This window comes from Vanellus vanellus, assembly GCF_965231255.1.
Source record: "Vanellus vanellus genome assembly, chromosome: 2".
Lineage (NCBI taxonomy): Eukaryota > Metazoa > Chordata > Aves > Charadriiformes > Charadriidae > Vanellus > Vanellus vanellus.
In genome coordinates this window covers 161266982-161843697 of record NC_138906.1, presented here as the reverse complement: position 1 = coordinate 161843697, position 576716 = coordinate 161266982, and the positions used below count along the sequence as shown (strand labels likewise).

The 576716-nt window shown below is 41.8% G+C and overlaps 7 protein-coding genes across 18 annotated transcripts; 4 read left to right on the top strand and 3 right to left on the bottom strand.

Moving 5' to 3' along the window:
* Positions 1-56074: 56074 nt before the first annotated feature.
* On the top strand, positions 56075-117549 carry NDRG1 (N-myc downstream regulated 1). 4 transcript variants are annotated; one of them, XM_082499640.1, is made up of 16 exons: positions 56075-56155; positions 90237-90315; positions 93232-93267; positions 100363-100468; positions 102169-102289; positions 104277-104339; positions 106041-106101; positions 106563-106649; positions 108211-108267; positions 109223-109326; positions 109713-109769; positions 110727-110778; positions 111531-111578; positions 113159-113194; positions 114519-114570; positions 115694-117549. In XM_082499640.1, exons 1-16 carry the CDS (start codon positions 56127-56129, stop codon positions 115957-115959), a joined length of 1254 nt encoding a protein of 417 aa, XP_082355766.1. In that variant the 5' UTR covers positions 56075-56126; the 3' UTR covers positions 115960-117549. The 4 variants fall into 4 exon arrangements, with proteins under 4 accessions (XP_082355766.1, XP_082355769.1, XP_082355767.1 ...); XM_082499643.1 differs by lacking the exon at positions 56075-56155 and adding an exon at positions 62149-62153 and having other exon boundaries at positions 90232-90315; XM_082499641.1 differs by lacking the exon at positions 56075-56155 and adding an exon at positions 76404-76473.
* Positions 117550-127614: 10065 nt separating this feature from the next.
* CCN4 (cellular communication network factor 4) lies at positions 127615-164683 on the bottom strand (the record flags this gene model as incomplete). The annotated part of the gene is made up of 5 exons (XM_082498990.1): positions 164546-164683; positions 134473-134752; positions 130384-130641; positions 128415-128608; positions 127615-127914 (listed from the first exon to the last, which is right to left on the bottom strand). Exons 1-5 carry the CDS (start codon positions 164591-164593, stop codon positions 127615-127617), a joined length of 1080 nt encoding a protein of 359 aa, XP_082355116.1. The 5' UTR covers positions 164594-164683.
* A 53416-nt stretch (positions 164684-218099) lies between these two features.
* Positions 218100-385536, bottom strand: TG (thyroglobulin; the record flags this gene model as incomplete). The annotated part of the gene is made up of 48 exons (XM_082479172.1): positions 218100-218281; positions 224320-224510; positions 225279-225419; positions 239435-239542; positions 244333-244514; positions 251746-251913; positions 252615-252779; positions 286086-286285; positions 291318-291477; positions 297445-297538; positions 301178-301400; positions 303340-303504; positions 304606-304740; positions 317914-317979; positions 320137-320280; positions 321340-321419; positions 321978-322089; positions 322894-323070; positions 324225-324362; positions 328862-328942; positions 329658-329723; positions 330272-330439; positions 332212-332409; positions 333617-333725; positions 334838-334953; positions 336708-336830; positions 340310-340480; positions 342582-342731; positions 348109-348333; positions 352533-352689; positions 353204-353358; positions 355632-355841; positions 359836-360036; positions 361529-361640; positions 362926-363038; positions 363500-363577; positions 364132-364269; positions 364601-364843; positions 367211-367798; positions 369543-370607; positions 373792-373977; positions 375757-375900; positions 377062-377168; positions 381660-381819; positions 382115-382318; positions 382754-382851; positions 383745-383853; positions 385470-385536. The coding sequence occupies 48 exons, from the start codon at positions 385534-385536 to the stop codon at positions 218166-218168; spliced, it is 8307 nt and encodes a 2768-aa protein (XP_082335298.1). The 3' UTR covers positions 218100-218165.
* Positions 260520-282869, top strand: SLA (Src like adaptor). 2 transcript variants are annotated; one of them, XM_082479173.1, is made up of 8 exons: positions 260520-260561; positions 265785-265878; positions 271610-271709; positions 274988-275074; positions 276418-276521; positions 277716-277847; positions 279883-280015; positions 280982-282869. In XM_082479173.1, exons 2-8 carry the CDS (start codon positions 265818-265820, stop codon positions 281199-281201), a joined length of 837 nt encoding a protein of 278 aa, XP_082335299.1. In that variant the 5' UTR covers positions 260520-260561; positions 265785-265817; the 3' UTR covers positions 281202-282869. The 2 variants fall into 2 exon arrangements, with proteins under 2 accessions (XP_082335299.1, XP_082335300.1); XM_082479174.1 differs by lacking the exon at positions 260520-260561 and having other exon boundaries at positions 264825-265878.
* A 9547-nt stretch (positions 385537-395083) lies between the features above and the next one.
* PHF20L1 (PHD finger protein 20 like 1) lies at positions 395084-453988 on the bottom strand. 8 transcript variants are annotated; one of them, XM_082479967.1, is made up of 22 exons: positions 453851-453988; positions 452545-452651; positions 443839-444010; positions 443601-443685; positions 442723-442811; positions 436303-436510; positions 435526-435654; positions 429302-429384; positions 425473-425725; positions 423276-423461; positions 422863-423069; positions 415058-415276; positions 414805-414861; positions 413369-413473; positions 407699-407863; positions 407140-407321; positions 405130-405229; positions 403858-403944; positions 402746-402941; positions 401965-402334; positions 398370-398535; positions 395084-397250 (listed from the first exon to the last, which is right to left on the bottom strand). In XM_082479967.1, exons 2-22 carry the CDS (start codon positions 452625-452627, stop codon positions 397108-397110), a joined length of 3285 nt encoding a protein of 1094 aa, XP_082336093.1. In that variant the 5' UTR covers positions 452628-452651; positions 453851-453988; the 3' UTR covers positions 395084-397107. The 8 variants fall into 8 exon arrangements, with proteins under 8 accessions (XP_082336093.1, XP_082336094.1, XP_082336100.1 ...); XM_082479968.1 differs by having other exon boundaries at positions 435526-435651; XM_082479974.1 differs by lacking the exon at positions 403858-403944 and adding an exon at positions 440189-440251 and having other exon boundaries at positions 453851-453987.
* Positions 453101-477816, top strand: TMEM71 (transmembrane protein 71; the record flags this gene model as incomplete). The annotated part of the gene is made up of 9 exons (XM_082499257.1): positions 453101-453183; positions 453471-453890; positions 473068-473280; positions 474077-474246; positions 474741-474920; positions 475455-475530; positions 476047-476108; positions 476289-476361; positions 477802-477816. 9 exons carry the CDS (start codon positions 453101-453103, stop codon positions 477806-477808), a joined length of 1284 nt encoding a protein of 427 aa, XP_082355383.1. The 3' UTR covers positions 477809-477816.
* Positions 477817-488196: 10380 nt separating this feature from the next.
* DNAAF11 (dynein axonemal assembly factor 11) lies at positions 488197-523605 on the top strand (the record flags this gene model as incomplete). The annotated part of the gene is made up of 12 exons (XM_082499256.1): positions 488197-488308; positions 489934-490101; positions 493074-493151; positions 495731-495903; positions 496900-497099; positions 498236-498424; positions 500436-500513; positions 503062-503127; positions 504625-504694; positions 505538-505633; positions 512244-512329; positions 523381-523605. 12 exons carry the CDS (start codon positions 488197-488199, stop codon positions 523565-523567), a joined length of 1503 nt encoding a protein of 500 aa, XP_082355382.1. The 3' UTR covers positions 523568-523605.
* Positions 523606-576716: the final 53111 nt, after the last annotated feature.

The window sequence follows — 576716 nt, the reverse complement described above, 5'->3', positions numbered from 1 at the left end:
TTTTTTCCACATGATCAGAGACTCCACTATTACACAACATGCCAATAGTCATGACTACCAGCTGCCTCCCTGTCCACCCAGACACTAAATCAGTAAGAATCTGGCTGGCAGATAGAGCTCAGAGGGTTGTGGTTAGTGGTGCAGTCTGTTTGGAAGTCAGTAACGAGTGGTGTCCCTCAGGGGTCAGTACTGGGTCCAGTCCTGTTCAATATATTCATCAATGACCTGGATGAAGGGATAAAGTGTACCATCAGCAAGTTTGCTGATGACACAAAACTGGGAGGAGTGGCTGACACGCCAGAAGGCTGTGCTGCCTTACAGCGTGACCTGGACAGGCTGGAGAGTTGGGCAGAAAGAAACCTTATGAAATTCAACAAAGGCAAGTGTAGGGTACTGCACCTGGGGAGGAATAACCCCATGCATCTGTACAGGTTGGGTGGGGGCTGATGTCCTGGAGAGCAGCTCTGTGGAAAGGGACCTGGGAGTCCTGGTGGACAACAGGATGACCATGAGCCAGCAATGTGCCCTGGTGGCCAAGAAGGCCAATGGCATCCTGGGGTGCACTGAGTGTGGCCAGCAGGTCGAGGGAGGTCCTCCTCTACTTTGTCATGGTCAGGCCACATCTGGAGTATTGTGTCCAGTTCTGGGCTCCCCAGTTCAAGAAAGACAGGGAACTGCTGGAGAGGGTCCAGCAAAGGGGCTACAAAGATGATTAGGGGATTAGAACATCTTTCATATGAGGAAAGGCTGAGGGACTTGGGTCTTTTTAGTCTAGAGAAAAGAAGACTGAGGGGGGATCTTATTAATGTTTACAAATACTTTAAGAGAGGGTGCCAGAGGGATGGGAGGAGTCTTTTTTCAGTGGTGCCCATTGATAGGACAAGAGGTAATGGGCACAAACTTGAACATAGGAAGTTCCATCTTAACATGAGGAGGACCTTCTTTACTTTGAGGGCGGCCGAGCACTGGCACAGGCTGCCCAGAGAGGCTGTGGAGTCTCCCACTCTGGAGATATTCAAAACCCGCCTGGACACCATCCTGTGCAACTGCTGTAGGTGACCCTGCTCTGGAAGGGGGGTTGGACTAGATGACCTCCAGAGGTCCCTTCCAACCCTGACCATTCTGTAAAAGCAACCTGGCCTATCCCACTAATGCTGCATCCTGCAGCACCATGATGTTCCTGCAAGGATGCCCCAACCAAGCCTCCAAATCAAGTGTTACATCACAGAGGTCCTTACAATGGTTTCTCTCCATATGAATTTCTGTGTTTCCCTCCTTGATTTTCACAGGTTGGACCCAAATAGCTGCTCCAGGGGAGCTGCACAGTGCTCCCCCAGCCCCGGCACAAACCCACAGTCTGGGGCTGGGTATTTGAATGGACTGGCCATACTTGAGCCATACTTTGAAACACGTCTAGTTTGCAGCCACATCATGTGCTCAGCCTGTGGACATGTCTAGGTAGGTTTCATATGGTAGAAAATAATGGAAAGAGTGATTTTCATTCCTATTTCTCCTTTGAATGTTGGAGGATTTTGTATAACACATCCTTACACTCAGATATCAGAAAGTAGGTATGTGTGAGCAAGCTCCTCAAGATGCTGATGAGGCATGGAGCTTCTGCCTCATCAGAAGCCTCCACTTCTGGTGGAGTCACAGGCAGAGTCATGGGAGCAACTGATGACCGACAGTTCATTGCTGGGCACATCAGAGAGTTGGCTGTGGGGAGAAGTTCTGCAAACTGACAGGCTCTGTCATTTGAGGGTTTGAATTGAATAGGTAGGTATAAGGAAATAGAAATAAACAAAAGTAAAGGTCAGGGCTAAATAAAAGGCTAAATAAAAATAAAGTCAATAGAGCTTCTAGAAAACCTTTGGAAACAAAGTAGTGTTTTAACTATTTGTTTGGTCTGACAAAGTAGGTGGGCCAGGAATGAATTAGGCTGGTGATGCTTTGGGGCAATGCATGTTGTTGTGAGTTGACCCCATGAGAAAACCATGGGTTGAGATACTGTCAACTGAGCAACAGCCACCTTGGAAGACAACCCCCCATCTCCTTCTTCTTCCATCCCAGTTTATTGCCAAGGTTGACATTACATGGGATGGAATAACCTTCTGAGCAACTCGGGTCAGCTGTCCCGGCTGTGTCCCTTCCCAGCCTTTTGCTCACCCCAGCTGACTTGCTGGGGGGAGCAGAGTGAGGAACAGAGAAGGCGTTGACACTGTGCAAACACTGTTCAGCAACAGCCAAAAAGCCAGTGTGTTATCAACAGTGTTTTAGCCACCAATCCAAAACACAGCATCATATGGGCTGCTATGAAGAAAGTTAACTCCATTCCAGCCAGACTAAAATAAACTAGAGACTTAAAGACGTCTGTGGATTCAAGGGGTGCTAAGACCTTTACTGAAGTCTGAGAGCAGGTAATACCAACAATATCTGAGACAAAACTTCAGGTAAAATTTACATCGAACTACCTTAGTTACTAGTTATTCCCAATTACTCACCCACCCCACAGATAACCCATAGGAATCAGGTGAGATTACTACTCACCACTAGCAGAAATGGCATGATCCAAATGGAAAAATCTAGGAGCTGCTTCAGGAGGAGTGCAGCCAGGGACACTGGTGGCAGTTCCATTCTTGTTACTGTAGGAGCTGGAATAATATTTTAAACCAACAGCCTGGGGCAACGAGAAATCACCGTTTTATGTGGCTGCACACGTGGTGTTTGCTTCCCTCCCGGGATCACCACAACACTTCCTTCCCTGAAGGTGTGTGCCATCCCACCAGTGATAGTCCTCTCTGTGATGGCTTCTTGGGGGGTCAAGGGAACTTCGCTGCTTGTCACTGCTTGCAAGTCTGTCCCACAGCTACATGACTTTACAGCTTAGCAGAGATCGAGCAGACGCAAGTAAATGAAGCTGGAACGATGTTTTTATTTCCTATAATAAGCAAAGGAATGGGAAACATCAGCATGCACGCAGATTAATGGGTCTCTGAGCAGTGAGATGTGATTAACTCATTTCAGTCAGCGCTGGGGATCTCAGCACCTCATTAGTTTTTTCATTAATGGTTACAACTAATATCTCTGTTTAGCCAGTAATGAGTTCTCCTTCTTAATGGAGACAGAGTTTTCCACTGGATGATGGTGAAAGGGAGAGAGATGGAACGAGCCCTCTAATTACTGTTCTAACGGGGCACCTCTCCATGGCTGTCACTGACCCGACTGTCCTCCCTGCCACTTTGTAACTGGCCCTGCCACCTTGGCACAGGCACATGTGTGATGTGCTAAACACACTCAGCAAGCCAGAGGGACAAGACCCAGTTCTGGCTCCTGAAAACAAAACCAGCCCAAGCTGGATGACAGTAGGTGGGACAGCCTTGGAGGTACCGTCCACATCCCTGGGCTAAAGGGTATGAGGGGCAACAAGTGACCAAAGATGGACAGGGAAGGGAGAAGAAACAATGGACAGAGATACGAAGCAACAGCCGCTTTCACATAAAGCACTCAGTGAAGTGATTTGTTTTCTAATAGATTTTAATAATTTCCCCACTAGAGCGTGCTGTTTTCCCGTTTCCATGAGTTATCCAGCGGCTTCTGGAGCACACAGCTCTTACACCAACGTGTGTCACATCACGGGCTCAGAGCACGCTCTCTCCTGACACTACTACTACATCTTCATAGCTATAAGGCTTGGGATTTATTTGCTAAATCTATGTAGTTTGGCCTCTGGATGAGAACTAAATGCAGGAGACCACTGGGCATGAAAAGGAGGAGGGAGCACAAGATGGGAAAAGTCCTGCAAGGCTTCACACCCTGAGGGTTTGAACATCAGCACATCAGTGCTGTTATCCAAGCAGTTTTCCTTCCCTGCTTTGAAAGGGGATGACACTCTCAGCTGTGTGTGTGTTGTGTTTTGTACTGACCCTTCAGAAATGCTCATAATTGAAAAAAAAAAAAAGAAAAGAAAAAAAGAAGAAAATTGTTCTTCCTTTGAAACTTAATTCCATGAGCCAGGACAAATATTTGGGACTCCTGGCTATGTGGTAATGCTCAAATCTTTTTAGTTGAGGAAGTGAAAGGCTTTAGTTATAGTAGATCAAAATGTCCTTTGTGGACCATAAAGGCAACTCAGTTGTTTCTAGCAGGACTTGTACATTACGCTACCAATACAATCAACTTGTGTAGTTTTGGATTTGTTTGTTCTCAGCTGTAGAACCCAGATGTTAAATGAGAGGCAGATATATTGTAAAAAGCAATCAATGCTGCAAATTAATTAGCTGGGTTCAATGAAAGCAGAAGCCCTCTCTGGCTGCTGACTGCCAGCAGTGCATATACTCCTGTCTCAGCTGTGCCCCACAGTCGATGCAGAGATGAACACCCTGTGGGAAAGAGTGGGGACCACTTGGCAGAGCATCGGGCAGGGACCCAAGGGTCCTGGCTTGTGCCTTAGGCTCCAGGATGGCTCAGCCACACCAAGTCCCATTGCCTGTCCGCTGTGGGAGAAGGTGCACGCATCCCAGGCACTCCTAGGGACAGCTCTGGCTGAGGGATGCTGGCATTGCCCATCATCCCCCCACACGGATGCAGAGTTGCCTCCCACCCACCTCGTGGGAGGAGATGCTTGTGCCAAGACCAAGAGGCCGACAAAAGACTGACCCAGTGCAGCACACTCAGCCCACGTGGGAAAGTTGTACCTCCCATGGCAATGCCGGGCCCTCCCCATGGCCTGTGGCAGTAAGCTCCACTGTTTAAAATTGTGCTATTTGGGCAGCTACTGCCTTCAGTTTTAAATTTCCTATCCAAATACTTCATTAGGCCACCAGGTTTTCAATAATGTGATATCAGTATAGTGAAGTTCCCCTTCACCTCTTCTGCTGAATATTACCACAGTCCACTCATTTCAAGCTGAAGAGTTTTTATTTGTTATTTTTAGTCTTCACCTATTCCTGAGATGGGTGTGAGGTTCTCCACCAAGTGCAGTAACTCCCAATTCATTGGCCAGATCCTCACAACTGCCCACAGGTGATGCAGGATTACAGCTCAGGGCAAAATTCACCAGCCTGGCTTGCAGATGCTCTAGCCACTATTGTTTTGCTCAGCTTTCGGTTGTTTTCAGTCCATGAGTAACAAAATCCCGGACCAGGTACAGAAAAGTTTGTAATGGAAGCAGCAATTTTAATGGAACTTTTCCTTTCTGAGTGTATACCTCATTAAGAATAATCCCACCATGAGTCACCTGCATTTAGGACCACGCTCACCTGCATTTGCAAGAGTAAGGCTGAGCTGTTTGCCCAAAGTTTCCTTCATGACAATGGAAAGCACAGTAAGGCTCAACTCACCAATTTTAGACACCTTTCCATGAATAACCTGCTCTTCATTGCTGTGGCTACATCAGCACTGCTGATACTTCACCTCCTAGAGGTGGCCTCACCTCTAGGTGAGGAGGACTAGCTCTCTCCAGCTGACTGACCACATTTGAGCTGCTTAGCACTCTGCGTCTCTGGGACCTAAAAAAAGAAGAATTATTACTAAAACTTATACATATTCTAAGTAAAATATGTGAAATAGCATGAGTGCATTGCAGCAGCACCATCAGAGTGGGATTCCTATGACACAAAGCTGAATGTTTCTGTTGTGTCCCCACAGGTGGCATGAAGGGAATGCTGGAGAGTGCAAAGGGTGAGCTGGCAGCTGGAATTTAAGAGTAGGCATGTTTTGGGAGATATTTATATATGTAGATATATAAACATAAAAATAGAATATAATAAAATAGGTCAAGTCCCATTCTTGTGACCGAGGGCACAGATGTACCATGGAGTACACCTGTACAGCTAAATCTCCGTGTCTTAAAATACTGGATGGCTTCATTTATACTGCCTTTTGGGAGCAGTCCTTGGCTCACGCTGTGCCCCAGGCTGAGCCTGAGCATTCTTTGGGAAGGGATGAGAAGCCCCTAAAACAGTGCCAGGAAACAGACTACGGACTAAACAGTATGGATGATCTCAGGACGCAGCTTGGTCCTAGTTAGTCCCTACACTGTATGTATACCCTGTGCCTTCTTTACTACAATAAGGGCAAGCAATGTATAAAGACACTGAGATGTATTGTCTGGCTTTGATGTCCTTGCCCTTGTGTCAGAGAGGTGAAGATGGCCGAGACAAGCTGATTTCAGTGGTGCCAAATGGCAGTAAAAGCAATAATGTCCAGGCATTGCAGCTCAGGAGGGTCAGACTGGACATTAGGAAAAATGTCTTTCTCACTAGGGGTGTGAGAAGATAATAGGTCAGCCAAGAGAAGAAATGGGACGTCTGTCCTTGGAAAACATCAAGACTTGGCTAGACAAAGCCATGGCTGATCTGATCCAGCACTGGGACTTCCCACTTGGATCAGAAACCTTCAGAGAGCCCTTTCAGCCAAAGCTTCTAGGAATCTCTGGTGAACTGCAGATCTGCAGCATTTTTTTGTTGTTGATTTCCAAGGCTGGGGTTATGTCTGGGCAGCATGCCTTTCCGGGAGTGGAATGGCTCCGGTGAACCAGCTGAAATTGCAGAGTTTTGAAAAGAAGACCAAAAGATTTCTTTAAACCCATCGGCAAAGATTCCCTGGCACCCAGCTCTTTTGGGAGAGGCTGTATTTTGCAGGAGGGACAGAAACGTTACTGTGCTTACAACAGCGAGGGTTTGCCTCACGGCTGGTACTAAACAGCTTTAGCTCTTTGTTTTTTGGGTATTTACTTCCTTTGGTAACAGTGGCCTTCAGACTCTCCTCTCCTGTGCAATCACACAGCACACCTAAACCAACCCCCTAAACAAATCAAACTCATCAGCTCTGCAAACCTGCTTAGCACGGAGCTCAAGGCAGCATGTTGTTACTTGGCTATGTTCTTAGTGGATGTAAATCAGCTCCACTTCCCAGAGGTCAAAGCTACATCAATTTACACCAGTCAGCAGGATTTGCCATTATACCCCAGAAGGAAAAAAAAAAAAAAGAAAAAACAATATGTCATTTTTGTCATCCCCTGAACACTCTCTATGTGAATTTATATTTCTGGATGTTATGTTTTGGATTTATGGAAATGCCACTGGTGTTTATAGATATGCCATACCCTGACATCCTTTCCCTTCAACTCTTCGAGTTTCTCTTTTGTCACACATCTATATAGTGCAGAGCACAGGAGGCTCTGGGCCTCGATCAGAGTTTTGATCTGCTCAGTAGCCACGAAAAAAACTGCCCAGCAAAACCTGTCTGCCAGGCAAACTTTTTGCTAACCTCCAGAGGTGCCTAAAAATCATATCATTTAATGGCATGGAGCAGGGTCACAAATTGTCACTAAAATGATAGGGACACAGTGAGTCCTCGTTGCTGTAGCACAAGTGTCCAGAAGCTTAAGTAATGTAGTGTCTGTCTGCAGTATCAGGAGATGTACAAACTCAGAACAAAAAATTGTTCCTATCCCACGATATACAGGCTAGGTAAGCATTTAGTATGTCCACTGCGTTACCAAGAATAATGAAGAAATGGCATTTATGACAAGATAATTTTCAAAATTATCTTACACATAATGTATATGTATATATAGAGTGAGACATACAGACACATACATGTATTTACACGTCAAATGTCCACCTATCCTTTGGCTTGATCTTCTTTTTTATGTAAAAAAAATGCTGTCCCAATCTTTTTTTCCCCCTTCCAAATTTTTAGGAGTTGTGGAAGAATTTTGAAAGTTGGAGAAAAATAAAAAGCACCTGCTTTCACAACATAGCAAAAAGCACTGGAGCAAAGTGAAAATTTTCCTTGGAAAAATTAATGGTTTATAACATCCCATTCCCTTTTAAAAGGTTCCTCATCTGTGGAGGGAGAGTACAGCAAGGCTGCTTTAAGCACGCGGCTAACAGATTTCACGCTACAATAATTTATTCTTGCTCTGTAGGTCAGTCATTAACCATTATCCAGGCCACATTTCTAAAACTTACCTCGACCGGACTGTGTCATGCTCACAGTTATAAATTCATAGACCTGACATGAGATGTGCAGACTTGCCTTTCAGGAAGCCCCCACCCCACAACGCTAACCCTGCTATTGAAAATTCGTATCAACGGCTCCACTGACATCACTCTAAAGCTGCTTATGTGAAGTTGGTCTGATCCCATGTTGGCCTGAATTCAGTTTAGGACATGACACAGAGACTACTGAAGTCACTGGGACATCTTTCCATTTTCTTTTGGGGGTTTGGATTAGGACTGCAGGTGATGCCCATGACAGCGAACAGAAGTCATGGACCTCTCCCTGACACTGGTGCTACAAGACAGCACAGCTCACATCAACCCAGCCGGCTGTGTTTAGCCCACGTACCACGTGTTGCCTCTTGGTAATGGCCCCCAAAATGAGGCCAGCAAACATGCAAGCAACTAAGCAGAAGAGACAACCTGTGGGACAGGGTTTCAGTCTGTGCTTTTTTTTTTTTTTTTTTTTATTAGTATGGGCCCAAATTGAGGCAGCTCAGACCCAAATCCCACCTACAAACAGCTGAGCGGCGAGAAAGGCCACTCTGCCAGGGGCAGGTAGAGCCTCCCCCATGTCCTTTGCCATCACCAGCACCGTTCCTCCCCACTGCAGAGCAGGTGTTGGCCATCCACTGTTAGCTTTGACTCCGAGACCAAGTTTTGTATTTCTCCTATATTAGCAAGAGAGATGAAAATCAAAGCCCGTGCATGTTTACTTTTCCACTGCGTGGTTGGACTGGAACAATGGAAAGCGATTTATGCTGGAAAATAGTTGTAGAAAGAAAAAGATACCACGGACACAGTCCCTACTAAAATGGGAATGGCAAGGGAAGGGAGTTCACAGTACACAGATTAGTCAAGTAGCTTTTCTGGGTCAAAAGGTTAGTTGAGGTGTGGGTCTTGATGCAGTATTAAAGAACAGAAATGTCATTTCTTGGCTTCATTCACCCTTTCCTAGAGAAAGGACTACTTCTCTCAGAAAACTGTCTGTTCATTTCATAGCACACTTAGCTATGGTAAGCAATCCCTGAGCTGGCCTGGAGAAGACAGAGATGGAGGTCAAGTCCTCCATCCTACTCATGACTCCATCCCCAATTAAGTCCATGGCCAATGTCAGCGTGACGTCAGGAGGAGGTGACAGACCCACCATCCCCTCCCCGTATCTTCTCCTCCCCATCATCTCGAGTGTGGTCAGCTCAGCCTGGCAGACCCGCAGGGCTGCTGGCAAGCTCAGAGGGGAGCAGGCAGGAACCCCAGCAGGAGGTCCCTGCTGAGTCAACCCTTGCCAGTGCCTGATTTTGTGTTGTTACTGACCTTGGCTAAATAGGAGGTAGTGAAAGCTGGAAAGCTCCCTGGTCTGTTCTTCATCCCTTGCTCCATGCAGTAGCCTCAGGAAAGTCTCTTGCTCATCAGTTTGTTATTGATCCATGCCACTTACAGCAGCTGTAATTGCAGAGATGGGAGTTGCAATTAGAACAGTGGGAACAACATAACCTGTTACCCTGAGTGGTGGTTACCAGGAGAGGCACATCTCCCATGCAGGAGTGGGAAGAGGTGGTCCAGCGACCACACGATGAGAAGAAGGATATCTGGCCTCTGATTTCCACTTTGTGAACCATGCCTGGACAGAGGCTGCCCCACTTTCCTCACCCCACACCTCGTCACATGGGTGTCCCACCTCATTTCTAGTGGCCTGCGCAGAACGGAGAGAACCCTTGAACTCCTGAGGACTGACCAAAATCCTGGAAGGCAGGACTGAGCAGCCCGGACAGCCACACAGCATTTGGACAAGAAGACCCTGCTAACACAAGAAGACCATGTCACACAGCACACCTCACTAACCCTGAGCTGGGTAGTCCATGTGTCCTGCTGCACTGTGATGGTTAAGAAAGCTCAGCATCCCAAGACCCTCGCTTCTAAGGGATGAAAAAGCAGGTTTTATGTCAGAACAGTTTTACTGAACAAGAACTGTCTAGGATCTTCACTTTCAAGAGCTAAAGAAGCAGGGTCTAACTCAAAAGTCTTACTAAACAAAACAAAAAAAAAAAATTGTTTTTCTGGTAGAGCCCGGGTCACACTGATGTTTAGTTTTTCCCCTTCGCTTCCAAGCAGAGATAGAGTCGGTGCAAGCGAGCAGGACTGCAGTGCTGCAACTATGGGCAGGGAAGGAGAGGTGAAAAGAGAGGGAGCGAGCCCTGCCCCCTTCAGCAGCCAAGAGATGCCAGACTGGATCTCCCATTTCATGTAACTTCACCCGAATAGCAAGGACGAGGCTGTGCAGCTGCATAACCACGTCATTTGACACACGGGCAAACAGGAGCAGCCACCGCTCATGAGGACCCCAAATCTCCTTTTTTTATTCCTCCAGTAAATCCATGTCAGTGCTAGCACTGCTCTGGAGTGGGTCCCACATAGCTATAGGAGCCACCAATAACTAAACTGGAGTATGGTCACAAACACAATTAACAGATTAAGTTGTCCTGCTTCCGGCACAGAAACCTCTACAGCTCTTTATGGTCGTCTCCCAGAAGGGTAAACAAGGACATATGACATATGTACAGCTTCATTTATCCTGTCCCTGACCTGCATTTTGGTCCTGATTCTAGTCTCTTCTCTGCTTACAGCTAATGAAATCCCAACGTGTGCTCGTTCTGAATTCCTCCCCCGACACACGCACACTTGCTCCCATTTCTGATTTCTGAGATGTCCTGAAAATAATTCTGTTAGCAGGAAAATAAACAGGACATTACTCTTGATGGCTTTCAATTGTATTTTCTCTTTCCCTGATATCAGCCCCTGGCAGAGGGAGGGGAAAGAGGAACTTGGGGCCATCAGAGAAGCTTTTCTGGCACAGACAAGGAACCCGCATGCTGCCAAACTCTTCGCTATTGTTCTGTGTGCACCCTGCTGTTTGTTTGAGACCTGGAAAATAGACCCTTACTGTGAAATTTTTAAAGAAAAAAAATCAAAGCTGAGCATAGCAAAGGCAGGTCAAGCAGCAGAATGAGCCGGTCCCAACAAACGGGCATTTTTGCCTTCTGTGACAGCTGATGGTGATAAACAAAAGTGGGTATTTTTTCATGGTTGTTGTTGGTTTTGGCTTAGTAATGAAGGGTATTATTACAGACTAAGAAGTAAGACAGAACACAAACCAGACTTGCATCCTTTCAAGCTCCATTCACAGGATAGACTTCATCCCTGGAGACAGAGCTGGGTTCTCCTTGACTCAGATCACTGTGATCTATCATCCACTACCAGTCTGCTGGGCCCCAGGCTCCCACCAGCACTGGCCATCCTAGTCATCCAGCGAGCCTGTGTCCATCCATACTGCTGGTGCTGAGTGCTTCTGCTCATTTCTTCAAATTTACCTCCTCTGAGTGAAGCAAAGACAGGATCAGTTCCTTGCCAGAGCAACTTTGCTTGAGCACAAGCTATATTAGTTAACAACACAGTTATTAAACTTTGGAAGGACTTCCTCTGCGCCACAGGGCAGAGCTGTTCCTTTTCAGGGACACACACCTTCAAGGGTTTCCTCACATCCAGACAAGATCTCAGGATGTTCTGGTTGGCCATCATAAAGGAGAACCAGCTTCTGAGGTGGCTCAGCTGAACCTCTAATTGCAATTATTGCCACCTTAGTTCTCAGTCTTTCCTGCAGATGGCAACCAGCATGTTCTCAGTTAAACCAAGTGACAGGCTGCAATAACAAGTGACAACATCAAGAATGACAGCAAGGGAGAGATATTGCTTGAGGCAACACTCCAGACTAGATGGAGCTGGTTGGATGCAGGAGGGAAAGCAATATGCTCCAGATGGAAGAAGCTGAAGAAGACATCTGAAATCACTCTTTTCTTACTCACAGATGAGCATCAGCCTGTTTATCATCCTGCCAAGCATGCTGCTTTGCTTTCACTAACTGTGATTGCTCCTGAAATATCTAAGTGTCCCCTTTCACTTCCAGCCCAGATTTTACCCTGAGATGGTAAGTCTGGCCATAGAGTGGCAGACCAAAGGCTCAGCTGGCATCCCATCTGCAACAAATGGAGCAGATGCTTGAGGATGTGCACACAGAGCAAGTCAATTATTCCTTCTTTTTTTTTTTTTTTTCTCAACTTCTAGCAGTTGACACACCAAACAAGAGGTTACATTTTAATCCATCCTGTCCTACATGGATTTGTCTTGCTTTTTTGATTCACCTATACTCCAACGTTGCAGGCATTGAAACAGGTCTGAATTCTTCCCATCAATAGAGGGCAGTGCTGTCCTCACTGTCACAGCCCAGGGATAGGTATTGCCAGGAGAGATAAAGTGTAATACGTGTTATTAAAGGTTAAGGCCATTTTGGCATAGCTCTGTGTTTTGGTCTCCTAGTAAACCAACTTAAGAACTGCTGGGGTTACAAAAGCCAGGAGTTAATCAGTAACTCTGATGTTTATCATCTGCATGTTTAACTATTTATTTCTCCCTTGCAAGACCTGCCTGTTTTGTGGTTTGGGTTTGGTTTTTTTGTTGTTGTTGGTTTTTTTTAAACTTTCATTTAATGAGTAACTATTGGGAAGGGGATTAAAAACACCTGTTCTCTCAACATATTGGGACTTTTTGGCGGTGGCCATTTTGACTGTAAGCAGCTGTATCCCTCATTCATTGATACATTGAAAGGAAAATTCAAGTGTTTCTAGAGAAAAATAAAATAAAATAAAAATCAGTCCCTTCAGTACAGACCAGTCCCTCCCACAGCCTAGTCTGGCATGTTCCCAGCTTCAGCGCCGTTCTGCAGGTATGCGTCTCCATGTGCACCCTGGTATGACGTTACCCCTTGTATGCTCCCTCAGCATCTCCTGTTGTCCTTTCCTTCCCACTTGTTCACATAGAACCACAGAAAAATTTAGAGCAGAGAAGTTTTTGTGGTTCATATATCTCCCCTCTGCTCTATGCCAGTGCTTCCATTTACTGGGAGGAGGAAGAAGGTGAACAAATTTTGTTGCAGAGTGAATTTTGGATTAGGCACTTTCTCTTGGGGAGGACTCAGGGCTGTTGTTCCCAGTTTTGCCACTGCTAAGTGTGTGAGTGTGGGCAAGTCAACAACTCCCCCTGTTCACATGTAACCTGAAGTAATGTGGTCTGTGAGCACTGCAATGGTAAATCAGCTGAGCGTGAAGTTTTGGACATCTATAAAAGTGTGTTATTAAGGCGATAGAGAGCATTAGTATCTTTTTATGCAATTCTTCCTGTACAGGGATGCGCTGATCTCTCTGTGCCCCTTCCCACCCTATGGCTCTGATTCCTTCTCATGTTTTATTTCTCCCCAAGTCCTCACTTTGGTTTGTTTGTTTTTCTCTGTGTTTGTTCAAAATACAGTTCTTAAAAAGCTGCTAAAAAAGTGTCAAAGCCTTGTGTATATTCTTAATCCACTCTTCTCACTACTGATAACCACATGTTTTACCAGGTTTAACTCCTCTTTGCCCAGAAGTGCTACAGCTGCTCTCTTTAACTCACTTCCATCTTCCCAGTTCAGGCTGTCTTTGCCCCAGAGCCTCCACTCACCCGCATCACCTCCAGCAGAGAAGTAGGCTGTGACCACGGGCCTGAGCACACTCAAAATAAAAGCCGGGCCATAAAAGTAAATGAGGGCAGCAATGCTTCTGTAGTCTTTACTCCTGGTGATGTTGGCTGAGCCTGAAAGCACACAGCTGGATGCCAAGAGCCCAGGCAGAGTTTAAAGGAGTGGTACTGGGAAAGGAAGGATGGATTGATGGACACATTCTTCCTGTAAACTGAAAAAGTCTGACCACAGACAGCCAGAAACAACAAATCTGGAACTCCGCAGGGCAAATTTTGTGGTTGATTTCGAGAGAAGAAACTCTCTTGACCTGGCAATGATGTTATTAGCTTCCTAGCATTGATTCTGAAATTCCCCTCTCTCTTTCCACTAATTAAAGCCACCTATTGCAAAAACAGCTATTTATTAAGCTTACCGAAAAGCCCCAGCTCCCTAGTGAGACAAGAGGGAACAATATTTTTACGTTACCAATTTTCTATTAACTCAGTTGTATGCAGTGAGGTGAAGGAGGCAAAAGAAAGGAGTAAGCAAGAAGGAGAGATCTCACCAAAAAACGGCTCAGTAGTTTTCCGTTTGCCATTTGCTCGAGGTAGAGCGGTAATTTGGTCACAGAAAACAGAACAATAAAGAATAAGCAGTGGTCCATGCTCTGCAGCATGAACAGAAATCAGCCTCCGCAGAACATGCCAAGAAAACCTGTGACCACAATGAAAGGCTGATGGTGTTGCATAGACTGGTGTTCCTTAGCGTGTCTCCTGTTGAGCACCTAAATGCCATACAAAGTCGTTGGTCAGGCTGAAGAGCTTCGGTTTTAGAAAATACAAGCTTCACATGAAAGCCAATGTCTTCCCTGGATGTAAAGTTTTCTTCAGCATTTTCCACAAGGCGTCCGGCGATAAAGGGAACCAGCCTTCTGCAGGTGCAAAGTGCTCAAATATAAAATACTGTATTCTCTGCTGAGGCATTGTCCAGGTGTAAAATGCTGTATGGGCTTTCCAGAGTGTTAAACCTTAAAAATTTTGCTACCTCTGTCTTCACATATTTACTTACAAATTTGAATTTATTGTCATAAGAGACAACAGTGAGTACATGCACATCTATCTGAATATCTTTCGTGTGCCATTGACAGCACCACAAAATTTCTTATATAGCTCAACTGTGTTTTCTAATTATATACCCACGCAGCAGCAATTATATACCCACTGAACTGCAGCATCCGAGCTTGAATTGGCAATTACCTTATTGTTTGCATGTGCTCCAAAACATGCCGAAAGGCAGATCTCTTGCCTTACCATGGTGGTGCAAGTGCCTGCCACTTTGAGCTGGCCACTGGAAAATGAGGTGTGGCAAATGCGAGACAGGACCTAAGGCCAACAAGCACTCCCAGGAGTAGGGTGGGACCTGTTTGGGTCGCTCACCTCATTCCTGTGACAGCAGAAGTTGTTTGGTAGCAGAAGCTGAGGCTCTTAGGAAGTCACTGGTGCCTGCCTACACCCCAACACAGACAGCTTGCAGCCCGCATCCCAAGTGGCTACTGCTGCCGATGTGTTTACTGTGGAGGCTCCCCAGTCTGTCCTCCTCGTCCAGACTAGTGATCACTGCAAGGAAATCTACAGAGCATCTGAAGAGAGGTTGATGGTGCACAAGCTACCTTCACAGCGCTGCAACTCGCTCCTCGGGAGCTTGGATGGAGAAGGGGAGGCTGCACTTCTCTGTAGGGGTGGTGGACAACCAATCACTCAATTCTCCTTTCCCATAGTAAAACCTGCAGGAGGAAATGACAGGACTAGCAGTGAGAGGAGAACCTGGCCTAAGGGCACAGAGAAACTCCAGGTGCCCAGACCCCAAGTGTCATCAGACCCCTTCCTGATGGCTGGGAAAGGCCAGTGGTTAAGCCACCAACATGTTGTCCCATTCAGTGGTGGTTAACAAGCTAATAATGACTTTGTACATTTCTATCTACATTCAGCTAGCGCTTGTGCAACCGATTAATCTTTTCTCCTCAGTTGCTGATATGTCATTATTTCTGGTGGGTACCTTCAGTCAAGTGATGATAAGAGAGATAAGTGCATACAGACTGTATGCTGTCAGTGGAGGCAGGAAAATGGCTGGATGGCTGCAACAGCCAAGAGTCAAGACAGTATATTCCCTGTGTCTTGGTTTCCCACTAATTTCCCACTAAGTTTTTCCAAATAGATGTCCTTAAACTGTAACCTGTTCCGAAATCCTCTGATAAAGAGTGTTTATGGCAGAACCGGGTATTACAGGCACATATTACCTGCAAATGAGGAAAGCTAATTTGCTGTGTTTGGGAAGTTTTTCTTCACAGCTTGCCTTGCCTGAAGACAGGTACTCTTTTTACCTGCATTTCAAGAAAAGGCATTCTCTTCCAGGAACATATCAATATGTTCACATGGAAACAAATCACACTTGGACCTGTAGTCAACGGACATGAGCAGAAGGACCTTTTATGGCCACAGACCTTAATTCTCAAAAACAATCAAGAAGGGAAGAGGGAGGCTGAAAGAGAACAGTTCATCAATGACATGCTCAGAGCTCACGCAGGTCGAAACACGCCGGGCAGCATTGTTCTTCTTTTAGCACTGAACTCAGAAACATCACATGAAAGGTGTGTGTCCCAGAAAAGAGTATTACCCACTCCTCTGAGACATGATGGACGTGCTTGCAGGAACGTTTTAGACGGGTGTGCTTGTAGGGACATGATTTTAGAGAATTGGTTGCTGATTCACCACTGGGATTTTTGTCTGGGTTAAAATTTTACTTTACTTTCCCAACACTACACAACTCAGCCTGGAGCTCACCAAACCTAGCAAGGTTTATAATCTGCTAACCTTCAACTTTGCCTGCACTTTTCTCCTTGCTTCCTTTCCTGTGCTACTAATCATTGCTTTATTTCTGGAAAGCTGAAACCAGACATGAGGAAAACTGATCAATGAAGCAACAAGTTTCCAGTTCCTGACAATGTCAGATGCAGAACTTCCAAGTCTGCATTTACACCTACAGGGACTCGGAGTCTGAGAGCAGGAGTCTGGAGATGACTGCTCCTGATAAACACCTAGGTCCAGTTTTCATCCTTTTCCCCAGCTCAGACACTCACCAGGCATCCCCAAACCTCAGTTTGATTTAAGCCAAAGTGGATCCTCAGCAGAAACTCGGCGTTAGCCTTGCCTTGGACTCAGGCACACCAGATCTTCATATCTGTACATACACCACCTCTTGTGCCTGGTGATGAGTCCTCAGATTGCCCTGTACATCCAGTTTAGCTTTTATCACCATTGACACTCTGGGAGGTACACAGGAAAATATGCAACACACACACACATGCACATGCACCACCACACAGGGCTTTCACACTAGGATTCTGCATTCATCGTTTCTCCTCATGTATATGTATGATGAAAACCACAAAGCAAGACCCAAAGGAAATAAAAAATTAGGGGCTTCAGGTCATGTTCTCCGTGACAGTTCTCTGAATTCCTAGGTGCCTTTCACCTTCTCTAATATTAGTTCTTTGTCTCAATAAAACAATGTCCATCTCTACCCCCTCCTGCTAAATGGTTGCTATGAATCTCTGTAGCTTCCTTCTGTCTTCTGTTTTAAAATTCCCTGTACTCCCCTGAACTCGTATGGGAGATGTTTCACCTTCCAAACTGCATTCCAGCACACAAGGAAAGGAAAAGACGTGATCACGTCACACTGCCTCGTGTGTGGGTAGAATGAAGTCATCACATTTGATGACTCACCTTGCTCCTCTAGCCAAGGTGAGACACACTCTTTTGTCATCAAGGGTGGTCACGGAGAAAAATCTTGATTTACACATCAGCTTCCTCATACCAGAACCATGCCTGTAATCTATGTGGTGCACACACACTGATACTCAAAACAGCACAGACTGCAGCAACTCAGAGCTAAGAGATTAAGAGAGTTAGGATTATTCAAGATATAAACTCTCTTAAGTCACTTCTGAAAATCCCTTCCTTGAAGTCTGCAGGCCTGGGGTCAGGGGAGAAAAATATCTGCCTAAGCACATGACAAAGGGGAACAGAGGTGAAGATCATCTTAAGGAAATGAGTGTGGACCAGGACATAGGCCTCTTAGCCACATAGGGATTTTACAGGTGCCAGCAGCGAACAGAGAGTATCACTGTTCACACATAGACACAGTTGTACCATCTCCTCTTTTGTTGCTATTTACAATACCAAAATAAAATGAAAGAAAAGCTTGACTTTAATGGTCTGAACACTCTTGCTATTAGAAGGTAAGCTTGGACCTGCCCAGGATTTGAATGGGAAAACCCTGCTGTGGGTTCACACCAAAGAATTACAGTTGATCCCTTGGTAAATTAAAAAAAAAAAAAAAAAAAAAAAAAACCAAACCCAAGCAACAAACAGTCGAGCAAAATGAATAAGCTGAAATGTTCTGTTTGGCACCATCTTCACAGAAGAGCAAGAACATAATGGCGAGGGAAGACATGGAAACCCCCAACCAGACAGTGCTTCCTGATGGGTCATAACTAGGAGGAGGGTCTTGCTTTAGCAGCAGGGAGACTGAGTATGGCAGAAAAGAGGAGTAAGGGATTTCTGAAGAGCCTGAGGAATTAGTAACAAACTGTAGATATGATTTTAGATTGAGTGGGGCTCTCTGAGTTTGGGGTGGATTAGCTGTGATTCCCCATACCAAGAAAATAACTTCTTGGCTTCTCCAAGTCTCAAATATGCTCCATTCCCAAACAGAGCATAACAAAATTATTGATGTTCTGGACATGGAGCAAGAGGATGTGTTTGTTCTCACATCTCCAGCTCTATATCTTGTATGCTGGAAGGAAAACAGATGTTCTCCAGATGAAACTCATGTTATTACCACTCTTGCTGTTGGCCTGCACTAAGAATCTTTCTTACTGAAAAGCAGAGATCCTGTGAGAGTTGGGATGGGAAGTCTTGGCCTTGTGACCAGACTAGTTGAGTGACTGAATGTTACTGTAATTCAGAAATGACAATATAAAACCTAACAGTTGTCGGTGGAAGCCCAGGTTTCCCCTTTGCTATACAAGTGCCCAAAGACATAACTTACAGCACCAACTCCATCGAAGAAGAGCTGAACTCAGTAAAGCCCAGGACAACAAATTGTATTAGTTCAGCTATTGGCATAAAACTTTTGTTTTAACAACTGATGTCTGAGGAGCTTATCAGTTGCCAAGTGTTTTCTTTCCTTTTGTTTCTTCACTAAAGCACTGCAGGGCCCAGCTCAGACTGGCTCCCCAACCAGACAAACCCCACCAAAGGCTGTAAATCAGCAGTTGCTCTGGAAGCTCTGGAAGCAGAAAAGGCACTGTTACACAGCAGTCTGATTTCTTTTAAATATGCAAGTAGTTTCAGTCTGAATTATGCCTGAAAAAGGTTTGTTGGAGAGGAAAAGCACTTAACCAGGTTTTGGAGAGCATTATTCTGCGTCAGCATTGCCAACCTTGCTTCTGGGTGCCAGATTTTCCCAAGACAGCTGCAGACTTAATACCACCTACCTCCTCACAAAGTACTTTACATAGTCCTTCTACCCCGTCCTCCAAAAAGTCCTTTCAAGAGGACAGAGCTAGGAAGATCTTTCACAGGATATCTAGCTGAGGTGTCTTTAATATATTCCGTATTTCACTGACATGCATATGAGAAATATACTCTTCATCTACGGCAGAATTCAGGAAATATTAGGATGCAAAGACCTACACATGTAGACTGGGATCCTTTAAAGGACCTATGAATATGGAGGAACAGATGCTTCAGGGAATTACCATATGAATCCACGGCATGCACAATACAATACAAAAAACGCTATTTATGATGATTATGTCATTTTTGTGGAAACAAAACCTGCAGCAAATGGGCTAAATAGTACTATTCAAATCCTTCTGAAATGCAAAGCTTCTCCAGTGTTAGTTGTTAGGAGCCTGACCTTTTTGCAATGTAAATACTCTCTGGGAGGATAAAAGATATAAAACATGGCCCTAAGTCTCTCAGTTTGCATTGAGAGTCCCAGTTAGGATTAATTACTGTTCCTGTAAATTGAATTTCAGTGACAGAGAAATGTTTAACCTTCAGTGTAAGGAAGGCTGCAGGTTACCTGCACTAGATGTTATCTAGCAAATAAATCTAGCCTACAGCAGGTGTTCTCACAAGTTTTCTGGCAGTCATGCTGTTTTCATCCCTCCTAAGAGCTCCACCCAAAGAAACTGAAAAGCTGTGTAAGGAGAAGAAGAAATCCTTCTTCCCCACCCTCCGTTGCAGGTTTGCCTTCCATCCAGGGTCTTGGGAGTCCCCTGAACCCCCGTCCAGCTCCGCACCATGCACTGTGGGTGCTGAGTACGGCCAAGCAGGTCCTACCACCCCTTCTAAGCATGGAGCATCTGACCAAGCCCAGCTGTGACAGAACACATCACTTCTGTGGACACTGCGTAGTGCACTAAAAATGATGCTGTGATATGAAATCCTGTCCTTTTGCCCTCCCTAACAAAACTCCAAGAGACTTCAAGAGCTTTTGGTTTTCTGCAGCGAGGCAAGAATGCAGTACCTTATCCATTTTTTTGTGAAATATATATCAAGAAGGTAAATTCCTAGAAGACATTTCAAAACCTCCTTTCAGGTGTACAATTTTCCATCAGACCTCACAGGATTTATTTGCTGCGAGCAATCCTTTGCAATTCAGTGCAATGTTTTCTTCAGGCTCCAGCACTTTGGCCTCCCACCTAGGGACTCTGTCTCAGGATTTTTCCCATTAAAAGCAGGTTGGGCCTCACCAGCTGAAGGCTGGGCTATTCCCTGCAGGATCCCAAGTGCATTCCTGAAATACTTTCTTTGGGTGGATCAAACTGGGGGTCTGTCCTGCTTGAATATGTAAAGGATTCCATTGTTATCTGGTATGGTATCTGTAGGCTACCGGCCTATGGTCTCCTCCCATACCTTAGATGGGATTTCCTACTCTTTGAGAGTAGTCAGGAAGATGCTGTTGGTGCCGTATTACCGAGGGTAATTCCTCCCTCCAGTGACTGCTCCCCACGAATCCCATTGAGGTGGGCTGTGTCCACTGGCATACACTCCTAATCCAGCCCACCACAAGCAATCTACTAAGGATGTGGCATTAAATATTGTGAAATAATAATAAAGTAATATTAAGACTTTCTTTCTTTGCAGCCTATAGGAGAAATACCCTTTTTTGGGGGAGGGGGGTAGAGAAGGGAGTGTGTGTGTGCGTGCGTGTCTGTACGCACGCTGCAGGAAGTGTGCATATATCCACACCTGCAACAGGCCCCAGGTACTGTGTGGTTGTGATTACAGCCTGCTGGTAATCTTCTGAGAAATCTACATCTTTCATGGGAAAATGCAGATGCAAATAAATTCAAAATGTATCCTAGGAAAGGGTGATTAAAGAATTTGTCATTTCAGACAGAAGTGGCAAGAAAAAAAAAAAAAACATTAAACATCACCTCAAATGAAAAGTTTTGTTTGCTTTTCCAATGAAAAAAATCAGGATTCCCAGTTCCAAATGGCATTTTCTTTCATAAGTCAGAGGTGTTTGGTGGAACAGGGGTTGCTTTGTGCAACACCTGGGCAGGAAGCAGCCCCCAAAGATCAAGAGACCCAGCTCTCAGGAGATCCAGGGACATTTTCCCCACTGAATTTTGGCAAATGTCTCAGCACTGAGACTTCAGCAGAGACTTTCCAGCCTGGGGGAACTCTGAGTAGAAACTGTGTCAGAAGGGAGAGGAAAAGAAGTATTTTGCAGCCCGTTAGTGTAGAACAAGTGGGAGTGAACAGGCAGTTGGTGTGGAGCTGGAGGAGGAGCAGAGTCAAGACTACCACTGGTGTCACAGCAAGGTGCTGTCTCAACCTGCCCTGCCCTGTGCACATCTCTGGACAGGAGTGTGAAGATGGGGTGACGGATGTTGGGAAAGGGCAGGCAAGACAGGGAAGGGTGAACAGAGAAGACCAGCCTTGCAGCTGTGTTCAGAGGGTGCTGGAACAACAAAACTAGACTTTGAGGTCAAAAGGGGCTTCTAGTCTGCAAATCTTTCTTCAGGTTACTTGCATGCCTACAGGTTGGTATGGTTTATCCAGCTGCAGCAGGTGGAAATATTACCTCTTCATATAGACTATCTCACTCATATTCAAAGAGATACATGGATATCACAACACTTCTGAAATGTTGCTTTATTTCTTTCTCTCTCTTTTTTCTCTCTTTCTCTCTCTCTTTCTCTCTTTCTCTCTCTCTTTCTTTCTCTTTCTTTCTCTTTCTTTCTTTCTCTCGCTTTCTTTTTCTTTCTAAACTCTAAAATACACCTAAAAATCAAATGGCAGAGGCACACTTTAAAACATAAAGCATCCTCCTGGTCCTGTGCTTTTGTGAGAAACCAGGCCAAAAGGGTAATCCTCTGGGACCCAGGGATGACCCATCTGTCTGTCCATCAGTGCAAGTGATAATTCCTCTTCTGAAGGAATGCAAAACCTGAACCATAGCTGTCGTCCCCCTGCCCCGCGGCTTTGCTCTCCTAGCCTTAGGGGTGGTTTTAAGAGACAATCAAACAATCTGTCTAGCAAGTAAAACTTGTGACTTGCTTTCTCCCACTCACGCTTACCAGAGCCAACAAAGGGTATAATAATGTTCATTGTTTTGGTTAAAAATAACATGGGGGAAGTAATACTTCCCCTTAATTGAGTCAGCCTGAAGCAGCTTTTTTAAAGAATGGTGAATCGTGTTACAGGACGTTTCAGCTTCTGAGAAATGCAGTGCAAAGTCTCAATAAATGTGTGTCCGCTCCCAACAGGCCTCTCAACAAAGGTCAGTGGGCAGACAGAGCAGCTGTCTAAGGTTTCAAAACACTAGTGTCCTTCAGGAAAGGTTATCTTTGGTCAGACCCTGACAGTTTGGACAGGATGATGGAGCCCCTGGAGGCAGCACTGTCCCAGTAAATGGTGCAGTGGAGCAGTTTGGTTGGGTAAGCGGTGCTGGCTTTCGACTACAGGCTGATATTTATTTGCATTGTGGCAGCGACATTGACCGATGTGAACCTGGCTTCTGCTCAGATTGGAGTCCATCTGACCTTGTTTCCTCCCTCGTCCCTTCCCAGCTTGGGTCCTGGGGTGACAGGTCCAAGTTGCAGCACCATCAGCTCAATTGTGACATTTTAAATCCATCCTAGAATTTTATTTTTCTGCTATCTTGTTCATCCCTTCCAGTGTTGCAGTTGTACAACCAAGTGTGTTTCAGCACTGAACAATGTGCTCCTTGCATGCAGCTCTATGCAGTAAGCAGGGTGGTTACTATTATGGCCACTATTAAAACATAAAGGAGAGATAAAAACATATGTTTCAAAGCGACAAAGGAACAGGATGGCAAATGCACACAAACGGCTGAGTAGTTACCACATATTTCTAGATAGGTCTTCTTATCTGAAGTCAAAATTCCATGTTTACATTTTGAACTCTTGCAAATGCCTGCTGAGCAGAAAGTAAAGTACAGTAAAGCAGTACTTTACTTCAGGATGGTGTTGACCAAGCTTTGTCATATCCCCAGGCAAATCACACTTGCCCGAGAGTTCCCTTAGCACAGTAATCTATTACAAACGATAATGAGAATTTAGTCAATAACTGATTTTCAGGGGGTTTTCAGCAGACATCATGAATCGCCACTGATCTTTGCTCAAGCACATGACTGTTCTGAATAAACACATGCAAGAAAGCGAGTCCAAGTGGTCTAGTAAACAGTGTCTCCTGAACAGTAGCAGGAACAGCAGTTTGCCTCCTGGTTGATATCAAGATGGCAGCTCTAATTTTGAAGATGTGCAAGGTGAAATCAGCAGACGTTGGTCCCAAAAGGAGAAGACTGAAGTCTGTAGTTAACATTGCCTCCTTCACAGGGTCATTCATGATCGCAGACAACTCCTATTTCTTTTGCACAGGTCCTTCAAGATATGGCTACAACCCAGCATCCTGAGAAAGAGAAGCTTTCCTCCCTTAGGTGCATATGGGGTACATTTGGCTCCATCAATTCTGTTGATTTTCACCATCGATGCAGGCCTGGTTGCTTGTTTCCCTTGTGTGGCATCTTTTTCGAAGACCCGGCACCTTCCCCATGGCGCTATTCCAAGCTGCACTCACCATAAATAGGTAATGTTCATTCTTGTCTCCATTTTCCTCATGATGCAGTGGAAGAAGCACCAGGCTGGGGTCAAGGAGGCGTAGGGAGCTGCTGGAAGCTGTAACCACATGTGAAAACCCCAGTGGCTGCAGCTGCTTGTGAAGATGGACCGTGGATTTGCAACAATGAGTGGAGCAGCCAGAAGAGAGTGGAGAGATACTGTAGAGCTCTCCCTGCAGTTTGCACCCTGGAGCCCTCAGCAGTGTGGGAGTTTCTAGGCTCTGCCCCTATAAAAATAAGGAACACCAAGTAAAAAAGTGTTTAGTCTTACAAATGCTCAAAATAATGGGAAATTCAGATATAAGTGACCTTTTCTGCCCAAGACAAATATATAGTTCCACAATGCTGAAATTTCTTCATTTCTTTACCTTGCATTAAAAAATCAGGCAAAGTGTTATGTAAAGCACTTGTTGCATAAACTCAGTGACTCACCGTCTTGGTGAACATGACATTCCCAAATACTAGCCTCCAACACCAGGAAGCCTGGTAAGCTGAATAAGATAATTTGCAGCAGTACCTTGCTACTCCATTTAAAATATCTCTTGCATAACTGACTCTTTTGGTGGGATCTTTACTTTGCAAAAGCAAGCAGATGTATACATGTATTCTGTTGAGAGGTTGTAGCCTGTTGCTACTGGCTTCACCTGAGAGGTTTGGCCAAATGGCAGATGCGCTCCATCACAATGGTGATGGAAAAAGGTATTCCTCAGAGCTGATCCTACCTATCAAAGTAAGAGGAGTCAGAAAAGAAGGGGTGCAGACCTGTGTTTGCATTTCCAGCCCAGCACTCTGCCCAAAAGCATCTGTCTCCTGCATTTTCTTCAAGCTGCTGTGTTTGGAGCTGTAGATCCACTTCTCTTTCATCTTTTCCAGACTTTTCTTTTTTTCTCATACAGCAGAGACTGGAGAACCCATAAGCACCTTTGCCCTGTGCTGCACACACGCCAGCCATGCAGATGCAGGTCCCCATTTCAGTTATCTAAGGCCATGGGACAGCATGGTCCTCATGGGACTGCCTTGTCCTGATTTGCAGACTCTTATGGAAGAGGATCAGCTCAGGTTGCTGGGAGAAAATTGCCGATGCATGAGCAAGGCTCGTTGCTATTTTTCAAACCTTTATACTTCCGCTAATACTTTCGGCCTTGAAAGGTCTCTGGGAATGGCACTGATATGGCCCTCAAGGGCTGGGGAAGGAACTCCCCACCCGCTCTCCTGTAGGAGTACAACTGCTTCTTACCTCTATCTTGAATGAGCCGGGCCCAGCCCATAACACTACAATTTATCTGACACTTTGGGCCAAATCTTGCTCAATTCAAACACTCAGCATAACTCCTCATGTGAGTGGGAGTCCCCCACCGGCACCAAGGTCATTACTGAAGCTATTTAAGCACTTTCCACTCCCTTCCCTCCTCCTTCTCCTCCTCCTGCTCACCTCTCCACTCTCCAAACCAAACAATTTCCCTTTCCCATGCTATATTAAGATCATATGCAGAAAATCCAATGCATTATCCTCAGGATTAAGTAGCATTAGCAGAGCATATTAACACGCTGCTGCTGTGTTTGTATCAGGGACACGTTTATTCTCTGCAGGCACTAAATGTTCTCAGTGATTCCCCGAGCGGGGAAGGTGGGTAGCATACCAAAGCCATGCATCTAGAGGCTGTGGAACAGTTTAGCTACAGATATATTAAGGAATTTGCCTCAGGAATGTAAACAGATCCAGAAGGTTTTGTGAGCCAAGGCAATTAATTTTAACAGAGTTCTCTTGCATGCACATGCATGTGTGCACACACATACCTGCTCACACCCTTCCGCCTGTAACCCTACATAAATATACAACAAAAGCAATATTTCTAAGGCACTAATAATAGTAAATTCTCTGGCCATGGAGATGAAAACTTCATACTTATTTGGGGTGGAGTGAGAGGTCATTTACTGGTCAAACAAAGAGGTAACCATTCATGATATAATATTAAAGGATGACCTGGGCTTAGCTGCAGTGCATGGAAACTGTACATAAAATGTATCTCTGAGGAGGTTAATACAGTTAAATTAATTTGCCAGAACAAAGAACACCTTAACCTCAGGAAAGAAAAATCAAATCTAATCTTGCCAGGCATTTATTGGAGCCTTGGGTAATCTTAATTTTCCAGTGCAAATTGTTTATTTCCTGTGTTTTTGTGCAGCTCTCAGGAACTCAAAATTAAATATTTTTACATGTCCTGGTCAGTGAATTCTAGCCTTAATCTCTGCCATACGCTCCTTTTAGGATTTGACTGCTTCAAGGATATACTCAAAACACTGCACCCAAATTTTTTCTATGACACTTTGGCAAAAAAGGATCAAGACGTATAAACTAGGACTTCAGTAACTGTAGATGTGCATTAATCCTTGAGTACCACCCAGTTAATCAGTCTACGGATCAGCTTCTGCACATGTGCTTAGCTGCCATGCTGAAGCAATCAGGTACCTATTCCCCCATATTCACTCAGTCTTGAAACTATGTTGGGCAACAGATCAGTCCCCTGAGGGTCCTGCTCCTTTTTTTTGTGCCAGGCTAGGCTTCATCATCCTGGAAAAATCAGGCCACTCTCAAAATCAAAGCACGGCCACTCCTTTTAAAAAGTGACTATTGATTCTTTTAATGTCCACCTTTTACATAACACTCAACAGTTAACGCATTTTCCCAAGAAATGGGGGCTCACAAGTCCCAACTGAGGTTTGACCTCGGATGGTTCAAACCAGCAAATGCCAAGACAAAATGGGATAATACATCGAGCCAGAGCCTTAGTGTCAAAGGACAGAGTGCCAGGAGCATCTCTAACTCCAGGGTAGTCAGAGCACTCACAACAGAAAGGATTATTCAGTGTTCTGGTCAACATGTGGAGACCACCCCCACCAAGAAGGGTAGTCCCAATTGTATTTGGTGGGACACTTGCTGCATTATATGTGCTCTGAAAGTGCCCTAACGGACTGGGTCTTGCAGACAAGCCTCTGCTGAGCTCCTGGATCCTGGTGGATTTAGGAAGGACATCAACACTGACTGACTCAGCCTAGACATCTCTTGATAGGTACCTCGGCCACAGGCGGAGAAGACCCAGTAGTGTAGACAGCCAGAAGGGGAAGGCTGGAGGATATGGCCTCAGCTATAACACCTGATCCAAAGCAGATGTGCCACCCCAGCTGGTGCTTTCTAGGGTGCCTTCAGTCACCAAGAAATCATGCCTGAAATTTCAGATGAGCTTAAGTACCCCAAAAGTATAAAGTCTTTTTGGTTCATTTTGGAGCCTGCTCTGTTTCTAGCCCACAGGTCCTTTATTTGATAGGGTAGGATTGGATAAGATTGGATTGGATAGTATCAACAGAAAACTCTCAGTTTATTTTTATATAAACTGGACTGAAACCTAAGCAGCAAGTGCAGGGAGGGATGCCACTCATTTATGAAATTTCACCCTGGGAATGAACTTCCCAGTTTCAAAGTCTAGCTCAAATCCAAATTTTCTTCAGTCTAACTGTCTGAGGTATGAGGGGTTTTCAAGTATGTTTATATTAAGGAATTCAAATTTCAGGATATTTCCTCTGATGTGGAGATTTCTCTACTGAAATAAGGAGTCAAAATAATTCCATTACATATAGATCCAAGATTTCAGTTTATGTCCATCTTAAATTTAAATTTGGTCATTTGGATTCTTACTATGCTTTAACTTTATTATTTTTCACTAGTGGACTAGAGAGTCCCATGTTTAATATACTTTAAATGAAACAAATTAGTTATTAAAACAAAATGTACTTAAAAGACTAAAACTATTGTCAAAAACCAATTGGGTTATGATAACAATTGTTTGGAGACTGTTCCTAAAACATTATAAATCACAAATTACCAAACTGCCATTTTTTCTTGTTCAAATTTGTTCTTCTTAAAGGATTAAGTTTAAAAAGTTCTTGTTTATTTACAACCTAAGATAAGATAGGGGAATGTCTTACCCTGGTTTTGTCCAGGTAGAAACTTACTATTTTTTCTTCTTTTTTTTTAAAACTTGATTGACTTTATAAGTTGTGTTGGGTGTATTTTTTACAGGGGTGACATCTAACAAAACCCTCATCTCAAGTATCCTTGCAAATACCATAGAGAGAGTGGGAGGGGAAGGGAATTCTGCACTCCCTGCAAAAAGGAGGGACAGAAAAATGCTACAGAAGGACTCTCAGCAGCCTAATTCTAGCCACTTATCTCAATGTGACTGTGGCAGGAGATTTCCTTAACAGGCACCTCCAAGGAGACACTGCACCAAATTCTTAGTAGCCCTTCACACGTAGGTTCCATGTGACACCTGGCCCTGCAGCAGCCAGGAGCTCAGGTGGGTGTGTGAGGTGGGCACTTGGAAGCACACGTAGGTGTGAGCTGATGCACCTCAAGGGCAATTAGATGGAGACTTTTATCTCATGGCCAATACGCAGAAGCTCATCTACTTTTTTACCAAATGGTGGGCACTATTGCGCTTAGAAAAACAACTGAAATAGGCTTGGGTTTTTTGAGAGTAAAGTTAAGTTTCCATGCAAAGACACAAAAAATCCACGCGCCTCCCTGCTGCACAAAGACAAAACAGTCCAACTTCCTGCAGCCTCATTCAGACAGAGTCTGTGTTTTCTTGGCAGTAGCAATACAGGCGCAAACAAGTATTAGTATAATCACTGGAGCTTTTCTTTATTTTTTAATTTTTACGAAAGAGATGCTTGGTTTCTTTATGACGTACTCGGAGCCTGTGGCTAATTGGATCCTGATTTTTAATTTGCACTGAGGTCATGCTGCACAGTCCCAGCCACAGCCCAGGATATGGGTCTCCCAGTTTGGTGAAAATGCTGATGGATGGCACCCTTGGGCTGGTGCAGGCTGGTTCTTCACCCTGGACATGCAGAGCAGGACCTGGTGGGCTCCACTCTGCTCTCAGCACGTGGGATGCTTAGACATTTTAAGACAGAGCAGACAAAGTCTTTCCACATAGCTCTTATTAGCTACCTGCTAGATCTCATCACATCTGCTTTCATAAAAGGGGTTCAGGTTGTCTCTCCCTGTAGTTTGCAGGACTCTTGAGGGTGGGATTACCTAATTTTGCCTACCTAAATATGTGATATCTAATGCAAACTAATCCTGTACTCTCCTTCTGTAATCAGTGGAGAAAGTAAACACATGGAAGAACAATTCAACCCCTCTTTAGACACTCCTTTAAGGATAGGATGGATTATCTTGCATAGGTGCTTCTGCATTGCCTGCAAACGACTGACCTGCCTCTATGAGGAGATGAATTCCACTTTTAAATTACACAGATGAGGTCCAAAAAAAGACCATGCCCAGCTACTTTTTGCTTCTCCCAACTCTGCACTGCAGCTCAGCTGTCTCAGCAGTATATGGGAAAAACATCTGACCCTGTGTCATTTGTCAACATTACAACTCCCCCACTGCCTCTGCCCTGGGAAGGGCTAAGCCTTTACGTGAAATTTTGCTGAGCGTATATTTATAGCTGTTATTCATTAAATAGATTCACCTGACCAGAGGGCTGCCACAAACCGTCCATTCTTGGTATTGTTTTGTAAAGGGAGGGTTTATAATTAGCAAAGCTGTTTATTTCATCTACAGTAAAAGCCTGCCTTCAGGATTGTGCAACCACAGTTCGGGGTGGGTACCGATATTTTTTAAAGCTTAGACGTCCTTTCAATATATTGATTATAAACACAAGAGAAAACCACAGTCCAAGTGCCAAGAGACACTCAAAATCTTCTTTCTGTGTCTGAAGACACCTAGAACTTCTGGCACTTCATGTTTTCCATGTTGTATCTGCTGTCCCATTTAAACCCCGGCTCAGAAGGGGCTCAGTGTAATTTCAAACCTAAACCCCATCAAGACTCGCAATGTGGGCCACTCTTTGCTTTTCTCAGCTGTGAGCTTTGACCATGCAGGAGACAACCATACATCAGCAGGTTGCGTTGGGACTTGCCCGACCAGGGTCCCTGGCCTCTCCACGGCTGATCCTGCTACTTTGCCCCGTGACATTTTTGGAATATTACAGCTTCCTAGGGTTTGGCTCTGCCCTTTCCCTGATGTCCATTTCACTTGCTACTCTGTTTTGCTTTTCCCTCCCCCTCATTTCTTTGCTCAGTTTACTTTCCTTAAAAAAAAAAACACAAATCATCACCTTGAAATGCCTCTCTCTCTCCCCTCCCACCTTTGTCTTGCTTAGACTCAATGCCAGCCTAAGAAGCTGGTCAAACATTGCTGAAATCGCTCACATCCAAACTGCCATTGGTCTTTAACCAGAAGCCCACCAATTTGTGTGGTCTAGTCTTGTGGTCCTGTTTTCTTCAGAAGAGTTCACCCCTGCCTAGAGAGTATTTTAATTAGTACTCTACAGGATATTCCCTTGTACAACTGCTCTAATTACATTTAATCAGTAAACAAGTACATGCAATAATTAATTAACATTAAAACAAAAAGAGCTTGACATTGTGATTCATTGGTTTGGTAGTCTTTGGTCTGCTATTCAGCTCTTTTATCTTCTATAATCTACAGAGCAAATCCTTTTGGGAAGCTGGTTCATAGAATCATAGAATCATAGAATGGTTTAGGTTGGAAAGGACCTTGAAGATCATCGAGTTCCAACCCCCCTGCCATAGGCAGGGACACCTCCCACTAGACCAGGTTGCCCAAGACCACCTCCAGCCTGGCCTTGAACACCTCCAGGAATGGGGCCTCAACAACCTCTCTGGGCAACCTCTTCCAGTGCCTTACCACCCTCAAAGTGAAAAACGTCTTCCTAATGTTCAATCTGAACCTGCCCTCTTCTGGCTTAAAGCCATTCCCCCTCGTCATATCACTACATGCCCGAGTAAAAAGTCCTTCCCCAAGGGAGTAAAAGTCCTTCCTTCATGGTGTCAAGACTCTCAGGTTTTGTTCCAGTGTTACCAGTACTTAATTTAACACCAAAGATCTCCATTTACCAGCACCCCAAGTCTGTTGTGAAAGTCTTCAGCGGTCGCTGAAGCCAAATGAGCTCAACTAGGGTAGAAGGTGACATTGTGCAATGTGGCCAAGCTGCCAAGCAGCTGGAGGAGAGGTGAGGTTTGCTAGAGTGACAATGTCATCAGTTCACCAAGGAGAAAATCAGGGACATCACAGGCTGTGCAAGCACCCATGGTCCCCAAGAAGCAATGTTTCGCATTGCCAACGCACAGCAAACCACAGCAGACACCCCCAAATATGGGCCAGATCACCACAGCTCAGCCCAGATATGGGCCATTTCTTTGGTTGCCATCCGAAAGTGCTGCTCCCGTATTTAAAATGAACCTGTCACTTGACAGGAGGCAAAGCAACAGACCTTGATGTCTCATGCCTGTTTGAGAAGCCTCTACATCCTATGCAAGACACCATTTTTGCATAAAAAGCTAATTTCTTTCCATTAACAAACTAATTGATGCATGGAAAAGCATGAGGTAAAAGCTGAAGCTTTTCAAAGGCAAGTCCAAAATTTTTTTAGGCTGTTTTGAGAAACAATCTAGCAGAGGACAGTTTTGTACTTTTGTCGTGGTTTTGGCCAAATCGGCTAAAAAAAAAAGTGTTTAAGGCACCTGAATTTCACTTTCTTCTTGAAACCTGATATGCTACAACACTTCTTCCCCATCAGCACTCAGCATGTAGCAGGAAGGTAGAATAGAATAATGGACTTTTGACACTTTGCAAAGAAAAATATGAAGTGCAATAGGCTTTCTCCTTCTTTCATTAAAAAGAAAATTTAAATCACATTTTGCCAGCAAAAATAATTGCAAACCTGTAGGGAGGACTATGATAAAAATAAGCATCTCAGATTCCTCATGGCCTGGCTAAAACAATACTCTTTCCTTAATCTTCATTATAAACAGTACGAGAAGCAAAATCCAAAAGAAACAGTATTACATATTGACACTTCAGGTAACAAACAGATATAAGTGAGCACTTCCAAGTCATGAGTTTGCTGCACAGGAGTTGGTCTTCTGGTCAATGCTGGACATTGTCTGTCCTGATGCGGTCCTTCTTCCAGCTACATTCTGATGGTTAAGGTAAGTTCAACCATTTAGATCTTTTAAAATATATAAAAGCAGAAAGCTCATAATACTTCATGTCCTGTTGCATGCATCATTTAGGGGCTGTTGAAATTTTGAAATTTTTGTTTCTGATATTGCCAGGAGTCAGCTATTTCTTCTTCTTTGTTTTTAAGGGAGGCACAGACATCTGATCCTCCAAACACAAGCAAACAACAGGCAAATCCCTTGCTCGGGGATCCCTCACCTGCCCCCTAGCCCAGCAGTCTCCGTGCAGGAGGAAGTCTACATTGCAGACACACTGAGCATCACCCAGCCAGGCCACAGCCAGCAGCATCCCGGATCCATGTGGCACAGCACAACACCATCGGAAACCGTCAGCACAAATTTACATGGCATTTCAATATGTTATCTGAGAGCTACGCCCAGCCTCCCAAACCCTGGCTTTTGGCAAGTGAAGGGTTGAAGTGAAGGGCCAGCCCGTTTAAGCTGAGGCCAGCCCAGATGTGGCTCGCATCCAAGCACATCAGGAAACATCCTCGCGCTCCCCAGCGCTTCCAGGTTAGGGCAGATATAAAATACAAAGGTTTGCTGATGTGGGTGTATTGATCTAGAGTGGGAAAGAATCATAATGTGAACTAAAAGAGCAATACCACCCACAAAACTCTCCATGGAGAGGCAAGATATACAAGCAATAGGAGCTCATTTATATATATTTTTATAGCTGACCCAAACTGGGAGGAGTTTTGATCAATTGTTTTTGTCAACATGAGCAGTGTCATCACTGGCTAAATGAACCGAGCCATGTGTGTGAGCTAGTCCTGCTTTTCTCTTGGAATTACCAAATATCTCGGAAGCATGAGCCTTAAAGTTGCAGCTGTGTGTCTTTGCAGTCACAGATGATGTGCCTTTTTAGGTTGAAAGTGGATAGTATTTGGTGCCTGACTAACTGTGCTGTAAGCAAATATTATGGATTTGTTTTTACTGCCCTGGTACAGTGATTGAAACAATATCGATCAGACACTCCATCTCCCATTGACACTAGTATTTTTCCCTGTGGTGTCTGAAAACTGAGGTCAACACTTGTATTCTTTGTATTATTATTAGTTCTGCATAGAGAATGTATTCTGTACTAATTTACACCCCTCTTTGATGCACTGAAGGTTGTAGGAAGATGGGTAATTGTCCACGGACTGTACAGATTCAGCCTGCCAGCAGCAGCCAGCCCTGTCCATGTAAACCAGCACTGGTTTACCGATCGATGGGATCCACCGTCTTCATTGCATCCATCACGTAAACCCAACCTGTTTGCTTGACTAGCCTGAACAGTGCTGGTAATAAACAGCAGTCTCTGTGTCACATTGCTCTTTATGCTTTTCTTCGCTCAAATGAGTTTTGTTAGCTTGGACCTTGCTCTCCTGCTTTCAGCAGCACTGCCGTAATCATCTGTGAAAGAGCTTAAGTGGACCGCCGGTTTCAATCTTCAGAGATATCCTCAGGCTGATCATAAATGGGCTATTGGCGGACAGATACAACATAATCCTGACAAGCAGACCTGGCCCCCAAAATTTATCTGTATTTTCTATTATATTTGTTTTAATAATGTCATGAAAATTATTCTTTGAGATTCCAGAATTGAAAATGAAGCATTTTGCTATTTAAGAAGACAAAAGCACTGAAAATTTTTAATCAAAGACATGTGGAGAGGGAGGGGAAAAAAAGGGAGGTTTTATGGAACCTTTTCATTGGAAAAAATGCAGTTATCTTTATTAATAATAATACCTCTACAAACATGTGATCCCTTTTCAGGAACCAGCACTGAAGGGAGAATGGAATAAAAGAGCAGGAGCACGACTGGACCTCCCCTTCTTCAGGGGTAAGATTTCCATGTGATGACAGGTTTGCAATGCCCCAACAGGTCTTGCCATCGCTTGGAACACCGGCTGCCCTCTCCCCAGCACATGGGCAGCCAAAGCATCGCCACTATTAATGACAATTTGGCAAGAGGAGCCTGGTAGACAAGAGAGGCTGAATTGTCCTGTTTACTCACAACCTATTCCGCAGCATCCTGCCAGCCCTGGCTGAGCTGGCCATCCATGCCATCAGGAGGGGAGCTGTGTTTGCAGCAGCCACAGGTCTGCTTCCGCACACATCTTTGGGCAGAGCATCTCTGGACACCTTTCAGCATTGGTGGATGCTGTCTAGGGTGCTCTGCTTGGTGTACCTTTCTGACACCCTCTCCATCTGTCTCCTGAGCCATCAGCCCTCACACCCTTCCCCTTTTTCTGGAGTTGTCCCCTGTAATGAGCACTTTTTCTTTGCCTCAGTTTCCACGCAGGATGGTTTGATGGAAGGTACTGAAGGACCTGCTGCAGCATGTGGGATGCAGAGCCATGTGGCAAGGCACGTATGTGAAGGGTTGGCTGATGCAATGGGATTGGCTGGAAGGGGTAGGTCTCACCTGCAACACATTGCCCTGGTCTCACCCCAGCTTGAAGAGATGACACCCTGCATGTGACTGTCTGCCTGATTAGTCAGGTTATGACTCCCTGGGGCAGCTGACAACATGATTACAGGATCCATTAGCTTGGCACATGGGATAAAAGGATGGGAACAGGGTACAGTGCTGCAATGCATGGTGGAGTATGTGACCCTGTAAGTGAGAAGCCCATAATCTTGGCCCAGGGTGTGAGATTTGATCTTTTTGATGGAGGATGGGAAAGACTTGAGGACCACCAACATGCAAGTGCTTTTATAGTATAGACCATCTGCTGACAAAACTCCATGTGCACGGTCCTATTTTTACAATGTGTGTTTTTGCACAGACACAGACATTTACTAACAGACCACAGCTGCCTTTTAGATTGACAGTTACTGGTCTGTGGCTCTGGAGGAGTCTTTGGAAAGATCTGTGCATTTCAAAATGAAGCAGCCTCAGAGCTGTTTCTCCTCTGTGGAGAGGAATTGTGGTGAAAATGTGCATTATTAGGGAGGTCTGTAGGCGTGTTGCCTGTAAATGGAAGTATTTTTTCCACACTTAGCAGGATCTGCTTTTCTGCTGTGTGCATGCATTTGTATAAGCGTGTGAAATGTGATCACAATATATGTTCAAGATAAGAAACCAAGCCACTGATGTCCAAATGATTAGCTTTGACTGGTTAATAAGTACCTACATGACAAACAGCAAAGTCTGATGGAAAGGACTGTTATATATGAAAAAAATCGAAGCAAACGGTAAGTACAGGGTGAGAGCGATAAGATGCCAAAATGAACTGTCACTTCAGGTTCCCAAGTAAAATTAGGCAGCTTGTGTTCTGGGTGATCAGACCCAGAAGAGCAGTCATTTCCATCAAACTGCGTGGACACAGTGATGGGTCAAGCGGAGACCACTTCTGTTTTTTCACACTGACCTGTAATTTTGGCTCTAAAACCTTCTTTCCAATTATCAAGAATGCTGATAAATTCAGGGCATTGGGCTTCAATTTTCCATGTTGTTTCCGTGCCTTAAATGAGTCTGAACTTTCAGGTTTGAATCTTAAGACTTTTTTGAGTTGTTTTTTTTTTTTTTGTGGTTTTCAGTTAGCTTTGAGTTTCTTGTAGAAGTCTTCAGCCTAAATTATTCTCAAAGGCCTCAAACAGGGAAGGAAGGAAAGGAACAGAAAGAGAACAGAGAGGGATAGGCCCACCACACACAGAAAGGGAAGACACTATCAAAAAAAAAAAACAAAATAAGAAAGATGACTGCAGTGGAGTTAAAGACTTGTTGCAAGAGGACGCTGAGAAGAAACATGGAGTGTGGTGAGACAGAAAGAGGAGTTCGTCCACCCTCCTGCTCTACCAGAGTGAAGGGGAAGATGAGGCTCATGAAGAATAGAAATGACCTGTCCTATTTCTTTTAAACAAATCAATATCCAGTTGCAACATTCTCCTACAGCAAAGATTGCACTAGCATTAGGAAATAAAGCTAACCTACTTAATTTGAGAGGCAAAAGACTGTGTGTCAAGGGCCTACAGCGAAAAGGAGAATGTGGGAATAAGAAAACCTCTGTCGTCTGCTCCAGCATGGATGTGTAAGATGATCTTAAGAAAGCCATCTGCGAAAAAACCCATAACCAAAAAATTTCGGTATCTGACACAAGGGCTGTGAGGCCTTATGGTTGCCAGGTTTTAGTTACTACCATGTTAAACTCTCTAGGAAAACTTAAACAATCATTTTCTCACATTTGTTCTATACATTTTTATTTTTTTTTTTCTGAGAGTGCTCTGAAAGCTGCCTTATGCTATGGCCCTCACACCGCAGCAGCTGTAGGATGCCAATTTATATCAGAGAACTGCTTTTGTAGGGGCTGTGATCTCCTGGTATCTCTGGAGATCTGAAAAGCTGAGCTGGACTCACTGAGATCCTCACATGGTACCATTATTACAGAGCACTCAGTCCTGACTCAGAAAACCTTGCCAACATGTGCAAACTGCTGCTTATTCCGCAGGCATGAAACCTGCTGAAACACAGAGGTCTACAACAATGCTGGAGCTTCTTTTGTTGGACCTGTGGGGTTTCTGACAGTGATAAACCCCCTTTTCCCTGGTTATAAAGTGATTTAGCAAGTAGCCCTACTACCCAGGCCAGAAGGACACACAGAGGCAGTTTGACCTATTTGGGTTTTCTACAGGTGTCCTTCAGCCTTCCGGGCTGCCCAGCAAACCCTGTCCCACCAGACACCACTCTAGCTTGGCCAGGTCACACGTGCTTCAGCCTGGGACATGCAAGGTGCTTCATCTTGGGGCAATGCTAGACTGCTCGTGGGGACACGCTGGGACAGACACCTGCATCCAGACCTGCCATTAAGACACCAGTGGCGTAAAGGAACTTCCCAGATGGCCTCTTCACAGGAGTTTGCCCCTCCTTCCTCGGAAGACTGCTTTAGTTAAAGCCTTTCTGAGATGGCTGCCTGTCCCTTCCCTCCCCCTTCAGGGCAGGGCCAGACCCTTCCTTCGAAAGGCATCGCTGGTGATGAGATTTCCAGCTGAAAGTGGGATTCGGTCCCTTTGTTAGGAACAGAAATGAAACATGCTTCACTGCACCTCATGAATTCTTTCAACATAAGCGTCTTCGGTTACATGTTTCTGTAGCTGGACATATGTGTCTGTCACCACGGTAAGGGAGAAAAGAATTTCCACCGATGTGAATGTGTGGTGCTCGTTTTTGTCTTGATCTCATTGTTAAACAAATGAGCTGCCTTTAAAAGTACTTTGACATTTTTTTGTGCCTCCAAAAGGGGCTATTTTGTGCCTCCAAAAGGGGCTGTCTCAGTTTACACTTTAAGTAGTAACTTTCTTTTTGTGGGCTCTGTTAATTAAGGGGAATAATCATAATTTCAGTTAGTAAAATTGCTTTGTGTGTATGTGGGTGTGTGAAAATAATACAGTATCTTATTTCAAACCTCATGGGGTTTCAGCAATTATGACTTTAACAGAAAATCTCAAAACTCAACAGCCTTATAATGTCTAACTCCTGGGAACCAGAGTAAGGGGAAATTAAACGTACCTCTTTGAGTTTAATGGTGTAAAAATATGTGTGTAGATAACTGCCATTATGTGTATAATTCCCTCCTGCTGAAATACAGATCCCAAAAGGCACACCTTGCCCAGACAAGGTAAAGCCAGATCCCACAGCTGCTTCTTGCTTGTATCAGCCTGCATGGGAATATCGCACGTGGGGAGGAGAGTGGGCTGTGCCGGGGCTGTGCCCGGGCAGATGTTTCCAGGTGCAAAGCAGCACGTCCCAGGGGAGGAAAGCCTCACCCGCTTCTGAATATGCCTTTCTTCTTCTTGGCTGTTCCCTAATCATTCCGCCCTTCTTCAGCTCCCGGTCCCTTTTTAAATTTTTTTCTTGATCGAGGATATGCAAATGCTGCTCTGAGTCACGGCTGCTGCAATAGGAGTTTCATCTCTTTGGTAACAGCAGCGCTGCGCGAGTGTGCATTTCTGCTTTACGTGATTGTCTGCACGTCCTTTGGCAGACAGCAAATATGTCTCCCAAACCGCGGCTCACATGTCTAATCACTTCCACTCCAAACTCTTGAGGCAGAGTTAGGGACAATATAATAACCAGTTTCTTGCAGGCAACTGGGCAATAGTCCAACCCCAAAGTACAGTGAATCTGCTGGCTGACATCTAACTCATCTGAAGTTCAGGTCCACAAATAATCTTCTACAGTCTCTTGGCAGAGTTAAGTTTCAGAGAGACCCTATCTTCTTGGACACTTCTGCACTTGGCTTTGCAGGGGGATCCTGCCCCCAAATTTGGAGGGAGTAGTACTGGCAGAGTACTAGTAGAGTAGTACTAGGAAAGGGGTTCTGTGCACTTTTGGAGGTGGAGGTCTTGTAATTGCAAACCAGACCACCATCATTTGAAATTCACAGTCTGTTTGCAACAGATAACCCTGCGTTCAGGTTGGCAGTGATTTCAAATTATTCCAGTCCCGAGCTGTTGTTTGTGGGTGCTCGCACATAGCCCAGTATAACGGGATCTGGTCCTGCTTAAGGCCGGTTGTAGTGCACGTGGTAAACAGGATGGGGAAACGGCAGCAAAGAGACCTTTTTGGAGGTCTCAAAAGAGAGCCACTAATGTCAAACAGCAGCATGTAGACAACATGGACATTGTGACAGACTGGTATCGCAGTCCTGGCCTTATCCAGTTGGAGGATCACCAGACAGACAGGGAAGAGGACTAAAATGAACAGAAAGAGAATCTTTTCTTCCTCCCCCGTTCCCCATTTTCTGGTTTCACAGAGTCCAGCAAAGAGCATAAGCAGACATTTGTCCAAATTGGCACATTGCTTTCAGAAGGAGTTTATTTGAGCAGGTAATGCAGGGGTGAGCCCAGCGATGCACTTTCACATTTCAGGTCTCTCCAATATTTTAAATTTCCCGTTCACTGCCAGCCAGCAGTACACCCGAAGCAGGGCGGGTGGGTCAGGTATGACAGCGTATGTGCTGTCACATGATTTATGACTTTTAGAGCCACCCATTGCTGAGTGTTTCTAAGCAGAGGGTGTGGGGCAGGACAGACTCTTCAGGCAGTACAGCAGTTTTTCTTTACAGTGCACATGATGAAGCTTCCTCATATTATTCACTGTGTCAAGTATTACTCCACTGCACATTATAGTGTGCTCCAGCCTGCACATCTCAACTAGCCTTGAAAAAGAAACTCATTGATCCCATGTGATAAGAGTCCTCAAAGCAATGTCTTTGCATATAAATAACAATTTTGGCCATTTTATAATATTTTTATTCAAAAGCGTCTTAGTATTAAAGGTGTTTCTGTTTTTCTGCTTGCTTATCTATTTTCATTTAGAAATTTTTGCTTGTTTAGGAGCAGATCTTGTGACTTTTGCCCAAATAAGGAGACACAGTCATGCCATAATTTGGCTCTCTCAGTAGGGAGAGGATGGAGGAGGAAAGATTGGGAGAGGAGAATATTTTTCATTTCACTTAGGCCACATACTGCAATGGTTTGCAATACCCGTTTACAGGCAGAACTGGCCAGTTTGCTGGCACATGAGTCATTAGATGCAGACTCTATCCACAGCTGTTAACCAGCGCTTTACCCTGGCAGAGGCAAGAAGAGACAGGAATTGGAAAATCCTGCTGGCATAAACCTGAGGAACAAGCGAAAGTATGATAAAACTCCTTGGGAGTTGTCTCTAATTCACCAAGTAACCCAACACAAACCACACGGGCTTGGGCTGGAGCAACAGTAGGTCGGAAGGGCTACTTGCTCCAACTTCTTCTCTTAAATGGGGGCAAAGAGACCAACGTGTAACTAGTGGGTTTGGTGTTGGTACCCAGGCAGGTGCAGGCTGGCAGTGTAGGACAGAGAGGTGTTAGATGAGGAAGCACAGACAGATGCAGTCGCTGTGTGATGAGGTTGGCACTGGTCACTGATCAAGAAGATCCAAAAACACAGGCAGAGAAGCTCAGGACTAATTTACTACTCATCTATTGGCAAAAAAAAAAGGATGAAATAAGTCCAAAGATTCAGCAAAAAATACTTGCAAACTAGTTATAAAGCCTGTTGCTGCTTCTCTGCACTGGGTAGGGGATGGATATCTGTGGAAGTAATTTTCTTTAGGGAATTGATGGACATCGGTCAAGGAGGCTTCTTTTATAAGATTTTTTTTTAAAGCACTCCTTAATGATTGAAGTTGGAATATCTTTTGAGATGGGGCAGAGAGCGAGAGTGATCTTGGTCTGGATTACAGTTTTTGCTGGAAGAACAAATACTGGTCCATGGCAGCACGTACAGCTGTGGGGTCTGTGCATGCACCTCACTCGAGCACCCCGCCTCGGGCAGCTCTGGTTTGCTGTTCTGGCACAGATGTCTGTTGTTGAACAGATGTTGTCTTGTAAGCTCCCCTAAGCAGCTCCATTTTCCAATCAGAATTGTAACTGGAATTATGTACAGCAGATAATTGCAGTGTTTATAAAAGGGGAGTCTAAAAAACTGGTCTTGCAGCTCAGCGAATTGAGGTCACCCAACAAGCTGCTGCCCTCCCCTCTTGCTTTTTTTTTTTTAAAAAAAAGCCAGATGACTTTATTAGAATCAGCCACTGAATAGATACCGTTGGCATTGCAATCCAGGAAAGACAGCTAGGATACTCTTTTGTCACTAACTTATTTTTTGACCAGAGAACAAACCAATGCTTGCTGTATCATCAAACAGGTAACGGTCTCTTGTGTAATTATAGCAAATTATTATAATAGTTATTATAATAATTTATAGATATTTGTTCCTTAAGCCAGCTCCTTCGTCATGTTTTTCACTGTCTGCTCTGTGACTGTCTTGTTGAGATCATAAGCATTTTGGGCAGGGACTGTCTGTGTCATACGCAGTGCTGGTCACCTTAATCACGCCTAACGAGCGAGGTTCTGCTTTTGGTAATTATATCGTAACACTGAAATCAGCTGTTAGTAACAGGAGAAAAAATTGTAGTAACCGCATCCATAGATAATAACTGTAAGGAATCACAGTATTACTTTAATTGTAAGGAATCACAGCATTATTTTCCCTGCCCTTGCTTTCAGGGCGTGTGCAAACATGTAAATACATCAGGACTGGATTGTCTATGCAGTTGTCTAATGAGACACTGGCAATTAGTTTAGGCCTCAGCTTGTTAGACATGATGGCCCTGCTAGTCAGCAGGTGTAAATCAATACAAAATAGCTGTTGAAAATCTGACCCATAGACTAAAGACAGCTGTATCTGAAGCCAAGAAATAATCTTTTGATATAGCACTGCCTGAATAAGGAAAATGTGGTTTGGATTAAATTTTCGGCCTGCAGTGGTAATATAATTATAACTTCAGAAAAAGACAACATTAACCTTGTTAAATAAACTCTCTGTGGCAGAGAAAACAGGACTTTTAAATAAAACAAATCTGTAAGCCAAACAAAAATCTCTTCAAAGGCAATCCAGAGTACATTTCTTCAAACAATTTAAAAGATTCTTCATATTTCCCCTTTTCTTCTATGTTCTAATCATGATAGGGAGATGATCGTCTAATACCAATATCAGAGCATGGCAGATAGATGAGATATTACACCGTAGACATGCTTGCGGTTTGGCTAAGGTCCACTGTTTCTGTAAGACCTTCAACCCTATGCCTTTTGGTATATAGACTTGGTTGCAAAATGTCTTTAGCTGCGAAAGTGTGTACATAAAATTCAACGTTAAGATCTAAATGGGGCACCACAAACCCTTGGATAATGGTCCATGAAACTAAAACGTGCAAGCGGAGACTTCGCTTCAGTCTCTGCTCTTCAAAGAACCTGCAGTGGCAGAAATGTCCACCTAAAGTTCGCTGCAATAACCAGATCCACATCAACACAGGGTGCCAGCAGTGCTTCATGTTCAAGAAATAGATTTTGTTGTTGCAAATATACAGTGCAAATCGTACACGGATATATTTATGTGGATTTATTTACATGCATATATAATACACGCACACGCACTCATAGAATAGGTATATATATAATTGTAAGGAACAGATATGTATACTTGGAAAAATGATGCCTTCATCATCTTGGTAAATTTTCAGTTTCTCTTAACTATAACTTTTTGACACTTTTGACCTTCTAAAAAGTCAGACCAATGAGGTTAAAACAGTTGATTTTTGTTGCCCACTTTGCACAGGCTGGTAAAGGTTGATGCTGGTAAAAGGGTAAGTGGTATTCCAAAATACTGAGGAGCCAGCGGGATGGTGGATGAGTTGTGAAAGCAGGGCACTCCCAGCAGAAGCAGGCGGGCTAGCAGGTGAGCAGGGGTCTGTCAAGACAGGTCTCTGCACCTTTTTATGTGTCTGTGGTGTTTGGGTTGATGTTATACAGCTCTGCGTATCCCACTGCGAGATAGATGTAAGGGATGAACATCCTTAAAATGTTTGTGAAATCCTCTCAGATCTACAGGTGACATGAGGAATCTTTCTCCTGAGATCAGAGGGAGATGGGACTGGGATTTCAACCATGCCTGTTGCTGTTGCTATGGGCAGCGAGCAGTTAAAGCGGTCAAACAGAGACAAAAATGTGGAGTAACAAAATCACAAAAACTGGTGATAAGAGAAGGCTGTGTTTGTGATGTACAGTAATTTCAGAAGCACCGGGGTATTTCAGTTTTAGGGTGATCCCAGCAGTTTCAGAGCTGCAGCTGGCAACATTTCCCCTTGGTCAGCACGGTGATTTTATCCCAGCTCAACAGGGGAGCCAAAGCAAAAACCAGTCCTGCCATGTCCCTGCCCTGGAGCCAGCGCTGGGGCAGACCCGCTGCCCTTGGCAGGGCTGGTTTCCTTCCCCTGTGGAAAGCAAAATGACTTTGGGGAAGGGAGAAGGGAGGTCAGTCCTCCTGCTTGAAAAAAAACGAGAAACCTTTCTTCCTTATGCAGATGGTCAGCCAAGCTATCTTCTGGAGAAGTTGGCCAGCTCCCATTTCCTGAATTGGTAGGGCTGATGAGGTGGCCATCATTGAAACCCCACTCTGTGCTGCACTGTGTTTCCCTTCTCAGGAGGATGCTTTAGTGTGGTGTGGTGCTGTGTGAAAACCCCTTGGGGCGCATACGGCTCTGCAAGTCTGCTCTGTAAAGCAAGGGGGCTCAACCGCAGGCAACAAGCAAGAAATCAAAAGAGGAACCAGTCCTGGGCTGGCCATCCATGGTCAGTGAGAAAGTCCTGGCCTCAGCCGACAGCCTTGAAATATGTCAAAGCTTCCTTTTGCTGGCCCAAAAAGGCCTGGGAATTATAGCCCCATGGCTGGAGGATTTGTTGCCTTCCACAACAAGTCATCCTGGACACAATGAAAGCAGCCTCCTCGCCAGAGCAGTCAAGGCAATTGAGAAGGGCGAAGGAAGCTCTTAAACATTTGCTCTCTGGATTTTGATTGCCAGATCTCTCGGGAGAGGCTGGACTCCTCACAAAAATGCTTGTTGGGAAGAAACTCCCTAGGAAGGGATTGTTTTGTTTTGTTTTGTTTTGAACTTGAAGGCCTCCAGTTGACTTGGGACACTGCCACCAGCCACCTAAGGAAAGCTTGAAGCCTTCCTACACAGGGTGGGGTAAAGTCCTACTGTGGGTGTACAAAAGGCCTTCAGAGGCATGACTTTCCCTGGGAAATAATCTTCTCGCCACACTATATTTTGTGGTTGAACATAAACTTGGTGGTTTGATGCTTTTAATGACAAAATTCTACTGAGGTTTCTCTTTCCCCTCCCACCCCAATTCCCTCCCCCCCGTGGCTTTTACTCTAGGTTGTGGCTTTTACTCTAGGTTAACATGAGGTTTTCCTTGGCAATCACTTTCTATGGGTCCTATGTGTCTGCTATCCCTTTTTTGTGTGTGCTTGTGTGTGTCTAGTGACTCCTTTTTTTTTTTTTTTTAAAAAAAAAAAAAAGCCTAAACAATCTAAAAAGGAAACAGATAACTGCTCAGGGATAGAAGACCTCACAGGCTTGAGCATCTCCCTTTCTCTCACACTCACTGTTGTTCCCCGAGTCTTGCGTTTTAGGCAGTACATCCTCAAGGGGAGGGGAAAGACTGTTTTTCTCCTATTCTTTGTTTCTCCCGGTGCCAGCCTCAATGTCCCATCCCATGAGTATGCCCTCCCCACTGGAGATGCTGGAGTCCTCTTGGACTATAGGAGCAGCGATGGCCGCCAGTCCCTCTGCACGTACTCTGACGCTGGGACGTTGGGCAAAATGTGAGCTCATATGCGTGCAGCTTGGTGCTGAGGGCTCGTGGATGTGGTTGTCACAGCGGGAGGCTCGGTAGTGCCGGTGTAGGAGCAGCGTGCTGTGAAGGCTTCAGTGCTTGCTGCCTGCTGCAAACACCCTCAACACCATGGTCCACAGCGGCAGCTCTGCAGGGACAGCTGCTGCATGTAAAGTTTGAAGGTAATTTCATGGAAATTCTGGGCTCCTAAGTATCAGAGTTATTTAGTGGCTGTTTCGTGGATACCTCCTTGGGTTTGACACACAATTTCTGTCTGAATTCTTTTTTGGGGACTGAAGCATTATTCTGGAATGTTGTTGCTAGACTGTTCTTGCCTGTTTCCTCAGGTATAAATGGAGGTTACAATATTTTCCAGTCTCACAAGTTTATTGTTATGATGTACATGTTTAAAGCACTCAGCTTTAAATCTACGTTTATCACGTTTGTGATAAATAACCAGAACCCTGGTTATTTTGGTGTTTCACTAAAAGACACCTCTGATCAAAACCCTACAGCCTGAGCAGCAGCTGTAGGAGTTTCCAGATGCATTTTGTTTGAAGTGCAGTAAAACGGAACAGGTACAGTGCTCAGACTGCTAAACCTCTGCTCTAAGTACCAGTTTCACAGAATTATAGAATGGTTTAGGTTGGAAGGGACCTTAAAGATCACCTAGTTCCAACCCCCCTGCCATGGACAGGGACACCTCCCACTAGACCAGGTTGCTCAAAGCCCCATCCAACCTGGCCTTGAACACTTCCAGGGATGGGGTATGCACAGCTTCTCTGGGCAACCTGAGCCAGTGTCTCACCACCCTGTTTAAAGACATCTTCAATAAAGATCAAAGCTGTGAAAATATGAGAAATTGCAATATGCCATGATGAATTTTTCTCCTCTCTATGGGAGGAATACAGTTGATTTGATTTATTAAGCCAGAGGTACAAAAAACCACAGTGTTTTCTACTATTTGCAACTCCCACTACTCCCAACTCCACAGCATGAATTGCCCTTAAATTTGACTAGTGCTACAAAATGCAAACACAGAAACAAGCAGGGAAGTATAAGCAGAGCTTGCCCTTTTTTTGTGTAATGAGGTAGCAATGGAAAACCATCTGTAAGATGCACCACAGCAATTCATCTTCAGCGTAGAGCTGGGAGCTTGACCTCTGCAGGTCATGGTGTACAAACTGTGCCCATGTCCTATTTAATTGATGTTCTGCTTACCACTCTGTTAAGCACCAGATTTGGAAAGTCTCCAGCTGGTGTGGAGGAACGAACAGAATTTGTTCGCCCCATTCATTCCCCCACTGCTGTGCAGAAGGCGGCAGGATTTGGCTCTCTGATGGGATTTTAATCATTACTCTTCAAAATGCGTACAGAGCATTTATGGTTTTCTTTCTGCCTGTCACATGTTAAGTGACATTAGGACTGAACTGTGAATGGGGGGAGGTGGTAAGGAACTGCTTTGCTTGCAGCCCTGGAGTCACATACTAACTTGTTTCTCATTCAGGAATGCTACCCCATTGCAAACATGCTGGTCACAATGCAATTTTTAAATAACATGTCAATGAAAGGATTTGGTTTACTCCATGTTAAGCACATCCTCCTTTTCAATTATAAATGTGGTCTTTCCCCACCCCCTCACCCCTGGTGTACCCAAGAGATACTATCTTTATATTCTTTAACTACAGAAAAAAACTGAATAGCGAGCCAGAATAGTTCTGGTTATCAGTGTTCTAGTTTTAGATAACAAATACTGTGCTTGTAACCAGCACATGTAAAGAAATGTATTGACCAGTGCTGATTCACGTACTGAATCAGGCTGCCTATGGACAGCCTGTGAATGGAAGGAAAAGCTAAGTTTGTTTAATATATTAGTGTGCAGATGATACCTCTATTTACAGATAGACAAGCTGAAACTCATAAAGACTAAATTGCTAGCCAAGAAAAGACAGAAAAAGGCAATGGCAGGTCTGGGGAAAGACTTTGGATCTGCTGTCTCCAAATCATCAGCTCTACCAAACAACAGTACCTCCCTTTAATTAATTATTCATTGTTAAGTGTTTGGAAACAGCTGAGCAACAGGCATGTTACGCTAAAAGATGTCTCATTGGCATCTTTTTGGCGGTGCAGGATGTGAGTTAATATTCCTCCACTTTGGCATTGAAAGCGCCTGTATATGGTAAAGAGCAGCTGTGCCGGGTCTTCATGAGTGATTAAAGGTGAACAATCGATTTATTATTTTTGCTACAGATCTTGTTGGCAACCGTGCAAGCCGTGAATTGCCTAGTTGTCTTTGTCTCAGTAACTGTAGTGTTTTCAGCATGATAAATAACATACCTCTCTTCTGCCTTAGCTCTGTTTTGCTAAACCATCACCGCTCTTTTCAGTCTTGTCTCTCACAGGGGGAAGTTTCAGACTCTCTTTTTATTCGTAAAAATGAGAGGGGGAAAAAAAGGCTTTGATTGTTTTCCATCTATATAGAACTTCACATCACTAAAAATAAAACCCTGGACTGTGTCATTTAACATCTTGCTTCTGCTGGTAAAGGCTCTACCTCCTGCCTCTTCGTATTTGACTTTAGCATTGTGAGTTTTGACCTTCCCAGGCCAGCTCCTATGTGTTATGGTCTCAGCTGTGTGTGTCCATCTGAGCCTGCCTGTTTCTCTGAGTGCCTTCAATGGGGACAGTCTGCAGTCACCCAGTGTGTAAATGCAGAAGCACTTCCCCAGCAGGAATTAGGTGCTACCTTCACTAGGGTCTTTAAACTCATCCAAGCAAAGAGGGAAAGGCTTAATAAGGCTTCAGGCAGCCTGGATGCTGCTAACTTTGTTGAGGCACAGGCTCTGCTGACAGTCCTGTGGGATGGTCAGATGCTCATGAGGCTTCCACATGGAATGAGGCTTCTTGTACTCACGGTCAGCCTGAAGCAGATCTCTAGGCACAAATATTCCATGTCTTACAAGCTCCTGCCGTCATATCTAGTTTATTTGTGTCTATACCTTACACACAAACACTGAATAAACTGCATCTGCCCACAAGACCTGATTGTTTGTCCCTTTGCTTACATAGCAGTCTTGCTGCTTCAGCAAGACTAAGTATTTTGAGCATTTATTTGGCCCAAGCATTATTTGTGTGTCACATCTCCATCCATTCTGAAATCGCTGCCCATGAGTCCACTTTTACTCTCAGCCCTTCCGAAGTCCACATATCAACCTCCCTCTGCCAGCACAGAAAACATGTCCCTGTGTTGCCCGCCGGTGTCAGCTGCCCAGACTCCAGCGGTGCGCTCCCAGGTACACAGAGAAATGACACGCATCCTCAAATAATGCTGATGGACAAAGTCCAAAGGTTTCCTTCTTTTTCACCATCCTCCTGTCCCCGCACTCGAAGCTCTTGCTCGAGTTAAGTTCATTGACCTTGTCAAAGTCTTTCCTGCATTTCCACCCTTGCTCAGCTCATGCTTACCTTCTTTTTCTCCTTGTCCCACCCTTTGCCTCCCAACACCAGAGTTCCCACTGTTCTAGTGCCTTTCTGGGAAGCTCCATTTGTAGGACACTGATCAGTACTATGTCATGTAGGCTCTGATTTTAGGTTACCAACACTGTCTTCCTTCTTCTTCGCCTAGCTGAGCTTCTTCACCTAGGTTTCATCCTTGGAAACAGCAAACAACATTTCATGCTATAAAACAGCTGGTGGCAAAGGGGATGAATGTCCTCTCGCTGGAGTAAATCAGGAGTAACTCTAAATCTGGTGTGTTGCCATCCAAGTGGAAAAAAACAGGCCTGTGCACAAAATAATGCCGAGCGTGAAAGTTCAGTGTGCTGTGCCACTGTGAAAACCATGACCTGTGCACCTCATGTGATAGCAGTGCTAAATGAGCTTTGAAAAGAGAACATTTTTCTAGTGGCCTCTTAAAGAATGTGGGTGGCAAAACAGCGACAGTAATCAGCAGTTAATTGCAGTCACACATCAGTTTTCATTGGCGTTTACCAACTTTCCGTATAAAAGACATTGTTACACTTGAAAGCTGAGGTCAAGTTAGCTAATCATTCATAGTGTGTTTACTTTCTCTCAGGATTGTCTAGGAGGAATTGTACCTTGTGTTTTAAAGCTATTTCAAGCAAAGAGCCTAGAGTGAAATTGTTTAATTGATTTAAAGATTTTTATAGCTGACCTGCCAATGAAAGTGGTTCAGATAGCTAGCTGTGCTGTCTGGTGAGTTAGACTCGACTCCGCATTACAGTGATTGATGTGTGGAGTATCTCTGAGGAATTGATATGCCTTTTTGCAAAACGTTGATTTCAGTGAAATGGTGTTACGACGTATTTAAAACCATCCACTATGTCTGTTGCTAAAAATCATGGGACTGTGAGTCAGTCGTCTTGGATGACTTACGGTTCTGTCACTGATTCACCGAAAATGAATGTCTATACTTCACGCAGCATGAACCAAATGAAAGCTCAGACGCAAAAAGCAATCTAACCAAAGGGCCAGAGGGCTTGTCACTGGCTAATTAGGGTAAATTATACAGCTATAGTTTTATAAGGCTGTAGTGTTTCCAGTTACCGTGCATACTTGTTCAGCATGGACTAACAGTTCCTTTATAATCCTGTACCCAAGGTTATCTAATTGTACAATGGGTAAATAATATATTTTCCCAACTGAATAATGAACAGGCATAGTAAAGGGCTTTAAAAGGAATGTTTTAGTAATTGTGTTACAGTGAGTTTGTTTTCTTCAAGTTATGGAATATGACTTTCATAGATATATGGGGTAAATTAGGCTTTCAGTCACAATGTCTGTTTATATCCTGGTCTCTAAATTGAAGACACACGGATTCAACAAATGGACCACTCAGTGGATAAAGAACTGGCTGGACAGTCACACTCAAAGAGTTGTGGTCAACAGCTTGATGTCCAAGTGGAAAGCAGTGATGAGTGGCATTCCTCAGGGGTTGGTACTGGGGCCTGTACTGTTCAACATCTTTGTCGGCGACATGGACAGTGGGGTCAAGCGCACCCTCAGCAAGTTTGCTGATGATACCAAGCTCTTTGGCGAGGTAGACACGCTGGAGGGGAGGGATGCCATCCAGAGGGATCTGGACAGGCTGCAGAGGTGGGCCCCAGCCAACCTCATGCAGTTCAATAAGGCCAAGTGCAATGTCTTACATCTGGGTCGGAGCAATCCCAAGCACAAATACAGGCTCGGCGGGGAATGGCTGGAGAGCAGCCCTGAGGAGAAGGACCTGGGGGTGCTGATTGACAAGAAGCTCAACATGAGCTAGCAGTGTGTGATCGCAGCCCAGAAGGCCAACCGTATCCTGGGCTGCATCAAAAGAAGTGTGGCCAGCAGGTCAAAGGAGGTGATTCTTCCCCTCTACTCCACTCTCATGAGACCCCACCTGGAGTACTGCATCCAGCTCTGGAGTCCCCAACATAAGAAGGACATGGACCTGCTGGAGCGTGTCCAGAGGAGAGCCACGAGGATGAACCGAGGGCTGGAGCACCTCTCCTATGAGGAGAGGCTGAGCGAGTTGGGGCTGTTCAGCCTGGAGAAGAGAAGGCTCCGGGGAGATCTTATTGAGGCCTTCCAGTACCTAAATGGGGCCTACAGGAGAGCTGGGGAAGGAGTTTTTACTCGGACATGTAGTGATAGGATGAGGGGGAATGGCTTTAAGCCAGAAGAGGGCAGGTTCAGATTGAACATTAGGAAGACGTTTTTCACTTTGAGGGTGGAAGAGGTTGCCCAGAGAGGTTGTTGAGGCCTCATCCCTGGAGGTGTTGAAGGCCAGGCTGGACGTGGCCTTGGGCAACCTGGTCTAGCGGGAAGTGTCACTGCCTATGGCAGGGGGGTTGGAACTCGATGATCTTCAAGGTCCTTTCCAACCTAAACCATTCTATGATTCTATGATACTATGACAGGCCAAATATAGAATGGACTAAAAACCAAACAGAACTAGAATTTGTGTTTAACTATATGAACTAGTACAAGAGTCTGTAGTGAAAACAATTGGTGATTCAGTTTTGTCAGTAAATTATACTTTTTCCAGCCTCATTAACAACCCGGACTAGCAAATACCACCTTCTGCAGACAAAGGTAACCTTATCCCAAATTTATCACCCAGTCATTAACAGTCATTGAAGGCTGGAGAACTCCTGCCCCTGGGACAATTCCAGGACCCCAGCACCAAACCTGGCTGCTGCCCCTGTGGAGGAGAGAGCTTTAGCTCAGACCATCATCACAGCCGGTCTTCCCTTCTTCAGGGTCTGTTCTGACTCCTGCCTGCCACCCATCTCCCAAACATCTGGTCCTGCCTCTCAGCACACCACCGCTCCATGTGAGAGGGGCTGTGCCCCAGTGAAGCCACCCAGGGCAGACAGGGGAGCCATGGGTGGCGGCAGCAGCAGTGGCAGGGGGGCAGGTCTGCAAAGTGGTTTGCAGTGAACCAGTGCCAGGGAGCTCTGGCATCTGCCCTCGCAGCTCCTCTGTGTCTGGGGCACTTGCTGCTGGCTCTCTGCAGTGAAGTCATGATTATTTTATTTTTTCAGCTGCACTGGCATATGGCTCAGCTTCATACATCCAGCAAAATTAAATCCTTAGGCTCTGCCTTACTTTAACCTCCACATAACTTGCCTTTGGAGAACTGGTTGGTTAGTCCCCTCCATACCTCATCACGCAACACCGTGGTTACAAGCATTCACAGATGGAGAATAGGGACAGAACTTACATCACGTTTTCTAGAACTGACTCTTGACAAGACCCAAATAAGGAGAACCTTTCTCATCCCTTGAGGATTTCTTGCCACACATTGTATCTTTGCTTGCTTCCATGGTGATAACTACGCATGACTATGCTGTTGTCTTTTACGTACCTCCTGTATGGACCACCATGATTGGTGGAGCATGTCCTCCCATGCCACAAAGGAGCATGGAGGTCTCTGCTGGAGGTTCTCTATACTGAAAATCCCCAGTGCAAAGGGAACTGCCTTTGAGTTTGGTTGGGATCTAGGGCAGGTTGGAAGGACTGTCTTCAAGACAAGGTGCCAGGGAACTAAATGGGCACAGCTGAAAATTCACGTGCTTTCATACTCGATATTGTGATAAAAGCTTTCCTTATATGTTCATGTTCGACCTTCACTGATTGCTGCTGCCACTCTCTGTTTTTTCCCAAGGCAGCGTGTGTGTTGCTGTTGATACCACTGTAGTGCTGACAGGGCACTGGTTATTTACAGCCTCTGTGCTCGCCTGCTATTTCGCAAGCGTCAGTCACTGAACAAGCTCTGTGGTCAGGCTCATTCAGGAAGCAAAACATTGCTACTACGCACATCTGTTTGTGTATGTGCTTGGTACAGTCTTGAGTCAACTCTGACTCTCTGATCTTCTTTTCCCTACACCTTATTTTTAATGCATTTTTCTCCTCTTGTCCTGCCTTTTCCCTCCCAAATCTCTGTTCCTTCATTTCCAGAGAAAAGCAATAACTTACCTCTTGAATTAAAAAGATATGTTTCTAATTCCAGTATATTCACCTTGTTCATTGCCAAAAGTCATGAAAATCATGGAGATGTTGGAGGTTCAGAGGGAAAACCAGAACACAATACTGATGTCACAGTAATCCTTTATCACAGACAGGGGAAGGAAACCTACAGTGCTCCCAGCTCTGGAGATTGGCAGAGAAAATGGCATGAACGTTCAACTCTGCTCTCAGATAATTCCTCAGGAATGCTCTGAAAAGCAAATTATAGAGGGCAGTGCCATGGGGTGGTCCCTTGTGTTCACACTGAACTGGAAAATGGACTCCAAATTGCAATGGGAGAGGAGCTGGGGGCTCTTTATGCCTTGTGGTTCCCCTTCTTGAATCATTTTGGCCACAAGGATACAAAAGGCTTTGTTTTGCTCAAAAAAGGAAGGAGAAATCTTTGAAAAAGGCAAGTTTAGGCCAACTGTGCTAGTTTTAGTAGCTGGTACAGTGCACAATGCAGGGCTTTGTGCAGACTCCAAGGAGAAGAACATATGTGTGTATTTAAATGGGAAAGGAAAAGAAATGCTCTGTCAACTTACCAGGAGCTGAGATGTTTAGGGATCAGTTTCCTTAGTGAGTGTAATGGCATGAGAGCAGTTAGGAGACGATTAAGACCAACACACAAAGCAAAGCTCTCTGGAAGAGAGGTTTGCCCTGGACATATGATCTGTAGAGTGGATTACAACCGAAACGGATCTCTTTGTGAAGTGTGTTTGGATAACTAAAGCATAAGCACGAAAGGATCTTTTAGGTTTTGATTCTCCAGGAAACACTCCCTAGTAGGCAGAGCAAAGGTTGATAGTGACCCAAACAGATGTCCATCTAGTTAGACATCCTTCTGGGATGTGGTTGTATCAGTAGTTACCCCTTACATCTGCTTGTCACTGCCAATCTATTGGATGAGCCACTTCTGAGACTGTTGTTTATTTTCCTCATGGAAAACCAGATGGATTACTTTGTTCAGCTTGTACATCTGAGCTGATTTGCAGCAGCAGCTGACTGAAAAGTGCTCCCATAAATTGCCCTGCCTGCAGGGTGGTTGGCAGTCCCTGACAGCCAGGATAGCAGGGGAAGGAAGGTCTAGCAAAAGCTCCAAGAGGTGTAAAACCACCATCCAAAGCCTAGAAACCCTATATTCCCTCACTTCTCTCAACTGCCATATCTCCCTAGAACCTAGTGCACCAAGCTGCGAACTGTGGGCCCTGACAACTGCCACAGAGTGGGGAGACAGATTCCTGGGATCTAGAAACTAGGCAGGTAGAGGGACACCCCAAGTTCAGTTTGGGCAGCAGTGAAAAGAAGGATGGGATACATAGGCAGAAACTGTCTTCTACAGTTGCACAGCTCTGCTGCGCAATTCTTGCTTGCATTGGCAACGCCGATATATTGTGAATAATGGGAGGGATCTTTTATATGGGAACACCTTTTGTATTGCATATGTCCTACCTATCTGGAAAGTATCTTAAAATAAGTAACAGACACTTGTGAATGGGCCCCTGCTCCAGTACTCCTCTTGAAGCTGGGTCATGGTACAGACAAGAGCAGAAGATATCTGGGTCCACAAGGAGAGCCCATACAAAGCAGTCATCGGGCTCCCAGAAGGCCCTTCATCCCCAGCAGGCAGTGGTAACTCCACTTCTCTTCTGCTTCAGGCATATAAATCCAGAGTAGGACAGCAGTGCAGCAAACTTGTGCACCGCATGTGTCCTGTTGGGTAGGCAGTCCTTGTTCTGCATATTTAGATCATATTTATGCACTGTTTAGGGAATCTTATCTCTGGATTTCATTGTGAGGGCTGTGGATATACTGCCTAAGGCCTGGCATTCCTGAGGTCTGGCCAATGTCTGGCCACAGGTCCTCTGAGAGAAGTTTGTTTTGTTGTAGGGTCACCTCTCACTGCATGATGAAATGTGCTTTTGCTGTCTTGTGTTCAACGCTCGAGTTTTTAGACACTGGTCCTACCATGGAGCATCATGTTTTTGATGAGGAAAACACTGGGATTCAACTAAAAGTAGAGCATATCTCAGCAGGTGATTACAGTCAGTTACTTTCCACAATATTTCTGCTGTGCATACAGCAGTCTTTGACCCTGTGCAGCTGAAATATTAAACAGAATAACGAGCCACTCCTGGCCTTTCCTTACATGTCTGCACCCCTGCCCACCACCTCTCCCAGCAGTCAACCACTGTCGGGAACAACTGGTTCCTTTGCAGAGAGCCCAGCAGAAGGGAGGCCGACCTCTTCCCAGTGTGGCTGAATGAAGGAACCTGCTCCTTATACTTTTTGTAGCAGCAGGCTGCGTGCATATCAAAAAGAGATAAATTAAGCTGGCAGAAACCGTCTTTCACAATTTCATAACTCTCCTGAGCAATTTGGTTTGATTGCAACTGTCACCACAACAGTCACACCGCTGGATTGCTACAGGAGCTGAACAAGACCAACATCTTCCATTTGCTGCCCGCCTCAGGAACAGGCTTGGCTCCCTTGCGTTGCATGGGACAGTGACAGTCCCGGGGGAAGGAAAGCACTGAGACCACCAATCCACCTGATTGCCAATGGTGTCCTTCACCTCGTCTTTACACCAACAAATGCTGAGGCCTCTGGGCCACAGTGCTGTTGCACTACTTACCTAGTCAGTAGGTACCCCACCAGCTAAGGTATCCATGGGAAAGGGTATTTTTAAACCCTCTCTCAGCTGCTCTTCCTTCCCAGGTTAACATGTTGCCCATTAATCTGTCTTGAAACAAAGCTGAGAAAAACACGAACATGTGTTCTGCATGTGTGTCTAGTGAATAAGCAAAAAAATCCCCAAACCTAATGCGTCCTGTCTTCTCCCCTGTGCTTTTGGAAATCTGCTGCTGATTTCCATTAATTTTCTCAAAACATTTGGAAATCAGAAGGTCAGTCCTCTGAGATTTGTGGTCACCTGGTTTGAGTAACCTGAGGAGCTAACGCCAGATCTGTAGACCTTGTTAACTTGGCACATAAGGAAGGCTTTTATGAGGTTAAGTCCCAAATTTGTGCTTGGATGCTTTCCATAATTTTTAATTGATACTTGAATAGAAATTTTAAGCTGCTTTTACAGGGCCGTGCACCTCAAAGTTGTGTACACACAAAGCCCACACTACCTGGCTGCCCTTTGTTGACTTTTAGACAACCTTTTTCCTTGCATCCGTCTTAGACAGCCTTCTGTGGCTAATACTACATGGACAAGCTAGTTCATATGATTTGTCCTTCTGCCCTTAAAATCTACAGTGAGCATCAAACAACCAGCTGTGTCACCCCGTGGGGCTGTAATTACACCACTAAGCACTTGTTCGCTCTAGGAAGTGATCCTTGGCTCCTATCACAAGGTCCACTAAGGTGGTGATTTTATAATATGAAGGTGAGGGCACATCCTCAGGGGAAAGCACAAGATCCTGTGGGTTCAAAGACAACAGGGATGATGATAAATGCAATGCAAGGCATCTGGTTTGGTCTCACCCTCTCAGGCAGTGGGGAAGGCTACCTGTGGGAGGTGTCACCCAAACCATGTCAGGGTTTTGTCTTGGGCACAGCTGGTTGGATTGCTCCCCAAAAAATCCCAGGAGAGAAGTGACTTTGCATTGTGGGCAGTGAGGGGTTCGTTGCTTCAGTTTCTTCTCTGGATGGTTTTTATTTAACAAGGTAGGCAAACCCCCAGAGCACAGGTGGGAGATCTCGCTGTGCAGAGCCTGTTCTACAGTCCCTGCTCTCAGGGACAGAGATGATACAGTCCTTGGTTTTTGAAAGAGGCTCTCCTGCTTGAACTAATCACCCCTCATGTATTTTAGCTGTGGAAAGCAGGCACCAGGCATGGGGCTTTTAGGTTACAAAAACGCCCACCCTGCGTGTTGAAGATGCCCTTCACCAAAAGCTTTTCCTTTCTTCCCTCTTCAGCAGCTGGTTGACAGAAGGCCTTAGAGATTAGCTGCATTTCTGTGAGCTATTTATACTGAAATATTTTGTGTTGAAAGATGTAAGCCCTTTGTTTCCTGTGTATGTACACAGTGATCCCTGAGGGCAAGCAAATCCTGCTTTGTTTTGGATCAGATACATTGTGAATTACTGTTGTAAAACAGCCCTGACTGCACTTATATGAGTCAGTCTCACCTTCACGCTTCCACATGTCACCAGGCACTCTTGAATGTCTGTATGGCTTTCCAATTCCAGATCACTCTAGTTAAAACAAGTCTAATCGCCACTTGGGACAATGCTTCCAAAACATTTTCTCCAAAACAGTATTTCTTGATAATTTTTCCAGGCAGAGAAAGCATTTAGCTCCCTGGTTGAGCAAAATAAGAACACCCTCCAGTAATATGGTTGGCCAATTTGGTTGGCTGATATGTTGGATTAGGCAATCCTCATATGTAATGTAACCCTCACACCCTAAAATAAAAGGCTTGGGGCTTGGGGCCATACAGTATTCTCTGCTTCTCTGAATGGAGAAAGACTATGCTTCCACACATTCCACGTGAGAGGATCTAAAAAGGAAACATGGAGATGAGAATGATACAAAAACCCAGGTAGGCAAATATCTGGATAGATTTCACCTTAGATATTCCTTCTCTTCCTCCCTGCCTGTGGCAGAGTAGCTTGTCTGCTGGAGTGTATGATCAGGCTTCTGTGGGAAGAGAAGGCTCAGAGATGCAACCTCACAGGGAAGTCATGGCATGAGTGCCCAGGTGGGGATTTTTCTGTATGTCTCTGCATTGTGGAGAGCACCTGCAAAGATTGGGGATCTGAACAACCAGCTAGCTCCACACCAAGACAGCTTGATGGGACTGGAGAGCCTCTGACCAAAACTCCCATGGGTTCTCCAGCCCCCTAAGCAAGGACTCTGCCATAGGGAAAAATCCAGAAGTTTGAAGTGTGAATATTGGGCTTGGAAGAGAAGTCAGCTGGCAATGCAACAGGGTCTTTCTTGTCTCCAAGACAGTACACCTTTCATCCTCCCCTCAGCTCTGTGGTGAACCTGACGGGATCAGAAGCAATGGGCACAGAATTCAACCAAACATCAGGAAACATGTTTTTACTGTGTGGGTGACAGCACTGGCACAGGTTGCCCAGGGAGGTGGTGGAGTCTCCAACCTTGCAGATATCAAAAAAACACCTATACATGGTCCTGGGAAAATGGCTGTAGGTGGCCTTGCTTAAGCAGGGGGGTTGGACCAGATGACCTCCACAGGTCCTTTCCAGCTTCCACCATTATCTGTGATTCTGTGATTCTGTGAATCCACTGGAAAGGTCCCTTCCCCTGAAGCCTCCCACACACTGTGTTGTAGCAGAAGAGTTCAGCGTTAGCAGCAGTCCTCTGTTACAGTCCCTAACAGGGAGACAGTTTTATGTGATCCAGTATGAGTCACTGGAGTTGCAGGTCAATGGCCAAATTCTTCTTTTTGTTACACCCATTTAGTCCTGTGGGCTTCAGCGAGTGGGAGGGTAATGGAACAGGTCCAGATACATTTTATTAAGCAAAAATGCATTTTGGTCCAAGCTATTTCAAAAGTAGTCAATAAACAAAGCACACTTGAATACAAAGTCCTGAAAAGGTCACCCAAATCTTATCCTTTTGGGAAGAGAATTAATTTAAACAAGACTTGATTAAGGAATAGTACCATCCTAAAGGGGATTTTGCTTTTTCTTGGACAGTATAGGTGGCCATCAGTTGCTGAATCCTTCCTTGGTTGCACAATTTAGCGATGCAAACACAAAATGCTGTTATGTACCAGGCACCATTTACACTGCTAATTCCCCTGAAATGAGGTTTTATGCTAAGTGCTTCCACACTTCACTGGCACTCTGTTTGAAGAATTTAAATGTGAAGACCTTTCTCTTCACCTTAGCTTTGATTTGAGTATTTTATTTTCCGTTACTTGCAATTTGTCAGTACCACACTTATTAGGCGTGCTGCAACCTTAAAAGGCTTCTTCAGATCAACTCAAAACACCCTGAACATTTTTCCACTTTTTTATGATATCCTTTGGAGAAACTATGATGATTATTTTCCAGATTGAGATAGCAATACGTACCAAATGCCCCCATTCCCCCCAAATAAAAAAACCCAACCAAATGAAAAACCTGTCTATAAATGAATTATCATTATATGTTCTTTATGAAACTTTTCTAAGGCCAACACGTATGAAGAAGGATAGCAGACGAATCTGGGCTGCAATGTAGTTTTATTCTGCTCTGTAAAGCAACAGTGCTGTAGGAAGAAATGTCACTAGTGTTACAAATGTTGCTGCAAATTAACAAAAGTTAATTCTAACCAATAGTTTGTTATAATTGAGTCTTTCTACATGGGAATATTCTAGGGTATTGCTGATTATTTTTTTTTATTATTTTTAACCAAACATATTTATGGAGAATAAAACAAAAGATATTTGTGATTAGCAATTTTTATTTTACTAAGTGGAATATTCACACTTATTAGATTTCTGATTTCAATTACCAAAGGGAAATCCTCCACTTTTAAAGATAATAAAAAACCCCAGATGTATTTATACAGAACTTAGACAACAATTCCACATTTTTTCTCTGTTTTTTTTTTTCTCTGGCTTCTTCCTACCTCATATGCTGCACAGCCTTCTCAGTCTACCAGCCCTGATTGCTGGGATTGTGCCTGGCATTAAACATTTAACAGAGACCTTTTGTTGCTAACTGCATGGTTATGACAAACGGCAGATTGTTAAAGCACAAGCTGTGTTATCAGAAGTCAATCAATCAAGAGTGTGCCAAAAATTCTGGCTCCTTGTACAGAATTGAAATGTGGAATAGGCATCATCTAGACTGGAGGAAGAGACAACTCATAAACACCATCCAAACAAAAACCTAAGGAAGAAAGAGGAAAGTTGCACAGGGGTGTGCAACTAGAACCAGCAAACATGCCACTAGGTATGTTCTTGTTTACCTTCTATTGCTAGAAAAGATCCTTAAAAGAGAGAACCTTTAAAAGTTGACCGCAGTGAGGTGAGCTCTGAGGACTTACGGAGGGTGAGTGTCCTATCTGTCTTTAAGGAGGTGGAAATGCATAAGAGGAACAAATCCAAGGAATTCAGCTGAACTCGGAAAGCTACTGGAACAAATTATGAAATGGACTGTGAGCACTTGGAAGATAATACAGTGCTAAAGAATGGCCAGCAGAGTTTTGTCAAGAGTAAAGCATGTTAAAGGAATTTAGTTTCTTCTCTGACATGGTAACTCGTTGTACAGGGTTCAAAAGGCAAGGTTTTGGTAGTGGGGGGGGCTGCAGGAAAGGCTTCTGTGAGAAGCTGCTGGAAACTCCTCCCATATCTGATACAGCCAGTGACAGACGGCTCTAAGATGGACCCGCCACCAGTTAAAGCTGAGGCAGTCGGTGAAGGTGGTAGTGCCTCTGGGATAACATATTTAAGAAGGGGAAAAAACTGCTGCACAACAGAAGCTGGCAGAGACAAGTGAGAATATGTGAGAGAGACAACCCTGCAGACACCAAGGTCAATGAAGAAGGAGGGGACGAGGTGCTCCAGGCGTTGGAGCAGAGATCCCCCTGCAGCCTGTGGTGAAGACCATGGTGAGGCAGTCTGTCCCCCTGCAGCCCATGGAGTTTAACAGTGGAGCAGATATCCAGCTGCAGCCCATGGAGGACATCACACCAGAGCAGGTGGACATGCCCTGAAAGAAGTTGCAGCCCATGAAGAGCTCATGTTGCAGCAGATTTGCTGACAGGACCTGTGGCCTATGGGGCCACAATTTGCTAGAGCTGCTGAGGCAGTTCATGAAGGACTGTGGCCCATGGCTGGGACCACATGCTGGAGCAGGGGAAGAGCGTGGTGAGGAAGGAGCAGCACAGACAATGCATGATGAACTGACCACAGCTCTCATTCCCCTGAGCTTCTTGGGGGGGAAAGAGGTAGAGAATTCAGGAGTGAAGTTGAGCCTGGGAAGAAAGGGCAATGCAGGGAAGGTCTTTTTAGTTTTGCCTTTATTTCTCACTGTCTTGCTCTGTTACTAATTGGCAATAAATTAAATTAATCTTCCCCAAGTTGATTCTGTTATGGCCATGACAGTAATTGGTATGAGATCTCCCTGTTCTTATCTCAACCCACGAGCTTTTCATCTCATTTTCTCCCCCTGTCTTGCTGAGAAGGGGGAGGAGGAAAAGAGCAGCTTGGTGGGCACCTGGTGGCCAGCCAAGGTCAATTCACCACACTCATCCAGCTGATGACAGGGAAGTGAATGACATAATTCGTTGCATTTGTAATAAAACTTTGGGTTAGACTTCACTATAACATTCTCATAAGGAAAGCAAGGATATATGTTCTAGACAAAACTACTATAAAGTAACAGCAAAATTCAGTGGTGTGACTCAAAGTGGGGCACAACAATTGCTACCCAACACGTGGCACATCAGATAGCCCCTTTCAGCTAGCAATTTATAGCACTGTAAAACAGAATTCCAACTTACATGAGCGACTGGCACCAATGTGTGCAGGCAGGTTCAACACCCAAAATGATCTCATTAAACAGAGCAAATGGCCTAAATTAATTAATTTCTTAAAAACGTAGAAAGCAGAAATCATGGACCAAATAGGAAAAGAAGAGAAGCTCACAAGGCAGCAGTAGCACAGAACAGGATCTACAAACTGACTATGAAAAAGTATGATACTCGGACAACTATGCAAATGTCGCCCTGGGACATATTAGCAGGACTACCATAAGTCAAACCTAGGAGGTAAACTTTACCATTCATTTAGACCCCTTTGAGTACAGAGAGATTCTTCAGCACCTCTGACTTCCAGATTTCAGTGCCAGCTTTGGATACTGAATGATAAAAGAGATGTAAAGAAAACAACTGCTCAAGTGAAGAACTATGAACCTTGCAAGCGCTTTAGGAATCACGATTTATGAGGAAATGTTTTAAAAATAAAATTTGTTTTGCTTTTCAAAGTACTAAAAGGGGGAGACAACCAGCAGAAATGCCACAGAAACACACAGAGAAGGAAAGCTCCAAAACTGGCAGCCTTCCTGTACATGGAAATGTTATAAGAGTGTTACACATAAGAAGGAAAATTTGTTCTCCAAGTGCCCTCACAAGAAAGAATTAACAGGAAGAAAAAATAGAAAATTATTCCTTAAAGTAATATATCTTGGAAGACATTACCTAGAGAACCCCCAAACACTATTGCTGGAGGATTTTAAGACCGATTAAAAAAAAATTGATAATGGATGGTTACATTTATTTGATCCTTTTTCCAAACAGGGAAGCAGATGCCCATTTCAAGTTGCCTTCAACTCTAATTTTCTATAATTTGATATGAAAATACAGGTTCTGTTCTTTCCACTAGAAGCTGCTTGGCAGCCTTCTCACTTTAAGGGGGGAAAAAAAAAAAAGGAATATTTGGAAAATGCTGAGAATTTCTTTCCAACTCTGGCTTCCTGTCAATAGAGCAAAGCCTTGATTCTCACTCAAAGCCTTGAGGCTAGTGGCCTGTTTTCTCAAATGTATACAGTAAGTCAGTAATTCCAGTAGTATTTTCGCCTAGTATCTTTTTTCAATCTCTTTTTATTCAGCAGTGCAGTGCTTTAGGTACATCTTTTTTGAAGTCTTGTGCTGTTTAAATGATTACAAATACAAGAAACTGCCTGAGCTTCTCTAATCTTCTTACCATAGGAAGCTGCTCAAACCCTTTCTCCTCGTCTCTTGCAGGGTCACATCCCCTGTTTTCCAGGGTGACTGTGCTGTTTATGTTGTTTTTCTTCTCCAAATATTTACACCATTGGTGGATTGAGCACAAAGCAATAAACGGAAAAAGACGTGTTCAGCTTCCAGAGTTACTCGGTTTGTGTTTGCTCTGTACAGAGATATGTGCCCATCTTGAGCCCAAAGCCCTTGTCATCTTGGCTACCTGCTTCCTCAGCAGAGTTTCCTAGACTTAAAACCATCTTAAATGCTGCCAAACTTTCTCAAAAAGAAAAAAAAAAAAGAAAACCCAACAAACAAACCAGCAGCTATCTCTTGCACTGATCCTTTAAGTGAGAAACAGTCTGAACAAGAAGTTGATTTTTCTGTCAGCTGCCAGATCCCCTCCCTCTTTTTTTTTTGCTTCCTGCTACTGCATCCCTCTCTCTTATGATTAGGAAAACAGGGATATGTCCCCATCCAAAATAAAACCAGATGGAACAAAGTACCTGATACAATGTTCAGTTTTTCCTCCTAAATGTAAGCACCTCAGATCTTTGGTCAATCAGTCAGGCTAGGACAGATATGTCGTTCCTTTTCCTCTTCTATAAGCAAACCTTATTCCTATATTAAGGAACTGACGTGAGTTTAAGTATTTAAATAGAAACACATATCAATGACAACAATGAATCATTATTGTTATTTAACTGCAGGAAGGACTTTAGGTGTCACAGTATGAGCGAGTGTTTATCAGAAAAAGTGTTTTAAAATAGTGGCTAATCCTAACATTAAATATTTACCAGATCTGCAGAGTCTGTATCACACCTCTGTGCCCCGGCTCAGTGTTTCTGCAGTACCGGGGAACATACTAACTGAGGCCCCTTAAGATTATTCCAGGGAGGTTTGATACTTTGCCAGGAAAACTCTTGCGTACATAGCTGCTGGATGTTGGCAATGGGCATACAGATGATGTGGCTCTAAAAATGTCTGGTTCAGTATATTGCAGCTGCTGGGGAAAAAAAAAAAAGAAAAAAAAAGGGAAGTTCCCCTTTTGGTGAGGAAAGTTCTGTTTTGACAAACCTCTAAGAAGAGGCACTGGCAGCTGCTGAACGCAGGACACTTTTGGTACCAGCAGTTATCATGAGCTACGCTGTTTGGTTTTTTTTTTCCCCCTTGGGCTTTTAGTGTGCCGCTGGCTCTGCGTGATCACCCAGGCAGGGAGTATAAGTTACTCTGCAACACTGACAGCGGCTGGTCCCCAACAACCAGCCACTCCTTTGAAGCCACTTGGGTATAGGTGAGGATCCATTTCCTGCAGCACCTTCCCTAGAGCAGCAACTCTAATAAGCCGCTTCTGCAAATCTGTGCGAAGGAGGGTCCAAGCCAAGGATGTGGATTCTCTCATCCAGAAAGAGCCCTGAAGGATGTAACCTTACAGTGAGGTTGCTCTCCAACAGCTGAGGTTACAAATCTCCTCTTTTGGGGGGAGAATCCACCAGATTCCGCCACCCTCTGATCCATTAGCACACAAATTTGTCGTTACATGAGGTCTCACCTGAGCTCATGACAAGGTAGCAGATCTGAACGGGGAGTCTTTGGGACCCTTCCTGGAAAACCGTTCATACCCACAGGCGGAAGGGATGAAGTCTGGCTTTCACGTCTGCATCTGGAGCTTTCTGCTTGACCAAGACTGGGGTGAAGCTGAAAACACTGACATGATGAAAGATCAATAAATAATGGGTCTCAGCCAGCTCAAGTCTGCTTTTGGCCTTTGTCTTGGGTTTGTAATAGTGACAAACAGAAAGGGCCTAGAATAACTCCTTTCACCACTGAAAATAAACTGCTGTAAAGCAGCTCCACAGCTGCCCAGCGGGGACAAGATCTGTCCCTCCTCTCAGCCTGCATCAAATGCCGCAGATAGCACACAAGATTAAATTTGGCTCCTGTGGACTTTTGTGTCTTGGAACTAACAACAGTGGTAACCCAATGGGAAGAATCAGATATGCCAATGGTTTTGTAGACAAAGAATCTAGTTAAAGGTTTTTGACTTTGTCCATGCTATGTGATACTACTTTTCTAAAGCATTGTCCCCAATTTACCATAATTCCCTGTTTTAAATACTACTGCAGACAGAGCTTTATGCTTTTCACGATGTCTTAACTACTTATGGTCAAGGCTTCCTTTCTGAATTAAGATTGTTTTTTCAGGATTTATTTGAGTTTCTAACAAAATGGCTTTGAAGTTGACCATAAAAACTGCAACAGATTTTTGTCCTCTTTTAAATTCTGATATTGTTTAAAGAGCTGCTTCTGAGATGAAAATAACCTGTGATGTGTGGGACAAACAAAGCAATAAATGCATTCCAGCAGAGAAAGCATGCTAAACAGGAAATCTTACATTCAGTAACAAATGTTCTTCGTGTCATCACTTATCACTTTGCTCAGGGTCTTTCTAAGCTGAAGGGACACAAAGTGTTGTACAGGCAGTCTTTTCAGATACAGGGCCTCAGAGCTCAAAATGTTTTGTTTCAGTATGTTCTTAGTATTCTCCCAGGGTGAAGTCGGTATTAATCATCCTGCTCAAATCTCTGATCTCGTGGCTCAGATGCGCTCATCACCAAAGGTGAGGCAACCCAGTGAAAGCTTCATGACACAGGGCGCTGTTTGCTAGTGATTAGATCCTTCCTTTCTGCAAGGCTGCCCGGTACCACAGACCATGCGAAGGGGGATTACTACATTCAGGCCTTTCTACAAAGTGTGTCTACGTGCACTGAAAACCAAATCCCACAATACTAATATTTGTGCTAGCTCCAACACTTGTAATGACTAATAACCTTGAAGCATTCAAGACTTAAACTCTGGCCTTGGTCCCCTATCTAGAAGATGATAGGGAATCATAGAATCATAGAATGGTTTAGGTTGGAAGGGACCTTAATGATCATCTAGTTCCAACCCCCCAGCCATGGGCAGGGACATCTCCCACTAGACCAGGTTGCTCAAAGCCCCATCCAGCCTGGCCTTGAACACCTCCAGGGATGGGGCCTCCACAACTTCCCTGGGCAACCTGGGCCAGTGCCTCACTGCCCTCACAGTGAAAAATTTCTTCCTAATATTTATTCTAAATCTCCCCTCTTCCAGTTTGAAGCCATCGTCCTATCACTACATGCCCTTGTAAAAAGTCCCCCTCCAGCTTTCTTGTAGGCCCCCTTTAGGTATGGGAAGGCTGCTATAAGGTCTCCCCGGAGCCTTCTCTTCTCCAGGGTGAACAGCCCCAACTGTCTCAGCCTGTTTGTCCTCACCATTTCAATAATGAGCATTTTTGCCACAAACTGTCTCTCAAGATTCATTTTTAGTAAACCGTAGCAAAGCAGGGTTCCTAACCTTAGCTCTACTCAGCAATGTAGTACCAATGCTAATGAATAATAATTACCCACGTTTGTAAAGCTTTGCTACACACTATTAAACACCTGTGGCCTTGCATCCATAGATGCTGTATCTCAGTGCTGGGTGATGAAAAGCTGAATTAAATCCTCAGTTATGCTGGCAGACGCAGAGTTCAATGAGGTAACAGGGCTAAACACAACCTTGCTGCCCAGCCTTTCTGAAAAGCTGCTTTTTCAATTTGATACCGTTGGTGATCAGCCCACTGGACTGAGGATACGGGAAGCAGCAGCAGCAGCAGTGCATGCACATTTTTTTCACTACAAACTGTGGGAGCTCATGCCCACAGAGCTGTGATCACTGCTGGGCATTACCAGCTATGTAGGACGCTACGCAATAAAGAGAAAGGTGATATGACTGAGCACCGTATCTTCTACCAAGGTTATCTTAGGATAGAAACTAGAAGGACTAGGTAATAAACACAACTAGGCATTTAAGATGCATTTTTTCCAGTGCTACTGTTAACAGTGGTTTCCGTTGTTCCTTCTTACTCTGCTTGGCCTGTACTTTTCATAACAGTAGCAAACCTTAGGACTTTTTGCTATCTCTGTCCATTGGATGCCCCCAAAACAGCCCTGAGAGTCTTCAATGGTTGTGACGTCCTTGTCCTTCTCAGTATATTCATGTGAATTCCTTTCTGCTCCGACTAGTGCTCCCCAGTCTGGTGCCTCTGAATCAAATTCTATTCATCAGTGAGCCCTTTTCACTGTTTTGTTTTGGTTTTTTTTTCACTATTTTTTCACTTTTTCACTTTTCACTCTTTCCAGTGACACCCGGAGCTGGAAACAGGCTATGCAGCCACACCCTGCCAATAACCTTCATCAATGTTTTCTGATCTAAAGCCCACCCTTGGCTGCAGCTCTGCCAATGTTGATCACCTATTTGTTCAAAACAAAATACAACATTTGCGGGTTTTAAGTGAGGTTGACCTGCTCGTGTTAGACCTCAGGTGTTTGCTCTGTTAAAGACTTGTTCTAAGCATTAACACATGGGTCAGCAATGCTCATCGTTCTTCCAAAACTCCCTTTGATTTTTTAATTCTGAAGATTATTGACAGAAATTTTTTTGGGGACGGTCTAGTTTGTTCAGCCTAGCAATGACACTAAATGTTGCATGTACTAGTCTCCTGTAGACAAAATCCTGGAATTTTCCACATCCAGAGCTAAACCTAGATCATTCCTTTCTCTTACTACCAAAACTCTGTTCCTGCAAGCTATATCTTTGATCTTTTTCAGAAAAGCACTGAGTCCACCTGCCCTTTGGGCATGGGATAACTCCATTTACTGCTAATTGAAATATTATAGTAACTCAGACCTTCTGCCTCTTTAATTTCTGCCTTGGGTTTTTAAAACTCTAAGCCTGCATCCCATATCCAGGGGACATGCTGCGCTAGCACTTCAGACCAGCAACCGGTTATTTTGGCTAGTTAGATGAAGGCTCCAGAGTTCACTTTTTTAAGCAGTCTTCTTGGCAACCTTCATTGTTCGCTCTGTTCTGTGGTGGTATTCCCAACATTTCTGTGATCTACCCTATGCCTTCCCGTGTTGGCTTTCCTTTGGGCCTGCTGCTTCCACTGAGCAGAACTTATTTTTGTTTCCGTAGCTTTATGTTAATGTCTTAAACTTCCATCTAATCTCAACCTCCCAAGCCACAACTTGTAGCTGTTGCCGCATTACATTCTCCGCCACTACTGAAAAGGGTTTGGCTTCATCATCCTTGCAGTTTCCTTTCAAATAGTTGTAGGCTGTTATTAGACCACCCCTGAGTCTCCTCTTGCCAAGATTAAACAAGCCCAACTACCTTACCTTCTCCCTGAAGGGCATGTGCCCTAACTCCCTAACGATCTTTGCAGCTCTTTGCTGAGCTTTTTACGATTTTTGACATCCTGGTAGGTCCAAAATTGGTCTCACCAGAGATGAGTAAAGGACATAATAACTTCCCTGGATCTGCTGGGCACGCTTTTCCTGATGCAACTCAATGTGCAATTTGCACTACCTGTAATGAGAGCAGACTATTGCTTCTTACTCATTCTGGCATCAACCACAAGCCCCAGATTCCCTTTCATCCAGCCTCAGCTGTTCAGTTCCCAACCTGTGCTGATGCATGGGGTTATTCCACCCCAGGCACAGAACTCTGCGCTTCTCCCTGCTGAATTTCAGGAAGTTCTTGTTGGCACAATTCTCGTGTTTCTCAAAGTCCTTCTGGATTAAAGCTTTGTCATGTGGTATATCGATCACTTCACTCCTTCACTCACTATCATCTTGAATTTGCTGCAGGGTGCACTCCAATGGTCCAATGATCCAAATCATTGATGAAGACATTGAATAGTGGACCGCTGTGGCACTCCACTTGTTACTGGCCTTCAGCTGGATATTAAGCCATTGATTATTATACACCTTAACCCTGGCAGTACAGCCATTTTTCAAGCCACGCTCATACATCCCATACTTTCTCAACTTGAAAATAAGAATGCCGTGGGTGATGGTGTCAAAAATATCACCAGGCAATGTGTATTATATTCACCACTCTCTCTTCATTCACATAGCCAGTCTTTTCATCAGCAGCCCTTTTCTAGTTTTTGGGAAACTCCACTAATTGACATAATGTTTTGCAGATGATAAACATCAACCTGGCAATCATTCACGTCTGCCAGTTTCACTAGCTGGGGGATTCCTAGACCAAAGAGCCTCTCTCTTTTTTGCCTTAGGCTGAGGAAAGCTTTCTCGGAGGTGTGATTTGGATTGAAATTGCTCTCTCTCTACTCTGTTCTGTGGTATCTTGAGAACTGCTTCGCTTTCCTTTTGCTTTTTCTTTCTGATAAAAATACAATAGTTATGTTTTCTTTATAGGAGTGTCTGTATATTTCTTTAGAAAACTTTTAGAGTTGCTCTAGTTAACTGAAAGCTGTTTAACACATCAAAAATTTCAGCTGCTTTAAGAAATAAGGCTACTATCTTCCTTTTGGCACTCATTTTTAGGCAGATAGGGGGTGAAACGCTGCTGAAATTTCCCAGTGTTTTCCACCTACCCAGAGGCTGCCAGCAGAAGTGGTGTTTTACCTGCCGCAATTCTTCACTAGTGAGAAATTTTTGTGGAGCACTCGGCTCCAGATGTTTGCAAGGGCTGTCTTCCGTTCAGTATCTAACTCCAGTTGGATGCATGTGATGATAAAACCTGCAGCGGAGCCTGCTCAGTTCCTCTGGATGCGTCTAGGGTAAAAGGGAACAGGGAATGAGCTTGACACCCAGACCCACGACTGCCCACGCATTTAATTGCTATTTGGCTCCCTGGCTCTCATCTCACCTCTTCCCAGAAGCTGTCACCAGGCAGTATGGAGAAGACCACGTTCCAGCCTATGCAGTCCCCTAAGGCTGTCCCATCAGGCTTTACATCCTTCTGAATGCTGATATGGCCCTGTGAATACCCTGGGGTATGCAACACATCCCTTCAGCTTCATGCCGTAAAAACATCACTCTCGTGTGTTGCAACACCACCCTTAGATTATTTCAGCACCGCTGAACTCAAAAACACATTAAAAAAAAATAAAATGATCATGTCTTAGGACCACGGGGACACCACTTCTAGCACAGAAGAGAGCTGGGGCCAAGTGCCATACAATGTGTGTGGGGTCAGTGTGCCACAGAGGGCTCGTCCTAAGACATGAAGTCTGAGCTGGGCCACACCACTCGGTGTCGGGGCCAGAGACTTTGGGCTTTTCATATATAGCAGTATGGACGCAGCATCTGTTTGAGAGGCAGCTCATACAGCCCAAAACTTAACACCAAAGCGGGATTTTTTTTGTGACTCATTTGATTTGCTAATCTGAAACAGATTTGCCATGTCTTGTTTAATAGGGAACAGGCTTTAAAGCTATTAAACGAATGAATTGCTGATTTAATGCTGGCTGTTTGATTCTGAGCAACCGTTTTGAAATGGCTGGCAAAAGAGAACGTCCACTTTTGCTGCAAGAGCTGCAATCAGCTTACCTATTGCTCTCCTCTCCTGTCCCTACTCCCTCCATTACTTTGGCTTAGGGCAACACACGCCGGTTCTTGTCAAAGGATACTTAAAGCGACCCCTTAACCAGACTGCATTCAGAAATGGCTGTTTGTGTCCTACCTCCCCTGTGGCACCCTCCTCTTTAAAACTTCTGTAAAAAGTGAGCCAACCTTCATCTTCTCTGCCTGAACACAAGACAGAGGAGAAACCTGAGTTATTTGTTTCATAGGCATTAGTATTTCATGACCAGGAGACCAAGTCCATGAACACGTTGCCAATGTAAAGTATGTGGTCCCAGACCTGTTAGTGTGGTCAGCTCCGAGTACATGGCACCAAACAGCAAAATCACTTTGTGCTTCTTTTTGACTGTGGGTTCAAAGCTGTAAGAGCAGCATTTATAACCAAAAACTTTAGAAAACAGCTATAGCCATCTAACTGATTGCAAGTGATACGTGTCATTTAGGGTCTTGCAGAACCAGACTTTCTTTTAGTTAATTGCTTGGCTGTGTTATTGCTATGTAAATATGTGCTCAGGACAAAAGGACATATACTTTTAAGTGCATTTTCAAGCAGAGGGCACATGACATTACTACATTAGGAAGATTAGACAACGATCAGGACTTCTACCAGCTCTTCCTTATCAGACCCAAGTGAGGACAGAGTTCTGACTCGTACTTGCTTAGTTGCTCCTCAAACCGATAGGCACTCACCAGCCTGTTTTTCTTGAATTCAAGATATCCCTGTCTCGGTTCAAAAGTTCAGCTGAGATGTGAGTTGGATGCTCCTTCAGAGAGGCTGTGAAAAAGGGAATGGGAAGGACTCTGATATAAACACATGTACTTGTGCCTATGTATTTGTGTGTATAGCAACACCACGGCCAGACTGAGGGGGAAGAAGAGGTGGGGGGAAGGGACGTACTTTCCAGATTTCTAGCTAGTAGAGGAAACGCTTTAAAAATATAATAACTAAAGATGGGGATTAAAGGGAGAGAGTGGAGGACTGGTACTTCTGTTTTGGCGCAATTTTGCTCAGCCAAATAATGATCATAGAGAATCAAAAAGATGTCAAATTGCATTTGGCGCCTTCTCCCCTGGTCAGTACAGGAGTTGCAGGTGTGTTGGCTGATGTGACTTGCACCAGTGTTTGGAATCAGGAGATTTTCTGGTGGGTTCCAAATCCTGTCATCTCTTGCTTTGAATGGCCTAATTTATCAGACCACGCACTCATACCCAGCACCTCCCTGGTCACACCTTTCTGCTAAACAACAAGTTACTGCAAACTCTGTTTTACGTAAATGACTTAGAGTCTTCAAATTGGTAGTGCAGCCCCCAAATGAGTTCTGTTTGACCGTCCCTAATGCTGTGCCTCGAGGGTGGATGTGAGCAGGGTTTTCCTCATAATGCTCAGGCGTATAGAATCCCCATTTTCTAGTATGTGAAAGCAGCTTTTATGAAAATACGTTTACAGCTTAAAAGTACTTCTTTAAACTTGTCATTGAATTGGCAGCAGAGGACAGCAGTTGCAATTGATCATCAGATTCTCCCCACTTAGTGAATGGGGATGGAGAGTCCTGGCGCCCCAAGGCATTGGACAGGCAGACTGAGGGAGGATTACAGATGCAAGAAGTTGCATATGACCACCTGTGGGCATCAGTTGGGCTTTGTTAAATTCTCTACTCATCCAGTGCTTCAGAAATTGAATTAATGACCTGTGTAACTTGTCTTCTTGTAGGTCATTTTGGAAAGAAAAGTTCAAGAAGGAGAAATGTCAATAGGTAGTTTTTAATGCCAAAGGCGGTACTTTCTAACTGGTTTCCTTTAGCCAGAGCAAACCCTTTCTGATAAATGAAAAGTTTCTTGTTGGGAATGGGATGGAGAAGGCCACCTACCTCTGACAGAGTTGAGGAAAATGCCCCCTAATTTACAACCTTTCAGCGCTTCATCTCTCCTGCTTCTGACTGCTGTGTAGGGTTACGGCACTGCTTTTAGTTCACAGTTAAAACAGGTCTCTCTACTTCCTTGCCTGCTAATAGTTGACCATGAAAAGAATAAACATGAATAAAATCTCATGTTATCTCTGTAAAGCTAAATTTGCGTTTATCTGTATATTTAGTGTTGATCCCTAAAGAAACAAGCTCTGTGCAACTGTACATGCAGGTGTGTACATGTGTGTTCAATGGGTGGACAGGTCTGAGGAGTACAATATTCCTCCAGCAGGACTAAATAAATTTGTGCGAAGTGCTATCGGGTACCCACAAAACCAATTCTTTGATCTCCCAGGAGCCCCAAATAGCTTTCTGTTTAGACCATCGGGCAAACAAGAGGGCGGATAAGTAGCCAGTCACCATGCATGTCCTGCTGGGGCCACCAACAAGTACAGGGATCTTCACGGGCCATGGTGCACGGTGCTGTACTGCTTTGTCTGTCCAGTGGCGAGCAGGTGACAAAGAGAAACACAAAGAACCCATCTGAGCAGACAACCTGAGACTACATCAGGACAGATAATTAGCAGCAGTGCATTATACTTTGACTGAGGTGAATGTGCAAGCTGAATGCACCTGAATCTCTTTGGTTCAAAACACAGGTACCACTGAGACCTTTAAAACCCCTGTTGGGCTGCCACCAAATCAGGCAGCACTTTTCTTTACCACTTGATGTGTGTGTGAAACCACTGTCATAGTGGGAAAAGGAGTTGTTCTAGATCCTAACTGAAACCCCAGTTGGGATTTCCTCCCTCTTGTTTCATCTTGTGCAAGTTTCAGAGTCCCTGATGGTCTAATCTTTGCACAAAAGATAGCTTCAAAAATAGCAGCTCTCTTCGTGAGTTCTTGGTGTGAGAAACAGGTTTTAATATTGCAATTTGAGCCTTTTCTTTTTGGAGGAGGAGTGGAAATATCTGGCAAGTCCCAACTCCTCTTCCAACCGTAGCGGGGATACGATCTCCCCACCTTCGCAATGACATCTGTGAGCTGCAGAACCAAATTCTTCCTTTTTCCTGTCTGGCTTGATGAATTTTCATTATTTTTACAAAATGCATTAGCTCCAACAGGAGAAATTGCCGGCAACATATTGTGCAATGGGTACACAACCACCCCGTAGACTGTGGTCAAGACTTTTTCCTGGTAAGCAGAAGAGCTGTGCTCAAACACAACTAAGTATAGTGTCGGAGACCAAGTCCCTCAGATGCCTGCATTATCTGTGGGTTGTGGACTGTGAGGCAGTACTAGAGATTGCACTCACTGACCATAGATATTCATCTTGGTTGGACTCGATGATCCCAAGGGTCTCTTCCAACCTAGACAATTCTATGATTCTATGATTCTATGATCTCTCAGAGCAAACTCACAGTAGAAAACCTTATGTGGAAATAAACATAAAATCTATTTTAGACCTTGTCCCTCTTGGCTTTTTCTCTTGGCTAGCTTTAATATTTACCATTCGTCATGTTGACTTCTGAGAAACCCAATTCTTAAGCACTTAGTTGTCCGCATGCATTGGACTGAAAGTGTGAGTGCCGAACACGGGGCCGGGCAGCCCTGTCACTCAGCAGCTGAGCCCTGCTGTGAATTTAGCTCACAAATTCCACCCCAATTAACAGAACTTCCTGCAAAAACGTTCCCTTTGGTAAAACTCTACACCAAAAACCTCCTGAAGGGGACATTCCTGTTCAAAGCAAAACAAAACCCCCATCCCCGCCATTCATTGAATGAACGTACAGATCAACCCTGGTCTTCTAAAATACATTAAAAAAATCTACTTCCTTTGCAAATGGCAGGAAGTTCATATTGCAAAACCAACTAAATGACTCACCCCACATCTATGCTTTTGCTGAACCAGACAAACCTGCCAAAAGCAGTTTCCAAACTGGAAATAAGTACTTATGTGGGGTTATGAATAACATCAGGCAAATCTCTGACAAGGGCATGTGAATCTGCAATCTGTGGTGTTATTTATTTATATTTTTTATTGAGGTCAGTGCCCTTGGTTCAAAGCTGCATTGGATAATTTTTGGAAGGACAACCGATCTGTATGGCTACATGTCAGCATCATCAAGGGAACCAAAGGCAACAACAAAAGGCTGTAGTAGAATAAAATTCCCGGTGGATGGGGTGTGATATTTGATGGGTCACACGGGGAATTCTTTTGACATGAACCAGCAAACATCAAGTATATTTTTCATAAAACATGTAGCTTAATCCAAAATTATCCCTGCTGTATTGTTAGCAAGAACAAGGGAACACCCAGTTACTTTTACAGTGACTAATAATATTACCACTGCTTAAATGTAAACAGTGTGCAGAGATCTTCCTAAAGAAATGCACAATATTATTTGCAGAAAAATAATGCTGTGATCTTACTTTATTCAAGTCTTTTTCCTTCTTTGCTGCTGCAGTACAATCACTGAAATTTCTGGAGTCAATGCTGGCATGGCAAGAAAAATAATGTCAAAGGAAAGAAGAATAGTCTCATAATTAAAATCTGTTTCCATAGCATTGAAATAGATGGAATTGCTACCCTTCAGTGGACTTTGGATCAGGTCTCTATTCTGGTGGTTCTTCATTTGCACCACCCTCTTTCCCCTGGAGCCTTGTAAGCATTGATTAGTTAATGGCTTTAAAGTGCTATTTAAATGCTGAAATATTGCTCCTGCCAGGTATTGGAACACATAGGCAGGTTTCTGCTTAGCACATACAATTAGTCTTTCTCTAGCATGGAAGTATGCCATTTCCCTTCTTTGTGCAAACCTGTCTTTGTGTGTGCGTATACCTACGATAACCCAGTTTAGTAAAACAAAATAAAACAGTAAATCAAGGACTTGTTTACTTTAGTCTTAAATGTCTCGGAGACCTATGCTGGGATCTCGAGTGAAAGCCACAGACGGCACTGGAGAGGGTCGGTGCTTTCGGATTCGTTTGACCAGCCCATTCGCTGGTACAGGAGTGGACACGTCGGGCCGGGCAGCCACCCCCTAGAGAGACGCTCTTCTGAAAAGGACACGTGCGTGCCAGCTGCATAAAGCTGGTTTATTAAATAAAATAATATTTATAGTAGGAGTACTCATTAGGTTTTCAGTGGGCCCACGTGGGTGGCAGCTTGTCTTGTCTCCCTAGCACAGAGGTGCCTAAAGCACACACGTCTGTACACGTACAGATACTGGTCCATGAGCTGCTCAGCTGCTATGGGAACGCGGTGCGAGCAGTCGTGCAGCCCAGCACGGGGTGAAAACTCACTGAGGCTGTGGCTGTTGCATTGTCAGCGGTGCCGCTCTGGCAAATTAAGCCTTGAAACTCCTGTTTTCCCTACCTGCCTTCTCAGTAGACTTTTTCAAGCAGTAGGGAATGATGTTCCCCAAGCTTTCAGCTATGCTCCTTTCTGGCACATGGCAGGATTTGGCTTTCTGAGGACAAACTTTAGCAATTACATCTTCACATAGTAAAATACTTCCTAACTTGGATTTTTGGAATGACTTCATTTTCTTTTGCAATCCACCAATCACCCTGAAAAAACCCTGTAAATCACCATGTTATTCTCAGTCATAACTAGCAAAATAGCTGGGAAGAGTGCTTGAGCTAGTGATGCACGGATACCCAGGCTTTCCTGCTCATGTGGGTTAGCAGCTGCTGACTCCTGGGGGCTTCTACCTGCCCGTCTCCAACATTTTTGAGGGTACAAGACCACATCTGATCTAAATAACAAACAAACTGCAAAGATCAAAGGAAAAGAAAACACTTCATTCCCGTTCTCCAGTTCATCCCAGCCTCAGTACTTGTTTTTACTGCAAAAGTCTGCATTTAGTGCACAGGGAACAGTTCATTCCATTTGAATCTCTGGAGCTTTCAGCCCCTTCCCCAAAAAGCAGCCAAGCACAGCAGACTGAAAAACTGCTTGAGGATGGGCCAAACCACACAGTTCAGACACTGACCCAGATCTGTTTTCTGAAGGACTGAATGTTTCTGAGCTAGGATTTTGTTTCATGGTCAGATGAAGGAAGGATTAATCCCTTGGAAAATTAGTCAAGCCCATCTTCTTGTTCTAGCATTTGCACTTGTTCCATAATTTTAAGAGCCACTGAGCTAGACAGATCTTCCATAACAAACACAGCAAGACAGTGATTTGACGACATAAGTTTGAACATATGACTTCAAAATAGGCTCAGTTGCAAATTTAATTATTTGGGATGGTTTCATTGGTTCCCTGCCCTCACAGTTTAAAATGTATATGAAAAAGGTTAGACCTTTTACGACGTAAAAACCAAAGAAAGCACAGAGACAGCAGTGCTGTCTTAGAATGACAAATGCTTCTCTTTTGTTGTTTTAGAAATGCTTTTCATTCTTGCAGACATTAACTAATCAAAGGTAAGAAAACATGATAAGAAATTTCCTTTATTCTACACTTAATAATATTTCAGAGTTATTGCTGCACAACACGGTCTCCCACCACTTTGTGGTGAAAAAGGAACCAGACTTCCAGGGTTCTTTTTCTGAAGGCAGCACTTTCTGACTCAGGTGCAGAAGCTGGGCTAGGAGGAGAGAAGCTAATATGCATTTGAACAGCAGTAAGCTTTTATGGACTGGACTTAATAAGCTTATTGTATAGCTGAGAAAACAGAGGCAGAGAGTTGAACAGTTTCAGAGTTTCAGGAATTTCTGATTTCCTCTTCAGGCCACCGCATAAGGGAGAATGATAACACGCTGTGGATTTCATCAGTTTGGGTCACAGTAACCTGCCATAAAAGCGAGGTTGTTAAGTGAAATCACACACACGGGGTAAGTGTGCTTTACAGAAAAGGCACAGCAAAAGCAGCTCAGGCTGTCACAGTTTAACCCACCCCTTAGCGGGTGGCTACACGCAGAACTGTGTATGTAGAGATATTCTTTACTCAGCAGGCTAGGGCCTCTTTTTGGAATAAACGATTAGCTGCGCTTCTTGCCAAAGAGCTGTTCACTGGGAAATTCACACAGCACTTGCAGCACCCGCTGCACTCTCTGAACTTCATCAGAAAAGTGTGAACGCATTATTTTCTTTCTACTCCAGTCAGAGTTCCTTCCTAGTGGTCACGTTAATGTATGAGCATAAGATTTTGCAATTCAGTATCTGGTAAACAGACTTATTTTTATGTAGTGGTACATAAGTCCGCACGATTTTGACCATCTGTGCCAGGACCCTGCTGTTGCAGTCCTCTACTCAGCCCTTCCCAAGACTGCTACACTTTCGGTCCTTGGGCAAACCCCTGGCACGCACTCGCTTCTCCTCACCAAATTGTATGAAACCTCTTCTTCCCGGCACAGTAACGCTTCGGGAAGCAGGGCGCCGGGTCTCAGCCGTGCACTACTCCCAAAGCTTGCCCGGGAAGGGGATGCAGAGCCTCCCCCCGGCTGGGCTACGCGCCCGGAGGAAGGGGGGGACCCGGGCTCGCGGGTGTGCGCCGGGGTTCCCCGCTGATACTTAAGGACCCTGTGCAGACCGGGCATCCGGGATGTACCCGCCGCAAACATCTGCGGCCGGCGCGGGTGAGGGGGGGGGGGGAACCCTGGGGCGCGGGGACGGGCGGGCGGAGCCCCGGAGCGGGTGGCGGCCCGCCCCGTGCTCCCGTCGGGGAGGCGGTGGCGGCGGCGGCGGCGGGCAGCGCCGCCCGGCGGGCGGGGCGCGGGCTATAAATCCGCCCCGCGACGGCGGGCGGGCGGCGGTCGGAGCGCGGCAGAGGCAACGGCGGCGGCGTAGGGAGAGCAGTACCGGTGCAGGTAAGAGAGGGTCCCTCCATCCACCTACCTACCTACCTACCTACCTACCTACCTACCTACCTACCTACCTACCGACCCACCCATCCATCCATCCATCCATCCATCTATCTACCTACCTACCTATCCATCTACCTACATATCCATCCACCCGTCCATGCACCCACCCAACCTTGTGGGCCTTGCAGCCCTTTTGAGGGTGCATCCTTACATCACCTCCTTGCTTTTTCTTTCTTCTTCTTTTTTTTTTTTTTTATTAATCACTAAATCCCTTTACCCCCCCTCCTTCCCAGTGGGGTTTGCTGGCTGCCGCTGGAGGAGCGGGTGACTCTTAGTGGGGTGGTGGCTGTGCTCTGATGGGAGGGAGCAGCAGATGGGACACCCCGAGCTGTACCTTGGCCCTTCTTGGTTTGGAGGCAGCTGCTGGCAGCAGTGGACTGGGCTGGGCTGGAAAACAGCTGCAAAATGAAGGCACATACTTTTCCTACGGAAGTTGACTACTGGTGCTTGTTGCGTGTGCCTCTCTGCTCTCACAGCTCTGCGTTGGATTTGGGGCAGAGGACAGACTTGACAGGTGTCCAGCCTTCACCAGTCAGTTGTTTCAGTGGAGTTATTGTCTTCATCTGTGATGATAGGCACAGTTTGTTGCCCGTGCTTCCAGGCGCTGCTCAGGTTCAGAGCACTTCATGGTGTTTGCAGTGGAGGCACAGCCACGTACTGGGTCTGATGAAATAAGTGATTTCACTTCTGCTAGGGAGGATGTTTTGGTTAACGCTTTCCATTGTGTTATGTTTTTCCTATGAAACATTTTCAAACTGTCGTTGCTCACTGTCTTACCACTTTTGTAAAGACCACACTGCCCGATTTTGCACCCCATCCCCAGAATAGGATTCCCTTTATGCTTCAGATAGAAATATTTACTAACTGTCTTATATAGACATTTTTCTCCTCAGTTGTCTGTTTAAATAGGAACTGTATTTTGAACCTAGAAAATGCAGTTGTAGTGGAATGGAAGAGGTCAAAGACAACCTGAAGCTTTCTGTCCAGATTCTCTGCAATGTGTTGCACCGTTTTGACTTCCTCTGGCTTTTTGTCAGCTTTTTTTTGTGTGTGTGTGTGTGTGTGTCCACGTGTGTCAAAGATATACAGCTGCTGAAAAACTCACTGTTGAGGGCGAGCAATGGAAATAGCCTGTAAACAGGAGCTGTCAAATGCTTCAGGTAAACATGTGAGAAGTCTGCCTTGCTGCTTTTAGTCTTGGTTATTTCAGGCATAACATCAAAACTTCATCCAGTGGCATTAAGCTGGGAATGTTTTTTTTTGTTTGGTTGTTTGTTTTTAAATTTTGTGCTCTTTTAACCAGAGTGTAACGTAGTTTGACATAGAATGACTGTGTTTTTATCCCAAGTACTTGCATAAACAGCAGGCAGCTAATGCTGTACGATGGCCTGTGCACAGCAAGAATTTAATGACTGCGGATGAAATGGTAAAACTCAGGAGTAGGTGCAGCAAAAATAAAGTGTTCCTTAAAGGTTTGTAGAGTTCCCAGAGTACTAATAAGCTGCGTGCCCTTGAAGAAGAATAATGCATGAATGTGTTCAGGAGGAACTTGTGTGTGTTTTGACAAGGAAAATACAGATGCAGTGGAAACAGGTTTAATGTAGTAATGAGAGAGTCCTTAGGGTGTGTATGGTTTGTGCACCTAATATTTTTTGGTGTAAACTGAACAGATGCCATGGCATAACGGTTTGGGGAACTGGAGACCGCAACTTCTGAATCTGCTCTTCAATTCAGCAGATAGTTGAATGGGCTGGATTTCAACTTTGAAAACTTTGAACCAAAATTTCTACGATCAGTGAACTGAGAGGTGAACTCATCCCCTTGAGAATGGGCAATCTGCAGAAGTAGCTGGCCTTGAACCAGGCTGGGGGAGAGGGGTCTAGAAGATCTTGACAAGCTGGGGTTTTCATTTGTTTCCCCGAGGAAAAAGGATTTGTGTACTGATTCCTTACATTCATTGGCCACTTCACCCAAGGTGACAGCAGGATAGAGATGTCAAAGTGTCAGGTGTCCACAGAATTTGGCAATAGCCAAAGAAGTGTCACCCACTGCTGAGGGAGGGCTGCCATATGTGCCTGCCTGTGTTTGGGAACCAGCGTCTGCACCACCAAAAAACAGACTCTCTAAGTTTTTCTGTTTCTCCCCTGCACAATGGCTTTTTTTGTTCTTGCCAAAATAAAAGGGAATGCTAAAACTGTGACAGATCATCTGGGTAGATTGTATGAATGCTCAGTGGCATTTTCTTTAGTCCAGCGGGAGATACTCTGCTCTTTGAATATTCCTTTTTGCGGTACAACAGTTACATGGGGAGATCACAGTGCATCTTTGGGAAACACATCGGCATGGGAACCTGCTCCTTAAAAATAGTTATAAGGCAGTTGAGAAATTTGCCCTTGTAGTTCAGGTGGGATTAGCAGTGAACTGTTGTGAGAAAAATTCTTTCATTCAGATTTTTAAACCTAAGTGATTAATTTGTTTGACTGAAGTGCAGCATGCATCTTCTCATGACCAGCTTGAGGGATTTTGGCAAACTTCTAACTTCCCATAGAAAATGCTGTTTTTTCATTTAACCTCATCAGAGCCTGAGAATCTGTTGCACAAAACATGGAGCATATATGTAATAAGACATTTCCTGCTTTTATTGTCTCAAAATAGACAAAGAGTGAAAGAAAAGATACAGGGGGGGGGTGAAACTGGCTTGAAGCGCTTCAGAATGAAGACAACTAGAAATGGTGAAACTGTCAAAAATAATACAAATTCTAATTGTGGTGGATCAGCAATGCCTACATCATGCGTCCAGCCCCTTTGCTGTCAGGGGAGAGCACAGCCTGGGAAAGCGATGGTCTGAATCAGTTCAGTCCCAGCAGTGCGCAGCAAGAGGGACTTTCTCTAGTTGCTCTGGTTTGACCGCCTGAAAGGAAAAAATCTTCCGAAACCCAGGAGGTGCAACTGCTTAATATTAATAGGGATGAAATGCTGGTCCTTTAGACAAAGTATGACTTCCAGCTGGCAGTTTGTTTACATCCAACTTCCGCGTTGTGTCACGGCACCTGGAAATCTCAGGCAGAAGTACAGAAAAGCCCACTTTGTCCTGTCGTTGTTGCGCTAAATAAATGGTGGTGTATGCAGACTGCCCTTTAGCTACATCTTTTAGGTGTAAATTTGTAAGCTGACCTAACGTGAGCTGGTGCTGCCCCTGCAGCCTTCTCGGTGAAGAGCTTTCCGGGACTGTGGCGTGGGGAGCGGATCTCCAGCTGTCGGCGGGTCAGGGAAGCAATAGTTACCCCTCTGCCATCTGTCAAAAGCTCTGTCCCAAAAGTTGCAATTGAATTACTTTCCAGTCCTGGAAAGTCACAGGAGATAGTCTGAAGTTGTTTAAAAGGCTGAGAGTAAGGCAATCCCATTTGCAGGTTTGGTGGTGTGTGTTGCTACGGATGACTAAAATCTGGGTTAGGCCCCTTGGAAATCAATGGCCGTGAATATAATGGCTATTGAACTTGGTGTTTCTCGCCAGGGGTGGTGGGGGGTTCCTATCTGTGTCACTTCCAGAGCTCTGGGTGACTTCAGCGGGCACAGTCAGTGGGAGGTAATCCCTACTGTTAATTCCCTTTGGCCGCGGAGTTGGAGCGGCAGTAAGGAACCATTCAGAGCTTCGCCTGAATATGCGATCTTGTATCGTTAAAGTGTTATTATGACATAATTAAACTCAGTACTGAGCGTCCATGAGAATCAGTGCCATTATTCACCATTTAATCCAGCACAGCACGTGATCGGAGAGTAAAGCCTGCAATTATCCAAGTTTCAAACTCGAATGTGGACGCTGAGGGAGATGAGTTTAGTTTTACTTTTAGCTAAGGGCTGCGGCAGGATCAGGCCTGTTTTGTTTCCCAGCTGGCATGAGAGTGTTGTCTTTGGATAATGCCCAGCGGTTTGTTGTCAAATGGGATGTTCTCCATGCAGAGGTGCTCCGCTTGCTGATGCACAGCTGGACTGCCCGTGCTGATGAAATTTTCCACAGCTGTATCTGTTTGTACAAAGCAGGATGTATGTCAATTCTACTGCTCTTATTTTGTGTGGCTGATCACGTTTCCTATGTTTCTTTTGGGTTTTGCACTACTTCCTTTCAGTTAATTGTCACAATTTTAATATATCTTTTTCATCTGTCAGTGAGTTTTTTTTCTCTTTATAGCTGGAAGTTGGTCAATGCAGATCTTCCTTTTCAAGCCCTGTTTTTAAAACTGGATATTCACTACTTTTCCAAGCTTTTAACTGGCTGCTTCCTGTCTGAACTAAGTATAGCTTCAAAAGTACAGCTCTTTCAGCTTATTTTCTACCATGGATGTGTAAGGTCAGTCTGCTAGTACTGTATGGGTGATGCAAAAGTTGATGCAAAAAGCAAACCTTAGGACCTAGTGCTGCATGAAAACGTAACAGACTGTAAACCAAATCTTTCCATGTGCTTTCAACCATCCCTTGGTTTTTGTGCGTGTGTTCTTTTTTCTGTCCTTGCCATTTCACCACTCTTCCAACTTGACTTCCTTAAGAAATTCTGATTTTTTAGGAAGCAAAAAGTAAGTGACAAGGTTCTTAACCTGTAATGCCCCTAACGAAGACGCTGTAGGTGGAGGCACTGGCACTCAGAGCAAAAGAGTGGCGATATATTTTATTTACGTGTGTGTGTTTATTGGTGGGCATAAGGTGAAATGGAAAAGTAATCATCAAAGTAGAACCCAGCTTTTGAAGGAAACCTTATTTGTGAGCAGACGTCCAGATGGGAAATGCACCACTAGAGGAAGGAAGGATTGCTCTTGCTGTGGGTTTTTGGGTTGCTTCCTTCAGGAAGCTCGTGTGTACCTTGTCAAACTAATGATGTCATTTTCCTGCTGCTATAGTTCCAGAGTGCTCTAAACACACTTTCTACGTATTGTATGTAGCATATCCCTGCTACAATTTTAAGATGTATATGTGTCCTTGAACAAAGTTGCGACATAGTGGGTTCTGTGACTGTTCTATGAAGTAGATGCACTGCAGAGTTTTATGACGACCCTTTATATTGTTGCAAATTCAAAATACTCTTCCTGTCCCTAGATGATTCAATTTAACAGCGTCACATATTTTTTCCCATGTGAAACATACTGAATTTTATGAAGTTGTGTATAAAATCCCAATCTTATATAAAAACTTGGGCATGCATCACTCCAACACTTTTTGTAAATGAAACCTGGAAAGTGATAGCTTTAAGTTCTCTCTGCGTGATATAACAGATGGATGGGTAAAGTTTTGAAAAAAGTCAGCTGATGAAGAATTGCTTTTTGCCCACTTTGGAGGATTTTGAAAGGCCTTATTTTGAGAAGCAAAGAGTATTCTGGAACTGAATAGTGCTGACTTGGACACTCCCTCACCAGTCCCATCTGTTGTGATATAGGCAGGAGTGTGCTCAGGCCTTGGGAAGATCTTATTGTATCTCTAGGTGCTGAAGCTTGCAGGCAAGAGATGACTGTTACCCAAATCTAGTCCTGAGTAGCTCAGCATGTGCAAATTTGGGTAATTTTATAATGGGTCTTTCTTGGGAAGACTGAAAGAATTGTCCGTCACACAATGGCCGTTTGTGCAAAGTTTGAGTCCAGATTAAGATCTAGAATGCTAAAGTTCATCCTAGAAAAGGGGACTGGGAGCTCACAGTAGCAAAATAATATCCATAAATTATACTTTCCTCCTCAAAAAACAAACAAAAACCCTCTGACACTTGTCATGGAAAACTTCAGCCCAGACATTTTGGCAAGGGTTATAAAGAGAACTTGTAACAGCAATGAGCAAGCAATTTTAATAGCTGGTAGAACAAGTTGTGTATGTACTCAGAAACTGTAATCCATATAGTATGTCCTGATGAATAAATGGAAATTAAGATACATCGTCAACCTTAGCTGGGATATTTTGTAACTTAAGTACTGCTCTTTGTGACATCAACTTAAAAATGGAAAATATAAAAAAAGAAACAACTGTGTACTTGCAAGGGTGCAACCTAGAGAGCCAGATAACATTCCTCATCTCGGAGTATAGTACAAGCCTGTCCCTTCGGGAATAATCTCAGTATGGCTTTCCCTCTAACTTGCAGAGAGCCACCCACTTTTTGAAGCAGTTGCAGCTGGGCAGAAGCTATGACCTATTAAAGCATGGCAGATTGGGAATAGGAGGGGGTGGGGAGCGTGGCCTGACACTGGTGAGCTGCAGGAACAATAGCTTGTTTCTTGTCTGTTTAGACTGCAATCTTTGTGGCAGAAGCCGTCTCTTCCATGTTATGAAATACTTAACGCATCTTTGCAGTATTCATTATTTAATCTGTCCCCAAAGCCCAGCCTGGCAGCTAGGTGCAAGCCAGGTGTCAGGATCTGTACCAATGCATCGCCTTTAATCTTTGCTTAAGACCTTTATGTTTGCGGTCACTCGAAGGAGGCGTGGGACCGATGCAGAGAAGGATGTTGGGAGGATGCTGGGAGGGTGCTGGGGCAGCGGAAGGGGACAGGCTGGCTCGGTGGGGTAAGGGGAGGAAGCCTGGGAAGGCAGCTGATTGCTCCTCACTCTTACCACACTGCGGTGCTGCCACCCACAGCCTGGAGTCATTTAAAGCTGAAGGACAATATTGGCAGCAGTACAAATGGGCATCATGTGTTTCCAAGTAAACTTAGGCTGCCACTTGGATGGAGCATTTCTGACAAAAGCCCTGGGTTCCCCTACCCTCATGCCCTGCAAGGACTGTTTGCAGCCAGGTCGGCAGTGAGCGGTGGCTGCTTGAGGAGGGACGTTGGGATGACGGCACTATTAGTGACCTGGCAGTCACTAATATTTTTAATCTCTTTAAAGAAACTTTGCATTATTGGAGATAACCACTTTTCACGCAGGTATGACCAGAAGCAGTTTCAGGTGCCAGATGCTAAAGAAACCTGAATTTTGGAGAACCTCATTAGGGTTTGTAATCCGAATCCTTGTGGAGTTGTGATATTACTGTGTAGGTAGCGTTAGGGTTTGCTACAACAGGAAACAAGCCCAAAGGCACTGCAAGATGCCCATTTCCCTGCCAGCTAGGAGTAGAATAGCTGCTCATTATATTGCCGGGGGAGACAACGGGGATGTCCAGCATAGGGGAGATGGGGACAACAGGCGTGTCCTTTGGCTAGTACACCAACCCTTCCCACAGCCAGTTTCTACTCCCGTGAAGCATGGGAGGACCCTGAGCTTTCCAAGGAACATTCCTCATTGCATCCCACAGCGAGAGGATTGTGCAAGCCGCGTTGCAACAGTGTTCTTGCTCAACATCTGCGGAGTAGACAGAAGGGTTGCTCCCAGCTCACTTTGTTTTGATGCTACTATCAATGTGCAGCTGCCTTCTGCGTGTGAAGAATAACCAGCCCCTGGTCTGAGGAACTGGCAGTTTAAAGGCTGTGTCTGAACCTGGAGCGATTGCAGCTGAACAGCTCTGCACCCGTACAGGCACCGGCACCAGTTGCACAAGCGAAAAACAGCCAGAAAAAAGGGACTGGAGACGAGCCCGGAGGTCTTGCCTTTCTAACTGCACGGGTATGCCGGAGCTGCAGCTGTGGGAGATGCTGCGGACCCTCTCCTGGGCATTCTTCGGGGGAGCCCAGCGGGATCAGCCACTGGCTCTGTCCTCGCAGCCCTCTCTGTGTGGCTTCTCCCGGCTCTTACTTGGCACAGGGCTCAAGTTCTTGGCTGAAACGTTTCGGTTTCCTAATCAGATTGATTAGCATGTAGCATAAGTCTAAACTTAAAAATTACTAAAACTTTAAGCCCTTCTTGTTTTTTGGCTTTGAAAATCACTGTTACATTATGCTCCTAAAAACCCCTTATTTTTTTTCCTGGACACCAGCCTGAGCTCTTATTTTCAACTAGAGCCTTCGCTAAAGCGTGCTGGTGGAGTAGCTGACAAAGGGGTTGAAAAGGAAATAAAAGCAAATTGGTTAGAAATAAACAAAAATAATTAAATGGAGTATTGGCAGTGTGGTGTTCTTGAGAGGTCTGGGTGATGGCAATTCACGGGACGTCTGTGGACTGGAGGCCACCAAGCAGTGTAGTTGTTTCAGTTCCCTGGTATAATGTAATGCTTTGATTCTTGACCTTTTCTTATTTGAAACTTCAAGTTATTCAAGGGTTACACTTCCAGGCTTTCTTTGTGTCAAGTTACTGACTTTTAGTTGCAAATTGAGATAGTCACGTATAACCAGAATCTAAGGAAACCCAGAGAGTCCCAATCAGTTGTGTGTCTTCAGCTTTTGACACTTGCTGCTCAAACTGTTTAGTTAGACGCTACTTATCTCTCAAAAGTAATCTGTGGTGTTTTGTTTTGGGTTTTTTTTTTTGTTGTTGTTTTTTTTTTTTTTTTTAAGGGGAGGAACCTCTTTTAAAACCTCTTTCTTGATTTATCATTTGGAACCAAGTCAGAAAAAATCAGTGACTCGGTACACAAAGGACCTCGTGACACCAGTGCCTGTAACAAAGAGTAGCTTAAACAGGGCATGGTGTGGGCAGATGCTTATGCATGAACTGGTTTGGATGCTTGCAAGATGAATAGTTTTTAAATGAATCACAAACAGGAAGATTAGATTGTCAAGTTTATTATAAAACATCTGAAATGTAAACTGCACTTAATGAGACCGCGCATTGTGGACCATAACCATACATGGGTGCTATTAACTGCTGTCCACTTGTTTCTGTTTAGGGGAGACAATTTTTCGCAAGCTGCTCTCCAGTTTACAGTAACCATCATTTTTTATTTTAGGGCCAGTTAGACTAGTTTACATTATTTACTGTTAATGACTGGAAGAGGTCTTACTAACCGCATGTCAGGCTCAAGTGCTGTTTGAGCGTCACAGTAACTTTCCTTGCTTCACCATCAGAGGCCTGAGCTGCTTGGTTGTTTTTCTGACCTGGAACTAACGGGGATCTTTGCTTCTGCAGAGCTCTGACGACATCTTGGCTCTCTCCATCCTTGCCTCATCCGTGCTTTAATAGTGCTTTGAGCTGCTGCTCAAAGCCTCAAATTGCCACCTACCAAATTGCCTTCCTACCTGCTCTGATGCCTGACCTCTGAAGACACTTGTGGCTTTCGAGGGATAAAGCGCAGAGCGATGTGGCTGGCTTGGAAACACCTCCCACGTGTGACCCTGGCGCCTGTCTTGTATGGTCCCACTCCAGAGAGCAACACCAGTGCTTGGGAGTTGTGGCCATCAATGCCCATGGTCTTCTCCCTCCTCTCTTTGCCATTAGACACCCACGAGTATTTAATCCCACGTGTAAAGTGATTGCCGTCCCTCCTCCTTGCTTAGCCTGCAAAGATGGAAATGCCATCAGGTTGCTCTGGTGAGGTTACTCTTCTGCATATCCAATAGGAGAATGATCTCTGCTGCCAGCAATTAAAAAAAGCTGTTTTGAGGAAATTGCCTTCTTTATGAAACGCTCAGGCAGGAGTCTTTTCCTGTTCTTTGTTTTCCATGATAGCATGTAAATAAAAACCAGTTGGGTAGGAGGGCAGAGGTAAAACCTGTAGCCGTTCCCCCAGCCCTGCTTGGATGTGAGACCATCACACATTACGATGCACCCCGTGGCACAGACTGGGACAGCCGCATGTCTGTCTTCAGCAGAGTGAAGTTTGAAATGACAGACCTTTGAACTTCTTTCGCTGCTGTGCTTGGAATGAATTTGGTCACGTATATTAGGATTACCTAACGTTTGGTACTTGTGATTGCAACATCACTGGTGTTTGAGGATGGATGGCCTTATGTGTGGCTTCTTAGCTGTTTTGCACACTGTTGTGCAAAGCCAGGCTGCCCATCCGTCCTGTGTCCCCAGGAATGACTGTCCCTCCAGCGATGATGCTCTGAACCTTTAAGAGCAAAATAATCAGGCTCAGAAAAATGATTCCTGAACTACTACTGGCCTTGGTTTATGACACTCGCTCTGGTGGTTTTGGAGCAGTGCGTTTGTGCTGCTGGAATGGGTATAGAAAAGCATCTTTGAAGGAAATTAGTGAACACACTATTGCACAGATAACTTCACCCTTCCCCACTCCCCTCCTTGCTTCCTAGAGGCTGGTTTGGTCCCTTTCCTCCTAGTTGGCAATGGTAGGTATGTGATCATTTTTAAAACACTTCGCCAGCTGCAAAGGTGCCTTAAACCTTTATTTTTTTTCTTAGTCAGAAGTATGATTGTTTTAAAACTTAATCCTCTGAGCAGCAGTTGTAACCGATACCTGGGTGCACAGCAGTGGGTGTCCACTGGGTGGAGGTGGCTTGTCCTGGAGAGAACTCGGGACCTCTTAGCAGGCTGAATTGGCCCAGTGGAGTGAAAAAAAGTTGTTTTTCTCCAAGTTGGCAACTTTACACTACTGCTTGCAGATATAAATGATCTTTGTCTTTTGAAGACTTCTGTGAGGCAAGTGCTTTGAAATGTGTATAAAGGAATGTTTGTATGGTTATCTATTTAGGAGAGTTATGCAGTTAACATTAGCTTCGAGCTACCCTGTCACATAACGGGGGGGAGCACAAAGCACCGATTTAGAGATTGTAAAGTTTCTGCTGAACATGGGAGGTACAAAACCACTTCCCCAGCATCTTTCTCTTTGGAAAATACCATGTTTTTTTGCAGTGCTGTCAGATAGCGGGGCTTTGTTTGCCAGCTGTCGTGAACAAATAGCACGTTGTTGTGCCACCTTCTCACAAGGTTGTTTCTTGGTAGGAGTGTTTCAGGTATTCCTGATGCATTGAAGGAAACCCCAGAGCTTGGAAATGCCTGATCTGAAAACATTATGTGGCTGCAAGATCTGGTATCTTTCCAAAAACGAGAACTTGGTACACGTTGGGCTTTTGTTCAGCAGACTTTATGGCAGTCGTGTAATCTGCTGGTCAGCACTTCCTAGTGCTGGTTCTTTCGGAAACATAGAGCAACAACTTTGAACTATTATGAAAACAGGATTGTTTTTTAAGGCTATAAAAGGCATCCATCTTGTTCTTTTTGGCACAGGCTTTTTGGTCATTTGCAGTCGATGCTCTGAGTCCCTGAAAATCTGAAACTGCCCCGTGTAAACAACTTTCTTCCACAAACACTAGCTGTGGCTTTGTTCCTCGAGCCACTTCTTACTGGAAAACTGCAGGGGACCTGGCTTCTTACTTTCCTCCCCTATAGGCAAAACAGGGAAAAATCTCTTGCATTTTTAGTCCCTATTGCAGAATTAGGTGCAACATTAAGGTGCTATTTCTGTCTTAACAGAATTTGCTGAATTGGAAAAAAAAAAAAAAAAAAAAGACGTTTGAGTTAGGTGCAATTGCATGTAAATATTTTTGGCACCCAAATATTGCAGCAGCATTTATTTTCCCTCTCTGCCATGCACAATTGCTGACTCTGTAGGATGTCAGATTACATAGATGGCAGTAATTACAAAAACATGTAACACTATTTCTAAACTGTCACTTGCAGTTGCTTGAAATTTTGGCTAACTTGGATTTTTTTTGTGTGTTCATTATGATTAAAGTCTGTAACAGGCAAAACTTACTGGAAAACCTGGAGAAAAAGGCTGAATCAGAGTGACTGCCAGGGAATTAACTCTGTCTTGACTCTTCTGACTATTTAAGTATCTCCAGTGCCTCGCTGTAAATTTGGATTACAAGTTACTGGCAATGGGGTCAGTTTGTTCCTGTCCCCATCCCTCAAGTGGTGGGGTTAAATATTCATGAAGCATTTCTCCAAGCTTAAAATCCCCAGCCTAATTCTTTACCAAAAAATCCATCCAGTTGCATAGCTAGCAAGAAGAGTTCCTAAAATCTGAAGCTGTTTGCACGTGCATGGACACCAGTGATTTTTTTAAGCATTAACTTTCTTAATCAGTGTGTGCCACTTCATAGCTTCCTGCAACATCCAGACATCTTGCAAGCTTTCCCACTAGAGCATCTTTGCCCAGAATAAAGCGCATTGAGTTAACCTATGGGACCGATTAAAAATGATGCTGCCGGCTCCTGAATGCTCCTGTGGGCTTCACAGCCCTTCTTGAGCACCAGGTCATCTATGTAGACAGGGTTGATCGGCTTAAATCAGATTTAAGTCAGGAGGTGGGAAATCATGGTTTAAAGAAACAATTTAAATTTTGTTCCATAGTTTTATGCTTATCTTCAGGAGAATTATTAACAATTAAATGTTTGCAGTTACGCTTAGTCAATAATTCCTAAACATGTAAATAATTGATTTGTTTTATGGTTGTGTAGTTAATAAATTCCCAATTTTGTCCAAAGATGCCCAAAACCCACATGACGTGCATTCCTCCGGCAGACCAGAGGATACGTAACAAGCATACTTTGACTTTTGTATTTTTCATCTTGCGGTTAAAACAGTGTCAGTATCTCTTTTGAGAACTATTTCTGGTCGTTCATTAGAGCTTCGCAGGGAGCAGCCCTCTGCCTCTGGCACCTTATCTTTGTCAAGAGAATGAAAACATGCCGTTGTTCTTCTTTTTCACTCCCAGTTTGGCTGATACGGTGGCTGAACTGAGATGCCCATTGGTCCGAATGCAGAAGGCGCGCTGCGCCAGCAGCACAGCCTGCGGCTCCCTCCGCCCCGGCAGACACCTCTCCTGGGGTTCTAACGGGTGCTTTGGCACTTCGGCGTAAATTTTCTTCAGCGTTTAAGTTAAATGCAAGCCTTGGTAAAGATTTTTTGTAACCCCAGTTTTTTTTTTTTAAAAAAAAAACAGTTTAATTTTAAGATTAAACAGGTATCTGGCCAGTGGGGAAATGGGGCGGGAACCTGGGGTCTGCGTGCTCGGGGCGGCGTGACGGTGCTGGGGCTGGGGGTGCTGCTTAGCCAAAAGATTTCTGTGGGCAAGATACACTGGGCATCTTCCATCTGGCTCTACATAAATTGAGGGTGAAAAACAATTTCCTTGGCTTTGCAGTCCTTCAGGTTTGGCTGCATCCGTGTTCCCAGTTAAGCCTCCCACAGATGAGGGCTGGGTGTCGCGATGCCGGTCCTTTCCGAGAGCAGGAGACAGCAGTCTTGTTCCTTACTCTGACCATTTTGAAAACAGCGTTATTGTATACACATTGCTGGTGTCCGTTTAAAGAAGCGCTGGTTTTACTTGGTAGTTTTTATTTGTTCAGATCAAGGAAGGTGTTTCTGTCCCAAGAATGGAGCACACAAGGCTGAGAGTGAAGTGGTGCTATTGAGTGTCCAGTTCAGTTTTCTTACAGTAAAGATCTGGGGGATGGAGAGGGAGCCTTCATCAAAAAAAAAAAAAAATTAAAAAGAAGAAAAATAAATAAATTTCAGAGACAAGTATTCAAGCTAATTTCAGGAGAAGGTGGCTGTGCAGATTTGGTTACGCCGCCTTTTACCAGTGTCCATGGCTCTTTCTCCTGGTCCCTGCCCCCTTTCCTTCAGCGTTCTCCATTTTGAAGCTGCCAAACTTTTGTTTGATCTTGCAGCCTTAACATTTCTTTAATCTCGTATTGTGCAGGACTGTGTGTATAAATAAACCCGGGAGGCATTTTACAAGAGATTCACAACCTTCTTGCAAAGGTCTTTTAAACTATAACCTGAGGCAGTGGGTCACTGGTGGGGGTGTTGGGTGGAGCAGGATCTTTATTTGTTCCTGTATTTAATCTTCGATGCAAGCTGAGAACAAATCTTTCTTCTAATTTTTGCAGATATCAGCTACTGACCATGTCAACAGAGTTCCAGGATGCTCACCTTGCAGAGGTGAAACCTCTGGTGGAGAAGGAGGAGGTAATTATTTTAGAGCTTTTTAGTTCTTATGTGTTTTATTTCAGGGCTGCTGTTGGATTGGCCCATGTGTTCTTAGATTAATTCTAACATACAATATAGAAGAAACAACTAAGAGGAACTGGAGGTGCAATAAGAGAGTGGATTTTTTAATTATGCCAAACTGAACCCTAATTATTTGCTCTTTCACAGTCTTTGGTTTTACTTTTCTCTAGTGCTAATCTGGTGGTGGCATTTTTTGTTTTCTGAATAATGACAGCTCTCTGTGTCTTCGGCTGTTTTGGATGGTGTCGATTGAGCAATCTCATATAGATCCATCTATACCTATGGACTTATCAGTGTGGAGTTATAAACTTTCTTCTGTTAGCTGCCTTTTAAGAAGGCACAGAGAGAGGCTTTACTTTTCCTCCAGGCATGTCTGAGTCCGGAGGTGCGACTCTGCCCCATCTCATCCTCTCTGGTAGCATTGAGCTGTGAGTTGAAGCCAAACTGCTCCCGGGTCTGCAGCCGACTGAGTGTTCACAAGCCGCAGCCATTCCTCTGGGGTTGCAGCATTTTTTTTTTTTATGCTTAACCCTGTTGTACTTCTTTCCATTTGTTCTTGCACCATTTTTCTCCAAAAATCTGCCCACAGTGTCTGACTTCGGTGGCTGTTTGACTCTGTTCGATGATAGCAACACTCTGTGCTTTAGTATGTTCATGGCAAATAATTCACTCCAATATGTGAAGGAACCTCTCAGCTTTTTTCTTGAACCAAAACTAAGATTTTTTCTTTTGTTCCCAAAGATTGTAATTCTTGACAATGATGTATATAAACGTGTTGGGTTTTTTCTGTTGTTTTTACGCTAGAACTATCCATTGCTCTATCTGCTGCTTTCTTTTTTATTCCCTCTTTTGCGTAAACACTTCAGAAAATGATTTCCACTTGTGACTGCAGTGAAATGGCTAGAGAAACTTTAAACACAGCTCCTCTGCCAAGGACATTGCATGAAAGCAGAGCTTGTTTGGATACCAGTGAATGCAGCACTCAAACTTTTCAGAAACTAAGATGCCTTTTTAATGCCAATATTGTTCAGTTCTCTTGCAAAGTGAAGCAAATACTAAGCAGAAGTCCTATGGGTACTGAAATACCTTTGCTTCAAAGTTCAGAAATATCTTAAAACATTGATTAACTTTCTGGGTTTCTGTAGCACGCAGATCAAAATTGGTATCTTGACAATTATATGTCTATATATCTATGTCAATTATATATATAATTAAACCTATATGCTTTTATTCATGATGTTAACTTAAGCTTTGTCTGTGTGGAGGAACTAGCAGAGAGTTTGATTTCCTCTGTGGCCATTCTTAACATAGAGTGAAAGAAGTTACTGAATATATTTTGAGAAAGTGGAAAAGATTGCCCTGAAGGACACTCAGCACATACTAAGGTTACCAGTCGGATCCTGGCTTGTTGTGCCTGGCTTTCTTCTGCAGCTGAGTCTTCATTCCTGAACAGTGATGGAGCCTTATTTCGTATGCTCTTTAGCCAGATGCCATATCTACAGACTCCTTTCAGCTCTAGACCCCACTAGACCCCACTGGAACATTAGTGTGTGAAACTAGCTATGTTTAAAAGGTCATGAGACCAACAGTATAATAAAAAAGCGCAGGTTGTCTACAGCTAAGGCTGTGTAAAATTACTTCCACGGTTCTTTAGATGCCTGTTTGTATATACAAGATGTCACCTAATTACCTAAAGATCATGGCTCTAGAGTCCTATCGTAGTTATGGGTATGCTTTGAGGTCTGCCATCTGAGGTGATATTGCCTAAGACAGCAGCTGTATTGCTTCTGATGTCTTCTATCCTTAATTTAGCTGTGCTTCTGGGACTGTGTGACCTCCCTGCAAGGATCCTAAGCTCTGCTTTTTATCTCCATACTTTGGCTTCTCTGTCCTCTGCAGCGTAACAAGTGTTGGTTTGGCTGATCTACCCTTTGTTTTCAGCCTCCCAGTGGAAATATGAGCTTGACTTCTTCCTTGTCTTTTAATAGAAGGAGGTGACTTTAAGACACTTCTTCCTTTGAAGTTATAAGCCTCTCAGGCTATTGGAGATGGGGAGGATGTCACCTAACTCCGCTGGTGGAGATCCGCAGCAGGTGTAGGACCTTGTCAGTAATAGTCATGTTTGGTCACAGGTTGGAATTTGGAATAGAATAGAATAGACTATTTCAGTTGGAAAGGACCCGCAATGATCATCTAGTCCAACTGCCTGACCACTTCAGGGCTGACCAAAAGTTAAAGCATGTTGTTAAGGGCATTGTCCAAATGCCTCTTAAGCACTGACAGGCTTGGGGCATCAACCACCTCTCTAGGAAGCCTGTTCCAGGGTTTGACCCCCCTCTCGGTAAAAAAATGCTTCCTAATGTCCAGTCGCTGTGTCCAGCCAACCTCCTAAACATAACGAGGCCTGATTTGGGCTAGGGTAAAACTCTTCCCACCTTCCACATCGTGTAGCCGAATCCCAGTAACGTCAGCGTAACTGAGTTGCAGGTGCTCAGTGCGTGCTGGAACAACAGCTTTCCATCCTAGGTAGGACTGAGGTGGGCTGTTGGCTGTCCCATGGCTAAAATAAGCAACGGAGAAAAGTCCAGTGTTGTACTGCTGAGTGATTTAGCAATAACTGAAGATGCACCAGTTTTTGTGTTTTATTTTGCTGGTCTATAATCTAGCATTTTACTGCTCTCTTGTTGTCAGTGAAGATTAGTGGGTGAAAACACTTGGGTGAATTTTGGTGTTCAGCAAGAGAGCTTTCACTGGATGAAGGGACAGGACAGAGGTCTCGGCTGCACAACCGGTGGGTTAGAGCCGACATTTCCCAGCACAGATTTCTGTATCCGCAAAAGCTACCTGCTTTAATGCTTTAAAATCTCTTCACAGGCCATCACTCGCCTCCTTCCAGACTTCGATGTTCAGGTAAATAAAGCTATTCTTTTCCTTTTTTTTTTTTTTTTTTTTTCTTTTAGTAAAAGGGGAAACTGAATCGATGTTTGAGAAAACAGCAAAATGTGATCAGAAGTGACTGACTGCTCGCCAGAAGTACTGTTGCTGTGGGAAAGGGCTTTGAATGGGGCCCTGGCGTAGCGATGGGAAGGGGACTGCAGGAGGTCTTTTCAGACCGAAGCTGAGAAAGTTTCATCCCAAAGAGGTGGCTGGGTTGCAAGCAGCTCTGTTCTCGCTGAGAGAATGAGATTCTTCAGCTGTGGTAGTGAAAACAAAATATTCCCCTCCCACATGGAGACACACTTTCCCCAATTAATTTGCTTTCATTAGCGGCGTGCGTGCATTTCCTCGGAGGAAATGTCCCCCTCAGTGTATCCCGTTATGCTGTTGAAAGTTTCCAAAAGATTCCTGAAGCCCGCGGAGTTGGGGTGGAAGGCACTAAGCAAACAATTTTGCCTGTGGCAAGAGCAGCGGTAGTTTCTGTATGTTTATTTGCAGCCAGAACGTACGAGTTCATAAAGCGCACCACTAGGTCAAATGGTGAATTCCCATCGCTGAGGACAAGGAGTATGTGTTGGGAGAAGAGGCTCGCCGGGTGTCTTATTTTTATCAAGGGGTGTAGGAAGGGAAGTAGGTAGTGCAGGAATAAGGAAAGCTATTAAATGGTTGTAGCCTCTTGAATGTGCAGGTGGAGGTGCCTGGAAGAAATAACTTTATACTCTCTAGCATGCTGCACTTTATTTGCACCTGTCTATATATATATTTTTTTTTTCAATGCTGTGCAAATTGGTTAAAAATCCAGCACAAACTCAGCAGTCTTTTTGCTAGAAATGCAGGGAGACAGTTACCTCAATCATCTTTACCGTCTTTCAATGGCTTTTACTTCTGTAGTAAAACTGTAGTTTACATTAGTTCGGCACCTTCCCACTCATCCTTTCTAACGATGAAATCTACTGCCTGGAGTCTTGATAAACGTAAGTTAAAGTTGTCACCGTGCGGCTTTCTGCAGAACTGTGCACAGCACGGGAGAAGCTTTCTGTTTTGGTCCAGATTGATCACTTGTTCTAAATACATCTGAATCCCAGATTAAGTCTGCTAACAGGAATACTGCAGTATTTTGATTAAGAATCCAGAAGTGACCCATATTTCATTTCTATTCTTGGAATAAATTTGCTTGGTTTGTAAACCATGTGTATATATAGATTTTTTAACTTGCAAGATCAAATTCTCTAAGCCTTTTCGGGTTTTTTTCCCATGTTTTGGATTAACTGTCGCTAATCCAGACCAGTGGTTCTTGTCATATAGCCCTGTTCTGCCAGCTCTTGCCTTTTTAATGAACTTTCTTTCTTTGAGTTTAATCTTTGGTTGTTCTAGTTCAGGAAGGAAAAATGTGGAAGAACAGTCTCAATCTGTTAAGAACTGCCGCTGCAAAGGCGGCTCAGCTTTGGTCCTTAAAACCACAAATATCCTACCTATGTGTCTTTAAATTCGGCTGTGGTTGATTTATGAAATGCATGGTTTGGAGCTGTTAAGAGAGCCTTGATTACTTAGTTCATTAGAGAAGTTCATGTGTGGCCGTGGAGGACCCAGGTCACTCGGGACTGACACTGAAGCTCCATGCGTGCACTTAATGAGCAACCTGTCCCTTGAGCCATACTTGGGAGGAGGATGGACCTGGCCAGGGAAGGAGGTGAGCAGCGCTTGGCAGGATGGAGCTCCTTTTTAGTGCCTATGTATGGGTGTGGGGGTCCACCATATCACTTGCAACTTGCTCCGTACTTTTGAGGAGAAGTTACGCAGTGTTCAGTTAACAACTATGTTTTTGCCACTTGTGAAAAAGTAGTGGCTGCCTGTAAGGTGTTTTGGTTCCAAGAATAAATTCTATCTAGTTATTCAGATTTGGAAAGAGATCGACTCTTATTTCACATACTGTTTTAGACAGACTTGAGTTAAACACACTTTTCCATTTTTTTTAAGTAAGCCACTGTACAGTCCAGTAGTGCCCTTCTGAAAGCGCACATGGCAGGATGTCCGTGTGGTTATTCTCTGGAGGAATGCTTTCACGGAGTAACCAGGGGAAGGCCAAGACAAGAGGTGGAAGAACTGATGGCTCTGAGCTACCTCTAGTCAGCGCTTATATGCCTGTGGCACCTACCTGAAAATTTCAGTGAAGGTCCCCTGCCTCCCAAGAAGGGTGCCGTTCCTGACCGAACCTGTTCTAGCCCAGTTAATGATAAACCAGTGCAGGGCAGCGTGCCCTGTGCTGCTTTATGTTGGCTTAATGCCAAACAGATTTTAATTGTATTTCCAGTTTGATGTATTTGCCTATTCTCTATCTCGGTAGCATGGGAGGCGATGGAGACCTGGCTCCTCGGCGCTGTGTGTAGTTCTCATAGCTTTGTGTTTCAGAAGTGCGCAGTCCATCCGGAGACTGCTTTCTCAATAACTAAGCAAAACTTTCCGAGCTGGGCGGCAGCTGGAGGTGGCAGAGATGAGTTTGTCCCTTAAAATTCGTGGCTCCTGGCCATCTATGTACACCAGCACGGAAGGACCATTTCTGCTTTCCCTCCTCTTCCTCCTGCCTGCAAGGGGAGAAGGAAGGAGCCTCCTTGCAACAGGAGACAGATCGGCTGGTCCTCATGGCGCCGGTGGGGTGGGTTTCCCACTGGCATCGGTGGATGCGTTTTGGGGCTTTGCAGTGTGTTCCATGGATTTCCTCATCCTTTTAGCTCTGTGAAGGAAAGAGATGGCGGTGGTTCTGGTTTTGTGCTTTGGCAGAGCAGAGTGAACCAGCGATAATCAGACTAGGAAGAATCCCTGGGCAGAACTATCGCAATAATCTGCTTCAGTTCCTGCACCAAAGTGTCTGTTCCTGGCTTCCACCTTAGCAGAATCACCTGCATTTACATCTAAAAACTCATTAATGTACCCAACTCACAGCCTGAATTGAGGAACCTCTTTCTTAACACTGCTAATGTAAAATAGAAGTCTTAACAAAAAAAAAAAAAAAATACCTGGGATGGTGGGTACTGGGGTTTTAGGAGAACATAAGATGAATTGAAATAGCTATTTTAGAGTAGAAAAACCTAGGGGAAAAATGCTAAATGACTTCAGGGCAAAGGGGATTTTAAACCCACCATTGCAATACCGCATTAAAAGCTCAGATATTTTTGATCTTCAGGATATTGAAAAAAAGAAATGAAAAATAGCATATGCAGGTATTAGTATATTACATTTCTTAAGTAATAGGAACATAAAATATACTGTCTCCTAGGAACTTAGAAGCAATTTAGATCCTCTTTGAGAGCTCTGAAGCTATTCCCTCAGTTCTGAGGCAAGAGAGGGAGGTATATTTAACTTACATAATATTATAATTTAAAATCAGAGCACGAGATGGTAATTGAGGATTGAGTATATTTGAATGCTTTAAAATAATCTTGATGGAATTCAGCATTTTACTTAAAATATAAGACACAGTGTTTTTAGCAAAATGTGCAGTGTGTGCGGTTTTCCATGTTAGATATCTAAATCATTTTAGTTGCATATTCCATACAAGAGAAAACAATCGCCTGTTTGTAAACACGTTCCTCAGTCCATGTCTTCCTTAGCTAGGGTAGAGAGGAGAAGGAATAAAAGAGTAATCCTGTGTTATCAACTTAGAAATTGCTTCCCCCTCCTAAACTTGTGACAAAATGTCCAAAAAAAAGTCACTTGACCCCCAAAAACTCTGCTTTAGAATGGATCAGCTCCTTCAAACTAATATAGGCTCTCTTAAATTGCGTGTATCAAAAGTATTTTCGTGTGTGTTTTTAGGGCACTAAGATAAGACTGCACCTCTGTTAAAGTGAGAGATGTGAACAGATGGTCTGTTTGTCTTTATCCTTCTATCGGATTAGTGTACCTTGGATTTTTTTCCAAGATAGTGTTTTAATACAAATCAGTTGGTGAAGAGCCTCTTACTATAATGTTGACGTTGATTGGGATGTGCTGCCATCTGTTTTCAGTGCTCTGCAGTTTGAAAACATCCATCCCTACATCACGTAGACAAATCTCTTCACCTTTAATAGGATCAATAGGGATGTGAAGTTGTAGGTTTGATGTCACCGAAGAAACTGGTTTGAATTGATTGGTTTTTAGGAGAATCTTTTGGGTATTTGGCGTTAAGAATTCACACTAAAGGAAAATAGCACATCCCTCTTGAATTAGGGGAGTCTTACTGTGAAGATAATGAGGAATTAAACCAATTGTTAAACTGACTGTGATTTATGCCAGTAATTAGGAGTACGGTTGCGTGTCGTCTCTGAGCTATTTTTAGTTGACACTGAGTTTGAACTAGACTCAGACTTGTAGTTTGAGAAGAATTAGCTGTGGAGGTCAGTGGGGTGTGCAGGTTCAAGGGTCTGACTTTATCTACCAAGGACAGGTTTTTTTTCTTTCATGCACAAAGAAGGAAGATCACAGATCTCAAAAGGTGGTCCTTCCTAAGAAAACACATTCTAAGTTTTCAGTGCTGTTATGGGAAGGATCTAGCAACAAAAATCTAAAGATACGAAATGCCTATTAGTCTCTAACGGAGGAGGAAATAGTTTCTATATTCCACACTCAGCAGGACGTGCGTTACACAAAACTGCTTACTTTCGTTACTGGTGTTAAGGTTGCCAAACTATCGACTTTTAGGCTTTGTATTGAAAATTATCTAAGTACAGAAGGAAGGTAGAATGTAGAATATATTAATTGCTATTATTGCTATATTAAAATATAGCAAATAATATAGAAAATATTAATTGCTATCTATTGCTACTGCCAACCTCTTCTAGAGTATAGTATAATGAATATACCTACAATACCCTAATTTCTGCCCAAAATGACATGCACAGTAACATTAATATGACTGATGTAGGAACACTAGACTAAATGTTGCTTATCTACTTGGAAAATACTAAATTTCAAGCATTTAAAATTCTCATTTTTGTTGTTGCGGAGAATCATTCTCCTTCACACTAATTTTTCAACATTTTTTGTGTTCTCACTGGAAACTTTAGTCCTGACTTTTAGGAAAGAACTTTCTTATTTAATTTAGAATAAGTTTGGGATGTTCTGGCATTTGAGATAACAAAACCTGAAATGAAGCTAAACTTATCTAAAACCTGACGGAAACAGCAACAGGAAAGACTGTACTAATTCCCAGGTTTGAAATTTGGCACTTTGTACATTGTGCGGCAGAGACTTAGGTCATCTTTGATGTCTGAGCTCTATTGAGTAAGTAGTTCTCCTGGTCAAACCTGACTCAAATCCTATTTAAGAATGACGTCCTCGTGAATTAGTCTGTTTTGGTTTTTCTAGCTGGGCATTACGGGAGTCATAAGCCTATGCAGGATAGCAGCTTGTCTATATAACCCAGTTTCCTACTTGGACAAAGTAGAAACCCGCTACTGTCTTCTGTCTGACTTGCTGGATTTATCACCCTGTTTTGCCTAAAGATGGTGCTGGATATGGAAGATACAGCTTACCTGCTAAATAATGCAGTGAGTATGCAGAGGAATGAATCTCTAAGGAGACATAAAGGCTGCACGTTAGTGTTTCGATGGAGTATAGTTTAGATAGCAGTGATGCTCAGCTTGCCCAGACTGCGAGTCTTCGGGGGGATCTTGATTCATTGCTATGTTTGTAACTTAAAACTGATGTAAATGTGTAATTGCAAAGAAAATAGGTGAAATGTGGAATGGTGTTGCCTAGCATCCTTATTTTCCCCAAAACGCGCGGTGTATTTCATGTGTCAAATTACCAAGCTGTGATTTAGATCAAATTAGTAACTCAGATCTCTGAAGAGCTTCTGGGTTTTGCTTTGTAAAGGTTTTCGCAGAGGCTGTATGCACCCGATTTCTACAGCGTAATTTGTAATAGATTTGAATTTCGCTTGGACTTTGCCTCTGGGCATTACTGCATGGAGCAAGTCAAGCAAGCCCGGCAGCCGCAGACAGGACACTGTGCTGAATGACTTGGATATCTCTGTCCTGTACAGTAAATAAAATATTCTGATGAAATGCTAAGACTGGCTACATACTGCCTTGACTGTTGTGTGAGTGTAATGGTACTGTAAATAAGTGTCATAAATAACTGTTGTTTTGTGATTCCCTTTATAAATGTGGGCAAAATAAGAAACTGTTTATACCCATCTGAAGTTCAAGTGCAAAAGGAACGAAAAACTGTTCCGTATGTTGTGGATGTTAATATGACCCAAGTCACATCTAACTTATATAGACATCCAGTAAATAAAAGATGGTGCTCAGGGGGTCTTTGATTTGATAATAAACATGTCCTTAGCTTTAAGATCATTAAATAGTACAAACTCCTGTTATGTCAAATAATAGCAGTATGCTGCTTAACGTTGTTTCTCATAATCACCGCAACATGCTGCTCTATAGCAAACTTTAGACATTTGGGTTTATGCTCAGCTCTATACATAGCAAGCCATAAATCTAATACATGTGGCTGTCGTGTTTATTGGGGAAGGCTACTGTGATCACAAGGCCCCACAGCGTGATGACTCTTTACGGCGAATACAGGCTACTTAATACTGCATTCTTTGGGGAATAGTAGTTATTTGCTGAGTTAAAGTCCTTAAGTCCTTTTCCTCGAAAACAGAAGTATTTTATCTTGGCAACTTGCACTTTTGCAAATGTCGACAGTCATAGCTGTTAACTGTCGTTATTTTAGGTGTCGTTGTACCAAACTGCTTTCTTTTTTTTTTCTTTTTTTTTTTTTTCCCTTTGCTGCCTTTTAATGAGGTTAAAAACTATTTAGCCATTCCCTCAGCATCTGGTTGGAGCTCACAGCTTAAGCGCTTCTGTAGTTGCCTGTGGACGGGAGTGGGTGATAGCCGAATGTCAAACGTCAGTGGGGAGCCCCCACTGCGGGGAAGAGCGGGCTGCAGAGACCCCTGGGGCTGCGGGCAGACCCTGGGCTGGGGCAGAACCCATGCTGGTGGTCAGACAGAGGTCTGCTGTGGCGGATCTTCAGTGGAGCATTTGGACAAGCCCCTAACAGATTCCTGCTGTTCTCTGCCAGGAGCAAGATGTGGAGACTGTGCACGGCTCGGTCCATGTCACCATGTGTGGGACTCCCCGAGGGAACCGGCCAGCTATCCTCACCTACCATGACATCGGCCTGAACCGTAAGTGGACTTTTTATTTAATAGCACAGGTACGGCCTGGTTCCTTAACACTACTGCCGTAACCAAAGGTGTGGAAGCGGCGATGGTTAGGAAACCTTTGCCAGGTCCTTGCTTGTTTGTGTGCATTGTGACCTGTTAGATGGTACCTAATTCCTCTCTTACAGCAAGCTTAATTCTCAGGTTTTTTATCCTGGCAAAGTACATAATTGGAATATTTCACTTAAAGGAGCAAAAGATCTCAGGTAGCTCACAGGGGTCGTGTATAAAAGCTGTAAAAACATCCGTAGGGGATAGCTGAGGGTATATGGCCAGCAGGATCGAAAAAAACATTTATGGTGCTTTGTCTTAGGTTCTCGTCTGATCACCAGTCTTATGCTGCCGCGGCTTTATATGAATTACGTGTCAAATCACAATGATGAAATGAGTGCTGGCATTGTGTCCTTAGCCAGTATTAAGAAAATAACTTTGATGAGCGCCTTTTATTTTATCTGTCATATCCAAAAATATATTGGATATTAATCCAGATCTGCTCTGTTTTATTCTTTCCGCCAGTACTGTTTGCTTCACACAATTTACTGTTTATCAGTTATCAATATTTACTTTTAAAAACACCTGCAGATCTTTAAAGTCTGGCTATTGCTGGGGGTGGATATTACTCACAAGAAAAATAAAATCTGTTTTCTTGCCTGTTTTTTGTGGAACTGCCTTACTTTCCTTCGGATTTTTGGTGGATCAGGGCAGAGGTTAATCTGGATCCCATCTTTGAGCAAGACTTTTTTTCTTTCTAGAGTTACAAAGTCTATTTTTATGGTGAATAAACTTTCTCTCCCTTTGAAAGGGGAGGAAACTTTTCCCAAACCTGCATATTCTCCTCAAGCTGATTTTAGCTAAAAATGTTTTATATTCTGTCGTGATTTTGCTTGTATGTTGTAGCGTGAGGACGTTCAGAAACACACACAGAATATTGAACCGTTTTCTAGGCATCTCAAAGATGGTGCTACAGAATTCTTGCTTTCCACTCTAGGAGGAAAATTTGCTAACCCTCTCCCTGCAGTAATATTCCTTAAAAATCAGAAATCAAATCACCTCAAAGTTGGAAGCCTACAGCATTGAGTGTCCCAGAAGGATGCTTTTGTCTTGAGCTGCCTGCAGCAGCCGGTCGTGTAATGTTTATCATGTAATATTTGGGCAAAAGCACAAGTCACGATCTCAGCCTTGGATACTTCTTTCCTCCATCTGTTCTGACACAATTCAAAGACAAATGACTGGACAAGTAAATGGATAATTTCATCTAAGCCAAAGCCTGCCATGAATCCCCCTGAATTCATTTTATTAGTATTTTAATTTTCTGTAAGGAATAATTTTTTTGAGATTTTGGTAAGTCGAGCAAATACTTCTGGCAGGTGCCAAAAATAACATGGGTAAACCTCACCTGGCCATGAGGAAGGAGCTGTTTAGGATTTTTGCTTAAAGGAATTAAAGCAAGTTGGCACAGGTCACATGTTGCTTTGTAGCAGGGCTTTGCTGGTCTTTCCTTAGAAATAAAGGACTCCCACTTCTGCCAGGCTATAACACAGCTCACCTGGTTGAACCGATTTTCATTAACCCGCAGGACAGGTTAATAAATTAATTTATCGTAGCTGCAAACTTACTATTTCCCCTCATCATAATTATTCCATGTTTTCTCTTCCCGCCTCAAGATAAAACTTGCTTCAATCCTCTCTTCAACTTCGAGGATATGCAGGAAATCACCCAGCACTTTGCAGTCTGCCATGTGGATGCACCTGGTCAGCAGGATGGAGCACCGTCTTTCCAAACTGGGTGAGTTGTCAGGGAAACAGCCCGTGCTTTCAGAGTTATCCTCTTTCTGGAAAAAGAGTCTTGATCTGCAGTTTAGTTAAAAAGCGCTTGCAGAAAACACAGCGATTGGCTTTTGAACTTAAATCCTGACACTCCGTTTCTAAGGTACTGGAGCTCTGTGAGCTCTGTTGTGTTGTGCCAGTTCACAGTAGACTTTGGGGCTGTAATTTTGTGTTTTATCTCTGACAACTAGACTGCTTGTAAAGCGGTTCCTTGACAGATGTCTACATCTGTCAATTTAAATATTGGATTACCTTGTTTTGCAATGACATCCTGAATACAAACACAAAACTAAATTGTTGCTATAAACAGGATGGGCACTAGCCACTCTATAATGTCCTTCCTAAATCCACGTTTTTTGTGAAATCACAGCATGGTGGATGTTAATAAATAGACATAATAACCTATCTGGAAAATCCAAGTAGTAGGACAGTTACGAAGTGGTGTACCCCCACAGAATATCATAGATAGCTGCATGTGTCTGACTGCGTATCATGTATGATGCTGAAACTCCTGGAAACCTTGTGTGCCATGAGCACCATCTTTGCCGAAATGCTTGTCCCATTTAGTTCAAAAGAGACAGGTTTGCCTTAAGATGCCCTTTGGATAGGGATCAGCTTGGTCGAGGAGGGGAGCAGCCTCCACGCCAAGGGGAGGGTACAAGGCAAGGAACAGTTGTTCCGTAAGAACTGGGTATTAAGGAGCTTATATGTACCCTTATTGCATGAGCCACTCTATTTCCCTTCTTAATTTTTAAGCTGGTCTGATGCTGAGGAGGTCAGGATGGGCCAGGTTCTCAGCTAGCGCTAACAGCAATGGCCCAGTTGTCTACAGGAGTAGCCTACAAAGCTATTTTAGTCACCCCGCTTTGTATTTGTTTGAATCATGAGCTTTTAAGTGTCTTAACCCTCATGTCCTGAACAAGCGTTAACACTTCTGAGTTGTCAGCTGCATAGGGCAGCCAGCGTGATCTATGCTAGTAAAGCCCACTGCTTAATAACATCATGATGACAGCACAAGAAGCTGTATTATCTCTCCCAGCCCTCCAGCTGGGAGACTAACATGCTCAAGTTAAAAGTTGTAGCTGTTGCGGTGACACTAGCTCAATTTGACGAGGCTTAGTTTCCCAACAAGAAAATCTAAGAAAATAACTTAAAGTAGTTTTGCACTGTTTGGGTTTTTTTGTTTGGTTGGTTTTATTTTGGAGAATCATTAGGTGTAGTCCTGATGAGAAGCAGAGATTTGGATACATCCTAGGCAGATGTTCTCTAGATACTTTGGGTGGATTTTTTTTTCCATGTGCTCCTCAGTTGAGTTTTTGCCCAGAATTTCTTTCCCTCAAAATTTTGTTTTTGCTCTGCAGAAGACCAGGAGCATTAACTGACAGCTGCTTTTATTGAACTTCATCAGCAGCTTTGTAGCCCTTCCTATGCCTTCATTTTCTCCATCAATATTTATAGAAAGCTATCCTCATTTATCCTATGGTAGTCTGTGTGTCCCTGGAAACATGCATGCAAATCATTTGCTGGAGATCTAGATCTCATTGCTGGAGCCTGTGATTCTGTGAAATGGGGAAACTTTTTTGTGGTGGACCAGAAGTACAAATGCGGTGACTGTGGTTGGAAACTCACCTCTCAAGTTCCAATTTGTTCATAAGTTTTAAGGGTTAACTTTTCTTAGAAGGGTTTCATTGTGGTCTGTTTTGCTCTCAGCCAAACCAGACATCTATCATCCTGTAACTCACATAAAGTACCGTATGGATTATGCTCATATTTCTGCTAAATTACTTACTTGTGCTTGCTCCTGATTTAAATTCAGCTCATACCGTCGATGATCTTATAATGAGTACATTTGGTACGAAATCTACAGTGGCCGCTGTGTCTCTAAATACACCAGCCTGCTCTACTGAAAGCGGTGCAGTAACTCCACAAACGCGTATTTGTTGTAGGTACGTGTATCCCTCCATGGATCAGCTGGCCGAAATGCTTCCCGGGATCCTGAAACAGTTTGGGTGAGTGTAGAATTATTTACTTATTTTCTTCATTCTTGTCTCTACGTGGCACACCAAAAGAGTGGGGCAGAGCATGTACTTGCCTGTGCCGCCCTTGAAGCTTCGGTCTGGCTGTCTGGCATTTTGTTTGTTAGAATTACAGTTGCGGTTGGCTTTTAATTCCTCTGTTCTAGATGGATCGCTTTTGCCTTTGCTTCTGAAAGAGCTTAGTTTTTCGTCTTTTTTGAAATGTCTGTTTATTTTTAAACAGGAAGCAACTTTGAGTGAAATCCCATGTGCCTAATTTAGGGGCTTCCTCCAGTATTTTCTCCACGTCGCCCTCACAGGGGCAGGGCACAGACAATCTCTTCTTCCCACTGTAACAACCCACATTTTCCTGTGTGGTTAGCAGAAAAAAAAAAAAAAACAAACACACCCGTGGTCCCATCTGAAGACAGTCACTGTTTTGTTTCTGCAGTTTGAGTGTCTTAGGGGGACAGTCCAACCTCCTTAAGCCTCTTCTGCCACCAAGTGCAGATGCCAGGTTGCCAATGTTGAAGGACCTGGTGGCAGTGTTTCTCTGTTGTCTACCTGCAACAGGTTTAGGTGCGTGTCCTCCCCTAAAGCTTAGCTTCAGCAGGAGCTGTGGCTGAGAACAGTACCTTCTCTGCTGAGTTGGTGCTCCTGGTACACAATGAAGAGCGTGGGTAGGCACCTCCAAGGGGTTTTCAGACCCAGCAGAGAAAACCTGGCATTCAGGGTTAGGCAGCCGTGGAGAACAGACAGGACGGACTGCTGATGGGGGTTTTAGTCTCAGACCGGCACCCCAGCTTAGGTATTGTTCAGTTGTTGTAACCGGCTATTACAGGAGCTTGGACCAGTTCACCTCACTACCTTCTTAGGTGTGTTTTTTGAAATGCCTAACGTAAGGCACAGAGTGGCCGATTCTGCTCTTGCACTGAAAAAAAAAAACGCTAACATAATGTCAGTGCCTTGAGAATCAGTTAAATTGGAATGTACTTGCAAAGCCTGGATGTAATATCGTTAATGAGAATGAAAACTATCCTCAGGTGTTTTCCTAAAAGCATTGTATAACCTGTTTTTTCTGAGTGGTTTTGTCTAGTCTTCCCTTCCATGTATTTCTAAGACCTTGAAGGCGATGCTTTAACACCGATTTCGGTTAATGCAAATATTTGGGTTGTCTCTGCCCTGTTTGGTTATGAAGTTTAAACTGAATCACCCCAGTGGCTGGATAGCACGAGAGATTTCCCTGCCAGCCCCCGGTCAGAAAGGAATTGGCATCCCAGTTCGATAGATGTACTGGGGAGGGCAGGGGGAACCTGGGAAGGAGGGAGCTTTGTATTTAGGCTGCAGGTTTCAGGACTGTATCTTATAAGTTTTTCTGGCAGAGACTAAGCATTTCCTTCCAGGATCAGAACAATGCTATGGTTGCTCGCTGTATTTACTTAAAGATAAGTGAGAACTGCTGCTGCCCTGCAATGCATGAGGACCAGTGTCCTGCAAATCTGCCGAAAACAAACCAGCTGCTTTGTCAAGCTCCTTACTGAGGCCGGTAGCATTGTTGAGGGTCCATGGTTTGCCCAAGCTGCAACCCACCCTTCTATACATACACAGTGGCATGTGAAAGAGGAAGGCTGCTGATGTGGGTTTATTTATTTTCGGTGCTTACTCATTTGTCTCTTCCGTTTTATTGCTGGGCAGGCTGAAGACCGTTATAGGAATGGGAACTGGAGCCGGTGCCTACATCTTAACCAGATTTGCTGTAAGTTCTGTGGAGCTTCCCTAAGGCCTCGGACTTGATATCTCTGACGCCTTGTCGTTCCCGTAGTGGGCGCAGAGAATTCCTGCTCTGCCGTGCCCATTTAAGTAAGCAGTTAGGCTTTTAAGTGAAATACCAGAATCTGCGGGGTAGCTCATCCAGAAGACCTAGATTTTCCATTTTAAGGCCTGGGCTCTACCCGGTTAATTTGCAGAAGGTTTTTTTAATGGGAGTTCTCTATTTAAACTGAGGGTGGAGAAGAAGTTAAATCTTAATGTTCTCCAGCTGCTCAGTTGAATTGCTGTAATGATTTTTTTTTTTTTTCCATACATACACTTCTTTTCTGCAAGATAAAACTAGACCTACCGCCTTCCTCCCCAGGAGATAATTTGCTAATTTCAATTCTACGCTGACTGTCAAGTTGCGAGGGGTATGTGATGAATCTTAAATCTTTTCTTTTGCAGTTAAACCATGCAGAGATGGTGGAGGGATTAGTTCTCATTAATGTAAACCCTTGTGCTGAAGGTTGGATGGACTGGGCAGCAACTAAGGTAAACATTTTTAAGTTGGAAAAAGAAATCATACTGTGAGCCTGCTGAGCGTGAGGAGCTGGGCAAGCTGGTGTGTTAAGGCATGGCTGCAGACACTGAATATCCCGGGCTAATTCCTCTGGGGTTTATTCTTCCATTTGCAAACACACCTCCTGCTGGGCTACTGATAAAAATAAGTACTTGGAAGGAACAGATACGTATGGTATAATGGAGCTACTGGGTATGGACAATTCTTAAGAGCTGGTTGCTGCTGGGGAAAACCTGGTTTAACCTGGACACAGGGTAGTTTTGAAAACAACTTTCTTTCAAGTAAACTTCAAGTGTAATGTGACATTCAGTTCTTTCTTGTCCATGGCTTTGTTTACCAGCACAGTCCAAAATGTGAACTAGAGCACAGAAAAAATGTTCAGAACAACATCTTCCAGGTTTCAATCATCTAGCTGAGTCCTGATGCCAAAAAGGCTCAGAAAAGGGCATTAGCTACAGTAACTGTGGACAGATTGTCCATACAACCAGACTTTTAAGTGAAAATGTTCACGTACGAGGAAGCTCCCATTAACTGTATTCTTTTGTAGCCATAAAAAGATTGCAATGTGGGAAGACAGGCGCTGAGAACTAGCTTCAAAAATTTTCCTGGAACCAGTATATATAAATAAGTATGAATGTTACATTACATGTCACTCAGATTTAACCTGTTAAAACATTTGTCAGAGTAAACTGATGGAAGGCACTTTGTATTATTCAGGGTCATGTTTAAGTGAATGGCAGTTGTTATAAACACTCTGAGAAGTACAAAAAGTCGTGCATCATCTTTTAACCACACATAGAGTCAACCCATTGTAAGTGTCTAGGGTGATATTAAATGTAATGACAACCTTATAATACTAGGAGAAACTTTCCAGAGCTGCGATGTAACATTCTTTCAAGGCTTAGTTACTCTTTTTTTTTCAATAATTTTGCATACCGGTTGATTTTGGTAAGTTTGATCTGGAAGTATATTTAGTAACTTATCTACATTGAGATGTACTGGTTGACCCATTTTGATTATCTCACCCAATGTCTCGCTGTAATTAAGTTCTTCCATATCTGTGCCTCTGCCTTCCACCTCTCTTAAGTATTGCTGACCTTAGGAGTAGAGTGGGCGCCCTGTATCCTTCTGTCCTTCCAAAGCAGGAGCACGTGCTCTGGGTCATGAGATTTAGGTACCAGCTGCAAAGTATTGTTAGTGTGGGTTGTTAGGGAGGAGACTGGGCAGTGAGGTTAAATGACACCCGTCTGGCTGGTTTCCTTGGTGTTCTTGCAGGGAGTGATTCCATATATACCTCTGCCACCTGTAGTGTGTTCCCTATGTATCTGTATTAGTAAAGACATCCTATGAGAATGACTCAAACAACACTTAATGGTGTTATAGTTGGACTGCGGGGGGGAAATATCAGTCTAGGATCCTGTACGTACAAGGACAGCGGAGAAACATCCATTGGTCTACTTACTGGTAATTAGAAGGTTGCAATTGTTCAAGGGTTGTTTTAATATCAGATACTTATGTATTCTTGCTGTTCAGATTTCAGGTTGGACAAATGCTTTGCCAGACATGGTCATTTCGCATCTTTTTGGAAAGGTAAGGATGTTTAAAAGATTCCTCTGATGTGTTCAGTCATCTGTATTTATGTCCTGGGGCTGGGAGGAGGAGAGAAGCCTTCACTTAAACAACAAAGTACAAAGTTAAACTGTGAGATAGGATTCCTAACTGTGTTCCCAGTATTTTGGAGGTGGTGTGCTGCCATGGGGCTTGCTGTGTCCCGACGACTCAAGTGCATCTCAGTCATGACAACTCTAGTAGGGGCAGCTCCCTGTTTAGACAGCAAACACTTAAATGAGTATAAGTGGTATGGTATGTGCTCATGTTCTGAGCAGAATTACCCCACAGATTTTTTTTTTTTTTATACCATAATGTTGTTGTAACTCTGGGAAAGCTGGTTATTAGTACTAATGGTGCTCTTCAGTGCAAGCCTGTATGGTGCGATGCTGTTTTCTGAGGCTACTTTGCTGTGCTTGAAGCTGTTAGTGAATGCAATGGAAAACTCCATTCCAGCAGAACAAGGAACTAATCTATAAAGACTTTAGAACCAAACTGTTTGAAAATGTTAGTGATTGAAGTCCTTGAAGCTTAGTTATTTACTGTTGTGAAATTGAGTTCCCCATTACATATGTTTGTAAGCTTTCAACATCTGCTTTACCCTGGAAGCATTTATCGAGCTTCTCACCCTGAGTCTGTTTTTGTTTTACAACCTCACACTTGTCTGACTGTAACCATCTGCACAACAACTACATGTTTTGAAACCATAAGATCTTGACGTTGCAACATAGTGAAGTTTTAAAGTGAAAAATGTAGTACTGTGATCAGAAGCCACATGTTAATTCTGGGTGACACCACTGGGTGCTAGAAGGTTGTCCCTTCCCTAAAGGTGCACTCCTGTTGTGTAGATATGAGTCCGATACACGACTGCTGTGCCATGTCTTCAGATCCTTTCAGACAATAGCCCCTATTCTGAATGATTCTGTCTCCACTGTAGGAAGAAATTCACAGCAACCATGACCTGATCCATACTTACCGTCAGCATATTATTAATGATATGAATCAAACCAACCTTCATCTCTTTGTCAACTCTTACAACAGGTAAATACATTTACCTGATTTCTAACTGGAAACTGTTTTAAGAGGCTGTCCAGCTCTTAGAGCCAGTATTACTTGTGTGGTGGAGTTACTTGTGTTCTCCCAGCATAAAGTTCTGCTTGACAGTGGCTTTAGGGATCTGAGGTGGTTTTCTTACGGGAGAAGGACCTTGTACATTTGTGGGGAGAAAGATGGTACACTGGGACTGAACTAAGACATTGATACTTCAGTCTAAGAGTGGTTCTCCATCAGTTTTGGAGGCTACAACATGTATCAGATTAAATTAACGTATGTGAGTGTCTGTGCTATCTCTAAGCTAGAAGTATATGGAAGTATCTGTAAAATTTCAGTGTATCAAGAGCGTTTGTCCTCTCCATTTTTTTTTTCAGTCGTCGAGACCTAGAGATTGAGCGCCCCGTTCCTGGAATAAATGTTGTCACCCTTCAGTGAGTGTTTTATTTCCTACCAGTTCACCTGTACGTGACGGGAACTAAGAGGTGTGATCAGTGAGGGGGCACATTGCATATGCATTGCAAAGCTGTAGCTGAATGTGCTTATGTGCTAGAAAAGGATCTTGTAACTCCGTGTAGGAGGTAAGAGGTTACTGCAAGTCAGGGACCACCATTAGGAAGACTTCTTTTCTTCAAATTTGAGAGCCATGTTAGCTGAAATGGAAAGCTAAGTAGTTCCTGTCACTGTGTATCTGCAAACTTGGGCTTAGCGAGTAATTACTTGAAAAGTAGATGTACTACCTTCACCTGGAAATATGTCCTAGTTAATGGAAACTGTAGCTCTGAATGCACTTAAGCTGTGCCTGTGCAACCAAAAGAACATAAACAAAAGCAATTAGAAAAAAAAAACAACAAAAAACTAAAAAAAAAACAAACACAAACCTTCAGGAAGACAGAGCAGGTATGAGAATGACTATCTGCCAGATCTGCTATAGCTTTTCACTTATGCTGCAATGTGTGCAACGAAAGAGTTGTCCAGTCTTCTGCTCAGCTGCTGATGTTTACACACAGGAGACTCTGAGACTCCGTTCTTCGGCCAGTCTGGTTGAAATTGGATGACAGGTCCAAAAGTTAGGGCTCAGGGGGCAGGAAGGGTGGTGAGACTTTGATGCTGATGCCCACATTCAGTTCCTTATAAAACAAGGGATAAGAGCACTGGGAAGGGCTGATTGCTACAAGAAAGGGAAAAGGATGGGTTCTCAGGCAAGGTATCAGAGGACGTCAGTAGATCTGCATCTAATACAGTGAATCTGAGGTATATTTAAGGTGTCTGGAATACAAAACAAGTCATTTTAACACACTTAACCGTATCATCCTTCCAGCGACACAAAATGCAGCTTAGGGCAAGTCTGGATCACAGAGATAATACCACTTTTGTGTGCTTCCCTGCAGATGCCCTGTCCTCCTGGTGGTTGGCGACAGTTCCCCGGCGGTGGATGCTGTGGTGTGTATACCGAGCCGTCCTTGCCGCCGTGCCGATGGGCAGGCGAGCCAAGAAGCTGCGCGAGGCCGGCAGGGCTCAGGCCCACCCAGCGACCTCGCTGGCTATCGATCCAGCCCAGATGGCTCTCCTCTTCCAGGCCGCGGGAGAGCTGCCATTAGTTCCTCGCTGTTTGTCCCCTCTGTCCTGTGCACCATTATTTAATAGCTGCTGCCTTAGGAACAATCACCACAGCAGTTCCAGTGAACCGCAGATATTTTCCTTTAGAAAGGAATCTGCTGCTGGTATTTGAGCTTGTTCTGTGGTGTTGGAGCTCTGCCCCGGGTCACTATGGAAGCGAAGAGCTTCTTTTGACCATTATAACACGCCCCAGATGACTGGGTGACTTCAAAATGTGCGTTAACGGGCATGCCCGGTCTGCTGGCCGCCGGCCATATGGCTGCTCACCACTTGGGACGCTACCAGATGACCCCACATCGCAAGATAAACAACACTTGTTGCCACTGGAGTCCCAGAAACAGATAAAAAAAAATCTCAAATTCCCGTGTACATGGAAAAGAATACAGTCAGAAACATGAACTGACCTATTTGGGTTCAAAGATATATTTCTGTATATGTAGTCTTTATACAGAAGCCTAAGATACCCAATTTAGTTTGGATTTAGACAGAAAACAAGATATTTAATCTGTTTTTGTCCAGCAGTTCATAATTAAAATCTTGTGTATAATGCTTTATGCTGCTGTTCTTTAACACAGGTTGAATGCAACTCAAAGCTGGACCCAACAAGGACCACGCTTCTGAAGGTAATAATAAAAGCTACTTTTTTTTTTTTTAAGTACACATTCCCCTCATTTAAAATCAGATAGATTAACTAAAAAAGCAGAACCAGAGCGATGTGCTGCAGTACAGATAACATGGTGAGAATCCAGTTCTGATACGGAACGGCAGTTCCTTCAGGGTACGAGTGTTTTAGGGGGATAAATGAGACGAGGGGCTTCTTGTCAAAGGTTAAAACCAGGGAATTTCTCAGCTCCTCCATTTTTAAAAAGCTAGGGGTGAAACTTGAAACGCTCAGTATTTCACATACCCATAATGAATTTGACTAGAGCTGGCAAAGCTGATCTCGAGTCGATTTCAAAAGGTTTGGAAAAAGCCGTCAGCAGAGTGGAAGTGCAAACCAACTCGTTCTGTTCCTGTGCTCGCCTGTCCCTCAACACTAGTGTCAGATGAACAGACTGCTCATCTATCAGCCACGGTTTTGTCATCCTGCCTTTTATGTGGGCGCAGTCCAGGACATCTTACTGTTGGAAACGACTCTCTTGTTTTCCCAAAACTTGATAAAATGCAACAGCAAAGCATCGTGCAAAGGCTTTGACTGGTACTCGGCATTCAGAGTATAGGTGCAATCTTCTGCTCGTTACTGATGAAGGGAAGTGCAATGAGCGTAACAGCATGCAAATGGTGAAACACGTTTGGTCATGTTTCTGCTGGGAACTTTTACTGTATCTCGCTTTTTTTGAACTGATCAGTGAAAATGATAATATACAATTATTTTTTTAAATGCTTTTTCCTCTTAATGTTGAGGACTTATGCTGCTGACCCACCGTGTGGAGATGGCAGACTCAACCTCAGAAAAAATCTGACACTATCTCACAACCTGTATCAGTGGGGCAGCCTTTGCTTAGTCCAGGGATACAGCTGATGCCAGATCCTGCTGCTGGCCTGTTTTGCTGCTGCTAACTAATCCTAGATAGGATTTGGGGTTTCCTGTAATTCACAACTCGACTGTTTTCAGCTTGTGGTGTTCCTTGGAACAGGACTGTTTTTGTTGGGTTAGCTTTGAGGGGTGGAGTGGCAGGAAAATTGAAGTGCTCCAAAAATACTGCGTGCACTCAAGATAGCTTTTCTAATTTGGCTTTCCCTGCTTCCCTTGGCGAGTCTGGCCCATGCTTGCCATCCGCAATCTCAGCAAATCGTTTTTCCCTCTCACCGCTGAGGTTTAGGTGTTTGTTCTCTCTCCCCTGTTTGTCATTCAGGTCAGTACCGAGTCACGTTACTGGAGTTCAGAGCTGAACTTGTAACCAGGAGTAATAGGCTAGTTTCTAAGAAACTGGTAATCGCTGCCTAGCAAAAAACACTTATTTGTAGCTCCAGCCGATGCTTTGCCTGAGGGTCAAGACACTTTGGGGTTTTCTGGGGTGCAGTCGTAGCTTTTATAAATGTTTAACTGCTTGCTTTGATGGGTTCATCTACACGTACGTTACTCACACAACAAAGGAAATGTTTTTCTGCCAGATAGCTAAAAAGGTCATTTTAATATATCCTGAGCATAAATGAGTTCCTCTGGCATGACGCTAACTGGCTGTTCTCCTCCCCGTTTCAGATGGCTGACTGCGGTGGGCTCCCTCAAGTTTCCCAGGTAGGATTTGGCTGACAGAAATCCTACTAATCCTGTTCTGCAGCGTGTCAGACTGCAGCAAATGGGTGTTTTCCTGTAGGGTACTTGCTGTTCCCAAATGTCAGCCAAAAGGATGGTTATGATTTCATGAATAATGATGTCAGTCAGTCATCTGAGTTTTCTTTTTTCTTTAAAGACCAATGAAGTGCAAAATTAAGATTGGGTGGGGATATTATTTCCACTAATTAAGTCTTAACCGAGTAAAGATCTGAGGTGGGAATGCGGAGGTATTATTTTGTGCCTGTCGACTAAGCTAACGTGGATTACGGCTTGAGCACCAGTGTTTTAAAAACATATTTATTTGGACTATTTATAGTATAGATTAGGAAAGTGGGAGGCAGGAAATAACAACGCTATGTTCTTGCATACACTGACTCGGCTTGACTGAGAATGAACTAGAGTTTCTGAAATATATTTAGGCATAAATTCCAAGGCTGCTAATAAAAGCAGGCTGGGAAAGTTAAAATTTACCTATGCTGTAGTGTTGCTTCACTAAAAGACCTGACCTGTAAATCAGCTGTAGAATGTGACGTTTTCTAAACATATTTCTAAGTAGTAGAATGCGGTGTTCACGAACTTAAAGAAAAAAAACTGAATTTGTAATTACCTGCAGCTGAGAAGTCCCTGTATGAGCAGTGTGTGCGCTCTACCAGTGGGAGGGGGAAAAGGCTTTTGTAAAGCCACACAGGAGTATGTGCACTGCTTCTGCCATACGGATCCATTCTTTGCACTCATTCAGATAGAATTATACAAAAAATATAGGCAATATTGGTATGCACAATAATTGAGATTGTGAGGCTTATTTGGCCACTGTGTCATCAGCAGAGATATCAGCAGTTGTGCTCGTGTATTCCCGCTGAGCTTTTTTGCCCTATAAACATAAAGCTGTGACTAGCTCAACTTGTTCTCTGCCAGTTAGGAATTGCTCAATTACTGTCCCTGTATGAACTGCCTTGTATATTTTGCGAGATCAGCTGTTTCACTTTGTCTCACCTGCCGCAGGAACTGCACAAGCAAAGTTTGGGTCAGGCTCAGATCACCTGTAGTCCGGAAAGCTCGTTCTCAAATGTTTATGGCCATTATGTAAAATAATGGGGCAGGGGAGCAGACTGGGGAGGGGAATGGTGGAATTCTCTCATGTAAATGAAATTTTCAGACATTCAGGAGAACCCGGAGAATATTTAAGATGTCCCGGTTGAACTAAGGGCATCCGTGGCATCTATAACATTGTAATGAGACTGACTTGCTGAGCACTGCACACGCTAATACTCTCTCTCTCTTGCAGCCTGCCAAACTTGCAGAAGCTTTCAAATACTTTGTTCAGGGAATGGGATACAGTAAGTATCGGTTTTATGGAATGGTTCACCTGGCTACCAAAGTTTGTTGGGCATCAAAGCACCCAGAGTCTTATGACCCCAAATGTGTGATCTTTTCCCTGTTGGATATTTATTTGCAGGGGGAAAAGAACAGTAACCTTGGGCGAAGGGTTTTCAGAACAAATTATGTTACAAAATAGTAGAGAGCTTTGCAGGTGGCTTATACCCACGAATACCTGCTTTACTTTACCTTGATATTTTTAAGGTGGATATTTGTAATAGTGTCCCCTCGTTGCATCTCAGGAGATGATTCATGTGCTGCACACATTTAAAACCTTGTTAGTTCAGCGACTTCTTTAACTTGTAGCTATTTGTCCTTCTTGTATGTGCACCTGACAACTGCTGTTGTGTAGATGCATTGCTAGCCTGGGCCACCAGCAAAGGTTAAAGATCTGAAAGTAATGGGAGGTCTGATGAGTCTCTTTAGTTTTCCTCTGGCTTGTTGCAGCCACAGCAACATGCCATAAAGCTCTGTCTTGAATCCCTCAGCCTTGGCCACCAATTTTGCCTTAGTAATTTGGGCTCCTTAACTGTAAGCCTGGAGCAGTGCTGCTTCTTCGAAAGGCTGAGAGAGCTGGGACTCTTTAGCCTGGAGAAGAGAAGGCTGAGGGGAGACCTTATTAATGCTTACAAGTATCTAAAGGGTGGGTTGAAGGAGGATGGAGCCAGGCTCTTTTCAATGGTTCCCAGTGACAGGACGAGGGGTAATGGGCACAAGTTAGAACATAGGAAGTTCCGTTCAAATACACGGAAACACTTCTTTACGGTGAGGGTGACAGAGCACTGGCACAGGCTGCCCAGGGAGGTTGTGGAGTCCCCTTCCCTGGAGATTTTCAAGACCCGCCTGGATGCAGTCCTGAGTAATGTGCTCTGGGCAATCCTGCTTTAGCAGGGGAGTTGGACTAGTGATCTCTAGAAGTCCCTTCCAACTCTGAAACTCCATGATTCCATGATTCTTCTACATGTGAAGCTACCATGAAAAGTATATATTCAACCCTGAAGGCTTCTCCAAGGGTGGTGAGGGCTGGAGAGGAAGGCAAGGGCTTCCACAAAGCAAGGCATTAATGAAAAACTCTTCTTCCAGTCCCCTCTGCTAGCATGACCAGGCTGATGAGGTCCCGCACTGCTTCTGGGTCCAGCGTAACCTCTTTGGAAGGACAGAGGAGCCGGTCTCACACTGGGGAAGGCACGAGGAGCCGGTCTCACACTGGGGAGGGAACGAGGAGCCGATCCCACACCGGGGACGGTGCTAGGAACCGCTCCCACACAGACACACGCATCGAGCTGACGCCGAATTCGGCAAGCAACGCTGAACAATCAAGCCCCAAGTCCATGGAAGTGTCCTGTTAGATGGCTGTGGGAGGTTTAAACTGGTCACAGTGTGAAAAAGTAATGGATGCCCCCTGTGTATCACAAAAACATAACTGGTATTAATCTCAAGCTATTCTGTAGGATGAACTCTGTTCACCAGGGTCTGACAGGGACCAAAGAAAAGAAGCATCTCATTTGCTCTGTCGTTATTCTTGTAACTCAGACAGTTGCTGCTATTGTGCCCTCCTTCAATGGATGCCAAATTCTAAAGGATACTTGCCAAAAGCTGATGTGGTTGTAAACACTTCAGAATCAAACCAGGCTTGCTTAATATCCTCCTTTAAAATCAAAGCTGTTACATGCCCCGTTATCTCTTATTCTCTTGAAGTAAACTGGCACAATTTGAGACGAGTTTCAAAGAGGGGGAGAAAAAAATCACTATTAAGGATGGCTTTTGAAGAAGGAAACGAAACAAATGTGTTATGGCCTCATGTTGAAGCTGGAGTCGAATACATTGTATATAGCTTGACTTCAAATGATAGAGAAGTTAATGTATCGTGCATTTATAGGCCTTCTAATTCATTAGTATTCAAGCCCGTTTTCCTATGTACAATAATATACTACTAAAATAGGCGATTTTAATGTGACTTTGAAATGAACTAAGTCTTTAAGCTTTTTTATTTCACTTTTTTGAGATTTAATTCCAGTCTTCCTTTCCTTCCCCCCCTCCTAGACCCTAAAACCCGCTTAGCCAAACGAGGACAGGATTTAAATTTAATAAGCAAGGTAGCGTTTCCTCTTTGGGATCTTGGGCCAAAGGGTTTACCATACCGCAAAAGCTGGTGTAGTTGTGACAAGTAGGGTAGCTGTACATGCCAGCAAAGCAGAAACAGCTTGATATTTTCCTTCAGACAGCGTCTTATCTTTGCAGCTCAAGTTTTTGTGTCCAGCACAATTATGATAAATTCGGAATTCTGTAAGCGAAGCCAGATCCAGCTGTTCTTTGTCAGGAGAGATGAATAACTGTGGGATGGCATGTAATTAGATACTGTACATTCAACTGCCACTAATTACTAGATTTGAAACTCTGATGAGATCTCACTGGTGCTGAGAAGTGTATTCCACAAAGTATTGGAGCGGCAACACTGTATCTGTGAAGTACAGTGTTAATGAATGCATAAATCTAATGATCTGCTGGTTCTGCATCTTTACGTAGCCTCCTGATACCTCGGGTTACTACTCGTTGATGCTAGTGGCTTGATACCTTTCCGCCAGTCAGATTTTCAGTTGGGTGTTCTTAAGTTTGTCCTCCCATAGGTAGTGGGACAGGATTTCCCGAGCTCCAGTGCGTACCTGCTGCATTGCAGTCCTCACACAAACAAGAAAACTCAAATGCCGAGCAGTTAAATAGCAAATGTTAATACTTCGGGATTGCTTGTTCAGAAGAACACCGTCTAGGTTACTTTATATTGACTAACTTCAGCTCTTGTGTAGAATATCCGTAACAGTTTGTGGGAAGAAAAGACAATTTCCAGAAAGAATAAAGCTATTGTGTAAAGTCTATCGAGAAAAGTTTCTTAATGAAGTATTTGTATTTATTTCAAAACAAATAAATTTGTAACTTTGCAATGTCTGGTGTCTTAATGTTTTACCGGGAGTACAATAGTCTTTCTCAGTGGGAGTATATTCTTGCCACCCCTTTGTATCAATGAAATCTTTTTTCGTTTGCACATACCTCTGCCCTTCTCTACTTTTGTGCTCAGAGCTCTTTTTTTTTTTTTTTCTTCTCCCCCCTCTCCCACTCAGCCTACTATTTATACTAAGAAAACACAGCACACCAGTGTTAGGTGTGACTGGCTATTCAAAGTACTAAAAGGATAATTTTGCACTAACAAATGCATAACAAAATTGAGGGCTCAGTATGGAGTACTATTTATCTGCTGTTTGGAGTTTTCTCCAGAGATATAGTACTGTGTAGTGCATAGATGTGTGGTCTGCAAACTGACTTCCTCAGTGGAGTTGGTGCCATGCTCGTTGCATCCTTCCTGTTCCCATTCTGGTCTGTAAATCCACTGATGTGTGACATGTCCCCCACAGATCTGTGGAGGAATTTGGGCCTCTTGACTGAAATGGCAGATGTCACTCCAAATTTCTAAAAGCTGTTATTTTTGGACCTCTTGCAATCTAACTTGAGAAAAATAGGGAAAAGCTTAAACCTTCACAAACAAGTTTTAAAAGGACACCCCAAATGCAAGAGGGATAGGAATCTAAAGGTTCAGGAAAGAATTAAAACATTGTTTTATTACTGTCCTTAAAGCAGAAGTGCAGTTGTCCTTTTTCACCTTAAGCTCTTTATCTCAATGGTTTTCTCTTAAAAGGTTGGGGCTTTTTGTAACTTGAGCGGTATCTGCCCTTCATGGGGAAGCATCCCTCGGTGGGTTTGGAGGCTCCCTTCGTGTGTTATGGGGGGGCTGGGAGCACTGATGCTGTTCAGCCTGAGGAGTGGGTAGGAAATAACAGAGCACCGTCACCAAAATGGCTCTGCCGTGCTTTCTGCGTTGGGACCTTCGTGAGTATGTGGTGCTCTTACCTAGTGACTGACCTAACATGCCGGGGTTTTCAGGGGCAGGTTGGTTTGTGGCTTTGGCTGGAACTATTTTGGGCTGCTCCTTTCTCCTGTATCTCAAAAAAAATCCTGTGCTAGGAAGAGGCAAAAGCAAATATTTGGCATGGCTGAGCCAAGGCTCTGCTAGATGTGATGATTCAGCAGCTGTGATTGGACTGATACCAGCAAAGGGCTTGATTTGGTTAACCACTCTCTGTGCCAGCACCAGTAAAACGGGGAGGAACCTGTGCCAACTCATCTTACAAAAGAAGGGCAAAGTTAGGTTCTTCGCTGAGCTTTTCTGGGAATGGCTAATCATTCCTTCTACAAGGACACCATGGTGTGCCTGTCAAGCCCGGGCAGTTTATTTTTGTTTAACGGGGAGGAATGCATCCAAGCCTCCTTGCAGCACAAAGGCATCTGTGAGCACTTCTGAGCAGCAAGGGGTTGCTAGGACCACTACAAATGTCAGCTTTGCAACAAAAAGTATTCATTTGGCAAGGAACAGTGTGTACCTGTACAGAAAAGCTGGAGGACAGTACAGCAGAGTGGTGTCTTACCTCTTACAAGGAGTTACGACTCCTCTTTCCCTGCAGCATTGGTGTCCTGGCATCTTGTGCTATAACTGAAATCTGCAAGTGGCTTGCAGATTTGTTAGAAATTTATATAAAACCCCTTCCTAGAGCTTGCAAATGCCGAGTCCTTCATTATTCTTGGAGATAGAGTTAGCCTGGGTACTGTGGTGTCATTAAACCAGAAAAGATGATCTGGGGTTTCACCTTTTTCTCAAAGGATGAACGGCCACCACGGGGCAAGGAGGTCCTGTGCCACAGAGGAGATTCAGATTGGATAACAGGAGGTTTCCAGAAAAGAAACAGTTCACCCCTCGCAGTGCTTTCTGGGTTATAAAGGGTGGAAGAGGAGAGAATGGGCTCTCAGGGGCCAAGAGACTTCTTGATTGCATTAATGTATCTCAATACAAAATCTTTGCTGTAGTGGTGCTCTTCAAAACCACTAGCAGAAAGGATGTCATTGCTGAAATCTGAGTCCTTTCCACATCAGCCTGGGCCTCGACATCTACTGTACAAAAATCTGGCTGAACTTCAAGATGGCTTTCCCCCTCTGTCCTTGCAGAGGAGGAGTGGGAGAGGCCCTGCCAATACCATGTCGTCACAGCAGGACTTCTGTGCTGAAGGCTGCTGCTTTCCTCTTTAAAAGTCTCTAGAGACTAAACAGCTGGAAACTTTAGCCTAGATGTGTTTTGGGGGTTTATGATTAATGTCATGTGTTGCAAGCGATGGACTGAGCTGGAGAGAAAACAGTCTATAGCAAAGCTGCTTATTTTTTTCTCTCCAGTGCTGGAATCCTCTTCCTGTCTGCTTTTGCATCTTGGGCAGAGTATCTGTTGCAATCCTCAATGTGCCCGTAACGCTGTCTGTTGTTTCTACCAACACAACACATTGAGCAGTGTCTCGCCAGTGCTGCTTGCAACTTGGTCCTCCCCCACCCCACATGCTGTCTGCTTATTTTGCACTATTTTGCACTGTTTCATGTTCACTGCAACTGAAAGTCTCTCCCGGTCTGTATATATGAACAGCTGTTTTGATGTGTGGATTTAGTGTTTCCGCTAAGCCAAATATAGGCTTTATGTTGATAGCTGATCACTGCTACGCCTAACGTTTAAATAACTGACAGAAAGGATGTCAGGGTATTTTAAGAGATCAAACCTTCCCCCTCGGCCCTTTGTAACAGACAGACACAGCCTCTCACTGTTTCTATCTATTGCTTCATTAAGGGCTCCATTCATTTTATAAACAACACAGCTGCTGACCAGTGTTGGGGGAAAAAAAAAAAAAAAAAGGCTTCTGATTGCAACCGCCGAACAGTTCAATGTCTGTTCCCTGCAACTCAGCGTGGGGATCGTTTGCTCACCCAGCACCTCCTGGGGGCTGCAGAAGAGTTGTTATTTGGCTGTAATTAAAGAGGCAGCCCCCACCTTGTATGTTTTTGGCACTGGTGGCTGTGGGATGTACATTAGATACTGGATGCAGACATCACCAGGCATCTCCAGAAGAGCCCAGGGGCTGGGAAAGGGGATAGCAGGCACCTCTTCCTTCCCAAGCAGCACCACCACAGTGAGCTGTGACCCGCAGCAGAGCTGGAAAAAATATCCCTGGGTGACCCGTCACTGTCTGCAATTGCTTATGGCTGAAGTGGATTATGGTATTCAGGTCAGGGTCAGTGCGCGAAGGGGACTGGGGGAGGGAAGGGCTGTTTGCATGGCGGTCACTCTCGGGGAGGGCTAGGGCAGCTCCAAGTGAGGCCTTCATGAGCAACGGCACTCAGAAGAGAGCAAGAGCCGCCACCAGCCTGTATTTTGCAGCCCTTGGCTCTGCGTGTGTGAATGTATGTGTGCCCAGGTCCCCACGAGGCTCAGCACCCTACACACAGTAAGACGGGCAGCAAAGCTGTGGCGGCCAATGCTGTGGTTTGGCCCCAAGTGGCGGAACCAGCATTGGCACGGGGCATAGCCAACCTGCTTGTAGGGCTTGGTGAGTCTGCCCTGAGTAAAGATGCCACCCAGGGCCTCACACACTGGTGGGATGCACGCAGTCAGACCCTTTTGCCTTACCTCAGGCTCACACTTGCATCTCCCCAGCTGGGAAATTGTAATTTGTTGACTGATTGCAATGCATTTTAATTTATTTTTAATGACAACCGGTGACCAAACCAAAGAAAATCATAGTTTTTTACCACCAGATGCCAGTGTTGAACTTTGATCCTGTGGTGAGTCCTTCCATGCCGCTCATGCAGGGCAGGAGATCTCACAGGGGCAGAGCCTAGCACAGTTGCCACAGGGTCGGCACTTCATTTGGAAAGTGCGAAGTACTCAGGAGAAGGTGGGTTTCCCAGACTAGTCCAAACGTGGTGGCTAAGAAAGGAGCCAGAGCCCTTCATACAAGATTGTGTGCTTGGCAGCTGCCACATGTGCAAGTAGAAGACGCAAAGGCCAGATGGGACTTCTAGTGCCTGTAGAGGCAGCACAGAAATGTGCTACCGTTGCTGAAAGCTGTGGCCAGAGGCACGGTTGGCTGGAATGTGCTTAAAAATGCAGAGGACTTCCCTTCCCAGCCAAAAAAAAAAAAAAGGCCACTGAAGGAGAAGGCTGGGAGGAGGGTGCTCTCTTGCCTAATGTCCTGGTAGCCATAAGCAAGCCCAACCCAGACCCATCACTGTGCAGGACAGAAGGCCACTCAGAGTGTTTAAATTCCTACTGAGGCAAGTAACCTACTTCAGTTGGGAAGGCAAACTTGATTTGTGGGAAAACTACAAGTATTTTTTTTTCTAGAATTAAATGGTAGAATCCTTTCTAGGGTTAGCTCTGAGGATCTGTAAATGCAGGGATATGGAATAATGATTCTTTAATTTAAATGTTTTTCCCCAAGTCTTTAATAACCTTGTTTGAACAATTTCTGTCTATATGGCTGCTGCAAACAGGTAACTCCTGCAACCTCGAGAGAGACCTGATAAAGACACGTTTATGCAGGTTGAGTAACACTCCACTTTGCTCAAAGACCCTAGACAGGCTATCCCATGTCCAGTAAAAGTGCTGGGGGGAAAAATCAAACCCTAGAGCCAGAAACAAACCAGAAAACAAGGACGTGTGAGTTGAGGAACACCTGGATTTCCAAAGCTGTCATAATATTCACACTTAAGGAAATGCTCCCAGAGCATCCTTTTTTACCACAATGTTGGCTCTTTATTTTTATTTTTATGTGTCCTTCAGTTCAGGGCTTTGTCACACATTTGAAACACTTACTTGGACATTGGCCAAGCGAGGAGATTGGAAAAGGAAAGACATGTCAGCGGCAAACATATTCCACCTTCTTTTGCTTGCCTAAGCTTCTAAATGAGGTGTCAGTCAGAGATTCATTAATCATTTACCACTTATGAGGTTATTTAATATCTTTAAACCATAGCAGCAGCACGCCACCTGTACAACCTCAACATGATGCTGTGCGAACAAGTAATACCTGTTACATAGCTGGTGTAACTCAGACTGATGCTGCCAAACCAATCTGTTTTTCTCATTATTTTTTCGTATATTTCAGCATATGAAGCTTACAGAAATAATTCTGTAGGACTGTTTAGACAGGAAAGTCACAGTTTGAAGAGGTATGTGTATGGATATGTGCCTGTGGTTAATGAGAGCTCTCTGTCTCCATCAATTTAATAAACTGCTTGCCTTAAAACTCCTTCAAAAAACTGGGAGAAAAAAATCTCAGGGTTTAATTTACAACGTGACACAGTGTGCCTGAATAGTGTGGTCTTCCTGGAGTATTACATATACACAGCACAATCCTCGTGAGCACATCAAAAATAAAGTAACTCTACTACACCTTGTTTCCACTTGCACGCACGCTGAATATAAAAGGCATCCTTGTAAGTCACATTCTTGCTTCTTTTCAGCCCGCAGTGAGTGGTTGTCCTGCTTTCTGGGGCTCCCAAACAAGGCAGCTTGAGCCACTGCACTGACTCTGGTAAAGGCCCTACAGAAAGCTGATAGCTAGGGTCACCGGAGCTAGCTGGAGTCTTGCCCTTCATATCAGCATGAGCTGACCCTCAAAATCCCATCCTCCATCCTTGTCCCAGCCTAAAAGACCAACAGGATGATTGGCGTGAGCAGGATGTGTGTCCAACTGTCTCGGCTTAGCGTGGATTGCAAAATTATCACTTGCATCCTTTCTCAAGCCTTTCCCTGCACCGCTGCATCAGGGGGTGTCTAGCACCGGCTCAGAGCCTGGTATCTGCTCAATGCTGTTATTGTTGGTTTCTTGAATGATGGTACCACTTTCAGGTGCCAGCAGAGACCTGGGCCCATTGTACGAGGCACTGTACAAACGTACAGTGAGCATCAGTTCCTGCTGGAGGAGTTTTCACTCTCAACAGATGCGATGGACAATAGGGCTTTGTTATTCTGGCTCTGAATAACTGAGGAAAAGCAAAGCAAAGGGCTGGATCCACGAAAGCCTTCGACGATCTAGCTCCCTAATCTATTTAAACAGTAACCGTAAAGTACTTTTGTAAAAATATATGATTTGCCCAAGCACACAGGGAACCAGGGAGCCAAATCTGCAGGCTAGTCTATTGCCTTAGCCCGATGGCTAGTCTTCTTGTAAACACCTGTTAAAATAAGGGATCTCTAGTGAACCACAAACTGCAAGTCAAGTCCACTGGCTACAAGTGTTGCTCTTCCCCTTCCAGTGTCATTGGACAGACGAGTAGTTGCACAAGCAGTAGAGCTAATAAGACTTGGTGTGCTACAGGTTTGTGTCCAAAGTCCCCAGGAACTCCTTTACAGCAGTGTAACCACCACAATTCCTCATCTGTGATGCCTTCAGCTCTCTCTCCTCCATGGCTGCTTGTTTCTAAACGGTGCATCTGTTCAAAATCCCTTAATGCTGCTGTTGTGGTTTGGCCATGCTGCAGACCTGTTGGCTGCTGGGCAGATGTGCATGGGCTTGGTAGGAGCCATGTGGTGGGCCTCTCCCGTGTCCTGCTATTTTACTTCACTTTTTTATTTCAGGAATTGCAATGTTTCTGAGAGCTTTACTCTTCTGCCTGCTTTGTTTGACATTTCCCACGAAGGCACTGACTGACAGACAAACAAGTGGACGGCATGGCTGCGTACGTCTGGTTCCCTTAGGAAACCAGGCTAGAAGCAGAAACATCTTGGGTGATTTGGGCGAGATCTGTGGTTTTCAGGCACTCACTTCACTAAAAACTGCCACGCACTGGAGTTGCTGGTCATGCATTAGCTTACAATAGTTTCCTTTATCTCGTAGCGAAAACAGGGTGTTTCAGTCACGGCAGCCTTTGGTTACAGTGGTTACAGCATTAGCTAATTCCAAAGCAAAGCAAGCCTTTTAAGTGCCACAGTTTTGGGGTACATCTTCTGATCCTGTTTTCTTGTGTCCTTATGTGTACATGTAAGACGGTGAAAAACTGATTATACACGTAAATGCACATTATATATGCACTCTATTTTACGCACTGCAGACTGCACCATAGGAATATGTATATGTAAATAGACACATATGTATTCATGGACATAGTATCATAGAATCATAGAATCATAGAATTGTCTAGGTTGGAAGAGACCCTTGGGATCATCAAGTCCAACCATCTACCCTACTCTACAAAGTTCTCCCCTACACCATATCCCCCAACACCACATCTAAACGTCTCTTAAACACATCCAGGGTTGGTGACTCAACCACCTCCCTGGACGGTCTACTCCAATGCTCGACCACTCTTTCTGTGAAAAATTCTTTCCTAATGTTCAGTCTAAGCCTACCCTGTTGGAGCTTGAAGCCATTCCCTCTTACTCTGTCATTAATTACCTGTGAGAAGAGACCAGCACCAACCTCTCTACAGTGTCCTTTCAAATAGTTGTAGAGAGTGATGAGGTCTCCCCTCAGCCTCCTCCTCCTCAAACTAAACAGTCCCAGCTCCTTCAACCGCTCTTCATATGATGTGTCTGCTAGGCCCTTCACCAGTTTTGTTGCCCTCCTCTGCACTCACTCCAGCACCTCGATATCTCTCTTGTATTGAGGTGCCCAAAACTGGACACAATACTCAAGGTGTGGCCTCACCAGTGCTGAGTACATGTTCATATATGATTTTATATATAATGATATATACAACATTATATAAATGCATGCATATAATTTATATGGGCGTATGCATACATTTACATAGATATGTGTATATGTTTGTATATAGGCATACACAATATGTATATACGCATATACAATATGTATATACACATACACATACATACGATATTTAAAGATGGGCCAGAGCTAGAACACAGAATTCCGAGTCATACTTAAGGGATCTTACTGAGGAAGAGTTGCTAGGATGGCTTCCCTACCAAGCACATCAATACAAACCATTTTCCCTTTCGGAAAACATTGTCAACTTCTTAGCCAAGGCCTCTTTTTTCATATATTCCCATGGGCGTTTTTTTTTTTTTTTTTTTGCCAAGTGATGGCATTTAAAAAGTAAGCACAAGTGCTGAGCTCTCATTTGGGTGGAGGTGCATAGGTCAGATGTGACCTCTCCTGTCACGTCATCCAGGCCGAAGGCAGTCGTGAGGTTGAATCTTGCAAAGGGCCGCTGCCCTCGGGTTCCTTATCACCAGAGGAACAAAAGGGAGAGTGCAGTGCGTCACACCTGCACTGGAACATGCAGACAGGGATCGCCCTGCTTATCTGCCACTGGAGATTTCAGGGAAGCTTCAAAAAAGAAATAATAAAAGCTTTGAATTAAGGACTGACCTAGATCTATGCAATATTTATAGGCCAAATACTTGTATATAAACAAAGATGCTATTTAAGTTAACAGCTTTTGAAGATACGCAGCATTTCTCCTAAATGTTTTTACATAGGGATGACATTATTTTCAGCCTGCTCACAGGAAGCTTTCATTTATCATAGCCAGAAAGATCTATGTCTCCTGGGAACTAATATAGCTTTCTCTGGGTTATCAAGATGAAGACAGACAACTTGCCAACTGGAACTAAAGCAAAATAAGTGACTGGTTTAAAACAGTTGCATCATCTGAAGTTCAGCCTGATCCAGTCTCCAGTCCTTGTGTCACTCAGCAGTTCTGCTGTGCCACCAGTGATTTTTCAAGCAGCTACTACATTTCACCATGCAGCAACACATTTCTACTGCTCAGCTCTCCCAAGTGAAGCAACAGTGAATGTGCCATGGTGCATGGGGATCAACAGCTCACTGGAGAAAAGCTGGCTCCAGTATGCTTCAGTGATAAGAAATTTATCGGCTGGAAAGGTAATGACAGATTTTTTTTCTTCTCTTAGCTGAAATTTACGTGTGAAGCTGCTTCTGCAGAAAATGTTTACATTGATGTTTACTCTAAGCTGCAACCCAGTTGCAACTGATGCACCAGAAGCAATGCCAAGGGCATTCTCTTTCGCACCCACTCATCCACAGAGCTGATAGGAAGCCTGACATCTGCTTTCTCATTTAGCACATCTCCTTTCCTCCACCCCGGCCATGTAAAAGAAAGGTATGTGTCACTGGCAAGGTGGCAGAGAGAAGCTTGACCTGCATGCTGGTAACACCATGGCAAGGAGAAAGTGGTGGTCCCCAAGCACAGACCACACCATTTCTATGTGAAGAAATGCTCTCATGAAGCCTTGTCCTTCATCTCTCACCCTTCAGGTCTGCAGAGCTCACCTAGAAGCAATACATAATCCATGAGCAAGAAGATGTATCTTGAAAATATGAGCTCTGGGATGGTCATTTTGGATTCAGAGCATTCAGGTTGCTGAAGATGAGAGCTGGTAGAGAAACTGTGAAAATATCTCTGGTGCAAGATATTCCAAAGGATCAGGGTGAGTCCAAGGAGAGCAGGAAACAGAGGATCTTTGGCCCCAGCTAACGCAGTGAAACAGGGACTCCTTGAACAGAGATTTCAGGAGAAATCCTAGGTTCTTCCCATGAACTACACTACGGGTGGGATCTGACTGCAAATGACAGAGGGAGAATTTCTAGGACTGATCTCAGTGTGACAGAGACCAGAGTCTAGTCTCCAGGGTCACTGGCATCTAAGACTGAAGTCTGATGTTGAAAGTAAAACATATATGCCAATGCTCATTTTCCAGATTAGACCACATTATTGAAGAAATGACAGTAACGATGTCTGAAGCTCATGTCTAAGCTACTAACAACCACGCTTTTGCTGTCATATAAGTGCTAGTGTACTATGCTTTCTTTTGGGCAATTAGACTGCTGAGCTAATAAATGACAGCGCCAACAGGACTGTCATTTATGTCTGGAATCTGCGCATAGAGGTATTTCTTGCTGCCGTTAATGGACAGAGGTCTGAGTTGAAAACCCTGCTTGTTCAAGGCCCCTCCAAAAACAATGTGGAAAAACAAGGACATCCTAACTCAGGAAAAAGACAAATTGTACATTGGCAGTGGATGAAAGATTCTCCTTTTATTTTAAAACCTCTGTAAAATCAGAGCAACAGGTCAATTCCAGCATTCAGCCAATTTAATTAGCGATTTCAGAGTAATCATGGTAATGAGCCAAGTCGGCAAAGATGTCATTTGGGTTCTTGCAGTTCAGGTTGCAAAAACAAGCATTGATCCACATGATTTTCCAGGAAAACTCAGTTCCATCTGGGCACTGAAACCTCACTTCAATAGTCTTGGACTTGTAGGGTGTGCAGCACCTGTTGTCTGTGCAGACACCACAATATTTGGGTCTATATGGACTTTTGCTCACACATCCTGAGATGGTGTAGTTCATTGGTTCATTGGCCCTGTAGACAGCCAAGCACTTCTTCCCAGGCTAAATCAGAGAAGAACAAAAAAAGAGACAGGTTAACATTCATTGCTGACACAGGTAGGACATGCAAACCACCTTCTCAATATTTAAAGGGTTTTGAAGCATTTTACAGCCCTGATCTAGAGGGTGTGACAGATTTACACATTTAGACATATGAACCCAGAAGCTGCCAGTAGGATACTTGCAAAATACAGTTAATAGCCATGGTCAGCAGTGCACCATTGCTTTTCCACTAGCTGAGTCACTAGTCTGTCCAAACCAACAGCGAGCACAGTAGACTTGGCTTGCCTTTCCTTGCAAGGACTTTTTGGCTGGAATTAAAGCTCTCAGGGGAAGGTTTTCATACCAGCATGTGGAAGAACAGGGAGGACACATTTTTGACCTCTCTGCAGCACAGTAAGTCCACATGGAAGTGCAGCCCTCTGAGGCCTGAATGCTGCCAAACAAAGGCTGACCCCGTGTCCAGACAAAGCTCAAGAGGTGCATGGAGAAACGGTCCCCACCTTAATGTGTTTGGTTATATCCACCTCGCAGGGCCGCATGTTGCACAGGCGGCTTTCCTTCAGGAGCCGGCACTGGTCGTTGTCATTGGAAATCCTGGTGGAGATGCCCAGCCCGCAGGTCTTGGAGCAGGGACTCCAGGGTGAGGTGTGAACAATGCAGTTCTTCTGCCAGGCTTCATCCTCTCCCTCGTACGCTGCAGAGACCAGATTAACCCCACATTATTCAGTTGGGGCAGCTTTCCGTATTGAACACCCTCTCCCCAGCTCATTACGCGTTCAGGCCACTAACCCAAATAATTAAATCACAGCAAAGTGGCTCAGCATTCCTGTGAACCTCCTCATCCCACCCCCTTTGCTGCTGACCTACTTGTGTCAGACCCTCCAGTGCTGTGAGTGCTCGGGGCCAGGGCTCATTTCTTTATTTCCCTCTGCCGCATCGCACAAGGAGGTCCTTGTCTGGGACCCCCAGGTGCTGCCACAATACAAATACTTAATTACAGAAGCCCCACACCAGCCGCTGCAGAAAAGGGATGAGATCTGATCTCACCATGAGGGTTTGTTTCTGAGCCCATTCAATTGATTCCCTGTAGCAGAAAGTGGTTGACAGTCTTTGCTGGGTGGCCGAGGGGCTTGGGAAGCAGCCACAGCCTTTCACTGGGAGGAAGAGCAGCTTGAATAGCTCTCAGGGAGCTCGGCAGCAGCTTGAAGAAAGAGTGGGCTCTGCTTTGAAAGGAGCCGACAACCCCAGTTCAGGTTCCTTCACAGACTCGGCCAAAGTCCCCACTGGTCTACAACTGACAGTAGAGCCCACAAGCAAAACTGCTGCATTAAGCTTGCTCACTATTATATTTATTGTTATATTAATCATGTTATTAAATATAATAAATGCTAGTCTCACTTCTGTAAAACCTCTACTTATAAGAGAAAAAGGCAAGGAAAGGTGTGCTATGCCCGTTTTGGGACACAGGCCATGAAGACATAAGGCCAATTTCAGTAGTAGATGTTTTGAATTTGGACCTACCTCACAGTTCACAGCTACCAGGGACAGAAGTGAGGGCTAAACTCTGGTATTTTTAACCCACAATATGTAGACCGAAGCTTTGTTTTGTGCAACAAAAATACAGACAGATCAAGGACTGGGAAAAAAAACCTTACCATCAAGGAACCAAAATCCTGGTTTACAACAAGCATCCTATGTTTTATTGAGCTCTGCTTTTGTGAGGTAGTCTGTAAAATTGGGTTAATGTGGCTAATGTCACTACATTGTATCACAGGGGTTTATGAGGACAAATTTAAGACATCTGGCAAGGTGAGCCTGTATTAAACATTTGGGACCATGTTTGAGGCAAATGGTACCACCTCTGTGCAGAGGACTATATGATCCCCACTATGAATGTGAGCATGAGGAAAGAAGACGCCTTATGTGATACACAAAACAGGTACTTCAATAATGTGATCAGTCCCGAATTGCTAAAAAGCTATACTAACACAAAGACAATTTAGCTCAACTGGCAGTGAAACTTCCACCACAATAACTGTTTTCAAGGTGTTACATAAGTTTGGGGCTACTAAGATATGGGGGCTTTAAACCCATATGACTAAAGCAATGCAACCCAGGCAAAAATTAAAACTGAGCCCATTCTGTCTTCTAAAGGGCCCAGAATGAAAAAAAGTGAAGTAAAAAGGACTTGTGACATCTTCAAAGTGCTCGCAGATGTGTTCTTCAAAGCGGGCTCTGTCACACAAGCGTGGTTGATGAATCTCATACTGCTACTACGGAGTTCAAGCACACCACTGCTGCTTGTGTGTTGTGTCCTTCACTACATGCTGCGCAGCAGTCTCTGTGCCTCGCTCACACAAAGACTAGACACCTGCCAGGTCTGGCAGCACAAGCTGATACTTGGGTTGTAGAGACTTTGACTACAGTTGCCTGATGATAAAGAAGAGGTCCACCTCACTCCCACCATACCTGCAGAGGAGATGTGGCGTGGAGATGTCTTCCTGATTTTCTTGGAGTCATCGCAAATCCACTGCTCGCAGCACTTCCCTGCCATCTTAATCAGCTTTGGGTTTGGGCACCAGACGAGGGGAGGGCGTGAGTTTGTGCACATGGGAATACAGCCCACGGCCCCGTTAATGCACGTGCAGTTGTATTTGCAGTTGGGCTGAAATGTGTCCCCATTGTTATACCTGACTCCATTGAGGACACATCCTACACCGACGATCTCTGAAAGGAAAGAAAAAGAAAGACACACAGAGCACTGTTAAGATACTGCTGGCAACAAGCGGCGCTGATGTGGTTCTGTACCAAGCTGCTCCCTGGGCTAACGGAGCCAACGTGGAGACACCGCAGTGCTGCGGGGAGATGTGTTCAGCGTGATGCTGAGCCAAATGGGGTCACACCAACTAGGAAACTGTTTTCATTCTGAATCACATAAAAAAAAAAAAAAAAAGAAAAGAATATTTTAATGCTTTATGAAAAAAAGAAGTTAGAAAATAAAACAAGTTTTATCCACAAATCACGGAATCACGGAGTTTCAGAGTTGGAAGGAACCTCTAGAGATCATCTAGTCCAACATGCTTACTTAAAAAATCATTTCACGGCGTGCTGGTGAAAGCTATTTGAAGTAGCAGCAATCCAAGCAGTTAAAACACATATTGAGTGAATTTTGAGGTTTGCAGGAACACGAGAGGACTACATGGAGCTGCAAGTATGGCACAGCTCTGCATGACATCTGTACCCTCCTGAAGCAGAAGAGGGACAATAGCCAAGCTAGCAAAAGAGCACCTAAAATGGCACTGGATTCCTATATTTAGGCAACTAGATCCCACCCAGTTTATCACAGAGCATTTTTCTTGGAAAATGAAGGAACACATTATAAAGCTATGAAAATTAGTATTTGATGTATATTTTTAAATAAAATCACAAAAAACCTCAAGCTTTTTGATTGCCCGTGAACAGGAATCACATTGATTCAGGAAATAAGACACAAGTTGCATAAAGCAGCAACTTTGTTTTTTCAAAGTTATGGACAGTTATTTAGAATCAGTGGCAGAAAACCTCTAATGGAAAATTCAGGCTTCAGTTTCTTGTTTGGTCACACGGAGGCAGTGCGCACGTACCGATCAGCTTAAGTTTTAAGTCTGGTGGGAAATGGAGCTGCAATGTGGCTGCTTCAGGGCCAACACAAATTGAAATGCTGGATTAAAATATTGCAAAGGCTTCCTATTTTTAGAATGGGCTGAATGAAAACAGCAAACGCAAATCCCTTCTTCTGCACAAAAAAACCACGAGACTTGTTGGAATTTGAAGCACAGATCCAGATCTCCAGTTCATGCTCAGCTCCAATTTTGATAATGCTTCATCTTTTGTATTGAAGAGACATTACTCAGTGCTAGAACTGGAGCTGAGAAATCAGTTAAACTTTTAGGTGTGCATGGGGATTATACAAGTTCAAGAAAATGCTGTATTTCCTGGTGTTTTGCTACCAGCGTATCCCTCCTGGACTGTGCTAACTCAGCCTCCTGCAGGTCTCATACATCAAGGGGTTCATCATGAGGACGTGCCCTACCACAGACAAAGGGGCTGTTGAATGCCTCCATGCAGAATCATGCTGAATCTGCATCTAAGTCAGGCAATTTGGGAGCAGTTTGCAGTTCCTGGCCCCACCGTGCACAGCGCCTGCCTCTCCCCTGGGTGTATGCTCTGCTGTCTCTGCAGAGGAAAGCCAACAACAAAAGGAAAGCTGTAGTGACTCCCAGCAGGCTCCTATCTGACTTCCAGGTGTCCTGGGACACACCTCAGCTTGCCAGTCTAGATACAGCTTGAATTTCCCACAGTTTCACCCCGTTCCCTTTACCAACACCTTTTCCTAGCTCTTTCAGGATCTTTATTTTCCACAAATTACATTGTTTCCGTAATCCTGCATGCACTGAATTCTCTAGACCTAGCTTTTGGCATCCAGCTGCCAAGCAAATTCTGCACAGCCATTAGCCACAGAATCACAAAATCGCAGAACAGTCAGGGTTAGAAGGGCCCTCAGGAGACCATATAGTCCAACCCCCAGCACCCAGCACAGGAGTCCTGCTCTCGTGGTCAGGGCACTAGCTGGTGTCCTCAGAGTGGAGTGGTGCAGCCTATATATGACCCAGTGCACGAGAAAGAACTTGTCAGCAGATCCTGTTGTGTGCCTCTACCTGGTTGGTGAAAGCAAGGGGAGGACCACAGCTTTCCATGTCAGCCAGAGGCCAACCACTAAAGTCCCTCAGCTGTGCCTGCCATAATGCCTCTCACCATATAACCATAAATGTCACATAAAAAAGTACATATTCTCATCGCAATAAGTATGCAAAGCTGCATTGGAGTGGGAATCCTTCCAGACCTGACTGAGGAAGCTGGGATGGGATCCATCCTCCTGCTTCACAGTCCTGTTGCCACAGGCATACCGAATGCCTGTGATGTATGTGAGGTCTATAAAAACAAACAAAAAAATCCAACTGAGAAAGCAAGCATTTAAATAAACAAACATGAAGAAACGTGAAGGTCTTTAAAGAGGTCTAGGAAGGCTGAGGTAGCTTTGAGACAACATTCAGCTTGTTTTCCTCTCCCAATGCAGGGCCAGCTGTAACGATGTCGTTCTTGACAGATGTTTGTCTAACCTGTTCTGACAGACCTCCCATGTATGCTCCACATGCGTTCCAGACAATACATCTGAATGATTTCATATCCTTATTTCTTAACCCTGGATCTTTTCAAATCTTGAAAATCACTGTTTAAGCTTACGTCTTCTTGCACACACCTTCTTTTGTTGTTATTTTTCTCATCTCCTACAAAAATCTGGTTAGACTGCACTTTCTGCGTGCTTGGGTTTTTTCTTGTGGCTGATCTAATGCAAAGCCAAGTTAATTTCTCACTACATTTCCCATCCTTCTTCTGAGGAACAGCAACCCTAATATCATTTCTGTGAGAAACTGCCAGCTACCCTGAACCTCCTTACTCTTCAGACTTGCCCCTTGTGAAACTTCTGATGATATTCTAAGTTTATTGAAGCCCACTGTTTGCAACCTTTTCTCTTTCCTGTAGATCAGTTATTCTATCTATTCATGTCACAATCAGGTCTCCTCCAGATTTCCTTCCACCTTTACATTTTCTGGTAGTCCCTCATTCATGGTTATATTCCAGCCTAGAAGACCCTCCCTCTAAATGGCTTTTTCTTTTTTATGAATCTAAAGCCATAACCAAAATTTTCTAGTAACTTGCTAAACAGTCAGCATCCTTTCTGATCAACTATCTGTGTGGTTGTATTCATGATCCTTTCTCTTTTAATCATTCTTGGAGTAATGATATAATCATTTATGAGTGGACCAGATTCCCCCCGTGTTCTGGATCTCAGAACACGTGAACACATCCTTGACACATAAAACACTACCTCATTCCTTTTTTCATCTTCTTCTTAAATAAAAACATTCCAGTCACATGAATTATCCCACCAAGAGTTTGTTATGACAGGCAGGAAGAAATCCTTCGGCTTCATGGCAGCTAACGTGACTGAAACCATTGTAAGATTAAGGCTCAGACCTCAATTTGTCACCAAGAAACTTTGCTAGGAGACGATTCATCCCTGACCCTCTTGACAGGATATCACGTGCTATCCTTCCTTGGTATCCGCTATTGGAAATAAGCCAAAAGCATCTCCTTAATGTCATGGTTTTCATGTAGATGCCTATATTGCTTGTCTTTAAAGCCAGCTGCATATCCTTCCTTCATCCTCAACCCACTACAGCACCTCCTCCTGCTAGGGGAAATACAGAATCATCTACTTGCTAATCTGGAGACATTCAAATGCTGTTTGCTCTTTGTTCTTGGCTGCAGCCAAGAATTCAGATGTCATTTCTCATCCATCCAGCTGTCCTGAGGATGAAGACAGCAATAAGGAAATGGAAGAGGATGAATGGCAGAGCTGATGAGTTTACAGTCAGAGATACATCTCAGCCGTTACTCAGACCAAGGGGAGCTGCCAATGTGTATCTAAGTCAAAAATATATGTACAACACTTACGTGCACATACTCCTATTTCGTACCTAGGTCTGTCTCCACTGTAGTCACAGTACAAGCCCCTGTGGAAATCACAGGTGTCGGCCTCAGTGCAACTTTCTCCACGCTGCTTGGCACAGGTCTTGCAGCAGTCGCAGCCGTCTGTGACCAGGCTGACGCCTACTGGGCACCGAGGTGGAGACTTCGGACACTCGCAGGGCCACTTACAGTACTGAGTCCGCGTGTAGGCCTCTGTCATGGCAGGGACGGTGGGGGTCATAGTAGTGGAGGTCTGAGCGATGGCCTGCAAACAAAGAAACACAGCTTGGAGAGCGTTCCAGAGAAAAGGGGGCTGTGAACCCTGTGGTGATCCCCTCAGTTCTAAAGAGAGAGCAAGGAAACCAAAGAATAAATGTCAAAGAGCCATGGAAAGGGAGCAGTCACTGCTCTCTTGTAAACCCCTTCAGATACCAGTGAGGGCAAATGGCCTGCAGCTTGGACTATCACCCAAACCTCATAGCCTCATCCTGCTTGTATTCAGCCTTTTCCAGACCTCTCCTCTCTAAAAAGAGGTCTCCCCCCATGAAGGAACACAGGCACACAAGCCAAGACCCCTCTGATACATGAGAAGTTGTGACATGTTTCCAGTTTGTGTCACACTGTGGTACTTGGCTCTGGCAGAGGATTTTGCCACCCCACAGCTGTTTTGCATGTTCACTGAGAAATGGCTGTAGGGCCTTTTGGATACTCAGAGGTTTCCTCAAGCAGCAGCAGCTGCCCTTCAGGTCACCAAGCAAGATAAAGGTCATTGTGTTGCAGTGTGAAAGCACATGTGGCCCTGTTTGGCCTCATCTTCCTCAGGCTTATCCGTATTTGTGTGTCTTGCAACCAAAACACAGGATCCCATAAATCCACGAGGGGACCACTAGCAGGTCTGTGAGCCCACCACCCTTATAGGCACCCAGTCATGAACCTGTGTGTTGTGAGGATGATCCGAAACCCATCACGGACCTTCTTAGGATGTCTTGGCCATTTCATCTCTTCTTGCAATACCACTAATACCACAACAACTGCCACTTTATAATATCCCAGTCCTTTGACTTGAATAGACATGGGGTTAGAGACAGGGAAAGATAACCTCTGAAACCAAAATCTGCCTAACCATCTGTGAATGTCTTGATGCACAAGTTCATCCTCCGCCTGAAAAAACTTTTGCTTGTCTCCACCCCTATAACACAACACCCACGCAGTTCAGCTGTCTGACAGAGTCCCAGTCCTAAGCAATGAAACTACACTATGGCTATAACTTTTTGTAAAAAAATTAAAATAATAATTAAAAATTTTCAAAATAAAGATGTCATGCCTTTCCTCTAAACACTCTGACAAACACCCTTATCCTTCACAGTGTCCAGACTACCATATTCAGCAGAAAAGCTCTCTGTGCATCCTAAAGTAGTCATGAGACTCTTAGATCTATCTGTCTGTGATGGCCTTTTCCAGGTCTCACACTGGAGTTCCCATGATGTTGCCTCAGCCCACACAGTCAAACAACTGGTATATTTCCACCTACGCCTTTTGTCACGTGCTTTTGTCTTACATGGAGTCACTGTGGGACCTATAAGTCGGATGAGTGTAAGTGAAGCCTCACAATGTTAGTGTTTCTCCCATTAGCCATGCACAAATATTTGCCAGCATGGTAAGCAAGGAAGGAAAACTTTTATGGGGAGGATACTGCCAAGTTTCCATTTCCTGGTCTCCATTTCCTTGGCAAATAAAATAAAAAAAAAAAAAAAAACAAAACAACAAACCAAGTTGCAAGTTAATTCAAAATCTGATAATCAGATTAAAAAAACAAACAAACAAACAAAAAAAAGCTGATCAAGGTAAATCAAGGTAGAAAAGGGATTTCATGTAATGCAGTGATGTTACTCCATTAGACACATTCAGGTCAGTATTACTGAGCTAATGGAGTGCCGGGGTACCTTAGCTCATAGCAAAACCCACAGAGGGTAGAGGTTCATTGCTTTCTGCACTCTCCAGTCCCTGCAGAGCAAACTGGATGACATTAAACAGTACCAGTCATGCTCGGAGTGCAGGGATGGTGCAAATCAGCCCAGTGACAAAGCAAAGATGTGCCTTTTCTACCAGGATCACTGCACAGAAAACCTGAGCTGTACGTGGCGGGCCAAGCAGAGCACAGTAGCTCAGGCACAGAAACAAATGGGGTTATTTACAGGCTATCAACAGCAGCCTGTATTTGCCCTGCTTGGGCACACATGGTCCAGAAGCCCTTTCTGGTGACAACACGCAAGGGCTGCAAAGAAAAAGTGTGGAACCCTAAAAAGTTCAGACAAGGAAAGTCAAGGTTTAGAAATTATTAAGGCCATCCCATCCATTCCTGGCTACCTTGTGCTGTACTACATGTTTCACAGTGCTTTGTCCTCTTTACAGTCTCAAAAAAAAAAAAAAAAAAAAAGGCTTTCCACCACCTCTCCACAAAGAATATGCCCCAACCCAAGGCTTTGTGGGGAAAAGCATCCCCAAGAATTGCAAACTCACAGCCTATAAGCTATCCATCAGGATACCTCTCCAAAACCCTGGTACTATCTTCTGCATCTTCCTTGCTGGCAGTCTCCAATTTTATTAAAGTACATTTCTAAACCTGCTACTGCTGTACCTGAAGGTGTATTTGAGTATCTTAGCAATTAGTCACCCTGTATTTAGAACACTAAATTGTTAACACACTGCTAATCACTGCCAAATAGGCAATGTGTTTGCTCTGGGCATAATTCCCAATTCCATTAAGGCCCCCTTTACAAACTGTTGGCCTTAAAGTTGGCTTAAAATCACATTTAAACTCATGTTTAAACTAAAACATACCAATATAATTTGCTCCCACTTTAAGGCTCCTTGATGCTGCCAAAGTTGTTAAAAGAGGAACACTCAGATCAATGAAAAGCCCTGGCCTGTTAAATAGTAGTATTTTTCATTCCACTCACAATAATTTGAGTAGGTGAAATAATCTGTCGCTTGAGAAGAGAGGCCTCTTCAAGTGCAATAAACCTATTTACTTTGTTGCTGATCATTTAAAAAAGTGCTTAATAATCAAATCCAGATATACAGACAAAAGTCACACAGCTATTTAAAGAGCCCATTGCCATGGCCCAACCCTGTAAGTAAATCCCTTCACAGTCCCTTGTTTCTATTGTCAACATGAGCAAGCAAACAGCTTCTACCTTGTGTAGGTATGAAAGTGTATGTGAATCAACACACGTAGCAAAGAGGAACCACTAAGCCCTGCTAGTCCTGTTTTTAGTTAATATGTGAAGGACTGACTCTGAATTCTTGTAAAGGACTGAGTAGCTGGGAGCCATTCGGTGGCTTGTGATAGAGAAGAATTTAAATTATTTAACAGCCCTTCCTCTAGGTCTAAAGCCTGAGCTGACCAAGACAGCTTTTCCAGTGTCATTACAGTGATTGTAGCTGTTCTAGTTCTTGGACATGTTGGATGAAATGTCCAGTGATATGGCCAAGTAAACCATAGGAAGGACACTTAGTATGGGCTACATGAGCATCTTCAAATAATCAGTGCAGACAGCGAACAAATTATTATGACTCTTGTATTTTACAAATAGGGAAGGCATGGAGAGACGGAAGCAGCATCATGTCCTAGGCTCCATTGACCAAAACCCAACCTTTGGAATCATAGAATCATAGAATAGTTTGGTTTGGAAGGAACCTTGAAAGGTCATCTGGTCCAACCCACCTAAAATGAGCCCGGACATCAACTAGATCAGGTTTCTCAGAGCCCCGTCCAACCTGACCGTGAATGTTTCCAGGAATGGGGCATCTACCACCTCTCTGGGCAACCTGGGCCAGTGTTTCACCACCCTCATCATAAAAAATTTCTTCCTTCAAGTGGAAGCTGTTGTCCACTGGACACTAGAACAACTGCACAATCTGTATAGCTTCCAGGCCCTCCTCCTCTCCCCTCCTAAGTCCCTCAGAGCTTTGCTATTGAAGAAACAATTCTGTAGATTGATAAAATTCTTGGCTTTTCCTTCTCCATGGTCAGCTGTCATCACTGGAATATCTAAATCCCTTTGGAAAAGTCATTTGGCCCTACTACTTCAATGTCCCAGAACATTTTGGGGTATGGACACTTTCTTATGAATAGCTATGATGGTTAAGACATCATGAATAATACTTTATATATACCACAATAGAACCAACTCTTTCCACAGGTGTTATCAAAAGGAAATCACACTGTAATGGCCTTCATCAATGGCCATCCTTAACTAGAAAAAAAAACAAGCAAAACAAACAATCAAACAAAAAAACTCATGTAAGTTAAGGTTTCAGGAATCTTGTCTTTAGGGTGAATATAATGTATAGGAAGACAATGGTTTTGTAAGAAATCCAAAATGAGCATACAGAGAAACTTAACACGAAAAAGCACAGTGCTGGGGATTTGACAAGTTTCTTTCAAAATGCCAGAAAAATAAAAAAGTGCACCTGCTAAGAAATTAATCTTTCCAGGCAGCAGTAATTAACTTGTTTTGTATAATTAATCTTCAATCTTGGGGTCTGCAGATTTGTTATCTTGGATGCTAAGGAGAAAATATTCTACCACAAGTTATTAATGAGCTCTAATTTTGCTGCTTTTGAGGTAAAAGCCCATTCTCATTAAATCAAGATGAAGCTTTTCTCCCCCTGCCATGGCTGATAACTCTCTATTAAAGTTGTTCCTGATTTATGCTTGGCAACCTCCAAAATTACTTTCTTTTTGCATCTGCAGAGAATAATATTTCACTAGCAACAATTTCCAGCTGATTTCTGTGTTCACATTCAAGAGGAGAGAAGGAGAAAATAAAAAAATGAGTCACTACCTGCCATGGCCACAAACTCAGTATTTTTAATAGCCGTGAGTTTTACTATCCAAGTCACAAAGACACAAAATGGATAGCAGCATTTTAGCAGCATGTTCTACCTACTGGCAAAATGTATTTTCAGTTTGTTGGAAAATACTGTAATTGCAAGCTTGTTTTTGTTTTGAAAACTGGAAAGACCAAACTACAGTGTTGAAATGAGTGTATATAGTCCAAATTGCAAGGCAGCGAGATATATAGCACCACTTTTACAGAATGCATGAGGAAACCTCCAGCTTTGCTTTTAAGCAGCAAAGCCCTAGGTACATTGCAACATATTCCTTTGCTTCCAGTTTTTACAGGTGTTTAAATATATATTCAGGTACATTTATTTCACTGTTTCAGCGCCTCAAGGTCTTACTCCTAAAACCTTTTTCTTTCAGGCATTTTTCTCATCATGATGAGCTAGCTGAAGGCAGGGAGAAGTTATCCATATTCTTGCCCTCCACTTTATTGATAGGGAGAAGTCCAGAAAGGATGGTCACTTCTAAATTAAATTCTTCTCGCTATTGGCAGAGATGGGGAAAGGGTTATGGGAAGTTGGCAGGCAGAGGTCTGTTCAAGCCATAGTACCTTATCGCCTCTCGCTGTTTTCTCCTCGGTGGAAATTTGCTCTAAAAGAAGGACAAGAGCTGTGTTTTGCAGGGCACATGCCATTGGGTGGACATGTAATTTCTTACAGTAGAATACGTTAACAGAATATTTTTAACCTACGTTTCTGATACTGCCTTTCTGAGCAAATGCCAGATGTCATTGGTGGAGGAATGCGACGTCATCCGGATTATCAGTGAGGAAATCTTTATTAAAATATCCTCCTTACTATTATGTGATCAAATCATCTGATTTGCAGACTGACCCAAACATCCTCATGAGTTCATGCACCAATGCCTGACAGCATCAGCCTGCCGCTGTTTAGAAATCTGAGTTTTGCAGTTTGGCTGTCCTAAAGAGGAACACTGAAGTTAAAACCACAACTTTAAGCAGACACCTAGAGACGCCTCTCCCAGGAATGGGTTGTGCATTTGTACTGTCTCGCTGCCAGACGACACATCTGCTTTCTCCTGGTTCCACCTACTGGCAGAACTATTTAGACAGCACAAGCTGAAATGCCTGTAGAGCCAATTCCAACACCACATGCTGCCTTAAATGTTCTCATAAACTAATTTTTAGAAGCACCCCCGGAGACTCACATCCACATTCACAGAGTTGAAAACATCCTAATAATGACCTGATGTAACACTATTCCCAGGGGAGCAAAGTGGCTGGAGCCTAGTAAAGAAGTAAAAGTGAAAGGACAAAATGAAATATAAATAATCTATGAAATAACACCAAATACCCTTCCATCCCTCAGTTGCATCTCTGGGCAAGCACAGAGATTGCTTCGTTTCATCCCAGAACAGACGGAGGTTAGCAGCTCATAATACACATCAGAGAGATGGGCCCATTAGCAATGAAAAACAGGACCTGGCTTACATCAGTGGGCTTAAACCAGGCCCTCAAGGTAGAAGTCTATTTCTTGATCTTGCCCAGTTGGAACTTCTCAACTCGATATTGCTGAATATTTGCATTATTATTACACCCAAACCAGATGGGCCTTACAGCAAAATCAGCGATAATCACAGTACCATCAGGACTTCCTCACTGTTATACTCTTCCTACAAATCCTGAAGTCCCCATGAATGTTCATAAAATATCACAAGGTAACACTAGTGACAAGTGAGCTAGCATCAGGACAGAGATATAAATCAGATTCCGCAAGACATGTAACTGTAAAAGGAAAATATGATTATTCAGGGCCCATCTTCCCCAGAGCACACACGAGCTTCTAGAAACCTCATTAAAATTGATCCCAGACATGAAACCTCCAGAACATATTGTAAAATAATGGACTCTGAACCCAGAAAATATAAGACAGTTTTATAGATGTCAGGTGCCAGCTGGATTTATTCTTGCTGTGCACTGTAGGCTGAGCAGAAAGGAACATTTTGCATGAAGCATAACATTCAATAGCCTAAAAAAATAAAACATCCACAGTGAGTTAACCATTTCTGTGGTTCTGTGAATGATAAACAATCAACTTCCCATAACATTATTTTGGGAAATATATCTGTGGGAAGAATGTAGGCAGATGTTTGGAATAGTCTTTTCTAACTCAGTTTAGACAATTACAGAATGAAGACTACATACATGCACACTTTTGCCAAAATATTGCTTATACTGGCAAACTCAGTGTGGCCTCACATGTTCTTCACATTTTTCCATGGAGTGTTCAGAGGGAAAGAACTTCCCTGTTAGAAAGCAACCTGATGTTTTAATAAGTGTTATCCCATTAAAAGCAGCGCTTGCTTAGAATGGGGTGACCTAAAACTGTTTGGGCATCATTAACAAATTGACACTGCCACCACAGGCTCCACTAATTGCGATACTAAACAGCATAGTTTCTGTGCTCTGAGGACATTTCAATGTCTTGTGCTGCACATGTTCAGTTTGGGCAGCTAATGAGCTCAGTCAGTGAAATTAGCTTGAACTAGAGTTTGAAAAGTAACAGGGAACATCTGGAGGAGCAATCGAGAAAAGTCTCCAGAAGGGATAAGTTAACAGACTTCAATTTTAGGAAAACGGAGAGCAGAACAAATGAGAGTGCATTTGGACCATCCAAGGTTACAAGCAGTTACAAACCATCCTAAAACTGTACAGAACAAGATGTTGACATAAGAGCCGCGACCTGGATAACACACGCAGTATCACAGTTCCAGCTCCCAGACAAGAGCAGACTGCTTTGGCAGAGGTTTTACTTTGCAATTAGCCATGTTTTGAGTTTGCTTATCTCCTGTGTTTCAGCCATGGTCTTGAAATCAAAGGGAAGATACCTTCTCTTACTCCCTTGGGACATTCTGTCCCAAACTGGGAGAAAAAATAAAATAAGTACAACTAAGAAGCTCCACTTATTATTATTTTTTTTTCCCATGGCAAGAATAGCACAGGTTTTGTGGGATTTTTAAAAATAATTTTGGTTTTTAAAATAGAAATCTGTGTTTTCAAGTATCAATAATTTTCTGCTTCTGTCCCAATGCAGAACAGTTTGACTTAAAACAACTTTTCATTTAAAAATGTAATTGTTATTTAAATTCTCAAATCTCAAATGGTTTACTTGACCTAATATCTGTGCTTCCCTAGAGTTGCTGATGAACTGATGAAGTTATGCATCCCTTTCCTTTAAATAGCAATTTTCCTCCCGTGTCAAGTTTCCACTGCTATTTCCCCCTAACTTTGGCTTTCTGAGTTAATCACTTTTTTTTCCAACTGTCAGAGTGTCTTCTTGCTTGAAATCCATACTAAGGGCTAGTTGCTTGCTCTCGTTTTGCCAGTGTTTAATAGTTTGTTTAGTCAGAATACAGGAATAATCTGGTCTTGGTGAGATCTCAATAGATTAATTCACTGCCTGGACTACAGTTTTGAGCCCTCACTTTATATGGGATATCAAGAAATTGACAGTCCAGAGGAGGGCAACCTAGAGGGTCAGAAACCTAAAGATCATGACCCAGGACAAGATGCTGTGGGAGCTGGGCTTGGGTAGTCTGGCGAAGAGGCTAATGGCTGATCTGGTATCAGTTCCCTCTTCTCAGTGGTAGCAGAGGGTAGACTAATGGACAGCAGCTACAAAATGTAGTTGGGGAGGCTTAGCTTGAACACCAGGAAGGCAACTCCTTCGCTACGACAGTGGTGCAGCACTGGGACAGGTCACCCAGCGAGGAGGCTCTGACTTCTCCATCCTCAGCTGTTGCATTAAAGACCTCCAGAGGGCACTGACAACAAGCGTTTCTGGCAGCCTGTGACTGCATACCTTGCCAAAACCACACAGGGAATATGCCCATAAACCCAAACCACCAAAAAGATATCTTCATCAGTTCAGTCCTGCATTGCGCCACATACAATCTGGTTCTGGCACAGAGAAATAACAACTGAAAGTTTTGTTAAATGGTGCATTTAATACAAACAAAAGAATTCTATTTTGCAGGTCCATCACCTCTCATATCACAAGCACAGCCAAAAATGCTATTTGGCAGCTAATTATGGTTTTATCTGATAACAGGAAACGTACCAGAAACCTGGTTTTGTAGCTGGAAGATTTCAAGGTAATAGAAGGTAAGAGAAGCTGCTGCTGCTGCTACTTTAATGGCCCCTTTGGAACACATGGCATGTGTGGATTCATCCAAAAAAGAAATAACTGCCATTTAATACAGTGTTGTATCATTACATCAAAGCCACTTCAAAACTTTCAATGAAAGATGAGCAGTAAGATGGCATCGCTACATCCCTGTGGTAAAGTAAAAAACACACGGAGTCTACAACTTCTCTGAGTAGACAGCAGCTTTTCCAGGCAAAGAGTCCCATTGTAAAACGATATTTTTGCTCCAAGCATGGTTTATTTTGGAAACTGTAGCTTATAGTATTTGATGAGATCTGTTACACAGAGAATACAGATGGAAGACATATAGGTCAGCAACATCCTTAGGACCAACAGAAGATGCTGGACCTTTGTACGCTCTAGGAGGACCTGAAACTGATTCAGAGTCTGATTGCAGAACATTAGGACCCAGCTTGAAATAATATATGTTATCTTACCATTTGCCAGGCAAAATCATGGGAAAAGTCTCTTGTAGCATCTGAAGTGAGTTAGCTCTCTGTACGCAGAGAGATCAGTACAGCAGCATTTCTGCATTTGAAGGAAAGGCATCCTCATCAATATCTGCCACAGCCTGGTTATCTGATCTGGGTGTAGTCTGGCCATACTTCTGTAAGGAAAACAGCTTTTCTTCACAGAATCATGGAATCCAAATGTTCAACCGAAGTCTGACTCGTGCCTGAGGCTGTTTCTAGAAAACCAAATCAGGAAACCACCAGATCCCAGAGTGGGAGAGAGATATCATCAGATTGGATCTTAAACTGAGCAGTGGAAAAGAGTAATGGTAATACTGCAGTTCTAAGTACCAGCCTTGCCAAACCCCATCCATGGGACTGCTGTGTAGCGCTTGCAAGGGCAACTCTTGCGCCTTGGTCTCCACCACTCTGCATGGCCCAGCTTAGCTCTACTGTTCTTCTGGCTCCATCTTCTCTCTTCTCACTATAGAGACAGTATGAGGGCATGGGGACAGTTTCTCTGCTTCAGCAGTGCGGACGTGGGGCAATCAAACGTGATCCCTTCTTCCTTTCTCCTGGACTGCGACGCTTACTCCTATTCCCAGCCAAGTGCGAAAGTAGAGCTGCACTATATAGAGTTCACAAATGATGAGAGGATATTAAAGGAGATATTTTGGTCCAAAAGGGGAGAAAGTATTACCAGGAACATGGGGAGAAGAAGCTGCAGCATTCACCACTGCATAAAATCTCCCTTGACCAAGACCAAGTCCCATTCAAACAAGAGGGAATAGGATCTAGAGACTAAGTGAAGGAGAGATGCAGGACCTCCCTCACAGCCTCCAGAAACCTCAGTGACCTTCGTTCAACACCTATAATAATATTGCTATACTCAGAGGCTTTGTGATACTTTCACATCTGTATTGTGCAAAATTCAGCTGATATCACCACCATGAGGTCCCCTGAGAATAAACAGATAAAATTCCAAAGCTCACAGAGCAATGCTTATTGCACCGAACTTTCCATACAAACATCTGTGCAAGAGCCTACTAAATCATTGGTGCTCACTGCATGTAGGTAGAAATGGGTACACGACGTACCAGATGGTGGAAAACAAGTTCCCGTGATTGGTAGCGATGACATGGAGTTACTGATAATGTTATGGCAAATACAGAGAACTTAGTTTTCTTTCATAAGACTATGGCAGTGTAAAGGAACCTTAACCTCTGCATGTGAAAATAAAACTATTTTTTAAAAAATCTGGGAGTTATTAGGTAAGTGGGTTTTATTACACTAATTTAGACAGATATAGGGAAGATTGAAGAGATGGTAATAGCAGCATCCCTCCTCATCAGTGACTGTGCACAGTGTGCAAAGTCTGATAGGAGAAAACTCAAAGGGGTAAAGGAGTTACTTGTGGTGTTAAAGACTTGCTGAGTTAGCAATAGTAGCATTTAAATTAAGCAAGGGAAACAGGAGTTGAAGACAATGAGATGCATCCAGACAGCAAGAGGTTGAACTCATGTTCTGAACAAGTGCCAGGCATCTGGGGTACTGCATCCAGCTCTGGAGCCCTCAGTGCAGGAAAGACATGGACCTGTTGGAACAAATTCAGAGAAGGGCCACAAAAATGATCAGAGGGATGGAACACCTCTGCTATGAGGACAGGCTGAGAGAGTTGGGGTTGTTCAGCCTGGAGAAGAGAAGGATCTGGGGAGACCTTATAGCAGCCTTTCAGTACTTAAAGGGGGCTTATAAGAAAGATGGGGACAAACTTTTCAGCACCACCTGTTGCAATAGGACAAGGGGTAATGGCTTCAAACTAAATGAGGGAAGATTCAGACTAGATATAAGGAAGAATATTTTTACAATGAGGGTGGTGAAACCCCGGCCCAGGTTGCCCAGAGTGGTGGTAGATGCCCCATTCCTGGAAACATTCAAGGTCAGGTTGGACGTGGCTCTGAGCAACCTGATTGAGTTGAAGATGTCCCTGCTCATTGAAGGGGGGTTGGACTAGATGGCCTTTAAAAGTTCCTTCCAACCTAAACTGTTCTATGATTCTATGATCTGGAAATCTCTGAAATCATGACTGTAGGGGTGCTAAGATATATGAGAAGTGAATGAACGTTGTTATGACACTGAGGGTGCAGGGGCAAAAGAGACTCACATAGTCAAGAAACAAACCACAAAACTTCCCTGCAAGTTAAAGATGTATGAAATGGTTAAGGCAGGGGAGGGGGGAACCGGAACCATGAACATGAAATAGCTGGCATGCCCATGTTGTCACAAAGAGGAAAAGGGAACTGATCATCTTCTACCTCCTCCCCATCGAACTCCACTGGCATCTCGTCACATTGGTAATGGGACAGAAACAGTGCCATGGCCTTTGCTACTTTCAACCGTCAAGTTTTCTGTCTTCACTATTATATGTAAGTCCCTTCTGCCTATTTGTTTTCATGGAAAATATTGGCACTACCTTTCTTTGAGTGCTATAAACTGATTCACACGAATGGACATGTATCCAAATAATCCATTTCAGGTTCAGGGATCTGAAGAAAAGTATAAAACAATACCCAGCACAGAGCAGATGCTGCTTTAAATCACTTCCTCAAGGAATTGAAATATTGAATTCCCTGGGGACACATTATCTTCCTAATCTGCTTTCTTCCTAAAGCTGATACCAAGCTTTTAACCATATCACAGGGTACCAATGTCAAACAACTGCCTCCTAAAATCCTCCCCAACAGATTTAATTAGACATTTTGTCACTGTGTTTTAGAATGTGCTGAAAAGGATCTCAAAAAGGAAATCTGAAGTCCTTTGCAACAGTGAAATCTGATGTCTAAGAAGAGGAGCAAGCAGCAGAATGCTAAGTACACAGTTCTGAGCATTTTTCTTCTGACTCAAAAAAAATCTTCGGAACAAGAACACACACACAAAAAAAGGCTAAAGGCTTTTAAATAAAACCAGTAAATCCAATAGAAATGTAGCTGCAAGCTCTGGATGAGTTCAGATGTACAGAACACGGCTGGAAGGGAGTCTGTGCCCGTGCACACCAGGTAGACAGCAAGCCAGAAACATGGTGACCCATGAGCTAAGAAATTATTAATTGCTGTTAGCTCATATTAGAAGTTAAAGTGAGATAAGCACAAACGACATTGCCAATTATGGTGAGATCATTTAGCAAGAGCATGGTGATTAGCTAGAGGCCTCCTTTTCCCAAGCTTTGCTGAGTTTATCTGCCCCAAATCCCTGGAACAAGCCCAGCCTAACTGATGGAATTTGCTAGCTCAACATGTGGAACAGAGACATTACTTGCCAAAACATGTGTACAAAGACCCTTCACACAGATGATATTGAAGATCATGAGGTCTAAAGCTATGAGGATGGAAGAAACCAGTAAACAAATCTGGAATTTGTTAATTTTTCTAGATGATAGTCAAGACCCTGAAGTAGATTGGACCACAGGTTTTGTAAGCAGAAAGGAGGAGACTGTAAATTAAGTACACTCAATGTACTCATCATCGTATGTACCGGATCCAGGACATCCCTGTGCTGAGTTTTTTCTGATCTGTTACAAGAGACAAGCCTTCCCAAATAGTTTATATTCTACCAAAAGGAGAAGGGTGGAGTGAAGCATCTTCTTTCTTTGACATGTGGGAAACTGAGATGTAGTGATACTCTTACCCAGATTCTTACTCAGCTCAGTCTCAGTGTTAGTCAAGTGTGCAATGTCATAGAGTACCTGAGCCTAAGGGATATGCAAAAGGACATCACAAGTCCACAAACTGAATGCCACCTAGTACGAAAATAATCACTTAAAGCTGGCACCAATCTGAGATAAATGAGTTCTTCATATGAGATTCTGACCTATCTGAGGATCCTGCTAGAAATCAACACCATCACTGCTTTCAGTCAAATGAAAAAATAATAAAGCAATTCCAAAGAGGACATCTAATAAGACAAAGCTTTACCAGCAGGGAAAACCATTAAGTGTGTTTATATTATTATTAATTTTTTGAATGCTGTGTTATTAACTTCACCTGAGCTACAGGCTTAACCAACAAAACAACCAACCAACCAACCTCCATTTCATTCTCAAGAAAGAAAAAATCTTCTGTTTTCAAGACAAGTCCATCAGGAGGGTGAAGTTTTGGAGTACACAACAATTTGAGGATCAATTCATCCCATTAAAGGCACAAAAAGAACTTTTTTTCTTCTCATTGAATGTAGAAGCTACTCAGTTCTTACATGACAGAGGACAGCTGATCAGCTTTCCCCCAGAAAAGGCAAGAAAGAAAAAATCTTTGTCACAAGACATATTCAGTTTTGTTTGTCTAGGAACATAGCTGGAGAGGAGAGTGAGAAGAAAACAGTTTTGATTGGGACCTGGAGGTGTCAGTGCAATAAGACATAGTTACAAATAAGACTACTAAAAGGAGCCAAAGCAAGCAGCTTGCTTTTAACAGCAGTTGCTTAAGAAATTCCTTTCTAAGGTAGACCACATAGTCACAGTTATCACTTATGGATGCATCTTGTTCACTTCTCGTAGTCACTGCAAATGATAAATGGCAGCCAGAACAGTGCCACTAAAATATGAATACCTTAAAAGAATGTTGATGCTAATGAAAGTCAGATGATTTGCATAGTCAAGTTAATTTAGAGCTAGTCAACAAACAAAAACTACTGGCAACCAAGTGCATATGCAAAATAACTCCAAAAATGCCCCTAAGCAAATCACTGGCTCACTGTTGAGCATTGTAAAAGAATGCAGATTTGGTTAGAAACAGCTACCACGTTTGCAAGACACTCAGTAGATCAGTGGGATCTTTTGCACTGGTGAAATTAAGTGTAAAATGTCTCACTCTCCGCAGCTTCTCCATGCAATTAGCTGCGCTCGCAGCTGCTGGATGCGAACCCTGGGTCCCTCGTTGCTGACAGCAGAGCAGATCATTGCACTGCCTACACAAGGGACTCGATAACTACTCTAGGTAAAATGCCTAACTTTAGGGCTGCAAAAGGTAGAGAAGGTAAATTCTAGATTGAAGGACTAGGACCTGACTTTGCAATTTCAACTCAGCTTTTAGCCTCCCTGTGTCTGAAGAACACGTGTGGTAACACTCCTTTTGCTACAAGAAACAAACCCTGAAGATTTTGAGCTGCCCAGCCCACAGGGAAACGTGACTGCCATGAAAGAAGATGGCAGCCAGAGAATAAGGGTAAGGAAAATCTTGAGAGAGTTCCTCTGTGAAGATACCAGTATGGATAGGGAGAGGTAGGAAAGCCAGAGCTGCTGAAAGGGCTATAAACCTGTGGCTATGCTGGTGATGTGCCTGAGAAGAAGAAATTCTATCCACTCGCCCATAGAAAAATCAATATTCAGCTTGTAGCACATGAATTCGCTGAATACGACTTTCAGAGGAGTCTGGAGGACTTCAAATGCAGGGGGACACCACAGCTGAGCACATTCAACCCATCTGCTTTAGCAAAAAGACAAGTTTTCTCCATTTTGTTCACATAAGAGGAATGACTGCCTGACAGCCATCAATTAAATACCCATACAACACCAGAATGAAAACAGACACAGATGTGATGAAGGTTTTGTTCAGGTATTAAGGGCTGAAAAACCCTTGGCATGTAGTTTATCCAAAGCCGAAGTCCAGTACACACTTTCTCATCTAATGCAATAAAAATTCTGTCTACTGGGATCGATACATAGGTCTTCCGATGATGCCCTTGCCAGGGAGTTTATTGATTGAATTTTAATTACTGTGAATTAAACTTAGAAGGTTTAATTACTTTCTCCTCCACGAACACAACACCAGAAAGTGGGAGTTGCAAAGGAGAGAAGTGTTTTCACCAAAAACAAGAGGAAATCCTGTTCTTTTTGAATAAAGTGTTAAACCACAACAGGATGTGAAATGTGTGGGGAAGTGCAAAAGAAAAAGAAAAAAAAAAAAGAAAAAAAAGAAAAAGGCTGCTCTGGACAGAGGCAAGAGGGGAAATTTGCTGTAAGGAGAGAAACCGGTGATGCTGGAGCAACACAACTGCAAGATTTGAAGGGTTAAACTGTCTGTTTACTGAGCCATTGAGTAGGAAACACACAGCTGTATCAACAGGAAAGTGGAATCTGGAGTCAGAAGTGCATTTTTTAACTTGTCCTTTTCTTTCTCAAATCTACCAAGGAGATTAATAGTTGAGATCTAATACAAAAAAGAAAGACCTCAACTGTGCAAGTTCTACAGCGCTGAAGTACAGAGAGGGGGGCGAGCAGGCTCCAGTGTGCTGGCAGCCAGATGCGCTTATCAGCAATAGTATCCACTTTCCAGGCCACCACGAAGAAATCAAGCCTATTCAAGGTTCAAGAAAGTCTCACACGATGGGAATGGGCTTGAGGATGAGTGCCAGGTCCTAAGGTCGAGCTGAGCCAGAAGCAGACAAATCGCTGTGGACCAAACCCCCCATGACTGTCCATCTCTCAGCATACACCCCCACATTTCGCCCCATCTGCAGGCCACTTGTCTCCACTCTCCACTACTCTCCTTGCCTGAATAACCCTATGAAGTTATGATTTTGATTTCCTATTTCTCCATTTCTTCAGCCAAGCTCACAGCCTCAGGAGCATCCAAGTCTCATTGGCTTCAATTTGGAATCAGACACAAAGTAGAGAAAAATTAGAACACTGATGTGGATCTGATCTCATGTTCCTGACCCTAGGCAGAGCTCCTACTAGCTTTCCAAGAAAACTGTTGAATTCAGCATTTTAATTATAACACACAGGGGTTTTTCTTTCCCTCCCTGTTTCTGTTACAGAAACTGTTAGTGTACTGTGTAAGCCTGGGACAATGGTCATTGTCTGAAACCCCTCTAGCTCATCAGAACAATTGAAAAAGGCAGGAACTGCATTTGGCTTTGTCAGAAGGTATGCAAAAAATCTGAGTTTTGTTACTTACATGGCTTTTGGGGTATCCTTCCTACTCAGCCTCTTTTATTGGGAAATGCTAAAGCACAAACACACAAGGAAGCAAACTTCTTACAGAGACACTGATGCAAAATGAGAAGGAAGAGCATTTTTTTTTCCAAATACACTCATTTTGTAAGCCAACAACTAATAACTTCAAGCCTGCTACAAAATGCACTGCAGTTGAGAGGAGTTTTGGGCTGATCCTTGTGAGACACAGGGTCTCACACCCCATATTCACAGAGCCCACAACCATTAACTCCCTAAACCAGAACAGAACAGATACTGCCTGCTTTTTTTAGTGACTTTTCAGAAGAGGGTGCCTGGGTTTTACAATAATTCTTTTACGTTTTCATCTTATTTTTCATCTTTAAGAGTGATTTAGATTCATATCCTGTTTTGTTTTTTTTTTCAGGTGTTTATCCAATTCAGGGTAAATGTTGATCTATTATTTCATGCAGTAGATCTTAACATCATCAGCTAATCCACATAGGTAGCAGTTTGGCAAAAAAATGAGTGAAAACGATAGGGACTGTACATCACTTAAAACTTTAATAGCATTAAAGGGAAATAAGATGACCACAAAAAAAAAAAAAAAAAAAGAGAGATTAAAAGACACAAAAAAGCACTGGGGCTTTCCACAGGCAGAGGTTGAAAAACCAGGGCAACTCCTAGGAGGCAGCAGGTACATTCATAACATTAAGATCATTCGGAATGACTACTATTCAAATACTTCGTATAGATTTATTCAACATTAGTGAGAAGGGAATAAAGAATGGTTTCGTTCCAAAACACTTCCTCTTCAGCACTGAACTGGGGTCCATGAGGAGGTTCCCATCCACAGATTCTCTGATATGTTCTCTGCATCTTCAAATTTAAGAGAAGTTCCTTTTTAATAGTTTGACTGCTTGATAGCATTCTTTAAAGAAAACCTTGAATTCAGATTCAAAATATTCACCTTGATGTTCTCTCACAGACATCAAGTTTCCTTACCATGCCACAGACAATTTCTTTACATCTTGTCTGTGTCGGTCTGGATTTCCACAGAGTGCCACATTTAAAATGCTACTGACCTGGCATGGGAAGGATCCTTCTGTCGGCTGCTAGCTCATGGCTAGGAACATAATTCTTTCCCTTTCTGAAATTCAGCAGGGGTTGGCCCAGAATATTTGGTTTGCAAGTCTTGGATAAAGTTGGTTAAGCCCTTATGTAAGCTGAGGTCCATTGCATTGCAAGACAGTTTTGCAGTAGGCATTTGCCCATCTTCTACTCTGGAGCCCCATATCAAGATAAGGCCACCTGAGGCTGTGGATGCATGAACATCTAGGTCACTAGTCTAGGTTTAACTGCCTTGGCCAGCCCCACACTGTCGCCTCAGGAAGCAGTGTGTCCTTGATGCTGATGGGGTCATAGAATGGTTGGAGTTGGAAGGGACCTTTAAGACCATCTAGTTCCAACCCTCCTGCCATGGCCAGGGCCACCTCCCACCAGACCAGGTTGCCCAAAGCCCCGTCCAGCCTGGCCTTGAACATTTCCAGGGATGGGGCATCCACAACTTCCCTGGGCAGCCTGTTCCAGTGCCTCACCACCCTCACAGTGAAAAATTTCTTCCTAATATCTAATCTAAATCTTTCAGTTTGAAGCCATTCCCCCTCGTCCTATCACTACATGTCCTTGTAAAAAGTCCCTCTCCAACTTTCTTGTAGGCACCCTTCAGATACTGGAAGGCTGCTATAAGGTCTTCTTGGAGCCTTCTCTTCTCCAGAGTGAACAACCTAAACTCTCTCAGCCTGTCTCCATAGGAGAAGTGCTCCAGCCCTCTGATCATCTTCATGGCCCTCCTCTGGATCCACTACAACAGGTCCACGTCCTTCTTATGCTGAGGACTCCAAAGCTGAATGCAGTACTCCAGGTGGGGTCTCACCAGATAGTATAGGATAACAACATGGGGTTCTCTCACTTATGTTTTGGCTGCCCATAGTGGTAGCTGAGCAGACCATCAAGGATAAGGAGCCAGCAGGAGTGAAGGGAGAGACAGCCAAGGGGAGCTTGGAGAAAAGACCACTCATTTCAGTATCCCATGTGAGGCTTAGAGATGGGTTGATCCAAATAACTTTTCTAAGGGGCATTTGCTTTTTTAACAAGAACCACTGCAGGGCAGCAGTCAGCAGAGCCATAACTACAGACAGCATCTTGTCCCATGTGCTATGAAAAAGGAGGAGGGAGTGGTGACGAGTTCCTGAACAGGGGGAACAGGCTGTTCCTGAAGAGCTGGCCAAGAGCAAAAAGAGCAAACTCAGGCAATGGGAAGGAGGGGGCTTGGAAGAGGTCAGAGGCAGCTCTCAAGCCAGCCTGGGCTTTGCACAACAAACACTATTCCAGACACGTTTGAAACTCAGATCCTGTTTAAATACACAACAGAAAGCCCCAAAAAGCATCTGCACCTTCTCCCCTGCCCGATTCCCAACAAAAGCTGACACATTGCAATTGGGGAAGGAAGAAAAAAGAGAGGCCAGTAGATTCACCCTTGGCTTTTACAAGGCTTTGGGGACAAAACCATTGTTTTCGAATTAAATACAGTGGAAAGTACAAGCAGGGAAACTAGAACACATCCTGGCACAAATTCATGAAGAAAAAAGAAAAGGAGTGAAGTTATTAGTATAGGAAAGTTATGTATTGTGCTGGAGAATGAACCCTCCTACCCTTGAAGTCAGTGGAAACAGAACTGAAATTCAGGGCTTTGGTAAAAAAGATGCCAGAGGATGAGCCTAAAATAACTGGTGCAAGCAGTAAAAGTGAAGGCTGATATACTTGGAGGTATCAGCTCTCCCGATGGGAATGCACACACAGCCCTTGCACGAGCAAGCAGAGCATGTCACGGTCTGCTTCTAGGAAGTATTGCTCATGGTGGGAAGCAGCACGTTTTGTGAGGAGGAAATTATTGAATAACCCTGTTTTAATCTGGGGCCCAAGAGATAAAACGGCTGTCCCAAAGGCAGACAGGATGTCTGTGGCAGAGCCAAAAATAGCAGTTAGATTTCTTGTTCCTACACTGTAACTGTACCATGATCCCTCCTCCTACACACAGCTAATAAATTAAGTTGTTTAGTTCTTACTGGATGCAAAAAAATCGTTCCACTGAGCCGACTCTCAGATGCTGTCAGTTCAGCAAAGTCAATTGCTTAGTGTTTTTTATCTTTCAATCATCACATGCACCTGACGCCTGCAAAAGGGCAAGACTCTTTCACCTCTCCAACACTTTCAAATCCAGCAGATCAGTGCTGATCAGAAGTTTATAACTTGATGCATCCGTGCAAAGTGATGCAATCAGTCCTTCACATATGATTCACTCTCGCTTGCATGCAGTTATGCTAACTGCTGGAGCCCAGGTCTAAACCAACCCAGTGATAAAATTCCCATTTCTGATCCAGAGATCTGCTGACACCATGGATGAAATTAAAATAAAATAAAATAAAATAAAATAAAATAAAATAAAATAGAATAAAATAAAGCCAAAACCCCTCGTTCAGGCCAGGGTATTGCTGCAGCTCCATCACAACCCATAACATGAAGAGTCCTGCACCCTGGCACTGAAGTGCTTTGGCAGGTCACAAGGAGAAATGTGCTTAGACTTCATGCCCATCAGCACCCACATGCCTCCCAAAAGCCACATCATGTGAATGCTACCACTTCCCCACCCTACACAACCCCAAGCTGGAAAGTGGCACCGTCTCAGTCCCTTAACAGTTAACGCTGCTGCTTTCATACGTGGAGGAGGACACCAGCTATGTGTTTTGTCTCCAGGAGGATTAAGATGAATTTCTAATTATATGGCTGCTGACATTTTTGCTTGTCTCTGAATAACTGGTGTCGGCTGCCTGTAGCCCACAGCAAGCCAAGCAGGAGCGGGAGCTGTGCGCAGAGCGCAGGTTCGGGCTCCGAAATCCCCGACACGGGAGGGCAGTGTTGGTGCACAAATGACAAGGCTGTGGTGCTCCCCAGCAGCCCTGCACAGCACCCTGCTTCTTCCGAGCATCCCCCTGGGCCAAGGCTGTTCCACACACACTATTTGTGCCAGAAAAAAAACATTTGGGAAGCGTACGGGGAGGGAGGTATTAAGCTAAAATATTTATATCTGCACAGCTCCCGCTGTAGAGGCAGTTTTTTTCTACGAAAGCTTCCCCTGCATGTTACAGGGTGAACAGTAAAACCAGGATCAACATCTTTACGGTCATATAGTCCCACGGGAATGAGACAAATGGAGTTCTTTAATTATTCCTTTATAAAATGGTACAATATCGAGGATGCAGAGTTTTTAAAGGGATCTTAACTTTGCTGCCATAGTATCCATCTCTGCCTCTAATCAAATACTCCAGCCTCCCAGGTGATACTCTGGAAAGCATTTTAATATTGTAGGGAGGTGGGACCAATGTGAAGGACCCATTGCATCACTTTGCACGGATGCATCAAGTTACAACAGTCAAAAATATGGCACAAACATCTCTTCAAGTGCAAAAAGACTGCCTGTATGATACATATGGAAAAACTGACACAAACCATAAAAATATGGGCGGAGGGGTATATGATATGTGTATTATATAAATATATGTAAATCACACAGGTTTAAGCATATCATCTAAAAGAAGCAGAAGCATCATATCTATCTGAGCCTGAAACCAGGCACATAATGCATCATTCCACCACAAACTCGGGAACTCACCCACTCCTGGGCAGCTTTGATGGGTGAGGAATTCACCAGCCTGCACGAGCACAATCATACCACCTCTTTGGGGAATCCCAATGCACTGAGGAAGCTTGGTACAGGTTTTGATGGAAAATCAGGAAAAATAAGTCAAGCAACCTCCAGAAATCCACTACCTCATAGACATCAGCTTGCAGCTTCTCTGACCCCTTTGCCATGCTCATGGAGAGCTGTGCCTCATAGAAATGTTCTATTAGATGTAATTTTAAAAATGTACACTTGGCACTCTAGTAAAACAGTGAAAATTAATAATGAATGATGTCCATAAATGAACTGCAGTGTTAAATAGCGGGGATGTCGTTATATATTTAACTGCAGTAACTGCAATACCTAAGGTCAAATGTGGAAGGAAAAAAAGAAAGAAGCCAACTGAATTTTCCCTCATTCTCTTACATCAATGTATATCAGCCCACACACAGATGCTGTGGGTATGACCTCGTCCTCCAAGAACAAGATCCAGCAGGAAATATTGCCGGCAGTGCTTATAAATAAATCACCTGTTGAATGGCCAAAGTAGTTAATGGAACCTGGATATTTTCCTAATTAATTTTCCACCCTTTTTTTCTCATAAAAATGTAACCAAAGAGTTTTATAGTGTAATCCACTTGCAGATTCTCAGCACTGGCTGCAGTTTTTGTGGTTTGGTCCTTCCTTGCTAAACAGCTAAAATGACCCAGCTGTTACTCTAAACCCAGGGAATCAGTAGCCTGCGGGCAGCCAAGTACATGTGCCAACCATTCGGAGGAGCGCTTAATTCCTCCCATATGGATTTCAATGCCTCTGCCTTCTTATCAGCCCAGACACAGATATTTCCCTTTGTCACCGCATATATAAACTGGTGATCATAAATGGGAGCTATAGCTCCCATCCCATCATACACATCCAGGAATATATTGGTGACTTCAAAAAAATAGAAAGGACGATCCACAAGTTCAAAAAAACACAGATGCAGAGCGACCTGTTGCACCACAAATATGAGAATGCCAAGGACACCGTTAATCAGCTGTGGCGGTGACAATAGCACAAGTGTTTAGAGCACAGTCAGGAGATGCTTTAAGATAGTAATGGCACTTTCTGGGGACGTTACCAGTCTCTCTGCAGAGCCCTGGTACATCAGCTGCTCAGTGGAAGAAGGCTGGCCCCTTCATGGAGCAAAACAAGTTCACCAGAGCCACTGCTTCAGGTGATTAGTGTTGTCCCCCAAAGGCATCAAACTGTGTTTCAGCAAAGTCATACTCCCTTCTTCTTTCTATAATCTTCCTTTCGCAGGTCAAGCATACATACATGGAGATGAAGAAACTTCAGCAGGAGAAAGAAACAATCTCCCACTCATCTTGCTGCCTCTTGTTACTCAAAAAGCTTCTGTAAGAGAACACCAAGAAGGAAAGCAGAATAGGAGTCTGGAAAGCTGGTAGAGCATGGAAAGGAATATAAACTTTTAAACTACTCAGAAATTAAAGTTTGAGTTGCATTCATAAATTCTAGAAAGGGGAAAGTGCAACTGTTCACATTGCAGCTAAAAAATTGTTACCTTTTACTAAAAAAAAAAAAAAAAAAATATCCTGAATCATCCAGAGCAATATTGGTCGAAATTGTTTAGCCTACGTGGGTTGCACTGTTCCTGGTGGCAAGTAGCAAATTTTGTGTTAGGTATTGTACAGAATTACAAAGTTGCTGACTACTACTGACTTCACTGTGACTGACTTCTTTCCATTATATACAGATACTACATATAATATTTCCATGTTTCTACATCTAATGTAGCTACTGACTCAGTCAAGCTAGACAGTTGCATGCTAGAGATGTAATAAAAAACCCAATGCTTTATATACACCTGGAAGTTTTTCACTGGAGATGATTTCAGTGTGCTAGGAAGTGGAACGGCGGGTTTACCTTAAGCTTCGTAGGAGTTTGTTTCAGCTCTAAGAGAAGGTATAAAAGCAGCCACAGCATTACAGGTATTGTGAGTTCTGTTCTTCTGAGTGTCAACGAAATGCTGGACCAAGTGAACTTGCTATAGATTCATAGAATCATAGGATAGTTTGGATTAGAAGGAATCTTTAAAGGCCATCTAGTCAACACCCCTGCAATAAGCAGGGACATCTTCAACTAGATTAGGTTGCTAGAACCCCATCCAACCTGACCTTGAATGTTTCCTGGTATGGAGAATCTACCACTTCTCTGGGCAACCTGTGCTAGTGTTTCACCACCGTCATTGTAAATAAGCTGAACAAGGGCTATGCTGTCCCATCACCAAGCAGGAGACATATTTTCTTATAACTCCTTCCAAATCTGTAAGGCAAGCTCATAGGAGAAGGTCCTTTTGAAGGGCTGGACTTCCTTCGTGACAGCAAAGACCTAACTGCACACACGTCCAGCAACATCAGGATCCAGGTGACTCACAATCCTCTATGGATGATGCATGAGCCCACAATTATTTCTGCAAATACCTCTCAGGTTTCCTTTTGGCCTCATTGCACTTCATCTTGGAGTTCATGAAACTTGGCCTGCCAGCTTGCTCATCTCTCATTTGCTTTATAGGTTAAGTAGAATGACAGACTCAGACTAATAAAACAGAAGAACAACGTGGGAGCTATTGAAAAAGAGAAGAGGAACACAGAGATGACCATGCAGTCCTGGAATGCATTACCAACCCAAGTATTAGAAATTCATTATTCAAGTTGTGCTGCAAAGCTTAGCTTAAGTGTTATCTTCTTCCACAGCTGTTTCAGCCTAAAGGCTCTCCTTTCCTTCCCCATCCCCAAGAAGAATTACTTGTAGAGCAGAGCCAGCTGTTGGCACCCACAGAGGTAAAAACATCTTTTTTCCTTTCTACTTTCCCACACCTAGCCCAGATGCAAGGATTACAGGTCAAAGACCAACAGCAGTCTATTAGAAGGCACAAGGGATTAGGAGGACTCTGGAAGCTTCACCCAGGATGCCAGAATAAGCAGGAGCCAACAGAGAAACACATAAGGTTTCAGTATGGATTCAATAAATAACAGAGGCACCAGTGGAGGCACCTCCCAAAGCTGGGAGACCATCAGGGTGCAGGAGAACCAGTGATCCTCACCTACAGCTAGGAAACCCAGAGCAGCACTGGAGAACATCTGCACAGAGCTGCTAAAGCAGCAGAGTCAGAGTCCCTCGACCCAGGAACATATCTGTAAAAACAAAGCCCTGTAATTCCCTTGCCAACATGCAGCCATGGGAGGCTGAGGGTAACAGCAGCAGACCCTGGGTGGGACAAAACTTTGAAGAGGGAGTGATGAGGAAATGGGGTGCTGTAAGACCAGTCCAAGACACTGGGTCTGAATTCCTGGTGCACATCAGAACGCGGAAAGAAAGCAAATGGGTAGACTTTGTTTGGGCCCATCACCACCAGCTGACAGCTGTCGGTCGAAGTTTCTATTTAATAGAAACAGCAAACTATACTTTTAACATAAGCACCCAAAGAATGAGGATGGTTGAGCTATATTACAAGAAAGTAAAGTGGGAATCAGGGGGAATATCTTAATCCAGGGCATCTACCTGCACCTCCTGGTGACAAATCTGAAAGAGTGAGGAAACCTTGCCCTGCTTTCTGGTCCGCAACATGAGACGCTGTCAGGCTGGATACTCAAATGTATCTTCAGCTGAAGCTGTGGGCGTTCAGCTTTTGCCAGGCCACAGCTGCCAATGTTCACATACATGATACTATTTCTTCTACTTAAAACAGCTTCATTTCCACTCATGCGTGAGAGCCAGGGCTGCCCAGACAGGAATGCTCAGGACCCCGCTGGGACACTGAGGCCATCCAAAAAGAGCAGTTCTCAGTAAGCTGAGCACTGGGAAGATGCTAAAGCAACTCTTAACATCCCAACGTGGGAGCCCAGAGCTTCTGAAGAAACAAGTCAAATGTCCCCCGGGGGTATGGAGGACTTCTGAAATTTTTGACCAGTGCCTTTTTCTAGTACCTGGGGAAGGCAGGAGAAACTAAACACGCACAACTCTTTCAAAGGACAAACACTCAGCGTAATCATCTAAATCTTACTCTTTCACTAAAACCCACAGCTATCATTTTTCACTAATGCTTTTCCCTGGAGAAGATCCTCTGGCAGGACTGCTGCAGTAAGAAATGGGGACAGGACCTGCCCGAGAGGACACAAACAGGCAGTGGCACAACGACAAGGGGGGTGAGGAAGCCAAGTCCCGTCCCCGCCTCTGTCCAAGTTAATGATGGCAAAGAGAGTGTTGCACACTGGCAGCTGATGGCTACCAAAGTGTGTATGTGTGTGTTTAGAGGGCGTCTTCACTTCATCAGAAACAGACTGAACCCTCTGACCCACCTGAAGCACCATTCAGTGTTACCTTCAGGATGTTGCCAGGGCTGTGATTTCATTCTGCAAGTGGGTTTGTGAGGGGGGACTGCCAAATAAATGATCATCTTTGGGAAAGCCCCACGTATGATGCAGCCATACCTGCAGGGATGATGTCTACCATCTTCGAACCACAAAATACTCATTTGCATAGCTGAATCTTCAGCTGCTATAACCAGAGTAATTTTAATTGACATCTACCACTTATGGAACAGTAGGATATGAGCCCCTCTAAAGACAAAAGTGCTGACTCTGTGTCTGGTAACCAGATGCTGTCAAACAACAGAGAATGGTGGGAACTCTAGAGGGACAAGACACATCAACTTCAAACCTATGCTGCCTAAGGTTACCTGTACAACATGCATGTTGCAAGCCTGTAGCCTTCTGTTACGAAGCACTCAATAGACAAAACTCAGCTCACCTCCACTGGAGAGCCACGGGACTTTTGCAGGCAAGAACAAAGGTGTCTGGAACCTTTACCATTAGATTATATATGAGCTGCTAGCAAAGCAAATAAATAAATAAAAAAATAAATCCATAGCCTTTTCTTTTTTTTTTTTTTTCTTTCCTTTTTTTTTTTTTTGGTTCAAGTTTGGTCAGAATGTGGCTTTGCCTGGAGCAGCCCAAAGATATGTAATCATTTTTTCCTGCCACCAAATCCAAACATTTTACAAATTAAATTCTTGGCCTCACATCTGCACCAATAAATCTTATAAAAAGGAGAAGGGAAAACTGCACACTATGGTTCTCAAACCACTTTCCACACAGCCTGAGGCAGCCTTGAACTTGGGTCATTATCAATGACTATCTGGTGAAATCAACGCTCATAAAGGAGATGGTGCCTACACAAAACTGTCTTCAAACATCTCTCTGTTTCCTCCTTTTCACTAAAGCCAAAAGCCTGGTGTTTGTGTGCTGTGACTGCACACCAAATAAAAATGTCAATACCTGCCTACTAGTTGCTGCTATTTGCTCTTTGACCTGTTGCTTACAAGCAACATCAAAGGAAAAGTCTGGAGGTTTGCGTTCACCTCTTATCCACACACCACCCATTCCTCCACTTCAAATGTTTTGGAAACCTCCAATGCTGTTCTTCTTCCTATATAATCTCCTTTACTGATTTTCTACAGAGTGCAGAATTGCTTTTCTAATCACCTCCCTGGGTTGGGACATTTTGTCCTATTCGAACAGTCTCATATCTGCTGAGTCATCAGGACTAGACGCTGGAGGTCCTGGCTCTGGTTCCTCAATGTGCAGCACTGAAAAGAGCCAACGCATCCAGCCTTAAAGTCCTTGCTGCAGAAATGACTCAGGCCCTGAGGAATCTCAGCCTAGTTGATGGTACTTGGGCTCCCACGATCTCTGCCCTTATACCTATGAAAAAAAATATTTTAAGAAATGCTTGAAAATTTAAGCCTGAAATTCCAACTATGCTCAGCTATTTTTCTCTTTGCAAATCCATCACCTGTGCAGTTATGCCCCAATACAAAACCTTGTCGATTAAACTGTTTAAGAACTCAGTAACTGCCTGTAGCTTAATACAGTACTGGGGGACAGGGGACACTCCTGCAGAACCTGATAGCTGCCTTCCAAAATGTCCTTTGAGACCTGCCTGACCTTCCCATATTAACTCCTCTGCCTTTCTCCCTGGAACAAGTATATGTATTCCAGCTATATTCCAGATACTCAACCCTCCTCTTTCTCAGTGGAGCTTCTTTTTCTGTCCATATTTATTCATATATGTGAAGACTGACCATAAGGCTTTGCCTGTGCAGTGACCTTCTTGATGCTACCACTCCATGGGTACCTCTGCAGTGTTGGAAAGATGTCTGTTATTGTTATGATGATGCCACCAAAGATGCACCACAAGAGATAATGAGGTTTGGGCGCTATTGGAGCTTTGTCAGCACTCATCTGTTATCACCTTCGTGACTTAGCTAAGATACCTTTCATGAGCAGGGTGACGATGCCAGCTAAATATTCACAATATCCCACACCAATTTCAAGATCCCTTGCTCTTTCAGACATCCTCCCATTAAGCAGACCAAACTAAGCCTGCTCTTGTCCCAAAAGTCCCTTAAGTATCACATAGATTGATGCTGTCTCCCAGTTGCTCTCCCCAGCACCTCTCATCACTCCATGCTATACACTATACAGTCTTTTCATCCCTGTTTCCCCACTCCCTTATGTATGACAGACAGAAATCTGCCCTTCATCAGCCTACTGACCCCCATCACATCCCAGTTCAGGTATGGAGAAGACACACAGAAAGCCAGTTCATTACTGGGGAGAAATCGTCCCTACTCAGTGGTTTCTAAGCACAACCATCTAAGGTCCAACTCCGCAGGTGTGTTCAGGAGGTGACAGTGCCCCTGGGATGCTCCAGAGAGACACAGCTTCACCCTTTCCATTCAATGGAGAGCTCCAACTGAAAAAATTGAGATCCAGGACCCTTCTTAGGCTATTTTTGAGACTCTTTCAAACTCTGTTTTAGATACTCTTTAGACCAAACATGCAGCCAGCAATATTTGGATTGCACTCACTCACCCCCACAGCAGGCACATGTGTCTGCATGCACTCACACATACTTTCATGCTACAGCAGTGTTTTTTTCCAAACTTCTTGGATATCAAGAGAACCCAGGACAACCACTGTAAAATTTACAAGGCTCACGGAGATCTCCTCTAGGAACACTGTTGGGGGGGGGGGCTTTCCTCTGTGTGACTTTTTACTTGCTCAACAAAAATCAGCCAAGGTAAGAATCAATGTGCTTCAGAGCGCCTAAGAGGTACATTTTGTTTGTTTGTTCTTAGTTTTGTGTTTTGTTTTGTGTCTTTTTTTTTTTTTTCTAGAAGAGGCACCATTATCAGTCCATCTCCGCATTCAGGCAGGATTTATCGCTTTGCCATCTGCTTTCGCCCAGGTGCGTCTGGTGTACCACACCACGCGTGCTACTTTCTTGCTTTAAAGCCCCACTTTATCTCGCTACACACAAACCAACCCCTGATGCCAGCAGCCCTGCAAAGCAAAATCCCCCCTGTGCAAAGCAGTTGATGTTACCGCCCCCCCCCCCCCCCCCGGCCCCTCCGAGCAGAAGTGATGCTCAGACACAGCTTCACACGTGGCTGGCTCAGGGGATGCCCCAGCCCAAGCGGGTCCCAACGATTCACCCTCTTCCATCTCTCTTGCGGGGTCCCCAGGGCTCCCCGAGCCCCGAGTCCAGCGTTGCCTTCGGGGATGGGGATGAGGAGGAGGGACAGCGCTCAGTCGCTCTCCCGCTGGGGACAGGCGCTCCCCGCACCCACTGTCCCCCAGCCGGGATGGTCACCTTCCTGAACTCAGCAGCTCTCCGCCCCGGGGGTTTTACACGAGCCGCCAGCACCCACCGGGAAAGGAAAAACAAAACGCACCTTCTGGACCGAGCGGCTCTCCCAGACAGGTTTTTCCAAAGAGGAGGGGAAGGAAAACAGCTGCTGCCTGCGTGCACTGGGCAGCTCCAGAGATCGGGAGAGGGGGAAACAAAACCCTCCTCCTCCTCCTCCTGCTCCGGCCCCGAGGCAGCGCCGGCAGCGGCGCGGCACACCTGAGGAGCGCCCGGCGGCACCGCCCGGACCCGCTCCCGCTCCCGCTCCCGGTCCACGGTCCCTGCTATGGCACGGGCTCGGCCCCGGCCCCGGCTCCGGCCCCGCTCCGGTCCCGGACCCCTCTGGGCACCGCCGCCCGTCGGGGACCTGCCTTTTCCCCTCCAACCCACTTCCCGAACAGCCTCACCCTGGCTGCTTCGGGGAGGAATGGGTGACCTTTTCCTCCTCCTTTTGCTCCACGATACGAACAGTAGCAATAAAAGGAAAAGAAAAAAAAAAAGGGGGGGGGGGGGGGGGAACCCAAACCCCACACTACGGTTTTCTTGCAGATCCATGTGGATACTGAGCAGAAATGGACTCAACTGAGAGATACTTCTGCACCCTTCTCTTCCCTTTCTCCTTTCCTTTCCCTTTCCTTTCCTTTCCTTTCCTTTCCTTTCCTTTCCTTTCCTTTCCTTTTCCTTTCCTTTCCTTTCCTTTCCTTTCCTTTCCTTTCCTTTCCTTTCCTTTCCTTTCCTTTCCTTTCCTTTCCTTTCCTTTCCTTTCCTTTCCTTTCCTTTCCTTTTCCTTTCCTTTCCTTTCCTTTCCTTTCCTTTCCTTTCCTTTCCTTTCCTTTCCTTTTCCTTTCCTTTCCTTTCCTTTCCTTTCCTTTCCTTTCCCTTTCCTTTCCTTTCCTTTCCTCTTTCTGTTCCATTCCTTTCCTCCACAGCTCACCTTTCCCTCCCCTCTGTGACATCCCCCACCTCCCCAGAGCTGACCAGTGCCCACCTTCCCACATGCACCGCACTCGGCTCTCCCAGCCCACCGCGCATTAAACCCAAGTGTGTTTGCAGAAGACGAGTCTCTCCTGCAGTTTCCATACTCACCTGCAAAATGCTGCTTGTTGCTAGAATCCAGGGCAAAAGCCACCTCATCCCTGGAAGCCGGGATTAAATACATTGATTGAACCCAGATTTAGAGCCGTTTTGAACAAAAACACCACTTTGGGGAATGCAGAGCAATCCTGAACTGGCAACCTAGCCTAGGCACTCTGCCTTTTTCTCTTGGCTCTTTGGGGATTTTATTAAAGACAGATCTGACGTCAGGGTGAAGGACAAGCCCTGCATTTTTCCTCTGGAGAAACTTTTCCTGCCTTCACTTCTTCATTTTTGTGTGTGGTGTTGTCCCACCTCCTGCATTTCAGTGAATCGCCGTTAGCCAAAGGGCTCTTAAAGGGAAAGCTGCAGCGCTGTGGTCCATCGCGCTGCGATTTTAGCACTGCACTGAAATGTGGAGAGCTTACCCCTCGTGTTGCTCATGGCATTCAGGCTCTTGCAAGTACAGCACAAAACACTTGATCAGGCTTTACTGGTTATGATTAATGACCTGACGTGTATACAAATAGGCTCAGATGTTTTGATTTATTTAATCTTTTAAAAAGAGTGGCTTCATTTGAAGTGCACCCGGTGGGATGCAGTCTGCCGGCTCCCTCGGGACTCTCCTCTTTACGGAGCAACCCACATGGGAAACGAAAGGAAGGGCACACTACTCCCTGCCATGCTATGCATCCCTTCCGTGATCTTGGAGGAGTGTACCAGAGTATGCAGCAGCTCCTGGGCCCAGTTATATTTCTATCCTGTGCCAGCAGTGGGCATAATAAATATTGCCCAAGTACATGGCAGTGCAAACCTCACCCTGAAGAGAGCTAAACTCTCTAATCACCTGTTAATATATACCCCAATTTTAACTGCGTCATCTCTGATGTGTTTTTCTCCTTTTACCTAGGCACAGGCACAGTATTTTCACTCACCCCTCTAAATCTGAATTTGAAAGAATTTAAAGTGTCTTTCATCCTTAAACTGAAATAGAATAGTATAAGGAAAATAAGTGCTCGCAAAGGGGAAAAAAATCATATTAAGTGGCTTTACAGATCTTAAATCCAAGAAAGAGTCAAGACATGGGCTAAAAGAGATGACAGGGTAAATTTAAAAGTAGGCAAACCTTCCTGCTTGGTATGGCAGGCTCGGCAGTGATGGGTGGGTGAACACTGATGGCCAAACCAGAACTGAGATGGTGCCTTAACCTCTGCGCAGCCTCAGCTACCTCCTCTAACTCAGGTGTGCCAGGTCAGGTTGGGGTGAGTCACCTGGACCCTCCCAGCAGCCATCCCAGCTCTCCACAGGAGCTGGTGTTGCGGTGGGGTTTGCTCCCTGGACCCGGCACGGCTGAACACTCAAGGCTGTGGCTGATGGCGGTGGAGAGGGGACAGTGAGGAAGGTGTACTCCAGTAACGTGTGTTCTCACAGCAACTTTCATCCCTTCGTGCTGTGTGATGTTCCTTGGGCAGTTTAATGGCTTTACACTAACTGGACCAGGGAGCTCTAAAAGGACCGGATATTTTGTGTGACAGCCTGGACAGCCGGCTGCCCTGGGAAACGTTCCAGCCAGAGCTTGGCTGCAAACTGGAGGAAGTGCCTTCCTCCTCCAGCACCTTCACCCCTACCACAGCCCCTTCCCAAGACATACCTCCCTGAAGACCAGGTTGGGGATTGCATTTTCTGCCGGGTTCCTCCAGGGCTGTTTCTGTACTCCTTCCTCTCTCTCCTTCCCTCTCTTTCCTCACTTCCTCCTCTGTTCATTCATTCCACCTCTCTCTATTTCAGCATTTCTCACTTACCCCTCTCTGTCACCAGCACGCATCCTTCCTCGTACACCAGCAATCCTATGTCAAAGGGAGTCTTTCTTTGCTGTCTTCATGTCACGTGGGTGGTGTTCATCCACACGTGGCTACCACTTGGTGCCTCACTCTGGGGTCCAAATCTTTGAATACTTTGTGAAGTGAAAGGAGCATTTTTAGAGTTCAATTCCTCTGACCTAGGTGAAACAGCCTCATAAAAAAAAAGAGGTGAAACTAGATGGATTAGCCTAGGGCATCATGCTCAGATGTAAAGTAGGTGGCTCATACCTCGTACCAGTCGTGCTTGCTGGTTTGGAGCTGAAGGGGCCGTGCTAGCAGTCCTAGCAAAAACAGCTTTGCAAATGGAAGAAGAACAAGAGTTCAAAGCCCCTGGGTTATCAGACTATAAAATCAAGGGAAAGAACACTTTGTAAATGACATCAGAAATGGCAGTGTGTTAGTTTTGTTTTTTTTCCCCAAAAACATTTGGTTATCTCACTCTCTTTTGACTATTTCCCCCACATATTTCATTCCCCTCAGTGAATTCTTTAGTTAATGCTGTGGTCAAGTGCGTCAGCAAGGATGGAGCCTTTGAGAAGTGGACATCTGGCTGCTCGCAGTTCCACAGCTCATTTCATGTTGGTCATGTGGTGATCATAAACCAGACACTCTGTCTTAGCTTGGATGAGACAGGGATCAAGGAGTGGGCTTGCAGCTCCAGGGCAGAGGTGCTGAGACATCCAGCTGCCTCAGCAGCCTTTCAGATAGCGATTCCTGTGTGGATATGGCACATTGGGGCACATACAGGTGTGACTGGGTGTAAGGTTATTTCATTAATTCTCAAACGAAAGGGACGTTTAGGCTCTTCTTTAACTCAGTGATGGCAGCAGCCCACACCTTGCCTTCTGCTTCTGGGGGCTCTCAGTTTCCTCTAAAGATAACAATGCTGAAAGAGATCATTGCAATCCTGTATCACCCTGCCTTAATCCTGGGGAGTCTTGTACTGACCCCAACAAACGGAGGCTCTAAAGACACTTCTCTATCTAATTCAAAGACTTAAACTCAATTTAAGATCTTCAAATGATGGAAAATCCACTTCATGTTTTTGAGTTCAGTTACAAGCACTATTAAAAGTGTGTTGTACTTTCAGTCTGAGTTTGCTAGTTCCATCTTTCTGCCAATGTCTGCTTGGCTGATGAGAATTCAGCACCTTCTTCCAACATATAAACATGCAAGAGTTCAGTAAATCACCGCTGACTCTTCAATAAAACAAGGAAGCCACATTGCTTTTAAGTCTCAGTGTCTAACTGGTTTTCTGGACTTTGAAGCAATTTTACAGTTTTAATGATTTTCATCTCTTTACCTTTCACCTTCTGTGGACATTATGTCTGCAAATGCAACTATCCATCACTCTGCAGTCACACCGTCCACAGTGAACTGGAAACAGGTAGCACGCCCCAGTGCAAACTAGCTCTGATCCTGTTAACCTAACACTTCAATATCACTCTTTCCTCAATGCGTCCCTTAGGCCTTTCGGCCACATAAACAGGTTTCCCAATTTGACTTCATTTTACAGCCTTTTTAGACTAAATAAACTGGGATTGATTTATTTTATGCTGTTTGACGTGCCTGACATTTTTACTGAGGGCTGTAGCTGGCCAAGGAACACAGGGACTGCTAAGAACAGAGAGTTCAGGGAGGATGGATGCTGCTCTTGCTTGCAAGTGTGTGGCAGGAATAGCTCCTTGCCTGTAGTGGATTTACCCTGCAATAAGTGAGATCAGAGTCTGCCTATAAGTCCAAGGGAAAAAAAGAACACCTTGGAATTTCCTGACTCACAAATGGTAAAGGCTGAGTCACTAATTTGGCTTTTAAACAAGCCAAACAAGTAGCTGTGTTAGTTCTCTATCAGGGTGCTCCTTTTTTCTGCCTTTCTCCGTGATGGAGGAGACACTCCTTCTGTGCAGGATTTGACTGCTGAATAGCGGGGGCCCCACTGGGGCTGCAATCAGCAGCAAGGCTGGGAACCTCACCCGCTTCAGGAGGCACCTACTGGAATGGAAAGGGGGGCGAGGGAGTCAGACTGCACCCTCTATTACCATTGGTGTTATTACTACTTAGGTGATGGGAAGGAGAGTTACATCAGCCCGGCCCTTTGAAAAATCAAAGAAACTTTAGAAACAAGAGTGTGAACACATCTGGTTTAGCTGAGTCTTGATAACATCAAGCGTCTGAGCACTCAGCCAGCCCCACTTCAACACAGGTGAATATCTCGTTTGCACTGAGCTGCTGGCCTTTGCAGATGAGACTTGACACCGCAGAGTGCAAGGAGCTGCAATACAGCAGGAGGACTTACTCTTTTGCTGTCTAAACAGCCTTTCCAAAGAAGAAGATGGATAGGAATCACAATATGGATAGAGAGCCAAAAGCTCCTCTGCTCCTATTCAGCCCTGTATCCCTGGTACCACGATGCAGAAGGCACCAGTGAGGATCTAATGTGGTAAATCCACCACTGGATTCCTTCAGTCCCTTAAAAAATGCCAGGGGAAAAGAGGTACCTTGAAATGTTATTCAACCCAGGTTGAACCCAGGTTTCCATTACTGAATAAGTACGCACAGTGCTGTGTGGCTTGCACAACTGATGCTGGCATACTTGTAAGGCTCGTAATACACCCAACGGTTTAAAAAAAATCAGCTAGTTCAGGTAAACCAGCCTGACAGCACTCCAGGATGGAGGGATTATTTTTCCAAAGAGCTGTTATAAATCAGATCCACTGATAAGGGTGAAGTCACAACGAAGTCTGAAAAAATGGAACCTTCAATATTTAGTTCATTCATGCAGCCAAAACCATTTATATTTGAGTGAGAATACTGCCTTTAGGGAGACATGACTGTGGTTTCATCCCCCATAAATCCCTCAGATTTATTAGGACAGGTCTTCAGCTGGTGTCAATCTGTGTGACTGTTGATTTCAGCAGCATGAATCTGGCTGACAGCAGCTGAGCTGTTTCACTGTGAGGAAAACATGACAGTTTGAATGACAATAGCAAAAAACCAAGCCTCTAATATACCAGTTTCTGTAAGTTCCCATTAAAAAAAAAAAAAATAGAACTTTATATTGATTTACAAATATGTGTTATATTAGATTTTCAATATTGATGTCAGTAACTTCAGATACTGTATTTTCTTTGTTGCCCTCAGAAGCAATGGTCTGACTATTGTGTTAATCTATTCTTAAATTCTCATAATTTCCTGTTGGACATTTATGTGGCCAGTATGTGGGCAAAAAGATATTCTGATGGTTTTGAACCAGTACCAAGCGTTTGTGACAGCAGCAACAGTACTCTGGGGTATCCAGTGTTTTTCCTGAGCAATTGTCTGGCTCAATATCTGCTCTCAAAAAACATTCATTTCTTAATTAAAGCTTTCGAAAAGAATATAGAATAAAAAAGAAAAACAAAACAAAACAAAACAAAAAAACAACAATGAACCACCACACAAATAAGATGCCAAGCTCTGAGAATAATTAATAACGAAAACGTACAGACCACAGAGAATCGGGAACCTGCCAGAAATATGAACAAGATCTGATAAATCCTTGCTGTAGAAAAGTAGTCTTCTGGAAATAAAGATTTACATAATATTTGCTAACCAATAAAAGAAGCTGGATGAATAACACATATTAAGTCTGAGCCTCAGCTGGTATAAAAATGAAGTCCTTGGAGTTGCATTGATTTGTGGAATTCATGGGTGCAATGCATTATTCATAAATATTAGTTCAATTATTTGAACAAATGCGGGAAGTGCAGGGGAGGAATGAACCTTTGGGTTTGCCTCCTACAGATGTTATTCTTGATGCACAGGAAAAAACAGGAAAATATATTGACTAACAAACTATGAAAGAATGAACCTGCTGGAGCGTGTCCAGAGGAGAGCCACGAGGATGATCCGAGGGCTGGAGCACCTCTCCTATGAGGAGAGGCTGAAAGAGTTGGGGCTGTTCAGCCTGGAGAAGAGAAGGCTCCGGGAAGATCTTATTGCGGCCTTACAGTACCTAAAGGGGACCTACAGGAGAGCTGGGGAAGGACTTTTTACTTGGGCATGTAGTGATAGGACGAGGGGGAATGGCTTTAAGCCAGAAGAGGGCAGGTTTAGATTGAACATTAGGAAGAAATTTTTCACTTTGAGGGTGGTAAGGCACTGGAAGAGGTTGGCCAGAGAGGTTGTCGAGGCCCCATCCCTGGAGGTGTTGAAGGCCAGGCTGGACGTGGCCTTGAGCAACCTGGTCTAGTGGGAGGTGTCCCTGACTATGGCAGGGGGGTTGGAACTCAATGATCTTCAAGGTCCTTTCCAACCTAAACCATTCTATTATTCTATGAATCCCAACAAATAATGCACTTATTCCTGAAGCAGCACAGTCTACTCCCTTCATAGGTTGGCCTGCTGGATATCATGGCCTCCTTGACAAGTAATTTTATAACATGCTCCAAAAAATTACTCCACCCACTGTGGATAATGTGTGCACCCCGGTATGTCTATTCATTAAATCAGTAACCACAGATTTACACAACTATTAATTCATTGGGGCCTATTTTCCTTCTACCAGTGCAGCAATATTCTCCAGTCTCTGGGATGGAGTTGAAGACACGAAGAGGGGAATCTCCTCTGTTCTGCTGGGAATTCACTGTGGCCAGTGTCATTGCTCCCAGTTGGGTCTAGGTAAGACTGGAATCAGATTTGACCTCCTCAGTCACATACTGAGGCCTCCCAGCACTGTAAATACGTCAGTGAATTTCCAAGTTTGCGTTAGTTTATATATATCTTTAGTTGGGAAAAAAAAACTCCCAAGCCAATGAAATTGCATTAAGTGTAAAAGAACAAAGACTAACACATAACCATCTCCTGTCTCAGATGGGCTTGTTCTTCTGTTGGAAAATAGGTCTACCTTTTAGCCCATGTGTTGTTTTTAAAATATTTTGTTAATAAATGCAGGCAAATCTTTTTTTTTTTTTCTTCATATTAAAGAAAATAAGAAAGAAACATTATGAGATGTTTAGAAAAGTTATGAATAAATCCCGGAGAGATCAAAATGGTTTGAAACATGAAATATTCGAGTACTCTATGGCCCAAGTATCCAAATTCTGCATTCTAACTCTGGTACGTTTATTCAAAGTTTCCTTTGGTATTTGGTTACTAAATGTTTCTCTTTCAACAGAGCTGCTTTCAGTCTCTGTTTCCTGGGGAAATGGAGCTTATGCAATCTCTTCGTACGTGTTCATGTCTGTCTGTCTGTGTCCCTTTGCAGTGATTTTTGAGCCTCTTGGCCAAAATCAAGCCAAATTTGACAGAAAGAGAGATAACTCACCGACGAACACATTCCTGTGCATTTTGTGAAAGAAGGAACCAAGGAAGAAGAGGGAGGCCATAGGAGTTTCACACCTTTGGGAAAAGCAGAGTCTTTACTCACGCACTATTAGACGCCAGAGAAGCCACACAGCTGAGACCTCTCAGACAGCGGACTGCAGGAAAACAACTTCAGCTGGAGTCTGCAGTCAGCCACCAGACACAAACCTGTGGGGAAAGCAGCTTTATTGATGTAGTGCTCACAAATATATTGCTACTTTAGGCACACGTAGTCCACATGCTCTCAAGTTCTCATCTTTGGGTTTTTTTTTTATTTCTTTCAAGCAGCACTTTTAGCTTGCTCTGCTCCCAGCCCACGCCAATATTTTTCCTTAATTTAGTCTTGGTTATAAAAGCACAAACAGTGAAAACAAAGGTATCCATTTTCACACTGCCACCTTAGGAACTAAAATACGAAGTCTGTCACAAATTCTTCCCTGGACTCTTTCAAAGTGCAAAGATACAGTCACCTTCCAGTGGATATAGAGTGGTTTTGCCTCAAGAAGGTGAATAAATTGAGCATCTGATATAGGCTGTTTTAGAGACCTCAGCAGAAGAAGGTCTCAGCTATGGAGAGCATTCAGAATATATGTGGTTTTATTACCATTAATAATTGCATCTGAAGCATTTAAAAAAGATTATAATTAAGATAATAAAGTACTTTTCCATGCCCTGAAAGGTGTTCACCACAATGCCTGCTAGTGCTCATTATCAGTCTTACAAAATTGGGACCATTACGATTTTATTTCCTGATTTCACTTGGAGCACCGTTGTTTGCCCACCCAAAAGACACAGTCCCAAGGCAAAGAAAGGGAACGAGACACGGGAGGTGACGTATTGCACCTGGAATGCCAGAGCAGGTCACTGCCCCAAGCTCTGCTGTTTGTGGTCAGTGTCCACCTTGCTCCATCCCTGCCTTGTGTGAGAAAACTTTCTACCCTCTTCTGGGCAGAGGGCACCACACAGAGTAATCAGAGTTTCCTTCTGGGCTTACTTTTCCTTCCTCTTCCTCCTGTCAGCTTTTTGGAGCAGATGGGATGATATAAGCTCGTATTCCACCTGAGGGAAAAGGAGAAGAACAGGCTGGAACAAGGCCCTGAGCCCACATGCTCAGGGGAAAGGTTGGTGCAGTTGATGTCTACCTTGATCTAGCAAACGTTTTTCTTCTTCATCAAATAATAAAATGGTTTCATGGCTTCTGGCAGTACTTCTTTCCTTTTAACATGGCTTTGGTCCATCTCCCTTTAATCACCCCTTAAATTGTTGAGTCCCTGAGGAACTGCTGGGCTGCACATGTTCAGCCAGGACAGGCTTCCCAAAGGGAATTTGGACAAGGAGGACATTTTTTGGGACAGTGTGTGAGACATAGCACGGGAGTAGGGAACGAAAAGGAGAAAATCCCTGCATGGGATCCACAGCACCATGCTGCATTAGTTATTCCTGGTTTTAAGCATTGGAAAAATATACAGAGGTTAATCCTGTATCCCCCACAATTAGCAAAAATTGTGACCAGCGTATTTGTTTGTTGTTTGTTTGTTTGTTTGTTTGTTTTTAAAAAAAGGAAACTGAAAATACAACCTGAAAAGCATCCAGTTTCACAGAGATGGTTGCATCTATTATTCACTAGTTGGAACTCAATGTGACATTAGTAGCACCATTAGAAACCAAAAATGAAAACTCTTCACCATGTTCTACAAAGTCATTTTCTGCCCTGATGCTGTCATGACAACCACTCCCTACTTGACAGGGGAGAAGACTGTTGGCTTGAAGTCCAGAAAGGGCCCAGCTTGACTTTGGATATCCCAGGTTGAGGACTTTAGGGGTTGATTACAGTGAATCAAAGGGTCTTTCTCACTCTGTTCCCACTCCAGCAGCTTTTTTGATTTAGTTGTTCCTTTCTACAGGGTTACAAGCTCTTTATGTTTGCAGAGCTCAGGACTGTTGTTTAGGGCCTGTCATAACACGGTTTCAGTCCCTGAATAGTGCGTTCAGGCTGCAACACAGTGGGAGCTATTTTAGCTGTAGTGAAGCTGCTCCCCTGGTCTCGTAGGGTCCTTCAGCTGCGTGCAGGCTGGTTTCCATTACTCCCACTCACTCTCACTCCCTGACCTCCGTTCAGTCCATCGCAGCATGACCCACACATCTCAGATTGTCGTCTGGGGCACCCCACAGAAACACCTCTCAGAACAAATGCAAGTGGTTATTTTTAAAGGAGGAAACTAGCATTTCAAGCAAAAGTGGTCACTTCTGACCATTAAGTTCTAACTTAATTTGGCAAGCTCTTTCTGCTACCTTTTGGAGTCTTATCTGTTTTCTTTTTCAGTCTCAAATACATTTCTCTGGCATGATATCCCTGGTTCCTGGTGGCAGCCCTTGAGGGACTGGCTGGCTGCACTCCCAGCACCTCACAGAGTGGATTCAGCATGGAGCTAGAAAAATGCACAGCTCCCCCCCTTGACTGAGACACCAAAATGCCGTTGAGCGGTAGATAGTTTCCTTTACTTTCAGTTACTTCAAGTAGTTGCAGGCCATGGAGGCGAGGGGTTTCCCAGGAAAGCCACCTTTCTCTTTGCACTGTGGGGACTGTTGTCCTCATACTGTGTCACCTCCCGGAGGCACCTTAGGAAGAAAAATCTCTGACGCATTTGAGGCCTCAAGGTGGCTGCTGAGACTACCATAAGGTGGCCATCTTAGAAGAGCTTTCATGTGTTAAAAGCCTCTTGGCTTTATTTATTCACCGTGTGTTGGGTCAGGGTCCTTGAAATGTGCCTGGGGAAAGTGTCCACCCAGGTGATGGAGAGCACCTGCATCCTGTAGGATACCTGTGATGGAGTGCAGCTCCTGGCAAGGCATATCCTTGGGTGGGAGCCATCACAACCTCTCTTCTGCTTCAGGACCCCAGGTTATTGGGTTTTGGAGCAGGGAAGGGCCTGGGCTGCGAGCAAGTCCAAGGCACCAAGCCTCTAGTGAACAGACTCGGGAGCTGAAGAAGGAAAATGAGCAGGGTGGGAGACAAGGGAATAGAACCAAGAGGGCTGGAAGAGACTCAAGGGGTCCTCTTATATCTCCCCTGCCCCAAGGCAACCTGCATTAATTAAACTCTTACTGACAGTTGTTTGTCTAACCTTGTCTTCACGGAGCAAGACTGCTTCCCTCTACCCACCCTGCAGCAACCTATTCCAGGCCTTCATGTCCTCAGAGTTAGAGAGTATGCCTAATGTCTACCTTAATTATCCCTTGCTTCAGTGTAAGTCCACTGTTCCTTGGGCACCCAGGAGGAATTCTTTCTTTCCTCCTCATTGCAGCATTTAATCAGTTTAAAGACAGTAAGCATAACTCCACTTCAGCCTTCTCTTCTTCCCTGGTTCTCTCACTCTTTGCTCAGACACCAGTTTCATGCTTTCCCTGTAATCTTTGAGGTGCCCAAAACCGGGACTAGCATTGGGACGAGACAGACCTCCTGTTTACACTGCTTAGAATTCACTTACTTCCCACTTGCTTCTTCTTGACCTGCAATCCCTAGATTACTTCTGCAGGAAGCCACCTATTCCCACCACGTTGGTTACTCCCACTGAGGTGAGTGACTGTGAAGCCAGAACAGGCGGTCACCTGAATGGCCACAACCCTGTTGTTAGCACCTGGGAAAGCAAGTCTGGTTGCCCCTGCAGCAGGAGAGGGAAGATGTCTGCGACATCAGTTAAATCCGTTGGGATAAATTGGTTGACAATAGCAACAACATCTCAAGAGCAGCAGTAACCACTCTCAGATATGCCCTGGCAGAACCATTAACCTGCAGGCCTTTACTTCTCTCCCTCTCTGTTATTTCTCCTGAGTTAGTTTTCCTATGGCAAATGCATGTCAATCCTGTTCCTTCATCCTTGGGAGAAAAAAAATAAATCAGTGTTGTTGATACAACTGAGGAGCCTGAACCAACCCCATGCCTACTGTTATCCTGAACTGCTTTACGAACTATCTCAGAGGATCTCTCGGGGATCTTTTCTTTTCGAACCTTGACTTGTATCATCAGCAGATGTAGCTCCTATGTGCTGCTGCCCAAGACAGGAAGATTTTGAAAGACCTTAGGCTACGTCCCAGAGCCCCACTACAGCTCTTCCTCCAGGGCAAGAGAGCAGCACGGATAACCCCCACTGAGGATAACTCTCTTACCAGATCGCCATCCACACCACAGGATTAAATCTGGGCTAGATACCCGTCTCACTTGAGCAGATTTAATGTGAGATAGTGTCAGAAGTCTTGCTACAGTCAAGATCAAATTACACCACAGCAACTTCATCACCTTCATACGTACTCTGTCTCCCATACCCTTGAGATCTGTCAAAAATCTGGTGTTCTTTTAATCATGATTTGTTTTTAACCAACATATGCTTGGTGTTGCTAAGCTCCTTCTGATCTTCAAAGTGTTAAAAACCAGTCTGCTCCACTTGTTTCAACATTTTTCTAGGTGTTGAAAATACACTGATTGGTAGATAATTCCCTAGCTTTTCCTTTTCCTCCACATCAATAGACCTATATCTGCCCTCTTCTCTCTCTCTTTGGACTCACATATCCTTCAAGATAGTGGCTAGCCAGTTCTCTGATTTAAACAAAAGAATTTGTCTTTTCAAAGAGCTCCTTTAGACTGCCTTTTGCTTGTTATAGACTGAATTTCTCCTTCCCACTCATCGGTGTTGGCATATTAGTCATTGGCTCATAGCAGTTTTAGTGAAGGCTGACATGTGAAAAGCATTAACCACTTCAGCCCTACAGGCATTATTGGCTTTCCTTTCTCACTAAGTGGAGGACCCACTTCTTCCTTCATCTTCCTCTCTCTGCTGAAATATTAATAGAAAGCTCTTTGTTACTTTTCATGTCCCTTGCTAGTTGTACTTCACTCTGTGCTTTGGCCTTTATGATCTTGTCCCTACATGCTCCAGCAATTCTTTCATATGCATCTTTAGTAAACTGACCTAGTTTCCACTTCTTGCATGTCCTTATAGACCATCTGTCTGATGCATGCAATTGCCAGCCGTTACCAGCACAGGCTGCATTTTACCTCCAGTTTGGAGACTTGGGGAACTGGGATACTCCAACTCATTTTCACCTGGATGGGGTTACTTAAGAGGAAATACTGTAGGATCATTGTTTCCAGGAGTGGAGTGAAGAGTAACCTCACTGTTGCACTGTGTTGGAGTATCAGTTGCCTAAGAAAGAGTTGTGCCATCAAATGACAAAAGGTATCAGCCCTCTGTATTCAATTATCACTGTCTCCTAATTACACATTCTCCTTGAAAAATGGGGCATGGGAATTCTGAAAAGACATAAGGTATTAAATGGTTTCAGACACTCACTAGTGTGCGAATCTTCTCCCAGCTTTTCTTAAAAGTTTTGTTCTAGAAAAAATCACAATGACAGCGCATCCGCACCAACAAGCGTTTCTTTTACCACCTCCCCTGTAAGCATTCCTGGGAGCTGCAAATACTTATTGAGGGATAGCTGTTTCCACGGTACTTTCCTGTGGAGAAGCATGGTGAAGAAAGTGCTGGAGTAAATTATCTGCTGTTTGAGTTATTGTCATGAATGATAAAACAGATGTTTCATATGCATGAACTTTTCATGATCTTGGGCTGCAGGCTGGCTAGATAATGTGAAATCCTATTACAGCATGGAACAAGGAGTTGTAGTGGGCATATAAGTCCCAAACCTAGCTCCCGATGATATAGTTTTTTCCACAGCTTATCCCTTAAACCACACGCGTGCTAGTCTTTGCACATCCAGCAGCATTTCTGTACCCATTCTTAGCTGGAAGTGAGACTTTTGGCAAATTATTTGGAAAAATCTGTAAAATATATATTCCTGTTTCCCCAGCTAATGCTAAGTCCATTGCCCTTCGGTGTGTTTGGGGTCTCTGGAAGGTTTCTGGGCATGATTGTTTCCGTTGCCTTCTCCCAGGTGACAACATTTATTCTTACACCTACCATTAGCATGCCCTTGGCTTTGCAAGAGAAAATGCATCAAACCCCTTTGCACGGCCCTAGAGACACAAAGCAGCTATAAAACAAGCTAAAGCAGTTAATTGTTCTGCTTCCCCAAAGCAACATAAAAGAGTCGGAGTACCCTGGAGAATGTGGCATTTACAGAATAATTTCTGTTGCATGAAAGGCATAACCCTTAAAATCATAGACATAAATGCTTCAAAGGGATTTTAGGGCAATACATAGTCCAACTTTTCCCACTGAGGTGGGCTCAAGGTTAGAGGTAGGTTACAACCAATGAAGTTTGCTTATGCCTTTTTTAAAACTGAAGGTGGTTACACAATGTATTTCTGGACACTAATTAGTACCTGCACATGCAGAATGGCTGAGGTTTCTGAACAGACTTGCACACCAAATCCTCACTCTGTTCTCTCTGTTTGCTGTGCAATTTTCATATCTACTGTACAGTGGCTGACAGGAACCAGCACTGGAGGTAGTATCAGAACTCCCTTCTCCCAGTAGCCCCTGGAACTTGAATCAGGACTCACAAACTTTTGGGCTGCCACCGTATGAAAGATTGTAACCCCACACTTGGGAGCCAGGCAAAGCCTTCCTCCAGATGCACTACTGGGAGAGAAGGATGCCCCATTGACAGTTGGCTCTCTTGTGGGCCCGAGCACATGTAGCAGAGCTGAATATCCCCAACATGCTGTATGTGCTGAGCTGAGATCAACTCTAGATTATGTGACTGCTATTTTTTCTCTTTGTAAACAGAATGAAATATGATGGAGTTTTGGTATAAATGACTCTGATCTTGAGTAATTCCTTGCAGCCCTTCCTCACGTTCACCCTACTAATCATGAGGTTAGGGAAGTACTGCTTGAAAGATGCGGTAATGACTTGGAGCCCAGCACAGGCAGTAAAAAATTGCTCTTTTAGGAAATATTGTCATTATCCCATAAATATGGCATATCTGCATAGTCTCTGCCTTAGCACATATGGACCACGGAGAGGAAATTATATTACATCATCACATTGTCATGTGCAGTTGGCAGGAATTCTGGGAGCCATTCCTTAACTGCATGTTCAGATGAGAGGAGAAAGGGGAAAGAAACAAGTCACAGGTAGAGCTGTATCAAGGTAGAAGGTTTAATTTTTTAAATAACTTTTCATCTGAGACAGATGGTACGATGATGGAAATATAAACCCATCTTCTTTCAATTTGGCCAAAGTTTCTATGTGATGAAGTCCTTCACATGTAGTTTATGCATGTGTTGAGGTCATTTGCTTGACTGTATCCTAAAAAAGCAGGGACATTCCGTTTTCTTTACCGTAAGTTTTCTTTACCATATTCTTTACAATAAAAATAATTGCAACAGAGGCCAAAGCGATGTTTGGCCCTATATGCCACTCACATCAAAACCCTCAGCAATAGCATTAAGGGAAGATCTCTAGGATCAAAAAAGGTGGAATTCATCACATGTGCCGTTATGGGAGGTAAACTTGAGCCAGCTGTCTGGGCTTCCATCAGAGCTGGTTGAGTCAGTACAGCTTATGGTTCAGTTTATCCACACACATATAAGTGGGTACTTCAGGAGATAAACCACCCCCTCAGCCCTATTGAAGCTACTACTTGGCTCTCCATTGACCATAAAAGGAGCCTGGGTTGGTTCGGTCATGTAGAGACTCCTTACTGAGATCTGCAGTATGTGATGTTAAACCCACTCAGTGACTTCTGTGGAAACCTGCAGAAGTCACTCTTCCATGGAACTGCATGGTTTTTTGGTTGGGGTTTGCTTGTTTTTTTTTTTTCAATAGGAAATTTGCTATGTGGTGGAAATGCATCACTGGTGGGTCTGCAATGCCAGATACATACATGGGGGTCTGAAGGACTAGCTGTGTTTGACATGCTGGACTGCCACCATTAAAGGAAGAGAAAGGGATAAAAACCAAAAAAAAAAAAAAATAAAAAAGGGCGGCTCTCATACATCCTGCTTTGTAATTCTTTATTTAAAAGTGAGCTATTCTCACACATATTAACGCAATGGGGTCTGAAATCTCTGTACAGAAACATATAGATATACCTTGTGCATTACCAGCAGCACAAAGCAGGGCCGTTTTTATAGGATTTAAGACAACCTTTCTTGTTTCCTGTGAATTGCAAGTCACAGAATATCACTCAGTTGCCTGCAATCAGCTCATGCTAAATGATCATCTTGAAAAGCATCCAGCCATGGCTGGAAACAGCAGGAGACTGAGCTGCCACCACTCCTCTTGCTGATTTGTTCCAGTGATCTCATCAGTCTCCCTTTGGAGAGACCGGTAGACCTTGCCTCTACCTTAAGCTTGTCTCGTTTTAGGTGCTAGCCATTGTTTCCCATGCAACATTTCTTATTCTGTATTTTCTCCATGCCTCTGAAATGCCTTCATTCTTATCTAGTAATTTATAGAAGCCAAATTTTCTAATAACTTATGGAAGCCAAATCTTCCATTGTGAGATATTTTCTTGCAGCCTTTTAGATATCTTTCTGTGGCTTTTCTCTGCTTCCTGTACAATTTTTCAAGATGCTTTGAGCAACCTGGTCTAGTGGGAAGTGTCCCTGCCCACGGCAGGGGGGTCGGAACTAGACGAACTTTAAGGTCTCTTCCAACCTAAACCATTCTATGATTCTAGGATCCCTTTAAAAACGTGGTTATCAGGGCAAGATGCAGTATTCCAGTACACACTGCTGTTGCAAACCCAGGTATAAATCACATCACTTCTCTTACTCTCTCCTCCTCTGTGTATGTCTGATGATCACATCAGTGATGTCATTTCCCCCAGCATCATACTGAGTTAAAATTCACCTGTGTACCCAATACCATCTTGAAGTCTGCTTTGGTCTGCGCTTCTAGGATGCACACGCCACCTTTATTCAATATTTCATTTACTTTGAATGGGCTCAAATTACAAAATGTTTCATCATCCTTTTATTACAGCCTAGTCACAGGATAAGTTCCTAGTCTGCCCATCTTCACATCATTGGGAAACTCAAGATTTATGCAAAAGTAGCTGTTAAAAAAATGGAAGATTTTGGACCAATTTCTGTGAAATCCACTGGAAGACCTATTGCTTGATAAATTCTACCCACTAAAAAGAAAAATTCGCTAGCTGTCAGTTAAGTATTTCTTTAATGCATTAAAAATGTGCTTTGTTGTTGTACAGGCCATATTTTGGTTTATTTTATTTTATTTGGAATAATATGTGGTACTAAAAGTATAAAACATTTAGTGTATGTTTAAGCTATGCAGTCTCTTTAATCAGTCAGTTTACTGCCATATGCAAAATATCAGTTCTGTTAGATAAGATCTTTTTTCATATTAATATGTCACTAATAGTCATTAATTGTAGTCCTAGCCTTTAACCTTGTTATTGATTTATGAGCATGTCTCTCTGATACAAATGGCTGGTTGGCTTTCAGCCTATCTTTGTATTGTCTTGTTTGTCCTCGGCAAATATTGGCAGAGAACTGACATTTTTCCAGTCGTCTGTAATTTCCCCAGTATTGTGAGATTAAAAGGAAACATCAGGGAACCAGAGACTGCATCAGCTTCACTTTAAGATGCCCGAGTCAAAGTTATCCAGGCCTGCTGATTTCAAAAAGAGTTGTTTCATGTTCTCTGAACCACTAAGGGCTCAGAAAGTAGTTTATCATTCTCATGTGATCTTAGTGTATCATCCTGCTTGGTCCCAAACACAGACTAGAAGCACGCTACCTTTACTGTTACTAACATTAAATTTGTTCCTGATTGATACACTTAAAAACCCCTTTCTTCCCGTCTTTGGCCTTTTCAGCTCTGGATGCTATCTGATGTCTTCAGCTTCCCTTATCAACCACCTAATTAGAGAGAAATCACAAGACGTATTTCCAACCTTCTCATTTGTTATATCCTCTTATTTTTAAATTGTTTCCACTCATTGACTTGCTTGCCAACTGCACTTTTAATTAAAGCTGGTGTGTTGGGTTTTTTTTTTTTTTCATTCTTGATGATCTGACACATTCTTCATAAATAAAGTTCACTTGTTATTTCTGGTGACTCTTCATTTTCTTTCTTTTAGCACATTTTAATGCATTTTTGGGTACAAGCCACAAGCTTTTAGGTAAACCTCACTGCTTCCATTTCTGCTATGGGTAATGATGAACAAGTGATAAAAGAGAGTTTGAAACTTCAACAGGAAAGTCCCAGCATACAGACAGATGTTAGCTGCGACATCAAAATAATAACAATTAGAAAAAAAAAATAAAATCACTGAAATTAAGCCACTGGTTATTTTGTTAAAACATCTACCTGAGGGCATCAGAGCAGTACACAGGGCACCAGTTTGATTGTCGGGAGCATTAAGGCATCAGCTGACTGCTGCCTCGCTGTGTGACCACTGTCAACTTTTTCCTCTTTGTCCTCTGAATATGAACAGATAACACTAAATAAATTGCATACTAAATATCTGTGCCCAAGAAGAGTTCAGTGGAGGTTGCAGATGCAACCACAAATCTCCTGTTCCTGACTGTCTGAAGACTTACTTTGCAATGAAATACTTCTTCCTCTTGTTTGCTTGCTTTTTTAATATGCTGCTCCCATGGATTTCTTTTTTTGTGGTAAGAGAAGAATCCCACTATATTGCATCAGTCTCCGCACTATGCACCAGCAACACAGCTTGAACCACATCTCGAGCGCCGCAGCGGAGAGCAGAGATGGAGCTAATACTAACCACTCGCAGGAAGCGCCTATCAGCCGCAGCCAGCCAGGTGTTGAGAAGCGCTGAGCTGCTGAGCCTGATGTGGTAGGCACAGGTGAGTTTACAGAGAGATCTTGTCTTTCCCTTTTTGCCTCCTGCGTTTATGTCTCTGAACTACTGTCAGTGGGTTTTTACTGGCGGGGGCCCTGCTGTGTAGAGCATGAATATACGTAGCCACGTATTCGTGCTCCAGCATCATAGCAGGCCCACAGAGTTTTCTTGAGAATCATCCATGAAGGAAAAATGCTGATTTTTATGACTAAATGCAGCTCAAATGAATACAGCTAGAATTCCACACAATGAAAGAAAAAGGAGAATCTCTAGACCCTGGGCTTCCTTGCAGTGAAATTTCAAAGGCCAGCAGACAACAGGGCTCTTCCGGCATTTCTCAAAAACATTAGAAAAATTCAGGAAGTCTGAAAAATGTCTCGATATCTCTCCCTCTTGTGTTATGACAAGGTCAAGGTAAATATTTGTATTGCTCAATTCTTATGCTGTCTCACCATTGTGGCTGTTGATGAGCATGTTGTGACCTACCAGCTGTTAAGGCTATGCAGGAGACACAGGGACCAAAGGAGGGAAATATAATTTACCCCCTGGAAGCTACTGAAATCTGTGAAGGATTCTTTTACAGATGATGGGATTACTCCTGGCAGGGCATATTCTGCTCCGTAAAGCAATCGCTGGCTGATCTTTTGAGGTCTGAGTGACACCAGCTGTGCTCTTCTACTCTGGAACACTTTTTAGGAAACTATTAGAAAATGTGATTTCTGGAGTCATTCAAATTAATTACAGATTGAACATTTGTATAGGAAACTTAAACTCATGGCTGTTTTTCCTGACTGTCCTCAGCACTTTTTTATATGGGTCTTGTTTAGAAGATGCTGGAAAACAAGTTTTTATCGGAAATTCTATTGAAAAGTATAAACAACATGTCATCAACTGAAAGTCTTGTGTCTGTGTCAATATTTTTTTGCTGAGGCCACTTATTAATTTCACATTTATTGTCCTGTTTTGACGATTTCAGCTAGCGGGGTGCAAGACATGAATGGCACTGGCAAAAGTCACCATGATCTATTGGTTGACCCTAATCTCTGAGCGATGTATTTGCCTGTTCCCACTCTTCTTTAGTGAATATTGGGTGATACATTCGCACTGTCAGGTAACATCACACAAAATTTACTTTCAAGTCTACTCCCTTGATCATTCACTTTGACTAAATATTCATTGTAACTTGCACTTTCTTTTGGAGTGAACTATTTCTTCATCCAACATAAAACATGTCATGGGGGAACAGTTCAGCTTAAGGGCCCTTCCCAATAAACAGGATGAGTAAGACTGCAGTGTACGTGGCTCCAACTATCACACTGCATCCTCCAACACAAACTGTCCTCCAAGGCATGCCTTGTATTTTGATAGCCCATACCATCAAAACACCCCTGGTCCACAGACTGGTCCACAAATTGTTTTGGACAACTGAAACAAAAATAATGCACACAAATGGATAATGATATTTTAGAGGCACAGGGCACCTGGTGCTAGAGGAGAACAGTGCCAAGTGCTATGTAGCGTGACAACTAGAAAGTGCCAGTACTGAATGATGTGGGCCCATAGTCACTCCCTGAGTGGCTATAATAGATATATCTAACAATATAAATGCAGCCTGAAGTGTCTTTGCCTTGGCTATGCAGCTTATAAATTCTTCCCACTTGACTCCTCTGCGTCTTCTAAGCTTAAGAAAGAATTTTGACCTTTGTGTTCCTCCTAAAACATGCAGAGTAAACATTTTTTAAGTTTAAATACCCAAATAATATGTCTCAATCCATGTTTAACACACGCAAATAACCCACTTGGTTTTTCACTAAGCAGCCCCCCCAGTACTACAGAATATACCAATATCCATAAATGGAACCCTGGAATCCCCAGCAACCCTCCAAAAATAAAGAAATTACTTATTATCGCAATGTGTAATGGGAATGTTATTCGAGAAACATCATACTCTTTACACACTGCAAGAAGCATCCTCTGGTGCTTGAATCCCATCATTTCCCTTGGAAAAAGGTCATGGAATCAAACCCACAAACCTTATGTTTAAATAACATTGCAGGCCTGGCTGCAACCCATGACAGTAATGAAAATGCTTAATTAAGGTTTCCAGTTTACTCCTAATTCACTCCACATTGCTTAAATATTACAGCATATGTCTCACGTTGTACTTACGGTGAGATCTCTCAGGGGCTGAAGAGTCCCTCTATACCACGGCAGTCTGAGTGAATTGGAAAGGATTTTATATTAGTTCTTGAACTTATTTTCTGTGGGTTTCTGGGTGATCTTTAATGATATTTGAATACTGCAATCTTGGTAGTAGAATCTGTTTTTTTCAATAACATTCAAATAATTCAAGGGCAGCCTAAATATGGCAATGTTATTAGTAAAATTGCTGAATACTGATGGTTTATTTTTCCTCCTTCTATCACTGTAACATTCAAAGATAAAGCACTAAACAAAGGTCTTAGGAGACAGGGCTTTCTCACAAGGCTTCTAGGTGACTTTGGACAATCCCCTAGGTTCAGATTTAGCCCAGCTAGCTTTGATTCTAGACTTCCTATATTGTCAAAGGGTGAGAAATACAGAGAAAGAAAAAAAAAAAGAGAGAGTATAGAGACTTACAGAGAGAAGTTCATCCCACGTTAATGAGGATTGCCCAGATGACTGACTTTCTTCTTTGAAAGCTGAGGGAACCTTGGCCAGCTGTTTTCCTGCTTGTAGAGCTTCAGTCAAGTAAATAAACTAAATAAGAGACCTTTGGGCATATGTATCCAGGCAGCAGATCCTTAATTGGTAAATGCCTTTGTGCAATGAAGAACATTGAAGAAAGATTCACTAGAGAGCAAGAGATGCTGCATCCACAGTAGCTCAGCTGGGCAAGTGCCCAAACACAAGTCCTGTCAGTAGGCTATGATATTCATATGGTCCTTAAATTCACGTAGAGGGTAGGGTCTTCACTGGTCCATTCATTTCATAGGACATTAGCTCATATCAATAATAAGGTCTGGAATATTTTAAGCCCTTCCCTGTGTGCAGAAGAATCATAGAATCATAGAATGGTTTAGGTTGGAAGGGACCTTGAAGATCATTGAGTTCCAACCCCCCTGCCATAGGCAGGGACACCTCCCACTAGACCAGATTGCACAAGGCCACGTCCAGCCTGGCCTTTAACACCTCCAGGGATGGGGCCTCAACAACCTCTCTGGGCAACCTGTGCCAGTGTCTTACCACCCTCAAAGTGAAAAATTTCTTCCTAATGTTTAATCTAAACCTGCCCTCTTCCACTTTAATGCCATTCCCCCTCGTCCTATCACTACATGCCCTAGTAAAAAGTCCTCCCACCCTGGGCAAGAAGAGTCAAATTTTTCCAGCATCCAGCACATGGAGTTCTACTCCAGGTTCTACAAGAACAACATGCCTTCCAGTGAAAGATTGTCCAAAAAAGTGTTTAAGGAGTGGCTATATATATATTTTTTTTTTACACCAAAAGCTGTAGACTCACACAACCAACCACCCCTATACAGAAGTATGGCCTGCCTTGAATGCCCATTGCAGGCTTGCCACAAGTTGTAAAACCATTCTGGAGGGAGTCCTGGGATGTCATGCAGAGGCGCAGCAATCATGCAGAGTGACTCCAAGAGTTACCTGCCTGACTCTAGGCATTGCTCTGATGAACGGTATATCCCAGAGAAGCACAACAGATCGGTTGAAGACAAGCTGAAGCTTCACTGTTGCCATCCTTGTTAGTACCTGGCTCATCTGGCCTGCTCCAAGATTGCAATTAACAACTCAGGTTCTGACACTCATTGTAAATTACAATTTACCTCACTCACACTTTTTTAATAATGACCCAAGTTTACAGCAAATTTAATACAGTCTAAATGTGAAACATGTTTGGCTTTGTAAAGCTGCTTCTATCCTATGTTGACTTTTATTGAAAATTGTATTTATTTTTACAGGGATAGTGTTTTTCTTTTCCCATGTCTTTCAACATCATTAAGAAAGAGGCAGAAGATTAACCCTTCTACATCCAGACCAGTAAAACCCAAAGCACATCCAGCCAAGCTGCAGAGCCATACACAGACTCTGCTCAGGGAAAACAATGCTAAACCTGTGAGACTTCCCAAAACCAGAGGTTTATTTGCACAGGGAGGACACATTTTGCTAGGAGGAGGTTGTGCCCTTAGTGAACACAATGTAGTAAACTACTGTTGTAACCAAATTTACCATATCTTGGCTCTGGCAACCTCCTCAGTGATTGGCTTTGCCTAGCACAGTCCTACTGATTCTAGAAACTCATTTCAATTTTGAAGGGGTCTGTAAGCTACGTTCAAGGCAAGTGACAACCACGTAGCATATAGATATCCAGATATGCTTTAAACTGACTAGGATGAGAGCTTTAATGTGGATTTGTTTCCTCAGACAGATAAACTAGCCCACCCCTAGGCCATCAACAGGATGTTTTTAATATCCAAAGGGGAGTGCTGGTTAGCATGGGCCAAACCAGCTTTTGAGTTAGCAATTAAACTTTAGGTGTGACCACAGCATGGTTAAGCCCATTCTCCTATTTTAACACTACAACTGTATGCATACAAACAAGTCTCAATCTAGCTTGATGTTCCTAATCCTGATGAATGCCTGCAAGTTAGTACAGACACTAAAAAATCCAGAGGGTCATACTTTATTAAGACCTCATGTTATTTCATGAGGCGCTGTTATTTCATGGCAGTTGAGGCTCACATTTTTATAAGACATAAGACAAAAAGAAGTGGGTTTGCCAAGAATGGATGTGTTCATTACCACTCCATATATGTATCACAGATGTCTCACAAGACAAAAAGCTAAGACTGTTCTGCAGCAGCACAGATAATTTATGTTCCCCTTCCACAGCTAACTGTCCTTCCATGATTACCAAATATTTCCTTCTCTTGCCTCCTTAGAAAAAATAATAATAAAAGCACTGGTTGGGATGCTTGGTGGGATGATGGAATGTCTGTTACGCTGAAATAGGGGACTGTGTTGGCTAAACACTGATGTGTGGAGTGTAACTTTTATGTAAGTTGTCATCTTTAAACATTTAACAGCTGCTCCTCACGCAGGATGCCCCCTTTCCCTGCAGAGTGAGCACACAACAAAGCCTGTGGTGCTGAAATATTTTGCGTTCTGGGATTTAGAATGTCTCTTCTCTTAGGGCAGGATACGATTAAAAATTAACCCATGGATCATTAGGAAGTGTTTAGCGAGGGTGGGAAGTCAGGCAGTGTTTTTGTACTCAACTGAGCCCCTGCTACATAGTGGCTAACAGATGCTTTTGTCCTGAGATGAAATGCAGATTTGAGGTTCAAAAGTAGAACCTGTGTTGCCAGATTGTGTTTCTGAGACAGAACTAGGGGGGTTTATTGGGACTAATGCAGATAATGTCTTCCAAAATAAAGGACAACGCAGAAGTACAAGCCCAGTCATGGGATGAAAAGTCCATCATAGACTGAAACCATGAAAGGATCTAATCAGCCTTGTGTTTTAGCATTTGTTCTCACAATGAGACCAGTTAAGGGCAAACCTTTTGTGTCTTCTTTTTATTTTTGGTTCTGTGTCATTGTTTATGGGGAATAGGATGGAGATGTTTTATTGTTTGTCGGTCTGAGTTTATTTCTGCAAGATACTCATCTGTGACTAATTATATTTGTTATAGACATGCTGTTCTAGAAGAGCTTTTCTGTATTTTTTTTTACTGTGTGCTGAATATGAATTTCCCTTATAAAATCCTAGCTAGGATCTCAAGACTCTTATTTCTGAGTATTTATTAATCCCAATAATTTGCTCAAGAACCAGGAAAAAAATTAGTCTTAGCTAAATATCATATATACCCGGAAAATTAAAAAAAAAGATATGACTTCGATCTGCATTATTGTCCATGCTCCAAGAGCTGCTCTTTAATAACACAATATCTCAGGCACAGCATAGAGAATGAGCATGTTACAGTAAACAGATTCTTTCTCTGATAATTCTTCACCAGTAATCCCAGTTCCACCACTGATTCAAAAACCACAGGACAAGGCCAACATTAATACTGATCCGCACTCAGAATTTGGGGCTGTTTTCATTTGTCTTCCATTTTAGACAAATGTATTTGCCTTTTCAACTAAACCATGAGTGTTAGAAATGTACTTTTATTTAAAAAGAACAGGCAAATCCTTGCAAAATCACCTGACCCCAAAAGCTGGCTTTTGAGGAAAAACAAAAGTCATGGGTCTTTTAATGGTATCATTCTCCTTTCAGTTTTATTCTTATTAATTGCCAGTTAGGCTAATCCTACATCTCGTGTTAAATACTAAAGTTAGGATGGAGAGCAAGAGAGGCAGAGTTCATCAGTTTGACCACAAAAATGTTAAGATGTCGGAGCTAAGCTAATCACAGGCACATTCCAGAGTCGATGGAAGAAGACAGAGATGGGGGATTGAGCCAATTTATTTTAAACACCTATTTTAGTATGAGAACAATTTCCCTCTGGGATTGACCAAAGAGGGAGTCTAGTTCACTATTTGGAATACATGCATAATGGATGAATAATCTGATTACTTTAGATGACCTTAATTCTACCCTATATGCCTTCAGCAGAGCCCCCAGAAGTCATGGCGTGTCTTGCAGTATGAAAGCATTCTGGGAAAATACCAACCTTTGCAAAAGGCCAGAGCAGAAATGATACATGAAAGAGTGCTTCAAAATAGCACTGTTGTGGGGCATAAACAATGTGTGTCCTCTGTGCAAGGACAAATTCTGCCTTCCCATTGATGTCCTACTCCTGAACTTTGGGTGCTGCAGCCCTCTGGGATCTGATAATGGGGATAAAATATTTCACTTATGAAATCAGTACTTATAACACACACGGTCATCTTAAAAAAGCCAAAATCCTATGGAGCAGTATCAGACAGGCAGTATACCCAAGATGAAAACATCTCTAAGATTGCGTATTGATTTTCTACTCTGTGCAATTCCCACTTGCAGCACATATACATACCAATATCTTTGGAAAATAAAAACACACTGAAAATCTGCTGAGAATCTTCAGCTCCCTCTTCACCACAAGCTCCCCCTGGTCTGATGCTGAGGTATAAATAGAACATATGCTTTCTTTCATCACACAAAGCCAAGCCACAACAATGCACAGTAATGGGTACTTCTATTGTTATTGTTACTGTGGAACACCATGGTGAAAGAGTGCAACCCTAATTGCCTTGAAATTGGGTCTAAAGGGAGCAGCTTCCTGCCTAAACCTGCTGCGTTAATTACAGTCCTGCAAAATGAACATGAACTTTGACCTGTGTTTGCAGACATAGCTTGGCCTGGCTCCAGTAACAACCTCCAGGCGGGTGGGTCTCAGTGCTCATGACTCACCACAAAAGCAGATCCTCCGTGTGTACGTTGAAAGAGGTGAAAAAATGCTGGCTGAACAAAGAGATTCCAAACAAAATCTCTAATGCAAACAGCATGGGTGGAAATGCACAAAGATGGCAGATGGACCTTGTGAAAGTATGTTTGTCTAAGCACAGCCTGGAACATAAAGATTGTTCTATAACTAAGATAAGAAACTGAAGGGGATCCAAGTTCAAACTCTGGCTTTTGTAGACACTTGCTTCATTTTTTTTACCAAGACACTGATTTGATTCTTCAGAGCTAATATATACACCTTTGAAGAACTGGGTCCCAGGTCCCCTTCTCTCTGCAAGATGGAGAACTTGTAACTCCTCTCTATACGTCTTGGTTTTTGCATGAGCACCTCCCCCCACATTCATGTAACCATATGAAGGATGGTTAAAATACGTAGACAGAGCTATACGCTTCGCATTGACAACTTGTAAATAGAGATCACCATAAAGCTCTAGGCTCAGAAATAAAGTATGAATAATAATTTAGAGAAGTCATTTAAATGTGTCAAAATTTTAATCTCCTGGGACTAATTCAGCAGTAACAAAGTGAGCTGAACCTTCTTGGAACCTTGGTAATTATCAGGCATCCTGAAACAGTAATTTAGGTGATGTTTTAGATCCTGTAACTGAGATTCCAGATTTAAAATATATGTGGGGATGATGTTGTTTAAAAATTTTGAATGTAAAAATAATATCCTAGAGGGCATGAATGCATAAAGAGAGCGTACGTTTGGTGGCTGTCAATCCATAAGAAAAGTGTCTCTCATTTAGGTCAGCAATGACATGTAAATTCACTGTAAGGATCCCATAGATAAGTGGACAGATAGGCTAATAAATGTATAAAATACCGAGTGGGGGGTTAACTCATTTTCTGATCCTTCCTCTGATGTACTTACAGTTTACATCACCTCTGGTCATGTCAGCCCTGGCTCTGAGATGAAATGTGTTGATGTCATTGCTGATAAACCTGTATTGCTGCGGTGACAAAGGCAGATACTCTGCTTATTTACTCCTTTGCGTAGCTAAACACTTGAAGTGAAATGCAGCTCGGCAGGAGCACGCTACTATGGTGTACTGAAACATTGGCCCATCTCACTGAAAGAAGGTGCATGCCTTGGGGCTATGTCTTATACTGCCCTGGGATGATTTTTTCCATATTTTTTCTTGTAAAATCTCGCAATCTAACCTGCTCTGCATCCCTCGCTGCTTACAAGGTTACCCCAGGGAATTTAAATTTCATGGACCTTTGTCTGAGATCAGACAAAGCTAGGGGATGAGGTAAACCTAACACACTTAGGAGAAATGTCTCCATTTTTTTGGCTTAAAATTCCAGGAGCTAAGGCTGACCTATGTCAGATGTCAGATTACGATGTCTGAATTTAGTAAGATAAATCCCTCCATTGGTATTATCTGTCAGAGTGATTTCTCACTATGCCTGAAACACAGGCAACCCTTTCAGAAATCAGTGGTACCACTGTAAGGTGGTAAGAAATTTCTTGCCTCAGTCTTCACCGACGAGTACTCTAGCTGCACTGCCCAAGTCACAGAAGGCAAAGGAAGGGACTGGGAGAATGAGGAACTGCCCACTGCAGGAGAAGATCAGGTTCCAGACCAGCTGAGTCTGAGTCTACACAAGTCTATGGGACCTAATGAGATTAATCCACGGGTCCTAAGGGAACTGGAGGATGAAGTTGACAAGACATTATCCACCGTATTTGAGAAGTCATGGCAGTCTGGTGAAGTTCCCACTGACTGGAAAAGGGGAAACATAACCACCATTTTTAAAATGGGAAAAAAAGGGAAGACCCGGGGGACTACAGGCCAGTCAGTCTCACCTCTGTGCCCAGAAAGATCACGAAGCAGATCCTCCTGGAAACTCTGCTATGACACATAGAAAGTAAGGAGATGATTAGTGACAGCCAACATGGCTTCACTAAAGGCAAATTGTGCCTCACAAATTCGGTGGCCTTCTATGACGGTGTTACAGCATTGGTGGATAACAGAAGAGTGACTGACATCATCTACCTGGACACATGCAAGGCCTTTGACACTGTCCCACATGACATCCTTTTCTCTAAATTGGAGAGACATGGATTTGATGGACGGACCACTTGGTGGATAAGGAATTGGCTGGATGGTCACTCACAGAGAGTTGCAGTCCAAGTAGCGACCAGTGACAAGTGGTGTTCCTCAGGGACCCGTACTATTTAACATCTTTGTCAGCAACATGGACAGTGGGATTGAGGGCACCCTCAGCAAGTTTGTCAATGACACCAAAGTTGTGTGGAGCAGTCAAGACACTGGAGGGAATGCATACCATCCAGAGGGACCTGTACAGGCTCAAGAAGTGGGCCCAATGTGAACCTCACAAAGTTAACAAGGTCAAGTGCAGGGTCCTGCACATGGGTTGGGGCAACCCCTGGTATTAATACAGGCTGAGAGATTAAGGGATTGAGAGCAGCCCTGAGGAGAAGGACTTGGGCAGCCACTTACAAAGCCCATTTAATTTTCCTTCTAAGCCTGGCAGTGCCTTGCATAAGACACCGTAACCAAGGTTGCATGGTTAGACATTGAATGTTAAGGAAAGTAGGCTTTTCATTAAGGAGCGTTTTCAAAAGCATCCCGTTTCAAATGTGGTGTTCAGCCTCTTAGATACATCTAAAATGCCTACAACTCATGTAGGATCATGCATTATTGATTATTTGATTCCAGCCAGAAGTAATGAATGGAACGTGCCAAGCTAAAATGAGAGTCTGCCCTAGAAGTCTTCACTCTTTAGTAGAGGGGAGCTGATCATTTTATCTTCAGCCTCAAAAGAGTAATTTTTATTCGGTTCCAAAACTCTAAGCACCGACAGTCTGAGCACTATTTATCAATGCACTGTATTAAATACATCTGACAGCAGCACAAGTTTTTGAAAAATATTGCAGCCATGGTGGGATTACTGATGTCTCGTCTGTTACTACAGGTAACTGGGTACAATAATCAACACTACTGATGTGATGACAAGGGGAAACATCCAGAAGTGGATGTCTTTTTTAGTAAAAGTTTCTTTGAACTTGGCTGTGTAAATAATTGGAGTAAAGGCAACATTCAGCTTCCAGGCTTCCAGGTTATGTTAGTCACACTGGAATTAATACCACTTAGAAACAAAATGACTTCTTGCAAAAATACAGATTTAACTTTGGTGAAAATGTTAACTTTTTCATTTATGCAGGCACTGAACATAATTGAGAATAAATCTGTGTTTATCATGTGAGAAGCCCACAAAGCACAGGTAGTCTCCTGTATTTTCTAGTACCTGCATTTTCTAGGTTAGGGAAGAAAAGGATCATACGTCCATAGGCATGATGGAATTTCCATCACAGCAGACCAGAAACCCATGTTTTCTCATCTCAACATGAAAGAAAAAATGAACACATGCCTTGGAATTATGAAACTGTGGCTGAATTTCCAAGAAAGCTTAGCAGCTGTGATTGAGCCAAATGCCTCAAGCCAGGAATCCTGGTGTGCGCACATTAGAGGAGGAGAGAGTGTTTGGGATGCTTGTGGCAAGGAACGTCTTTAGGCTCAGAGAGGTCAGCAAGGCTGCTCAAAGAGCGGGACAGGCTACTGTGCTGGTGCAAACAATGTGGAATCAGGTCTCCTGCCAAAGGGACTACAGCGAAAAACAGTCAGAGATGGATGTTTCACTAAACAAAACAAGACCTCCTTGACATTTCATGCATTCAGAATTGGCTGATGTTGATGAGGTCTAGAGCAGTCAGGCAATCAGGAATCCCAAGAAAAAGCATTCTGAAGAAAAGGCCCCAAAATTGAAAGACGGTTGTGAAATGAAAACAGATCTTCCAGAGAAAGTCTGTGTTGGAAATGTATCTTTCAGCTGTGTTTTCTTTAATACCTTGTCCCTTCCTTAGCTCCTTCCCTGTCTTAGATACAGACACTCAGACACAGCTGTGAACATGGCTCAAAGGAAAAATAACTATCCATATTAAAAAAAATACTGAGGAGAAAAACAAACGCTAATAAATCATAGAATCATAGAATCATAGAATGGTTTAGGTTGGAAAGGACCTTGAAGATCATCGAGTTCCAACCCCCCTGCCATAGGCAGGGACACCTCCCACTAGACCAGGTTGCCCAAGGCCACATCCAGCCTGGCCTTGAACACCTCCAGGGATGGGGCGTCAATCAGTCACTTCACATTTTTATTCAAAATGTATTCAAAGCTCTGTCTTCAGGATTGGTGAAGGAAGAGGAAAGTGGAGATAGGTAACATGTTGACTGGCATGTGGACAATCCTGACAGCAGATGGGACTGTTAGGATTTCACTCTGATGGTTCACCCCCAGAAAGAGCCAATCTGAATTGGGAAGTCCCCTGCTCCTGTTGGAATTTTAGGATCTCACGTGGGATTCATCTGGCTACATTAGAGTGTCTCACAGATATCACTTAATGGATGACGATCAGTCAGTAGACTTTTAGGCCATGAAATATCTGATCCATGAGGTGCATCAGCCCTGGGAGAAGCCCTTAGGCCATGCCCTTGGCTGCTCTGCCTCAGCTGCAGAGGAACATGTCCTCTACCAACAGCTGTGGGTGGTCGTTCCCTTCAAAAGGCTCCAGCAAAACCTACTCCCAGAGTTTTGTAACTTATGGGGAAAAAAGAGAGATGTCATTAGCAAATCTTAGAAAATGGAGCCATTTCACTTCTTTTCATTACCTGCAGTGGCTACACCTGTATTAGTGAATTAAATAAAGCTAGGACCACCCTCTGGCCCTGAGTGTGTGTACTGGGTGTCCATGCCCCGGCGCTGGCAGCAGTGGGTCTGCAGGGCGGCCTCTGTGCGGAGGTGCCGGGGCTGCCCCGTGCCGGACACAGCCGGTGCCAGCCGGTGCCAGCCGGCTCCAACGGCCCCACCGCAGGACACAGCTGAGCCCCTCAGCCAAGCCGGGGGCGCCCCGCGGGGGGAAAAGAGGTTTGCGGCAGGGCCCAAGGCGGCCCAGGCAGAGGAGGAGGAAGCCCAGGAGGGAGCAGCAGCAGAGGGAGCCCGAGGGCGGCGGAGGAGGAGGGCAGGAGGCGCTGCAGGCCCGGAGCAGGGATCCCCTGCAGCCCTGCAGAGAGCCCACTTCCCTGGATCTGAACTCAGAAAAAAAGTACTTGGCCGGTGTTTGGTTTTTGGTTTTTTTTTTTGTTTGTTTGGGTTTTTTGTTGTTTTTTTTTTTTATTTTCACACCATTGCTGGAGAGAAAACTGTCAAGTTCCTACATGTCACACAAACTTTGTAGACTTTAGGAGCAGCATCTTTCCTTCTCAGCCCACACATCCTCCTCTCCTGGGTGTTTTCTAGGGGACTGGGACCAGGTCCTGCGGGTCTTTCATCTGTGGTAGTATAAAGTGCTGCTGAGGGTGATGGATCTGCCCTTATCCCACCTCATTCCATGCTAGTACAAGACCTCCTACCACAATGCATCTTCTGTGTAAGACAGGCAATTGCTCCTGTGTTTCCTGGCCCTGGATTATCACCATCACTTCACATCATCCTCCCTTTTGGAATGATTAGTTAGAGGGACAATAAACAATATCACAGAACACAGGAAGAGGCAACAGAAATATTTTTGTGAGGATAAAACATTTCAAAACACACTGTAGATGAAGATTAGAAAGGACTGAAGTCATCCAGCCATTTAGAGTACTAGTGAAACACCTGGCCCCAGCTCATCTCTGATTTCTTGCAGGGGATGAAAAATTAGGACCCTTGGACAACTTGCAAAAGCAAATGATTCAGGGACTCCTGTTCTCTGCACAGGCTTTTTTTTTTTTTTTTTTTTTTTTTCTTCCAGTCAGTTAAGGAAAAAAATATGAAACTCGCATTTTCTATTGTGTTTGCTGCTCTTTGGAAACAAAGAGAGAAAATATTCTTCTATTTCAAGTTACTGGTCAGCAGACTGAAAATTTCTGCCTCAGCCTTCATGGTGGAAGTGTGACTGGAGCCTCTACAACAAAATCTACTCAAACAGCCAAGAGTTCATGCAAGAGGGAATACTCTTTTTTCCCCTTTCTGCCTTTTGTGCAGCAGTTGGTTCTATCAACACCTTATTTTTCTTCATTGAGAAACAACCTTTAATCCCAAAGGACCCCTGAATAGTAGCCTGAGGCTTTTCAGAGCTTCAAATGTTTGAATTCCTTAAGCAGAGAGGAAAAATGAAATAAAACTTCAGCTCTTCATCTGAAGACTGTGTCTGACTCACCAGCTACTGGACAACAGTCTGGAAAGTTTTAAACTCTCCTGACAGTTTTGGCCATTAATAACTGAGATGATACATGCTGTTCTGAGACTGCCAACAACCTCATCTGTCACAGGCTTCTGTCAGGACTCTGTAGATGATTTTTATGTCACTTAATGCTTCTGTGCAGAGGACATTTCACTTAATAAAGTTGTTCACAAGAAGACCCAGCAAAAAGGTGTGTGTGCAGAGGGATGGCTGACTCCAAGATCCTTGTCAGCTCATCCCAGCACTGGTGCAGAGACGCCCAGGTCCTTCACTGGGATTGTGCTGTGGATCCACGGATGGTTACGTGTCCTGTAATTTCTGTAGCCATAAGCAAGCAGAATGGTGCTGTCCAGAAGAATGACATTCAAGGTCAGGTTGGACGGGGCTCTGATCAACCTCATCTAGTGGAACATGTCCCTGTTCATTGCAGGTGGATTGGACTAGATGAACTTTAACGGTTCCTTCCAACTCAAACTATTCTACGATTCTACAATTCTACGATTCTGTGACTGAGAAACCTGCTACTGCTAAGTGCTTTCAAAGTTTCCCTTTAGCTACCAACAGTACTCTGTGTTTTGGGATTTAAGATAAGAGGTCTTGTTGCAGCTCTCAGTGGCTGCAAGTTATTTCTGTACTCATTGTATTTGCTATCTGTCTGCAGGGATTTCCCTAAAGCTGTAACAAAAAATGACATCCCTCATGTGCCACTAAACCTGCATGGTCAGATTACAGCCAAAGAAATAGTGCCCAGTGAAGTCTGAAGCCACTGGGGTAAAAAAAATATAGAAGAGTAAATTTTGCGTTGTGAAAGACGCACAAGAGAAAGAGCTGTTAGCCATGCATTGAATAGTGTAAAGACTTCATCAGTCACAGGGACCAATTTGCACTGTATCTCAGTAGGGTGAGACGACATAGTGTGTATGTGTGTATATATAAAATATACTTTTTCCTAGTAGAGACTAGCACACTGTTCCTGCCCAGGATTTGCTGAAAACGCTGCCTTGGGCTTTTGTTTAAAAGATGCTAGCAAGTGGCAGGAAATACGCACTCCAGTCATGCATTGCACTTGAAGAGAGACTTGGCAAATAGCTGATTATTTATGAATCATAGAATCATAGAATACCAGGTTGGAAAGGACCTCAGGGATCATCTGGTCCAGCCCTTCTTGGCAAAAGCACGGTCTAGACAAGATGGCCCAGCACCCTGTCCAGCTGAATCTTCAAAGTGTCCAAAGTTGGGGAAAACACCATTTCCCTGGGGAGATTATTCCAATGGCTGGTTGTTCTCACTGTAAAAAAATTTCTTCTTGTCTCCTATCGGAATCTCCCCAGGAGTAACCTGTAGCCATTGCCCTTCATCTTCTCCATATGACTCCTTTTTTATAAGGAATCTCCATCTGGTTTGTAGCCAGCCTTTAAATACTGAAACATGGTGATAAGGTCTCCCCTAAGCCTTCTTTTCTCAAGACTGAAAAAAAACAGTTAGAATCCTAGAATCATAAAATTGCTAAGGTAGGAAGGGACATTTAAGATCATCAAGTCCAACCATTAGCCTACCCTGACAAAAACCACTTCTAAACCATGTCCTCAAGTACCACATCTACCCTTTTGTTAAACACCCGCAGGGATAGTGAATCCGCCACCTCCCTGGGCAGCCTATTCCAATGTTTAATAACCCTTTCAGTGAAAAAATGCTTCCTAATATCCAATCTAAACCTCCCCGGACATAACTTGAACACATTTCTTCTCGTCCTATCACTTGTCACCAGGGACATGAGGTCAGCCCCCACCTCTCTACAATCTCCTTTCAGGTACTTGTAGAGAGCGATAAGGTCTCCCCTCAGCCTCCTCTTCTCCAGGCTGAACAATCCCAGTTCCCTCAGTCGTTCCTAAAGACTTGTTCTCCAGACCCCTCACCAGCTTTGTAGCCCTTCTCTGGACACGCTCCAACACCTCAATGTCCTTCTTGTAGTGAGGGGCCCAAAACTGAATTCAGTACTCAAGGGGGGGTCTCACCAGTGCTGAGTACAGGGGGATGATCACTTCCCTAGTCCTGTTTGCCACACTATTCCTGATACAGGCCAGGATGCCGTTGGCCTTCTTGGCCACCTGGGCACACTGCCAGCTCATATTCAGCTGGCTGTCCACCAACAGCCCCAGGTCCTTTTCTGCCGGGCAGCTTTCCAGCCACTCTTCCCCAAGCCTGTAGCGCTGCATGGGGTTGTTGTGACCCAAGTGCAGGACCCGGCACTTGGCCTTGTGGAACCTCATACCATCGGCCTCAGCCCATCGGTCCACCTTGTCCAGAGCCCTTTGTAGAGCCATCCTACCCTCAAGCAGTTCAACAATCCCGCCTAGCTTAGTGTCATGTGTGAAGTTATTGATGGTCCATTTGATCCCCTCATCCAGATCATTGATAAAGATATTAAAGAGAACTGGTCCCAGCACTGAGCCCTGGGGGACACCACTTGTGATCGGACACCAAATGGATTTAACTTCATTCACCACCACTCTCTGGGCATGACCATCCAGCCAGTTTTTTACCCAGTGAAGAGTACACCAGTCCAGGCGTAAGCAGCCAGTTTCTCCAGGAGAATGCTGTGGGAAACTGTGTCAAAACCTATCTAGCCAGCCTATCTAGGTTTTCTTGCAGGGTGGCTTTCCCTTCTGAAGTGTCCACTTCCCTACTCAATTTGGTATCATCAGCAAACTTCATCAGGGTACACTTGATCTCATCATCCAGATCAATTACGAAGTTATTAAACAGCGTTGGGCTGTTTATCAATCCCTTGGTTCTTTACTTGTGACAGGTTCCCAGTTTGGAAAGGAGCTATTTACCACCACCCTCTGGGTGCTGCTTGTCAGCTAGTTCCCCACCCACTGCACAGACCACTTGTCTAGACCATAGCACATCGCTTTCTCTAGGAGGATGCTGTGGGAATCTGTATTGAAAGCATTGGAGAAATCCGGGTAGACAATGTCCACTGCTCGCCTCACATCAGGTGAGCAGGTCACTTTGTCATAGAAGGTGATCAGGTTTGTCAAGCACAATTTGCCCTCGGTGAATCCGTGCTGGCTTTTCCCAATCACATAACTTTCCCAGGGACTGAAGTAAGACTGATGGGCCTATAATTTCCTGGATCCCCCTTTAAGCCCTTCTTGTAGATGGGAGTGGCATTAGCCTTCTTCTAGTCTTCCGGGATGTCCCCCAAACTCCACAACTTCTCAAAGATTATGGAGAGTGGCCTTGCAATGTTATCAGCCAGCTTTCTTTACATCCTTGGGTGGATATTGTCAGGGCCCATTGATTTGTGGGGGTCAAGCTCCTGTAGTGGTTTACATACCAACTCTTCCTTCACTGGCAATGGGTCTATGTTTGCAGCAACCTGGATTTTTGTTCCCAAGACCCAGGGGCCAACAGTTCTGGTAAAGACAGAGGTGAAGAAAGTGTTGAGAACCTCTGCCTTTTCAGCATTGTTGGTGACTAATTCACCTCTCCTGTTTAACACTGGGCCAATACATTCCTTCTGTTTCTGTGTGTTGTTTACGTATCTGAAGAACCCTGTCTTGTAGTTTGTGACATCTCTGGTCAGTTTCAATTCAAGATGAGCTTTTGCTTTTCTAACTGCATCTCTGCATGGCCTGGAAATGTCCTTGTAGTTCTTAATGGGTATTCATCTGCTTTTCCATCTCTAGTATGCTTCTCTCTTGGTTTTGTTTGAGCAGACTCAGAAGCTCGCAGTTAAGTCAAGAGAGTCTCTTGCTCTGCCTACTTCCCTTACCTTTAAAGGAGATGAACTGTTTTTGTGCTGCTAGGAGAGTTGTTCTCGAAAAAGTCACAGCAATCACTATCTCTCTTAACCTCCATGGAAGCTTCCCGTGGAATCCCTCCCAACTGAGCTCTGAGCGAGCTGAAGTTTGGTCTTGGTCTTTGTACCTTTGTTAGTATCAAACTTCAGCGTGCTCAGCAGGATCCCAAACTCCACAATATTGTGATCGCTGCAGCAAAGGCTATCACTAACCAAGATATTACAAAGCAGGTTTTCTTGGTTTGTAAGTAGCAAGTCCAGCAGTGCCTCATTCCTGGTTGGCGCATCTAACATTTGTATGACGGAACAGTCTGCTATGTATTCTGGGAACTTGATGGATGGCACATGAGCTGCTATATTGTTCTTCTAACAAATGTCTGAGTAGTTGAAGTCACCCATAAGAATCAGGTTCTGTTGACCCAAAGCTTGCTTAAGTGACCCAAATATTGCTTTGTTGGCCTTATCATCTTGGTTTGGAGGTTGGTAGCAGATGCCTACTGTAAAATTCCCCTTGGAGACATGCCCTCTTGTCTTGACTCAGAGGCTTTCAACGAAGCTTCCACAATCACCGTAGTTCTATACATTCAACGTTCTCCTTAACATAGAGCGTGACTCCTCTTCCTCTTCTTCCCTGCCTGTCTTTATGAAACAGCCTATTGCCATCCATCACAACTCTCCAGTCATGTGAGTTGTCCCACCATGTTTCAGTTATTCATACGATATCATAATTTTCATACTGGGCAGAGAGCTCCAGTTACTCCTGTTTTTTCCCCAGACTGTGTGCACTGGTGTACGTACGCTTGAGGCTCTCATCTCGGAGGGCAGCTAAGGAACGTTTGTCACTGTTTTTGTTGGCCTGGTTTATTCCCCAGTTGGTTGCAATGGTGTGAGTGTTGCCACTTTGGACCCCGCCACCCCAAGTCATTTTATCTCCCTGTGTAATTGCAGCAATATTTCAGTTGCATTGAGTCTCTGGCTTGACTGCGTGATGCACACCCTCAGAGGGAGACTTGCACTAACAGATGGAGCCTCTGTCCTGCTGGGTATGGCTGTGTTCAGCTGAGCACCAAGCTTAACCCTAGCCCTGCTCCTCCTCCCCAGTGCCACTGGCTGATGCTGTGAAGGAGTCCCCCACTCATTCCCTGCACATGGACATCTGTCCCCTTCTCATTTCCCCTGCGGATGTCTGGTCCTTCCTGTTGCAAAAAGCGAACACCCAAGTTAGTTATCAAATATTGTGATCTGATATTTGATGATTTTACCTCTCGCCCTGGTTCTGTCTGCCCTGCAGCCCACAGGTGATGGGGGTTTGGAGTTATGCCCCAGTTATTTCTAAACTAACCAGGCTCAGGCTAGGCTCATCTCTGCATCATACCCCCTTTTTAAGGCTGGGGCTCAGTGGCCTTGCAGGGCCACCTCATTTGTTTTGCCCTTCCCTGTTGACTCCTCTCATCAGGGAAGACTTTGAATTGAAGTCAGAGAGATCTTTGCTGCGGGTTTCAGTGGGAGGAGATCTCAGCTCTGTTTGACCCTCTATTTTCTTTCAAAGTACTCAAAACAGAACTTCAGGCTGCTTCCAGGGCCAGACACTTTCTTGGCCAGTTGCAAGAAGCCTTCCTGATCTGGCTGCAGTACAAGTGGTCAGAATTTCACTTGGATGAATTGTTCTAAAACAACATCTCCAATGTATTAGGCAACAAATAGCTTTTCTTTGATGGCAGCTGTGATTCAGGTTTTTTTATCTCATCACGCTTTTGTCCATAGACCTATTTACTGTGGTGGATGGGTGAAAATGCTGAGTGGGAATTAACAATGTTATGCCTCAGGCACCACTGCAGTGCAGTTTTAATTTATTTTTTTTTTTCACTATATTTTTTCTAGTAGATTTTATCTACTAACCTTAAATGTTGTTCTCTGGGGCTATGAATCAGCCCCTTTCTGCAGAGCTCCATCCATTTAATTAGCGCTAAACTGGCTCCCCAAGCACATTTTAACAACACAAACACTATATTAATTTTGAGGGCTGTTTCTTTCCTTATTTTTCTATTCAAAGTCATCATAAACTGTGAAGTAAATTTCATCAAAAAATGAAAGTGGAATAGCTCCAAACATCAGCGCAACAACAGTACAATTGCAAAGCACAACAGGTAAAAAATTGCTGTTGGGTTTGCTGCAGTTAAGGACAGCATCACACCACAGAAGTCATAATGAGCAGGGACTGGATTGCTTGCTCAGTGCCAGTCACCTGGAGAGATGAGAGGTCCCTTGCTGGGACTTTTACAATGCACCCCAGTTGTTGGCTTTGCATCCAAGGCTCAGCTTGAAGACAGGAGAGAAGAGTTGCATGAAATAAATATGGATAGTGTGAAGAAATAGGATAAAGTACAGATAAGTAGTTAGGGGTTAAAAAGAACTGAAAAAGCAACTGCAGAGGGGAGGAGGAAGTGGGGGCAGGAAAGAGACTGTGTACTGGAAATCTATGCCTCAGCAGACCAAGGATGGGCTGCGGATATAGGGCAGGACTCTTCCAGGACAGCATTTCCTGTTGACTCAAGGGCTGTGAAGAAACCAATAATAGTTGGGGAATGTGGATTTCTCGACACATTTCTGTACAGGCAAAAGCATCACTATAATCATAGAAGCATAGAATCATAAAATGATCATAAAAGATCATCTAGTCCAATCTCCCTGCCATGGGCAGGAACACTTCTCACTAGACCACAGAATCATAGAATCATAGAATCATAGAATCATAGAATAGTTTGTGTTGGAAGGGACTATTAAAGGTCATCTCATCCAACCCCCCTGCAATGAGCAGGGACATCTTCAACTTGATCAGGTTGTTCAGAGCCCCGTCCAACCTGACCTTAAATGTTTCCAGGGAGGGGGCATCTACCACCTCTCTGGGCAACGTGGGCCAGTGTTTCATCACCCTCAGTATAAAAAATTTCTTCCTTATATCTATTCTAATCTTTCCTCTTTTAGTTTAAAACCATTAGCCCTTGTCCTACCACAACAGGCCCTGTTAAAAAGCTTGTCACCATCTTTCCTGTAGGCCCCTTTTAAGTACTGGAAGGCCACTATAAGGTCTCCCCAGAGCCTCCTCTTCTCTGGCCTGAACAACCCCAGCTCTCTCAGCCTGTCCTCATAGGAGAGGTGCTCCATCCCTCTGATCATTTTTGTGGCTTTCCTCTGGACCTGCTCCAAGAGGTCCATGTCTTTCCTGTGCTTATGGCTCCAAAGCTGGACACAATACTCCAGGTGGGGTCTCACCAGAGCAGTGTAGAGGGGCAGAATCACCTCCCTCACCAGAAGCACCGCTATTGCTCATGAGACTCCAAAAAAAAAGCCCTTTTCATCTATAATGAGTAGGCAAGCAGAGTGTGGTGAGTCAGCCAGGACATGGCACATCAGTTTGGGTGGCACTTCAAGCAGAAGGGCATGTAGGAATGGCACCTCTTTGAAGGAGGGGCATTCTACTGGCTGAGTGGCAGACTTGAAGGACACGCAACCCAGCAACTGGGCAGCGTTCTGTGACCATCTGCACCGGTCAAGGGCACTCATTCTACCTGACCCTCAAGTCAGAATGATGGGCAGTCAGCGGAGAGCAAAGGTTGCATTGGTGGCTGATGCCTCCACCAAGACAGAGCTGCTGAAGGGAGAGGCTGTGTTGCAGACCTCAGACTGCAGGAGGTGCCTGAACCTTTCTCCTGGGGCAAGGATAGGAGGCAGATCTGCCTGCAATAGTTGTGCCCAGGTGGAGGACTTTCTGCAGCAGGTGGTTGAGCTGCAGGAGGCAGTGAGGAGGCTGTGTAGCATCAGGGAGGCCAAGAAGGAGACAGATAGATGTTTCCAACTGCAGTCTGCAGTGGACCCACAGCTCACATCCAAACAACCAAAGACTTCCCCACTGGCACACACAGAAGGGGGGGGAGGAGCAATAGTGCAGAAGAATGGATGCTTGTGATAGCAAGGACCAGCACGAGGAAGAGACTTCCCCCAAAGCCTGAGGTGCCCTTGCAGAACCACTTCACAGATCTGCAGAGTGAAGAGGAAAGACCCATTGCATCAGATGAGGTGCTGGAGCTGAGTAAGGCAGCCCAATCTGCTCCCCATATAACAACCAGTGCAACTAAGAAGCAGTGACCTGTGGTAGTAGTAGGTGAGTCTCTTCTGAGATGTACGGAGGCACCCATTTCCTGACCTGACGCACCCTCTAGGGAGGTGTGCTGCTAACCAGGGACTCATATCAGGGATGTCATCAAGAGACTACCAAGCCTCATATAGTCCTCTATTATCCGTTGCTGTTGTTTCACATGGGCACCTCAGGAGCGGTCTGAGGAGTATCAAGGATTACAGAGCCCTGGGAGCGGTGGTAAGGGACTCAGGAGCACAGGTAGTTTTTTCATCAGTCCTCCTGGTCAAAGGGAAGGGGGTTGAAATGACCAGTCAAATCTGGTGAGTCAACAAATAGTAACATAGCTGGTGACACAGCTGCAGATCAGCTACTTAGAACATGGGACTTGCTTTGAGAAACCAGGTCTGCTGGGGGCTGAGGGGGTCCATCTGTCAGAAAAGGGGAAGAGTATCTTTGGTCATAGGCTTCCCAAGCTGGTGAAGAGGGCTTTAAACTGAAGTTGCCAGCGGAGGGTAACCTCAGTCCATCCCACTCCTACCAGTTTGATGCCAGCGCCAGCAATAGATGCCCAGAGCCCGGAGAAGGATCACAGGTTAGCAGGAGAGCACCTGGAGTCCAGCACAAAGGAATTACAGCCACTCCAGTCAGTAATTCAGATTCATCGGCCGCCCAGCTTAAATGGCTCTATGCAAACACATGTAGAATGGGGAATAAACAAGAGGAGTTATAGATGTTTGCACACCTGCAGGACTATGTTCTCATTGGCATCATGAGACGTGGTGGGAGGGCTCCTATGATTGGAGTGTTGTAATAGAAGGATACAGGCTCTTTAGGAAGGACAGGCAAGGGAGATGACGAGGTGGTGTCACCCTCTATGACAATGACCAGCTGGAGAGCATGGAGCTTTGTCTAGGAATGGATGAGGAGCCAAACAAGAGGTTATGGGTCAGGATTAAAGGGAAGGCAGGGACAGGTGACATTACAGTGGGGGTCTGCTACAGGCCACCTGACCAGGAAGACCGAGTGGATGAGGTTCTCTGTAGACAGACAGGAGCAGCCTCACATTCACAAGCCCTGGTCCTCATGGGGGACTTCAACCACCCTGATATCTGTTGGAAGGACAACACAGCAGGGCACAAGCAATCCAGGAGATTCCTGGAATGTGCCAATGATAACTTCCTTCTGCAAGTGATAGAGGAGCCAACAGGGGGAAGTTCTCTGCGGGACGTTGTTCTCACCAACAAGGAGAGGCTGATTGAGAATGTGAAGCTCAAGGGCAGCCTCGGCTACAGTGAACATGAGATGATGGAGTTCAAGATCCTTAGGGCAGTAAGGAAGGAGCACAGCAAGATCACTATCCTGGACTTCAGGAGAACAGACTTTGGCCTCTTCAGGGAACTGTTTGGTAGAGTACTGTGGGATAAAGCCCTGGAGGGAAGAGGGGCCCAAGAAAGCTGGCTAATATTCAAGGTTCACCTCCTCCAAGCTCAGGAGTGATGGATCTCAACAAAGAGGAAGTCAGGCGAAAACACCAGGAGACCTGCATGGATGAACAAGTTGTTCCTGGACAAACTCAAACAGAAAAAGGAAGCCTACAGAGGCTGGAAGCAAGGACAGGTAGCCTGGGAGAAATACAGAGAAATTGTCTGAGCAGCCAGGGATCAGGTTAGGAAAGCTAAAGCCCTGATGAAATGAAATCTGGTCAGGGATGTCAAGGGCAACAAGAAAGGCTTCTATAGGTATCTCAGTGATAAAAGGAGGACTAGGGAAAATGTGGGCTCTCTGCGGAAGGAAACAGGAGACCTGGTTGCCTGCAATATAGAGGAGGCTGAGGTACTCAATGACTTTTTTGCCTCAGTCTTCACGGACAAGTACTCTAGCCACACTGCCCAAGTCACAGAAGGCAAAGGAAGGGACAGGGAGAATGAAGAACCGGCGTAGGTGAAGATCAAGTTCGAGACCATCTAAGGAACTTGAAGGTACACAAATCCATGGGACCTAATGAGATGCATCTGCATATTTATTGTACTTATCTGGCTGTAAAATGGGAATAATAAAACTCCCCTCTTTGCAGGAGGAAAAAGAAGTAAATGTCTCATACTGTAAGCTATAAGAAAGATGATTGATTTTTGTTTGTTTGTGAAAAGTAGAAAAACTTCCTATAGAGACATAAGTTCTGGAAATACAGAGCACTCACTTTCCCTCAAGGTCTGCCATTGGGCATTAAAAGTAGTATCTGCTCTTGAGCATCATGTTGCACAACCTGTGGTGAGACACACCATGCATGTCGTGCTTACACTTGATGTCATGTTTTGTAAGCACCGTGTTAACTGAAATTGAAGTGATGATCATCAGTCAAGGAGGACTGTGAAACCTAGCAGGTAGTGAGGGTGACAGGAGTGGAGAAGTAACCAAAGGAGGTGAACCACTGGCACTGGGTCATTCACAGCCTCACACAAAGGGGATCCTCCACCAGATCCAGCCTGTTCAGCCATATGGAACTGCATGCACAGGAGAACAATGAGAATAATAATAGTAAGACAGCAAATTTTACCCAAAAGAAAAGGTTGTGGATTAAAGTAGTAGGTTAGGTTTGTCTCGGCAGATTCCAAGCACCTGATCCCTGGGAATCAGCTTTAGCTTTCTAGTTCTCCACAAGGCTTTATTGATCCTCAGTCTGTGACACAATGGCCTTACTGACAGCTAAGCATAGGCCAAGAAATCTATTATTAGCATGCTAAAATTTTCCAAAAGGGTGCAAATCTGGAACTGGATTCCAGGGTGGAGAGTTGTGGAGTGTTTGGTTTTGTGTTGTTGTTGTTTTTTGGGTTTTTTTTTTGTGAAAAATAGCTTCTCAGAGAAAGTGCTCCTTTTGGAGCATTCGTGGCGTCTTGGCAAAGGAATAATTCATTGCCTCATAAACACAGTCACCACTCTGAGTGCAACTGGCGTAAATCAGGGCAGCTTGCAACCTCTGCCTCTGCTGGCGTTTCTGACTTCAGCTGAAAGGCAGGCCCACGGCTTTTGCTAGAAACATCATTGCCAAATTTAAGAGCTTCAGCTCTCATTCAGACATTTATTACCAGGCATGAAAGGCGTGCAGAGTGCCATGCAAGCCATCTGAAGCAAACTTGCCTGTCAGAGTTTGGCTTCTCTCTCTGCCTGTCAGCCCTCTGCTGCCTTTGAAAGCAGTCAGACTTGTGGCGGTACGTTTGACTGCGTCAGCTGGAGCAGAAACAGTGCCAGACTCATCCTTTAAGTGGCTCCGTGGGAGGCTATCTCCTGAGAGTGCTCATCCCTGGGGGTTCCCACAGGTGGGCACGCACCCCTTGCGTCATGATATCTAAGGGTTTCAGCCTTCATCTCACAGCCCAGGAGGCTGTAACAAAAACTGTGAAAAAAACAGAGTCTTACAGTCAGAGAAACCAGGTCATCAGCCACAACTCTAGCTAGTCTTGAAAGTCCGTGCTCACACCTTATGTAGTATGTACCCATAAGAATTAAGGATGCAACAACGGATGTAGTAATACGCTTAGCTCCTAAGGTGCTAAGTTAGGTGCCTGAATAATTTTGTGAATTTGGACGAAATGGGGAGATGGCATAGGGCTCTCTTCAGCACATTTTGGGAAACGATCACCTCCATTCCGCATGCTTTATCCTCCACAGAGTCCCTCTCTGGTGAGGAGGAGACAGGGTGAGGTCCATCCTTCCCCTGCTGTAAACATTGCTGGAAACACCCCTATTACTTCAGAACAAAGTGCCATTAGTCACCACCCCGGGGCTGATCTACACCCCATGTGATAGGATCTGACTTCTGTAACTGCCATACACCTTACCCCTGCTACAAGTTAGGATTTTGAACAAAACCCACCCATTTGGAGATTTTCTGCACCTTAGGCTGGGCTGAGACGCTGAACCTAATGACGCTGTTTTGGCCTATTCCTATTCCAGTACTGGAGGTTACACAGTAAGGCAGTCAGCATCCAGCCACTCACATTTGTCTTGTCACTCCACAGATCAGCCATTAATTCAAACTTGTATTCACTGTGTCTTATAATACAAATACTGAGCAAGCTCTTCAGAGCCAGAATAAATCCCTGCCTTAGCTAGATATCCTGTTCTTAAGGTAACTAGCCCAAATCGTCCAAACAAAAGATTTTACACTGAAAACATCCTTCTATTATTTAGAATTCATGTATTGGAACAATTATGACGGTCTAAATGTAATTCTTTTTCTGAGAGTCTTGAAATAAAAATTGTAGCCTTCCTGATGATGGTATTTTACTGGGTTTATTTTTCTTCTATTCCCACTCAAAAAAAAAATAAAAATCAGTTAATCTGAATCCTGCAGGGTGACAACAATCTTCGAGTTCTTTATAAAATAATTTTTTCCTTTTTTTTTTTCCTTTGGTCTGAATTTTTGGCCAGATTTGATTTTTAGCCTTTCAGCCCGGGGGGACTCCATTTGCTTTGCTGTCGAAGGCAAATCTACCTTACACGCTCTCTGCACATGATGTGTCAATCTGTGGGAGCTGAACTGAGAAGACACAGTAAGCCTCTTTGCTCTTCAACTTGGGCTCTCCTTTCACTTAAACTACCGGACACGTGCAAACCAGATCACTACCTTCAGTGACACATACAAAATGATGCTGTAAACTGGTTATGACTCTGACTCCACTGACTTCTTTTATATTGTTGCAAAATAGGGGTATGTGGTGTTAGAGAGTACATATATGTTAGTAATAAATAATGGACATGAAAAGTGCTAGCTGTCCCTGAAAACTGGCCAACTATTAACATGAAATTAAAAAAAAAAAGAAAAGGTTAACTTTTTTTGGTCTGTCTTGCTAAAAATCTCAATCTTCACTGGGGAAGCTGAGCAAAAGGCTAAATTCTCCCTTCACAAGCCATGTACTGCTGCCAATTGCAATGGTGCTTTTTAATGTGGACATCCACTCATTGTGAAAGGGCCAAGACTCCTAAATGAGCACTGACCATTGCGCAGATGTTGGGTGGGGTTTCCAAAGCCATAATGGGAACCCGGCATCCGAATTCCCTATAGGTTAATGGGAACTGACTTACAGAATTCCTTAGTCAGCTTTGAAAAACAGCTGTAATGTTTAAAAATATCCAGTCCTGGCTGGCTTTGATGCAGTGGCCTACAAGATACTATCTATCAGCTTCATTGACTTTGCTCTCTAGCCCTTCTATAGAGTCATTGTATAAAAAGCTGCCAAGATATACTACTGAGACATTGCCTTTTGTAGTGTGGTAGCAGAATACATAGGGAATAACAACAGTAAGGAAAGGGAGGTCTCCTTAAAACAACAAAATAACATCTTTGGTAATGACTCAAAATCTGTGCAGTGAAACGTAGCATTTCCCACACCCAATCACACAGACAGCCTCCTAAAGAATGAGAAAATTTGGCGGGAATCCTGATGCAAAACTATCTTAATTCTCCTTGACGGCATATCAGCTCTCAGCTGAAGTTTGATGAGTTTTAGTTACTGCTGGAATCAAAGAGTCTTTCTTGGGCCGCTGGAAAACTAGGAGAGGGAGCCCATATCATTGTGACCAAAGGCCACATGAGAGGATTCACATCTGCAGTGGCAGGAACTAAAGACCTCTCAAGCTTTGGGCCAGAAAAATGTCGTGGAAATAGAAAAAGTTGAAAGCACTGACTATCACACTTCCTATTAACCAAATTCTCTCCCCACCTGAAACTTATATATAATCCCTGCTAGGCGGGTGTCTACGTTTCAAAGACCAAATGAGAACCATGTGGAGGATCTTTGGCTTTGTGATCATATTTATATTTTTAGCTTCATATGGGGAGGAGCAACGGTCCATAAATCTATAATTACTACTATATAAGCCACTGCTATATACTGTAGCTGGAGCACATTAAAGAGAATATGAGCCTTTCATATAATACAGAGCATTGGCTGTGATGCTGCTATGCTGGAAGAATGAGTCGTTAAATTTAGCCGAGAGAATTATATGATGTGGGTCCCTGCAATAGCAGGAAAACAATCGCGATGTTCCAGCTGTATGTGTCAAGTACTTATGAAAACAATTAACGTTCCAGCATTGCCATTTAGTTGGTTGTTTTCTTTCCAACTCTGCATGGTAAAATCTTTCTAATACTCTACATTTTTTTTCTGTTGCCCAGAATCTCCTGTACAAAAGAATCACACAAAATGCTGTAGGTTAGGTATTCAAGCCTTAAAATGCAACATAACTCAGCTCCATATACAGAAAGGTTCTGATGGCTTGTCTTTCAAAAAGTTGAGGTTAAATAACTTAACTGGCATTAACTTGGTTTTTCTGTGTGTGAGCTCATAAGGAAGATTCAAAGGATGATTCACTTTTAATAAATTATAGCTATTTCCAGCAGGAGGGAGGAAAGCATGGCTCTAGCCAGCATGTTTCTGTGCATTGTTTCACTACCAGATCACTGAAGCCTTTGGTATTTCAGCTTAAAGCACAATGACCTAAATAGTCTGAGAATGTATTTTTCTTACTAAGAATTATATGTGGGAGCAGACTTGGCCTCTCAGTATCACCAAGGCTAAAGTCTCCTGACCTCTCCGTCAGTCAGCCCACACGTAGGCTTTTCTAATTAAATCTCCTTATTGAATTTGGCTGGGCTATTTCTAACTCTTCCCATAAGGAAGAGTAGTAAAGTCAGGAAGGTGACCAGATTTACAGCCAAAGACTGGATCACTTGTACCGCTGCAAAAGTCACTTCGGATTTCAAAGACGTTTGAGTTTAAGGACCAGGATGGAAGATGGGTGAAATACGGGATTAGATGAACACGTGGGATCATGAGACTGCGTTTGTCTCCATCAAAATGCACCTCGGCAGAAGCAAGTTAAAGAGGTATGGAGAATGAACGGGACCAGCATAAGGGAAGAAGAGGGTGCAGAGGACTGGGAAAAAGTATTTCTTTTCTAAAGGAGGAAACAAATAGTAGGCTATAGAAAAGAGCACGAGGGCTCTAGGAAACCTGGAGAGAGACAGAATGATCCAAAGAGCTGCATCCAGTGCAACAGGGTGGGTTTGGGGCAGTCAGTCACTAATGAAATAAAGATGTTTTACAAAAATTCTGTACTTAAAAAGGCTCTTTTACCAAACTGGCAGTCAAGCTGAATACCTCAGGAGGGGTGACCTAAAAGCCCAGTCAGACCTACCTACCTACCAAGCTTACCAGATGGCCAAGACTGTAATTAGGAGGCTACAAGGTTAAGCTGCTGACCTCCTAGCTCAAAATTAAAACCTTTTCTCAAATTCCAGAGACATATCTGGGCTCAAGGTGGAGCTGAATAGTGAGTGGGGAAAGATTCCATATTTGGCTTCACTGATATGATTCAATACAGAAGTCTTTTAAATCTGTCCTCTGTTTACCAGCTCCATGGGCAGTAGATTAATACTGAGGTTGCTGTGTACAATAATTAGTTCTCAAAGATATTTAATTTTGTATGTTATATTTTATGCTTTATGATATTGTGATGCAGAAGACAATATGTTCACAGTGTTATGAAAGGAGCCCTGCGGAGCTGAGCATTTCCTGTGGGAGCTATTGAATTTATTGGACTTGTTTGTTTTTTGTTATGCTTTGATTCTTTAGAAGCCAATTGAGATTAATTGCTTTTTTGGGAAGCTGGCCTGTTTGGAGTGACACAACCAAAGTTGGTATACACAACAGGGAAAAAAAAAACCTTTATTTGCATTTCTTTTGTAAATATTCATCTATATAAAATAATAATTAAAAGCATATGTTTATAGTTTACTAGTATTTAAATTATTTAAGTATTGCATTTAGCATTCCAATAGCCTTTTAACATCTCTGTAACAGGAGCTATGGGATATTGGGTTGTTTCATCAAAACTGTTAGTCTCATGGCCCATTTTGATTATTTAAGTGATTATTTGACAGTGTAACAATACAGACTGGCATATGGCCATTCCATAAGCCCATTCTCCACAAACAATAACCCATTTAACGTCGGTATTTCACAGGGATTTGGCTGATATTCTGAAGAATGTGATTTTTTGGAAGAGTACAGTGCAGAAACAAAGAACATTAGCTGGGAGAAGATGCTTTGGTGTCAGGATTGAAAGAAAGGAGGACTAGTGTAGACAACAATAGTAGTCTCTGAATTACTTTTAGATAAATTATAATGCATTTTTGTAATAGATGAAGAAGAACTTTTCACTTTTGCTGAAAATGTGTATATATATACACACATCTATATAATAATAGATTCACAGGACTATTAGGAGGACCAGGATGCTGCCACTGTAGAAATTAGTTGACAGAACTAGAGAAACTCATTTCTTTAAGCCAACTCACTGTAGCTCAGCTTTGGATCTTCTCAGGGACAGAGATATGCACAGGACTGTCTGCATATGTGGACACATGCAAAATCATACTTGTTATTAAAATAAGAGGTTTTGGCAGGGCGAATTAAGTTTTAAAGAGAATCTATTAGACGTTGATTTCCAGGAGCAGTTCCAAAAGAGGAAAAAGTAAACCCAGTCTTGGCCAAGGTATCAGAACTGCTGCATCTATAGTTACTGCAAAGAAATCATCCTTTGTTGAGCTATATGATTAAGATCTGGGCTTTTAAAAAGTTCTTAAATCTTTCTTTTTTTTTTTCAATACCAGTTAGCTAGCAAAGGTAAAGATAATGATGGAAAACAGTTTGATTTCACCATCTTTACTTTTTTATATTTGATTAGTTTACAAGCTTCTTGATTCTTCTGTTATTTTTATTGCTTATTGAAAAGGATGTAAGTATAACAACTATGAGTGTTACACAGTTTTTCTTCTAGCTAGGTAAAATCTTTGGAAACTTGGATACATGGCAGACAGTAGTAACTGCTCATGCACTCGCAAAGGTCCCAAGCAGCAAACAAAACTATGAGCTGTTTTAATAAATCATTTCAACACTGTACAAGAAATTTGGGTCCTACTGAAATCAATGGAAATTTTGCTATTAGTTTCAGGGCAGCCTTGATTTCACTTTCTGTTCTCAAGTATCATGAACATGCGTGTGATTTACTGTCAATTGAGGATTATCTATTGCCAAATGATCCCAGCAATAAATTAACAACCTAACTTAAACTACATTCAAAGCTGAGGTACTCCATGATCCACTTTTCCTTATGTTTCCAAAAGTATTCTGCATCTCACCTTCTCCTTACAAAAGATAAATGTTCTAAAGACAGCATATTCTAAGATTTAATTAACACATGCTTTATATTATCTCTGTTGTGTGTTGTGCTTTAACCAAGTGGTCTTATACATCTTTTCACAGGTGATCATGAGCTGAATATAGCATGTGCATGTGCCTGACTTCACATGAACACACTTAATGCACACTTTTGATTCCCTTCTTACGTCATTCTTCCTGGATCCGACTCTTCCCTATTTTGAAGCTTTTTAATTTTCTTCAGAATGCCGAACCAGGCTCCACTCCTATTGGCAGCTTGTGATAGGATAACAAAAAAGAAGTAGTCAGTTATGGCATCTAGCAAATGTGAGCCTCATCATCTGAGGGACTTCTCAGAGTTTCAGTGTACAGCCTTTTCTGGCTGGGGTACTACAATGTGTTGGCTGGTGGTACTACAATGTGTTGGCTGGTGGTACTACAATGTGTTGTGAGGTGTGAGCAATTGGATGATCTGCTGCGCCTGGTGGCAGAGCTCAGGGATGAAGTTGAGCTACTAAGGAGTATCAGGGAGAGTAAGAAAGAAATAGACTGGTGGACCCAGGCCTTGAGCTCCTTGCAAGAGAGATCGGGCCAGACACCGGAAATAAAAAAAAGATCAGAGAGATATCATCTCCTTGCCTTGTAGGGCTGAAGGAAAGGAAGGCAGTGGCCTACCGGAAAATGGTGAATGGAGGCGAGTCTCTGTCAGGGGCAGCAAGTGAGCTGCCTTGCCTGCCTCCCCTCCCCTTGTACCACTGTAAAACAGGAATGAGGCCCTGGGCATGGTAGAACAGCTGAAGGTCCAAATACATGAGAGGACTCGCCAGGACCAGAAAAGCCTACTCACCGTATTAAGACCACCTCTACAAGGAAGAAAAGGAGGGCTATAGTTGTGGGCGACTCAGCTCTGAGGGGCACAGAGGGCCCGATATGTAGGGCAGACCCCACTCTCATGGAAGTCTGCTGCCTCCCTGGGGCACAGGTCAGGGACATCACAAAGAGACTCCCTAGCCTGGTTCAGCCCTTGGACTACTGCCTGCTGCTCCTGTTCCACGTGAGGGGTGATGAATGTGCAGATCGGAGTATGAGGATGATTAAAAGAGATATCAGGGCCTTGGGACAGTTACTACGGGGATCTGGAGCACAGGTTATTTTTTTGTCCCTACTACCAGCTGCAGGCAATGACATTGAAAGAAACAGATGAGCTCAGTCTGTTAATACATGGCTTTGCAGGTGGTGTCACCGCCACAATTTTGGTTTTTGCACAATGGAATGGCCTATGTGGCACCAGGCCTGCTGGCACCAGACAGGGGTTCTCTCACTCAAAGGGGGAGAAGGGTTTTTGCCCAAAAATTAGCAGGGCTCATTAACAGGGCTTTAAACTAGACAGGGGAAAGGGGTATTACCAGGTTTGCCTGTGACCAGCCAAGGGATGCTGTAGCAAGCAAAGAGGAATGGGGTGCTGGTGAGGGCCTGCAGCCATTCGCTCTGAAATGTGCTGGCTACGCTGCAGCATGCTCAAAGTGTTACGTAGACGAGCCAGGAGCTCCTGGACCAACAGGAGCCAATGGGGAGGCACTGTTAATACACGGCAAAGGAATTCTGCATGGAGAGCAGTGCAAAGTAATTACAACTGTTCCAGCCAAGTCAGCCTCAACAAAGACACAGCTGAAGTGCCTCTATGCAAATGCACGTAGCATGGGGAGCAAACAGGAGGAGCTAGAGATATGTGCACGCCTCCAAGGCTACGATCTCACTGTCATCGTAGAAACTTGGTGGGATGACTCCTATGACTGGAGCGTTGTCATGGAAGGCTACAGGCTCTTCAGGAGAGACAGGCAAGAGAAACAAGGAGGCTGTGTTGCCCTATATGTCAATGACCAGCTGGAGTGCATGGAACTCAGCCTAGGGATGGAAAAGAGCTGACTGAGAGCCTATGGGTCAGGATTAAAGGGAAATCAGGAGCAGGGGTCATTACAGTGGGGGTCTGCTACAGGCCACCCAACCAAGACTGAGCGGATGAAGCCCTCTATAGACAGATAAGGGCAGCATCACGTTTACAGACCCTGGTTCTCATGGGTGACTTCAACCACCCTAACATCTGTTGGAAGGGTAACACAGCCAAGCATAAGCAATCCAGGAGGTTCTTGAATGGCATTGACAACAACTTCCTTCTCCAAGTGGTTGAGGAGCCAACGAGGAGAGGAGCTATGCTGGACCTTGTTCTTACCAACAAGGAGGGGCTGGTAGACAGGGTCAAACTCAAGGGTAGCCTGGGCTATAGTGACCATGAAATGGTTGAGTTCAAGATCCTCGGAGTCAGCGAGGAAAGTGCGCAACAAACTGACCACCCTGGACTTTGGAAGAGCTGACTTTGGCCTCTTGAAGAATCTGCTTGCTATGATGCCATGGGATGAAGTGCTGGAGGGAAGAAGGGCCCAAGAAAGTTGGTTAATATTCAAGGATCACCTCCTCCAAGCTCAGGAGCGATGCATCCTTACAAAGAGGAAGGAAGGCAGAAAAGCCATGAGGCCTGCATGGATGAACAAGGAGCTCCTGGACATGACCAAAAGGAAAAAGGAGGCCTATAGGGAGTGGAAACATGGGCGGGTAGCCTGGGAGGAATACAGAGGAATTGTAGAAACAGCCAGGGATCGGGTTAGACAAGCTAAAGCCCAGATAGAACTAAATCTGCCCAGGGACATTAAGACAAACAAAAAATCCTTCGTTAAGTATGTCAGTGAGAAAAGAAAGACTAGGAAAGATGTGGGCCCTCTCCAGAAGGAAATGCAAGAACTGGTTACCTGGGACAGAGACAGAGCTGAGGTACTCAATGACTTTTTGCCTCAGTCTTCACTGGGAAGGACTGCAGTAACACTGCCCACGAAGCAGAATGCAAAGACGAGGATTGGGAAAATGAAGAACCGCCTACTGTAGGTGAAGATCAAATGCAAGACTGCCTGAGCAATCTGAAGGTGCACAAGTCCATGGGACCTGATGAGATACATCTGCGGGTCCTGAGGGAACTGGCAGATGAAGTCGCTAAGCCACTAGCCAACATATTTGAGAAGCCGTGGAGGTCTGGTGAGGTTCCTGTTAACTAGAAAAGGGGAAACATGACCCCTATTTTCAAAAAGGGAAATAAGGAAGACCCAGGGAACTACAGGCCAGTCAGTCTCACCTCTATGCCTGGCAAGACCATGGAGCAGATCCTCCTGGAAACTCTGCTGAGGCACATAGAAAACAAGGAGGTGATTGGTGACAGCCAGCATGGCTTCATCAAGGGCAAGTCATGCCTGACAAATTTGGTGGCCTTCTACGCAGCGGTTACAACAGCAGTGGACAAGGGAAGATCAACTGATGTCATCTACCTGGACTTGTGCAAAGCGTTCAACACCGTACCACACAATTTCCTGATCTCTAAATTGGAGAGACGTGGATTCGACAAATGGACCACTCAGTGAATAAAGAACTGGCTGGATGGTCGCACTCAAAGAGTTGCAGTCAGCGGCTCAATGTCCAAGTCAAGAGCAGTGACGAGTGGCGTTCCTCAGGGGTCGGTACAGGGGCCTGTACTGTTCAATGTCTTTGTCAGCAACATGGACAGTGGGGTTGAGTGCACCCTCAGCAAGTTTGCCGATGATACCAAGCTCTTTGGTGAAGTAGACACGCTGAGGGGGAGGGATGCCATCCAGATGGACCTGGACAGGCTGCAGAGGTGGACCCAAGCCAACCTCATGCAGTTCAACAAGGCCAAGTGCAAAGTCCTACATCTGGGTCGGAGCAATCCCAAGCACAAATACAGGCTCGGCAGGGAATGGCTGGAGAGCAGCCCTGAGGAGAAGGACCTGGGGGTGCTGATTGACAAGGAGCTCAACATGAGCCAGCAATGTGGGATCGCAGCCCAGAAGGCCAACCGTATCCTGGGCTGCATCAGAAGAAGTGTGGCCAGCAGGTCAAAGGAGGTGATTCTGCCCCTCTACTCCACTCTCGTGAGACCCCACCTGGAGCACTGCATCCAGCTCTGGAGTCCCCAATATAAGAAGGACATGGACCTGCTGGAGCGTGTCCAGAGGAGAGCCACGAGGATGATCCGAGGGCTGGAGCACCTGTCCTATGAGGAGAGGCTGAGCGAGTTGGGGCTGTTCAGCCTGGAGAAGAGAAGGCTCCGGGGAGATCTTATTGCGGCCCTCCAGTACCTAAAAGGGGCCTACAGGAGAGCTGGGGAAGGACTTTTTACTCAGGCATGTAGCGATAGGACGAGAGGGAATGGCTTTAGACTGGAAGAGGGCAGGTTCAGATTGAACATTAGGAAGAAATTTTTCACTTTGAGGGTGGTGAGGCACTGGAAGAGGTTGCCCAGAGAAATTGTGGAGGCCCTATCCCTGGAAGTGTTCAAGGCCAGGCTGGGTGTGGCCTTGTGCAACCTGGTCTAGTGGGAGGTGTCCCTGCCTATGGCAGGGGTGTTGGAACTCAGTCTTCAAGGTCCCTTCCAACCTAAACCATTCTATGTTTCTATGATTTGGGTAGTTGCAAGAAATGAAGTCCAAGTACTTTTGTTTTGGGTTTTTTTTGCAGTTTTTATTGGTACTTCAGTTTTTTAATTACAGTTTCTTTTGACCTAAAATAATAGCTGTAGGGCTTATTTCATGCCATATTCAACAATTTTCTTGAAAAACTACTTTCCTTACAGGTCTATTTTACTTGTTCAGAAAGTTAACTAAAGGAAGCAACTTGTTCATCCAGTAGCACTGTGATTTTCTATCTGCTGTAAGCCACCTTGTCTCCCAGTGCTTGGCTCTCCTGGGTAGTAAGTCCTTCACTGGGAGCTTCACTAGGGCTGTTTTCTGCAGATGGCTCTCCATTACTTGCACTTCCTGAAAAGGCAATATAATTAAGATTAAAATAAATGTCATGTCTTTGATGCAGCAAGCTAGAAGTTATACACTTTGTCAATGACACTTAAGAGCCCTTTTATGCAGTTATAAATGTTCAGGAAGCGATTTTTATCGGTTTGCAGTCCATTTGCAAAATGGTTTAGGGTAATGGCAGGTACACCTAATGGTATCATGCTTCCAACACACTTTAAATAACTGCCACTGGAATGCATAATAGTTTGCACTCCACTTGTGCAAGACTTGTTCTCTTTTTTGTATTATCTCCTGATACTTACCTACCAGGCAGGAAGCGTGGGGAACATTATTTTTTTGCCTGTCTGAAATACATAAAGCCCCAGGCACCCACCTCCAATAGATCTCTTCTGCCTTATTCTTTACCTTCTATGATTTTAGTCTTCCACCCTATTGCAGTAATGCAATTGCCTCAACACCACCAAACTGTGCCAAGAAAGTGTACTGATGGTGTTTATTTAATGTATTCTAGCCAGAGCTCTCTCATTGCTGCACAGATGTCCCTCATACTAAAGGAATCTGTTTTCTAGTGGAGATTTCCAAAAGAAGGTGTGAATGAAGGGGTAAAAGATGAACGTTAATCACAACATTCCTGATTCAGTCTTGATTCAAGCCTGAACTATGAACACTGTTGCTTTATTTGGCGCTTGTGTGGCTAAACATGGTGTCTCAAGAGCTAATGGAGAATGCTTCAGCTTTGCTAGCTGTTGAATTTTCTACAGGTGGGGTCCAGTCTGGCCAATTTGGACATGTAAAGTATGCGTAAATGTCTAAATTTAGGCACATGAGTTAGGCAGACAAGATTTCACTTTGGAGGCACTAAAGGTACCTCCTTCTCCGCAGTTGCAACACTGCTTACAGAGACGCTTATTTTAGGAGGACTGATTTTGTTTAGATACCAGTTAGATGAGTAAGAGATGTAGACTGAATCCAAGTCCACCTGTTTGGGATGCAGTGAGAGGCCCCTTAATAAAGGGACTCACTGTTAGGCAGCACAGTCCACCACACTATGAAAGGGGAATTTTAGCATTCAGACATACTGGCTGAATATGCATAAACATTCTGGAGCTCCTGTTTTTAACTGAATTTCAAGTTGTTAACACATTCCCTGGAAAAAGCCATCCACAGCTTTTTTTCCACAATGGTCATTTTTCTTGTTTCTCGTTTTGATGTTTCCCATGGAAACCATCATGATTCAGAATATAAAGCATGTCTTTGAAATGCAACCACGAGAACTCCATTTACTACATCCAAACCTTCTCAAGTACCGTCACTTTCATAATTCCCCAGGTAAACTGCCCCCAAAAATGCCAACTTTACAAACCAGCTTCAAACAAAACTTCAACAGATTTATAGGTCATCTGCAATGAAACAGATTCAAACATTCCTCCATAATTTGTAAAGGTACTGCCAGGAAATACCATGAAGAATCATTGTATTTATGACATGACTTTTGTTAAAAAATCTTCAATTACGACAACATGCATTTCAATTATATGCCAGGAAGAAATGATACATTCCATCATTAAATATTGCAGTCTGATCACAAAATGAAACACCTACTTCAACTTGGACAATATTTTTACTAAATGGAATTTTTACTAAAAGGAACTGTTACAGGTAACAGTTAAGCTGGATATATACACAACAGCTTCTAGATCCAGCAGTGAATAACCTAAAAGACACATAAATTCAGCTGTATAAGAGATTCTAAATATGAGAAGCTTTATTTCAGAAACTGCTATTTATGAGTTTAGGAGTAACTCAGTTTTCTGTGGGACTGAGACCTAGGCTCTTAGACCTAAGGGTCTAACCTTTGAGCTTTTAGTTAGACCTAATCTGACATTTTTAAGTCAAGATATTTCACATGACAGTAAACAAAGGATCAAGAAAAAAATTTGAAAATTCAGTTGCAGTTAGATTTTATGATCACTGTTTTTTTTCCAGTTCTCCATTTTACTGAAATATGTCAGGATTTTTTTTTTTTTTTCTTGTAGATCACAGGTGATATATGAAGCTGGAAAGATATTGATTTGAATGAAGAGGTCCGATGGACAAATCAGGATTTGTCACAGTTGTTTGAGTTTGCATCAGAATAGACCCTCTACAGCTTTGCACCTGGATGTGAAAACTGGATTAGCAATGCCTCTTGCTGCCACACTTGTAAATTCAATCTATTTGGCATGAGACTACAAATGCCAACAGCATCCTGGCTTGTATGAGGGATAGCGTGGCCAGCAGGACTAGGGAGGTGATTGTCCCACTTGGCACTTGTGAAGCCCCCGCCTCAAATACTGTGTTCAGTTTTGGGCCCCTCACTACAAGAAAGACACTGAGGTTCTGGAGTATGTCCAGAGAAGGGCAATAAAGCTGGTGAGGGGTGTGGAGAACAAGTCTTATGAGGAGCGACTGAGGAAACTGGGGTTGTTTAGCCTGGAGAAAAGGAGGCTGAGGGGAGACCTCATCTCTCTCTACAACTACCTGAAAGGAGGCTGTAGCGAGGTGGGGTCGGTCTCTTCTCCCAAGTAACAAGCAATAGGACAAGAGGAAATGGCCTCAAGTTACACCAGGGGAGGTTTAGATTAGGAAAAAATTCTTCACTGAAAGGGTTATCAAGCATTGGAACAGGCTGCCCAGGGAAGTGGTGGAATCACCATCCCTGGAGGTATTTAAAAGACGGGCAGACGTGATGCTTAGACACATGGTTTAGTGGCGGTTTTGGCAGTGTTAGGTTGATAGTTGGACTCGATGGTCTTAAAGGTCTTTTCCAACCTAGATGATTCTATGACTATGATTCTATGAAATTGCAACCCACAACAACTGAGAGTTAGCAGTACAAACAGTGTACCATACAATCCAAAAACACTATCATGGAGATTTATAATTATTGAAAGGCAGGAAGCTGCTCTTTTTTTCCACAAAGTAGGTGTTAGATTGGATCTCACAGCAGTTGACTGACAATTAGTTCCCTCTCAGGATGGAGTGCAAGGTACATCATCCAAAAATGGTTTGCAGCATTGCTCTCTCAAGCCTCGCATCCAATATCACACCAGAATCCCATGTGACAGCCTGGCAGCAGTCCAGGAACAGATGCTGGAGCGGTCAGGTAACAAGAGAGGTGCAGTGCTTCAGCTCTGAAAGGAGGTATGGCAAGCTAGATCAGGTGCAAGGAGGAACACCAACCAAGCAGCAACGTGATGCTTAGGGACTTAAAAAAAAAAAAAAATACAGTTCTCTTGATTGAACACATTCTACAATCTCACTTGTCCACTCCCGCAGAATGTAATTTTTGAGAGCAATGCAAGTGATGAACTTGTACTGATGGACTGACAGTGCTTTGGCATGAATTTCAGCACAACTTGTTCTCAAAAAGAAATCGAAGGTGTTCAACCATCAGCATTCGAAATTCATAGAGTCCCTCTAGCTGAACTGATGAACATCACGAGTCTTTTTTCACAAGGAGGGTGGCTCAGCTTGTTATCAATAGACCCACAAAACAAGTATTTGTAAGTAACCATCCCATGATGAGGTCTGGAGTAGAAATGGGTTTGATGTGATGCCTATATAAGTAGAAGTCATGTAAGAAGTTTCAGCATTGCAGGGAGAGATAAGATTAAAGAAGACTATTGAAGCAAAGCGACAAGCCAATGTTGCTATGAGATGGAGTCTAGTAGAAGTCAACTGTGTAGCTCCATTACCATGGTAATAAGGACAAGCAAATGCTGGCTTGAAGAGCAGGCAGGGTGTACTCACTTCTGCTTGCAGAATAACATGTTGACATGTACTTTTTAAACCTTCTGCTTGACATGCTATACTCCATAAATCTCACACTGTGTGGCTTGTTTTCAAAAATTTGACTCATCTTTGTGAACTCTTTCAGTGTGTTTTTCTCTCCTCTCAGTTTTTATGTTTGACATTCAAGTTTTTTTAAGTCTACACCCCTCTTGTGAGACCCCACCTGGAGTACTGCATCCAGCTCTGGAGCCCTCAGCACAAGAAGGATGTGGACCTGTTGAGGCAAGTCCAGAGGAGGGAGGGCCACAAAGATCATCAGAAGGCTGCAGCACTTCTCCTATGAGGAGAGGCTGAGAGGGTTGGGGTTGTTCAGCCTGGAGAAGGCTCCAGGGAGACCTTATAGCAGCTTTCCAGTACCTAAAGGGGGCCTACAGGAAAGATGGGGAGGGACTCTTTATCAGGAAGTGTAGTGATAGGACAAGGAGTAATGGCTTCAAACCAAAAGAGGGTAGATTCAGACTAGATATTAGGAAGAAATTTTTCACTATGAGGGAGGTGAGGCACTGTAACAGGTTGCCCAGAGAAGTTGTGGAGGCACCATACCTGGAAGTGTTCAAGGCCAGGTTAGATGGGGCTTTGAGCAACCTGGTCTAGTGGGAGGTATCCCTGCCCAGGACAGGGGAGTTGGAACTAGGTGATCTTTAAGGTCCCTTCCAACCCAAACCCTTCTATGATTCAATGATGATTCTGTTTGGTTTTGGCCACTGACGAGGGCAGGATATTGAGCTAGGCAGACCATTGGACTGACCCATACATGAATGTTGTTGTGTTCTTATGCCAGTTTGGATGGTTTTAAACCTTCTCCATCTCAAAATCAATCTGCCCTCCTAGATATTTTCCCACTTTTTTTTTTTTTGGGGGGGGGGGGGGTGTCTGCAAGTGCTGGGAATAGCCTCTGTCCGTGGTGCTCGGTCAACAGTCAGAGCTGTTCCTTCAACTCAGTCTGGCATTACACGGTCATAATGCTGTGAGATGAAGTCCCAAAAGATCTAGAAGTTATACTCAGGACTGTTTAAACATCAGAATCAAGCTTTGCAAATTAGGAATATTTCAACCAGCAGAAAGCCATCAGAGAGATAAAAATATCCCTTCTGAGCTTGGAAGACATTGAGGGATAGCAGGAAACTGATGAAAAGGCCTATAGCAAAACCTTGAGTCCACTTTTGAAGAAAGACCTCGAGTAATGATTCAAGCTGTCTCTTGAACAAGAAAACTAATGCTTTGTGTTTGTATCAGAACCACCAACTTGATGACTCTGTCCATTTGAGGTGGTCTGTCAGGAATAGATAGCCTGGGCAGCTTGGTGTCTTGAAGAGTACATTTTGTTCCCAGAACTGTCCCCCAGAGCAGAGGGTCTGGACTGTGTTCACTGCGAAGATGAGTCCTTAGGACATAAAAAACACCTGTAAGCTTGCAGGCCTCCAAGAATAATTCAAAACATCTCCGCCTGCCAAAAAGGGATGGTTTTGTTTGCTTTCCTTGAGGCTATCCAAATTTATTTACAAGATACACAGACATGAAGGGGAGTTCATTTACCAGAATAAATTCGGTGTTCAGGATAGAGCAGCAGATTGAAATCTCAGCAGAGTTGGTCTTAAGGACAGTCTCTACTGTCCTAAGCAGTAAGAAAAAATTGAAAGAATCTCACAGCTGCATGGAAATTTATGGAGGCAAAGGAGAAATACATGGGACATAACCAGCACTGCTGTAAAAAAAAAGCAAATAAACTTATCTAGTGTGAAATCAAAGCATGCAAGATCCATAATGAGATATATCTAAAGCCTCAGTTACAACTTTACACTGGATAGAAGTTACTGTGCTCCTCCTGAGTCATATGTTAGGTGCTTCCAGTAGACAAAAGAGGCCCGTATAGCTAGTCTTCCAGTTTAGTCACAGTCTATGTTATAACTGCAGATAGAGAGCAAGCTGTTAGAAGATATAGCTCTGTCATATCTAATTATCTTCTATCATCACTTCAAGAAGATTTCTCTAGCTCTAACCAGGCCAACGAAACTTTATTACACACTATTTGCTATAAAATAAGCGTGTTTAGTGTTCCATCCTTTCAGTCTCAGCAGAGTCTTAACTATAGACCCTGGACAATGCAAGACGTTTCATCTTTCCACACTGATGTAACAGGACTACAGTCAGAGGAAAACATCAAGCAGAGAATTTAGCCTTTATTTAATGACAGAAAACACTCTGCTCACCTGTGGATGCTTTCAGTCTTCTTATATAATCAGACCAAAAGGAACAGTCTGCTTTTTTCAATCCTTTAAGAGTCGGCAAGGAAACAGTGAACTCCTTGTAGTTATCGCCACCGTCATTTGGCAGATACATAGGCCAGAGGGGCATCACCCCTGACATTCTTCTCGAGAAACTATGAGGGTAGTTTGGATTTCTAAGGGAACAGGAGAAATGATCATTAGAAAATAATTACATGAACAGTAAAATGTAGAAGGAGATCAGCTAGGTCAAGGAAATGTGTATCCAGTCCCTTGGACCAGAAGGGTTCAAATTTGGTCGAGACTGATGAATCATTCATGGTGTCTCACCTGACAATAACTTGTTAGTCAGGTTCCTAAGGAACAGGTACACAGAACATGTATAGACACAGGGTTATAAAAATCCTAACAGCCCTCAGCCCTCAGCCCCAAAGACACTCAAGGTACTCCAAAAAGCACGTAAAGTCACAGTTCCCACACCAGCTCTCCAGAGATACTCATTCTCAAGCATGGCCACAGCACAGTAAAGCTGAGGGTTATTTGTGGAGTAGTTCACAAAGGTTGCACTGTGTCTTCATGTGATTTCCTCTTTCTTCTGGGAATAGGGGAACTTTTAGGCAAGAGACTTCAAAATTGAGGTCCTAAAACTAAGCTCTGGAAACAACACCAAGGCATTTGTAGCCCCCACATATTTAAATGGAATTTGCAGCTGCTCCATGGAGATAAAATTCCTATTCTAGCTAAGTGTCATACTACAAATCTTTGGTATCTGCTTGACAACTTGGCCATGACTTTCCAATAGTGTTGACCAAAGACCCCTCTGTAGGATTACAAATTTCGAGAGGAAATGGAGGCTACTTGAGTGAGGGCAGGATCTAGACTGCATTCCCCCTGCTCCTTGCCCCCTCCCCGATCATAGCAATTCTTAAATGCTATGTACTTACCCAGAATTTACAAAATTGGAGATATATTGCATAATTTGCAAGGAAAGGCCTTTTTCTTCCAGAGTAAATTGGTCTTCATACTTCGGGTAGAATGGCAGTCCAAATACATACTGAACATCCAGCAAGAGCTCCTGACCTGAACTAAAAAAATATTTATATAAAGATAATTAAAGCCATCATTTATTTATTTGGGGGAGAAAGGAAGCTATTTTAATTCATAGAATAAAGCAAAGTTTTAAATAATTAATGAACATTAATTAGAGTGTGGTGAGCTGAGGGGTTTCTTCAAATTAGAACATAAAAGAGCAAGCAGTAACAAGGAGAATTGGCCACTAAGTTAATGCAGGGTCTTTAACATTTGTTACAAGAGGAAATTGTGGAAGCCAACAGGGCACATTTTCTAAATTAACTGGGCATATAAGAGAAAGTGGTAGAGGGAGAAGCCACTTGGCGATTCCTCTTAAGTTTTGTACAGATTTTCACTAAAATTAAATTCAGAAAGCGGAAGCAAGTGGTGACATGGAATCTGGCAGCCATGAAGGAAGGTTAATTATGGTTTATTTCACAGACTTGGAATAAAATCCTGGCCCTTCTTAACAGCAATTGGACTTTTTCCATTGGCTTCATTGGGGCCAGAATTCTGCCCCAAATCTGTGGATAAGGAAAGATGTAATAAGAGATGTTTATGAAGATTTCTCTTTGACATAGTTTTAATCTAATTTCTCTGCTGGCTGGGTGGTTTTGGTTCATACAGTCTGTTCTCCCCAAGTTTTATATGGCAGCCAAGTCAAAACAGCTTGAGATAATCACCTATATCAGATTTAAGAAAGAACAATTTTTGTTTAGTTCCATGTAATGACTAACGCATATAATAAGGAGTATTTCAACAATTCAGAGACAAGACTGGCCAGGGAAGACAACAACACTCGTAGGACCTTGTATCAAAGGTTACAGAACTCAGGTTATTCAAGTCCTGCAGAAAAATAGTGGCCAACTTCTACTAAGAAAATTATAACTAAACTATGTTCAACACATAGCTTTGAACCACAGCTCAGAAGAAGACATTTCTGGTATGGTCCAATTGCATTTTCTGTATCCCACATTTAGACAAAGGTCTTATTGACTTGGTTAAATGCTGTATGAAGGCAGACAGCATCAGGGGACCTGGGAGAAAGAACAGATGTCTGTGAACAGGAATAAACAAATCCCAGATCCACTCAGTGAGATTTCATCTGCTGTGGCTGCAGAAGTTGTTGTCAAAAGGTGGCATGACTGAAACTATTTTATCTTTGGACATGAAATGCAGCACTGTTGATATGACCCTGACACTGTCTCTAATAGAACCAGGCTTGTAGTTCAAACCATTATGGGAAGGTGGGCTGAAAGCAAGATGACTCCTTTACATTTTATGACTGGTGGCACCAAAGCCTCTATTTTGAAAAACAAACACACAACCCTCTAAATGAAATACATCTTTGGTTGTATTTTCCTTAGTCTTATCATAATACCTCAGTAATACTTTGCATCTGGAAAGTGAATTATTCACAGATTATTCACCAAAAAAATGTAGAACTGAAACAAGATTAAAGCATATTTTTCTTCCCCAAATATTTATAGAAGGATTAAGCAAGATCATAGTTTAATAATTTTGCTTTAAAAATAATTTGCTTGGCCCAGTATATTACAGCAATATTTAGTGTCAGTATTGAAGCAAAGCTACTATATACTTAAAGGAGCTATTTTCTTTTCAATGAAGAGTCGCTTTTGAATAGAATAGAGGGCATGAAATTAAAAGGGACAAATGTACCCATTTAGGGAAAGCATGCCAGAGATGAACTTAGCTCTAAATCTAAAACGAAGGAGCTGGGACAGAGAGTTTCCCCCAAAATGAGACTGTGTTCTCAGTCCTCATGTTTCTAGAGGTGAAATCTGTTAAGGTCACAGCCCAAACTAAAATTCACAGAATCACAGAATCACAGAATCTTCATAGTTGGAAGGGACCTCTAGAGATCATCTAGTCCAACTCCCCTGCTATAGCAGGATTGCCTAGAGCACATTACTCAGGACTGTATCCAGGCGGGTCTCGAAAATCTCCAGAGAAGGGCACTCCACAACCTCCCTGGGCAGCCTGTGCCAGTGCTCTGTCACCCGAACCGTAAAGAAGTGTTTCCGTGTATTTGAACGGAACTTCCTGTGTTCTAACTTGTGCCCATTGCCCCTCGTCCTGTTACTTGGAACCATTGAAAAGAGCCTGGCTCCATCCTCCTTCAACCCGGGAGTTTGAGTTGATCAAACTCCTAAACAGGGATCTTATAGGGATTGAAATTATTTGTACAACTGCAATGGGTTTGATACAGAGACAAAACAGTGGTAGAAAACACTACAATTTCATGGGCTGCTTTCAACGTTTCTGGTTGATGCTCCCACACCCTGGCCAGTGACTGTCAATAGTGAGAGGATGAGAAAGAAAATATAAAGTTATGAGGGGAAAGAAGCACATATATATGTGCACAGAAAAGCAGTAAAGACAACTGTGAAACATCTAGATGACAGCTAGATGGAAAATACTAGACATTTCTGTCTCCTCCCTCAAACTCTGATCATCATCCGTTACTGCCAGAGGGGAGTGCAAAATGGCCAGAATCACCCAAACAAGGATTTTGGCGCCTTGTAGGAGCTCTAAGCAGTCTCAAGGTAGCAGCAGATAGTAACACTGTTTTCATTGGAAGAAAATTACTGTGACAGTGTCCTGGTTTGAGGTAAAACAGAACCAATTTTGTTCAGTAACTTTGCTTCTTAGCTGGGCCTCTTCTAACTACTGAAATTAACTGCATATTGTGCAGTCAGTGTTCACTCTCTCAGAGTGATAAGGCCAATTGTTTATAGCTGATGCCCAGGCATGGTGTGCAGAGAGGCTCTTGCTTATACTTATTGCTATAACCCCCAAGGCCAACCAACTTTGTTATTTGCCACGTTGGAGGGTCGGAAGCGGAAAAGCATAGTGGGGTCCCACCTGCAGGGAGGAGAGGACAGGACAGGTGACCCAAAACTGACCAACAGTGTATTCCATCCCATCTGCCTCATGCTCAGTATAAAAGCTGAGGGATCAAAGGGTCAGGGGCTCTTCCTTCAATGGCCGACGTCTGAGGAGGACTCTGTTCATCTGCCTGTGATCCCGATCCTGAATCCACATCCGGAATCCAGTTCCCGTCCGTCACTGAGTCCAGCCTGGAACTGCCCCAGTGCCAGCCGGTGACGTGATTGTCATCTCGGGAGCTTGATACGGTTTTGTATATATTTTTCATTATTTCTTTTTATTTTATTATTAATATTTTATTAAAGTAGTTTAGTTTCTTCTAAACTCATAAGTCTCTTTTTCCTCCTCTGCCTCTCTCTTTGTAGAGAGGTAGAGGGGAGCATCTGTCGGTCCTGTCTGGGGTCCCTCAGGTCCCCAGTGGTGGATTTGGCCTAAACCGCAACAGACAGAAAGAGAGGAGTGACAGATAAGCAAAGAACAGCTTTGCTGTTGTACACTGCTAGCTCTGCAGGATGGGTTTTATTTGCTGAGCTTCTTTAAACTGCGCTCCTGAAACCCCAGAATGGCTCAACAGCATCAACTCCAAATGGGGAAATGCAGAGCCCAGCAAGTGGTGGACTTCAGAGGACAGTTTGATAAAAGGAGGGACCACAGAGACAATGATAAAATGGATTTTTAAAGTGTTTTTAAGGAAGACAAACTAATAGCAACTACCTTCCCCTATGGAAGTCCCTTTTCAAGGAACAGATCTGTTATTTTAACAAGAGTTACGTGAAAGGATGAAATCTTGGCTTTGGTGACTTCACGGCACTAATACTTCATGCAAAGGGATTGCTTCACATCTTCTGTGCATACCTTTTCTTTTTAAGATGTCAACATTTTTAGAAACAGATTCACGGGTCTTCTTATATGGCAGTATGACAGTGGTAAATTGAGCCATGGGGAAGCCAGGAGCCAGACTCTACAACTCCACTCACACTAAAATGAGGTCCCCTTGGAGAATTATTACTTCACTTCAGAAGGAGGCACTACTGGATTTCAGTTACCCAGTTTACAGAAAAGCAGGTGGTAAAATCAGAAACTCTGTGACATTCACAGCCAACAGCAGACCCTGAAATATCACTTGCTGGGAATTTTCATTATACAGTGCCAACCCATTTAATAGGGAAGGTATTGGATATGAGAAAATTTTCCTTAAGCCTGAGATGGAGTTTCCATTTAAGCGTTTCCAAGCAAGAAAGAGAGAAAGAGATTTCTTAGCCATCAGATGCTCCATTGCTTTCTATATGGGACTGTGGCTGCTTTCGCATATAAAGAACAGCTTCACCAGGGAAGAGTAAAAGATGAGAAGGTCAGAATTTAGAACAAAAATACCCAGGTTATGGTTGAGTTCATTCAAAGTCTTGTTCCAAATCAAACAGAGCATAGATGTAAACCCAGATTTCGAACAGCTGAAGTTAATAACTTAACCTCAAGCTTTTGGCAAAGTAAGAAAAAAACAACACACACCCCCCCCAAAAAAAAGGACAAAAACCAAAACCCAACACACACCCCAACCTAGAAATCCTCAAAAATTTTGGTTGCAAAATGGAATTGTCATTAATGGCTATCCATAATCATGGCAGTCAGAACAGAAGAATATGATCTGGCAGACCTCCATGCTATTCTACATTAGGACTGAATGCATAACTTAGAGCTGGGGCTGTGGAGATGTCACACTGTGATCCGTTGTAAATTAGGACATACAACTCATTTTGAACTTTGTCCTTGTTCTAGATATGGCTAATTCGGCTAATTATTTCATACTGAAAACTCATTTTGATGATTAATGACTGATGATGGTCTGACACTTCTCTTTTTTTTTTTTTTAATTTAAAAATAGTTCTTACTCTCCTAATGTAACAATTTCAAGTAATCTCAAAGCCTTTTGAGTCACAGTTTCTATTCTTAGTTGGCTTAATGCAGTTTTTGGTTCTTTTTAAAAACTCCACACACAGATAGAAGCCAATGTAAATTAATTCAGAATTCAAATGACATCCTATACAATACCAAAACACCAAACTTCCCACTCCTGTCCAATCATTTGAATGTTAAAATAACAAGATAAACATAACTTTAGCTAAAGTTCAGCCAGAGTTACCAGTAAATTACTCAAGATGAAAAAGCAAGTTAAAGAGGAATCAGTTTGTCATCAGTGAACATACGAAAAGGATATGTATTTATCAATCTTTTTAGCTGTATTGACCAATAATGATAGATATTTTAGTTCTCATAAAGCACAGACAACTATTAATAGAATGCTTTTCTAATATATATGGTCCGGAACAAGAAACTAATGTGTGGCTATGAGTTTCATTTTCTTTTTGTGTTTTACGTTTTTTTACTGATATCTAGGCAAGAGTTCCAACACAAATAGAAATTTAAACCTGTTGAGGAACCTGACACCACATCTTAAATAGTATGTGGGAGGAATTTAATTGATATTTTCACTCCAAAATTCACTCTATCTTCATTCATACAAGCAATTTTAACAAATTTTCTTTGTACTACTTTTTATGCAATTTTACAAAATCAATCTACTGTCCGTTTTATGACACAAAGACCCCATTTTTTCACAAGGGATACCATCTTGGCATTCTGCGGGTTTTTTTGGTTGTGCTTTTTGGTTTTTTAATGAATGATAAGTTTGGAACAAATATAGTCTAGCAGCCATATTTCTCAAGCCCCAGCCTGAAAAACCCAGACCCTCAAATGATCTTCAGTCTTTCCCAAATTTGACTAGAGGCGTTGGCCAAAATTCCCATTACCCTATGTGATATGAAGCCAGGCTGCATAGCCCAATAAGCTAGGCCTAGCAAAAACCTCAGCAGATAACTTCAGATGCTTAAGTTCCCAGCCCCATCACGCTGGGGACAGTGGCATCGTTAGTCATAAATGGCCTTTTGGGCAACTTCTTCTTTCTTCAATTCCTGCACAAACCTTTTTTGTTCAGCTAGAGCATTGCAGCCCAGCCTCTTCAGGAGGTGAAACAGAGAGATCTGTTCATTTTTTTTCAGCTACAATGACTGTCTGAGAAATGTAGAAGAAATAGTGTACATTAATGTTAGTCACTAAACTTAGCAGATACTGGTGATCTGCAACAGACTTGTGAGATAAGAAAAACATCAATCCTAAATGTAAACTTTTAGGAGCATAACTGCTAATTCTAAAAATTCTATGAAAGGGTCTGTGTTAGAGATGGGATCATGGTTTTGAGTTTCTAACCTCATATTCAAGACCGGGTTCAGGATTCCATAGGCAAGGATAGACCTATCCCTAGGAAAACAAAACAAAATCCCTATCTGCTGTAACTTGGCTTTGGTGAGAATGGGTAATCCACATGCTGATTGGATTGAACAGCATAGGTGAAATCCAGACTCACTGAGTTGGTGAGAAATCTCTTGATGATTTGAGTCAATAGAATTTCATAACAACCATGTCCCTTGAGAAGAGGATATTAGGAAGAAATTTTTTACAATGAGGGTGGTGAAACCCTGGCCCAGGTTGGCTGGAGAGGTGGTAGATGCCTCACCCCTGGAAACATTCAAGGTTAGGTTGGATGGGGCTCTGAGAAAACTGATTTAGTTGAAGATGTCCCTGCTCATTGTAGGGGGGATTGGACTAGATGGCCTATAAAGGTCCCTTCCAACTCATACTATTCTATGATTCTATGATTCTATATATAGAATGCCACTGCCCACATGATCTTCTAGCCCCGTTCTGTGGGTGGTTTTTTTTCAATAAAGGGATTTAAAATTATTTTTTTCAAGAAGTATTGGAAATACTAAATGTGGTTGTTTGCACACATCTATACTCTCTTCATAATAATACCAGCAGATTTGCAGAGTGGGATCAAATATCCAAAGCTGTTAACAGGCACCGTCTCATCTATGTCGTGGGAGAGGAGCAGCCTACCAACACTGCTCTTTGTTTGGACTTAAATGTTCATTTCGAAGATACGCAAATATAATTTTTTAAAAAATTATATATAACCACACATCTCAGAAAAGGAAATGATACATGATTTCAGGGAGAAAAAAAAATAAAATCAATGGAGAGCTGGATATTTATAGAAATTTAATGAGCCAATGTAAGGCCTGGTGTGACCTCTGCAGTTCTAGGGATGCATTTGGCTCATTGTGTCTCCTCACATTACAAAGTCCTGCCAAACAAATGGGGGAAAGCATGTGAAAAAACAGATGAACAGTTTTCTTTCTTTCTTCTTTTCAGGAAAATCGGGACATATGGAAAAATCTTAACTCCTAACGGGACTGAACTGCCAAGTTTATCCACTTTTGTACCAAAAAGGCCCTATGGATACATGTGACTTGCAAAAGTATCCTTGAATTTGCTGTGTCTTTTCCACTTGGATTACTCCCAACACACGCAATGTTCTACTTTGCATTATAGCTGTGCCAATTGAAGAAAATAAAACTGAAGTCGCAGATAATAAATTCAAGAACCCGAAAGCTCACATTAATTGAAAAAAAGAGCACAAACATAGATCTTAATGTGGGAAGAAAGCACTTTTATCGTCTTGTCAGAACTCCTAAATAACACAGATTACAGAATTTTGTCAGGGAATTACTGTATTAAAAAATCTAGTAATAGGCATGTTGACAGTTGAGCACATATTTGGGGGACAGAAACTCACGCATTTGTTCAGTATGCCTACTCCTGATATGAATGAATGGATGAATTTCTTAAAAAGGTGAGTGTCCATCCAAAGAACGCAGAGGATCAAGGAAGGTCTCTAGATTTATGTGCTTTGTGCTTATCTTCTAGATTACATTTTACGGGAGCAGCCTGTCCCAGTGCAACACATGCAGTTCCAAAAATGGCTTTGTACTTTTCTTAGATATTAGGAATTAATATTCTTAGATATTTCTTAGATATTAGGGAGAAATTCTTTACTCTGAGGGTGATGAGGCACTGGAACAGGTTGCCCAGAGAAGTTGTGGATGCCCCATCCGTGAAGTTGTTCAAGGCCAGGTCGGACAGGGCTTTGAGCAACCTGGGCTGGTGGGAGGTGTCCCTGCCCATGGCAGAGGGGTTGGAACTAGATGAACTTTAAGGTCCCTTCTAACCTAAACCATTCTATAATTCTGTCTTTTAGATGAATTATGGTTCACTTAAAGTTGGTTTTTACTTTTTCTGAGCTTGGTACTTTGCTTTTGCATATTTATGGCTAATTTCCAAGATCTGAAAAATCTACTGAATGATAAAGGCCCCTAAGCCACTCTGTGGGAAGAAAAAACAAATTGTCTAGACCTCAAGCCCTTAGCAACACAAACACAGTCTAAAGACTTGAGAATGGCACGATGTGATTGAATCAGTGGGAGGGTATTTTCATATCTGCAGCTGGCATAACGTAATGGATAAGGCCAGAGAGATGAGAGGCAATTTCAAGAAGAGCAAAACAACAACGTTTAGATGACTGGGAGTACAACTTTATAGAGAAAAATGACAAGCTGTTGTTTCAGCGTGTATACGTAGCTACCTAAGGCAATTGTGGTGTCTGCCCAGCTATGGAGGCAATGTGCATCTTGTCATTCTTGTTACCACCTCACTGGTACCTTATCTGCCCTCTGTGTTTAGAAGAGTTTCTTTGAAGCCCTGAGACATAACTTTCTGTCTGCCTCCACAGCACCCAGTTCACACTGTGGTTCCCCAACCTATGGGGTGTTGGTACTCATGGACTAACATCTTATAATCAGGGGGAAAGCCTCAAGCGGACAACAAATGGTGTACAGATTAAAGGACAGGGATGTGGTTATTACAAAATCAAGAGAGTAGAAAAATCTCCTTTAATTAAAGGGATATTAAGAACAGCCAGAATTAGCAAAGCATATATAAATAAAAAACTAAAATATTTCAAGTAGTTGAATGGGTTTATACACCAACATTTGGGATTTTTTATCAGTTGTGAGTTCTCGCCTTCAGTTAAAGGAATCATAAAAAGTGTCATCAAAATCCAGCCAACTATGTGAGCATTGGCACAGAGCAGTCTTTTAACAACTCACACAAATGTACACAAGAGTGCATAGTCAGGAGGTAAAGACAGTCCCAACTAAAATGACTCAAAACAGACAGCAGCTCATTAATCCTGGATGAATATGTCCAGTGCACAACAGTTAACAAAAGGTTTTGTGACAATTATTATGGTAATGTTAATGACTATAAGATAGAGACTCATTAAGTCTCAGTTTAGACTCCTTCAATGACAATAATGATGCTTTGCCACCCTGCTGCAGCTGATGATCTGCCTCCTCAGTGAGCAGAGCGCTGATTTTTATCCACCGTCTTTAGGACAGCACATTTGGCACCACAGTGTGACTTGGAAATTATGCTGGCGTGGCAAGCAGTGCTACTTCATATAATATGCAAAAATCACCCAGAAACCTCTTGAAGGGTTAACAAGGCAAATCTTTGTACAGTTAATAATATTATCCTTGTAAAAACATACTTCGCCTATCACATATTTCTTTACTGTAACAAAAGCTATGCTCCAGCCCTCCCCACTAATCCTAGGCGATGCTGAGCAGTCACATTCCTCCCGCGTTGTTTAGAATAAATGTTTACTCCAAGGCCCAAGTGTTCTCAAAAAGACAGCGAGAAAATGGCATCTGGGTTATGTATATATTTTTACCACAGATCATTAATACGGGAGTTGGCTATGCGTCCCACTCCTTATTCAAATGGGAATTGAAGACTAAAGCAGACACAGTGTCATGCCAAGCTCAGGAGAATGCTACCACGTGGACGGAGATATTAGTTTGCTCTCTGCAATATCTATTTGTCTATATGAAAACTGTTAGTTCATGGTTTTATGTGATTTTCCACATATGTCATAGACATTAGTTTAGCATGGCGTTTTGAATCCTACCCCTGTATCTGTGCATGCTTGAACGTGTGTATGGGTACACATTTCAGGAACATCCAGTTGTGAGACAAAGTTTTGTAATTGACTTGTACTGGTAAAAATTCCTCCCTGTTTAATAACTTTTTGTCTACTTTACATCATTGCAGTTGCGTCTGTCTTTACTGACTGACTTCTTCCTCCCTCTTGTTTATCTTGCTGTGAGTTATTAAGGGACTGCTCCATGTGAAACAAGAGGAAATAGCAGTACTTTTTCATCTCTGCATTTTAACTCTCTGTTCTGTTACACATTTTGGGAGATGCATAAAGTAGGAGAGACATGACAGAGTTGAAATTGGAGAATGTGTTTCTATACTGTGCCTTTTTTTAATTAGTGAATGGCCATTTCCCTAGCCAGAATATTTTATCTAAGACTCAATAGTCTTCCGTTATTGCAGTTATATCTGAACACAACAGTATTTTAATGTACTCTTTCCAATACCCCTGTGAGGTAGCTATTAGTAGTTATTATAGATAATATATAATTATATTATCACCATCATCTTTATGATACCAATAACAAACACAAAGAGGGAAAGGTCCATATCCTGTGTAAACTAATGTCTTAGGAAGAATTTAGACACCAAAGACCAAAAAAAAAAATCATTCTTTTATCTCTTATATTACCCTATGGACATAATACTATAGAAGTTTCCATTTCTTACAAGCGGAGGTAAGTATCTCAGCAAACTCAGATGTGATTCAATATCAAATGGGCTGAGAAATCATTTTTCTGTCAAATGCCTATGAGTGATCAGAAGTATCTAATGAGGTGTTCCTCCAGCTACAATGCACCAAGGGGGATCTGATCCTGCATGTGTAGTCACAGAATATCCCGTACATGCCTACTATGTGCAAAACATACTGTTGGATATCGCATTCATTAAGACAAAGAGATGGCTGTAACAGGCTGCTTCTATTCAGGAATTTAATAGCTAGAGTGTTTTCAGGGTCCCAGATCCAATTCTCACTTCTGCTGAGCCAGTCCAAACCCACACATCCTACCTTCTAGCCTAAGCTGTAGGTTACTCAGCAGAGCATCTGCTTCTGCTCCTCCTCCTAAGAAGAGTCCCAATTTTCAAAGAAGAACTTGAGAACTGGCAGGACTCATTACTCCAGTGGTTAGGGAAGTCCCTTGGGAGCTGGTGACATGCTTGCCAGATCTTTCCCAAAATTAGTTTATGCATTCTACTTGAATGTACATCTTTGGTTTTAACCCGGGAGGGCAAATTGCCAATAACATTCCCAAACACTGCATTTTGTTGGTTTCGGATTCCTGATGGTTTCTCACAGTTTTTAGCAGTTAAGGCCTCTCTCCCATGCGAAGCTCCTACCCTCGGCAGCATTGCATCATTGGCATGCAGTGAGGCTGCTGGACAGCCTGCGGTGCACGTATAATAGATGGAGGGGAAAATGCTGTAGGGAGGGTGAGGGAGGGAGGCCATATAGCAAAAATGGGATGGAGAATAAGGAAGTACTCATTTAGGAATGAATGACAACAATCTTTAAACAAAAAACTCACAGTGTATTCAGCAAAGGACCTAGTGTGAGGTCCCTTGGGAAAACAAGGGTATAACTTCATAAATAGTCACGCTATAGGGTGAAATGAAATCTTCTGGTACATGGACAAGCTGAATTCTGCAGTTTCTGTTTAAGTGCTTGCCTTTGCAACCTAAACAACATTTATTTTAACGGTACTTATGCACAAATAATGATGAAAGGAGTAAGAGCATAAATGCAGCCTACCAATTTGGGCCCACTTCTCCTTGCAAGTAAGTGGCTTAGCCCAAGGCATTTCAGCCTCTGCCTCACGTTCCCACAAGTTTCAGACAGCATACTGGCATCGTTTGTTCTTTTAAAGAGGGTTATGAAAAAGTGAAATAATAAATTTTGCACTAAAATGTAAAGTAATTAGCTTAGAAGACCACTGACAACATAAATATTATTAAAATGTGCAGCTAAGTGCTATGTAAACTATTACTGCCCTGAAGAGTGTGAGGAGCGCTAAATAACACAGTCACAAGAGAAATCTTAAATAGGACTAGGTAGAAGAGGCAATTCTCACCAGCCCAAAACTGCTGCCTCAAAGCCAGTGACTCTGACTTGTATAAGAACTATTTCATTTACCTTCAAATAAGATGTTATCGTGATGACAGGGTCACTATCGTTCTCCAAAGGAGGAGAAAATTAGCTAGCTAATTTGAGAACACATCTTTTCTTTTTGTGCGGCTGGATTGTTGGCACACCATAGCTCGGCCCTATTTGGAGCCTTGTAAAAGTCACTTATCTGAGCCTATCGGTAGCCAAACTGTGAACATTCCCGCTGGAGCTGCCAGTGAAATAACAGCTCCCCGAGGATTAACTTCTTCCCGGCTAAAAAGAAAGGGAGTCTGTGTTACCGCAGCATAATGGCCTTCATCTGTAACCTAGATCTTGGTGGTTTCTTTCAAAAGCTTTTTCACTATGCTATCAGGAAAGAAAAAAACCTGTGTAGTTGGTAGGGAGCTTCACAGTATCAAATGGTGCCAGTAGGAAAGCTCTGTCCCTCCCCGGAGCCCTCATAAGGAAACATCTAGAAGATAAGTGTCCCTGTGTGCTTTGCTGCCCTAATGTGTGGCTCTGGGGGACAGGAGGGGCTACTGTCACCGGCTGCTTCTGACCACTCAGCCTTTGAGAGCGAGGGAGCAGGAGCTACTGTGGTGTGTCACACAGTAGCCCAAAGCACTGACCACTGCCTGCAAACCTCAGTGGCTTATCCTGACTTCTGGAAGGGGCTGGGTCTAAAACAAAACCAGGGAAGGTCACCTTAATAGCATCTGACTACCACCTTGTTCTGTGCCCAAGGGAACAAGGCATTTGCATCTCCCACAGACATTTAGACCTTTCTGTCTAAAATATGACACGGCTTCTCCTGCTGAAAATTTTTCAAGCAAGCTTCTAACATGAGGGATGACATAGAGCCTGAGTTTGCAAATGCCTGTGTCCAGGTTTGAGCAACACAGGGCTAATTTCTCTTCTAATGCTTGGGAAAAAATGCACTTTTAGAAGACTCTAGTGTCTGAATTTGTGAAAATATTTACTTTATAGCCAGCTATGATGAGTGGGTTTCAAGGTCTCAGTGGTTTTGAGTTAGCCAGGTGCAGGGATGAGGAGGAGCGAGACCCGGGCACTTGACCCAAGCTGGCCAACAGGATTATTTGATACCATGAATGGCACATTCAATATAAATTAAAAAGTTTGCTGTGAAGGCTCTGTCTCTCCCTTGATGGCTGCCATCCTGAGAACTTCTTGACCCGGTGCTGGAAACCTGAGCCCTTCCCTTCCTCCTGAAGCCACAGCGCTCACAGTGTCCCACATTTGCTGTCACTGCTGGGAGTGCGCAGCTTCCTGCTGATAGAATGGGCTGAGTATAACCCCTGTATATTTTGTATTTCTATCAAGATCAATATTGTTTCTTTAGTATTATTAATGTTAATTATTTAGTCTCATCCTATTAAATCTATTTATATTTCAGCCCTCCTGTTTTCTTGTTTTTCCCCAATTCTCCTTCCCATGTGGGGAGGGGTCATCGGGTAATAGAATAATTATCTAAACAACAGTAAATTGTTGTGGGTTTCTCAAACCACAACAGCCTGTGTTCAAAAATATTTTTCCTCCCATGAGACAGCCTGCCAGCTGGTCACAAGTCACGATGCTGGGGCAGGAAAGAGTAAATCCCAGCCCCTGTCCACGCTGAAGGCCAGTCAGTGTCACTGTGGTACAACTGCACTGACTTCAAAAGGGGGCAGTGTTAAATTAATGTTGAGTCCTTAGAAAATGTTACCCCGTCCACCTTGAGAACTGTGGACTCCTGACGGCTTAGACCTCATTCGGGTTCTTTCTGGGAGATTTATCAGATACAGAGTAGAAACCTATAAGGCTATCTGGAAGTGGCAAAGATAGGTAAATTGGAAAAGGGAAACTTAATTTAGACATCTAACTTGAAATGCCTCAGCTCAGAAACAGCACTGCTATTTAACCAAGAGAGAGAAACAATCTATTAGAGACCAATTGTTCCTTTGCTAATCAGAACTGTTCATTTACTCCACAGGATGCCCAAACAGACAGTACTTTTTTTGCAAAATCTAAATCCAAGAAACATAATAAAGTACATCTCCTTACCTGCTCTGTGAGGAGCTCTCAGGTACGTGGTACATGAAGACATTTCCCCTGGAGGTAGCAGCCCAGTGACTGGCCATGTTTATGACAGGACATGTGATAAACTGGTCACTGATAAAAAAGGAGGAGCAGGGAACAGACACAGTCACATAACAGAGAAAAGGAAAGAACCCCCACACACAACCAACAGACCTCTCTCTATATTGATAGCTGCCTTAAATCTTCCAAAACAGCTCATATCTCTGCCTTCAAGCACATTGAAGGAAACCACATTCACCCTCTATGAGCCCAGTACAGCTTAGAATTCACTAAAATTGCCATTATATGGGGTGTTGAACAATGGTAATGATACTAGATAAGTAAGATCTGACACATGAGGAGTATCCTGACCAAAAACCAATCCCATTTTAGTCTAGTTTATGGGGCCCATGCTTGTAATAGTATAAAGCTCCTTCTTCTGGCATCACTAGGTTCCGATGGCATCTAGTTAAAGGACTTATATATTTCCTGGGTTAAGGAACAACAGTATCATTTCCACATTTGGATGTGTGTGACTTTTTTGGGTAGCGTTACCAGACGTGGAAGAGGTAAGAGACCCCTTTTGAAGATATCCTGCAGGCCCTCTGGTAGGGCTCATCAATGTGGAATAACTAGTGCAGCTGTATGCCTGGGAGAGAAGGGTTAAACAAGAAGAGTGCAATGAGAGGACTAAATGATCAGTTTATCACCAGGTATTGCAATACGAAGGTATGAGCGAAGCACATACCTCCAAACCTTCCTATAGCTTCCATTGCCCCAAGAAGTAGGGCTGGAAGTTGGGGTGAGCAGTAGCTGGAAAGAGAACAAGTGGTTCAAGAGGCGCAAGCAGAAAACGGGACACCTTACTCGTTATAATTCCTCAAGACAATATTATATATACACATATACCACCACTTCATATTCTACATGTGCCTGAAAACTCAGCACACTCTTTGGGTGTTTATAGATCCATAAGTACTTGAGCACACACAAGTGTATCTGCTGCGGAAGTGGGAGGTTTCAATTCTCAGTCTTGTGAATCTGACACAGTAGGTGCTCCTTCAGACTTGGTAGGCAAAAAAAAGAATGACTGGTGGCAAGAAAGAACAGTGTCAGAGAAGCATAAAAACATGTTGCTATATATAACTGGTATAATTATGAAAGGCACTGTTTGGGTAGCTATCTTGGTTCAGCAGAGTTTATTTTGAGCCCATCTGTGAGACCACAAGCTATGGGCTGGCTGACCACAATGCCCTTTGACAGTTATGGTTGACAACACCCATATGAAACTAAAATTACTGCTCTTCGCATGCCTACCAGCATGGGGTTTTACAGGAGCAGATGGTCCTTGAAAACTGGGGAGTCTGTGGAGAGCATTAGCTCTCGAGAAATGCTTTGAGATATATATCACCACTTAAAACTGATTCTCAGTTGGTGCTATGGGGGGGTGAAAAGTCAGCTATTCTGAGGAAGTAAAAAAAAAATTAAAAAAAAATAGTAACCACAAAAATGAAATGGCTGTTTCTTACAGGCACGGAATACCAGAGTTTAAAAAAAAAAAAAAAAAAAAAAAAGAGGGAAGAAAAAGAAAATGAAACTCAGTTTTTAGCTGGGAAAAATACCAGAGAATTGCAGCTAGAAGAATTTTAAAAGTGGAAGTGTTTTAAAACCACAAAATATGCACATTGTATGTAGTGTATAACAACCACTTATGTTGCTTTCTCACACTTCATTATCCTGTTAAAACTTTAGCAACTGTAGCAAAAAAAATTATAACTTCCTGACGTAGAACTTTTCTTGGGTTATACATCTATGCTGGTAGCAATATTTTTGTTAACAAAAAGCAAAACAAACAAACAATCAAAATACCCAAAACCAAACAAACACCAAAAAAAACCCAGAACCAAACCCCTCTTTTTTCTACCATGTATGTGATACTGATGAAGGTGACTGTATTTCTGTAACTGCTGTCTCCCCTCCCTTTCTGCTGGAGTAATTTCCAAAGTGTTTAAAGCAAAGGATTATCATCAGATGTCCTGGTTTCACTACTCATCCTTCTGCTTGCTCGTGGTGACTCTTTAGGCCATTCAGGTCTTTCCTGAGCCAAGCCATTTGCCTCCCATCATAAACAAGCAGCTAATCCCTATGCCCACGGAGGCTGCTGTGGGGCTCTTGCAGGCTGAGCGCCAGAGGAGCTATTTGTGTATCGTGTCCCCGCTGCCAGCGAGCGGTGTGCTGGACATTGTAGCTTTGCAAAAGTCAGTGTCTGCACCACACCAGGGCCAGGCCTGAACGTGGGTGATCAAATGTGACAGCCCTGTGTTATAACAGCTCCTTATGGAGGTGTCTCTGGATGGGAAGAAGGGTTAAGATTTGAGTCCTTCGGTGGTTTATTATGGCTTAAAACCTTACTGATCTGACTAAAGAATTATAGCCTCATGGGTAACAGTGGTGATGGGAAGAAATGACTGAGGGAACCGGGGTTGTTCAGCCTGGAGAAGAGGAGGCTGAGGGGAGACCTTATCGCTCCCTACAAGTACCTGAAAGGAGGTTGTAGAGAGGTGGGGGCTGACCTCATCTCCCTGGTGACAAGTGATAGGACGAGAGGAAATGGGTTCAAGTTATGTCAGGGCAGGTTTAGATTGGATATTAGGAAACATTTTTTCACTGAAAGGGTTATTAAACATTGGAAAAGGCTGCCCAGGGAGGTGGTGGATTCGCCATCCCTGGAAGTGTTTAAAAAAAGGGTAGATGTGGTACTTAGGGACGTGGTTTAGAAGTGTTTTTTGTCGGGGTAGGTTAATGGTTGGACTTGATGATCTTAAAGGTCCCTTCCAACCTCAGCGATTCTATGATTCTATGAAAGAGATTGAAGATAAGTTCTGACTTTAATGCCCATGAACCACAGCGCTTCCACGTATGCTGCATGCAGTGGCCCCAGACGCCGCAGTGATGGGTGGCCATCCCTGGGACAGGCGATGTGGCAGGGCAAATGTGGCATGATGCGAGACTCAATAAATGGCACAAAGCTCAACCCACAGCCTTCTGGCTTGTTTACTCCATGACCTCAATGCACCAGCACACCTGGACCACCCAGAAACTTTCCCCAAACAGTTTTTGTCACTGCTGTCTTGGATCAGATGTTTCCAAGTGAATCTTGGCTCTGTTCATCTGCTCCCTGAGGCTCCCCTGGAGCAACGCCCTGCAATTCTGACAGAGGACAAAGACCTGCTGAAAGGAAAATATCATCTCTAAGGTCTCGAGGAGATGCTCACGGTGGGACAGAAAGCTGTAACACTGAGAGCACAGATACCAAGAGCTTGGTAGCTATGATATTTCAGTTCAGAACAGAGGTGAAACAGCTTGGACGGGCACACAAGGACTCAAATCACCACCTTATAAAACACATCACCTTAGAAATGTACAGAGTTTTCATTACAAATTTACTCATGAAGGAGGGACACGGATAGGGAAAGAGTCTTTTGATTCATTTTCTGAGTTTGCACTGAGGCAAGAAAAAGGAGGTAAGGAGATTTTCCCCAGTTTGCCTCCTTTCAGAGAAACGAGCTCACCCTCCCTAGCCCTCTCCACCCCAGCTCAAGATCTGTTTTGATAAAGCAAACTGGCTCTCCATGGGGGAGGGAGCAAAATCTACAGCCTTCTCTGCAGACCAAACCACTGTGTGACCCAAGTAAAGATATCCACTAGCCTTCATGGCCTACCATAGGTGTCATGACTGCTGTGGAGTCCTAGCTCTACAGGGCAATGAACTCTTCAAACTGACTGTTATCCAGAACTGCTGGACCCTGATGCCATACCCAATTAAGGGTTGCAGCTCTGCATATCTACTAGGTGGTGTGAACACGGCCCACTGCTCACCTTCCACTACCCAATGGTCCCTGCCTGCAATGTTTCAATGAAAAGCATGGGAGTCTATGTACTGGAGGTAAGTTGCTCATGCGTCTGCTGATGTTTCATCACAACTATTTCCTTTGGGAGAGGCTGGGAAGCCCTGGTAGCCTACAGTATGTCCTGATGGATCAAACAAGGCAAGAGTCGGATACCGAGTATTCTCCTTTCACCTCCACAAGAAGACTTCCTATAGAAGCACCCTACTGCCTCATTCTGCTTTCTCAACACCATGGTAAAACATACACAAAGTGAGCAAAATGCGTATTGGGTGACATTATACAATCACTGTACACTGGCATAAATAATTACACAAGCATTAAGGAAATACATTAATAAGCTTAAGGGGATTCTTCTGCCATAGGTAAAATGGAGATTAGCAATGCACAGAATGGGGTTGGAGCCACTTTTCTGAATATTCACAAATGCTTCGCCATTTTACACAGGATAGTCACCTGTAGAAAGCCTGACATAGTGAAGAAATATATTTTGCAGTTTTCATGATATAAAAGTTAATGTAATCGCTGAAATCAGTTTTCAAGATAGATCACTCTCCAAATTTCCAGAAACTAGGAAAAGTATGTAACTGTATAATTAGGTGACTATTTGTGAATAAAAACCAGTCTATTAGTTCTTCTACTGTCACAGGGATAAGAGGAATCAAAAAACAGTTGATGCAGAGTGTGCAAACCAAGACATCTTTGACATGAAAGAGTACACAAAGAAGTATTAGTAGTCTGAACCCAATATACAATTCAGGAAAGACAAACTTTTTGCAAGGCATAAAAGTCAGTTCAATTTCTGTTTACCAATGACATTGGAAACCTCATGGAAAATGAAATCTTATTCCCCATTTTCTGTTCATTTGCATAAGAATTTCTCAAGTGTTTCAGAATGTAAATGCACACCTGAGATAAGCAAAACAAACCTTTCTTAACCCCAATCACACTGTTGTAATAGAATGAGTTTCTTACCGGGTGGCATTTTCCAAAGCCCTGGAAAAGGATGAGTAATCATCAGTTGAGTGTTCAAGGGAGTAATACCACGTAGCTGCATCTTCAATAAACGAGTTGGAGTCTTCTCCTCCTAGAGAATTTTGCAGAGCCTGATAAAAGGCTGTTTTGCTGTTGGCTCTTCCTTGACTTTCTTCAAATTTCTGAGAACAGAATGCATACATGGAATTTACAAACAAAAACAAAAGATACATTTCTAACAACATAGGCTCAGATCTCCCTCTGCTGGAACAAGTCCTCTCTGCTGAGATCTCTGATTCCTAAGGGAAGAAGTAGGGGACAATCCTACTTTTGCTTTCCCAATATTGTCACCAGCCAGCAGCATTGGCTTTTTCAAAACATACTATAGGACTGAATCCCTAATCATAGATACCATGCTGTGCAGATGTAGCACTAATACTACAGAAACCGCGCTGGCTCTCACAGAAGTAGTCCACGTGGATAGTTCTCCACTGTAGGTGTGCCCAATGCTGTCCTTCTGATGAAGTCCCTGAATGAAAACTAGAAGGGAGAGAGGGAAATATTGCTGCTTTTCTTTGGAAATCCTAGAAAGTGAACACACCATATAGCCATTTCATGGCTATATCACTCTTCCTCTTCTGGAAACACCTACAAAAAAATGTGGCTCCCATAACGTCTGTATTTAGGTCCCTCTGGAATAATATCTGCCTTAGCCCTGGAAGAGAAATCCCTCTCCTCCATATCCCAACGCAAGTAGCAGCCATGATCTTCAAACTTCATAACCGTTAGCGCCTTTCAGAGACACCTGCAGTGAAATGCCCTTTTCCTGAGATCTGTGGTCTGAAACCTTTCCTGACATAAAGGCATTTTCCCCAGAGCAGACCGCTCATGTCACTGCGGAATTACTGATAGCAGAGGGACCATCTTCTATGCCAAACTGTGTACCCAATCTTATTGTTACCAAAACTAAAGACTTCTGGAAGGTTTCAACACATTTCTTTGAGGAAGTTTTTTATTTTATTAATTCAGACTTTTAACTTTTTCTTTTCTTTTTTTTTTTTTTTTTTTTAGGGGGGTGGAGAATTTATTTCAAGTTCAGAAACAGAGGAACGTCCTGAAAAAAAAATGTAGCCTGAACTTTTCTGTGGATCAAGTCCTTTCTAAAGAGGCCACCTTGCAGGTGCACGCTGGCTGCACCTTGGTATAAGAATTTCAGAGAGAAATATCTAATAAATGACCTATATTATTTTGGGCAGTCAGTCTGATGCAAAATAGGCTGGTGTCTGCCCAGCCCAGTTACCATAAATGCATTACTGAATATATTATTTTGATGGCCCGCAGCTGGTTTTCATCACGCTGCTAGAAGGTCTTTCCACAACCCTATACAGAAAGTACAGAGGGAATAATTACTTTTCAACAGATTCACAGAAATGAAAGATGGAAAATAAGTCCCCGTCTGCTGAGGTCGAGGCTTGTCCTTACTCTAATGCTTTGCGCATTTTGATTAAGTGACTTTACAAGGGATTTCAAAACACTACCAAATATCCTAAGGTCCCAAAAGATCTTGGCAATTTTCCTTGTATTTGTAATAAATTCTTCTTTTGCTTGATTTTGGCCCATGCAATGTGAAAAGAGTCATGCAGTGCCAGTTTAAGTAATATAGCTGTACTTCGAAAAAGATCTGCGACTCACACATGACACGTCACTTCATGTGCACAAATGCCACATATGAAACTGCAACTCGCCTGCAAAATCATTCAGCTTAAATACAGCAAGGGAACGTGTATTTTTCTGCAAGAAACAGAAATTGTCGCTGAAGACCTGACTGCAGATTCAAAAACAATCTTTCCAATGGCTTTGGCATGCACCAGTTCAGGTCCCTACTAACCAGCAGAAGCATTGCTGCTGTCTAATTAGGAATCTTTCATTTGGTGACTGCAGCTGGTGGGTTTGGCTAGCAGTTATGGATAAGAAGAGATGCTTTAAAGCCACTTTAATGCAATGTTTTCATTTTGTAGTGGTTTTTTAAGTGGATTTGTTACCTTATTCTACATCTGTCATGGATACTTAAAACAGAGAAAAAAAGAAAGAGAAAAAAACTTGAGGGTATTGATTATATGCCCTAGGAACTGATGCTTTACTGCCTCATCAACTACCAAGCATCAAATAAATAGTACAGTTGAAAAACACAAAGAAGGAGATGGATCATCACACAGTGCATGGTTAAACTGAGGAACTCCTTGCCACATGGTTTTGCAGATGCCAAAATTGATGAAGATGACATTTCATAAACAAGTTTTTGAGTGTAAAAAGAAAACACAACATCAGTGGATGGTTATTAAATACGGGAAGACCAATTCAGGCTAGGAAGTCCCTGAGCTGCAAAGCACTAGAGGTTTGGAAAGCATTTAGCAGAAGTATCACATTTGCTTACACTATTCTTACAAACATCCACTCTTAGCCACTGCTGAAAACAGCATTCTGTGTTAAATGGGCCTTTGATCTGACTCAGTGCGGTCGGTCTTAGGTTTTTAATGAGTCTATGTACTAGTTTCTGTGATCTTCAAAATGCCCCCCAAATTCTCGTAACCTTCCTCAGCAATCACCGATAATAGAGCGGGGTCTTTGAGATGTCTTGAGTCAGACCAAAGAGGACTCAACAGGCAGAGATGGATGAAAAACAGAACTGGCATTTGTAAGACATTTTGAGATTTTTTTTATCCCATCCAGCATCAAAATAGCACAACCTGAAACACGATGTTTTAAGTGTTGCTTTGGCTACAATATAATGTAATTTAATTATCTGACTTTAAAATGATAGCACAAAACAAAGCAATACATTCAAAATAAAACCCACGAACCATTAAAAAGACAAAACATTTTAACTTTTTAGAAATTGATTCAATTTGACCAATTTTCCATGTCCAACAAATGTTTCCCTTTTGAAAATATATGACCAAAGAACAATTTTGAAATAGCAGTAGATACAACAGCTGCTATCAGATTAGTAGAAACAGCTGCACATTATGTAAAATAATTTACATTCTGCTAACCTTTAAAGAGGTATTAGCAACTGACCTCAGAGTTGTAGTGGGGTTTTCAACTTTTTTTAGAAGTAAGTAAGAACATAATTAAAGATACCAGGTCCACTGCTTCCTACTGTTCTGGTGGTGCAAAAATATTGTCTAAATAATGAGATATATAATGTTTTCTGCATATGAATGAATCTGGTCTAGTGTTTTATTTAAAAAGAAATTGTAACAATTGGTACACCAAACATTTACCTCATCCAAGGGGCAAAATGTACTTTTCTGTCAAACTGGAATAGTGATAACACTAACAGAGTATGTACAGATCTTAGGTATTAAATGGTTTTCGATAAACATTGTCACAAAAGCTGGTGAAAGACCTGCCAGCCATTCAGGAGAGTGTTTCAAGGATTCCAGGTAGTTATAGGATGAAGTAAAGAGCTGATATCAGCCCATTCTCCTAACTGATGGCATTTATCAGGACACTGCTCCCCTGGTCATTACGATTAATATACACATATCTGCCATCTGCTGCATGTTGTTCAATACCTCTATCCATAAAGAAATTAACTGACTGTAATATAGTGCAGGATGGAAGATCTGGTCTGCACAGATCCAGATGCTTACATTGGGTAAATAAACTATATTTCTATCTATCCACTCCCCTGTGTCCTGGTTCTGGGTTCTGCAGCCAACTAGATTTGTACTAAGGAGGGAAAGAAAAAGAAAGAAGGCACATAAAGTGCTGCCTTAGTCTTCCAACTAAAAAGAACAGTGGTTGCGATGTGGAGATTACATAGTAGGCACAGAACATATGGACGATACAAACAGGGCCATACTGACTTACATGCGTATACAGACAAAACCAGATATAGATCAGCATGAGTGACTCTGTGCATTTAATGTCGGTTGTAACCATTAGATCCTCCCACCTGAGCATCACATATAGCACAGGGATAAAATTTTGCCCAGTTGGGAATTGAAATCAACATTTTTAGAGGTTTCTGCTCAGCTGCCCTAATCTCTGACTGCTCAAAGCTAATATCCCTGAAGGTCTGCCACGGGAATTGCAGTTAACAGGTTCAGGCTTAACCGCTCCATATGCCACATAACAGTGCATTATGACACCACTTGCCATTCCCTTAACAAACTCTGCTTCGTTTCTCACTTAGTTTCAACCATCTGATGGCTGCACTGGGGATGACTACGAAGGGCTCCAGGAAGTGGTAAATCTGTCTCAGTTCACATGAATAGGCATTCAAGTGAATGCCATAAAACGGTCATTTCCATGGGCAAGACTTTAAGCACGAATGTTCAGCATACTCTCAGCTGCAAGCATCACTGAGAGACCTCAGCCTTTAATTGTAAACGATTCAAACATAAATGCTTTGCTAGCACATAAGTGGTGCCTTCTGTCTTTCCGATTTATTTTTAATAGTAGAGGCCTTAACAGGCATAAGCACAGTGTTGCAGTGGGAGTAGAGAGACACCCAACACATCCAAATGCCAGTAAGCCCCCACAGAACAACATGGTGCCAACTGGATTTACCACCTTCAGGTCTGGTTGCAGTCTAGAGGTTTTACTCTCACTTCTAAGACTCAACTATTAAGAGTTTATAAATCTTCCATGCAACTCCAGTCTAAGGTGATAAGATTTGCATCACGTCTCAAGCTTGCTTGCATACAAATGGCTAAAAACGTCTCCTCACCATTTACAGGATCAGTATTCATAAAGCAAGACCAGGATTGATAGAGCAAATCCTTGGTTGAATTTGCCAGCACAGCTATTCCCAGGAACTGGTGGAACAGGTCAGCAGGGGTTAAATTTTTCATCTCTCACTCTTTGCATCTGACTACACTGAAATCGGTCATCCGAAAGGAGGTGGAAATGAAGGACTTTTTGCCAATTCCATACGCTTGCCACAGGACCTTTTAACTGTGCCATTTATGTACCTAAATACATGCATTGTTCTACAGAGCTGGAGCATATCCACAGACAGATTTTCACCCCAGGGAGGTTTGGTCCCCTCTTTGTAGAACAGATTAAATAACTTGGTTGTAGTCAGAGGCAAACTAGAAACTATGCCTTGGTTCCCCAAGCTGAACTCAATGTTCTGTCCACCAGTTAAGCCCTCCCACCTTCCTTAGTATATCAGTAAAACCAACTTTGGGTTTTCCTGGAAAGATGCAAGTCAGATCTACCTCAAAGGAATCCTTAAAACAAATAAAGTAGAAGAGTGGCATACAGTGTGGATTGTCTCAAACCCTTCTTCTAGGTCTATCATGGAGAGAGGACACTTAGCACAGATCAAAGATGCTTATGACATTATGACAGAGGAAATGGGGCACAGACTTCTCGGTAACAACCACCACCCGCACCAGTTTCTGCCACTGTAGCTAAATACGTCTGTGGCCTACTCAAGACTTTATCATCTGACTTTGACTGCAACTATGCATGGTCATGGCTATGACGTAGAAATGCTCTTGAGGACCTGGAAAATGCGTGTTCTTAAATAGCTCGATGACGGCTAAAACCCTGAAGACACAGGAAAATAAAAATAGAGGAAAAAGTGCATAAAAAAAAATCATCAGTTCTTACTGAGAACAGGAAAACAGCTTAAGGCAGTCAAAAGGGAGAAAACAAAATATAACCACCTACCATGAATATTGGGAATTTTCTGGAACAGAAGTGGCATCTGACTTAGAGCAGTAGCACCAATTAAGGCAGGTACTATTATAACAGCTAGTAAAGAAATTAACTATCTTTCCAAGTAAGGAAAGTTAGACCCTTTCCAAAGGAGATGGAAAAATCTCCAACAGTAGGAGATTTTAAAACAAGTTTCTTAGGTTGAGGTAGGTATGACCACTTCTTACGGTTGAGTTGCACCAACTTTTTGAGTCCCCTTCCAATCTTATTTTCTGGAATCCTTTAATTAAAGACGATATTCCAGATTCTCTTCTTGAAAAGACAACAATTTACTGCTGAGTTCTCAGTTACCACTGTTTTTCCTTTTAATTTCAACCTGACAGTGTTGACTTTTAGCATTTGTGGCTTTCATTAACACCATGATTTATTGCATAATTTCTAATGCCTCATGGAATTTCATTTTGATTTTGCAGACAGCTGTCACATGTGGAAATAGTGGTAAAGGAAAGAATTTCACTTCCTAGTCTTCATCACATGACTTGTAATGAGGTTACTGAGGTTTATTCCCCTCTCACACTGTCTGGATCATTATCTGCGGGCCTCCAGCATCATAGTCCACTTCCTATGCCTGACTTCCTCTTCTAATTGATTCCAAAAGAGAAAGATACATGAAGTAAGAGCAGGAAACTTCAGCAGGAGACTAAACAAGAAATAGGAACTTTATTCAGGTGGGTCAAAAAGTCTTCTTTCAAAGGGGTAATTTTGTCATTAATTGTGAAGTAAATTGGTCTATGTGTTATTGACTACCAGAAAAGAGAAGATGGGATTAACCTTTCACTGCTTTCTGTAACTGTGTATTTCATCTCACAGGAAGATAGCAACAGACCTGCAGTTCAATTAGTTAACCCTCAAAATAATCCCTGCTGTGTTACGTTGTCTTGTTGATTTCTTAGCATGTAACTGAGCATGTTGGAACACTTAATTTAATTTGGCAGTGTTAAGCAGGGAAGTGCTATTGTTCCCATCGTAGAGAAGGACAAATGAGATAGAAGAGGTCAATATGTTGTCTCAAGAACAGAGAGTGCCAGAGGGTTCACAAGAAGACGTAAAATTGCTCTGGGTAGACCTTCATGATTTTGAGGACTTCTATGTCCAAAGCAGAGCATGGATGCAATTCTTTTTCATTTCACCAGTTCATGCCCTGAACCCTTAGCCCACACATCAGGTGAGCGCTATTCTTAGTCCCAGCTAGTACATATTCAGAATCATCTTTACAAGAAAACATACTTCTTAAAGGCAACAGAGAAAAAAGGTTGCCGCAAAAGGTTGCATGGAAAAGATTGACTTAGCCCTGCTGCACAGTGAAGAACCTCATAACCAAGTTATGAGCTTGCTTTCTTCTTTGTGAGATACAACAGAGATTGCAATATAAATAGGATTTTAGAGACAGTACAACACACTGCTGCATATTAGTACGTGCTAAATCTAAAATGTAAGAGATACTGATCTCTTACCTTTTCATATCTCCCCCAGTAATGTTAATCAACAAATACAATAATACCATTAATCAGGGTAAACAGGAATGGCTGGAGATGGACAATGCCTTTGCATATTTGCATGGAATATCATTCACAAAGTGTAGAAATCAAAAAGTATCTGTCGTGGCTGCATATGATTACTTTCATCACCATAATAATAGTAATGCCATTAGTTCGTTAACAGTGAGTCTCTTCCTACCTTAATTGCCTTAGCTCTGCTGATCAACCCATCTTGCTGAGCACTTCCAATGAGCAGATCTACTTTCCGAAGTTGAGGGCGCTGCAGGGCTTTAGCTAAAGGTTCCCGAAGGTAAATTCCATCCACCACTGGACCCCAGTACTGGAACGGACCACTTATAGCTAGGAGCTAGATCAGCAAAAAAGCAATTTCCATTTGACTTATGTTTCAGAAAACTGAGCTGATACAGCCTTCAGGTGAACAAGTGACCAGTTAGCATAAGTGCAAACTCTCCATTGGCAGGAAGCAACGCTTTTGCTGACAGTTTCAGTAAATGAAATGAGATGAATAGGCCAAGAGAATTGATGGTCTTATAATCATAAAAATATTATTTTAAATTAGAGATTGGCTTTATACTGGTCCTGATTGGAAAATGTATTGCCAGTGAGTGTTTTAATCTGCAGGTAAAGGATCCGTCTCTAGAATCATTTATACTGTAGCTTTCACGGGTCTCTCACTTAAGAGACAGAGCAGTGATATCCCTCCCCACTTCCTTTTCTGCAAAAATGCAGTTACTGAAGCTACAGACACTTGCTTCTCCTCTAGACTAACACCCAGAGACAGATGAAAGAACGTAAAAGCTTTATTTAGAGTAGTTTTGGAAGACAAAGTAGCGTGAAAGGGATTTAGTCTAAAGGAGAATGAAGCTATGGGTATTCATGGGTCAGAAGTGGATGTCATGGACATCAGCATCGTTCCACCAAAGCTAGTCCAGTTCCTCTTTCACAAGGATTCAGCCAAATTTATTTTTTTAAGCTTCCTCACAGCTTCTTGCTGATAGAAGCCTCTTTTTGTTCCTTGCCAATGGCATATATTTTGTAATGGTGTACCTTAGTCTGTGCATCATTGAGGACACGAGCAGGCAACTGGCGGAGGCAGGATACAATTTCCTCACTGGTGGATGAAGGGCATCCCACATTTTCAGCCAGGACTGCTGCTTGGGTCTGTGCTCTTCTCTTAGTAATAATGGATGATGGAGAAAAAGCTGAACCTCCCTGGAAAAGAAAGACAATACCAGTCAATACGTGCTGTCAAAACACCTGGTTCCCTGGTGCAGGTAAAGAAGATGAGAAGCAAAATCTGCTCAGTTGCACTGGTATTTAAATCATAAGAAGCAAGTTCTATCAAAGCAAAGGGGAGGATAGGTTTGGCTTTTTCCAGCTCTGCCATGGTTATTTTGGAATACCTCTGAAAAGTGTCTATGTTATGTCTATAACCAAGTCACAAATCTTTCTGGAAACTTTGCTGGAAGGAGACACATTCAGACAGGAGTAGATATGAAGATGGTGCATCAAGGAATGGACAGCCCATCTTACAAGAGGAGACTAGAGTTTTGCTTTCTTAACTGTGATAAACAAGGATTGAGAGTAGGCATGATCTTTGCAAATGAATCCATGAAGAAGAGCTATTTATACTTCAGGACAATGCTGGTGCAATACCAAACAGGCATTAACTATTCATACTGACTGTAAATAAATTTAGGCTGGAAACTCTAAGATAGCTAGCCCAAGGAGCAGTGAAGGTTTAGAAGAGCTGTGAGCAGAGGCAGTAGGAACAACAGGTTAACCCAAGCTGCAGAAGATCAACCAGAGCCAGAGCACATCAAAATCAGAGCACAGGTTCAATCTTTACCCCAAACTCTTTGTTTCTTTCCTACAACTGTAGAAACATGGAAAAGGTCCTCCCCAAGAAAAGATGGCACAGCATTGTTGAGTAACCGTGAAAACTACTGACTGAAAATGCAGATAAATTAGTATAAATTTGATAAGATCTGACCTAGAACAGAAAGGCTGGAATAGCTCTGACATGGTTCAAATGACTAATTTCCAAACATTTAAATCGGCTTACTATAACTGCTAAGATTAGCTTCCGTCTTCTAAAAAAAACCCAAACCCTAGATGCATGATATGAAAGACCCCGATCTATTCAACCGATTAACTTAGTTCTTACTGAATTTGCTCAAAGCAGAACTACAAGTCTGAAAAAGCATAAAACCAGATGCAAGTTAAAAAGAAACAGAAAAAAAAAAAACAGCAAAACTTTAATCTGAAATTGCCTCAAACCTTTGAGCCCGAAGAACTCTGTGCAGCCCTGGCCAGAACCCAGGACATTTTTTATACTTCAAACAAGGAGACCCATTGATACTAATAGGATACCATTGCTCGCTACTGGAGAAATTTGTTTCCAAAAAAAATTAGAAAGATGTTATTGTTTGGATGTAGAGACAGACTTTTTTGTTCACTGTATGTAGAATTTCCAGTGCTACTACCTTCCTGAAAGGTTTTTCTTCCTTTTTAAAGGATCTGAAAAACAAGTGCTGTTATTAGCTTAATGACTGTGACGCAGATAGTTGCAGACAAGCAAAGGAAAAAGCTAAGATTGTCAATCCTGGGGCACTAGAAGAGCCATCTCTGTTTTTAAGAGGGCAGAAAGTCTAAAGAAGAAGAAATAAACACCACTTGGTCTTATTCCTCGCTTCCGCCCTCAATTTAGATGAGAAATTGAGTGAGCAATGAGCTTTATCCTCACGTGGGATTTGTGGTGGCCTATTTTGTGTTTGTAAGGCATGATATTTGCCAGCTGCTGACTAGGTGCACTGACTCAGTTGGTCATAAGAGAAAAAGAAAAATATCCTTGATGAGAGCATCTCTTTGTGTGGGTGTGTCCCCAGGATGCAGAATGAGAACATTACTTTTTAGCCTGGCCTCCAGAAGAGCATGTTCACCAGAACCAGGATGGTTGAGACTAGGCAAGGGATAACACCGCATGCCAGCTTCCCTCAGAAGAGTAGCTTCAATGCTTTTCATGTGGAGTTAGGAATTATGTGCCTCCTTGGTACAGCAAAGAAGGTAGTTCTAGGATTGCACAATATTTATCCACTAATCTGGCAAATACATTTTTCAACATCAGATATGAACATGCTCAGCATGTTTTATCAAGTATCCAGTACCTCTAAATGGCTTTCATATAAAACAAAACAAAACGAAACCATACACAATTAAAGGAATTGTTTCCCAAATTCCGAAAGTTTCAAAAATTTTGAAAGTGGCAGTTTCTGTGTAAAGTCTGAAGTTCCCTCATTAAAAGGCTAAGTTTGATAGTGAAAGAGAATACTGAGATCAGATTGCATACAGAATCCAAAAACTCACTGTGACCAAGCGAAACATTCTAGTGTGTGCTTAATTTTGAACACATCTGCTCCCAGGGATTTTAAGAGCTGTGCCAAGTTCCCCTGTCTCTGAGATCTCTACAGACTGAAAGACTACCCTTGGGTCAAGCACTGAGTCAAACAAGGACTGCAAAAAGTTCTGGATAGAAGCGTCCCACAAGTCCTCTCTGCAGGGGGAGAGCTAAAAGCCTGGACAGGCAAATCTTCGTATCACAGCACTGGATGTGTATGGGCAAGCATTAGATATGGTCCAAGCTCAACAAGCAAAATAAAAAACACAAAACTTCTGCAAACACATTTGTGAGGTGAGGAGAGTTCTTGTCTGAAGCCTTCCTCTTGCTGTGCATATTTTCTCTTCTTTGCATGAGTGGTTAGAACAGGTTTACGTGCTCTTCTTTATCCTGTTTTTTTCTTCTATTTTCCATGGTAATGGCCACTTCCTCAGTTTGTTGTTGTTTTTTTTGTTTTTTTTTTTTATAATATCCGCAGTCAGGAAGCATGTCTTGAGTTTTGGGGTTTGAAAGAGATGTGGTATCCACCATTGTTACTCATGTTTAACTTTTATTGGGACTGGAAGTGGGCAATAGAGGAACTTGGGACATCATTCAAGCAGTATTTGGAAGCAATACCATTATGTTCCCTCCTCCGGTGCATCTGAAATACGTTCCAGGCTCTGGAAACAAGGCTCCTCTTACTACAGAAGTTAGGCAAGCAAAACTGTTGCAGTTCTCTGGTTTTCAAATTCACATCACAATTCAGGCTCCTTGTATCCACATCCTCACCAAAAAAACTCAGGAACAAACAAGTGAGAGCAGAAGCTGGAGACTGCCCAGAATTAAATTTCTTCCTTTTTGAGACTGCATTTTTCATATTAAAAAGAAATTTTCCCTAAACACTGTGGCCACAGTAGAGGCAAGCTCAGGACACAGAGGATAACATAGCTGCACTCAGCATTTCTGTTGGCCTCTTTCCCTATAATTTGTTTGTGCGATTAGTCCCAGCAACCAGTAATGAAGGAGTTATGTGCTTTACAAAATAGGACTATTTAGGCAGAAGCAGAAATAGCGAAGGAACTGTTCATTTCCATTACATGACACCCATATTACCATCAACATGACAGAATCATGAATCAGGAAACCCAAAATCATGAGATCAGCTCAAAAATAAAAAACACTCTGGTCTTTTTGTGAGTCCTCTGGTTTTTAAGTCTCCAGGAGTTCTCCTGTACCTATAGACACAGGAGCTAAAAAAATGACTTTTAAAACTAGCAGCTGAGATCTTCAGATAATCCTGCAGGGTAGTTTTTTGAAAGCAAATCTATGAACAACATGAGATACACAATAAAATTGTGAACGTTAGCCGTCTTGCCATCACAGGGTATTTCCTATCTCAGCATCATTTAGACCCGCTTGACAGGGAACTGAAGCGGCACGCAGTTCTTGGTTCGGCTGTCCTTACAGATTGACCCGCTGTCATCAGAGGAAATTCTGATGACATTTTTGACAACAACCTGGATGAAAGCAGTCAGTACTGAACTGCTGAGAAGAAGCGGTTGCAGCTGTGTTGCTCAATCCACCACAGCAGTATTACACTGTTCTCTGTCCTCCTAAATTCATAGGAAGAGTGGGAACATTACAATGTTGGCTAATAGTACCTACTGTAACAAGTTATGGCATTGAAAGTGAAAGGCAAAGCTTTCAGTACTATTTCATTCAGGGACCAGCAGCTTCACAAGAATTACTTTATTCATCTGTGCAAAACTAGAGGTTAAGCGAGGCAGTAGAAATTCAGATATTAGGAAATGTTGCAGCTCACAATGGTGAGAAGCTGGTGAATGCAAATCGGTACTACATGAAGGCGAATTCTTGCTTTGATGTTAGGCTGTGATCAGCTGAGTTGAGGCTGGTGCCTCTTGCAAACTTCTCTCACAGATCTGCACTGGTGCTACCCTGTCCATCCCGATTCTCCCTCCACGTGTTAGGCACATCTAACTATTCTCATGTAGTCAAACGCTAGCTTTCTGCTTCAGATCTCACAGTTTAGGAGCTTTTAGTTAAATAGCACCCCTTGTTGCTATTCTGATGAGATAATAAAAAAGAATATACGGACCATTACTGTAAGCTGTATCTCTGTCTCCCAACAAACCTGGAAAACACAATTGCTGTATAAGCTGCAGTAATGAATGTCTTTTAATTCCTCATTTACACTGGAAAGTCACTTCTGCAAAGATTTTCAAAACTGACTCGCAACAGATCTAATGATTAGAAACTCGACTGCAACTAGGTTTTATCACCCATACTCTGTAAAGCCAAAACTACCTTCTTCTACTCACATCGTGACCTCTTGTTTTTCCAACCTGACTTGAAACTGAAAACCCTGCTTGAGCCACCTTCGTCTCTTCCACACGTGCACTCCCTTCAAATTAATACAGTTTTTCTGAGGGCTACAAGCTCACAGACTCCTTACGAAGGAGGCTTTCTGCCTGCCCAGAAGCCTGCTATAGGCTGCAGCAACGTTATTGCAAACAGCAATAACAGTAACACCACCCAAAAAGCAAGATCAAAAAATATCTAATGAAAACAGTCAAACCAACGAAATGCCCTGATAATTCTACTTTCCCAAAAGAGCCAGCTGTGCAGCAATATTTTATTTGTTAAAGATAGGCACTCTCCAGGCTCAGTTGCGTACAGTTCCCAGCCAGAAGTATCTGTCAGACCATCTGGTTTGACCTCCGGGGTAGCCAAGGCTCTTCCATTTCCTGGCTGCTGAGCTCAAGTGCTTCCTATCACTTAAAACATGGCTCGTGTTTGACTCAAGTCTTATTCTGCATGAAGCATTTAAGCTGGGCTCGGAGACACCGAGAAATGGATACAGCAATCTTCCCCTTTGCAGTTGGTGCCTGAAGATACTCACTCCACTGACAGAAAACTGCACCTTATTTCTCTTTGAGGATGTCTTCAGTTTCAGTTAATGCCAGATTAAAGAGACTGTTGATATCCTGTTTTTTTCTCCCTGCAAAAATAAGCAAGCTGCAACGAAGTGACTACCAACTCTTCTTTCCTAGTAGCTTAACAGACTTTTCTCTAAAAGTCTGGATTTAAGGTGTTTTCAGAGCTTGTTGTCAATTTGGGGCCTTTTTTGTTTTCTTTTCTTGCGGGCTTGTATTTCAGTATCCTGCATTTCTTTTCCTTAAACATCTAATTCTGCACAGTGGCAAGTGCTGACAACACACCAAGGCTACAGGGCTCTATGTGAGGACATTAATGTCATTTTTTCCAGGCTTTCAGACAAAGTCTGTCTTCAAGAACCTGGAGGAGTAGCAACCTTTGGGACCAGCTCAGGGAGCCTCTATCACCTCTGTGGCAGATGTGGCAAATGTTAGCGGATGAAGTGTAACAGGGAATTGGCTGGTCAGTCCAGGAACGGAAAGAGATATAATAATTTCTCCCTCCATAACCATCTACTAGAACTGTGATTTCCAGATAAAAATGGGAGAGAGAAGAGGGTCCCCTTTCTTCTATCAAAAATAACATTTTGAAGATTTCTTTTTTATACATGACTCTTGGCAAATCCCCCTTTGCTGTAATCAGAGGCAGTCCTGCAAGTGCAGTTTTCCTCTCTCAAGTGACTCACTGAGTGCCTGTGTCAGGTTAGTGACTTAAATAACAGGATATGAATACTTTTAAGATGACATATCAAGCCCCACTTAATTCATATCAAAACTTGCTTCCATTTAGATGTAAACATTACCTTATCAATTATCTTATCATTTGAAACAAGTTATTAGCTGAGTGAACTGAAAGGGTAAACTGGTTCTCATCACTGCACAAGGGTAAACAGCCACCAGAAAAAGGCAGAAACAATATGGAAATGGAGAATTTTATTTACCTCCCTCCACCGGGAACTCATCTGTTTTCTACAAATATGGTATAAACCACAGCTGAGATTTATGTGTTTCCAATGGAGCATGTTCTATCAAGCAAGTCCAACTTCTTTAGTGTGACCAATCTTTCCTGCTCAGTCTGAGACCTGTCCCATTTGTGAGCGCAGCTTGGGAAATGACGTGACTTCTTGCAAAGGCACAAAGACCGTCAGAGCCACCCTAAGGCAGATACCAGTGAGAAGGATCAAGAGCTCTGCCCCCGCCTATTACCATGTGTGGTGCAGACATCCCCCAACCTGTGATCTTTTAGTAACTCCAGAAGCATTGTACATCCAGTTGGTGAATGCCTTTAGGAAACGTGCATGCCACATCAATAAGGTCCTAAACAATCAAAATGTAACGGGCAGGGATAATCATAGGGCAGTATGGTAAAAAAAGCTCCCCAAAACACTGGCTATAACGGTGTCATGGCTTTGTGTTGCAGACTGATTTGCTTATCAAGCTCCCTAACGCTTTCCTGCCCCTTCAAGGTGAGGACTGCTAGCACAGCCCATCCAAGAGAAAGGATATCTCCTGTAATTACCATAGCTCCAAATTTTGGCACAGCTCTGGGAATTTGATCATTGTCTCCTGGTTCCAATAATGGTTACACAACAGCTCCCCCACTTCTCAACTTTTAGTTTTCATCATCAAACAGATTGGCATTATAATGAGCATCTACTCAGAGCTATTCCGGTGTGAAGTAGGAACTCTACTCGGGTTTCCTGGTGGTTTTTTTCCGTTTTGTTTGGTTGTTTGGTTTTTTTTTGTTTGGTTGGTTTTGTGTTTTGCTTGTTTTTTTTTTTTTTTAATTTTACTATACAAAATTAGGTATATAAGCTTTTCAGATCACATCTCGATTATAAAAGCAGAGGGCAAACCTTAATAAATCCCTTTGACTTATATATTCATATCTTGCAGTACTATATTCCTAAGTGAATTTAGTCAGGTAATTTAACAGGCTAGTATCTTGGTTTCCCCATCTCAGACACCGAGATGAGAGACGTTTTGAGGCTCCTGCTTCTGCACTTTGTACAGATGAAGTGAAAATGTGCTTCAGAGACAGGATTTCACTCCATATTCTTTCATCGCTGATACTGAGCTTCAATTATTTGCGGACAGAAGTGTTAAAGAAGAAAGTAAACCTTGCATTCCCATCCAGGTTCAATAAGAATGGAAAACAAAGTTTTGTGCCTCTTCCTGTCTGTCTGAAAAAAATAGCAAAACTACATAAAACAAAACAGTTGGGGACTGAACATTCCTGGATAAATAAATTTGGAAGAAATAAAAAGGAGAAAGAGAAACCATTTCTGTGTAAGTGACATAAAATGGGTTATTTCGCTCATTTTTTTATATCTGCTCAAAGCAGCCCTGATGCAATATGTTGAAAATCCCCCTGTTTTCCTCAGCCCATAGATAAAAAGTGTCTCGAGTAGTGACTTGCAACAGGAACCTCATCTGTTGCAAACACTTTGAGCCTTCCTTATTTCTCAGAGAGGAAGTATGTGGCCTGTTTGGCAAATGCTGCTCTACATGACAGCGTGAACTTCACAACACACTCATTCGACCGGCTGCTCCTCGACTTGATCAGCTAAACCTTGCTGGCAGCATGAGCGCAGTATTATGACTACGGCTTTTTTTTTTGAGAAATACTGCAACCTGGACTATCATGCCTAGCATTTAAAGGTAATCATTGCTCTGCTACATTTTAGATCATCTGCATATGGGACCAAATGTTTCAATTTTATTTATATAAAAGGGCGCTCTATTTCATTAACAATGACAGTATTCAGACCGTGGATTTCAAGTACCACCACAGGTAGAAATAGAAAAGCCTGCCTCAATCCTTTTCATAAGGAGTGGTACTAAAGATAGAAGGGACAAGGAGTATTTCTCCTGAAAGCTCACAGTAAGACAGACGCATAGGACCTTATGCTGAAGCAAATTGCAGCTCACTATAACCCAAAATATGAGAAATGTCACAGACAGGTTAGTGGGCTTTTTATTCAAAGTGTTAGAAGTTTGCATAATGTGGTATTTCTGTGTTGTTTCATAGTTGCATGTTTATGTGAATTACCTTGATTACAGCATTACAAGATTTTTCCTAAGCGCAAAGGTACAAGTATCTAAAAGCTGAAAGGATGCTCATTTTGATTAATGACAAATTAAGGGGAAAACACCAAAAAAATACACAGCTTCTGAAATCTAAGCTGCTTTTTTTTTCCCACGTGAAAAATAACAGGATACTGGTACTTTCATATTCAAGCTAAATGGGATTCAGACAATACCTGTGAACCTTGCTGAGAATTAAATTCTAAGATCTTGGCGGTATAGATGTGAATATCAGGTACAAAAACAAAAGAGAGAAGAGCATCTCAGGAATGATGAATGTCCTAATTTTACTAGTCTGCAGTATTCCTTGCAGAGAGGCTTTACTCAGGTGCTTATTTTGCCTTTTTATTTCTCTTACTATTTTAAATTCTTTATATGTACTAATTCTCAATCATTTTAAATATGACTTTGAAAAAGTTCTTACAAAGAGATGGACTTTCCCATATGCCGTGCTATTTAACTGCTCCAGAAACGCATTTTCTCAGAGAACAGATTCTGAGAGAGGAAATCATTGCTATGTGTCCTGCACGCAGGAACGGAAGGTGCAAATTGTACCACAGGTTTTTGGGACCCACAATGTAGGTCAATGAGATTCCAGTCTTGACAGGTGAAGAGTTCATATCTGCCGAGAGTTCTGTCACTGACAAACAGGACACAAAGCAGGACAGGGTCTGTTGCTGCTTCCTCACCTTCCTCTTGGCAGCAAAAATAAAGCGGTAAAGATCACTAAACCCCTCTGGCTGTGTGTTTGCAACCAGCTCTGGCTGCAGCCACCGGCCTTCCTTAAACACCATGTGCACAAGTGGAAAGGTGGGGGGGGAAGGAAGGACCAAAGCGTGGAAGACTACAAATACATTACCTGAACAGTTAAAATCAAGGTGAAGAGGTGGCCTGCAAGCGGGGAAAGCCGCCCTTTCACCTGCAGGTAGTTTGGTTTGCAGCCCAGAAGCACGGCGGTTCCTCCAAGCTGAAGGGCAGCTGCACTCCTCCATGAAGGGCGTTGGGTTGATAAGACAAGGTGAACTTAAAATCTACCACCTCTCCTTTATTCTTCCCAAACCACCCCCAGTGAATGATTTTCTTTGGATCTGGCATAATTATCTGCTTCTACAAGAGAGGGAAGCCACCCCTACTCGTATCCCTAACTCTGTCACCGAGTTTAAATCAGATGCAGTGCCTGGAGCAGGTTCTCCATTTCAAAAGAATATCATCTATAAAACTGTTATTGTTCCACCACTGACTTAAATGATAAAAAAATCAGCTCAGCCACAAGATGCTCTACAGTTTCCTGTAAGTCAATTTTTGCAGAGTATCTCAAAATTTCAGAAAACCACCATAGTTTATCATAGAGCGATTCAATGGATTTGTATTGCACTGCCAATACTCGATGCCAGCACAAGCTACTTAAGCCATTAAGTTCTATCACGCACTTGAGTCATGTGCAATGTTGGTTTAGAATTACTTAGGATGCTAATTCATACACTGTTACTCTAAAAACAGTGATACGCCATTGCCAGTGAGTAAGTAGAAACAATGTTCCGCCCCCTCCATTTCAAATAATATTTCCCATTTCTTCCATTTCCATCGCACATTAAAATGTCTGCGAGTTGAGCCATACCTCAGGGCATTCCCTCCAGTCCCTTTGACTGGACTATAGGCACTTTTATGCTGCCCAAATGTGTAATGACAAGTGGACTTAGTGGTAAAACCTAGTCTGATATCTGCCGTTTTCCTTTTATTCACTTTGGATAAGTGAATCAACAGCAGTGGTCACAGCTTTCCATTTGCTTTTTTTTTTACTGAACGCTTCTGCCATGAGTCTAGAGAACATCTTGAACTCTCTGTCCCTTTCAAGACTTTATGCTGCCACCAATGGTTAATTAGTGACAGCAAAACAGCATGGAAAATATAATGAGACACAGCAAACTGTCACGCTCGTGACATCAAAGTCCAAAATGCCATTGCTCTTCACTCTTACCGTAAGTACTTTATAACATTTGTATTTTCCGTAAGTCAGAGTCTTCCACCTCTAAAGTAGCAGCACTGAGCTGCACGCTCTGTCCTGTTGACTTCAGAGGTCCTTTGAGAAGAACAAGGTCATATAAAGTGACAATTTGTACGGCTGAAGTGAGCCAGGTCAGTTTTGGATGTGCTCTGCAAAAATACGAAGTAGGCACATGCCAGTTGTCTGGTACTTAACCCAAGTGGGGTAGACAGCAAGAGGTTTAATTACAAACTACATATACGCAAACCTTCAAAACCACATCAGGTATTTTTAAAGTGATGTTTAGAGTTTAGATCCCTACATACTATCTAGAAAAACGAAGATGCCTTGCTCAAACGTGCCGTGCTTTTAGAAAGTTTGCGCATGTGAGGTAAAGTTTTCAGAACTCTTTCCATCCTGTACAAATGCTACGTATCACTTTCCAAAGTGACTCAAGCACACCTAAAAATTGTATCCACTGTACCTTAAGAGTAGGAAAAAAAGCCCTTGAAAGCACTCTGTCACAACTCTGATCGCTAGTAGGATGACTTGCTCTCCTGGCCCTCAAATACCGAGGCCCAGAATAAAGGGATACACAGAGGTAGGACTCTATTATTTTTATTTTTCCATACTTATGTGACAAAAAATTCAAGTACTATTCTCATGTAAATAACAATTACATGTGTTAAAATTATAGACGGGCATAAGAAATTTATGCTGCCATGCTTGGCACCTATCTGGAATTACAAAAAATTTTGGTAACTGCAGCTTGCTTACTATACACTTCGCCAGATTTGAACTGCCTTTTTCAAGTACTCCAAAAATGCAGCTACTACAGCACAGAGCTCAGCAGAGGTTATCTGTCCAGGTATTCACCTCACTTCCCTGGCTGACTTTTTCAGCCTTGTTGAGCTCTCTGTTCCTGTGCCCAGGAAATTCTGCTGGCTAATTTGAAGATGAGCCAGGAACATCTGCAATATTTGTAGCCAAAGTGCTGGCTGCGCTATTCCTATGCATATACTTCTTATTCTTAATGGGATAAATCTGAGAAAAATGTTGAAGAAATTAAAATTGGGTCTTGTGAAAAAATATTCATAGTTACTTCAGGAAATTACAACCTTGCAAGTAGACAAGGCCTGCCAAAATGAATTCTGACTTTAGTTTTAGAAACTTAGGTGTATTTAAATGGAGAATGATTTTGTGTTTGTTACCAAGAGAGACCCTTTTATTCAAATGTGCATATGGAAATAGTTTATTTAAATTTAAGCCTACTTTTTTATTCAGCTTCTAGACTTCATATATCAGGCAATGAAACATTTTTTTGGTCTTGTGAAAGCAGATTTCAGAGACTTGTCAGAAAGGCACTGGCACAGCTGCATCCTACAGATGTGCCACAAGCTAGCTCCTGAGTGCAGGCAGTGAAAGGGTGATGTGCCATTTGGCCAGTGACACAGAGACTTCTAGCAAAGAGCTTTTGGGAACAAGCAGTAAGAAGCTTGAAAATGAGATGAGGTGGAGTCAAACTGTGCATTACCATCTGTTTTAGCACTGATCTATTTGCATTTGGTAAGAGGCAAATTCTCTTTCTTTTGAACGGCATATTTTTCTCATAGGGTTTCTCCCTAAACTCATTGTAAGATATCAAAAATTTATGGAATTAAGCGATATACTCAATTCTGCCAATCTTATTCCAAAAGACAATTAGTAATAAAGTCTCCCTGATTTCAGCAGTACTGCTTCTCAAGTTAGACAATTCCCCAGCTAACACCGTCAGGCTCCAGCCTGTTGTAAGTAAAGAGCAGCATACCACAGGCTGTCATCATCTTTGAAATATTTAAGCTAGAAAAGACTTAAAGATGCAGAGTTTAGCAAATATCCACATGATGCTGGTAGAGCTCCTGTTATCCTTTGCACGGGGCAACTGACACAAAAATATTTTTTAAAAATAATTAGCTATCAGCTAGTAGTGCTGAGTTATTTTGATTTAATGTACAATTTTGAACTGATAGAGCTTATTCTCCTCTGCCTCTGAAAATATACCATAGCATCAGACACCTTCCACATCCAAAGGGTTTTTCTCTCTGTCATCTGTCAGGCGGAATTAGGGCGGGTGCAGTAAAGCGATGAGAAGGAATGCTCCTTCTCACGATATTCAGTTCCACAATTGTCTGATACTGTTTCTTGTATGTCCACCAAGACTTAAGACAAGTGTCTCAAGCATTTGCACCACTGGCTTTATGCAGGAGGAGTGTTGTGAGATTAAACACTTTGAGGAAAGGTGTTACTTTAAAAAAAAAAAAAGAAAGAAAAAAGAGGAAAAACAACATTGCCCACATTCGCTGAGAGCACAAGTGCAGCAGAAAGAACCCACTGAACAACGTTCTTAGTGTTCGGCAATAAATAATTCAACATAATAGACACACAGTGCTGAAAACCAGATGCATCAATCTAATTAATTTCTTTGTAGCTTCAGAAATCCAAATGCTGAAAAGAACATTTTGTGTACGAAATGACTGTACGGGCATGGCTTTGCTGTGACTTCCTATTGTGCTGAGGTGCCGGTAATGGAAACTTTTACTGCATTGCGTTCTTCTGAGCAACTTCCCTAGCTGTGGTTTTCTGCTATTCCCCTGATAAAAGCACCAAAGTGGTGAGAGTTTAGCAAGTATGTAAAACTCTCACATGAATTTGACACAAGAGTTCTCAAAAGCAAAACTGCATAAAGTTGGAGGCACCCAAACTAGGTCATTTCTCATCTGTTGGCGCAGCAGGTGTTATTCTGATGTTTAATTTCAATGTCTCCTTTGATTTAGTTCTGAAGAGCTTTGACGGAATTAGAGAGCGCAATGGGAAATACTGTGAAAACACCGAGAGCCTCTGAAGAAACAAATGTGCCGAGCCAAACGGGTAAGCACTCATTTAATTTCTTTCAAGAGAAAAAGATGTTCAAAATATACGTTACGTCCATCCGTGTGTCTTCCTTCATCCATCTGACATGATAAAAGCAGGCAAGACCCTGACTGTGGGAGAATGATGGCATCCTCTAGACAGAGCTTATTTTTAGGTACATTCTAGCTCATTTTCCAAGAAGTATTTTAATTAAAAAACCCAAATGTTAAAACTATTATTTGCTGGTGCTCCCTGAAAGACGTTCCTTCCAAATCAGAAAGCACCGAAGGATTACTTCAGAAACCAGAAACGCTGTAGTTTGACATACTTGCATGCGGTATTTTGTACAAATCTGTTCCTGAAATTTGGTTTTGCTTCATTTAAGGTTAAAAACCTTAATGATGTTATGCTTGCACTGAACCTGAAGTCTGCTGTCAGACAGCCGCGTTAAAAGTAGCACGCGGCCAACGTGTCAGCAGGTTCATCGATAAAGCTTATACAGAAATACACATTTCACAGGCCGAGCTGCCAAAGGGGGATCTAACACATCTGCCCTATGCATCCACACGTGAAAAAAATCAGGTTGCAAAGCTCCCCCCTCCCTCCCGCTGGAGGCTGATAGCGGTTATGCGTCTGAGGGGGGAAAACAAGAGGGATTCGGTGACCTGCTACTCCCAAACCGCCAGTGGGCGGGAGGAGAGCCAGTACAGCCTCAGCGCTCACGCCGCCGCACAACAGACAGCTGGTGTAAGGGCTGCAATAAATCATTCCCCAAAGGTGAGGAAGAGAAAACAGTTTTGCTTTTTTGTTTTGATGTTGTGGTTTTTTTTTTTAGAGGGGAAGGCATTAATCAAAATGTTGGGGTTTTCCATGAAAGATGGTCCAGTTGTGTTTATGATGATAGGGATTATTATGATAGGGATAGGGAATCAGCCTGGTTTCGTTAGTGCTGGAAGGAAACCAGCCCTGCTTTTAGCATGGCCAAGAATTAGCTGATACAGGCAGCCGTGTAGCCCTAACTCCTAATAAAGCAGAGGCCAAGATCTGTGAAGGCTACTCAGAGGCCCACAACATGAAATGACAATTTAATTTTTTTGTGCAGAAGAGTGCTTATGTTAATCTTCCCAGCAACTGCTGTCACGGATGCCGTCACCGTAAAGCAGAGACGCGCACGCACTCCGAGCGGGACCTCGCTGACGAGCAGGGGAGTGAGGGGTCGCTGCCGTGGCTGTGACCAAGCTTGTATTGTTCCTGCACACGCTAAAAGTCAGGATCGAGCGGAGCTAAAGCCAACTGCATCCCTTTCAGTGAAGCAAATAGATCGTACCCCTAAAAGATAACTCAGCAAACATTGACAGCACAGCTATTGCAAAGGGAAATTACCCATTTCGGAATTCAGGGCTCCATTTACGTGCACTCTCCTACACGTCTAGCACATCTAGAAAGGTGCTTTGTCAAATCCTGCCTGACCTTCAGCTGCCACCTGGGGAGAGACAAGTCTCCCATAGCTACAGTGGCATGTGCCAAGGCCAGAGGGATGTCTCAGACACTCACACAGGTGAAATTGCACTGACTAGCTATGTTTAAGCATCCAAAGGCAGCTTTAAGAGCCTGCATAGCTCTTTGGATCTAACTCTTAGTCTGAATCAAGATCAGCATTATTCGTAATGGCTTAAACGTTGGTAATTAAAGTCAGGAAGTCAAGTATCAGTACTGTCATCCAAATCCAATGAAAATAGACTTTTGAAAAGGAACTTAGTGCTAAAAGCTTATATGGAGGTTAATCCAATGAGTTTGTATCTTTTTGTCTTCCTGAGCAGCTCAAACTCCAAATCACATCACCAAACATGGAATATTTCCCACAGGCCAGGAACAGCCACCTTCAAGTGAGGTGGAGGATCCAATCCACAGACTTACAACAGTCCCGACAGTTATTAGGAAAAGAAAGTTTTACACTGGCTCGCTTCAGTGAATAAAAGGAAGGAATGAAACAGAACGGAAAGAAAGGAAAGAATAACCAAGATATGGAAAGAAAACAGATAACTGGAGTCTGCAGACTTATCTGCAGCATGAATGTGTTCCTCAGACCCCTATAAACCCCTCATGCTGCCAGAGAGCTGCACTGAAAGCAAAACCTTGTGCTTTCCTCACCTCCAGTGCATCGGTCTTGGTCCTGAAAAAGGGAACCTGCCTTTCCCCAGGAGGCATTTGAACTCCAAATATGACTGCACTCCATCGGAAAGCACACTGTACGGGCACCCCTGACCCAACCTAGGTACTGATAACAGAGCAGCTACAGCAGCAGGGGGTCAGCAGGGGATGTGAGCCCACCCCCTCCTCTTTCCTCCCTTGGGGCCCTGAGTCAAGGGTTAATCCTTACTGAGCTGCACCTGCGTAACTCTCAGTTCCCAAGCTGGCTGGTTTAGATCTAATTTGGGTACGTCAAAGCGACTCTGCAGCCACACCTTACGGCTGCTGCACAGCCTCCCAGACACACACGGGTGCCCTCCTTTACCCTCTCTGGTACACGCCATGCCATGAATCACAGCATTTCTGCTGGGCAGCAAAGCTGGGATGATGGAGGGAGCTGAGCTCTGAGCAGCTCATTCCCGCTCCAGACAAGGACCACACAGATGCACAGCACAGCGGTTTTTTGAGAGCGATGAGCTGGATCTGGATGCTCTGCCTATGCTACCCCTCCTCTCTAATAGTGCTCCATAGTCCATTCACAATGAATTATTTGAAGCACGCAATATTCAGTCTCACACTTTGCTAGACATCCAGGGATGCAGACATCTAAAACCAGCACTCATTTCATATTCATTTTCTACTCCTAAAAAAAAACCCAACCAAAATTAACACCTGATTCAGTGGAAATGACTGTGCTTCGACCTTTCCACTCTAACTTTTGAGTTGTTCCATTTCAGATGTAACCTACACTTGCACTGCGGAGGAGAGGTTGTGTTAGAAAAACTCAGTCAAATCGTCTTTTTTCTTTTACAACTTAAAAGCATGGGGAGCTCATCAGATCAAATCTATTAGATCACTGTGAAATTTAGGAGTGGAGAAAGAGGGTAATAATTTAGTCCTTGTTTCGAGGGTTTTGTGTTTGAAAGGAACCAGTATGGGTTTTGTGAAATGTTGCAGAGTGCGGTGGGGTACTTTACATGACCAAAAAACCCAGTGAGGTTTGATTTAAATACCAATTAAAATGAGGTTTTGTTTGTGGAGTGTGAGGGTTTAAAGGTTTTGGTAGTATAAAACCCCTTTACTTTCACTCTAATATAAGCACATGTAGTTTAAGAGATAACGTTTGCATGGATGTGGCAGCCAACACTATGATTAATTCTTTCCTTTTCAGAACTACAAATTAACATGCAAAATTGAAACAAAAACGAATATAAAGGTGAAAGCGTAAACAAAGTAATGCAGATCTTGATAGAGCAGAGAAAAAGTCACATATCCCACAGTGCATAACGAAATGCAAACCACTGGTACACAAGGAAGGAGAGCAGAAAAGCACTTGTTTTCCACCCTTTCAGTATGGAAACAAAACATTTACAAATAAACAGCAAAAGTTTTAAAAAAGCATTGCTAAAGGTATTGTCATTAAGCTAAAAAAATGGCGTTCTGTGTAGAACTGCTTTCTAACAATCTGCAATGAGAAATTAGGTGACAGCACTTTATCCTCACGCTGCAGTTCTTACACTGTACCTTCTCACATTTATTTCTTGTGAAGATTTTGCTTCATTGCAAAAAACTCAGCACCAATACGTAGGTCCCGTTAGCCTCAGGTACTAAGCAGTTTCATAGACAGGGAAGGTGTCGTAACTTTTAGTGCAGAACAGGGAAGCAATCAGAGGCACGGTCAGCACAGAATTTCTCCAGCGTAGTTGAACTAATTGTATAATAAGTTGCAGTAGACTAATTATGGCAGTGTGCTGATTAATACAAAGGTACTGGAGTAGTCCTGTTTAAATCAGTGACACTGATCAACTAAGAAAGCCATGGTACACTGTCAAACTAATCAATGTCTATTCCAGACTCTTGCCGTCTCTGCATCCATAAGGATGCTCACTAACTGTATCGTGGGGCTACTTCAATAGGCAAAGGCTAGCGTGACTAAAAATGCTTAGTCAGTTTGACTAGGAAGGTAAAATGGCTACTCTGCATAACACAAGTCCCTATAACATAACAACAAAGAGCTACTCATAATCAACTGAGAAAACACTGGTTTTTATTTCCTTTAAACCACAGATGTGGAATATTTTTCTTAATATGTATATTTTCATTATCACTGCTGTAAGGATAAGAAGTGTAAAATCTCTCCTCTTGAAAATATTTCTTTTCTGCAGACCTGCATGTTTCCTTCAGCCTTTCATCGTTATTGCTGTGAGTTATTTGTAAGGCCCTGGGACACAGAGGCACAAAACACAGAGCCAGTCTCAGCGCTCATTCAGGATGCTGTTTCTAGGTTTCCCTAAAAACCTGTCTTCCTTAAAGACAAATTGATAAGGAATCTATATTAAACAAGAAAATCTAACAAGATACAGAAGTGCATCTCTCTCTGGCTAATTTCTTTCTCTCCTCCCCTGAATTCATTCCCTTTTTCGCACATGTTGAGCTGCCCAGAGTGGGCAAGTGGAGATCAGACCACCTCTGGAGACATACTGCTGGATGGTATTACTACGGAACGGGGTGCTGATCCTGCTGGAGACAGAGGGAAAGATTTGTCTCCCATGTGCTGGCAGAGGGTACTGCAATGTGCAGAGGGAAAGGACCCACTTCCAGGAGAAACACAGGCAGCCTGTTGCAATATCCTTCTTGCCAAAGTGCCCAAAACACTCAGCATGACACATTTCTGAATCTCTCACCTGTCAGCATTTACTGGGCACCAGATTCCCTCTGGATGAGGAGCTCTTGAACATTTGATAGTCCCAGTCTTGTGCAAAGTGCCTGTTGCATCCTTCAGAAGCCCAGGAGACTCAGCCCATGTACTACACAGTGCTGCAAGGCCCAGAGTCATCGCAACTGATGTAAAAGGTCTTCTTATCTCTTTATGGACGTCAGTTCTGCAAATTGCAGTTGCACAATGATTTAATTTTAAACACCCGTGTTCTTCTTAAATTGAAGATAAGGACATCATGTGCTACCTCTAGGAGAGTTTCCACACAAGGGGGTAGAACAAAGCCCTCTGGCTGTTCATCAAGATAATTTTAAAAAGTGATGGGAAACGGGAGATAATGGCCACACTCTCATTGCCCTTGATCTAAACTAATTTCATACCTTTGAAAAGTACCAGTGGTGTTAAATGATGGAACAATTCAACATGCATCTTTCTTTCCTTAAACATAATGCATCAGCTTGGCTCAAAATTGTAGCTGGAGAAATTTAGAGACAGTGGCATTAATCAAACTGGGTTACTTCTTAATACTATAAATACTTACTAATTTTGCTAGTTTCAAACTGAGTATGTCCTTTAAATATGGTAATTACTAGAAAAAGTGGTCTAAATTTAGTTGCTTACAATTAACCAAATGACCTTTTTTCATTTCTAATATCTTCACATTCTTCTTATAAAGTTATAGGCTCATCTTTAGCCCTTTATGTTTACCAAGTGACATTTCAGAGTGAGATTGTTTTTCCCCATTTGCCCTACTATGTAAATATAACATACACAATGAAAAATCTGTTTCTGCTTCAGAACTTTATCTTGTTTTTAAGTGACATTTTCTTTCTTCTTTAACAGGCCAGGAAAGTGATTTCCTTGCTGTCCTCTATGACTACCCTTCAGCAGACATAAGCCAACCCATATTTCACGTAGGAGAAAAACTACGTGTGCTATCAGAGTAAGTTGATCTTTTTTTTTTTAAGTTGGCTTTTGTAACAATTGATGCAAAGCTCTGTTTTATGCACCTGGCCCAAACTGGGTGCAGTTCAGCAAAATGAACTGAGTTCAGAATTTGCAAGGAAGGATACTTATCCACGCTGTAAATTTCCCTATAGTTTAAGGATTTGGCATTTCAGATTGCTTTTGGACCCTTGGATTCCTCTGATGTGGTTTCTGAAGATGGATTCAGACTCTATTCTAAAGTAGGACTCAAAACAGAATTCTGCTTTGAAAAACTATTTTGAGAAAGTATCCCTCCTATGTCAGTGGAAAACAGAGTAAGAGCAAAAATAGTTTGGATCATATATAAAAGGAAAATTATTCTGAATTTCTCTGTCAAGTGTGTCTCTTATTTTCTCTCGCACCCTTTTTGCCTAAAACTCCTTTATGATTAGGTCTTAGAATTTCACCCTAGATTTTAGGCAACTGTAACAAAAATAAAATGAAAAAATAGCTTTTTTTCTTCTTAACTTTTTAATTCTGTCTTCATTTTCTTAGTGGGGGGTGGGGAAAAGGTCAAAGATTTCCCAGCCACTTCCACTCCAAAATGTTATGAACCCCAGAGGAATTAGACTTAAGAGCACTGCTTTAGACTGACCTTGGGAATAATGTAAATGTTGCCACACACAGGGGTAAGCACACTTCTTGCACACATTTAAAAAATGGAAACCAGGAGCCTTGATATTATTTTATGCAAAGCTTGTATCGGCACACAGTGACCTCCTAGAAGTTACTTGGCCCCACAGCCACTGTTTCCCCTGCTTAAACGGAAATAAAAGATTTCATTTTTTGTTGCTGGTGGAGCAGACGGATTTAAGGGGAGACCAGACACATTCATAGCAGAGAAATCCTCTGGGTATTTCTAAATTTGTAAAAAAACATCTCTACCTGAGCAAGTCAGAGTGTGAAATGGTTGGAGGACAGAAGAATCATACACGACTGGTGAATTCTCGGACTCTTCTCCAGGCCACCGTGACCTTCAGTGGCCTTTGTCAGCAAGAAGATATGGGGCTACGCGGACCTTTGGTCTGACCCAGAATGGCTGCAGTTATGTTCTCCTGACAAAGTGCTTTCTCTGCCTCCCTGAACCCAGAGGTCACAAGGCTCAGACAATACCACTAGATGCATTTTCTGCTGACGGAGGGCTTCACTAAAGGAGGGGAATTCTTCTCTGGTAAATTCTAGCTGTCTAAACCTTGCTGCAGTTTGCGTAACACAACAATTGTTTTAGCTTGGAAATTCCAGCTTAAAGCCTCACTCCCAGCTTTCATCAGCTACGACATCACACCACCACATAACTGCATATGCCCGTGCCGATGGGAATTGTATGTGTGGTGTATCATATGCATACATCTGCTGCATGGTGTGATCTACTGGAGGAACAACTTCTAAAAGCGAGGCTTCAGTAGCAGCAGTTTTTGTCACGTTTGTCTATTGTGCCATAATCAACAGCTTCTCCTAATAGTAAATAAGAGCCAAAGCAAGCCTTGATGGGGACTTTCCTCTTCCTATTTTGAATCAGCTTGTTCACAGAAGATAACACTCCAATGCTCTAGACAAAGTGTAGTGTCCTAACGAAGGACCTGTTCTTCCCTACTGGGGTATGCGCTGATGTTAATAGGAGCTGTTTGGCTGCAGACGTTTGCTGCACATAAGCTGTGGGTATAATCATTTTCTCAAGTCATTCAAAGAAGCAAAATGCAGTGGAAGAGAAGAGCAACATGGCAGGCACAACCAGAGCACAAGCGATGAGGAGTCACCACGGAGAAGCCAACGTGAGCAAGCAGCACGTACTGCTTCCATAATGGCAGCTTTTCAGCCTTCTACCAAAACAGTTATGTGTAGTGGCAAACCTGCCAGGAACATGATATATGGAACCCCACAGAAAATACAATTCCTCGCAGGCATTTGTGCCTGCTCTGGGTTGGCAGGATTAGATAAGCACCACTGGCACAGTGTCTCACTCTCCACACTTATCAGGTGCCTTTCATTACCAGATGACCAACTGCATTGAGCTAGCAGTAGCCAAACCAGATGTCCTCCAATGATCCCTCAATCTACGTAATTTCTGTGGCGCCTGCCCCAGGAGAGATGCGCTGCTCTGGGACTTCTAATCATCACAGGGATTTTTCAGGGTTAGTAATATTGCTGTTTGGAGGAAGGGAGATGCTGAGTCTCTCAGGTTTTTTGTTGTTGCAATTCTTGATTCTGTCTGGGAGAGTTATACGGAAAAAAACCAAAATAACCTAAAATTCTTACAGATCATTTCATGTCAGCTGGAAACCCACAAACAAAATTTGTGGGGCCCTGAAATTTCCAGCTCTGAGCAGTAGACACTTCCCTTTTTTCCTCAACGTATGCATTCTGGACGATGGTCCCAGAAGCTATAACTCAGGAAGTTTAATCTAAGCGTTTTCAACTCAGCTGTTTTGACATACACTGAGACTCTGATCTGCAGTCCAGGCATTATTTGGGACCATCTATATGAATGTCAACAAAAAAAAGCATTCAAACACAAGACACACGATGATTTGGATTCAAACTCTTAAAGGAAAATATGGAGAGAACCCATCAACCATCAGCATCCTCTCACTAGTCACTAAAGCTCCGCAGCATCCCTGTGAAAATTCTCGTTACCCTGCCCTTCCTAAGGGATTCAGAAGCCAAAGCCAGCATTCATTATCACACCAAGAGCTTAAGATATATCAGTGAAAAAACGTCTGCCTAGTCACCTAGTTTCAGCTATGAGGTCTTTTTTATTGGAGTCTGGTCAGCAACTCAGTTTTCAGTTAGACTGAAAACCTGTTCCCAGGCAGACAGGGTCTATGTCTCCACCCTGACGTTACAGGAGTGACTACAGGGCTGTCCAGACACAACATACTCAGCCATTACCTGAACATCTTGGATACCAGTACAAGTCTAGCTGTGGGCAGGCAGAGCATAGCATGGTTTAACCACTGAGTATTTACCCTTCTTTTAACTACAGAAAAATATTTTATTACTTACGTAATTTAAATGGAACAAAAGTAGTGTTTTCTGTGTCCGAATTTAATCCTGATGGAGGTTTAGAAATGGAACTGCCCTAAATGAAACAAACTTTGGTCCCTTACTGAATACGTAGATTTAGGAACACAGAGAGAAGGTTACAGGCTAATCTGTATGTCTTAACTAATTTCCAAAATGAGGACGAGCACTGAAAGTACATCTGAAAATATCCCTTCTCTTGCTTTCACACAGTGAAGGAGGCTGGTGGAGAGTCCATTCCCTTACAACAGGTCACGAAAACTATATTCCAGGAAAATACGTAGCAAAGGTTTACCACGGGTAAGTAAATGCATTTCCTATAGCCTTTCAATGCTATGTTTCTACATATGCTGCCCTGATGAGTTATTCAGGGTCATAATCAAAACAATGCCAACAGTGACCACACAGACAGAAATTTTATTTGTTGACAGTCTAAAATAGTTCCTTTGGAATCTGAGAACATCACATCCACATCTAAGTTTAGATTATATGAAGAGGAAAATCCTAGTTTTAAATGCTGGAAAGGGTCAAAAAAACCTCAAATGTGATATCTAAAATACTTCTGTTGCATGGACTGATCTCTAATTTTAAGACATTGATAAAGACACCTTGTTTAGAAAGACTTTTTAGTATTTACAAAGGGTAAAATTTAAGCTAGAGTTGCTCATGAAAAACAGACCAAAAAGAACAAATAGAAAGACTAATAAGTCATTCGGGAATGTAAGCTCTCACACTGGAAGAACTAAGGAAGGTTCAGAGGTTTCTTGTTGCCGTAGACACCAGTCAGGCAAAAAACATTAAAGCACACACTTTTCTGGCAAAAGTTTTAATACCCGTTTAATTTTAAGCATATGAACTGTGAACTTCACTGCAATTTATGCCAGTGCTCAGATGTTAAAATGATTTTTTATCCTCCTGAAAGAGAGATGCTTTCCCAAAGACAGGGGACAGACATGATAAAGGAAGCTACTGTCTGAAGCTTCCCCAAGACTGTTTCGCTGATAGCAGGCTGGATCAAACACACAAAACCAACTTTAAAATAAAGTGCCAGTAACTCCTACACCAGCCGAACAAGCTCAGTTGCACGGTTAGACACTAGCTATGCCAAAATACAGCAGTGCACCAAGCTGTGGTGAAAATCAGTAGGACTAATTCCATTTTTCCTGATCCCCTAAGTCAATTAACTTAAATGGCGGGGCTGCTCCCTAGCATAGGCAGAATAATTGTGTTTTATTTTGGGTTTGGTTATGATGTAATAAAATACAATTTGAGGTTAACAAAAGTGGTTTAAATGAAAAAGAGGGAGTTAATTAATGCCACAGATATGTCATCAATATACCGCAGGGACATGTCCCCAACCGTTCAGATCAAGGCAGCTTGAAAATTTTTGCTTTCCCTAAGAAGTCCAAACCTTTTTCACTCTTCTCTTAGTCTCACAAAAATTAATGGAACTCAAAGAGAGCAAGATTTTCTCCATAAACTGTGGAAATATGCCTGGACATAGTTGAGAGAATAACTGCAGAAAGCCACAGTGTTATTTTTGCAGTCACTTTTCCTGGCTAATGCTGCACTTTCACGGCCACATGCTGCTCTCTGTTTCACTGGTGTCCAGATTTCAGAATTTGTTTTTTCCTGCTTCACAGCTGGTTATTTGAAGGGCTGGGAAGAGAAAAAGCAGAGGAACTTCTACAGCTACCCAACACCAAGGTCGGCTCCTTCATGATCAGAGAGAGTGAAACTAGGAAAGGTGAGAAAATACAATTTTTTCCCCCCCTTGATCTCGGACATGAATAGTTTTACAGCTCTTTAATTCACTCCCTGTCCTGCTTCATATGGATCAGTCTGAAACCAGCAAATGTACGTGATGGGAAGTTAAAGGCACCCAGTGCAGCATGCCAGTCTTCACCAGTCACCTACATTACGAGCGATGCTGGAAACAGGGTTAGTGATGGCCATGGAAAGTTCCACAGGCATCAGCACAAACAAGACACAGTTGTTTAAACACCGTTATATACTTTGGTCACATGCAAAGCATATTAGGCCGTGGGACTTTTCAAATGGAGGAAAAGTCACAGCTTTGCCTTGGTCCACAAAATATTGCCTGAAGAAGCTATAAAATACACGCCCAGGGTGGCTGATACGTGCATTTCCTACATAAACAGTGGTTCTTTTATTTACCTTTTAGAAATTAAAAAGCTTCAATTTTATTTTCTTTCATAGTGATTCTGTAGCTACTTGGGAATTGTACTGTACACACTTTATATTTTTATTCTTTTCAATGGGAATACATCTCCCACTGTGCAACATGATGTCTTCCTTTTTTCCGAAGCACCACACATCCTAATATCACCATACTACAGTTAGAAGGCAATAATAAATCTACTCTGACCCCTTGCATAACACAGGCCAATTAGTTTCATAATACCTATACTAAATTCAAAGAAATTTAGGATCAACATTCAGCCCTTACCAACTAAACGCTGCACAATAGTTTTGAACAAATAAACAGGAAAATCCAACTTGTCATCTCCTGCCAGGACTGCACTGTCAGGTAACAGCTACTGCATTATTGGGAGCGGACCAAATCAGCATAGCAGCACATCAGTCTGGTCCCCCACTTCAGAGGAACGCAAACAACTTCTGTAAAGAACTATTTCCTTTCCACAATTTCAAAAAATCTCATACCAGAAAAATAAAGGAAAAACACACCAGAAATTTACGTTCAATCAAAATCTCAGGCCCTGATGATGGGCTTTTTATTTCCTTTGTTATAATTAAGGATATATATAAAGTATACTACATAACTAGAAATTAGGGTGGCCACTCGTTTTTTTTCAGATCTTTCTGGGACCACATCTTACAGATACTATGGTTGTGGACACTGATATCCATCCAGAATTAGGGCCCTACTTTGGTCTAATTAGTTCTTCTCTTTCTCCAGGGTTATATTCCTTGTCAGTGCGGCACAGGCAAGTGAAACATTACAGGATCTTCCGCCTTCCAAATAATTGGTATTACATCTCTCCACGGCAAACCTTTCAGTGCCTTGAAGACCTTGTCAATCACTACTCAGGTAAAAAGAACTGTGGAATAAACAAATTTTCCACTGGCAACTGCAAAAGTATTTATTAAAGGTGCAGAGCAAGAAGTTTTGCCTATGTCCAAGGTTTGCAACTCCTGCCACAGAACAAGTAATCAAAAAACTTTGGGTTTATATCTTTTACCTTACTTTTGATCCTAAATACAAATATGCTACCCTTAACAGTACAACTGAAATCAACCCAAGAACGCAGCTAGGTTCTGCCCATATTGTTATATGATATTGTATGGCCATGTCAATAGAGCTGTCCCTAACACTAGCTGGGCCAAACACTACTGTCTAGCACTTCCCTAGACTGCTTTCAGATACTTTGGAGGTCAGCACAGGCCAGGGATGCCCAGCCCCCAGCACAGCTAAAGTCAAAGTTTGGGTGTACAAAAATGTTAAGCTGTACAGATGCAAGTCATGGTTGTGGGTGCCAGGACCAAGGTTCAATGCCTGGCTCACTTTGTTTACCAGCACGGACATATCTGCCATTTACTTACCATATAGACAGACAGCATAAAAGCATTAAGACCAGGTTCTGCAATCATATTTCTCTTGGGAACCACTACATCCCACAACCATACATACAGCAGAAAATTCTCAGAATCCTGTTAGTTTCTTCCTTATTACTTTAGAAGAGTATGGCTGGATTTTATCAGCAGAAGTCATCTCAAGGGGCTCAAGCTGTGAGTTCAAATATAGATTCAGCTGTCATTTTCACTAATATCAGTCCAGTCAATGACATCTCTTTCGATTACAGTTTTCCAGATTTATGGCAATTTAATCTGTGTCAGAGAGAGAACTTGACAAACAACACAACTGAGCGGCTGCAGTTACTGTGTATTAAAATGAGAACATTTTAAAATAAGGAAGGAAGATTGCAATAAGTTGGTTGCATAAAAGTTACAAGAGAACAATACGTTCTGTGCTCTAATTAGTAATGGGTACTCTGTAATTTTAAAAATGTAAAGCTACTATATCTGCATATTTCATAGGTAAATGAGAAAGTGTGTTGGCCAAAGAGTTGCCAGCTGAGTTTCTTTTCTGTTGACAAACTGAGAAGAAAAGCCATATTCACATTCAAAATATCCAAAAGGAACTTTTAAGTCCAATGATATAAAAAGAGTGAGAATTTGGACAGGATATTTTTTATTTTTACATTTTTGTTAGCTGACACCTTTCTACATTTAGAAAGAAGCAAACAATCAAAGTCTAAAATTTTACTTGAGTTATAGGTGTAAGAGATGTAGTGAGATTTAGCTCTTCTCCTTCCCCCACCATGAGGTGATAGAGCATCTCACCCTAAAAGAAAGCTCAGAGATGTAAAACACGAGTGTTCAGCCACAATGTTCTCTGCTTTCCTAGATGTCCCGAGATGTCTCTAGGGACGCGGTTTAACAGTGGATTTGGCAGTGCTCGGTTAATGGTTGGACTTGATCTTTAAAAGTCTTTTCCAACCTAAATGATTCTATGATTCTGTGGTCCTACTTGGGCATAAGAACATATGCAATGTTCCTAGTGGAACAAGGAGAAGAGGATAGAGAGATGAAACATAAATGAAAGCAACACGTGAACTTTGATTCATTCCCAAGCCATGTTCCACAGCAGAACAGGTACACATACAATCCAATCTGAGTGGTTGTATCTTGCATCTATTTTATACTCTCTTTGCATGGCTGAGATGATAGAAGGCAAAAGAAGAACTCACTGAGGACTCGGGAAACCTGGGTTTAAGTCCCTGCTCTGTCACAAACTTCCTTCTACAGTTTGGGCGAGCCACTTTATCTTTCAGTGTCTCAGTTCCTCACTTGTACTGTAGGAAACATACCCCATGATAAATTAAAAGGCAAAGGTATGAGGAAAGGGAAAAGTTAAGCCTGTGTTACAGTGTCCTTGCTGAAAACACAATTTATTGACTGCTACTACTGTGTCCAAAACTGTTTATTTGAGCGTGCACCAGGGAAAGAAAACAATGAAAATAACCGTGAGCAAAGATTAACTGTGTATTCATTTCCCTGTTCAGAAGTTGCTGATGGTCTCTGCTGCGTCCTTACAACACCTTGTCTTACCCAGTGCACTAACAACAACAGCATGACGAATCAAGTTCCTCCTGTGGTGATGCGGAATAAAAACTTCAGCTGGAGAAATATTCACAGGTACCACACAGAACACAGGCTGCCAGAAACAAGGTTTTTTTCCCAGCCTTGTATATACTTGTACTTCCAACACAGAAGACACATCCATTTCTTTCTCCTGAGACTAGTTTTAAAGATTAGACAATCTTCAAAGCTGCTGACAGCAGGTTAACCCATGAAAACCGGATGTCCAGCTCCCTAACTGATAATCTGGGTCTAACTGTGAAAAAAAGTAGTTAACATTAAATCATATCTCCTGTCCAGCTACGAGTGTGGCCACCTGTGCAATCCCTTTAGGGCTCATGAATCCTCTCCACCAAAGCAGCAGGAGTAAGAGCCAGGCCACAAAGCCTAGTCAGATCCACCACCAATGGCACGCTAACGTGCAGCAGCTTACAGGTGAGCCCCGATAGTTGGAAATGGCTCCCCCTTGTTCACATGGTGGCCCTCCATGAAGCAACGCAAGTCCAATGAACACGTTATCCCAGCGTAAATCTTTCCTACTGTGTCTCTCTCAATACAAAGCCCAATTCAAGGTTCATGACATTTCTAATATCATGACTGCAACTAGAGAAAGTAGGTCAGGTTTCAGAAGCTGGTGAAACAACCACCTTCAGAAACAAAAGCATCTCTTATTTTTGAAGTGTAAATTTCCCTCCACTACCCTTCCTTCACAAAGCATATTCATTTGCTAACACATCAAGAAAATTTTGTGCAGTACCGAGATCATCTTTCCAACAGACTAAGAAGAAAGAGAGAAAGTATATAGATGCTATTTCCTTTTCAGATGCCAAAAAATATTTAGATACTGCTGTTGTACTGATTGTTTTGGAAAATCACTAAGAGACAGAAATGTCTGGCGATTTATGAGACAGGAAGTTTTTTATACAATAAAATTGATATAATTTGGTTTGACAACTGTTAATATTATACTAATAGGTTCAGTTGAAGTAGCTGAAATGGTAACAAAATTTTGTTCTTTTAAAGGCTGGAGGTGACTGAAGATACTGAAAGCACCCTGGCAGCAATGGATGATTCTTGTCTCAGCTATGGCCTGAGGGAAAGTATCGCTTCCTACCTCTCCTTAACAGGGGATGACAACACTTCTTTTGCAAGTGCTAGAAAGAAGAAAGCCCAATCCCTCATATACACAGGGAGTAAACGTAAGAGTACCCTTCACATGCCACCTACATACTATGAAGACTAAATGTAAGACAGCCGAGGGGCGGAAAACAACTGAGCGGTTAGAAGAGAAACCCTCAGCATCCTGTGGTCCTGCAGTCCTTCGACAGCTGAGAGATGCCAGCTGATGATCAAATTCTGGAAATGCTTCTGCATTTCTTCTTCTGAATGTTAACCAGTGACCTTCTTAAGGGTGCCATCTCAGCCACGGCATATGCTGGGAACTTCCCTGATGCACCTGAAATTAGAACCTGCTCACAAGCAGGATAAACTGATACAGACTCCAGGCCAAGAGCCAAGTGAGGCAGATGACTCTTCGGCAATGCCTACCATTGTACAAATGTGATTACATAGGGAAGGACGAACTACAGCTCAAGAACTTAATTTAAGTCGAACTCTGGTGTTCTCCCCAAGGCTGAAAATCATCTTTACAGAACCTACCTACGTTGAGAAAAGGACCCTTTTTCTTCTCCATACAGAATCATTCATTGACCCATTGACAACAGGTCAGAAAGCCATCAATAACCCCAAGAAAGTGTCTAACATCCAGCATCCGAGAAACCCCTGATTATATTGACTCCATACTTCTGTCATTTTTTACCTTTTAGGGGAAAAAATTAAAATCATTGACTTTCCGAGCAGCAGCTAATTCAACTGCTGGTAATGGCCTGCAGCGTCACAAAGTGGTTGCAAAGTTTAGAACAGGCTTAGCTCATTGAGTAAAGTAATTCCTGCTTAGCCCTGAGCTGAGTACAGGCATATCCAAAAGCATAACTCAGCTGCTCATAGTCTAGCAGATATACAACAAAGAAAAAAGGGGGTTTACGTGAAAAGTAAAATGTGGCAATACCATCCCTAACTGCAAAGGTAGGCTTGCAAAGGTCTGACCTTTTATGCAAAGGTGTGATCAGATTTTAACCTCATGTCCTGAAGGCATCCCCATATTTATGTATAATATTTATATTAATAGCAGCTTTTTTTATATCATTAAACTAAGAGCAAATCAGCAACAATGGATGTTAAAGAGTTCTGAATTTCTTGTTTGAAGAGAGTTATGTCAAATATTAATGACACGTTTCATCAAACCACATAAAGATGTGTAACTGGGTTATCTGGAATTTCACGAATTAAGGATTTTTCAATATATACGTAACCTTTGCTAAGTGAAAGGAGCAGCTAGCATGGTCCTTTGAATGTGACTTTTGTTTGCTTTCTAAATCAAGTAGTCACATCTAGGGGTGTAAAATGCTGCAATCTATGTTCTGCAGTCTAATATTCTGTCATCCCTTTTTGCACAGATTTGAGTAATGGAAGTTTGGAGAGATAGGGAATTGGGTGTGCATGTATATAGATACGTGTATTTCTTCTGTAAATACCTCTTAGCACAAATTTGCGTGCTCTTTAGGTCTTGTAACAGGTCATTTGCACTAGAAAAAGATTCAGAGATCAAAATAGTTCACAGCCTATTCAAACATATTCCAGAACTTAAAGCATGAATGTAATTTGGCTGGTAAACATTGAACATCACAAATCAAAATGAACTCAGGAACTTTAGGCATTTGTATAATCTCATTAGTGTTACTGATCATTAATATGTTATGGTGACTGCATTTTATCCAGTGAAATGTATATGGGGAGCATTACAGATTTCTAAGTCATGACTTGTATTTATTCATTAAAATAATATCCTGTAGTTACTTTGTATTGCTTTTAGAAAATGAAAAACTTAGCGCGCAACTGGTACAAACACCCAGTTTTGCAATGACACTGCCAGAAGGTATCTTTGATGGAACGCAACAAAAGAATCCAAGAGCCCATGTAACTGGGCAGCACTTGGAACATGCTCTGTCAGGAGGTGGTAAGACATGTTCTGATGACGATGGGTTCTCACAATCACAGACCAGTTCAGGTTGGAAGGGACTTCTGGAGGTCATCTGCTGCAACTCCCGTGCTCAAGCAGAGCCCCCTAAACCTGGTTGCCCAGGACCATGTCCAGATGGCTTTTTAATATCTCCAAGAATGGATAGTCCACAACTTCCCTGGGCAACCTGTGCCAGCACAGCACTCGGTCACTGTCACGGTAACAATGTAAGAAGGTGACAAAACCTTGTGAATAGTGCCATAAGGGATGGCTGGATTTCACATATGATTATGGGGAAATTCTGTGAGGTCTGGCCATTTCTCACAAATAACTGAAAGACCTTTTGGGAAGCACAGTCTTGCGAGGGGAAACAGCACCAGGGCGATTCTCTACAAATCTGAGATTACCTAAGAAACAATATCACAAATACCAAATTTGGGTAGGGATGTAACAAAACTAGGACCAATGGCGAAAAAGTAATCAAAGGTGGTTGGTTTGTTTGAGAGGGAACGAGGCTGGTAAAGTGGAAAAGAAAGGAGATGGGAAAAGGGAGAAGAAGGGGATCTATAGGTTAGCTGATCATAGGACCAGGAATATTCAGGGTCATGTCAAACAGCCCTGCATCTGACTGCAGTAGTTTTCAGTAGGGCAATAAATCTGCTAATCTGCTCTTTCCCCATTGGCTGACCTGCGTCCATGGCCAGGAGGGACCTAGTGTCTTCCCTTGCACTGGGTGGAGGAAGCCTGTGAGCTCTCCTCCTGACACGCACCAGGGAATGACTGGAGGAGACACCTAAGGTATCTGCCCTCCACAGCCTCCTGCAAGAGATCAAGGCAATCCGTACCATTGATCACTCTTCCACATCACAATTGCATGGGTAAATAAATCAATTAATAAAAAGATGAAGTCAAACACCACACTAATGCTCTTAAATGATTTAAAACAAGACCATAATCATTGACACTATCTTTTTCTAATTGTACTACTGAAAGATAAAATAAGTTATAAGAAGTCCCCATGACAGCTTTGCATTGATTTTGTACAATCTTTTTTTAGACCCGTTCCTAACAAAATCTATTACAGGGCAGACATAGGAAACTCAAAAGCAGTTTGCTCTTTCGGGTGCATATCTTCTTATAAAGAAAGTTTCATACGTCACATCTCTCTGCATGTTAAGAAACACTATCATTTTTTTAGACATGACAAAGACCCAAACAATGAGAGCAAAAGTAACTTCTGCAGAAAAGTTGCATTGCTTCATGGGATTTTCCCTCAGGAAAGCTATATCTGGTGTATATTCTCAGTTTCATGGTTCTTAGTCTGTGTGCATCTCCTTTTTTTTACAGTAAAATTAAAAGTACACAATGGTTTTAGTGTCTTGGAACAAAAACAAGATGCATGCCTTTGCAGGAGGTCTAGGTGAGAAACCTGAGTAAAACAACAGTTGCATTCTGCATCACTTCATTGCAAAAAAAAAAAAAAAATCAAGTATATTTTTAAGCCACTGCTATTACTGCGTGCTTTTGATTTTATCAGTGTATTTCACAAGAAAACTGAATCTACTGTGACACTGTAAGGATATATACTTAACATTACTTCGAAACACATGGAGATCCCGCTTTTGCCAAGACAGTGGCCTGCACAGTCCCAGAAAGAAAACTGTTGTTACGGACACTAGATTAGTGGGAAGAATTGATGTGCCTGCCTGCTCATTGCACTGCCACTGTTTTCCATTATTTAGTGTCCTGCTGTAGGATAAAGGAGCTCAAACTTTAATTTACAAAAGAAAAGACATAACGTGGAACTACACTCCAGAAATAACGATAAGCACAGAGGTCATTGCATTTCCCCTTCATCGGTTGCTCAACTGGTAAATTGCACTGTGTCCTGTTACAGCTTTCACAGGGCCCCATCCTGAGCCACATCAGTAAAGGGTTTGTGACTTCAGAGAAAGAGTAGGATGAAACTTTACTCTGAGAGAAAAGGACTCTGGGTCTAGTAGCAAACTAACTGCTATGCCAAGAGCCAAGTAAATATCTAGGAACCACGTGAGAAATTATCTGAGAATGACACAAAAAAACAACTACTGAATAACAATTTTCAACAAATTCCCTTGCCTTCCCCACTAGAGTGATGTAATTAAAGTAATCTTACTGAGACAGGGGGATGCAAAAGGCAAGTTATGTTTCCTGGAGCAAGGGTAAACTGAAGAAAATTCAAGTAGTGAATAGAGACGTCATTATTTTCAAGGCAAGATTTTATTTAATTGGGCCCTAGATTTCCTGGGCTAAAAGTTCTGTTCCTCTGCTTACTCTTCCAAGTGAACACAGCTGGCAGAGAGATCGTTTTGTCCAAATACCATTTCTCCTGGATTTAGAAACATCCACTGAAGATTAAGCCTCATTTCAGAGCACACTGCTCTCATCTGAGGCGATAAAGATCAAAGGTAGTATCGAAGCTGAAAAAGTTGACCTCAAACTCCTGAGATTCAACACTGGAAGGGCTGTAAAAATACAGATCGCTTGGGTGACTGGGAAAATGGTCCAAGTTGATGGCAAACAAGCCCGTGGGTAAACGGATTTTTGCTCTCTCCCTGAAACTTGCTTTTTCTTTTAAATGAAATCTGTCATGAGATCAGATAAAAAGATTGGATACTTCAAACAGGCGGATGTTTGGCTCATCAGTTTTAGAGTGTAAAAACTGCTGATCAACAACCATATTTATGGAATGGAAACTAACTTGTTGTACCTATAAGTTATGAAACAAGACTATTTATATAATACACAAAAAACCACAGTGACGAAAACCAGATTCTTACTATGACTAAATCAATCACCAAAGCGCATCTCTTATACATCTTTGTGAAGCACCCAGCTCCTGGAGATAGCAGTCACAGGTGAGACAAAAAAAAACCTATAACAATAACAGCCCTTGTAGTGCTGCCAAAGTATGGATAAAATAAAACCATCACCCACACATTGCAACATCCTCACGTCTGTAACAACATCCTTTCACAAAGAAGTTGAAGCGGCAGGAATTGGACTTACCATCAACACCACCCTCCTGAAGAGGCCCATATCCGCTGCCTCTGTGAGCAGGTGAATACTGGTAACATCTGCCCCACCACGGCTGGCTCCTATAGAAACCTGGCTTGGATCTCCTCCAAAGCTAGCGATGTTCTGCTGCACCCACTTCAAAGCTGCCAATTGATCCAAAAGGCCAGCATTTCCACTCGCCTCAGGAGAACCTGTTGTGGAAAATAAATAATTAGGTCTGAAAATAAATAAAACTATAAACATGTGAAGTTTTGATCAAAAGGTACATTTTTAGCAGCCTTTGCAGCTGAACCTTGACAAAAATGATACCAGAGCTTAAAAGCCTGAAGTGGTCTCTTCCAAGGTCATCACTATAATAATAGACTCCATTTCAGTTTTCACCACTCCAAGAATTTACAAGAGCTAGTATTCAGTGCTGTAGTTACCATGTATGTTTATTCATTAAGCCCCTGAAATAATCAGATATTTTTTAAGACTTTCCTACCCAAACAACCAAAAGTTTCATATTATAAATGTGATGCAAGCCAAAATAGAAGATTCTGTGGTCCCTATCTGAAAAAAAAGATATTCTGCTCCCATACTTGGGCAAAGATGAAACTAAGAGTAATTAAATATTATTCTGTTTAATTTTTAGTACTTTCAGAAACATCTGATCATGTCTTTCTCTAGCTACCATTCTGCAGGACCATTCTATCCAAGCCCCATAACATAGTGTTAGTGTGTTTCATTACAAGGCCAGAGCAAGTTAATAAAAATACAAGAAATGACAGTTCAAAGGAAGTTAATAAAATTAACAGTTCTTCCAACTGCATCCTTGAAGTTGCTTAATTGTCTGTCCTAATTATAGAAGAATAACACTCCAACTTCTAAGCTTCATTTGGACACCTCATGGCAGGAGACGCGAGTCCAGGCTCGAGTATCTGTAAATTGAGGCCATGAGATTCTTTTTCTAAATAAGCAGCTTGATCTTAATATGAATTAAAAACAAATAATAAATCAGTGCATTTGCCAGATTCAACTGACTGTTTCCCTGGAGTACATCTAATTGCATCTTTCTGCTTCCTAGATCCCTTTTACCTGTCTGACCAATCATTTATAAATCACATAATCCTGCATTTATTTACACATGTACAGATATTATTTTATAATTTATAATATCTCCATATATAGCCTTTGAGATTTACCTGCGTCTAGCTGATAGAGATCTCAATTATGTGTATTTATATTTTTGCTCCCGTGAAAACAAAAGAAAAGTAATTGATCATGTACACTCCATGCTTAGGTATCACCACTGAAAGGACTACTTTCATTTCAACATCAACCAGTGGTAACCTGATATTTTGATTAATAGAAAACTAATGCTGAAAGCATCTAAGGATGCAAACCCCTAGGTAAGCTTAATTTTATATCAACAAAAGCAGAAATAAGTAATTCGTACACAGTCCCTAAGAAAGGAATAGAAAATGATTATTCACTGTCTACTTCTTTTTAATCCACAATGAGCCATTCACTTTTAATGATCTTAAATTCTCCACAATCAAAGCTTGGGGGGGGGGAACAACCCAACCAAAAAACAAGACAAGACATAAAGCCAGGAATAGAAACACAGCTGAAACTATCCGTTTCTTCCATTGCCAAGATCAAATAGTACAATTTTAAGGTAAGAGTAGGCTCCGAAACTAGGGAATCAAAATGAACAGATAGTGGAATAAAAAGCTGCCACTTTGTGGACAGGTAGCCCTGTCTCTGACAAAGATCAATTGAAAGCACACATCTTGTAGTAAGTAGCCACATGCCTACCTTAATGAATTACTGAGATATCATAGAGACCAATTTAAGCAGCAGAACAGAATACAGAGGGGACCAGACTATTGATAGTTTTGCAGATCTTACAGATACCCACATCGCAGTAGCCATCACTGTAAGTGCCCTTTTGGTAGGACGGCCAAGAATGAAACGTCCCTGGAAACTACAACCTTCCACCTACTGCCATCATTTCAGACGATCAGGCCAAGTCACACCAGTGAAGCAATGGAGAAAAAAAAAATTTCCCTGCTTTAGTTTTTAGGGGGTTTTGAGTCTGTTCTGCACACCATGAGCAGTTCCCAGGGTTCTCAATCCAGCAATAAACTCACTCAACTTTGTTAAAAAGGAAACCTCATTTCAAGGGCTTGTTGCGTGCCTCACAACACCTCCCCAGGGGAAGTGAAATCCACGTAAATGTTTTAGCCACACAATATGCCTCGCTACTGGTACATTGAACAGTGAGATCAAGGAGGGAAATACAACCAGCTGCTTCTGCCCTGGCAAAAACCACAGCCAGGTTGTGAAATGTACCACACTGGGGGACGGATGCATGCATGGACATTCAGGGTAGTCAGAGCAAAAGAAACATGTCTGTCAGGAATCTTTTCCACTGCCTTTTGCAGGAAAAGATCACATTCCTGAGGACCACAGGAGAGTGAAAATCATCCTGTTTTATATGACTTCATGGACTCTTAAAATAATCAGGCCTAAAAACATGACTGTCTTCTCCATACTCTGGCCACCCAAATCACTGGCAATTCACCATAACTTTTCTGGCTGCAAAGCGAGAGGTGAAGGCACTAGTCAGAAGGTGCATCACTTTTTGCAACATCAATAGGTGATAGCAAATGAAATTAAGCAACCTTTATATTGCAAAGAATAAGAGCTCTTTGACCGCATTCAAAAGCCCTGTCAGTGAGAGACCAAAACAACTGCAGAACAAAAAAAGAAATCTCTTTTCACTACCCTTCCTTCCCAAAATCTCCATTGGAACTCCTTCATTTCTGGTCCTGCAATTTATAACAAGTCAACATGAGAGGATTCAGCACTTTGCTTAGTTGGACGATGAAACTCATATTGCCCGCAAGATCATAACTTCTGTTTGTAACTTCAGGACCTTCTAACAGTCCTGCTGCTGATGTACACCCACAGCCCTAGGGGTGAGCTCCTGCTGGGGGCAAAACTTCCTGAGGACCAGGATTTGCCCGAGTCTTTCAATAACAGTGGAAACATCCCTGGAATATCATTTGAGTCTTGAGAAAAACCCTTGTAATGTTTGACACAGCTTGACAATCTTAGTTGAAAATCCCCAGTGGCTCCTGGAAATGTACAGACGGAGTCAGAGGTAATCCACCAACCTGAGGTGGACCAAAGAATAGATCTTGCAGCGGGAGCATTGCTCACCAGAATGGGTATGACTGAAAACTCATGCTGACAGGGAGTCTGGTACAGACATGCCATGCCTCATCAACCCCACATGGACTAAAGGGGTATAGGGCAGACAGGAGTGTGGCACTGAAGGAATTTTTAGGGCTTCCCATAAACGTGGTGCTTAGCTTGCTCCAATGACTTTTGCAAAGAGCTTTTCCTACTTGTTCCCGTTCCCTCTGGAGCAATGGGATTTTCCCAAATGCACACTAAGGATTTCACACAGGGGAAGAGGTCAGGAAAGACTGCACTTTTCCCTGGCTGCAGCTGCACAGTACAGAGAAGGAGAGGGCCCCCGAATACTCCTTACTCATAATGAACCACCTCTATCTGAAGGTTTGTAGGAAAGCAAATTTGGTACATTCGGCTCATGCATTGAATTTCTGGGACGTGCAATGCAGATCCCTATGAAAAAGAGGCCGGATAATTTTCCTGACCCCTAAATTATGGACCGTCATATAAATCCTGCTATATAATATTCAGCCCCACTAGCAGTTTCCATTTAGGAAGAAACCTAGGTGAGGTTCACAGGGCTGAAGGAGGTTATCGGGTAACGCGTGGGCAGTGCTGCGTAATGGAAGCTCGCACTGCACGTCTCCACACAGCGTATGGCACTAGCCAAAACGAAGCCACAGTATCACTTTCATAAGCATCCGGTTTGCACTGATGAAAACAGTGATTCTTTCCCCAGATACACCTATTGCCAACTTCGTACCTAAATGAGTAAGGAGTTTGTGGTGCCAGCTCTTTACTTACTGAATGAAAAACAGGCTTTGCTGGGAGCGAGCTTTGAACTAAACAGTAAAACAGAGAAAGGAAACAATAACCAATAGCTGTAGCTATAACCCCAAACGAAGCAAAATCCACCCAGCATCACTAGCAGTAAATACGCAAAAGAATCATGAGGCAAAGTATGTCAGTCCGGTGTTTGCAAACATGGCAAATATAACCTCCTGAAGGTTATAAAGGTACTAAAACATCCACAAAAGAGACCAAGGATTGCCACGGGACTGGTGGAGCCAGAACTCCACTTGCAATTGTTGCATTTTCTCTCCATGGCTCTCTACCTTAAGTTCCCCTGCCCCAGCCAGAACTGAAAGACGGTAGAAAGAAAAGCGTTCCCTACTTGCTTAAACAGGCAAATCTAATAAAAGGCAAAATTTAAAAAAAAAAATCCCAAAGATCAACAGGGAGCCATGAATGTGCGTTTTCATTTGTACATTCCTCTTTATACAACTTTAAATCCTGTATTTAATGGGAATTTGTATCCTTTCTAATGGCAATTTGTATTAAGAGCAATAGGAGAGCAAAAGTGTCCTTTACACCAACATATGGGGAAGGGATACAAACAGAGAACATGCAAATGTTCAGTAACGTCCAGGACAGTAAAAATGGCTAACAGAATGCAAATTAAACATGTCAAGTCCTTCAGAGAAGTTGGGCTGAATTACTGAGGAACCAACCAACTATCTTTGTGCTGTACTTTCCATACTTTCATGTCCTTCTTACCATTAACCTGCAGTTATCCCTTTCTGCCTCTTCCCCACTCTGACATGGGCACAATTGAGCATTAGCAAAATTTCATGGATAGAACACCTAGAGGTTGGAGACATTGAAAAATGTATCCACAATGACAGGCCACTGAAATTAGCAGGAATTTTAAAGCCCAACCTCTCTTTGTGTGTGCCTGCAAAATCAAATATCCACAGTCCCACCTGCAAGCAGAAGAACAGTGCTTTGGTATGGATGCTTGGGTTTTGTTTGTTCTTCTCCCTTTGCCTCCAGTCTCTCCCCTTTCTCTTCAGACCAAGTCCCCTTTACTTCTTTTCTGGCCCACTTCCCCTCCCAAAAAAAACAGTAAAAGATAGATTTCTCAAATTTAAAAATAGCTTATCCTTTATTTTATTTTTTTTTTCCAATTAAGAACGGAAGCGTTACAGAATGCAATTTAGCCCATAGTTGTGTGTGTTCTAGAAATCTGTGACTTACCAGTACTAAGGAAGCCAAAAACACCGACCCGATAGTTTGCTGTCACGACAATGACGTTACTGATGGCAGCTAGGTATGATCCGTCTATGGTTGCCTTTCCCGCCTCAGCATTGTAACTCCCTCCGTTGTGGAAGAACAGCAGCACTGACAAGTTTTTCACCTGCCATGACAACAATCAGGTTAACGTCCCTGTAACCAGCTGCTTTTGTAGGTCACTGATGAGAACGCAAGCATCTTCCTCAGGGGTCAGTACTGGGGCCTGTACTGTTCAACATCTTTGTTGGTGACATGGACAGTGGGGTCGAGCGCACCCTCAGCAATTTTGCCCATGATACCAAGCTCTTTGGCGAAGTAGACACGCTGGAGGGGAGGGATGCCATCCAGAGGGACCTGGACAGGCTGCAGAGGTGGGCCCAAGCCAACCTCATGCAGTTCAACAAGGCCAAGTGCAAGGTCTTACATCTGGGTCGGGGCAATCCCAAGCACAAATACAGGCTCGGCAGGGAATGGCTGGAGAGCAGCCCTGAGGAGAAGGACCTGGGGGTGCTGATTGACAAGAAGCTCAACATGAGCCAGCAATTTGCGATCGCAGCCCAGAAGGCCAACCGTATCCTGGGCTGCATCAAAAGAAGTGTGACCAGCAGGTCAAAGGAGGTGATTCTGCCCCTCTACTCTACTCTTGTGAGACCCCACCTGGAGTACTGCATCCAGCTCTGGAGTCCCCAACACAAGAAAGACATGGACCTGCTGGAGTGTGTCCAGAGGAGAGCCACAAGGATGATTCGAGGGCTGGAGCACCTGTCCTATGAGGAGAGGCTGAGCGAGTTGGGGCTGTTCAGCCTGGAGAAGAGAAGGCTCCGAGGAGATCTTATTGTGGCCTTCCAGTCCCTAAAGGGGGCCTACAGGAGAGCTGGGGAAGGACTTTTTACTCAGGCATGTAGTGATAGGACGAGGGGGAATGTCTTTAAACTGGAAGAGGGCAGGTTTAGATTAAACATTAGGAAGAAGTTTTTCACTTTGAGGGTGGTAAGGCACTGGAAGAGGTTGCCCAGAAAGGTTGTTGAGGCCCCATCCCTGGAGGTGTTGAAGGCCAGGCTGGAGGTGGCCTTGGGCAACCTGGTCTAGTGGGAGGTGTCCCTGCCTATGGCAGGAGGGTTGGAACTCAATGATCTTCAAGGTCCTTTCCAACCTAAACCATTCTATGATTCTATGATTCCCCACTAACATTATGCCATTCATGGCTCTTCAACAGTGACCATAACGAGAGGATATCTGTCTAGCTGTCTGAAATTCTAGGGATAAATTGTCCACAATGACCTATATACCATTAAAGAGGACACTACGTCCAGTATAAAGTTTAATGGCACCACTGTGTTCCACCAGCCAACAACTCTACCAGGTTAGCTCAAGGCAGACCTATCCTGCTGACTTGGCTATTGAGAATGTGGTGGGCTTGTCTGTGCTATAAAGTGTCTGCTTTTCAAAAACACTCAAGAAAAGTTCAAACAAGTGGGAAATGAGAAGGAAAAGGCCTGCTGGGTTGCTTCATCTTGAGCAGGACTAACTCAACTGATGTGCAGGTCTGCTTCCTATTCTCTAGTCTCCAGCACTTCAACACTGCCTGGTCTCAAAAATCTCACTTGCCAAGAGGTCTTCATTGCTTCTTTAATCCCCCTGGAGGTTTTCCCCTAGTAGAGATACACAGGGGACCTGCAGAGAGGACTTTGTCTCTGCATGGGAGAGACTCGCCTCTCATGAAGCACAGAGTGTGTCTGCCCTGGGGGGACTCCTGGGATGGGAGGGAGCTACGATGGGCTGCTGCCCAGCTTAGCACTCCTTACAGAGCCACCCAATTTCACGCTAAAACAGAGGCTTTTTCCCAAAGCGGGACCGCATGTGTGTGGACCCTCTCTACACACGCGGCAGGGCTGCAGCCAGGCTACTGCTGCGTGAGCAGCACAAAAGCAGAACTGCCCCAGGAGACCTTAGCATTTGCCAGCGGATTACAGCTCTGTCAAGATGACACTCAGAAGAAATACCAGTGAAAGACATGGAGGGGTTTTGGTCAGGGTTTTTTTTTGTCATTTTGTTTTTTTTTTTTTCTTCCTGTTGCAAAAATCAGAATAACCTGCTCCGATGCTAAAAAGATTTTTTCAAAGTGTAATCTCAATTTTCCATTCAGCATTTTCATCCCCTGTTGACCACTTTGGGACTATCCTGAAGGAGGCTCCTCTCTTCTCTGCTCAGCAGTGGGTCACACACACACACCCTTCTTGCTTTCTGCTTTGGCAACTGCTGGTGTTTTTCAAAGCAGGGCTGGTGGACCCTACAGCAGCATCAAAGTACATCTGAGGTTTGTTTTTCCCTGCAGCTAGAGGGCATTGGGATCTGTCACTGTTATTTTCTGGATGGAGCTTAGCTAAACACTCTGGCATCTGCTCTGGCAAAGGAAGTCTCCAGAGAAAACACAACTGGCTATATGGGAGAAGCAGCAGAGAAGTGATGGTTGCAGCCTCCTGCAAAATTACAGGATAGGAGGCAAAATCCCCTCAGCTGCCCTTAATTTCATGATTGTGTGCAATCCTCACTTATCTATCTGGAGTATCACTTCAGAGGCTTCTTGTGAACACGACAATATTAGCAAGAAAACCCCAGAAATTGCACATGCTGCTCTCTCTCAGGAACTTCGGCTCCTGAATAGAAAATGCTTAATTCACAGTGCCTGGCCTCTGGTTCCCATTTCTGCACCGCGTGCAGAGAGATAGGGGCAAATAAAAAAGTGAAAGAGTCTGTTTCCACATGGAAATTCATTCTAAAATACAACCACACCGAGCCATGTCAGCTAAAACGGTATTAAACATGATGTTGAGCTTGCTCCATTCCCTCAGCTCAGCACGGTTAAGCCTGAGGTTCCAACTAGGCATTTCCCACATGTCCACAGCCCCATGACCTCCAGCTGCCCTGTAGGGTGTATATTACATTATGCTGAGCGACATTACCCAATGCTCTAGTGAGGAAAAGCCTAAAAAAGGGAAAGATGGGATATAAAGGTTAAAAATGGCAAAACAAAGCCTGCTGCCACAGTCATGGAGTGATTTGGGGAAGACTGAGCACCAGGGCTGTGCCGAGTTCCAAGGGTCTGAAGGCAGCATTCCCATTTCTAGTCTGCGTCGAGAAAGGACAGATCCCTCTCCTGTGTAACGGTAAAGTATCATGAAAAATAATTTGGGGTTAGTCCCAAGGGATTTCAATCCCAGAGCTCATGGATTTGGGCATTTTAGATGAGGACTACTTAACACCATTGCCTTCCCATTCCTTGTTAGCCATTTTAACAGCACAGCACAATTATTTTCATGCTGTAATTGAACTGTGCCTCACAACATGAGATATTTCATATCACCTGTCTATCTCTCTACATATATATTTGGCAGACAATTAGGGTTTTTTACTATACATTAGCTGCTGGACAACTTATTTTGAATATAAGTGAATTTCCCCTGAGCCTTATCCTCAACCAAATTCTGCCAACCACTGCAATTAAGCATGTGAGGCAGAAGAGCTGTCAAGGCAAAAGAAATGCAAGAGTTTAACTAAAGTTTGACTGCTGCATCCAGTCCCTTCACCCCCCACCACTTGGTATCAGGCTCAGACGCAGCACCACCAGCATCAATGCCAGGCTGCAGTGGGGCACATGTGGGGCCAAGATGAGCAGAGTGGGATCAGCATGTTCCTCGCAGACAGGCCACAGCTGCCACCTTGCTACTGCCCAGTGCAGGGCTTTGCTCTATACTCAGCAACAAAACACAGACACTCACACTTTGAGGGGTAAAACCTATGCAAAGAATTCCAGCTGAGGCATGGTCAGATGGGTCCTTGGCTGAGCTGCTGGGGGGACGTCTTCTGGGGACCCCAGCAGCTCCACTGTGGTCTCATGTCTGTAGGGGCTTAGGTCCCATGTGCAAACAGAATCACAGAATGGTCAGGGTTGGAAAGGACCTCCGGAGATCATCTAGTCCAACCCCCCTGCTGGAGCAGGGTCACCTACAGCAAGTTGCACAGGATGGCATCCAGGTGGATTTTGAATGTCTCCACAGTGGGAGACTCCACCACGTCTCTGGGCAGCCTGTGCCAGTGCTCTGCCACCCTCAAAGTAAAGAAGTTCCTCCTCATGTTAAGATGGAACTTCCTATACTCAAGTTTGAAGTTCAGCATCTATCAGGAAGCTGCAAGTCAGCTGGAAATGTGAAAGGTTTTATAATATTCAGAACTATCTTCTCCATCCTTCTGTAAAACATTTAATGAGCTACTTGGCAGGGATACATTTAAACTGTACTGAGCCACGCAGGTGCTTTTACTACTGTACAATGTGGCTCTATAAAGAATTGAGTGCAACAGGGATGATGCGGTAAGGATGGGAATAACACGTGCAGGGGATGGGGGAAGAGGAGAGAGAGTACACTTTCTTATTTAGTGGAGAGGTTCAACTCTTGATCCTACATTTGAACTCTTCACAAATCAAGCTGAAGCACAGCTTTGCTTTGCTAGTGTGACAGGTGGTGATGGTTCTACGTGGAAAAAAAATCTCTCAGAAGTGCCAGTTTTATTTGGAGGGTTATGTGGTACATGTAGCTATGGAAGCAAAATGAGGTGATGTCATTCACCTTCTTCACTGCTTGACAGTTAAAGAGTCCTTCGGAGGCAGGCAGCAGTCCCTGCACCGTGCTCTTGTTCAGGCTTAAAATGCTCCTGAACGACTTCTGCATTCACTGCTCTCCAGGAGGTTTTATATTCAGCATTTACTACCTAATGTAACTTTGCATGGGCTGAAAACATATAACTATAGGTCTCCGTATGTGAGTAAAAAATAGAGCTCACCACAAAAAGAAACAGGAAAATGCCATGCCGCCTGCTCCCAGCTACTTCTGCAAAAACAGAAGTTTTGGTTCTCTCTTGGACTAGACTTACGCATGTGAAACTGATTGACTTGATCAGACCTACTTCTTCCTTACACCTCTGTAAAAGACAGGGGGGATTCAATTCTCAGTACGAGAAAAGAAAAGCCTATTTAGTCTGTCAGATGGTAGCAAACGCCATGCTTTCAAATAAGCTATCTTGAAAGCAGCACTTAGGCGGAGATGGCAAACTGCCTGGGACAGCGACCTGATGTTTTCAATAAGCGGTGACTGTTCTCAAGGCAAAATGACAGTCTGGTGCTGCAGGGAGAAAACAGACTGCTGGTCTTTCTGGTGATTAAAAGGGACTGCAAGGGATTGTGTGTGCTACTGTCAGGTAGCTAAGACCAGCTCTTTACAGACATGCAGTATGACAGACTCATAAATTTCTATTATAACCACCATCACTTTCTGAAAATTACCAGTACTGTGGAAAGAAAAACTCTGTTCCTGTGCTCTGGGCCCACTCTTCAATGCGATTCACATGTTATTCAGCATCTTTATCCCCAACCCCTCAGGGGTTTGGCCAATCATCTAAGCTTGGGTTTAACTTGAAGCTTTATTTTATGTCCGTTTAGAATGAGAAATTCAAGAGCTTTTAAATGACAATTTCTCAGATTGTACCGCTGGCCCAGTCATCTTTGAAACATTTACTTTTATGCTCTGCGGGCTGGGCACAAATCCAGCATTGCTTGCTACCCTCATTCCTCAACAGCTCCCACGGATGGCAACAGGGGAACAGTAAAAGATGAGGGTAAAAAAATACCCCTCATCTGCTGCCCCTCAGCTGGCGGTAATTGTTGATGTGATATGTAGTATTGTGTTATTGTCTCCTGGACAAATGGTCTCATTTCAGAGATATTGCCATTTACGTCCTTAATTTCTCCTCCTTTGCTGCCACCTTCCTCTTGTGTTTTGTTTTCCTCTTTCTCTCTCTCTTATTCCTAGCTTTTTAATCTGCTGCCCTCCTGGTTACCCAAACACGGCTCACTAACAGCCTACAGGGAATACTCTTGCACCAGTACAAACAACGGAGTGCCTAATTTAACCTCGCAGGGCTTTGTGAACACCGCATGAAAAACAGTGATTCATGCCAATTAAAAGTACTTTGAAAGGAGACAACACTCAGCTACAAAAAAAAAAAAAAAAAAAAAATTGACTTGTCTCCTACTTACAGTGGTGGCAGGAACAAAGACGTTCAGATATAGGCAGTCTTCACTGACAGAGTATGGGGGGGCCTCTCCATCTCCCGGCTGCCAACAAGCTGCCCTAGAGACAGGGATTGAGAAAATTACAATATAAAGGCTTGTATTCTTTTTCCACTGCTGCTATTTCTTTAAATTTAGATGCACTAAGTTTATAAAATCTTAAATCTGTAGATCTCAATCTCAATTAAAACTATGCCCACCTCTACCTTAGTTACACATACGTGGGTTTGTATACACACATACAAATGCAAAAAACACATTGTATTTTCATTTCCCTCAGAAAACCACCCTCATTTTCAAAAGGGTTAGAACTTGCAAATAAGCATTCAGAAAACTCGTGCTTTATGTACGCTGCACAAAATTAGCAGCAGATGTAAGGGGAGCAGGACTGGGGGTCTCAGGCACGGGTCTCCCCCTGCTATTGCCTGCACACCTCTGTAATCCACTCTTTTGCTGAAATGCCAGTTGTTTATTTTAATTCCTAACAGTCTGTGGGCTACATTTATTTATTTTTTATTTACATTTATTTTATTGTATTTTCATTTTTATTAATTTCTAATGGTCTGTGAGAAAATATGGGAAGTTTAAAATTTTAACGCATTTTAAAAATCTTTTTGCTCTAAGCATCATAGCAGACCATTAACAGCAGCCAGCAATGCTAAAAGTAACCTTTCAGTAGGAATTCAGCCAGCCAGCCATGGAGAGAAAGTCATTTTCTGGCCATCATCTGTATGAGATTCATATGCTCAAGCTCTGTCCACAACAAAAATCCGAGTGGACGACCTTTGCAGTTCAGATATAAGCTATTTTGAAGCCAGTTCCTTCTACTTCACAGCCATATTTATATCGCATAATGAGTTATGGAAGCATGACTAGTTATTAGGAAAGAAGCCAAAAAAAGGGTATGGAAAAGACGGTAATATCTGAGAATTATTTCTAAATTATCATTTTTAATGCCCTTGAAAAATTTACACTGAAGGTGTGAAGAATTTAATAGAAAACTGCAAGTAAAAAGACCAGCTTTAAAGCAATTCCACAAAATCTTTCCATAAGGGAGGCTCCTAGGATAGTGATATCACTCAACATCTTTCACACTGGTGTAGAGCTGCACATTATCTCCAACCAAAACTGCTCAAGCCATTTCGGGCCAACAAAATACAAATTCCCAGGTAGGAACCCGACCAGAATGACAGGTATAATGCTATTAATCATGCAGACTTCAACAGGGCAGCAGGAATCATCACTCGTGCTATCTTTTTTTCCTCTTGTTGTAGCAACTCGTCAAAACTCCCAGCACCAACAGCTCCCAGGACCTCCTTATGCCAGTACTGACTCCGGGGAAAGGCTGCCATCTGCTGAGGCAAGTCCACAGCTCCTCCAGTATCTGGAGACTCCAACAGCTTGAGAAGATTTTGGGGGTTTTTTTGGTCGGTTTTGGTTTTTGGGGTTGCTTTGTTTTGGTTTTTCTTTGGAGTCTTTTACCAGGTCCAGGCTGATAAATAAATGTTTCTCTTCTGTCAGTAATGGCACTGTGCTAATGTGAATTTCTTATAGCAAAATAAAGCCCTAAAAAAATAAGTTTTCAACACTTTTTATACAGAGACTGAAGTCCCTCTGATTCTGCAAGTGCAGCTCCATGGTGCTAAGTTCAAAGAATTCTTTTCTTAACCTTAAATGAATAATAGAAGATAACATCTAAGTTATTCGCTGGCCTAAGGAAGCACTGAGAATTCAACAGATATAGGAGCAGATTAACTAAGGTCCCTAACTCACTTTGAAAATCTCAGCTAGGTTGCTTATTGCAACACCAGGTCTTCAAAGAGAGACCACAGAGGTAGATGGTTCTTACCAAAGTCTACAGCTGTAGCTGCAGACACAAAGAGTCGATGGTGTGTGTGTTAACCTATCACTGTGTACCTGAGGAAACAAAAAGCCACATCTCACCAGGTCCTTCCAACGTACATGAGGCTGCATGGCTACTGTGGCTATGCTGTTAACACCTCAGCAACTCAGGTGCAACCTGAAGGATGGGACGACCAGAGGCCCAATGCTCTTTCAACTCCTCAAGACAACGCTGCATCTCTTTTCACTCAGTTTGTCACAGGCTTTGTTAGAAATCTCTGGAGACAAATCCTGAGTAATGGAGCCACCAAACAGCTTCCACAGAGCTGATAGGTCTCTAAATCTGTAGCCTCAGGGTGCATTTCCACCAAAGCAGGTGGTATTTCTTGTCAATCCTGCAGGGTGCCATCCTCCCAGCTCCCTTGCAAAATCTATAGTTCCCTTAACCATGTAAGCTCTTGGCCAAGAGCAGTTCATCACTAACCACATAAGGACTACTGCTGGTGCCAGGAATTGAACAGGACTGCATGACCAGCCACAGCTGGAAGGATAACACAGGATCTCAATAGACCTCAGGTCCATATAAGCTGCCTTGGAAGCCCTTGGGTCACTAAACCTCAGCTCTCAGCCCTGGTTTCTTCAATTCCTTCTACAGAAAGTTCACCGTGTCCTTCCACCAGACTCTCCTTTTGACTGTTCTGCACCTTCCATTTCCTATTTCTTGTTTCTATCTTTTTTTTTTTTTCCTAGCAGCTCCTCATGTCTGCCACGATCAGCTTCCTGTGTACATGTGCAGCACAGCTCACTCAAACGGGCTTTGTGTGCTCTATAGTTTGTTTTCTATTATGTGGAGCAGGGACGCACTGTGTGAAAAACCCTGTGAAAAACACTCCACTTTCATATCTTGTTTCTTGTTGTTGCTACATTTCTACTTGCTTTGGGTTGGTTTTTTTTTAAGAAATCCATTGTCCTAGTGTGTTCCACAGCACAGATATACTAAGTAGTGTCACCCAAACCCTCTTTTCTTTAAGAAATACACATTCACAGTTTGTCATTTTGATTCCCCTATGCAACAAAATTAAGACTCATATTGTAAGACTAGAGGAAACACAAACATGCACACAATGGCTATGTCCATAGAGTGCCTTCAACCTAAACTCACTGAACAGCAATGTCTGTAGAGACCTGGAGAGCCAGGACCAGCCAACGGGAAACATCATTAGATACAGGGACTCAAGACAAATTTAGCCCATCTGCTAATACAGTTCCTAGCGCTCATTTCCTCTTAAGGCATTACTTAAAATGTTCATAACTTCTGTATTTCTGTCCAAGCCATTTAGCAAGTATTTGCTTTTTAATAGTTTTTGGACAGAAAAGAGTATCTGGGTCCTTCAGCCTGATCTCCTAGACGCTACTAGGCAGAATTTCTATATGAGGCCCACAGCTTCTGGTTACATCAGTGTTCAAGATTAAAGGTTCCTGGCAGTGTTAAAGCTCCCCTGTTTGACTAAATACTCTAAAAATTTATGGCTCAGCAGGAGCAAAATGTATTTGTATAAAAATTATAAATACTTGTATAAATACTCAGAATGAAAATGGATTGACAGCAGACAGTCGGTGGGGAGTTGTGCATAGATTCAAGGCAATATACTGGAATCTGCCTTTTTTCTTGAGGTGCTTGCATACATTAATATATAGACAGAGAAATTATTCTTTTTGCTAAGCATACTGCCAAACTTGTATCAATCAGTAACCTGTAGGTTCTTTTGTGAGAAAGGACATGAATATTGTGGTCTTCACTACTTTCATACACCTGGATGGACAAGGACTTCTGCAGATGACCAAAGGGGTGTCTTACCTCGCCACGGTAGCATTCCAGGTTTCCACCCAAGCAAACAGCTCTGGAGGACTGAAGCGCCTCTCTGCAAGAGGAGGTACAGCATACGGGACCCCCAGGAACTGGCTGATATTTCTCCACTCTGAGCCAATGCGGATCACCTGGGATTTGCCCACCAGATCTCCATGGAATGGGATGTACACAGTTGGGGTTAAATCCGATTCAGAAATAGGCAGGAATAAATCTGATTCGGGGAGGGATCAGAGGAAAAATATTTTTCTTTATCAAGTTAGTACCATTTCAGAAATGAAAATTAATCCTATTTTCTTTAATTTGAAACAGTGTCTAATTCACTTCTTTAAATGAAACATAGATAAATTTGTGCTATTCTCTCCCTGTAAAATATTTCATGCTATGCTAGATGTTAGCTACTGGATACGAACACTTAACTTTCCAAACCCTTATTCAAACATTTCTTCCACATCAGACATCACATTAGTATATAAATTGGACCATTTCTACAAAAAGAGAGAGAGAGATTTTCAGACTCCCCCCTCAACCCTGACTCTAAAAAGCACAATGTTAAACTTTTAAACATTTATAACAAGTCAGAGAGAGGAGGGATAACCACAGAGCTCATTGGTTTGGGCTCTCACCAGGAAAGACCTGCACTTCAGTCCCCTTTCCAGTGACTGTTTCATCATGTGAGACAGAAGAGCTTCAACAGAAGGTATTGGGCAGAACCCATGTCCAAATTCCCTACAGACCCACGCGGGATTGCTGTTCTGGAAGTGGGAATCACCAGTACAAGTGCTCGCTTTAAGTCAGGCACATGTCTGCCTTCTGCACGCCAGAGAAGGAAAAGAATGTGAGACTTCACTGGAACAGGTTGCCCAGGGAAGTTGCGGAACCTCCATACCTGGAGGTGTTTAAGGTCAAGGTGGGTGGGGTTTTGAGCAACCTGATCTAGTGGACAGTGTCACTGCCTATGGCAGGGGGGGTTGGAACTAGATGATCTTCGAGGTCCCTTCCAACCTAAACCATTCTACGATTCAGGGTAACAGAGGGCCTTTGCCACCTTTATCCATCTCTTGCCTCTATTGTGAATACTGCCACGCTTCCACAGAACTTATGCCAGTACCTACATTTTAGGTCAAATATAATTGCTACCTGCATTTATTTTTTGCTTGCAGAAAATTATGAACTATTTGGCCGTTATAGTTTGATCCATTTTTCTTCTTTTTTATTATCAGGATTATCTGAATCATTAGCTATCTATCCAAAGAGGAGGTTTTTCAATAATGCCTTACACTTTAAAGCAGAGCTAAGTGATACCTGGTACTATTTCTCTCCTAAAATAATTTATTTGATAAGCAAGAACCAAATTCAAGTCAGGTGACTAAAAGCAAAACTGTATATAAATTGACAAACACATAAGTAGTTTTCCTATCTCAGTGTGTGAATTTGTTTCATTTGGTAATGATAAACCCCCTTTTCTCTTATCAAGTTTGCACCTAGAAGCTTCTCATTGATTGTCAGTTCTTCACAAAAACCTCAGTGAGCATAAAAGGAAATATTTCTTTCCATTCCATTGTTCCTTGGTTTCTAATTAATTCTAATAAAAGAAAGAATCAGTATTACACCAAAAGAAAGCAGTATCTTCTAAAAACCAAGGAAAAAACCAATGAAAACTTAGGGTTCAAAATAAGGACATAGACAAACAATAGAATTTCTGCTCTCTACACAACTTCTATTTCTCTCATAAATAATTTTCATGTCTTTAAAAATATCAGTTTATCTTGGTTTGGGTTTTTTTTGTTTATTTTCTCCAGAGATTGTCCTTAAGACTTTCAACTGAGAGCGAGTTTTCAACACACTTTGTGTTATTCTCCGAGTTTAGAAGGAAGAACACATAGAAACACCTAATGCAAATGGAGAGGAAGGAGCTGGGCTTTTCTTGCTGGTTTTTGTTTGTTTGTTTGTTTGTTTGTTTGTTTTTAACATTCTGCTCTTTTACTGACCAAACTTCCTTTATTATACCTGCTTCAATACTAGATGGTAACGCTAGGATTTTGTGCATCCGTACTGCTTTATGCCTACTGAGGATTTCCTCACACCCATTCAAGAGAATTGTGCGCAGACCGCCACAGCTTCCTTCCTCCACAGCCTTAACCTGCTCTTACCTTGTCTCCTGTAGGTATACGTAGCTGGCTCTTTGAGTAAAACCCAGCAGCTGTGCCCTTGCAGGCCATGTGTGCATATCTGCGTATCAGGGTAGAAAAGGCATCTTATCGCTGAAGGCTGGATTTCCAGTGTAACCACTGTACACGACTGGTTCTTTGAACAAGCTGTAAGGTGAAACGCAAAGAAAAAGAGCAAGTAAAAATATATTCTCAAAGTATTTTGTACGACATCGTTGTAAGATGCTTAAAAGAAAAGTTTTACAGCAGGTCAAGTAACAAGGATTCTGCTGTAATGCAGAATAATGGGACATAAATGTCCCCAGATTCCCAGAACATTCTCCAAAATAGCCAAAGACAATAGGTTATATTGGCTTTAAAATGGAGTAGAGAGAGAAAAACAGAGCAAGAGAACTGTTATCGCAGCTCTTAGGAGAAGATGATCATCTTCTAATAAAGTACTGAGGACTTCAGCTGAATTCAAACGGTCCCCAGGGAGCCGTAGGGGAAGGTTTCAGAATGAGAAAAGTGATCCTCTTACTTGTCCCAGTTTGTACTCAAAGGTGGATATCCAACACCTTTCCTTTAGAAAGGCTCCTTGATACAGTTGCGGTAAAAGGAAAGGGAAAAAAAAAATCACACTTTCTCATCTTCATAAGATGAGGACCATCTACTGCAGGAAATGGGACCGTTCCAAGGGCCATATTCTGCAGTAGGTGGGCGCAATAACTTCACTTTTGCTTATTTCTAATGCTCTGTGGAATTTGAGGATTTGCCAGCCATGTAAAGTTACAGGACTCTTTTCTGTCTAGTCAAGCTCATGATTAAAGCATTTCCCAGCTCTCAGTTAACCCGCCTTCACACACCACAGCTACAGGTTATTTTAGATAATGGTAGGTGGCTCTGCCATCTGTCTCACCTGATGAGCATCCCTTAACTGTTCGTTAGAAAATAATGACATTATCCCTTTAATTACCTGCTACAATATTCTCCAAGGAGTACAACACCTGGAAAAGCAAGAGGACTCTGTGCCCAAGAGACATCAAAATTACCTAACCACTGTATGACACTTTATGTCCATTGTATCTTTCATTAGATAAATTATTTCCCTTCTCTCGAAATCATAGACACCAGGATAGTATTTAAAAATAAGTAAAATCAGTGTATCTATGTAAGAAAGGGGGTTGGGAGAGAGGAGAGAAGCTCTTCTTGGTGTTTCAGTCTCATGAGGCGATATTATCTGTAAAGCTATGAATAAACATTTCTTACCGGATAGACAAAAGTCTCTGGCAGTGGAAAAGTCATTGGATATATCTCTACTAACTTGCACAACTTCAAAGTTTGAGATGGATGAATCCATGAGAACGGAGGACACATTTAAGGGTTGCCATATATTCAAATACTCTGTAAAATGAACCGTACAAAAATAATATACCTAGATAAATCAATAAAAACTTCAGAGGAAAATAATATAGAGGTAAAAGCGCTGGGGAGTTCCCCAACAAAAGATTTTCACCTTCCTTTGCATCAACAGGGAATAAACAAAATATAATATTCAAAAGTCTTCTGATTGACTAGAGGGTCCAGTCTCATCTTCAGAGGTCATATACAACTAGGTTTACAAAGGTATTCAGTTAATAAAGAGGTAAATCAGAAGCAGCTCCATCCAGGTTTGCATGTAAATCCAACTGATTTAAATAAAAGGTTTCTGAAAGGCCTTATTACTTTAAAGGACATGGGTCATACTGCTTGCACATGAGTTCCTGCACAGGTACAGCTACTACCTCCTCGGAAAGCAAGTGGGGACCCTGCATGTGACTGAGCACTCCCAGAACCTCCAGCAGACATCTACATCTCTACCTAAACCAGGAGCTGGTTTCCTAAGGTAGGCTTCACCTCAGTCACCCACAAGGTAGATATCTACATCTGAGTTAATTACACTAGACTCCTAGTACTATCAGAAGGAACAGAGAGTTTTGCTATACAATATCTCCATCCTGCTTTAGTTGTCTGCTTCAGGATGGGACAAAGCACCCCCAGGAACCCACTGATTACATGAGCCAGATGTCCATGTTGTCTGTATAGGAAACCTCATGGGAGTAGCTGAAACGGAGATGTTTATGTTGCCTGCATACAGCTACACACAGAGAGAGCAAGTCCCAACCTTACAGACTAAGTGAAAATGAGACAACGGTTTTCACAAATGTTATATTTTGTCTTCACTTCCCTTGAAATCAACCAACCAAACGCCCACAGAAGCACATGCAATTTTCACAGATTTATAGACTTTTTTTTTAAAGGTTGCAAGGATTATTTTGATCATTTTAATTTGATTACCTACACAGAATTAAATGAAATTCTATAAACTGTTCTAATGTTATGTAACTGCTACACAATTCTATTTCATACGTATATATACACATATACACAAATACATATAGATACATATACATATATACATATATACAAACATGGATATTCATGTACATACATGTACACATGCATATACATGTGTGAGCATATATATACACATACATACTGACTCTAGTATTCAGCAAAAAATATTCTTCTGTCTCACAGTGGATTTTAAAAAAATGCCACAAATATTCTTTTCTCATACACAGACAGAAATATCCTGCAGGCTCTCAATTTTGCACACAGAAGTTAAAAAAGAAGGCTTGGGAAAGAATGGGCCTTTAATTATTTTAGTTCCTTTCAACAGTTCAATATGTTTTAAAAGCAAAAGGACCCTGCTGCGGCCACCAAGTCCTAACAGGAGGTTGGCCTTACCCTCTCCATGTAATTGTAGGGGCAGGACAGAGCTGAGTCAGCTGTTGCCTTGCTATTCCTGGTGAGCAGATCTTGCCCTGTTGCTTGAGTTCATCTACCACAAAGACGCAAAAGTTGTGACCATTCATTTCATTAAAGATTTCTTCTAGTCTTCTGAGAAATGTGTGACTTCCAGAGATGGCCAAAGTTTCTTTCCTTCCCCTTCTCACAGAAAGACAGCTGTGACCATACCACCCAACATTAAATCTGAAGCTGAGATATGGGGTGCATACAATCAGAGTTTTGGCATGCCCTCCCTGAAACTTGGGAATCCTGCTGTTGACATACTTGTCGAGTTGATGAGAACCCAAAACCCAAAACAGACCACAGACTAGCCTGGTTGCATCATTCCTTGAGCAAATAGGCAGGGAATAGCAATGACTAAATTAGATTTCAAAATTATTTTATTCTGAATAATTCATGACAATGCAGGGCAGCTGCCACAACCAAGGGCTCTACGTTGATGCTAAAAGTCTTTGCTTTTGCAAGGTAAAACCTTTCCAAGGAAGTGTACACCTCAAGCATGTGTTATCTCCCAGAGGACAAGCTGGAAAAAAAACTCCATGCTACCACCATTGCCAAGGCTGTTACCTTAGCACTAGCTCCTTTTGCTCTCAGCCTTTCTGGAGAAAAAGTCTAATAGATTCATGGAGTGATGAACAGACCTACTGTACTTTATATGCCTTCCCAAGCAGCCCAGGTGTGAACTAGGCAAGAAAGCAGCACTGGGTCTCGCAGGTCCTTTTCAGCCACCCTAGAATCATTCTATTCCTGTTACATTTGGGGACAACTTTTCCAAGAGCCAGAGGCTGAAAGGCTCCAGCTAAGTAGAAATGAAAATTAGTTTCGTATTGTACTGTTATATGTTAAAGACCACATACTTGACATTGCAGAGCAGCAAAGTCATCAGCAGCACTGTATTCAGAGGGAGTCTGAACTAGGAAGTGAGCAATGACCCTGCAATCACAGCTTGACTTGTGCAGCAGACTTAATGCACTTAATTTTTTTCTTCCCCTTAAGGCAATGACTATTCCATTGTTTCAGAGGAACACAGTGATTTTAGTCATGTGGAAATTACTGCATTTCATATTGTCAAGGGTTTCTCTATCTTAAAACCATCTAATATGACCAGTTGCATGACCCATATTAGAAAATTTCAACCTCTACATCTAGGGTGGCTGTTTGTGGCATTTATTTAGAAAGATCATTAAAAATAGAAATCAGCTCTGTAAGTGATGGATAATTAACCATTACATCATCTCCAGAGATTATCTGCCTGTACTACTAGATCCCCCAGGTCTTACTTCTCCAGATTACATTTTGTCGATTTGTGTTTCCAATTATTTCTTAAATATATTTTCTGAAAATATGAACAACAAAAGGGTTGTTTTTTTAATCAATATGTTTCTACATAAGAGCAATGTTGCCATCTTGCATTGTATACAGTACGAGTAACTGAGATCCTACTGCTGGAACAAATAATCCCCCTAGGTTCAGACACAAAGCTTCAAATTACTAGCTGTGATTCTTTCAAAAAAGAGCCTTGTCTGGATTCCATTGTAAGTCAACAGGTCTGGGTGCATCAGTGGATTTGGAAGATATTTCACCAGATTGACTCTCTTCCTATAGCTTCCCTGACTCCCTGAGCGACCTGGGCAGATCTCATAATCCTCATATGCCTCCGTTTGCCCACAGGTCAAACATTCAGAAGCATTCTTGCTAAGCTAAACTCTACTCTCTCAGGAAAGAAATTCAAATCAATTTCATAAAAGCAAAATAGATTCCTTGTATTCACACCTCTGACATTGAATTTGGCCTCCTGTATCTATTTCCCTGAGGTTTACAAGCTTACCATTATTAAAATCTTTTGAAGGTGCTCAATTGTGAATGCACACTGTCATTATTAGGTACATATAATGTGTTCTGCATTTGATCACAAGCTAAACTTCCTACTTCTATATTAAAAGGTTTTTATTTTGTCCCTTTATGTGGGATAGAGTCATGTTAGTTACATTCATTTTAAATACATATAAGACACAATGGGCACTTTGCAACCTGTACTGGGCACAGAAGTGTGGCCACTCATGATGCAAACATCCACAGATCATACATTCATACCTAAACTACATTTTATTTTGCTTATTCGTTGCCCCCTATCTCACAGAAGTAACCCTTTCACCCTCCCACTACCCCCACAGGGTTAGTTTTTGTGTTGGTTTGGAGTTTGTGGTTGGTTGTTCAGGTTTTTTTCATTCTCGAGTCCTGGATGAAAAATTCATAATCTCAGCTCAGATTTAGATCATAGAATCATAGAATAGTTTGTGTTGGAAAGGACCTTTAAAGGCCATCTAGTCCACCCCCCCTGCAATGAGCAGGGGCATCTTCAACTAGATCAGGTTGCTCAGAGCCCCGTCAAACCTGACCTTGAATGTTTCCAGGGATGGGGCATCTACCACCTCTCTGGGCAACCTGGACCAGTGTTTCACCACCCTCATTATAAAAAATTTCTTCCTTTTATCAAGTCTAAATTTACCCTCTTTTAGTTTAAACCCCTTGTCCTATTGCAACGGGCCCCACTAAAAAGTTTGTCCCCATCTTTCCTGTAGCCCCCTTTAAGTCCTGGAAGGCCACAATAAGGCCTCCCCAGAGCCTTCTCTTCTCCAGGCTGAACCTCAACTCTCTCAGCCTGTCCTCATAGGAGAGGTGTTCAATCCCTCTGACCATTTTTGTGGCCCTCCTCTGGACCCACTCCATCAGTTAAAGGATTAAAGGGCTTTGCTCTGACATTAAAATAAGCATTAGTGTTTCTTCATTTATCTGCATCTGGTGTCAGCTGGGCAGAAGATCAGAAAGGGAAAACACTGGAAGTCTCAGTATCTAAACAGGCCTAACAGAGAGGATGAGACACTGGACCTGTTGGTCACCAACAAAAGTGAGCTAATCAGTGATGTCAAGATTGGAGGCAGCCTGGGCTGCAGTGATCATGCACTAGTGGATATCGCAGTCCTGAGGGATATGGGTCAGGAGAAGAGTAAAGTCAGGACCCTGTAGTAGGAAGTGGGGTAATGGCTTCAAACTGGGAGAGGGTAGATTTAAATTAGATATTAGCAAGAAATTTTTCACTCTGAGGGTGGCGAGGCACTGGAACAGTTTGCCCAGAGAAGTTGTGGATGCCCCATCCCTGGAGGTGTTCAAGGCCAGGCTGGATGGGGCTTTGAGCAACCTGGTCTAGTGAGAGGTGTCCCTGTCCATGGCAGGGGGGTTGGAACTAGATGATCTTTAAGGTACTTTCCAACCTAAACCATTCTATGATTCTAAGATAACCCAGAGCTGTCTATGGACGGCACCACTGTGGACACTGCCAGCCAGCATTTAGCTGCAAATGAGATTTTTTTTACTAGTGGTTTCCTTCTTCCCTTCTCCTGGCAGCAGGTCCAGCAATGCCCACAGCCATGCACGCTCACTTCATTACGTGGGCAAACCAGAACTTTCCATGGCTGATCTAAGCTTGCCTCCTCTACAAACTGCTCTCACAAGGCACACAGCTACAAAACTGGCAGTGCTTCACTGAAAATGCATACTGCACCTGACGGGCTGGGAGACATTTCTGGTTTATATATAGGTTAAGCTCTGACCTTCCAAACCACATTCTGGCAAATGCTTTGATTGGATAATTACAGCACTCTGAATCCAGCCAACCCTGTAACTTTTATTGCAAAATTATAGTTGTTCCATACAGAGCCTCGCTCTTCCAGATGTTCTTGTTTGGGTAGGCAAGGTTTAAGACTGGATTTGCAGAAGGACTCACACTGGCCTAACTCTGTTCCCACTCAAGTCACAGGGTCACAAGACTGGAATAGATTCCCTGGGGGCACAGGTTTCAGCCTCCCACTTTCACATTATAAAATCCTTTTCATAAAGTCAACAAAAGTTTCATCACTGACTTCAGTGGAAGCAAAGAGGGGTCAGTTCTGAGTTTGCTGGAGAATTTGACGTTTGAGATAAGGAAACAGAGATACAGAGGAGCAATAAAATAACAAGCTAAATTTAGAAGAAAACTCCTGAAGTTGAGGAGGTACATAAATCAGATCTCTGAGTTTGGTATGCCTAATTTATGTCTGAAAGACAAATTCTGATCTTAATTCTGAGTTTTCTTAGCCATATTTAATAGCCCTGGCTCAAGCCAAAAACATGCTTACAGACTGAACCCAGTGCTTTATATTCCTAGTGTTCAGAGATTTTTCCAATGAGGACTGCTAACCTGTTTGTATACCAACAACCTGTCTGTATACCAACAATCTCCAAAACTAGCAAATCATCAACTTAGAGTGGACCTGCAGAAAACACACTCTTTGTAAAATATAATTGCTTCTCATTTTTGTCCAGCCGCTGACATTTGAATAATTCAAAATGAGTCATTTTTTTAAAACTGCCGCACAATAACTATAATCAAACCTCAGACAAATATGTCCCAACCTAACAAAGGTGTTATTTATAGCCTTTAGCAGTGAGAAATCCTGCTATGCTCGTGTTAATTGCAAGCTTTCTGCCTCCTTCAGTAGTGCCAATTATAGTAAATGGTATAGTAATAAGATACTAAAAATATACCAGATATTTATCCAGGTTTAAAATAAGATGTTTTCAAAAGGCTAAAATCCTTATGTTTACAAACAGAATAAAAATCCAACTTAAGACCAAAGAGAGTAATTCTACACCAGAGGTCCAATATATGTATATATATTCTGTATGGGAGAATGGTAGATCCGTTCCTGAGGATGGATAAAAAAAGGCTTTGTTTCACACCAAAGATCTCTCTGACATATCCTCAGCATTGTGGGAAAACAGGAAGGCAAATGATGCTATTAATCACCAAAGTCAGCTACATCAGCACATGTACCACCGTCAGCATCTCTGTTGAGAATGGAAATACCCCATGTGCTGAGATAGCCCGATGGGAAATTTATTCCCACATCGGAAAATCCCATAGCCACTGCTCAGTCCTGCATCAAGGGAATGACTACAAATCGTTAGGGGATCACAGGAGGCAGAAATAGGATGGGCCTAACAGATCATTACATCCATATGACTCTGTGTTTTCTCAAAGAATTACTTGATTTGAATGGAGTGGGAATGGAGCCCGTATGATCTGTATAGAATCTGCAGTCCCATGCAGAGGTCATGATTTAAGCACCATTGTCTCCTAGCTGTTGCCAAATCTAAGACAGATAGCCGTGTCCTATTTAAGACCGAGGAACCTGAAGACACAAATACTCATTAAACTTTGGATAATTACTTTATACATCTCATAAATCTCATAACAAAGTATAAAAGCAGAAGTTATACATCAGTGTCACTTCTCCCAGTCACTCCTCCCACATTCCCACACGCACAGGAATATTTGCAGGCTCTCCAGTTTGCTTTCAGCACAAGTATTCCTTCTAAAAGGCCAAATGACATTTCATAGGTTGGTTTGCTTCTTTCAGTCTTAATTGTAGAGATATAAAAAACTCCACAGCTCAAACTCCTGTGCATAAACCATTTGAATAACAGCATTATGTAACCGTAAAATCCCAATACATAATTTCTTATAAAAAACTTTCCTCATCTTCCCGTATCTTGCAGCTGGCTGCAGAAAGTTCCATTTCAAACCTAATTATGAGACCTGACTGTTTTCTATTTTACATAACATTCCTCTATAGTCACACAACTCAGCGGAGTTGTTATTTAAATTCTAGCGTGAGTAAACCAAGACTGCAACATGACATATTAGCATTTTCAGCACAGGCACTCTTAAAATAACAATTGTCCTCCCATCGTTAAAGGTCACAGATCATACCTGAAACTAGCCACAGATGGTTCCATACTCAGTGTCATCACAGCACGTTAACTTCTTCAGGGGGAAAAAATGCTCCAAAGATAACAAGTTGGACTTTCCCAGTCTGTTCAGCCTATCTATTTTTCAAGAATTATTTCTCAGACGACAGAAATTATGTGAAAATCGTGACAGACCAGCAGGAGCGTGCTCTGCTCCATGTGATAGAAGTACAAATAAAAGTATTCATTTAGTTAAAGATGAAAACCACACATGCAGTTAAACATACTACAGATTAGTGATGAAGATGACTTGGAGAGTTTAACCTTGTATCAGAAAGAATACTGCAAGAATACATATAGGCAGAAGACATCGAAGCAACAACAAAGAAATAAGAATTTAGGTGAAAGATTGTGTGCAGCTCACCTCACTCCTGCCACACCGCAGTGACCTACAGAGCACTTAAATCCCCTTTTTTGCAGTTTAACAGGGTGTCTAATGAGTGTTAGAAATGCCTAGCGGTGCTGCTGGAAGGGAGAATAACTTGGGGAACTCCAACAGGAGCCTCAACTGTCGAGAGGAAGCACAGGACTACAATGGGCTGCTGGTAGAATAATCTGGTACAAGGCAAAGAAGAGGAAAAACCCCAAGCCTTCCCTCTTGCTGTGTCTCTCCGGAGGCTAACCTCACATGGTGAAGGGATTTTTTTTTTGCATCTTCCTTGTGGCTGAAGGCTGCTCTATGACAGGGCATGAAAAGAAGCCGCTGTTGAACATTATTTCTGCCACTGCAGATTCAAAGGTCTAGAGGTTTTATGAAGATTACTGCTCATGAATATCTTCAAAAGCCCAGACTGGGGAAGAGAAGGAGGACAAATACATGTTTTTGATCAATTTATTTAGGGAGAGTCTCAGTGAAGGAAACACAAGCAAATTATTTGGGCGAGACAAAAGAATTTGGTCTCAGCTTTTCATCTATTAAACCTGTAGTGACTGCAACTGGACTCTCCTTTGTGTACAGTGGGACTAACAGGGCTGGACAGTACCTTGCAGCTCCTTGGCTCAAGGATTTCTGCCTTCAGACAGGTACTAAGATAAATTCTAGCTGTCCCTTGTTGACTTGAGGCAGTTAAAGACTGTATATGCAAGCTTTAAAAAAAAAAATAGAGTGAGATTCTGAGTTTAAATAACACAGAAAGTGAAACAAATTAAGATCTGGTGACAGTCTAAAGAAAGACAATTTAGCTCTAGGAGAGCTGGCTTCATTGTGAAACAAATGGGCAAACAAAATGGTTCGGGGGCCATAAAATTTTCTTTTAAAGAGTGTTCTCCAGCTTATTCAGGGACAAAATAGAGAATCTTGACAGGTTTTGTTTTGTTGGTTTTGGTTTTGTTTTAAATTAAAGAATGGCACTTCAACATCTCCAGGGCAGAAGGATTCTACTGGCTCTTCAGAGGTGCTCAAATCTAAGGTGACATCCTTCCTTAAGGGTAGAGATGGAGAAGTTGGTAGGTAACAAGCTGGCCTCCTGCATGATGTCCAGGATTCCTCAAAATTCACCTTCTTACAACTAAATAAGCCAACTAGTGTAAGATGTTACCTCAGCTTGCAAATCTTGCTCTCCCATCCATTTAAGTAAAGACAGCAAAGGAGCCAATAGTCCTACTAATTTCAGCTAGGAAAGCTGAAGTATGTGTGAACATGAGTGAGAAGACCTGTTTTCTCAGAACGCTATATGCTAAAACAGCTTCTCTGTACAATTGCTAGATGAAGGTCCTAGCCAGTTTTCAGACAGAGCTAAAAGACAATTTGATGGAAAACCGCTTGATCCAAGATGCAAGTCTGCCCATTTCTCTAGCCTGCTGAGGTCCCTCTGAATGGTGGCACACCCACCTGGTCTGTGAACCACTCCTCCCAACCTTTTATCATCTTCAAACTCACAGCAAGTAGACTCTGTCCCATCGTCCAGGTCATTATTCAAGATGTTAAATAGTATTAGCCCTAGCATCAACTCTGAGGGTACACCAATGACTGCCCAATTACCTTCTTATTATTAGCTTGTCTGGAAATTATTTCCAGAATCAGTTGGCTCTACTACCTTCCCAGGGATAAAGGTGAGGCTGACCAGCCTATAGTTCCCTGGATCCTCCTTCTTGCCCTTATTGAAGACAGAGGTGACATTTGCTGTCATCCCAGCCTCAGGAACCTCCCCTATCACCAGGGCCTTTCAAAGGTAATTGAGAGTACCCTCAGAATGACAACAATCAGCTCCCTCTGCAATTATAGGTGCATCCCAGCAGGTCCCATGGATTTGCATGTCCAGCTGTTTCCCTAACCTGATGGTCCTCCATTGAGGATAAGTCTTCCTTACTGCAGTCTTCCCCCTAGTCTCAAGGGCCTGAAGGCTGGACCTACCAGTAAAGGCTGAGGCGAAGGAGGCACCTCAGCCTTTTCCATATCCTTTTCCATCAGGTCTCCTGCCCCATTCAGCAGCAGACCCAAGTTTTCCCTACCCTTCCTTTTGCTGCCCATGTACTTGTAGAAACCCTTCTTGTTGAGGCTTTTTCTATTTTTCTGTGGTCCTACTTTCCTCTACCTGATCTATTAAGAAGAACAATGAGTAAAAGAAGCAAAGTATCTTCTTCCTACAAGACTGATCTGGGTTTCTTCACAACGTGTCAGGTCTGAAAACACCACAGACTTGGAATAGAGTCAGCACCCTGACTGCAAATGGGCAGAAGCAAAGTGCTGGGCACTCAGTCCTCAGCATTTCAAATTGACTAACTAGAAACTGAGGCAGTAAAATACATTAACTGTCTATTAAAATATAGGCCTGGCCAGCAGGTCGAGGGAGGTGATTCTGTCTCTCTAGTCCACGCTCGTGAGACCCCGCCTGGAATACTATGTCCAGCTCTGGAGCTCTCAACATAAGAAGGACATGGGCCTCTTGGAGTGAGCCCAGAGGAGGGTCACAAAAATGATCAGAGGGCTGGAGCACCTCTCCTATGAAGACAGGCTGAGAGACTTGCAGTGGTTCAGCCTGGAGAAGAGTAGGTCCCAGGGAGACATTATAGCAACTTTCTAGTGTCTGAAGGGGGCCTACAAGAAAGCTAGAGAGGGACTTTTTACAAGGACATGTAGTGGTGGGATGAGGGGAAATGGCTTCAAAGTGGAAGGGGTAGATTTAGATTAGATATCAGGAAGAAATTTTTCACTCTGAGGGAGGTGAGGCAGTGGAACAGGTTGCTCAGAGAAGCTGTGGAAATCCTATCCCTGGAAGTGTTCAAGGCTAGCCTGGATGGGGTTTTGAGCAACCTGGTCTAGTGGAAGGTGTCCTTGCCCACAGCAGGGGTGTTGGAACTAGATGGTCTTTAAGGTCCCTTCTAACCTCAACCATTCTGTGATTCTATGATAATTGTGCTTCAGTAAACTCAGACTCTAGATCAGACATAACACTGACTTCACTGTTTCACATAGCTTTCTGGCAAAGTATTTAAATTTAAGTATCTTTCTGATCTTTTGATGGAAAGCCATATACTTTACGTATATATACACTTACATGTGCGCGCACACACACATATATACTCACACACATAACAGTGTCATTTAAATAGTGGCATTTTTTTACCCTCACCATTTGGTTACCACACAGGAGTCACTATTATTTTTTCCCCCCATGTACAAGCAATACCATAATGTTGCAAATGCAGCCAGTGCTAGCTTTTCTATGATGCCGAATCCTAAACCCATTAATCTTCTATAGCATATATTAATATAACATATATAATCATAAAGAGTTTGGAAACAATTTTTTTGAAAATTTTCCAAAACCTCTGACAATGTGACAGAGATAGCAATCCGACCTAAATAACCAGGCTGGTACTTTTACTATCAAAATGAGGCAGAACATAAGAAGGACAGATGGTGCCCAGTTGCATTTTGAATGCGTTGCTGCACACATTGGTGTCAGAAACCCAAAGAGTACAGGATAATAGTGCTAATTTGGCATTCAGGCTAGTTGTCCTCTTTGTAATTCATTGACTTCTCTTGACTGCTGTCCTCAGGACAACAACTCCAATCCAGAATCCTTCCTCTTCATGGGAAGCTCTGCTCACTTGGGTGGTTAATCAGACCTTTGCTAACCAGAGACATACCTAGTTGCTCTGCATTGGGAGAGATGACCTGGAAATGGGTGTGATAGATCAAGATTGTTACTAAGGGTAAGATGAGTACCTCACTTGCTGTGGTTAAGTTCTGAGCAGTCTTTAGAGTAGAAAGCAAACAACAGATAGAAAGGCCTAATTTTCTTAAGTGCTGCATAGGTCACTATTTTCCTAGATTTAAGAAAGCAAGAAAAACACAAAAGGAAAATGACAAAATTACTACAAAGCTTCACAATGGGCGGGAGAAAGCTTTAGTAAAACAGTTTTCTACATGTCATGGGAAAAACACTTTGCAAAAGAGTTGAACTGCTGAACGTACATATTAGCTCACTAGCTCCTTCCAGCATTTCAGACAAAAAATATTTCTGCTTTCCTACATAGGTGTTTTTCTTCTAGTACACTAAAACAATCATTAAAAAAGCACAAATTCTACTAATAATATAAATTGCCTGAACGTGATCATGACTGGTAGTCATAGATATGATGAAATAGTTAGTAATAGTTCTGAACTCAATATTGAATATTCAATCATCTCCTGCAAGCCCAGTTGCATATGGTTTAAGAAAAGACAGACACAAACAGATTAACAAATTTTCTCAGATCAAGCAAATAATCAAAGGCAGAGATGGATGAGACTTCTCAATTTCAGTCTAACCTAAGGGTTAAATAGAGTTATCTGACTAGTCAACCTGCTTCCTTTCCGTTACACGCAGCATTTAGCAGATATGCTGTGTATTTCTGGAAAGGACACATCAGGGAAGCCTGTAGCTGTTGACAATTTGCATATAGTTTTAGGGGGCAATAAACACAAAGCCCTGAAAGACAGCAGTTAAGTTTCATTTATTAAGAGGATCCACCCACTTTTAAAATAGCACATGTGAGTACCGTAAGTTTAATTTAGTGCAAGACTGAAATAAATTTTTCTTCCCGACACAAAAAAAAGATGGTGTCATAGCAAGTTACAGCATCTCTTCAAAAGTGGGACCCAACACACATCTCAAATACTACATTTTTCGTGATCTGGTTCTGAATCTTTGAGATAATATTCCCACCCTTGAAGGAAACCACAAACAAGGATTAAAGGCAGTAGAGTTTATCTTTCTTCTGTATCACCAATTATAAAGCACTATAAAACTGTATTAATTTCTGGAGGAATTGTTCCTTTTATCATCTTGGTTTTGGGGAAAAACTAAATTTGCTAAATTTGACTTTGCATCTCTATTGCGATTGTTTGTATCTATTTGGAAACTCATTGTTGCTCCTTGCATTCAGCATCAGTGACAGAAACTGCTGGTGACTTGTCTAATCTGCCATCCCTTGTCATCCTGGCAAGAGCAAGATGCTACAAGAAAGGCGCTAGAAACCCCACAACAGTGGACAATAACACAATAAACAGCTTTTCAGGATGCTGCCCTTGCCAGAGCTTTTCTTCATTGGCCACTGCACTAATATATGAAGTTACATCTATTGAAAGTGATGTGACATCCCCACTTATAAATGATAAATTTCTTCATTAATCCTGCCAAATATTTTGCCTCAGTGACCTCTTGTGGTAGTGAGTTTGAGAGATATTAGGCCAGCATTGTGGACGACAATGATTTTCCATTTAAATGATAAGCATTTAATAAAAGGAATACTTGCTGCATCTGAATGAATAAACTCATGGGGAACACAACCATTTTATCATAGCATGATCTTTGAGTAATATATACAAAAATATATACAAAATAAAGGATGTGTCCTTGTTTTAGCTTAATATGTGAATACACTTACCATTTTCTGACCTGAGAGGTAAACTAACAGGAGGACACAAGTTAGGCACAGTGTTCTTCAAGTCAGCTAAAAGCAAAAAAAAACACAAAATATTTGAAAACAATTATTCTTGAAGGTTTAAAAGAAAAACCTTAATATTTCCAGTATTACTTCTGGGATCTGAATGTTGCATCTTCTTACCCCAAACACCATGAGTAAGGATGCAAGGCTGCTTTGGTATCTAATCCTTTTGAGCTCATACATGACACCAGACTTCCCTAAGTTCCTGTATTCATAAACATTCCAACAAACAGTTTTGAGAACACAGTTCTTTATGAACAACTCATTTCAGTTGTTCTGTGTTTTTTTTTTCCATGCCCCTCTCTGTATTTGGTTTCCTACGTAACAAGACACATGAGATTTTCTCTGCTTCCTGATTAGCAAACTGGAGTTTCTCAGAAAGAGAACATTGTTCTCATTAGGAACAAGTCAGTTTTCAACAGGAAGATTTTAAAATTAAAATTCAAATAATCATTCGTATTTTCCACACACAAAACTTCCTATTTGCTAACATTTCTATTAAACATTTTGTAATTTTAAATAGCAAACAAGAAGTTTTGCCTTTGCTTTCATACTTTGTAAAACACTTTGGCTAGTCAAATCAGTTATAAATTCTCTACAAAGACAAAATAAACCACCATCCCTACAGAAGCTGAGGATAGATCAGATTTTCTGTTTGCTTCTTCCACTTTGTACTTTCCACGCATGTAACCAATACATATTTCTTAAAACTCAGGAGTTTTTACCATTCACAGGAGTGAAGAATTGGGGCTATCCACAACTCTCTTTAAAATGTTGCTATATGTTCCTCATTGACTGCTTGGCAACCATGACTATACATACAGAGTCAGATTTCTAATGAGCAGAGCCGCACGGGCAAACAGCTCATATGTCAATTTAACACACCGTGAAATGTGGAACACAAGTACTTTCCTACAACAGAGGACTGTGGACTAAAACCAAAGACCCTGCTTCATGCTAATGTCCCACTGCCTATAGTAAATTCCTCCTTCAGATTTCACTCATTTTTCCCTTTTAGCCTCAGAGCTTTCTTGTTCCTCTTCCTGGTTCCCAGTCCCCCAACACACCAGTACAACTGATACAAATTTTTGTCTGCAAATATCTCCATTTGCATAAACATCTGTGCTTTGAGCGTGTTATGGTGGAAACACATCTGAAGCTTCTTCACTAGGTAAGGAAATGTCACCATTCCTCCTAACACTATATCCCCTTTGCATACACCCAAGACTCCTCTTCATCATCCCTCTGTCTGTGAAGTGAGAAACATACTTTATTTTTAGGTGTTTCTTTGTCAATGAAAGGAAAAACAGTTCCAAAAAGTGGAAGTGTACCTACTTGTCTGCAATCTCCTCTTCACTTTCTACCATTCTTCTTTCTTACCCCTCGTTGCCTCAGCTCCCCCTGTCCCCAGGCTAGACTCAATAACAGGGGATCCTCCCATAAAGGGGGATACAGTCAGACAGGTGTTCATTTTCCTTCTTGTTTCACGTATGTTAAATCAATGTTTAAGAAAGAAGAACTAGACCCAACCACAAGGAGTGTAACAAAAGACAAATCCATTGAAATTTTTCAAAGTAATGGAGTCTTTTGTCTCACTATGTAAAAGAAAATTCACTTTGACTAGATCTGCTTTTGATTCCTCTTGAGGAAATAACCTAGCGTACCATAACTTCTCTTCTTTTTAAACACATGACGGCTTCTTACTGCTTGAAGAACACAGTGCTACCTTGGAATTTGGTCTTGGCCCTTTCTTTACCAAAACAGCCAAAAGTGAATTTTAAATTCTGTAACAAAACCAATCCTTTGAGGCAACCCATCCACTCACACCATTGAACCGTAAGCCCAGCAATGACATGCAAAGAATGATGTTCTAACCAGGGCTGTGCAGCGGGACAAAATTTAGATTCCAACATTGGCCATGAGTCTCCCATACAATCTAAGAAATACAAATACACCTCTGAGATTTTTCTATTCCTTTTCTACAAAAATGGAGATTAAAATGCACCTTTCTTTTCCTCGCACAAGCTCGACTGCCCTGCCTATTTGGACTCCCTGCAAATGGGTCCTCCATCTGAAAGCTGAAGCTCCTATACAATGAAGCTAAATAATAAGCTTTGATGTGCAGAAACCAGTTGGAAAGGCCATGTACCCTGCATCACTTACCAGGCTTTTGATACCAGCCAAATGGGTGTATTCTGACTTCAGCATCTGGCAAACTACAATTTGAAACTTGCCAAGCACTTCTTGTTTCCTCAGAGCACATCTGGATGCCTAGACTGTTCAGGGTCAGGCACACAATCCTTCCACCTGCCAGGGAAATGCATGGTTATAGAAACGATGAGGAAAAACTTCTTCTTCTAGATAGTATTTTAAGGAAAGGGAATACATCACGGTTCCACTGAGTGTTAAAAGAAACTTGACTGACTTAGGCCATTCTAGCGGCCTAAATCTGAATTTGAACTAAAATATTAAAAACTATTTCATTGACTTTGACCTGGATGGCATCCAATTTTAAACACCTGCTAAAGACTTTCTTTTAAACAGATCACTTCCTTTACAGCCAGTGGAAAGAAAGAAAAGTATCTCCAGAACAGGATTCAGTCAACCAAATCTCTTAATGACCCTATACATCTCTCTGCTGACTATAGAGGGAGCATCGGGTGACAACACCCCCTTAACTTAGCCATCTCAGGTGAGTAAAATATGTTTGACTTTCTTGTGGCTTTCAAGTCGCACATATTCTTAAAGATCTGATTTCCTCAGACTAACAGAAATGCTACTTGAGGTGTCTTAAGTAGCTAAAGTACTAACGAGGAGAAGATAGGCAAACTTTAACCCCAACCAATCTTCCCCAAGTAGAAGACTAAAATTTGGGAGCAAAGAAGTTCAGACATCCAAGAAATACATAAGGCTAAGCTGCCCCAAAGTATCCACATACATTATGTGCTTAACGTGCATTTAATTTCATTAATATTCAGGCTTCTAAGTCCCTTCGGCTTTAAAAATGAAACAAACAAACAGAAATAAAAAAATCATAAAAAGAAGTCAACAAGCATCTTGGAAGAGAGGTTGATAAATAAGACATAACAGTTCCCTGAAGTTTTATCAGTTTGAATTTCATGCTGTCGGAACTGCAGCCTCTCAAGGGCTCATTCTCATGAAGTTGTCTTAATAATTTCTGAGTTGTGGAGTGTCATTGCACGGAACTCCTAGAAATGGTTATGATTACTCAAAAAAGGTGCTAAAGAGAGTTGCATAAGATCTGCAAGGGCTTTTAAAGTGTCCTTTGCAGCAAAAGAATGGTGAAATTTGTAATAATGTAGGAAGACAGAAATTATTTTTAAAATAAAAATAGTGAAAAAATACCTGATAGCTGGGAGTCATTAAAAAAGCCAAATCCCGTGCAACAGGGGTCAGCATCACACCAACGCTCACACTCAAAAAAGCTGGGAAAGGAAAAACATCATTACTTTCATTATCAGTAGCAATCTGTCTCTGCCATGGAGAAGGGAAGAGAGGAAGAGAGGATGCAGCACAGGGGAGAGCCATAGAGAACATGCAGAGATGCCTTTCACGATAAGATCGCCTCATGGTTCTTCATGCTGCATAGACACTTCCATACATTTTCTACTTGTAGATGAAATTACATTCTATCAGTATACATTCATCAGACTACATCTAATAATTTAGATGAATATTTTGATATCTGCCCTAAAATATCAGCTTACATTAATTTGGTGTGTTATTGCCAAACTGGCCAAAGAGCAATTTAATAGCAGTACGAGTAATAATTCACACATACATAATTCATAATTATATAGATTATTATCATAACTCAATTATAAATTTCCTTTAATTCATATGTTTTTTTTCTTTGTTAAATATTCTCACGTAATGTTTTTCTTGGACCAATACATCTGATCTCCTTCATATGCGTAACAGGGCCTTGGTATTCCAGCCATGATTTAAATTCCAGTAAAAACAAAGGAACAGTCATGTCCTACCCATCTGAAACAGTTTTTCTGCTCATGTCAGTCTTATTCCTCACTGAGATCCCAGTTATTTTCTGGAATGGTACACGTGTGTAGAAGCTCTTCACAGAACTTTTTAGAGTCACTGGAAGGAAAAAGGAAAACAAAATTGGAAAAAATCAGCTTAAACTTGTAATTTACATATACTGGTCAAGTAATCTCATGGTAAGGGTAAAGTTCATGTTTTTTACTCCAGATTGGATGACAACAGTGTAGTCATGCATTAGTCAATTTGGGCTGCACTTTGAGCTCCCCCAAAAGACACAATTTAGTAGTTTTTTTTCAGGAGACATTTTTCACAGCAAAAGTATAGGTTCCTGTACAGTGATAACAGGTTTGTTTGCCCAGCTTCCACCCATTGGCTCTATGAGAAAATCATTCAACTTCCCAAGTATTCAAAGGACAAAGGTTAAAATGCACATGTCTATATGTCTGGATTTGCTAAAAAACAAACAAAAAAACAAACAAACAAACAAAAAAAAAAAAGACCAAAAAAAATATTACACTCAACGACTTTTAATTTTTGCATTGCTTAACTACCATGCAAAATTTAATGGTTAAAAATGGGGTTGGTGACATCCCAATGACTTTCCCATTTCACCCACATTATAAAAGGATCTAAATCCTGATATACAAATTATTTGAGCTACCTTTGGCCTCACTGAATTGGGAATAACTGAGGTGGAGAGTGGAACTCATGGTTAACATCTTTCCATTCTGAACTGAAAATGAAAGACCATACCCAGAACAGCCCGACCTTCCCTTGCCCCATCACAACCCAGGACTCATTCATACATTCACACTTTTTATCTCAGAATCAAGAGCCAAAGCACTAGCTTGCATTATCAGTGTTAGAGCGCACATTATACATCAAAATCCCCAAACTTGCCTATTTTATGATACAATGTCTGTGGTTGCTGGGGTAGCACGGTTCGACAGTTTTCTGGTATTTGACCAATGCTGCCATCACAAATCTGTGCCTCTGGATAGAGAGTGCACACAAAGTATATATCTGTGGCGTTCAGGAGATCTGCCATTCGACAAAACTCATCTTCTTGTGCACAACCTAGGAAGCAAAGTTACTAAGAGTTACACACATGAGGGTTTCTTCCTCTCTTTATTCCTCTTTGTGTCTTCAGCACACTTACAGCTGTCCATCAGCAAACAACCAAAAGTCAAAATGTCAATATTATTCTATTATGGTGCAAGAGGAACAGGGACAGATTCTGTTTCTAGTGACACTGAAGAGCAGGCTTACCTGGAGAGCACGGAAAAAAAGCTGCACCACAGCTAATTGGAAAAATACATTCCTCAGGTGTGACAAGCACTAGCCTAGTGTAGTGGTGTCACTGACACTGTGATTCATAAAGATCTCTCTCTCTCTTCAGCAAATTTTACATACAAATGGTACAATCATAAAACTGCATCATAAACTCTGCATTTATGCATCATAAACTCTGCATTAATCACAGGTCTCTTACTTTAATGAACAAAAAGGACAGTAAAGTCTACAATGTCTTAGGAAGTTTTTTGCAAAAAAATATTTCTGAATTTTTCATATGTTACACAAAAATATAAACAACTTTTCCGGACTCAACTGTTCAAGCCATTTGCTTGTAGCAATTTGCACTGAAATTTGCCCCAGGGTAATAATGAACCTTCAGAAAAGAAACAAAGCTGTCAAACCCATTTCTTAATTTCACTGGCAATGGCTTCCATAAATATATACCTCAACACTTCATTTTAAACAGGCATAGCTCTACTGACCTCTTGCAGTGATGTTTACGCTTAGTACTCTCAGTTCTGCCTTCCTGATAGTCAGAGCTAGAAAATCCTCTCCATTTATCACATCAAAATATACTTTATAATTAATGCCATATATCTGAATTTTACCTTCTCCTTTCACTACTATGTCATCTGTCTATTCGGAGGGGAACATTTTAAGAACAGCGGAGTATTGCCTAAGCTGTATCTTCTGCTTCTCTCGCCCATAACAGCAATACGCTGGTGATGAATGACAAGTACCCTTTCTGCCACAGTTGATAAAGATTGTAAGGAAGAAACAGTTAGCATTAGCAACTTCCATGAAAATTTTGTGGGTTTTCTGTGAAAAAAATCTAAGTCCAGAGTTTCTACTGATTATATATGATCATAATACCTATTAAAATATTTTAATTAATTATTATTCCCTGTAGAATAACAGTATCCAATATGTCTTACGTGTGAGACACCAAAGCACAGCTTCCTCTGCTGAGTACTTTTGCCTGAAGACCCAATACTGCTGGTAAGGGAGAGAATAGTTCTGGTCACTTTGTATCCGGTTGTTGTCCATTAGGTAGAAAAGATCCTTTGTAGAATCTGAGATTCAAACAAACAAACAAACTGCTAAAACCTACAAAAAACTTAACCACAATCTGAAATAAATTAAATTTATTTATATATAAAATTTTGGCTTTCACAGCAAAACAGCTGCAACCGTTTTGTAGGGCTAGCATACACCAAAGGCTGCTTTTAATAACAGAATTGTCCACCCAGTTATTGATGCTTGTGTAGGCAATGCCTCCTCGCTGAGCTCCATTGCACAACATAGCGTTGTCAGACTATTTCCACCACACAAAAACTAGATGAAAATCACAGTTCCTGGAAATAAGAAGGTTCTCTCTACTCTGCCACATGACACATCAGCTTAGCAGTGAAGTATGATGCCTCAGAGGATGTTTACAATACCTTACTCAATCTAGTTTTATTAATCCAAAATACAAGTTTCCTCACACTCCCCTGAGAAGCTTTTACACCTCTCAGTGTTAAATGTTTCTTAACAAGCTTAATACCTATTTCAGTCATTTACTAATTTCTTCTAGTTTATGCTCCCTCAGACCACATTAAATAACCCCTTTCTGTCTCCTGCTTGTGACTTTAGATGTGTATACAACACTCTATCTCCTGAGCTTCCTCTGAAACAATCATAACTATTTCAGGCTGTTTACAAATTCACCCCTTTAAATAAGGGTCCAAGCAAAATATTGAAAGAAGTGGACACTCTTCATTGATCTCTTACAAATTTCTTCATAAAAACCTCTTTATTCATCAAATGCTATCAGCAGCTATCATCACTGTTACTCCAACATCGGGAGAGATTCCTGTTATTTAATATTACACCTACTGAAACAGACAAAATATGAAAATAGGAAAGTAAAGCCACGCTGATGATTGCAGCTGAAATGCTGAAGCACCTACTGACATACTCTGTTAACAGGCACTGAGGTGCCCATCTGCCACCCCAACAGGGAGTCACATGAGGTGTGCTGCCTTCCAAGAGCTACGGTTCAAGATGTTGCTGAGAGGGTGCCACAACTTGTCAAGAGCATGGACTATTACCCGCTGTTACTTTTTCATGTGGGCATGAATGACACCACAAGCCAGAACCTGGGCAGAATCAAGGAAGACTATTAAAGCCCTAGGGGTGCAAGTGAAAAAAAATTGGTGCTCAAGTTATATTATCCTCCATTTTACCAGTTTCAGAGAGCTGACTTTGGCCTCTTCAAAGACCTACTTGGAGGAATACCATGGACTAAGGCTCTAGAAGGTAGAGGGGTGCAAGAGAGCTGGTTAATACTCAAGCACCACTTCCTCCAAGTTCAACATCCGTGCATCCTTATGAGTATGAAATCAAGCAAAGGAGGCAGAAGACCTGCGTGGATGAGCAAGGAGCTTCTGGAAAAACTCAAATGGAAGAAGGAAGTTTACGGAATATGGAAAAAGGGACTGGTCACTTGGGACAAATATAGAAATGCTGTCAGAGTCTGCAGGGATGCAACAAGGAAGGCTAAGGAGCAAATGGAATTAAACCTGGCAAGGGATGTCAAGGACAATAAGAAGGGCTTCTTCAAGTACATCGGTAGTAAAAGGAAGACTAGCGAAAATGTGAGCCTGCTGCTGAATGATGCAGGTGCTCTGGTGACAGAGGATGCAGGAAAGGCACAGTTACTGAATGCCTTCTTCGCTTCAGTCTTTACTGCTAAGGCCAGCCTCAAAGAATCCCAGACCCAGGAGGCAAGAGAGAGAGTCTGGAGAAAGGAAGACTCTCCCTTGATCGAGGAGGATCAGGTTAGAAATCATTTAGGCAAACTCAACACCCACAAATCCACGGGCCCTGAGGGGATGCACCCACAAGCACTGAGGGAGCTGGCAGATGTTATTGTAAAGGCACTCTCCATCATCTTTGAAAAGTCATGGAGAACAGGACAGGTGCCCGAGGACTGAAGGAAAGCCAATATCATTCCAGCCTTCAAAAAGGGCAAGAAAGAGGACTCGGGAAACTACAGGCCAGTCAGCCTCACCTCCATCCCTGGAAAGGTGATGGAATATCTCATCCTGGATGTCCTCTCTAAGCATGTAGAGGAAAATAAGGTCATCGTGAGTGGTCAACATAGATTCATCAAGGGGAAATCATGCTTGACCAATCTGATAGCCTTCTATGATGGAATGACTGGTTGAGTGGATGAGGGGAGAACTGGACATTGTCTACCTCAACTTCAGCAAGGCTTTTGACCCTGTCTCCCATAAAATCCTCAGGAAGCTCAGGAAATGTGGGTTAGATGAGTGGACAGTGAGGTGAACTGAGAACTGGCTGAATGGCAAACCTCAGAGGGTTGTGATCAGCAGCGCAGAGTCTAGTTGGAGACCTGTAGCTAGCGGTGTTCCCCAGGGGTCAGTACTGGGTCCAGTCTTGTTCAATATATTTATCAATGACCTGGGTGAGGGGACAGAGTGTACCCTCAGCAAGTTTGCTGATGACACAAAACTGGGAAGCTGACACACCAGAAGGCTGTGCTGCTATTCAGTGTGACCTGGACAGGCTGGAGAGTTGGGCAGAGAGGAACCTAATGAAGTGCAACAAGGGCAAGTGTAGGGTCCTGGACCTGGGGAGGAATAACCCCATGCACCAGTACAGGTTAGGGGTTGACCTGCTGGAAAGCAGATCTGCAGAGAGGGACCTGGGAGTCCTGGTGGACAACAAGTTGACCACGAGCCAGCAATGTGTCCTGGTGGCCAAGAAGGCCAATGGTATCTCAGGGTGCATTAAAAACAGCATGGCCAGCAGGTCGAGAGAGGTCATCCTTCCCCTCTACTCTGCCCTGGTGAGACCACATTTGGAGTGCTGTGTTCAGTTCTGGGCTCCGCAGTTCAAGAAATACAGAGAACTCCTGGAGAGAGTCCAGTAGAGGGCTACAAAGATGATCAGGGGAATGGAGCACCTCTCTTGTGAGGAAAAGCTGAGAGACCTGGTGCTGTTTAGCCTGGAGAAGACTGAGAGGGGATTTCATGGATGCATATCAATATCTAAAAGGCAGGTGCCAAGAGGATGGGGCCAGACTCTTTTCAGTGGTGCCCAGTGACGGGACAAGGGGCAACGGGCACACAGGAAATTCCACCTCAACATGAGGAAAAATTTCTTTACTTTGAGGGTGGCAGAGCACTGGAACAGGCTGCCCAGAGAAGTTGTGGAGTCTCCTTCTCTGGAGATATTCAAAACGGGCCTGAATTGATGTCCAACCTGCTCTAGGTGAACCTGCTTTGGCAGGGGGGTTGGTCTAGATGATCTCCAAAGGTCCCTTCCAACCCCTGCCATTCTGTGATTCTGTGTGATACTGGGAAAGCACAATAGCTTTGAATTTTCTATCAGAAAATAGAAATAGATATGTTACCATATGCTTTAAGGAAGATCATTAAGTAATAAAAGCTGCGTAGACATTTTCCCAGATGTATCCATAATTTTTTTAAAAAGGTGACTTCTAAGTCTTGCTACATCTCAAGACTTAACTTCAACCTCCAGTTTCTCATAAAACAGTTTGTATCACGATTGAGGCTAAGGGATGGAGGAAGAAGCTGCATTCCTTTCATAACTTCAGGTTTTAATGATATCATCAGCTGCAACAAGGTAAATGGAGAACCCCGAGGGCTGCACTCATGCCTTGGCAGGTAAATGCAAGAGAATTTCACCCAATGTATTAAGTGCAGTTTTTTCTCATTTTTAAGTCTAGACTTTAAAATACCACTAATTATATAGGAGCGCCACTAGGTAAGTGGGCATTTTAGTTTACCTTCCTCTCAAACTGCATAAAGAAAATCAGCAATTCACTTCATGTAAGGATTTTACATGTATTAGATCCTGCTCAGGAATTCATCAAGACTCCTCAGCAAAGATTACAGTTCGTTAGAGATGAACCGAAGTGCTCTCAACAGGCTCCACTGCTCGCTTTCTCTTAGGATTATGGTGCTGAAGGCCCAAAGGAATGCTAGTAACTTAATACAAATTATTTTTTGTATACACATGACTTAGTATAATAAAAAGCAGACCCTGGAATAAGAGAGGAGCTAGAGAACTTCACAGGTCTTTCACTTTCATTACGCATGGAAGAAACACTTGTGATTACAGTTTCATCCCGAGTTCTTCTAAGCATCATATTTACAGTCATATTGTCAGTAGCAGTAAATATGCTCAGGTACCCAGGCTAAGGATTTGATTCCTGGGTCTATGCAGAATTTTTTCCCAGCCAAATAATATTTCCTGTAAAGTTCAGTAAGTCTGAAAGAACAAGCTTTCACTGAACATTTTAACACTTCTATTTCCAGCATGGCTTGGGAAGGTAAAAACCATAAAGACAAGAGATTCGCATTTTGAACATATTTCTCAAAACCTGTATTGGACTTCCTACCTAAGACAAATCCTCTGGACTTCACAATGTCTACATCATTATGATACATATATGGCAATATATTATATTTTACAGTTAAATTTTGCACCCCTCTCCGCTACCTTCTGCTGCCTTCTCTGTCCACCCTTACTATAATACCTGACAACGTTAGATCATTCTCTGTCTTCAAAGCAGTAGTGTTGCACGCAGAGGTTTTGGTCCGGGTGACCATATCGGAGCCTGGAATGAAATAGGAATTAGAGAGCATAGTAATTCCCTTTATCTTTATTCCACAAGAGAAGATCATCCTTAAAGTGCACAATTTAGGAAAACTCCTTAAGTAGTTCCACCAACTGATGAATCAAAACTGACTAAAACCATGTATGTAGATATCCAGGGAAAACTTCAACCAAAATGCAGTTTGGAAGATAAAAGCAACTGCTATATCTACAATCACTGTGCATTCAGCATCAGTGCTCTGGATGCCATGTTCATTTTTAAAGCAGTATCACAAATCGTTTGCACGGGTCCTACTAGCTCTGTTGTGACATTCAGAAAGTAAATTTGCAAAAACAACACATACGTGGTTATCATGCTAATAAAAGTAACCCATCTAGTTATGCATAAAGTGCCAAATTATTAAGGTTCCTGGGCACTGATGGGACAAAATCAAATGTCTCTGTGATAGCATTTTTTGCAGGTATTAAAATTTATAAAGCATGTTCTCAGACACAAGAATTTGCCCAAAGTTCATGAAACTGACAGTAGCAGCATTACTCCAGATAACACCTGCCCCTGCCAGAAAAGACTTCTGAGTAGTGTCTCAGTTTGGATGGTGTAAAATAAAGCGAGAATGACACTTCCAGTTTAAATAAGTGGTATTTACAGAACACATATCTGCCACTACCTACGCTTCATCATAAGCTTTTATAACAACTTTTGTGAGATAACTCACCTCTCCACAGATAAACTTGCTGAAAGGAAGTAAAATTTCTTTCTGCCTCTTCTGCCACCTTAGAAGCTAAGAAAGAAAAAAAGTTGTTAGAATAGCTGCTGAAATTTAACAGCAACTACTGAAATGCTCAGAAATTACATTAAAAACACATCACTAGACTGTGCATCACCTTTTTTACAAAAAAAAAAGACCCTGAGGAAGAAGGACCCAGGTGTCCCGGTGCTAGTCTGGGTCCAGGGTCCCGAGGCTTTGTTCTATTTTCCATCATTGTTTTTTTTTTCTGTGCAGCTCTGGGCATTTCTTCTTGTCTTTGCTCCAGAGTTTGCCTTTCTTTCAGATTACTGTCTTGAATCTGCCTAAATTAAATATTACAGGGTAATATACTAAAAGCAATACATTCTTTACTTTCATTAATGTTCACACTGTAAAGAGTGAGAGGTTCATCTATCTAATAATGTATCCAGCTGGGGAGTTCTTATTCTTTTGCAATTGTAAAGACGTGGATTTACTTGAGAAAAAAAGCACTGAAGTACAAGAGCAGGCTGGTGAAAAAGGCAGAGTCTATAGAAGAATCAAAGAAAAAGAATGTAAATTGAGATAATTCATTGACATACTTCCACTGAACACTTGCCCTCCCAGGGTGAAGGAAAACATCTTCTCTTTTGTGTCATAGCTCACACCTTTACATATCCCATCTATGCCAGATGTTGGTGTTGGACTCCAGCCATTCTCATTGCAGATCAGCACGTCTGGGTAGCTCATCAAACTACACAAAATGGTACCTAGGGTCAGGCAAAGAGAGAGCTGCATCACTCCAATAATGCTTTGCAGCTACACAGAGCTTTTCACCCAAGCATCCCAATTCTTTCTCTAAAATGCCAATTGAACTTGTGTCACTGGGATAGATACCCTTCAGTAGTGCTACAAAAAAAAAAAAAAAAAAAAAAAAAAGAAAATTTAAGCCATACATTCAAATTGGAGTACTAAGGTTAGCTATTCATACCCAAAATAAACATTTGCAGCCTTCTTTTCAAAGATTTCAAGCACATACTATTACCACCTAATAAAATACTACTATTATCCGATAATACCCCAACAGCGTTCTCAGCACTTTATAGCACCACAGAGACATATTCAATCCTTTGGCGGTCTTACAATCTCAGGCTCTGAAGCAAGAAAGCACTTCTTACATTTTTCCTGGGATGGTTTCCTGGATTGGTGCCTGATTTCAGTCCGTCCAGACCTGAGGCTCCCCCAGCATCACAGTGTGATTTGGGGACACCAGCATGCTTAAGGCCAGGTGCTTTGGCATCACTCTGTCACCATAATGTCTAGACAATGCTCAGCTCTCGCTTTGTACTTGTTGTCACAGCTCGGGCATTTTCTATGGTTTTACAATGCCCTCTCTGATTTTTTATTTTTTTTATGGACTGGATACATAAGATATCGAATATGCTACTTTTATTTTATTTTTATTGTTTTTTAAACAAAAGGCTAGTCAAAATAATGTGTTTACCTGTATTACTGATGCAAAGAGGTAAAGAGAGAGTCCTACAACACCAATCTTCTCCACACTCCCTTCTACACACAAAAGTATGGAGAATGTAAAAATTTGATGGTAAAAGTATAGAGAAATGGACTTTACAAGATCACCTAGAATATTTTGATGCAAAAAATATGAGATGCCAAACCAGAAAATAATTTCCTGGAAAAATTTGCTTGACAACTTCCACAGAGAAAGTTTTCTCAAATCCAGGATCAGTTTCCACTCAAAACTAGAGCGGCGCTTGCACATAGCAGCCAGTAGCACATGCCTGCATTTGTAAGAGCCCGTCTTTAAAAACTTGAGACATCTCAATTAGAACTTCACGTTTCCTATAGGAAATGTACCTCAAACAGGAAAGTTGATCCCATGTGAGCTTGAAAAGAAACTATAAAAAGGAGGCATTGATGTTAAGTCCTTAGATTTGCTGGCAGAAATCTGGGCTCTGCCTAAGTCCCACCTCTGCCAGACTCTGTCCATCCCACTCCCACTCGCTCTCCTAGCTAGACACCCAGATTTAGGAGATTATAGCATTCTTGCATGCCATAATTTAACATAATTCGCTGTTTAGAATCCTCTTTTCCTGCTCCAAACAGGGACCTGATTTACATTTGTACTACAAGGAATCTGTCTGGAGGCACCATTTTGATTCCCTCATCAGCTGAAAGGCACCAACATTGGGAAACTGAGATGTGTTACATAAGGAAAGAGGCATTTTCAGAATGATTTATCTCCTCTGGATGCAGATGTCTAAAGCAGGTCACAAGAATTATCCTTTCAAAATGTCCATTTCTCTCCAAGAGCAGCTTGCTACCTCAGGTCTTTATCTCTATTGCTCCAGGCCAAGCCTTGGGCATTACTCAAAGTCTGCCTACACCAAAAAATATCAGTGATGTAGCGTCAGGCACTGGTGTGATGTAGAGGTAGGTGTACTGTGCCCAAAAAAGATTTCTACTTAGTTAGCATCGGTTTTCTACTGCAGATTTTTTTTATTTTGGGGTTAGACAATACCTCCATCAAGCGCAATCTGACTCAAGATGAAGCCGTCACAGCAAGAGTCCCTGCTGCAAGTCTGCCGACAGAAGAGCTGAGCATCAGTCAGAGATGCGCTGGCTGCAGAGAGCACCATGGAGTGATATACACCAGAAAGCACGTTCTGAAAACTGGTCCTTTCAAATGCCTTGAGTCCAGATGAGTTAAATTCTTGTCCTGGGTAGAGAGAACAGGAAAGAAATGTTCAAAAGAGCTCGGGAGGAGACGCAATGCTTTCGGATTGCCTGCAGACTGGAGATGTTTGAAAGTTTTATGATAAAAACTCAACCTTAAAAGCCCTTTTCTGGAATTTGAGGTTCAAATACAAGATAAGACCACCAATGGTTTTGTGCAATTATACCCGGTCAGAATGTTCCAGCAAAGGGTTTCTAAATCGATGTACATTGTAAGGTTGGTAATATTCCACTTTTAAGCACTATATTAATAACTCCTAGGTATAAATGAAACTAACTGATCTCGTTAAAAAAGTAAAATGTGTAATCTAGCTAGTATAACTGCATCTGGAATTAAGGCTTCTGCTGACTAGACACGTATGTAAGAGCACACAATTCATATAATCCTGGATCTACTTAGCAAAATAATCAGAAATCTAGAGTAGATCTGCCATCAACAAGGTTATGTTGATCGCAACAAGCTCACAGGCCTTTTTCAGGTGAGACTTAGCTCTTTATTTTTATTTTTATTAATTAACGGTGACTCAGAGGTTTGGAGAGAAGTAAAAAGAAAGCAGTGACAGCAGAGAGAGATTTGACTCAAACCCTGCAGCATTCTGCATTAGGTCATCTTGTTTCAAAATTGGCATGAGGCTTAAATTTGGACACATTGGATGGGACGTGCAGTGATATCAATCACACTTAGGCCAAAAAACATATCTTCTACATTCATTAGTTCAGCCGCATCACTCTGGGACTCACTGGAGACCAGGTTATTTCTTGGCTGGTATTTTAGTAGGACAATTTACAGTCAAAATTAATGTAAACTGTTAAATTGTATACAAGCTGGTTATTGATAATGCCCTATATAGTCAAATAACAAACTGTTTATTAAACAGAAATTAGAGTACAACAAAACAGGAAAGGACAGGATAGAATAGAGAATAATATATTGGATAAAATTTGAGCTTTTGTGGGACTGTCTACCATCGCAATGGCTTACAAAAACTGTATTCCTAATTTCTAGGAAACAAGATATGACGGGAATATTTGCCGAGGTTTCTGGTCTATCACTAAATGTTAAGTTCTGAAAAGTATTATGTCACCTTGAAAAAAGATGCTCCCCCACATTTAATCATGATCCTACATAGAAGTAACTACAAAGCTGAGCACAGCAGTCTAACATTAGACGAGTGATTTGCGTGTGGTACCTTTCTTCAAATAGACCATCACTGCATCTCCCTCTGGATTCCTAACATGAAGCTGGCAGCTGAGACGACCGATGCTAGTGGCAGCGGGGTTCCCCAAAACACCTTGCACCTGAGACAGAAAACAGGCATGCACAATAAATACAACCTCATTGATATCCTCTCCTAAGACATATTTTCCTTATTGAGAAGCTTATGGGGATGAATTAGTGCACACGGTTTATAACCACCACAGACCTGTGCGGTCATTTTTTATTCTATCAGACTTCTCAATGCTTCAGTGCCACTTCGCTGTGTTTAAAAGTAACGAATAGGAAGCTGTTACAGTGCTACAGTGCACGTGATTCAAACCCTGGACCAGAAGAAGGGACTGAGAAAGGATGACTGTTTCAGATTACCTGGTTACTGACCTGGGTACTTCTAGTTTGGACTATCCAGATCATAGAATCATAGAATGGTTTAGGTCAGAAAGGACCTTGAAGATCATCTAGTTCCAATCCCCTGCCATAGGTAGGGACACCTTCCACTAGACCGGGTTGCTCAAAGCCCCATCCAGCCTGGCTTTGAACACTTCCAGGCATGGGGCATCCACAGCTTCTCTGGGCAACCTGTTTCAGTGTTTTCAGTGTCTCACCAGCCTCAGAATGAAAACTCTCTTCCTAATATCTAATCCAAATTATACCTTCTTCCAGTCTGAAGCCATTCCCCCTTTCTTCCAGTCTGAAGCCATTCCCCCTCGTCCTACCACTACATGCCCTTGCAAAAACTCCCTCCCCAGCTTTCTTGTAGGCCCCCTTCAGTTACTGGAAAGCCTCTATAAGGTCTCCTCAGAGCCTTCTCTTCTCCAGGCTGAACAACCCCAACTCTCTCATCCTGTCTTCATAAGAGAGGTGCTCTACCCCTCTGATCATCTTTATGGCCCTGCTCCGGCAGATTAACCTGCCTTTCAATTTAACCTGATTTCCAGAGTGCAGGAGCTCAGCATGTTTTAAGAACAAAAGTGCTGTGTGATGTTTCAACCAAACACTAAGGCATTCGGATGTCAGTTTTGGGAATGTTTGGGTGCAGCTTCTTTATCGACCTGCAGGAATTTATTACTGCCATAGTGAAGATCAATGTCCAAGGGGTCAGGTAACAGCCTGCCTTTCTTCTGGGATGCCTTCTATTTACATTGAACCTACAGTATTATGATAAACACATATTTTAAAATACGATCATTTTTACCAATCCAGAGGTGCTGCAGTTGAAGTTGACTTCAGCAGCACTGTATAATTCACACAGAACTTCAGCACCAGCAGTAGTTACAGTGGCAAAGCCGCATGCTTCCTCCCTCTCACAGCCTGAAAAAAACAGAAAAGAAACCTTAGGTTTCCTAACATTTCATGTGCAAAATTTCTGCTATGAATTTAACTGCCATTTACCTAGTTTTTCATACCTCTGTCAGATGGCAAACACATGAATTTCATTAGCCAGATGAGCTTTGGTATTCAACTATTTTAGTAGAGGGTGAAGTTTTTAAATTAACTTAAATTAATGCAAGAAGTTGTTTGGACATTCGTCATCTGATGATACAAACAGCTGACTTAGGTTTAAACTCCCATCCAAATATTTAATGTCTGCTGGATAAAGTTGCCTGAGGCAAAATTTCCCCTCCTGTTCCAGGAGCAGAGCTGTGGGAGCAAGTTAGTGGTGAACGTACAAGGGCAGAAGGATCTTCAGCCACTCCTAAATCTGGAGGAGGACAGCTGCTTGCTTGTTCACTTACACTGGCCAGGTGATTGCTGCACAGGCGGGTGCCACAATTGATGAATCTGATGTTTCCCTCCTTCCCATCACTCCAACATTTGTCACAACCTGTTCGCCATGGGGTTACTGTGCCAGGCAGATGCGATGTGCTGGCAAGGTGGTTCAATGCTTCCAAATGTCTTTAGTATAAAATCAATACAGCTTAGAACAAAAGGTCATCAGAAATGTAAGCTAAGCTGTCTGACTTTGCTGGGAAGCAGAGAGGGAAGAGCTAACCCTTACCCTTCAGTGAGCACCTCAACAGTAATATTTTGCAGTAGTGCTGCCATTTGACAGTGGATGTAACTTACAGTGAAAATACAGGCTACATGTTCTCGAACCAGATTGCTTGTCAAAGGGACATCTTTTCCTCCCTAAATTCCTTCCCACGGTCCTCTCAGCTCGGTGCCTTGCTTTTGTAGGTCTCCGGTTTCAGAGGAAGGTGCAAGAAACCTTGCAGTGTACAGCTAAGGGGTGATCTGCTGCAGGAAAATCATTCTAATAACACATATAAGGCTTCACAGGTTCATCTCTTAGCACAAGATGACTGCTCCCTCTAGACCAGGTATTTAGACACAGAGCTGCTGACTTTGGCAGACTTTGGTGACATCTGCCCTACAAACAGGTGACCTGAGTTATTACTGCCAGGGTGTTTTTATTTTGAACATAACCCCTCTGCTTCTCTTCACATGCCTGAGCACTAGGAGACACGGTGATTCAGAGGACACTGAAAGCAGTGCAGTGATTCCCCTTGGTTTTAGATGACTTTTTGAATCGATATAAACCAGTAAACATGATGTATCCAGATGTAATATAATACATACATACACTGTGAGGCTCAGCAGAGGAATATCTCTGCACTCCTTATAATATCCTTCTGAAGTAAGCAAGGATGATTATTTTTTTATGTGCCAATCACACAGAGGTAATTTGGGAAGAGGTGAAAGCTTGGTTTTCACATGTCCTGAGTACCTAATCCTTCTTTTGTCTGCACATCTGAAAAGTCTGGTGAATGTTTCCTGGTTTGAATCTCAGTTCTCATCTATATTTCAAACTATACCAACTGGCTTCAAAGTCAGATGACATGTCTAACGTGGTATATAAAGTCAGAAGACTTCTTTCTGAAAGAAAGGCCAACCTCTTCCCTGAACCAACGTCACCAAAAGTTGTAACTATCTTGCAGTGAATTGGTGCTGAACTGCAAAACTTATAGTTCATCTAGGAACTTAACTATAAACTCATCATATAAAAAGATTATTTTTCATGATGATTAGTCTTGTCTCTACAGATTTCCAAGAGTTTTTCTCACCTGAAATACACTGAAAAGCTGGACTTTGCAGGTCCCCCCCAAATGACTGAGACTGAAGAATTTGAGCTTCTTCTGACCCATAAATCAATCTGGAGGCAGGCACTCTCTCAAATTTTCTGAGCACTAAAAAAAGAGCAAAACAAAATCAATCAGGTACTATTACCAATTCCCATGCTGCAGAGAGACAAAAAGATTTTAGGTAGAAAAAAAATTCATTAATTCTGTAGGGAAAAAGTTTTGCTCATTAAATGATGTACCATAACTCCACAGATAACACAAGAGACAGCTGGACTGAGGATATAATTTCTATTCCGAAAAAAAAAAAAAAAAAAGTGTTACAAGATCTTTTAAAAATAGTTAGCCAGGAATGGGCTGGGAGTTTATATTCAAGTGAGACTTCTCTTGAGCAGTAGACTGGCCATCTCCCATTATTTGTCCATGGCACAGAACCAACTATTGAGTCAACGGGGGAACCAACTTTCTGCAAACCAGACACTGAAACAAGAGCCAGCTCCAACAGAACTTGGTTAGAAAGGAAATCTAGGAGCCTTATCACTTGTTTACGGGAGCACAACAGCCTGATCTCCACTGAATTCAGGCTCAGGGATCTATCCAATGATCTACCCATGTCCTACATGCTTGTTTTTTCCTCCATCATTCAACCTTTAACTCCAGACCTGCACTTTACTTACCAAACCCTTTTATCTACTCTGAATTGGACCCACTGCACCTGAGCATAAGGAACCTGACAGGCACCACTGTTCACGAACTGGGAAAAGCTCATGGGGTCTAGAGAAGTAAAACCCAAAGGTCACTAAATGGGGTGAGGCATCCAATTTAAGCTCCAGAAGGTCTGGCCCTGGCTGTGCCCTGAAGAAAATTATAGTCTGGTGAAGGGACATGCAGTGGCACCACCCTGCTCAGGTTGCTACTACCTGTATTAAAAAGGGGGGTTGCTAAAGTGTGTCCACCAGTTGATATACTAATATTTTTCAGTGAACGCAGCATGTTAAGGAGAAGGCAAGAACATGGTGACTTAGCATCACCCCTGTGTTGACCGGACTTGTCCTCTAGATGCCCCAAATGAATGTAAAACTCTGGCTCATTGCAGCCAATGCCTGGCTTAGAGCAGCAGGAGCCCTGGTCTGATCTCAGCCGTTGGGAGATGCCTGCACGTGGAAGAGCTGGAGGCTCAACCCTTCTCTCCCCCTGCGCACATGGGTGCAGAGATCCAGCAGGAGGATCCCAGCCCTCTCTCCCTGAAACGTCTGGATAAACCACAAAATAAAAGTCAGGGATAAGTTCTTAAAACAATCATTTGTACTCTTACAGCAAAACAGTCAGGACTAAATCAGAAGCAAATGTCCACTGTTGTCAGGGCTGAGTCAGCAGGTGCTTTTGATAAAACAGTCATTTCTGCTCAGAAAAAACATGAGGGCTGGCCAAACACTTAACACAAAAAATTCCTTGCACTCCAGTTCAGCTGGGGAGAGGGCTGAATGATGGTGTAAACAGAGGTGGAAGTTTTTTCCTTCCTAGAAATACAGGACACAAATATAAGTGTTACCTTAATTCTGCACTAAACTGAACTCTTTCTACATCTGCAACTTGCAGTTATGCCTGGTAAAACAGAATTCACATGTTTTCTTAAAACTGAAAAGAAACAGTGGGTTTGTGTTGTTTGCAATTGTTTGTTGCCCTCATTTCTAAAGCAAAATTCGAAACAAAAAGTGACATTTTGAAATGTTATTCTTTTCTTCTGATTTTATTTTCCTTATTCCGGCTTCGTCCCACCCCTCCATTGCTCTGCAATAATATGAGAGAAAAGTAGAGAAAAGATAGAAAGTGTAATGAAACATTAAACTGAAAACATTGCAAAGCTGATAGAAAAGCTACTTTTTTTAATTCTTGATTTTTTTTTAACATAAACAAAGGTAAAAAATTACATTCAAAAACCTACTTTATCAAAAAAGGAAAGGTACAATGAAAGAAGTTCACATTGCCCTATTCTCAACAGTAATTTAACTACTCAACGATTTCACAGGCTTAGTATGTAGAAGAAATTCTCCTTCATCTCAAGTTACTGGAGAGTAAAGCTCTAGAACCCATCCTTGTTATTGCAATAAATGTTAAATATAACAAGAGAGACAACAATAAGAATGAGCATGGGTTGTTACAGCTAATTAGTGTGCATTCGTAAAAGGAAATTCTTACTCCCACTACAGCCTCAAAAAACAAAGAACTTCATTTATTGACCCTGCCCAATCGCCTCCTGACAAAGCGAGATCAGCCTTCAGACCCTGCTGTCTTGTTGCATGCTGAATTCAGCTAAGGGAAGTGGAAGGGGCAAGGGAAAAAGTAAAAATAGAGATAATTGGTTTCACTTCATATGATGCTTTCTGGAAATGCAACATGATTTTCAAAGGACAAAAAATAAATTAAATTAGCCTGTAAATTACTTAAAAAACACCAACCAGACTTCTTGGGTGTTCATTATTGTTGGTTTTTTAAACCCTGCATAGTCAACACTTATAAAGATTGATTTGTAGTGAAATCTTTTAGCATGAGCCACAGAAATAAATGTAGATATCTACAATGGCTCCCTCCTGGACAGAGGTCAGAAATGCTCTTACAGGAGGGCTCCAGGTAAGTAACACAAAAATCAAGCTGCTGTGAGTCCTCTGCCCGGAGAAACACCCCAACGACCCTGTGACTGAGAACAACAGAGGCTAACACCTCGTGCTCCTAACCATGATCAGTCTCTGAGTATGCTCAGAGAAAAAAATAGCTATTTTAACTGAAGACAGTTTTGCAACCTCTTCCCAACTGAGGGCTTTCATTTCACACTCCTTCCACTGATCACACTTGTCATAAGACATTGTCTAATTCAGAGCACACTGTGACATCAGTTTCTAAACTGAATATTCCATTAAATTTGATACCAATCATATGATGAATAATAAAAACTACTGGAAAACTATTTTTGAGCAAGGCAAAAGCTTTGGGGCTGAGAAGCATAATTAGACCTTACTGCAGGCAGTTTAGGGACTGTTTGACGGATGACCTTTTTTTCCCAATTATTCATCCTTGAGAATTGGCATTTCACAGCTGTGTTCAAGCAGAAGTTCCCCCAGCTTGCAAGGATGTGTTCACCAAGACAGATACTGTACAGCAGGAGCCCAGAGGGCTACATTATGCCGTGGCTGTGAGATCCTTGCCAAACACAGCCTATGTCACCTGAACACACTGATGAGTGATAATTTTACTAAGAAATTCATCATTTTGCTTCTCTCCAATTAGCCCCCTCGTTATTCTTTTGGGTTGCCAAGCAGAGAGCAGGAGATCAGCATACACCGATAGCTGTCAGCTATCTGAGAGTGCAACAAACCTGCTTCTCCCTCTTCCCTTACAGGAAACGACTTCCCCAATGGAGTCAAGAAACACAAAATTAAGGAGGAATGTAGCTTAAGGCAGAGGCCACAACTGTGGGAAAGCGAATCCGCATAAGCTAGCAAGCCAGCTACGGAGCAGTAAGTGTATTCATAAGAAGGTTTCACTTATGTGGGGTCAAAACATATCCAAAATATTCTTCTGACACTTACCTAGGCACTGGTAGTCTAAAAGGAGATCATCTGTTTCAGTCCAGTCCAGTGCTGTTCCAAAGTTATCAATGCAGAAGGATTTCTTAGTGTCAGGGTCTTGCTGGGAAGGTCTATACTGGCCATCTTCAGCACACTGCAGACCCTGCTCATTGCTTTGACAGTACGTGATACCTGTTACAAGCAAAAAAGACAAAATAATAATAATAATAATTATGATAATGCCGTCACTGAGTTTCACAGAAAGGTTCTGGTTGGAAGGGACCTCTGGAGGTCATCTGGTCCAACCCCCCTGCTCAAGCAGGGCCACCTAGAGCTGGCTGCCCAGGACCATGTCCAGATGGCTTTTAAATATCTTCAGGGATGGAGACTCCACAACCTCCCTGGACAACCTGTGCCAGTGCTCAGCCACCGTCACAGTAAATAAGTGTTTCCTGATGTTCAGAGGGAACCTCATGTGTTTCAGTCTGTGCCCCATTGCCTCTGGTCCTGTCAATGCAGTAGGACAATGTTTTAATGCTGTAGGACAAAAGTGCTCTAAGTACAGCAAAGACTTCACTGAAAATGAATCTATAATTTTCATTGTGTTTCATGCTCTAAAACATGGCAGTCTCTCTGCTTTGTTGCTACCTCAATTCATATTCCAAATATTTTCAGGATTCTCTGCCATGGATGAGACCTCATTTATGTTAAGTGCTGTAAACCAAAGAAGTACAGAGAAGGAACTGTATTTTCCTACAGGTTTATTCAGTGCCTACTGCAATGGATCCATGAAACATTATGAACCAAGGCGCAAGAGCCATCACATCAATTTGTTATTTGTGGCTCCCCCACCTTTTTTTAAATTGTCCCTTTCAGTGGTAAAGAAAAGGTCTTCGCACTCTACTCTTAAAGAATGAGGAGGTTTGATTTTAATTAGCAGCATTTTCCCCAACTACTTAACATTTTTAATGATTTGGAAATATTTAGAAACCAAGTATTTGGGCTCCACAGAGAAAGAAATGTGGAAATTTAACCGACATCGAAGACAGCAGCAGAGAATCCCTGGTGGACTAAGCCTGACAGGGTAACCACCTTGATGTCCTCCTTTTGACTTGCTACTGAAGCCAGTGAGACTTTTCTACATATGATGAAACCACCAGAGTTTAGTCGCAACTAAGCATTGTTTCAGTTCAATGCACAGGGCCAGGAGCTAAGGTAGTTTAGGAAATGCTTCCCATCCTTGCCACAGAGACACAACTCTGGGAGGAAAACAAGGTAGGCAGCAGAGAATAGAACACTTCAGCCATCTTATTTTCCTGCGCTGTGTTTATGAGTCAATACTTTCCTTTTTTTATCTGGCACTTAATTGAGCAAACTCTTCAGACTTTGAAAGGAGACAGCAGGGAAATAAAGAAAGAAGAAAGCTAAACTTGTACAGCACAACCCTTTGGAAAGGGCTGGCACTGAGGCTCAGCACACAGGTAAGGTGGGAACCAGGCAGGGAGTCGGCTTAGTTGCAGGCACTTTCGGTAAAGAGAACTGCAAGTGCAGTAAAGAAAACTTAAGGAGCAAACCTGTGAGCACAGGAGTCTCATACCTACACAGGGAACACATACGGAAATGAAGAATGACATCTCGGTCTACCGTCTATGTCAGGATGCATTACAATAAACCTGTTTTTTTATCCCACCTAAGAGAATAAACAGGTTGAAACGGAGCAAAGCAGTCCCTATACTCACCAATACTTCCAACAAACTCATTCTCACTACTCACTTTTATTATTACCCATGAGCTAATTCTGCAGACAAAACTGAATTTGGACTTAATAAGTTATTTTCTTTACAGAACTGCATGCAAACATAAGTCACTTAAGCTGAATACACCAACTTTAGTGAACATATCGATAGTTGCTTTGTGAGACGTATTTTTATTTGCAGGGCAAAGAGCTGCACAAAAACAAGACTACTTTAGCATTCATGAAAGTGCCAATAAATGAACTTTGTAAGATGTTTCTCAGTGACACTAAATACCCAGGTATCATTTCTGAGGACAATGAACATGTCTTAAGGAACCACAACATCCTGGATGAGACTGACCACTCATTTTTGGTCACCAGACAGTTTTTTGTCTTTGAAAAACGTCTTTGAAAGTATGCAGAAGAGATCATATCCATCCAAAGAAACCCAGAGGGAGGATCTTTTTTTTTTTTAACTTACAGATGAAAAAAAATAAATTCCATTAGTTATTTGAAGCCAGAATACAAAGGGTAAGGGAAAAAATGAGTTCAACTTACAGTGATCAGCACTGAATGCCCCATAGGAGTTGGTAGTTTTGCCCACAGGACACTTGATACAGGAGGAACGTCCTGTTTGATACTGATAGTAGCCAAGAGGGCAGGGAATGCATTCACCGTTCTGGAAATGACTGCCTGGAGGACAAACAACTGCAAAGAGAACAACCACCTTATTACTTTTTTGGAATCCAACCAGTTCAGGCATTTGCGCACATGTGTGAGGGGGGTATCTATATACCATGCCATAGGCTTCAAGCTCTTAATATATGTATTTCTAAATGGTATAACACAGGTAAATGCTCCTTAAATGATCATTAAATTCACAAATGACTGGAATATAAACCATGGTCTTTTTTTCTCAGATGACCCTAAAACTGTTCTTGAGTTAGCGCCCACCAAGCTCTTTGTAAATGCCAAGTCCAGGCCTGATTTCCATTCGTCAAATCCATTTGTAATCAGATAATGCACTTTGTGGGTAGGTTGTGAAAGAAAACAACGGAACACAAGCTACAAACACAGTAACTTCTACAAACACTACAGACAGAAACAGGAAGACTCCTAGGAGTAGAAACTCCAAAAAAATCATCCAGAAACCCACCATATGGTAACGCTTTCATTCAGAATTCCTGGTAATGAAATTTTTGGTAAGCACTTCCAAACTAAACAGCTGGATTAAAAGTCACTAGTTGTGCACATGACAACCTAAACACAAAACAAAAAGATATTCCTAGTCTGTATACATATCATTTTTCAGATCAAATCAGGAGTAATATTTCCAGCTGACCTGTAACACATTATAAAGAGAACTCTTTGTCTTCTGGGAGGTCATGAAATACTGCCTTTCCTTCCAGATCATTCGACTGAACATTAAAGCAGAAGAGGTGCAGACACGTTTGCAGGACAATACCTTTACTTGTTATTTCACAGCTGCTTTCCAGATGTAGATTTCCTTCAAAACACTATCAAATGTATATTTTGGGACTTTGACAAGGTGCAAAACTTCATTTCTGTTCTTGCCCTACGTCTTGACAGCAGTTTAAGCTTGTATGGGAGAGAAACGGTAATGGAAAATTGGCCATCTCCACAACGACCCATATGATGAATTGCTGTTCTGGCCAACACACCGGAATATAAATTAATTTAACTTATAGAAGCACTTAAATTAGAATAGGCTAAAAAGACAGCTAGTATAAAAATGATCATATCTTCCTTCATCTGCTCTAAATGGTCCAATGGGAATGCCTAGGATGAGACAACTGTGAGACTGAAATTTTCCTCCCAAGTACATATAAAGGCAATTGCTCTAGGTATAACACATATCTAAAATCAATTACAGCACCAAAAAATCCTGGATCAGAGAGAATTATCCTTTCTCATGCATATTATTTAATACACAAGAGTGTCTGATACATTTTAAAGACATTTTCCAACACATGCAAAAAGGATCATATTTGTTGCAAATGAGCAACAGTAGAAATTAAATGAGTAATCCATGTCTGAATTGAAGACAAAACGCAAAGGATGAGGGAGACTAATTAAGCAATTAAAGTTTAAACAGGAACAAATTAAGCTCTTCAAAGCATCCTCCTTTTTTTTGGTAGTCATAGCCGTGATGTGAAAGTAACATCTGTGTCTCCAACCACATTTTAAGCAAGTAAAATTGCCTTTTCTTTCACACATTAGTTTATCAAAAGGGCATAAAGAACAGCAAAAAATGCTGGTGCAGAGAAGTATGTTTTCTAGACTCTATAACTCTCGAAGGCACGTATCATTTCAGCAATAGGTTACATTCGACACAATTATGTAGAGCTTAAGTTTGATTTGGGAACTCAGACAAACCATCATATCGTACTATTTTCAAGCTTGAATATTCATTTTTTTTAACAATGTAGGAGACTAGAAAACAGCCTTGAGTCAAAATCTCAGAGCTAAGTGTTAGTACTGGTCCCAAAATTTGTACCCCTAGAATAGGAATAAATACATAAATAAATAAATAAAATTTGAACACCTAAATTGAATCCCTTGCTCACAGAATCACAGAACGGTCAGGGTTGGAAGGGACCTCTGGAGAACATCTAGTCCAACCCCCCTGCCAGAGCAGGGTCACCTACAGCAGTTGCACAGGATGGCGTCCAGGCGGGTTTTGAATGTCTCCAGAGTGGGAGACTCCACAACCTCTCTGGGCATCCTGTGCCAGTGTTCTGCCACCCTCAAAGGAAAGAAGTTCCTCCTCATGTTAAGATGGAACTTCCTGTGTTCAAGTTTGTGCCCGTTACCTCTTATCACTGGGCACCACTGAAAGATGACTGTTCCCATCCCCCTGGCACCCTCCCTTTAAGTATTTATAAATATTAATAAGATCCCCCCTCAGTCTTCTTTTCTCTAGACTAAAAAGACCCAAGTGCCTCAGCCTTTCCTCATAAGAAAGATGCTCCTGCACATCAGATTTATAACCTTGCCCCACATCTAATCAGACTTGGGCTTCTGTGTACCAGGGGAACAACATGCGGAATCGCAATTTCCAGGCTAAAGAACAACTCATTGAGGAAACAAAAACCAGCTCCGTGCAGGGGTACCACTCCTCACAGTAGCCTCATTTTACTTGGGACCAGCTCTCACTACGCTAAGCATGCTTAAAGACTGTCACAACGGATCATTACCCAATGCTTGCACTGCTCTTTCCTCCCTCCAGGGATACTGGAAAACTTTGGGATATCAGATTCTTGATCCAGATTATTACAAATGAAGTCTTGAGCTGCCGGCTCAGCTACAAATCGAGCACAGTCTTTGATCTGGGTTATGGTCTGCTCCAAGCAATTCTGATAGAATCACCAAGCTTTCTAAATAATAAAAGGAACCAGCATAAAAATATGTAATAAAACAAAGATAGCTCGCAAACAGGCTTCAGGCTTTCTCCTGAAAGAAATGGGGGGAGGAGGGTTGAGTTAATAGAGGTGCTTGCCTGGACAGTTTCCAACTCTCTTCTTTTTGACTGACACCTTAGCAAAAAAAGTGTCTTTCGTCCCTTTAAAATTTAGCTGAAATAAAACTGTTACCTCAGACCTTAAGGAATTGTATTCTTAAACATCTGTGGGGTAAAGTAACTCAGTCTACAACTGAAACAATGAAAAAACGTCACATAAGAAAAACTAACACATGATAAATGTTACCCATTTTACAGGCAGAAAAACGTGGAACAAAGCCACGATAGACACAAACCTAAAGAAAGAGATGACTGCAAGGAAAATACATGAGAGGTGAAGAGGCAGGTTCATGTAAAGCTGTATGTTCCTAAATGAAAAAGTTAAGTTTATTGGGAACACCAGAAAACTGCCGCTACTAAGAGCTGTCAATACTTTGTGAAGCAAGGGGAAATGTCACTTACAGTGAAATAAAAACAAACAAAACAATAAGATCAGGATCTGAAAAGACAATCTGAATTTCAAAAAGAGATGGAACAGGAAAGGGAAGAGAATGAAGAATCCCTGTCACCCTCACACAACTTTGATTTCTGTAATCACAGATGATAAATTATTACTACTAGTCCCTATTATTAGTAGAGAAACAGACCCAGAAGGATAAATTAATAATACCCATAATGCAAAATAAAGCTAAATATTTATACATATACATATTTTAGAGGAACCAGAAACTGAATTCCTAAATCCCCTCTTTGGAATAGAAGACACAGTCCTACTACATAAACCAGTATCCAGCAGCGTATCTACCATCACATCTCAGAATACAAAATCTCTGCCAAAAGCTGAAGCAGAAACTGCCTCTTTCCCATGTTTCGTTGACAAGCCTTTTTTATTAAGTGACTTTTTCTACAATTAGCTGGTTCAAATATGCATGAACTAACTTACGAGGTAAATTAATTCACTGGTTCCTAGAGGCCTTTATCCCTGGCAGGAAATACTTGGCAGAAAGTTCCAATTCTTTCTTTCTGCTCTAAGTGATGGACTCTGCTTAATAAATAATGATACCTTTAATCAGTACAAGAGTACATCTTGTTAAGTAACTGCAATTTGTTACAGAGTCCAGATCCTTAGTAGGAATTAATCTTTGTTCTGCATGGCGTATTTAAATAACCAAAATCTGAAATGTTTCAGACTATGGAGGTGAACTGAAACTGCAGGCAATTTACCCTTAAAGGTCCAAGCTGGAAACTGCAGCAGTTCAGAACTGATTCATCACTTGATTACTCTGAAGCCCTCGCTCAGGCATTAACAGGCCCTTCTAACTTAAAAAGAAACACCACACCAAGCAGGGAGCTAAGTTGTTTTCATGTATTTTGATTTGCTCTCAGCGTCTCTAACTTAAGCTGCGTAGTGTTGAAGTTTTCCAATCTGAAAATATTTCCCATTTTGGGTAACTTATCCAATACCTGTGACTGTTGACTTTATATCAGAAGTGGCACATCCCTCTGTTCCCTCAAAAAAACTAGATATTGTGTCATTTTGGGATGTATTCATAAGTAAGACACAGAATCATAGAATAGTTTGGGTTGGAAGGGACTTTTAAAGGTCATCTAGTCCATTCCCCCTGCAATAAGCAGGGACATCTTCAACTAGGTCAGGTTGCTCAGAGCCCTGTCCAACCTGACCTGGAATGTTTCTGGGGATGGGGCATCTACCACCTCTCTGGACAACTGGGCCGGTGTTTCACCACCCTCATCATAAAAAATTTTCTTCTTTTTATCGAGTCTAAATCTACCCTCTTTCAGTTTAAACCCATTACCTCCTGTCGTATCATAACAGGTACTGCTAAAAAGAATCACTGCGGACAACTGGGCCAATGAGAATGGTCAGGGTTGCTTTGTAGGAGAGCTGATGTTGATAGAAACAAGAGCAGGGCTCTTAAGGCAAAGACTCTTTGGCAGCGTGACCTGGTACACAGGAGTGCTAGGCACAGCCACAAGGATCCATCAAAAAGGTAGATTTGGCAGCCCTAAGCAGGATGTTGGCAGAAAGGCAGCCTGTTCCAGGGAAGCAGACTAAACAGAAGGAAAGATGATGAAAAGAGGGCAGAAGTGCAATCATGTCTGGGTGTTGGCCAACACCCACCGAGAACAGCTTCCATCTGAGCTGGCTGGAGTTGGCCCAGGAATTCACAATCTCAGGACTTTTGCCATTTCTGCATCTAGGTTTCTATTCTGGGTAATGTATCACTATCTGAAGCACTGGCTACATTATCTTTGTGAAATCTTCTTATTAAGGAATCATGTACATTACAGAAAGACCTTCTAATACCAGACAGATCTAAAAAAAAATGCCCAAAAATGTTTGCAAAACCTTCTATACTATGTCAGCACCATGATACCTATTTCCAAACCATTGGTTCAATGCAAGGACTGAACAGTAAGCAAAGCACTAATTCCCATCTCTCCCCAGATTTATCATTCATGTTGGTGCTTCATGCCTTTCACATACTAACCATAAACACAAGTACACTGATGATTTCCTAACTTTAGCTTTATAATGATTCCTAACAACATCAAAGAAGAAAAAGTTAAACTGAGACGTACCACAGCCTTGTGAATTTGGGACTGCTTTCCCAGGAGCTGAAGTTCTTCGAAACCCACTTCTACATCCTAGCTGCACACTCGGAGACAGATCAAACTCTTCATCCCGGGGAAAATCAATGAAAGAATCTGCTAGGAATTGCTTGGAGTCCAAATGCAGCAGAAAACCACTATCCTCAATCTCTTTTATAAATGCTCCAATGAGGTTCTCTCCAACAATTGCATTTTCTAAAGGGGGGGAAAATACATCAAAATAGCATGAAGGAGATTCCCAATATAGTAACGGATAACTACACAGAAACTGATGAACTTTAAGTTAAAAAATAGGTAGGTAGAGAAATATAAGCATGTTTGCAAACAGCAGATGAGAATGAACACGTGCAGTGCCTATCCGATTAAAGTCCTAATCTCAATATATGTAGAGGGTGCTAAAGAAACAGCAAGAAAGCCCCAACAAAAAATTGCATATTCAAGAACTAAAACATCAGAGAACAAAATTCTGATTTACAAAAATTCAGTAGAGGAAAACCAGGATTATCTGACATTCAGATTTGATTTATTCCTGCTTTCTTCAGTGGGTATCATTTGCTTCTTTTTCAGCATTTTGATGGTTTGTTTTTGAAGGCCAGCATCTGTAACAATATAATAAGCACCTTCCATCACACTACTGATATTCAACATATCCACCTATGCAAGAGACACGCTCTTCGCAATTGCCAAAGCAGGTATTTAAAGCTGGAAAATGGTGAGTGCCTTTCCTACTGTCGATATTCTTAGTTACCCAGACAGCTTCCCTTCCAATGACCTTCACGACAATTTTCAGTGCTCATTGAAGAGCAAATTCCCCAGTTTGGCTGGACGAGAATTACTACAAGAACAGTGTTCCCAGTGGATTTTATTTGCTATCACGTTCTGTCTGTCCCTGCAGGCTTTGTGGCACTGAATGAAATGTTGATGTGGTTTACTGCTTCAAATTTCATAGAACAGTTTAGGTTGGAAGAGACCTTAAAGATCATCTAGTTCCAAATTGCAAGACAAGGGCCTCCAGTAGCTACAGGTGATGAGTGGCCCAGTAACCCATCAAGTGGGGAGTCCCGCACCCTATGTACTTTGAGTTTTGTGACTACACTAATGACCTTGGATGTGGAATTTTCACAGGGAGGATGTCATGTACGTAAAGAGAGCGTGAGGAATGTTACAGCTCACACGCTGCACAAAGACTATCATTCTGTGACTGACGTGTCCAAAGCAAATAGCAGAGGGTGCCGTTGCCTTCTCACATGGTGAGTTGCCTGACTTTGCGCTGTAGCCCACGGGCGGCTTTGAAGTTGTGCAAGGAGAGAATTTCACAGCCAGGTACGAGGCTCCGGCAACGCAGCGCTGCCCTCCTGCCCGTGCTGAACCAACCGCAGACGTAAGATGCTTTTCCTGAAAGATCATCCTAGACCTTTAACACAGAAAGGGTCAGTGCTCTCTCTTCCCGAATGTTGGTCCATAGCCAATTGCTGTCATTTCCCCCTTTGCAGAGGAGGCACACAAGGTTTTTACACTCAAGGGTTAAAGTGAACAAACCTCACATTAAAGCTGACAGCTTTGTCCTTCAATTCTCAATGCTCTGTTTCCTCCAGCTTTGAGCAACCTATTCTTCTGCTGCACTGACACATACTATAATCAACAAAACAGCACTTAGTTTTGTTCAACCCCAGGCCAAAACGATACTTAGCTTGTGAGCAAGTAATTGGAGATCACCACATAACCAACACTTTGCAAATGCTTTGCCAGGACTTGTCTCATAATTGAAAGCAGGAATAAGCAGATTAGCCTTTTATTCAAGCAAATATCCTTCCAAATTGCCTGGTGACTAGCTATAGCAGAATTAAAAACAACCTTGAAGTGACAGTTGGAGGGAATTCACATGTAGAAAAGAAGAAAACAATCAAACCAGTAAGAACCCACTTAGGTCTGTTGAATTTCCTTTAGTCTAAAATATTTCCCCGTGTTCAAAAGTTCTTAACACCATCACCAAATGTGACCCTCCTATGACCAAATTATGTATGCGTGCATATATAATATTCTTTATATTCAGAGTACACGAACAAGTGTTTAACTGCAGTATACATGTTCATCCATTGCAAATAGACAGGTACATCCTGTAACATCTCAACAGAAATAATTCAGTGTCTGAAGGACGTGCCAGCCACAGACTCACTGGTAACTTCTTACATGAGATGCCTTTGTCCAGCCCTTCCAGCACAGCTGGCCAGCTTGGGGCCACACTTCCCTGCTGACGTGGGACCTAGCTTCTGGCCCAAGATGAGCTTCCTGGGACCTTCAGCATACTCTAAAGCATGGCAGATACAATAGTGCTTCCCTGGTTTTGCTACTATTTTACTGCTAAATTTTGGAAATTTAAGCTACTACACACCTCATACTTCGTTAGATTTACTGGAAGTTCTTACTAAGCATTTTTCCAGGTATACCTTCAGGGACCTGGACTTCTAGGGGGACAATACTTTTTTTCACATACAGAAATATACTGCAAATTGTTGCATCTTGCTTAGTGCTGTGGGAAGAAGTTTACTTTAGGATTTGTTCCTGTTGAATGAAACTCTAGTTTCAACATGAAACAGATCATACTGTTACCTAGAGTTTATAGTGGCCAATGAGAAAGTAAGAAAAGAGAAATCCAAAAAGTAATTATTTTTTTTTTTTTCCTTTAAGGAAAATACAGAGCACAAAGATACAGCTTAAAATAGCAGTTGTGTAGGGCAGGGATTGATTTCCTCCTGTCTTACTGATGGGAACTGTTTACTGAATGTTCATCCACCAAAAGCTCATTTTTATAATCATTAGTATTTTTGCCTGTTGAACAGAAAAGAGAGAAGCTGCTGAAAGCGTTCCTTTTTAGAGCTGAGACCTAAGCTACAAAGCCAAATGGCATAAGATCCTTCAGGAAGGGATTTGCACTGCCTCGGAATTTAGTACATGAAAATATCTGCAAGAAAAAAAAAGTAATGAAGCATTCACGACTGATTTAGATTTGAGGCTCTCCATTGGGAACATATGCACGCTGAGCTTCTATTTAGCAATTTTTTAGTTACTTGACAGGACAAAAAAAAAAAAGAAAAGCAAAACTTCTCAATTACCTATGAAGAAGCTAGGAGAAGAACAAAGCTACTTTAGTAATGTAGATTTTCAAGTCAGAGAGATGATTTGCTCAATCTGTGTAAATACACCAGAAAACACCTTGAACAGAAAGACCCAAAGCTGCTTTAGAAGGTAGTGGAAGTTGATGGTGCCAAGAGTATACAGAGAGCAGGCTCTGCTCTGCCTCTTCTGAAACCATACGGCCATTCCCGGAAAAACAACTTTAGTACTATGGGGAAATTATAGTGTGGAGAGGGTCAAAAAATGTAACTGCCTCAGAGTGGAACATTTTCAAAAGTAAAGTTTAATATAAAACCAAACACACTTATACTTTGATCCACCTTCTGCAAACTACTCGAATATTCATGTTTCCCTTATAATCTGGAGCAACTGAACAGATGTAAACACAAACAGAGTGTAAAGCCAGGAACCACACGACCACCGCAGCCACTGTCTGTGACCTGAAGGCTTTTGAATTCAGTTCTGGTCAGGCCAAAGCTGCTGTAGGGCACGCATCTCCAAGTCCCAAAGTTAGAGGGAAGGACATGTGCAGGTAGAATTATTTATACTTTGTGCTGGGAACAACATTGCAAAGCAGTAAAAACTGAAGAAAAGGTGGCACAGAGGGCATTTGAACTTGGGATGTGTCTTTTTTTGTCTTTTATTTTAATGGGAAACACTGACTGCTTTGAAAGAAGTCCCTTACACCATCCCTAACCTGCTTGGAAACCACAGCAAAGATCTAACAGTCAGTGGTCTCTGCAAAATTGCTCTAGGATGTCTGAGGTAAGGGTTATTCTTTAGTGTCAAAGGTAATGCAATAAATAGAAAAAGAAGGAAAGGAAAAAAAAAAAAACTTGGAAGAAACTAGTTGTATTTTTTGGCAATGTCTGAATTGTCTTTCTCTGAGTCCGACCCAATAAGGAACACAATCTTTTCCACCACTGAGGACCTGTCCAATGGAAATTAACATCTGGGACAGTTCAGCTTATGCCTGATAATGTAATTTTTAATCTCAGTTAAGGAAGCTGGGAGAGGCAGTCCTATCTGAAAGAAACATTCAATTATAGCTCCTTTCCACTGTGCAGTCACAGCCTGAAAAGAGAAATACATAAACACCAAAAGCTCAAAAACACAACTCCAGTGTTATAAAGACGGATTATTACAGCGAGCATTTATAGTATCTTGCTGATGCCTCCTAAGAGCAGACACAGGGAACCAAAACAATTAAAAGCAAAGCAGGTTAAATTCATAGAAATATCAGAGGAAAAGCAACTCACCAATGTCATGTAAGTCAGGGAGAGAAACTGCCGGGATGTTTTCCAGCTGAGTCCTCCACGTGACATTCACCCCCAGGCGGTCCACGCTCAGGCATTCGACATAGACAGTGGAATCATCACAGACAGAAAGTGAGCCGGTATTTCCAAATGCATTTACCTCGAATTCAAAATTAAATGAAACCACAGTTAGTCAACCAGAGAACCTTCTCCTTCTTGCCTTTCCCTATTCAGTTGCACCGTGCTATGCTCAAAGGCAACATTTTCAAAACAGCCTGTAAAAACAGAAGTAGAAGTAGGAAAAGATAATTTTAGCAGGTCATTTACTCACTGTTAGAATAGTCAAAGGGTTCTCTTCCACCAAAACATATTTTTAATAAATAGCAGACTGATGTGCTATGACTTCTATGGCTACACTTAAACCGATCAGATGATGTGGGGTCAGTGAGACTAAACATCCTATTTTCCCAGCCATCCACATGACACCAGCCTTAACAGATCTCATGGTGCTTTCTGCTCTTTCATCTCTCTCAAACAGGCAAAGTGCTACCTTGTGTCTCACCCTTTTTATTTTTCTTTCTTTGAATACAAAAAAAAAAAAAAAAAAAACAAAAAAAACAACACCAAACAAAAAAAAAAAACACCAATAACAGAGAATAAGGAATTGAAATTACCTGGAGGTGACATAAACCACGAGCCTTTAACTCATCTAAAATAAATATCTGGAATGCTTGGAGTAATCCAGAGTAGTCAGAACTACAAGTCTTCTCAGGAGGCAGCAGTAGTTGAAAGTGTATTTGAGCTTGGACTGTCTGAAATAGTTGGAGCTCTAAAAAATAAGTACAAAGGGCATTTAGTAGCCTCACTATTTAATATAGAAACTGACTTCCAAAGTTACTTTGAGAAACATTGATTTGGCATTTTGATCGTGCATCAATAGCATCTCCCCATTTCTAGGTGAAAGCTGTAGAGTTGCCAGTAGTACAGAATAAGTAGCAAGAGACTTGTTTGATAAATATATATGTTGTGCATTAGGGAAAAAGACAGGTGATGTAGTTATTTAATAATAAAGATTTATTTTGCACTGGAGTACTAACTCACAGATGGATAAGGAACAATCTGGGTCACTAATGACTTTTTATAAGACTTGGCAGATCGGAATTTCCAGAGAACTAGATGAAAGCTGACATGATGCCAATACTTAAAAAAGAAACAGGAAGACGGGAATTATTGACCTGTCAACCTCTGCTTCTCTTAGACACAATCATGAAAGGACTTCTATTAAAAGAAGGAATTAAATGATTAAAGCAATTAATACTTATTCAAATGAGCTTTCAGAGACCTAGCTTGTCAAATTAACTGGCAATCAAGTTTTAAGAGAGAATATATTTGACTGCATAATAATGGCATTGACGTGGACAAGGGCCTTCCAATTTTTTGAGAGCAAACCTAAGTGACAAAAATCACACAAATCGATGAGAAGCCCGTGATCTCATCAGTTACAAAATGAAAATCTATTTATCCAGTTTTCAGCCAGAAAAAAAAAAAAAGTAAAGTAAAAGTTTAATATAAAACCAAACTCTCCTCTGGAGTTACACTGACCCCAGCCTTCACGGAGGGTTTGTTCTCTCAGATTCAGCACGGCGATCATGCTGTCATGTCACCTCCAAATGGAGCTGACTCTTATCCCACCAGTCTGGAGAATTGGCAGAGCTCTCCCTCATTCACCTCCTCCCTACAGACCCTTGCTGCATCATGTACAGTGTCACTGCTGGAGCACAATTCCCTGCCCCTCACCCCCAAAATGAGCGTGGGAAAGCCTGGAGAGCATCCAAGGAGAATGGCGGGAGGGACCAGAGAACACAAAAGCCTGCTTCTTGCTGCAAGGCACAAAGCCCCTCTATCTGTTTAGTTTATCAGAGAGTAGTTAAGAGCTGACTTAACCACAATGTCTAAGTGTATGCATAAGGAAGAGGAAATAAGATTTTTAAGAGTGTGGGTATTATCCATTGGAACAAATTGCTAAGTGTTGTGGTGAATTCTCAGTTACCGTGAAGTTTATTCAACCGCCTTCAGATGCATTGGGATTTTTTTCTCTCGCCTTAAAACCATGCTTTATTTCAAACACAAATTACTGTGGGATGTCCTTAGCTTGCATTAAACAGCAGCTTGAATTCAGGTTGCCACACACTCCCCTCTGTCCTTATAAATAGTTATTCAACTGCCATCAGACAAACATGAAAGTTACTTCATAACATGCTACAAAAACCTAGCAAACATGATTACAGACAGACAAAAGTCTCAGTCTGAAATTTAAAGTTTAAAATAATTTCCATTTGGAATAAAAGACCTGGGCTACAAGTGGAAATACAGAGGTTTCCAGAATGGTTTAACCCATTCTGGAGATGAAGAATAGCTGCAAACTTCACCAAGATCTGTATTTCTGGCATCAAGATATGTATTTCCCAGTTCAGCACTGCCACAAATTGATATTTTGATCAGAATGTATCTCTATTTGAAATATTTGAAAAGGCCAACATCAATATCCAATTACATGAGCTCTGAATAGACAATTGATTCTTTCAAGAATTTCAAGTGCCATTTTTTTCTTGAAAGAAAAATGGTTTGAAAAATACCACAAGTCAGCCTACAAAGATAACAATAATCCTAAAGAACAGACTGCTGCAAAAAGATGCAGAAGCAACAGTGACTCAATTATGCAAATAAACAGTCAAGTTCTGCCAAATTCAAACATCTGGCGCTCATCTGTTCTTCCAGGACCAAGTGGATCCATCAGAATCACTTCATGGTGCCAGCATCTTTTAACTTGCAAAGAAAAATCTGCATATAGATTGAATAACTATTTATAGCTGTATTATTACTGAAAAGCGGGACTGTTTCTGGTATAGGAAGCAGCCAAGAGACAGAGATGAAGAGGGAAGAAGACAGGGCTAATCTACTGCACCTTAATTTAGCAACGCTCAAATAACTGTTGTGCCCTATTATCGTCATTCACACAGCAGCTTCGTGATGAAAGCCCAATTTTGTACATCTATTTACATTCCCTTCCGCCCTTCCCAACCCAGGGCAGCTCAGACATACTCTGGCAGGCCTGGTGGAGTGGGGCAGCCGCGACCCATCGACGCTGTTGCACATCGCACTGAAACGATGTGCTGGACGAGGCACTGTGGAAGCCCTGGCGACACACCAGCCAGCACTGCTGAAAGCCTGAAGCTTGCTCAGAAATGTTTTCACAAAATACAGCTCCGTTGAGAACCGGCGAAGCACCGAACGGCAGAGCACACTGCGGACCTTTAGGCACAAGAGAAAGGGGATATATTAGTGGCATACTATGAAGCACTTCTAGTAAAATTCCTCATAACCCTCCTACCAACAGAGAAAACTTAGACAGGACCCTGTGCATTTCCCACTCATCTCAACTGGGATCTGCTTTGATGTTAGCATGGTTCAGTTTACTAAAGCTGATGAAGAGACACGTATTGACTTCGATGGGTAATGCATTGGGTCCAGAAAGCTACGTACATGCTTTATAAGAGCAGATAAGTTTAAAACAGTCATGAATAAGTTTAAGCAGGAAACAAGAAGGAGGTTTCTAACCATCAGCAGAACAAAATCTTTACAAAATATAGCCAGTGGAAATAGGCAGAGTGAAAAAAAAAAAAGTCTCAATTCCCTTTAGAGTTAAGTTTGAAAACTTTAAGATCAGGAGCTCACGACTATGGTGTCTTCGACTGCACTAGGATGTTTCTGGTGACCCAGCAGGTCCTTAACTGTAATATACAGCTTTGGAGTTGGAGCACAAAGTTTAACCTATCGACTCACTTAGCATCAATACAGTCATTTCAACCCTGCTAGTCCACTGTAACAGGCTGTTATAGCAGGATAACGACAATGATAATTAATTTCTACTAATCAGTACAAACCAGTTGCTTCACTCAATATTAGCCAAATCCCAATCTAATTACTGAATAGTAATACTTAAACACTTCTGAGTTCTAGAGCTACAAAATATAGGAAGAAAAAACAACTTCCTCACTTTGAAAGAAACATAAAGAAAAAGCTGTTCTCGTATCATGCAAGTCACATGCTTGGTGTATGTATAGATCAGTTTCCAAATACCAATGCTCAGATCGGTCCCAACCTCCCTAGTCACAGGACAGAGGCAAACATTGCTGATGGTTCAAGTCTGAGCAGCCTCTTTCTCTTCTTCTGATGGAGATATCAAGATTAATTCCTTAAGTTAGCAGCCACTTCAGTTAAAGCTTAAAACATTGCAGGATGAACGCAGGATCCAGGGTGCACGGTACATCCTTGTTTTCCAACCCCAAGCATTTCAATGCCGAAATAAAAGGCTTTCATATCTGTCTCTCTGAATTGTCAAACGCATCTTTTCCAAGTCTCCTTTCTAGCATATTTTCTGCAATAACTGTAAATGGAGCCACTGCATTCCTTCTCCTCACTCATTGACTCTGTATCCAGCCTCTTTTTCAGTAAAGGTGGAAACACAGCACCCTTGCTTAACAAAGTTTTAACAAACCTCCTGACATTTTAGGACCAAAAGATATCACTATAAAAGAGATAGTAATACTTATCCAATGTAAACTGTATCCACCATTATGTGTAAATCACATTAATATTTCTTTACACAAAGTATATAAAAATCAGTCTGTGGTCTCTTTATTGTTCTAACACATTTCTATATCCACAAAGTCAAATTCAGTCTCAGCCATATGCTGCTACAGCCTTTTACTGTCTGTTGCAACAAGAGTTGGTGTGTGAACTAGGGAAATAACCAGCCCCCAAAACACAAGTGATGGATGGTTTCCTGGTGCGGTACATGGGGTTCCGTTCACAATCAGTAATTTGCTCATTTATCCATCTACAGATGTCATCTCATTTACTATCGTTATCAAACCTGCACCATTCTGTCATTCTATTTCTGCCCCAGTTTCTCAGTCCTGTAGGAGTGAATCAGAATCTCGCTGAATATTGACACTTCTTTTGTAGATGTTTCCAAAGATTTCCATAAGGAAATTACTGTCTCCAGGACCTTCTCTGGAAGGGTTTCTCTCCTCTATCTCCACTCAGAGCTATGGAAAGTGGGCATGAGGATGAGAGATGCGTGTGAGGATTGCTAGGATACTTGGCATCATCTCTCTGGTGCATGTCAACTAGAAAAAGCTGGATTCTACCTCTGATGGAAATGATTAAGTTAATGAAAACCTCATTGCATACACTGGGCACTGTGAAGTTATTACTTGCTGTTTACAGCTGTCTGTTCTGATGTTGGAGAAGTTTATCATATTTTCCCACCACAACAGCTTCTTTTGCTGATAGACAAGATCTCCAAGATAGTGAGACAGTACTCCCTTCCCTTTTTCCTGAACAATTATTAGTAGTTCCCAGGACGAGAGGATAAGGCTGGATAGACCGAGGGAAAAAATAACTTTTGTGTCTTTATTCTTACACAATAACTAAGTTGTTTAGCGTGAAAAAGTTCCATTGCTCATTGCTATTTCAAAATCCAGGAAAATCATTAAAGATTACTTCAATGGTATTTCTATGCAGAAAATAACAAAGAGCTTTCAGTAAAGCCAGTTTTCCACTGTATTTTCAAAGCAGTTCACTCTCTCAGGTCAGTCATTTGAATAAGAAAGGTCATTAATCATTCAGTCACTATTTCCTCTAGGTACAGCATTACAGGATCCCAAGAAACATCAGATGTGCACAAAAATTGTAAAAACATCTTAAAGACATATCTCAGGGTACACCTACACACTCTTTAGAACACATTTCATAAATTCCCTTGGAATTTAGGGAGAAATCCAGAAAATGAGTTTTCATGGAGAGAAGGACGTACCAAGGACTTAACATTTGCAACTAGTTCTGACTTTTCTCTGGCCTACTAGAAACACTTCCAATTTTTCCCTGTTCACCTTCAAGGTCTATGGGAACGTCAGTCCATACTGCTGAGTGCCAGCTGTCGCGCTGAGTTCCTCCAGCAGGTCCAAACAAAATAAACATCACCCAGAACCCAGACGCGTGTCCCACAGAGATACTCGACCATAACCTGAAAGCAAGATGGCGGCAGCACTGTACTTGTTAGACTGATTGGCTCTGCTTCTCTGAAGAGGTAGAAACCTGTACTGGACTGCTACGCTCTCATGGCTATGCCACCCTAGCTCTGGAGCTCATCTCTTGAGAGTTTGGTTGGGCATCTCCACATACCACCACAATGCATGGGGCAGATACAACCCTGGGGTCTCCTTGTGGTTTCTCCTAAAATCCCAACTGCATAGCTCTCTCTTGGTACAAGAGAGTTAAAAGAAAATTACATTGGTGGTGGTTTCCAAGTTGGCTGAGGAGCTATCTAATCTATTAAATCACCTTACAGCCAGTTGGGCTGACACAGTGAAGGATTTTGTTGGTTACCACGTTTGCTCTTTATATAGCAGAATCACAAAAGGAAACTGAAGCAATTTCTTATCATGTGGTCTCATTTTCCCAAATCTACCAACAGCTCTCATTAAAAAAAAAAAAGAAAAGAAAAAAAAGAACCACAAAAGAACTATGGAAACAGTAGTGTCCTGCAGGTGCTCATTGAAGGTTTTACATCTCTGCTTTCCACTAATCATTACACTTTGGAGCATAGCCTTCTAGAAAGTTTAATTTGTTTTTCTTCAGTGATGGGGAGATGTATGAAAGCCATTGCAAATTAAATTTATCCAAATGTCTCCCATTTGGATTTCTCACTGGAAACCATGAGTGAATTCCAACGTTTCGCAGCTCTGGTCATGCAGGAAATACTCTGTGAATATGTAGTGTTTTGGCACGTCCTTTTCACAACTCTGGTTACAAGCCAAGAGTAGGAATGGCAGAAGTATACATTTTTCAAATTTTATTTTAGTCAGTTGAATGGCTTTTAATCTCGGAGCCAGCTCAGACTGGAAGAGGTTCAATTTTGCAGCAAGACATTCAGATTTACTTTCTAGCTCAGTTTTATAGCTGAACTGCTTTAATTTAACCAATTTTATGAATCAGGGCAAGTCAAAGGTCCATACCCTTTCTCCATCTCCCTGAAAAAGCACTTAGAGAAAATTGGACATTGTGCCCAAACAGGTCTGAAATCTGCTATAACACAAAGCATACTGCTTTGAGCAGAAGTCTCTGTAAAGGTCTGAACAAAGAAGATTAACTACAACTAAATACTGGAAAAAGTTAGGGTCTAGGTGAAGTTCCGGAGCTGGATTTGTTGAGAAGCAATGCGCCTCAAGCAGGAACTCACTTGCACATGCAGGTCTTCCTCCGCTTACTCGTGTCCCTGGCACCTCTTCTCCATTGTCAAAGACGCACCAGCAGCTCTCTTGATCCTGGCTGCACTGCACGGGTGAGAAAGTCCCGTTGTCCCCTTCACACTGAGGGATGTAGCCTTTGCCAGCTTCTCGTAAGCCAGTTTTAGACTTCAGCATATTACAGACACTAGGACCTTTAAAGAGAGAAATTCATTGCAAGTTACAGAAGACAACAAACTGATTGTCTGCAGAAATGAACTATACTAATGTACACAATGTCCTAAAGAACAGCAGTGCTTTCAGCCTGTTTTATTAGAAGGAAGAAAGATAAGTGATCATGAAACCATAAATAATTTGAATCATTATAGAAACAGGTAATTTTACTTCCACTGGAAAAAACATATATTTTTCTAAAGATTAAAGTGCAAGATATATGAGTTTGCATCAGTAAAATAGTTGAAAAAAATACTGATATTTATTTTGCATTTACATCTTTTTTGCAATAGATTTGAGTGTATCATTTAGATGCTGATATTTTAAATTATTTTTTTTTAAATAATCTTTTTAGTAAGAATTTTTAAGCAAGGTCATTTTAAATGTAATAACATGATTATTTACATTTTAAAATAGTCATAATGTCTCAGTTTTATACCTTCAAAACTGGAAAGAAAACCCATTAATGAAACAGCAATATTTATTGTTTTCCCATACGCAAACAGAAGAGGGACATGAGCACGCGAAACCACACAAGAAGATCCAAAAAGTTCAATATGAACTTGAGACAAAGTTGATTTTTACTAATTTTGTTCATCTGCAAGTGTCAGAGTAATCTTGCAAACCTGTGCAACAAACCTCAGTGAACATGGAACTACTTATCCACCATCAGGCCTGGTGAACAGCTTCATGGACTTCTCTCATTAGCCCGTATATAAGAAAAAGAAAGCAGACTTGCTGGGTCAGATGAAAGTACTATCTAACTCACTATCTTCTCTTGAGTAATTATCTACTTTGTTACAGATGTTCCAGAAGAAGGTTTACCCCAAACCAGCAGATTATTCTCCCAAATTTTCTATGGGAGATGGCAAAGAGCAAGTCACTATCTAAAGAAAAGAAGAAACAAGCCCAGCAGAACTGTAGGCTCTTGGGCTGCCTGTACTGCAGCAATAGTAGGCTCCAATAGGGTACCCCAATTCCTACGAGCAGGGATGCTTCAACTTTTTGAATCAACCATCTCCTATGATACAGTTCTCTGTCTTTATTTGAAGATAATACAAAGGTATTATAGATCTAATTGCATTCTGTGGAGCAGTTGCAGGCCATGTAAAATGGACCCACTGACTGCACGTGGCCCAGTTCCCACAGTTCAGGATTCACTGCCTTAGAAAACTCATCCACAAGCCCGAAGAATTTTCTACAGTGGTAAGAAATGGAAGGTAAAAAAATGTGTGGAAGTTGTTCATCCATTTGTCTAGACTCATTTATTTCTGGGATTATGAAAGCAAAGTTTGATAACTATTTTCAGGTACCCTTCCAACGCTGACATGCTCGTATGTACCATATCAGTGAGGAATTAAACTGTAATCCCCCTGTGTTTCACGGGCATCATTCTGAAAAGGAAAGTACATATGCCACAGAGCATGAGGCATTGCCACTGGCATCACAGGCTGCGGGTAAAGCATTACTCACACTCAGGATTGCCATCCAAATCTTTGCTGCCGCGCTGAAATACTTCTCCTGACACAGGGTCTACACACCAAATATCTGTGTCGGATCTCTGTAGCACAGCGTATTCTCCTGTCTACAAAGAATCAATTACATGTCATTGCAGAGCAATGTATATTAATACAGACACACCACAATCCATACTCCAAAGTTTGATTAAAATATTTGTTTATGTTTAAAATTGTCCATTAATACAACACATTGAAAAGAAACACAAAATATTAAAATACAGTCTACCTAATTTAATACACAGACCAAGACCTGAGGGAAGCAGTATGCAGACTGAAAGCCCATTGAGATGAATCACGGAATCACGGAGTTTTCAGAGTTGGAAGGGACCTCTAGAGATCATCTAGTCCAACTCCCCTGCTAAAGCAGGATTGCCTAGAGCACATTACTCAGGACTGCATCCAGGCGGGTCTTGAAAATCTCCAGAGAAGGGGACTCCACAACCTCCCTGGGCAGCCTGTGCCAGTGCTCTGTCACCCTCACCGTAAAGAAGTTTTTCCATGTATTTGAATGGAACTCCCTATGTTCTAGCTTGTGCCCATTGCCCCTCGTCCTGTCACTGGGAACCATTGAAAAGAGCCTGGCTCCATCCTCCTTCAACCCACCCTTTAGATACTTGTACGCCATAATAAGGTCTCCCTTCAGCCTTCTCTTCTCCAGGCTAAAGAGTCCCAGCTCTCTCAGCCTTTCCCCATAAGGGAGATTCTCCAATCCCTTAATCATCTTAGTTGCCCTTTGCTGGACTCGCTCCAGCAGTTCCCTGTGCCTCTTGAACTGGGGAGCCCAAAACTGGACACAGTATTCCATTTGTGGCATCACCAGTGCAGAGTAGAGGGGAAGAACGACCTCCTTCGACCTACTGGCCACACTATGCCCTATGCAGCCCATGAAGTTCTTGTATAATCTTGGTTTGAAATTTCTGTTCCTGTCCGGTCTCCGTACTCTATCCTTCTCACTACCATGTTTCAAGAGCATCATGGACCCTGTTCTGGGATACCTGCATCCAACTCCCTCTTGTCCTCACATTCTCCGGCAGCTCAGGCAGAAAGAGCCCCCGAAATGTCAGTCAATTAACTTGTGCCTTTTAAGCACAGCCCTGTGAAAGGATGAGGCGGAGCCACCCTGTAGGCAGGGACAGAGCTTCCTATTCCCAGTCTTCACCTCCAAACTATTCAAGTTCTGCCTCATGCAGGCCAATGCCTGCTGTTTGTTTTCTTACTCTTTTCTTTCCAGTTAATAGGAATGCACAAGGAATGCTTAAGGAGTATAGACAGAAACTGTATGGGCCTCTGCCCAGTGTAAGCAAAACTGGGGAGGTTTTGTTTCTTCCTCCCCCAGTCACTTTAAATCACCTCAAGGCAGTAGGGAATGAATAGATCTGCTGTGGAGGCATCCAGCTTTGAACCGCTCTGCCTCCAGCTGGAAATTAAGGCATTGGTTCGAGATCGCTGACATGACGTCTGGCCTATAAGAAGGAAAACATACATGCACGTTACAATAAAATCAAGGTCTCAAAGCTAAGCTAGAGAAAGGGGTACATCCCCAGCTACTTCTCACAGCCCAGCTCTATCAGGCTCTGCTACAGCCTCAGGCAGGGAATTCCTGATCTGTGTTTGATAACCACAGAATCACAGGATGGTTGAGGTTGGAAGGGATCTCTGGAGGCATCTGGTTGGACATCTGGTCCAATCCCCCTGCTCAAGCAGGGCCATCAACAGTAGAGGGTCCATTCCCAAATCATGCAAGCCAAAATCACAAACAGTGAAATTAAATGAATTAGCAAAACCAGCATAAAGTTCCTTTTTCATTTCTTGCAATGGTTAGAAACAAGCCTTGCTTGATGCATTTCATACTAGAATTTTCCATACATATTAAAGTTTGTAGGAACAAGTAAAGGCAAATATTTAGGAAGAAAAACCAACTGACATTTGGGAAGTTCCGCTGAGCGTGAGACCAAGGAATCCATGACATAACGTCCTCTCTCATCCACGCACCAGCAATGACCTGGTCAGGGAAGAAAAGCAGCTTTATTTTAGATGCTGTACTGCAGTATGCTTTGTTGCGTACTGGGAAGATTTTCATCCGCAGCAGCACTGTAGAAAGTTGTCAGTAAATCTAACTCATAGTTAAATCTGCTATCCAGAGATAAGTAGACCACAGTGGTGAGAATGGAAATGTAGCAGCTCTGGTGAGTCTCTTCCATTGCAGTTCTACCCTGCAGTGTATCATCTACTCCCAGCAATTTGGTATCATCCACACTTTTGCTGAGAGTGCACTCCATCTCATCATCCTGGTCATTAATGAAGGTGTTAAGCAATACCAGCCCCTGAACTGACCCCTGAGGAACACTACTATCAGCAAGCAACCCCCCAGTGAGCTGCCACTTGGACTCATGGACAAAATGGACTCAGTCCAGTCCATTTTCCACCCATCTTGTAGATGACTCCACCTCTCTGCAGTTTGGCTACAAGAATACAGGTTTTCCATCTTTTTATAAGAATTCTGCTCAGCTTTTCTTTGTTCATACAGCCCAGAGTATCTTGTTAGCAACTGCCCACCTGTGCTCTCATAGCACTGAGTTGGCTCCCAGTTTCCCAGACCATCACACTGTGGGATGTAAGGGAGAAATCCCAACTGCGTTGCTTCCCCAGCAGAACGTTTTGAAGTAAAGTGACTCCGCCAGTAGAAATGCAAGACTATAAAAGATAAGTAAAAGAAAGATATTAGTGGCCAATCCAAGATGAGATATTTTAAATGTGCGTATTTGTAAACACCTGTTTGTAACCTGCACTTTAGAAGGGAAATTAACAAAAGCTGCAAGTAGATTAAGGCTGGTAGGTGTCCAGATCTTATATTCGCATGGTCTCATGTAATCATGAGTTCTTTGGTGTCAGGTTAATTACATTGACTAACAATACTTGCCAAGTTGTAACTGTTTTTCAGAAAAGTTGAATTTGACGTAGAATACTCTTGCGCAGATCCTGGCGTTAATCCATTTAATTAAGCTCTCATATCACTTTCACCTACCTGACCGTGCAGCCAGCTGGAGAGCATAGTCACTGCCCGATAACAGCTTTTCGGAGACCACCACCTCTGACTCATCGAGTTGAGCAGAACGTAGAAGATCATTGTCTGTGAGCTGTATACCCTTTGCCATCAAGAAGCTTTCTCCAAAAGGGAAGTGGGAACTATTTGATGTGAGGATGAGCTGCTCTGCCTCCTCCATAAATTTCATGGCTTCCTGCTTAACACCTTCACATATACCAGGACCTGTAGAACCAGAGGGTATTTCAGTGCCTTTCACCTAAATCCAATAAAGATCTGCATGTGAAAACTAGCTGGTCTTTTCATCAGCATCCTCTGCTTCCTCCTGCACTTGCTGAATTGCTTGATGAAGCAAGCAAACGAGATTCATCAATGCTTAGCTATATAACCACAAGAGTCCAAGAGTACCAGGAATCACCCAAACATTCTCCAAGTTTTGGGCCAAAGCTTTGATAAATATAAGTTACCTCCTCATCAGATCATCGGTTATAAATGGAGTGATATTCTCTACAGAACTGTCATAAAAAAAAAAAAAAAAAAAAAAGGATAATCATAAAAGAGTTTGAGAAAGGAAACTGAAGGGACCAGAGTGGTAGCTGATACTTGGACTGTCCTCTCCGTACATCTGCTGACTCAGATATGGCAGTTCTTGGCAGTAGCACTGCCAAGTCCATCACTAATCCATGACCCTCCGCACCACATCTACACATCTTTTAAATACCTCCAGGGATGGTTACTCAATCACTTTCCTGGGCAGCCTGTTCCAATCCCTGAAAACCCTTTTGGTGGAGAAATTTTTCCCATTACCCATCCTAAACCTCCCCTGGCACAACTTGAGGCCATTTCCTCTTGTCCTATTGCCTGTTACTTGGAAGTAGAGACTGACCCCCACCTTGCTACAACCCCCTTTTCAGGTAGTTGTAGAGAGAGATGAGGTCTCCCCTCAGCCTCCTTTTCTCCAGGCTAAACAACCCCAGTTCCCTCAGCCACTCCTCATAAGACTTGTACTCCCAAGTACTCACCAGCTTCATTGCCCTTCTCTGGACACACTCCAGCACCTCAATGTCTTTCTTATAGTGAGGGGCCCAAAACTGAACACAGTATTCAAGGTGCGGCCTCACCAGCATAGGGAGGGACAATCACTTAGCTAGTCCTGCTGGTCACACTATTTCTGATACAAGCCAGGATGCTAGTGGCCTTCTTGGCCACCTGGGCACACTGCTGGCTCACATTCAGACAGCTGTTGACTAACACCCCCAGGTCCTTTTCTGCCAGGCTGCTTTCCCGCCGCTCTTCCCCAGGCCTGTAGCACTGCATAGGGTTGTGACCTAAATGCAGGACTCAGCACTTGGCCTTGTTGAACCTCATACCATTGATCCAGCCTCTCCAGATCTCTCTGTAGAGTCATCCTACCCTGAAGCAGATCAACAGTCCCACCCAACTTGGTGTCACCTGAAAACTTACTGATGGTGCACTCGATCCCCTCATCCAGATCACTGAAAAAGATATTAAAGAGAAGTGGTCCCAGTACTGAGGCATGGGGAACACCACTTATGACCAGCCACCAATTGGATTTAACTCCATTCACCACAACTCTTTGGGCCCGCCCACCCAGCCAGTTTTCTACCCAACAAAGAGTATACCCATCCAAGCCATAAGCAGCCAGTTTCTCCAGGAGAATGCTATGGGAAATGGTGCCAAAGGCTTTACTAAAGTCTAGGTAGACAACATCCACAGCCTTTACCTCAACCACTTGTTGTAGGCACATGACTTTGTCATTGGAGGAGACCAGACTAGTAAAGCAGTACCTGCCTTTCATAAACCCATGCTGACTTGACCCGATCACCCGGTTGTCCTGTATGTGCTGTGTGATGGCACTCAAGATGATCTGCTCCATAACTTTCCCTGGCACTGAGGTCAGGCTGACAGGCCTGTAGTTCCCCAGATCCTCCTTCCAGCCTTTCTTGTAGATGGGCATCACATCTGCTAATCTGCAGTTCATTGGGACCTCACCAATTAGCCAGGACTGATGATAAATGACGGAAAGCGGCTTAGTGAGCACTTCCGCCAGCTCCTTCAGTGTCCTTGGGTGGATGCCATCTGGCCCCATAGACTTGTGTGTGTCTAAGTGGTATAGCAGGTTGCTAACCATTTCCCCTTGGGTTATGGGGGCTTCATTCTGCTCCCCGTCCCTGTTATCCAGCTCAGGGGGCTGGGTACTTGGGCAACAACTGGCCTTACTATTAAAGAGTGAGGCAAATAAGGCATTAAGTACCTCAGCCTTTTCTTCACCCTTTATCACCGTGTTTCACTTGTCACCTAAGCATTCAATATGTGTTTGTCACTACGCATCCAAAAAAGGATAGACATCCTCCCTGCCCCTCCTTTTGTTGCTATTGTATTCATAGAAATATTTTTTATTGTCTTTTACAGCACTAGCCAAATTAAGTTCTAGTTGGGATTCGGGCCTTCTAATTTTCTCCCTGAATAACCTCACAACATCCTTGTAGTCCTCCTAAGACTTTCCTCTTGCGGCACAAAAGCGAAGATGAGAAACACTGCTGCTTACATGCCAGAAATTTTGTTACTTACATGCTGGGACCCGGTTCACTTCTGCCTTTGTTCCTTGCAGCTCTTCTCCTTTGCTATCAACACACCAACAATCACGGAGTTCAAAGTGGCTTAATGGAGCACTGAAATCAGTGTATGGTCCTGGGTAATAGGTCAGCTGCTCATTCAGAAGCTGCCAGAATGTATATGGATCCAGTAAAATGTTCTCAGATGCATAGGTCACGTTCCCTTCCAGCACTTCAGGTGGGACATCAGCGAAGGAGGAATATGCGGTGAATGCTGGGAAGACATTCTGGTGCCCAGCCTCATACAAAGCTTCAATAAAAGCTGAAAAGCCTTTGGAAGATGCCTCTTTATATCCAGTTATGACATTCAACAGGTTAGCAATGGGCAGGGGTTTGCCTTCATTGTTCTCTGCAATCCACCTTTCGTACCACTCAAAGGCTCGCTGGGGGGGGCCACTGCACTGCACCTGCCTCCAGGCACCATCGGCATCACACTGCGGGAGGTAAATGCTGGAGGGCTGAGACATACCCCTTGGATCTGAGAACAGGAGTTTCACAGCCTTCAGAAACTCCCGACCAGCTGTTACTTGGCAAGCACTTGGGCCTGGGGAAAAGAAAAACATGCTTAGCACCTCTTAGGAATGCACTGAAGATATACAATACCCTCTACCCCCCTAGTACTATAAACACCATTACTAAAACTTGGTCCCTTATCTCAATGCTACCAACAACATTTCTGGCCTGTTATTAAGAGGTCCAATGCTCTCAAGCTCCTACGCTGAACCGGGGTAAGATTTCCAAAGTCATGTGAGCATTGAAAGATGAACATAGCTATGATTTTTAAAAACATCTGAGCACATCATGTGCCTGTAGTTCTTACTGGGGGCAATAAGTGCTTGATGACACTAAATCATAGAATCATAGAATGGTTTAGGTTGGAAGGGACCTTGAAGATCACCGAGTTCCAACCCCCCTGCCACAGGCAGGGACACCTCTCACTAGACAGGTTGCTCAAATGCCTTCCCGAATCTGTTCACACGAACTAAGTATTTTCAGATACACTTGATAATCTGGCAGTTGATTCTTATTCAGCCAGTCCCTGCAAAAGCGGCCATCTAAATAGTGGGATAATACTGAACTTATTTCCCTTTGGACTGAACCAGAATTTTCAGATTCTGTTGTCCTCTCTTCTTATTCTCTACTGGATATTACAGCTGAATATAAAAATACCACCCTTCAAAATGCTGGAGTGAGTTTGTTTTGGAAGCCTTTTTTGCCATCTCCAGAGCCGCTTCATTTTGCCACCAAGCAGCTCTGCAAACATAGCAAACATAAGAGCTCACCCCTTTTTGAGCACCAGAGAATTATGAACCTGTTTATTTCTGATTGCACTACAGATGGGTTGCTAGATATAAATCCCCTACCAATTCAGATCACTGCGATAAATTCCTCACTGCTTCCAAATTGCTATTCAAAGGAGCTCCTTCACCATGTAGCACTATCACCTGCTGGATACTCTGCTATTCCTTCCACAATGAGAAGCAGGCTCTTCTCTTGGTCTGTTTTCCCTGTTGATGCGCCATTTTCAGTTCACAGAAATTCGAAAGACAAATATCCCTAGCCTGTGTGCTTCCTTCTTCCTTTGTATTGCATTACCAGAAGGGCAAGTAGAGGCAGTTCATAGTCTATAAGCAAGTTGCAATGGCAAACTGATGTCTAACAAGTCATTTGCGACTCACTTTTCAGGCCTGAGTGCATAATCTTTATGAGAAATGTATTAGCCTTTGAATCCCTCTCCTACGTTTGGACTCCTGTGACATCCTACCAAGTTGATATATTCTTGAGCTAAAAGACTAAAAGAGGTTCATTGTTTAAGGCACCAAAGCTTTTCAATTCTCAGGACAAAGATGAGCCAGTGACTGTGCCCAAGTGACGGTCTTGGAAGTAAAAGGGCTTTTTCACTTGGCATGGGTCACATTCAGTTACACAGATGTTTCAGGTTTCATGGGCATCGTTATATACACTAGCTACCACTTAGGTGGAGACATATGCCAATGACAGGCTCATTAACAAGGCAAGACCTCAGGCTCCTCTGTTTTGAGTGTGCCTACCATACACACTGGAAGAAGAGGGGACCATCTTTAAGACTTGGGATACCAAGATTTAAATACGCTGTATTTCCCACTATCCCCCTGCAATGGCAAGGCTGATTTGCTCTCCTGTTAGGGGACAATATTTTTTGTATACATCATCCATACATTTCCAAACATAATCAGATATCAAGAAAGAATCATGAAATTCCAACACAATAAGGAAGCATCTTTAAATTCCCAGTCTCTAGGACTTACATTGCATCGGTTTTCCAGCTTTTCCCTTTATTCCTGGAATAGTCTCGCCATTCAGATCAACACAGAAGCAATTCGTCCCATAACACTGGAGTGGCAGGAAGTCTCCATCCTCGGTACACGAGGGAATAAAAAGATCTGATCCTGCAGGCAGGCTTTGCTTCAAGTTTTGCAGGTTTCTCCTTTGCTTCTCACAATCAGTGGGACACCTTGGACGTTTGCCTTGAACTCTTGAGCCTGGAACTTCCTTACCTGAAGTGTCCAAACACCAGCACTCTCCTGCATAGCACTGAACTTCCTCATACCTCCCCTCCTTGGTGCATGTTGGAACAAACAGGTCCCTTGGCAAGTCACCACAGTCTTCGGATCCCAATGCTAGCTTCACCACTTCACCTAAATCTTCAGCAATGTTTTTGGGGACAGAAATCACTTGTTGCAGAAAAGTAAAGAACTCTGGCAATTCCAGGACAGAGGAAAGGAATTTCATCATATTCTGATTGTCCTGTAGAGTTACTGTGCGGCCAAAGCTGCCTACCAGTGGTTTACTCAAAATGGAGCTCCCCTTTGATACCTCCAAAGTCAACGCCTCAGCTGATTCCAGAAGGCCTTCATTATTTTCCCTCTCTGCCACATCCTGCTTTGTGAAAAATTGGCCAATGTTGTATTTCCCACTAGTGCCAAGTGCCCCTGTGAAGTTAAACTGGATCAAATTCTTCAAGAACTTTCCTCCAAAGAGATTTTCTTGGAAACGCTTTGGATTGGCAGTAAATTGCAGTGCCACTTGAGCCAGTTCCCTTGATGGAAACATCCCCATGATGGCTTCACTCAGGGTGGTTTCTAGCCTGGGAATCTGGCTGGCATACAGGCTTTGTGCAACTGGGGATGACAATCCAGAGTCCAGAAACAGCTCCTTGAAGGAGGGAGGGCAGGGTCTTGAGAAGCCAGCTATTTTTTCCGACTGCGTATCTGGTGTGGAAAACAAATTGGGCTGGCTGAAGTACCCAGCAGGGCCATAAAAGATCCTCGACAAGGCCCGTCTTCTCTCAGAGATGCACACTTGTTCTTCACCTAGACAAAGATTTAAAAAAAAAAAAAAATGCAAACTTTGGAACCTCCAAAACCTGTAACTCTATGGCTGCCTCTCAATCAACCTTGGCAGAAACTACCTAAAAGTGTAGTTTAACCTGTCTCTAGTTCCTCAACTATGCATCACACACATTGCTAAGGAAATTTGAACTGTTGCTGAATATGGTCTAATAAATAAACTTCTCCCATCGAGACACAAAGTGAAAGGAAATTTTCCTTCACCACGTCCGAGTTGTCTACTTTGTGGTATTTTCTGGTTCTGTTGTGTCCCAATGTAAATCCTCATTCCTATTGCTATGGCTGAAAGGATGAATAAAGTCTTTTTCAAATACATTAACTCTCTAGTAGGATGCCTGTTTCTAATGCAAATCTCCAATGATCCAGGCACAATATGTGGACCTAAGAAAGAGGAATAGATCGCAGGAAAACAGAATTTTATTTTAAACAATGCCCACTAATAAGGAATTTCTGGAGGCTTCCTACCTAGATCTTCAGTTTTATAGTGAAGTGTTCATTACAAGTTTGAAAACAAATTGTTAAAATTAGCAGTAATTGAGTGCTAAGGACCAGATGGTGCACACAAATGAGCTCTAAAGGTAAAAAATTCAAAATTTCAACAAAAATAGTCAAATATCAGGGTACTGATGGTACCAACAGTGGCCCTGGTCACCCGCATCCTGGGCCAAGCTATATGCAGGTGTATCTGCATCCAGCCCCATCTGTACGTTCATACACAGACAGCAATGGCTCCAAGTTAGGATGCAACATGTCACTGAAGAACGACCTCTGAAAATGTCACCTTAAGGTGCAAAATACATCAAAAAGACTTAGTAGATATAGAGGAACTGAGAACCAAACAGACAGGATGGTTATGGCACTGACTGGATCTCTGGAACACACACAGCAGCCTTCAATCATGTGCCACATGGAACCACTGCGGTTACCTTTCTTTGAAAAAGAAGTAGCAGAATTATAGAGAAGGGATGCAAAAATAATTTGAGGACAGAACAGCTTTTCCAGTAGGAGACACTATTCATTTTGGACAAAAAAAAAGAACATGATAAAGGTTTTTAAAACCCAGGATTCTCCCTATCATTTACAATAGACAATTATTATTTCGTATTCCTCACAGTACAGGAATTAGAATGGTCCAGAAGTAGAACACAATTATCCTCATGAAATTTATCACCAGAGGATTCCAGGAAGGATAAAATGTTAAAGAGCAATTAGGCAACTCCCAGAAAGATGACTCCATAGAGGAGTGCTGAACACAGTGATCTGGGGACTCCTTAGCCTGCAGGCAACAGGGAGGATATAGGGAAGCTATATGCATTTCCCACGATTCTCAGGTTTTCTCCCTAAGCAGCACTGCTGTCCCTGTAGGGGACAGGATGGTGGATAAACAGCTTTGGTCTGCTCCAGCACGGCCTCCCCACCCCATCCCCATTTATGCCACATTCAGGCAATATGATAAAGCATTCGTGAACCCTGTTAACAGTAAGGATAAAAGCTGGAAATCTTAAAAGCTGCTAAAATAGATTAGCAAGTAATCTGAGGCTCTGTGATCAGCATCTTTCTCACTCCTCCTTTCACACCTCGTCCTGCTCCGCAGTTCCTGGCAGGGGCTCAGGGTCCCTCACTGTGGTTCCTTTGTAAAGGCATTTTCTGTAGGATGAGCCCCTTCTGTTTTCAGTGTTGGCTCTTGGTAAGAGGGATGAAGAACATTCCTCTGGGGACCAATAAGTCAGTGTAAGCCACAGTCCCGCAAGTATGTTAATATGAACCAAATGTAGGAACACGGTCTTTAAATGCTCTCTCCTCCTACCCACTGTTGAATCAAATCAAAGCAGAGTGAGAAGGAATAAACATAAAAACATTGCTGTGGCAAATTTACTGTAAAAGGCCTGAAAAGGAGCATGTCCTTATCAGGATTGCCTGGTGCCCCAGGTCATACAAGTACCCAAGGTGCGACCCACACCCATGCCTCTGCCTCCTCCAGCATTCACTCTGCTGAGAGCGAGAGTCAAAGATATTAAAAGAGAAATAAAACAGAGCAGAACTGCAGACACGCACATGGCATGTAGCCGTCTGAACACGGACTGCAGCTATGTCCTCCTGAAATACCTTCTCGGGAGTTAGTCTGCAGAAAATTTTCCCTGCTTAAATTTCCTGAGGCCGCCAATAAAAGCTGCAAGCAGCCTCGAGTCATTGCCCCCCTCCCCCGCCCCAAAAAAACATCATCAGGAGGGCTCAGCAAAGCACATTCAAAGAGAAAACAACCGGTCCCAACATATGGCGAGGCCTCTCGGAGGTTCCCTTGCAATATCCTTGGTGATCAGCCTCCGAGGCATGCTAACGTTTTCATTTCACAGTAAGCCTGTCTGTGCCCAGAGCACTTCGAGTGACTTCGAGTCGTAACACCCAGGGAAGGTTCCTCCTTCTCTATCTGCGTGGTAAGACTGTGTCTCGCAGACAGAGCAATTACCTTCCCCGAAGGCGGCCCCCGCGTTAAGACCCTGCGCCCCAGCCCTCCAGCGCAATCCTGAATATTTAGGTAGTGCGCTTTGGAGCGAAGGTTTTTAACTTTCCTCCTCCCCTCCGGCCCTTGGACATTTCTGCTGTCATTTCCATTTGGGGCACTGATTTGATGATTTAATGAAATCTCTCAAAGCCCAAACCCACACACCTTTTCTGATTATTTTTTTTTTTACTGTATTTGAAAATTTTCATGGCCAAGTATGCAGTGACAGGGATGGGAAAAAAACCTGCTCAGGATGAGAAAAAAAGAAATACCTTAAAAGTTCAGTGGCATTTCACCAAAGAAAGGAGGCAAAAAGCAAACCCACTATCAATGGCCTCCTTATATGATCCCAGATATTTTGACTTAACACCCCAGTTCCTGCAGTCGAGACAGATATCATGGCTGCATAGAAAAGCCCTGTTGTATGCAAAACTAGAAGGCTAAAGAAAGTTCATAAGGGAAAATAAAAGGAATATGATACTTAATAATAATTAGAATGTGGCTCTTAACCCCAGGGAGAGTTTTGGATCCCAGTTTTCGAACATCAGAATGCGTCAGAACTAAGAAGGGAACTGGTCCTTCGGGTTTCTCCCTCGAGATGCTGAGAGATGTGTTCATTCTTCTTTTTCCAAACCTCGTACGTACCGCAGGCGGGAGGCTGTCCTCGTCTCTTTGTGCCTTGGACCTCCTGTCCTTTGGTGTCCACACACCAGCACTGTCCTCCCTGCTGGCACTGCATTGGCGTGTAGCCCCCATCAGCATCACAAGACGGCACGTATGCATGCTGGTAGCGCAGGGCTGCGTACCGCTCAACCTCGCACTTCGAGGGGCCTGGAAGGAAAACAGTATGTGTTAAGGAGGGAAGGCTTAAAGTTTCAGAACCATCTCTGCTTCATTCCATCATTTGCCTATTTTGGAGGGGAAAAAAAAAAAAAAAAAAAAAAAAGAAGTTTAATTCCCAATTTCCTGACTGTTTTCAGTGACACATCAAGTACCAGCCCAAAATACGAATTCTCCGTCCACTTTTCTACTGCAGAACTGGCCCCAGGGTTTTCTACTGTAGGTATTCATTTCTGAAAACTAAACGGAAAATAAAACCTCAACACATTTTTCAGCCATAGTCGCAGATAGGCAAAGTAGCAGCATCCCAGTGAGCTGTGCTGGAGGCTGGGTGAGCTCTGGCCCTTAATGCAAATGCAAAGCTGGTGAACAGAGACAGATGTGCAGCTTGGGAGACTGAGATCAAGGCAAACATCAGTGTTTCTGAAGAGAATGAGCCATTGCTGCTGCAAAAGGATCTGCACCTGACTGTGGAGATTTGGTCTGGGACCAACCAATTTCTTTCATTTCTCTCCGTGGGGATCTGAAGACTCTATTCCTGTCAGACTGTCCTGAATGGCAGAGAAGCCAAAACTCCATAAAGCAAATTTTCTGAGTTATGATCTCTCCAACACTAGACTTCACCCTTCCAACAGAAATTTTGCGTGTTTATATAAACCTGCTATCCTACAGCCTAAACATTCCTCGCCTTCAAGAGCTTTCCAGCTACACTCAGCTACCAGGCTGAGGCAGCAAGAGCATCGCATCAGAACAACCTGTTCGTGAAGGAAATCTGACAACTTTCTTAATGCGGGTGGCTTCAGGTGGCGGTGTGAGATCTGGGTAAGTCACCAGCGCAGTTCCTCAGCAGCTGAGGAACGTGGTCACATCTCCATCTTGTGGCTGTACAGCTTCCCCAGCTGCAGTCAGAGCTTATTGCACAACGCTGTGCAGTGGGAGGGGAAGATGTTTTCCAGACTCCCCAGAATTATCAGCTGGTCCCAGAAACAGAAAAACCGCTTGACTATGTGGCCGGAAGACTTACATCAGTATCTGCTTAATATCTCTGGTGATGCAACTCCTTAGAGCGAGGGTCAGATGGCAACATCAGAGAAATTTGGACAGGAGGATGAAGGATCACACCAGGGGGTTCAAACTCTCCCCAGCCAAGGGAATTCTCTTGGGCTCTGGTGTAGGAGAGAGCAGGAGGTACCTGACCCCCTGTCCCACATAGTTCACTGCCTGTAGGCAGAGAAACTCTCTCCCCCTTTTCCCACCCTGACCAGGGCAAGAATGGACCCAACGGCAGATCCAGAAGTCCAGCCTGGCTGGCTAAGGCACTATGGACTCCTGTGTAGCCTCCTGGGGATCGAGTGTGTTGTGGTCAATGTACTGGTACATGTGGTCATTGTGTTGGTAGACTATTTCTGAGCATACCAACATAAATTAGGGAGCATTTTCTCAGGCTTTTAATTGAATAAATCATCAGATCCACCTCCATAATCTCAGGGCAAGAGGTATGGAGAGTTCATGGGATTTCAACTAATACGAACTTCAAATGCACGGGAAAGCGTTGATCAGAAGACAGGTACAATCTGCTGGTATGAATGTACAATCCAGAGATGAAAAGCCAGCTGTAATTCAGGGACCTTGATTCTTGCACCAAAACTATGATATTATAATTTTTTAGTGCAAGAGACTCCTAGAACAACTCTCCCCAATGGCAGCTGTCACAATATAAGCTCCAAAATTGCCACTTTATTTACAGGGCATCATGTGGGTGCTACTTACATCTGAACTTGCCAGAGGTAGCTAGCTGAACCCCCAGAAACCTCCTCTGCAGGATCCGATATATGCTGGTCTCTGTGAACGTGCGGGCAGGCTCCAGGGCAGAGAAAACTGTGTCATAAACTTCATCGAGCAGCAGTTCCAAGCCTGGGAAAGAGAGATTTTTAGCACAGAGCCTGGTTTTAAGACAGAAGTCACCTGCTTTACACCAGAGTAGCAGAACTGGAAGCCTGTCAGGAAAAAGAAAACCAGTCCTCTCAACAGGCCAAACATGAACTTCTACTGCATAACCCTAAGGCGCTGCACCATACAACCCACTGCTGAGCATCCAGTCACTAGTTTTACACTGTGACATCTACCAAAACAAGCAGGAAGAATGTCCCATAACCATCACTGTTCTGTGGTTTTGTTAAGTTCAGTCTGCAGTAGGGCAATTGATGGAATCTTGGAAACTGACGTTACCAAAAGAGTGATTGATGGAATCTTGGAAACTGGTGTTACCAAAAAACATTCTGTCTGTATATTAAAAAAAAAAAAAAAAAAAAGATATGCAGTAGTTTCCCTGAGTGCACAAATTTTTTGAGAACTTCTCACCCTTGTGGGAATTAAATGTTGAAGTACTCATCTGCCGTCTAAATTTTTAGCTATCATGCTTTGCATTTCCCCCCCTTTTTTTTTTTATGTTTAAAACCATAGTATCTAAGGAAATTGAGCTGGAAGTCCTCAGCCTCCTCATTCCTCCTTCTTGGAAAAAAATATTCTTTCTTCTAAAGTGTTCTATCAACTATTAACACATCTAAAAGGTATCCTGAGGCTATGGAAGAAAAGGAAGGATCATCTGACATCCCTGCCTGTAGCAGGGGTGTTGGACTAGATGATCTTCAAAGGTCCCTTCCAATCCAAACCATTCCACGATTCTACCTAAGCAAGAAGAAAATAGTTCAGTCTCCAGGCCCTTTATACTCCCCTGCATTTGCTAATTGGACTTCTCAAATATGACACAGCTTTCTAGTGTAGGCAGAGGCTGGACATTCAGAAATCCTATTCCACCATCCCCAAAAGGACAGGATTAGCTCCCGGACAGCAACTCCACTTGCCACCGACTGAAGCTGTGCTCCTAAGGGTGGGATTTCATTAGTGACCTCCAGACTTTCCCATGGGCACTACACTGGTCACAGTGGCCTTACCCCTTGTAAGAATGAAACTGAAGTCCCAAACAAATTTGAAGACTGATACTTGTTATTTTTCTTTTCCCTTGGGAATTCAAAGCCCCTGAAGTGAAAGGATGAGCTGGCAGATGGTACTTACCAGTGTCTGCTAACTCTCTCCCCAGGCTGTCCACACAGTAACAGTACCCAGAGACCTCCGGAAATGTCTCCCGCAAGGAGCTGAACGTTTGGAAAGCCTCCGGGAGCCTGGAAGGAAAAGCAGCATCCTGTGAAGAGCCCGGGGAGGCCCGTCGACAACAAAGAGTCATCTGTGTTTCCCTCCCAAATTTGTACGGCAAGGACGTCTGCAGAGCACAAAGCCATTACAAAACGCTTCGGTCTCCTTGTGGCAACCAGGCTCTGACATGATCCAGATCGGTGTTTCAGCAGGAAAACAAGTCTCCCAAATGCCTTTTTTTTTTTTTTTTTAAACAAACACAGGACAATCTCCCTTCAGACAGATTTCTGACCCTTCCCAAGCCAGTACCCAGCATGTAACGCTCATTTTCAATTCTATTCTCATCTTTGAAAGCCTGTCAAAGAGTGTAAAATAGATGGATGTTGGTTTAATGTTATTACAACACCCATTCATTAGCTCCTTCCACAAATCTGCACAGGATGGCAGAGTGCCTAAACAAACAGGTTGCTTCCTCTTCCCTACACGCTACGTACGCATTCTGCACTGAATTAAGCACAAAAGCTGATAAAAACCTCACTAATCTTTTTCATTGTCAGAGCATGGATCAACAGATTAAGGAGAAAGGGTTTTTAACATATTACAAGTAAGATTGACTCTTACTGCTGGAGATCAAAGACACACTAGTTTCCAGTATAATATTCTAAGAGTGACAACAGCCAGATTCCAGCGAAGCAATGATTAAGGAAAGGAACTTAATAGGGTCAGAGTTGGAAAAAACATAATAAATGTGATCTTAACTGACAGTCACTCTAGGGTTTCTCCAAGGAAACAGAAGTTTTTTGAGATTCAGGCAATATGACCAGCGGAACAATTTTGCCAGATTCCAAAACTATCGTATTATTTTACAGACACATAGCCTTACCCTGAAATATGATAAATGTCGTGTCCCAGCTGCATGTGGCTTATTCAGGGAAAATCTAACAACAAGGAAGTGGAATTTTCTGCTCAAGACATTCAGAGAATTACACAAAGTAGGTTTTTACCAAGGAAGGACACTTAGCAACATGTAGCAGTAACCGTAATGGTAGATTAGGCCCTGATCAACTGGGAAAAAGGTTAACGTGGCAAAGCGCTTTACAACAACTCTGTGAAATTGGCACCATGACCAGCCCCAGTTCCTGCAGCCTCAGGGCTTCTCTACAGCATGCACAGTCTGCAGTGCCCCTGAGAAATGCAGCGAGACTGGACAAAAGGAAGAAATTTTTTTGCGATGAGTGTGGTGAAACCCTGGCCCAGGTTGCCCAGAGTGGTGGTAGATGCCCCATCCCTGGAAACATTCAAGGTTGGGTTAGATGGGGCTCTGAGCAACCTGATCTAGTTGAAGATGTTCCTGCCCACTGCAGGGGGAGTGTACTAGACGGCCTTTAAAAGTCCCTTCAACCCAAACCATTCTATGAGATGCTTGCCTGGCTCAGAACCAGTGGTCCGGGGAGAGGAGGGGAGTAATGGCCCTTTGCTGCCTTCAAGCGTCTGCCTGAGAGCTCTGCCACCTCTTGCCAGGAGAGCTGAAGATGTTACTGCTTCCTCAGTGTACCAAAGCACAAGCTGGGGAATGCTTGAAGCTACAGCAACCCCTGGCAAAGGAAGGGGCTGGCAACTCTGGGGTTGTCCCAGTGTTATCCAGCAGTGCTCCTGCCTCAGCACTTGCACATCGCTGCGTAGCGCTGCCTGGCTCTGGCACTCTCCCACATCTTCAAATTAAAAGCCTGATGACTCCCTCCACTTTGGATCATCAAATCTTGCTCCACTGCTGACACTGGCCCATTAAAAGCAATCAAAATGTCATACTTCAGGGCACAAGGAGAATTTTGTCAGCATTAAAACAATACAATTTAAGATATAAACAGCTAAACGCTATCTTTCTATGGTCTTCTATGCATACATGGATATAAATGGCTTGGGGCATTTCAAGAGCTTTCTGCTCTCCTGAATTGTCATGCACAGGCCACTGCCCAACCAGGAAAATTATCTTTTCTCTTAGGAGAGCAATGCCCCTATATTCAAAGGCAGAGCTCTGCACTGCTCGTGTCCCTGGAGCTCATCCCCTCAGCATCTCAATGTCTAGCTGAGTGAAACAGGATGCAATGAAAAAATTCTGCATGCTGCTTTCTTTCATCCTCCACGTTAAGAAGTCACATGCATAATTATACTACTTTTATATGGGGCAGGTGTGTAGTCATATCCTGCCATTCTGGTTATTTTTATTCCACGTTGAGAGTACAGCTAAATAAAGTACAAACGGATATAAATTAGGCCCACACAAACAAGAGGACAGAACTTTGTTCACCTTACTTGGAAAACTCACTTCCTACCACTTCTTTTCTTTTCTGAGCCTCTTTTTAATCACAGCCCTTGAGACAAATAGCGATAACACAGACTACCTCATGTATCAAACCAGGCCCAAAATAACAGCTGAAGCAAAAATTACTACGTTTAAGTCATGAATAAATTTATAGTGTATCCACGTGCTTCAACAAAAATGCTGGCGCTCAAAAATATGGGAAAGTAAATAAATGTGAGGTTGTTGACCTTTTCTTCCAACTGTGTCTCTGCTCTTGGCTTCCAGCAAAGATAACTCATTACTGATCTTCAAAAGCGCATTTTCAAGTAATACCTTCTATGTTTCTATGTGCAGCTCAAGTTACAGCTGCCTTTCCCATTGACTACTCAGAAACAGAGGGAGAAATCCAAATTGTGTTTTTTTTTCCACTGTCTATGAATTAATACATAATAGGACAGAACCTCCAGTGAGCTGGGGTAAAGACACTGACATAAGGTCTTCAGTCCGATGAAAATTATAGCAAGAAAGTAAAAATATACTCCTCCACGTTTGTTTTTTCTTTAATCTTTCTCCCCAGTCTGCTACAGGGCCTCCTATATAGAAGCATATAGAAGTCCAAGCGGGACTTGGGCACAGTCTCTATAAAATAAGTACCAGCAGCCAAGTCACCAAGGTGAGGCAAGAAATGTGGGCTCATCTTCTTTCCAAAAGAAGCCACTGAATTTCTCTATTCTAACAAATTGATTTATTCTGGAATATTTATAAAGGTGTAAGCAAACAATTTGGAATGGGAATTATTTTGACAGGTCTAGATTTCCAAAATCAGTCTGTGGAACCAAAGAAAGTTACTCCACTGGTTCTACATGAGCATAAAATATGGGTTTAAATCCCTGTTCTGCTATAGTCCTTTCCTGTGGAACTCATCCCTTCAACTCTGTACCATGGTCTCCTGTTTATGGGACAGGATAATGACATTTCAGGCAGGAGCACTGTGAAAATAAATATATTAATGACCTGAGATATTCAGATATGATGGTAATGGGTTAAGTCAATGCCATAATTAGAAAGGTAGGCAGCTGGGAGGGAAACGATCCTGCTGTGATTAATTACATGACAGGGACGCAAGAAAAGCCCAGTCTTGCAGGCCTTTGTGGACAAATCTCCCAAGGGCATAAAAAAAAACGTTAATTTAAAGCATTGCTTTCTCCTCTGAAATTGCTGTTTTAGAATTTGCACACTCCACAGGCCAAGAAATGAAACAGCCACATTATTTTGCTCTTTCCAAAATAACCTCTCCCAAAGCTCTGACAAATTTGTGCTGTGAGTTTGGGCCTGCTTTTCAGTTTTGCTTAAATTAAAAACGAAAACCCTCAAAATAGCAAAACTGACATTTACAACAAAATCCCTTTGCTACTACAGAGCCAAGTGAGAACGAGGCATTACATTTACTCCACTGCCCTCCACCGGAGAAATGTGTTGGCTGAGAAGCCAAGAGAATGGCACTTCACAACAGACCAAAAGGTTTCTCTGGAATGTCTGAACATCTGCACTGTAATGAACGCCTCTCCCTGTGGTTCCCCTTATCCATCCCTTATTTCTCTGCCTCAGCACCAGCTCCTCCACAGGACAATGTCTTGCTCCCACAAACAAGCATTTGATCCAGCGATTTGGAGTCTTCCCCAGCCCACTCCAACCACCCAAAGCCAGTCGTATGTCAGCGTGCCCCTTTATCACCCACTGGTTCACCTGTGTGAGCAACCCTGGCACTGCCTAAATGGACGAGAGTTTCCCACCTTCACATGGAACTTGCTCTTTGCATGCTGCTACTTGTCCTTCTGTCCATATGTTTTCATCTCCTATATGGAATCATCTTTCCTATCTCATATGTACATTTGAATTCTTCTCTTCCTTCCACATTTATCTCATTTTCTGTTGTGTGTCTGTCTGAAAGGTATCCCTGGCTACTTTTCCAAAAACCGATCACAGCGTGGTATCCACTGCTGGGTGAGGACACACTGACTAGACTGCAGGGATGGAATAACAGGCTTTTCTAAATGAGAAAATTGAATTCAGAAGAAAAAGTTGGTATATTCACTAACAGAAAATACCATCATGTGGGGGCACAGAAAAACTTATTGTGGAAAAAAAACTGCAGTAAGGCACTGACTTGAAGAGGTACGCAGGATTGCCTCCCTGTTTCAGAAGCCCACACTCTTACCTGTTATAACTATGAACAAGATCAAAAACCATCATGTCTGTAGTGTTGACAAACTTGCACTGGACAGGCAGAAACTCTCCATCTGCTGAGCACTGTGGTGGGTTCTTCTCCCCAAACCCATGGAGAATGCGACGATCTCGGATCTCACAGTTCCCTGGACCTGACAGGGAAATAAAGTAATGTTTACCGGTGTTTTAACTTCCCACAAACAGCTGAGTAGCCACCCCGTGGTTTGGAAGGGGATAAGATTCTTTACATTGAATATGGACAACAAGGTGCCTCACTTTTTTTTTTTTATAACCAAAAGAAACAGAGACTTAAATTCCTCAGCTATGCAGCTATACTTCTGTAGGATAAGTGTAGGCTGCAGTGTCTAAGCTCCTGATCTCCCACCTTTCATTCACACCAAAGCCTCCCGCTCTACAAACCCCACTGTTTTGCTGAATATTACTTACACCGCGTTGGCTTTCCTCTCTGCCTGGTGCCATAAATCTCCATTCCTTCTGGATCTACACACCAGCACTGACCCAGCTCCGTGTCACACTGCACCGCATCAAACGCCCCTGAATCCAGGCACTGAGGGATGTAGGAGATGCTGCTGCTGTTGATGTAGCGACTGACCAAGATCCTCTGCTTTTGCAACTGGCAAAAGGATAAGCCTGTAGTACCAGAGAGGGGCACTGTTAGAGGAAGGTACTTGTTGGGCACTGATGCAACATCTAAGTTTTATGAGAGCTGCAAGCTCTGATTCTGCCACCTAGTGGCATGAAGACATTGATGGACTTGAGGTCATGAAAACTGGTATACAGAAACCCACCACAGATGAGGTTGAAGCACTCCCACTCAAAAGTTGATCTTTCATTCATGATTTATGCTACTGTGACCTTCACGAATACAGACCATCCAGGTGTATTGGGTTTCCATGATCAGCTCCCAAAGAAACTCCAGAACCTCCATGAGAAAGACCCAGCAAATTACAACAAACTAGAGTCCATCAAAGTCTGGGCCTAACCTATTCTTTATTTCAGCAATTCAAACACAGATTTAAATGGCTCTTTACCCGATCTGAAGATAAACAGAAACTTGTGACTTACAAGATACAGGATATCCATTCTGTTTGCTGCCAGGTACCTCAATGCCATTTTCATCCACACACCAACAGGAAAGACCATTCCTACTGCACTGAACTGTCCTGAGGGAGATCACAAGTAACATATTTTACTTTGTTAGTGACACCATTCTCAGTCATGGGACATAAACCAAGACATAAAGCAAGCAAATAAGTTCAAGTACAACACCGCAAATAACAGAATCAGAAAGAGCTGTGTTTCTGGTGACTCTAGATCTACCTGATGGGAGCTCTTAATTCTAGTAATTCTCTGAAGTCTTCATGAGTTGCAGATAAGTGACTTGAAGTCATTCAGGAAGGAAGCAGGTTGGACAGAATACTGATTCTCATTATTTGAGAATTACCACACATTTTGAGACATGTTTTAAGTCAAATATATAGCATGGTCTAGGTCCTCCACCCTAGGCAACAATAAGATAATAGTAGAGAACATTAAAATTTGCACTCCCCTCAGACACAGCTTTAACTCGTTAACTTCTTACATCTTCAAGCAACATGCTGCTCTCTAAACCACCATCCTCCATGTGTTTTAGTTCCTTTACTGCCTTTAGAAGGAAACCCAACTGTGCCACTTACAGTCAGGTGGATAACTTCTCCAAATCAACTTGGCTCCGCTGTGCCAGCTGGCACACTGACCACAGACCACGTGCCCATGAGCACGTGTAAGACAACAGTTGTGTTGCACAACCAGCTGCACCAAGTATTTAACATGCAAATAATGCTGCCAGGATTAGCCTATTCATATTAGATTGATGATTTCTTAATCCAGAGGTTATTTGCAGCAATACGGAATTCATTCAGGAGAGGCTGGATCTGCAACATGGCTCAATGAAGTCCCTTCAGTGTCCTGCATCTCTCACATTCCAGTCCACTGATACAGCGGCTCTTCAAAACCGAGGCTAAAGCTTCCATTAGTAATGAAATGAAACAGCAGAATAATAGCGGGGATGAGTTACCTGAATTGGCCGTCTTCTGAGCACTGAGGAACGTAGGTTTCTCCTCCTGAAAAAGCTTTTTCCCTCTGAAGTTCACATGGACGTAAGGGTTGGGAATCTGTCTGGTACTCTGAAAGCAGCAAGAAGGTAAACACCTAAGGGTGGTTTCACCACAAGCCTGTTCTTATCAAAACCCTGTTAGTGCCAACACTGTGTGGTAAAAGCCCCCAGGTTCATGGCTGTTTGTTTCCCCATTGCTCCTTGCGTGCGTTTCCCCATGGGGCAGCACCAGGAGGTACTGAACAAACTCACTGGGCTGCCAGGTGCAGGATCAGCATGTGATGGAGATGCCTATGAACCCCTTTCCCAGGCCTATATTTAATTAGCTTCAGCTCTGTTCTGTACTGGTATAGCCATCATTTTCTGGTACCTGAGGTACTCTACATACTCAGAGTTAGTTGTGGCTGTCACCACAAAACAGCCCTTTGCCATAACCACACACATCACTATGAATGTTTTTTGAGTATTTATTCTTTACTGAAGCTAAATCACTCACTATTCTACCAAAAGAAGAGGTATTTCTTCATAATCTTATGAAAGACCTAAAAAGAATCAATGTCTAGCAGTTAACATCAGACTAATTCATATTAGGAGAACTTTTCAATTTTTAGCAGGGCAGGTGATCAGCTACTGAAGCCCCCTGGCAAGAAAAGAGTTGACTCTTCAGTTCTTAATGCATTCAAACCCACATTTGGATGCTGTTTTAGGAGAAGGATGATATTCAGTAAGTTCTTTCATACAGAACAGATTAGTCAATCTGACACTTTCTCTGTCAATATGTGATGAATGTCATGCTCTTAATTCCATTGACTAATTCTATAAAATTCTATAAAAATACAGCAAACAAACAAAACCATAGCTACAGAGATTTAGACCAAACTTTCACTTAATCCAGTATTTGGTCTGAGTGTGACCACACATAGTAGTGCAAACACATCGTAAGTATTCTGAAGGCTTTTCACCCTCGGATAATTTGGAGCTCAGGGAATTCTTTAACCACAGATGGTTTCTGTGGACCTAAGGTCTCTGGATCACTTCTCTTTCTGTGAGCTTTTACCGTGTCCCCTTAAGCCCATGTGAAAATTTTCATGAGACTGTAAAGGGATTTTAGGTTAGCTCACCTATAGACATCCACATCTCACAATTTTCACCTCAAAGGTGACTTTGAGCAAGTGCTCTGGGATGTCCCTTTGTACAGTGCTGGAGTTTACTAAGACAGCTGAGTTAAGAGATTAATGGGTGATTCAAATGCTTGCGGTGCAGGACTGCCGAACTCAGACCAGAGAACTGGGGACGGCACTCAGACTGTCCAGTAACTTAAGTTAAAGTTCAAGCCTAAACTAGATCATGGTACATACAAGTAGAAGACACAATCTTAGGACCTGCGCATCCCAGCAGCACCACCTTTTCTCAGCCAAGCTCTTCTACTCCAGCCTGTTCTTCGAGACAGCGGGCTTTTTTCCACCCAAAAATCCAGGTGTACTGAACCCAGATAACTCTGACCATTTAAAGGTCCTTATAGCTTCGTGTTTAACCTGGAGCCCACACAATAACTAGCAAAGTTTGCAGTGTGCAAGATTCAAGACCATTATATACTTCATCAGAATAATACACAGAGCAGCACAAAGATCGCAGGAGCACGGTCGCTACTGGACACAGACAAAGGAAAAGAACAAGTGTACTTACCGAATATATTAGCTGCTGCTATGCTAATAAAGCAGCAAAGAAGGGCGCAAAGCAGGATGGAGCCCATCGTGCGATGGGAGAGCTCCATCCCCTTCTGTCGGCGGGGCAGCCCTGCACACCCCGGGTAGCCTTCACCTGCCTTTTTATAGCAACCGTCGCGCGGGTGGGTTCACTTCTGTGCCGGTAGACTGGCCACGAAATTGGGCGAGTGACGCATATGATGCCTCTGAGAAAACCACAAGAGGCTCGTTCACCTGGAACAGCCCGCATGGTCCTCCTCAGCCGGTCCTCATCCCCGCCCCAGGGAGCACGGCTGAGCCCACTCATCCGGGAGGAGAACAAGCTGCAGCAGGCAAAGGAGAGAATTCCTTAAATCAACACACAAATTGAGCATATTGACACGACCCCGGCCAGAGCCCTGGCTCTCTCCTGCGCTGTGGTGCAACCGGGCTCTGTGCTGTATGTCAGAAATACACTTTTTCATGTTTCTAGAGAGCCCACCGTGCCGAGGGGACAGGCAAGAGCCAGGCCTCCAAGCGCTGCAGCACCAGGAGTAAACACAATCCATAATGCGGTGAGTTATTAAGTGAAAAACAGGATGGATGCAGCTTCACTGACTGTGAAGGCAATCTGACCTTTTTCTTTCACTTGCGCTCGCACCCTGCACTTTTATGGATGAGTACCTGATGGGAAACAGCTCAGCTTCTTGGGCTTGAGATCAGTATAACCTTTAAGCTTGTTCAGTCCAGATTTTTTGGTACAATTACATGCAAGATCCTTGACCTAAAACATATCTGAAATATTATTCCTTTGGTTCCAGAGTATCATTTCTTATTTATCCACCTCTTACAATTACTAGTTAGCATTTACTTGCACCAGGAATTACGAGAACTCACCCTCGCTTACACAAAGCTTGTTAGACAAATGGGCCCAGAAGAATCATAGAATGGGTTGGGTTGGAAAGGACCTTGAAGATCATCAAGTTCCAACCCCCCTGCCATGGACAGGGACACTTCCCTCCAGACCAGGTTGCTCAAAGCCCCATCCAGCCTGGCCTTGAACACTTCCAGGGATGGGGCATCCGCAGCTGCTCTGGGCAACTTGTTCCGGTGCCTCACAGTGAAAAATTTCTTCCTAATATCTAATCTAAATCTCCCTTCTTCCAGTTTGAAGCCATTGTCCCTTGTCCTATCACTACACGCCCTTGTAAAAAGCCCTTCCCCAGCTCTCTTGTAGGCCCCCTTTAGGTAGAATTAGCTACATAATTACAGAAGCACATGTTTGAGGCTGGACCTAGGGTGATTTCAGGAAAAAAGAGACAGCAGCACTCTTGTTTGTGATTCCTGGGTACTAGGCAGTCCAGAAAGAGCTCTACTGACACTCTCCTACAGCCCAAAGACTGTGCTAAGTGATTCAAGCATCCTTCTACCTAGGTTGCAGACCGCTACTGTGTTTGATGTATATGGTAAATGTGATCTCAAAGAGCAGTACAGCCTTGCTTCACCATGGTTAGCCTTTTTAAAATGAGTGCGACTATATTTGGATTTGACTTTCAAGCTACCTACTCCTGACTTGAGGAAAGTCAATAGTCCACAGAAAGATCGAGCTAGGAAAAGATGAAGAACGTGCCCAGTGTAGATGATAGACCAAAAAAAGGCAATGTTCAGACACATAAAGAAGAAAAATCCTGTAACAGCCCTGATTAAGCAGGCGCAGAAAGAAAATAATTTCTGGATTAGCACGGCATTTGTAGGGAAATGTACAGGCAGAGCAAAGGAATCCAACTAAACCGAGAGTAGCCAGCATTAGTGCTGGGGCGGATGAACCAGGAGAGATGGAAAGTCTGACCATGAGATGTATTTCTGACTCAGGTATGTTTCGAGAGTCTCAGGTGTGCGCCTGACCTCCAGTGCAGTGGGGCAGCTACAGGAGAGCGACAGGGGGCAGCCCAGTGCCACGGGCTCTCCGGGGACAGCAGGGTCAGGGCTCACGGGCACAACAGCATTTGCAAGCCACAGAAACATAACCAGAGTGGGAGTGTGATATTGATTTAGTCCAGTTTTCTAAAGTTAGTGAAAAATTGTCATTCGGGTTCCTTGCACAGCAAATGGGGGGAGAAGTGAGCTCATTAATGCAGCCATTCACTTCCCTCCTCTATTCTTTGCTACCAAAGGTCATTAGTAGCTGATAACAGAGTAAGGCAGACAGGAAACCAAGGAGGTATCAAAGGGCTATTACTAAAAGAAAGAAGCACAAATCTGCAATATCTACATAATGCTGATTCCCAAGATTAGTTGTATTTCCTTCAGAAAGACTCAGAAAACAACCTCTGAACTACGCAAGTTGGGAAGAACAACCACGTCTTAAGTGTCTCTTAAAAACCAAAGTGAGAGAGTGAGTTTTGGCAATTGGCATCACTTAAACCACTTCTAGATGTGCGTCAAACCAAGATGGGCATCTCAGTACAGACAAGTTCAATGGGATGCAATAGCCCGTGGATTTTTATTTTTTTAAAAGTAGTTTACAGAGCAATATGAGCAATCCACATTCTTCACAGAAGAAAAGGCACTTGTCATCTATGGCTGGTCAAATTCAAATTAAGAAAAGCCTCACTGAATAACTTTCAGTGAAAGGACAATTGAGTCGACCTCTATTTTTAGGACCTGAGAAAACATGGAAGAATATCTTAAAATAGCTCACTGATGAGCTATTTTTGTGGCCAGCAGGTCAAAGGAGGTGATTCTGCCCCTCTACTCCACTCTCGTGAGACCCCACCTGGAGTACTGCATCCAGCTCTGGAGTCCCCAACAGAAGAAGGACATGGACCTGCTGGAGTGAGTCCAGAGGAGAGCCACGAGGAGGATCTGAGGGCTGGAGCACCTGTCCTATGAGGAGAGGCTGAGAGAATTGGGGCTGTTCAGCCTGGAGAAGAGAAGGCTCCGGGGAGATCTTATTGTGGCCTTCCAGTACCTAAAGGGGGCCTACAGGAGAGCTGGGGAAGGACTTTTTACTCTGGCATGTAGTGATAGGACGAGGGGGAACGTCTTTAAACTGGAAGAGGGCAGGTTTAGATTTAACATTAGGAAGACATTTTCCACTTTGAGGGTGGTAAGGCACAGGAAGAGGTTGCCCAGAGAGGTTGTTGAGGCCCCATCCCTGGACGGGTTCAAGCCCAGGCTGGACGTGGCCTTGTGCAACCTGGTCTAGTGGGAGGAGTCCCTGCCTATGGCAGGGGGGTTGGAACTCAATGATCTTCAAAGTCCCTTCCAACTTGAACCATTCTATGATTCTATGAAGGGGAGAAAAGGAGCAAGCAGAAAAGGTCCCTGCCGTCAATATGGGCTTAAAACTAACATGTCTTCAAAAATCATTGCTCTAGTGCTGGAAATAAGGGTTTTGTTTGTTGTACACACTGGCAAAAAGCTCCTCAGTCTAGATTATAACTGTAGGGGGAAAGAAAAATGTCAGTTTGATGAAACATGGAAATCACAAACCTCAAGGGAGAAGCAGACCATTTCTTCATTGTTCCAGTTTTGCATTCGCTTTCTTAGTGGAAGCAGAAGTCTGTGCTACTGCAATTTTTACATATCAAAAAGCCCAGGGGTAAATGACTCCTGTATATGTATACATAAGCACCTATACCTACAGAAAAGTTGCTCTCACCCAAACAAAACTTGAGCCTGATAATTCAACCTTACTTTGGGAAACAAACTTAAAGGAGCCTCCTGAATGAGGCAGCAAATTGGAAGAAAAAAGTTTAAGAATGGAAAGCATTGTCAAATTATGCACATATCAATGAATTCATTTATTTTTGCATCATAAACTGCTTTTCTATGTTAAACAAATCACCAGTCTTGGACAATCCTCTCCCACATTTTAAGAAAACTACGTAAAAACATAGGCTCACACCATGTGTTAGCAACTTATTACACTTCCAGATTCTACATTTTAGATTTGGAACATTTCTTCCCAAGCATGAGACATTCAACTCAGTCTTCTTCACATGATTTTAGCACAGATAACAATAATAAGACTGTGTGAAGCACTTATCTCTATCATCTCTGGTTAAGTTTTAAAAAGTCCTCATGTGATGCAAAATTAAAAGATGACAAGGGAAAAACGCATAGCCCCACCAATAATACAAGTTTCAGTCCCTTCATACATGACGCATTCTTCAGATTGAAAGAATGATGGGGAAGTTCCAGTAACTTCTATACTAAACTTGGCTAGACCAGAAAAGTAGACAGAGGACTTCTCTTTTTTTATTTTTTATAATTTACCAGTTGGCAAATGCCTTTGGTGACAAAAGAACCTAAAGGAGCCCATGCAAAAACAGTTGAATTTGCCTTTGTCCCCGCAGAAATGAACCATTTCTAGGACAGCTAAAAGGGCTTTTTTCTTATCCATTGGAGGTAACAGTTTTCCTCTATCTAATAGCACCACAGACATGCAAGGTAGAAAAATATTAATTTTATTCTTATGACAACTGTGGATGCAAATTGTGTTGAAACCCCAAGTGAGTTCCACAACCCGCAGCGGTGCCATGGGTGGATCTGCACACCGAATCGACTCAACGCTTGACAAAAGCAAGCTGGCACAGTGAGAAAAGGCACCACCAGTCACACGAGGACAGCAGCAGTGTGCCAAACTTCTGGTGTTGGTAGGACAAAGCTATTTTTTGGTCTTTTTCGATAATGCAATATTTAACCTCCTCTGAACGAAAGGCAAGAGCGCACAGCCAATGGAGTCAGCCAGCGAGTTCAAGGCTAAACACAACTCCTTCTGCCACACGGCAAAGCTGCGGAATTCCATATGCCACCTGATGTTGTGAAGAAAAATGAACAAAAAAAAAAAAAAAGACAGATTAAACTCATGGAGCACAGATCTGTCAGTGACTGATAAAACTGATGGTCTTCAAGCTTTTGGTAAAGGAAACCTCAGTTTACCAGAACTGAAAGACACATTAAGAGAAAAAATTTGTACAGATCTTTTATAGTCAGTACGTTTCTACAGATGCTGACATTGAATTTCTACTGAAGATAAGGCACTGAACTGGCTAGATGTTTGGTTTGACTCAGGAAACAACTTCTTTAATAAGTCTGCTAATTAGAAAAAGTGTTACAGACTCCCAAGATCTGAATTTGGCCTTCTATCTTAAATCTGAGAGACTGCACCTTCAATAATGATTAAAATATCTGCTTCAAAATTAAAATTTTGACATTTCTTGCATGTTTAAGATGATAACCATTTTTGCTGTGAACAACAGAAAAATTTCTGTGTGTTATAACTCATTTAGATTCTGTCTGATTTCATTCACCTGCCACTTACCATTTGTGCCCTGTCCCACAGGACATCTAGGACAGGGACTTTCTTAGCATCCTTTGCTTATTTCTTTCCAACACCACCAGTGTCCTGAACAACAGTTTGTAGGCAATACTAAAATACCAGAAATCACAAAAAGCAAACTGAAGTTATTTTGTAATGACGTAAAAAAGGGCACAAAACTAGAAACAGCCTTGGAAGGCAGACGGCATCTCTTCTTGCGGGCAGACATCACTGCGAAGGTGCTGGTGAAAGACATTGTCTTTCCAGAACCGAGTGCATAGCAAACCCTGAAATTGTTAAAGACCAAAGTGTCCAGTGACGGGACAAGAGGTAACAGGCACAAACTTCCATCTTAACGTGAGGAGGAACTTCTTCACTCTGAGGGTGGCAGAGCACTGGCACAGGCTGCCCAGAGAGGTGGGGGAGTCTCCCATTTTGGAGACATTCAAAACCCGCCTGGACGCCGTCCTGTGCAACTGCTGTAGGTGACCCTGCTCGGGCAGGGGGGTTGGACTCAATCTCCAGAGGTCCCTTCCAACCCTGACCGTTCTGTGATTCTGTGGTTCAGGAACAGAAAGAAGAAAAAAAGTCTTCAAATCACGTTGCCACACAATAAGTAATTCTGTACTGCATATTAATTACTGACTACATAATTTGCCTACAGGCTGAAGATTCCCCTAAAGCTTTGTAATGTACACAAATAAATGAGTATCGATGACCACATATAACTTCTTGACTACAGGCTATAAAGGCAACTGAAGATTCCCTGATGCTTTAAAACATTTACAAGCACTCCCTAGCACGCCAAAACAGAAGTTCACTGAACGGGAGCCCAGGCACGTAACAATCTCAACAGACCTTTATTGTGAGTATTAGAATGCAGTCAACATTATTGCTATTATAAAAAAAAACAAAACAAAACAAAACAACAAAACAAAAAACAAATCACAGAAGAAAGGATTTCGCTTCTCTCACAGAAGATTTAATAATAGTGCAGTGCTGCCTCTCTCAGCGCATTTGGTGACAATACACTGACGCGGGCGGCTCCAGCTGAATGAAGGTGGCTCCGGCCAGTTTTGAAGAAGGGCAGGGTGCTCTTCGCAGCGAGCAGCAATCGAACCAGCGTTGGTTATTCAGTCCATAGAATAAGGCTGGCTCCTTCGCTTCCACACAGACCCACTGAGTATGGAAAGGGAAGTTCACTCCTGAATGCTTTTTCACGCTAGTTCATTTTCTCCATGCAATCTCCAATTATTTTTTAAGTGAGACGATCAGGCCGGTGCAGAATGGCCGCCAAACGCGCCATCTGCTCTCTGCGCAGTGTATTTTCACCATCATTACATGCTCCATACTAGTTTTCCATAAACAGATATACACATAGTGTATAATACTTATTGCTAAAGACAGACCCCCACACCCAGGACATAACAGAGTATAATAAAAGCCATTACTGAAGTATTTCAAACATCCTCTGTAAAATGATCATCTAAAGCCACGAGGACTCAGTACAACAGAAAAAAGCGTCAGCTAATAAAATGTGAGACCAGCAACAGGCATTTGAAAAGTGATTAAGCCTCAGACCTTAATAAGCACAGCAAAATTACGGTGCATGTACTGTAACATTTCTAAGCAGTAGAGAGAAAATCCGCGGTTCCAGTGTTCTAAACTGACATGGCAGAAGTGGGTCCCGTTTGCAAATGAATGACATCACTGCATGCACCCCTTCACACATCAGCACCTCCACATGACTGCTGACAGAGCAAGGTAGTCCCAAGGGCCTGATTGAGCACTTCTTGTCACCAATGTCCTCCTTGCAGAGGGCTTCCCCCCCCTGTTTTCGTTGCCGATTTTTACATCAAGCTCCAGTTCAGTTCAGGATCTGGTTTGTGTCTTTTAAAGCTCCGGTGAAGAAAAATAGTTGCAGTTCTCCCTTCAAATACAAAGGAAAAATATTCTGGTTTGCAAGCATCAAGAGACTTTTATAATTTTACTGTGATGTTCAAGCAACTCCTTTACATCCCATCCTTCAGTTTGGTAAGGAGTGCTGGAGCCCAATAGTGCCAGAGGGGTTTTGCTGTAATAGTCACTCAAGTCTAGTTAAGTTAGAAGCCAGATGGGAGCAGAGGGAGATCACCATTTGTACAAGACCAGAAGAGGCGTACTAAAAGGCGGCAGCAAAAAATATCTAAAGATTTTGACCATGGTACATGCAGTCCAACCACATACGGCTCATAGGACATTAGCCTGAGGACAGACGAGCAGAGGAGACATGTCCCTACGATTGCTTCCCACAGCAGCCAAAGACGAGGCACAAGGACAGAGGAGTGAAACCCTCCAGGCACCACAGAAGACGACAGTGCAGAAAGCTGAAGAACAAAAGGAAAAACAGATGCAAGCTGCAGAATAGATGGAGGAGCACATGTAGAAGCTCAGAGGCAAAATTAAGAGGGCAGGTGGGTGTCAGCCATGCAAGAGGACTGCACCCATGGAAGAACAGTTTTAGTTCTTTACCACCCAGCAAATACGTGAAACCTATCAGAAAACTGCAACCTATCTTCTTCAACCATTTTAAAGAAGACTACAGGCTTCTGCCACTCTAAATTACTCCATAGCTGAACAAAGATCTATGCATGTAAGGCCAGAACACCCAAAATATGGGCACCACTCAACCTACAGCTACCCAAGAAAAGGGTTAGCAGGAAGCATCTTCTAACCCATTCCCTGCCCTATGACTCAAGGTACCTCCAGTTTGTAACTGAAACACAGGCAGCCCCCGATGCAATACCTGATCATGTCACCAAGACTACATTTCATTTATAACTGCAATACTGATGCCCTACCACCATCACTGCAACTGAAAATGCAGAATTCCTGATGTAGATGCCTACAGTATGGTCACAGGAAGGAGAAGGCTTTGAAATGAATCACCCTGATACCTCCGTGAAAAAAAAAAAAAAAAAAAAAAACAAAAAACAACCTACCAACCCTCTGACAAGAAGCTGGGCGTTTAAAGGCTCTAAAGATTTGCCATTGAGCCCTGTGAAATCACAAGAGGCTTCTGTACAATGGCATTTCCTTTTAGTTTATTACTATTAAGAACTTCTATTCAGTTAAAAGAAGGCTGCAAATTTAAAATTTTTGTCTTTCTGTGCACATTTATCAAAACCAGTCCTTACATCAACATATACTATTTCTTCCTCAGAGAGCATCTGCCTCCTTCTTCATAAAGCACAAGAAATTGCAATTCACACCCCAATAAATGGCATTGCAAGTAGACCGTGTGTAGGTCCCCGGCTCATTTAGAGAGGAAAAGGGAAGACTGATGGAAAATGATACCTACAGGAAAAAGATTCTCCCGATAAGGCTGACTGGAAGAAATACTGGTATGAGCCAGATCACATCAGGTTTGACTGGCACAGAAGCAAAGCAATCAACTGTAGGTTACATTCTGTGCAAAACACTTTGTATTCTTATGGCACTTGACTTGTGTTTAAGAAAAAAAACCAAACAAAAAACAAACAAAACTTCAAAAGCATCCCAAACCTTTGAATACTTGAGAAACCGGGGCCAAAACTAACATTCACATCTTACAGACCAACAGCACAATTTGAGAAAGCAAGACACATTTGTGAAACATTCAAGCAATACACAATGTATCACAGCACTGTCCATAAGGACACTGAGATTGTATTTCTTAGAAGATAAGAATGCTTGCAGGAACTTCTATAATATGCAACTACACAAGAAGTTAAGATTAAAAAAATACTGAACAGATTATTCGTTTTTGAAAGCACAGTCCATCCTGAATAAGGCCAGATCCTGAGGGATACAATGACATACTCGTGTAAATTCACAGACCATTACACATTCAAACAGAAGACAAGTTAAAGCTGCAAGGGCAAATTTGACCTCATGATTTCCTTTTCAGGATACTAATTCCTCCATCTCTGCACTGAGTGAAACCTCCATCCTCCTTCCCGGAATCTCTCGGTCCACCTCCACCTTCAGTAACATTTACAGTTATATTACATCACATGCATGCACACACATTGCATAATAGTGCTACAGTGTATGCTGTATAAATTATGTAAATACACTCCACTTTGTTTCAAAGTAATTCATCTGGATTTACACTTCTCTTATACAGTACACACAGTACCACATTCAAGGCTACGCAGTGAGTGAGTAATATATAAAAAAGTCTCACATATCCAAAAGCAATTAGGTCACTCAACTATTCATAGTTTGAAACAGTTATTTAAGCATCCAACTATATAACACAGAGTATTTTATTTATTAACAGTTGCTATAAAAATGTCAACAACTCCTCCTCAGCTCTTGTATTCTTTCTGCATTATGAAGTTGCCAATCAAGATTCCATAATTAACTTCCATGTTACCATACAGCTCTGTAGTGTCTCCCATGAGCTTGATGCGGCAAGACTTTTTAAATAGCAACCACTCTGTAACAGGGGTTTACATTTTGCTTTGGACATCAAGAGTGATAACTCACTTCAGACATGATAGACAGGGAAGTGTCAGGGTAGGTTTATTTTAGCAATGAACCAGCCATGCTTTCTTTCTCAATCGTGAAAGTTCAATGCACTGGTTGCAAAGTCTTTCCCACATAATCCATCTTTGGCACATTTTTCAGTTTTATGCATCCTCAAAAGGCATTCCAAGATTATTTTTTTTTTATTTTTGATGGTCTGTACATTGTAACAATCACTTCTTTTTTACATGTAGATGTAGATCAGGAAGAAAAGTGGAAAATGGAGAGTATGCAGAATAGTTTTAATAAACAGTTTTACATACAGTACCTTACATATAGAACAGTGTGTTTGCAAATTTAAATAATTTTTGAATGTACAGTGGCTTGTACTCTTATCAAAAGGTAAATTCAAGTTTACTGTCTATCGGTTCTAAAATGCATTTATACAGATAACTAGAACTGATAAACAGACGTGAGGCATAAAATGTTCAAGTATCTTAATGTCACCAGTTAAATAGCCTCCTTTTAACAGTCATATTTTACAAATTTCAAAACCTGTACATACATTATTTTCAATTTTAGAAACTGCTTGTTAAAAGGTAACATTTCATGTTAACCACCAGTTCTTAATAGTCTATCGTAATAAAACTAGACATGTATAGGTATAAATGTATATAGCATGTATATATGCACATGTGTATCTATACACATATACATACAAATAAGTATGTAGCACTGGGTACAGTGGCAACTTATAAGCACAGGGAAAGCCTGGGCTTAAAATCCAGCAAGAGCTAACAGAGCAAGTAGGTTGCCTTTGGTTTCATGACATTTCATTCACCGAAGCCAAAAGATTTTATAAAATCATCTTGGATAATGTATCTTGTGATATTTATTCTAGTGGTTTAGTATATTCACAGCCACAGACAGTTTTGCTGCTCTTGTCATTCCTCATCCCAGCTGAGGATGGTAAAGTTTCAGAGGGCCAACACCAGAACGGAGCTACCCAGGACAAAAATGGTACCTTGAATCCTGAATACTGCAATAGAACATGAAAAAAAAAATATAAACTAGATAAAATTTTGGATGGATTGCTGGCACTGAGTAGGACTTTGGAAAAAAAACTTCATGTAAGTCATAATCAAACTCTCATCCCAGTGGTTTTAATATTATTTGGCACATCTGACCACTATTTGCCACTTATGTTTTAAAGGAGCCTAAGGGTGCTGTAATAAGGATTTCTATTTAAAAAAATACTTTAAAAAGGAGACCATGATAAGTAATTTCTTTCAAAAATCAAAGCTAGTATGTTCATTTTCCTGAACGTTCACGAGAGAAGGAAATAATCTAAAAAATTTCCTTGTAGAGAGGATACAGATCTCTCTGTGTCTATCTTTCACTAGCAAGATAAGAGGAATTCATTAAAAATGCAGCTCCCGAGAATTTCTTAGCTGAATTCTGTGAATTTAGAATATTTTTGCCAAAGGTCTCAAAATAGTAGCATTGTTCTTCACACAGTTTTTGTTTGTTCAACTTTCTTATAGATTGGGATTTTCTTGTTTATCATGTTAAAATCATATCAACATTTCTCAGTATGCAATATATTATATTTTGAAACTTGGACATCTGAATACTCAGATTTTCAATATAACAGATTCCTTACTCTAGATTTCCTCTCCTCTCTCTAAAGCTTCAGGCTACTAATGTAATCAGCAAAGAACCAGATAAATGCTCAGCTTTTTGCTGTCTTCCTGTCAGTCCTGTGGCAAGTAAGAAAATTCACTGTAGAGAACCTATTTTTATTTCCTTATTCTTCCTTTTGTCATACAGAGCAAAGCGTTGCTATTTGCTGTACTTTCCCCATGTCAATTAAGAGCTGTTTGATACGTCGCTTGAGCTGAGGCAATCTTGCCAGAGGATCTGGTGGTTCCAGTTCTCCAGTGAAATCAAGCCAGCTTTCTAAAACTACAGAAGGAAAAGGAAGAAATTAATTAGAATCAGTCTTCAAGAAGCATTTTTCATAAAAATTCAACTTTTCTTTCTTACGCTGTCTTTTATCAGAAGGGAAAATATACTGAGGCTGTGATTTTTATTGAACAGAAGAAAAGTTTATTAGGGAAACACCAACTAATTCTGCATTTCACTCAATCCAAACATATCTTCTGATTTGATTGTTACTATGGAAAGGTACCTAGGAGCAAATTATACCCTTGGTTAAAAATTTATCACCTACACACATAAAAGAAACTTTAGTTCACAGCCTTCTAGCTATGACACTTCTGCAACAGAAAATGCAATCCTTAAATGCAAGGCTCGCTTCCGTCACTTTAACAGGCTCCTGTTTACAAGGTCCATATTCCAGAATGTTTTTCCAATCTTATTCAAGCAATTTGTATGCTTGTAGAGACAGAGAAGGGAAAAGGCCAATGCTGGTAGCCTCGAAATATTGCCTAGTACAAGCAGGAATATTGAAAGTAAAACTGTAACTGGGAATAAGACAATTTTGTCAAAAGACCATTAAGGACTCCAATAACTAGAAGCTCCCCTCATTCTTTGTTTCTATGAATGGCGAGTAAACTTGTGCTGTAAGATTTACTCCTACACTATAATCCCATTCAAGTTTTCTCATGAAGCTTGTTTTGTCTTCCTGAAACTAGTTACCTACTAATACATAGCAAACCAAAGCTGAAGGCAGAAGGAACGCAACTTTTTTTTCCTAAATATTGTCAAATGCTTGAACAACCAGGCCAAAACCACTCCAGGTATAGAAAAATCCATCAACTTTATGAACCATATCTAGAAAAAAATGAGACAAGTTACCTAAGCTTTCTGAAGTCTGCCTAGTATCACAAGCTTGAACTACAGTTTCAGTGGTCCTGAGTGCTTAAGCTACTTTATTGGGCATTCAAAACTTGTGGAGGGGGACGGGGGGGGGGGGGGGGGATGAAGGATACAATATTGGCTTATAATATTGGGTACCCAAATATGAATACAATATGTAAAAATCCATCCTCAGTGCCTCAGATCACCTTCAACACAGTGGCTATGACAGGTCTATTAACAAGTATCTGGCAATGCAGTTACCATCAACTTCTTTTTCAATCAGGTCCATTCTGCTGGTGACTTCATTCTGTACATTCTCTATATGGGTGAGGAGATTTAGCTGCCATTGAAGATGTGTGTCCACTTGTTCTTCTGAGCCTTTTCTTTCATTACAAACAAACACAGTGTTTCCTTCAGCAGAATTCTTCTTCATAGGAGCAACAGAAAGAAAAAAATTGCCATTTAAGGGGGTTATTTTTGTTTGTTTTTTTTTTTTTTTTTAATTTCTGGTGTTGATTTCAACACTCAAGTCACATGATAAACTACGCTGGTTTAGAATTGTACTTCTGTCTACTTGACAAAAAGCACACTCAAAAAGCCACATACCATGACACATCGATAGACCAAACCAAAGAAAATGCAAATTCCATAGAAGTGAGCATGTATAGCACTGGGGGAGTGAGGCAAGAAGTAAAGTTTACCAGCTCAAGCACTTCGTTTAATGCAGACAGACTGCATTACTGTGTCCTTTTTATATAAATTATGACTTAAATCATGAAGTGCTAACTGCACTGGTCTACCCTCAGCAAGAATGTGCAAAAGCCTAAGGTTTATTTCAACTTTAGCCAGACAATAAAGGAATACACCCTAAAATGAAGTACTATCCAAGATGTCAAAAGTCATTTATTTGCATAAACAAACTGGTCATTCTATTTGCTGATTAAGACAAAAGAGTCCTCTTCCTACCATTGCTATGGTCCTATGTAACTTGCAAGCACAAGTCTGGGATAGAATTGGACACATTTGGGGATAGTTACGAGGGCAGTAACATGCAGAGTTATGCACACACAGTATCTGAGGAAGAATGACTTTGAAATAATTAGTATCTTCATAGCAAGTCAGAGATAGTACCCAAGTTCCTTATCTTTCTGTATTTGACATTTCAGCTAAAGGGAATAATTAAAGGAAGTATACCAGATTTAATGAATTAAAATGTTCAGCATCTCCAATAATTAGCATGATTCACAGTTTCTATTTTATACCCACTATGACTTCATAGCTGATTAAGTTCTTTGACTGTTGATGATTCTGTTTTAGGGACTAAAATAGTGGATACGTGTGCTCACACACTGTCAGTTCATGGCAAATGCCAGAGCAAGGAATGAATTTTATCATATCAATACACTTCTCTGATAAAATGCTCATCTTATTTTTTCCCCACATCACATAACAGACTTAACACCATTTTTTTTTTCCAAGCATTTCTTTCTGTAGTCAAGAATGGGATGAGTGAGAAGAGAGGGGAAGAAGAAAATTGGGACTGATGGATTTCAAGCTACTTCTTAAGCAAAAATAACTGTTTCTTTTTAAGACTTCAAATAAATTAAAAAAAAAAAAAATCAAACTTGGACCAACCTGCTGGCAGCTTTGAGTGAGTCCTGGAGGACAAGCATTGTTAATACTCAAATATTCATTAAAGGAGTTATTTACCAAAAATAGATTTTTCAAAGTCAGAAAAGCCTCTAAACTCTCAAACCATTCAGATAAATATTTTATCTCTCAAGACATTAGGTTTGTCTCCTCAGTGTTTTCACTATTCAAATTATTAATCTTTATAAAGGATATTTTCAATATAAATACGAAACGTCCTTTTTCATACAATTTTCAGACCCTCGCTAAAAGCACAAGAGAAGAACGACATTTTTCCCTCACTGTATAAGGACCCAAGTCCATTGGTGAATCTTTAAGATGCCCACTGCAATAAGAGAAAATCTTAAAGCTAAATAACAACATCAAAATAACATCATGAAAGATCCCCCCCCCCCTTTTAAACGACCTCTGTATTTATTCAAATGGCTAGTGAATGTTCCTTGAAAAAAAACCCTTAAGATCAAACAGGTCCTCCCTCTAAGCTAAGAGATCAGTGTAGGCAATCAAGGGAGTGGAGGCAAGGGTAGTGAGAAGCACAATACAGGATCCAGCTCATGAAGAAGAAATAAGCGTGAGGTTCAGGCTCGTGCTTTCAGAACCAAGAACAGGGAAACTAAATACAATTTTAAAGATGATGCACAGTCCAAAAAGGGTCTTGATAAGAGTCAGTCTGAACACTTTATAAGAGAAAAGAAGATATGTAACAGAATTGTAGATCAGGATAAGACAAAACAGTACAGAAAACTAGAATATTTAAGGCTCAACGGGATGCTAGAAGGGAGACTGAAAAGCCCCAGCCAAAACTTTGACAAGGAGAGGTGAGGACGGCATCTTACAGAGAAGTCAGTTCATGTAAAAATGGCACTTCAATGTCAGTGTCATCATAGTTTTAAGGTGAGTGCAAACAGGCTCATGGAGAAACCAAGGAGAGCTTTTCAATGTGTACTAAATCTAGGCAGAAAGCCTTATTTCAGATATCAAGGCTGACTACTGACAAGGTGAGCTAAGGTGTCCCAAGAATACTCTGACACTGCCCCAGACAGATCTGTTCCTAGTTTAAAAGAGAGCACCTAGCTTTTTACATACATGTTTAAGTCTCTGAAGGAAATGTTACCTTTGTTTCACTGCTCACTTATATTTTCTTTTAATTCTAAATGTATTTACACTATTTAAAATGACAAGTTACACTACTGTTGGAAGGAAAGTGTATTTCACACCGCCGTACGTCTCCTCACTATACAAACTGAATATAATCATGCAATTTAGCATACAAACAGTTATTTTTAACTAGAATGAGCCAAAAGTTTCCATTCGGACTCTATAGCCTACATGCCACATTTAAAACTAAAATTAAAAGGAAAAAAAAGACATATCTTACTCATTTATTCCACACGAGAAAGTGTACTTCAAAAGGGGGATGAGTTGGGCAACTTATTCTCACACAGTTGGTATTGTAGAAAACAGAAAGGTTTGTTTCACTTTGTGTTTTTTTTTTTTTCCTCAAAGAGAACTCTTCACTAAAACAAGACTAACAACTTTCAGACCTTTTCCACAAAGTAATGGATTCAAACCATTAATGAAAAAATGAGAAAGAGATGTTTAAATAGCCAAATATAATCCTGCCTAAAGACCTTGTGAAACATTCAATTAGAAGAAATACACAATATAAAAGACTCAAAAGAAGTCGCACGTGAGGTGATATTACTTGGTCAGTAAATAATTACTTGTGGACAGAATTCTAGATAGCATTGCTATTAGATTATGGTACAATAATAAACACTATTACAAATCTCAGTTTAAAAAACAACAACAAAAAAACACCCCACATATAGAACACAGAATTGAGAGGGAAAAAAGGAAACTTGTTCTGTTTTTCTCACCTCGCAAAAACCATCCAAGTTCTGTTTCAAGACCCTGCATTTTAAGCATTGGATTGTTTTTTGCCCCAAAACATTGGATTAAGCATAAACAGTTTTAGCATAGGCAATATTTTAACCATACTTTCAATTTCATTCACCAGCTGAAACGGATATACTTAACCTGAAAGTATTTCAGTGATCCAACTTTGCTGCTAGTGATTTCTGCTGACTTATTTGATAGAATATGGCGACAATGAACATTTCTAAATGCTTGTATGCAGTGACTTTTATCAGATTGAACGTATTTTTCCAACTAAGAAACTTCCCAGATGAAGAATGATACCTACCTGCTCATTCATACCATCATCTTTAAAAGAATATTGTAAACAGTTTTTATTCTCAGTGTGAAATTCCTGATCTTCCTCAAAACTACTTGTATCTTCATCATCTGAGCTCATAAGGTCAGTGACTGCTTTGCAGTCCTGACCAAAACTCTGTGGTTTTTGGTAACTGTGCTCACTTGTGATGTATGTTTCTTCCATCTTCTGGGGTATGCTGGGCGGCTCTTTATGGTTTTGACTGTGACACGTCCTTTCAGTTGGATTAACTGCATCCGACAAAGTCACTAGTTTTTTCTCTACCCCAACAGTTATCTGTTCTTGTTCTTTCCGCATCCCTGAATAAGCCCAGAGATGAAGGTCTGGGTGATGCTTATTTCTGCAACAAAGGGGAGGAAAAGCAACTTACAGAGAATACTACTTACAGCACTGAATTATTAAGCATCCACTTCTGCTGGATCACAGCTATTGGGTACCACCATTATCAAACATGTAAGTATTCCTCGGTCACTTACCAATTTAGGAAAAAATCCATAATGTTCCTTTAACACAAAACTGACCATTTAAAAAAAAACCCGAAACACTAATAATCCCAATATACCAGATCCACTCAGGTGCTGAACACCTAACTCCCACTGAAGCTGAGAGTGCTCTACATCTTGCACTTGAATTATCGAAACTATTATACAAGAAAGTGGTTTAACATGAGAGAATAGTGCATATGGAACAACAGCAGTCTGTGTTACCTAAATATACAAAGCTGGAGAATAAACCCTGGACTGATACTTACTTTAATATCCCAATCTTCAACTGCAGTCCATGCAGTATTTCAGTTACACCGTATACATCTGCCAGTAGGTGATGTGTTGACACAATCTTTTTGGCATTAAGATGAGAGTAGTTTTCTTTCAAAAATGATAATCCACACATGTGTCCGTTGTTTAGCCAGTCTTTATCATAAAGATATTTGGCACTCCACCTCTGACCTGGGGTAAGCAATAAACAAATTGAGGGCCATCTAAAGCCACAGCAGAACTGTATTTAGAGTGCTATAATTATATGCTGTACTCTTCTAAATGTCTCCTAACAACCATGAAGAATGATTCAGGATCTTGCTATTAATATTATAAAATTCAGTTTTCATGGATTAAGGGGAAACTCTTAACACTTACGAAAACAAAAATAAACCTGAAATCTCAAGACCTCTCTAAATGGCATTTGAAATGAAAATCCAATCACCTTTGTGATGAAAACACAGGATATTAAGAACTGTTATTATCAATTTAACCGCAAAAATAAAATTTAAATCAACATTTTATTTATCTAATTACTGCAGCTTACTTTATAAAAAAATACCTAAGTTACTAAGAGAAACATTAGAAAGTGGATTTTATGTGGACATATCCAAAACACTTAGTTTGTTTCTAAAAGACAAATATTTTGCTTCAATACCAAAAGTCAGTATCTACTGACTTTCAGGAGATCAGGAGAAGGCTTCATGAAAAGCAGACATTTCAAAGTTATCTGACAGCAGATTTCTTATACTCTTCTTTGAGGTGCCTTTTACTAGACACTACTAGACAGGATATTGCTGTAAGTGGTCTCCCATGCTATGGTAACATCTACAACCTTAACCCAACAGGCACGAGTGAGTATTTAGCTAATGCTTCTATAGTAACTCAATAACTATTTAAAAAACAGAAAACCCATAAAAACAAAAAAAAAAAAAGCCAACCCAAAACAAAACTAGAAGTGTATAAAGCTAATTATTCCAATATTATTGCTTACAATGAGGAACCCAGACAAACAGGTTGACTAAGACCACAATATCTTACGCTCAATTTCATATCAGACTATCATCATATACAGAACAAAGAACGGGTTGATGGAAGCCCTTCATACCTTTCAGGAGAATACCCTGTCTATCTCCTTTCTGCCCATTATCCCAATACACTTTAAAATACTGACATTGTGAATGACCTTTTTCTCCTGACATAGAAAGAAAAGAAGTAATGGTTAGGAAGGGAGAGAAGATAAAAATTAGGGACACAGTCTCTGCATAGCAGGGGATAAGGAAGTACCTAGTACAGTGCAGGGAAAGACACAAGACAAATGAGTTGTTTTTTATAAGAAAAAGCTTGACCGCTCAAAAAGTATACCACACAGAACTATCAAACAAGACTCTATACCATCAATGTAGATTGAGACTGGAGCAAATGGAAAAAAGTCACATCTGTCCAGCTCTATTTTCCTAAATTTTCTTCTCAAAAATAACTAATGAAACCCATGCTGTTTTATACCTCTGCACAGTTTTCAGATTTTATTTTTCGAATTCAGAATGAAAGTAAATTTGGGCGTGTAATCTCACTTCCCTTTTGAAACAGCTGGGCTGTTGGATATTTCACCAGAAGACTTGTATGTGAGTTTGTATAAATTGTCAGGAAAAATGCTAAAAACTTTCTTCCAAATCATATAGTTTTTCTCCAAATAACTAAGAAAAATGGGTTTACGGACAGAATAATTTTTAAATCAACATTTTCCTGATCAAATTAATTCAGTTTAGAACTAAATATATTTTTCTTAATTCTTACCATTTCAAACTTATCCTAACAATCTTAAGTTCAAGATCTGCTGTTTGTGCTGCGCTATCGTTTACCATTAGAAGTGCTAGATTTTTTCATATTTTATATATCCAGTTCCACACCTCTATTTACACAATTCTGGACAAGCACAAATATTCTAAAATTGCAATTGATATGAAGTGACATCCACAGCATATCTGAGTCCACTGTGGTAACAAGTCCTTTTTCTCTAAAAAATATTTAAATGAATAGATGTGATGCCAAGAATAGGCATAACAGATCGCTGAACAAGAATGGTTTGTTTAGAAAGACTTTTCAAACAACAATGACATGAAAAAGTGCTAAGGTTTTGAGGGAATTAAGTTTCAACAATTAAAGCGATGGTAATTAAGATCACGAATAAGAATTAGCATAGCTGAACAAGATGTTACTAACAGGAAAGTATCTGCTCAGAGCCAAACTTAGAAGCACTTGCCCCAAAGTATAACAGGTAACACAAAACAGACAAAGCTTTGACAGTTTAAGCAACGCATAACATCTCTGCTTAAAAATCCTAAGCAGACAGCTGCAGATAAAGGTGCTTTATCCATACCTGGTGGATCTCTGCAGATATAACAGATGTACTGCTCTGGAATGCTGTCCTCTAGCAGTCCCATGCATACACTGTGCTGCCAACACAAACACTCTTCACACTGACATTAGAAAAAAACAAAAGCAAAAACTAAAACTGAGATAAGTAAATTCAAAACTCGGAAGCTATTACTTGTATCGTCAAAATGCAGAGAACAGCAGTTTAACTTAAATATCTGGTTTGAGTAAGATTATTTTAGTTGGGCAATTTGTGTTTGGGTAGGCGGAGACATCAAGCTAAAAAGTAGCTCTAATTCTGAAAGTTACCTCAACCACAAATTCCAGACTGGAAAAAAAGAAATTGAAGATGTAATATTTAATAATATTTTATTACAACATTCAGTATTTTAGCACCTAAGTATTTAGTAGTGAAACATAAGACAGGAGTATAATATTACAGTAAAGTAGAAAGATAATGTAATACATTACAGCATAACAGTGAAAAGTAGAAAACTCTTCAGTTTAATTATTTATATTTACAAAGCATCTCTCCAGTGCGCTAGAAAGATGTGTTTTTAATATCGCACCAATGGAAAATCTAAAAGAAAAAGAAAATGAAGAGAAAATGAAAGAGGAGAAACAAGAGAACAGGAGAGCAAAATAGAAGTGGTACGACATGAGGGCCTAGAAACAGCAAACTGGTTGCTCTCAGTGAGACAAGGCATGAAGAGGAAAAATCAGGCTGTCACTGGACTTTAAAAATGGGCAGGAGACTTCCACATAAAAATACATTTCCCTTTCTTAGTTCAGTGTTTGCTGTGTTCTAAATATTTGCTGGTTTACTACTGAAAATGTCTCCTCTTTGCTTTCACATGCTTTTGAGCATCATCAACCTATTCAAAACACTGAAATCACCTTTCCTCGTCACACTGCTATAGCTACAGTTTCCTCTCCTCACTCCAAAGACATCTACACCAATCCATTTTTCCACATTAATACCATAGCTGAACTCCTGCTTAGTTCCTCCAACACCGCACAGCATTTCAGTAACGTGTTCCCAGGGACAGTCTGTGTGTCCTTCACTTTTAGGTCTTTCTGACATTTCCAAAAGACTTAGTCCATTAACACAGGACAGTCATACTTGCTTCCTTCAAGTCTCAACTAGAAAGGCTCTGTATTTTCAACGGAAACTGTACCGCATTAATAGTTGAATACAAACCTGTTTTTTGAGTGGAGGGGAAAAAAACCACAAGTTCCTGGCATTTTAAAAGTTATTGACAATTGAGTTCTTCCTCACTGTTGTTTGCACCTGACCTAATAGCTATATTATGAATTCCTGGAGACAAAGGCTTCGTATTATTCATTACTAGATGGGAAATGCTCCTCTCATTGGAGTACAAATAAATAAGCAGCAGTAGCTGTAATCCATCAGCACCTGAATACTGTGCGGACACTGTATATCCTTCTTCCCTTTTTTCTCCACTGAGTAAGATTTAAATTCTTAGTTTCTAAAGCCAGCTAGTGATTTCTAGTTTGAGAACTGCTATTTTAAAGATGAAGCACACATCACACACACATCACAGTGACAGTATTAACATCTGTATAGCAGAGATCTTGGATACAGCTGAGGTACGTTTACAGTTAAGCACAGTGGTTTCTACAATTGGTACCGCAAAGCACAAAGGCCAAACCAGAAGGGCTGGTATAATCCAGATGGTCTGTGGACAGAAGCAACGATTTGTGTGCGGGAAATGATACTTCATTCCAAATTTATCAACTGGCTATAAAGAAAAAGGTTACCTTTCCTTACAAACCTGTTCTACATATCAATTTGTTAGAGAAACCCCATCCTAGAGTAGTTCTGCATACACGGAACAGAGTCACGCCAAGTGCAGAACTTGGAAATATTTTGTTATTGTTCACTTCTATTTACAGCTCTCTACCTAACTTCAGTCTCCAACACATCAAAAGGGCACCTTCACCAGCAAGAAATTCACATGGAAAATACATCCACCCCCGCAAATTTCTTCACCTGAATCATAAAGCCATTTTCTTCATCCAGCTCACAAATGCATCTAACAATTTCATTGAGAGCATCATCTTCATCCTGAGACTCTTCAAAGTTAGTGGAATCAAAATCCTGATTGTATTCATCACCGCTAAGTAACAAACTCTCTGTAGAGGAATCATCCAAGAACTCCACATCTGAAAGGTCTAGTAAAAACAAATACATGTGAAATTTTGTGCGTAGAGATGCAACACTTTATGGAGATACAGGGTTTTTTGGCAGTTATTTTTGCATATAGCAAAAAAAAAAAAAAAAATCACTCTCAAACACACTGCTGTTTTCTTGATGAATTCTACAAAATGCCTTTAATGTCATCTCCTCAGAAGCAGAGTAGCAACACTTAACCAAACCAAGAATGCCGAACAGCTTGAGGAGTATAAGCATTTTGGTTTAAATAGATTAAGTAGAAATCAGTCACCATATTTATAGCTACAATCTCAAACATAAACCAAATTACTTCCTTGAAAATTCTCTTTCTTAAAGAATTAAACCTACAAACAGAGATGCTGTTCAGCCAACCTACTTTCTCCACTAAGGTCAACAGACAAGATAGCTCTTGGATACTGGTATGATGTATTCTTCTCTGAGAACATGCTGCGCAAAGTCAGAGAGCTCCCCGAGGACCGTGTTAATGGAGAGGAACACCTGTCCAAGAATTCAACAGAACTATCTTCATAATCCGAATAATCTGAAAAGTTAAAAGAAAATAAGTCACTGTTACAAAAGTTAAGAAAACTTTATGACAAATGCAAAAAAAAAAAAAAAAGAATCTTTAAGTATACAGCAACATTATATTCAAAAGTAAAGAATATCAACATTGAGGTATTAAGATGATGAAACTAGGTATGAAATGGCAAAAGATCTTCAAAACATTTCATTAAAAAAATTACTAGTAAGAAATATAATGAAGTTTAATAGCTAAGACAAGCATTACTCATTTAACTCCCCCCTCCCCCCATCTCTGAATATACAGAGGAATAAATTTTCCTAGAGCATTAAAAAAGTCTTCTTTTTCCACAATTCATCCTGTGCCATCTGCTATCCTTAGCGATGCTGCTGGTAGCTCTCTCATTTTGCCTTAGGTCTGTTTGTAGCAGTACCAACATTGCTACCTAGAAGTAATTGCAGATGGTCCTGTCAGGTTAAGTGATAAAAGCTTGTCTGCACCCCTGCAAAGGAGCACAGGGAGCCCAAAGAAAACCCTTCTGAGATGCTCCCAGGCTCGTCCCAGGAGCCATCAGCTGTTGATGGGCCTGGCAGCATCCCAGTAAAATATACAAAAGCCCAGAGAAGCACGATGAGGAGGCAAACAACAAACACACCCTGCCCAGGCCCATCTCTGGTCTGTCCCAGCAGCACTATCACCCCCATTATCCAGGTGTGAACCCCATCAGGATGTGTTACCCAGAGCAGCTCTCTGGACCGCCTTTTGGACTAAGGTGGTTGCCTGATATCTAATCTAAATCTCCCCTCTTTCAGTTTAAAACCATTACCCCTCGTCCTATCACTACACTTCTTGACAGTCTCTCCCATCTTTCCTGTAGGCCCCCTTTAGGTTCTGGAAAGCTGCTATAGGGTCTTCCCAGAGCCTTCTATTTTCTAGGCTAAACAATCTCTCAGCCTGTCCTCACAGGTGAGGTGCTCCAGTCCCCTGATCATCTTCATGGACATCCTCTGGACCCACTTGAGCAGGTCTGTGTCTGTCTTATGCTGCTCAAATGGTAATTAAGAGTAGTTATCCATTTACTCCTCTTAAAACTTATTACTTTGAATATAAAAGTGAGTAATCTGATTTCTACACATTCATCCTTCCATAGGAAGCATACCCACTACCACCTATATCTTGCAATGGGTTCCACAATATGTGTCTCTCCTAAATACCTTCCATAAACCCACTGTTCATATTTACTTTCTCCTGTCAAAAACACACTATCTACCACATTTCCTAAGGACTCTCCTGTAGGAGAGTCAACTCAACGAGCAGTTGAGCTGATTACTTCATGCTGTATTGCTATCAACCTCACTGCAACAGAACAGTGTGAATAACAGAAATTACCTACCTTCTGTGTTATATGGGTTTTATTTAAACAGTCAATCAGGCATACGTTCAGAGGCCAAAAGAGTTTTTGTTGGGTTTTTTGTTAGTTTTAAAGCCTTGCACAAAACCCTATCTGAGGCATACAACGTGCCCACTCCCTCTTCTTCCCCAAGACGCCTCAATTTGATTCCAAGGGAACGGAGCATGGCTCACACCCTTTCATTTCTGCCCATGCTCTGACAGCCGAGTGAGCTGGTCCTGGAGAAAGACTGCTTCTTCTCACAGATCATTTTTAATGGGCTTTTTCACAGTCAGACACTGAAGTCAGAATCTGCCAAAGCATTTTCCTTTTTTCCCCCCAAGTTAAAGAAGTATCCAGGGAGAATGCCTCTGGATTTCTAGAAACAGATTTTCACAAGATGCATTTGCAAAGAAAAAAATGATGAAGCTTTTTCTCAGACTGCTTTCTGCATCTGAATTTAAGATTTCTATTTGTTGGGGCATTGCGAAGTATATAGTTTTCTCATAATATTTACAAGCATTGGATACAGCCCCTATAAGTTGGGACCTAATCGTGGTACCTCTGCCAAGTTTCTAAGGTTCAAGACAAGTTGGCAGAAAGACCAGAGGAATAAAAAAAAAAAAGGGAAAAAAAAAAAAAAAACAAAAAAAAAACCAAACCAACCCAAAACCACAAAGCACCTTACAACCTCAAGAAGGTAAAACCAAAGAACAATACTGGGCAAAAGAACGCAGCTCTGATGTTAATTTGCAAGAGGTACTCTACTTGAATCAATTTGGATGAATAGGGTTTGCAGGACCCATTGCATGTCGAAGCTGTATGGAACCAGAGAACAAAGTGTACCCCAGACAGGCAAAGTCTGAGACTCGCTGATCTCCAGCACAGCACTTTGTGAAACAGCAAAGTATCACATGCTCAGATGAGAACCATCAGTCTGACCAAATCTTCCCAAACCTTCTGAATTGTGCATTGCATCAGCCTTTTCTGATGATTCATCTAAATTTCCTAATTCAACACCACAAGACAAATAACTTATCTATTTACCTCCGTCTGTGGAAATACGTGAAACCAAAGGCTTAGTGAAATACTACGTCAACATCTCATCATTAAAAAAAAATATACAGTTGTAGTTTTGAAAGTATTTCAAATCCATTGCTCAACTTGTTACCTATTAAAACAGTTCTGCTCAAAAGATCTTTTTTCAAATACTTCAATCATTATTTTGTTTATTTTTACGCAAGTTCTTTTTCAAACACTTTTACACTAACAGTCAGTGTCATATACTCAAAGGACAGATGAGCTATAAAAAATTTTTCTCACTCTTATCAAACTGCACTGAGAGTGCTGCTGGAGATACTGCTGTACGCAAGGTGATGGCACATTACTTTAAGATCTTCCTAAAAATGGAACCCATGCAGAGTATTAACTCACTTTGCCATGTTTTAATAATCACAGATGAAATAGCCAGAACTGCTTAGGTTCTTGGAGATTTTGTTCTTTACTTTGGCTCTTGCATACCCAGCGTTTACCAGCATCATCTTGCAAATACTTAGATGCCTTTCCAGTGCAAGTAATATAAAAAATCCCAATAATTTTTAGGTAAAATAAGCAACTGAAGTTTATAGTTTAAAATCATATTACCCCAATATAAAGATGGTAAAGTACATAAGTACACGAAACCTAGATTATTGCAGTTCACATTCAAGCACTGAAGCTTCTTGGAATGTATAGGGGTTTTCCACATGTTCTTGAGGAAAGATTTATAGAAAATTCTTTTTTTGATAGGATTTCAGTTTTCACCACCTCATATTTTAAGAAATTGTAATCAAAGAAGTTTTAATCAAGTTATTATGATTGATATGTTGTAGTAAAGTACATTCTCAAGGTACACACAAGTAAAGTCCTCCTCGCTAAATTGGAGAGGTATGGATTTCATGGCTGGATTATTTGGAGGATGAGGAATTGGTTGGATGGTTACATCCAGACGGTAGTGGTCAACGGCTCAATGGTGATGAGTGGTGTCCCTCAGGAATTCATATTGCAACCAGTACTATTCAATATCTTCATCAATGACAGAGACAGCGCCATTGAGTGCAACCTCACCATGTTTGCAGATGACACCAAGCTGAGTGGGGCAGTTGAAACACCTGAGGGATGGGACACCATCCAGAGGGACCTGGACAGGCTTGAGGAGTGGGCCCATGTGAGCATCATGAGATTTAGCAAGGCCAAGTGCAGGGTCCTGTGCCTGGGTCAGGGCAACCCCCAGTATCAATACAGGCTGAGGGATGAAGGGATTGAGGGCAGCCCTGCTGAGAAGGGCTTGGGGATACTGGAGGATGAAAAGCTGGACATGAACTGACAATGTGCACTTGCAGCCCAGAAAGCCAACTGTATCCTGGGCTGCATCAAAAGAAGTGTGGCCAGCAGGTAAAGGGAGGTGATTCTGCCCCTTTACTCTTCTCTGGTGAGACCCCGCCTGGCATACCGCGTCCAGCTCAGGTCAGGCTTTGAGCCCTCAGTGCAGGATAGACATGAACCTGTTGGAGCAGGTCCAGAGGACGGACACAAAAATCAGAGGGCTGGAGCACCTCTCCTATAAGGACAGGCTGAGATAGTTGGGGTTGTTCAGCCTGGAGAAGAGAAGGCTCTGGGGAGACCTTATTGTGGCCTTTTAGTACTTAAAGGGTGCCTACAGGAAAGATGGGGACAAACTTTTTAGTAGGGTGTGTTGTAAAAGGACAAGGGGTAATCGTTTTGAGCTAAAATAGGGAAGATTTAGACTTTTTTTTTTTTTTTTTTTTTTTTTTTTTTACAATGAGGGTAGTAGATGACCCATCCCTGGAAACATTCAAGGTCAGGTTGGACTGGGCTCTGAGCAACCTGATCTAGTTGAAGATGTTCCTGCTCATTGCAGGGAAGGTTGGAGTAGGTGGCTTTTAAAAGGTCCCTTCCAACACAAACTATTCTATGATTCTATGAAAGTCAATCTGATAGGCATAGAGAGGATAGTCTATGTTCTCATTTTTGAATATTTAAGATGTTCTCAACCACCCAGCAGTAAGATAAAAATAAGTAGTATTATTTTAAGTCCTGAAACACTTTTTGAAGTAAGCAGGCATAATACACAAAAAAATAAAGTTCAGTCTTTGGCAAGAAAAAAAGACAGAGTGAGTCTGCATTTGCCCATGCTATTATTTTTATTGCCATAATGCTGCAACTAAGACTGCACTGGATGCAAAAGAAGGTAAATCAAGAAACCTGTAATGTGATTTTATAGGGAATTAAAAGAACCAAAGGATGTGGAAAGAGGGAAGATGACACAGTAAAACTGTACTGCTCAACAGGACAGTTATCTTTTTATTACAAAAAAAAACAAAACAAAACAAAAATTGTCCAGTTTTTCCACAGAAATCATGCCAAGGAGAATTACAGAAGGGATGGCACTAAAACTTTAAACCACACTGTTACAGGAGCACTTTTCAAACAAGGAGAAAAAAAAAAAGCACTAAGTGGTTTGAAATGGGTTTGTTGTTTTGTTAAAAAAGCACAAGATACCTACAGCCTCGTATCTAAAAAACAAATTTTTTTTTTCCCCCTAGGGAATGGAAATAACAGAACAGAAAGAGATGGGTGATACGATCAAAGAACCAGAATAGGGAAGTGAGACAAAGACAAATGGAATCACCATTTGCCAAGACAACAGACAAGGTTGTTGCAACAGGGACACCAATCTCAGCTGTTAAGGATTAACTGTTAAGGGGGGGCTGAATTTTATACAGTAAAGCACTGAAATTTAGCAACAGACTAGATACTAAAGTAATTTTAACATCAAGCAAACTGAGAAAAATGTGTATGCAAAGCTTCAAATAAAGAATTTCAAGAGATGAGTGAACATACCTTTTGAAGGGAGCAAAAAAAAAAATCTGGGAAATATCTGTCTATCATGGACAGACACACTATAAATAATAAAATGAGGTCACAGACCTAAGTGTCCTTTCAACATGGAAGGCCAAAACCTATTATTTCAAATTTCTAAAATTTGACATTCATATTGTTTAGAAACAATTTTTAATACCTAATGGAAGAAATACCCTGAGTGTTTTGGCTTATTTAAAAAAAGTTAAACTTACCATGCTGTTTAGATTTCTTCTTTTTTTTCTTCTTCTTTTTCTGTTTTGATTTATGATCTTTCTCCTTTTTCTCTTTTTTCTCCTTTTCCTTTTCTTTCTTTTTACCTGAAATAAAAATTAAACATTTTAAAACAGCAGTACCATTCCAAACTACTTGCTTCATTTGGCTTAACCTAAACATGACATTCAAAATCAAGTATTCCAGTTGCCTAGGCAGACCAAAGTCATTCAGTTAATTTACTTGGTATGTTGGGCATCTCTTTTACTAATTCCTAGTAGAATGGGTCAAAGAAGTCTCTCTCAGCAAATAACATTTTATTATTTTAAATATTTCCAAATGAGATATCACAGTAGAAGGAGACATAGCAAAGCAGACAAAAAAAAGTGACGTTGTTTAAATAGCTTGTAACACCTATTTTACTTACAGCTTATAACAAAAAGGTTTGGGCAAAAAGAAAAAGCTTTCAAAAGTGCAAAATTTCAAACTAAAAAGGTAAGATCATCTTAAAAACATGTTAGGCCTACAGAAAGTCATTTGAAGAAAATTTCAGTGTCACAAAACTGCTGATGCTGTCAGCGCTTTCTACTAGATAGCAACATCCTCGCAGAAAACTGATTCTGACTAAAACTTACGATACATTTTTTACACTGCAATTCACTCCTAAGCACTGTGTACACATGAGGACAAATACTTTGTCTCAAAAAAATTCTATTTAACCTGTGAATTTTCCCCAGACAAAATATATCCCACAACATTGTAACTCCATAATCATTATCTCACTGATGATTGCTTAGAAAAATGAGGAAATTGACTTGTTACAGAAAATAAATCATTAAACTCAGTATTTAAGGACTATTTCCTGCACACAGATTAGAGTCTTAATATCTTCTTGGGGAATACAGAAACAGAACTTTTAGCTTCTGGAAAACCAGGGCAGAAACACTTTAGGAATTCTTGTGCTTCTCTAATTTTATTATTTTTTTTTTTTCTTTAAACACTGGGTAAAATGAAAGCCCTCTTAATTTATATTTTCTTTCAGTAATTGCCAAATATTTTGCTACCAACACCTGTTTTCTTCCCATCCACACCCTCTTCCCCTCCCCCCAAATCAGTCAGTATAAAGAAAGGCAGTATCACTAACTCAACTGGAAGAAAAAAAAAAAAAAAACACACAACACTTTTCTTTTTCAGGCATCTCATAGGTACTAGTTGGATCCTTCCAAGTCCTTGCTGTGAGCACTTCCGTTTTCTCTTATAAAACTGTTCTACTATAAACTTGTCATACATATAAAAGCTGTTTTTAAGACCTAAACAAACAAAAGAAGTGTAGCTGGGCCCAGGAAATATTTTACATTTTTACATTTGCTTTTCAGAGACATTAGGTATTCCAGAATTTTTCGGTTTTGTCCTAAAAATATTATTGCTCTGTACGTACCATATGTTGAAGAACTTTTCTCTTCCAGTTTTCCTTTTCGTTCCATTCTCACCGCACCTGCAAATTGAAGAATATACGACATAAGTGCAATGTCTGGCTGATGACCCACTTTCTTGTAAAACTCATTAGACCGTAAAAAGTCCTAATGGTACACAACAATAAGAAACATATAAACGATGAAATTATGTTTAACATCACTTTATGATTATTTTTATTGTCTAAATCACTGGAAACAAAAAGTATTGTAGTTTACCAACTTCTGAATGCTTGTCCTTCTCAATCACGTTCTTTAATATTTTCTCCTTCAGACTCTCAAAACATTTCTCCTTTACAGGCACAGAGCATTGTATCTCTGTCCCTTCAGAGCTCAATGATGTGGAAGACCTCTTTTTTTTACTATTCCCTTTGGGTAACTTTAGACTATTGGTTAAAGGCATTTCCAGATGCAAGGCATGTACATGGGACGAGGGTGCTGAAAACAAGAAGACAGATTTACTAGGCATTCCATAAGGATTGCAGCCAGGTCACTAGCTGCGTCAGAACACAGAAATGTCAAGTATTGGTAATATCATCATCACACTTAACATATAATTACTGCAAACGAATGCCTAGGTCTTAGTCTTACATACCAGACAATACATGCCACAGTAGGTTTCTTTGTCCGTTTTGGAATTTGCATTCACTTTTAAACTACTTGTACTGTTTAAAGTCGACTTTTGCTGCTAATTTTGAGCCTTTTTGTTTCCTTTTTATTTCACTATAATAGAAACCCACATCAACAATAAGGATTAAAGGTGCTGACATTATCAATATTAAGTTAATGTTCTATTACGTGAACAGCGAAACTAAGCTCTGCTACAACATTTTTAGTGCTGTGTATAAAAATTTGCACTTCTGCTTAGTGCATTTCATTGATCTTAATAATACTTAAATCATTCACTCTCATTTGTATATTTAATCCACATTTGAATTACGTGCAAAATACTGTGGTGCTTTGTCTGAATTCAGCATCACATACTGAAAATTCTTATCTTGCACTATTCAGAAAAGTTTATTCAGTGAAATATTTAGGAAATATATCTTTATCCAATGCAAATTAGGAAAATAACATTGCAAACCCCCTCAAATTATATTTTTCATTTGTAATATTTAAAATTTATAATCAGATAGGGCAATGGAATTTTCAAATAATCAAACCAGAATAAGAGCTATTTATAAAGAACATTATTGGGGTCATTCAAAACTCTCTATTACCGTGTTCATCAATATTGTGAGAGTTTAAAGTTTCATTTAAATTGAATTAGGAAAGCCTAATCTTCATCAGACCACCGAGGACATTTCAGGCCCATATAGACATACTGTACAAAAATGCAGCTCCGCAAAGCTGTAAGGGTTCAGGTTTTTCAATGTCAGCTGTAAACACTTGGAGGCACCAGTCACCTTTGCCGTCTCTCAAAATAGGGGCCCAAGAAAAGTATCAGCATGTAAAAAACATGTGCCGGTTAAAGTGCTGAACCAAAAGAAGTCCTCAAAGTGGTCAAGATATTAAAAAAAGACAAAAAGCAAAGCTGATATGGAATGGGTTCTTTGAGCTCCTTCTTTTATTTTTTTTCTTTAAATATTCAGTAATAAACCAGTAAAAAGCATTTAAATAAGCAGTGTTAAGATAATTTAGTGAATTCATCAGTCATAAAAGGATTCTGGGGAGAAGGCAACAATGCCTCAGGGCTGACTCCGCAAGGTGGCCTTCCAGGCTTGGCCAGACCAACCCAGTTCTACTGCGATACAACATACGCATTACACAATCTTACTCCAGCTCCCAGGCAGCCCTCCCAGGATAACAACCAAAATGCCACAAAGCAAGAAAGCCGCAGGGGCAGCAAGAGCAATAGCAAGTAGTACATCACCTACCACACCACACAGCACTTTTAAGTGCCAGATGTTCCCAGCTGCATGACACAACACATGCCACCTAGCCAGCAGCCAGAAGCAGCTGCTCAGTTCTGCGTTCCAGCTTCTAACACAAGACATGAGCCGCACGACCTCAGCTGAGCCTTTCCACTGCTTCAAATCAACCATCTCACCCCAGACCAGAATCCTTTCAGGACTGGTTTATTATTCGGGCTCTTGCCTTTGTCTCTATTTCAAGCGGATTTAGCTTGCTGGGATACTTGGCATCAACACAAAACCTATTCAAATTATTCATTTCTTGGGTTTCCTAATTAACGTTTGTCTCTCTTACAGGACTGAACTGCTTTGCCATCTGTGGAGCAACGAGTATATTTTAGCACCTCAATAAAATAAAAAAGTGATACTTCTCCACATCATCATGCTATCAACATCTTGTCTCATTTCTAAAAAGAGCACAAAAGGAACACCCAAATGCACATAATTTGGTTTGGTCACAGCCATTTGATGAAAAGATGTGAGAATACTCCATCCAAACAATCTCAAGAGAAATTTAGTCTCAATATTAGATTAATTCCTATTTAAACTTCATTATTCAGAAGAAATCCTGACTCGGACATTCAAACATGCTCTGCTATTGATAGCCATGAACTTCACTCTCTCAAGGATTTTCAACACACGCACATCTGACAAAGTAATCAGCTAGTAATTAAATAACCGTTTGAGGGAACATTTATGATGGGCAGAAACCTGCTACAGTCACACAAATATCCATCTCAATGACAGAACTCTCCAAACTGTTTTTCTGCAGTAACTTGAAAAGAGAAATTACTCTTATGCCTGCGTACACTGCAATGTAGTTCTTGGCTTTTAATTTATTAATCAGAAATCATTCTAGATTGAGAATCCTAAATTCTAAATAAAAGTGTCAAGGCTTGCAATGTCTAATTTTCAACTATGCAATTATTATTCCTTTCAAATAACCACAAAATTAAACATAGTGGACAACAGCAGTCTGAAAGGCAAATAACAAATGCCACAAAAAAAAAAAAAAAATATTAGTTTATAAAAAAAAAAATCCTTTATGGAAATATAACCATTTTTTTTTTTAAATTGCAATTTGATTCCTGTTGAGGAATTCCTGCTGTCTAGTCAGCCACCTCCCACACAGTGAAGCGTGGGAGGTCTGCAATTAACACTTAGCAGAGAGAAAGATGCTTAGAGATTAAACTTGATAAAGTACTGATTAGGTCATTGTTCTAAGATCAATTTTATCACCAGAAGACTGATTTCAGACTAAAGAAAAATGCAAACCACTGCAATTTTCAGTCTGCTTTATGACACGTTTCCAACGCTACCTCTATCGGTCTGGCACGGGGAGGTGACGCAAGCCCCCTCGCACGAGCACAGAACAGAACGCTGTACCATAAGCGCAACAGCACAAACGGGCTTCTAGTAGTACTGCTTATTTCAGTGCAGCAAATTAAAATAAATTGTACCAATGTGAAGCAACTTATTTTGTTGCATGATATTCTATTCCATGGTTTTTGATGCTTTGACTTGCCTAATAACAGAAATATCATCTGTATTAATATACAACTTAAATCATAACACGACCAGCTGAATTCGTGGTTCTATCATAATTAATTTGTTGTTTTGAATTCCCAGTGCACAGGATGAATTTTCTATCTACATGCACTTTAAATACATGTTACGGATTAATAACAGATCCTGCACAAAACAACCTTAAGGAAGGATGAGGACATGAAAGGTTTATGCTTGCCTTCAGCTAACTATCGCAAGAATCAGCTGGGAATTTCAGGGTAGCGATTAGGAGGGTAGACATTCAAATTAGGGAGCAAACCTGACTGTCAATAGATGTTCGGAGTAGAACAAACAGCTCCAGAGGTACAACAGCTTCAGTTCACAAGTCTAGAGTGAGTCTAGATACCTCTTAGAAGCAGGGTAACCAATAACACTGGCAAGTGTTTATTAAAAACATGACTAGCATCGTTTTCTGAAAATTTTGAACATCAGCTGTTTCTTGTTCCTGCTGCAGTAAACCGTGACCAATCAAATTATGTGAAAGTATACACAGTCTATGTCTTCTAGCATACTTGCTAATTTCTCCCATACAGTTAGCCTAATGTTACCCTACTAGCAAAATGATCCAGACTGAGATAGAATAGGAAATGAGCTGAAAATATTGTAATATTACTACTATAAATAGTCTATTAATATTGTTACATAAGTAAATGTAAATATTTTCCTTTTACTTAAATTTTACAACTTAGATGGCTTGCTGAAGTTACGGTCACTCAATACATAACAGTTAAACTAACATAAATGGTGTAGAGTTACAGAAACCAAGTAAATGATAGAGAATTAAAAGAAAATGCCAACTACAGAAAGATCTGAACTTTATGTAGTCAGAACTGGAAAACTATAGTGTTTTGCATGTATTCAGACTGACTGAGAATTTAAAGCCTATGAAAGGCTAAGTGACCAAAATCTAGTTTTCTACATTTTAAGCAGTTTGACAAACAAAAGCAAGGATTCATAGTTACGCATGCAGTATCAGGTGATCACCAGTAGGTCCATAACACCAGTTTAGGCAAAGCAGTACCTCTGTTCAAGAATTAAGTGGTAGCATACCAGTGCTTACCAAAGCACACACAGAACTTCCACGTAGCCGGTGGACTGAAGGAATTGATTGCAGTGCTTTTGTGCCACCTTTGCGAAATGACAAGTTGTTCATTTTGAGCAATGATTTTGAGAAAGAATCTGTGTGTTAATACTAGTAATCCTTCTGCATTTCAGTGCACCTCATCCCTCCCCTCTGAAAAAACCAAGTTAGCATCTTTTGAATAAAGAAGTGATTAAAATGCATCATTTTCAACAACATGCACTTCTTTTTTCAACTGACAGCCCCCATGAGAAGACTAAACTTCCAAAGCCACAAACTGCATCTCTGGGTCTAAAACAGTACAGCTCTTTTACAGAAGGGTCAGTGATCATAATAGGCTGTTTCAGGCTAAATAATTCTGGCACCTCCATAATTTCAAGAACTATCTACAGTTGTCCACTTCAATGGTTAAGGAGACAGCAGGTCCAACTTAAGCACACATAGCAAATTCCATAGTTGTCAAAATCTAGAACACCAGATGTGTCCAGACTGTGCTGATAAAATCTAAACAGCAGAAATATCATAGAAGGATATAGATTTCGGATAGTTATTTCAGATTAAAAAAAATGCAGACAATTACAGAATAGTCTGGATTTTACACCAGTGTTCTCAAATTGTGATCTACTCAATAAAAATGCATACCCTAAACAATGCAATATATTAAATTACACTTAGGCAGGCAGATGTTCCTGCATAATGCAAATTAACTTTTCCTCAATTAATTTCAAGCATCAACAGGAATGAGAAAGGAAAGCTCTGGGCACCTCTCCTTTACATATTAGCTTGCCATAGTTTAAAGAGGTTCATTAGAAAAGTAAAACTAGTGACAAATACAGTGGATTCTGTTTATTCTCCTGAAGCATGCAAGAACTCGGTATAATTATGTGTGCTTAAGTAACATGACTCGAGAACCTGCGCTATTTCAAAAGTAAAAAGATGCCTTATAAAGCAGAGAATACAACAAAAACTATTCAACAGTGTAGAGTAACTCCAGAGGTTTCAAACCTGAGCTTAAAAGCTATGTTTTGCTTTTTCTTCTTAGAAGTATACGAGAAGGATGGGAGACAAAAGAGTTTCACCAGAGTTAGAAGCCTGAGATAAACCCAAAAGACATATGAACAGAGTCCTAAAAATACTACTGACAGTGGCAGCTAACTCCAAAACTTTCTATGAAATTTCTGAATTAAAGATACCAGACTACTTAGATTAGTCTTTCAGCCCACAAAGCTTATACTGCTCAAGTGGGTGCTGGGCTGTACACTTCTGAAAACTTCTAACATTTGGACAAAAAGTCAGTGTGAAAGCTCAAGACCGAGTTCTATTGCACAGAGGAAAACTGTAATACATGAAAACTAGGAACAAAACACAGGTTTGTCTGGAAGGCAAAAACCCAGATGATAAAATGGTAGCTGTCAAATCAGTTTCCTGACAGCTTATAACTCTTAAAATTATGTGTGTCCAAAAAAACCCTCCATGAAGCTTTAATTACAGTATAAACTGTATCCTCCAGCATAGGTTACAAGTGCTTCCATCTTCCCATTCTGGGCTCAAGAGTAATACCAGATAATTTTGTCAGGGAATGGCTTCCCCTGACACAAAGCGTGTGGATACATCAAATATTTTTTGAGTCGTTAATAAAGGTGGCAATAAATGAAACATATTATTTCTTTAATTAGACTCAGCTGTGGCCAAGATCAAGACCCAGCTCAACAAATAAACAGGTACAGGTGTACTCATGGATGTGGGGTTTAGAACAACCTCACTCAAGAGTCCAAACCAGTCCCATGATGTGAGTAGGCAACAAAATAAACACCCATCAGCATTACCAGCTACACATTAAATGATCCAGAAAACATACCAGAAAAGCCAGAAGTTCAATTTCTAGTAACCGAAATGAGTTCTAATAAACAAGAAACAGATGGTCGTTGGAAGCTGTTGGTTTCTTTTATGATCTTGTTCTATGAGTGGGCAAATACACATCTCCCAAAAGCACTTCTCTTAGTGGCAGAAGACATGCGATAAAAAGGCTTCTACAGAATTAATTTTCCCAGAAATCTACAATTCTACTGCTATGAAACGTATCAAAGGCAAATGAAGACTATCACATGGTTTCACTCGAGAAATTAAGCAATATTTTTAAAAGTTTCAGTGGCAGCTCATTTGAAATTTTCGTAGCCCTTACTTTGACAAATTAGTTAAGAGATTAATAGAATTTTGAGAGAAATAATAATTACAATAATCTATTTTAATTTACAATATTGATCCAAGAATCCTACCCAGCTTTTGCCCCATCATGTTAAATAGTTATTCTACAACTCAATGAAGTGCTCACCTTACACTTTCAGAGGGAGCATGTGTGAGCAGACACCCAAGAAGGGGCTGTGCATACCAAACAAAAGGCTTCACTGACCAACTGAGCACTGCAGCTATACTATCAGCTGAACGCAGAGCTGCTACTTCCCCCCACCCCACCCCTTAAACAAGACTAAGTTATAATTTGACCACCATAATTATATACCTTAAGGTCATGTTGTCCTCCCTTACCATCAATCATATTTGCCAAAAACTTCCCCAGCAGAGTACAATAATTTGATTTTTTTTTCCTCCTCTTACTTTACTGAAGAATTTTCTCATTTAACAAAAAAAAAAAACCACACACAAACACAAAACCCCAAACCAAAAAAAGGCTTGTGAGAGAATTCTTTCTTGAAAACCAATTGAAAATGGTATGATACTCACCCGCATAAGAGATTTATTTATGAAATAAGTAGATGGACACCTAACATACACTGGATGAAAACAACCCACTTTTACCATCTGCAAATCACTATGTCAACCCTTCCCCCAAACTCTTAATTGCCTCTATCCAAGCGATCCACTTAAACCACCGTGGCCAGTAAACTGTTATAAAATGAGAAGCCGCAGAGAGTTCCAGTATTGGGCTCTATACCAACTCTGTGAGGGTGAACCAGCTCTATCAAAGTTTTAGAGGATTTTTCAGAAATATTCTCAAGTAACATTTCACAGCAAGCAAATGACAAGATTTCCACTTCAAACAGAAGCAAAGGTAGAAGAATACTGACTGCCTTGCAAAACCCTACTAAGTTTTAAAGCTGAAGATCAACGAGTACAGCTAGATTTAGTATATATTAGTATGTTAGTAAACAATAAATTTTTACAAGTTTTAATAATACTAAGTATTTGTGAAAGAAATACTGCTTTTTATATTCCACACTCCCAGATCCTCCTCCTTTAAGTGTGTTAGAAAAAGTGTTAATGCAGCTCAAAGCCAGTGGAAGACAAAGAATATAGATGGATGGACCCCAGGAAGAGTGGCAGGTTTGTGAGTGTGCAGAACGGCAAAAAAAAAAAGAAAGTATCCCCTCTTTCTGTGTGACTGAATACATACACATTTTAACCCTACAACTATAAGCCTAACTGGTTGTATACTGAATCTCTTTTACCTGACACTGTTGTAGCTACTCTTCCATCAGTTACTGCTTTGGAAGAAAGATATGTAATCATCTGAATATCTTCCTTGTCTTTACTGGGATATTCATTACGGAAAGTGGATTCTGTGGATAATGGTGCTGTAACTTCCGAACTACGGCTTAAATCAAGAGGGAGACATGGTCCACGCTTCTCAAGTGACATATGAGCAACATCAGGTACTACATAAAAGAAAAAATGTAATATTAAAAAAGATACATAGATCCAACAAACAACAGTTTGGATTGCAGCGTTATGTAACATAGGAACAGCATACAGCTTTAGCTACAGTAAGTCAAAATATCCCATTAGATGAAAACCGTGAAAGGTCTAATTTTTATGATTCAATTTCTCTTGGGCAGTTCTTTATTAGATTAAGATACATTACCCTCCAATTTTGATGGCTGTTGGTTTTGACCACTGATGGAGAACACTTTTCCATCAGTAATTGAAGAGGGAGAAGAACCTTTTTCTACAGAATCATCAGGCAAGGAGCAAGTGGCTAAACGCTGTGATCTTCTTCTCCGTTGACTATGTTTGTAGGATCTAGGGGAATTCACTGGCTGTGATGGACCTAAAAAGAGATCTTTCAATGTTCATGAAGCAAAGAGAGATGCCATAATCTTACCGCAGTATTTGAGATCTAAAGATGGGGAGTGCTTTAAATAGCTCTTATTTGCAAAGCTGGTAAACACAGCAGAACTGGTAAAAGTAATTAAAAACTGTGATTACCAGGAGCAAAAGAAGAGTTACGGCTCAAGATATGATTCTGCTTTTTGCTTATTATACATTATTATATTAGGGTACGTACTTCCCCACTAATAAAGGCTGTTGCTTTAGGCAGTGTACTTACAATAAGCAACCCCCCAGATAACCCATGAGAGTAGGCTACTTATAATGGAAGGGGGCAGTAGGATTTAACATTAAGCAGAACAAATGATCACAGTTAAAGATCTAAAAAGTCATGAATAGTGGTGACATACAACTTAAAAAAAAAAATAATCGAACGCAGTGGTTAATTTTATATCCCACCTCCTGTCTTCTGCTAACCTGATATCAATACTCCAACACTGCCAATGTATGGCACAGTAAGAAGGCTCAAGAACCTCATACTTAAAAAAAAAAAAAGAGGGGTGATTGATATAGGTTAATATAGGCCTGATTCATTAAAAACAAAAAACCCACGCTCCCCTACACCTCTCCAATTTTACCCAGTTTCACAAACTTTTGCCTTAGAAAGCATTTAAGTCATCATTTCACTGTAAATCACTTATCTCCTTTTCTTAAGCAGTTTTTACAGTCAAAGATGTACAGATTTAAAAATAAAGACACAGCAAAATTAAATTTCCATTAGAAGTGATAAAGACTCAGAAGCCAAAGATTAAAAGAAAGATCTAAGCTATTAAGTAACCAATTTTTAAATTAGCTAATTTTTAAAATATTGCTACAGTCTAACTTAATCCAAAATACAAACATGCGCAAGGAAAACTACTTACCATTATTTTAGGGGTGGGGAGGGAAGGCAATATATTCTATATTACAATATAGGAGACCGGTAATATTTTGTGGGGACAAAATACAATTTATACCAATGTGTCCAAAATAAAGAAAGATGGCTGAATTTGCACCCCTCCCTCTCCAATTCATTTAAAGTTATCTGTGAGAAAAGATTACAAGACACTTATCTCCTAAGGGAAATTATCAGATCAAGGTTAAGGGGAACACACGATGCAGGTATAGTCTTCCATCCTCAATTACTATTTAAAAGTGAAACAAAACATAGCTTTCCACTTACTGGAACCCACATTTATTTCAACTCTTGGCTTCATCATTTAACGTTCTTCAGGCAACAAAGAGCCTGACCCTAAGCAACACTAAAATGATAATGTAATCTCAAAAAAAAAAAAAAAAAAAAAAGAATTTTAATATTCACAAAAAATAGCATATTCAAGGATTCAGCATAAACCTTTCCCTGTTCTGATAACAGAATTTTGGTACTTTGCAACTCAGTTACACATGTTAAGAAGCTGAACACCTATGGCATTTTTCTGAGACAAAGAAATCAGACTTTTTTACATTTCCCCACCACACATCTTGAACCCATCTTGTCTTTCACATCATATTTACAGGAAATATCACATAAGGTGAAGAATGCCACAGCCAACAGGGACAGCACATCAGCCTGCTGAAGGCAGAATTTCTCAGAGAAGGGCAGGTCCACAACCAAGGTGTACATCTTTTCTTTTTAATGAATCAGGCCCCTTCAGAAGAGAGGATTGACTTTTCCTGTTTCACTGTTCATACTAAGGTGGAGATTTAAGCTGGAGGGAAAGCCAACCATTAAAAGCCATGACTCTATAAATATAAATGTATTATTTAAATGTATTATTTCTGGTAGAGTAATTCATATGCCTTATTCTGTGACCTGACTTTTAAAATTCTGAGCTACTCCTAATTCTCCCACTTGGACCATTTTATTTAAAGCAGATTCATTTTTAAAAGCAATAGCCATTTACAACCCCCAAAAAATTCTGTATATCTCTTGTAAGTAATTACGGTATTTTTTTTAAAATGTCTGTGCTCACTAGTTTTATTTATCACAGAAGAAGAAAGCTGAGAGACCAGCGTCAAATCCTCGACTTGTATTAATTCTGGGGAAAGTGGTGATTTAGGGGGCTTTATACACCCAGAAGAATCTCCAGATTCTTGTTTGCATTTCTTGCTGCGAGCCTTTCCTGAAGACAAAGTTGAGGATAACAGTGCAGGTTTCTGAATGTTGGCAGAACTGCTAATATCAGCTTCATTTTTTTTCTGACTTTGTGGTTTAGGTGAAATCTCCTGAATAAATAATAAAAAATTGATACTTTTATTTCAGTTTCTTCGCTGTAGTTCTGTAATCTATTTTGATCTTTTTAAAAGCAACTTTAGTATTCAAAACACATTTTAAAGCAACATTATTTTCAATACAAATGAAAACTATTTAAAATGCATCACATTAAACTTTTTTTTAAAGGAGCACTATCAATTATTTTCAGTATTCAGAACACCCTCATTTCTTACTATTTGAAATACCTGCAAAAAGCCTGAAAACAAAATGTTTTTCCTCTTTTCCCATTTTAAAAATTCACCAAAATCCTTTTAGTTTCTATCTCTTTCATAGATCAGGACCGTCAGTGACATCTCAAAGTGTAATTTGGAGAATGCTTGTTACAAGCTAGAACACATACACTGATCTACAGTCATAGAACACCTCAAGTTGGAGTACAACACAGAACTCCCCAAAACTAAACTATATGACTAGGAGCATCTGGATGACTGCACTGCTATGAGCAAGCAATCCTTGTTCATTTTTAAAGAAGAACCTGAAAAAGTTGATAATGCTCCTTTAAGGAATGTCTGAAAACAATAAAAAGTTTCCAAATACTGAACACACTCTCACAACCCCTTTCAGTGCTGGGAGTCTGGATTTCACCACGTTATATGTTTGTGCAAACACATGTAGAAATCGCAACTTCTAGCACCACAGGGTTAAATAGATTGCTAACTGTTGGAGAAAAATGAGCAGATAAAGAGTTAAAACAGTTTTTGAAGAAAAAAAAAGTCAATATATAATGCAGCTTTCCCATTTCATCAATTTTCATCCTTCTTAATACACGTACTGAAGTATTAGTTTTAAACAATTAGCATGCATTGACAGACATCAGCATTTTAGATTTTTAACAGGAAGGAAGATCTTCCAACTTCACCGAATAAATTGTGCATGTGTTATAACTTGCCCAATAATGGCAAACTAAAATATCTGAGCATTTCTTAAACCTGTCCCCTTTCTTGTCCCAGTTACATCACACAGCATAGTACCATCTAATAAAACCAAAACTAAGAAAGTAGAAAAATATTTCTAGAATGTGTGCACCACTTTATCCAAACTAAAAACATCACATCTCATTATTTGAGTATTATTGGGTTTTGTTATAACTCACAATTTTATTTTCCACTGGAACTTTCCATGTTCCACTGGAAAAAAAAAAAGGGGAAAACAAAAAATGCACATTCTACGTTTGTAAAAGGGTACCCCTGAATGCTACATGAATAGCTTTGCTAGAATTATGTAAAGATCCGATGCAAAATATCCCATTCAGCAGACATCAGTTCTACCTTGAATAACTCAATTACACATGTACTAAGTGCAGTTTATTCATTTAAATAAAATATTCCATGAACTGTAGAGTATACCTATGCTGGTTATGAGAGGTATTACCAGAAATTAATTAGAGTCATAACTTGTAAATAAACAATTTTATTGTTCATCTTCACAGATGTGAAAGACATTACTACAGCATCCATTACTTTCAAATTACAAAGTTATTTAAACAAGATTAAAAAAATTAAATTAATATTTTGATAAGGTGCTTAACCTTTTAACAGGACAAATTAACATTAAAAACCTTAATGAATTAATGTTATTCATCTAATCAGGTCTTGGTCAAAAGGAAATATAACATGACATACCCTAATACAGTTAAATAAACTACTTATCTGCAACTAATCGTCTGAGGTTTTGGGTTTAAGACAACCGTAAACTAAAAATATATAAATATAAATAAAAAACTTCCATCAACAAAGTCAGTTTTCGGCTATTGGCCTGAATACTTCTACCATGTTCTGTATCACATTATTAAAAAAACCTACAAGATATTTAACCCATTCAACTTTATAGCAGCAGCAGACAAAACCTCTAAGGAACGTCAGCTTTGCTATTGGAAAAACCTTTTGGGGAGGATTATAACTCGGCCATTTTAATTTGAATTTCAGCAGGAAATTAGTGAAAAAAGCTTGATGCTTAAAAATTTTCCTCCACACAGTTATTCATTTAAATGTTTGTGAGGTTTCTGGTTTTAGTTAGAAGCGAAGGAAAAGGACAATTTGGGATTTTAGATGCCTCTTTAAAGGAGCTTAACCAGTATTCCCAAAAATGAGGTTTTTCAGACCATTAGCATGTAAACAATGACAGAGACATCTTTTTTTATATATCTAATCAATAAAACAGAAACAGCCGAGTTACTAAGTCTAAGAAGTAACAAAAAGTTTTTTTGTAAATATGCACTGTAGTTTATACTGTTGCATACGCAGTCTATGTAAACCACAAAGTCCCATTCACCGTAATGGGATTCTGCATGATAAGATTTACATTGTAATGATTCTTCCAAAAACAACATGCTTTAAGCCATTTCACAGTTTTTTGCACATTGAAAATATCACACACAGTAGCAATAAAATCATAGCATCTTTAATATGCAAAAATTTGAGAAATGGAATGTCATGTCAATACATTGTAAACCTTTATGCAAAATATCGGTCAATGCATTGACACCGTAGTGGCTCCATTAGCCGTTACAGTGACAGCATTAAAAACAGAAAATCATGTTCCATTGACAAGACTCGCATCCAATGCGGTGTCAATGGAAAAACCACAGCAATGCAATTATATATTAGCTCTAAAGAACCAGTACAACCAAAATAGCAAATAAAGTTTGGGGTAGGGACTGTTCATAGAGTGTGCCGGGGCTTAAGAACAGAAGTGCTCTTTTAAAAATCATGGGCAGCAAGGCCATTTCATTCAAATGCTGCTGTTAAAGAATGAAAACGAATACAAAAAAGCTGTATTAAAACTACATTAAGGCTCTGATTTAAAACACTGGAAAAGTAGAACATCCTGGATCAGGACTACCGTTCATCCTTAGCTTGCTTTACCGTGCTTAGGCATTCAGCCCTTTTAATATGCAAGATAATGCACAACTCGGAGTCAAGCAATGCCTGAACACAATAGAATAAGCGAAAGATAAAATGGCAGCCTTCAGGTCCTGCAAACATGCAGGTTTAAAAATCAGACCCTTAACATTATTTAAAAGTTTCTTTTTTGTATTTATTAAAATACACACCCTTGCAAAATGTATGGCTCATTGAGCGGTTCATAAAACACATACAAGCCTACAACACCAAATTCTTACAATATAAAAGAAACTTCTTTGAAAAGAAGTTCTACTTGATGTCAAAAACCCTGTTTCAAACACAAATCAAATTTGTGTAAGGGCCTTTTCCTAAGCCAGCCACGTGGTTCCAGCTATAAAACTGGACCTTGGGACACTGGTCTCCTCACATTTGTTGCAAGGAGACTTCGTTTTTCTTTGTTTTCTGTTTTCTAACATAAAAGCTCATTACTGAAATTCAAGTCAACACTGTGTTTAGAGACAATTAAATTCCATACTTCTGGCTCTGCCAGAAATGTAAACATAACATCAATTTTCAGTTCCCTATTATATCTGAAGGGGCAAATTTTAATGTTGTAGGTACTATATCTCCATGGCACACTCCAGTGGGAACCTTGAAAAAGAATCAAACTCTACCATTTCATACCTGCTCCAGGACTGGAGCTGTTTCATTGTTGCCTTCCTTTTTTTCAGCACCATCTGCAACAACAGCTTTGGATGCCAATAAACCTTAGGAGAAAAATTGCAGAGATTTTTAGTTAGAAGCAGCTTGCAACAAGAATTTGGGGAAAATAAAGAAAAATAGTGATACAAGAAATATGAACTGCTTGTATCTACAACATAATTCTCTCTGAACTGATTCCACACAAAGCTGAACACTAGAAGTTAGAAGAAACAATAAGTTAAAGAACGTTTCTATGAGGGTGCCCTTCACAAAAGGTTCTTTTCTGGCATTTCCACTAACAAGATAAAAATCAAATTATCAATTGTGGAAAAAATGCCTCACCATTCTTTTAAGGCCCAAGCACTTTGGCTTTAAAACCGAGCCTATGATACTTCAGTAAATTGAGCAATCAAAATTACTGGTCAGTGCTGGACCTGTACTGTTCAACATCTTTGTCGGTGACATGGACAGTGGGGTCAAGTGCACCCTCAGCAAGTTTGCCAATGATACCAAGCTCTTTGGCGAAGTAGACACGCTGGAGGGGAGGGATGCCATCCAGAGGGACCTGGACAGGCTGCAGAGGTGGGCCCAAGCCAACCTCATGCAGTTCAACAAGGCCAAGTGCAAGGTCTTACATCTGGGTCGGGGCAATCCCAAGCACAAATACAGGCTCGGCAGGGAATGGCTGGAGAGCAGCCCTGAGGAGAAGGATCTGGGGGTGCTGATTGACAAGAAGCTCAATATGAGCCAGCAATGTGCGATCGCAGCCCAGAAGGCCAACCGTATCCTGGGCTGCATCAGAAGTGTGGCCAGCAGGTCAAAGGAGGTGATTCTGCCCCTCTACTCCACTCTCGTGAGACCCCACCTGGAGTACTGCATCCAGCTCTGAAGTCCCCAGCATAAGAAGGACATGGACCTGCTGGAGCGTGTCCAGAGGAGAGCCACGAGGATGATCAGAGGGCTGGAGCCCCTCTCCTATGAGGAGAGGCTGAAAGAGTTGGGGCTGTTCAGCCTGGAGAAGAGAAGGCTCCAGGGAGATCTTATTGTGGCCTTCCAGTACCTAAAGGGGGCCTACAGGAGAGCTGAGGAAGGACTTTTTACTCAGGCATGTAGCGATAGGACGAGGGGGGAATGGCTTTAAACTGGAAGAGGGCAGGTTCAGATTAAACATTAGGAAGAAGTTTTTCACTTTGAGGGTGGTAAGGCACCGGAAGAGGTTGCCCAGAGAGGTTGTTGAGGCCCCATCCCTGGAGGTGTTCAAGGCCAGGCTGGACGTGGCCTTGGGCAACCTGGTCTAGTGGGAGGTGTCCCTGCCTATGGCAGGGGGGTTGGAACTCGATGATCTTCAAGGTCCTTTCCAACCTAAACCATTCTATGTCTCTATGGAAATTATTTACAAACCTTTTCTATTTCTCCCTTTTCCAGTCTTTATAAATTCCCATCAGAAGCTGTATTACTACTTCTTAACTCTAATACACGCAAACCTTTCTCAGAATAAAACAAGGGATTTCATTTCCAAATGAATATTCTCAGTAGTGGAGCTCCCAAATTACCTCAACAACAAGACTGTATTGGGAGCAAATACATTGGAATATGTCACGTCATTCATGATCTCATATACGATATCACTACTATAAAAAAAATAATCTGTAAAAGACAGGACAATATAAATATGAGGAAGCTTTTTGTCAGCTAAGCATATAGCAATAGCTTTAGTGGTGCTTTACACAATAACTTCAATTACTTAAGTATGCAGAGAAAGAAAAAGTTCTATGCCATAAGACAAAGCAGAATTAATAAAACCGGAAAAACACAAATCTGAATAAGAGTTACTATTACAATCCCTGGGAACGTCAATATATGGGGTGGAGAGTTTAAGTCCTCAAAAATAACTTGACCTGACAGATCAACAGGACATTCCTATTGCATTCCATGAAAAATTAGTTACGCTCAAAATTAATTTACAGTGCACAATGCCCAAGGAATTATAAATTAGTGAAGTCTGGGCTCTCAGGAAGTGGTTAGGACATAAAAAAAGCCAACAAGAAACATGCACACAAAAAATAGTGTGGTATTTTGCTAGAGAGCTACCACATTTCAGCATTCCAGAGTAAATACTAGGCACTTTTTTTCCATTTATTCTTTACATTACATTAAGTTATGCTTCAGTTTACTGGAAAGTAGTTGTGTTTTAGATAAGCTTTTTCAGAACACCACATCCGTAACAAGAGGTGCAAACTAATTGATCTTACAGCTAGATAGGTTAATCAAAAAGCAGAAACTTACTTAGCCCCATTATACTAATACAAATACAATTATCAGGCAAGATTTTAATTCTGCATTAGGCTTCATAAATTATTTAGGTACATGAAACCTAAATCAATCTTTCTGACTCAAACTACCCTGTTTAAATCAAGTTGCAAAATTAGCAATGATCTTTATATTGACAACCATGCATCTACAATGAAAAGCATAAAATAATTTCAAAATTAAGTGAAGTAGAGTTCTAAATATTCAACAACAAGCTACAGTCTATAAGGCAGCTTTTGTGGTTCTACAAACCACAGGTTGATCAGAGAAGAGGTAGATGCCCCATGACTGGCCATGTTCAAGGTCAGGTGTGATGGGGCCTTGAGCAACCTTGTCTAGTGGAAGATGTCCCTGCGCCCATGGCAGTGTGGTTGCAATAAATGACTTTTAAAGGTCCCTTCCAAACCAAACCATTCTATGACTCTATGATTTTTATTCCTAGCTATATGCTCAGTGCTCAGAAAGTAAAACCATGAAATGAACATAGACTCTGTCAGACCTGTGAATATATAACTCATTTCCTTCTTCTCTACCCATTAAGTATCCTTCAAACCAATTACCATGCCTGTAGAAAGACAACACAACTCCACAATCTACTATGGCAGCAGGACTACAGATTCACCACCCCCTGCCAGTAACAGTACGTAAAAAAGAAAAAGCATGGGGTGGCACAGTGAACCAGAAGTGGTTTGTTCTGTAAGCTTGCTGCAGATGTCATCTATTCTTTTAGATATCAGCACTGCAGCAGGCCATGTAGAAGCAAGCATTCCCACAGAGGCAAAAATTCATTGGAAGACGACATTAATACATGCTTAGCAGGAGATATCCTTCACCTTCAGGAAATACAACCTCCCCCAGTGGCTGTAGCAGAAGAAAAAGGAGCAAATGAAGCAACTTTATTTTGCTGAGTGGTAAGCAAAGACACCAGATGCAGCTGTGGCCTTTGTGGCAGGCAAGGAGAACCTTCTGCAACAAATACTGAACTGAAATCCAGAAAACAGTTTCCTTCAGACAGCCTCCTACAACCACATTATTTGCTCTATTTCCCCAAAACAGCCATAAGACAGTTGGTAAACAAATGTTTTCCTAACAGCTACAATGCTTTATGATTCTTTTGTAGGCATTCTGTTGGGTACACCAGCGTGACTCTCAACCTTTCTTCAAATCTGAAAGCTCATTCCGGAGACACAAGCGACAATTTACACATATTTCAAGCATAAAAAATACGTCATAGCAAGAGTGTGATTGTGTGCTACCCCCACAACTCTGCTCGAGTAATAACCACCAGTGGCAGTCATGATGGATGCATCTGGTCAAAGTGGATTTGGGGAAAACACATAAACACCACAACATCCCAGGGCAAATTTATGGCGATGTGCCCACCTAACCACAGTGCTGGTCAATGTCCAACCCAAGCCAAATTTTGAAGAAACTAACATCTGTGGTCAGTATGACTATGAGTCAATCATCTTACCCCCATACAGAGTGAACGGCCCAAGAGCTCTTTTAGCATTCCTGCATAGCAACACGCTGCACACCAGGATCTCCCCTTCAGTAGGGACACCTCTCAAGGTTACTCCTCAAGATTCAGAGATTCCTTGCCACAACAGATCCTCAGTGAGTGACTAATAGCATGGTAAACTTTAAAGCTTCACTAAGATTATACCTTTGATTGTGCACATATAATCCTTCAGACATCAACCTTTGACCAAGTCTGGGACTAGGATTGGATCCAGCTGCACCCAGACTCGTCTCTGAGGAGCTTAGAAAGCAAGGGGGTCCTCTCTGAACCTCGTGACTCAACAGGAGGGTCTCCCTGACAGTTCTGTCTGATCCTGTCCTCCATGCAGTAAATAAAGTGTACCTTGCCATCAAATCTCATTAAACCACTGTTGCATTTAAGAACAAACTTTGTTAAATCCCTGTTCTCTATCAATAAATATATTGCTGCTTCTCTCTTATGAGTGAATTGCATCACTCCATCTGCAACAAAGAAAAAGTTTGATCATCAGCAGTTACATTTTCAAAATATTCTATTACATGCAACAATAAAAACTCTACTACAGTATGAGTTGCTGAAGTGTGTTAATTTGACAACAGTTACACAAAGCAGCTACCAAGCATGAAAGATTTCATCTTGCAATTAAAGTATTAATTCACTTTCACCGAATGGTAACATATTCTCTGCTAGTGGAGTATGCTTTCACAGACAGAGAGACAAACACTGTTTTTAGAATGATAATGAAGCCAATGGCTGCAACATTATGTTTTCTGATTATTCAGTTCAGTCCATATGAGCCCACCCAACTGCTATTATTCTCACAAAGCTCATTAGGAAAGGAGAATCTATTCACAAGTACAGAACAATACAATTTCTTAGAGGTATAGGTTTTTCAGCTGGTTTTGGTATCTTTTGCTATTAGTTGCTATTGTAAAGAAATAACAGGGCTCTGTAAATATATATCAGTAGTATATATCTTATAACTCTACTGCTCATGGCAGCAATTAAATTGGGACTTAACTGAGGGCGTAAGCAGTACGGGCAAAGGACAGTAGAAATGAGGCTGATAAATCAGACATCTGTTAACTAAACTCGGTACTAAATAAGAAGCTTTCCAGGAAAGAAAATCCTGGAGGCACAAGATGGGTTTTTCTAAAGACTGCTTCCTTCATATCATGTGCCACACTGGCCCATTTCATTTTTCTCCTTTACATTGAAGTACTGATTGAGACACTGAAATGGAACCACACTCATAAGAAAAATGACTAACATCCTCCACTGCTGACCTATGAAAGGTTAGATCGGCCAAAAACAAGTCTGAAAAAAACCCCAAACCCTCGTCATGCAGTTTAGTAAATCAGGTTATTTTTACTTTATAGAAAAAAGTAAGACTTTCAGTATGAACAAACATACACCATCTACTACAACAAACAAAAATCCCCTCTTATCTGTAGCATACAAAAGGTTGTCAGACTTCACATACAGTATTTACTAGAAGAATGAGTGGAATGCATTTCCATCTTACTGTCTGTCCAAGGTCACCTCTGTTAAAGGGGGGGACTTCACAATTTTTTTCCACCCAGCTTATGAAAAGCACCCGATACTTTCCCAACACAAATACAAACATATTACCTCATCCTAAATACTGACAGGATCATGCTGGCAACACAATTTGCTTACTGGGAGGCATGGGGTAGGGGGATACAAATTGAAATAATTTTTCCACATTTAAGTAAATTTCTATTAAGTTTTAGAATAAAATGCATTTTTCAACTTTTGAAGACCAATTATCTATTATTCTATTTCCTGATGTATAAAATGTATTCTATAGCTGTATACTTGTTTTCCATTAATACCTCTGAGTAATAAATGTAGGGAATGAACACCTTAGACACCAAAAACCACTTTAGATCTTCATTGCTTCAATCTGTAGCTAGCCTTGTACACTTTTAAACGACATACTGTAAACTCTTTTCAGCAACAGTTTTACTTTATGACAAACTACGACAAAACATTTAGTTTTTCCACAGCTAACAAAAGCTTTAGTTTGCAGTGGTGGTACGTAACTCATGACCATATTAAGAATTTGTACAAACCCCAGATTCACCCAATAATGAAGAAAATTGTGCAGCTAGAGTTAAAACATACTCACGAAAGTCATCAGCTCAGGATGGTTATATTTGTAGAAAACTAAAAAGACCAAATCAAGTCTGAGATCATTCTCTGAATTCCTGAACAAGGTAGGTTTTATTACCATTGATAGATTACAAGACTGTAGTGTGTACCTGCCCATGAACGTGCTTTTATCAAGCTACTTTAGTACCTTATATGTAAGGATGTATATTTCACTACATTAAAAAAGAAAAATGTCAATAATTTAAAAAAAGCATTTTACCAGTAATCTTGTTAAGACGAGCTCTCTTCGCCTGAAATGAGTTGCCTAGATTACTTTTCCTCTTGTGTGATAACGTGCTTTCTGCCTGCACAAAGGCCATCTTTGGAACATCCACTACAGGAAATCCTACTTTTAAACAGAAGAGAAATCTAATAAACTCACATTTCACAAATACACCCAAAATACTCAAGTATTTCAGAACTGCTATTAGAATACTGCAGTAAAGAAACTTTAAAAATTCTATTAAAAACAAAAATGACACATTCTTAAGATTTAGTATTACACACATTGATGCATTAGACACAGATTACCTCAAATTTGTAATTTTTACTCAATATTATGACAAATGTAGAATTAAAGACTATTACAAACAAATTCTTATCAAATCAGAAATAGTTTCAAACGCGCCTGAATATGGATATATCCTCCTTATTGGAATATTTTTTCTTAGAACAGAATCAGGGATTATCTCACAGATAATAGAAGATGCAGGAATATGAACAAAAATTACAATGAAGTCATAAAAAAACCCACCTACATTCCGCTCTTTTTAGAGCTAGTTAGAAGCTTTGCACACATAGTAAATGCTGACTGAAATTGATTTATGTGATAAGAATTGTTTCTGAACTGATTTTATGTATCATTAAGTTATCATAATAACAAATGAGACATATTCCTCCAAAAATATTAGTTCTTATTTAGTTGCTAAATTAACATAAAGAATTCTACTTCAATATTACAGAAGAACCTATTTTATCTTGTATAGAATTTTTTTACCAAATGTGTCACTAGATGTAGGCTCCTCTTCCTTTTTTTGGACTTCCTGCATGATTGCAGAGGTTGAGGTTTCTTCCTTTTTTGAAGGAACTTTTAGCCATTTTCTGTCCTCTTTATCTTTATTGCTGTTTGCGCTGGTTCTAGGTTTACTTCCTGCTTTGTTCTTGGCTGCTGCTGCAGCAGCAGCTTTGACCAAAGCTATCCAATCCTCCAAAAAGGAAAACACGGTAAGTAAGTATTAAAAAGTGCCTGAGATTCAAACAGAACACACTTATAAACTCAGTGAAACTTCATCTAGAAATGTTTAAGAACATTTGGATTTATTTTTATGGCTACTATTCAAAAAAGTGGCAAAATGAGTTTCCCTAGTTGCCTAAATAAACTTGATGTACTATCAGTATGCCACATGGATAAAAAGCAAAATGAAAAAACCTTCAAAAGCACACTGCGTATAGAATTCTGGCTGCACACGTTTCCTGCTATCTATTTTATGTGCCCTAGCTTTAGAAACCCAGGAGCTCCCAAACCCAGAACACTGACTGTTTTCTTACCCTTCTGGCTGTGAAACACACCAATTCCATTGTTGCTTGAATTTAACTATTATTCAAAACTACAATCAACTCAAAGCATGGTCCAGTCAGCTGCATGATTGGGCAGAGTTCTTCCTGAATTAAATTGATAAAGCAGGGACAACTCTTCTTGAATTATATCTGTGTTTCTAGAGTAACTATAGATAGCACTCTTCATATTACGCATTACATGCTTCATTCAATAATTTCAATAAAGTGCTCTATAACATGACTGAATTTCACAATCCACATTTAAGGTAACACAAGTGCCATTTTGGATAATGTCTTATTTGATCATACAGAAACATCCAAGGAGTAAACAAGAGAACATACAGCCCTAATTCATCTACTCTTGTATGTAGACAAAGTCCAGCCACCTGTAAGTCAACAGAGAGAACAAAATACTTCCAAGGCTGAGCCAAGGTCTTTCCACTAGCTTGGAGCTATCAGACTCCTGCTTTATGTCTCTTGAATGTCAGGCATCAATCTGATTGCAAAAAATTTAATTTGATCCTTTTTAGTAAAGTATTTTTTTAAATTTTCTTTAACATCAAGGTACAGAATATTTCCATGGAGAAGTTATATGCAATATAAAACCCAATAGCAATGTTCAACCTTCAGCAGTAAAATTAAGCAACTGAGTGTTTTGAACAATTGATTTACTACATGGCAACTTGGCTACAAGAGTATTTGCAAATTTTTACTACCATATATAAAAAAAGTGTCTAGTTTCACAAATAGTCTAGTTACTACAAGTAGTAATACTTTTTTTCCCCCCCAACTGTGAACAGAGTATTATTTTATTCTGGACTGTTTCCTTGTTGTTATGTTATCATATGAGGTACCTAAAGTATTTTATAAATCTTGTTTCAATGCAGCTTTTCCCTCACTCATTACATATTATAAGTCTTTCCAGTTTTTGCTGTACTGAGGTTTATTTGCCTCCTTCGATGTATGAGAAAAGCATAACACAAAATACAAAGCATTACTCTTTCTCGTATTATGCTTTTCCTTTTCCAAAGCTCAATACTTTTAAATTGCTGCTTTCCATAGGTTATGCTTCTATATCGCATCAAGCTATATACTTTAAAACACCAACAGTTTTGATTCCCCTAAGGTGAAGTGTTCTGTGTCCAAACTGTCAAGGCAAGATGCATATACTCAGTCTAGCTAGCAGCAGAAGAGTTTGGAAGCGCTTTGGCAATGCTTACACAACAGGCAACTACCAAGGCCATTTGGTGACAGGCCAGCCACAAAGAGCGTGTCTAATCGCCAGCTGCATAGTCAATCAAAAACACACATACCTCTTTTTTGGCCAGCCAAAACGAGCACACACATTAGCTCCAATCCATCCAGAGCCTTGCCCATCCAGCAGGACAAAAAAAGGATTGAGCTATTTGTGCTGGTGAGGAGTTAGGAGACCTGAGAGTAGAAGTCTTACACTGTACCCTGGCCAAGGGATGAAGAGGATCAGTAACATGGCTGGAGCTTGAATCTTACCATGAAAGTGGGAAGCAAAGGAAGGGCAGCCTGCATCAAAACAGCTTCTAAACAGCATTTTAGTTTTCAGGCAAGCTAAGCACCCTGAAATCAGAAGCTTTCCAAAGATATCGAGCTTCAAGGATCGCACTGAACTAAGTATCCTGTTCTAACAGTAGCTGTTCTGGTGCAAGATGAAGGGGTTTTTTTTGTTTGCATTTTATTTCATGGTTTGGACACTTTCCTTAAGACACAGAGCTTACAAAGGGTAGCAGGACACATGTAACAATGAAGGAAACAAAGGTTAAACATTCAGAAGCCAGAGCAGAGAGACATTAATTATGGTGATAGTTATACTTGTTTTCTACATTAACATGTAAATTCAAACTCAGTGAAGAGAACCTTAAGCAGGGAGGTGGACAAAATTATCAAGAGGTCCCTTCCAACTGCAACAATTCTGTGACTCTGAATTGGCCAGAAACTCTGTGGGTCCATTTTTATTTTGGCTCTGGAGTACATATATAGGCAATAAAGTGACACAGGTAATTCCTGCTTTTTAACCTTGAACTCCCACAAAGTGATTGCTCAGCTGCACGGCTCCTGACATGTGAGAACCATTTAGCACCTAAGATGCTAATGTGATTATATTTCTTTTGAAGAGCACAGGAACTCCTCCTTTAAAAACATGCACTGGTGCCTTTATCAGACTTTTTAGAAAATTTTAACAAAAAATGGGAGAATAACAGTGGAAGCCTAAAGCACAATGAATTCTGAAATGAATTCTCAGGGCTGTTGTAAGACATCTACTCTGTCAACCATAATAGCAGGACACTAAATGTCACAGATATCACAGAAACTACTTGCAAATCTTTAACAGCAGGACACCTCCCCAGAGCATTCAGTATACACAAAGCCAAGGGCCCAAATATGAACACATCCCAAATTAATAAACTAAAAGCAAAATCCTCCTAAGAGAAGTTCTCTCTACTTGTCCCTCGCGTCCTGACACTGTTGCTTTACTGGCTGTGGTTTTGTAACCCTGCACCAGTTACTCTGCACCATCCAGCCCGATTTCCCACTTCCCACAGTATCTCACCCCAGTGTAAGTTTCTCATGTACGTATACAGCTTTAAAAAAACATGTATTTCCTTGTTTTCTTACTCTTACTAAAATTAACCTTTCAAGCAAGCTGAGAAATTTGACAGGAGAGAAGTAATGGGACATGGTAGTTAGAAGACAAAACATTACTTTATCATTTTTGAGGAAAGCTGTCATTATGCTAATTAGATTCACTAAATCAAAACACAGGAAATTGCACGATCAAGAAATATGTTAGTAGAAATTACCCAATAGCCTTACACATCAATTGGCTAAAACACTTGTATTTTAAAATATTCCTTTGCGTAACCTTAAACCTACAACAGTGGGAAGGCAAAACCCAGAATCAGTTCTAAAAACCAACCCTTGTACCAATAGCAGAATTCACACACACATAGTTCTCCCTTCACCTGCCTACACTCACCACTTTTTTGCTTCTCTACAGTACTAAAGATGTTTTTCCTGTCCTGACATCACAATTCCCAACGCCCACACATTCATACATACACATATATAAAACATCATCAATCTATTGACTGGCTGATTCCACATCAAGCCTGGAATCCTTACCCTCACCTTTCAAGTCTAAACAGTCTGCCCCACCTACATCTTGGCTCACATTGTCTCCTGTCACATCTTTTTTCCTCTGTCCCAATCGCAAATCCATGCTTTTTCCTCAGCTTCCTCTTCCTGTGTGCCAAGTCCCCTCCCTCTCCTTCAAAACCCTCCTCAAAACTCACTTCTTTTGGTTCGATTTCCGTCACTAATCTCAGCTCCGGCGCTATCTGCTCCCTCTCGCGCGCCTAATTATATCGAAGATAAAACAAAAAACATGAAACAGAAAAAGTAAGTTATCCAAATACTTCATATGTGCTCTCACAAGGGCAGTCTAAATATCCTCATCTTTTTTTATTTCCTCTGTACTACGTTAGCCACATTTGTGATTTCAATTAATTTGCGCTTATGTGCAGAGCAACCTAACCTATAGTCTCATTGCATTGAACCACACAAGTATTTTCCACCCTTTAAAAATTTTGCCTTTCCACCCTCACAGCTGAGTCTTATTGAAACACAATTCTGCTGCAACTCAAAAATAGTTTGAGCATTACAGTGTTTACAATCTCGTCCTTTAAGACACACTAAGCTCAAATCAAAGAATTAACTAAACTAGTCTATATCTCTCTTTCTCCATGTAATTCAAATTCTGCAGGCTTAGCACACACCTTCCAAACAGATCTTACATTTGTTAAATTTGCTAATGCCCTAGAACTTGAAGTATCTTAAACTTACACTTGAAATGTGTTTTTTTCTTTGGAAACAGACATAGGTTTAAATTAAGCATGAAGTTTTGGATCTGACAACACTATTTTTCAAGTCAAGTTATATTCTTGGTTTTTTTATAATATTTATGTAATTTTTAGTAAATGTCTTCTTATAAGAATAAATAAAATAAAATAAATATTGCAAAAAAACTCAGAACATTCATTTGAGTTCTAGGCTTGTAGAAAGCTCAGTTTCAGATAACTGATTTTCAAACCAAATCTTAGATCAAATTTTTATTCCTAAAAACCACAAAAATATTTTGAAAAACAGACATTTTAATATAGCATAATGATGTAGGAGATGTTGCAGAAAAAGTATCTTTGCCTTTGAAAGCTTCAGAACTTCATGCCTAACTCTTATTTTGCAAAATGAAATTCTAAGACTAATATCAATTAGCATTATAGAAAGCATAACTAGTATTGGTCTTGCTGCAAGACAACTTAAAAATGCTAAATTAAACTCAAAGCATAAATTTAGTCCCCTTATTTTTTCTCAAGACTTCATTGAAGCCACCTGTGTTCAGCCCCTGAGATGCATGAGACTGACTCCATAACTCTCAACTACTGAGAAAAATTAGAAATACTAGATGAGCTGGACTGCCACCAAGCATGTCTGAACGTTAAAATGGTTGCTCAGAAATGGATTTACTATTTTTTTTTTTTAAGCTGAAGATGCCTGTGGCCTAAGAGTAGTAACTCAAGATTAGACACAACATAGCTCCCTAGAAAAAACAGAGGACCAAGTAAGGGATTTTACAGTGTCACAGAAGGGCTGTTTCAGTTCAGTCACAACCACATTACCCAAGATTTCCTTTTTATGAAGTAAAATGAAATATTCCAGCTTCCTAACTTACTGTCATACTGAAAATATTGTTTGAAATATTACATTCTAGTTCAGCAGAGTTACTGTGAGACTGCAGCAAGAAGCCAGTGTTAGCATGACTATAGATTTCAGTTTAATCTCCTTAAGGAAACATAGTTTAAATAGTGCAGCATTGCCTGCACAAAGTTCCAGTGTTTTTTGCATAGATGATCAATCCCAGTATACAGCTACCCATAACCTGGAGGCCAGGATACAGAAATGTTTTCAAGCCTTTTCGCTTATCCATCTGCCCTTGTCACGATCTGGATGGTTACAACAGCAATTATGAAATACTTGGATTTCATTTGCTAAGTGAGAAAGAGTATTCTAAAGAAAACTGGGAGCAAATAAGAATTTTTTTTTCACATTTCTTGTCACCCAGTCTTGAATAGTTTCAGTGGAGTAATTCCTCATTAACTGTGAGAATAGAGTTACCATGCAAGATAAATGCAATGGTATTCCCACTGAAAGCATGTAACAGTTTTCAATGTTGTTTTTCTTTTGCAAGTAAATATATGCCTAGTGACTAAATCATCTCTACTTCACAGCCTCCCTCAATTTCTACTCAGCATCTCTTCTTTAACAGCAACTGGACATTATCAGAGATAAAAAAATTCTTATCTGTCTAAATCCACAGAAGTTCTGATACAGGGGAGAAAACCCCCACAGAACAATCACATTAATAAGAGCATGTGGGCAAAAAGCTACAACAGTAGCAAACAAAAGAGATGGGCAAGGAATAAATAAATCAATGCCAGCACAGACTACTGACAAGCTCAACTATTTTCTGAAAGGACACCAGAAGGAAAAGTCTCTGGATGTCCCTGGTTTTATAAACTCTGCAAGACAAAACTCTGGGAACAGATTAGTCAGCAATGGAATGTATGGCAGCTAGACATTTCAGGTAGCAGCAAGACTACTTGAGCAACACACTCTGGGGCATCACCCATAAAACTGGTGAAGCAAGGCCATGCAGGACCTAAGGTAAAGACTGTAATCTAAAGCTAGTTGTGCTAGATGGCATTTAATAAAGATATTAAAAAAAAAATCAATATAAAACCTAACAAAGAGATACCTAAAGTATTCTTACCTGTCCTTTTGCATCCTCTGGCATAGATTTGATATGCATCCTCTTAAGACATCGAATAACACCATCATAGAACTGTACTGTGAAAGTTCCTAGAAGAGAATTGATGTAATCACTATGAGTAGTTAAGAAACAAACACACCTTGTTACTATGAAAGCTTTAGGAAAACGTTTTGTAGGCTATATGAACAAAGTAACCAGGTGTTACTCACAGTCAGGATCAAAAATTTGAAGAAAAATAAATGACAGCCTCAATGAAACTCTGCTTTTATATAGTTGCTCTTTGTCCTCTTGGAAAATTTCAAGCATGTTTAAGCTACCATGTCATTTTTGCTCATAATTCATTGGAAGAATTATGTAATATTTAAGTTGCCACAACATGGAAACGAATTCACAAACAAATCCTCATTTGCTTTAAATTACAGTAAAAACTAACTTCTACTTATGTTCATTAAAAATAACACCCCACTGTGAAGTACTGCATCTAAATTGTTTCTCTGTTTCCCTATTTCCATTGTTTTTCTTCAATAAACAGAACTCTAAAGAGACTTACCATTCCTGAAACAAATACACAAATTTAAATGTATCAGTAGCCCAAATCAACAATAGTACAAAATATGCATAACACCATGCACAAGATATTCTTCTCATCGCTGAGGAACCATTAAGCATTTTGTCTTTCAGGAGAAATTCCAATTGCTTAATTTCACCCAGATAAAAGAAACTTCTTACTAAGTTTGACAGAATAGAAACATTTTCACTTAATATTGAGGCAGGGAGGAAAACTTTATACACATCTTTTTTTTTTTTTTAAGCAGACTACAGCTACAGCATAGCATATGGAAACAGTCCTCACCAACAGACCATACACAAATACATACCCTCTTTATTAATTGCTTCAATCTTCGCAGGGTAATATCGACAGTCTGTCCAACGAGCTAGGACTTCTTCTCCAGGTTTAAAATCCTATTTTAGACAAATTTATTCATTAATATTTTAATCATTTAGATTTTTTCCTAAAAAGAATTAAACATTATGTGCTAGAGAGATTTAACATAGGAAAACAAGTAGAACAGTTTACAAAAAAAGAGTCAAAGACAAAATAAATGTGCCACTTACAACAAATTCTTCGTCATCTTTTAGCCCTTCTTTTCTTAATGCTGGTCTTTCCAAGGGTCGCAACCTATTGCTGTCCCAGTAAATCCACTCATCGTAGCGATGACTCCAACGTTCAAAATGGACTAACATCTTCCCCTCTTCATAATCTATCTTCTCAATACGAGATGGATACCTTGAATTATAAACAAAGTGGTAAATGCCAAAGCTTTTTCCAGGGTTATATTTTTGCATACAATGAAAGATGCTTACATGACCATACAGAAAGTTATACTGACACCTTGTATTGCAAAATCCCAAGTCTGAAAAAGAAGTTATTTAAATGACAGTAGGATACCACTTAGTTTTAAGAGTTATCTATACACAGCAGTGACATAGATGATTATACACAAATTTACACCTCAAACTCCCAGACCAAGACTGGAAATTGGCATTAGAAGTTTGTGCTTATCGGTTTTAAAGCCAGCGTTTGTTTAAAGCAAAATCTTGTAATTCTTGGGGATGGGAAAGTTATAAAATAGTTTTAGGAGCACATTAATTGCTTTTATCATATGAAATGTTTTAAACTATACCATTGATTCCAGACAAATCCAAGCAACTAATCAAACCCAGAGTCAAGAGAACATTCTTACTTAATCTAAGTGGCTTATTAATTTATAGATCAAATTCCATTATTCCACTGCCATTAAATTTGATTCCTAGTAACTATTTTTTTTTACAGTCATCTCCCTGTTACTCCACGTGCACTAAAATAAATATGTCAGTCTTAATTAATATGTGTATTTTACTCTCAACAAACATTATATGTGCTCAGTAGAGCTAATCAGGACCCGGCTGCAAACAGATCAAGTCTTAGGACCTTATTTTGGGTGTGGCATAGACATATAAGGAACCATAAAGTTTGAGATTACATTTGTAGGGAAAAATAGCAGATTCCTTTGACTTCAGCAATTATTATTCAGTCAGTCTTACTATTTCTGTTTCACTGAAGTGCCCAGGGAGGTTGTGGAGTCTCCTTCTCTGGAGACATTCAAAACTCGCCTGGACGCCTTCCTGTGCAACCTCATCTAGGTGTTCCTGCTCCGACAGGGGGATTGGACTAGATGATCTTTTGAGGTCCCTTCCAATCCCTAGCATACTGTGATACTGTGAAGTGTTCTCTTTCAAAAAACTGTAGTAAGGGAGCAAGGCACAAACTGGTTTTGTCACACTATTTCTTCAACCGAAACTATCAGATCCCATTATTTCCACTGTATGAAGTGCAGAGAAAATTGGAATGATGCAAAATTCAGCTCCTTTTGCCCTTCACAAAAGTATTGAAAGAGATTCAAAAGTGCAAAGAATCCCCTAAAAAAAGTTAATTACACTATCAAATTTTCGCCAGACTTTATAGTAGGTATGGTCTAAAGTTAACAAAACATGTACTGAAAGAAAGACGACAGCAAAAGGGCAGCTGTCTTTCACTTTCATTAAGAGGCAAGATGTTTTCTTAACAAAATGCTACTGTAGAGCAATAGTAGGCAAGCAGAGTTTAAGCAACAATTTCTAGTCCTACTGCAGATTCCATCAACTAGAAACACAACTGACATACAGGAATCTCGTTAACATTTTCCATTTTTAATATTTTCCACTCCAAAATATTGACAGTCCTGATAAAGGAATCTTTAGCACCATGTTCCAATTAAAATATCAAAGTTTTCAGGAAGTACAGGCTTTCCTTGTTTCCTGGTGACTAAAACAGGGCATTAAAACAAAAGGTGTCAAACTCTTTGCTCCTTCATTCCTCCAGTCCTACTTCTTCAGCTGCAGTGATGCATATGGCTTCCCAATATCTAAATATCTCGGTTCCTGAATGAGAAAAATTATCCGATTTTCTAGGTTACTATTGCAACTACTTCAGCCACATTTCACCCTCAGATCAGAATGCAGACAGTCCAACCTCTTGTTCCATTTGTCTCATATATACATTTCAGAAATGCAAAATGTTTTCATAGCCATTCTTTAAGTTGCCAACTTCTTCTCACCGAACTTTAAAAAAAAAAAAAAAAACACAAACAAACAGTGTTTTAGTCTCAAATTGCAGATTCGAATTTGCTACCCTACTAACAAAATCTTTTTCAAGATAGAAGAACTCCATAGGACTTCTTTCAGAGGAGCAACAAGATCAACCTCCTTTCCCCTCTCAGGTAGGCTAATAACAACAATCTAACAAGATCAGTGAAACTGAAGACATATTGTATCAAAACAGAAAGTAAAACTCATGGGTCAAACCTGAATCTCATCATCAGCATTTGTCCTGGTTTGACCAAACCAGGACAGCATTCTGGTTTAGCTTTGAACAAGGCTTCAAGAAAATAAGTCAGCCAAGAGATGGTTTTCCTAAGCCCTGCCTCTGACGGTGTCTTTTTCTTGAGTCTACATGCTGCTACATTTAGGAATTTTATTACAAAATTTCTTCCTAGTTTTTTCATCTTCCCAATTTCAGTCTTATTGTAACTAGACACCAAGTGTCAGAATAAGCAGGAAGAGTAGCAAAGCAGAGGAAAAAGTAAAGTAACTTACTACAGCAAACATATGAGTAACAATGTTACCTGAAACAGTTCCAACTAGAAATAAATGATGACACAGAAAGCATGTAGCAGAGGGAAGGAAGGAAAAACAGAAAAGCAAGAGGATGGGAAATTCACTTTGTAGCAATCAAAAATGAGGGCTTGTGCCCAAACACTGAGGCTGCAGTAGTGAAATGAAAGACAAGAACGATGGTGCTCTTTCTCACTACAGTTGGAAATGTCAGGTTCATCACAAGCCAGCCAGGCAGTGATGCAAAAGTATGGTTATTTTACAAAATTTAGGGATCATCAGCCAAAAGACAGAATTCTCCTTTTTCCAGAAGTCTACAACCCAATACTCTTTTCCCATTATGGAGCTACGCTATCGCAGTCGCCTTGCTACATTTTTATTGCTGTTATGGCTGGTAGCTTTCACTGGTCAACATCAGCAAAGTCACTTTTTCAAGCACTGTGTGTAGAAAGTACCGTCCTGGAAAGAGAAAACTGAGTAAGAGGGGGAAGTAAAATACAGAGTATAGTTTAGAGACCAATATTTAAAAATGAAGACAGTTTTAGGGAAAGTTCAGCAAGCCAAGAATCAAGACATTAATATAAATGGGAAAAAAAATAAAAAACCAACCAAACAATAAACAAGAGAGCAAAGTTAGCATCAGTGAATAAAAGTAGATATGCAAAATATTGAGTTTCACTAGGGATCGCTCAAGAAAGGAAATGCGGCACAAGGTATTGGTTAATTTCTCTTTGATAAACAGAATTTCTGCTATCAAAGTCTTTTTAAAATGTCATTGTCAGCTCTGAATGAAGGTCCATGATACTGGTTTTGCAGTTAAATCTTATGATAATTATATCATCACATAATGGCTTTATTCCAATAACCTATGATTTGTCAGTGTATCTTAAGACAGTGATTGCAAAACAAGTAGAGCCAAAAGCTGCATTCAACTCCAGTCCTCAGAGAAGGAAGCTTTAGCAAATCTCTGAAGCACCCAAGCTATATATGATTGGTTATTAGGTAGCCCAAAAATAACTTTGTATGGATTTAGCAACAAGCTATTACCCTCAATATCCACTAAATTTAGCCACACAATGTGCCACAAATATGTATAAACAGTCATATTTCACAATACTGATCCCACAGTGGACAAGAGCAGAGCACACATATTGCAGAATTTACTATTGCAAATTTTATACTGCACAGCAACATTTTTCTGGTGTTACAGTTTTTGTACTTTTACTGAAAATAATCAGTTTCGTAAATTGCAAAATTATACAAATATTTCAAAGGCAAGTATGCGCTTCCTGCTAACAAAAGATAAAATGGCAACCTAAATTTTTTAACCTATGTTTTTAAATAATTCTAGTAACAATACATACAGGAAAGCTTTTACGATGGCTAAGAGCAATGTTTATATTTATTCTGTAGAAAGAAGATTAATATGAAGACGTTTACATCTCACATGCGAAATTTTATGCAGAAGTTCCTTCCATCACAAAGCTACAAGTACGACAAAGGTGAATACAAACAATGAAAAAGTGTAATGAAGCGTAAGGCCTAACAACCTTCCAGTCAGGTTAATTCTCCCCATTTGCCCCCAGCAAGTACTCCACACTAAGGGATCAGAATGAATTTGGTATACAACAGATTTGCCAACATTTGTTCAGCACAAGTCAGAAAACACAGTCTTAAAAACAAAAGAAAAAGTCTTTACTTTTCACAGAAGAAAAAAAAAAATAAATAAAAAAAAACAACCACACTCCAGTTCAGTACTGCAAGTGTAATGCAAGTGTTCTTTTTGAGGGAAGAAACAATAACCTGCAAGTTTTGGGTGTGTTTTTTTAATAGCATGCTGGAAATAGCATCTAATAATCCCAAATAAAGTCTCGTCCGAGTTTTAGGGGATTTTGTTCTTGTTTTTGAAAGAGAGAACAGGAAGACTATTGCTAGCTGATGGTATCTGCCCAGTTTACATATTGCATGCTCTCCATTCTCAGGTTCCACTGACTCCAACCTGTAAGAATTATGCAACGTATTTGTAAAGCTTCAAAATTTAATACGGCTTAAAAAATTTACACTACGAGGCACTGATCAGACAACAATAGTGCTCCAACCTTCATATAGGAAAACTTAATGCAAAACTTCCAGTTTTGGTTTCTTGACAGTGTAAAAAACAAATTAAAAAATGCCTATTTCCTCCAATGCATTCAACACACATTAATGGCCACACGGATATTATTTTTCATTTTTACATTATCTTCCTTTTGACCCTTCAAAAGCAACCAAAAAGTGGTGAATTGCCCTGTGAGATGAGAAAACAGTTATTTCAAACTGTGTAAAAGGATGCAAAAACATTAGTAAATTTACCCATGTTTGCACACCCACAAAGCCTAGAAACAGACACATACTTTCTGCCTTCACAATAAAAAGTCTTCCCTTCTACCTCATAGAGGATCCTGACTTCTCCCCAAATAGCCTTCTGGTATCTGCAAACACCTACTTCTAACTCCCTACTTTTCATTATATATAGTATTATATCAATATAAACCAGAGTACTGACAGCCAGGTATTTGAAAGGACTGTGAAGTAACCCAGTCAACTGAAATCCAAAGCAAGGACTGAAAAAATAAGATTTCCCAAAGTCTTACAGGGAAAAAGCTTCCTCCACACTGAAAAAATAAAAATAAAAGTCCATCCAGATAATCAAATATACCAAGTCAAAGTGCTGTTGTCCTGTTAACTAACCTATTTTAGCCAGCTGTTTCCATTCCAGAACTGCAACAAGGCCATGCATCTGTACTTCCTTCATTACCTAACTTATAGTTTAGATCAAGCAGATTAATAAAGACCACGGTCTCAGGAAAAATAACAGGGTTGTTTTGTTCAAAGCATTATCTGCCCATTATGGGACAACCAGTAGAGAGCTAGAGCCACAAAAGACACAAGAAAACAGAAACAAAAGGAAGATATGTATCTTTAAATCCATCAGTTTTGCAAAGACTGTGTCGTACTTGCGGGAGCTAATAGCTTAAGTCTTAAATGTGGGCCCATACTTGCAGATATGTGCTGTTTTACCACTGTTTCATTTGTTTTCTCAGTGAGAGGCATAGGGGGGGGGGTGTGAACACATATCAGTTTTTGTATGAGACCACAGGATAATTCAAGTTGGAAGGGACCTCAGAAAGCCTCCATTCCAACCTCGTACTCAAAGCAGGGTCAGCTATGGGATCACAGCAGGTTTTCCAGGGTTTTATCCAGCCCAGTCTTGAAAACTTCCAATGTTGGATAATCCAGAAACTCTTTAGACAACCTGATCCAGTACTTGACTGTCCCATGGGGAACAAGATTCTCCTTGTACCTAGCCTGAATCTCATTTCAACTTGTACCTATTGTCTCTTGTCCTCCAACCACACGCTACTGTGGAGAGGTCATCTAAGTCTTCTTGATGACATCCCTGTACATATTTGAAGGCTGATAGTGGGTCTCCTGAAGCCTTCTCCAAGCTAAATAAGCCTAGTTTCCTTGATCTCTCTTCACAGGTCGTACGCTTCACAGGCCCCTGATCATTTCATATGTATTTAATAATTTTCTGTTATCAGTGAATCCCATCTCATTTACTATCTGCTGACAGGTGATCACACTGATTTTGATTAGAGCTGCATTTCATGGTTCGCTTTAGTGAATTTAGATATAACAAGCAGTACAAACCCACTATAGAAGATGACCTCCCCTGCAACAATATACTGGTTTTCACTTGATAAAGAAGCAATTGCAGTTACCTCCACAATAAAGCAAAAATAAACATGCTCTTAAAGAGACTGTCTTTGCTGATCAGTTTGATCAGGTTTTCTTCTACTCAGTAACCATACATGTCAAGTGATACCAGTGACTCAAACACTGTCTGCAAAAAACTTCTTCGTTTAAAAGTATGGGGGTTTTAAGCAATAAATAGTCAAGGAACACAATGCCCTCTCCAAAGTTTCCAGAATTCAAACAGAACACCAGATTCCGTAAGAGGAATTTCAGCAACTGCTACACGGATGAGAATTCTGAAGCAGATGTGCTTCAGAAAGCAAAAACATACAGCAGAACTTCACTTTATTTTTTTTCCCATCCTCTATATGACTTTCTTGATTAACATATTAACCGGTCATGAACACTGAATCTTTAAATGACAGCAGGCTTTCAGAAAAATGGAGAAAAAGAATCAAAACCCTTTCAAAAGCTATTTTTCAGCAAGTGTTCTCAATTTGTTGCTTGTAGAAAGATTGAGTTAAGCAAGACTACTGCTCTTCAATTTTGGTTTTGTTAAAAAATAGAGATTTCATGTAAGTTCAGCAACTTTATTTTCTTTGAAGTATGTTCTATTTCTGCATGTAGATGAGGGGAATGAATACAGCTTAAGTATAGAAAGAATTTAAAAAATATCCACTACACCCTTAGGTAACAGAAAGCTAAGGGGGGAAAAAAAAAGTCACACAGACTATTATTTCAGCCCATGTCACCCTAACAGTAACATAACAGAAGGATTTCTCTAATAAACTCTTTGGTTACGTGCATGAATATTATTGCCCGTGAAAGAGTCCCGTTTTCAGTGTTGCTGTAACTGCAAAATTTTAATATTAACTCTCTGCTCCTGTATATGGCATCATGGAAGTTTACATGCATATCAACATGATTTGTTCTACCTGGTGGTCCAGTTGATAAATCAGTTCCTAGAAAGTTCAGAATAAATTCTATTCTGCCTGAAAATACCAAGCAATTCAGCTGCAGAGCTTGCAACAGGGCCCACACCTGACAAGTCCAAACCTAGACAAGAACTCCAGAGCAGACATGCAACCCTCCCCTGTGAAAAGGCTGGGCAGATCCCATAGAAGCTATACACTGGATATTCAATGATTTTTTTTTTTTATATACAATTAAGCTGAAGCTACTTTTACATATTAACTTTTCTTATCTAGTTACATTAACCAATTATCTGTAGTCACAGGAGATGTTATAAAGAGTTCTATTTAAATTATTTTTCTAGCACCACTCAGACATTTTCATGATCTTGGCATTCTGTTATAGAATCAGTATGTTGAATACCCACTCTACAGCAACAGATAAGAACAAGGACTGTTCTGTAAACCATATTTTCCTTTAGAGACCATTCACTATAACACTTTTGCTGTAATTAAAATCAAAGCTCTAAAGATAAAGAAGTTTAACCCAATTTTTTATACAGAGCATATAACTACTGGAGTAAACATGTAAATAATACACAGACTTCTATATTACACAACCTGGAGTTAGCAGGATCAGATATTTACATGAACACGCTTAGTTCTCCAGGAATGCAACAGAAAAGCTGGTACAGGCTTCTACATTTCCTAGCCCTAACTAATCAGAGAGAAGCTAAGAAAAACTTCTGGGTAGAACCATCAACTTCCTGTGTCACCTACTTTAACAAAACCAGGGATTTTTTCAAACTGAAGTAGTATGGACAACATACATCATGAAATTAGCCCACGTGCATTAATAAAATTTTGACTAACAATTTATTTCAAAAGAACAACTCCTTTCACAATACACATGCCATGTAGAGTGGCCCGTGTGCCCACAAGTTTCCATTTTATAGTCTTGACTCCTACTCATGATATGACTGGGTGGTGTACTTCATTCCTCCAACTGTTTGATACAAATACAATTGTACTTACCTATTCCATGAACTTCGACTAAGGATGTTTTCTTTTTTTAGAATGAGTTTTGTGAACCTATGAAGTGTGATAACTGAATACAAAACAAATTCACTTGAAGGTCTAAACTAAAACAAAAAAAGTCTTCAGTCACAGAAGTTTGCCACATTAACACACCAATCATCTCACACATGACACTGCATTCCACACTAGTCTGGAAATGCTCTTCACATACTACTGCTGCACAAGCAACTAAAAGCAAACAAACAAGACACCATTCTCTTAAGAGAGAATTATTTTCCTAAAAGATAATAGTTTTAACAGACTTATTATGTGGAAATTCATAAAATTCACATGTGAAACAGTCAATGAATAGGTTCAGTGAGTTTTATAATTAGACATCAAAACATACAATATACACAAAAAAATTTTGCTCTTAGTAAATACTGCACAATGTCTTCCATACCATTTTTGTAAATAGTCCAGTGCCTCCAAACGAGCACCAATCTCAAATGTGATTCCAGGACGATTTGGAGGCTTTTTACTCATCTTGATATTTTCTTTTTTCACTGCCTTTGGAGGGGAAAAAAAAAAAGTTATATAAAGTCATATAAAACACATGATGTTGTCTAAAACATATCACTTGACAGCAAATACATTCCAGAGGGTGGAAAGAGAGACAAAATTTCTATCCTGCTTTCCATTAACTGCTTAGTTTTCACAAGTATAGTCAAGGCCCAAAGAAGGCATTAAACAAATGCACATATTTTTATTCAGATTTCTTTCCCTTTAAAAAACAAGTCATCAACTTAAGTCAAAAAATAATAAAAAAAAAAATCTGGTCCTTATCTCTGGACCTGTACTACAATGTTATTTCTTGACATCCCTTTGAAGCATAATTTTAACTGTTACCTAGAGTCTGTGTGTTCTCTCCTCTGCAGTGGAAAAGGTCAAACCCAAGAAAAACATACCTTACCGAGAATAGAAATTTAAAGACAAACATGGCCTAAAGGACCGGTAAGATGAAATTAGCAAAAACAAAAATAAAAGAGACAAAAAAGCCGCCTTCAGCCCTGCTGCACACTCTCGAGTCTCATGCATTGCGGTAAGTTTCGTTGACAAGTGCCTTTTAATCGTTTTCGGTATTAATTCAGTCAATATCAAAAAAATCACTCCTCTGTCCGACTACTACCGCTATTACCCTGACTTGCCGATGGACCGCCTCTCCCATCCCGCTGCACAGAGTGTCTCCCCGCCGGGCTCGCAGGCTCCTGCTCCGTGCCCACCGAAGAGCGGGGCTGCGAGCCCGCGGGGCCACAGCCTCCTCGCCCGGGACCGCCAGGGGAGCGCCCACCCGCACCCCGGTTTTTAAGTGGGGCTCCCCTTGCCAAGGCTGGGAGCGCCACCTGGGCCAGCTGCCCCGGAGGCGGTGGCCGACCTGAGGAAGCCCGCGCCGCTCCCCGAGCGCGGCGGACACAAAGGGGTCCTTCCCCAGCCAGGCTCGGAGCGCGGGTGGGCCCCCGGCCGGCGGGGACTCAGCGCTCCCGCAGGCCCAGGGGAGGAGACGAGTGGCCGCGGCCCGCCGGACCCCTCCCCCGTCCGCGGACAGGGCCCTGCGCCGGGAGGGCGGCGGGCGCCGCCCAACCAGGCCCGGCCCGACCGCCGTGAGGGGGGCGCCGGAGCCCCGCGCCGCGCCGGGCCCTCCCGGAGGGAGGCCGGGGCCCGGGTCCGCCCGCCCGCCCTACCGCCCGCGCCTTCCCCGCGCTCCTTACCGCCTCCTCCTCCGACTATCGCAAGGCGGCGGCAGGGCCTGTGGCGGCCCGCAGCCCCGGCGCAGCGCCCGCTGCTCCCGCTCGGCGCAGCGCGGGGTTGTCCGGCGCGGCGGCCGCCCTCACAGCCCCATCCTCCCCGCGCCCCGCCGCCGCGTCACCACCCCGCGACGCGCCCGCGAGAGGCGGCTCGGCGCCGCCATGCCACCGCCCCCGCCCCCCCCCCCCCCCCCGACACGTGACTGCGCAGCCGCCGCCGCGTGACGCGAGGTGGCGGGGGGGGGGGAGGGAGCGAAGAGACAAAGCGAGGCGGCGGCGCGCATGCGCGGCGGCGCGCTGTGATTGACAGCGGCAGTCGCCCGGGTGACGCTGCGCTGGTGACGCTGAGTGGTGCCGGCACAGCGTCACGGCTTTCCCTGCTGCCGTCATACGCCGCGAAACCTCAGCCATGAAAACAAGGGCGAGGGAGAAAGGGGTGGGGGAAGTCACCAAGGTGGCTGCGTAGGTGGCCGCTGCTAGTGGCTAGCTGGACACCAGTCGGTGGCGGTAGGCCCAGAGCAACAGCCTAATCGTGGCCTGCATTTACCTTACTCCTTCAGCCCTGAAACCGGCTTTATCTCAACCCATGGGTTGTGTCGCTTTTGTTCTCCCCCATCTCTCCCAGTCTCGCGGGGAGCGGGGCGTGGGGTGTGAGCGAGTGGCTGGGTGGGCACTTGGCTGCTGGTGGGGCCTGTCCACTGCCATCCCTTTGGCACCCGGTGTGGGGCTTCAGGTAATGACAGTGTCAGTCAGGGTGTGCCGGGCTGGATTTGTATCTGTTTAGCTGCAACTTGGCGGTTGATTTGCCCCCTTTCTCGCTGCACATTGAACTCCAGGGCTTCTTAAATGGCTGCTTTCAGCTTTTGGTGTTTGCCGTGCTGTTTATCACTGTGTTCTGCTTTGCCTGGGAGACCTGTGAGAAAAGCACTGGCCTTGAGCCAAGTCTGGCATTTGGCCCCTGCATTACTGCCATCCCGGGACTCTGGGAACCATCCTGTGGGGACCTTCCTCCTCCAGAATAGATGTTTCCAACCTTGTTACGGCATCGTGACATCCCCATGGATGTGATCAGTAAGATAACAGTCAAGTTTCTATCAGCTAACAAAAAAGAAACACAAGTTTTCCTAGGCATAGTGGGTTTCTGAAGACTGCACATTCAGGGTCACAGTCAGCTTATGAGTTGACTCTATGAAGTGACCTGGAAGAACTATTTCAAGTCGGGCCCTAAACAGCAGCAGGACAGGCAGGAGGTAGCTTGTGAGGTAGCCCTTGGGCCCATCCAGACAGGACCAGTTATGAGAACTATGCTCTACACTGTAGTTGGGGAGCATGGCCTCACCAGGCAGAAAAATACCAGGACAGCCTCAAGGTTGACCTCTAGGGTTCTGGAGCTGAGGGTGTCAAGGATCCAAGGTGCCTGTGCTGCACTAGATGTCCCTTCTACACTTCATGCAAACAACGCTACATGGAGTAAGTGGGTAGCGGTGATCACGCAATGGGCTCAAATGGGGAACACCAGCTGCCCATGAATCATGGAAGAGATCATGGTTTGGCCAGGAGGCACAGGTTTCAGAGCATCACCTGAGGAGATGAGTCAGGCCCGAGAGTATAATAAATTAGCAGAAAGTGAAAGGCAATATGTCCACGAAACAATGCATCCTGTTGTGTAGTGAGTGTGAAACCATCTGATGTGGAAAGCTGCTATGCGGAGCACAAGTCATGAAACAAATGAACTGATTGGAGTCCTTTGGACATTTGGGGGATGTCCCACAGACTAAGGGAACAATGTCTGTGTGTATGTCAAAGAACAAAGAGGTGGGTCATGATGGATGGGGATGTACTGGAGAGTGTAGGACCTGAGTACAGTGTGAATGGTGTGGAACAAGGGGTGGAGATTGTACTGGATCTGGTTAAGATGGAGTTAACTTTCTTTATAGCTGTCCGTATGGTGCGATGTTTTGGATTGGTGGCTAAAACAGTGTTGATAACACACCAGTGTGTTGGCTATCACAGAATCACAGAATCTTCAGAGTTGGAAGGGACCTCTAGAGATCATCTAGTCCAACTCCCCTGCTACAGCAGGATTGCCTAGAGCACATTACTCAGGACTGCATCCAGGCGGGTCTTGAAAATCTCCAGAGAAGGGCACTCCACAACCTCCCTGGGCAGCCTGTGCCAGTGCTCTGTCACCCTCACCGTAAAGAAGTTTTTCCGTGTATTTGAACGGAACTTCCTATGTTCCAACCTGTGCCCGTTACCCCTCATCCTGTTACTTGGAACCATTGAAAAGAGCCTGGCTCCATCCTCCTTCAACCCACCCTTTAGATACTTGTACGCCATAATAAGGTCTCCCCTCAGCCTTCTCTTCTCCAGGCTAAAGAGTCCCAGCTCTCTCAGCCTTTCCTCATAAGGCAGATGCTCCAAGCCCTTAATCATCTTAGTTGCCCTTCGCTGGACTCGCTCCAGCAGTTCCCTGTCCCTCTTGAACTGGGGAGCCCAAAACTGGACACAGTATTCCAGTTGTGGCCTCACCAGTGCAGAGTAGAGGGGGAGAATGACCCCCCTCGACCTACTGGCCACACTCTTCCCTATGCAGCCCAGGATTCCATTGGCCTTTTTGGCAACAAGGGCACATTGCTGGGCCATGGATAATTTACTGTCTACCACAACCCCCAGATCCTTCTCCTCAGAGCTACTTCCCAGCAGGTCCGCCCCTAACCTGTACTGGTGCCTAGCATTCTTCCTCCCCAGGTGCAGGACCTTGCACTTGCTTTTGTTGAACCTCATTAGGTTCTTCTCTGCCCAGCTCTCCAGCCTGTCCAGGTCACGCTGGATGGCAGCACGGCCCTCTGGGGTGTCAGCCACCCCACCCAGTTTGCTATCATCAGCAAACTTGCTGAGGATACACTCTGTCCCCTCATCCAGGTCATTAATGAATATATTAAACAAAATTGGACCAAGTATTGACCCCTGGGGGACACCACTGGTTACAGGCCTCCAACTAGACTCTGTGCCGCTGATCACAACCCTCTGAGTTCTGTCCCGCAGCCAACTCTCAATCCACCTCACTGTCACCTCATCTAGCCCATACTTCCTCAGCTTCCTAATGAGGATGTCATGGGAGACAGTGTCAAAAGCCTTGCTAAAGTCAAGGTAGATGACATCCACGACTCTCCCCTCATCCAGCCAACCAGTTATAACATCATAGAAAGCTATCAGATTGGTCAAGCATGATTTACCCTTGGTAAATCCACGTTGACCACTTCCAATAACTTCCTGTTCCTCAACGTGTTTGGAGATGACATCCAGAACGAGTCGCTCCATTACCTTCCCAGGGACAGAGGTAAGACTAACTGGTCTGTAGTTCCCTGGGTCCTCCTTCTTGCCTTTTTTGAAGATCGGAGTGATGTCAGCCTTCCTCCAGTCCTTAGGCACCTCTCCTGTTCTCCATGACCGTTCAAAGACGATGGAGAGTGGTCTAGCAATAACATCCGCCAGCTCTCCCAGCACTCGCGGGTGCATGCCATCAGGGCCCATGGACTTGTGAATGTCCAGCTTGGCCAAGTGGTCTCTGACACGGTCCTCCTCAACTGAGGGAAAATCTTCCTCTCTCCAGACCTCCCCCTTTGCCTTCAGAGTATGGGATTCATGAGGGACAGCTTTAGCAGTGAAGACCGAAGAAAAGAAGGCATTCAGTAACTCTGCCTTCTCTGTGTCTTCCACCACTAGGGCACCTGTCTCCTTCACCAGTGGGCCTACATTTTCCCTAGTCTTCCTTTTTCTATTGATATACTGAAAGAATTTCTTCTTATTGTCTTTAACTGCAGTGGCCAAGCTGAGTTCTGATTGAGCTTTGGCCCTTCTCATTTTCCCCCTACATAGCTTTGTTATATCTTGATAGTCCTCATAAGTTGCCAACCCCCTTTTCCAGAGAATGTAAACTTTCCTTTTTTTCCTGAGGTCCAGCCAAAGCTCTCTATTTAGCCAGGCTGGTCTTCTTTCCCGTCTGCTCGTTTTTCGAGACAAGGGGATGGCCTTCTCCTGCACTTTTAAGAGCACCTGCTTGAAGTATGCCCAGCCTTCCTGGGCACCTTTGCTCTTCAAAACTGCCTCCCAAGGGACACTCTCAAACATGCTCCTAAACAGGCTAAAGTCTGCCCTTCGGAAATCCAAGGTGGCAGTTCTGCTGGCTCCCCGCCTTACGTGATCAAGAATTGAAAATTCTATCAATTCATGATCACTCTGCCCAAGGCGACCTCCAACCTTAACATCCCCCACAAGACCTTCTCTGTTAACAAACAGTAGGTCCAGTAGGGCACTTCCCCTAGTTGGTTCCTTCACCAGCTGTGTTAGGAAGTTGTCTTCCACACACTCCAGGAACCTCCATGACTGTTCCCTCTCTGCTGCATTGTATTTCCAGCAGACATCTGGGAAGTTGAAGTCCCCCACAAGAACAAGAGCAGATGATCGTGAGACCTCTGCCAGCTGCTTATAGAATACTTCATCGGCTTCTACATCCTGATTAGGAGGTCTATAACAAACTCCCATCACGATGTCTGCCTTATTGGCCTTCCCCTTAATTCTTATCCATACACACTCAGTGTTGTCATCCACACTGTTAAGTTCCAGACATTCAAAACTGCCCCTAACATAGAGGGTCACCCCACCACCTCTCCTTCCTTGCCTATCCTTTTTGAAGAGTTGGTAGCCATCAATTACAGCACTCCACTTGTGTGTGTCCTCCCACCACGTTTCTGTGATGGCAACTATATCATAGTTTCCTTGCTGTACAATGGCCTCCAGCTTCTCCTGTTTATTTCCCATGCTGCGTGCATTAGTATAGATGCACTTCAGCTGGGCTAATTGTCCTGCCACTTTCTTGGGGGGACAAGCCCTAATTCGCACCTGATCATACTCAGACACTACTGTAGCTACCAAATTATCACTACCCCTCATGTCTTTGCTGTCACACAATTCACCATCCCCCACCATCACTGGGACAGGCTGCAAGACCTTGCTAACACTTTTACCCAGAAGCACTGGTACGCTTCTCCCAGGCACCACTTTTGTAATCCTGGTTTCATCCCCATCCCCCTTCAGCTATTGCTGAACAGTGCTTGCACAGTGTCAAGGCTTGTTTTTTTTGTTTCACTTTGCCACCCTAGCAAGTAGGTTGGGCATGGGCAAGAGACTGGAGGGAACACAGCCAGGACAGTTGACCCGAATTGGCCAAAGGCATATTCCATGCCACACAACATCAACTTTAGCAAAAAAACCTAGGGCTTTTGTCTTCCAGGGCAGCTGTTTCTGGGAGACTGGCTGAGCATGGGTCTGCTGGTGGGAGGTGGTGAGTGATTGCCTTTGCATTGCTTCGGGGTTTTGGGGTTGTGTTGTTTGGTTTAGGGTTTTTTTGCTTTCCTTCACTTTCTAAACTGTCCTTATCTGGATCTACATTCTCACTTATGTTCTTCCTGTTCTCTCCCCATTCCCACTGTAGGGAGAGAGAGCAAGTGGTTGTGTGGGTGTTCAGCTGCTGTCCGAGGTCAGCCCATCCGCTTTGGTTAGTGCCTGCAAGGCTGCCTCCCACTTTCAGAATCTTTATAGGGAGACTGTGCAGTGAGATATTTTAGATTTGCCACAGGATTTTTTATTCCTCCTTTGACTTTTCCTTGTTTCCATTTTCTGGATAGTGATGGCAAGCAGGAGAAACTGAAGGAGGAAGGAGGCTTGAAGAAAAACAAAACAGACAAAACAAACACAAAAAGCTTTTTGTTTTCTCTTTAATAATAATAATAAAAAAGTTGTCATTGCATTAATTTAAATTCTCCAGCTGTTACTACTCTCCAGGTAGTTTTGATGCAGGCTTATGTTTTTAGGGTTTGTTACAGGATGATGAGGGTAGTTGTGTTGTCAATGAGACATCTCCAAGTGGTAGTGAACGTGCAGCATCAGGATGCTGTTAGAAAAGTGAAGGCGCTTCTGTCCAAGGAGGGGGAGATGGGAAAAATAAAAGAGGTAGCGAGGATGGGGCCAGATACATGTGGGTGGTTGAGTCATGCTCTGTTGGTTGCTGGAGGCTGTCTGGGTTCTGCTGTGATGTGAGAAGGGCTCAGAGCAGTGTGTGGCAACGTGAGCATCACCTCACTGCTGTGGCTGTCAGGAGAGGGAAGCAGAGCTGACGGCAGGCTGCAGAGGCACAGCAAGCCCCAGGGGTTCCGTAATATGGGCTAACAACTCATCTGCATACCCACAAAGGAGCACAGAGAGACAACAGCAGGAAGGGGAGCCCAAATAATACCCCGCCCCGGCAGCTCTCAGGAGCCATCAGCCCATCAAAAGCCCATTTCCTCAAGCTCAGAGAAGCACAGGGGCGCAATGGCAGGTGGGAACCCAAATTAAGGACTCGGAGGAAGGGACACCCCAATACAGAGTGCCATATGTGACTCCTGTCACGCCGCCTTCAGAACAGCAGAAGTCCGCTTGTGGTCCAGCAGTACGGGGCAATATTTCATTGCACTATTATCAGAACAGTTAGGAAATCAAGGAACCTCAGCCAGTGTCCCCATTTCTTTGCTGCCATTTCAGATGTACCCACCCCTGCCATACTGTACCCCTGAGGGCACCCACAGCCCTTACCTGCACACCCCAGTGCCTTCCCCACCCTGCCCATGGCCCAGGACCCCATTTCAGCTACTATGTTCCACCATAAAGCCAGTGAGGAGCAACTTTGTCCAAGACCTTTTTTTATTCTTTTAGCACAAAACTGTTTCCGATACTTAGTCTCATCTCCTAGGAAAATAGGGCTTACGGTGCTGCATTGCGTGTCTGCCTTCCCTTTTCCCTTTCTCCACTTACTTCTAAAAATTCTGCCTTACTTCAAGCTTGACAGAGACAGAGGTCTCATTACATTATGCCAACCTGTTTTGTTAAAATGCTCAGCGGGCAGGCAAGAGCGACTGTGTTGACCTCTCCATGATAGAAAGGCTCAGTGTTCACTGTCCCTCAGACACCAGAACTTCATCACAAGGCAGAGATGCAGGAAAGGAGGTTTCATTACTTCTGCTCATCACAAAATTTGGTGTTTTAATCTTGTCACGAAGCATGTTTTTAGCATTGTGAATATTTTGCAGACCATAAATTGGAAACCAAACTGGATGGGAGATTTTATCTTGCCAGTCAGTGACTCACAGAGACTTGGAGGGGGAATAGAGGATTTCATAATCAGCTGAGTATGAGCTCATGGTGTGCTGTTGATGCTGAAAAGACTAATGCAGTCTTTGCAAAGCACATGCACATGGAAATACTGAGTAGGAGTAGAGAGGTGACATTATCTCTGCACTTGGCACCAGTACGTTTTATTAAAATAACTTACTGTTCAGAAAAGCCATCCAAAAACTGGAAGGGTTCAGGAAAGATCTGGGAGAGTCATCAAACACCTGCGAAAATAGATATTATGGTGACAGACCCAGACACCAGTTTGTTTATATTACCCTTTATTTTTTCTTGTGGGCGATTGGATTGGTCCATAAAGAACTACTTTAAATGTCAGATATTGCAATCACGAGGTGACAGTCAACAGAATAAAACTTTGTCTTTGTTTTTATCCATTTTATAGTAGGAAGACATATTTAAAGTGACTGCTGGTGTTCGTATTTCAATGGTGCCTGCACGGCCTCAGCCTAGCAAATACGCGGCAGCACCTCTGCCCCGCTCTGTCTGTCTGTGTAGGCGGCTTGGGCACAGCCTGGCTCTGCTCTGTCATCATCTGTCATTTTTCTGCCACTTCTTTGGTCCATTTTGACACCCTGTCTGGCATCAGTTGCTATGTCCTCCTCTTTGGTGTCTCTGCCCTTCTTTTTCTCTCATCCTAGAAACTCCCTCCCCTCCAGAAATTCCTCCCTCCTTTTGTGAAGATTTCCAGTGTCTCACCAAACACTTCTCTTTTCCTTTTAAAGCCCTAAATTTTCCAGATGCTGGGAAATATCCTGAAGTGGCTGAGTTTTGAAGCATCTGGCCTTGTATGGGAAAAGAGAGTAGCTAACAGCCATTGCCATGGACACCAAAAAAAATAGTACCCCCCCTCCCATGGGTTTGGGACACCAACCCCAGTCTTTCCCAGTTTTGAAAGACACTGATGCTGGACATTTTTTACTTAGTTGCTCACTGGTTCCTTGCAGAATGTCTTAAACTCAATAAATGGTTTCTCACAGAGAGCTGGCTGTTTGCTGACAGGTATTGTGACCACGGCACTGTATTTCACTGCAGACTGGAGAGGTGACACAAAGCTATAAACCAGCAGTAAGGTTCCTTACTAGCAATATTGTGAGGGTGAAGATGAGTAAGAAGTAAGAAGTATGGTAAGATGAGAATGCTAAGGAGTGGGACCTGCTAAGGCCCTGTGAGTAATGGAATTTGCATTTATACAGGTAGTTCCAACATTAGTGAGAGAGTCCCAAATCCACACAAAGAAAGAGAAGAAAGAGCAAATGCTGACAGCTGATGGAGGTTTAAGGGATGGGATGGGAGGCAGGTGAAGTTACTGCCTACCAGAGTGGTACCTCCTGATGCTCTGCGTGGCTGGAAGGGAGCAGCTACCTGTTCTGGATGAAGGCAGCTTTGCTGTGCCATGTTACAGCCTGGTGAAACCACTTTCTGTGTATCCATTTGATATTTCGGGGGGGCATAGTCAACATTTGATGTGCTATGAATGTTGTTTTGCAATGAACGTTAGACTTCCTGAGACTTAATCGTGCTTTTGCCTTGGAAACAGTGCTGCAAAATGTGTTGCTTACTTCTGCCTTACATATTGCAGCCATATGTCTTGGATTGTGTTTTGGTGTTGGGGGGGGGGATTTGTAGACTGGAACATATCAGTAAATATTTTACTGAGGATTTTTTTAAAGCCTTGATGAGAACAGTACTGAACAGAAAATGTGCTAATACCTGCTCTGATTTTACACTGATCTCCTCGATTATTTACCTGTGAGATTGAAATTCAACACATACTTCATGGTGGATCAACAGAGCACTTGACTCACAAACACATCCCAGTGGCAAGTTTTTCATGGTCTACCATTTTGAGAGCTGACTTCAGGGTGGGTAAGGGAGAGGGACAGAGGGAATGTCCCGCCAAGACAATGACTCTGTTGGAATCACCATTTGAGCACTCGGCAGCAGGATGTGTATTGCAGTCGTAATGATATTGGGGAGTACTGTAAGAGGAAAGGAGAGACTAACAGGCCAATCACTTCAAAACATGCAGTCTAGCAAAGACGATTTTATAGTCAGATCACCAAGATGTATGTGTAGAGAGAATTTGCAACTTGAACTGAAGGAAAATGGAACTGCAAAACTCACATCTGTCCAACCTTGTGGACTCCAGCAGTGAGAATGAAAAAAAAAAATGCATTGCATTTGCCAGCAGGCGATACTAATCCCTTTATAAAACTAATGTAATGTTTTCTTGTCTCCTTTGTGGTCCTGTGAAAATTTGTGTGTCCTCAGGGGCCGAAGGATGGTTGTCCATTAAGAGATTAGCCCTGAGTATCCAACCGTGCCTGTAAAATGCTTGCAAAGCATTGTTTATGGGAAGAGTCACTTATTTCTTGATAACTTGGCCATTGGGTCTGTGCTGGCATTGCATGGGCAGGTTCCTGGAAGGCTATCAGTGTTCTGGTCTCTGTCCTCAATTGCCTTGTAGGCCACATTCAAATCCTTGATCTTTATGCAATGCTGGATACCATCCAAGCTGTAAAATCTCTCTGCCTCTAGTGTATCATGATCCTCCACTGGATACCAAGGCTGCCTGTGCCTTTTCCTCTCCCTAGCAATTGAATTAGTCCAGGACATCAGTTTGAATCCAGCTGGAAATGCGACAAGTATGGCACAGGCATATCTGGAAGAATTGCAAACAGTTCCAGAAAGGCCTGCGGACTCCCAGTACAAGCTTCACAAACTTAGACTTTGCTTGAATACTGGCATACAGGCAGAAAGGAACCCAGCCACTGTCGGACTACAGTGGTTATTTACACAGAAATAGAGAGATAGCTGATAAGGGTGCTGTGTAAAACAGCGTGGAAGAGAGAGAACATTATTAGAGTATCACTGTCAATTGTTGTTTGTCTTCATTTATGCATTCATCAGTATGATTTATTACAGAAATGACCATGGCATCAGTATCATCATTATTTTGCCGGTACCATTTTCTCAGGAACCAGCAATACCAACACCTTCTCAACTATAGATTTTCAGTATATATAGAGAGTACTATGATCCTTTAGAACTATATGTTGGCAAAAAGCCTTCACTGCACATCAGTACAAAACCCTCCACCATTGGTCATAGGATCATAGAATTGGTTAGATTGGAAAAGACCTTTAAGATCATCGAGTCCAACCATTAACTTAGTACTCCCAAGTCCACAACCAAACCATGTCCCTCAGCACCATGTCTACACATCTTTTAAATACCTCCAGGGATGGTGACTCCACCACTTCCCTGGGCAGCCTGTTCCAATGCTTGATAACCCTTTTGGTGAAGAAATTTTTTCCTAATATCCAATCTAAACCTCCGCTGGTGCAACTTGAGGCTGTTTGCTCTTGTCCAATCACTTGTTACTTGGGAGAAAACAGATCGACCCCCACCTCACTACACCCTCCTTTCAGGTGGTTGTAGAGAGTGATAAGGTCTCCCCTCAGCCTCCTTTTCTCCAGGCTAAACAAACCCAGTTCCCCCAGCCGCTCCTCATCAGACTTGTTCTCCAGACCCGTCACAGCTTTGTTGTCCTTGTCTGGACACACTCCACCACTTCAATGTCTTTCTTGTAGTGAGGGGCCCAAAACTGAACACAGTATTCAAGGTGCGGCCTCACTGGTGCCAAGTACAGGGGGACAATGACTTCCCTAGTCCTGCTGGCCACACTATTTCTGATATAAGCCAGGATGCTCTTGGCCTTCTTGGCCACCTGGGCACACTACCGGCTCGCATTCAGCTGACTGTCAACCAACACCCCCAGGTCCTTTTCTGCCAGGCAGCTTTCCAGCCACTCTTCCCCAGTCCTGTAGCACTGCATGGGGTTGTTGTGACCCAGTGTGGTGCATGCAGATCACATCAGGACTGTCACAGAAGCCACCCAGGGTTTCAGGTACAGTCATCAGCAGTACACCACCGGCTCCAGAGGAACATTAATTTCCATTTTGGGACTCATAATGTAGCAAGGAAATTTCCAACTAAAGATTCAGATTTTATGTATCTAGTTAGAGCACCTAGGTAGTACCCTAAAGGTGACCTGTTCAGCTTCCAGCCACCAAGGTGCTGGTGGTCTGTCCAGCATTAACTGTGGTGACATGGAGCACATGGAATGTGGGCAATGGAGTCTTCACCATGTCTTATGGGTTCTTCTTAGGTTGGCCACATTGTGCTGGGTTTGGACATGTCCCTTTACACCCTTCAGAGCTGAGAGTGAACAATCTCCCCATACTGTCCTACCTGGTTTAGTTCCTGTCCTTTCCCTCTTAGTCTGGGTGTCTTGAGATGCTGCATATAGATTTGTGCTGGAAGCTTGATGACCGGCTAGTCCAGACACTGTGAACATGCACCATTCATAGAGCACTTCCTCTGGCACCTCCAGCCCCGTTTCCGCTCCTCAATTGCATGCAATCAATAAGCACTCTACTGCCTCCACCACGGCCACTCCATTCACTCTACCACCTTGTCTGAAAATTATGTGTTTAGCATAACAGTGCACTGCGTTTAGTTGCAGTGGGGTGCTGAGATGGCACAATTGTGGTGTAATGTGTGCTAAAAGCTCGTCTTCACACCCACAGAGGAGCACAGAGAGACAACGGCAGGAGGGGGAGCCCAAATAATGCTCTGCCCTGAAGGCTCCCAGGTTCATCCCAGGGGTCATCAGCCCACGAAAGGCCAGTCTGCAACAACCCAGAGGAGCACTGGGGCACAAATGCAGGTGGGAATCCACATTAAGGGCTCAGAAGAAGGGACACTCTGTCTGGATCCCTCCCAGGGCTGGCCCAAAGGACCCTCAGCCCCTGTGTCCAGGCATGAAGCCCACGCAGATGAGTCAACACCAGAGCACCTTTGGGACAGAGGATGCTTGGTGTCTGGGGGCATGGGACACATTATGGCCAGGGGTGTCTCTAAGGGCGATGCCATAGGGAGTGGGCTGTGGAGGACCAGGGGGGTCCTGACCAGCTGTATGTGAGTGTGTGATGGTCTGTACCAGCAACTGTAGTGGGGCTGTGGCCCTGGGGGTTCATATGTCCAGGTGCCAGCAATGGGGGAGACAGATCTCGGGGCAGCTACTGGGCAGACTGAGTGTCTGAGCGCGGCTGCTGCAGGGGTCCAGCTTGTGCAGATGTATGTATATCTGTATATATATATATATTCTCACGAGTGGACCTCCATCCTCTTCAGCCAGAGTGGGGAGCAAGATGAGTCCGCTGGTGTTATCTGTGTTCATGCGAGTGCTCTGTGTGTCTGTGACCTGTGTGGCCACCTGAGTACGTATGTGTGTAAATGGTGTATACACATGGTCTGCGTGTGTGCCTACCAAGTATACGTCTTCAGCCTCGATGCTGGTGGGACCTTCGGGCCCGAGCCTCCCCTCTCCTGGCCTGCCAGACCCAGCGCAATATGTTTTCTCCTTTATTTGTAACATTGTCGAAAACAGAGCCTGGGAGAAGAGGGGAGCGATACGTGGTTGTTAGTATCGCAACTTCTCATTTCCTTCCTTTTGTGGGTCGAGCTTGTAATGTGTGCAACAGCCATAAACGTGCTGCGCAGCGAGCAGGCTGGGGTACTCCTTTCCCAAAATTTGAAACCTGACGGTTGAGATGGGGCTCGGGGTGGGGCAGGCAGCTTGACGAGCAACAGGTAACAAAAACAGTTGCATGTAAACTTTTGTGTCTGTGTATAAACTATAGGCTAGCACCTATCTCTAAAATATTCACTAATGCACAATGTTTATGCATGAAAAGCTTGTGGAATGGTGAGTTTCAGATATGAATGTCAGCGATTAAAAAAGAAAACACCTCTAAGTCTAAATATGATATCGACACAATATATTTTAACTAGAGACAAACACAAAAGGCAAATGTCCTTCAAAAAAGCAGCCCAAGCTCAGAATTAACTGTTTCCTGTTAAGAAGAATATGAAAAGAAATGAGAAATACTCCCAAGCAAAAAATTAATGTAGGTATAGAAATTCTTCAGTAGGTGACCTAGTTTTAAAGACCATTGGGAATTTATGTCCGTTGCCTGTGGAGAGACGGTGGCCTGGGAAATCCTACTGTGACGAAGCCCATGCATCCATGGAAATAGCATCGGACTAAATTTCCTTATTGGCATAATTCCACTAAATTAAAAGAAGTGATGTGAAGAACGGCCATGGCCCTGTGTTTTCATGTTTGAGCAGAAGGACTTTAAAATGTTCATTTTGGTTTAGCTCCCAAACATAAGCTCTTTTGTAATATCCTAATTGCCTAATTCCTATTTTTGTTTCCTTTACTGTGAGGGGAGACTGTTACATTCCTCTGTTATCAGTGGAAGTATTTTTCCTTCTCCAGGAAAGAAAAATATTAAATCAATCATATTTTACTAGGGTTATGCTTTCTGTTCTTCAGTGATACAAACAGACATCAGGAGAGATACCTACTAGCATATTTTATCCATTTGTCTCGAGATGAACTTTTGCGCCCTAACGTTGTATAACTCTTCAGTGTCAAGCAGCTGATTTATATGACTTTTGTGCATCATGGCTCTACAGCCAAATCATTTTGACTGCCAGGACATCTTTTTCAGGCTCTATTTCTCTTACGTGGATTTGAGTTTATTTTCATATACTTTAAGGTATGATGAATTGATACCTGACATAGTATGAAACATATAGAGTAGAACAATTAATACGCTTACAAATGGCTTCATTCCTTTCTCTTTTCAAAGGAATTTATCTTAACATTGCGTGTTATATATTGCAATGTTTTTGACTGCAAAACTTAAACAACTCTGAACTCTCACCAAATGTATCTTCTTTACAATAGTGTTTTTGCAAAATGCCTTGTTACTGTATACGGATTTTTTGGTAGCTGGATCATTTTCCTACATCAAAGCTTGTCAGGTCCACAAGTATTTCAACAAATGGAGTGATTTGGGTATACTGCTTTAAAGTTTTCTGAGTGAGGTAGAAAAGTAAAGCCAAAACAAAAATCTGTGTCACGTTTCTTTATGAGAAAAAGTTCTGTCTTTGTTCTCCATATCATAATTGGAGCGAAACGTTATTTATAGCATATCTTCTCTTTCCCAACAGCCTGCAAGAGTGTTCACTGGGCTAATCTTAATCTTCGTTTTGCTCTTCAAAATGAATTCTTCTGCTGTGTGGCTACTTTACAGGAAGCATGACCTCATTCATGACCTCATTCTGCCTCTGTGCCGCTGATTGCACGGGCTGTTTTCAAAAGGAAACAGGGGACTTCATCGACCTGCCTCTCCAAACACCCAGGGCTAATCTCTTCACGAAAGCCACAGAAGGAGCACCTTCCACTTCACCTCAGAGCCTCTCGTGTGGATGATGAGCAACTTTTTTGCATACATGTGTTAATAGTGAAATGGATTTTGCAGGTTTGGAAGATTTTACGTGTACTTATCTCTTAAGCTATTTGTCAGCTGAGGAATAACTGAGCTTTGGATTCATTTCTATCCTGCTCTTCAGGAAGTTTTGTATTTTTGTGAGTGTTGTTATCATTACCCGCAGGGAGAACAGACTAGGCTGCTCTTCAGAAATGACTGATGTGTGTGAACAAATAACACTGTCTTTGTAGGCACTTGTGTTTGGTAGGTACAATAGAATAAAACTAGTTCCCTGGCTTTCGGCTCTTTTAATAATTATCACTATATTTTCGTACATACTAATGTAAATATTTAGAATATAAACACAGACAGGGGATTGCTGGCTATCAAGTGAGGCCATAATTGGCTTAAAGATTAATTTGATTTTTGGAGGAAAAGGTGATTAAAACTGACTGGTTTGGACAGTGACCATTTTTTTTTTTCTATTACAACATGGGCTTTTGGGCGTTTTGAAATTCAAGGGGGTTGTTGCCTTAAGCTTTTCTTTGAATTCTCCACATAAAATATTGCTGCGTTCACCTCAGATTCACTTTTAGTGAGATTTCTTAAAGCTGTTGGCCTTTCCTCATGTCATAGTTTAAAGGATCTGTATTGATGCTCATTTTGTGGATTACAGATATAATACTACTGCTTCATTGTACAGTGGCGGTTGAGACGCTTTGTTTTGGCTTGCTTATGTTGTTACTATAGCTTCTCACGCTATTAATAGCCCAGAAACGGGACTGAATATTAAAGGAAAGCAGAACACTGTGCAGCATTGTCTACAACATGGTGTTTCCCTGCTTTCTCCAGCACTGGTTGAATTATGATTTTCAGGAACTCTCCTCATTAATGCAGGAGACAAAAACTTTCATGATTGAGGGTGGCAAAGAAATCTGTTGGACTGCCTGTTCTATGACTGTTTACAGAAACTTGATGTTATCATTACTTAAAAATGGTTTGAAAGCAAATTACAACTGCTTATTAACTGTTCTTCAAAAGAGAGAAAGTCATCGCCTCCACAGTAATATATTTGCGTGTGTATCTCACTTTCTTCTATAAATATATGTATATACTCTATTTTACCTTATATTTTACTTCTGCGGAGAGTGGCAGATAAACAAGCATCCTGCAGAGACCTACCTTGCACATTTAGGAGACAATTCAAATTGGTAACGGAAGGACTGTGGTTTGTCCTGCTGCTTCGAAAGTGTGTCAACACTTTCTAATGAAAGTAGGACCCATACGTAAGCTACTATTCTTAAAAGTTACCCTTTTTTAGTGGTTGCTACTTTACATTATTATAACTGAGAAAATCACATGCCATACAGCTGTGTTAAGGGTTTCAGTTGCTGGAGAGTTTCACTCTCAGATTATTAAAGAGTTGTAGAAGTTATAACTAATGGTGAGGTATACGTCTGCACCTCTTTTCAAACAAATTTGCCCTATGATCAATCACTTTTGTCTAAGTGAGAATATATTAAAACTAACAATATGGTATATATTGATGATACTCATACTGATTTTCAAACAAGGCAAAAAACCCCATCCTTCTGTTTCTTTTTAAACTCTTTTACAGATAATCTGTATTGCCTGTTATCCCAAGGTGTATGAAACAATCCTTTTCAAGATATACAGAGTATCACATGTTGCATTGACACCAGGAGCAAGTAAATTTCTGCACATTTGTCTGAAATTTTGATAAAAAAATCTGTTGTGGAGGGGATTTTGTTTGACAGATAAGATTTGGGATTTTGCAGGTTTTAGTTTATATCCAGATCTACAAACCACCTGTCGAGTTCTTCCTGTATTTTTTTTTTAGAGTTTGGATGAATTTATTGGATATGACTATAATATTTTTGCACAATTAAAAATCATGAGTTTGCCTAAAATAAGATAAATTATTTCAGGAGCTAAGCTAGTTGTGTGTGGAAAAAATAGGTCTACAAAATGTCAGTCTATAAAATACACCACCGCTCTCACTTTTCCTGTGATTTGATGTGTGACATTCTGACTGATGCTACTTGATCTCTTTGTACCTCCACCAAGTTTCTTCCTCATGTCTCCTCCTCAAGGTGTTTTTGCAAGGGTTAGAGAAAGATTTTCTCATGGTAAAGTGATTTTTATTTTTTTTTTTTTTCAAGTGTAGGAGGAACAGTATGTATGGGAGTAGAGTAATAGGACTGCTTTGTAAAAAATACCTGGGAAGGTTTTACTTCCCTTCTTTAGTGACCCTGCCTGGTCCCAAGGCTCAGTCAGGCTTCACATTCAGGCTGTGACTGACAGCTCAGCTCCAAATGAGGATAAACAAGATTACCAAAGTGGAAACACTGACCTTCACCTCATAATTGAACTTAAATAAAATTCTCTTAGACCTATCTCCTCTCATAGGTGAACGACGAGTGTTTACTAACACTGTTGTAAGCATGGTGCTCTAAAGATTCAGGAGAGGCAAGGTAATACAGGGAAAGGTCATATCTTTGGTCTTTCCATGTAATAGTAGATATAAATTCTCCCTGTGGATAGTCATTGCTCATATTTTGTAAGATTGATTCTGTCCAACGCTGAACATCTGGCAGCCCTGTGCACACTTGAACCATGGTAATCCAGACAAATCCTATTTCCTCCTGCCGCGATATTATTGTCAAGTCTTTGTCACTGTCACTGTCTCTATGCCTGTTGTGCTATGTCTGCAATTTTAATCTGAAAAATATATTGTAATGGTAATGGTAGCCCTTCCATTCTACTCTGTGTTTGTTGCCAGTACACGTACTATTTTTGGCATGAAGCGTATTTCTGGGAAAACACCATAAAATTACTGCAGCTATTGCGTTTGTGTCTGTAATTATTCCTCTCAAGGTTGTAAGCTGTGCAGTGTACAAGTATCTGATTATGACTGGCTCTGATTCTGTGTTGTCCTGGTCGAGATGAGATTCCTATAGACACTATGTCTTCCATAGTTCTTTCATCTGTTTTATCTCCTTTAATCTCTCCCTTGATTTCCTTTTCTGTTGTGATCTTCTTGATATGCAAAAGGTACCTCTCAGTGAGGACCTGTCAACAGTTTGAGCTGTCAGTGGATACAATAATGACTCCTTATTTGGCCTTTGCCCCTGCAGGTTCAACAGCGTTTAATGGAGAACACAGACACAGCCTCTCACAACATATTTTTCCAAGGTACTGAGGAAAATTATACTTGTTTAATTTTATTTTTATTTTGTTGGAGATTTTGTAAAATCCCTTTTGGGCCACTTAGAATGGTAGTGCTGATATTAATTTAATTACTGCTTTAAATGGAAGTTTAGAAGTACTGCCATGGAGATTGGAAGCACTGGCTTTGCAATGACAAGGTTTTGGAGTATCTCTGTTCCACCTGCTTTTCCCTCCACTGAGATTATGGTATCCCTTTTTTGACATGCCGTATGGGATAGTTAAACCTGCTACTGAAACCCACATCAGCCACTGAATCAATCCAGTGTCTTCCTTTCTTTCCACGGATGTCACTGCATGGCCACTTGGAACTCAAAGGTGTTGAGGAGAAAGGACTAACCATAAATCCAATTTTACTTAAGTATCATAGAACTGTAAAATACCAGGTTGGAAGGGACCTCAAGGATCATCTGGTCAAAATTTTCTTGGCAAAAGCATGGTCTAGACAAGATGGCCCAGAACCCTGTCCAGCTGAATCTTTGAAGTGTCCAATGTTGGGGAATCCACCACTCCTCTGGGGAGATTATTCCAGTGGCTGCTTGCTCTGTGTCCAATCGGACTCTCCCCAGGAATAACTTGTACCCATTACCCCTCCTCTTTTCCATGTGACTCCTTGTAAAAAGGGAGTTTCTGCCTTCTTTGTAATCACCCTTTAAATACTGGCATGTGGTGATAAGGTCTGTCTACAACATTTAGATTCTTTCACCCCTGTCACTACTCCTATTTTAAATACTATATATAGTATATTTTTCTGTGCTACATTTCATCTCAAAGTCAATGGTATTTCAGTGCTGAATGAAGTTATCACCATGTGTAGACTTGATCCTATGTTGTTCTAGATGCATGATATTCTAGGATTTGTGAGTATTAAAAGTCATGTATCCTTAAATCTTCATTAAGTATGACTAGGTTATAAAAAGCAAATAAATCCTGTCTGGTTCAGGGGCACTCAGGCTTGCGCCATGCACAGTAACGCAGAGAAGCAAAATATTGGAATACTTCTGACGGCTCCAGGTAGGTGTCGATCTGGCAGGACTCCTTGGCCAGGAGCACTGCTGGGGAAATACACCATACACTTCTCAATTCAAGCTGGCTCCATGCGTTCATGAAATAAATGCTCCACCTGGCTTGAAGCCCTCCTGTAATGTGAAGCTCTGGAAAGTGTGATGCAGGCACACTCTAGCTGGCTGAAACCCCCTGGGTCCAGAAGTAATATCATTATCCCCATATTTTAAACCTGTGTCATTACCAGCCCCCATCAGCTGGAAATGTAAATTCATTATTATTAAATCATGAGTTCGCACTGTCTAGACATTCACTAAATTAGAGGGTTCCAATTCTCCTTTTCAGTTATGCTTGTGCCTTTTTGGACGCCGACCCTGCCTATGACTGTTGTTCCGCAAATCCTCCAACAGGCTCCCCTTCCGCATGTCGCCGCAGCCCTCGCCTGCTTTCTAACGGCTATTACGTTTTGACAGAAGACAGTTTTCTGTCTGATGAAGAGGGCAACATAACACTGACACCATCCCAGACAAGTGTTACATACAAAGAGAATTTAGTTCGGTAAGTGAACTATGCGCAGATTTTACTCAATGTTGGCAATTGCCTCCAAATCTTTGGACTTATCTGGAGGTATCTGAGTCTATCTGCATTCTGCTTGGCATAACATCAGCAGTGCTTCGTAACGGGAGCATCTCAATTGCTTTAGTTTAGAGAGTGCAGTGATTGAAATAACTCAATTTCCAGTCATGTCTAACCTTACCACCCAAAAACTCTTCATCACACAGTTGTTGCTGTAATTGGAGTTATGTGCAATAAAGAAAAAAGAGAGTTACAGCTCCTTTTGCCAATGGGGTGTTACCATGATAAGCAGTAAGAAAATGCGTGTGTGTATATATGTGTATTCTCATATATATATAAAAATAAAAAGGTCTGGGCCTGGAATGCTTAAGGAAAAATCTTTCTTGATTTCAGAAGAACATCAGTTTAGGAAGGTATATAAAATGTAGTTCAAAAAAGCTGAAGTACAGCGGAGTCAGGCTGGGACACGGTTGGGTGAAACTCATGGGCAGCGTGAGACCACTCGGAGCAGTATCAGAGCCCAATGACTGTAGTATCATTTGGTATCACAATATCCAGTATCACAACAACATGATATATTGCTGTGCTGCTAATACATTCCCTGACATTACTGCAGCATGCAGCAGTCATTTCTGGTGACATACCCCTGGTGAAGAACAGAGCTAGGAACAACACCCAGAACCTGGTTTTCGTGTCAATCCTGCAAGCTTTAGAGCTCTGTCCCTGCTCAAAAAGAATAATTAACCCTATGCCTTGACAACGTGTCTTTTCTTTCTAGCATATTCAGGCGAAGGAAGAAAATCCGTCGCTCTCTTGTCAGCTTGTTCAATCTCAATGCCTCCAGTTCATGGCTCAGTAGCACCGTCCTCAGCAATATGGATTCCTCCCATGGAGATGATCCTTGGCCTGATGGATGCAATAAACTAGAAGCCAGTCAGAGTGATATCGGTAAGCCCTGAGCTGGTACCTAGTAATCGAGCTACAACGTTACAGACTATATGTAGTGGGAGTTGGGTATCTTGTTCTCTAGGTTTTGCAGGGTCTGTCTGCCAAGAAGTGCAGGTAAAGGACAGATGGACAACAGAACTGTAAGTGGTGAATCAAGTTCCTGACATTAAAACAGAGTATGAGTCCGCAAAGACCTTTGTGCCAAAAAAGGCATTTTTAGACTGAATTTGAATCCAAAGTCATCACCAGTGATGTTTATGCTGGTGTCATTAATATCTGGCACTGTCTGCTTTCATCTGGCTGTTTTAATAACTTCATTGTGTTACACTTTATGCAGTTTTGTCTTTACTCTGCATATTTTCTCCTGCATACATTGAACCTGCCAATTCCCTCCCCCTAACAATTTGGAAACCTACTTGTGATTAAATTCATTATCACAAAGTCTCGAAGCTCTTCTTTTATGCAATCTCAAGTTACATATGCACTTTTTGTAGGTGATTCAGACTTTTCTTCTGCCTATGATAGCCGTGTGGCACAAAGGCAAACTCCAGCATCTAATGGGGCCTCTCTCACCAAAGATGATGAGTTTCTTCATCCTGACAAACCATGTTGTGCTTCAAAATCCTGCTCTCCCTTTATGATAAGCACCAATGAAGAGGCTTTGAGCAAGGAAGGTATGTTGCATTCTTACTCTGATAAGCCTCTTCTTTAGAGTGAGCTGAAAATACTCACATTAAAATTATTGATATGGCCCCTTGCAGAATAGAATTTATTTCCTGAAACATACATTTTAAATAACTGATTAAAAATAACAAAATCTTAAAATTGGTATTTATTTGTTTACTCCTCCCTGCTCACATCTTTGCCTCTCCTATTTTCAGTGATAAATGGAAAAAGAAAGAAAAGTGAAGAAGAAAATGGAGGAAAGGGCATGGGAACAAAAACTGAAACAGGCAATCATTCAGAAAGGCTTGTTTTCTGGGAGCGTGTAGGGCACAGTGTCTCTATGGTTGTGGGGGAAAAAGACTTCTGAGAAACACTCAGAGCATGAAAATTAGGTTTCTGCTTTGAAGCACTCTAGGCGAATTCTCTTAAAAAGAAACTGAAGAGTCTGGCCTCACAGGCTGAAGGTAGTCTGCAGACACCTCCTGTCTTATATGTACTTTCCTGAAAACTCATGAAAATTATTTTCCTGATTTTTGTTTTAGAATCCAGGATAGTGCAAAATGTCCTTTCTCAGATGGTTGCACTGATGGCGTGTTTAATCATTTCAATATGTACAAGGTAATTTTTATTTCTTTTATTTGTTGTTTCTGATAATAATGCATATTCCATTTCAACTGGTGAATAAACTGTAAATTAAGGGTCACATTTTCAAAGTTAGATACATCTCACTGGGAAAATATATTTTCACATGATAGTCAATGTAGGCAGATACCTGAGCTATACAGATATGCACAAAAATAAGAAATATATACACAGATATGATGACTACTTTGTCAAATGTGCTTGGACAGGGGTTTTGAAAGGCTAAGAAGAATCAGAATGGATCCCTGTCTTTCTAAGTGAACAATATGGGTGTTTCTCTCAGTCTGAGAATGCTGAGGTCTTTATTTCTAGGAGATTATCCTCAATAGCGTAAGTAATCTAAAGTTTCAAACTGCAGTTCACCTACCAGGGTTCAGAGGGTTCATCTGCAAGAACCGTCTCTCCTTCTCCAACCCAGGCTTCACCTCTGTTAAGCCAATATTCACCCCTTGGGTATTTTTCTAACCTTTATGGGTCTTGTTATGTTCTCAGATATTTTCTGGGAGGATTGTCTGCCACTTCGTTGCTGATAATGTTGCTGATAATTTTAGTTTGTAAGTACAGACTTCCTTTATATTCAACACACAATATTTCTGGTCATATCTGAGGACCAAAATCCATCCTTGGATGTACATCCATGGCTCTTATTGATGCTAATAAGAGCAATATATGGGCATATGGAGCCAGAATCTAACCTTCAACCAGTTACAGGATTTTGCATTTAAATTTCACAGTTCTTTTGTCCCAAGAGGCTGCTGTGTTCTCTTTCTTCAGTCTTGACACATCTTTCAAAACAACTAAGTTTTGGTAAGTGGCTCCAGTGTCATGTGACAAGTAGAGGAATTTAGAAATTTTATATTAAGAAGAGAAAGGAGAGATTCTTTCTGTTCATTTCATGTCAAAAGATAGAAGGCATGATCTGAAGTTATTGATGGAGGATTTGGCTTTTCCTGTTACTGATTTGTATTCATAGAAACTTTCCCTTTCTTTTGTCAAATTGCCTTTTCATAATGTGTGATAAATGGTGTAACACCTATTTGTTAGCAGAAAAGGAAGATAAACCATAACCATGAACCAATATGCCATAACATGAAGATGTAGAGACAGACCAAGGATAGTGTGCTTTCAAGCCTTGCACTGAAGTCCACTCCCAGGCCACAAAATCAAGCCTTTCTTTTTGACTGGAAAAGAATAAAACCAGCTAACTATGATGTTAGCCCCATCACCACCTCCAGGGACTACAGAATTGATGTGACTTGGCCCCACTAACCCCCTGCACCATTAGGTTCAGGACAGAGCTTTGCATTTGGCTTATACTGTAGTCTGATAAATGTCTCAGAAAGAATTATTAAACCAGTCTGATCAGTTGAATAAAGGTGCTGATGCTGTTTCAGACTGCTTTATTTCGAAGTTTTGCACAGAGCTGTAGCTTCTAAATCCTTCTGGAGAAAAAGACTTACATATTTAGAAGGTGTGAATTATATCTCTAGAGCAAGCTCATCCATAGGCCTCCATGCTGCAAGCGTGTGTGTCTGTGCTGCTTTTATAAATTACCATCCTTTCACTTTTTACGCAGCAGAAAATTCTTCTGAATGTGTAAAAGCTAAAATGCTGCTAAGACTAAAAACATTTGGGCTTATCTGAATTTTTATATGTTGAAAATGAACTCAAAAGCATATTGTCTCTGAAACTGTGTCAGGGTTCAGGAGATCAATGTCTCCCAAGGGCAACAGGACAATCTGGCAGAACTCTTGGCCTTTGAACAGAGTATATTGGAAGTTAGAAACAACAAGGCACAACGTGGAGAGCCATATTGCAATGACAGTCTCAGATTTTGAGCATCCAAGGGTCTAGCATACCACCTCAGATACTCAAGGATGGCACGCTACTCTTCGTTACTATGTCATTAGTCCCAATAAAATCAAGGCCACCAGGTTAGCACTAGGGTGTTGCAAACGCAGGGTCCAAAGTACTGCTTTCCGACTTCCTGGATAGCTTAGCCCTGAGTCAGAAACAAAGCTGTTCTTCACAAGAGGAAAACAAATACACTCTGAGAGCTTTTCAGGCACTGGTATATAGAAATACCTCTTTTCTGCTCATCGCAAATGAGAAGTTACCTGCTTAAACAAGTAGTCCAACAGCTTAACTAAATTTGGCAATTCAGAGCCTACATATATACTCATTATAACAAACTGTGGTTTAAATCAAGACATACAAAAATGTATGCTTTATTTTTTTTTCCCACAGGAAATAATTGGAAAGAAGGAACAATTGGTGAGTATATGTCTAAGTTTAGAAAGTTTTCCCTACTTTTTGGGGTGAGCCCTATTATGAAACAGAGTTCAAGCATGGCAGAAAGGTTCCCAGGACTTTTCATTAAAAGAAGGTTTAGCTGTGGGACCTTTGCCAGATTCCACTGTGAATTACTCCACTCTGCTATCTAAAACTCCTTTTTCATTTTATTTGGATGAAATATTTTTTATTGTTTGACAACAGTTGCTAAATAGTGTAAGCTGTTAAACAAGTGCTGTGCTTCAGCCCAGAGAAAACATGTTTTTCAGTAACAGGCAAAGCAAGTTTTCCTTTTTCCAAGTTTAAACAGTAGGGCCAGGTGCTGTATTGCTCCAACTTGGAACCATTCCACTGAAGGAGCGAAGCAGCATCAACATGTATTAGTCCAGAATATCTGGAAAACACTAGCAGATTATTCTTTTCCCTATTCTTTCTGAGTCAAGCCTCATCCAGTTTCTGTTTATCAAGCATTTCTAAGTCTCGGTGCAGCTCAGAACACTTAAAAGAGCACTGGTTTATTTGTACTTGGAGCTAGCCATCCCAGTCCTGGCTCTGTTATTTTTTCTCTTTACTTCGAAAAGATGAAAATGAAAAGGAGGAACTAAGTGGAGCTGTGCCCGGCTTTGTGTTCCTTATAGTGTGAATAAAATAGCCTTGTTCACCAGTTCGCTGGTAGAGTGCAGTTCATCTTCTGAGATATAAAGGCATCTGCACAGCTGCAGACACAACCTGGAAAACCTTTAAGTCAGCCCTCAGAAAGAGGATGTTAATCCTGAAAACAAAGCATTTTAGGACGGTACGCAGGCATTTGATCACTTTGCAGACTTACTAAAGCCTATGATGAAAAATACATCCTACTCATCCAGTGTGCCCAGCAGTGGACGCCAGATATGACACTTCTTAAAGCCAGCAGGACTGTTTATGTCAGGGCTGCAACACCAGAGCTTTAACACTGACTCTGGTTTCGAAAGCCAGTATCAATATTAACCAAAGCAGGTACTACAGGATGGAGTGGAGAACTTGGAATTTGTTGCTTAGCAGGAGTAAACTAAATACAGACTGGCACAGGTAAACTAAACACAGACTGGCAAGACAGGACTTCCAGCATTTCAAAACAAGTTTGTCTCTTGCCTTTTGTAAAAACTTAAAAGCGGAGTAGTTACTTTTGTATATTTTGAAAAGGCTACTTTTGTATATTTTGAAAAAAGTTCACTCACAATTTTCATTTTTCCTCCTCCTCAAATTTATTTTCCTCAGCTCTTCAGCATCAAGCTACTGGATACCTCCTTACGGCTATCATTACACATGTTCCTGTGGAAAAAATAGCAGAACTGTTAATATTCTTCCTTCAAAACACAATTCATTTTAGCTTTATTTTTATTCTGGTCAAACTGTGAGTGAGGCCATACTTCTTGGTGACTATCTGAAAGCAGTCATGCAGAACAATTGCTGTAGCTCTGGTCTGTCAACGAGGCCCTGTGTAGGCATGGTGTCCTACAAGCATTTTGATAATAAATTGATCATAAAAAGTGTTTTGTAATCCCCACTAAATCAGTTTTTTATAAAAAACCTGATGTCTTCCCTTACTTTATGTATTAATCTCCGGTAACAACATGCCATCAAAGATAATGGATTTGGATAGTGGCTGAGTAGATGTGGTAACGTATTTCAGAAGCTTTATTGTACCATGTGTGTGCACTGTCTTTTGGCCTTTATGCTAAAAAAAAAGAAAAAAGGAAGAAATAAATATTTTTGGAAGGAAAGCACTATTTAGAAAACCAGGAATCGGGATGCGGAGAAGCAATGACGAATCTGAATTACCTGGATTCACGTACAAAAATATGAGACCTGCAGGTGTTAACTTTACTTTGGAAACACTGAGCCCTGTTTTTCAGCTTGGATCTTTGCTACAACAGAGACTAAATTACACATAGGACCTGTGGGTACCCGAAAACTGCTATCTTGTGACTCCAAGCTTTTAATAGTCTGCTGTTTAAAATATCTCCCTGTACGGCAGTTTAGCTAGCACAGCACAGATTTCATCTTCCCGTGCAACAAAACGATGATAACGTGTGAGGATGCTATTGCCCACCAAACCATTCTATACCCAGTGCTGCTTCTGGTCTCCTTGTCCCCTAGTGTGCTAAAAGCAACGCTAGCACAGCTCCAGCTGGTACATCAGAGGTGAAACGCTGCCTGTGGAAGGGCAGGGTTTGCTGACGAGGGACGATCAGGCTGGCAGGAACAATGACGGGGATTTGAAAACTCTGCAGCAAAAGCACACAAGCAAAAGGTTCTGGTGGAAGAAAGAATCGACAGAACTGGAACACCATTGTCTGTTCAACTCTATGTTGAAGCCAAACTCAAGCAGGTTATAGCTGTATTTCTGGCATCAAAAATCCGAACGAATGATGCAATGGGGAAAAGGGTACTTGAAATTAAGTTAAAATGTGCTTTTCTCTTCCAAAATGTACATATATGCTGGTTATATTTTAAAGATAAACATCCATAGCTCAGCATCAAGAGCACAAAGAGGAAAACTTCACCCAGATTACCCATTTTGCATAGTAATTTACTTTTTCCCAGTGCATTAAATTGACTATTTGATGTAACAAGACCAGGTTTTATAGTTTTGATAAATGGGGACAATAGAAAGTTCTTCTTCATAAAACTGATGTATTGTGTAACTATAATAGTAGTTATAATACTCATTCTCATATTTACTTGCAGTTAATACACTTGAATTATTTTGTCAGCATTAAATAATTCTGCTTCTTTATTTATTTTAACTAGGAAATAACGGAGAGTAAATATCACTGTGTAATATGTATATATATTTTTTTACCTATTTTATTGCTACTTATAACAAGTCCATTACTAAATGCACTTTTTGAATGAAAGGATTATAAAGATATTTAGTGTTTAAATAATCTCCTGGAAGCATAGTATGGAAAATTAAATCCTTTACTGAGAGAAAAGTCTAAGGCTGCAATTACCCTGCAGTCATTGAAGCTATTATGCTGAAAAGTAGAAAAGCCCGAGTTCACTGTATACTAGTTAGTTCACTGCAATCTAGTGAAGAAAAAGCTAGCCAAAAATTTGGTCTAAAATTAATTGCTATGATCTCTTTATGAGTAAATATAAACTGTAGATTAGAATTGTTCTGATCTGGAGAGAAGGAAGTTGTGGGACAATTTGGCAATTGGAATTCAAGGGCTATAAATAAGCTGCTGGGGATCTGTTAAGATGTGCCCTCCATGATGGTTGTTAATGTTGAATTAACAAATTTCTGTTGAGGTACCAGACTGGTTGGCTTTGGCAGTTCCCTTCAATATATTCCAATGGACTTAAAAGCAAGCCTTGTATTGTTTCTTCGAAAAGAGATGAAAAATTGGATGAAAAATAGAAGCCAGGATCTGTCTGATGTAAAATTGGAGCCAACATTTGCTAACCTAAACGTGTAAATCCAAACTTTCAGGGGTAATTAGTATTGGCAGTTTGTGTTAATTACAATATCAAGCCTAGGTTAATTGTGAAATGTAATTCTAGCAAAGTAAAACCACTTGTTGATTAATGATTAACCGACACATCTACAAACAGAGAAACAACTGGAACTTTATGTTTCTTTCTCCTGTGATTAAACTCTTACTCTGCTTTAATATAGCGCCTTATTTAGAAAAAGAGAATCAAAGAATGTCAAGATATAGATTTATAACCCCCTGTGCATTGTCTCATACCATTCATGACTATTATTTTTTTGTCATTATACCTTGTCTTATACTGTCTTATTTCCTGCTGTGTTCAGCTGAATTTCAGGGTCATTCTTGAGTATATATCACAAGTGCTTTATTGTGGGAATGTTTGTGTTGAAGGGAGAAGTAGCAAGCATGATGACAATATTTATGGCATCCCTTAGCTTATAATGTTCCTAGTGTGTGAGCAAGTCAGTTTTGTATTTACCCTGAAACATCACCCATAAAAGCCAAACCATACAAAGATTAACATTTTTTTATTTAAAAGATATGAAATAAAACACACTGGTACAGAAGACAGGTATGGCCATTTAGTCCAGTTCTGCAGAATCTGCTCTTTGACGTATTGGGTTTTTGTGAATTAGCTGCAGTATTTTGTAAACCTCATTGTACATTTTAATATACACTGAGCAAAACTGTTACTTCTTTTTATATTATCTCTTTTTCATGGCTTCTCCAACTGCTTTTTTTTTCCTTCTCTCTGGCATTTACGTATCAGTAAAGTTGTTCCTGTTTTCATTTCTTCCTGTATTTGAGGGTGTTGTCAATATGATGATTATTGTTAGGAATTGCATATATTTCAGTGAATTTGTTATTTATGAGCTTGTGTCCTGCCCTGTAGATTGTGTGCTCTTTGGGAGAGGATTTATTGGTACTTTGGTGTGAACATTAAAACCTTATTTTGTTACAGTTACTAAGTAACTGTTACCACCATAGAATATAACTACAACAATAATAATAAAAAATAATAATAATAACAAAGCAAAACCCAATAATAATAATACTGAGTGGGTATCAATCAGCTGATTTCCAAGACTCTGACTCTGTCCACGGATGTCGATTTTATGGGGCTGTCACACCTTACATGAGTATATACTGATGGAGTGAAGACATATTCAAAATACTTCTCATGCACTGCAATAATAATACTATAAAGCTTATTTTTGTCATGACATAGAAATATATTTTATATCACATTGTTTTACACATTTAACAAATAAACTTTTAATGTATTAAAGCAGTAAAGTGAATTTCTTCAGGGGAGGCATGCCAGATGGGACCCTTTTTCTTCTTTCTCAGCTCCATTCTCCTGTTTGTAATGTGGCTCATTACAATCTTTCTGTCACGTACATTGCTTCATGCTAAGAATTGGAGCTTGCGCTACTTAAAGCCCTTAGTACATAATTTAAGTGAAAAATAAGTGCATGAAAATAGTGAACACAATAAGGTCAAAATAAATTCGTATTTAATTTGAAAATAAATGAATGCAAAAGTCTCTTGAGAAGTTGTATAACACCGTCCCTGCAAGTTACATCAAAATTTGTATATTTATATTGTGTTGATGTTTTATGGAGCTGCAAAGATTTTGTTCAATGACGCATACTGTAAGAGCAGTAGGCCTCCATGCTGCAAGCGTGTGTGTCCATGCTGCATTTATAAATTACCACCCTTTCACTTTTTACGCAGCAGAAAATTCTTCTGAGTGTGTAAAAGCTAAAATGCTGCTAAAACTGAAAACATTTGGTCTTATCTGAATTTTTATATGTTGAAAATGAACTCAAAAGCATATTGTTTGTCTCTGAAACTGTGTCAGGGTTCAGAAGGTCAGTGTCTCCCAAGGGCAACAGGACAATCTGGCAGAACTCTTGGCCTTTGAACGGAGTATATTGGAAGCTAGAAACAACAAGGCACAATGTGGAGAGCCATATTGCAATGACAGTCTCAGATTTTGAGCATCCAAGGGTCTTAGCACACCTCCAACACTCAAGGATAGTATATTATTACGCTTTGTCATCATGTCATTATTCCCACTAAATCAAGGTCATGGGTTATAACTTCTTTCTAAAGAGTCTGCAGTTCTAAGAAGGACAAGAAAGCAGTGTGATTATCCTACTTCAGCATCTAGTTTTGCCACGTGTGTGCTAAACCACCAGGTTAGGACTAGGGTGTTGCAAACACACGCTCCGAAGTACTGCTTTCTCACTTCCTGAATAGCTTAGCCCTGAGTCAGAAACAAAACTGTTCTTCACAAAAGCAAAAAAACCCCACACTGAGAGCTTTTCAGTCACTGGTATATAGAGAATACCTCTTTTATTCTCATCACAAATGAGAAGTTACCTGCTCAAACAAGTAATCCTACAGCTTAACTAACTTTGGCAAACTAGGACCTATGAATATACTGATTATAACAAACTGTGGTTTAAATCAGGACATACAGGTACAAGAGTTTGGAGCAAAGTTGAGCTGGGACGAAAGGAGGGGTGGAGGGAAGGTGGTTTTAGATTTGTTATCATTCCTCATTATCCTAGTCTGTTTAATTGGCAATACATTAAATTAATTTCCCCAAATTGAGTCTGTTTTGCCCATGATGGTAATTGCTGTGTGATCTCCCTGTCCTTATCTTGATCCATGATCTTCTCATTGTATTTTCTCCCGCTGTCCTATTGAGGAGGGGGGTGAGAGAGCAGCTGGGTGGGCACCAGGCAGCCAGTGAAGGTCAACACACCACAACTTAGTATATTGCAATTTAAACAATTGCAGATTTGGTATTTCTTTCTTCAGAATTATCATACAGAATCTCTGCAAAAGGAATTAAAAACACCCCAGGTTTTAGCACAATGAAATAACGTAAGTATTTCAGTGCAATACAATGTAGACACAGCATTTAAAGTACTGGATATAACAACAACAAGATTTTTTTCTTCTTCTTGAAATTGATTCCCTTAATTACGAGCCATACTTTCAATTAAAAATTCATAGTACTAGTAAAAGGTGCAGCTATCAAAGTCAGTATTTGAAGGGGCCTGCAATTTAATATGAAATAAATGGGTAGGTAGTGGAAGGCCTCACCAGTGGCCCTTCTTTATTCTCTGTGGCTCTGCGGAGTGGCCGTGGGCCACATGGTGGTGCCGTCCAACCAGCTGCATGAACATCCCTGTCCTCCTCGTGGATTTGTTACTTACTCAGTCTGACAGACCTGGACAAATACTCTGGAGTTAAACTGAAGCTTCTGCTCCTATGTGTTTCGTTATCTCCACAACTTAGTAGCTCTAACTCAATGACACCTCCTTTCTCCTGTCCTCTAAATAGCAATACAACTATAAAGTTGCAGAGTGGCTGTGGGGAGTTCCATGTATTACATCAGAGGTAAATGACTTAATAAATTAATTTGATAATTTAAAAAAAAAATCCTACAGCCTTATTTAAACATGTGAATTTCCTGTTAGGAGAAGATGATCTTTAGGTTTGATTAGACTACAAGAAGACATTCATAGAATCATAGAATCACAGAATAGTTTGGGCTGGAAGGGACCTTAAAGATCATCTAGTTCCAATCCCCCTGGCACGGGCAGGGACATCTCCCATTAGACCAGGTTGCTCAAAGCCCCATCAAGCCTGGCCTTGAACACTTCCAGGGATGGGCTTCCCTGGGCAGCCTGCTCCAGTGGCTCATCACCATCACAGTAAAGAATTTATTCCTCATATCTAATCTAAATCTACCCTCTTCCAGTTTAAGCACTCCCTGATAAAAGGTTTATCTCCATCTTTCCAGTAGGCCCCCTTTAGGTACTGGAAGGCTGCTATAAGATCTCCTGAGAGCCTTCTCTTCTCCAGGCTGAACAACCCCAACTGTCTCAGCCTGTCTTCACAGGAGAGGTGCTCCAGCCCTCCAGTACTCCAGGTTGGGTCTCACCAGAGCAGAACAGAGGGGCAGAATCACCTCCCTTGACCTGCTGACCACATTTCTTCTGATGCAGCCCAGGCTATGGCTGGCCTCCTGGGCTGCAAACGCACATTGCAGGCTCATGTTGAGCTTCTCATCAACCAACACCCCGCAGTCCTCCTCAGGACTGCTCTCAATCCATTCTCCGCCCAGCCCATATTTGTACTTGGGATTGCCAGGACCCACATGCAGGACCTTGCACTTGGCCTTGTTGAACTTTATGAGGTTTGAATGGGCCCACCTCTCAAGCCTGTCCAGGTCCCTCTGCATGACATCCCTCCAGTATGTTGACTGCACCACAGAGCTTGGTGTTTTTGGCAAACTTGACCCAGTACTGACCCCTGAGGAATGCCACTCGTCACTGTTCGCCACTTGGCCATGGACCCATTGACCACAACTCTTTGAGTGTGACCATCCAGCCAGTTCCTTATCCATTGAGGTGCAGCACATTGAGGTACTGGAGCGTGTCCAGAGAAGGGCAACAAAGCTGGTGAGGGGTCTGGAGAACAAGTCTGATGAGGAGCAGCTGAGGGAACTGGGGTTGTTTAGCCTGGAGAAAAGGAGGCTGAGGGGAGACCTTATCACTCTCAACAACTACCTGAAAGGGGGTTGTAGCCAGGTGGGGGTCGGTCTCTGCTCCCAAGTAACAAGTAATAGTACAAGAAGAAAAGGCCTCAAGTTACACCAGGGTGAGGTGTAGGATGGCTATTAGGAAAAATTTCTTCACCGAAAGGGTTGTCAAGCATTGGAACAGGCTGCCCAGGGAAGTGGTGGAGTCACTATCCCTGGAGGTATTTAAAAGATGTGTAGATGTGGCGCTGACGGACATGGTTTAGTGGTGGACTGGATAGAGTTAGTTTCATGGTCGGACTTGATCTTAAAGGTCTTTTCCAACTTAAACGATTCTATGATTCTATGAATCCTGGGAACAGGCTGCTTCTACAGACAAAGGAAACACACTTTCAGCCTAAAATGCATTAGGCAAACTAGTTGATGGATATGCAGGAGTAGGAGGAAAATATCATTCAAAGGACTGATGAAAGATACGTGCATGAGGAAGAGGCACTTCGTATGTGATTCCCCAGCCACAGAAAGGGGTCAGGAGCAGCCAGAGTAGCAGAAATCTTACTTCTGGTTGATACAAACGCCGCTTCGCCCCTCGGGCAGGCACACCCGCGCCCCGGCGGGGACACAGGCCGCAGGGGGACGGGGGCGGTGGCTGCGGGCGGCCGTGAGGGCGTTGGGGCGGGGCGGACACCACCACAGCTGCCCCGCCCGCCCCGTTGCCGTGGCAGCGTCGCGGCGTCCTGTAATGGCGGCGGAAGCGGCGGCGGGAAGCTGAAGGCCGGCCATGGTGCGGAGTGAGTGTCGCCGAGAGGCCGCTTTTCTCCCCTCTTCCGGGACCCTTCCCTCCTCCCCAGGTTGTGCCCCGCTCCCTGGCCACCCTGTTCCCTCTCCTCACGCTTGCCCCCCGTCCCCGCCATTCCCCACACCTCTCTCCCTTCCTGCCTCCCTGGGTGAGCTGGTTTCATTCCTCCCTGGGAATAACCATCCATTGTATGTCACCAAGCATAGTGCACGGGTGCGTTTGCCTCCCGAAACAACCCCTGAGAGGCCCAGGAGCGGGGTGGCCCAGGCGGGGACCCCTCCGTGTGTGGGGAGATGCTGGCCGGGATGGTTCCTGTCTGGCCAGAGCTGTCAGCGCTGGCCTTTCCCTGCTCTTATAAGTTTTCAACACAACATGATAGTGTAATTTTTTTTTTTTTTTATGTAGAAGCAGCTGATGCCGATACTTGATAAGAGACGTTAAAAAAAAAAAAAAAAAAAAAAAAAACAAACACAAAAAAAAACATGAATGAGGTTAAAACACTCCATACTATTACTTATGAATCCATAATCTTTTGGAGGTAAAGCAGCATGACCAAAAAAGACTGAGTGCTCATACATATCACTCAAGAAAAAAAGATACTGAGGAATTCCCTTCATCTGTGATTTTTCCCTGCAATCTATCTTGATTGTATACCATCACTTGATTGTATACCAGCCCTTGCTGGGCTAAAATAGTGCTTTGGAAAGGAGCTCTTTCTCTCTGCAAGAAGCTGGCAGATGCCTGCTTTGAGCAGGCACCTCCTGAAGGAGAACAGCTTCATATCCTGAGCAGCACAGTATGAATTTGAGTCTTAAAATAATGGTGAAATACTTCACTTTTCTGAAATGCAGGTTTCCCCACTGTTTCTCGGTATACCTACAGCTGTCCATGTGCTTATTCTTTCCATTTCTTTAATGCTTTCTTTCATATGTGCTCCTTTTTGAGTAAAACATCTAATTTTTGGAAGCCCAGCTATTAGATCTTCAAGATCTGTTATCTCCAATTGATTGATGCCACCTCTTACTCCTGTATTCTCATGAACACAGGAGTAGCTGTGAACTCTCAGGTTGATCCATTCTCCTATTACTGTGCACAACATCATATCTTCTGGTTAACGAACTTCTCAGTGAGAAATGGTGTTACAATGTGTTTCGTCAACATCCTGGGAAAGCTTTTTTTTTTTTTTTTTAATTTGTTGTTTTCTCCTGCAAGTTTGTTTCCTTCATTCCTCTTAAAAGAACTAGATAGCATCCAAAATGTCAAATATTTACTCAGTTCCCTGCAGCAGGCCCCCAAACAGGTCTCTAAAGCTCCACTGTAGCATCTATTGGGAATGACTGTCTCTGCTTTGCAAACCGTCTGGTAATGAAAGTGGACGTTTTTGCATAATCACTGCAACAATCACTTCAATTTTCTTTTCATCAGCGAAGGGAAATCTGACTGTAATAAAACTCTGTCTGGAATAGTTTGTATGACTTCTTTTTGCATAAAAGGTATGGAGCATAATGTTGTCTCCAGTCTTTATGTATACAGAATGTGGAATATTGTTTTCTTGCTCAAACATACCTGTTTGCACTGGAAATACTGGCACTGAAAGATCTGCTACCAAACACATTAGTAAGCAGGCCATTTATTTTTGTTTTTTAATTTCCAGCAGATTTGCCAAATAACTTATTAGAAATGCCAATATTTCTCATATTTTCTGTGAAGACTAAAATATTTAGTCACGGTTATTGCCATTTTTTTTTTTCTGTTTTATCTATTAATTATTTCTGTTTTCTCTGCTAATTTTCTTTTTTTTTTTTTTTCTGTTTTCTCTATTAATGCCTAACAGGATTAAAAACGTCAAAGACATTTACCTTTTCCAATATGCTTTATGTGTAGACAGGATCCTTTCTTACATCAATATCAGTATCACCATTATATAATTCTGTAAATCATGTTAGATTAAACTGTTGAAGAGAAGGGATATTTAACCCTGGTCATCTGTAAATAATATGGTATATGCAAAACCAGTTTCACCTCTTTCCCAAAGGCTGTAGATAGAGGAGCTACACGAACACAAGCGAGTTTGGGCTGTATTGGTACGTAGTTTACCCAGCTTGTAGCAGACCAGTCCATGTGAATATGTGCAGCCATTCCAGGACCACTAATAAAACTGAACAATTTCATAAACCTGAGAGGTTTGTCCCTGAGACAAAGAAGCAATGAAAGAATATTTTTAATTAATGCACGGTAGGAACAATTTGTTTTCACAGATCTCTATACTTTTTACTTATTTTTCTTCAGATTTTTTTAAAGGCTTGCTAGTCTTTTTTTTTGGCCTTAACAATCAAGAAAATGCCTATGCTAATTTTATAAAACCCTAGTTTTTTTAATCAGTACTTCACTGTAGTTCACTGCTTGTCAAGGAGAGGAAAATTCTAGTGCTTTTTTTGATGCAGTGGGCTGGAAACAAAGTAATAACATCTAGCTCAGGAGTGAGCACTGGTTCTCGTTGAATTCATTTACCTTCATTACACAGAACATTTTCACTGTTTGAAAGATTGCCTGGCATTTAATATTACTATGTGAAATCTCTGAACACAAGTCTCTGGTGTCTTTCAGCTACTGAAGCTCCTTTGCTGGGCTGCTAATGAGCTGGTAGTTCTTAAGAAATACCCAGGATTAAACTTCATTCTAACATAAACATTTATAAGCATGAATTAGTTATGGCATTGCCTCAAGCACTGAAAAAGTGAAAAATATCTGCCTGCTTTTAGCATATATCCTGCTTATTTTTGTACAGCCTGTGCTGGCGGAAGCATATGATGACACACTGTAGCTCGTTTACTTTTTGTGAATATCTGGCATCAGGAAATAAAAGAGCATAAAACACTCCGTTGCTTGTCTACATGAATCAATCTGCAACCTGAGCTATGCTGAAAACAATGGATGCTGGATTAATTCCCTCAAGGGTTGTATCACACTCTTCTGGAAGACTCAGCAGGTTTCATATGGATTTTTCTAAATATTACAGGTGCCATGAGTGTGTTTCACAAATTACGTTTACTGTGGCAGAGTGGGCTGAAGTTACTTGGCACACAATGTCTTCTCTAGCAGACTTTTTTTTTGGTTAGGATTCCTACTGGATATGTATTCGGTATGGTGGAACAAACGATTCTAATGATTTTATATGTTGTTCATAAGTCAAATGGTGGAAAATGACTAAAGGGACATATGACATCTAATGTTTCTTTCAGTCACTGAAGATCTCGTTAGAAGACGTGCGGAGCATAACAACTGTGAAATTTTTTCACTGGAAGAAATCTCTTTACATCAGCAGGAAATAGAAAAACTAGAGTATCTTGACAAATGGTGTCGAGATTTAAAAATTCTTTATCTTCAGAATAATCTGATTCCAAAAATTGGTAAGTGTTTTCTGGATGTGTTTCTTTTTAAATGGATTTACATGCATAATTTTGAAATCAGAAAAAAGTATCTGTTGTGTTATACTTTAAGGTAAAGAGTGAGTAACTACAGAGTGAGTAACTACAGAAAAGTTCTTTGTGGATCTGCTCCTATAAGATTTCCTTTCCCTGTCTCTTTAATAAATTTCTAAGAAGCTCAGGAATTTGCAAGAGGAATTTTAAATGAAAAGATCATACTGAGATAGAAGTCACTAGAATATGAGTGTGGAACACCTTTTATTGATTAAAACCTTATAAACCAAGATATAACTTAAATACCCTGTTTTTGTGGCAAACAGAGAAACAAACAGTTTAGCCCATACACCATGGACTGTGATATGATAGGACTAGCTGTCCTTATGTTCATTTATAAAATCAGTTTTTATATAAATTGTATTTTTTGTTAATATTGAAATAATTTTAATTTAGATAAAATACTTGCTTTTGTTCGTAAAGACGACTTTTTACAGCAAAGTCTCAATGGTCTTCCTGCACCACAGGAGAAGGTATAATTTCACATGGACTGTGTTTTATGGCATAGGTTCACATATCTGCCAGGATCTCTACAGAAAGATACGACATCAGGCCTTGGGCTGAAAAATCTTAGACTCTACAGATACCGTGTAGATGAAGAATGGAAAGTCAAAATTGCTCAGGAATTATATTAGCATATTTCTTTGAAGTTCCCTAAGAGTAAGAAAAGAAAATCCAGTTTTAGGGTGAAATTCTGTGCTCAGGACTTGCAGGCAAAGGCTTAAAATCCTCTCGAGGGGCTCATCAGGAAACTCCTAGGGAGTATCTGTACTGATAACATCTGCATTTCTTTGAGTGGAGGAATCTTCTCCCAGAGAGAATAAGGTTTTTGAAACTGCTTTATGCTGCTCTGCCTCATCAAAAATGAGACCAAAATAAGTTGTTTTTCTCTCTGTCACTGTGTCCTCAGTAAGACACAAGACTTCACCTTGTTCTTTTGACAACACTCATACCTCCTTTCGTACCGTATTTCATATTACCGTTCACATTACTGCATTTTGGAAACAAGATTTTTTCAGCAATGTCATTTCTGAGACAATTTTTATCTTAACTTACTCTAACTGTAGGAGTTGGAAAAGTATGCAACTTCCTACTTCATATATTGTTGTATAATGTAATAACTTTCCAAGATAGTACCTTAGTAACAAATGGGAAAAAAAAAAAAAAAAGAATACTAAAAAACAAAAAAGGCAGCACTATATGAGTAGTAACCAAAAGGGTTACCAATAGGGTTGTGTTAGACTGAATTTGAGAAATAATTCTTCCCAGTGGGCACAAACATCTCCACGCAGAGCACATAACATTTCCAAGCACACTTCAAAATATCGTAGCTGAATGGTTTGTATTGACCCCATTGGGACGTGTCATTTCTCCTCTTACAGAGAACCTTTATGCAGCCCTCAAGATCTGACTTGCCTACTAATCAGACAGCAAGTTGTAAAGCATTCACTGTATGGATGAGTCCTGGTTCTTTTCTTTTCTATAAATGGGAAAAAAACCCACAAGATGCCATTGGCTTCAACACTTGTCTCTCACATCTTCTTGCGTACAGGCACTGCCATTATAGAGATACTATAAGAACAACCAACAGCCAACCTAAGCTGCACAGGTCCTTGCTGAGAAATTAATTTCATCGTATTTGTGAATTATGAAGAAAGCATCTCTCCAAGGTCTTAGCAAACTAGCTGGTAGGATTCATGTCACCAAACTTTTAGACGTCTATGTCTTAGACAGTTACTGTGGCCTCTGTTTATCACCAGTGATGAAGAAAAGGTGTATTTTTGAGCACAATTTGGTTCACTGGTTCTAGACAGCCAATTTAAGAGAAGACAAATTGCACCTTGAAGAGCCTATTCCTCTTTATTGATTATAGAGGAGCCTAGACAACTAACTCAGCTGTAGATGATCTGTGTTGGTTAGATGAAGCTCCTGCTACTTGAATTTGTTTGCCTCAGCAGGGATAGTTTGTACAACAGTTAATCAGTGTGGCTTGTGAATTAGAGGTAAACTTTATGACTTCATTGGATAGGTTTTCCAGTCAGATCTTCAAAACATCTGGCTATTGGGGAGAAATTGGTGAACTGTGACACAAGTTATACTATGTATCTTGTCTCAGGTATATGTCTCTGACCTGTTTGTCACGTATCTCAAGGGGTATTTGCATTTTTCAGACATTTTTGGGGCTGATGAAGATTGTTGCTACCCAAATCCCTCTTTATGCCCTTTCTGTATTCAAAAGAGGAAATGCTAGCCATTCTGACACAGCACCACACATTGTGAACCTGCTAATTTAAATAGTTCATGGTGAAAATAATACAGGTTAAATTCCAGATTAGGGAGTGAGGTTGGGGTGGGGTGGGGGGCTTTGTTTTGTTCACACTGAAGCCATATAATTCCTTATTTGCAAACTTTCTAAAAAGGGAGGACAGGGGATTTCTTGTGTTAACCCTGTAGATAAAAAGATCTTTAACAATTAAATATCTACTAAAGAAGCCAATCTTTTATATATAAGTGAGTGTAAAACTTTAATTTTATAAAGCTCAACTAAGTATGGCCTGATCCTTTCTAAGGGTCATGACAAATGGAATGTTTCACTATGCTTTTTGGCCAGTCCTCTTGCATTATATAAGTGTTTTATGTATTTGTGATAAAAAGTGAGTTGATAGCCTTCATTATTTCTTTTTACAATTTTTTTTATTTTAATTTGTGTTTCAGAGAACTTTTTGGTTTTGTCCTTTCATTAATAATAAAATATTAATGCCCAGTAATGTGATACATATTCTGATTTGTTCTTCCTTTTTTTCTAATTTATTGTTTCTTTGAAGTCAGGTAAGCAAGTAAAAAGATAATGCCCTTTCCAATGAAGAAAACTGAAATAACAGATCTATGTTTTGTTACAGAGAATGTGGGCAAACTAAAGAAGTTGGAATATTTAAATGTAGCTTTGAACAACATTGAAAGAATTGAAAATCTGGAAGGTCAGATTTTAAACAAACCATTTTGCCTTTTCATATTGAAACACTTAAGTTGTGACTTAGTGTAAGACAGAGTGGAAGCCTTTAAGTATGTCTGCCAGTAAAGATACTTTGTTGATTCTCAGAAAGAGCTTTTTTGTGCACAGGGTTTCAACAAATGCTTCTTTGTATCAAATGCTTCTGACTGCTGCAGTTTTGTCATTGAACTTCCTTGTATGTATTTTAGCTCGCTTTTTGCATATTCTCTCACCAGTGTTGCTGTGTTGCCAGCTCTGATAGATCTATTCTTTAATACTTTACAAAGCAAAAATCCACATTTTTCATGAAATTTGGAATTTCCCCACTCTAATGATAAGATAATTTGTTATGCAGGTTAGCTGCTGGAGGCATGTGAGGTTTCTTTTTTTCTTTTTTTTTTTTTTTTTTTTTTAATGCTATGCAGGCTGTAAAAATTCTCTCTTGTGTAATGTTCTATCAGTCATCTTCAGCAATCAAATGTCACACAGAAGAAGGTTCTACTCTGTGCACAGGTTGCATTGGCACTCTGGGGTATTTTTAAACAGTTTTTCAGATGATTCTTTTCTCTGTCATTGCATGAAGTTCCCTCTGTTTTTTTCTGTGTTTAACCCTTTATCCTGTCACTGTAACTCATAGAGTCATAGAAAAGAATCATAGAACAGTTTGGTTTGGAAGGGACCGTTAAAGGCCACCTAGTCCACCCCCCCTGCAATGAGCAGGGACATCTTCAACTAGATCAGGTTGCTCAGAGCCCCATCCAACCTGACCTTGACTATTTCCAGGGATGGAGCATCTGCCACCTCTCTGGGCAACCTGGGCCAGGGTTTCTCCACCCTGATCATAAAATATTTCTTCCTTATATCTAGCCTGAATCTACTGTCTTCTAGTTTAAAGCCATTACCCCTTGTCCTATTGCAACAAGCCCTGCTGAAAAGTTTGTCCCCATCCTTCCTGTAGGCTCCCTTTAAGTACTGAAAGGCCGCAATAAGGTCTCTCCAGAGCTTTCTCTTCTCCAGGCTGAACAACCCCAACTCTCTCAGCCTGTCCTCATAGGAGAGGTGCTCCAGCCCTCTGATCATTTTTGCGGCCCTCCTCTGGATCCGCTCCAACAGGTCCATGTCTTTCCTGTGCTGAGGGCTCCAGAGCTGGATGCAGTACTCCACATAATTGCATGTGCAAAGATCTAGCATTTTCCAAGATCAAAATCTAAAACTTAGAACCACCCATAAACACATTCCATATTACTTGAATAATTTCTGACTTGATTTCTTCCTCTTTCTTGATTCTGATTAGGCTAGTTGCTGGATCTTTAAAATGTCCACCTTGACAAGGGAAAAATACCAAAAAAAAAATCTGATTTTGTTTGTTGGTTGGTTGTTTTTTTGGGGGGGAGGGGGGTTGTTTTGTTTTTAAGTCTACAAGCTGATTGAAGAGGATGGCTTAAATCAAATAAAAAAAATAAGCTAACAGGCTGCACACAAATTTGTAAAAGTTGAAGAAATAGGCAGTGCATTACATATTTGGCAATTCGTTGGGAAACTTTCATCTGATTTTATGCCAGTAAATTTTAAGTTCCTCTGTCAGGATGTATTATTTATTACTGGGATTTGTCATTTACTTAGGAGCAAGCACATTTGGGAGTGAACATTGCAAAAATTTGGGTTATTTAAATTCCCTCTTACATTATTTTGAGTAGTTTATTTTCTTGCAGCTCGATTATGTATAAAATACTTGCCAAATCGACCTGCAAAGGAAAATAAGTGATTATAATGATGAGCATCGAAGTTGAGCTTGCTCTTAGCTAAGCTTTTTTACTCTTAGAGTCAAGGTTATGATTTATAGACAAATTATGATAAAAGGAGAGGCTGATAATTTTGTACCTAGATTTCCCAGAGCATTTTGTTAACTAATTTAGAGTTTCTATTTATAATGAACCAGTTTTGGTTAAGAAACAACATTTTCTGACTTGTGTTTGCAATTTAACTAGTGATAAAGTATTTACAATGATAGCCTTGTCCATAGATTGGAAATCCTCATCTTGAGTGGGACTGAATTTTTAGATAACCTTATCTTTACACTTGAATAAAGTTAGCTAAGCTTAACAGTACACAGAAATGAAACCTGCAATCAATCCTGCTCTACTGAAGCAATTAGACACTCTTTTAGCCATACAGTGAAGATGCAGTTAAGGAGGGGTACAAAGGCAACCAGACTGTTAAAACTGAAGCCCAGCTTATCTGTAAATGAAACATTTAGTAGCTCATCCAGTATACAAGCACTGACCCCAAAGTTTGGACAGCTATAAAACCAATAATAATAAGTTTTGATATTTTGTATTTCATTGAGATTTTTTTTCTTTCTGTAAATATTGTGTTCTCATAAACTTAGGCTGAGTCACCCTTTCACCTGTGTCTTGGAGAAGATGTATGCTGATAGGATGATATTAATATACAGAAAACAAATGCAGATAGTTTTATATCCAAGTGTGTGCATGTGTCTCTGTGTGTGTATGTCATCTGTACATTTATGTTATGGAGAAATTGAATTATGTTTTTTTCAACAAGGCTGTGAAGAACTGAAGAAACTTGACCTAACAGCAAATTTCATTGGTGAACTCTCCAGTATTGAAGCCCTAAGATGTAATATACATCTGAAGGAACTGTTTCTAGTGGGTAACCCATGTACTGAATTTGAAGGTTATAGACAATATGTGGTAGCAACTCTTCCTCAATTAAAAGTAAGTGTTTAAAAATTAAATTTGTATCCAAATCAATAACCAACATTGTTGACTGAAAATACTAATCCCAAAGAAAATAAATGCCAATGGTAGGAAAACTACGTGCATTTGTCTGACTGTCCACAGGAAATGAAATTCTATTCTGAAGAATAAGTGACTGCAGTAAATAATGGGATAATAAATTGGTTCTGTTTTGACTGAACCACATGCATTTGTTAACTTTTCCTGTCATTTTCACTGGAGATCCTTGAAAAAAGTTCTGAAAAAATAAATACACTGTACAGTTTTGGCTTTTTTTCTCATTTGCTTTTGTATCTACAATGCATTTTTAAATTATTTTCATGATTGCAGAAAGTTACCAGGTTGTTGGTACCATACGAACTGTATGTACCAAGCCAACAGTGTAAGACAGTAGAAAGATAGAAACTGATGTAAAAAAGCACTATATCTCATCAACTGTAAATAGATACTTTGAGATTGAGGTTTTGTGCAAGGATGTTCTTATGTTATAATTTCCTGCCATTGCAACAGTCACAGTCCTGATATACACTCCCACAATTTCCCTTGGAGAAGCACAGACGCTTGCTTAACTTATTAGGAGTATATTCAGCTCACTTAGTTGTCAATAGACTGACACATCAAAATAAATAACTTTGTAATAGTTTCCTGGCTTGAATCAAGGTCAGACAAATATCAGAAATGGCTGAAGGGGCTTCCTCTACTACATAGTCTAATAAGACCAATGGAAATTCCTGGCAAATGCAAAAAGCAGCTCTCCAACACACAAAACCATTTTCAGATCTGAATAGCAACTTACTGTTAATTCTTTTTAATACAGTATAACTTACATTGTGCTCTGGAGGTTTGAAAGGCATATTTTTAAATTTATAGAGAAAGTAATCTATACAAATTAACTTACAGTTTAATGGATTTATTGATTTGAATATATTTAAAATTTCTTAATGTCTGCATTGATGTTTTTTTCCCTTTGGGAAGTGTTTGGATAGCAAAGAAATAGAACGTTCAGACAGAATTCAAGCACTTCAAAACTATGCAGAAGTGAAACAGAAAATCAGAGAACAGGAACAAATTTACCTTCTCAAACGGGCCAGAGAAAAAGAAGAGGCTCAAATTAAAATGCAAGAAAGAGAAGACAAGAAACAAAACCAAATGCAATCTAAGCTTGGATTTGACAGGTAACCGTAAGCAACAACAATTTGTGAGTAAACATAATTGGTCTCTTTCTTCATTAATAATTTTATTTTTCCTCATTAAATAGTTTATATAATTCCACTTAAATATTTTTGTTTGTCTTTATTGTTGATTCTAGCAGAATTATTTTTCCTCATGCATGTTATCTCTAATGAAAAATATAATTAATTACAAACATAATTAATTGCTGACCTGCAGATGGTACAATAGAATTTTTCTCCCCAAACTCCAACCTAAATCATCTGGATGCCAAAATAGTGTAATTGATAGCTTCTTTCAGGAGAACAGCTGGAAATTGTTATTTAAGGTAACGTAGGGGTTCTGGAGAAAGCAGATGTTCTCCTATAATTTCTTTTGCTTTAGAGTTATTAGATATGAAGACTGAAATGCAATATTGCAGATCTTTTGAGATGCAAAATTCTATGGAATGTTGATTTCTGTATTTCTTCCACCTTCTATTGCTGAGATTACCTAGATAGGAGAAGGATTTTTGTCTGGGGTCATCTTTCACTGAAGTTGCCATGAATCTTATTTTTAATACAATAGAGACTAAGTTCCATGGAGCTGGCTATGAAACTTAGTCCTCAGAGATCACATCTGTAATATAAATTTAATTTTCTCTCTGTGTCGATTGAGAATTTCTGAAGATGAGAAGCTTAGGGCTAGGGGGAAAAATGAATCAGGTTCTAAGATGGCACCGGAGGAGGTGCCTAAGTAAAATGTTGCCACCCCATAAATTTCTAATCTGCTGCTGCCTGATATTGGGAATACTTAAACATCACATGGACTGAAGGTTTTCTTTCACCTGAATGTTGTGGGGCTGTCTGAAAATTCTGCTCCTGAAATTAAATCTGTTGAACTATCTATCAGGGTTTTCAGAGGGTGAGGCGTAACCATAGTATTTTAAGTCAATGAAAAACATTACGTTGAAATGTTTTGTCAACTCATGAAAGAAGCAGAGCAGACAATGTTGTCCAAAGCGATAAGGTACTGTTCTTGGTAGGAATTATATAGCTATTAATATTGGATTAAAAAAAAAAATTATTGCAAGACTTCATTAGCAAGTACTGTTACTTTTCCTTCATTTAATTGGGATAATATTACAAGTGGTCTTGTGTAGCCCAGACTCCCTACAGAACAAAGAAAACCATCATGCAGAAGGGGATAGAGAACAAGAAATGTGGAGAACAGTTGAAGATGATGAAGAAGACAGAAGATTTTGGGAGGAGCCTACACCGTATACTCCAGAGTCTAGATTAGAAACTCATAGATATATTGAAGGAAAACGGAGAGCTAAAGACAATATAAGGTATGTTTTTGTTTGAATATATTCTATGGCTTGAGGAAGGGACAATTTTCAAAGGTACAGTGTAGAGGGAGGCAACTGCCTCACATTTTTAGTGTTGAGAACTGGCAGATTAAATCCCTGTTGCCTGTGCAAATATGCTTATAAAATCTAAATAAAATGTTCAGATTGTTCATTTTGTTTTGTTTCATTTTCTAAAACATATTTATGATACCTTTTATTTTATTTTTCTCAAATAGCGTTTTTAAATATAATTTCTCTTTTCAACTCCATTTTATGGACTTTAGAAGCTTCATTTTTCTGTCAGCTAACTAATATGTTTTGTGTAGTTCAATGTTTAATATTATTGCTAAAAACATTTATCTGGAGTGCAGGTTGCATTACATAAATTGCTTATAAGCCACACTACAAAATTTTTTCACAAAGGCATTTCAGACACCTTTTCTATGTGGCTTAGAAATTTTTTCACGCACTTTATCAAATATATTCGTCCAGAGTAATAAGATTCTTTACGTTATCTTTGCTATTTGGCATGGTGAATCTGAATATGTCTGGCCCTTGAAAAGCCTTGAAAACTTTCTAAAGTTGCCACTGGTTTTGCTGACCATGGAAAATTAATGCAGTTGCTAACAATAAAGTAATTTTATTGCTGCTGACTTATCAGTTCCACAAACATCATAAGCAATGTCTTTTTTTTTTTTTCCTTTTTTTTTTCTTTTGCTTATATAACAGCATTTGTGCCAGTGATTTTTCTAGCTTTTCTTTTTAAGGACATGCTTTATAAAGGATTTTTCAAGCCTAAGTATTGAAAAAGTCAGTTCTAGGGAACTCTTCAAAAAATCTGGAAATCTGCATAAATTATTGCCATTATTAATTCAAGGTCTAGCACTTTCTCAGAAGAACTACTGTGAAACTCAGATTCTAGCTAGTTAGAGTTCTGCTATGTTTGGGGATGCCTTGCTCTAGTAAAAAGAAAATGTGTTCCAAATGCTTCCTTCTAAACATCCAAGGAGAGTCCAAATAGCATTATAATAAAGATAGAATAATTCCTTTCTGGATTTTTCTAAATTTAGAAAGCATTTAAAGGAATTAAAAAACCTTCCACAGTTCATTTTGGTTTGGTTGTGGGATTTTTGTAAGGTAGCATGAGAAAGGTGAGAACAGAAAAAGCAAGGTATTGCTGTTGTCTTTTTGACAAATGGGGGGGGGGGGAGGGTATATACAGGAAAATACCAGTACTGCAAGTCTTAATGTTCTTTCAGTGATATGCTTTGTTTTGGCAAATAAATTTAAGGTAGCTTGTTTATTGCACTAAATGAAAGTCAGATATAGTTTAATTGCTGATAGCTGGACATAGATAGTGAAGATTACAGTCTCCATCAGTAATAGGTATTGCATTTTTTGAAGGAAGAACACATGTAATAGATGCATCAACAAATAATCTACATGTATGCACTTTGGTCATACTGTATCCTATTTGGTGCTGCTTGTAATCTTTTGACCATTATAATTCTATTTACTAGTGCAGAATAATGACTGATATACATGCTATTTAGAGATATGTCAAGCAGTTGTTCGGTAAAAGTGTTAGCATGAATAAAAATGTTTTTCAGAATTGCTTGTGAATCAGTTAACAGCAATGATACTTCATGATTAGTATGACCATTCATAACTAGAAAAACGTTTCACATGTTTAAGCAAGCCACTGATTTCTTAAGACGTACCAGATAAATTTGATATATTACTGTTTGGTAATGGACATTATGACATGCAGAAGAAGTTATTATCAATGTAAGATGTGATATTAAAAAGCATTTGCTCATCTTTAGATGATACTTTTAATGTGCAATTGGACATTTAATATAACCTGTTTTGTTCCTGAAATAAGTTGTATCCTTAACATCAAATACCAGATAATTCTTACTTCTTGCCATTCTTTTCTTTCTTTTTTGTTATGATGCATAAAATATCAGAATGTGAAATTACAGGCCATTTTTCTTTCTGTTTTGTTAAGGGAATCAAAAAAGAAAGAGAAGCCTCTTCAGACATTGGTCACTGCAGAAGGAAAAGTTCTGAATGTGAATGTACCTAAGTATGTAAAGTTAAGCGGTTAAACAGGCTAACCTCTTCATAGCTGATTTGGGCAACTATTTCAAGATACGTGACAATAAAAAAATAAGAGGGCTAATAAATTCTTGTTGCAGTATTATATTCCCGGTGGGGAAACTGACATCTAAAATTATGTTCTGATGCTGGAAAAAGAATTATTTTTCAGTGAGTAAAGTGTTAAAGGTTGTTTACTTTAACATCTTGGTCTTTGATGATAGAAGAACTTGTTTGTCTGTAAAAGATATAAGACATTTTACTCTTTTCCCTTCTATGGTAAGGCTCTTACTTGGAGCATCTTGCTAACAGCAGAAAAAGTTTAACTGATTTGACTATTGAAGAGAAATGTGTATGACTAGCTACTTTAAATGTGGAAAAATACGTCCAAGTAATATTTTTGGATAAGATCATTTTGTCCTCTGATGACAGTTTGATGAGTTTCCAGGGGTATCAGCCATGTGTTGCCATTGGTTCCGCTTGAACCAAGCCTTCTTTTCTAAGGGAAAACAGGAGACAGAGACTGCAAACATTGTTTCCTTATAAACATCTCCCCAAAGAGCCTCCTACAGGAGCCATGTGATCAAAAAGTGACCTACTAAGGGCTGCTTACCTGTCTGCTGTCCTCTGAACAAGTTTTTCCATCTTAAGACTGATTTAGGTGGAAAATCAAAGCTAAGAACATTCTTATCGTTAGCATGAAGAATGCTTTCTAAATCTTGGAAATTGATAAATCCATGCAAATTCAAAGAGTTTGAAAACCTACATTACAGCATCAGTGTATAATTTTCAGTGGTATAGGGAAAATTAAAGGTAGTGGCAGAAAAGCTCATGGTTTTTTTTGCCTGTATCAGAAGATACTTACTGCGGTACCGATGTTTGGGTTTTTTTTTTGTAAAAATGTGTTGACTTAAAAAAATATAATAATTTTCTAGTTCAAAGAAGACAAGTCTAAAATATTTTAAATCTTGTGTTAATAGAACTTGATTATGCCTCTAAGAAGCAGAGAGATTTGGAATAAAGCTCTAGCTATCTTTTTAGAAGAAATACAGTTGCCTGAAGTTCACTGTTAGCAGCAGTCCTGCTTGTGTCACCCAAGTTTTCTGGATTAGAATTTAGTCTGTGGATGTGCCCACGTAAAGCCAGATCAATGAGCAGTTTTTGTCATGGCTTCAACAAGAATATCACAGCTCTTCAGTGCAATCTGGCAGTGTATTGGAGAGACATAAATAAAGAGACACAAATTGACAGATGGTGTTCTCCAAAGTTTTTGCTTCAATGCAAAAGTCTAACATCCATAGCGATGTCCAAGCTTCTCTGATGCTCTTTTGGAAGGTTAGCAAGAGGAATGGCTGCATGCTGCTGACAACAACTCTGATTAAGCGTCCCCCTAGAAAATTTTACAATTCTTTTCTTTCTTTCACCCTTCACATTTTAGTGAATTCTCAAAATCTGAGATGCAATAAGAGAAAAAACATAAAGGGGAAACAAAGCTGTTTTGTACCCTTTGCAGTTTTCCATTAAAAAATACCCATAAACTAAAAGCTCCATAAGCTTTCTTGCAAATTGACTGTGTCAGAATACAGGAGGACAAAAAGTTAAAATTTATATCTGGCAAATATTTTTATTGCTGAAAATATGTGTCTTCTAAAATGTTAACATTTGAGCTTCTTTTTGGTACCTGAATCAAAAATATCTAAGTATTGTAATGTCACTGAAATATTCTAGAGAAATTACAATAAGCAAAACCCTCTAATTTTATACTAATAACTAATCTATAAGAACCTTCTCATTTATTGGGGGGTTTTATTTTTTTTTTTGTTTTTTTGTTTTTTTTTGTTTAAACATAGGAAATATTTGAGTATATGAGCAGAACTTGTAAATCTAGACTAAATCTCCTTACAATTGCAGTTGTTTTCAATTTATAACTGGTAAGATTCTTTGACAATTTTAAGAACTCAGCCAGAAGATCACAAACACACAGCTAGTACAGTCTACAGTCTCATTTTCAACAAATATTATAAAGCTTGTAGAATCAATGATATTGTGCAAATCATGTTTTCTTTGGAAATTCACATGCAGATATTTATACTTTAGGCAAACTAATTGCTATGAAAAAAGATGTAATTTTTTTTTTTTAACATATGGTAAGGTTAGAATTACCAAGTTCCAGGCTTTTCATTAACTATTTTTTTCTATGTAGACGTTAATAAAGCAGACAGATTTCACCAGCAGATGTCTCTCTTTCTGCATCGACAGGCTGATCTTAATTTTAACTGACCTTCAGTAGTACTTTTGTTAGTTTCTTGTGGGTTGGGTGCGGAGAACAGAAAATAAGTGTTAGAATTATTTTGGTTCAAATGTCAGGGTTTTTTTTGTTCATGAAGAAAATTGCAACTGTTTGTAAAATGATCGTGTGACGTATTGTCTACATTGTATTTGAATTCATCTAAAATTGCTAGCACTTGAATTTGAATTGTGCTGTAATTCACTCCAATTGTAATTATCCTGAAGGTTTTTCCTGTCATTATTATTAGGCTTCATTTCTCTTTGAAAGATGATGAAGAAAACAACCAGATCATCTTGGATCTTGCTGTTTACAGGTCAGTATCTTTTTTCCTCTTAATTTTTGCTGTACTTAAGTTCTAATAAACAGTGTTTCAAATATACCTCTCTCTGTAATGGGGACTTTTCAAGAGGAAAACAAATAACATAGGGGGTAATTGAATCAATCTTGAAGTATGTGACAAAGAAATGAGGCCGAATAGCCAAGGACTTTTCAGACTGTTCTGTTACTCCTGTATGAGGACTGTGTCTAATAGTCCTTTTTGGAATTGATGTTTTCTGCAGTCCACAGGCAGGTTTCCTCCACACCTGTGCTTTTATACACATGTAAAACCTTTTCCGTTCTTTCTTTGCATATTAGGGTCTTAGGGAATGGGATTTTTGCCCATTCTCTGGCCCTACAAGTGCTCCAGTACAGTTCATGTCCTAGTTAAATTATTCTCCTACTCTAAACAGAGTGGGTTAGCCTTGTCCTGCTTTCCTTGCTTACCGGAAAGAGTACACGGCCCACGCTATTTACTGAACTGTGCCAGGGCATTGCCTGGAAGAACTTAGGTTGAACCAGCTCAAAATATGACAAGGAAACCTGGTAACTATTTGATAGTATATACTACTAAGTGGTACAGTGGCCTTGCCCACACTTCAGGAAAGGGCTGGAAACCCAGAAGCTTATTTACCTATAATAGGAACTTATTAGAGTAAAGCCTGAACTACTTTTATAGCACAAAAACACTATTCATGCCAGGTGTTCTTCCCTTAAAGCTCATTAATTTCCTTCAAAAGAGGCCTGCTCCATGTTTCGGAATTATAAGAATTAGGGTTTTTTGGAGCCTCAAAAAATCTGTTCAGGTGCAATAAAATGTTGTATATATTGTAATATTCTGTGCTCACATGTAAGAAATGCCAACTAAAAAGTTTGAAAAATTCACCTGAGAAGCAACTTTATAAAAGAAGGGAAATAGGGAATACATACTTGTGTATTCAATAGTAGGTCACAGGAACGTGAGTGTGTGTGACAGGATGAAGAGTAGATGTTAAAGTGGAGCTTTTACAGGTCATAAATTTTGTTTGACAGCACTGAAATTTGAAAGTACTGTGTTTTCTGGGAATGTAAAGTATTTCTGTTCATTGTTTTCCAGCAAATTCTGTCCAAAAAAAAAAAAAAGGAACTCATTATAAATTTACTAGTTAAGCTTTCAGAATGAAAAGTAGTAAAATACTTTTACAATTTTAAATACCAACTTAATTTTCATATTAATGTAAAGCACTGAACTAATAGAAGAAAGACCTTTTCACTTTCCACAAAGATTTTGAATTCTTGCAGTTATACAGTAGCTGATGAGGTGGACTTGACAGAATTTAGACATGATTTTAATTGACATTCTGTGAACTCAAAGGAAGATCATGGTTTTCTTCCAAAGACATTAAATCCTAATAATATTTCGCAGAACTTAATAACTGAAATTAAAGTTTGTAGTATATAAGCTGTGAAATCAGCATTTAAGAAATTAATTTATTTATATCTCATTCTGAAGACATTTGGACACTTCTCTGCTTGATGTTGATGTCCAGCCAACTTACATACGAGTACTGGTGAAGGGAAAGGTTAGTGTTTTCTTACTACATTCATTTCAAATCAAGAGTTAATGCTTACCATAGTTATTCAGTGGACTCTGGATCTGACTTTTATGAGTTACCAACCATGTCCACCTACGCAGAAAAAATGTTCGTTCATAATTGCATTATTTTGGACCACACATAAACTGTGGAAGTCCTAACCAGAAGATGGGCAAAGCCTGAAATGAAATTTCACTCTCTTTCTCTCCTTCTCTCTTATTCCCCTCACACAGTGTACCATAATTCACTTAAGAAGAGAGCTTGCTAGTTGCCCTAGGCTAGAATTTAGCAATTTCACAATCTGGAATTTATAGCTGACAGAAACAAATGGATGTATATTCTTTTGAAAGGGCATTTAAAATGTCATTCCAGTTTTCTCTCTTCTCAGTGGGTTTAATTTTATCATCATTTTAAAAAAAATTCCAAGTACTTAAACAGTAAACCAAAATCCCTACTTTTGGCTGTACCAACTGCAGAAACAAAACTTCAGAATTACTTTATGTCTGAAATAGGCTGGATAATCTTTCTCATTTAATTGTTAATATAAGTCAGGCATCATTTTATAACCTTCTTTAGAAACGTCACTTCAGGAATGACAGCAATTCAGGAATATACATACAATTTCACTTGTAAGTAAAAGCTGTTTAGCATGCTAATCATTTATTAGGATTAGTAATAGTACATAAAAACTGAGAGGATTTAGATCTGTACTGTCCTTAAGATTAAGGGATGTGACAGTGATATTTCTGCATATGTTCCATCCAGGTAAAAATAAAATTTTAAAAATATATATTTTAGCATTATATACTTCAATTCCTTATTTTCTCATAGCCATTTCAGCTTGTGCTCCCTGAGGAAGTAAAGCCAGACAGCAGCTCTGCTAAAAGATCCCAAACAACTGGTCATTTAGTTGTCAGCATGCCAAAGGTATGTAAAATAATCTGAGGAGGCCTCATACAAAGATACTTAAAATGTTGTGAGTACCTTGGGAATGTTTCTGAGTTACAGGTAGCATCTGGCTAGCTAAAGCTATTCAATCTAGCCTTTTCCATCAGGACATACTTTCCAAAGAAGGAACATTCGAGAAAGACAATTTAATCATAGAGGTAAACCTTAGGATTTAAGATCCCTTTAAAGGAACATTATGAAAATCAGTATTAATAGAAGTATTTGTATTTCTTTTATTTTCAAAAAAATCAGCTGTTTATATATGAGAACAAACTCTGCAAAACATGCAGTATTGTGCACATGTGTAAGAAGATAGACTTTTTAAATATCTGAAAATAAACAACTTTCTTTTTCCACCTGTGAAATAATAAAAAGAAATCAATTTTTCAATATTGGTGTGGCACACACGTCTATGAAGATTACATTTTCGTTCAAGGACAGGAATGATACAGCACTCTCATGTCTCAGGTGATCAGAACAAGAGTTGCTGAATTCATTTTCCCTTCATGCTTTCCCTGTCTGGAAAGGATCCACTGACCGCTGTATCAAGTATATGTAATCACAGGGCAAGAAGGTTGTGGCAACATGGTGTTTCAACTGAAAAAAGCAGTAACTGCACAGCAGTCCCTAGTACTTAAAGAAGCCATATTACCCTAATATTCCTGACTCTCTGCTCTCCTATCTCACCTGTGCTCTGATGTTTGCCTGTATGGTGTCAGGCTAATCAGGATTCAAGTCAATTGAGAATTCTGCTGGCAAGCAAAAAGCAGATTGGCTTAAAGTGTGTTTTGTATTCTCTCTCTTCCCTGCCCAGCCCAGTTCTTGCAGTGTAAATGGGAGCAAATTGGTAGGTATGTCCACTTTATTTCCTCTCCACTGTGTGTCTTACTATGGGTTCAGTAAACGTAGCTTGCATTCTGGGTACTTAAGTGGTATTTTAATTTGTGGGATGACATAATGAGTAGATGAGGTAGAATCAAAGGTGGGATCAGGACATCTCCTACCCATTCCCACACATCTGCCGAAATATTAGAGAATAGAGAAGGAATGACCAGTAATGAGGAACAGTTGAAGACATGGAAGTCAACCTGCCTTACTGAAGTAGGCAGTGAGAGAGGTAACAGGTGGCCAGCCAGCAGCCACTGGAAGTTTAAGGGGCAATAGAGCTTAAATAAGATGCAGCAGTGTCAACCAGAATAGAAGACAAGGGGCAGAGGGAATCTGAGTGGCAGAAGTACCTTGAGGTTTGGGACTTAGCAGGTGGGATGCTGGCAGAAACAGGAAGACAGGTGGGACAATGTCATCTGGTGCAAGACTGGGTTCTTGGACCTGCAGGAAGAGCAGAGGTAGACTGAAGGGCTTGGAGCAGACAGGGAGCTGGAAATTTTAGGAATTCTGGAGATGAGAATGGTGGAGTTCTGGGAACTGTGGGAAAGGTTAATCAACTTCAGCATCATGCTGTTATACCATTATGCCTTTGGAGGGTTGGGCTGTTTTTAAGGCCTCTAGGACTACATCATATATTTTTGGCTTTCAGAAATAGGGTAACCCTGCCCAAAGACATAGGAATCAGCCAGGATATATCAATTACAGCATTTTCTTCTGAAGGAGGAACCTTCAGCTGCTATTTCATGTCATTTCTTTGTGCTTTATTTCTAAGACTATGCAACTAATAGCTGTAACTAAAAAGTTATTTCTCAGCTTTTGGCTTTTTCCACTTGTGGTTCTATACATTCTATGCTTTCTTCTATGCTCCAGTCCCATACCATCTGTCTTTCCCTACATGGACAGCCTCTCGTTAAATCACAAACTGTCACTCTAGCATCAAGCATGCAGTTTCACCAAGAGCTTGAACAATGCTGAAAATTGTACTCGTTTGGTTAATTTCAAAATTCGCTCATATAAGAATTTATGCTTTCCTAAATTTATTCCTTTGAAATTGAGGCCTTGACATTTGACATTTTGGATAATGTCATTTTCAAATGTTTCTGAACAGTTTTGTTTACTATTTACTTGTCTTTTGGATATTTTAAGTACTATCAGTTTTCTACCCTGTAACATGCTTTTATTATTCACACATCTTGCTAGTCTCTTCGTGGATGATCAGTGCCTTAGAAAACATAAATACTTCAAAGAGTCTCTGGACATATTAAAATCTGCTGCCTGCCTAGAAAGTCATACCTAAATCAGCAAAGTGGATATTATCTCTTCATATTGTGATTGACAGCTGCCGTTATTCCAGTATTAATTTTATATTTCACCTATGTTTCCCCTACCTTGATATTTTACCCACATCTACATATTTTACCTAGCCTGAGGGTCTGGAGACTGTTTTGTGTCAGAATGTCACAATTCACAGATACTTGTGAGACCTGAGGAGAGAGAAGCTCAATAGAATAACTGAGTTGATGCTCTGAGCTTTGCCTTGGTTTGGTTAAAAACTACTTGTGCAGCTGGGACACAGAGAGATATGCATGAATGGAATGTTGCATGGTCTAATATCTTCGATGTCACTGGATACAAAAACTTGCAGCTTTGCAGGAAAGGATGAGGGAGGACACCAAGCTGAACGTGAGCTGGCAATGTTCTCTTCTGCCAAAGAAGACTAATTGTATCCTAGGCTGCATTAGATGTTGCCAGCAGGTTGAGGGAGGCAATCTTTTCCCTCTTTTCAGCATTGGAGAGACACACTTGAAGTACTGTGTCCAGTGCTGGGCTCTTCAGTACAAGAGACATGTGGACATACTGGAGAGAGTCTATCGAAAGGTCACAAAGATGATTAAGGGACTGGAGTATCTCTCCTATGAGGAAACACTGAGAGACCTGGAACTGTTCAGCCTAGAGAAGAGGAGGCTTGACGGGATCTTATCAATACATAAAAATACCTAAAAGAAGGATGCAGAGAGGACAGAGACAGGTTCTTTTCAGTGGTGCCCAGTGACAGGACCAGAGGCAATGGGCACAGACTGAAACACAGGATGTTCCCTCTGAACATCAGGAAACATTTTTTAACTGTGAGGGTGGCTGAGCACTGGCACAGGTTGCCCGGGAGATATTCAAAAGCCGTCTGGACTTGATCCTGGGCAACCAGCTCTAGGTGGCCCTGCTTGAGTGGGGCGTTAGACTGGATAACCTCCAGAGGTCCCTTCCAACCTCAACTATTCTGTGAGTCTGTCATCCTGTGAACTCCGTGGATTTACTGACCAAAGATGTATTTGTGCTGCTTCACATCAATAACATGTAGCAGGACAAACCTGTTGTTCTTTGTTCTATATTACAGTCCCAGAATCTGTTCCCTTCCCTCAGGACTGAATTAGAGTGCACAAACTATATTTTTGGCATACATATCCTTTTCAGATGTTCTCTATCCATACACATTTTATGGGTACTAATGGGTTGTAATCTAGGAAGCAAAATATAATGAATAGAGTTTAGCAACAGCTGGAAAGCAAATAGATATTTTTCTTCAAGAACATTATGGCTGAGTTTATCAACACTGTTTGAGAACACTAATTTGAAATCATCAACTTAATATGAATTCCTTTTAGTGAGATAATAGGAAAAGCAGGGTTCATGCACCTTCTTTCAGGCTGTATCAGTGATAAGACAAGCCTAATGACTATATTAGACTATATTTAACTCTTTGTTTCCTCATAAACAGTTATTATAAAAATAAAATTATTTGCAACTAGATAAATGGCCTAGCACATTCCTTAGGTAACAGAAATGTTTAAAATGCTATTAACCTAAAAATAGTCTCCTATAATATGCTTTTTGCAATACTAACCTGAAATGATCTCTCTCTTCTTGGTAACAGAACAGAAAGCTAAGTGAATTCAGTAAGTGTTTTTCACTTGCTTTAGTGAGTTTCTGATCAGATTACTAAACCTTTCACCATTTATCTTCCAGCCCGTTCATAGTTCCCTAGCCTCTAAAATGAAAAACAAAACCTCTTTCCTTGCCTTTCTGACGACCTTGCCATACTACAGATGTTGGAGATAGTAAATTCCACATGAAGTAAAAGAAAGCAAATAATTTTCACCTTCTTTTCTAGAAACATTTTTCTTAAATGTACCGTTTACTGCACAGCAAATCACTGCAGACTGGGTGCCCTTCTAAGGCAGTGTCTACCAATGTTTTTTGGAAGGTGATCAAAACAAACTGAAGGACACAACACTCAGTGCAATGATATAGTGACACTTAAAGTTCAGTGTTATACTGTAATAATCACACGTACATAGATTTTGCATGAGTAAGGAGTTGATAGTGACTGCATTGTACATGCTTCATTTTCTGAGAAAAATATTTGTGATATGAAGCTTTTTAAACTTTGAACCTCTATACTCTGGCAGTGTCATCTTTGCAGATGATGCAGGAAAGTTAAAAACTGAGAGTTTCTTTAATAGGCTTGGACCAAAATTGGCATATTAAATCAATGATTTTGTCGTCAGTAGATTACACCAGTAGCATTTTAATTAATGTCTGAGAAACAGTATTAAAACCCAGTGTTATTAGCAAGCAGTTTTTATTTAGGGTTCTGAGACATCCTGTGTCATGTTTTAAGACTTCACTTTCCTTATTTTAGTGAATCAGAGAAAAAAATGTGGACTTTTTGATTAGTTCTTTATTATATAAGCAGTCATTAATGAATTCCGACAGCTTTTTATTGCCTAGGCCCTCAAAAGAATCTAGAAACTTAATGATGAATGAGAGTTAGATTCCTTAATTAATTTAAAAATAGGAGTGGTATATATTACGCATGTCAATGTAAAGGTTAGTTGATAGAATTTCATTATGTAGTTCTCACTTATCCAGGTATGGTAAATGCGGTAATATTTCATTACCATCAAAGGCATGTGGAGACATAGCTGTGGAACTCTAGAAATCTATTCATCCTTCAGAATGAATGTGTTTCAGGGAAACTCTGTTACTCAGTGGGATTCCTGTTGTAGAAGAAAGCCAGTATAGGAAAGATGTGGACTGAAAAGATGACTCAGCTTAAAAATATTGTTTTCACATATTCATTCTGTTTTCTCAAATATATTCCAGATTCTATGTAGCACATGCATTTCTAGAATTCTCTGATAATGATCATAAAAGAGCTGTCCTTTCTGTTTTCTGATGAATGCAAATATTAGCAATAGTTTCATAGAATCACTTTCAGAAATCTTCGTTATATTCATTTAGTCCATCTTCCTCTGTATCACAGGCTTTAAATTTCATAGTGTTATCTTCCTATTGAGCCAAAAGTTTTATATTTGGCTACAGTTGAAGCTATGGTAGTTCTGGTTTTCAGAACACTTATCCTCAATTGATCAATGTCACTAAGAAATGGACAGTCGATGAAGCTCACATACCGTTGTTGCATATGGAGTTGTGTTTCAAAAACAAGAAAAATTAGAGTATCACTTAATTTTTTTCTTCACCAGAGGTAGGGGCGTATCTTTTGAGAAAAAGAGCTGCTAGGTCAAACAATATTTGATAATTGATAATGAATGTACTAGAAGGCAAATCCTACCCCTTCCCTAAGTTCCAGGATCGTTTCTTGTCAAGGAAGGCTTTACCGTTGATTGCAGAATCAGCAAATTTCCTCCCCATCCTTGACGATGTGCTCTGAGGGCAAAATAAGGAACATTAGTTTCAAGATCAGCAGAATGAATTATTGTTATAAAAACACTAGAGGGCCCCCTGAGAAGCGAGGGAAACCCAAAGAAACAAATTTTCCCTCACCAGACTATATGCAGAATCAGAGGGGATCAGCCTCTTAACAATGAATTTCAGAAATTATGTGATAGAAGCTACAGGATCTGTTTTATTTCTTTCAGATTTTATAAAGGACACTTTAAGTTTACTGGTGTCTGGAACAGACTATTTACAAATAAAATGTACTAGGAAATAGTCAATAGAATTAACCATTTTGTAGAGTTCCTGTTCTTCTCCTTCCTTTCAAATGCTTAAGGGGTCCCTCTGCCATGATGATCTTAAGAAGGGAAAGAGAGATCCTTTTACCATGAGATACCCATTTGCCAACAACACATATCTGCCAAAAAATAGCGATGGACATGCTTTCTTTGAGAACAGGAATTCACTTGGATGTTGAACTTAAGATTCTGTTTTAACAAAGGAGTCAAGGGAGTTTGTGGTCACTCACCCCTTTTACAAAGAGTGAGAAGTCCAGGCTGCAGCAGATTATTTAATAAAAATGTCTGAACTTGCACATGGACATCAGACTGAAACGCAAGTGGGAGGCACATCATAAACCGGTTATTTAGTTATGGAGAAAATCAGTAATGTGAGTTATTAACACAGTACTAAACTAGACAGCATATATTTAAATACAATATATGTATATATACATATACTCGTTTATATTTTAATATAATTCCATTCAGATCATTTGGTTAACTTTGCCTTATGCCTGTGTTTCATGCTGAGTGACAAGTGTTAATATCTAACAGAAAGAGTAAATGTCACAAAAGAAAATTTATTCAGACCCTTTTAATTTCTCTGGTTTTGAAAGATTATTTAAATGCTTGTGAGCATAAATATCAACTATTATGAGACATTTTTCTGTCTATTTTTATTTTAGGCTAAAGAAATAATCCTGGCTAAGCAAAACGTGTCAACTTCAAATAAACATTCTGACTGCAACACACTGAAAAAAAATGCAAGAAGGTAATTCCTTTGTTTCTTTTGCATTAGTTTTATTTTTTCCATGTTATTCACATACCAGAATATATTGTTTCTTATTATGCTGTTGTTGAAAGTATGAAAATATTGATTTGTATAGAGTAAAACTATGTCTAAAAGCATTAGACTAATGGTCTGTCTGGTGCTGTTTATAAAGTGATCGGCTGCAATAGCAGAGCCAAAAAAGCACTTATTTCTGCTGATCAGTTTTTTTCCATCAGCTCTTTCAGATTATTTAACTGGTATATACTAATACTAAATCACCTACTGAGAATTGCCTCTGCAGAACTCCTTGATATGTAACTCAAGTCTGAAAACTCTTTGGAAAGCAATGATTTTAAATCTCTCTCATTAATGTATTTGCTCGCTGGTATACAGGTTGAGCTACTGCACTAATAAATAGGTTCAAAAAGCAATTTTGCAACGTTTTATAACATAAATCTATCCTATTAAATGTCATGTAAACTCCAGCTCTTGAAATCTTGCAGGTAGTGACTGCCAGAAGCAGGCGAATATCAGTGATGCACTATTTTTTGTTTTTACTCTTAGCAAGTGTTAATAGCCATTGCTGTAGATAGACAGTAGGGTTGATGGACACTTGACCTAGGTACAAACACTATGGTATAACTTTTAATCTTTCCTTTTGCTCTTGCTATAGGCAATGATATTCATACCAGAATAATAAGATACAGTAACAACAAAGTTTAAGCTATTTATCTGTTTATATTTGAAGCGTTACATTTGTTTCCTGGTTTGATTTCATCGTGGTGCATGTTGATAGAAAAGCTAAGTATTTAGTGAAAAATAGCATTATGGATCATGGGTATTCCACTTGGTCTCAATATTTAAGACACTGGTGTCCTGGTTTGAGGTAAAACAGAACTGATTTTCTGTTCAGTAATTTTACGTTGCAGCTAAGTCTCTTCTGAACTCTCTGAAATTAATGGCATATTTTTCCAACAATATCCACTTCCAGAGTGATAAGACCTGATTGTTTATGATTTATGCCAAGGAATGGTATGCTGAGAGGCTCTTGCTTATACTAATTGAGGGCAGCTCACTTTGTTATTTGCCCCATTAGAGGGTCGGCAGCGGTAAAGCGTAGAAAGGTCGTACCTGCGGGGAGGAGTGGACAGGACAGGTGATCCAAAACTGACCAACAGGGTATTCCATCCCATCTGCCTCATGCTCAGTATAAAAGCTGAAGGATCAAAGGGTCAGCCCTCTTTCTTCAATGGACGGCATTCGAGGAGGACTCCATGTGTTTGTCTGCCTTTGGTCCTGATCCGTGTTTTCCAGAATCCAGTTCCCATCTGTCCCTGAGTCCAACCTGGGACTTTCCCAGTGCCTGCTGGTGATGTGATCGTCACCATGGGAGCTCAATTCCGGTTTTGTATATATTGTATATATTTCATTATTTTCTTTTTTATTATTTTACTAATATTTTCTTTAAAGTAGTCTAATTTCTTTTAAAACTCATAAGCGTCTTTTCTCTCTCATCCTTCTCTCCCTGAATGGAGATGGTCTTCCTTATCTGAAGGGGAGAGAAGTAAAAGAGAGCATCTGTTGTTCGTTTTAGTGGCCAGCCCAAATCACAACACACTGGCAAAATGGCTTTGCAAGAGTCTGTTGTCATGAATTTTGGCTTTTATTTCTTATTTTTAATAAAGATCAGTCATGAATTCTTTTCTTGAATGACCTGCATGATGAGAAGGTGATAGGGGGACTGCAAATATTTGTTGGGATTCCTAATGAGCCACAAGCGCTGCACCCTTTCCTTAGGCAGCAGTGATTACAACAGTGCACCATCTTGATTACTGCATATTTCAAATATTTTTAAAAGCTCCAAGCCAAATGGTGGATACTTACTCTCCAGGATATTTGAACAGTCATGACAGTCAGGTAAAGTCCTCAGTGACTGGAAAAAGGGAAACATTGCACCGATTATTTAAATGGGTAGGAAGAAGGACCCTGGGAATTACTGACTTGTCAGCCTCACATCTGTGCCTGGGAAGATCATGGAACAGATCCTCACAGAAGTTTTGCTAAGGCACACAGAGGACAGGGAGGTGATTCGATTCAGCCAGCATGGCTTCACCAAAGGCAAATATTGCATGATCAACCTAATGGCATTCTATGATGGAGTGACTACATCAGTGGACAAGGGAAGAGCTATGGATGTCATCTCTCTGGACTTATGCAAGGCCTTTGACACAGTCCCCACAATGGCCTTTCTCTCCAAATTGGACACATATGGATTTGATGGGTGGGCTGTTCGGTGGAGGAGAAAGCGGTTGGATGGTTTCATCCAGAGAGTAGTGGTCAACAGCTCAATGTCCAGATGGTACTGTTTAATATCTTTGTCAATGACCAAGTGCACCCTCAGCATGTTTGCAGATGACACCAAGCTGAGTGGTGTGGTTGACACACCTGAGGGATGGGGTGCCATCCAGAGGGACCTGGACAGGCTTGAGGAGTGGGCCCATGTGAACGTCATGAGGTTCAACAAGGCCAAGTGCAAGGTCCTGCACCTGGGTCAGGGCAACCCCCAGTATCAATACAGGCTGGGGGATGAAGGGATTGAGAGCAGCCCTGCTAAGAAGGATTTGGGGATACTGGAGGATGAAAAGCTGGACATGACCCAGCAGTGTGCACTCGCAGCCCAGAAGGCAAACCGTATCCTAGGCTGCATCAAAAGAACCGTGGCCAGCAGGTTGAGGGAGGTGATTCTGACTCTTCTACTCTTCTCTGGTGAGACCCCATCTGGAGTATTGCATCCAGCTCTGGAGCCCTCAGTTCAGGAAAGACATGAACTTGTTGGAGCGGGTCCAGAAGAGGGCCACAAAAAAGATCAGAGGGCTGGAGCACCTCTCCTATGACAACAGACTGAGATGGTTGGGGTTATTCAGCCTGGAGAAGAGAAGGCTCTGGGGAGACTTTATTGCTGCCTTTCAGTACTTAAATGAACCTTATAAGTGAGGCACTGGAACAGGTTCCTCAGAGAAGTTGCGGAGGCCCCATCCTTGGAAGTCTTCAGGCCAGGTTGGATGGGGCTTTGAGCAACCTGGTCTAGTGGGAGCTCTCCCTGCCTATGGCAGGGTGGTTGTAACTAGATGATCTTCAAGGTCCCTTCCAACCTAAACCATTCTATGATTCTAAGATGGGGAAAGAATTTTTGGTAGGTGTCTGTTGCAATAGGACAAGCGATAATAGCTTTAAACTAAAAGAGGGTGGATTTAGATTAGATATAAGAAAGAAATTTTTTATGATGAGGGCAGTGAAACACTGGCCCCAGGTGGCAGATGCCCCATCCCTGGAAACATTCAAGGTCAGGTTGGATGGTGCTCTGAGCAACCTGATCTAGTTGAAGATGTCCCTGCTCATTGCAGGGGGGTTGGACCTTTAAAGTTCCTTTCCAACCCAAACTGTTCTATGATTCTATTCTGTAATTCTACTTTGTAAAAGGAATGGTTCTTTCCCACAGAAGTACAGCTAAAGCTTTAGACACATTAAAAGAAATGCCTTAGCTTTTTTCCCAGGAGAAAAATAGATCTTCCTTCACTACGTAACTGACATCTCTCTTCCAAATGGATTCTGCCAAAAAGCAAAAGGCAACTTGTGGATTAGGAATATAAATTTCATTAGAACTCTCCGTGTGCCTTTAGTCTTGGCTACACAACAAATGTTTAAATAGAAATAACAATGGAAACATGGAAGTAACGGAAATAATAATGGTCCCCTTTTCTGCTAGCTGGTGAACTAAAGGTACTCCATGGCATAGCGAAACTCCAAGAATTTGTGATTGATTTCAATGCAGTTTTAAGTAATTATGAATATGCTTACTGCACATTTTAAGGAAAAATACAAATTTTATTGTTAAAATATTACAGGGATATGTATCACAAAATTAGAAGTAGGGAAAAAATCTTTTGAATTACAGTTCTTACTAAAAATAGTAATTTTTGACCTCTTTAGTTGAAAAGTCACTGACTAGCCAGATGTTAAAAATTTGCTGAATAGTTGTCTCTTAGATTACAGAAGAACATTCATTACAGTGATTACATTTGACAGCTACAGATGTCTTAGCTAAATGCTGTCAGACATATAATCTGCTAAGATATAATGTAGTGCTTTAAATTTCTTTAACTCTTGTTAGCTAGACTACACAATGATACTATCATTACTTCTACCACGTAGGAGAGATTTCTTCTGTGACTGCATACAAAACTGTATGTCAAGCCTTCAAAGAGACAAGTGTCTATGGGAGGAGTTTGACTGATTTATTATACTTATAAAGCCTCTATTAATATAGCTGCTGAGTATGCCAGTCTTCACTGTAACTGGCCTAGCAACTAATCTGTGAGGTACAGAAGTTGAGTTTGCCACAATTGCATAGGTGAAATTCAGATGTAGGTAGGAACGTAATTTTCTGAAGTCATACAGGAAATTTTAGGAGTAACAGTCACATGAAATCTGTAAACCTTGTCTCATACTCTCAGCTTCAGACTGTTCTTCCTTTAACATGTTGGAAAAGAAAAAGAAAACAAAATGAAATAAAACTCAAAGTGTCTCTAAATGTAAATATGCACACAGATGAATTCCTCCAGTAAAGAAAGATACATAGGAATACACAAGAGATATCTTTTTTTTTTTTTTTTTTTTTTTTTTTACTGGGGATCTTTGTATAGAGAGGTTTAGAAGTGCATCCAGAGAATGGATGAATTTAAAAAGGCATTCATTTATTTTCCTTGGAGAACTTTTTATTTTAGTTGATCTTTTTTCCATTTATTAACAAGCAGGAAAAAAAAGACTGTTTATTTAAAAAACTCCACAGTAGTTTCACTTGAGATGTAACAGTGTTGCTGAAGATGAGATGTACTGCAAAGCTCTGATTCACTGGATGACCCTGATTTAGCTTAGTTCATTTTGGTGGAGAAGGTGCAATGAACAAATTTGTGGGAGAAATTTGTGGCTCTATGGGTAAGAATCTTTCTTTGGGAGTGAGAGATCCTAATTTGGATCCTTGAAAGAATCCTTGTGAAGTGTGGGAATACTCCCTTCCTTTCCAGAGACTTAGTGGCCGAGGATCTCTCCCAGTCTTATATTTATACAGTTTACAGAGAGGGATAGAGGTGTGACAAGTTGGAAAGAAATACAGTAGAACAAAATGAATAATTTCCTCAAGACTAGGAATGTGAGGTAGGATGAGGTCAGAAATTGAATGGAGCTGTGGACAACCAAACCTGAAAGAACTTCAGAAGCACACCAGAAGGCTGTGCCACCATACAGAGAGACCTGGACAGGCTGGAGAGTTGGGCGGAGAGGAATCTTATAAAATTCAATAAGGGCAAGTGTAGGGTGCTGCACCTGGGGAGGAATAACCCCATGCAGCAGTACAGATTGGGGGCTGACCTGCCGGAGAGCAGCTCTGTAGAAAGAGACCTGGGAGTCCTGGTGGGCAACAGGATGACCATGAGCCAGCAATGTGCCCTTGTGGCCAAGAAGGCCAATGGCATCCTGGGGTGCATCAAGAAGAGTGTGGCCAGCAGGCTGAGGGAGGTCATCCTCCCCCTCTCTCTGCCTTGGTGAGGCCGCACCTGGAGTACTGTGTCCAGTTCTGGGCTCCCCAGCTCAAGAACTGCTAGAGAGGGTGCAGCATAGGGCTACCGAGGTGGTTAGGGGACTGGAACACCTCTCTTATGAAGAAAGACTGAGGGAAATTGGGTCTCTTTAGTCTGGAAAAAAGACGGTTGAGGGGGGACCTGATCAATGCTTATAAATAAAGGGTGGGTGCCAGGAGGATGGGGCCAGGCTCTTTTCGGTGGTGCCCAGTGACAGGACAAGAGGTAACAGGCACAAACCTGAGTATAGGAAGTTCCACCTAAACATGAGGAGGAACTTCTTTACCTTGAGGGTGGCAGAGCTCTGGAACAGGCTGCCCAGGGAGGTGGTGGAGTCTCCATCTCTGGAGACATTCAAAACCCGCCTGGACGCGTTCCTGTGCAACCTGCTCTAAGGTGGCCCTGCTCTGGCAAGGGGGTTGGACTAGATGATCTCCAGAGGTCCCTTCCAACCCTATGATTCTATGATTCTATGATTTTATGATTCTAACTTCAAGAGGATTTATGTGACCTTTCAAAACCTGAATTCACCTTCACTTCTGTGCCTAAGCCAAGCACAAATATTTTAACTTGAAGTAAGCTAAGTGCATCTGAAGTCTCACCTGAATGAAAGATGAATAAATGTGTGGAAAGATCATAAACGGCAAATTAATTTTCAATTCTATTAAGATGTCATGTTTGCCTTCTATATATACCTGGGAGTAGACCGTAAATCTTGAGAGTTGAACAGATCTGCGGAAATAATATTTTCAGGCTATGTAGTTTGTTAGCTGTCATGAAGACACTGAGAATTTTTACAATGCAAGTTACATTGCGTCTTGGAAAGGAAGAACCAGAGGAGTTGTAATTCAATTGACTTCTTAAGCAGAAAGTGGCATCAGGTATGACTAAGCAACATAACGAAAAGGCTTTTTATTCAAGTTGGTTTTAAAGTATAGATTCATTTGCACTCTCATAGAGGCCTGGAGCTAATCAAAGTAGAGGGTATGCATCTTTATCATTTGACTAATGAGGCCAACTAAAGGTGGGGGGCCTAAGAAGTGATTTGAAAATTAATTTGCACACACAGGTGTCTGGTAACCATAACTGTAATAAGGGTGAGGAGACTTCAGAAAAGTGCCCTTCTGGAGAACAGCATTCTCAAGAGTAGTGTTCAGTTAAGTCTTGATGGTTACAATCTAAAGTCGTCTCCAGCTGTCCATATGTCACAAGGACAAGAGGCTGAGGGCAGAGACGTACTTTAAAGTGTCTTTAACTTTCCTTAACTTTGTAAACAAAGCCTTAACACCTTGTTAGAATAAAGTATGTTTTCAGTGTAAGCTTCCATAAGGTTTAAACATTGGGGACTCAACATTGACTGACAAATTTAACCATACTGTTTGTTTTTCTGGGTTAATCAAGGTGTGAAAATGAGATGGTATTATATCCAGACCTAGAAATTCAGGATTAATTTGCATATTGCAGGTGTTGGAGCATATTTCTTGCTAACAGACAAGGTCAGTTTGAAATTCGGTATCTTGATGTGATTGTGGAAAAGAAGGTAAAGGATGGAACAGTGAAGTTGAAAATGTCACAGTGACTATGATTTTCTGTCTGATTTCTAGAAACTTGGATGCTAGTATTATATGTGTACTTAATATGATGAATCGTATTTGTGAGATTTAGAACAGAATGACCTAGATATCATCAGCCTTTTATTTATCAGAACGTTTTACTGGTGTTTTATTAGTTCTTCTCAATTGTAGTTTAATCCTTGAAAAATGAATTTTATCCTGCCAGCCATTGTTTGTTCATATCTTCCCAGTGATCCACTGATTCTGAAGACTTCAGTTATAGTGTCATTTCAGATTACACCTGTATAGAGAGATTTGAAAGGCCTCTTATGCAATAAAAGAAGTATTAATATTCCAAGTATTTATAAAAGTGTGATTATTTGCTTAGATTACCTAGTAGATTTTCCTAAGCCTGTATTTCCAAAAGTTGAGACCAGAGTATGGCAAGTATCAGACATTCACCATCAGTTTTTAACACACATAAATAAAGATTTGTCTTTCTCAAAACTCTCAAATAAGATATAATTCAGTATACTGAAATTACTTTATTTTTTTGTTCAAGAAAAGGATTTATTAGTAATTTTTCTGAGACACTTGTGCTGTTTCATTCACAATGTTAAAAGACTGGAAAAAGTGCCTCTCCAAAGCTGTCGGTTGTGATTTGTAAGTATCTTTGGAAATCCTGGTGCCAGAAAGGAAACTTTCAATCAAATGTCAAAACCCGTATATTCTGGATCAAACATGTGAGAAATCTTTAGCAATCTAAAATTTATTGAAATTCAGAAGTTGAAACAGGGGAATGTAACTGTCAAATCATTAAAATATCAAATATGGGAATTAAGAACTGTGTGAACAAAAGTGTAAATTATCAAAAAATATCAAATTATCAGATATGTAGTCTGTCACACACCAGATTGTTCAGCAGGCTGCTATAGTTATGCAAAATGGAAGGACTTTGTGAAGTCTTTTCATTTTCTTTTTTGAAAGCATTGTTGAGCTATGTGCATATAGAAATAACCTTTCTAAGGAAAAAAAAATGCCAGGAAAAAAGAAAGGATTATTTCAATATTATTTACTTTGTATGGTGCTCTAGCCTTTTTCCCTTTTGAGTAGAGAACACTCAGCAGCAGGTAACAGCACCAAAACCTGTGAACTTCAATTTTTTAAAAAAATTGAAATTGAAATAATTTGCAAACATTGAGATTTCCAGACATGTGCTGTAGCTGGTCCTGCAGGAAGTATTGATGTTTTCATTGCTCTTGTCTTGCTATTGCTCATGGAAGAGCTTCAGCAACAAGATTATTTTTATTCTGCTAGGTAGAATTACATGGAAAAAATGTTTAGATGACCTAAAACTCATTCTTTCTTCCAAAAAAATTTCAGGTGGTTAGTTTTGACATCATCAATACCCAGCCTCTTTTTGCACAGATTACATGATGAAAGGAGCAGATTCTCAGCAGATATGTGTGTTGTAGCTGCATTAACTTCAGCATACCTGGGTTTTGTTGTCAACCAAATACTTGTGTCATGGTAGCTGAGATAGCACTACGAAGCTTTACTAAACAAGTATAGAACATTTGATCATGTGCATATAAGTACATAAAAATCCACTTCCTTTCTGGAAAAAAAATCACCTGTGCTTGATTCTGTCTTTCCTATTCTCTGTTGCTAATAGATACTTCTAGATAATATGTACCAGTTAAATTTTGAGAATGACTGTTGCATATAATCCTTTCACAGCTTGTTAATGTGCACTGTTACTTATGATGCTCACTGTTAATTAATTTCTGGTGCATTGAAGTTTATTCTGCTACTAAGCAATAAGCTTTTCAAACTCCATAGAGTTTATTGTATTTTCATGACTAGCAATTTGTACAATTTTAGAGCTGTTGAACAAATGTAAAATACCACTACTAACTAAAACACTTCAAATCAAGGAAAATCTTTTCTACCATGTGAGGGAAGCACAAGCTGAGGCTAATTAATTTTCAGATTTACGCTTTTTTAGCTTTTTTCTGAAGTGCTTCAGATTAGAGATTAGATTGAGATTCTGGACATGGTGTGCTCTCTTTGGGATCTCCCCAACAACTACTGATAAAGTGATTCCAGGTCACAGCACATTTCATAAATTACACAGGAAAAAAAAAAGTCTTTTACCTCAAGGATGAGTATTTTCTAGACTGTTGCCACAAAGTGAATCCACTTTTACTTTAATTAACTGTGTAGTATAAGAAAAAAATCTAGCCTTATAAAGTGAAGAACATTTAGTATAAAGAAATAAGAGTTTTCTTGTATCTGTCGTCATTACCCATAAAATTCTCCTCTAAGTAGTTTTTGTTTGTTTGTGTCACTTTTTGGTAAAGGTTATGCAAATTATTAAAGCAGGGTGTTTCACTGGTCATTTTCTGCTCAGCAAAATGAGCAAAGAATTCCCGTAGCCCAAGAAAAGTCTAGTGACATAAGGCTGAAAGTGGTGGCTAGGCTCATTACTACCTTCTTTGTTGGCGATGTTTTCAGTGGCATAGCATAGGAGGAGAGGAGAAAAACTCCCACGAATCCCTCTGCATCTCTCCTCCACTGGGACAGATCCTGCACACAGATGTGGGCTGGGATGTCTGTTCAGATCTCATGGAACCTTGATGGGGAATTTGGAAGCTTGTTGGCAAAGCTCCCTCTTTGTTTTAACAAGTAAAGGTGGTGTATTTTCAGTTAAAGATCTTTTAATATGATTTATTTACATATTTTCATTACCCATATTGTCATCAAAGCAACGTGTTCTTTCATCCAGTGACTTTGCGACTTTTTTTTGGTTCTAGTTCTAATGAGCCTTTCTGATCTCCTGGGTAAACATGTAGTCTTCTCGCATCTTTGAAGAGTGGTGCACTGTCTTTTGTAATGCTGAGCTTGGAACTTTGACCCAAAGTAGCACTCAGTATAAAATGAAAATTAGTATGAAGATGTACAAATTGTGTTGGATTTTGCAGAAATTAGAACATGGTTGTACAATTAAATTTCCATTTTACTATTTTCCCTGTAAACAGTTAGAAATTACTCGAAAACAGGCTAGATTTTTCCATTTGAACTCCTCTATTAGAAAAGAACAGTGGTGTTAAAGCTGCAAGACAGAACGTATGAGAATATGGCAAATCTTTGATCATTATGTGATGTGGATAGGTTGCCTTAATGAGTGGACTGTACACATTTCTAAGTGTGATCTAAAATAATATCCTTAATAGCAATAGCCTTTGGAAACTCAGTTATAACTCTGACCTTTCTTATACTTTCATTTGAAATTTTTTTCATAATACAAACATGGTGAAGATCCATAATGCCAAAACATAAGAATTGGCTGATAAAAGCAAATAAATTAGTACAATTACATTTTCTCTCTCAATAAAAGTATTTCTGCTTTCCAAAGATGAGTCTGTCACATAGAAATTAATAGACAGCTACTGTGAAGGAACTGCGCCAAAAATGAACAGAAAGAAAAAGGAATGAAAACACAATTATACTAAAAAAAAAGTCTTACATCAAAAGCCAAGTATTTGTAATGTGATACCAGCAATCACCATGCTCTGATATAAAACAAATTATAGATGTCAAAAAATTAACTTCTGATGTTTTTAGGTTAAGGATTTTTTTGTACAGAATCGTAGAGATTTTGTAGTATTTTGTGTTTACAATGTCTTTTTATAACAATCAAATTTCAAGTAGTTAGAACTCTCAATCTTGGTTTAATTGGACTCAATAACAACTCTCACATTTAAGTAAACAGGTTTATAAACAGGCACCCAAAATAATTCTCTGGTATTTGACACTGAAATGAAGGGTTTTTTTTCCATTTGTTTTCCTCTTGTTTCAGGAACGTACAAGTTGAGAAATTAGAAGTGGATCCCACTAAATATTCATTCCCTGATGTGACAAAGATAATCCAAGAAAAGGATCGAATTGGTCAGGGACCTATTAGACTGAAACAAGAGAAGACTACAGAGACTAAGAAGAGTTATGTTGATTTTGAAAATAATGAAGATGTTCCTCCCTTAATTTGAAACATTCTTAAATATTCCCTCTGCATGTGTTGTTTATGCTTGAGTTGTTTTCATGATGCTATGTGTAAAAGTAAGAATAATGTAGCTGAAGTGGGAAATATTACAGTTCTTATCATAAACTTTGTTATGCTGGTGTTTTCTGCTGTGTTTTCTGTTAGTGTATTGCTATATACATTCTTTTCTTGTAGGTTTTTTACTTAGTAAATCTCAAATCAGAATAGCAGTCATATAAGTCAGACGTTTTTTCTTCAAAGAATTTACTGTCTAGCTTAAAAGATAGCACATTATTGCAGAAAAAGAGAAAAGGAAGGAAGAAAGAATTTGTAACAAGATTTACTATTATTCTGACTAAACTGAAGACAACAGAAATCTCTGTGTATTCCTTCAGTGTTTTCTTTTTCATGAAGGACAACAGTAAAAGAAAATATATTCTGGGAGTGAGAGACATTGCTGTAACCTCCATACATCAGTAAATTTTCCAGCGTAATGCAGAGCTCCCAGATTCTGGAGCTGGCGTAACAATACCATTCCTTAAAGATTCTGGGAGAGAATAATGCTGAACACAGTATCTCAGATGTGGAACCATGGGGAAGCTGGGAGAAATCAGCCAGCCCGCTCTTGTTCCTCTACCTGCAGCTACTCTAAACTGATCCATCTTTTTCAGGATCCTCTAAAAATACCAAGGCTAATTTTTAGCTGTTGGATGAAATAAGGTTGAGTAGCTGTAATGGGATGAGCTGCTCCTTCCCCCTTCCCTACCCCTTTTTTAGCAACCAGAGACTCCATTATTATATTTTTTCCTCACAGCTTCTGGATTGCCCCATGAGTGAAACAGGACAGCACAAAAGTACAAAGTACACTGGGTTACATTAGAAAATTATTGCAATTTGGCAAGACCAAATTTCTTCTGGTTTTCTCTTCTTTTTTTTTTTTTTTTCCTGGTTTCCTGAGAAAACAAGGCTCATGTCATTCTTAGCTCTCATTTTGAATTTCTGTTATTTTCACCCTATTTGACAGAAGAAAAAGGCCAAAGAAATACTCAGCTACTCTAAATTTAGTGAAAAATGTCACTAAGTAATAAAAAGGGATTCTCTTGATGCAACTGCTGTTTGGAAGAGAGAACTCAGCCGTTACTTATTCTAGCAGTAGTCACTCAGGTAACCAACATGTTGGTAACTGAATTCTTTGTGCATGTTAGCATTCTTGCCTAGGTGGTAGTTAAAGAAAGTAGGAGTCATGATGGTAGAGATCTCTGGGAACCTGGGGGAAGGCTGAGGAGAGCGTGGGAAGTGTTCAGGAAATATGGTTAGACCTTGAGTTACTATGGAAGCAAAAGGTGGATATGGAGGAGACCATGGAATTTTGGAGAGGTGGGGTCGCAAAAAATATTTCTGGGTGGGGTGGTTGTTGAAATGAGGAATATGTAGGGGACATGCAACATAAACTCATAGAAAATCAAGCCTCCTTAGCTCTGTTGTCTATAAAACAGCTAATGTAAGGATATAGATGTGCTTGAACATCTCTTTTGGCCTTTTAGTTGGGCAATTAACATTCAGTTCTGTAGTAAAAAAAGATAACTTCAGGTTTTTACCAATTTTAAGCTCACCTTTATTTCAAAAAACAAAGAAAATTCCAAGCAAAAAAACAAGTTGAGTGACCTATCTTACCATGCTAATGAATTTGAAACTTTCTCTGGAAAGGAAGGCTTCATTTGGTCCTGCAGAAAGAAAATGCTTCTGATTCAAACCAGCTTTTGCTTCTAGCCAAATGGGATAGAGCAAGCAAATTAAACTCAGGAAGAATCAAATAATATTTTGTGGTTAAATCTTGTTTTCATATTTAAGATGGAAAATTAGTAAGCCGCACTTATAACTGAACCCATAAAACTGCATTAAAAATATGTTAAGTAGCAATCTATGTTCAGATCGTGCCCATAATATCCCTCAGCACATAGCAAGTTCATGAGACATTCTTTGAAAGTGCTGTTTGCCTGACTGTGAAAAACGTAATGAAAAAAACCCAGCAGTTAGTTAGAAAGAAAACATTGCTGTTGAATTCTCAGATGTTTCAACCACGCTGAAGTGCTTTATGATTCTCCACAGATGTTTAATGTAAGATAAAGATAAATAGTCCATCTTAAAATGCACTAAAGAAGAGCAGAATATATCCGTCAACTTAGGCTGATGGGTTGAACTGATGCATTTTCTTCGGCTGCAATTTGAAACGGATATAGGATAAAAAAACGGAGTTTCATTCTAATGCTGCATATACTGAAAGCTGAAAAGAAAATGTATATATCATATAGACTTAAACCAAATTTGAATCTGGGCATAATCTGATCTATTGTAGTATCATCTTGGATTTTTCTTTTCCCATCTTGTGCATTGACTTGATTTTTCCAATTCCAAAATAAATTATTCCACGATATAAGCCTCGCAGCCCTGAAATCTACTTAATCAGCTCTACTCTGGTAAATGAAGTATAAAAATGTCAACTTATTTTGCAATATACCCCTACTCACGATAAATTCCTAATTACGCCAGCTGACTGTGAAAAACACAGTATTATGTTTTACCTCTTGATGTCACCCAACAGTTATAGGCCCATAAGAATGAATAAGGATTGTTTTCTGGATTGCACATCAAAACATCTGCGTCTGGGATTGTTCAGGGTGTCCGTGCCCCGGCGCTGGCAGCAGTGGGGCTGCGGGGCGGCCTCTGTGCGGAGGTGCCGGGGCTGCCCCGTGCCGGACACAGCCGGTGCCAGCCGGTGCCAGCCGGCTCCAACGGCCCCACCGCAGGACACAGCTGAGCCCCTCAGCCAAGCCGGGGGCGCCCCGCGGGGGGAAAAGAGGTTTGCGGCAGGGCCCAAGGCGGCCCAGGCAGAGGAGGAGGAAGCCCAGGAGGGAGCAGCAGCAGAGGGAGCCCGAGGGCGGCGGAGGAGGAGGGCAGGAGGCGCTGCAGGCCCGGAGCAGGGATCCCCTGCAGCCCTGCAGAGAGCCCGCTGGAGCAGAGGCCCAGCCTGCAGCCCGGGGAGGGCCCCAGGCCGCAGCGGGGGGATCTTTCCTGCAGGAGCTGCGGCCGTGGAGAGCCCCGGCGGGAGCAGGTTGTCCCTGAGGGACTGCAGCCCGGGGCAGGGCCAGGGGGATCCTCAGAGTTGGTGCTGCTTTATGTAACTGTGTAGCCCTAGTAGGAAAACAAGCAACAAATAACGTACCTTTTAGCAGTCAGATGAGCAATTTATGTTTCGTTTGCTTTCAAGTCTGCTTCCTTTTTTTCATGTGGAAGAATGAATTTTGCTGACCTTGGGATGGGTGAATATGAAAGGCTCCACAACCACTTTCATGATAGAAATTGGTAGATCTTGGCAGCAGATCTGAAAAATATTTCCAGTAGTTTTACTGGTTGCTGTGGGGATTTTCTGATATTTCTAAGAGGTGAACATATTGAAGGCCTTCCTCTTTTTCTTCATTGCTTATTTCTGAAAATCTTGTAGGGACAATCCACCTTTCAGGCCTTCAGCCAGTTTGTATGAGCCTGTCAAGAGTTTCAGAAGGCAGTGGAAAACAGGCGTCCATACAGTCTGCTCATATAAGATTATTTAACGGAATCACAGAATCACAGAAGTATCAGAGTTGGAAGGGACCTCTAGAGATCATCTAGTCCAACTCCCCTGCTCAAGCAGGATTGCCTAGAGCACATTACTCAGGACTGCATCCAGGCGGGTTTTGAAAATTTCCAGAGAAGGGCACTCCACAACCTCCCTGGGCAGCCTGTGCCAGTGCTCCGTCACCCTCACCGTAAATAAGTTTTTCTGTGTATTTGAACAGAACTTCCTATGTTCTAACTTGTGACCATTGCCCCTTGTCCTGTCACTGGGAACCACTGAAAAGAGCCTGGCTCCATCCTCCTTCAACCCACCCTTTAGATACTTGTAAGCATTGATAAGGTCTCCCCTCAGCCTTCTCTTCTCCAGGCTAAAGAGTCCCAGCTCTCTCAGCCTTTCCTCATAAGGGAGATGCTCCAATCCCTTAATCATCTTAGTTGCCCTTCGCTGGACTTGCTCCAGGAGTTCTCTGTCCCTCTTGAACTGGGGAGTCCAAAACTGGACACAGTATTCCAGTTGTGGCCTCACCAGTGCAGAGTAGAGGGGGAGAATGACCTCCCTTGACCTACTGGCCACACTCTTCCACATGCAGCCCCTATAATTTTTTCCTAAGCAGAGAGTTATAAAATTTGACCTCTGCTATCAAACCAAACCATAATACAATTAAATATTTCCCCATTCCAACTCATTTGTTTTTTTCATCTGGTTTCTAGTGAATACATAATGCTCAGATTTGGGAAGAGAAAACTTCATTGAGCTAGTTATGTCTCATGGAAAAATCAATAGAAGGTACCAAAACATACTTGAAGAGAGTTGTTTCACACAATACCGTAACCTTGGGATTCGGTCTGAAAATGGGGTATGTTCTGACAATCAGCTTCAATAAAATTTTTAATGTGTCTATGGGCCATGGAGATTACATGAAGAGGTTGATCATAATGGAACAAAGTGTACAAACACAAGATGATACCAGTGGCCCACAAGAGCATTAACACACATCACAAAGTATTAATTACTGATCACTGTCCTGGTTTCAGCAACACAGGACTAATTTCTCTTCTAATGCTTGGGAAAACTGCAGTTTTAGAAGACTCTAGTAAGTGAGTTTGTGAAGATATTTACTTTATAGCCAGCTATGGTGTGTGGGTTTCAAGGTCTCAGTGTTTTTGAGATAGGCAAGTGTGGAGATGAGGAGGAGCAAGACCCGGGCACTTGACCCAAGCTGGCCAACAGGATTATTTCATACCATGAACATCACATTCAATATAAATCAGAGAGTTTGCTGTGAAGTGCTCTCTTCCTTGATGACTGCCATCCTGAGAACTACTTGCCCAGGTGCCAGACCCCTGAGCCCTTCCCTTCTTCCTGAAGCCATAGAGCTCAGAGTGTCCCACTTTGGCTGTCTACTTCTGGGAGTGCACAGCTTCCTACTGATAGAATGGGCTGAGTATAATCCTTGTATATTTTATGTTTGTATCAGGATCAATATTGGTTCTTTAGTATTATTAATGTTAATTATTTAGCCTCATCCTACTAAATCTATTTATATTTCAGCCTTCATGTTTCCTTTTTTTTTTTTTCCCCCTGATTCCCCTTGCCGGGGGGGAGGAGTGATCAGGTGATAAAGTAATTGTCTAAATGACAATAAAATGTTGTGGGTTCCTCAAACCATAACAATCATTAAGGTAATGCAACCCTGAGAAAAGAAGACATAATAAAGAGGACAAAGAACATACAGCCAACATAGATAAAATATCCCCTGTAGAGTGAAAATGCAAAGAAGATAACAAAAGGAATAAAAGAGTTCCACAGCCCCCCCAAGAACAAGGAAGGATAAAGAAGGAAAAATAGCACCAGCATTGTGTCCCCCAGTAAAGGACATGACAGCTGATCAAAGCCGTGGTGCATCTGCAGCAGGCTGCTCCTACCTACAGCAGAAAAAAAAAGTGCTGCTTTTTGATTTGCCGCTTGCCTCGTTCTGCCACTGCAGACTCAGCAATTGTATGTGCAGCATTATCTCTTACTATGTAATGGGGTTAAGTAGATTAAAATTTCAGAGAGCACTGTGCGTGTGTGTGTGTGTCTATTGTGATATTTCACCTCTAACTAGATGACTGGGTGAACTTAAGCGCTATGTAGTGGATGGATCTATTCATTGTTCCGTAGATAGGAGAAGGATGAGGTTAATGACAAATTCCAGCAGTACTGAGAGGAAAGAGGATATATGATGGCTCAGAAAGGCCCTTGGATTTGCCACAAAATCTTCCCCTTGCTCTAAAAAATGGGCAATGGGATGTAAGGTTTGGATTTGCACAATCGGAACAAGAGAATTTTGTTGCTGATGCGCAAGACAGAAGGAGTCCGGTTCCTCCCAGAGCTAAGTTGATTCAGCTGGGTCAAAAAAAAAAAAAAAACAAAAGCAGAAGAGAATCCGTTACACTATCACATTGTAAAGCTATACTGCATTTACAATTACTGCTGCATGCAGAACAATGTGCTCTAAAATAGCAAAGCTTGATTCAAAACTGCCTTTTGTCTTACTGTCTTAGATGCTCAGCGTGGATATCTGAAAATACCCTGTATGGGTAACAGTATTGGACATGCAAAATATGTTTTCCCACTGCATGTTTCAAATGATAATTCCCATAAGGACAAGCTGGTGAGTAGCAAATACATTTCTTACTGGTTAATGAATAGTGAAAGAAAGCTGGAGGGTAGCCTGAGGATTATTCTTTTTCTGAATAGTTGCTAAAGACCAGGTGTTAGCTGTCAAAGCTAGACTGTGTTTGTAACTGTAACTTCACCCCCTAAAAATTGTGGGATCACAGATTCACAGAATGGTTGAGGTTGGAAGAGACCTCTGGAGGTCATCTGGTCCAACCCCCTGCTCAAGCAGGGCCACCTAGAGCTGGTTGCCCAAGACCATGTCCAGATGGCTTTTGAATATCTCCCTGGACGGAGACTCCACAACCTCCCTGGGCAACCTGTGCCAGTGCTCAGCCACCCTCACAGTAAATAAGTATTTCCTGACATTCAGAGGAAACCTCCTGTGTTTCAATCTGTGCCCATTGCCTCTGGTCCTGTCACTGGGCACCACTGAAAAGAGCCTAGTTCCATCTGCTATACACCATCCCTTCAGGTATTTATAAAAATTTATAAGATCCCCTTCAGCTTTCTCTTCTCCATGCTGAACAGTCCCATCTTCGTCATTCTCATAGGATAAATGCTTCTGTTCCTTCATCGTCTTTGTGGCCCGTTGGCGGGCTTTCTCCAATATGTTTGTGTCTCTCTTGGATGCATCAGCCCAGAATTGGACAGAGTACTTAACTTCATGAAACTTTATGAAGTTTATATGACGTTATAAACTTTATGAATCATACTTTCAGAGGGTAGCAGTTAGTGCTAAGCTTTTGACTTACCTGCCAGGCTCTTCCCTTTAAAATACGCCATTATCAATACCATCCTCTGCAGGGAGGTGAAATCTTCAACACAAGATATGACACTGACAGAAATGACTGCGATGACTAGGATCTCATCTGGACTGCCATGAAGGCCACAGTCAGAAGTGTGTTTTAGAAGGACTTGTGGAAGAGAGGGATAGAGAGAAACGTGTAAAAAGAATCAGAAGTATTTGCCTGCAGGGCTAATGCAGACATAACATCCACGCACTGCTTGAGGCTTGTTGAAAAGCAGCTTTTCACACAAAGATGTAGTAGTTGCTTTTGTGATTGAAAACTAATCATAGGAGCTGACATCCATCCACCAACCTAGTTATATCTACTCCCTTTGAAGGGTGAGGAACTTGGTCATGAGCCCAACCAGCCATTGACTTGGATTGAGAAAGGACTTGTTTTCAACAGCACCTTGTGTCAGTGGGCTAGAGAGAGGGGAAGGCCAGAGTGCCAGGTCCCCAGGCGCAAAAGACCAGGCAGATGGATAGTAAATGGTTGGCGTATTGGAGTCATGGCGCAACCCCTTCCCATACCCACCAGCACGTAGGTCCTGTTAGTCATTTTTTAATTGTAAACTATTTGAGAATAAATGCATTTCTTCTGTTATAGAGTCATCTGTAGCATGCTGAAGATTATTGTTCTCATTCACACCACCTGAGCAATACTGACTTAGTATATAACTGTCTCCTCCTACTTCTGATACACCTGAGCAGAATTTTTTTTGCTCAATGAAGCTGAACTGGGAATCTTCATGTTTTGAAAACTGGGAAAGCAACACGTAAATTAATGAGGGCATAAGGTATGACATAATTTAGAAAATAGAGCTTATTCTGAGAGTGGCAGTTTATATTTTACATTTTAAAAAGCAGAAATGATCAAATAGATTATTAGTAGCAGTAGTGCTGCAGTTGGCTGCATAGTCATGCGCTGGAACCGTATAATAATCAACTGGTATCTCTCTGAGCTAGGGTTTGTACAAACTGTTCCTGCATCAAACCTGTCCCTGGCAAGACATTATGAGAACCATAGGTTAGGCCTCAAAACTGCTTACTGTGTTCATCTCAAAATCACCATGAATTAGCTGAGCTGTTATTAAAACTTACTGAAATTAGAAGGAGCAAGGGAAGGAAGGGAAAAAATGTTCCCCACTAACCCAACCATTGATGTTACTTCTGTTCCTTGTTTCCTTTCACGTAAAGTCAGTTATACAGACTAGGCATAGTCTCTTCTGCCTTACAAACCCTTCCTATAGAGAGCAGCAACCTCGCCCTTCCAAAGAGCACAATCTCTAACAGAAAGCATCCATGAGAGCCAGATATTCATTGAAAGAAACTCTACCCCTACTGGTCCTCTGTAGAAAAGCCCTGACTTGGTGGGGACTTGGGTTCAAGAACCAAAAGTCCGTTCATTAAGGAGATGGTATAGCACAGGACCAGCCCTCTACTTCCTCTAGGTGTTAGCATGATAGTTTGCCCTTAGATGAGTTCAGAGCTGCACACAGTGGTAGTTTTTCCATACAGGGCACTCTATGGAGATATCTTAACCTATAAGAGACTTTTCTCCTATTTGACAACAGCTTTTCTAGCATGAAGCATAGGAAAATCACATTAACCAACTCCACACTGGGAGCTGTTACTGGAAATACAACTTTCAATGTAGTACAGCCTTACTGTCTGGGGAAAAAAATCTCTGAAGTTATAGCATGTATGATATGAACAGAAGCACTTAAAAGCTCCATATCTCTAAACTGTAAGCATCTTTGTCCTCAGAAACTTCACAGAAAATATGTATATAGAAGAGGAGACTGGTGAACATTTGGTTAGAAAGATGTGAGCTGTGGCTATGCTTTGACCCTTGTTTTTGTGCTCTCAAAGCTAACCATCTGCAAGTCTACCAGCAGCATAATTACGCCTGTTTTACAGTGTACATAAATTAGTGTTGGCTCTTCTGGTTTTGCAACCAGGCAGGCAGCCATCTGACTTTTTAATTAAGGATTTCACTGAGATTGATAACAAAGTTCCAATATGCTTCCATATTTAAATGAAAGTGCACCAGCGGTACAACATTTTCAAAGGGAAAACATCCACAGAAGTTTATCAGTCACCTAGGAAATATAGATGAAGTGTAGCATGACATCAGCTATGAAAGAAATCCAAGCTGTCTGTTTTTCCTGCACAGAACTCCATTCTACAGTGGAAATCCTCTAAGGGAATCAAGTCCATTTTTTCATTCATTTTATTTTAATTTCCATGAACCTGAGAATTTGTACTGGACTTCTGAAAATATAAAGATGTTGATATCCTGCATCATTTTCAGCACTTCCTGTGTGCTTATCTTCAGCATCTAGTTACAGCTTCAGATATTTAAACACTCAAAAAGAAAATCACCCTCCCTTATGTCTATAGTAAAAGCTGTATCCATCTCACTAAAATTATTTTTCATTATTCTAAATAAAAATATATGTCTGTTTAAACTTATGTTTACAGTTCAGCTCAATCTGGCAATTCTTGCATGAAATTCAGTCACTGTCAAGCGTTCTTAAAACTTTTCCAAATGTGTCTCCGGTAGAGGTTAGATCAATCAATCAAACTTCTTCAGTTTCCTTCCCACAAATCTTGAGATTCAGTCTGAACATACTCAAAGTGGTGGTGAAGTGTCAAAGGCTCCTGGGACATGTTAACCTGTACCTTACAGATGTGAACATGCAGTTAGATTACTTTGTGTTAACCATGCTGAGGTGTTTTCTATGGGGTTGAAGGTAATTTCTCACACTTTATGAGCTGCGATGAGACACATAATTACATTTCATAATTACATCTGTAAAGCAAATTCTCCCTCTTTATCAGTGTTTGACAGTGGTCACCTAACAACCTGGTTAATCAAAACCAGATTATACTGCTAGAATTAATGAGGGATTGAAAGGGTTTAATGACTAATGGAAGCATTTTAAAGCCTGTTCCAAAGGGATTACTTAGTTTAATATTTGCTCCTAAATAGTTGAGAAATCTTTGACATGGAAATCATAGTTATTCAGTCAAATGAATTTCCCTGGGTCAACTCAACCCTGATATCTCATCATTAAAAATCTTAGATCTAGTTCATATTCTTTCAATAGACAAAAAAAACCCACCCACACCTCTTTCTTCTTTCCCATTGTATTAGTTCAGGATTCAGTGTAGAGGATTCAAGGACAGCTGGCAAAAATGACCATTTAAATCAGCTTGGGACTGAAGTAGAAGAGATTTTATTATTGAGAATAAGCTGGATATAATACCTTAATCACAAAATTAAAGCAAATTACTACACACAGTTAGAGACAGGAAAGTCTGACTTTTATATGAGGTACTGAGTAGTTTCAGCACTTGCTAGCTCTTGAGATATCAGGCCTTAAATTTATCACTAGGACCTTGAATCACGAAAAAAATGTAGGACCTTGAATCACGAAAAGAATGTGTACTTTGGTCAGACAAACTGAGATTCCAGGTTTCCCTTCTTGGCTGTAAAGACTTTGTGTGGTATTCTTTGACCTGCAACCTTTCTCTGATTGGGAAAGAGGATCCAAAATATTGTTTGGTCTGTCCGAGGAATGAATACCTGTGTATGAACACAAGTATAAATGTTCTCCCCACTGCCTGTGCTGCAAAATGGTCTCACTGCTTCTATACTTCCTTGTCCATGCTGGGGCATGACAGTGGATCTTTTCAGGTGTTTCTGGGAATCTATTTCCTGACATTGCAAACAAGGGCACAGAAAATGGAGGCAAGCAGGAGACCCACTTCAAAAGTACTGTCTAGTTCTGAACTAAAACAGACTCCACCAGTGCATTTCCAGGCTACTCTTGCTTGTGAATGTGGCGCTATTTTGTATCTTTCATGCTGATTTTAGCGTTCTTGCTTTATATTTGTAGGAACTTGCCATCTACTTTTGCCAAAGGAATTTGAGTAAACAGCTTGATGTGCAAAGTAACTCTTAAATTCTGCATATAGCATGGCTTATAGTCGAGATCAGAGTCACTTAAGGTAAAATGCCTTTGCAATAAAAAATCCCCTGCACTCAGATCCACAGGTCCTTTGCTCCAGGACCTCATACATCAGATCCTGTCTGTTCCCTGAAAGGTCTGAGCTTTTATCTAGCCTCTGTTGGCTTCCTGAGAAGGCTTGGAAGCTTCCCACACATTATTCAGGTTCATTGACATTGAAATTATTGCTGAAACAGGAGCTAAATGTGGAAAAAGATATCTTCATCTTATGGGTATGCACATGAAAAATCTTACATAAAGTGACATACCTCAGTCGCTTGATCCAACAGGGACAGAGCTGAGGATATAATTCAAACGTCCATCACTTGAGGACAGGAAGCACGAATACACTGATAAACTTCTTATGCCATTGTCAACAGTGGTAGGTGTAAAGAAGGCTAGATGAAACCAAATCAGAAGTCCATTTAGCCCAAGATGGGGCACAAAACCAAGGAGGACATTTCATAGGCCAGCAAAATGCAGCAAGTCGCAACATACCCATCACTCCAGAGGGCTGTGTGCGACTGCCCCTCCACAACTGCCAACCTTCTAGGGGAGGCAGAACCAAGACTGGGGTTCTCTTGCACACTCCAGCCTAGCCCAGTCCCTCCCCCCTTATTCTGGGGGAGGCAAAATTCAATTTTTGCATACCCTACTGGGAAGTATTGACCCTGTTCTGTATAAGAAATGCTGAAAATAGTGATCCTTCCTTGATACAATCTCAGACAGTCAGACACTGTAGGATATCCTGACCTAGGGGCTACCACGCAATTATCTTTGATGGCAAAGGCAGGGACTGGGAGAATAAAGAACCACTCACTGTAGGATAAGATCAGGTTCAAGACCATCTAAGGAACCTGCAGGTGCACAAATCCATGGGACCTGATGAGATACATTAGCGGATCCTGAGGGAACTGGCAGATAAAGTTGCTAAGCCACTATCCACCATATTTGAGAAGTCATGGCAGTTTGGTGAAGTTCCCACCAACTGGAAAAGGGGAAATATAGCCCCCATTTTCAAAAAGGGAAAAAGGAAGACCTGGGGAACTTTAGGCTGGTCACTCTCATCTCTGTGCCCAGCAAGATCATGGAGCAGGTCCTCCTGGAAACTCTGCTAAGGCACATGGAAAATAAGGAGGTGATCAGTAACAGCCAACATGGCTTCACTAAAGGCAAATCATGTCTGAAAAATTTGGTGGGCTTCTATGATGGGTTTACAGTGTTGGTGGATAAAGGAAGAGCAACAGATGTCATCTACCTGTACTTGTGCAAAGCATTTGACATTGTCCTGCACAACATCCTTGTCTCTAAATTGGAGAGACATGGATTTGATGGATGAACCACTTGGTGGATAAGGAATTGGCTGGATAGCCGCACTCAGAGAGTAGTGGTCAACAACTTGATATCCAAGTGGTGACCAGTGATGAGTGGTGTTCCTCGAGGTTGGTATTGGGACCAGTGCTGCTTAACATCTTTTTTGGTGACAGGGACAGTGGGATTGAGTGCACCCTCAGCAAGTTTGCTGATGACATCAAGTTGCATGGTGAGGTAGACATGCTGGAGGGACCTGGACAGGCTGAAGAGGTGGGCCCCTTCAAACCTCAGAAGTTCAACAAGGCCAAGTTCAAGGTCCTGCACATGGGTCCGAGCAATCCCAAGTACAAATATGGGCTGGGTGGAGAATGGCTTGAGAACAGCCCTGAGGAGAAGGACTGCAGGGGTGTTTGTTGACGAGAAACTCAATATGAGACAGTAACGTGTGCTTGCAGCCCAGAAAGCCAACCACATCCTGGGCTGCTTCAAAAGAAGTATAGCCAGCAGTTTGAGGGAGCTGATCCTGCCCCTCTACTCTGCTCTCATGAGACCCCCATCTGGAGTACTGTGAGGCCCCCAGCATAAGAAGGACATGGACATGCTGGAGTAAGTCCAGAGGAGGCCGTAAAGATGATCAGAGGGCTGAAGCACCTCTCCTATGAAGTCAAGCTGAGAGAGCTGGGGTTGTTCAGCCTGGAGAAGCAAAGGCTCTGGGGACACCTTATAGCAGCCTTCCAGTACCTAAAGAGGACCAAGGAAAGATGGGGAGGGACTCTTTATCAGGGATTGTAGGAGGGGTAACAGTTTTACAGTGGAACAGGGTAGATTTAAATTAGATGTTAGGAAGAAATTCTTTACTGTGAGGGTGGTGAGACACTGGAACAGGTTTCCCAGAGAAGTCAAGGATGCCCCATCCCTGGAAGTGTTCAAGGCCAGGTTGGATGGGGCTTTGAGCAACCTGGTCTAGTGGGAGGGGTTCCTGCCCATGGGGGTTAGAACTAGAGGATATTTAAGATCCCTTCCAACTCTAACCACTCTATTATTCTATGATTCTTTCAACATTCCTTCATGAATCTGTGTAGTCATTATTTCACACTAACTCCATTTACAAACCTCCATTCTGTATCCTGTGGTTACAAGCTTCATGCTTTAATTATGAGTCTTGTATATTACTCTTTGTTTATGTTAAGCCTATCAACATTTCCTAGGGGATTCCTTGTTCCTTTGATTCTTCCTGTCATTTTTCTCAGAATCTTTTCTACTTCTATTACACCCAGGAATGAACAGGACAATATATAAGAAGTGAATACTTTGTGGCTTTACATAGCAATGTTACCTCTCACAGGTTCTTACTGGTCTCTTATCTTTTGACTACTGTCAAGCACTGAGCCCGTATATTTATAAAACTATCTACAGGGAGCCCAAATTTATTTCCTGAGTTTCAATAGCTGTACACAAGCCTGCCACTAGGTACTGACAGATCAAGCCGATTTAGGTAGTTATTTTCCCCTCTGTATTTAGAGGCATTAAACTCTTGTTTCATTCAATCACCTGACCACTTGGGATTTTCAGAAACTTTTGTGCTCTTCTTAGGCAGTTTGAGATATGACTACTGCAAGCCATTTTATCACCTCAAAATTTATCTCAGTGAATGCTATCACCTCATTATTATTCTCTTTTTTCTGGACAATTTGAGAAGGTGTTCAGCGGCTCAACTTTGAGTGCAGGTCTTTCTGGGGATCCACAGATAATCCTCCTCCATTGTGAAAACTGACCATTTATTCCTACTGTTTTCCGTATTTTAAAAAATTCTTAATCCTTGAGGTGACCTTCCTTCTTACCCTGTGACAACTTAGTTCCTGTCATAATCTTTCAACCTTGTCAAAAGCTTTTTGAAAAACTGAGTGCATTATATCAACTAGAACATCCTTTTCCACACACTCACTAAAAATATTTCTATTTGAGTTGAAATATTGACAGTAAGACTTTCAAGTGACTAATGATTTCAGTTGCTTCTATTTTTAGTATCTAATCTGAGATGCCTTTAGAGTGCAGTGATTTTTCGCTTTTTGAATAAGTGCTGAGACCCTACCTTTAGTCATTCCCTTGGACAAGTTTAAATTTGAACATGTGGGGTCATCAGTTCCTGCTTAAAAACTTGGTTTGTCTGTGTGGAAATACACAAACATAAGGCAGAAAACAGTGATATTTCTGAGGAAAGAAGATGTTCACAAAACAAAATGGTAAGGAATTTCAAAAACACATGTCCCAAAACCCACAAAATAAACACTTTCCATCCAGCTTTGGTTAAATTAGTTAAGTGCACAAGACTTTTTTCCAATGCAGGCAGATAGGAAAGCAGAGAGAGCTAGAGACCTCCTCCTTCTGTACTGGAGTTGAGGAGGAGGCAGAACATGCCGAGATGCCAAAGGCACCAAAGTGCAAAAACCCTTCAAGCACTTTTGTTCATGTCCCTTCCTGAGAGTAAATAGCTGGGACCTTTGCAAGCAGGTGCCAGGCCCCTGCCATCTGCACTTCCTCAGCAATCTAGCTGTAAAATGTTTGGTTTTGTGGTGTTTTTTTTTTTTTTTTAAATAACTTTTCAATTGGAAGGTCATTCCAGCAGAAAAGTTCTCCAACAGCTGGCAATGCACATTTGTACTTTTACCTTTAGAAACCCATTTCCAAATTCCTTTTAAAAATATTTTTTAAAGGTAATGAATTCTTATTCTACACTGGAGCTGGAAAGAGCTGAATGTTCTCTTATTCTCTTTAGACTTGAAAGAACATATCATTTGCATGTCAATAGTCTTTAGTAGATCCTCTTTGTACATCATTTGCATGCCTTTGACTGTATGACAATTAACAAATTAACATCTGCGTATGATGTATCTTTCTGGGAAATGGTAAGAGGTTGGTGAGAAGCTTTACCATATTCATCATATTCATTGGCATTTCAGGGAGAAGCAATAACAGTGGCTCCACTAACTTTATTACTGCATTCTGTCAGGGGATTCAGACCTTGGCAGTTTACCCTTGGATATTCTGATAGTGTAATATAGGAATATGGCAGACCATAAAAAATGCACGAGTTTTTTAGACCTTATTCAAGAAACTCATTGTGAATTCCATTGTAAAGAATTTTGGAGTGAAGCATGACTTGTGAGTCTAAATATAACCTTTCAAATGGCAGTAGCAAATATATCAATGAACCTGAGAACATCAGTCAGAAGAAAGAGTTGTGGTCTGAATACAAGATTTCCAAACAGGTGCTAATCCTTCTTCCACTAAATCCTTATGAATTTGGGTAGCTTTTATTGGTCTCATCCTTCATTCTGACATTTCAAGACAAGAAAGGCTGTGCAGTCAAGAATCCAACTGCACCCCCTTGCATAGATGTTGAATCCTTGGAAACAAGGTCTAATATGAATTCTTGCAGCATCTATGCTGCATATAAACCTACCCATACACCACTAACTGGTCTAAGGGTGTATGTGTCAAACCCCACACGTGGGACAAGAGGAATAGAATAGAATAGAATAGAATAGAATAGAATAGAATAGAATAGAATAGAATAGAATAGAATAGTTCAGTTGGAAGGGACCTGCAACGATCATCTAGTCCAACTGCCTGACCACTTCAAGGCTGACAAAAAGTTAAAGCATGTTGTTAAGGGCATTGTCAAATGCCTCTTAAATCACTGACAAGCATGGGATATCTACCACCTCTCTAGGAAGCCTGTTCCAGGGTTTGACCTTTTACCTATCGGTAAAGAAATGTTTCCTAATGTCAGGTCTGAACCTCCTGTGACACAGCTTTAAACCATTCCCACATGTCCTATCACTGGATACCAGGGAGAAGAGATGAGCACCTCCCTCTCCACTTCTCCTCAGGAAGCTGTAGAGAGCAATGAGGTCACCCCTCAGCCTCCTTTTCTCCTTTTCTAGACAAGCTGAAAGTCCTTAGATGCTACTTATAGGACATTCCTTCCAACCCTCTCACCAGCTTTATTGCCCTCCTCTGGACAGAAAAGAAGAGGACCTTCATTCCTTTTCACAGATTTGCTTAGAGTTTATTCAAGGACAGCAGCTTTACTCTGTGCCAGTTTAGAGAAACAGAGTCCAGCTTGGGAAAGAGAATTCAACTCTTCTGTGAGGTTGATGGGGCCCTGCCATCTCAGGCTGTTTGCTGTCATATCTCGAAAGTTGCACAATCCAACAGAGGCGATGCCAGCTAGTGTCCCTCCTCCAGTCTTCACATGTAGTCCTTCCCATCCATGACTTGGTGACAAATGCATTTTTCTCCACCATGCTTCAAACAAGCAACACCCTAATGACAAATATTGCTGTGGACATCTGCTGTGTCAGTTCTGTTGCCTCAGTCCCCACATTGCCCATCGAGTGATTAATTTAACCCTTAATATGGCTTAGGAAGGAGAGGACTGTTGCCTTTTCTTTCTCCTACAGGACACTCTCTCCTTCTCCTGCCTTATCTACCCAATCAATAGTCTGCTGGAGGCCCTGTTTCTGTCACCATCACCCTGTAAGCATCCTTCAGGTCTGTGCAGGATGGTGCTGCTTGCAGAGCCCCAGGTGTTGCTCAGGAAGGTACTCATGCAGAGCTGACTGCAGGATGGGGGCTCAGCCCTTTGCCTTACCGCTGCTCCAGACTGATTTCTGGCACTGTTTTTTTTTTTTTTTTTTTATATATTTTTTAATATTGATATATACCCTGTGGCTTTCAGAGATCACTCATACCTGCCTCTTTCTCATCAGGGACTTCTATAATCCTCATAGGATGGATTTACTTGGTCATGGTTCTCACTCCCTCTGTTTCCTGCTTCAAGGTGGGAACTCATGGGTGGTTGGGCAGCCAAATTCCTGTCTGCAGTGGTGATAGTAGACAGCACTGTAGTACCCATACCATGGCTGTCTGAACAATGCACTGTTCCCACTAGAAAGTTTTCCCAGCTTACTTTTAAGTAAAATTTAGTCCCTGAAACTGAATTTGCAAAATTACAGAAAAGCAGAAGGGTTTGCACGGGATGAAAATTGTGTCACCCGTTTAACAGACAGCTTCTGGAAATGTGGCTTGTCATTTATTTACCCTCTAACTCCATGTTTCTGATATAAGCAGCTCTTGTCTGAGCTTGCTCCACTTTTTCCTAGTTGTAGTATTTTATGTTTCATTGGCAGAAAGACCTTGTTTTGTTCATTTGTTTTCTTTGGCATTTTCTTGCTGTTTCTGGGATGAAGCTCATGCTCTCTACAGATAGTGGTGAGTCTGGGATCAAGACAAGGTGTTGTATGTGCTAAGAGACAGATTTGACACCAAATCTGTCAGTATAGTGCCAAACCACATAAAAGTAATGGTCCAGGAATTGCTGGCTCCTACCCTGGGGATCTTAAATCTAAAGACTTGGTTACTTGGGAAAAGTAACTGCATGTAATCTGTGAATTGATGTCATCCTTGTTACTCCAGGCAAAATGTCATCTGGAGAGTTGAACACAGGATATGTCTGAGACACATTGCTTGAGAGCACAGAGTAGTTACTGAACTCACTGCGTAAATTACTGGAAAATAACTTTGTTTGGAGGCCAGGCAGAGAAAAAGATATCTAAAAAGTAAAATAAGGTCAGAATGTCATTTTCTTAAGAGGGTCAACACCAATGCCTGCCCCACATCCAGCTTCAGAGCAAATCATGGCTCTCTCAGAGAGCAAACGAGTGTGGTTTATCTCCTAAATTTAAGTGATGAGACCAAGGTCTCTTATAGTCAATGGAAAGACAAAGGAACTTCCAGAACTTTTCTGTGTAGGGTGAGTAGGCTCCTAACTGGGACACTTTGATGGGAATACATGCCTAACTTCTCACACAAACACAAATATTGTGTAATTGAATTTTTACTGATATCTCCACAGCATCTTTCCCATCATATAAAGTTTGCTATGAAAATATCTGGAGATCTCCATACTCCACCCTGCGGCCAAAGATAAAAGAATTTTGAAGGAAACAAATTTTCCAAGATTTGTTACAACTACAAAGTGAACAGAAATACAGCAACTTTCTGCATCTCCTTCTGACATTTCCATATTTAGCAAGGTGAGGTCTAATGCAGAAAAATGCCAATTATTATTCTTCCCCATCCTCAATCTTATAAACTTGCACCAGGAGGAAAGATGAGCCAATATTGGAACATGACCTAGAAAACATTTACTTGTATTTATTAGCCCAGCAAAAGAAAGTTTTTTAATTGACCCAATGGTGTTTCTTTGCATCCAGCCATTTCTCCTCTACATTTAAAAATACATTTCTAGGCTAACCTTCACTATGAGAATTTTGATCTTTGAGACATAGCCAACTGGTTTAAGGGACTGAAAGAAAGAAAGAAAAACATCCATACCCTGTTTGGTTCTGATACTAGCTTTGGTTTTGGATTGTGAGTTTGAAGAACAGACTGTACCTCATTGGAAGGACTGGATTTGGTCACCCTCGGGGGAAAAAATCTTCTACAGGAGTGCAGAGAACACAATTAAAGGAGAATGGAGGATCTTGCTAGAGGTGATCCTGACATCCTGGAGGACTGCTGAAGCAATCATATGAAGCCCCCCTTTAGACATGCAGAGGATGAGGATGCACAGAAAGGTTGAAGGTAAGTAGGATAAGGGGGCTCGTGGGGAGCTGGGTGTGTTAGCAGCCTCCAGCTGGCTTATGCTGGATTTCGTAAGTAGGATACAGCTTTGATCAAACATTCATGGCTTCTCCCAAGCCTGCCGCTGCAATGTCCAGACCATCACACTCTAGTGATGACAGCTGCCCTTCTGGTTTGAGGCTTGAATGAGTGTTCATATAGGAAAGGTGAAGAAAGTCTGCAGCATCCCGCACACTTGTTTGAAGACTTTTGGCTGGTAGTAATGGAGAGAGTCAGCTGGTGAGTGACACTGGAAGGCTGAAGGCAAGTGATCCACAGCACGCGGTACTCAGCCATTCTTAGCATCTCTTGCTCTTTGATAAGAAGGGGGGATTTGCAGGACTTTGGAGAAATTAGGTCACAGAAAACAAACCTTTGCTTGTTGAATGCATGACACATCAGTTGTTTGTACATGCATCTAATTAGCATGGGATTTGAAGACATCTCTGGGGGGAGCCAAAGGGTAGAGGAGGAATCACATTCTGCTTGTTTGTCATTTTTCTTTGTCAAAACCATGTCATTTATGTTAAACGCCTTATTAGCTGGAGCCTGACTTTCTGACATGCAAAAATACATCCCTTTGAAACTAAGCTGTCCGGATTATGTAAGACCCAAGACACATTTCTTCCAGGCTTGCAATGGATTAGTCTCTGTTACCAGCTCAATGAACACTGACATCGCTTTTGTTTGATAGCTCTGCATATTTAGTCACTGAACAAACTGAGATCCCATATTGTTTTGCCCTCTGGGTGAGGTGCCAAGGTGCAGTCAAGCAGCAAAACATTTCAGTCAGGTATTTTATGGAGGAATTTGAATTTGGTTACATCTTCCATGTATTCAGCCCTACTCACCCTTGTTAGTTTAAAATCCTAAGCAGTCTTTAAATTGGACATGTGCAAGCACTCCATTTTAATTGAGGCCCTATATTTCTCAAGTGTCTCTTCCTACCTCAGCCAAATTTTACTTATATGAAAATTACTCTCAACAATCAGCTCTTTGCATAGGCTGAAGCACATCCTAAGAGCTCTCCTGTGGAATTGCCATGCACAGTGCAGTCTCATGTCATGCCTATGCATGACCTATGCAAGGTCGCTTCACTAATTTGCCCGTCTTGTGTCCCCATGTGTCAGCATCTTTGAACAATGGACTGTCTGATATGTGCATTACCATAACTGACAGTCTTACAGAAATAAAAGATTTTGCAGTCTCTCTTCTGCTGGAAAAATGGAAAGGGAGTTCACTGCCATCGAGATCAGGCATTGCAAGTCCCACTCATAGCTACATTTGCACAGGAGCCAGGCAGGAGTGTACAGAGGAGCCAGATTGGGACCATGGAAAAGGGCACTTCAAAACACCGGTCACCTTTGAGAACACAGGCCCACAGAGATGAAGGTCATCCAGGAAACTGAGATGTAAATATGTACCGTGAAAAAAATAATCAAAAAGACCCAGACATGCTGTCGTGGTTTCAGCTAGGATAGAATTAATTTTCTTTCTAGTATTGGCTGTGCTTTGGATTTGGTATAGGAAGAATGTTGAGGAATGTTGATAACGTATATTGTTTTAGTTGTTGCTAGGTAATGTTTATATTAGTCAAGGACTTTTTCAGCTTCCCGTGGAAGCTGAGGGGGAGCACAGACAGGACAAGATGACCAGGGGGATACTCCACACCATAGACGTCATGATCAGTATATGAGTGGGGCTTGGCTGGGGGGCAGGGATCCGTAATCACTCTGCTTGGGATGGGCTGGGCAACCAGTTATTGGGTGGGGAGAGTGACTTGTATTGTATCCTTTTTATATTATTATTATTATTTTCCTCCTCCTCCTTCTCCTCCTCTTCTGTTACTGTTCTGTTAAACTGTCCTTATCTCAACCCATGAGTTTTCTTCCTTTCCCCTCCTTTTCACCTTCTCCTCCCTACTGGCTGGAGTTAAACCATGACACATGTTTGCAGAAGTTATTTGTAGAGCTGTTGTAGTCAGAAAGGCCACTACATATAAAGTATGGGCACTTTGCAAACAGGATGTACAAAAAGATCCCACAGTCAACATATCACTGGTAACATAGTTTCCAGCAGCCTCCATCTGTGGATCTGCAGGTGCAGTCAAATACTGTTAATTTAACCTCAGACTCTATAGACGTATGGCTAATTTACTTCACGTGCATCCACATGCTTATTCTAGTGCAAAGTGGGGCAGAATGTCACCATGACTGTGAGGCTTCCCTTCCTTTGGAACAGGCTCAGAAGGTGAAGATGATGGGAAGTAAACCAGCAAAACCCAGCAAGGCTGAAGGAGCTCAGGAGCATTGTAGTTATGGCTGATACCATGTAGAGCAGACACAGGTTTTGGGTGATGTGAAAGGCAGAGGTGGCATTTCTTCTACTGGTATCAGTAAAAATTTTCAATGACTCCAATGATCCTCCAGCTGACTGCAAATATTGTGCTAGCTCCAGATGTCTGGTTAGCACCGAACTGCTGAGCAAATAAAAAGCCACAAAATACAAAGAGAAATGAATGGAATATCAAGCACTCCAGAGACAAGGAATACCAAAAGACATGGTTCTCCTCAGAAAATTAGCTCTTCTCTAGTGCACACACCTGGCAGTCTTTATGCAGTCTTCCTTGTCTTTATATAGAAAGAGAGGTTGAATATAAGTGTAATTAAAAGATAGGGCTGAATTTGCACTGAAATGAACCATCATAACAGTACGAATTCCTGATTTTTATGTGCCTAAAATATCTTCTTTGAATAATACTTGTGTTAATCTTATTTTTATTTTCAATTTATTTAATTCTAAAAAAATATTTAAGCTCTAGAGACGCCTTGAAAGAAGTCACAGACAATTATATGCTCCTGCTTAATATTCAGAAGAAAGAGAAAAGAAGCTGTTAAAGCTATCCACGGTCTGTGCCAGAGCTCCAAATGTCTTCTCTGAAAACTAATTACATCTTGGCATATGGAGCCCTGGCAAAAGTGTTGCAATAAAAATAGAGGACAAGAAAAGAACTAATTCTCTCAATTTAAAACATAATTCATAGGGCAAAACTCCTTGGTCTCCTGCTGCTTGCAAGCTGTTAATATAGAGCGGAGAGGAACGTTTCCTAATTTAGTATGGACTTTCTTCTAAGAACTGACAATTCTTCAGATACTGGGGGAGAACTAGAGTAGCAGAGCTGTCCAGAATATCAGATTTATGGTTGTTTTTGTGAGTCTCTGCTGCCTATCAGCAGAGATACTGGCAAGTAATCCAATTAAAACAGGCATCTCTTATTTGGAGACTTGAACCCCAACAAGGAAATCGAGGATCCAATGAAGAAAATAAGAGTTTGTCATCAACTTCAGTGAAACTAGGATTAAAAGAATTGGTCTTGATTTTAGAAATCATCAATGGGAAAGAAGGATATTTGAAGCATATACTTAAAACTAAGCTATTAACTAAGTCACACTGACTTTAAATTGGGACATCATGTTGGAAGTGTAACTGTCAGACACTTCAAGGAGATTCATCTCATCTACTTTTAGCTTTCTACCATGTAGATATCTGTCTTTCTTCTAGACACTCTTCACACTCTTATAGCCATGGAAAGAAATATGCAGCTTAAAGATGAGTAATCTACTTTTGATGTTTATGACAAAGTGCCTATTTCTCCAGATGAACTAGGAAAGGACTCCTGGGCTATGTCTGTGCTGTTGAGTTAACAGCGCTGATTCTCCACACAGGTTGTGGGAATTGTTCCTGGTACATTTTCTGCCTGGGGCCAACTAATGTGTTCCCAAGTAGTCTGCAGACACAGCTGAGGAGCAACCACCTGCCAGGGTCATTCCCCATGGGCACTATGGATGCAGCTATTTCATTTCACAGGGGAAAGAACATGTTCACACAGAAATGGGCAGCTGCCCATTGTGTCAGAAAGCGGGAATGTAGACATAACCTAGGATACTTGGTCCAGGTTACCTTTTTAGATGTCTGCATTCAGCCTCATGAATGCCAGGTTGGATGGGGCTTTGAGCAACCTGGTTTAGTGGGAGCTGTCCCTGCCCGTGGCAGGGAGATTGGAACCTGATGATCTTTAACGTCCCTTCCAACCTAAACCATTCTATGATTCTATGATTTCTACACCTCAGAGAAGCTTAAATTAGTTTTATTCTTCCTCATATAAAAGTATTCTACAGCACTAAATTAAGTTCTAACATGGCAAGGGCAAACATGGCAATCAAGCAAATAGCATCACATGTTATAAATCAAGATTAACAAGAAAGCATTGTCAGCAGCAACAGAACTGAATTTTCTTGCAGTTTTGATGCAGTAGTCATCCTCTCTGAGCCTGGCCTGGCAGACAGGAACCTAGAAAAACTAAAAAAAATGTTCAACATGTTGCAGTTACTGTGCAACCCTTGGACTGCATTACTTAGAGCAAATGGGAACCTGATTGTGTGCTCTGTGCATGTCTATATGAGAACTTCCAATATTTATCTTACTACATCTGGCTTTTGTACTATAGAAATATAATTAATATTTTGACATTCATACAGAAAGAAGGAGAGTTAATGCTAAATAGATACTGAGCTGTCACATGGCGACAGCACATTCCTGAACATTTCTCCTATTTCATACACTTTGTGCCTTTTAATGCTCAAGTATTTTTCTTCCAAGATTTATTTAGAAGAAAGCTAACCTTGAAACACCTGTGACTTTGAGTATGTGTTTGTGAAATTCAGTTTGACATACAATAGAGATATATTAGAGTACCTAAGGCCATGATACAGACAACAATTTTATGGGAGGTGTTTTCAGAATCAGCCAAGAGATTGTAATCCCAGTGCCGATGAAATAAAAAAATGACAGCAGTTCAAATCACCAGGACTATTTAATAATTTTAATTAAATTGCATGCTAATACTTTTTACATATGTCGCTTTTCACCAGGAGTCAGCTAGGAAAGATACTGCTGCATCTTTAAACTATTTTCATGATATATAATAGAAGTATATAATGCAAGTATGTTACTTTTCTTTTTAAAGCAAAACAAAAGACATTTCAGTAGACTTTTATTGACTGTGCTTTTGGTGATTAGACAAAGCTCTGTAAATACTTGCTACCTTTGCTAGTTTAGGTTTTGATTTATCACAGAGAATTACTGCATAAGGTTCTGGATTCATTTAAACTAAAATGAAGAGGTAGAGTCATACCTGTTATCCTTGAAATTAAAGAGGTGTCTACTTTATTTAGCTTAACATCTTCTGCATTAATGAGGATGGCAGGATATCTAGGAACACTGCCCTGGGGAAAACACCAAGAAACGAATCCCTTGTATTGATTAGATACGCACACAAAGTTATTCAAATTTACTACAATTTTATCAAGATCGTGTTATTTCTACAGCTTCACCTTGTATTTCATTACCAAGGACAACTGTAGCAAACAATCCAAACATTCTCATTTATGCTAATGTTTTCTTTTTATTTTGCTTTTCATTCAGCAAACAGGGTTGTACTAATCTTCCTCAGCAACAGGAACACTTCAGTCTATTAATAGAACTAGATGTTCAGTGTTCAGCTATCAAATGATGTTAAGCATATTTCTTATTCCAGAATTAAACAGTAATAAAAAGGAATAGAGGGAGAATGAGATTAAATCTAAAACAGAATAGAAGGAGAATGAGATTAAATCTAAAAATTTAGATTTGCACTAACACAATAACTGAAAATGATGAGATTTGTGAACATTTCATAAATATCTAGTGGTTTCTCCCGTGTTTGCAAATAGTAGATAATAGGGCACCAATCAAAGTCAGAGAAAGAAATACATGTGTTAGATTCACAAGTCAATGAATTGGGTTTTAATGAGCGCTGCATATGGTCATTCAGGGAAAGGGAGGGTGGGCAGTGATGCTTCTGTAAGAGCTAGCAGCACAGATTGAGCGTGGTTTGAGCTCTGAAAATCACACGCTGCAGTGAGAGCCCTAGACACAGCCTCCATGTGGGGAGCCCACAGGCTGTGCTGAAACACTCTCTTACAGTCTGTAAGCAGCTCCTGAAAGAGCTGACAGACAGCCACAGGCTCTCTAATCCAATGGGTAAAAGTGCATCAAGAACCAATGACTACAAACTGAAACTACACTGCCAGGAATGGAAAAAAGAAGCTAATGTTTAACTAAGAGGGCCATTAACCATCACAACTTCATGATAAATCAGAAAAAGTCTCCATCATTTCAGACCTTTAAAACATGGCTGAATGACTTCCACTATAAAAATTGTAGGTCAACTTGAAGTTGAGTTATGGTATGTGCTGTATCTTGTGATACGGTATTAACAACAGAATTGTTGTCCCTTTCACTATCTACACGTAGAGGTACTTGCTTCATTTTTTGTGGGAGATGATTTAAGGTTACCTATAATCTGAATTTCATCCTTTGCCCCGTGTCCTGGTTTCAGCTAGGATAGAATAATTTTCTTTCTAGTAGCTGCTATGTTTTGGATTTGGTATGGAAAGAATGTTGAGGAATGTTGATAACGCATATTGTTTTAGTTGTTGCTAGGTAATGTTTATATTGGCCAAGGACTTTTTCAGCTTCCCATAGAAGCTGAGGGGGAGCACAGACCGGACAAGCTGACCAGGGGGATACTCCACACCATAGACGTCATGCTCAGTATATGATTGAGGGTTGGCTGGGGGGCAGGGATCCATGATCACTCTGCTCGGGATGGGCTGGGCAACCAATTATCAGGTGGTGAGAGGGACTTATATTGTATCTTTTTTATTTTGCATAGCCTATTATTATTATTATTATTATTATTATTATTATTATTATTATTATTATTATTATTATTTTCCTCTTCTGTTACTGTTCTATTAAACTGTCTTTATCTTAACCCATGAGTTTTCTTTCTTTCCCCTCCTTTTCTCCTTCTCCTCCCTACCCTGCTGGGAGGGAGGGAGGAGTTAGCAAGTGGTTGCATGGTCCTAGTTGCTGCCTGGGGTTAAACCACGGCACCCTGCTATCTTTCTTCCTTACCAATGATTTCTCTTGAAGATCACCATGAACTTTACTGCCTGGTGGTACAGACAAGCCCTGCTGCTCTTCTGCAGTCTGTTGCAGATGTCCCTTCCATGGGCAGAGCAGGAGAGGGAATCACTTCCATCTAAACAAGGAGAACTAGGGCTGCGGAAGGAGGTCAAGTCAGTCACATTATGATTCTCTGAGAGCCATAGAGTCTTCCTACTGTAGTCATCTTGGATTATTTAATCTAAAGACCAAGAGAGAGATCTGGTGTGAAAAACAAACGAGATCAGTACTGAATGGTGAGATCACAGTCCAGGGCTACGTGTCACTTGTGAGTTAAAACTCAGACTGTCATTGAAGCTCAAAGGCATCTCATCTCATTGAGAGCAAAATTAGGGTTGTTGTGCACGATGTTCGGAAATAGCACAGTATGTAAATGCAATTAAACCAGCATCATTGATGACTCTGAGAGACTATGCCAGCAGAATAAGTCCCAGCAAAGCTGTGGCTATCTCTGAGGCTCCCCTTCTACTTCCCTTGTGGAGCAGCTACTCCCCAGAGAACGAGACGTGAATAGCCATAAAGACTACAGTCTTTTGTCCTTCATTGCTGATGTGGCTTTTAAGCTGCATCACAGTGTGGCCCCTCTTGTCAAATTCTTCCTGTACCCGCCCACACACCATTGGATCAGCCTGACATCTGGTTCCCAGCACCCCTGCAGGATCCCCCAGAGCCATGGGAATTAGAGAACTGAGGGCACATAGAGAGTTTTTCAGTTCCTCAAGGTCAGACCAGCTATACCCAATTTTTTCTCAAATGTTTGCCTAACGTGCCTTTAAAAGCAGTATCTATTGCCATATTTTTTCCTTGCTGTAGGTTAGGGCATTTGTTCTGCCCTCAGCGAACAGGTGAGACTGTTTATCCCTTCCACAGCAAGTTTGCCTGTATGCCATGACTGCTAAAAGGCTCACCCATATTTTCCCACTGCTTCCCAGTTGATCCTTTCTCCAAAACACAGCCATATAGCATGGAATAGCTCTTTGGTCAACTGGGATCATCTCTGTTTCCTCCCCACTTCTTGTGAACTCCCAGCCCTTGCTGACCTTGATGAAATGCGTTCAACTTATGTCAGACGAGGTTTAGATCAGATATTAGGAAAATTTTTTTCATAGAATCATAGAATGGTTTAAATTGGAAAGGACCTTGAAGATCATCGAGTTCCAACCCCCCTACCATAGGCAGGGACAACTCCCACTAGACCAGGTTGCACAAGGCCATGTCCAGCCTGGCCTTCAACACCTCCAGGGATGGGGCCTCAACAACCTCTCTGGGCAACCTGGGCCAGTGCCTTACCACCCTCAAAGTGAAAAACTTCTTCCTAATGTTTAATCTAAACCTGCCCTCTTCCAGTTTAAAGCCATTCCCCCTCGTCCTATCACTACATGCCAGAGTAAAAAGTCCTTCCCCAGCTCTCCTGTAGGCCCCCTTTAGGTACTGTAAGGCCGCAATAAAATCTCCCTGGAGCCTTCTCTTCTCCAGGCTGAACAGCCCCAACTCTTTCAGCCTCTCCTCATAGGAGAGGTGCTCCAGCCCTCAGATCATCCTCATGGCTCTCCTCTGGACACGCTCCAGCAGGTCCATGTCCTTCTTCTGTTGGGGACTCCAGAGCTGGATGCAGTACTCCAGGTGGGGTCTCACGAGAGTGGAGCAGAGGGGCAGAATCACCTCCTTTGAACTGCTGGCCACACTTCTTCTGATGCACCAGGATATGGTTGGCCTTCTGGGCTACAATCGCACATTGTTGGCTCATGTTGAGCTTCTCGTCAATCAGCACCCCCAGGTCCTTCTCCTCAGGGCTGCTCTCCAGCCATTCCCCGCTGAGCCAGTATTTGTGCTTGGGATTGCCACGACCCAGATGTAAGACCTTGAACTTGGCCTTGTTGAACTGCATGAGGTTGGCTTGGGCCCACCTCTGCAGCCTGTCCAGGTCCCTCTGGATGGCATCCCTCCACTCCAGTGTGTCTACCTTGCCAAAGAGCTTGGTATCATCGGCAAACTTGCTGAGGTTGCACTTGACCCCACTGTCCATGTTGCTGACAAAGACGTTGAACAGTACAGGTCCCAGTACCGTCCCCTGAGGAATGCCACTCGTCACAGCACTCCACTTGGACATCGAGCTGTTGACTGCAACTCTTTGAGTGTGACCGTCAAGCCAGTTCTTTATCCACCGAGTGGTCCATTTGTCAAATCCATGTCTCTTCAATTTAGAGACCAGGATATCATGTGGGACAGTGTCAAACACTTTGCACAAGTCCAAGTAGATGACATCAATTGATCTTCCCTTGTCCACAGCCACTGTAACACCTTCGTAGAATGCCACCAAATTTGTCAGGCATGACTTGCCCTTGATGAAGCCATGCTGGCTGTCACCAATCACCTCCTTGTTTTCTGTGTGCCTCAGCATAGTTTCCAGGAGGATCTGCTCCATGATCTTGCCAGGCATAGAGTTGAGACTGACTGGCCTATAGTTCCGTGGGTCTTCCTTATTTCCCTTTTTGAAAATAGGGGTTATGTTTCCCCTTTTCCACTCAGCAGGAACCTCGCCAGACCGCCACGACTTCTCAAATATGATGGCTAGTGGCTTAGCGACTTCATCTGCCAGTTCCCTCAGGACCCGCAGATGTATCTCATCAGTTCCCATGGACTTGTGCACCTTCAGGTTCCTCAGGTGGTCTCGCACTTGATCGTCTCCTACAGTGGGTGGTTCTCCATTTTCCCAATCCTCGCCTTTGCATTCTGCATCATGGGCAGCGCGGCTGCAGTCCTTGCCAGTGAAGACTGAGGCAAAAAAGTCATTGAGTACCTCAGCTCTGTCTCTGTCCTGGGTAACCAGTTCTTGCGTTTCCTTCTGGAGAGGGCCCACAATTTCCCTAGTCTTTCTTTTCTCACTGACATACTTAAAGAAGGATTTTTTTGTTTGTCTTAATGTCCCTGGACAGATTTAGTTCTACCGGGGGGGGGTTAGCTTGTCTAACCCAATCCCTGGCTCCTTGAACGATTCCTCTGTATTCCTCCCAGGCTACCCGACCCTGTTTCCACTCCCTATAGGCCTCCTTTTTCCTTTTGGTCATGTCCAGGAGCTTCTTGTTCATCCATGTAGGCCTCATGGCTTTTCTGCCTGCCTTCCTCTTTGTAGGGATGCATCACTCCTGAGCTTGGAGGAGCGGTCCTTGAATATTAACCAACTTTCTTGGACCCCCCTTCCAAGGTGCTTCATCCCATGGCACCATACCAAGAAGATTCTTCAAGACGGCAAAGTCAGCTCTCCCAAAGTCCAGGGTGGTCAGACTGCTGCGCACCTTCCTCACTGCCTCGAGGATCTTGAACTTGACCATTTCATGGTCACTATAGCCCAGGCTACCCTAGAGTTTGACCCTGTCTACCAGCCCCTCCTTGTTGGTAAGAACAAGGCCCAGCATCCTGCATAGTTGGTAAGAACAAGGTCCAGCTTTCACTGAAAGGGTTATTAAACATTGGAAAAGGCTGCCCAGGGAGGTGGTGGATTCACCATCCCTGGAAGTGTTTAAAAAAAAGGGTAGATGTGGTACTTGGGGACATGGTTTAGAAGTGGTTTTGTCAGGGTAGGTTAATGGTTGGACTTGATTATCTTAAAGGTCCCTTCTGACCTCAGCAATTCTATGATTCTATGATTCTATGACCAGGTGTTGTCAGCAGAAAAGGCATTGAAAACTTAGCAATAGCCAAAACCACCAGTGTGCTATCAACACCATTTTTCATCCCCAATCCAAAACATAGCACTATACCAGCTGCTAGTAAGAAAGTTAACTCCATCCCAGCTGAAACCATGACACTAATATTTAATCACTGTATGGGAAACAGGGATTTCCAAAACCACAGGATTAAAGAGGATTCTATAGACATCCCAACTACTTGACAGCCAGTACATAGAGAAGGGCAGCATGCAAAGGCAGTGATATTTTAATAGTCAATCTTATCAAAGATAAAAATCCAGACTGAAAGGAACTGTCCTACTTCAGAATTGTCTTTTTAGTACACAGAAAGAATATAAGAAAAGGGTTTCAATTAGAATGTTCTACTTTTGTTGCACTCAGTTTTGGAAATGCCCTGATAGTAATTGCAAGTACTAATGAGGTTACAGAGAAAACTGGAGAACACAGGGGCATTTAGGGCCTCGATCCCAGTAATGACAGCTGAAGGGCATACAATAGGCAAAAAGGACTGACCCTTTACTGGTTAAAGCACTCTTAGATGTTAACAATAAGAGCAGGAAATAACAAAATGGGACTTGGTGATAATGTAAGTGCATATATGTGGGGAGAAAGAAATCAGCTGAAACACCAAATTGGACAAAGACAGTGAGAAAGCAATAATGATGAAGGAGGCATAAGGGATGCAAAAGAAGTGAACTAGATATAAGCCTGAAAGCAGTAGGAATAAAACCCACACTTTTTTAAAGAAGCCAGTATAATTTTGGACTGGACACCCATGTTTCTTCTACTCCAGGTTGCATGGAAAGTAGTTGCAAAGTAGCAGCTCCTGTCTTCCAGTATTTGCAAACTGCTCTCTGTAATGTGCCATTTACCCAGTTCAGGGCTCATAAGCCTATTTGCATTATCAAACACAAGTTTGCATCCTTCTGTTCAAAGCTAATGGTATATTGATTTCACGTTAGTTTCATGTTTCCTTAGGCATTTTTATTCTAATCTGTTCAAGGATAAGGACAAAGGGCCTTTTTGAATGTTCTGCTAGCGTGCAAGCCAAATTCTCATGAAGCCTGTATAGTTCATGTTTAGAACCTTTAGCTGAAGTTTGAAGGACTTTCGTGTTCACAAACCATTTTCAAAACACTCTTAGAAAGTTTCTTGTTTTTGGTTCCAGCTCTAATGGAGTTCTCGTGGGTGTACTGACAGGAATATTTGTCTTGCTCATTGGTAATGTGTTCTTGTGTTGCTTTAATTCTCAAACTGAATTGCATCCAGTTAAACTTCAGAAATTTTAGGCAAGTTGGAAACAAGTAATAACATAATGCTAGAAAGATTTTGGCAGAGAGAAGTGCGTCTTGGAGGAGAAAGCAATCACAGTGGGAATAGATTGAAGTTGGTGACTTACAGGCAAAAAATATGAAATAATAAGTCAAATCCTAAATTAGTCTAGTCAATCCTTACCCCTGCAGAAAAACCTACAGTGATCTTGCAGGCAGCTGTGTTAACAATGGACACTTAGAAGCATTTAGAAAATTAGTTTGCTATGATTTCAGTAGCATCAGACACCTAACCTGCTTTTAGGAAACTGAATTTAAGAAAACATGTCAGCTTTTGGTTCCACGTTAGTTTATGTGGAAGATGTTTCCTTACAAAAAGCCTTTCACTTGCAGAGTGCTGTCCCAGATGGATGTAAAAGGATACAGTCCAGAAGCATCACCTTATTGCAGTCTGTTCTGAAGGGATGAGAAGAATGTGACATATCTATTTTCATCCAAAGTTGAGTGGTAAAACCAAATAATAAAACCTAGTAATATGACAAACCAAAATCTAAGCCTGGCAAAAGGAATTGTCCAGATCGAGTCATTCACTCTACCTGTATGTTTGACAGTTATTCTGCATAGTATGAACAATCAAGTATATACAAGCATTATATACATATATAAGCATTTAAATGTGTTTTAAATCATTGACATGTCTGCCAACACAACTTACCAAATACGAACACTACTGCAGCATTACCTATTTATTCCACAGGCAGCCTAAAACACCTGCTCTGAATAATGTCTGTACCTGCCACTCATTACTACCCTTGTTGGTAGTAGCTGCACTATTTTTCTCCATTAGGGTAGGTATGATATGACCTGCTTCATTCATGCCTTGCAAATACAGGGCAAAAACGTGGTCCCTGTGCTAAGGAGCATCGAAACATCAATATGTGTAATCATAGACATGTGTTTCGTACTTGAGGCCTGGAGCTGACTAATAGTTGTAAAGTCTAATGGCAAATCTAGAAGATAATATGAATGAAAGCTCTGTTACTGATTGCATTGCCAGGTGGGACAGACAGGGAGACTCTGCAAATGGGGGGCAAAAAGAGAAAGAGGCAAAGGTGTACAGGTCAGATCACAAAGGAGGAAGAAGTAGGATGATGTACTGCAAAAGATATTCTTCATTGCAGCAAGTGGAATATGTTAGAAATCACAAAGATATTTTCAGAGCTCACACACTATAGGAACACTTTATTGAGTCCTTCATGTCTGTGCAGATGTCAGCTTGACATCAGTGGGAAATCCTCTTGCTGCCTTTTTCAGCCTGAGGACCATCACCAAAAAGGACTTTGCCAGTCACTTCCCACTGTCAGTCACTGCCCAAATTAGCATCATTCTGGTTAGAAATTTTACTCTTTCTGTCCATCCACTTTTTCCCCCTTATTGATACATCAGCTTAATAATAGCAAATGTTGCCACACCATCCTTGAAGGCTCCAGCTCTTCTCTTTTAAACCAGAAAGACCACAGGCAGCAGTGTTACAGCTTGTCTCTGCTCTGCTGCTAATATACCTTATTTCCCAATGCCAGGGACCTTCAGGGAGCAGAAGAAATTGAATTTCTGCCTTTCCTGTACTTATGTTGCTAAAGAAAGAGGCTTGTGAATGCATTCGTCCTGTGACACAGACACCTATTTTTTGAGAAATAGGACTGAGAGCACAGGGTAGCTCACCAGTGAAGACAATCACACTTGCGATTGAACCTCCTGGCTGCTTCCAGCCTTCCTCTGGTGGTTTACTGTGGGGGAGGGGAATCTGTGTGACAAGATTAATTAATGCAAAAGCCTGCGCATAAGTCCCTTTCTAGGAGGGGGACCAGGTCTAACCGGAAGATGCTGAGACAAACAAACGTGCACTGCAGAGTTAACCAGCTTATATACACTGTATGTAGTCCATACCGTACAGCTAGTGGCCTTTTGTCAAGGTCTTTTGGTCATAAAGTGGTCAAGTTAGATGGTTTCCATTCCCACACGAGTGTGCTGCCTCGACTGTGCTAGTGGGACGGCACAGGGAGACAGGCTAAACCCCCTGAAACCAAATTCTCCTCCGTACTAGGTAAATGCTGGCTCGGATCCTTCTTTTGGCCCATAAGCATCGCCTTTGCCTTGCTTCATCACTGTGGTCCTGATGTAAGCCTCCTTCTCAGCTGCATTTTGGGAAAGCCAAAGTCTACAATGCACGCAAAGGGCTTTAGGTTTATGCAGTGGAAGGTGCTCTTCCTAACAGGGTAGGGAAAGCTGTGGCCACAAATACAAAAAGCATATACAAAAAATATAGCATACAAAAAATATAAAGAAGCATACAAAAAATATAAAGAAGAAAAATTCCATGGAGAAATTCCTCAAATCTTTTCCTTCCATCTCCTACAAACCGTGAGAAATTCTGCTAAGAAATGCACATGTCAAAAATGTACATGGAAAATAAATCACTGCTTAGTATGCATGTGACTGGAGTGGGACTGCTGTCCTTCGCTGGAAATCTGAAGATTATATTGTACTCAACATAGCAAAGCAGGCTTCTGTGAACAGCCTCTTCCAACAGCATCTAAGAGTAGTCCCTTTGGAAAACTGCTGGAAACACATTCCTGTGATAACATAACCAGCCACTGAGTGTCATCTTTGCTCCACAAACCCAGCTGAAATAGTACTTGAATGACAGAAAGGAGAGAGGATGCTTGACCCTTAAGGAGAGCTCAGATATGACAACTGTTAGGAGCTAGACAATCATCGTTCTAAATGGGAGAGCTTTAATTAACTCACCTGCTTTAGAACAGAGCTCTCAGACTCTCCGATCTGCAGTTTGTCTCTGATGTAAAGTAGGTATTTGAACTTAAAGGTCACGGCTTGTTTCTAGAGAAGGGAAAGACTAGATTTCTTTCTGCTGTTGACTCCACTAACATCAGCAATGTTAAACCAGGGATGGATTTGACCCGGTGACTCATAGAGCTGTGCTAATGGGGACCAAAACAATGCTTTTATATCTTCCTCTTCGTAGTTACTGGCTGGATCTCACAATGCAGCGATTGTTCTGTTTCCTTCCTCATTAATTAATCCCATTATGTTGTTTTCCTGATTTGGCTTACAACTCATTTTTATTGCAACAAATAGCCTGACTCTTATATTTTCCACTGAACACTGGTCAAGGTTTTCCATCCAGGGGTTAAATGTTACATCATTTGAACCAAGACTCTCTACTCAATGACCATGACTCTCATAATGGACTCAGCTTCCTTCTCAGCTCTTGCTGGACGGGCTTTTGTGGGCCTTCAGTTCTGTTCCTTGCCAGGTCAGAGAATGCCGCCAAGACCTCAGGGATCTACAACACATTTCATGGCTTGCCAGGAGACAAGCTGTGCCAGTGCAGATTACTCCCAGATGACTTGAGACTGGGCAACCTGCACCATGCCTCTCCCAAACTCTCTAGTTATGGTTCCACATGGGCAAGGCCACGCACAAAGCCAACTGCTCTGAGATGTTCAAAGCAATTTTCATCTACCACTAGTCTGCTGACACACCTTTGCCTTTGCTTAGCCACAGAACTCTCAGCATCTTGGTTGTCACTTCCTAATGCCTCTCCTTTATCATCTCAAGATGACCCTAGCCAGCACCTCCTCCTTGCTGCTCTGTCAAGAGGTACAGCTGAGCACCACTGCAGTAATCAAGTAATCAAAATGTATTTATTGGTTTCTTGCTACTATATATAAGCTGTTAGGAAGTTTGAATCCCTGCTGGGGCCGATCAGGAAATCATTACACTGAAGTAGAAGAAAATTAAATTCTAGAGATTACTGTTTCTAAACTGTGTCATAACGATGCAGAAGAATATGGAGATACATGCAAGAAGAGGGCCCTGGATGCCAGAGGAAATTCTCCCCCAAGAACTTCTGATGTAAGGAGAAACAGAAGCATAGCAGTGTCTGTGGGTATATTTGCCATTTCACTTTGGTATGTGTATCTTCTGTGCTGGTGTATAAAGAGTTACTGTGTTGAGACAGCAAATGAACAGTATCTGCTTTCCCCAGCAATTTATCCTTGGCTAATGAAAACTGTAAACTCAGAACATCCAATGGGACTGCTCTTCTCCAAGAGGACAAATTTTGCACAAACCTGAACAATGGCACCTGAAGATACCTGAGTTTTGGGGCTTTCGTTTCAGTCAACTGGCAACAGACTAATCACAAGAGCATGTCCCAGTGTCAGATATATTGGTCCAATCTCATAGGTGGAGCTCTAACCTTAAACTTGAAGGCTGACTTTAGTTTCTAGGTCAGATATTGAGCCATTGTGTCTCTTGTCTTGCCCACCAACCCAGGAAAACTGATGAAAAGTCACATGTTTAAGTAATAAGTAACAGTATTATGTGCTAAAGATTTGAGCATGTCAGATCTGTAGGACAAATCCTCAGTCCTTAGCTGGGACGGAGGCAGTGACCTTGAAGTGTGACTTAAGATAATTTGTTTTATTGAAGCACTGAGGAAAACCTTCCTGTCACCCTTTCTTTTATATATCTTCAGAATGTAAATTATACAGTGACTGACTTTCAACCAAAGAATATGTGAATGCCTTTTTGCACCCAGTCACCAAGCAGGTTGGGCTGTGTGTATTTCACAAAATCACACAGCAGATAAGGTTTGAAGACACATCTGGAGCTTGTCTAGTTCAATTCCCTGCTCAAAACAGGGTCACCTACAGCAGGTTGCCCAGGGCAATGTCCTGTCGGTTTTGAATATCTCCAAGGATGGAGACTGTGCAACCACTCTGGGAAACACATTCCATGTTCAACCACACTCACAGTACAAAGTTTTTTTCTTATTTTAAGTGGAATTTCCTCAATTTCAATTTGTGCCTATTGCCTCTTTTCCTGTCACTGAACACCACTGAGAAGACCGGCTCCATCATATTTACTCCCCTGAACGAGTAGTTATACACGTGGATAAGATCCTCCTGATCCTTTTCTGTTTCTGGCTGTATAGTCCAAGCTCTCTCAGACTGTCTTTGTATGACAGATGGTCCAACCCCCTCATCATTTTCACAGCCTTACAGAAGGATTGCTCCAGTATGTCCATGTCTGTCTTGTACTGGTGAGCCCAGCCCTGGACACAGCACACAAATGTGTCTCACCAGTGCTGAGCAGAGGGGAAGGGTCATCTCCCTTGCCCTTCTGGCAATGCTGTGTCTAATGCAGCCCAGGAGATCGTTGGTCTTCTTTGCTGCAAGGACACATTTCTGTGTCATGGTCAACTTGGCATCCATTAAGACCGCCCAGGTCCTTTTCTGCAAGGCTGTTTTCCAGATAGTTGGCACCCAGCATATACTGGTGCATGGGGCTGTTCCTTGCAGGATTTTCCATTTTTTTTTAATTTCATGAGGTTCTTGTCAGTCCACTTCTGCAGCCTGTTGACGTCCCTTTGAATGGCAGCATGACTGCCTGGTGTATCAATCATTCCTTCCAGTTTTATATCACCTGAACACCTTCTGAGGGTACACAGTCCAATTGTCTAGGTCAGTAACGTAGATGTTAATATTTGCCCCAGGATCAACCCTGAGGTATACCACTAGTGACTGGCCTCTGACTAGACTGCTGACTAGACTCCCTTCGAGCCTGGCAGTGGTTTGCTTGTGACCTGCTGTGTTAACCCTCCAGAAGACACAAGGGTGATTCAAGTCCCCCATGTGAACCAGAGACCATGAATGTGAGTCTTCTTCCAGTTGTTTGAAGAAGGCATCATCTACTCCTTTTTTTTTTCAGCTCAGGTGGCTTATAGCAGAGCTGTCACTGTATCACCCACGTTTTTCTCACCACTAATCCTGACCCATAAGCTCTGAGCTGGCCCATCATCCATCCCCAGACAGAGCTCCTGCTGCTCTCACATATGGGGCAACTTGCTTGCCTTTCCAGCCTGTCCCTCCTGAAGAGCCTTCTCCATCCACTGTAGCACTTGAGTTGTCAGAACTATCCCACCATGGCTCTGTGATCCCATTGAGACTGTGTTTGACAAGTTTTCTCCTAAAAATAGAGTATTTTTATTGCATTAAAGTTAAATGGTCAGGCTTAGCAGCCTTCAGATGAGTATATCCCTGTTCATATCAAAGCTTAATGAATAACCCTAACGAAAAAATCACTTTAAAAGATGAGCTATATTGATGAAAAAAAGCAACATGGGAAAGATGAAGAGACAGCAGCTCAGAAACCTAATATTCTTCAATAAAACATTAATGGAGTGGGAAAGACTGTGTTCTAGTGAAATTTAGACCTCATTAAAGCCAGTGGGATCTCAAATGCCTTTTCTGGGCAGAATAAAGGGTGTAGGAAACAGAGGCAGAGGAAGATTGTTGGCACCTGAGGAGACAGTCCTCATGTTAGAGCTTGGGAAATAGAAGCGTTTGCCTTGGTGTTCACCAGCAGATGGAGGGGTTTTGCCTTACAAGGATATCTACTTCTGCACCAGGGACTGCCTTGTGAAAACTATGCCAAACAGAGCTATGTGGTTATTACTATTTTTCCATGTTCTTGGTCAGTGTAGCCAACTGGTGAAACTTCCGGCTGGATAAAGTTGTTTCCTTGGTATGCTGCTCATCTGTGGGCCTTGCCACAATGATTTCTTTTGCCAATACTGAGGCGCGAGAAAGTGGCTCACACGCCATGATGTTTTGCAGTTGTCTTACATTGGTTTTCTTTCTGGTTTATAGCCATGCCTCTGTTCTTGCAATTGTAATTATTGTAAAAATTGTAATGCACCTCCTTCTCCTTTATTCTCCTCTCCATATTTTCACATTTTCCCTATCCTTTGCATCTTGATGAAAATTCTTTTTTTTTTTTTTAAACAGTCATAATTATTGGAGGATTGTATTAATCACATTTGTGTCAGTTTGTACCCAGGAACCCAAGAAGACTGAGTCCTCTTTTTATGCAGGCAAAGCAGTTCCTTTGCTAAAAATCTTCAACAGAAGAGATCCCTGAGGGTAGAGAGAGTATATGACATATTAGACAATGTGATGACCACAGATGTTATGCTAACCTCCCCTTTGCTTTCCATTTTTCTGCAAAAAATCACGCCAAAGTCCAGGCGTGCAGTTCAGAGAAGATCAGCTGAAGAAAAAATGAGACCTTGAAGGAAAGGAGTGAAGGAAAGAGAGAAAGTGCTAAAAATGTAAGAGCAGCAAGTAAAGAGTGAAGCTGAGGTGAAAGGAAGGAGAAGGTTGGAGTGAGTCATAGTGAGAAGAAAGCAGTGTCATACCAGAGCTTTCCAAAGAGCCGGACATCTCCACTTTGGATGCTCTGAGAAGTGCTCCTATCCAGTAGACATCCCCAGGCCTGCATGGCAAGGAGTTAAAGTGTAGGTATTATCTTACGTGGGATGAGGAAGCACGTGATGTTCCCCTGAGTTGGAGCTGAAGAAATATCCTGTTAATAAACCTGTAGTTTTCTTGTCCATCTGCCTGGAGACGAGAACCCAATGTGCTGCCATGACTCTGTTTTTTTTTCAACATCTCTGGATATTTGTCACTTCTGATTTTTGAGTCCCTCCTAGACCTGGACACAAGACTCAGTGCTGTAGGAGGACAGAGAGCCAACACAATGCAACGTGCAGGCTTGCTTCCACTTTGGAGATATAGTTCACTCTCACATCAAGCAATTTGTGGAAGCATTCATTGTCTTTAGGAATCCTTCTTTCATTAAGGTTTGGGACCTGATGAAGCATAACTAGATCATTTTTTAAGGCAAGACCTAGAGTCATGTCACTGATTCAACAGCTACAAGACAGAACAATCTAGCGTGGAGTTAAACACCACTTGCCTTTACACCCAAGCTGTTTCCCCTGGAGTATTTTTTCATTATCTCTGATTACTTAGTCATAAAGATTTAAGGAATAAGGACAAAAATCCTGTCTCCTTGGTATGCCTTAAAACTGGTACAGAGCTTGCAATGCTGATATTAATAAAGGGTTGCAACAGTTCAGCTATTAATACATTTTTTCTGGCAGAGCTTAGCAGAATATGATGAATTCTGGGTAGAGTATGTTATGCTAATTAACATAAATATAGGAAAGACCTTTTCCCTTCTGAATATAAGAATACTCAAAATGAATACTGCAGCTAACATATGCACACAGGAACATAAGATTATATGTATCACTGGCAACATCATCTTATTAGCTACGAACATATGTTTTGTACAAGAGAGGCTCTGATTGTTAAAGGAAGGGCAGAATACTGGCAGATGAGGTGAGGAGAAAGAAGGAAGAGATGGAGCTTTCATGATACAGTTCATAGTCAACCTTGGAGAGTTCTTAGACCAAAAACTGCCTGTTTCTATACAATATATAGCACAGTGTCTTCAGCGTCTTTTGGGAAAAAAAAAATAAAATGATACAGCCACCTGCCCCCTCCCCCATCACATTTATATCAGTTAATTAATGTGGGCTGCTTTTTTCCCCTCTTCTAATGAGAGCCATCCTGCAAGGAAAAGGAGGAGAAACCAAACCAACAAAAGATATCTTTCCTCCCAATATTCAAAGTGTTCACTTTTATGGAAATGAACTGCCTTGTCTGAAACGTTTCCCTATATCATTCACAAGACTATAATTACCCCATAGAAGTAAATGGTTGTGGTTTATTTTTCTTTCTTTTCCTTTAAATATTGTCTTGAAATAAGAAATGGAGAAACTTCCGAAGCTTTCATAATCAATTGACAGAATTGTATACTGTGTATGAAATATTTCTTTTAGAAAGATAACCGGGACCATGTCACAGCGGGAGCTACAGTAGGATAATGAAGCACAATCCTTCTAATTACAAGACCAAAACAAAACAAAATGCTAATGCTTCTCAAATCACATGTAGTGCACAGACATAGTAGATGTTGTTAAAGTGGAGGTCTTTATATCTTCCGCCTTGCTTTTAGTGTCCCTTTAAGCCAACCACTGCTATTGTGGTGGTTCACATAAAGCAGAGTTTGGCTCATGCTTATTGATGGCTCTGATATAAAATGATTTAACCACCTGAACTAAAAGTAGGGATTTAATGGGCAGCGGGAGTTTTGGATTTGAAAGCATGTGGGGCATAAGATTGGGGCAAGGATATCTTACAAAATTCCGAGTGTCACCACCATGCGCAGCTAAAATTTTCTCCTGTTGACACTGCACTGAGTTTATTGTAGGTTTTAGTGAAACTTTTGTCAGGCATCTGGTGGAAAAGTCCACGAGGAATGGTGGGATTATTAGGGAGCCTTTGAGTCAGACCTAACGTAGAGAACTTTCTAGTTACTTGAGATTGAATTGTAATTTCTCAGTGAACACTGATGAGCAATTTTACATATGAGAGTAAGAAGAGGAAGTAGAAACAAATGGACAGCAGAAGTTCCTTTCATTTTTCATTCAGAAACTGCCAGAAAAGTCTGCTTTCTTCATCTCAAGATGAGAAAATGGCAGCAGATGCCATATTTGAAGGACTCTGAGCAAATTAGGATATGAGCAACCTGATCTAGCAAAGTTCCCTACTGACTTCCTAGAGATTTACATGGTTTTTGTAAGACTGAATGTTTCTATTTGACCTGTGTTGTGGTGCTGCATCATAAAAAATTAAGACAATACACAATATCTTCTATTATTCAGTATTACTCTGAAGATGCATCAAACGGGGTATGTTTTCCAAACACAGGACGGTCCGTCTGCTGTTACTTATGTTGCAGCAAATTCTCTGAGGGATACATTATATGACTCAGAATCAGTTTGAAATAACACAGTCCCACTTGGTTCCTGGTAATCACATTGGAGATGCACTGTACACCATGCTATGCACAGAACATGTTGTCTTATTCGTATCCATCTTTTTGGCCTCTGCTTTCTTTCAAGTAAAGAAAAAAAAAAATAAAACACAGGGGTAGGACAACAAAAATTCAGCTTTTGGTGAGATAGCATTTGTGATTATGGTTCTAGCCTGTGTGTTTGTTTATAGTAAAAGGAATAAATGTATATATAGCTATACTATAAGCCTGAAAGCTCCTTATCCTTTTTTTTCCTTGGTGAAGGTGGAAGGAAAGAGAAGGCAGAACTGAACTCAGCCATTCAGATAAAAAATGCTAGATTTTTTTTTTTGCATTAAATCTTATATATCTTTATTTACAAAATGCCTGTATCACTTATTTTTGACCCAATCAGTACAGACTTTTACATTTGATACAAGTATGATAAAGGCAAAAATAATCTTCAAAATGTTGTGTGGATTGAATATCTGTTTTTTAAGAGAAATGAAATAGCAATAATTTGCAAAAGGCTTTGGCAATTAAGACAGATACCTCAGAGAACATGTATTTCTCATTCTGCCCCAGCAACAATTTGTTGAAGGTCTCTATTTAGAAACATAGATAATGAATGCCTTGAAGAGGGCCACAGAACTACAGCTGCTCCTATCATATTTTGTATAATTTTGATTATCAGGATCCAAGCATAGGACTTCCAGTGCATGGATGCAGTTCTTTGAGGTTCAAGGTGGACTCCTGCAGCCCTAAAATTAAGTGGTCTAAGCTGCCTAACAGTTCTTTGAATTTAATTGCTCAGAAGCACATGAAGTTTTTTTACACGTTATAGAGATATTCTGTATATTGTGCTTATTTTTCCTCACACGTGTTCTCTGTCAACCAGATAGAGTTAAGTTTTCCTCTATCTCACTGGTGCACTGTAAACATTGGTTAAGTGAAGAGCTGGAAGTATTTAATTATTGTGATGATATGAGGCCATTATATCCCATTGATTGTAGGTAGCTGGCTCTAGGGAATGCACTGTATAAGCATCTGAAGTGCTTTCCAGATACTAATTATTGCCACAAGACTATCATTCCCATCTGAAGGTAGGGAAATTGAGGTATGGATCAGTAAACATTGGGGCTTTCAAACATGACAAATCCTGGTCTAGATGCTGAAATCCATACTGAAAATTTCCGTCTAATTGCAGTATTTTCCTCTTACCAAGGTCGATGGAAAGCTGTCAGGATTTACAGAGGTATTCCCAAGATCTGAAGAAGGCCTTTGGGTTTGGCTAAGTCATGCTTGCCCTTAGCTTTTGATCAATTCTGTTAGTGCAGAACTTATGGTGGTTAATGCAGCTTGTGCCTTGGTGATTTAAGGGCAAATGCTGGAAATTGCGGGCCACGCGGCTTGCTCCCTGCCATGCTGTGAGCTGCTGGGGTGAGACTTGGGAATTCCACATGCAGCCTCTCAGATCTCCTTCCCTTCCAGCTTTCAGCCTCCAGCAGCAGCAAATCACACTATTAGTCCAGCACAGCTACACCGCAGATGGAAATGACAAAAGGCAGCTGAGGCAGTGAGGAGGAACGTGGGCTTCTCTCCAATGTGCACAAATATGTAACGTCTCCCAAATGCATTTAAATTAATGCTCTTGTAGTTTCCTGGTAAGAACAAAAATATCTTGTGGTGCAGGCACTTTCCCTTTTAGTGAACAGTGATGCCTCCGAAGAACGAGGTCTTGACAGTCTGAAAGAATTAAGTCTCTTTTCAAGCAGAAAGGTCAGCTACAGGCGAAGGAGCTGCAACGAGAATACCTTCAAACTGCTCTGTTGCTTACCTCCATGATGAATTGCTGGGAGGTCTTTCTCCAAGGCTAGATATATTTAGACTTTCATTGATAGATCATTCTTTAAAGGGCAGATTGATTGGGCTAAGGTATGAGCAGACCAGTTGTAATTTGGCCTGAAAGTAGGTAGTGATCTGGCAAAATGAATCCTCATCTGCAACTCTTCCCCTTAGCTCTTTTTCTGCTGTAAATCTGCCTTTGTTCACTAATTGGCCTCTGTACTGAACTCTGCTACATTCAGAAGTGCCAACAGGAACAAGGAACAAGAAAATGCCCAGGAAGACATTTTCACACATTTAAATCTCTTAAAGTGGTGGCATTCAAACATAGGCTGCAAGATTCTGCTGGGCTGGAGGGTGCAGCGTGCTCCCCTGCAGGCAATAGCAAAGTCTTGGGATGGGCTCTGGTCCTTGCACTGTCCAAAGCCTCTGCCCTGCAAGATGCTGTAATTTCCAAGACCTCACATGGTGGCATTAAGAGAAAGTGGTCCTTTCCAAAGAAACCTGAAAGCATATTCCCCCAAACAGACCAGACATATTATTATTTTTTTAACTTGCCTTTTTTCCCCCTAAAATCAGAAAAGTGGGTTTGAAGTTCTCTTCTGAAACTGCAGAGAGGTGCCTGACCCCTGCTCCAGGGAACTGTCCCCACTGGCATCACACATCTGGAATGGTAAATCCTGGTCACAGAAAAGAGAGAGCATCAGATCCCCCAGGCTCTTAACTTGTCTTGAATGTTTTGCAACCAAAAAAGGACATGTTTTTACCTTAGTAGAGAAATGACCAGCTTAGGTAGCCAAAAACTACAGATAAGCAGAGTCAGAAGTAATCTCCATGTAGGCAGAATTTAGCTTGTTTGTGCAGTGAGGAGGAAACCACAGCACCCTGAACTCCAGCTGCTCCAGCAATTCCCCTTGGTCATCAGCAGTCTTGGGTGGGTGGGGTTTCAGGTATCTGAGACTGTTAAGTGCTACAACTACAACAACAGATTATGTTACAAACACAGGGAGGAAGAGATGTCACATTGGAAAGGACCAACACCTGGGGTCTGGGTATTGCCAGGTCACTGAATGCAGAGCAAAGCTATAAAAAACCTAATGCAAATTCAACTCCCTTAAAGAACCTCGTGCAATTTCAACATGACTGCAAGCAATCTCAAGGCTTGGAAAGGACAGTGGGAGCAATTTGTTTCTGTCTATTCACAATGCCATGTTTTGTCTTTGGCCAAATTTCTAATTTTATTCCTATTGGATTGAACCTCTAAAAAAGAACTGTGAAATTTTAAAACAGACATTTCAAACAAACCTTAAAATAAGAAGCTTTGACTCTGTCTAAACTTCTGCAAAATAGGTAAAAACCCCTCCACACAAGTTCATCCATGTAATTGTTTTCCTGCCCAGGGAGGTTGTGGAGTCCCCTTCTCTGGAGATTTTAAAGACCCGCCTGGATGCACTCCTGAGTAATGTGCTCTAGGCAATCCTGCTTTAGCAGGGGAGTTGGACTAGATGATCTTTAGAGGTCCCTTCCAACTCTGAAAATTCTGTGATTCTGTGATTCTCTGAAGTTTTGAGTTTGACCAAAAAAATATTCCCCCTCAGCTCAGCTTGAAGCCTAATCATGATCTCAAGAGACAGAATCAAGAGACGGAAGCTTTGTTCCTATAGCTTTCTAGAAACATCTATCAAAAACTTCAGTGTAAGGTTCATAATGAACCTGGATATTGCAAATGATCTTCTGCCTAACACAGAAGATCAAACTGGAATGAAGTTTGAGTGCTCTTCAGTTTGGCTTCAGCCTCCGACAAAACTATCTCCAGCCACAGTCAAAGCCCAAGCATCTCCTGCCGTGAAAATGAGACGGGTCAGCTAGATGAACAGACAAGCATGCAAGGAAGAAAGATTTTGTTTGTCATCAAAAAGCCAGAGAATAGAACTAATGCCTAGCTTGGGAGCCCAGGAGGTTATGACAGACTCTTTAAAGGTGAAACTTTACAGCACTGAGTGGGATTTCAGTCTGTCTGAAGATTCAGACAGACATGGCGATATGTGGCCTTGCTACTGAACCTCAGTTAAAAATGTATCAAATCTTCCCAGTTTACAGAGTCTGCAGATCAGAGAATGGACAGTTGACTGACTGGGAATGACTTGTTTGGTCCCTGCGGCTCAGGGATGCTGCCCTGGCCGGCCACGCATGTCCTCAGTGTCCACCCCAAGAAGAAAGCAGTGCCCTGGTTTAAACCTGCCTGAAGCTCTGAGCCTGAGGAGCTGCTCACACATTGAAACTTTGAATTATTGTTTGCCCAGTCTTTTAACAAGTTCTTACCAAACTTACCCATCTTGTGGTTTTTATTTTTTAAACTGAAAAGGAATCGGCTTTCAATCTATTTTTAGCGAACAAAAACTGATTTGCTTCTTCTCCCAAAACTTGTTTACAAGAAAGTACAATAATTAAAAAAGAGTTTAATCACATGTTGATTAAAAAAAATAATTTCTTTTTTAATCAGTTCATACCATTCAAAAGAAAGCTCTGAGACAGTCTTTAACGTATTGCTGAAGAATTTCCATGGATTTATGTTCCTGGCAAAGTCTTCAGGTGTCAGACCACTATTCTCGTATCTGGGATGTGTCCACTCCTCAGCAAGCCCTGAACTAAATTACTGATGAAATAAATTACAGTGACTTCAGGCGCTGAAAGAAACCATCTGGTAGAGATAAGATTAACAGATGTGCTTTCACTGCCTGTACCTCAATCCACATGCTTAAGAAGAGCACTGCTGTATACCTCCTCGTTCACCTGCTTATTAATAATGTAGCATTTCTGTTCTTGCAGTGCTGAGGGATCCCATTCATCATGCCAGGCCCTGCGTAGTGCCAGGCCTTGGACCCTCAAAGCACTAAAGCCCTAATGCTCCAGCGAACTCAGCGCACTGGCCTTGGGAGAAAATGAAGGACAGGACCAAGTCTTAGGGAACCAAGACAAACAACTGCTCCCCAAACGGGACACGGAGTGATATTGAGCGCAGCCACACAGGGAATAAGTAATAGCAGGATGAGAAAGCAGGATCTTTTAAGTGCTACACCTACGTATTAATTGTCAAATCAACTCTCCTCCTGAACAGATGACAGCAAATCTTACTTCTTCCTGCTGTGTCTTCTAGACATATTGTCTCTGATCGTGGTTTCTTTTGCTATTCCATTCTGAAATCAAGTTAAGTGATAATATGATTTTAGAAGCACATCTATATTGCCACTGGACAGGTACCCTGGACTCACCCAGACCCACATTTGCAACTTTCCAGCAAGTGTTACCTGCTGGGTAAGGCAGAGGGTTGCTCCAAAGCAGAGCCTTGTGACCTCGTTCTTATGCCTACTTCCTAACCAGCTCTTTTGAAGAATAGCAAAGATATTGGTAGTAGAAACAGTTCTGACAGCAAAGAGTCCCACATCATTGAAGGTGAGAGGTGTGGACATTTGCTGTCCAGAAAAGTGGAATAAATATGCAATTTGGCAGATTCCTGGGGCATTCCTTGCTTGCTAAGCTACAAGCATTATGCTATAGGTGGGAGCTGCAACAAGAGTACAGCCACGCCACAGTTTCTTGTCTGAAGTTGACTTTGCTGCTGTGCAGGTTGATCATTATTTATCTTTGTGCAGTAAAGTACATTTTTGTACAATCAATGATAATCCATTTCTCCTACTGAAAACGAGCGCACAGCAGGTGCAAATTATGAAATAGAAAGGCAACATTTGAGAACATAGATTTGAGAGCATCATTCAAAGGGGACATTTGTATTAGGGTGGGTCTGTTCAGCTGCAAACCAGGTAGAAAAAAATTTGTGAGCTCCTGGCATTGTGCAGCTCACTGTTGTTTTCAGCACAAAGAGACCGCATGGGCAGGAGAGCTGTGCAGGATGTCTGCACTGAGAGAAGCCACCTGAAAACTGAGGTGTGTATATGGTGTTGACTTGAAGGCTTTTGCTGCTCCTTCAGAGCTGCAGTTTTCAGAAAGACCTTAAGGAGCTGTTTATCAGAGGTTGCTTCTCATGAGAAGGGAAAGTTGGTGGTGGTTTTTGTGTCTTGTTAGAGACAACTGGGCAAGGAAAGAGAGGCTGGAAATAGATTTTCACTTTTACATTTACAAAGACAGAAGTTATCCTAACACAGGGCAATTTGTTCCTATACTTGGGGGAGGTGTTAAATTACATCCTTGGAAGATCGGAGTGAAATCTTTGCAACTTTGCTCTCCTCTCAAGAACTGAATGTGAAATAGGGATAGCTTTGCAAAGCAGAGTTGGATTCCACATGTGAAGGGCTGATAGTTGTGAATCATAGCACACTTCTGGGTTAAATTCCTTGAAAATAAAATATATGTCAGGTACTTCAATCAATCCTTTGTGTAGCTGGGTGTTCAGAAGTCAGAAATGAGATAATATTTAATTGTGGAGTCTCCAGCCTTGGATATATTCAAAAAACGTTTGGACACGGTGCTGGGTAACTGGCTTTAGGTGGTCCTGCTGGAGCAATGGGGTTGTACCAGGTGACCTCCAGACATCCTTTCCTTTGCTGTTCGGTGATTCTGTAATTCTGTGAATATTTAAAGACTGCTTCCTATCCATCAGAGAGAGCTCCAACTGAAGTTATTAGGACTCTACTCAAATAGGACTACTGAGTATTGTAAAGCAGACTGTACCATGATGGCTTCACAGCCAACATCACCATTTCAGATTGTGTGATTCTTTGTACAACCAGTCCTACCCAGAGCTAGTGGTGATGTTGTACTAGTATTCAACCATCCTCATATGTACCAGCAGTGATGGAGCCCATGTCATGAAGAAACATAATTCTGACACCCAAGACATTCAAAGCAAAGGCCTCTCTTTGTCTATCTCCATTAGAAAGAACTCGACTGAGGAATTTGTAATGGGTCAGTTTATAGCAAATATAAACTGATATGCAAAGGTTTCTCCCATATGTGGCCACCCTTCCCTGCTCTTCTACCTGAAATCATGCCGTGTAGCCACTCCTATTCAGCATAAATTTAGAAGCATTAGATAAATATTTCCAGCAAACATCCCAAAGAGATACTGGTTTGCTAGGCCAGGCTGCTTCCTTGTTTAAAAGTGGACAGCATAAAGGAAACCAGTGGGTAGGTTTCCTGAGAGACACGTCCTTGCAAACAGGACTTCTTCAGGTCCGAAGGCAAAGAAGGAGTTTGGTGTGAACCTTTGTTAAAGCATTAACAGGCTGCACCTCCAACTAACTCCAGAGTGACTTTGTTTGTTGTTGAATCCATAGCACGATCAAATTTCCAGTGCTGTCATTTCAGTGCATTATTCTGAAGTTAGGGAAAAAATCCAATTAATAAACTCACTTTAACACACAGACACTATACAAGGCACAATCTGGAAACTTAAAAATTATCTGCAAAGAAATGGAAAAAAACATTTTAGTCAGTAATGATTCCATTGCATACTCCTCAGAGTTGCCAGCTGTAGTGATGAGAGTTCAAATGTCAGGATTTCGGGCTGATCCTGTGATGTCCCAACACCCAGATGTGAGACTCTCACCTTACTTTCATTCACTTACAGGCAGGAGGGGACGTGAGAAATATCAAGCGGCTTCAGAAAAAGTTGTAAAACGTGAGATTAGATGAGGGAAAGTGAAAGACCCATGAAAACCCATCTTTATTTGCTGGTTCTCCTTCCCTGAGGAACCACGCTCTTTTTTCAGGCAGCCCTTTGATGTTTAATGTTAGAGTGCTGCCGTGCCTCCTGCGCTGAAGGGGTGTGCCTGGAAATGAATCATAGTAAGGCAGATCCAAAAGCCTGAAAAGGTTAAGCATGCTTTGCTCATAAATAAATAAGGAATAAAAAAGTTTAGGACAAGTATATTTTTCAAGAAAGTCAAGGACTGGGATGGTCAGGGCTCAGCAGAGCAAGGAAGGACTCAGGAGTCCAAGGTTTGGAGCGGCTGCTGGACAAGGCCCATGCAATACATAACCTCGCTGGCTGAAATCCCTCCTCCTGTCTCAAAGACAAGGACTGTGTAAAATGATGGGACAAGGTTATGGATGCACACATACTTTCTGCGCTATGCCATGGATTCAGTGAGGTGAGCATCAGTGAATTATGGATGCTCTTTTGATTGGTTTGCAACGATCTTTTAATGGCATTGAGATGGTGCGAAGTTACAGGGTATTGATTTTCTTTTGTCCATGCAGTAATTTGTAGTGGTGGAGATTTATTCTGCTCTTTATGTTTCCCATGAAGCTAGGAGGCAGCGAGGCCAATGACAGCCAGCGGTTGGTCTCCCATTTCTATAGACCGCACAAGCGGCCACCTCTTGTGCTCAGAGGGCCGTTGAGTGCCAGGGGACTAGCTTAGGGAGAGTAGGGTTGGCACAGGTGATCTCTGTGGACTCATTTCTGCTGCTGACAGGCAGTGATATTGTCTGCTAGGTCAAAGCTGCTGCAGTAGCAATCCGGGGAACATTAGACCTGCCAGCTCTCAGACCAGGGGACTTGTCCTGGTAAGGCTTTCCCTCAAGTAAGTACTGTTTCTATGAAGTTAATTTACAGTTGGTGTTTTATTTTGCTGGTTTGTGGTTTTTTGTTTTTGTTTTTTTTTTTTTTTTTAATGAGTTTTGTGCAGTTTGGGACCAGCAACACCGGCTCCATAGTTATTCCGACCCCGAATGAGAGCTGATGTAGCCTCTGGCTTGCAGCTGCACCTTGTCGCTGCAGAGAAAAGGAAAACAGCTTGAGGCAGCAGCTACTTTTCGTCAGGCTCATCTGCAGTCTAGGGAAGGAAGAGCTGGCTGGCATAACTGTCTTTTATATTTCTGACAGCTTTGAGATTTCATGGACATCTTCACCCCTCTTCAATCAGCAGATTCAAGGAGCAGACACTGATTTCAGTCTCCCCAACAAGACTTTCGTGTGCCCTTCTGCCTGGCCTGGTTTTGTGGAGTTCATGCAAAGATCTAGAAGACAGAAAGTGGCATTTTGATCACCTTGACCATCTGCAGATCACAGACTGTAACTTCAAGTTAAACTAGACCATAACTTTTAAAAATAAAGATCAAACCTACAAATCTGACTTAAGACCAAGTCTTAGAGTGTTTTGTGCTTGACCATGCCGTTCCACTGGATGACTGTTAGGCTTCATATAATAAAGTTAGGAGACCTTATTATTGCGTACAAATATCTAAAGGGTGGGTTGAAGGAGGATGGAGCCAGACCCTTCAATGGTTCCCAGTGACAGGACGAGGGGCAATGGGCACAAGTTAGAACACAGGAAGTTCCGTTCAAATACACGGAAACACTTCTTTACGGTGAGGGTGACGGAGCACTGGCACAGGCTGCCCAGGGAGGTTGTGGAGTCCCCTTCTCTGGAGATTTTCAAGACCCGCCTGGATGCAGTCCTGAGTGATGTGCTCCAGGCAATCCTGCTTTAGCAGGGGAGTTGGACTAGTGATCTCTAGAGGTCCCTTCCAACTCTGAAAATTCTGGGATTCATTTTGTGTTCCTTTAGCAAGCAGGAGCAAAAGCCACAGCTTAGACTCCCTCAGTGCTAAAGCCCTAAGAAACAAACCCTAAAAAAAAAAGAGCTTGATGTGTAAATATAAGGAAGATGAAGGACATGGATGCAAAAAGAGGAGAGAGGAAATGTTTGAGCATATCAATGCTGCCCAACACTGCAGTCACAGCACACGAGCTAGGTTGGGTGTTTGAACAGCATAGCTGCGGCAGCACAGTGCTGTGTCTGCAAGAGCAATCCCCTAAATCAGCCCCCACAGGGCTTCAGGTCTCTTTTATGGCGAGACTGCTCCTACTGCCTTAATTAGATGGGGTATCAGTGCCGCACTGTGTACTTACACTGCCTCATTTGGCATTCATCAGTAGGTGCTTCCAGACTGGTTTTCTGTTTGACAAGGGCCAGCATAACCTACTGGGAGATGCTTATCACAGGTCCCTCTGCTCACTCCCAGTGGAGCCTGTTACAGCCTCCTGGCTGCAAACTCCAGCTCGGCAGAAGCACTTGCTTCTGATTACGGAGATCTCCAGTGTCAGCCAAGGAGGTGGATATCAAACCTGTGCACGTTGGGTGCTGCCAGCAACACACCATAAATAATAGTAATGGAGCGTAATTGCTCATCAAGCCAAATCATAGCCTGGAGTGTTCCATCTGGCCAAACTCCCTTTGACGTCAGTGGGAGCTTTGCCAGCAGATGTGCAACAGGATTGGGGTCCCAAGCAGCGCTACCACCGCCGAGGTGCTGTAGCATCGGTACCAGGGTCTGATTCAGACTCCCTTGAAATTGCTGGGTGTCTTTGTGCTGATTTAGAAGCCTTTAGCTAACTCCCCTTGCGTTACGCTGCTTCCCAGCCAGTACAGCTACATCTGCACAACAGTTCTTCCAGATGGAGCATGGAGGAGGAGAATTCCCGACACTGAGTGATGGGATTTTAAATTTGGAGAGGAGATGGAAACTCTTTCCTGTTGGGTCTTAAAAGGTGGTTTGTACGGGGGTGATTTGGGACTTGAAAATGTCCGAGAGCCTGTCTTTTGGAGGCTGCAACTGAAAAAAAAACCCAACATGCAGTTGACGCTGAAAAGCATTGTGTCCCTGGTGTAAGGGCTATAAAAGCCAAACAAGCTGGTGTGCCTGCCTATCAATCACCTACTGCTATTTGACATTGGTGCAACCCTTTGCAAGTGAAAATAATTTACTGTCATCCCCCCCCCTCGACCCCATGAAAATTATTTACCATCGCCATTTCGGTTTGAACATTTACTGTTGTGGTTCAAAACTGTGATGAACTGGTTAGCTATAAATTTTCTCTCCTTCCCCCTTCTCCTCCCACCTCTTCCTATGTAATACTGGGATGAAGGTTAAGACATAGGGTGTTATCTGAAGTAAGTGCTCTATTCTCAGTGCCCTGTACATCCTCGCTAATACTTATAGCTCCCCTGTGGTATTGGGAAGTATCATCGCTATTGTACTGAGGTAGAGCAGGATCTGGAGAGAGATAAATGGCCTAGTTATCAAAACTTCCTAGCCTCCCACAGCCCTCCTTGGGAATACAGCTATAAATGACATTCAAATGATGCTGATAGATGTTAGCCGAGCGAGGAGCAGAACACGTGCGTTCCCGGTGCTGCTCACGGGCCAGCCACTTCTTGCTGATAGTGTCATGGAGATCTCAGCTAACCTGACACTGGCTGCTGACGTGATAGCCGTGGGGGTGAGATACCGCGCTGTCTGCTCGCATCTGCTTTGTGGACAAATCCCTTGGGGTTGCAAAGGTTCAAAATCGGATGGACCCTGAGACATATTAATGCTGGAGCTTGCAGAGCTGAAGGCAGATGTGGTAGCTACAGACTGGGAAGGGAACGGTAGCAGGGGGAGCTCCAGGCTGTGAGAGCCTTTTTTTCTTCTTTGGCACTGAATCTGCTCAGTTTGGACCCTCAGAGGGTCCAAATATCAGAGGGGAAACAGTCCTTCTTCCACCCAGCAATGCAATGGCAGAAGTGTCATTTTTGAGTGACCTGGGACATCTCCAATAGTGGCCTATAGTCTGGTCCAAGGTAGTATGAGCCCTGCAGATCTGTGGTAGGTCCAAAAAAACACTTCCAGGAGCTCCCTTTCCATCTACTGTCCTTCCTGGTGTCAGAAACAGAAGGACTGCTCAGATCATAAATCCCTTGGGGAATGGAGCAGGAACAGCTCGAGTAGGTGGCAAATCTGCTTCTCTTATGAGTCTGGAAAGGCTCTTGTGTGTCTTGGCATCTCTTCAGGAGATACCAGGAAAACTCCCCCATCTGGAGGAGGAGGACCTCTCATGGAAACAACCAGCAATCTGTACGGCTTTGTCTTTTATTATTATTATTATTATTATTATTATTATTATTATTATTATTATTATTATTATTATTATTATTATTATTATTATTATTATTATTATTGTTATTACCTGGTAAGACAGAAAGGCTCGATTAGACCCTTTGTATCCTCCCAGGGTGTAGCTATGTGAACGGCTCAGCCCTGCAGGCAGGTTTTTACCCAAGAGCAGCTCTGCGAGGAGAGGGGCTGTTTCTGGTGTGTTGTGGCAGAAATCCCGGGGCACCAAAGGTGCAGGGCACGCAAAAGCTGTCGCTTCCCATCCTCCTTTAAGCCAAAATCACATCCCTTCAGGATTTAGGTCCGAGACTGGACCGAGATGCTAAAGGGGGAGGGCGTGGAGGGGGGGTAGCTATTAGGTCCGACCGTCAGGGCAACCCCCCCCGGGGCTGCAGGTAGGCTCGGTCCCCGTCGCTGCTCCCTCGAGGTGCCACCCGGGCCGGGGACCGCAGCCTGGGCTGGCGCAGAAGCAGCATCTCCCGCAAAAGCCCCTTGCAAA

Bases quoted from the DNA above. Each gene is read 5' to 3' on its own strand.
- NDRG1 (XM_082499640.1), top strand. From the start codon at position 56,127: ATGGAGATGAGAATGATACAAAAACCCAG. The intron at 90,316-93,231 runs GTAATTATTTTA...ATCTCTTCACAG, and splicing joins CTCTGGTGGAGAAGGAGGAG to GCCATCACTCGCCTCCTTCC. The intron at 111,579-113,158 runs GTAATAATAAAA...TCCCCGTTTCAG, and splicing joins CAAGGACCACGCTTCTGAAG to ATGGCTGACTGCGGTGGGCT.
- SLA (XM_082479173.1), top strand. From the start codon at position 265,818: ATGGGAAATACTGTGAAAACACCGAGAGCCTCTGAAGAAACAAATGTG. The intron at 275,075-276,417 runs GTAAGTAAATGC...CCTGCTTCACAG, and splicing joins GTAGCAAAGGTTTACCACGG to CTGGTTATTTGAAGGGCTGG. The intron at 280,016-280,981 runs GTACCACACAGA...GTTCTTTTAAAG, and splicing joins AGCTGGAGAAATATTCACAG to GCTGGAGGTGACTGAAGATA.
- PHF20L1 (XM_082479967.1), bottom strand. From the start codon at position 452,627: ATGAGTAAAAAGCCTCCAAATCGTCCTGGAATCACATTTGAGATTGGT. The intron at 436,511-442,722 runs GTAAGAATACTT...TCCTTTTTGGAG, and splicing joins CAGAGGATGCAAAAGGACAG to GATTGGATAGCTTTGGTCAA. The intron at 398,536-401,964 runs GTAGGTATCATT...GCTCCTATGAAG, and splicing joins ATGATGGTATGAATGAGCAG to AAGAATTCTGCTGAAGGAAA.